Source organism: Epinephelus lanceolatus, chromosome 22 (genome assembly GCF_041903045.1).
Source record: "Epinephelus lanceolatus isolate andai-2023 chromosome 22, ASM4190304v1, whole genome shotgun sequence".
NCBI lineage: Eukaryota > Metazoa > Chordata > Actinopteri > Perciformes > Serranidae > Epinephelus > Epinephelus lanceolatus.
In genome coordinates this window covers 20,470,759-21,032,158 of record NC_135755.1, presented here as the reverse complement: position 1 = coordinate 21,032,158, position 561,400 = coordinate 20,470,759, and the positions used below count along the sequence as shown (strand labels likewise).

Here is a 561,400-nt window from a genome sequence, read left to right as displayed (position 1 = left end):
ACACCGTTAAAGAATATACAGCAAACGGCACACATGACACAAGAAAAAATGCACAAACATGATGCTTGTGTTATTTAAAAAAAAAAAAAAAAAAGAAAATCTAGTCTTTACAGGCAGCCCTTTTGATTGCACGTCTTGCTCTCGTCTAGTCTATCAGGCTTCTGTTAACAGAACGAAACTGGAGTGCATAAAGAATTGAAACTTTTAGACCCTCATACCTTAGTATCAACACTCAACAACCAAATAACACACACACACTATGTACACATGAAGTACTAAAATAAATTTTGTTTCTTTAAAAGTAGCATTTCGGCAGGTTGTGCAATATGTTTCTCTTGATCAGAAACACATGTTGTGATGGCATTTTGCCTCGGCTTAAGCTGGGAACACACTACATGATTGAAAGCCCAGTTTGGCAGCGAAGACCTTGAGGCTCTCTTCACCAAAAGATTGAAGAGTAACTGGGTAAATCAGTGGGACAGTGGGAACAGTTGGCACATTGTTGTTGGGGCTGGGTGTTTGAAATGTTTCTACACTGATCCAATACCTGAGTGCTGGTACTGATGCCAAAACAGTGTTTCTTTTAATTCTTAAATTTGTAAGAAAACATGTCTCTCAAATTTAAAAAAGTTTAACATACTAAGTATTAATAAAGTTGACTAATCTAGAATTGGCAAAATTGTTGTTTTAACCTAAATTTGTCTGATCAAAGAATAGGAAAAAAAGATTTACCGTACGACTCTTGACCAGCTTTCATCACTTGACAAGTTTCAATACATACCATTATGGAATCAGTGGTGTCCCCAAAGGGAGCCAAGGGGGACTGCTCCCTTTTGATATGAGTGCTGCCTCCCGCACTGGCCCTCATTACGTTGCTGTTTTAAATAGGCTTTGCAGTGGTAATTTTTTCGGTTAGTACAAAAGTAGTGACATGGCAATCTATCCAACCTAAGGCATCTATTGGTTCCAACCACGTGGGCATTGCTTGTCAAGAAGGGGTCTAATTTATGCTTCAAAGTTAGGCTAAATTTTGGCAAGGCAACAGCTGGCATGGCTATTGACAACGAGGTCCCTTGAATGCTCACCTCAAGATGTCTGAATGAAAATCTTCTGTATGGATACCCAAAAGTCTACCCTATACTTGAGAGGCCTTGTTCCCAGTGAATGTTTTGTTCCTTACAATCAATGTATTCCTTCAAATTAAAGCTGTACATTGTCTTAAGGAAAAGGACAAACAGCCTATTTGAAGAACATGACATTTCTAACGTGCAGATACGTAACACATTTAAACAGGATTGTTGTGGAGCTTTCTGGGGGCGCCACTGTATGGAAACATTTCAATCAGTACCAAAGAAGCGTTTGTTTCATACCCAGCCCATGTTATTGTACATTATAAAGGAGTTTAGGATTTGAATCTTGCTTCAAACCAGTTAGACTCAATACAATTATGTTTTTTTTACAGCTTTCGGACCATGATCCTGTAGTTGGAGCTAAATTGTGAAAATCTGAATGCTGTCGGTTACTTAGTTGGATTTACCCATCTCGAGTGTTCCCAGCTTTCGTACAAAATATGCAAGCATACTTGACTCCACAGCTGTATATCCTGTGTTTTTTACCTCCAAACTCAAAAAACTTTGGATGTCTTTGTAGATAAAGTGCAGGAATTCCAAAGTCTCTCCACCTCTGTTTGTCAGTATTACCACAGTGCATCACCATGGAATAAAATCCTACCACATGGGCAGTCAATGCCTCAACAGTCCAGACATTGTTCTGATGTGCATCTTATTCCTTTAAACTACAGTAGTACCAATAGATTTTAGCCTTTGTGGAGGCTTAATTTGTAACCTCAAATTGCAGTGGTACCAGCAAGGGACAATTCCTTAACACCCAAATTGTCACACACCTTTAACACTGCTTTGGCACCACAATCTATTTGAACACAATTGACCTCAATATACATGTCAGAAAATCTAAGTTTGGAGTCAGGCCCATATACACAGTTCATCCCAAGCTGTACTCAGTCCCATCTCTCTTCTGGCAGGGTATCTTCAGTTGACGCTTTCATCCCCCAAGTAGTCCAGCTCAGTGCTGGGCTTGTCCAAATCCAAGTCCATGTCCATGCCCATCATTCCTCCTGCAGAGTGCTGATGGAAATTTGCTGAGATCTGATCGAAGGTTTTGCCCCGGGTCTCTGGCACCCGGAAGAATGTGAAGACGAGGAAGAATAGGAGGAGTGCTGCGAAGATCAGGAAGACGTATGGCCCACTCAGGTCCTGGAATGATGCGAATAGATCCAGGTTAAAAGATACAAGAAGAAGTAGACCATGGACTTTTGCGTAGGACATCCACAATATCTATTAAAGGTAAGAAGTACTCACAGCAACATATTGGAAGCACATGCCGATGATGAAGTTAGCGGTCCAGTTGGAGAAGCCAGCCACAGCCATGGCAGCTGGCCTTGGACCCTGAGAGAACAGCTCGGCTACAAAGAACCAGGGGATGGGACCTGGACCAATCTCAAAGAAGGCCACGAAGCCAAAGATGGACAGCATGCTGATGTAGCTCATCCATGGAACACTGTCCTGTCAGGTGTGAGGAAAAAGGGTTCAGAGGTTTGTAGAGGCAATACACATAACAGCACAAAATGCTTGCATCTTGAAGAGACTGACCAACAAAGCAAGAGCCATGGTCATGATGACTGCACAGATGCACATCCCACCAAGTCCCAGCATGTGGAGTGTCCGTCGACCCATCCTCTCTATCAGGAAGAGCTGTTAAGAAGAAAACAGGGTATCAGAGAAGTTGCTGTCCTCAGTAGGAGTTCAGAGGTAAAATTTACACATTCTACTTTGGTTGCTAAAGTTAGCCATTCACCTAGTTTGTACTGTCAAAAATATGAGTCATTGTCAAAACAAGAGTAAGTTTCCACAGTCCTGGTAGCAGCTGTGTCAGCTTTGACAGTGGTGCTTTGAGCTAAATGCTGATACTAGCATGGGGTCATCCGTATGTTCCCAGTTTTCAATGTCTCCTGATATAAACTAACATTGTAAGAGATTGGTGAGGGCTAGCTTCACAGTTCAAACTGCAAATAGATCGAAGGGAGATGGACGTTTCAAATGCAGTTTGACTTGTGAAAACTTGCTCGGCCATTGTGGAGATAACAGCGTCTTAAATCAAGAGAACTGTTTTGCCTGCAAATTTGAGGGCGTATGTCTCAAAGAGTATAACATCAGTAGGCTATAAGCTGTAGGTGAGTCATGTCAACATATTGACCCAGGGAAACATAGATTTAACATTTGACCTGGGGAAAAACACTGCTGAGAACTTAAAAACCTTGAAAGGTGTCGTTAATGTGTCACATTAAGAGGATATTGAGCTGGGGAACATTGGACCCAGGCAACATACTGTAGATAGCCTACTCTCTCAGATAAGCTAGCTAGTTTTCACTCGTCGGTCATCCCTACCCTGTTCTTGATTAGAATACTACAGGAATAAGTCCTTAACCTGGAAATGAGTTAGCATTTTAGCACTCCCGGTTCCCTCGTCTCAAAGTCAGTGGTTTTTTTGAGTGGGCCATTGGTTAGATACCTGAAATAAAGGTCTCTTCGGTTACACAAGCTGACGAGACTTTTATGTTTTGTTCTACGACATAAACTATACATAAACTATGTCGATAGATACCCCACTTGTAAATTTTGAAGCTTTTGTGTGTCTAAAAAAAGACAGTTGCTAACAAGTGACTAAATGAGACTACATAACATCACACTGAACACGGCTTTACATGCTCCTGGGGGAGACATGCTACCAAGGTGTAGTTTGTGTATAGCATAACATTACGTCTGGCAATTGCATTTATGCCTCAAAGATTATGAAAGTTGTGTTTGTTTGTGAAGATGATCTTGCTGAACAAAATGTCTAAGTATCATAAACATCTGTTTGCCACAGAGCTTATTTTCTGCAAAAATCCAAAATCCAATGGAAAAATCGCCTTTTGGGCCTTTTGTCGAGGTAACCAGGGCGATGCTAATACCCACATTGGCCTGCAAATGAACGTCATCCCTGCAGCACTCTATCTGATACTGAGCTGGTGAACAAGGGATCCTGTGAACATAGATATACTCCCTGACAATGCTAACATGCTCACATTTTGCAATTTAGCATGTTTAATGTTTACTATATTAGCATGCTAACATTTGCTAATGAGCAACACCAAACAGCTCTTAAATTTAAATTAAAAGCTTGAAAGCATGGAAGCATGAAATGTCAGGTGGGTCACCAAAGTTGCCACAGTTCAACTTTAGGAGGACATGAATGCAATACATCCAAAACTTGTGAAGATGTTTTAACATAGAATGGACCAAAATGGTGGACCGACCAACATGAAAAACTACACTTCCTGACCCATTTAATGACATTGAAACATCTTGACCTGCTAAACCAAATGTGACCTATTTTGATGCAGGAATGTTTGAGTGGCACGTACAAGAAAAAACATGCCCTGTTATCTTATTTGCTCTTTGATAACAGTGTTAAACAGTAATAGAAACACACTTTGTTCCATAGCAGCACTACAATCTGTATCATATTACATACACAAAAGATTGAACATTTAAAATTAAATTCTGTAAGGAAGGTGGAGAGACATCACACAGCAAGATGAAGGTATGTTACTGACTGAGACCACAGTGAAGGCACAGTTCACCACGCCTGCTCCTATGGTTGCGTAGACTGGACTCTGGACTCCTGCCTTCATGAAGATACTGGTGGAGTAGTAGAAAATCTGACCAGAGGGGTAAACAGATTAAGGTTGTGTCAATATTATACTGAACTGATCCTTTCTGGGACTTTATGCAATGATACAAAAATGTAAATGTGATTTTTCCCCCTGACTTACAGCGTTGATCCCAGACAGCTGCTGGGAGAGCTGCAGCAGGATGGAAATGATGATGGGCTGGCGGTAGAGCGAAGAGCGAAAGAGCTCCGGGATGGACACCTTCCTCTCCATGTCCATCTTTCTCTTCTCCTCCTTCATCTCCGCCAGCAAGTTGCCCACTTCTTGCCTTCCCGTCAACCTCCTCAGGCCTGCACAAAGGAGGAATGCAAGGAGTGAGAACCAAGGTGTGCATGGTACATCAGAATATTCTTATGAAAACCTGTTTGATTTCAAGGCCTAGAGACCCTTGTTCCAGTGCAGTCAGCCCCGTAAATGTTACATAAGGTGACCCAAGAGTACTGTAGTGCAAATAACACAGTACTTTACTCTACTGTAAGTGATTAGATAGCAGAGTGAACCTGTAAACAATCATTTTGCAGGTCATTCATGACCCCAATGTTAAGACTAAGGGAGTAGTTCACCCCAAAATAATTTTTTTGTCATCTTCAGGTCAGTTAAATGTCCTCTCAGTTTTTAGAACCCAACAACCAGAATCAGCCCTGAAGTCGCTATTGCCAAACCCACCAGACTCCATTTAAAAAAACAGTCATTTTAGCATGCACAGAGCCAGTATATTTTTAAACCCAACTGAGTGAATTAAGGGTTTATTTCAACCAAACCAGGGTTGGCAATTGTTGGAACAGTGGGAGAACGAAGCAAGGTGGCTTTTGTGAGTTTTTATTTGTTTGTCTAGACTTTGAATGAAGTGTGTTTTACGATGATAAAATTGCTGTTTATTTAAATGGAGTCTGGTGGATTTGGCAACAGCAATTTTGGGGCTGAATCTGGTTTAACAAAAAGGATCTCACTCTTAAATACAAATGTCCATCTCTGTGGGGATGTTTTCCATAACTTGTCAGACACTTTGAATAATAATCTGAGCCTGTCAGTGGCAAAAACAAGCACTTTTAGGGGGCGTAAATTGACAGAGCACAATTGCCCCTTCACATTACATTGCAGCCTGTCAGCCGGTATTGAGCGAGAATGCTACTGGACCAATTTCAAAAATTGTTGTTCCTGTTAGTCACTTAGACATCATAACATGGGAAAATAGGGTCCAGTTTAAAAAATACCAGGGTTACCCTTTAATACACCTGAGCACCTCAGCCTTCTCTCAGAAATTTCAACTTTCAAAACAAGTTCAAGACGTCCTAAAGTCAGTCTGGAACACTGCGGCCCCGCTCACCTCTCTTGGCTTGGTGCTCCTGGCAGCGGACGATGTAGAGGAAGCGGGGACTCTCGGGGCAGAAAGGCAGAAGTGCCATCTGAAATACAGCCGGCACAATGGCTAAACCCAGCAGGACCGGCCACAACTCCTGAACACCCAGCAACGACTCCAGACCGAGGATCTACACGGGGAGAGGACTCAAGTGTGAGGGCATAAGATAATACAAAAACATTTACTGAAAATATTAATATAAAACACTAAACTAAGAGAAACACTTGTTGATATAATGGGACACTGCAGCTGCAGTCCATAGAGGTTTACACCTAACACCATCACAGTGTGCTGTCTTACCTGTGCTATGAGAATACCAGTGACTATAGCCAGTTGGTGCAGCGTGCCCAGTGCTCCTCTCAGACTTGTAGGAGCTATTTCACCTATATACATCGGTGTCAAGCCTGACGCCAACCCTGCAGAGAGGAAAAGTTGGATGAGAGACAGAAACTTTGTGTCAAGTGTGAAGATAGCTGCAAGACTCCAGAAAGTCAGATTTAAGACAACATGGACGCCTTTCTTTATGGTCCTAGATAAATAACACCGCTCTTGAAGTTCGGCTAAATTTTAGTAGACGAAATGTTGAAACATTTTTTTTATAGGTTACACATTTTGACAGTTGGATAATGTAATAATCACTTAAGGCCTACAACAATAATAAATTAAAATTAAAATTAAAATCTTCAGTAGTTGCCATGTAGTCTAATTTTTGGTCAAAGCCACAGGGAGCCATTGGAGAGGAGCTAAAGAGCTGCATGCCTACCTCTGCTCTAAAATAAATACATCAGTAAAAAAAAGAACGGTTCAGTGGACCGCTCACCGCAGTAGGCACCAATGACAAAGCGCCCGAGGATCAGCATTTCGAAGGAGCGGCAGAGCTTAGACAACCCCATCAGGCTTCCACCGATGAAGGCCAACATGTTGTTTATGAGCATGGCTTTCCTCCTGGAGAAAAAACACACAGACAAATTCTCAAATGTCACATGTTGTCACTTCGAAACTCATTTAATACAGTCTAAATTTGAGCTCGGGAGAGGTGCCACATTTGTAACAAAAGTCTTAATTTGAAAACGCAATCATAAAATCACCTACAGCACAGTGGGTCAATATGTCTGTCCAAAAATTGACATATAGAACACTGAAAACACACGGTTTAATATTTGACTAGTGAACATTATACAGTAGATTTGGTTATAGTCTGTGTTGCAGTTTGATTTACAGATAGTATATTGCTATAGCTGAAGTAGGAGACGCCTTTGAGCCTCCAGAGGGCAGTGTCATACAAAAACAACGAAGGCTTCAGTTAGTCACTTAACACTGAAATTGGGAGTTGTTCTTAAATAACCTTAAATAAACTTAAATATGACACAGTTACCAACCACAACCATTGTGTTTTGGCATTATTACATTTTATTTAAAGTTATTTTCCAAGCATGATCATTAAAAGTCATGCCAAAAGGTTGTGTTTCCCACTTATCAAGCTATTTTAAAGGCATGTTAAGATGCTCAGCTTTGAATAACAATTTGGATTTATGTCTTTTTTCCAAAAAAAAAAAAAAAAAAGTTAAATTCCCCTTGCTCAAAATTTTATTTCCTCCTTATTGATCTCCTACTTCACTGTAAGGTCTAATCTCAGTGTGTGTGCATTCGAGCAGCCTTCTGCAGATACGTTATTCTGCTTCCCACCCATCAAACAATGACATCCTCTGTCAGAAACTAATTCTTACATCCAAATAACTTTGACCTCAGAGGTCACCAGCAGCTCCCACTGTCTTCACCCAGCCACTTCAGTGTCCGCTGCTATTTTTAGGAGGACCTTGTCCTGAGTGCACCCAAGCTGAACACTACCACCCCTCCTGTCCCCCCATTCCTCCACTTATCCCTCCTGACCCAGTGCTGCTAGCTCCGTTAAGATCCCCTTTCAGTCAGTGGAAGCTGCAGGCTGCAGTCCAGTTTGCATCCCAGTTCAGGTTACAGAGGGAAACTGGGTCGATGAGGAACATCCTGGGCAGAGTTTGCCCTCCGTGACGAGAGAGTGGCTGCGGGATCCATGTTGGATCCATGCAGAGGTGGAAAGGAGACACGGATGTGTCATGACTCACAGAGTTGGCCACTGACTTTACAATTTACCTGATTGTCCAAGCGGACAGCAGCATGGATTAAGTACGAGTTTTATAATTCAGTTAAAACTTAACAGTAAGTAAATCAGTTGTAGCCTGAAGCATATAAGATGTTTACACATGTTTTAAGACACAGGCAACATATGAACTCCCACTTCAGTTCATAAATAAGGCATGGCCTCCTGTGTGTTTCCCTACCTGCCCAGCCACTCGGAGACGAAGCCCACGCAGAAGGACGACAGCATGCCACCAATGGAGAAGATGGCCACTGACAGCGACCAGAGGGTGGTGAGGGTCCCTGAGGGGATGGGCTCGCCATGCCGGTGCACCCATGTAGCATTATAGTCCTCTTCAATGATCTGCACAGAGGGAGTGAAACAGGAACAGAGGAAGATACATGAGAAATAAGGTTGGGTGTTAAGTTTGTGTTTGTCACAGTTAAGAATGGTAGCCTCTTTAGAGAATTAGAGTCTTGCATTTAACACATTTGATTTACACCAACCTGGATATCAAGTCTAAATACCTTTTGTCACCAACCAAAATGTGTCAGTAGCACAGTCTTTAAATATGTCAAATTTTTAGCTTGGATTTCATAAAAACATGCTCATAATTCTCAAATAAGTATACTGAAAAAATATTATTTGTATCAGGTATTGTATGGACCACTGCTATTATTGATTTTAAAATGATACCCAGCCCCATCCACACTTAGTAATTGACCGGTGGCAGGATTTTACTATTGGCTCCTGAGCTGGACTAAATTATGTCTATGTCTATGTGACTAATGGGAACAAAAATGTTTAAACTGGTCCAGTGTTGAGTGAGAGACAGCAATGTAACCACCCTGGGCATATTTGCACTGTGACTTTACGTCCACTAAAAGGGTTAGACATTTGCCACTGACAGGCTCAGATTATTAATATTAGAAGTGTCTGACAGCATCATCAAGGTTTTCTTTAGAGACAGACCTTTTTGTTAGAGAGTAAAATCATTTTTGTTTCCACCAGAAACAGCCACAAAATTGCGCTCCGCTAACGGCCAGACTCCATTTAAAAAAACAGTAATTTTATCATTGTTAAACACACCTCATTTAAAGTCGGCAGGAACAAAAAAATCTCACAAAAGCAGGCTTGGTTTATATGTCCACTGTTCCAACAATCACCAACTCTGGTTTGGTTAAAACAAACACATAATTCACTCAGTTAGATGTGGAAAATATTCTGGCTGTATGCACACAAAATAACTGTTTATTTAAATTAAGTCTGGTGGAGTTTGCGATGGCGACTTTGGGGCTGGTTCTGGTTAAACAAAAAGGATCTTACTCCTGAGATCCTTTCCATAACGTTGTCAGACAGTGAGAATAATAATCTGAGCCTGTCAGTTGCAAAACAAGCAGATTTAGTGGATGCAATTGACAGTGCAAACATGCTCCAACTGGTTACATTGCTGCCTGTTTTCCTGCTACTGGCTGCAGCTCTCTCTCTCAATACTGGACCAATATAAAAAAAGTTTTGTCCCCATGAGTCACTTTGACACAAAAGCATGGACATATAGGGTCCAGGTTGAAAAATACAGATTAATATAAATGTAAAGGGGTCATCAACACAGCAAAGTTAAAACAAAATGGAGGATGCACGGTGCAGAAATTAAACAATAGAGGATAAGCTTTAGCAGTGTCGCCTCACAGCAAGCAGGTTCCTGGTTCAAACCCTGGGGTGGGGGAGCCCTTCTGTGTTTGAGTTTGCATATTCTCCCCATGGTACTCCGGCTTCCTCCCACAGTCCAAAGACATGCAGGTTAACTGGTGACTCTAAATTGTCCATAGATGTGAATGTGAGCGTGATTGTCTGTCTCTATGTGTCAGCCCTGTGACAGTCTGGTGACCTGTCCAGGGTAAACCCTGCCTCTCGCCCAGTGTCAGCTGGGATAGGCTCCAGCGTCCTCCCCGCGACCCCCAACAGGATAAGTGGTTACCGAACAGGAGAAATTTATTCTGTATACTGAAAACCAACACTCAGAAGCCTCTTTCCAAAATGGCTCTATTGTAACCGCCAACAACCTGTCACACAATGTGCACACATAAAGACACAGCAGCTCAGCTTCTATTCTGGTTTTAGTGCCTCTGTGAAACTACGTCAGCTGCGTGGTGTTTGCAGTTGAGGGTCAAGATGACCTGCATTCATCATCAGGTGCCTGAGTACCAGCAGCCAAGTACAAGTCTCCTGATTTGGCTTCAGTTCCACTGTGTCCATTCATCTCTGTGACTGTCTGTGAGTGTATTACTGATGTCAAACAACAGTATATTGTTCAGTGTTATGTGACATGTTATTTTATGGATTAAATGGAGGTGTTTATTGACTTGTATAACCAGGCCTGACAGTACACACACTATGGACAGTCGTAAATAATGCATTTCTCACATTCAGTACCCAAGCGTGCCTTCATACTGGAACACCAGATGTGGCTGCAATATGAGCAGTGACATATGGACAGAGCAAGTCCGGTTTTCAAAAGTCATGTGCCTCCATCTATATATACATACAGAGTTTTTATTTGAAGGCGTCATGAGTACTGTATCACCATTTGGCGTCTGAATGTGACAGTAAATGAATCACACAACGGTGCCCTTTCCTCAGAAAGCAGACAGAAATACCCTCTCTTCCCCGTCACACCGGAGACACGCGTTGGCATTGCTGTGTTTCCATAAACACCACGGAGATGCCCAACAAACTGTCTCTTCGCTCTCCTGCCTCCTCTCTTTTTATATAAAGAAGTACTCACCTGACTCTCTTGCATCTATCTGCTTTGCATCATGTGCCTCCTGCAAGTATGTTTTCTAAACACCATCAGCACCGTGTGAGGAAGATGTTGTGGCGTCAAACACAGCACGGTGTAAAAGCAGGATAATACAAGCAGCAGCTTAGCCGTGGCTTGGGTTAATGTCACTGTGTTTACCTCCCACATCTTGCATCAGCATTTCTTTTACCACACCTCTTTTCATGGAGTTTTATTGGCTAGTTTTGCTCATCATCCTTCATTTTTACCTTCTGAGGTGCATTGATGACGCCGATGTTGTATCCAAACTCCAGAGATCCGAGGACAGCAGTGAAGACTGAGAGAACAAAGGTTCCAGTCACCGTCTGGAACACAAACACAGAGAAACACATGTAAAAACACACATTTTCAGAGCAGTGAGTGTAAAGATAAGATAATAATGGCGAATAATAGGAGAGCTTAAATGGATAAGAGGGATTAGTTTCAGCAATGCAGCCCAACTCCCTCCAACATTAACTGCTATATACATCAACTACTATATATAACTGTGATCCCGATGAGAGACAATTTCTTCAGCGCTGTCCATGACTTCACAGGCTACTTTACTGTTGACACCTGAACTTTAACTTCCCTCCAGTTCCCCATCAGGCTTCAGGCAGCTGCCTCCACGGTGACAGACAAGACGACCTTGGGGTGATGAGGGCTTCCCCTCCTGCAATGTGTGTCTCTCTTAGAGCCACTTTGTTAACTGGCAGATCAGTTACCAAGCAGCTCAAGCTGAAGACGTAACTATATAATACAAAAACATGGTTTTCAGAGGGCTTATGAGGCCTTTAAAGACCTGCTGATTAAACAGAACAAAACACACCCACCCTGGTTTCCTGTAAAGATGACATTTTGGTGATGTGATGACAACAACATGATGTGACATCAAACTATAATTTGGGCAACACTGATCTTTATTTTGCATTGTATTATATTCAGCTCTATATTATTCTATGGATTATTCAGCAAAGTTTGTGGTGCGTCTGTAACACTTGACCTTGCTGTGTTGAGTCTTTAGATAAGTGCTGTTTAGCATTCATGAACCAAAACAGAAAGGTGTGTGTGCATGTGTGTGTGTGCATGTGCCCTTGCCACAGAAAAAGGTAAAACATCAGAAGCAGCCAGTTATGCTCTGTTACACTTCATGTTAACTGAATTTCATTAAAAATCACACGCAGTTATTCATTTACTTTTCACATATCATGAATAAATCAGATTCCATAGAGCTCATAAAGTGTGTTTGCATTTCGCTTTGTTTCAGTTTCCACACTTACTTGATTTATTTTACACTGAAGTCAAAACACCTGAGCTAACAGAGGTTCCCACATCCCTGCAACATCAACCTGTCCTGTCACAGGTGGTGCTCACACAGACTTCTTGTCTACACATAACAGTCCACTCTCTCTTGTTCCAAGCTTACAGGGAGATTAGACTGTCCAGAATCACAGGAGTGACACTTAAAACTGATTCATACACCCACCTGACTTAAAAATCCTTTCTCGGAAAGAGCTGCAGGGAGCTTACAACCCAGGCATTGTTTATGCCAGCGGTGAGAAGAAACCAGTCAAACTAGGTGGCCAATAACAAACCCACAGCACTGAGCTCCGACCTGTAAACTCAGATATTTTGCTGGTGAAGGTCACTGCTCATGACTAAATAAGGGCCAGAGCTCGTTCAGATCAGGGCTGAAACTGACGCGTTTACTGCAGTTAGTTGGTTGCTGCAAAGAACATTATTATTCTCAATTGTTCATTACTTTAGATTCTGTGAAAATGACAATATGTGCCATTGCTTTGCATATTTTCAACGAATATGCTACATGGCATATTTTAGAGCTGGGAGAAATTAGAAGAATCTTATCTAATGTAATCTAATTTTCGGTTTTTAATTTTTTGCACGACCAATCAGCGAGTTTGATGTTGTTTTAGGGATTATACTAAGCAAACTGCACTTCGGCAAAAGAGGTGTAGTGGAATTTCTCTCACAGCGTTTGTGCATGACGGAGATAAACCGTGCGTAAAATCTCTCCAATTAAAATTACGCATCGGATAGTGAAGAGCGCACAGAACACAAGACGGCTTTTCCTCAGTTTTTGTGACTAAAAAAAGCCCAGCCACACTTATGAGTTGTGAAAATCTCTAAAGGAGAAAAATTACCTCCCCTCCGAGTTGCTGAAACCCGGCCGGCATGACTTTGGCAGCTCCAGGCGCCCAGTAGCAGTCGGTGACAGATGTGTCTGGTGCCAACTGGAGACACGTGAAACTCCCCCAAAAGGACAACAAGTCCCGACTTAGACCTCTCGCACAAAACACGGACAGAAAAGTACAATCCAAAAGGAGAAGCCCGAAGTAGTCAGTCTGGTGCGTCCTGTCCTGCAGGGTGTCTTCTCTTCTTTGAACCCTGTGTTGTGTCCGTCCAGCTGGGATAGAGTGACACCCGCACACCCACGTGCACGCCTATCGAGAGGGTGGAGGCGGGGGGCTGCAGTGAGTTGATCTTGAGGTCCTGCAGCAGAGGTCAAGACGCAAGCAGGAAGCTCTTTTGACCTTAACAACGATTGGCTGACAGGGGACCGTGATGTGCAACAGACAACTGGGGTGTTCTCACAGACAAGGGGGTATGGTTTTTATTATGGCGCGCAGGACATGAAGGGAAGTGAGAGAGAGAGAGAGAGAGCGCTGTGATTACATTTTAAGATTCCTGTTTAAATCAACATCAATTTGTCTCTGGAGCACATGAGCCAGAGTTTTGCTGAGAGCCAAATTTGGTCTTAAAGGGTGACATTTATGAGCCCTGTTGCATAATGTCCATTAGCAGTGCCGGACCTGGCACAGCCAATGCCCTGGGCAAGCTTCCCCAGGTGGTCCCACCCGTAAAACTACAACAAAACGTAAATGACATCAAGACGCACGCTGAGCAGAAGAACTAACCAATCAGTGAACAATAATCCAGTAACAACCACGAAATAAAAACCAAGACTTTCTGACAGTGAAGATCCCTCACTGATGAACTAGATGGAAAAGAGGTGGTACTCCTACTATAGACCGACCGTTACATCTTTGGACCATTTTCCCCTTATGTCTTTTTTTGGTAGGGGGTAGGGGCGTCTCATAGGACGATCTGCCACTGTCTAATGGTCTTTAAAAGAATTATAAAGTCTCCAGTGCATAAAAGAGAACCGCTCATTCAATAATGTGCATCCAACTCTTTCATTTTATCATGAGGTGCAACGTTTGCGATACAATATTGAATAATCTGATTTTTCAATCTATAAATCTGTGACGCATCATCTACAGCATAGACATAAAATAACAACTCTGCGCAGGTGTTGGACCTCAGACGAACTCAAGTCCAACACCAGCTATGACTCAACATTTCTCGTGAACAGCAGAGAGGGGCTCGTCTTTGACACCCTGGCTGCCATTGTCTGTCCTCCCGGCAGCTATAAATCCCCTTCTATTTCAGATCACATGCCAAAGGGGTCACACACCACAGTTCAGTCCGTTCCACAAGCCCTCCCCTCTCTGTTGCACACAACAAAGCTTAATCCTCCTCCAGCGGGCAACAGGTGGACCCTAAATTTGGGCTGTGCCACCTGAGTTAGCGGCGTAGGTGTGGTTAGGGAAAGTTTGGCAATGGAGTGATGGTGTGTCTGAGGCGGGGATTAGGGGGTGTGTTGTGGGAGGGCTGCACAGGGCGGGAAAAGCACATATCTGCCAAAGAGCTCAGTGGAAAAATATGTGCTCCAGATCTCTCAATCAAATGATTCAAGACACACCTCCATATCATGCCACTCTCTCCTTGGAGCTTGCCACCTGTGCCTTTTCCTGCCCTCATACGAACATTGAGAAAGAGAAGAACCTGACACCCCCCATCCAAAGCCAGGGGCCCCAAGCATGTGTGTGTGACTCTGACTAAATGTAGAGAAACTCAACACCATCAGAACAGTGCTGGAGAGCCCCACCAATATAGTTTAAGGGCTCATGTGCACAACCTGGGGCAGACAGTGATGACAGTTTCCAAAAAGTATCACATGAATTCATACAGAGAGAGCCAAGAAAGTGACAGAACTACGAGTACTGACTGAGAAACAACCGTGCTCCATGTGGTCAATATTTTTAACCCAGAATCACCTGTCACTACTGTTTCACACAAAATGTCACCTGTGTTGTCCCCAAACTGGAGACGCCAGCCAGCGTGTGCTTTACTGTTATCTGAAACAAAAAGTCACACCACCTCACAGATGCACACACACCATGTGACCGCCCTCTGTTACTCACCCAGCTGATGTAGAGAAACAGCGCCTGTAAATACTGCTCCTCCGTGTGTGTGTTTGTGGTCGGTGGGGTCAGCTGGTTCAAAGTCATGTTACAGTAAAGCCCCCTGATGGATGGCAGGTGGTGCGCTGTGTGTTAGTGTGTGACACTGACAGCCAATAACATTTGCACCAAATTGCATGTGTGTCCAGTCATTTGCTCTGAGAAAAACTGTGAATTAAAGGGGAAGTATGCCAATTTTTAAAAGTCATACATGTTATTTCTATGGTCTAAGACAGTTAAAAAAATAATTGTGAACATGAGCAACTCTCGCTCAAATCCAGAAACTAGAGCGCTTAAACTCAAATTTGTGGTGTCATCAAGTATAATGTCTGTAAAAACCCAGACACACTAAGCAGAGAACCAGAGACGACAAAGGCCCCCTGCTGTGTCGCCTCACGTCACCATGTCTCGGCCAAAAAAGGTGCACATGGGGACAACACAGAGACTACAGCTGACAGTCAACCAGCACGTATGTTCTGCACCTGCATGAGAGGAGATAACTCTCCACACCAGCAGATGGTGGTCGTCTATAATCCTCATTGAAAAAGGAAAATTAAAAGACCTGCTGCGCAGACTCTGATTGAACATATTGAAACGGCCAAAAAAAAAAAAACGCTGACAGAGCGACAGGGGGTAACAGTGCTGACACACCATACCAACAAGGGTGGCAGACACTCACCAGCGGCCCAACTTTGACTGACTAGCCAATTGCCGGCTTTGTGTGTCAGGGCCAAAGCCTTTTTCCCAACTGAAAATGCCAGGCGCTTCCCAGTAAATGCGAAGCTGGTAGCACTTGAGAGTGCTTTGGAGGTGCAGGGGGTTTTCAGCTTTGGTTGTATCTGGTTGCTGTAATTTGGAATATCCATGGAAGTCAAAATGTCGGCACAAGGTAGAGTACTTGCGGAAGGGAAGGCTGAAGCATGTAAGGAGAGAGGATGGATCGACAGTCTTTGCGGGTTTATGCCATTGGTCAACACTTGTACACATAAGATGTGATGGTTGGTCTTTGTGGTATTTATCCTGCCCTTCATTGTGATTGGACAGCTGGGTTAAAAGGGACAAAATTTTACCCAAAGTGGAACGTTTTTCTACTGGCATTCAGGGAAAAAAAAGCCAAATATACAGCACTGAGTGCAGAGTAGACGCTCAGCACCTTGTTCTGCTGCTGACATTTAGTAGCACAGAGAAAAAATGTGGCGCTCCAATTGCAAAGAATTTAAAAAGATACGCTGGCCTCAGGAAAAAATGCTTTAGTGGACACCGCCCCTAACTGCTGCATACACAGTGAGTATGGAGAGACGTAACAGATGACACTGAGAGCACCCAGGGGAATGTTCTGAGTATATGGAAACATTTTCTGTTTCAAAACTGAGAACACTACAACAAAATGAAGCTCAGAAAACAAACAATCTATGGGTCCACAAAACCAGGCTCCCACTCAGGAGCAGCTTCAGACTTTATACTTGATGACATCACAGATTGGACACTTACATCACTGGTTTCTGGTTTGAGAGAATGTAAATTTCCTTGGCCATGGAAATAACAGTAACACTTTACTTGAAGGTATCTACATAAGGGTGACATGACACTGTCATAACTATGACATGACTCTGTCATGAACTTGTCATAAACATTATGTACATGTCATAAACATTTATGACTGCTGTCATTAAGTGTCATTCTGGGTTTTATTGTAATGACAAGTTGACATTGTTTGGGTTTTCTTGATTATGACAACTTGACATTAATTAAAGTGACATTAGACACCAGAAGTTGTCTTTGTCATGACAAGTTGACATTACATTTGTTTGGGATGTCCTTATAATGACAACTTGACATTAACCAGGATGACATTACTGGAAGATGTCTTTGTCATAGCAATAATAATCATTATGTCAACTTGTCATAAACACAAAAAAGATGCATTTCTTGTTAATGCCAACTTATCATGACAAAGACAACTTCTGGTAATGTCACTTTGATTAATGTCAAGTTGTCATAATCAAGACAACCCAAACAATGTCAACTTGTCATTACAAAAACCAAATGACACTTAATGACAGCAGTTATAAATGTTTATGACATGTAAATAATGTTCATGACAGGTCCATGACCGTGTCATGTCATAGTTATGACAGTGTCATGTCACTCTTATGTAGATACCTTCAAGTAAAGTGTTACTGAAATAACTTATTGGAGTGTGTAATTTAGGCTTGTTTAGGTTAATTTACCATGTTCAAATATCTCAGACACAAATGTTAGTGATGGGTTATTGGATAGATTCCATGTACTGTGGACACTATTGGAAAACTGTGCAATTAACATCTCACTATTTGCCAGAGTAGGAGAGTAGTATTGTATATCGGGCCAGACATATGATGATATATAAACATTCACATATGGAAACACACACCCACTCTAACAATTTACAGCAATGCCTCATATTAAACTGAGGCCATAGACTGGAGTCCTCACGGGCTCTGGACGGTGGCCCAGTAGGCCTTTATAGGCTGTTATGGAGGTTTACCTACCCTAACCTGAGGAGGGAACAATACCAAAAAATACCAAAAACACATCACCAGAATATCTTAAGGAGAATTATCTCCGCTAGGAAATGTGTCCACACTATCACCTAAGATGGTGTGTTTGAGCTTTGCAGCCTATCTTTACTTTTGGGGCCACATTGGCGTCTTGTAAAGTGTGGCCCCTCATACTTTTATACCTTTTTATTCGAAGTTTTTATTTCTAGGATTTTATAAAGTTGGCAAGCTTGAGCACTGATATATCAGTGTGCTTGGTTAAGAATTGAAAGGGTGGTTATAATGCACTCATAGTCAATCTGTGTTATACTGCACTGCATATCAGAGGAAGTCAGGTTGAAACCACAGAGGAACGACGTCAGGAGTACACATAAACAAATTCTTCTGCTTTGTGAGACCCAGTCTCTGACAGATAAAGCTTCCTTTGTGAAACTCATAGCCAGTGAAAGTTAACTGCACTCCCGAGGGCCCTGACTCTCTTGCAAGGCCGTGAACAGGAAACCAAAGCGGTTAATGTCAGCCGGTTTCTGAACTGATCACTTTTGAAAAATAAAGAGGCTCAAATTTAGGTGATACATTATGACAAATCCAAATTCAAAATCAGATTTGCCCAATTTAAGGGCTTCTAAGACCTATCCAGGCCAGCTCAACTATTTGTACCCTTTCCTTTAATCCTTATAATTTTTGGATTTTAATGTTTTTCTTTGATTTAAATCAATTTTTACCCTTTTCTATGTTATTTGTATCTGAAAGAAAGGCCTTTATTGACAGAACTGACAGGGTTTTTTCTTCAGAAGTTCGTCTTAGAGCCCAGGAGAGGTAAGCTCCATCTCACACTACGGCAACACAACTGATACAGGCTCACACACTCTACACCTCAGGGTAGGATAACCTGTGTAGGGACCCTTACCCGGGCCCTTCAGGAGAGGAGCTTGGTGGAACCTTATAGCTGCCAGGTTCCTTACATTGAGGGTTAATATAATAAAAAAATAAATTATTGCTTTGAGGGTTCATGCAGTTACTTAATTAACATTATTTGAGCTGAAAACAAACTGTGAGAGCCGATACATGCGCTGCCAGCTTTATATGCTCAGGCTCTCGCTGATTTGTAAGAGGTTTTGATACTGCCACAGTGTGTGACGACTGCTTCTGCCTGCTGTCCAAACATGAGTTCACTATCCGTGAGTGTGTGTATGTAACTCTGTCACAAGTTCCTGCATTTAAAATGTTACTTACATAAAAGTATGGAAGTATAACCAGGAAAATGTACTTAAGTATTACACATACTGTAAAAATGTCTTCTGTGACTGTTGTAGTGCACGACTACATATAACCTCATGAGATTATCGTGACTTGCATTAATGTAAAAGCAGGATTTGACTGAGTTGAGGTGGAGCTCATTATGAACTATTAATTAAAGAATATTTGCATTATGGGTTAATCTGCTGATTATTTTCTCCGTTAATCGATTGATTGTTTGGTTTGTAAAAATTCTGGAAATAGTGAGAGATAGCGTCACACTTACCCAGACCCTAAAGTGACACCTTCATAATGTTTGTTTGTACAACCAACAATTCACACTTCAACATAAAAAACTTAGTTGAGACTTGAAGGTTATGACTTAAGACTTGCTTGCGACTTGCACGTGTGTGACTTACTGCCACTTCTGTTGCATTGGGTCCTTCACACGATCAGGCCAGTGGCAGTGTCAAATACAAGGGCCCTCTTCTTCCCCTCTCCCCTTCCTGTAGCTGATACTCGATAATCTCAGGGCTCGTATGTTACCTTTAGGTCAGGGACGAGGAAACTCTGTGTCGGAAATTTACTGTACTTTAAAATAAAGTGCATTTTTTTTACAAACTTACCACATTTCAGAGTCACCTGTGGTCCGTTCAGAATGGACTTGCGACCCACTTTTGGACCACGAGCCACCAGTTAGGAACAGCTGTTCTAAGTTATGCTTCTGAGAGCGACCTGTTTTAAAGTCCTACCTCTCAGAAATAAAAGAAGCCACCACACTTCACAGTATGAACATTATCTGATTTTCGCAAAGTTCAAAAAGAGCAGTAAATGTGCATTCAGTACCATTTTATTAGAGACCAAACTGTAAAAGCATTAAAAATGAAAGTGAAGAAATTAATCCAAACAAGTATCTTTATTACAATGAATATTTAAAAAGATAGTAATATTCTTCAGTGGACTGTAGGAGAAGAGAAATTCAAAATGAATTTAAAAAGGAAGGGTGCTTGCTGCGAGGACACACTGTGCTGAACCCTGCTGAGGACAAGCCACACATGCACAAGACACAGTACCACTATAAGGAGTAGATTGACTGACAGATCAGGACTGTGTCCCTGTGGCCATGTTAACCACTGGACAGGATTCAAAACACTTACACTCATGCAGAATCTTTCCCTGCCTCATATCAGATTAGTTCAACATTCTGCTGCAACATCGTGCAGCTTCTCCTCTCCTTCTCTGTCCTGGTCCTGTTCTGTTACACCTCACCATTGTATCTATTAACAGTGTGCCACTGGGATCAAGTTCATAGTGGACTTCCTGGCACCATCAGTACTTTCACTCAAAGGTCGAACAGCCACCTAACCCCAAAGTGGCACCAATTACTCCTACACATCCAAAGAAACAGATGAGAACCAACATTCAGTGCGTACTCTTTGGATATGACTCTTGCCAGGTCAGGACAACACGCCAGCAGCAAAGCACAAGTGACCCAACACGGCTGCGGGCACCTCAGAGAGGTCCTGCTCAGAGTTTCTCTGCAGCTCTGTCCCCAGTGGTGTAGAAGTTTATCTAATCAGCACAAGGACATTTGAAGGGTGACGGGAGGCGACATCATCCAACCTGTAGGAGCAGATTACGAAATCATTAAACAGCGTGAAATGAACAGATTTAAACTCTAGTTTAAACCCAATCTGCAGTATAAAGGAAGGACCGTTCAAAACCATGCAGGGGGAAGTCATCCTGGACAGTCCTCAAGTAAGGGGACGCTGCTTTAAAGTTGACCTGTGACCTCCCTGGAGAGAGAAAGAAGCACAGTCACCCGTCAAATATAGCTTTATGGGAACTCCCAGGTGTTACATATGATTATGGTGCATTTTTCAGTTATGTAATGCCTTGGAATATATCATAGACCAAGGTGTGCTAATGAGTATCAATGTGCATGGGATGCTTTTTCAATTTTAATTAAAAAAAAAAAAAGAAAGAAAAAAAGATTAAACTTCTTCACTGGACTACAGTAAAATGTACTGGCAGTAGCCCAGTGGACATTAATAGTTTGGCCTGTAGAGTTTATGCAATATATGCTTTTGCAACTTAAAAGTACAAAAATGTTGTTGCTGGGACAGTCCTTAATATATCAAAGTTCTTTTTCAACACTTCTTTGATCCCCTAGGAAACACCATAGCTCAATAAGCAATGTTGTAAACGAGGCAGTCGTTTTGGTTATTAAAAAACTGCCTAAATGTTGCGCAAACTGGGTATATTTACCGTAAACTGGGGGTTATATAAGGCAACTTTTTCATCCGTTTTTAATTTCCATACGTCATTATGTTATCATGTTGCCTTCGGATGCTCATCTGAAGCTTGTATTTTTCAACATTAATAATATACTATTGTTATTCGACAAAAGCAATACACTTAAGTAAATATAAGTCTTATTAACATATAGTTTAATCTCAATTCAACCGTGTACACGTAAACAATTCTTATAACTCTACAAATGTGCAGCCATGACCTGTTTAACAACTCCTTTGTTTTGCACGGTGGCTCCTGAGTTGTAATATTGTCGAGATACATGAATGCAACAGTGGCATTACGCAGTGTTGCGTTTACGCACGTCAGGAGAACAAAACGCTCTGTGATTGGACTGCTGTGCGGACTTAAAAACCCGCCCCTCCCCTTTCCTTTTTTGTGGGATTCCCCGACGACAACGTGCTCGTTTTTACCTCAAAATATTTTGACTTTTCACTCGATTCTTCTCGCCTCCTCAGCTACATCGAAGTGACTCATCTCCCCTGGACAGCAGTTGCGGGACACAAAGGTAGCTGTGTAGTCATACATGTGTCATTATTTACAACAGGCTCCCGAAGGCCACTTACTGGACCGTTAAAGAAAGTTTTACGGCAGTTTAAGCTAACGTTACTCGGATTCCAAAACGTTATGCTAACGTACCTAGCTAGTTAAGCTAATGCTAAGCTTGCTAGATAACAAAACAATTGGGGTGTGCTTTAATTGCGAGACAAATCCTGTTTTACCGTCGATAGTTTTTTCTCTACGTCAGCACATTTTGACTTTTAGTTAAGTTGTATTCGTCGAGTTATTTTGAAAGTGCCGACGCGACGACCGAAGATGCTAACTTCATTCAGTTCCTGCAGGCCTCCGGCTCGACAGAAAATGGACGGTAGCTAACGTTAGCATGTTGAATGGTTTCTCCGGCGGTTTGTTTTGATAAGAGAGCTAGTTGCGAAGTCAGGTAAATGGTTTTCGATTTCAAACGTATAGATAGCTGTAATGTGGATATTTCCAGGAATATATGTGTTTAATTGAATCGTAAGTATTCAGGTTAACGCCAACGTTAGTCAGCATTTCTCAGAGCAGATGGCCTACTTAAATTGAACTTAGGGAACTCGCATTTCCTGTATGGAAGCAACCAGGATTTATCACTTAAGCATTCATTCGTGTGTAAAAGTTTCACCCATGCATTTTACACTTTAGCAACGCTAAACGTAACCGTGTCCTATTCATTTGATTTTTATAAAATAATGACTATTTAAAAAGGATTCAAGCGTCTGATCGACCGACAGAATAATTGTAGGAAAACTATTTTGATAATCGACGTATTTTTTTAGGCATTTATTAAACTAAAGGCAACATTTCCTGGTTTTATCTTCTTAAATGGGGGAATTGCTGCCTCTCTCTTTCTTTATGCTATTTAAATTTATTTGGATGTTGGTCACACACACACATCAAACATCAATTTGGTCTCTTGAATAATGTGGTGGATTTGTTTTTTGTTTTTTGTTTTTTTACTATTTTCAGACATGCTTTTGACTAAAAAATAAATCAGTTGATCAAAAAAGTAGGCAGACTGTTAATAAAGATAAATGTTAGCACACACCACTTGATTAACATGGGACCAGTCTAATGGAGAATTTAATTAGAGACTGAGTTGTTTAACATTCACTTCCTGTTTATCCCCACAGCACTGTCTTTGCATCTGCAAAGGAGAGTGAAAAAAAAGATGGAAGAGCAAGAGTTCGACAGTCTGCCTCTGAGCCAGAGCCTGCCCCTGAGCCAGGTCTCCTTCAGAGAGCTTTGGGAGACTGTGTAAGTTAAGTTTTAATAGTAGATAACATTTTGAAACTGTCAGTTTACTCCAGAAAAAAAACAAGTTAACCAATTTGTGCATGTTTGTTTTTTGCAGAGTGACTCCCTCTATCTCCACCATTCCAACGGCAAATGGCGCATGGAGGACAGATGGACCTATGGATATGCTGGTAAGCATACCTGCCCATGCCCCATTTTAAACACATTGAATTGAATCACTGTAGGAGAAAGCTTTCTGACGGTAACTTCAGTCGGAGCTTATTTATTTATGGAGGCAGACTGACGCTCTCATTTCCCTCCTTCACAGCTCATGAATGACCAAGTGCTTGCTGAAGGGTTTGATGAAAATCTGTTTGAGCTGCCCCCAGAGATGTCTGCTAAAGATGGTGTTACTCCCCCGTCCTCCACCGTCCCGGTTACAACAGACTATCCAGGGGAATATGGCTTCCAACTTCGATTTCAGAAGTCCGGCACGGCCAAGTCTGTCACTTCCACTGTAAGTAATCCAAGGCCTAACATCTAAAAATTTAGAAATTCCACATATTTGTTGATTTCTCGTGATGTTAAACTGACTGCTAAATGTGTTACAGCTCATTTCAACGGATATTTAAGCTACATATGAGACAACTAATTTGTTTTATCTGTTCTGAACAATGTGAGACAAAATATACAAACTTCAGCAAAAAACATTTGTACTTAATGAACATAGTGAATCATTTTAACAGAATTAAACAGAATTTAAATGTTAGACAGTAGATGTTAAAGTTCGTAAGGACTTGCAGCACACTATCCTGCAACCAAACATGGTAGGGAGCAGAAGTTTGAGTCCGCCAGAGACAAAGGGGATCTCTGCTTCTGCTCAGTTTCGCCATTTACTCCTCAACTGAGTTTCTTGTCTTTAGTTTATTTCCTATGAAGAATCTCTGCCCCGTTTCACTAAAATAAATCCAAATTAACTGTACAGCGTAATAAAATTGAGGTTTGGGAATTAAAAAGTTTTACAACAGTAAACTCACTCACTGGCCTTAAGTGTTTATCACCCACAAAATTATTTAAAGTGTGAAAAACATTGAAAAAGTTTTAAAATCTTACCTTGGCACCGCGCTAAAAATCCATTCTTTCGTATCTCTCGTGGTGGTATTCATGTGGAATCTTATTCATTGTGACAATTCGCTAAATTGTAAAGTCTGGAGCCAGGCACTGCGTTTGAAAAGCCAATGGCATTAATGTTTCCACGGTGACTCACCCAGCAGTGCGCTGCAGTTGGCCAGTTTTATTGAGATTAGGCTGGTCTTCCTGAAACTCCCGCCCCCCTGCAACTTGTGCTCTCTCTGAGAGAGGTGCTGTCTGGTTGTAGAGAACTGCTCTGACATGACGGGACATGTCCCTGCGCCGTCTTCCTGTAGCACAGAATGGGTTAAAAAAAAGGACGAAAGAAAGGTAAAAAAAAAATGGTCTTTTAGTTTGACTTACCTGAGTATTTGTTGGTCTTTCAGAGAAGAAAAATTAGTTATATGAAACTTTTAGTGTTTATAAAAGTGCACTTAGTTTTTCTGAGACAGGTCTTAGACTGGTGGTTGGCGCTTGAGTCCAGGGATGGATTGGGAATGAAAAACGGCCCCGGACTGTTTGACTTAGACCAGCACACCACCACCACCCACATAAACCACAGCACACTTTATGTAAACAAGATTGCTGAACTATATTTATAACAATAATTAAAGTAAAATAGATGTAGAATGAGGGACATGTGTTGCTCTTTGGAGGAGGCAGACACAAGGAGAAGAAGGTTTTGTTCTTTCATTAAATCCTTGTACAAGAGAAATGATCTGTACTGTTGGATTGTCTCTATTTTGTTAATGCAAAGTACTAACTTATCAATAATCAAAACCATTCATGCGTAACAAGGAGTTGAACATTTCCAAACTTTGCAGCAGCATGTCAGTCTTTATTGTAATGTCCCACCCCATCCCGGCTGTGATTGGTCCACGGGTGCACAGATAATAACGTGTTGGGCTTTCTCCCTGTTCTTTCTCTCAGTACTCCGAGCAGCTCAACAAGCTGTATTGCCAGCTAGCCAAGACCAGCCCCATTGAAGTCCTGGTGAGGAAGGACGTTCCTGTGGGTGCTATTGTGAGGGCCACAGCAGTTTACAAGAAGTCTGAACATGTTGCAGACGTGGTCCGAAGATGTCCACATCACCAGAATGAGGACGGTAAGGGAAACGTTTTAGTGAAAATTTCTTTTTTTGCTTTTGCTCAAAGAATCTGATGGGCTTAATATATCTGAGCTGATTTTAATGTTTTCTAATCTGTTTCCTGTTCAGCTGCCGAGCACCGCAGCCATCTGATCAGAGTGGAGGGCAGCCAGAGGGCTCAGTATTTTGAGGATCCGCACACAAAGAGGCAGAGTGTGACTGTCCCCTACGAGCCCCCGCAGGTACGACTGCCCCACTCGATCTGTCCCGAGGGGGAACACGTCTGCTGTGTCTACTCTACAGCAGTTATTTTTATCCCATCATATTTCCTAATGTGTGACCTTCAAGCATTTTCTACGTGAGTATATGAGCAAACAACACTGATTTTAGCTTGAAAATTCAATGTCTATGAAGTACAGAAATTCTGCAACTATTCAGGAATGTTTCCCAAATCAAAAAATTGGCTGTTTTGGACACCCTGAAGTGTCGATAAGGAGTTCAGAAGAAAAGGTTGCCTTTTCCCCTGATTATAAACACTTAAAGTAGCAGTGAATAAAAAATGTTCTATTTTTCCTGTTTCAGCTGGGCTCAGAGATAACCACCATCCTGCTGAGCTTCATGTGCAACAGTTCCTGCATGGGGGGGATGAATAGAAGGCCGATCCTCACAATCCTGACCCTGGAGACCCCAGAGTAAGTCTTGTTTCTCTTTTAACAGATGTGAGGGTGGTGGTGGTAGTTTGGCGTATAGAGAAGTGGGATTGCCACAGTGTAACTGGACATGTTGGTTGGCATTTTTACCTGTGTTATGCGTGTGTTGTGGATGTCCCAGATTCATTTGTTGTACATTTTGACCCATACTACTGCTCATCTTCTTCCTAGTGGACTTGTCTTGGGCCGAAGGTGCTTTGAGGTGCGTGTCTGTGCGTGTCCAGGCAGGGATCGCAAAACTGAAGAGGAAAACAGCACCAAGACGCAGAACGGCACCAAACACACCAAAAAACGAAGTACGTTTTTGCTGCATTATTTTATATTTCAGTTTCCGCCCCTTCTTGCTGTCCCCTTGCTAACCTCACCTTTGTTTCTGTAGAGAGTGCCCCGGCTGCGGCTCCAGCTCCTGACACCACTTCTGTGAAGAAGTCCAAGCCGACCTCCAGTGCAGAGGAGGACGATAAGGACGTGTTTGTTCTGCATGTATGTAAAGATTCATGCTGTCATGAAGCTGCACATCTTTACACATTTTTTTCATGCTATTTGGTTAATACCCCTTTGATCTGCCCTGCAGGTTCGTGGTCGCGAACGTTTCGAAATGTTGAAGAAAATCAATGATGGTCTGGAGTTGCTTGACAAAGAAAGGTAAGAAGTGCAAACTGAAAAATAAAACCACCTGAACTACTTTCAGAGGACAAATTTTGTAACTTGTGTTTCCTGGAGACCGGTGGTTCTCAGCCTTTTTTGTGTGAAGGACCACTAAACAAAATCAGGTCACAGATCCCCATGTGATGAGATTTGGCTTCAGGGACTGCCATCTAAAAATATTTTTGTTGTGAGATATGAAGAAGACCAGAGTTCTCTAGTTGTTGAACTGCTTTTGAGGACATAACCACGGAGGAAGTGAAATCTATGAGCAGAGTAGTCTCTCTTGTGACTCACAGTCGCTTTACTTTTATAGTGAATTAAGAAGTGAAAATTAACTACTTTATACTTGATGTTTGCAATATAGCCAATTTATACATTCCATGTGGAACAAGCCACAATACATCAAGTATATTCAATATATCGCCCACCCCTAGCGGCAGCTGGTTTGACTATGAGATGTGAGTGACAGCTTGACTGCTGTCTTTTACTTGGTCAGCTCCAGTGCTTCTCAGATGGTCCATAGGCAGCATCCTTAGCTTTATTTTACCTTGAGCTCTACTGCTGTGTAATAATAGAGACCACCTGCCACTAGAAGTCACTGTGTGTGATTTTTAAGTTAAACCCACCTGCCACAGGTCAACCAAGGTTATTACATCATTAAAAATATTTCAAATAAAACCAAATCTGTCACATCTGCTGTAATCTCTGACACTGACTAGATTCATCCTGCTCTCTCTCCACAGCAAAACAAAGACCAAGGTGTCTGTGAAACATGAGCTTGCTGTGCCTTCCAGCGGAAAGCGACTCCCGCACAGAGGGGAGAGGAGCGACAGCGACTAAGAAGAGAACAAACGTCCCGTCTTTCTCCCTCCAAGCCATCGGGTTAATGTCAGGCTTTCACTCGTCATTGGAACCCCCAAATCATCTCCTGCCTCAGTACGCCACGACACTTGATTCAGTAACTGTACTGCCTGACCATTTACTGTACTCTACGTACTGTACGGTGTCTTGTTGTTTTTCCCCGTACTCAAATGAATAAAGGTCGGATAGAGAGCAGTTCACACTGTAAACAGGTCTGCCTCTTCCTCAGTGACCTCGTTGCATTTAAAGGTCCTGCAAAATGGCTTTGAGATCTCTAACACCCGCACGCATGAAACAGGATATCGGGGTGGGACTTACAATTTGGAGGAACTGTATTTAATCAGTGTTAATCTTGGCAGGGATTTTCATTTGAGTTTTAATGATTCCTTTTTAAAAATGTCTGTCATTTATGATGCATTATTGTTAGTCTGAATTAGCTGATGAAAACTGAAGAGTGTTCGTCATCAACATTTGTTTTTGTATGTTTTGTCAGAACAGTAATTATGATTTTATTGGAGCTAAAAAGAACTCAAGTAGTAGCTTGGTCAGATTTTACACAGTTAAGACACATATGTCATTGCAAAGGATTATAATAATAAAACGAGACACTGCCATGAGTTTGAAGTCACACTTCTAAGACTTGAATGGATGTTTACCTCCATTAATGTGGCTGTATTACTGTACCACATCCCATGCAATTTCAGTCACTTACACCCTGTCTGGCTCTCCTCCTGGGTGTTGTGTCAGGTGGTCCGATCGGCACAAATGTTTCAGTCCGGCTCTGATTAGATGTCCTTGGGCATAAAAATGCAAGTTAGACACACAGGAACAAACGAAAGGCCAGATTAAAGAGCGCACAGGCTTTTTTTTTTACTCCGTTTACTTTATTTTCCATCACAAAGAGCTGTAAATACAATTTAGCCCTTTTTATTTTTAAGGATCTGTCTGTCGTCGCCGCCGCCTCTTTAGTGGTGGTGATTCTGCTTGCAGGGAACACATGCTGTCATGATTTTTGTGAAGATTAACAGTAGATTTGGGATGATGATGAGGGGCTGGCTGGATCACCCCACAAGCTAATCACCTTTTAGTATTAGTAACTTTTATATTCAGCAGAGGGAAAATGAGAGGAGGGAAAAGAGTTATTTTCACATACAAATACAGGGAAATTGGACAAAAATTTAGACTTTTAAAACAGTACAAACATGGGCACAATAAAACCAGAATAACACCTTTAACATAGTGATGAGGTGCAAACCACTCAGTTCAGATTTTAAAAAACTACTGCCTGTCTAATTTGATGAATGTGATATGAGTTCATGACGTCATATTTGGCCTCTCACCCACAGATCATGCTGTTTTATCACTGAGTCAGCACTTCAGTTTGATGTGACCAATCACTGTCAGCCACGTTAACCACTTTCTGTTTTTACACTGCCAAGAAAGTATACTTAAAGGCATTCTTTATTTTTATTTCTGTATCTGTGTAGATTATTTTGGGATCTTAGTTTTGTATAAGAGCTTTATCTTTCAATATTTTTCATTGTCGTTATTTTTTCATGGCTTTTTTTGTACTAATTTGCATTTTGTAACTTGATGCTTAATGCCAAAATAAACATGTAACGTCAAACTGTTGTTGGTGTGTTTTGTTATACAGCATAACATCTTATTGCACTCATAAGCATGACATCATCTGCGTTTTTCCCCCGTTAGTACTTTGCATGAGTGAAAAACGTGGATGCAAATCAGGAGCATCCGAAGGTGTTGAATAGTCTTTTGTTGCTAGTTAAATGACCTATTGATCTTCCATGTTGCTGAACAGGTGTGTTTTGTGTTGTGTGAGTGTCTCTCATACTGGGAGGTCATTTCCTTCTGTTCAGTGAAGCAGGATGCATCTGTAGCCTGGGTGAGTAGGGAGACAGCATCAGTCTGACTTTATTTAATCTCAATGTATTTTATCTGGTGTCTGCTTTAATTTCATTTCACAGTAGCTGAAATTTCCTGAAGCTGACCTGAATCTAGGATCCACAGGAATCCAAGATGGGGGAGTTGTCTCTCAAGTGTAAAGTCTCCATCCTAATTTCTTGGGGTGAGTATTATTTTCTGTGTTCAGTAATTTTAGAGTCAGAAAAAAAAAAAATTGAGCTACAGCTAATTGATATTATCAGCTAATCTAAATCTTGATAGAATGTTAAAGGAAAGCAAACTCTGACATAGTTGACATCTTATAGAATTGACAAAAGTAACATTTATTAATTTCATAGCAGTCCTAGTTGCTAAGTTAATTTAATTCCAATCAAAATACTAATTTTTACAACCATTAATATTTTTTTTTGTTTTAATTTAGAAGGGCTACAGAGTTGACCTGTTGGGTTGGGACACAACTGATAGCAATATTATTAAATTAATTTGTCAAAAAATAGAAAGTTTGTCCACCACTTCAGCAGCATTCCCACCATTTAGGAAGCCAGGGAGTGAGACAGGAGTCCTGAGGATGAAGATAACTCTTTGTGATTAAACGATGTGTGATGGAGTTGACAGAAGTCTGTGACACATCTTTAAAGGGCCAACATTTTCACAAAAATATATATTTTAAAACAGGATAATTGTAGCAGAACTTTTTTTTTTTTTGAAATTTTCTTTTTATTCGGAAAAGCAAAATATTTACAGTTTAATTTACAACATTGCAATCATGATAATCAAGATCCCTAAAATGTCTTTTCCCTTGGTTTATCCGCCCCATTCGCCTTGGTAATTGGGTGGGGTGATTACAGAAAGTCCAAGTGTCTTTTCCATGCTGCTCTTCCAAGTTATTTTAAAGTCATTCAAGTATTGTATCCAGTGAACAGAACCAGGGGAGCTCACTTCCTGAGGCATCTCAGTTTCACACAGTGAAAACAAATTAAAAAAAAAATCTTAAATAGAATACTTATTCAAGTGGTACACACAAAAGTATTTTAAATGAAGAGTGGATAGTCACAAATTACAAATAGCCTCAAGTGAAATCATATCTTACAGGTTTTGTGTACTCAGTCCATTTGGACCAAATCCGATAAAACTTTTCTGTTTGTACTCTTAGGGAAAATGATAGTTTTTCCATAATGTAAATTTCTTGTACTATATCTATCCATTCCTCGATGGTGGGTGGTTCTACTTTAAGCCATTTTCTTGTGATAGTTTTTTTACTAGCTGCCAGTAGTACATAAAGCAATTTTTTATCATTCTTGTTCCAATTGTGAAAGCCGATATCTCCCAAATACATTGATTCATAGTTGAAGATAATATTCATCCCCATTACATTTGTTATATGTTTATGGATTTCTTCCCAAAATTCTCTGATAACCTGGCAGTCCCAGAAAATATGAAAGTGATTGGCTCCACTAGTGCCACATGGTCTCCAACAAAAATCACCATTACCCTGATGTAGTTTCTGAATGGGTGTGATAAAAAATCTCACTATGTTCTTCCAACAAAACTCACGCCATATGTTTGACCCTGTTGACCTCCATTGTAGCCGACACACTCTTTCCCAACTCTCCACCGAGATCACTGCCTTTCCTTATTTTTCCCACTTCTCCTTTATATATATTTATATATATATTGTACTGTCTTGTTTTGATTTTTGGATGCCATTATACATTCTGGATATAACTGTGTTGTAGCAGAACATTTTTACACCGATGTTATCAGTACGTACAGTTCGTTTTAGATTTTGAAGGCTTTTAACACATTTTTTAATAGTTTAAATTTGTGATTTATTTGTCTGGGACGTGTGTTTTCTGGCACGGGGCAAGTTTAGAAGTTAATAGATGAAAGCAGATCAACCTATTTTATGAATCATACTTATTTCCTAAATATAAACACTTAAAAATTAATGTTTAACCCCGGAAACAAACTTAGTGTGTTCATAAGTTATAATTTTAAGTGTTTTTTGGCAGGACATAAGTTGTCCCAATTCTCAAAAAAGGGTGAAATATGACCACCAGTTCTGAGAAAGATAACACTTACAAAATGTAACTCAAGTACATATTTTAAAGGTGCTGTATGTAAGAATGTGGCCAAATGTACTAGGGACACTGCTAATGCTGCTTGCCGTGCTGCTGTAGCTGTAACTGATGCTGAGACTCTACTGACTGCGTGACTGGTAGACGGCGGTGGGTGATGCAACAGGCCAAAACACAAATTCAAAACATAAACATGATTTGCAGACTGCAAAAAAAATTTTTTAGATGCAAATATTCTGGCTGTACTATAGTTTTGTCGGTGAGATCAGTATGTTATATGAACATTATTCCTTAGTCTCTGTGACATATTAGGAGGATTTTACAACTATTTGCTTTAGATTTCTTACATATAGCTCCTTTAAGTATTTGTGCTTTTATTAGAATTTTCAGGGTGATTACGGGCCTTTAAAATGTCATTTATGCATGTTTATTAATAAAAGGCCTTAAAAAGTATCAAAATGTCTTAAATTCAGAGTAAATTGGTTGTAAATATTTTTTAGTCACATCACAGTGAGGATTTCTGGTGTTGATGCTTCAGGAAACATCTTTTTAACAGGAGGGAAACATGATTCAATGGGGGAACAGACTTTGACACAACACCTGTATGCGCTCAGTGCACCCATTTTCGCCCCCTCTACATACTTGGATCACACAATGAGTCTTCCTCATGAAACTAAGGCTGCGCTCGCCAGCCTGCTCATAAGCTTATTTTTTCTGTGCCTATAGCCGTAAGCACAGAAAGTATCCTCTGTGTCATTTTACCTTACTGGTCATTTGTTCACTTGGAAAGAGTATAATTAACTTTGGGTGTGTATTTCCATCACAAGTTTCGTGTTTAATTTAAAGTGGTATTAAAAAGTCTTTAAAGTCTTAATTTGTTCATACCTGCAGACACCCTGTATTTTCTTCACTGCCACTTCATACGTAGTATTGTACTTTTTACTGCAATACAATTATCTGACAGCTTTAGTCACCAGTTACAGCTGAAATGATTAGTCGATTAATCAACTGACAGAAAATTAAGAATATAATACTGTAATTTTACTTCATACTTGCACTTACCTGTTGGCAAAATGCAGATTGACTTCACTCGCTCTAATAACCATATTCCTACATAACCCTTTTCTCTGCACGAGACCACACGTATACGATTTACCTGCAGTTCTTACCTGCGATGCTTAAATAGGTAAAACATAATTTGTCCAAAAATCTGTCCTGAAATTGGTTACACGGTGTCTTAAACAGGTCTTGAAAAGCATTAAATTCAAAATAAAGCATTATATTTAACCTGTAGACACTGTTGAGTCAGTAGGTTGGACAAAATAATCAATTTAAAGAGAAAATCATTATGCTTTGCTTTTGTCCCGTCTGTCAGATCATATCAGTTCCTCCCGACTTTAAAAAACCTGTGTCAACACAAACAGCTCATCTCCTTTCTGTGTGCTCCTTCAGCTTTGGTGTTGACGTGCAGCGCTGCAAAACAAGACTACTTCTTTCACTCGGGAAATCTCACCTGGGAGCAGGCCAGGAACCACTGCCAGGTACACCAACCTCGTCCGTATGTGCAGAAATAGGCTAAAAGATGTGAGGCACAACTGTGAAAGTTGTTGTTTTTAATTAGCAGGGCACGTGTGTATGAGGCTGCATTAAATTATACAGTTATTATTATTTGTCCATAAAAATTATTTTAACGGTTAATCATTTATCAAAATAGTTGTTGATGATTTTTCTGTCGATACACGGATTGATAAGTGGACAAATTGTTGCAGCTCTTGTTCGGCTATTTCCAATTTTGTTAAAGAACGGACTGTGTTTACATGCACAAAATATTCAGTTTATATTCAGAAAAAATAGACAATATTTCTTCTAAGCTGTTAACATGGCTAATGAAAATGAATATTCTGCTCATATTGCTGTTCAAATGCAGCTGTGAATACTCAGATTAACGTGCACTAACATGTTTATCACATTAAAATATGGGTAGGTGGAATGACTGTCCCTTGTGCAAGGATTTTTGGCTAAGTTTTCCCACCAGTGGCGAACACAGTCTCCCGCTTTCTTTCTTTCAACCACCGTCTTGAAAAGATCAGCGCTGCCGTATGTGCGCAAATCCAAAACCCTTTTCATATCCAAGTCAAGTTAGGTGTGTTTCTCCTTCTGACCAGAAATGTGGGCTTTTCTTTTTGGGCATGCATCTCTACCGCACAGCCTTGGAAACTTGGCGAGTTGATTTGTGTCCAATGTATCCATGACAACGCACAGAGCTGACCGAAAACAGGCACGAGGCCGCATGTCGCAAACATGCAATAGAAACCCCCAAATGCACTGTATACATGTCCAAAGACTACTATTGAAACCCAAATAATAGCAGTCTGTCCCACATGTCTTATTCTGCAAATGCTGCATTTGGAAAATTCCTAATCGGGACTGTTCAACAGAATATGTTGTTTACATGACCCGCATCAAATTCAGATCACATCTTCTTAGTATGAAAAGCTCGGCCTGTACAACATCTACTGTAAAAGATTGACTGTGGCCTTTCACGTCCTGTCAGGTCTGTTACCAAGATCTGGCGACACTGACTCCTGAAAACATCCAAACCATTGCCAAGGAACAAAACATCACCTCTGACTGCTGGATCGGCCTCCGCAAGAACTTAGACTACAACTCCACCAGCAACTCCAGTATGCCCTGGTCCCGCTGGGCCAACGGGGATCCCCTCCTCTTCCAGAACTGGTACCCCGGTTGGCCCGTGTTCAGATCCTCCTTACCAAAAAGATACTGCTGCACCTGCCAAGGAACATCCCAGGATGCGACAAGCTCGACTGGACTCGCAGAAGAAACAACTGGAAACACAACAAACATGAGCAACTTCACAGATCAAACTGTGACAGACTCTACTGGATTTGGGGAATCCACCCAAACAGTGACAGACTCTACTGGATTTGGGGAATCCACCCAAACTGTGACAGACTCTACTGGATTTGGGCAATCCACCCAAACTGTGACAGACTCTACTGGATTTGGGGAATCCACCACCCAAAACATCACGCCCATCACAGCTGCGCCCACGATGACCACACAGCCGCCAGCAGAGGCAGGATGTGTGCCGATTCTGGATGTCTCTGAGAGCGATACAAACTTCATCGAAGACTCTTGTGTGGCCATGCTCAGCTTCGGGGCTTGGGTTGAAAAGAACTGCTGGGAGCTTCTGCCTTATCTATGTTATGAAGGTAGGACTCATTTGGAGACCCTTTGTTGTCGCACCTTTATTTTAGTACTCACGCTGTCGAAAATAAATACTACAGATGATTTGTGTTGTGTGACTGTAAGGTGGCACCTGCATTGAAACAGAAACTTTCTAATCAAATATTATTTTAATTTGGGAAAATTAATAGAAATAAAGTTTTGTGTTTGATGCCGTAACCCGTACTTTTGCGCCGTGACAACAACTCACTTAACGTTAACAAATAATATAACATCTCGAAAAAGATAAATCGCTGCTGAATTCGTTTTCTAGATCAAAGTACTGCCAAACTGCGCTGGTTTTGCAAGAGGACCTCTCTTATTTCCCACTGTGCTGTTTTAAAGCTCCAGTCTACTCGAGCATTACTGCGGGGAGGGGGACTGCTGTCTGACCACTAGTAGGTGTCTGTAGCACCTGCTAGTGGTGGGCAGTTGCATGACAGATAAGCAGCCTTTTACATGAATAAACAGTAATTGGTTTAACCGACTAATATTTCTGGTGCTGACTAGTGATGGGGCGGACGTTTAATCATTCAAACGTCCAATTGCGCGCATCTCTAATGACAAGGTCATGCAGAATTCAAAGTGACTGGCTTACTTCATGTAATTGTTGCAATCTCAACATTGCAACATCCTGGAGGGACTTGTGTAAAGTCTAATATGCAGCCATACAGCCCATTTTTGCACCATCACCCCTTTTCTGTGTGTGTTACCTTTCTGGACATCTGAGCCTCTTTGCACACTGACAGTCTTCATCTTATTTCCAACCGCAGATCGTTTCTTTGGTGAAGTCACCATGACCGACAGGACTTCCGACAGCGCCGTTCTCACATGGGAACCCGGGCCTGGTGACATCAGCCATTACCGCGTAGAGGTCAGAGTGAACAAAACCCTCAAAACAGAAATCCAGACTAAAAATTTGACCTATAAACCCGTCAACTTGACAGGAGGCACTGGCTACTCAGTCCAGGTGTTCCCTGTGAAGTGTGGGAGAGACCTCAACCCGCAGGAGCTCCTCTTCTACACCAGTGAGTTTGTCTCCGTCTGTGAAATGTGACTGCATTTAAATAATACTTTATGTAGATTCATTTACAATTATAATTATTATATTATTATAATAATATTTGTTTTTTCAGAAGAGTTTTCATAATCCAACTTCCATTAAGACTATTATCATCCTCACCTTACATTTTCAAATATGACTCAATAAATTAATACACAGATTAAAAAAATAATGAGCCCTAGTTAGAACGCAAACACTTGTTACCCTGTTTATATCTTTTTGTTTTTCAGCACCAGACAAAGTCTCAAACCTCACGGCCACCGATGTGACAGAAACCTTTGTCCACCTGAGCTGGAACAGACCAGCTGGAAACGTGGATTTCTATCTTATTAAAGTCCAGGGTACTGACTGGGAAAAAAGTAAAACAGAGAGCCAAAGAGTCGACAAGTTGACACCTGGAACTCGTTACATATTCACCGTCATCTCAGGAGTCCTGGACGGATCCACATGGAGCGAAGAAACCAGCATCAATATATACACCAGTAAGTTTATATCACAAAGTGAGCTGTGTGTTACAACTTCTGAACTTTCCTCTACAGACTCTTTCATTTGTATTTGTTTGAATAACAGGAAGCACACTGTATGAATGAGACCAGTGAAAGCAAAAAGCTTGTTTGGGGTTAGGAAAAAAGTTTACAGCTGGTTATTTGGCTCACACAGTATAAAATTCAAATCAGCAAAGGCAAATTAGAGCTGCATCTCACCTGAACAGTGACGCCAGTGAGAACGTTATCAGGCTGGCTGTCAGTACACAAAGTGATGTTGTGTGTGTGCTTGTGTGTTGTCTCTTTCAGAGCCTGGGAAAGTGTCCAATCTGACAGTGTCAAATAATACCATGAACTCACTGCAACTAAAATGGGACCCACCTGAGGGAGAAGTCACGGGTTACAGAGTGGTGGCTTTGAATGACAGTAATCAGTATGTATTTGTAGACAAATAGTCCAGAATTTATTTGCTTTATTCACTTTTATATTCAGCTATATTCAGCCACTGGCTTCAGAGATGGCAGCACTTCTACCTTGCATTAAAATCGTTTCTACATATGATTTGACCTGATTACATGCAGTTACCAAATGGCACGGCCACAGACAATGCTGAATGTCGCTGCATTCAGAACCGTTGGAAATTCGATCACCTAAAAAACAAATTTAATGCAAGGTGTAAAGCGGGTCTGTCATCCCTGGTGCCCAGAGGATAAATCCTAATGACTAAATTTGTTCTCTTAATTTTGATAATCTAGTAACTTTAACTTCAGAATGAAATGTGCTATATGAGGAAAGCTGCCTTTCTTTGCTTTGGCCTGAAATAATCTAAATTACTTTATCTTATGGTTCAACTGAAGGTGAGCATTGTCAGCAGTCCCTCACTGCATTTATACGTACAGTTGGTAAAGTTAAACCAGGAAATTATATAAATAGTGTTGTATTACATAAATGTTTCTTAGACTGTCAGACTTCTGAATTGTCTGAATTATAGCGATGTTGCTGCAAAGGAATAGAAGTGATTTCCCAAACTACAAAAACCCCAAGCTGTAATAAACTGGTGGTATCTTGTCACTCTGGAGATGCACAGTCTTCTCTGCCAGCGCCAGAATGATCCAAATAACTGTCTCCTCCAAACAGCGTATTCTATAATGAAACTGAGGAAACACCGGAAAAGAAGGTAATAGGGCTGCCGATGGGCACCAAGATAACCCTCAGGGTATCAGCACTGACCGATGGCATGAATCTGGAGGGAGACACCACGACTGTCGTCAACTACACTGGTAACTCCAGTTGACTGCTATGTGTCGGTTGTTAGAGAAAACCATCATTTACAAAAACAGAACAAAACTCTGTCCCGCTGTGTTCAATGTCACTAATCTGACTTTGTGACTCCTCCTTAGCTCCTGGACCAATTTCAAACCTGGTTTTGACCTCAACATATAACTCCCTCACTGCCAAGTGGGATCCATCTGAAGGTAACCCTTCATCTTACACTGTCAAGCTCCAGCTGGATGGCACACTTGTAACTACAGCGAACAGTGTAACAGAATTGATGAAGCACTTTGACGGACTGATGAATGCAGCCAATTACACCGTGATCGTCTACGCCATTAGTGGACATATCAAAAGCTCACCAGTGGCAGACTCCAAATTCACCAGTGAGTCACTTTTGCTGCATTACCACTGCATGATGTACCTGTATTTAACTTAACTCGCTTGGTTCTGTTCTTTTTTGGGTTTCCTTTGAGAAAAGTTGGACAGTGCCAGGTATTTTATCCTTTTGTATGTTGATTTGGCGCCACCGGTGGTGACTGCTGGTAACAGCAAGTGTGATTTAATTAAGGGAACAGTGAGGCAGATAACACTGAGGTAACACTGAGAACAGTAACTCTGGATTGCGTACTGCCTCGTTTACTGTGATGCTTCTTGCATGTGAAAGCAATTGGACTCTGCGGTCGGTGGCTGACTCTGCCACAGACAATGAATACAGCTATACAGAGAGTTAATTACAGAATGCCATCAAATGGCTGTTGCTGAAAAAATGTCAGCCACAAATAGGGTTTGATTTCATGAAAATCTCAGGGATTATAATTTTAAAATCTGCCGATATGTTCTTACTTTATTAGTTGATCAAATATATTAAACACTTGTAATGAAAATACTTCAACTGCAAAATAATATGATAAATCACTGTCTCTTTGTTTTTTCAGAGCCTTCACCACCTACTGATCTTATAGTCACTGACACCTCGAAAAACCAGATCACCTTCCAGTGGAAGGCCCCTGTCAACATATCAAAAGCCACGTACTCTGTCAAAATAAACTCCAGCTTCTGGAACTACAGCAAGGTCGAGACTTTGTACAACAAGACTTCCCACACTTCTGAAGGCTTAATATCAGGGACCAAGTACGACTTTGAAGTAAGAACAATTACAACACCTGAAGAGAGTAGTGAGCCAGTGACTGTGTCAAACTGTACAGGTGAGAGACCTAAAAGACCATACTGGTTGTTTGCATGTTTCTAGAGTTTTTCTGTTTTTTTCTTTTCACATGCGCCGTCAGTTTTTGTGTGCAGAAAATAAAGTGGCAAAGACTTGAAACGGTCTCGAGGAAAATCAATTTTTGGTGTATTTAAGGAAACTCAAGTATCTCAAGACAGGTCAGGGTCAGGTACAGAATTTGTGACACTAATCTTGGGTGTACTCTAACACATGCAAATTTTACAGCATCAGTGAGACTTTGTTTCTTTGTCCCACCTCCTCTTTACACATCTCACAGTTTCTGTTTGTTCCCCAGAGCCGGACAAAAGGGAAATCGGTCTGTCTATGTTGTGCTCTTCGGCTGAGATTCTCCTCTGTGACAACAACACCACAAGGACAAGCGTGTTTGAGCAGGTATGTCAATCACCACATGCAGGAAAACAAAAACAGGGTTTGGTAGGTAAACTCAATAAGCAGCTCTCTCCTCTAACTAAAACAAACTACAAGCAAGGTAATTATTTGGAGTTTGTCTGATAAGCAGCTTGTGTTTGCGTGTTTTGTTGCAGTTGAAAGCACATTTCAACAACCTGCTGGGGGACAACATTTTCTGGGAACTCGAGGAGAACTGAAAACTGAAGTTAATCTGTTGTGGTGAAGGTATATTAGACAGAGATATTTTCTGTACTCAGTTTATTGTTTTTGCTCAGCTCTGCTCCTGAGGAAATCACATATTAATCCACAGTGTGTCACATTTAGTCAAAAGAAACAAGACATTATAAGTTTGTCTTGTGTGATAGGTACGATTGTAAAAATGTGTGTTTGCTCTATTTAGAATTTGTTAGAAATACGATACAATAACACAAATCTATTTTATGCTTTTGTTGCTTTCCTCTTATTTGTATTTTGTTATATTTCTTTTTCTGGATGTTGTTTTGTGTGTGTGGCCCTTTTTCACCATGAAATAAAAAAGATAAACATTAAATCAACATCTGTGGTAAAAAAAAAAAAATTCTCACGAGGTCAAAATTATAAATTAGTGACTCAAAGTAAGAACAAATTATGAGCAACAGACAAAATCATGAAAATGTTCACTTACTAGGTTAAATCATGAGAATTTTAATTTTCACGTTTAACTCCTTATCCATTGTTTTTCATGGCAGAAACGGACTTCTTAATATGTGTCTGATGTTGTTACCCCCTAAATAAATAAAAACTTTTTTGTTGTCTAGCGTTTTTGGGAGATGATTTCTTACGTGAATATTGATCTTATTTATCATGGTCCAGTGCACAATAAAGTTTTCAAGCTGACCACATCACAGCGACCTTTGTTAAAGTCTGATTTGAAGAGATGGTACGATACTATGCAACGCAGTCTACAGAAATACTTGGATGCAACCTCTTAAGAACACATTACGTGGTGGTGGGAACAAAATGTTTTAACATTACGTGCTGGCAACATGAAAACAGAGCCTACGCAAAGTCTATTACGAACGGTCTTAGTTTGGTTAACTTAAGGGAAAGAGAAACACTTAGTTAGATTTAGAGAACAAAAATACTCAGTTAAGTTTCGGACACAATTGTAGTTTCAGATAAAACATCTATGCAGGGGATGTACAGCAAGAGACAAACGTGTGCTTTGCACAGTTATGTAAAGTCCTGCAACCAAGTTGACTTTTGGTTTCATACGGGATACAAACAGCAGTCTTCCAGTTGACAGTCCAGGTTTGTTTGACCCTTGGTCTGCCTCTCTAGCTCTTTATACTTAATTTGTGTGTCCACCCTGACAAAAGATCCACACTACCTTTGCATTGGAATTGTCTTTATGTTGCCAGAATGTAAGTTTAACACATTTCGTGCCCACCACCACGTCATGTGTTCACACATGTCTCTGATGTACATTACACTGATAATATTTGAGTACTGTTTACTCCAGTTTTACTGCTTTTTTAAAACAAGACAACATTTACAATGACCATAAAGCCAATAAATTAACTAAGATAAATAATAGTGGTGTGCACGCCTCCTTTTTCTTCTGTTTGACTTTTATTTAAAGGAACAGTGTGTGGGATTTAGTGGCATCTAGCAGTGAAGATTGCAGATTGCAACCAGCTGAAACTTGTCCTGTAAGCGTTAGAATTCCCTCAGTGTTCACTCCTCAGGAGGTTTTTACCAGGAGCCGAATTATCCGCAGAGGTCTCCTCCTCTATTAAACAAAAGGATTAAGTGATTAAAACCAGTAAAAACACTGAACAAAGCAGTGTCACGTTACAAATCAGTGTTTCTCTGACACTGTTCAGCTCGATGGATACGGGCCGCAAGCCCAGCACCTCCTAATGTGTGCTCACCTTTTTCCTCTGATAACTTAAGATGCACATGTTCAGCAGGTTTTCACCAGAAACCGAGTTATCCACAGAGGTCTCTTCCTCTCCAAAACAAACAGACAAACTGATATGAAAGCACGAATGCTCCTATGTAAAGCCAGTGTTTTGTTTGTCCAGTCTGGGCTACTGTAGAAACATGGCAATGCAACATGGTGATCTCTGTAGACGAGGACCAGCTCCCTATGTAGATAGAAACAGCTCATTCTAAGGTAACAAAAACGCTACGAATCTTATTTTCAGGTGATCATACATTAAAGAAAATATGTTTAGTATCATCCATAGCTGCCAATACATCCCCCTAAATCCTGAACACACTGAAGCTTTAATTTCCAGATGAAAGTCTACATGTTGCATTTCCTCGGGGTGTACAGCTGTTACATGTGAAGTTAGAAAAGGTAAGATTCTCAGTGAAAGGCAGATCTGCCAATTTTTTTTTTTTCATACAGTGTTTTTTCATACACTAATTTTTTTTCATACACTAATTTTATTCATACACTAATTTTATTTTCATACACTAATTTTTTTCATACACTATTTTAACATCTGACAATTCCCCCGTCCCATTTTTTTTTAAAAAAAAATTATATAAAGTATTCAATTCTTATTTTTATTTATTTAATTTTTCCCTTTATCTATTTATTCAGAATTATTTGTATTATTACTTTTATTTTTTTAAATATTCATACACACAGTATTTTATTTCCCGTAGAATGTTTTTTCGTAGTTTGGGTGGGGGGTATTCATTTAACACAAATAAGAAAGATTTATTTTTCTACCTCTGTCCATTTTTTCCCCCTATTCCCCCCCAAAAAAGATGAATAAAAAGATTACAAGTAGCATGATGAACTCTTACCCTCGGTTAGCCTCAATCTTATATTTTAAGACTGGATAAAGGAGAACAGTGGGAGGAAAGGGGGTTTGAACAGTGATGAAAAAGAAAAAGTCACACCCCTCTGTTGTTAAGTTACAAACGTGATTAAAGGCCAAAGTGAGACACACCTTCACCTGATGGCTCTGTTTGATAGTACGAAGATAATCAGTAGATAAGCAGCAGATAGATGAGCTTAGGTCAGCAGATGAACACAGTGGGTTTTTTTAAGTGTTACAGAGATAAAGCGGTTATGTCAGGTCCAGGCTTCATATCTGCACATTTAACGCCTCCAGGCTCTGAGACGGTGCTGTGAGAAACACTTACTACATATATAAGCTGTCGGTACACCCTGCCAACTTCCTCTGTTACACGCCAAAATGTAATTTAGGGCTCTCCTTTCGAGCTACTGAGTTGAAGAGGACGGCTGTGGTATGAGGAAGGGGCGGCACCTTTCATTCAGCTTATTGTGCGAAGGTTAAGTCAACAAGCATGTGAAGCAGTTGACGTGAGAGGAGAAGGAGCATCGAACAGCTGCATGGATCTGAGGCACCAGGAGGAGGATGCAAAGAGGGAAACAGCTGCAGGTAAGTTAAAGACACTTACCTTTATACCTGTCAGATACCACACCTGAGGTCAGAGTTCCAGGCTGAACAATAACAAGCAAAGCTGCAGTTTTTTTTTCTGGTTTCAAAATTCGGGTTAAGTTTTACTTTTCTGTGAAAGTGTCACAGTTTTATCTTAATGGGTGTCAGAGGTCAAAAGGGGAAACTGTGCATGCACATACCATTCATAAGCAAGTTAAACATCAGCAACACCCTTTACATTTAGAAGATTGAAAAATTCGATGTTTGATAATAAACGTTCTCAATAAAAGGTCATGGTTATCCTGAAAAGGATCATTTTAGAAAAGTGTCTCAGTGCATCGATGCAATTCTGATTGTTTACTTCTGTTTTGATGACCACAGATGCAGGATGCTGTCAAACTTGTCGACTGACAGCTCGTGTGGCTGTTGCTATGGCAACAATAATCCTGGTCATGGGACTTCTTTTGTGTTTGGTGCTATTTGGTGAGTATGAATAAAAAATGATACGTTTTATTTATGTTTTTATCTGACACATACATCATCACAACATACTGATGCCAAGGGTTAGCAGTATTTCCTCTGCTGACACTTACACTCCTAAACATAACTTCTTCTTCTAAGTGTCTTGATGTTACTCACTGTCTTTTCTTAGAATAAAACAAAGGGGGGTTTCAGATTTCTCACCACAGCATTGTGCATATTAGACAACAGTACATACAACAACATATCATGGGCGAATTATGAGACGATGGGCCCCTGGGCACAGACATGTAAAAGATCCCCACACTTCTACATAGGAGCAAGACACACTGACTCTGTGGTGGTTTTGCATCTTTTTTGTTGTTGTTTTTTTTTGTCTGTTTGCAGTTCCTTTGCATCTCTTTGTAGCCATTTCCTGTGTCTTTGAGTTATTTTGTATCTTTTTTGGTTGTTTTGTGTCTCTTTGCAGTTGCTTTGCATCTCTTTGTAGTCATTTCGTGTGTCTTTGAAGTTATTTGTATCTTTTTTTGGTTATTTTGTGTGTCTTTGAAGTTATTTTGTATAATAATAATAATAATACATTTTATTTATACAGCGCTTTTACAGCTCTCAAAGACGCTTTACATTTAAAACCAAAGAAAAGAAGTACATACATGTAAGTGCAAAGACATAAACAGAAGACAAGGACAATATAAAACAACAAGGTGCAAAAGCATAGTGCAAAACAAAGAAAAGGAGGGCACATGAGGAACCGAGAACAAAAAGCTAATGTTAAAGGTTAAAGGCGGATTTGAAAAGGTGGGTTTTGAGGAGTGATTTGAAGGTGGATGGATTTGGACAGTCACGGATGTGTATAGGGAGGGTGTTCCAGAGGGAGGGGGCGGCTATGGAGAAGGCTCTGTCACCCCAGGTTCAGTGCTTGGTCCTGTGTGGGGGTGAGAGGAGGTTTTTGTCGGATGATCGAAGGTTGTGGGAGGGAGCGTGGTGGTGGAGCATGTCCGTGAGGTAGGAGGGGGCCTGGCTGTGGAGGGTTTTGTGGGTGAGGAGGAGGATCTTGAAATTGATTCTGTACGGGACAGGGAGCCAGTGAAGGTTTTGCAGGACAGGGATTATATGTTCACGGGAGCTGGTGTGGATGAGGAGGCGGGCGGCAGAGTTTTGGATGTACTGAAGTTTGTTGAGGACTTTGGATGATGAGCCGTAGAGGATGCTGTTGCAGTAGTCCAGTCTTGAGGTGATGAAAGCATGGATGAGAGTTTCAGCGGCAGAGAAGGAGAGCAATGGACGGAGACGGGCAATATTTCTAAGGTGAAAGAAGGCAGTTTGGGTGAGGCGGCTAATGTGATGTTCAAATGAGAGGTTATTGTCGAAGATGATACCAAGGTTATGGATGAATGGGGAGGGAGAGAGGGTGGTGTTGTCAATGCTGAGGGTGAAGTTTTGTGTTGCTGTAGAGAAGGATTTTGGGCCGATGAGTATTATTTCAGATTTGTCACAGTTGAGTTTGAGGAAGCTGGCTTGCAGCCATGATTGGAGTTCAGTCAGACAGTTGGTGAGGGTAGAGTGGGTGGCCGGGGTGATGGATTTTGTGGAGATGTAGATTTGGATGTCGTCAGCGTAGCAGTGGAAATGGAGACCATGACGACGGATGATGGAACCAAGGGGGAGTAGGTAGATGATGAAGAGGAGAGGACCAAGCACTGAGCCCTGAGGGACACCTTGAAGCAGGGGGGCGGTGGCATAGGTGCAGTTGTTGACGTGGATGAACTGATGTCTGTCGGTGAGGTATGATTTGAGCCAGGAGAGAGCAGAGCCAGTGATGTTGAGGGAAGTTTGTAGGCGGGACAGCAGAGTAGTGTGGTTGATGGTGTCAAAGGCAGCAGTGAGGTAGAGGAGGATGAGTATGTTGAGGTGGCCAGAGTCGGCAGAGAGGAGGAGGTCGTTAGTGATTTTGAGGAGGGCGGTTTCAGTACTGTGTTGAGGGCGGAATCCGGATTGAAATGGTTCATATAGTTCATGAGAGCGGAGGTGGGTTTTGATTTGGGAGGCGACAACACGTTCCAGAATTTTTGACAGAAATGGAGGGTTCGAGATGGGACGGAAATTTGAGATGACGTCAGGGTCCGGGCCGGGTTTTTTGAGGATGGGGGTGACAGCGGCCAGTTTCAGGGATTTCGGGATAGAGCCAGAGGTGAGGGAGGAATTAATGATGGTAGTGGTGAGTGGGGAGATAGTTGGGAGGCAGACTTTGATGATGGATCCTTTTTTTGGGTTATTTTGTGTCTCTTTGCAGTTGCTTTGCATCTCTTTGTAGTCATTTCGTGTGTCTTTGAAGTTATTTTGTATCTTTTTTTGGTTATTTTGTGTCTCTTTGAAGTTATTTGTATCTTTTTTTGGTTATTTTGTGTGTCTTTGAAGTTATTTTGCATCCTTTTTTGGATTATTTTGTGTCTCTTTGTAGTCACTTTGTGTGTCTTTTAAGTTTTTTTTAAATTGTTTTGTGTCTCTTTGACATCACTTTGTGTCTCTTTGAAGTTATTTTGTGTGTCTTTTAAGTTATTTGTATCTTTTTTTGGTTGTTTTGTGTCTTTGTTTTCATTTTGTGTCTGAAGTTATTTTGTATCTGTTTTTGGTTATTTTGTGTCTTTTTTGGTTATTTTGTGTGTCTTCTAAGTTATTTGTATCTTTTTTTGGTTGTTTTGTGTCTCTTTGTTGTCATTTTGTGTCTCTGAAGTTATTTTGTATCTGTTTTTGGTTATTTTCTGTCTCTTGTAGTCATTTTGTGTTTCTTAGAAATTATTTTGTATCTTTTTTGTTGTTGTTTTTTTGTGTCTCCTTGTAGTCATTTTGTGTCTCTGAAGTTATTTTGTATATGTTTTTTCGTTATTTTGTGTCTCTGTAGTCATTTTGTGTCTCTTTGAAGTTATTTTGTGTGTCTTTTAAGTTATTTGTATCTGTTTTTGGTTAATTTGTGTCTCTTTTTAGTCACTTTGTGCAGCTTTGAAGTAATTTGGATCTTTTTTGGTTGTTTTGTGTCTCTTTGTAGACATTTCTGTCTCTTTTAGGTTATTTTGTGTCTTTTTTGGTTGACCTGTTTTTAGTCATTTTGTGTGTCTTTCTGCTCAGTGTGTGTTCATTTGAGTGACATTTTGTAGGTTAGGGGTGGGGGGGAGGCCGACACATAAGTCCACTCAGTTATTCATCCATACAGCGTGCAGTAACAGGGTACAATGACAGACAGACAAACATAGTACGGTCTGTGCTGTAGCAGCAGAGCATGCACTATTTTCTTTATCATCAAACGTACGCTGATAAAGACAAACCCACATCAAGTTACTAAGTTTCTCACGTTCATTTGCCAAACTTTGTTTTGTCAGCCGCATTGAGGGGAGCACCAGAAGTGGATCAGACCTCTACATCTTCTGCAGAGGAGCTAATGATGGAGCAACTGCAGCAGTGCCAAAAAGAGCGCCATGATGTGGACCTGATGCTCCACACCGTCACTCGAGGTGATTCACACTTTCCTCTCTGATACAAACATCTGACATGCTGCACATTACATCTCAAACTGTCTGTTTACAGTCTCACACACACACTTTGGGTTCTCTAAAAGATGGAAATGAAGTTGATGTGTCGTTTCTGGTTATTATGTTTTTGTGTGTGTGTGTGTGTGTGTGTGTGTGTGTGTGTTCCTGCTGTGCGTAGACTCCAGGTGCAGGTTGTGTCCAGACGGCTGGCTGTGGTGGAGGAGTCACTGCTACTTCTTTTCAGTGGGGCTTCAGGACGATCGTAAGTGGAACGAGAGCGCAGAGTTCTGCCTGCAGCACAACAGCAGCCTGGCTGTGATCAAAGACTCTGCAGAGATGGTAACTTTGCACAGTGTCAGAGCATGTAACCAGACAGAAAACATCAGGTGGCATCAGTGTCCTCTAAATATGTCACTTCCTCCTCAGGAGTTTATCCAAGGTGTGATGGAAAAGTTCCCTCGGTTCCCCTTCCTGTGGGTGGGACTGACAGACACCAAGCAGGAGGGTCGGTGGCTGTGGACGGACGGGACGGACATCCAGCACTACATGCCGTGAGTCCAGATCTACACACAGTTAACAGGATGAAGGTTTTTGAATTATAGAAATGTTGAACATCTGAGAACAAAGGTGACAGGGAAGATAGAAAGGAGAATATTCTGTATCAGCATCTGTGGAAACTGCAGAACTTCAAACTTTATTTATTTATATAGCACCTTCTATACAAACAGGCAGCCTAAATGGCTACACATGGCTAGATTAAAACTACTCAGACAAAAAATAAATAAATAAATACATTTTTAAAACACTAAAAATCACAACAACAAAACAATAAAATGTTAAAAATCAATAACTAAATGTCAACAGAAAAATATGAAATAATGTAAACCAATTATTAAAACTTGAAAACTAACATTACTCCAAATTAAAAGCCAGATTAATAAAATAGGTCTTTAATTTCCTTTTGAAAATACAGAGAGCTTGAAAGAATGGAGAATACTGATGCCACTGATTTATTTGTAGAGCTTTGAGAAAATTCCTCACAGTGAGATACTGTAAGTGAAGTATTAAATTACTTTTTTCCCTACTGAATCCACTAAAACCAGATTTAAATTACAAACACAGCGCAAACTGAGGAGTGAGGAAACAAAATGTGCCTGTTTAATTCAGCAAGGGATCAATAAATATAGAAAATTATTTGTGAACCTGTTATCTATAATATTGTAAAATATGCATGTATCTCATGTTAGATATATATATATATATATATATATATATATATATATATATATATATATATGTGTGTGTGTGTGTGTGTGTGTATATATATATATTTTTTTTTTGGTAAATACAACCAACAATATTTGTTAAGAAGCATTAGCTGTATTTTTTTTTTGATAAACTCATAAGGAGCGAGAAAATTTTATTTATTATTATTTTTATTTTTTTATTTTTTCTTTTATCCAAAGGGGGGATTTCAGCATTTTAGCAGCATTCAAATCAGAAAAATAATATTTAAAAAAAAAAGGTAATACTTTATTTTATCGGTTTGTAATTGATTAAATTTCTTGAAGAAGTGCTATGGAAAGACCTATGTCATTATAAGAAAAACAAGAGAAGCTTATTTGTCAGGAATTTGTTGAATTTATAAGCACTGATTTCCAGAGGAATTTTCTTAAAAGAAAATATAAGATAAGATAAATATTTACTGCTCCAACACCGGGGAAATATACGTGCTACATCAGCTCAAGAGTTCAGAGCAAAAGAAAATGTGATTGAGTGATAACTAAAATTAAAGCAGCTGTGCGTAACTTTCAGTTTTCGTTGATTATAGCGCCCCTTTTGGTCGAAGTGGTATGACACCCACAGCCTGGTGTCGTAAAATTCCGGCTGCAGCTTTCGGCTTCATTTGTAAAATCTCAACTGCAACCGGCAATAACCGCATGCATTTGTTTTGGAGAGCGAGAGGAGAATCATAAATGTTCTGGTGTAGCTCTGAATTTCTTATAAACTGAGGGAAAACTGCCTGCTGTATATTTGTAAAGTAAATATTCCATTTAATTATTATTATTAGATACGTTGTTCTTCATACTGTGTCTGTTGAATTTTATTACTGTAACTGTCGTTACTTGTTTTGCCCCCTCACCTACCTCTGCATATTTTCCAATTTAATGCACATTGTGTGTACGTGTATGCATGTTGGTTTGTGTGTGTGTGTCAGCATGTGTGTGCCTGTTTTATGTATTACATCATTTGTGGAGATGTGTCTTACATGGTGTATTGCATATGTGTGTATATCATGGTACTTGTTTGGGGAAGTTAGTTAACATGCTAATGTTGAGTCTGATTTTGGGGCCAGAGTGAGGCTTAGCCAAGACTATGACCCCCAGATATGTATATGTGTGTTACACATGTTGTGTATATTTGTTGCAATAAAAACAGACTTCAGCTCTTTAGATACTGATAGAAAACACATCTTTGACGTGTATCTGTGTTTTTTTCTTCAATAATAACACACATACCTCATGACATTTTAGTTCAGTTTGCTTTTATTACAATAATATATACAAGTATATACATATATACATAGATATACACATACATGCAACTGATTGTATCCGTCTAACATCATCACCACGTACTCTAAATATGTAAATACAGATCATATTTATTTGCACGCTAACATGTTGCCCTCTTATCAGTTGTGTTTGTGTGTGTGTGTGTGTGTACTAAAGGGTGACGGTGCAGTGGGACACTGATCACAGGGACTGTGCAGACCTGAGGGGAGGTGGGAGTCTTTTTGCCGCCAGCTGTGAGTCATACGGACCCTGGGCTTGTAAGAGAGACTCCTGACACACTTCAACACACATTTAAGCTTTCTTTATGTACAACATGCTGGTGTTTTATACCAAGGATTTGATATGTTACAGTATTTGGAAATCCTACTTAAGCTACACTTTGTCATGCAACGTTATGTGTTCTCTTGAAAGACAAAGTCAGCATTGCAGGAGGCAAAAGTGATCGTCGTGTTTGTCTAAAGACTTTTTCAAAGAGCTTTACATTTGTAGTTGATATGTCGGTGGGATAATATCTGCTTCTCTTAAATGCTGAAGTATTTTGGGAAGTGTAATGTGATGTTAGGAAAAAGTCAGATAAGAATCAAAGACAACATGATATGTACAGGAAATATTTATTAGATGCTTATCACAAAGTGCGTTTTAAAGTGCATGCATGTATGTAAATGCAGAATGTGTTCACACTTTCATGTCCACAGATATATATTAATGTAGAAAATTAAAACCCTGCTTTTCAAAACTTTATTTTTTTTTAAATAAATACTTTTATATTAACTCAGAGTTGGGTTTCACTTTAGGTTCTCTTTCTTACTGTCTGTCTGATAAGAATCTCCACTTCTATCATTAGTATGATCAGATACATCTATTTATAATATCATCAGCACTGTGATACAGTTATGTCTACCACTGTTCAAATTCAGGTTTGAGCTGACGCTTAAGAGATTTTAAATTCAGCTTAAAGATGAGAAACTGACATATTTTTACAGCAACATATAGGTATGGAAGATTCATGTGAGACCCCAAATATTCTTGTAGTTTTGTTAAGTCATTTCTTCCAGGCATCCGATAAGAGTCGTTAAAGCTCATCTATTTCAATATTTGTATGCTTGATTGTCAAGCGTGTGCGACCATCCAGCGGGGCGAACAGAGGATACAGCTTGCCTTTGAAGTTTCCAGTGAAGGTGTAGATGTGGGACTTTGTTTCTGCGTTGTAGAAGGAGATCTGGCCCTCTTCGTAGTCCAGGTAGACTCCCATACGTTGAGGCACAAGGCTGATGGGCAGTGTAGTCTCCTCCTTGGTGCATGCATAGAACTGGTTTGCGCTGCGCCACAGGGTCCAGTAGCCCTGGTTTGGGGTCATGGGGCACCGGCCGTGACGCTTGGAGTTGGCGGTGGTCAGTCCTATGCGCCAGCAGCCCTTGTTGGCTATGTCTACCTCCCAGTAGTGGCGGCGGCTGCTGTAGCCCTCCCAGCCCAGCACGCAGGGCCAGCTGTCAAAGCGCTGGGAGCTGTAAGGCAGGTCGGCCTCTGAGCGGCCTTCTTGGACCATACGCTGGTTCTCTGACAGCTGCAGCCAGGGGTGGTTGGTCTTGGGGTCCAGAATCACATCAGCTGTTGAGAAAAGAGAGCACAAATGAGCGTGTCATCCTCTGTAATATGCAAAGACTGTATAAAAGCAGTGGACGTAGCCTCCGAGTCTGAAATGAGAGGCCAGTGCAGAGGAGCCTTAAACCTGCATTCTCTCTAATGGCCAGCAGGGGGTGACTCCAAATGACGCCACTTCTCACTTGATTTATTACCTCAGTAATCATTTTCCCGATCAGTTTATGGTCTCAATCACTGGTTTCAAGTCTTCTTTAATACAGCCTGATGTTCGTTTAGTAAATTATGGCTACATTTAGAGTAAAATAGATGAGAAAGCAGGGTATGCTTTAGAGCGTGGCTACGTCATTAAAAAGTTAAAAAGTTAAAAAGTTGCTACCACAGCAACCTGCCAATCAGGATAGATGCGTCACTAAACTTGTGTCCTCCACAGCTCCACACTCATCTAAATGTGGCCGCTTCTGGCTCTGAAAAAACAAGATGGCAACGGCCAAAATGCCAAACAGTAGTCCACAAATCGATGGGCAACGTCTGGGTAGCTACATCCACGTCTCTTATACAGTCTATTGATCTATGTGAGATAAGATGAAGATAAAGTGTAAGTTGTTCTTACCTTCTGCGCTGCAAATCCAGCTCCAAACTGAAATCAGAGACAAAGAGATTATATTAAAGTTGCAGTGAATAAACAAAGAAAATGTTCATTGTAGCAATAAACCAGTGATTTCCAGGGGTTGGGACGGGGTCGCAAGTGTGAGATGATTACCAAGATAGGAAAAATGAATTCTATTTCTGAGCATTATCTTTAAAAATTGTACCATGTGTCTTTTTGAAAGCTAAGATTTAGACAGTTTTAAAATGATTTGAAAAATACGCACCTGAGTTGGGGATGTATCTTGGAATTCCTGCTTTCCAGGTTCTTTGCTTTGCCAGTAACCACATCTGTGGAATCATTTTCTAAAAAGGAAAAAAGAAGGGTGAAATTAAAAAACGTTTAATAGGAACAGCATTTTTTATGTAGCAGTTCCCTAATTCTGCCTTTCGATGTTACTGCATGGTTTTATTATCATAAGCAATAAATCCTAAACTGCTGTGTGAACCTTCCAGGGAAAATGTTTTTCCTGACTGGCGGTGACAGTACCACTGGTTTTATGTGAGCCATAATGCAAAACAGAGGGGTTGTTGCACTGTTTTTGTTCTGTCAACACTAAATGAAAGCCCTAAAGGCCATAACCATGAAGGTAAAGAGCAAAGGGTAGTAGCAGAGAGCTACATAAAGTATTCATGCCTTGACTGTAAGTAAAACAAGGCAGCAACTGCAAAATATTCCTTCAAACCTCAATCGAGAACTTTGCTTCGCACATCGCACCATCATCTGCGTATGTGATAATAATGAAGCCACTGCAGATAAACTATCAGGTTATCCAGGACGTTGATTGTCGTCGTTTATCAGGGCAGAGGCAGATCAAGGTCATATAAACTAAAGGCCCGAACATACTCGGGTGTACTATAAGCGGAGCAGACTCCACGAGGAATGTCCGCAGTCATTCGGGCTTCCATAGTTGAGCGCACTTCCGCATTGTAGTTTACTGTAAAAATGTCCGTGAAACACACTACATTACCCACAATTCTTGCTCATCGATGTGAAAAATACATGCCAAGCAGTCACTGGTACGTGGAGCGGTGTCCGCGCGGTCGTAAAATCTGAGCTTTGCGCGCACGGGGCTTGCGGACGTCCGCTTTTGGTCCGGGTGGCCCGGTCCGCCCAAGTGTGTTCGGGCCTTTAGTCATGAAGCTCATTTATTGATGTTTCACACGCACTCACAGGATAGGGTTTTTTCAAACTACACGTTAGATGAATGGGTTCATAACCTAGTCATATCTGCAGGTCGGCATCCAACCGCTTGGTTTTGGTTTATGATTTTAAGTCAGTTCTGTGTTTAACGGCTTTGATGATGATTTATTTCTGCGCTATTAGATTAATATGTTTATCTTTGCATTTAATTGGCTTTCCATGGTTTCTTTTGCGTTTTGGCCTTCTGAGGAACCCAGTTTTTTTACACAGTTTTGTAGTAAAACAACATCTCTCACAAATTATTTTCTTTTTAGATGTTCATGTGTGTCACTCAGTGGCTTCTCACCGTACTGTCTTCTTTGAGCAGAGACCAGGTGATAAACTCCAGCAGGGGCAGCAGGTTGACCAGACGTTTCTTCTTCAGGCCCAGGGAGCGCAACACTTTACCCAGCTCGTCGCTCTGCACACCACAATTCTGCAAACACAGGCACTCATTTTTAAAGCTGCAAGAATTAACACCTTAACAAAATAAGTGACTAAGTCTTTGTTGCATGAGAGTAAGTAAGTCAAACAGACAAAGGTTCATCTCTGTTGACGGTTAAGAGTACTTAAATCTTTCCACAAGTTTTTTGAGCTTTCAGTTTTAAGTATAGGACTTCTCACCTCAGTCGCCATTTGCAGCTCCTTGGCCCACTCCATAATCCTCATATGGGCCTCCTCATTGGCGTTTTTATTTTCATTTTCGTCACTCTTGGATTCTGAGGGCATCTCCTTCAGGAGCTAAGGACACAAAATCAGTAAGGTAAGATTGATATTTTGCTATCATAATAATTTTTCTGTCACAACCTTAGCTGCCACAAAACTGCACCATCTCCTTGTCCTGCAATATTTTTAATTAAATTTTCCGTGCCTTAAAAATACAGCCTTTCACATTCACATAATATGCAACATACATACATAAAATTGCTGCACTGACGGAGAACAAAAAACATCGAAACAAGAATATTCCTCGGAAACTGCATTTTCCACAAAAATTGGCCTTTAATATGTAAGTTATCCTTTCTAAGGGAACACTTGATAACATTTGACTCATTCATTAAATGAAGTTTGATCCGTAAATGTTTTTCCATAAAAGTGTCACATTTTTGGTGTAAAGCAAGCTGTCTTTAAATGCTCATTAATTTTTACTATAATTATGTTTACAAAGTTTGCACCTTTAATCTGTAGTTGATTAGTTACAGTACAGTCTTTTAGCACCACAACACTCGATCACACCGGTGTGCACTGACCTTGTCGACATGGTGGAGTTCGTCAGCCCACTCCAGGATCAGTTTCCTGCTCTCCTCAAGACTGCGCTCAGCACGCCGGTCTGAACACTGGGCTTCTGTCTTACTGGTGCCCTCTCCTGGATTCTCAGTGCCCTGCTGAGACACAACACCACACTGTCAGACAATGTCACACACTGTTAAAAACAAAATGGTGTGCTGCTATGACCATTAGATGACATGAAGAAAAATGACAGCCAGCTCATGTTGACACAGTTTCAAGGCCGAGGCTCGGGAAAATTGGGCTACAACAAGCTACGCTTAATTATCAGCGTTCAATATGTCACCTGTGACATGCTTTCCAAGAGCCAGGTTAAAGTCATATGAGCCCCATACATAGATAACGTCTTACGTGACGTGTTGATGCCCACCCTACGTGTCCCAGCCCAGTGTCTCAGGGCAGAGGGTCATGTAACCTTGGTGTAAAAACGTTGTTAATCACGTATCCTATCAGCATCCAGATAACCTAGTCACTCCTCTGCATGACAAGGCAAAGTAATCATTTCCTATAGCAACGCTTATACAATACACTAGTCATAAATACTGGTTCACATAAACTCATGATTCTCTAAAAATGGTGTCACAAATGCAACTGTGGGTATTAAATACTTTTGTAGGCGTTATCTCCAGCTATGAACAATTTTTAGTGGACTTTTTCCCCTGAGTTGGCAAACAACAAGCTCCTGTATGAAAAGAAAATTGAAGCACAAGCAAACATCAGTACTTCCTTGAGTCTACAGTGGACGTGTACACTTTTCTCTGCTGTCTATTTGTTCTCCGCCCTCTAAATTTACACTCTGACACTGCTGTTGAGCCACTGACTCACATTTTCCATCCTTCCCTCGTGTCCTACCTTGCAGACTTGGTCCACTTGCTCCTTCCAGTGATGGATGAACTGCACACACTCCTGCAGGCTGCGGAGATCCTTCAGGCTCTTCTGATGAGGGTGATGCTGCAACACAAGAGGTCAAAACTGAATGTTCATTCCTACTGTAGGTTTTTTAATGTCAGTCAAAAGCCCAAATGGGAAATTCAGACAGGTTTGGAAGAAGGAAAAAGACATGAACAGACATCGCAGGAGGAACACACATGAAGTAATCTGAATAAATTCAAGTATGTTTGAGTGTACCTGTGAGTGTTTGGTGAAGTTGACGGTGGGTCTGTTGGGGACCGAGCTGTGAATCTGGACGTCCTTCTCGGGCAGGTTCCAGCGCACGGCCCCGATGGAGCTGCTCTGGGTGGTGCTGCTGTCACCCCCCTTCAATATGCTCACTCCTACAGGGTGACAAATTCAGGAGAAGGCGTCCTCTCAGTTAATTACAGTTTTACTTTTCCAACAAAGTAGGTAAAAACCAATGTAATCAAGTATTGATACTTCTCGCCTTTCCAACTTTGATGATTAAGCTTTACAGCCACAAAGACTATAAACCATGAATGATATTGTAAGCATTTATGAGCATCTGATTAAATACAAGCTCCATGATATCACAATATCTTTCTACTCTGGGCAAAGGTTGTAAGTTATGAAACATGCACGCGGCAGAAGAGTGGCACTGGCAATGATTGAATAAAGATATACATACTTCTACCAGGTTTCAGGATACTCTTCATCTCGATGGTAGCGCCCTCCATCCTGTGGAGCAAAGAAAACGTGAACAAATTTAATAAAATAAATGCTTTGTGATCAGTAGAAGAAGAAATAAAAGTAGTATACAGCAACATACAAGTTTTGCATTTGCACAGTAAGTAACATTCGCAACTTTAAGTATCAAAGGTAAAATAACCCCTGTAGGTTTTACACTATTGATTTTTATAGACTGATGGGTAGTTTCACCTGTCACAACAGGCCTATAACATATGTTTTAAAATATTTCCATATTTACTTTCTTTTTCTTAAGAAAGTTCAACAAGCAACACCTGCCGAAACAATTTTCTTATAATAATGATAATTTTAGAATAACAATTTAAGACCAAGGCACGACAGAAGATAAAAATTAGGATGTAATTAAATAGATTTAAAATTATAATAACAGTAATAGAAGTGAAACAGAGTGAAATGAAGACTTAAGTACAAGAAAAAAAGAGTAAAATGACAAAACATCAATAAAAATAATGGCAATAAAATACAAAATAATAATAATAATAATGATAACAATAATAATAATAATTAAAAAAAAATAGTATTAATTTGAATGGAAAAAATAGACAAAAAAACAAAAACAAAAAATATATTAAAACAAATAAAACTGACTGAAAAAATGAAATCAAAAAACAATAATATTAACAATAATAAAATAACAGATAAAATCAAATTTAATAAAATTTTACAACATAAATAGCACAAAGTGAAATAAATTATGTAAATAATGTTTAAAAATAATTCCTAATCAAAGGTCTGGCTTAAGTTCACATCTGCATTTCAGGAATGCCTGATAATCAATTTAAATGCCTTTTTTTTAAGGTTTGTAATCACATCCAAAATAAAATAATTGAATCTACAGTGCTTAATATTCACCACATACATACATCTGTACCTACAATGCAAAATAATTATCCTAATATTATGTAAAACGCCATGAATTCAGAATAAAATGTCAAAATATGTCATAACTTAAGCCATATCACACAGATCTGCACCATAGACACACACAGTATATTGTATTAAAGCTATGCTGATATTAATGATGCCATACCTGTTCTCTGAGGGAGTGTTGGTGCAGCTCTGCTGGTGGAGAAGACTGGATGGGCACCGCTCTCCGCTCAACGTATTTGTTCCTCTCTGCGCCTCCCTGATCTTTGGACTCTTTTATGGCCTCTGAGGCGTTGAGGGAAACTTTCTGCAGAGCTGTCTGACAAGAAATCTCAACTGCTTCCCGGCAGCTGCTGGCACGCTTTCAGTGAGGGCAAGAGAGCATTTTTATAACCGTTATAAGCCTCTTCATATCTCTGAGTGACGCACATGCTCTGATTCTGCAGTGAGGTTACTGTAACTCTTCTTTTACATTTACTGGTATTATGTTAATGGTGCATATTTTTATATAAAAGGAAGCTGAGATATAATTGCAAAAACAGATTAACTTCTAATAGACATCAATTACTGTGTAAAAATGATTATTAAAACACCTTTAACTGTGTTATTTAATATTAAACATATAAATAATAAATAATATATAGGCCTATATATGTGTATTAAGATAAAAAATATTAGAAGAAAAAATAATTTTACAGCAACAGCACAAGGACTAAACCATATTATTAATATTTTACAGCATGCACCGGTGCATTTATGTAACGTTTGATGCTAATAACAACTGCAGGCCTTGACATAGATAATGTTGATCCTTAAAGATAATTGTTGTTTTTTACTGCAGTCAGTCATATCTCCACTTTAGCATAAACCGCCATAAAAGGGTAAAAGGCTAAAAGCATAATAAAGGTATGATCATAATCTTATGTCATGTGTAAATGAAAATAAAAGTCATTTCTTAGGTAGTTATAAACTTTAGTCTTTTGTATTTTTTCCCCCTTTATTTCTCTCTCTTGTGATTCACAGTAATTACGCTGATATTGTGGCTAATACTTTCTATAAAAAAAAAGATATTTCAAGAAACAATCCTGGTTCAATAAAGACACCCTCTTTGACCCCCCCACACACACACACACACGCACAGAGCAGTGCATTCGAGGTATGCTTCAGACAGCATGCTCGCAGTGCAGGGAAATCACAGAAATGACTCAGTTACCCTTTTGCTTCCTGATTAGCTACTGAAAGAAATGTCTAAGCAAAGCACACACTGCATCATACTCTCAACTGACACAGTCACCCTGCTCTCTTGACCTGCAGGCCATAAATACATCACACAGGACCACATTAGTTATTATTACGTCCAGTAGCTGTTACAGCAGACATAACGTGAATGGTAAGGCTGCTGGAGTATATGAGGACGCACGTGCAGCTGCAAGGCAAGTTTGAACAAAGAGATAGTTCAGCTTTATGTAAGTCATAAAAAGGCATTAAGGCAGGATAGGAAAGAGACAAGGTGTTACAAAGAGACACGTATAATAGAATTAAAAACGATTTTTAAGATGTCAGGAGGCACAGTATTGAAAGCTATGGCCTGGCTATTATTTGCTCAAAACACTGAAATCAACAGGCCTATATTTGGGACACTGTAACTAACTGCACTCCCTGAAGAAATACTATCATATTTTTGGGAAAATGAAACAGTGATTCCAGAGAGAAGCAGACAGAGGGGTCTACAGTCTGTGTTTGAAGGATATATCCAGGATGTCAAACTGACTCAGCAGCAACAACAGGTTAAAAAGACAAAGATAGTTAGAAGCTAAAGCCGAACTATAGGCTACAGATCACAGTGTAAAAGTCAACCACCACATCACTGCTGATCGCCACACAAGACAATGAATATAAAGGGAAACTTTGCTGATATTGAACCAGCTGTGTGGCATCACAGTGTGTGTAGAGTGTTTGGCTTTGCTGATGACACAGAGCTGGTTGAATATGAGCAAAGTCTCCCTGCTTCCCTTCACTGGTTCCTGTACAGCAGGGTCGGTCTTTGATTCACTGTTATAACCATTAAAAAGCAAAAGCAGCATGTGTATACATTCAGTAGGCTATATCTTCAGTAGCTAGCTAGCTAACCCTACACTTTTCAGGGTTTGATTTTGGTTTTGGAACAGGGAAGAAACGTATATCTTTTTCCAACCTCTCCAGGTAACGAGTATCTTTAGCAATAATGAGTTTAAAAAATGATTAAAAAACCCCACTGATGTAGAAATATTCATTCACACCGAAATTACTGTCAGTTGTGTAAATATTTAGATCCTTATCCTGAATCCTTACCCTCAATATTAGGACAGAAACATGAGTCCTTCATTTATGTTATTTGTTCGGATACAATTTAAGTAATCTTTCCTTTTTTACGTGCATATTTTTTATATTTTGCTAGAAATTTTCCATTTTAGTATCACTTTCAAAATGGCTTCTCATTGTAATCCATTGCTGTCACCCACCTTTGCTCACTTATCACACACTTATTACTCACACTATCAAAAGTAAAAGTAGTGATAATGTGGTAAAATGTGTGAAAATATTGTACACAGTGTTGGGGAGTAACATGTAATGGTGTTATGCAGCTTTTACTGAGGAAAAAATATGTGATTAAATTCCAGCTACTAACCAAAATGTTGGTGAGTACGAAGTGGAAAAAAGACACCAGACTTTACACTTTCATTCTACCCTTTCTGATAGATGGCACAGTTTTAAAATAGTCTGACCCTTCAACTCTTTGTTAGAAGTTAGAGAACTGGACTAAAGATACCAGGCTGAATTCAGGTACTATTGGCTTTAGAATTTTGAACAGAAGAGGAATGTGGATGACAACCTCACTATATATGATCTTATTCTGAGGTATATCCTGCTGTAATATGTTCTAGATGATAATGAGAAAGTAATTTCTTGTTACTTTTTAATCCAGCAAATGAAATACCTGACAAATCAAAGGTTTAACACACACAGAGACATCAAAGGGATCGAAACAACAGTATAAACAGTGTGGTAAAGTTCTTTACGGTTGATGCTGCAACAATTGGAAGATTATTCATTTGGTTGATTGATAGAAGGTTAATTGGCGACTACTTTGATATTTCTAAGCAAAAAAGCCAAATATTTTTGGGTGTTATGCTTCTTGAATGTGAGACTTTGATTATTTACTTTCTCTAGCTGTAGATTTTCGGACTGATGGTCAGATAATAATCGACAAAATCAAGAAAATAATGTTCATTTGCAGCGCTGGCAAACACTGTCTCACAGTACACACCCATGAGCCAGAACATTAAAACCTCTGTTTTGGTAAAATCTTGTGCATATATATATATATATATATATATATATATATATATATATATATAGACTATAAGACTCTGCTGCTTTGCATCTTTTCGCTATGCAGGAATGCCTTATTTTGGTATATTTCTGGACAACACAGGTCAACATCAAATGTATTAAGTTACATTACTCTTATCAAGTAATTGAAATAGTTACATTACATAACATTTTACCAGGGTAACTTGTAATCTGTAACCTATTACATGTCACAACACTGACTATAGGATTATTATTACTGCTGCATTCATGCGTAAGCAGCATTAAACTGTTGTAGCTGGTGAAGGTTGAGCGAGTTTAACCACTTGATATGCTGTTGGGTAATCTAATCTACTGCCATGCATTATATTCTGTAGTCAGATATAAGATAGCACGACATATCTGGGGTACAAGTGCGTCAAGCTGTTACATAAGATCAGCATTTGATCAAATGTATGTGGTTAAATTCCAACCGCGATTACAGTGGACTGTTAAGTAATCATACTCAGTTATTATGTCCAGGTAATATTCACACTGCCATGACAACAGAGAGGGCATAGTTTAAACATGAAGGAAAATGCCGTCCTGGAAGCGTGGCCGAACGTCTCAGCAAATTTCAAAAGAAACTTTTGGAGAGGAAAAAAGAAACTCAAACCACTTCTTGTATAAGTAGCAGGCAGTTTTTTCAGATTTATTCTTCAAATGCAGGCAAATCTGTGACGCTAGAACAAATGTAAAAAAAAAAAAAACAATCCAAACTCTTTAACTTTATAGTCTTTATAATCTCAACAGAAGAAACTTGTGTGCATTTATAAAAGTGGCATCACATCTCTTAGTCTATCAAGTCCAAACAGTGTGCTGTGTCAGCGCGGTACCTTACAAATATGTACATACAAGTTGATGCATATAAAAAATGTATTTTGTAACAGACACTGTCTCAGATTTACAGCTTCTTGTCGTGTGCAGGGTTTGTCAGATGTTCCCTTGAAATGTTTCAGTTCCAGTTCTTGAAGAACTGCTTGAAGATGATGGTCTCCTTCCCCTGTGGCAGTATCTCCACCTGCAGAGCAATGCACAGACACCGTCACTGCCTACTGTGTACATAAAGACGTTACAGTGGATGTGCTGTAAATGATCCTTTAGAATCATAACAAGCTGCTGTAAAGGGTGCAGGAGCCAGAGCAGATATGATAACGTTTACGAGCTGTGAGCAGTACCTGTGTTTTCATCCTGGGGTAATTCATTTGTTCGATGAAGCCATCCGCCATCTGTAGGGCCACCTGCTTCTCATCGGGATTTGCTCTGTTACCTGACAATCAACAGCTGATGTTAGCACTGGCAGTTTAAGAGATGCAGCATATTGCTAGTGTCCACCTTTGTGATCACAGTAGTGATCAAGTAGATCCTCGATAGCTTCTCTTCCTGGTGTCCACAGGAGAAAATGACCGCAGCAATTTCAAGTACATATGTCAGTATTAAAGGTCCAGTGTGTAGGATTTTATCTACTAGCAGAAATTAAAATATTCATAACTGAGAATGAGCCGTTTATATCAATTTAAAAATAACGATACCAGTATAACAGTGCCTTTAAAGTGATGCTGATAGCAGGAGTACTTCGTTAGATCCCCAAATTTAAATGGAGTGGTGTGTAAACTGTACAACTTCAGTGATTGGTCTGGGTTTTTATTTGCTTTAATTAGAAAGTGCTTTAAAGGGACAGAGAGAGAGAGAGCCTTAAGACACTTGTTTTACAGCACTGGAGGATTACAGCGCCCAGTATACCAACACAACACCTCTCTTTATCCTCTTAACACAAATGACGCTGGCCACCGACGTTATTAGACATTTGTTAAATTTAGGTTGTGGCGTCTGGCGACCAAAGAAATTGAGCTCCACAGTTGGGAAAGTTGCGAGAGTCCACCCGGCCCCACGCACACAGTAAGAGGGCTAACTGTTAGCATCATGGGGCTTTTCATCAACGTGTTTAACGACGGAGTCAAGCTGTTTTGGTGTCATGTGGGTTGGTTGGGACCGTTTAATGGCATGGTGTGGGATGTTAGCTGCTGCTGCAGCTGTGTAGCTTGTGCTTACCAGTCGGGGATCAGACCACCGGCACAGAAAGGATCGATTGCAGGTATCGCTTGACTGGAGATGTTTTGATACTACTTGGGACCAGATTGTTTCAGTCAGTACCTAGCCCTGTGTTTCTACAGTAGCCGAGAACGGACAAACCAGACACTGGCTCTAGATAAGGCCATTTGTGTTTTCACATTGGCTACCATTGCTCTGCTGCAGGAGAAATTTCACTTCTGCAACCTGACCACTAGATGTCACTAAATCCTACACACTAGACCTTTAATAGGAGAAAAAATGATATTATATAAGTACACGCACACATGCAGCAACTGTGTGATGCTATCATGTCAATATGGACCAAAATCTCTGAGAAATCTTTCCAGCACCTTGTTGAATCTACGCCACCAAGAATTAAGGCAGTTCTGCAAACCCAGTACTAGCAAGGTGTACCCAATAGTAGTGGCCGGTGAGTGTATATATATTTATAGAGGGGGATTTTTGTTTCATTAATAAATGGACATTTATTCCCCTCTGCACCCTCCTGAACACAAACACATCTCAAATGATTTTGATTTTCATATTTTCTTCATTCAGTCAACTGTTCAGTTATAACTGTAAATTTTATTTCCCCACACTGAGGTGTAAAGGTTGTCTTAAACCTTTCTGCACACTGCCAGGTTTAAAAATGGACACTTAAAAAGAGAAATGCTTACCGAGACTCTCCTCCCTGTGAGAACTGTCGACCATTATTTTTCACAATGCTCATTAAAATTTGATCCAATTAGATACCGAATATCACCGGCATGTAACAACTATCACTTTCCCCAGTATGTGTTTCAGGCGGCACGGGTTTGCCAGTTTGGGGTCAAGTAGTATTTCCTCACCTTTCCAGACGAAGATCTTTCCGTTGGCGCCGTTGTCCAGAATGAAGCAGTCGTCACGAACCAGCAGATCCTTGGCAAATGGACTCTTCTCGGACACTTTGGTTATCGTCATGGAACCTGTCGCATCAGACACCTGTGGAGTAAAGGGACACAGTTTTATGCTTTATTTAAAGGGACAGTTGGGATTTTTTGAAGTGGGGTTGTATGAGGTACTTAATATATATACAGTGTTATTACCTACAGTAGATGGCGGTTGGTGAATTTCTAGTTTGGAGAAGCATGAAGCTAAGAATGTACTAGTGTGGACGGGGGCAGCAGCAAAATTTATTTATAACATATAACATATATCACTATCCTCAATCATATTTTAAGAAGCTACAAATTATTTTCAGCCACAAAATAGAGTATAGAATAGAAATGGAGTCTGGTTTTAAAGAGGGCATAGATAACTGCTTCTGTTCCCCGTCGTTAAGCGCTGTCTGACATTAAGGTAAAGCTGTTAAAATATTCTAAATATAGCACACACTTTAACTGATGGCGTGCCTTCCAACAACCCCAGCTGAAAAATTCCAAATCATCTGTAAATGGTAGTTTGACAGGTCAGTGCAGTTTTGAAAGCTTTGCACATGAAGTTACCTTGTAGAGGGAGGCAGAGTTGGAAGCGTCTGCTTTGGTGTCCTCTTCTGTGCTCTCTGCCAGCTCAGGCATCGTTCCCAAGACCTGCAGCAACAAGACAGGAAGCTCAGCACATCTAAAGCTCACTAACAAATTACAGACAACAGACATGAAGGTGGTTGTAATTCTTTCTAATCTAAGTCAGAGCAAGAAAGCCAATTAGTGCGTATCCTAAAATGTCAAACTGTTCCTTTAAAAAAGATTTATGTCCTCTATTAGTAAAATTCTTTTTACTTGTATAATCCAAGTGTGCATTTACCTTGAGCATCTCCTCTGGTTCTTCCCCCTCGGTGCAGTCCACAATTCGGGCTTTGCCGTGTCTGTCCGTGTCACGGATCAGAGAGGCGATCTCACGCACCTTCTGCTTCTCAAAGATGTTTGCCTTTGACCCAATCCACGACACAATGATCTGCAGGGGCAGTGAAACACCCATGAAACTGTCGCTATAATCATATTCACCTCCAGCAATTTGCAGTTTTAGATTCACAACAAACTTCATTTTGGATTGCAGCTGCATTGTGACATTGCCGGGAAGATCACTGTATCAATTTCATAACACAACAAATTTCCATGGCCTTTCCAGGTTTTCCATGAGCGTGGGAACCCTACAGTTTACAGTGTGTGCCCTCACCTCTCCAAGGTCAAGGATGAAGCAGTCTCCTTTGTTGAAGCTGCTCCAGGACAGCTCCACCTCCTTGGCACGGATGTTGCGTTTCCCTTTGATTTGGTACAACCTCTGCACCGGCCCGGGGCCCTGAGGCCTCCTGAAGCCTGACTCCACTCCGCCAACCTGTGAGAGAGTCATTTTTTTTGTTATTCTGTCAAGGTACTGTGTTTTTAGGTTTTTATTTTCTACATTATTGTCCTGCTGGGAAATCTCAGCTTCAACATCCTGGTTTGTTTTACTGAGTTTGACTTGGCGCCATGTAAACTGAGTGGCAGGAGAGGACTCTGGCAGAGAGGTCATAATTATCCATAAATGCCAAGAGATTATTCCAGTAATAAAAAGATGCTTGATAAAAGGACAGTTTGTCTAAAGGCAATTTTTACCCTCTGTTTGTCATTAATGATTAAAAACTGGAGAAAAATATTTTCAACAACTGTGCAAGTTTAAATTAAGTATGAATTTCAAATTTTAAGGCATTACTGCATGTGTAATATGATTGCTGTTCACTTAGTATGCAGGAATGAAATGTCTAATTGAGCATTTTTATTCTATCATTATGTTTTACTCTTTTAAAAATGCTATTTATGTGTCTTTTTCAATATGCATCATGTTTTTTTCTGTCTTTTCTTACTAAAGCCCTGTTGTGTCTTACAAAAACTTATATTAATAATAAAAATAAATAATAGATGAGTATTTACCTGGGTTTAAAGAAGCTTTTCATTTCATGAAATTCCTATTTTACCTATAATTAGTGCCACATGACATCATTCTCTTCAGGAAACGTTCTTGGAAAATATTAAGAAATTACAAACCCATAAAATAAAGCATTTCTGAAATTTAACTCTGCAGCTGCAGCTAAAAAAAACAGGTTTGTGGACTGTGAATTTCTCTCATATTTCAATGTCAGTCCAGTTTTTAAATCATCTGAACATCCAGAATCAGCTCTATCTCGTCCTCACCTTGTAGCTGACCCCTCTAGGGAAGAGATTCATGAATTCCGAGGACTCGTAGCCCTGGACCTGCCTGTGCTGAATGGGTTCACCGCCCAGGAAGTTATCCAGCGTGGTGGCCAGCATGGCGCACGCCACCTGCTCGTCCCCAGACGACTTCTCACCTGCAACAGAGAAGAGATTTGTAAGAGAGGAAAGAATTAAATATCGAGTTCAACAACACACACTCCTCTCAAGACAAACTTTAATATTTGAAACTTGATGTTAGAGAACAAGTCAGACTGATGAAACTGATTCATGCGTCATGCATTTGACCATTTGACCTGGCTTTTCTTTATTGAGCCCTGATTTTTGGTGAGGCATTTTGACTTATCAAGTCATGCTGCATTCTTTACATCTTAACGTTAGCGATACATCTGTGTTCTGCACAACTGATCTCTGCTGGGGTTTTTTAAATTGGTGCTGTTGAAACTTGACAAGATGAAATGTGTTTTCATGATACCAGTAAGTGTCTTTATCATGTAAATACATATAACTTGCATTGTCAGTGATGTAAGTCAGTAAGTAAATTGTTGTACTTGATCCCATTTAAGGCTCAACCATAGACCATTGTATGCGGGCCTGACTTTTATGTACGATTATTCCTAAAAGTGCTCTGGATGAAATCATAACTGAGCTACATGTCAATAAAATCATGTCTCAAAGGCCAGTTGGTGGACCTTGAATTGGGATAATTTTATCAAACAAAGTGTCAGTTAAAGATTAAAAAGTGAAGGCAAGTAGAGCTGAGGGATGGAGTGAGGTAGCGGAGAAAAAGAAAAGAAAGAAGTCATTAGGAAATGAGTCACAATATGAGGAACAAAGAGCTGCTGACAGAGGGGATGGGTCATGGAGACAAAGAAATGAGAAACAAACAGTGTGTCGGACGGCTGACACACAAAGACAACACAGGGGTCATCAATTGTAAACAAGTGGAGGGAGGGAGGGAGGGAGGGAGGGAAGGCTTCAGAGAGACGCATGCTTGAGCACAGAGAGCCCTCTCCAAGCTGTGACAATCAGCTTAGTGTTACCTAAGCACCGGATACATGCTGGAAACAACAGTCACATTTGAGTACTGTAACAGTCCTCCTGCATTTTTAACGAGCCCTCGCTCACTCAAAAACCATCCCAGTTTCCCCCGGGACTTCTTTCTCTCCCTCTCATCGTGCCTTCATCCCTCTCCATCCAGCCCACAATGATGCAGCAGGTCAGCGCCGTGTCTCATGTGTCATCACCATTAACGGGAGGGTTATTAGCTTGTCAACCGCAGCACGGGGTCAGGGTGAGGTGTGTAGTAAGCACGGGACAGTGGTTAGCGGTTGTGCTGGAGTAAAAGTAATAGTTAAAGTGTCCTTAAAGTCAGGACGACACGTTAGTGTAGACGCCTTGACTTGTGTGTCTCCTGTTTTAATGTATTGTATTAATGTATTCACACTAAATTGGAAATTTTCAGGAAATAGGTTACAGTATGTGTAGTATCATGTTGCATTGTATGTTGTAGTGCGCACACATCTTTTAACCTCTGTGATGTCCTTGGATTTAGTTTCTATCTTTCACTTTGGTTTAAAAAAAAGGGACTGAAAAAAGAAGTGAAACACAACAATTCAATCAGTCTGACAAGTTCATGTTTTGAGGAATATTTTGTCTGTTTGTTTGTTTTGTTTTTCCCTAACCAATCAACAGAGAGTGACATAACTGGCTTGACGATTTACTTTCCAGTAAACATGAAGATGCAGTAACGGTTGCAGAGACCATTTAAGATGATCCACTATTTATTTAGAGTAAGTAAGTCCACATACAACAACCTGTCGTCAGTCTTACTGGCAGCTGTTGCCATTTTCATTTCTGTTATTCTATTGCCATTTTTTGGCTGTGGTCCAGGATAATAAGGTCCCCCTTCTTGATCCAGCCTGCTCAGTGCTGATGGGCTGGCTTGCTTTTCCAACTGAGGAAACAGCTTGAGCAAAGTGACGAACGATTTCACAAAAGGATTGCACATTTTTGTGGCCACTAAACCTAAGACAAAACTATGTAATGCTCAAAGCACCAGCAAAGGGTGAAATGCACTCTTAACTGCACCGCCGACCAAAGAGCATCTCGGTGCTTCTGTGCTACTTGCGCAAATCTAAATTAGATAACATGCATGTATTTGGTGCAAAATTGTCTCTGTAAATGAGCCAAAAGATCAGGACTAACTTCAGTTCCTTGCCTGGAGTTCTGAGGAATGCCTCTGCACCTGGTTAGTCAGGCCCTGTAGCTCGCCGTCTAGTTTTCTTTTCCTCTCTGTCATTGTTCTGCCTACTGCGTTCTTGAGGCAGACCGCATACCTACATGCTACATAACCCTGTTGTCTTGTTACGTCTTTCCCCCTCATACAGATACACAATTTGTACACCTGTCGTTTTTCTCTCACCTATCCACATGTGGAGATCAGTTCCCTGTTCACCACGGTTCTCCAGCACCAGATAGGAGTCCCCGTTATAAAAGGCTCCCACCTCGGAGGGGTCCAGCGGCACCGCCTTCATCTTCTCCACCCTCCACACTCGGAGGCCCGGCTCCCGTACCTCGGGCCCAAACTGACCTGGCGCTGCCTGGAGGGGGAGCATACTGCAAGGAGAGGAGAGGAAGACAAGAATGGTAAGACAAGTGGAAGAGAGACTTCAAGAGTCACCGCTGGCTGAAAAATATGTTTTTTTGCAATTGATGGCAGTTATACTTTGAACAACTCCCCTTCCACACAAGGGGATGAGGTTGGCTGAAATGGGAAGTGTAAACACACAGAGTTGTGTCATTGTTTCCACGTGGGAATGAATGATCGGCTTAGGTCGGAGTAAGGAGAAGTAAAAGCAGAAGTCAAATCTACACGAAGGACAAATGAAGGAAGTACTAATCTTGTCACGGCAGAGGACGAGGCTCCATTTCTAGTCATGCTTACTTCTGTTTGGGTATTTTTTTTTTTTTTTTACACAGAACTTCACTGTTGATGGAAATGTTGAGTAAAATGTGTTGCAAAGACCAGAGCTCAATGCAAACTGCTCCAAACCACACAGAGGACAGAGTGGAGGGCGCGGTTAATGTGATGAGCACCATTACAACAAGACTTGACACAAAATGAGGGGTTGTGCTGCTGCTGCTTGACGACCACAGGCTACATTGCAACACAACACCAAGGCAGGCCACACCAACACAACACTTATGTCATTGCACAAAACCAGGTGTGGCTATATGCAAGCTTGATCATGTCACAGGTGAGAATGAGCCAGGTATGGATTTGGTTGAGTCACTGTAATGTCTCTATCTCTCTGTCGTATTAATAGATCATAGATTTCCTCCCCCTGTCACACAGGAAGAAGAAAAAGAACAGCGGTTTTGGATGTGCATGTACTAAATGACTCACCTAACTTAACTCTTCCTGTCTGATCTTGCATGTCTGAAAGTAGGTGAGGTTTGTAGAGATACACATCTCTGCTGTCTTTCTTTTCCTCTTTTCTCTCACTATGTCACAATATTGTGAGGTGGCAAAATGTGCCAAAACTGAGGTATGGTCTCTCTCTGGCACCTAAAGCACAAAAAAATAATGTCTAAAATAAAGACACGCTAAAGCTTCATTAATACACCTTTCTGCGAAACCACAGAAATGGAGGGAATGGAGAGATGGTATGTCTGTCAGAAAAAGAGAAAGCAATGCCCATTTAGTTTGCGCACAAGAGCAGCTGCCACCAGGAACAAACATCATAACCATGCTATCCCTGAGTGATAACACCTCCGAGTGTAACTGCGACCTTCCTGAAGGGAGGATTTATTGCATTAGAGTGCACGAGTTTCAGCTAGGTGTCCCTAATAACTAACTAACTAACTAATGAGTATTTAAATTATTGAGTCATCCCAAGATTGTATTTTTGATTCAAATGATTAATTGTGTAGTTCATAAAATGTAAGAAAATCTTTAAAAAAAAATGTTACATCACAAATTCCCAGAAGGTGACAATTTAAAATTCCTTGTTTTTTTTCTCTGATCAGCAACAAAAAGAATATTTAATTTACAATGACAAAACAGATATAGTTAGCAAATGCACATATTTACAAAGATGGAACGAGTGATTGACATTTTTGCTTGGTTAAATGATGAAAGAATAATCCAACTCAAGGACCACTTACTAGCTTTTTTCCCTGCGGCTTTCATCTTTCATCTCATGGTCTTCCTCAGCAGATAGAGATAGCTTAGGTTATCATGTGACCCAAGATACACAATGATCTGTAGTACGCCTAGTTGTTAGATAACAGGTTGCATGATGAACTGAGCTACAGTATATCCACTGAGGAAGACCTTGAGATGCAGCTGAAAGCTCCATAAAAAGAGGGTAAGCCGACCTTTAACAGAGTACTGTTGCTAAAATCAAGAATTTATTTCCACATTTAAAAAAAAAAAAACAAAAAAAAAAAAACCTTGATTCAAGATTTACTTACTCGCTTTTTTATTAGGGCTTTCAACTTTCAAACATGGTCTTCCTCAGCAGATAGAGATAGCTAAGTTCATCATGTTACCTAAGTAACATGACAACTGGAGTTTGCTGAGTTGTTCAGTAATTTACACTACGTGATTAACTAGGCTATCCTTATTCGCTGAGGAAAACCATGAAATGTAGCTGAAATCACCAGCAAATCTGAGTAAGTAGCCCTTGAGGTAAGATCTTTTTTTTATCGTTTTAATGTTATGAATTAACTATTTCTTCATTTTCAGCGTGACTGACAAATCAAATGACATAGCTACTCTCAACCAGTGGGCCTCAGAACGCCACCTAGTGGGCTGTGGAGGAACTGCCAAATGGTTAGATTAAATTAAAAGTTTTGGGAATTTGCAAAACTAGTTATTTCTATAAAATGTGCACAGGAATTTACATAAAAATATCAAATTAGAATGTGTAATTTAAATTAACAGTCATGTTTGAGTATCACCACACCAGTCAAGACACATCATCAGATAGAGGCTAATATGTTTGCCACTGTTAGCTAGCTAACGTTCCTTCGGATGCTGTAACACTAGATATTGTTTTTGAAAATGACACTTCATCGGTTATATAAAATTCAGTATTTAATTCTAAGATATCTGTACAATATAGTGTTGTTTATTTACAGTTTTATGCTTCCACAATCAAAAGACTTCTCTTGGATGATAAGACACAAACATGTGAACCCTTATCAAACCCAAACTGCAGTAACGTTAAATATCTTCTAGGTTTAGTCTTGATAAGAGAAGCCTCTGGCATTAAACTTCCAAATAAATATGACAGTATCAAGATAAACATCTGCATATACGGGTGGGGCATTTACTGCCCTTTATTGTCATTATGTCAGCACAACAAAATTACAAAACTATTAAGAACAGCAGTTTAAGTTTCAGTTTGGCTGCTAGACGGGCAGCAACTATAACTGATAAAGGAGGACTGGTAAACAAATAATTATAATGATTATAGTGATTAGAGTCAGCTGAATACATTGATCATACACTTAAGACACTGCTGCCGACTCTTCTGTGCGATCTGTTAAACAGTATAGCAGAAATAGTTTAAACTATTAGTGCTAATTTTCAGCTTTGTGGTCAACCAAACAGGATGTCAGCAGCAGCTACACCCCTTTCTGTTTTGGGGGGGTTTTCAGTACGGAAGACGGTGTTGTGTCTCTTATCTTCTGTTATCTGAAATCAGATAATATTTCTACAACTCGTGTTTATCGACCAAAACAAGGCAAGGGAGGGTGACAATGCAGCGGAGTGGATATTTGAACACATAAAACGGTAGAAGAGTAGAGGAGGTAAGGGAGTGAGGAAAGAGAGAAAGGGCCTGAGGCAGCACATGCAGGGCCACTGAGTTAAGGTTACAATGCTTGGACGGCCGCTCCAAGAGTAAGTAAGGAGGCAGAGAAAAAGGCCCGATCCACTTAACTGTATGATCTCCTCTGGTGCCTCCGGCATGCTGTCTGACTCCGGCTCCATTCTGTGTGTCCACTGGAGTGTGTGTGACCCGGTGTATGTGTGTGTGGTTGTAAGGGACCGAGAGGTCTGGCGAGGAGGAGTGTTTGCGCTCACCTGGCCTGGTTAGCTTATATGCGGGAGGTAACTGGAGCCGGTGTGATGAAAGCCTACCTGTGGCCTGTGGATAGGACGCAGCGTGGGGGGGGGGGGGGGGGGGGGGGAGTAGAGTCGGGTTCCTGGTTCCTGGCTAAAGCTAAACACCAAGTGGATAATTACTGGGAGAGCAAACTGCTGGCTCCTCCATCTTTCCACTCTTCCCTTCTCCTCTGACTCCAGCTCTTCCTCCCTCCTCCTTTACCCTGTCACTGTATACCCCCCTTCTCGTTCAACTAAAACAGCAACACATATGAGTGGGTGTAAAGCTCACTGTTTCTTTCCCAAACAGGAGTGTTGCTAGGAATTAAAACCACCCCAAACACGCGCAGCAGGTGACTCTGACCACCTCTTCCCCTTTTCTTTTATCCCCACACCACCATCACTCTCAGTAGAGCTGAGAAGACGGAAGAACGATTTCAGGCACCCTGATTCAAGAGGTTAAAGTCCTGTTCCTTTTCTGACTCATAGAGCAATTCTACAGCGTGGTTATTCAACAAAAAGTCAAAAAGGTACAGGCCAGTGTAAGTCAGGTGAAAGGTTGAAGGGGAACCACGCCCGTTTTCAAAATTCATACATGTTTTTCCTATGGTCTGAGACAGTCCAAAAACATTAGTACACCTGAACAACTCTCACCCAAATCAAAAAACTAAATCCTAAAACTCAAATGTGTGATGTCATAGGGTATAAAGTCTAGAGCTGCTCCATTGACAATGAACTGGCAAATATGTTATAGACGACAGGGAGAACACCCAGGGGAATGTTCTGAGTATATGGGAACATTTTCTGTTTTTAGAAGTGACAACACTACAATTGAGTCAAGCTCATTTGGGTTTAAGAAAAGAAACAAACATGGCGTGTGTCCACAAAATCAGCCTCCCATTCATTTGTCACTGGAGCAGCTCCAGACCTAGTGCTTGATGCCATCACAAGTTTGAGACTCTGGTTTCTGGCTTTGAGAGAGAGTAACGCATGTTCACAAATGTTTATTGAACTTAGTGTTCACAAATGTTTATTGAACTTAGTGTTCCCCTTTAACTACAAGTTGGCTAGCATTGGTGTTTGACGGGGTTTTCTCATTGACAACATTTCAAAAACTTTTCCATGACTTTTCAAGGTCCAATAAAAAAAATTCCCTTACTGCATTTGCCAAGGATTTTTTCAAACATATCAGTTTCAAACCCTCTTCAGACATAATGTCAGCTAGCTGGCATACATGAAGAGAGAAAGGAAACACTGGGAGAAAATTAGTAAAACATACCGGGTGCTCAACAAAACACTGTCCCATGTCGACGCATTTTAGAGCTACGTTAGCTGACAGATACAGAAAAAATGATTTGCCATGTATGTATACGAGTAAGGTTATCCACGAAAGATTACTGCAAACTTTCAATCCACACAACAAAATTCGGTGACTTTTTCAAAACTTTCAATGATTGTCACTAATTCCATCATTTTTCCAGGCCTGGAAAATTTGATTGTGAAATTCCATGACTTTTGCAGGTTTTCTATAACCGTAGGAAACATCGTAAAGATTCAGCTATACATGTTTGAGCTTCAGTTAGACCCGGAGTCTGTTGCGCACCAAAATCGGCGACTATCTGACATATCAAAATGCTAAGTGTAGTTAGCATCTTTTATCTTTTTGTTGTTTGTTAGCTTGTAGGCTAACTGACAGTGACTGACACAGCGTTCCTGGTTATGGAACATATACTAAATTTTGCTACTACGCTACAGTGGGTTCACACCGCTCTGGTTTACAGCCAAAAACTGCACCCTCTATCATGTTCGCTACGCTAATGCTAACTCTCACACTGCTCTGGAGGTTTCAGGTTTCTTTGCTGGCATTTGCATAGTATACAGCTTTTCATATTAGTGATGTGCCTAATATAGCTGGCAATCGATTAGTCAATGTAAAACCACTCACATCTCAAAGATTTTAGAGTAAACACATGAAAAATCTACACAACTGACCCTTTAATTTTTTTAAGCTATAGGCCCACCCTCGCATCAGTGCTCCTAGTAGTTATCAGTAGTGTTAAAATGATTTGCACATCGTCAATATATCCATTAAAATGTGAGGTCTGCTTTTTTCACAGTTGTTATTCATTAGCCGGAGGCATTAAGCATTTGATCTTTAAAAAGCACTGATTTAAAATAACAATCTCATTAATCTCTGTAATCCAATCTAATCATTCACATCCAGGGAAACAATGGAAGAAAATTAAATGAGGAGTAGTAAAAAAAAAAAAAAGGCAGCCTGTGATGTTAAAGATAAAAGTTTGGTCTTTTGGACTCGGCTACTGATGTGCCCTGAGGCATCTGGTTATGTGGAGGAGACATGGAGATCAGAGAGGTTTAGATGGAGACAGAAGGTCACAGATAGGCTACAGGGGTCACTGACTCAATTAGTCATTCATGCGTTGATAACCAAACAGAAATATGAGAGCAGACAATATACGGGCAGACAGGGAAGCAGGTGTGGAGAGATCTGAGAGCAATCTGACAATTGACACTGAGTGTATACAGTGTGTGTGTACATTTGTGTGTGTGTTTGAGTGGCTGGGTGCACTGTATGTTTATGAGATTAGATGGCTGAAATCAAGACAGGCTGATGCAGACAGGGAGAAACTGAGAGGACAGGAGAACAAAGAGGAATGAGACAGTTTACTATGAATGTCAAAACACACTTTTACAGCTGTAGGAAAATGTGTTTTCAACCTATTTTGAATACCAAGCTTCAGTTTCTCAGCTAAGCCACAAGATCTGATCTGCTTTGATACCCCACCCTAACTTTGAGGAAGTTGCTGCAAATAAGACCAGGAAGATGTGAAGGAAGTGAGACAGGGACAGACTGAGAGAGGGAAATTAAAGGAGTGGTTTTATCCGCTAGTTACAGAAAGGTGAAGCAGAGAGAATAAGTGTTTGAATGGAAAGATGCATGTCAGAGAAACTTGGGTCTCGGTGAAGTTAAACCAAAGGTACATTGTCCTGTTGCGAGATTCCTCTGCTGATTTCAGGAGAAGGAATGTGATGAGCAAACAGGGAAAAGACGTGCATGGAAGGAAAAACAGAAAAAAAGCTTCAGTGTAAAAGACTGAGAGAGGAAAATACGTAAAGACAAAGAACTGAAGTGTAGAGGTTTATACAGCAAAAATAAAGTTCATGCGAAACTTACCTTGAAGAGTGGGTTAGCAGTGGCACACAACACGTCTGGGTAGAGAGTGGAGAGGAAGGTAGTCATGCAAGGACAAGCACGTCCCTTAACACACAAATTCTTTCTGTGTCTCTCACACACACAGGCACACACATTTCCTGCCTGGGTCTCTGGCAGTCTAAGCCCAGCCCTCTGACTCTTAAAGTGCGGAAACTTGATTGAATCAGGTCTTAAAGTGAAGGGGGAGAATTCACTTTCTTTCTTTCTTAAAAAAGGTTGCAGTTACAGTTTATACTCATGTCTAGACACAGTAGACAATTCTTCAAACGTGGATGTTGGATGAAGCTACAAATTCTAAAACGTGAATGCTTCACACACATCTTCACCTTGGCAGCAAAGATGATCTACACAATCAACACAGTTTCAAGGTGGACACCCAAAATTAGTGTCACCAATTCAATATGCGACCAATTGTCTCTCCTTCTGTTCCTGAGATATGATGCTGAGTAGTGGCCACAAAAGTGTGTTTGCAGAACATGATGATGTCACAGTGAAGTTGACCTTTGAGCTTCTGGATGTAAAATGTCATCACATCATTATTTTAACCTATTAGACATCTGTGTGAAATTCTGTCAAAATTAGTGTATGAATTCTTGAGCTATATTATGTAGTCATTCAAGTTGCTGGTTATTTACAGTAGTGAGAGAGAAGCAACACCTGTTAACTGAATTAAAGCTATATATGCCTAAATGGATTTAATTTTCCCAAAGAAGCAAATTTATTTGTTTTTCTGTCAGTGTAAAAAACCCCCCCGCTCACATCACTATGAAGACTGCCAGACTTGATTTTCTTTATGTGTTTGCTGTAATTATGTAAAAAAAAATTTACAATCAAGTCTTCATTTCTTTAAAATATTATAAACAAAATCACACCATGGCAATGACTTTAAATGCAGGAAAAATATACTTGAAACTTAACTGTTTAAGGTACGTTGATTTTAAATATAGAAATACTAAAATTACCATAAAAAAATGATATGAAAATGAAGTATTCTCTTTCTGTAAATTGTAACAATCCAAACTGGAGGTAATGAATTGAACAAATTGCTGTCTGGTTACAACTGGTAACATGTTTTTTTCTGTTGAAAAGTAGGAGTAAATAAAGGTGTCCGATGTGTCTCCTGTTTTAAATGAACTTTTGAAAGGTAGTTACTTACTGGAGCTCAGTTTCCTCAACTGGCAGATGAGGGGGGAGGATGAAATCTAAGTTATAAATGCATTGTGTTGCGTATGTAATCGGCACAAGTGCTTTCAGTTTTTATTATTATATAGTTTAAAACTGTATAGTTTCCTAAAATGATTTTCGCCTACCACCAAAATCTAACAAGGTCATCAATGGGTCCAAGTAAACATTTGTGCCAAGTTTGAGAAAATTCCCTGAAGGCCATCTTGAGATCACGCTCATGAGAATGAGATGTAACCAAGGTTACAGCAACATTGACCTTTAACACCAAATTCTAATTAGTTCATCCTGGAGTCCAAGTAGCTGTTTGTGCCAAATTTGAAGAAATATACTCAAGACCCTTTTGAGATGTAGTGTTCACAAGAATAAGATGAACCAGGTCAGTGGCCTTGACCTTTTCCCTTTGACCACCAAAATCTATTCAGGGCATCACTGAGTCCAAGTGGATGTTTGTGCCAAATTAGAAGAAATTCTCGTTAGGCGTTTTTGAGATATGTCCCTCACGAGAATGGGATGGATGGACAGACAACCCAAAAACACAAAGCCTCCAGCCACGACTATTGCTTTCACAGAGGCATAAAAATGTCCATTCATGAAATCCCTCCCTCAGCTTTCTAACACCACTAACTTGCACACTACTGCCCTGAATTTGTCTTTAATCTTCTTGTTTATAATGTTAAAAATATCCCTTTTAAAAATACAAACTCTTCTTCTAATGCTGAATCAAAAAGGCTGGACTTCACTGCACATGCAGACTCGCAGACTTTGTGAGTGCTGTCCAAACCCACAATTCAACCAATCCACAAGGGGCCTCAAGTGGACTTCCTGCAGACTTCCAGAGTCCACTTAGGGTGGAGACTTCACTGATTTAATTACCAACAATTCACTGCAGTTCAGACGTAATGTTGAGGTTTTTTCCAGTTGTTGGCTAAAAAAACAAATCGAACATATTATGACTGTGAAAAATAATCACTGTATTAAAACGTTACTTGGATCATATAGGCCAGAAATAATATTCAACCACATTATGGTACAGAAATATGTATAAGTATGGGTTATAGAGGTAATTAAAATGCATTTTATTATTGCAGCCTACCCCATAAAAGCTGTACAGTGTGATACCAAATATACAGACTAAGGTAACTGGCCCAAAAAAAATAAATAAATAAAAGGTCTTAAGTATTAAGGTGTTAAGTAATACCAATTTATTTAGTCACACTTGGATCCTTATTTACAAACATTTAGGTATTTGTATAGAAATGTCTAAATATAATTTGGTTCATTCACACATGGGATTTTTATCTTGTTATCTGCCGGGACAGATGAGCTAACACTATTCATCAATTTGGGTGTGGAATATGGGAGCAGTGATCATCATGTATGATTGAGGCCTATATATCAGGGGCTTGGAGTCTTGCACTCCCACAGACTTTACGTGATGACAGTCACAATACAAAGGACTGAAGTCTGTGAGGGCTCAGTCCGCAAGTCCATAGGGTGGACGTTTGTATCAGCATGACAACTGCCCTCTTATTAATGACTCAGCATCATGGCCTCCACAGTAGGTAAATATCTCCACAGCAACCAATCCAAACACAGGTAGTAGTCATTCACGGGTTCCCCCAGTCAGACACACCCAGATGTGTAGGAAGCACAGGGCAGCTTCAGATCATTACGTGACAAGTCAGACTGAAACCTGTGATTCATCAGTTCCACAGGTGAAGATTACGACTCTGAAGGATCCACTCACAGAGGAGGAAAGATCACTGTTTGACTGAAGTCCAATGTACCACTGAATCAACTGGAGTAAACTGTATAATCTATGTAAATTAAACTAAAATTTAATTAGGTGGAGTTAAAATTTAAACAAGAAAATCCAGAAAGTTTTACAGCAAACAGAAAAATAAATTATTGTTTGCACAACACAATGACTCAGGGCATAATAATAAGGTAAATAATTGTAGGTAAACAGTCTTCTTAAAAGTTTTAAGGAGCAGACAGACCATGTTATGTAATATCAAAACGGTAATTACAGTGGAAGCTTTATTTGACTCTTGACCCTTAGGTCAAAACTTATTAGACGTCCAAACATTTCTAATCATAGTGCATATGGCAGGTAGGATTTTGTGAATGTACACAAAAAATTAAGCACATCTATAATGTAATTGATGGTACAGCTATGGGTGACGGGGTTAAAATTAAATATCATATAGCTTGAATGAGGAGCTGGAACAAGCATTAAACAGTGTGTGAAATAAAATTTGTTTCCCAACAGAATGTATTGATTAGATTTGTCAGTTGAGCAGCCTTACCTGTTTTGTTAGGATCTGAGAGGCCTTTTCTGAGAGAGCAAACACATGCCCGCTGAGGTCCAAACTTTTCTGTCTGTGGCAGACTCCCATCAGAGAGCCCTTACTCCATCTGGTGGCCAGAGAGGGTTTGGTACCTGCAGGTAAGGACAGACGGCACAAACAACGGAGATGGAGCTCAAACAATTTAACTAGCGAAACATCCCTGCAGCCTGCGCACAGTTTGCTCATAAGCTAAATCTAACTGTGATATTTAAGGCCTTTTATATTTAAGTATACTAAAGTTCCAGCTGAGCACAGTGGGTATGATTTTGTTTTTAAATCCTTGTAGCCTCACAAAACACAGCTGACTGTAATGTAACTTCATTTATATATTTATTCTGACAAAAGCAGGATGAAAAAGGTAAACAATCGAATGATGCAAATACACATTAAATGCATAAATGATTACACAAAATAATAATAATGATATAAAAACAGGAGTACATATACACAAATATAAACATATTCCATCAGAGGTTAATAGAAAAAAAGTCTCATAAATGTTCAAAAAGCTTATTTTTTGATTGTTGTTTAAAAACTGAGTGATTTAGATTGGGGATTCAGTTCTAGCAGACAAGGAAAAAAACTGTGAGTAAAACATTTTGCTTACGGCTTATGACTTTAATCTGCTATTGAAGAGCGCCATCTTCTGGATTATCAAAGTAACAATAAATATCTTTATATTCAACAGACTCGACAGATAAAGCAGCTTTCAAACAGTAAAACTTCAGATGTGTCCAATTTTTTGGGGATAAATCAGAATCAGAAAATAGGTGATACATTTTTTCTACATTATGTTTACAAAACAAGAAATATTAAGCTAATACCTGTAAACTTAGCAATTAGACAATTAGTAGGGTATATATTATGCAAAATTTAAAATGTACATCCATAGCCTTTTTGAAATTCAACATTTATAAGTTAAAAGCCAGCGAGTTGCACAAAACACCTTAAGTTAAGACTGTCCTTAAAGTCCTAGTTAAGGTTTACTCAAAATAAAAATCACCCTTAAGTCCTCTCCTCCTGAGTATTCATTGTTTTCTCCCTGTCTTTGTCGTATACTTAAGGAATCCCTAGACTGTTGCACAAAAGACCTTAGCAACCAAAGCAAGGTAAAAAAAACCCCTTAAAGTACCTCTGACTCTATGTTAACTGCAACATGACAGAGTTAATGATAATAAATGACAAAAACTAACATACCCCGAGAAGAGTGTTCTGCGACCAGGAGGACCCGATGGATACACTTTTGATTTTAAAATATAGAATTTGACTTAATTCATTTTTGTTGCAATTTCTTCCTAAAATTGTTTGCCATCTGGTGTTTGGGGATCAAATTTACTTTGTAGTTTGTGCTTTCCATGATTGTATTCCTCCAGAAGTTTGATCCTTTCCTCCTCTGACCAATACGGCTTTCTTGTCTTTTCTTCTTCTGCCATTTTTTCACTAACTATAAACCAACTCTGTGAGACGATAACAGGCATCACAAGCGTGTGTCCAAGCAAACAATCTCCATGGAAACTTGTACCACTGTAAAATCTCTTTCAACGCAGTAAATGAGGTAAAGTTTTCCCTAACTAAGGAAACCTTTTAAGGGATTCTGTTCAACTGTGTAAATCCCTCAGCTAAGGAGAAATTAAGCCTTATTTGACATACTTAAGGAGAAAACTTTTGTGTCTCAGGTCCTTCTATAGTTTATGTTTTAAATTTATGTAAATGTATTTCTTGTCATGTTCCCTACCTGCTAATCTTTTACTTTCACCATGGCCTTTTACGGTTCATTGTAGCCCCTTAAACTGTTGCAAATAAATACTTGTTTAGTAGTGTGAAAAGTACAGTTAATATAAATTTGACCATGTACATCTGTAAGCACAGCTTTGACCATTTTAAAGTATTTTAAATAGCCTATTATATGTACTCAATGAGATTACAGCCGTGGTCAGAGTAACAAGAGAAACCCTTGGGCTAACGGCTGTTTAGTTTGAGCTAGCTTTGGTTTAGCTGCCAATTAGCAAATTACAGCTGGAAATGTTCCCAAAATACATCTTAAACTTTCAAAACTTTACCTGTGTATTCAACTCCCAGAATGAGAGGACCTCCAAATGAAGTTATCTCTCAGAAATGAGCAACTCAACAGACAAACCAGCCTCCTGTGACCCAAATACAACAGTTTATCAAGTTCTTGTTTGTTAACTGGCCTGATTGATAAATTGACTTCCTGTAAGCGGTCCGGTGACGTCACAGCGCCCCCAAGAGGAAAGAGCGCGTTAGGTTTCTGCAGAAACTGCAGGTCACGTGATTTACAGGCAGAGCTCAGGTGTTTTCTATCAGGGCTTATCAGGTGATTCTCAATAACTAAATACTGCATGTTAGTCCCTGTAGTTAATCATTAAAGTAACTCTTTGATACCACACTGTAAAAATACTCTGCTACAAGTCAAAGTAAAGTAGCCTCAATTTATACTTAAATGAGGAACTATGGCCAAATAGTTTCAAAATGTATTTAGTGATCATATTTTGTATTATTAATCTGAATCTGGAAAGTAACTTAAGCAGTCAAATAAATGTAGGGGAGTAAAAATACAAGATTTGCTTCTGAATTGTCCTAGATAAGAAGTACAAAGCTGCATTAAATAGAAATCCTCATGTAAAGTAAATGTACCTCAAATGTGCACTTAAGACAATACTTGATTAACTGTACTAAGTTACTTTCCACCATTGAATGTAAACCTATTTCTTCATTCCTTCCTTCTTTCTGTCCTTCCTTCCTCCTCCTTTCCTTCCATCCTTCCTTCCTTCCTTCCTACCTTCCTTCCTTCCTTCCTTCCTTCAGTCCCTCCGCCCTCCATCCTTCTTTCTTTCCTTCCATCCTTCTCCCCTCCTTCCCTCCTTGCTTCTTTCCTCCCTCCTTACTTCCTCCTTCTTTTCTTCCTTCTTTCCCTCCCTCCTTTCTTCCTTCTTTCCTTCCATCCTTCCTTCCCTTCTTTCCTCCCTCCCTCCTTCCTTCCTTCCTTCCTCCCTCACTCCCTCATTCTTTCCTTCTTTCCCTCATTCCTGTCTCCCGCCCTCTTTCCTTCCTTCCGTCTCTCCTTCCATCCTCCCTCCCTCCCCCCTTCCTTCCTTCCCTCTGTCCCTCCTCCTACCCTCCTTCCTTCCCTCTGTCCCTCCTCCCACCCTCCTTCTTTCCTTCATTCCTTCCATCCCTCCTTCTTCCTTCTTTCCCTTGTTACTTCTTTCCTCCTCCCTCCCTTCCTCCCCTCCTTGCTTCTTTCCTTCTTTCTTTCCCTCATTCCTTCCTCCCTCCCTCCTTCTTTCCATCCTTCCATCCTTCCTTCCTTCCTTCCTTCCTTCCTCCCTTCCTTCCTTCCTTCCTTGTCCACTTAGGAACAACTGGCCTTCACAGAGTGAGAGCTAATGTCCTCGAGAGTGGCCAAAAATTAATTGCTGGGTCTCAGGAGGTTAAATAATAATGCATCTTGTTTTTGAGACATGTTTTTATGTTAAATCTTACATCTGTGTTCTAGTTTTTCAAGTGTAAGTGGAGTCTGCAAACATTTCTCTTCAACTCCTAAAAGTGTTTTTGTTTTTCTCTTCAGATGGCGCCATGTCGCCTTCAAAATGAGTTAAGTTACAGTGGCATAAAATCTTATTACTCAGTATAAGTGTCTTAAACTTATCCTGAAGTACAGTAACTTCTTTGCCCCAGTTAAAAAAACCTGGAGCATACTGGTGTTTGTCTACATATATCTACTATAAGCACCATTTCCTTTACCCAAAACGCTTTAAAATGAGCATTTGTTGTTGCACAAAATCATCATAAACACAGGCTATTCAGTGTGCTCACATTACAGCTGTAGTTGTGACACATGAAAAAGACAGACATATAGTAAAACTTTTATTCATTTTTTCAAGTCAAAAAACAAAAAGAACAAAGATACAGAGAATGAGATAATGAATTGTTTTCTATACAGTGGCAATTTCAAGTTAAATCTTCCTTTGCCCAGACACGTGAAGTCTTTCCTCAGTTTGAAACCCTGTCTTGCCCTCGGACGCACGTCAACCGCACACTCATACACACATTCATACAACCTGGGAGTCCTGATGTCCTGAATTGACCAGACAGCACACAGTTAAGACGACAGGGTTAGATGCAAGCAGAGTGGACAAAATATCACAATGTCCGGGGCTTCGGTCCACCACGATTATTTACTAAGTGCAATTACCAAACCTGCTTTATCTCAAAAGGCCAGAAGGTGCAGTCCTTTCAATTCAAGACCGTGTTGGAAGCAATGTTTCACGAAATCAGGACTAATTATTTAAACATTTTCAGACTACTGGCTTTTTGGCGTTTTATCTGCTCAGGACTCCCAGTCAGATCCAACACACCTCCCCCCTCCCCATGATTCCCCCTCGTCACAGGTACATACATTGGTAGAAAAAAGGAAACACTGACTTCAGAAATGAGGATCACTTGTGGATGAAGAGGGGGGAGGGAGGAGACCCAGCTAGTCCAATAAATCCAGAAACCGCGTTGAATAATCAAATGGAACGAGGAGGGAAAGGAAAAACTGTTTCCATCATCATCATCATCATCATTATTATCGGGCGTACAGACGGTTCCCTAACAGTCAAACTAGATCGACTCATGTAAGTAAGCACCCATATTCAAAAAGAAAGTTCACACTAATGTAGTGGGTAAGTTTTTCTTAACAGAGAGGCCAAAAGTGCTGCTTTCTCTTGACAGTCTCTGCTTAACATAAAATGTTCCACGCCGTTTTAAAGACTAGGCGTCCCGAGAAGTGAAGCACTGATCTTTGTGCCCCTCTACCTTTAACTGAAGCATTATCATGAACTGGTGGAGTGCAGCATGTTAGTGGAAAGACTAAGTCGCTGTCGTGGCAAAAAACTCGGGGGCGGAACAAGGGGCGAAACTAAAAAAACCACTCCCCTCCGTCCCCTGCCCCTTCATCCACAGTACATGAACATGAGCCTCCTGCAAACAGGTTTACAAAGTCACCAGAAGCAAACGAGAGAAAAGCCAAAAAAAGAATTTTTTTTTTTAAAAATCTTAATTTTCCTCTATTCATATTCACACAGAATAGTAGTTAACTTTCTTTCTTAAATAAATTGAATAGTCTAAATAAACCTGTGTACACGTCAGCTATCAGAAATGGGACAAAGATTAGCGAGAGGGAATTGAACAAATTTTAAACCTAAAGCTCGATTAAAATGTATTAACATGTGCTACTCATGCAAACAATGACAAAAGCAGCAACGCCAAACTAGTGTCCCTCGTCCAAGTGTGCCCCATTTCCTTCTAGAATCAAAAATTAAAGACAGAATAATAATTCTATTATTTTTTTCCCCCATATAAATCTTTAAATTCCCAGTGTCAAGGGAAGAATCTGGAAAATGTTCTTGTGTTGTTGTTTTTTTGCTTTTGATGCACAAGTCTCCAAAATGGTAGAGGACAAGAGGATGCTGGTGGGTGTTTTCATGACATCTTTCAGGTTTTGTCTTTGGGGTGTGAAGGAGGAAGAGGGGAGGGCGATGGGTACATACACCTGTGGTTAATGATGTTCAAGAGTGAAATTTTTTTTTTTCCCTGCAAGCCAGTTTCTCTCTCCCATCATGTCTGTATTCCCACGGACCATCCGACTGTCATCTTTGGACGATGTGACCCAACCATTTTTTATATATATATATATATATATATATATATATATATATATATATATATATATATATATATATATATATATATATATATATATATATATATATATATATATGTATATATATGTATATCGAACACCTTTGATCCACCAAAACTGGCAGCGACTGGACTTTTACAAAAGCAGCAAAATGTCTAACAAGATACACCTTGGTGAAATATGCAGTAAACAAACTTTACCTCCTCAATTTTCTTTAGAGCTTATGCGTTTAGTGATGAATACAATCCACTTCTCAAAAGGCTTTTGGCAATATGTACGCATCCCACGACTATAACATTTAGGGAATGAGAGAGAGACTGGATGCAGTACACTGTAAAGTTAAAAAGGGACGTTTTCTCCCTCGTCATGTGTTCACCACATCTTCCTCTCCTTTTCATTCCCTCATGGGATTTGCGGTTTTGCTCCAACACCCCGTTTTGAAAATTAAAAAAACTATTTCAAAAGGCAGCCTTTTTGTTCTCCTTCAGGCAGAGCAGTCAAGTCTTTCACATAGTAGTTTTAATGATTTCTTGTGGTAGAGAGGGCGGGGAGCTCAGGTGGTCAAGGCTGGAGCGAGACAGAGGTCCCAAAGGAGAAAGAATCGCGGTTGGGACCCCTGTGGCTAGAAGCGCAGCCACCTCCAGCTGGTTAAAAAGGTGCTGTCCTTCAGTTGTTCACCCGTGAGGTGACGGGGTTTCTTCAAGTGTCCACCCGTGAGGTGACGGGGCTTCTTCAGCTGCCTCCCCTTCTCCTCCACGGCTCATCAGTTGTTCTCCTCGTCGCTGTCGTCGGGGCTGATGGCCGGGCTGTAGGTGGGTGAGGTGGGGCTGTATCCGGGGGAGGTGGGGCTGTACGTGGAGCCTTTGGGGCTAGTTGGCGAGTACGTAGGAGATGTGGGGGAGTACTTGGGTGAAGTTGGGGAGTAAGTAGGAGAGGTAGGGGAGTATTTGGGGCTGGTGGGGGTGTAAGTGGGGGAGGTGGGGGAATAGGTGGGAGAGGTGGGGCTGTATTTTGGAGTCGTTGGGGAGTAAGTGGGAGAGGTCGGGGAGTACTTCGGCGACGTCGGGGAGTACTTTGGCGAGGTGGGGGAATACTTGGGAGAGGTGGGGGTGTACTCCGGGGAGCTGGGGCTGTATGAGGGTGAAGTTGGGGTGTATTTGGGGGAGGTGGGGGAGTAGGAGGGAGAGCTGGGACTGTATGAGGGGGAGCTAGGTGTGTAGGTGGGCGACTGCGGGGTGTAGCGCGGACTGGAGGGCGAGTAGGATGGAGAGGTGGGAGAGTACGAGGGAGAGGTGGGGGAGTAGTTGGGGCTGGTCGGGGTGTAGTTGGGGGAGGTCGGGGAGTAAGAGGGCGATGTAGGGGAGTAGGAGGGAGAGGTGGGGGAGTAGCTGGGGGAGGTGGGCGTGTAGTTCGGTGATGTGGGGCTGTAGCTCGGGCTGGTGGGCGAGTAGGAAGGAGAGGTGGGTGAGTAGGATGGGGAGGTGGGGGAGTAAGATGGAGAGGTTGGAGAATAAGACGGGGAGGTGGGGGAGTATGAAGGAGAGGTGGGCGAGTAGCTGGGTGACGTCGGGCTGTAGCTCGGCGACGTCGGGCTGTAGCTTGGCGAGGTGGGAGAGTAGGAGGGGGATGTGGGGGAGTAGGACGGGGATGTGGGGGAGTAGGAGGGAGACGTTGGGGAGTAAGATGGAGACGTGGGAGAGTAGGACGGAGAGGTTGGGGAGTAACTGGGCGAGGTGGGTGAGTAGGAAGGAGATGTTGGGCTGTAGTTGGGGCTGGTTGGGGAGTAGGAGGGAGAAGTCGGGGAGTAGGAGGGTGATGTTGGGGAGTAGCCGGGGCTCTGTGGGGTGTAGCCTCCAGGGGAGCGAGGCTCGTAGGCCGGGGAGGTGGGTGAGTAGTTGGGTGACATGGCTCCACCTATGGAGAAAAACAGAAAAACTTTAAGGGGTGTTCTTTACGGGGAAAAGGACGCAGAGGGAGATTCCCTGTCTTTCTTACATACGCATCTACACACTGTATGTTGTGAAAATTGTTTCATTAATAAGCCACGTGTGCTTTCCCCCCCTCAGTGTCTAACCTGGAGATGGAATGTACGGGCTGGCAGGTCCTGGAGATCCTGGAGACCCAGGAGTGGGCGACCAGGCCGGGGAGTAGCCCGGAGAGAAGCCACTCGCATCTGACGCCGCACTGGGAGAGAAACCTGCTGCTCCGGGGGTCATGCCGCTTCCTGGAGGAAAAATAATCAAGGGCAAAGCTCAGTAACGGAAACACAAAGGAAACAGGAAAAGAGCCAACTCAACTTGAGGAAACACTTACCGACACTAGGGGACCAGGCACCGTAGGCCGGTGTTGCTCCCGTGTTCCAGGGGGTCATGGCAGGTGACATACCACTCATGGGACTCGGCACCGTACCAAAGAACATTCCAGTGGCTGCAAATAGGACACATACGGAACATAAACATCGTAGCTCTTATACAATATCAGCAATAGAAACATTTCTCCATTAAATCTAACGTCTTTTGACTTACGTCCAGCCACGCTGATGCCAGGTATGTTTGTCGGGATCTCCATGCCGTATTTACACTTCTCGGCATCCAACAGCAGGTCGAAGCATCCTGTACCAGCCGGAGCGAGCTGGCCAAGCATGATGTTCTCAGATACTCCCTTCATGGGGTCACTCTCACCGTGGGACGACGCCTCCATCAACACATCCACCTGGAGGAGGAGATGCAAGAAAGAGAGGTTATTAAGACGATCCTTTTTCTAATCAGCAGCAGTTTAGTAGAGTCTTTGATGGTCCTCTTACCGTCTCCTCAAAGGAACACTTCATGAGTGGTCCCGTGTCTTGACGGTTGATGCCGTGACGTGTGATGGCCATCAAGTGACCGCGGCAGGTCATGGTGTCACAGAGCAGAGCCAAGTGACGGTAGTTGACGTAGGAACCGTCAAAGGAGATGACGTGGTACAACTCCCTCTCCAGAGCCTTTCTCACTGCCTCAATTCCCAAGACCTACACAAGAGAGAGCAGATAAATATCTGTAAAATTCTGCTGTTATTACACTTTGAAAACAAAGGTATTTTTACGCCTTCTTACCGTGAAGATCTCCACAATGTCGTTGGACGTGGTCCTGACGGGATCTACGTCCTTCTCGCTGAGGACCCTCATGAGGCTGACGCCGTCTGTCTCAAGGATCCACTCCTGCAGGGCCTTGAACTCGCCATCCTCCGTGATGATGATCTTCTTCTTATTGTCAGTCTGAGGCAAGTGCATGTACACCTGGAGGAGCAGAGTGTGACCTTTAACTTGCAGCCACAGGCAGGTATTTCCTATTGTTACTAATGACAAGTGTGTGTGGGATCTGCAATCATCCTGTAATGGAAACCCTCTGTAGGTGAATACTATTATTAGTGTGTGTGTGTGTGTGTGAACTCTGTTACCTTGCTGATCTGCTCAATGCCTTGTAGGGTCATGTCTGTCAGCATGTTGGACTCGATGCACCTCAAGAACACATCGTCGTCCATTTTGTCCACAACCTCCTCATCCTAGACACAGAAAACACAGGTATTATGACTGATACTGAAGCTGACTACAGTGCACTTATCTTTAGTGAATATCAATGCTTACCTCTTGGAACTTGTTCTCATCGCTGTTCATGATTCTGATTCGCAGAACGAGCTTCTCAGCGTTGTCGTCATTGAAGATACAGTTCAGATCATCTCCGAAACCTTGCAGAAAAACATGAGTGTCATTACGAAGAACCACCTTGTTTGTGTTAAAACACTGAATAACAGTATGTGTTCATGTCCTACCTGCGTTGATCTTCTCTGCAATCTGCTCCATAGTCAGCTTGCGATCAGTCATGTGCTTGCGGTCGAGCTCGATACGCAGCAGCCACGGCGAAATGCGAGTCACGTCGAAGTCGGGCATCTCATAATAGACGTTCACCCACTCCTGGTCCTCGGCCACCACTGTGTTCTGGGGGTTGGGGTCGTAGTAGATGGCGGTATTGGCTGTCACCTAAGTAAAAAGGCAAATGTTTACTCACTGTGTCAAAGTAAGATGAAATTCTTTTGTTGATATGACATTATCAGATATGGAATTGCAAAGTTTGAAGGGTTGGTGAATCAAAAACCATTCACTGTCTTTCTCTAACCTTTCGCAGTGTGGTGTGCTCCAGTCGACACAGAATGTCCTTGGCCCTCTCAGCGTCACGGGCTGCCTGACCCAGCAGGAAAACCGTCAGCGAGGGTGTTTTGGGCCTCTTGGAGATGTTGATCAACTCCTTTAGACGAGGCACACCAAGTGTTACGTTCTTGGCCGACACACCGGCGTAGTGGAAAGTGTTCAGTGTCATCTGGGTGGCCGGCTCTCCCAGCGACTGAGCGGCCAGAGCGCCAACCATTTCACCTGGGTGGGCCTGGAAATGGAGAAAAACATGAGATTAAATGAAAAAGGCAAAAAAACAGTGTAGTTGTCTGACATATCAGGATACAACAATGTGCTAAACGTACAATGGACTGGTTGAATTTGGTCTCGATCTCTCCCAGCAGCCAGTCGAAGGCCTCTGTGGAAAGGCGGAACTCCTCGGTCATGCGTTTGGAGCAGAGGGTGGAGCGCAGGTGGATGTTGAACAGCAGAGTGGCGTTCTGTTGGGCCTGTCTGCTGAGCGGGTCGTCACCGTTTACAATCACCAGCTTCTTACTCAACTCGTGAACACCTGGGGATGCAAACACAAGGATTAATGCTACAATGCCTCTTAAAGTATTGACTTTTATTAGACCTTTTGCTGCAGTTTTATAATGAGCTATATTTCATAGAACATTTGAATCCTAGATACTCAATGCTGTAAGATATAGTTTTCTCTATCGAGCAGAGAGACGAGGACTTCAACTGTTGATTCACCAAGTAGCTTTACATGGCTTTAAGGGGCACCCAAGGTCAGGCCATGATCTCCTATATCTAACTGTACAGCCAGTGCCTCTTTCACATGGTTCACAAAGTCCTGTGGCTAAATATATCATGAAGACACTGTCTGAGTAGCAGCTAATTAACAGAGGACGAGTAAACAGTGAGTGTTGATTTGTTAATCTTCAGTTATTGTGCTATTTTTCAGCTCACCCTCGACCACCCTGAGAGGATTGAGGTCTGTCGGGGTTCGAGTGTTGATGCGGAAGATCTTCTGAGCGTTCCAGATCATTCTGGCCAGGTTGCACGGCAGCACCACCTGCAGGCGAGGAGAAACATTAGATTATATGTGTAGTTTTGATTGCACGTGGCAGACCAAGAGACTGTTGAAAGAGCTGAGGTACGTCTAAGAATGTGAGCACACACACCTTACTGTCCCCGGTGGGGAAAATGGCTCGTAAGACCTCCCTGTCCTCCTTCATCTTGTCAAACTCCCTCTCCAAGGAACTCTGAACGTGAGCATTGGTCAGCACGTCTTTGACTACGTCTTCCTGCAGCATCCTCCTCAGAGCTCGCTCATTGGTGCAATCAAACTTGAACCTAGACAGAAAATGACAAAGAGTTAAGCCGCAGACAATACCACGCACATAAGTGGGTAAAGTTATAGCAAGTTTGGGACTGAAACTCCCTTCCACTAATCACAAATCCATGTGAGGTACTGAAAAAGCGACTGACATAAGATTTATGAAAATATGGCTTATACTACTCTAATTCTATATTGGTGTGTGTGACTTACTTCTTTTCAAAGGCCTTGTGTGAGGGTTTGAGTGTTGCCACATTCTGGAACTCGACGTTCTCTCCTGCCAGGCCGTCCTCACCGTAACGCAGCTGAACCACCTGGTTGATGGAGTTTCGTACCGTGCCGTCGTACTTCACCATCACCGACTCCATAGACTTGATCAGACGACGCTGGATGTAACCTGGTGAGGTAGACTTACCACGTTAGAAACTATAAAGGCTTCTTTGTTGATGGACTGTCCATTTAGATGCCTGGGGTTAGTACTAATAATTACTAAAAAATAGTTACTCTTGTTTATTTTTGAAACCCATCCTGACTCATTTCTTCCCGCACATTCCTCCCATCCAGCTGCTCGGACTTACCAGTCTCAGCAGTCTTGACAGCTGTGTCGATCAGACCCTCTCTGCCTCCCATGGCGTGGAAGAAGAACTCAGTTGGAGTCAAGCCAGCCAGGTAGGAGTTCTCCACAAAGCCTCTACTCTCGGGACCGTAGTCATCCTTAATGAAGTGAGGCAGCGTGCGGTGTTTGAAGCCGAAGGGGATTCGTTTACCCTCCACGTTCTGCTGCCCCACCACGGCAATAACCTGAACAAGGAGGTAAGAGGTAGAGAGATGTGAATCAAAGCTTTCATTTGTCTAATTTGAGATAAAGATGATCTTAGAAGGTTTCTTTTACCTGTGAGATGTTAATCTTTGAGCCCTTAGAGCCAGCCACCACCATGGACTTGAAGTTGTTGTACTCAGACAGAGACTTCTGGGCTGAGGATCCTGTTTTGTCACGAGCGTCGTTGAGGATACGATTCACCTGGTTCTCAAAGGTCTGCCTCAGTGTGTTACCAGGTGTTGGCTCCAGCTCATTGTTGTGAGCTTTCTCGATGACCTGGCAGACAAAAGGAAATGGTAATATAGCACTTTTCTATGTGTAATTCCTGCTGAAAAGCAGGTAGAACTTTGTTGAAACAACCACATTTGAGATGTTGGAGACTCTACAAACACTTTGTGCTTACTTCTATCACATCCTGTTTGGCTTTCTTGATGGTGTTCTGGATGTCAAGGTAGGTCTTGGCATCAGCAATGGAGTCACCAATACCAATGGAATGACCTGAAGAAGAAAAATATTGAGACAAATCAGTGACAAAGACCATAAAGTGTTGGTTGCCAAAACACTATCAATTTAAAAAAATACCAAACTGTACACTTACCCTCGATGAGCAGCCAGTTGTTGACCACTGTCTGAATGTTGGAGTAGAAGAGTCTAGTGATGTCGTGGCCCATCTCCAGGTATGAGATGTGGACGAGGGAGCCGGCTGAGGTTCCCAGTGATTTCTTACACAGGATGCCCATGATCAGCTCACCGTTCTCCACAATGACCTGTGTGAGTGAGTTCAACGTGAATTCACTTGCACTTTAATTGATTTCCATTCATAAATCTATACATGATTAATCAGGGATCTTGTACCTTGGTGTCCCCAGGGGAGATGTGCTTGTACGGGCCGCTGTCTTCATCGTCGGGATGGGTGCTGTGTGTGCGGATCACGTTAATGTGTCCAGGAATGATTAGGCTGAAGATCTGCTTGCCGGTCCACAGAGGACGGGGCTTGAGGATGGCCGGCTGAGGCACTTTACCATCCCAGGTGGAGAGGAACATGAGAAGGTTCATCACTTCACCCTGTGGTGGAGAAAGACAGTGTTAACAACCCTTTCAGCCCAGAAAAATCAGCAGCTGGTGACCCCGTGCCAATCTTCTCACCCTCTCTAAGAAGACGTCTCTTTTGGTGAATTTGCGGACAGCTGTGAGGGTGTCCTGCACGATACCCATTACGGGCCTGTTGGACTGGGGTGTGACGATCATACGCGGCACCATGGCCAGCTCCTGAATCTCTGCCCTCGTCTCGAGGGACTGAGGCAAGTGAAGGTTCATCTCATCCCCGTCAAAGTCAGCGTTGTATGGGGTGGTGACACTAGAGGGAGACGAGAGCATGGCATTTTAGAGCATACCAAAGTTAGTGTAGATACAGTCCAAAAACATAATTATGTACAATTAATGTAAGCCAGCGACTTGTGGTCTTCATTTGGTACCTGAGATTGAGTCGAAATGTAGACCAGGGCAGAATCCTGACCCTGTGCCCCATCATGGACATTTTATGTAGTGTGGGCTGTCGGTTGAAGATGACGATGTCGCCGTCACACATGTGTCTTTCCACCTAAACAGTGAGAAATGTTAGTTTAGTCAGTATAAAAATATATTTTAGATCATCTGACAAACCATAGTTGTAGGTGTAGCTTTGAAGCTTCTTATAGGTATTTAAATCTTGCCTTGTAGCCAATCTGCAGGTGAAGGTCACTTGGTTTTGGGTGGAATCGCAGGTCAATTCTGTCTCCATTGTCACGGATGATGTATTTGGCTCCTGGGTACTGGCTGTTGCCTCTTCGCACCAGCTCTTGTAATCTGAGACAGTCATCGGAATGAATTAGCGGACACATTTCATAGACATTGTTTTGAAACACAGGTTTTTATGCATTGGATAATGTTTAATCAGCTAACTGCTTGGCAGTACCTGTCAATATTAAATGGTGTGACAATTTCTGGGAAGGTCATATTGGCTGCGATGGATCGTGGCACGCCAACTTGGTCGATCTGCAGGTTGGGGTCTGGGGTGATGACAGTTCGGGCAGAGAAGTCCACACGCTTGCCCATGAGGTTACCTCTCACTCGCCCCTCCTTTCCCTTTAGACGCTGTTTTATGGATTTGAGAGGGCGGCCAGACTTTTGCATCGCCTGTGGAAGGGAAAATTCATTGTAACTTTAACACCCAAAAATACTGACTGTGAAAGCAACAGAGGCTGGGCTCACATTAGTGTTATTTCGACTATGCTCCATTGATTGTTGTACTTGGCACAAATCTAACCCTATTCAAGGCATCAGGGAGGAGCATTCTTACCCTTGGCAGGCCCGGCAATTCATTGTCCACCATGGTGGCGACATGAAACTGGAGCAGTTTGACATCCTCAGCTATGACGTGAGCTGCCGCACCACTCTGCTCGTTTCTTCTCAGCTGGTTGTTGATTTTAACAATGTCAGCCAGCTTGTGGGTCAAGTCATCCTTTAACACAGAAGTTAATTGTTAATTTGTTGTTATTGGAATTTCATTTTTACACAGCTTAAAAACATGCAGTTTTACACCATAACAAAAAAAATTTAGTCTGGGGTCATATTGCTTTACCTGGTTACGGGCAGAGCCCTGCATGACCACAGCAGGCCTGACAGCCAGCGGAGGCACAGGCAACACAGTTACAATCATCCACTCTGGTCGTGCAAACTTGGGGTCCATGCCCAAGATGATGTCCTCTTCGTCCGAGATGCGCTTGAAGATCTCGTGCACACGCTCGGGACTCAGCAGGATTTTCTTCTCCTGCGAATCCTCATTGACGTGCTTCCACTCGGCGTACAGCTCCAAGCCGGAGCGTCTGATGCGTGGCTGGTAGCGCCCGCAGCCACCGTGGCCCTGTGTTAAATCACATTATGGGGAGTGAAGGAAAGTGCGTGAGAGAGAAAATAAGTTGAGCAGTGCTGTGAATTTTAAGAGTCAAAATGCCTATTAACTATGACAGAAACTCCTCCCAAATACCTTCTCCTTGGTAATGTCCTCCTCAGTCTCCTGCTGTTCCATTCCGAATTTGTTGTCCATCTCCTCTCCTCCTTCACAGATATTTTTTCCTTTGCACAGCTCGTACACATGTGTCAAACGTTTCCTCGGCTGCCCTTTAGATTTTATCAGGATGTCTTTGATCTTTGGATTGTTCTGGAGATAACAGCGATGGGAGCATATTAAACATCAAATAACAGAATATAATAATTTCATAATAAAATATCAATGGATTATTATCATTACGTATGGTAATATGCTGAATGGACATACCGAATCCACTAACAGCTTGGAGCAAAAGAAGCAGACACATCGAAGAACCTTCATTATCTTTGTTACGAAGCCGACATGGAAAACTGGCTTTGCCAGTTCTATGTGCCCAAAGTGGCCGGGGCATTCTGTCATGTTGCCTGAGGAAACAAAAACCAGGTTTATATTATTAATAAGTAATGACATCAGATACAGACAACGCTCAACTGATCAATAATATATTTCAGCATCAAATGCTAACATGACATACCTGCACATGTCTGACATCTTCCCGTCCGCTCTATGACCCCTTGTCTCGGGTCCATAAGGCCACCAAGTTTAGGACGTCCTCCTTCTGTTGTTTCGGGGTATTTGATACCCCCTTCCGTAACAGACATCCGTTTCTGGGGAGAAAGACAGCATGTACTTAATTTGATGTTGAAATAGTAAGTCGATCATCTACTATCGGTGCTAGAATATAAACACCTAATGTCATATTTATTTTTGACAAGCATTCATCTGAAAAAGTGACAGATCAAAATTTCTACAAACCATCATCTACTTGTCAGTGTTAAAAGTTTAGATCAAACAGATTTGAAAATTATACAAATTTAAATTTGTCTAGAGAGAGCTGAAATGGGCTAAAAAATCTGTAAACATCAACTTTACCTCTAATATGAAACTAAAATTCATGAATCCATACAACCACTTAACCCCCAACCCTGAGTTAAAGAAAACATGCATATCGGACTTTGTGTAAGTACCCTTTTATTAATTTATTGTGTGAGAAAAAACAGACCAATGCGTACAATGCGACCAGTAGTAAAAACAAACGAGCTGTGTGTACAACGAATAGCTACCAAGTAACCAACATTTCTACTCACTGATGGGTCTATAAGATACATTACATGAATAAAAAGGGGGTTTAATTCATGTGATAGCAAGGATCATTTCTCTAAAATGTTGTGCTTAAAGTTTTTCAAACTTCCTGCAACATGCTAGTTAGCACAAGCTCCACCAGCCTGACACAGCTAGTTAGCTAGGCTAGGCTAACAGCCAGCATTTTCCGTTGTAAACAGAACCATGTCTTTGCCACATTTGTTAAACTACAAGATTAGTCAAGAAACTACAAGAGTGATGTGTGATCAGTCCGAGAATTAATAAAATACCCCCACTCCCCCAAAAAGAAAACCTACAAGCTCATCTGGACTGATGATGCCGAATTGAACTCTCTTGATCGTGCGCAATGGGCATGCGCTGTCGCCGGAGGGCGGTCCGTGCATCCTGTCTATTCAAAGAGACGCGTCCTTCCTCGGCACGCCGCTTTGTGAGCAGGAACAGCCTTTAAATTGTCACCACGACTCTGGTCAGGCCGCCAACGGTGACCGGAAAGTCTCCGAAGGCGATATCCCAGGGACCTCTGCTGTCGGTTGCCTTTATAGTCGAGTTATTTGTGTTTTGGTCCTAAGTAAGATGGCTACCGACTGCTCCCTTCCCTTTTTTGATCTACACTGTGGAGCGCTCTAAGCGCTTCTGAGCATGAAGCTGTTCAACGCTTGTTTATATAGACTGAGTGCATATTACGGGGTTGCACACCCAAAAAGGCAGGGACTGGCTCTTCGGAAGGTGGGACATGGATCTCTGTAGTAAAACGCTCATTGGCCATTCAAGACAGTTATATGAATAATTAATTTGGTTTCACGTACAGCCAATCAGAGAGCACGTTTGTTTTTTCTAGCGAATCGGAACTAAAAGCGGGCGTTGATTTAATCTTAACTCATTCCGATTGGCTTTATTAAAACAGAGTAGGCGGTGCGTTGTATATTTTGCATGTAAAATATGAATATTCAATTAAAATCCTCTCGATTCGTCCGTTTTCTCATGAATATTGAGGAGTAGAAAAGAGCTAACCAATGGCTGTGAAGAAATGAACCTTCTTAGAATAATTTCAACAAATCCCGCCCTTCTTCCGATGTTTGCCGAACGCGGCCGATGTGAATTTCTTCCCTCAGAGCAAAAATAAAAAAAATCTCTGTTCTCCCGTTCGTCTCGCTCTAGATCAGCCTGGGCTCTAAGAAAAGAGGCTCAGGGCTGAGGCCTGTTAAGACCTTTCATTAAACAAGGGAAAATGGTCGAAATACAGTATATTTTCACCTCGTAACACTGTATCATGGATTATTTTCGAGCTGCTTTAGAATCACGTCGACGGTTCGGTTTTTCGCCCTCTTCTTTTTTGGATTTCTGGGACTTTGTTGCAAGCCTCGGACTCGCCTGCGAGTGATGTCCGGCCAGTGGACTGGATTTTCCGCACGCCCTATAGGAAACTCTCGGGGAAGCCTTAAGTGTTGATTTAACGTTTGTTTTTCAACAGCTGTTGACCGTTTTTGCATGAACATGTTCTCTGTGTGATTTACATCTAATATTATTGTTCAGTTGTTCTTATGTTTTTGAATTTTTTTGTTAAAATGTGAAAATTGTCGTAGGCCACGTTTCGAAGGCAGCCTGAAATGCCGTCGTTTTGGCGGTTAAGAAACACTACTTAGCTATTTATTTAATTGGCAACTAACTTGAATTATTCAAGAGTATGATTATTACAAGGCATTTATTAACCAGATAAATGCGATATGAAATCCAAATTTAGGTTTCTAAGCATTATCGTTACAACTGATGATCTGGTTAGCTTAATGTAAGATTGTTCCGCCGACAACGACGGTATGTTCCCTGCCGTTTGTCTATTATTTTACACATTCTTCATATTTATTGTATGTAGCTAATGTAATAAGATGTGAAAGCAATATAAAACATTTTTAAGTACTGCTATACCAAGGTGTATTAACTAAGCTTGATGGTTTAGCCTTGTACTTAACGATACGGAACAAAACGTCCAGCTAACGTTAGCTTCTTACACGTTAATTATTAGCCACGTTAGCTAAGTAAATCCGCGGTTTTGCTAGTCAGCCTTTGTCTTAATGTTAATGTTGCAGTAAACAGGTGTTGTTTAAACTGATGGAGACGGTATGTACTGTGTTATAACGTTGCTTTGAGGACTAACGTAAAGCTATAATAGCTAGCATAGTTGGACTCCATTAGCGCCCAACATGGCGGTGTTTGACGATATGCTTCTTGTTGTGAACGAGAAAGATGGAGTCTGGGATATTCTTGTTGGCTAACTTGACCGGCCAAGTAGCTGCGCAATTGCGACATGTCGAGCTCCGTGAACAAAACAAGGAGCGTTTAAGTTCACTATTTATCTTTCTAATGTTTACGTTATAGATTTTAAAGTGACGAAACTGCCTCTCAAGTTTCCTAGCTGACATTTCAATAGTCTTGACTCTCCGTCGGTGTCGAAGTTGAAGCCATTTTGCTAGCTTACTACGTGCATATTTGTCTGCTATTGGAAGGATAATTCTGCAGTGTAGTTTACAGGCTGTTTTAAGAGCTGGTTTTACAGTGATTGCGACAATTGAGACATTCCCCCCATTTACTCACTCGTATGATTACTTAAAGTTAGGTGTTTAAAGGTTAGTTGAAGTATTAATCTCGTCTCCAGGGACTTGGGAGATGCTATTAGCTTGTTACACAATAGATTTATCCGGTTAGCTCTCGTTAGTTGTGCCCAAGGGAAGAGAACATGGTTGCCCGGTGTTAATGGCTAAATAAATGTCTAAAAGCAGAACGGCACAGTGTGTTACTGTATGGTCCTTTGAGAGCCATAAATCTCCGTTGTCCCATTCAAGAAGTGTGGAGGTATTTGCATAAGGTGCTGGAATAATGTCTCTCTTGACTGTTGTGCATTTTGTCTGTAAGAAGAGGAAGTAAAAGCTACACTGGTTTAATTACATCTGAATGTCTCGGTGCTATGATTGCTTTAATTCAGTCTGGTGTTGCTTGTAGGCATATTTATCAAATGTAATGACTATGTAACAGTGCTTAAAACATCCTGACACGTTGTGTTATAATTTTTGACTGCCCTTTGTTTAAATAAAGACACTGAACCAACATGATGGACTGTGGGGTTGTTTTATTCCTGAGTAATTACACAAAATTAATTTCACAAAAGCCATGTTGACTGTTACATTCATGTCATGTGGCACAGCTGACTGTTGATGTGCTGCTACCAGCATGAACATGCCTCTTTGCCATCATCTCTTATTTTGGCAGGTCCAGCAGAGAGAGAGGCATCAGTCAAGCCCAGATGCAAGGATACATCACATCTGCCACATCTGCAGTATCCTTATGGAGTCTAAACCATGTTCTGCTCTGAGTTATTTTATTAAACTGAAACAAAAAAAGGTTTGACATGCGTAGAAGAATGTGACAGTAAATCACTTTGTTCACCATGTGCCATGCAATACCATGACTATACAAAGGATTCATTATTGACCAGCTGGCTCCCTCCTCTGGCTCATACTGAGAATGATCAGCGTTGCAAAGCATTGCACAACCACATTTTCAATGCGGAAGCAAGTCCCACCAGGCTGTCAGGCATGCTCCCTCTACTGCTGCAAGGAGGTTAGTGCACCGAGTAGCCTGGAGGTCTCAGGCCTGTACTTGGGTAGAAAATCTGCAAGCACAGTTGTTGAATGATTTCTGCAAAATGTTAGAGATATCAGAAACAGTTGCCTCCCCTTTATTAACCATTTGAGGACAAGTAAAATGTATTCATAACAATATGGGTGGGGCTTTAAACATCACGTATACCATGCTTTTTTATATTAAATATGACAGACTGAATGGCCAACATAAGATTTATAACTGACAAGGCAAATGTATATATTATGTAAATATAGAAGTGTATTCTATGTACATTTACTCAAGTACTGTGCAGTAGTGTGAGGTATTTGCAATTTGTGTGTATTTATACCACAACTCTAATCTTCTGCAATTATCTAACAGCAATTTTGTTGCCGATATGGACTCAACATGCAAAACAATAGTAGGCATGATAAATAATTAATATTTGCCCAACGTCGACTTGATACAGCTGTATAATGTGGCTTACATAATCCTCTAATAATGTAACAGTGGCCATTAGTATAATTACTTTTACCTGTAATGCTTAAAGTATATTTTGCTGGTAATACTTGCATAATTTTACTTGGGTAAAAATTCAAATGCAGGACTTAAACTTTGTACACTATTGTGTGATTACTTGTACAACATCTGATCTCTTCTTTCACCCCTGCACTGTAATTTAAACGTGAGGTTACCTTAAAATGGATGTTTGTAAGAGCTGGAAATGTGTGAAATTATTTAAAAATGCGAAGCACTGAAAGCTTATGAACACAGTTTGATTATTTAATGTCTCAGAAATACTAGAGTGTTGTGCGGTGAGAACACATCTGATGACTTACCCTCAGATGTGTTTAGATATGCCTAAATTTTGTTGTTGAAGTGATGACATTGGTCTTTTTTTAAAAAATTCTAATCAGTTTTAAGTGGTATTTGCCTGTGATGCTTGCAAGTACACTGATAACGTTGGGCCTTGCTGATGAACACTTGACGGTTTTGGCAGTTTGACTTTGTCTGCATGATCTGTAGCATATGGGTGGCTGTAGGTTATTCACAGTAGTTGCTTTTTAAGAGAAGACATCACTGTGAGGTAATGTTTGTGAAAAATAGTTCAGACTTTAAGGTATAATTAAGTATAATTTTTTGTTCCTGCCTTGGCAGTTCATATACTGTATATATAAATATAGTATATACGTGTTGCAGCATGTGATATCTCTCCCGAGGCATTAATTCCTGTAAGGGGTGAGGATTCATGTATCTAGGGGGAGCTCTTGTCTGTTGATGTCAGAGCCTGACAGCGAGTGTGTGTTTTCAGGGGTTGGTGGGGGGGGGGGCTTTGTAGCACAATAAAGTCGGCGAACAAGGAGGGAGGGAGAGACAGACAGACAGGCAGATGCAAAGCATGGTGGGAGGAGCAGACTATTTATTTTTTCAATCTGATTAACAATCAAAGAGCCTAAACTATAACTGCACTCTGATCAGAAGGGAAGAAGAAAGTACCCTCATTAGATGTTTTCAGCGAGTGAGCCGTTGAAGCACAGTCCACCAAAAATACACTACATGCCTGCTTTTTCTAAAACAATTCAGTTTCTCCGAAATCTGAGAAATCTGAGAAGGCTGTGATGCTGTTTTTTTTGGGGGGGGGGAATAAAACCCTGCTGACCATGAAATTTTGTTAGCAGTGGTAAAGTTTGTGAATTAGACTCTGGGAACTTATTGCTTTAAAAATAGCCAATCGTAGCCTCGAGTATCAGCTGATACACCATCAAAAAATAGAGAAACAACTGCGAGGATATTTGTCTAGTCAGGCTGTTTTGTGTGTATTTTTGCGCACAAAATAAGAGTGAATCACCTGTCGTTATGTGAATGAGAAGAAATCTGTCTCAGGCTGTATTCTCCGTTAAATTATGCACCAGGATGTTGTTTTGTAATAAGGATGGGTGACGCAGGGTCGGAGGCATGCTCTCTCTGAGAGCCCATTGGAACAGGCCGGCCCATTTCTGTCCGCAAGAGAATGTCCTGTTCTTTGGGTGTTTGTTTTGGCTGATGTCAGCCCCTGCCAAGCGTCTTCATCTTTCTTTTATCCTTCCTTTTATCATCCACACACCCTTTCAGACCTTCCAAATTCTCCGCTCCTCTCTTTTACACAGGGTTCTTTATAGGCAGCTCATTTGTAGAGAGCAGACTCAAGTAGGAATGTTAAGTCAGCTAGCATTTGAGTTTTGCCGGAGATCTACGTTTTGTTAAAAGTCTTTCAGCCTCTTCCTGGAACTATCTGGGTGCTAAATTAATTGCTCTTGATCCTACCTCGCGTTGCAATCGGCTTAGTGCTAATCTGGGGTTCTCACAGTGCAGCCAAGTCTCGTCCAGGCAATGCTGCTGCACTGAGCTGTCCACTGCTCTCTTCTCCCGAGGTCTTGACCTCTGGCACTGTCAGTCAGGCTCCCCTTTGCCTGTACACTGTATATTTTTTTTTTCACATTCATTTTCTTCTCACTCATTGTTAAGCTTTTGGGAACCTTGTGGGTTTTTTTTCCACCTTTTTTCTGCACCGTCCGCCCTTGTAGTCACATGATTGCTTTTCCTCCCTCTTAGAAGCGTCTCCCCTATTGTCTGAACCTCCCACTTGTACTCAAACCTTCTTCATATTTTTTCTGACTCCCTCTTCCACTCTCTCATCTTCCCTCCCTCGTTGCATTTCCTTCACTCCTCTCTCTTGCACACTAAGCCTCAGAGATGGCCACATGCTGCCTGCAGTGGCTCTCTCCTGGCAGTACCACTCGCCCTGCCTCTTTTCCTCTTTTCTCACTTTTTGTGTGTTTAGTTTTTCTGCTGTGCTGCTGTTGTGTTTCCCCTGGCGTGTCGCCATTGCCTCTAACCATCTGCCTCACTTTCTTCTTTCCCCTTTTCTGCTTTCCTTTTCTTCTGATGTCAGTGGTATATTATTTTATTTTTGATCACAGGATAAGTGTACCTCATGCTGCCATCGCTCAAAAACCCTTGGTATCTTTCTTTTTCCTTTCTTATTGCAAGACGTTCTCGGCTCCCCGTCTTTCCGGGAGGCTCTGATTGAAGTGTCTCTGTGCTATTTAAAGAGGCGTGCAGAAAAGCAGGGTTGTTTACAGTGCCCTCAAAGTACAGGCTGTCTAGAAACAGGAAGTACCATCGCCCCGAAGCGCAGCAGCACACGGCGTCAGCCAACATGCAGCCACTTCCTCCTCCTCCTCATGGCTGAACAGAGGCTCCAGCAAAACAACCCTCACGCTTATCAGAGAATTATGCACCCCTCCCCTCCGCTGCCCGTCCTCCTGAATGGCGCACATACACAGCAGGCTTTTCACCCCTCCACCATGTCCTATCTCGCTTTCTCCCATTCTCTTATGCCAACAGCCCCCCCCCCTCCTCTCCCTCCGACTGTCTCTCTTCGCCAGTACAGCATGCCTGAGTAGCTGCCTGGAGATGAAGGAGCTAATTAATTTGATTTAGCTGTCCTCTCTCTCTCTGGCAGTGGAAAAACCAGCCGTCCGTCCCCCCCTCCCTCCTCCACACCGTATCAGGCACCCCTCCCAGATGATTTTCCACCTATCCTTTCCAGTCTCCTTTGACAACGTCCACACTCCGAACCCTCTCTTCTTCTCCGCTTTTGCTTTTTTCTTTCCTGTTACACAACCGTATTTTGCCAGCGGTTTATTACATATCAAACTGATTGTAAATTGCATGCCAACTGTAACTCTCTTACGTGGCCTACACCCCTCTAATTCCTTTTTTTAGCATTTACCGCTCCTGTGTGCCCAGAGACAGTTTGTGTGACTCAGCAGTGTTTTGCTGCTCGCGCAAACATGCTTTCTATAGCTCAGTGTGTCTGAGGCAGGCCTGTCAGGCTACGTGTGATCAAGCCCCACTTCTGTCACTTGATACTCTGACGATTCGCACGTTGAGTTATATTAGAAAAGTACTAAACTATACAACTGTCTAACACTTGTCAACACAACTCTGTGAATCCTTTGAATGCTTTTATCCTGCACAGTATAAAGACATACTCCCAACTTTGCAGCACGCAGGTTGTGGACATCTGCTCAGGGTAGCCTCCATGTGATTGTGTGTTTCAGTCCTTCAGTGTCGTCTTGCAGGCGAGGGGTGGTGCATTGTTTAACTTCCTAACTTCTCTACTGAAGCTTGTAAAGCATTCTCAGTTTTTTAAGTGTCTCCTCTATTGCAACTTAAAAGGTAAGAATGCTTTGAGCATTTTTTAAGCTCTAACACTTAGCAGCCAAATGAAATGCTGTTTTAATTAAGCTGCAGCATTTTGTACAAAAGTCACAGAGGACATGATCAAAGATTTTCCTCTATTTTCATGTGATCAAAGGAACATTTTTTCTTGAGCTCAACATGATGGGCTCATTTTCTTGAGGTTGCACAATATTTCTGTAATACCAGAAGTTTTTGTTATTTCGGTTTCTAAATTTTTGGCTTGTGACCCTTTTAAAGGAGTAGTTGGAAACTTTTTTTTTCTTGCATGCCATCGGTGAAGGAAGAATCCAAAAACAGAAAGGCGATTGCGTTTAACAGCAAAGCTTTATCAAAACATCTGTTTACAAACTCTCACACAAGTCATGCAGTACAATCCAAGTCTCAGCTGTGGAGTGATATCCGAAGCGCTTTCCAAACACAAGCATTTTCCCCAAAATCTTACCATTTAAAACACCTCTGCATTTGAGTTGGTGCATGTGTTTGAACTGCTTGTGCGTTCCACTGAGCAGAGTTTCAAACTCAAGCGTTTGACTAGGTGTGCGACTCATCCGCGCATGAGACTGCGCAAGTGTTTTAAATAGTATGGTTTTAGCAAAAATGCCTGTGTTTGTGAGGTACTGAGCGTACGACTGGATCAATGAGTTGTGTGAGAGTAAAAATTTTCTCTATTTTTGGATTCCTCTTTCATAGTCCCAAATTCAACGCAACATGGGGTGAGTCACTGATTTTCGAATGATCATTTTGTGGGTGAGGTATTTCTTTAAATTGACGCAGTGTCTATTTGTGGCTCCTTGTCAGCGGTTGCATAAGTCTGCTGCTTGTGACCAGTTCAACTAAAGAGTGAATTCTTTCCTTGTTTTATATGAATAATTTTTAGAGCTTGCAGCGGTAAAATGATCTAGTAATTCACAAGAGCAAAGCTTGAGGTCATTGTATGATTAAATCTAATTTCAATATAGCAGAATTTTTTTTAGACTGCATTTCTATCCTGTTCATCATCTCACATCTCAGATTTACCTTGCAAATATATAAATATTTCATGACAGAAAAGCACTGTTGCACCCACCTCTGGACTCAGCTGCAGTTCTGACCGTGTGACTTGACGTGTGTCCACATGAGAAAGAATATTGGAGCAGAACTCTAATATTTCAATTTTTATTACATTCTTACTGGACCGGTTGAAATCCTCTTCACCCCGGCCAAGTTGAAGACCAGTTGCCTCAAAATCTCTTATAACATTTTATTAGATTGGATGTCGACACTCCTTGATGCGTCAGGAAAAGATTTTGACACTTTCCTGGAGAAGTAGAAGTTGGGATCTTCAAGGAAAAATATATGAATATGCATGTTTGACATATAGCTGGCACGTAACTATTCCCAGCGGAGTAACACACCAATACACCCAGGTCCTCAAGATAACAACGTAGAAAAGCATGTCATCCGACCGTTAAAGGCTGCATACTTACTTAATAGATTTACTTTATGACTCATCTGGAAGAGATAAAAATGTGTAGTTTCTGTTAACAGATTAAATGTTGATAGACAAGTTGTTGCATAATATGAATTTTACGTTGCTCAACATATAGATGAGGGGATATCAATTTTATTTTTGTTGGTCTTGTGAAAACAACATCTCAAGGTATGTGACAGAAATCCCTGCAGAGGAAGTACATGAACTCTGTGCTGCACAATGTGAACTGCAGAGTACTTTAGCCCCGTAAGGCTTTCATTAGGCCATTTAACCTTATTTGTGAGTGTGCATTTACTTGTGTGTAGCGAGCGATATGCCTGAAACGTCACATCTGCAGTTAAAGTCATTCATGTGGGAGCTGTTTTTTGTACTTTTGTTCCATGTTGTTAAACTGCCGCCCTGACGTGTTTTTGTAAATAGCAGAGGCGTGTTAGTTGAGTACATGCTCCAACATGCTTATCTTTCCCTATTTCAAGTGAGGTCTCATAATGTTATGCACTGTACCGCCCCTGCGTCCTTAAGACAATGCTGAGGGCTTAAACGCCCTTTCATCTGTGTACACCTACAAATGTAAACATTTCTCATGCTTATCTGAACATGTACTTCCAGCTGAAGCTCTCCAGGAGCTCCTCAACCTGAGTCAACAGACGGAGAAAGTCCCAGTGCTGCGGAAAAAACAATTTCAGTCGTACCTGTGCCCAAAACAGGGCGTAATGAAAGCCCTAAAGAAAGACATGAAGACAAAATGAAAACCCTGGAGGGACTGCTTCTCCGTCGCATAATACCACAGATTCTACAGGAACAAGACCCCCTTCAGTTTGCCTACCAGGACCACATAGGAGCACAAGACGCGGCCCTCTATATGCTGCACCAGGCCTGGATGTGTCAACCTCAGAAGTATGGGGGCGGCACCTTTCTTGACCTCCTGGATCACGGACTACTTAACAGCGAGAGTGCAGTTTGTGGGGCTTGGGAATTATCATTCTTTGGCTTTGGCTCCGTTCCTGTTCACGTTGTACACGTACGACCTAAAACACAGTCCTGCCACATTCGCAAGTATTTGGACGATACAGCTGATGTGGCGTGTGTGCAAAGTGGACAAGAGGGGGAGTATAGGGACCTGGTAGGGGCCTTCAGTGAGTCCTGCTGAACGCCACGAAGACCAAGGTGGACTTCAGGAGATCAGACCACCCTGCCAGCTGCTCTGCATAAGGGGGGAGGCCATTGAGATGGTGCGTACCTATTAATACTTGAGCGTGCTCCTGGACAGCAAGCTGGACTGGTCTGTGAACACGGATGCGCCGTACAAGAAGGAGCAGAGATGCCTCTTCGTGCTCAGGAAGCTCAGATCATTTGATGTCTGCAAGGATTTGCTGTTGGTGTTTTATCAGACTGTGGTGGCGAGCATGTTGGACAAAAGCAGCCAACATCTGGACTGGCTGGCTAAAAAAGCCAGCTCAGTGCTGGGCAGGAGACCGGACTCACTGGGAGCTGTGGTGGCCAGGCGCACACGGAATAAGCTGCAAGCCATAATGAACAATGTCGACCGCCCTCTCCACATCATCCTGGCTGGACAGAGGAGCAGCTGCAGTGAGTGACTCATCTTACAACCATCCTACAGCCATTAGGCTCTTACACACCTCTTAACAGCCTTATCCTCTCTATTGCTCTTATCCTTTGTTTTTAACTCTCTTATTTATGCATATTTATTTATTTCTCTGAGGGGGTGACTAAAGGATCTTCTATCTATCTATCTTGCAGAATAATCATGCACTCTGGTTTCACTTTGCCTCTCTGTCCTCACATTTCTGCACACAGGCTCCAGACACAGGACTCGCCGTGTCTTCCTCATGAAGCCACCGCTTCCTCTTTAAGAAACCACCGACATTTGAACTCCTCGAGCGTCTTGTCATCCCACTTTGATCTCAGTCCAAGTCAGCTGGAGAGCAGGTTAGTCATCCCTTCTTTGAGATCACTGAGGATGTTTACTAACCCTTGAGCACGCCTCTGGGTATATTCACACACATGTATTTAGTAGGAATCCAGCCTAAATTTAAAAAGAAGCAATTTTTATTTACAACAGACTCATGACTGTTTCTGATCATGTCTGTCTGCCTGTCTTCATACTGCATTTCTCTCATCTACTAGATAAAAACCAAACTAAAGATCTGATACATGATATGCACGTCAAACAAAGCTCGTATTGAATTGAACACATTTAGTGCTCGGTTGCACTAAATACAAAACAGCCTGCCTGCAGGCATGACTCTGCATTTTGGGAACTGACAGGGATGGTGAACTTTCCCTTCTTTATCAGACATAAGATGACTGACTCACTCAGCTCTTTTACTGGAACCACTAAGCACATTTAGTAGGTCAGTGTGGGGCCGCTGAAAATATGAATTGTCAAATTATTAAAGTTACCCTGTGGGGTTTTCATTGTAAGTGAAATAGGGATGAAACGATTACTGGTTTCTTGATAAACTGCAGTAAAATTCCCGACAGTCGGTATTACTGTTTCAAATTTTAATCATTAAAACCACGTTTGATTACTGTACTTTGAAAAACTCACATTAAATACTGTCTAGCATTAATCAAAGTTAGCAACAGTTTCCAGACTCAGGCACAGTGCGTAACGTGAGGTTTGTTTTGTTTTTCCCCTTGTTTACAAAATGGGCGTGTAGCAGTCAAACCCAGTGATGCAAATGGTCCCTTGTCCCCACCTACAGTGACACACACTCGAGTAAGCATTTCAAAGACAGGCTATCTTTAATGTTGATGCATGTTTAATATGATTTTCACATGTTTACTGAAGGTATTGGCTGTGTTACTATTTTAATGTTTTCACAAACAAAAAAGCGCAAAGTGTTGCTGATTTTATTTGTGGTTTTCAATATAAAATTGGTGACATTTTAATTCCACAGTAATACTGATAATATGCTTGATAATTGAGTGGACATTTTGGTAAATGGGCTTGCATTTATGACGCACCTTTCTAGTCTTCATTCAAAGCACTTTACATTTGACATTCACCCATTCACACACACATCCATACACTGATGGCAGAGGCTGCCATTTGAGGTGCCACCAGCTCATCAGGATCTAATGTAATCATTCACACGCACGTTCGCACACTGATGCCCAAAGATACTTCAACATGTGAACTGGGGGACCTGGGGACTAAACCGCCAATCTTCTGATGAATGGACGACCCGCTCCTGAGCCACAGCTGCCCCACTTATTACCACTATAGTCACTTTAACCGTGATATGAATTTTTCCTACTGTTTCATGATCTAAAACAATGAAAAATTTACTCACATTAATATTTTTGGGCTAAAATGCATATTGTTTTCCCTCAAAGCTTCTATTATGAATATATTTATGATATCAATAGTTAAAATGACTATGTGTAATGAAAAAGGGGTTTGTTACAGTGATGAAACCACAGATAACTATAACCAGACTCTCTATAAACCTCTTCATGTTTAACGCTCTTATTGGGAAGCTGCAGCTAACGAGTCAGAGATTTCCCTCAGGAGTTGGTAGGGACCAAAACAGAACTCAAAGAGAGTGAATATTGGACAGGTTGGACAGGAACGTAACACTGGATGTGTAAATAAGTAACTGTTTGCAAACAGGTTTTCCATATCAACCCAGATGGTGACAATACGTCAGTACCAGGGTGATGGCATCTTTCTGTTGCCCCCATATGACCCCCAGAAACCCCCAATTATTTAGAAGTTCCTCTCCATAACATTAACTTTTTTCCATGAAAATTGCTTAATTGTAAGTCTACACCTTTGCTTCATTTAGTAGACAAAGATCTGTCAATATGCAAATTAGTCTGAGCCTCTGACTCCCCCAGTTACTTGCCTGCAGCTCAAGCGTACCTGCTCACCTTCCACTCTGCTCACTGCTCTCCACAACGTTAGAAATGTAACAGTAATAGAAAACATGAGCTTTCAGCTTGACTACATTATATATCAGATAATAATGTGTTGCGAAGGTTAGATAAACCTTGTTCCTTACACCAGGCCTCTCCTCTGATACACTTCGTTTCACCGTGGGGTTATGCTAATGATATGGACAGCCCCACCTCACCAGAGGACACAATTGGTTCCTTAGGTATGTGATGTAACAAACCTTGGCCGTCTGAATCCGTGTTGTTGACTGTCATTGGTACGCTGCAGGTGGATTTATTTCACTCGTGATATGTCTTATAGCGTATAAAAAACACCATATTGACATGCTAATAAAGTTTAAAGTATGATTTTCATTGGAGGGGGTTCCTAGCTTCTGAGGTCTCTTCCTCTTTTATCGCTACATAACAATAACGTCGTCAACTGTTACTGCCCTTCACAGTCAGCAGAAATGTGTGTTACCTTACCCCCATGGCGTGTGCATATGTGTCCTCATGCACACGCTGGTAGACCATAATAAACAAACAATACAAGGACCCACTTATCAAAACATCGCTCCTACAGCGCTGCCAGTGAGCAAACACTCTGCAGGGTGCCTTTAACTGCACCATTTACTTAAGTGTGTGTGTGATTTATATGATAATTGTGCTTGTTGTCTTTCCTCTTTTTTTATTTTTTTGTTCTGTAAATACTCAATTGTGCTGTTGAGAAAATAACATTTTTGGATCACATCTTATAGAAATAAATGCATATTTAGCTGAAGACATTTATGCATGCCGGCTTGTTGGTAAACACCGCATGAAGGCCTCAAACGGATTTAATATTGATCTCGAGACCCGGTTAAGCAGTTTTTTCTTTCTTTGGATAACGGTTAAATATTGAGTCTTGGTGAGCTAATGGTTTAAATTTTCCACCAAGATGGCTTCCTTAGTTCCTCCATCTTTGTGTATTCAGATGTGTGTGTCGCTTGGTAGCACAGCATGAAAAGCTATGATCACGTTTGGCCAAACATTCATGAATAGGGACGGCTGGACAACGGGGGTGCCTCTGAATACAGAGTTTGTGGCTGGCTGCAGCCACGGGACAATGCCAGCACACATGTGTGGACCGAGCGGTCGCACTCCTGGAACACACACACACTATTGTCTTTGCCAACGGGCAATCTGCTCCACACACACACAGCCCCTCTGTCTTTTGCTCCATGTCTTCACACAGACATAATGTTACTCTTAGTTTCACTGTCCTATCCTGAAGCTATTCACAACTGCTGTCATGTGTCCCGTCCACACACACCCAGCATGCTTTGAAAGCGTGCAGGAGTGCATGAGAGAGGACGGGGGGGAGGGGGGAAAAAGTTCGTCCAACTCCAGCAGCCAGAGAGGTCACAGGAACAACACCCAATCCCAGAGCGGTTCCCATGGAGACAAGTGTGGCAGCGTACAATGAGGGTAGGAGAGAGTGATGAAAGAGAGGGAGAGAGGGAAAGGGCAGGGGAAGAGTAGGAGGAGGGCGGGATGCTGGCGTCAAGGTTCAGTTGGTGGGTACTGGGGGGTGGAGGGGGTGGGGGGTGTTGGGACTGCACTCAAAAGGACAGTGGGAAGTATAATGGTGTTGAAGCATAACAGTACGTGAACATTCTTCCACCCCTCCTCTCATTTTTTGCCCTCCTGTTCCCGCTGATAGAACACCTCCTGATCTGAGGCCGTCGAGCGGCACACAGCCGACGACGGAGGGAGAACTGAGATATGTGGAATTTCCACTGACCATGACGTGCGTGTCCTAGAGCAACCAGAACGAAGAGCTGTTGTTGTGAGGCATTTTGCATGGATACGGATGAATCAGAGTTGATATCCAGCTGCAGGACTCGCTGGTTGTGCAGTGGCACCTTTGTTTTGGTGAGGGGAAGGCGGCGTTTCACTTATGCTGTAAAACAAAACAGGAGCTAGTCACCAGTAGTTAGTTTAGTTAGTTAGTTTAGCCACATGTGCCAGACTCAGATACGCATGCTGACCTGAAAGCAGTCAATTGACATGACCTGCATCGTCAGTGATAGCACTTAAACCCATTTAGCTGAGGGCATGGACAATCGAAGAGTGTCCCTGTCCCAGTGTCTGTCCGGCTTTACCCCCTTTTCTCTTTTAAAGAGGTGCTCAACTCATTTTACATATAAAGAGTAGTTTATTTGTCATAATGGGAACTGCTCAGCGTGTGAAAACAGTGAGAAAATAAAAGTGTGTTCTGACCACCTTGTTGGCACAGTGGCACAGGGCTCGTTCCTCAAATTTGAAACCTGCAAGCTGCGATTTTCCGCATAATTTAAAAACATTTCAAACGTGTATTAGCATGCAGGAGCCATGAAGGGCTTGCAAATTTATCTACAACTTGCAGTGACAATCATTTGTGTAATGCGATGCTGCTGATATTTGTGATATTTGTGCAAGCAGTGTTTGTTCGTGCGAAATGGGCCCCTAGCTCAACTTTTCCTGCGACCAAAGGCGACGTCATCTAACAAGATGGAGGATAGAATTATTGTGGCAATGCAGCCTGTTGTGCTATTTTCGATCTGAGCGCCCTTCAATGCTAGTAACTGAGGAAGTGGAGTTTTAGAAGTCGAGGGCATTTGCCAGGCAGGGAGAGTCTAGTGAAAGATGCTATGGAGTTGCATCATGGGAAATGTAGGATCCAGCGTTATTGGAGCTTGACCCACGCTGGAGACTTTAAGCGAAGATATCTCGGCCTCTGCTGCGTCGATTTTGACCGTTCTTTTTTTAATCTGTCTCTCACAAGTCTTTAGACCTTATCAAAGTGCGGCACTAAATCACTGGAGTTCCCCTTTAATGCCTCCATTTTTCCCTCAACTTCACTTGTTTCACAGAGTGCTCCCATCCGCCATTTGACTACCGCCAGCTTGTCCTCCCTCTGTCTCACTCCCTCGCTGCCTCTCCCGCTCACTCTCCTCTCACTCCCCGTCTGTGTGTCTATCCGTCCGTCCTTGTGCCCAGGTTTTCTGAGTTGGCGTGGTTCCTGTTTGTTTTCAGCCATTTTGGGGACTTGCAGTGCTCGTAACAAACTGCTTAAATGGCGTCCTCTTGCTTGCTTGCTCTCCCACTCTGTCTCCCTCTGCCTCTCCCTCCCTCTCCCTATCGCTGGGCTTTGTGTATATAAAGTAGTGTGTGTGTGTGTGTGTGTGTGTGTGTGCGTGTGTGTATGTGTGTGCAGAGAGAGGGAGAGAGGGAACAACACTTCCAAATAAAAAGAAGATTGGATTCAGTGGGGGGGGGGGGGTTGGCTGAGGGGGGTGCAGGGGGGGGGGGATTCACTTGCTGGAAAAAAAAAAGAGCAAAAACACTAAGATTCGTGTGTCAGAGGCAAAAAACTGGAGTGAGACAGGCGAGGGAGAGCAAGAAAGGGGGAGTGAGTGAGGGAGAGTGAGCAAGTTCGAGTGTGAGAATCGCTCCTGCCCTCTGTCTTCACACACTGCTGCCTGTATGTGTGTGTATGCATGTGTGTGTGTGCGCACCGCCTCTCCCTGCGCTCACTCTCTCTCCCTCTCTCTCTCCCTCTCTCTCACACACACTCAGACGTGCGCATACACAGACCAAGGGGGAGAGAGAGAGAGAGGGAGAGAGGGAGTGTGAGGGGAGAGAACACATCGCAGCAGAGATGCAGCAGGAGGTTTTCCGAGGTACGTTCTCTTGTATGCTTGCCTTCCTGAGAGACAGCCAGAGAGAATAAGAGGAAGAGAGGCTGAATTCTGTTGTTTTCCTGCTTGTTTTTCTGCTTCACTCTGCTGCTGTGGCGGTGGTTGCTCCGCGCGTGAAGAGGAGGAAAAGGTTTTTATTTTACCGTGCGTGTGTTGGGGCGTGAGTGTCGGTGGGTGTGCGTATTTATGCAGTGTGTGTGTGTGTGTGTGTTTGTGGACGCGCATTTATGTGTGTGTGCCTCTGCTGGGTCTGTCTGTGTATGTGTGTGTGTATGTGTGCCAGTAACAGGCCTTGTCTCCCTCATCCTCTGTTGCTGGCGCACCACGCAGTTCTTTTTCAAGAGCGATGACTCGCTTTGAGATTGTGATGAAACTTTTAATTTATCGAAGCCTCTTGCGTCTCTGTGATTCACCGCAGACAGGGGGGGCGGTCAGCACACGTCAGAACAGATTTGAGCTTTGTTGTTGGGGTCTTAACACGGTGTCCCAATCCTGCTCATCAACTTACGGCCAACATCAGAGGAAGTGTTTCGAGGGGAGAACTTAACATGTAGGCGACTGTAAACATCTCTTGTTCCACCGACTTGTTCTGTCTCTTATTTCGGTCACGGGCCGCCCAGTTTGTCCTCCATTTTACCAGCCTGTTGTTTTGCTGGAGGTTGTCTCTCATAGAGCAGCAGAGGGCATATTGATGTCACCAACCCCGTCATTGTTGCCCGAAGCCTTACTTTTTTTTTTTTCCAAAACAGCACAGCATCTGCTGCCAACTACTCCACATTCCTGGTTTCCATGGATGCCAAGCCAAGCCCCCGTGCTCAATGTATGGAATATATATTATCCACACTGCCGCGGGGGTAGGGGTCATAGGTCAGACAATAGGAAGTGTAGTTTCTCGCTGCTCTGTGGTGTCACACTGATGATGTCGTCATGGGCATGACAGACTTTTTTGTGTTTGTTTTACACACTAGTTAAATCCTGTCTGCTGTGTCTGTCTTCGGGCCTTTTTTTGCCCTGCTAACACACATGTGTTGCGGTTTGTAAGACCAAGTTGGTTGGCTTTGTTTGATTGTGCAGTTATTTTTTTAATGCCACAACCATAAAGGATGTGGACGTCCTCAGGAAACTGGTGCAGCACCTCATCTTCTCTAACCTGCCATAGTTATACTTGCAGTTTATGGTGACTGTGTTAACGCGCCGCGCTGGCTCAGCTTTGCTAATACTTTAATGTTTCTTGGTTGTTTGAGAACTCCAAAGGAGCTTTCACACCCCCTTCAACAGGGACTGCCCATGAAATTGAAAATTTTTTGGGGGGAAATTACCACAAAAAGGTCACCGGTGTCATGTTACTGCTCTCCAGGGGTACCTTTTTGTGGCCGTACTGTTTCCGAATGCCTCCCGTGATTCTGTTGCAGCGAGCAGAATTATGGGAATTATGTGCTGGGCTGAGAGCTAACAGAGCGTGGAGAGTATGGCGTTTTAGACATGGGCAGGTTCGCTGGTGCGTGGAGCGGCATGTGAAAACACCACCATACGACAGTTTACACGTGGGGAGGGGGAGACGAGGGGGCATGCAGTCAGTCATGCTGAGGGTGATCTGAAAGACAAGGAAACCATGAAATGTGAACATAGGCAAGATGTGTTTGAAGTTACCCCTACCTCCCCTGCTCCCACCGCCACAACCACCACCACCACCACCACCTCCACCTCCGCTCAACCACTCCCCAGCCCATACCAACTTCCCTTCCCCATACCTCCCTCCCTCCCTCTATCCCATCTGGCTGGCTCCACCATGCTCTCTTGGCCAGGGGGGTTGTGGAGAGTTCAGTAGCTGTTCTTGCTAACGATGCCCCCCTACCCACCCACACACACCCTCATGTGCACACATACACCCTCCTCTTCACAGACCAACTGCTGCTGCGATAGTTGGGCCCCTCTGGCTGCCCCTCACTGGGGAGAAAGCCCAACCGACACCTTCCTCTTCCCACATGCTCCTCGCCGCTGGCTCACCGGCTGGAACATCGGCTGGAACACCGAGGCCCCCCACGTTCTGCCTTGCAGGCACTCCCCTTAACCCCTCCTGATACACACACACACACACACACTCACACATACACAATGACAGCACATCATCGCTAAGGATATGGTTAAAGGATATTTCTGATTTATTAACTGTGCGCTCTTAGATCTGTGATTGCGGTGACAAAAAGAAGTGCAGAAGAAGAAAAATGCAAATTACAGACAGACTTCTTGGTCCAGCTTTGACCTGCAGCACCTCAGGCACCAGAGTACTCCGTCAGGTTGCTGTAGCTCTGCGAGCACACGCTGTCCAAAGAGGAATTATCACCAATATTTCTGGTGCACTCGCTGTCAGTTTCATTTCAAAATGATCTAGATCATCTCTAAACTGTTGACTCATTTAGAGCCTGTCTTCTGACCGCCTGCTTTCCTCGTCTCATCTGGTTGTGCCCTCGCTCCGTCGTTGTGTTTCCAGATCGCATTAAATACTGTGGTGAGCACAGTAATTGCTAAAACTATTAAAATAAGACGCAAGTTGGTATCAATCAGAACTGTCCTTTAATGATGAGAGTACAGGGAAAGCAGAGATGACTTGATCATTTGAGCTATTAAAGACATTTTAATGAGGCTTCGATACAAAAACAGCGAGTTTACATTCATATTAAAATATAAAAGTAAATTAAGTGGCACTGAAACAGTATTGAATATGTATTTTCGCTGTGACCTTTAAGCCTCAAACAGCCTTTTTAGAGCCAGCTTAAGTTTTAGTTGGAACTGCATGATATCACGCTACTTCTTAGATTTTTGAGGAGTTTCTTTCGAGATGGAAGATGGCAACAAAAAAAAAAAAAACAGCATGGTAATTGAATCCTAACAGTTATTTGTCTGTCAGCACAAGTACCAGTTTCAGTGTGGAATAAACAGATTGCTCAACGGCTGGTTCAAGGCCTTGAGCTGGCGTACGAGCCAAACTCCTCTGCCGTCCTGCCTTATGTTATGCAAGGCCACTTCGGCAGCAATGTTCCTAGGGACTGATTGACCATTCAAACTCAGTGAATTACTAACTAATGATTTTCAAGGTCATGAAGTCATCCGTGCTTTTCAGATGCGAACGGCAAAGTATGTCAGAGTCGAATAGTACAACTTGTGCTGTTGTTTTGGTCTCAGAATTCAATTCAGTGTTTTTAATTTTAAAGTTAAACTGCGCTCGGAGAGGGGACTAATGTGCAAGTTTGTGCTGTTTCTGATGATCTAAAATTAAAAGAATAAAATTTCCATAATTAAAAAGCAATAAAGTTTACTACACATTTGTTATTTGATATGAAATACAGAGTGAATCAGTGCGTAGCTAAAAGTAGGCCTCTGTTCCTTCTGCCTGTCAGTGAAGGGCCTTTGTCGTTACATGAAAGCCTCTGTGTTTGGTAAAGTGTTTTTTATGTGTACCTAAGTCTAGTAAGTCTTTTATCCTGCACCAGCTGAGAACCTGTTCATGCTATGCGGTTTTGTAGTGCCACAAGTATAAATAGATGAACACTTCATAGCCTGACCAACATGTTTGTTTGCGCAGAACATCCTGTTGCAGAGAGGTGTGGGAACAGGGTTGCTGTTTATTTTGATTTTGTTTTAGGGCCTGTGCCACATTCATGGTCACATTTGTCTGCGAGTCGCACAGAAGGATGTGTGTGTGTCGATGTGTTTAACCACTTCTCTGCACGGTGTTTCGCTGCATGTCCTGTGCATTTGTGTACACGTTCCTGTGCGTACGAGTAAATCCGGTACATTTAAAGCGCGTTTGAAGCTGCCTGTCACAGTCAGATGGCGTGTCGTGCAGGCTCGGCTGTGTGCGTCACAGGGAGATAAAGAAAAAGGAGCGAGGGGGCGTCATACGCATTTTCCTGTCCGCCGCGCAAGCATCAGATGAGATGGTGAAATTTTTAGCCTTAGCACTGTCTCTCAGTGTGTCCGCCCACTTGTAGCAGACTGGCGCTTGCCATAAGGGATTTCCTGCACAACAACTATCGCTCAGCAAATGTGAGTGACAATAAAGGCCTGCTTCAGTACAGAGCAACAAAATATGCCAAGCCTGGCGAGGCACGGTTCTGCATCCTTAGACGTTCAACTTGAATAGGCATGAGCTGTTTCTTTTGCTCCCGTGCAACAAAAAGCATGTGCTGCTGCTTGCTCTAAGTACGTCATTAATAGACACATGTGTTTTCCTTTTGTTGACTACTTCATTCCACCTGTACCCTCAGTCTCAGCGCTGTGCTGCACTCAGATTCACCTTTTGGTTTTGAATGTCATTTACAAGTGGGCCCCTCCATGTTGAACTACTTTGTTTATGCCTGTCTGTCCTGCCTGTGGGCATGTACGAGTGTATGTACAGTGCTGTGTACACATGCATGTTTGTTTGTGTGAGTGCATGTGCATGGTTATATGTTTGTCAGTGTGCTGGTTGTTTCTGTGTGAGTGTTTGCCTGGGCTCCTGTCTGTCTGACAGTGCAGTGTGTCTGACTGTTCCTGTTTCAACCCCCCCCCCCCCCTCCTCTTCCTCTCTTCTCTCTGTCTCTTGCTCTCTCACTAACCCTCAGTCTCTTTCTCTCTCTCCCTTTTTCTATCACCCTTTCACTCTCCCTCATCCTCACCCTCTCTCTCTCTCTCCCTCCTCTTCCCTCTGCAATAACAGTGCTGACCTAGTTTCTGCCTGTTCAGGGCTGCCTGTGGAATTTTACAGCGGCCTGCCTTCCTGGCTGCTTTGCTGCTTAGAAAAAGGCAGGCAGAAAAGCATGACTGAGGATTTTTCTTCTCGTCGCATCATTATGGCCTTATACTGTCTCCGTTCTTCTCCCCAATCTGCAGCCCTAAATAAATGGACCCATCTTGAATAAGTAATAACAGCAAATTGCCCATCACGCGAGAATCTGCAGCGATCTTACGTATGAAGAAACTGTAGCAGGACTGCATTCGCCACCATGGCAGTTGAATTAGAATGGAAATGAGAATAGCCTGTCGCTCATCTTTTACAGCTTAGCTGAGATTGTACCGGATGCAGAGGGCGGAAAAACACCCCTTCTCTGTGCACATGCATGCAATCTCCCTCCCTTCTCTTCTTCCCCTCTTTCCTTCCCTCCCTCCTTTGCCTTCACAAATAAATGGTTAGAGTCATGCCCGGCAAACACTAGCCACTGCCAGGAATGGCTAACAAGGCTCTTGCTCAAATAGCAAGAGAGTGGGACTATTTTTACGTGCGTTCGGACCATGGATCTTAGTCAACACTCTATTCTGAGGGAATCTTGATTAAATCTGAACGCCTTCCAATTAGGCATAGGGAATGTTGTGTCACAGCCGAGAGAGATGGATCTCTGGAATGCCTTTCTAAAGGCTTGGTTGTGGCACGCTGAAATCTAAACCAGCACTGCCGCAGATTCATTCCTTCCCCCTACCCTCTCCCTCCTTTCGCTCACCATTCCTGGCTGAGCTGTTGGAGTTCAGCATTGCTAGGGCATTTAGTTTTCTTTTCCGTTTCTCTAAAGTGTTCCACGAGCGTCACAGCTGCTAACTGCAAAAGCTTTGGGTGTAATGTTGATTCTTTGCTTTTGTCGATATGAATTTACTAACATTTATCTTATGTTGCTTGTAAAAATAATGCATACTGTCTGATTTCTTTTTCAGATTTCGGGGGCTGGTCATGGTGTCCGGTGAGAAGGTGTGGGACCCCCTCCACGCGGGCCTTATTCAGTCACATCTGAGTGAACAACACTTGGCTGCTGGGCTTACTCCCCTCTGCAACATCACGCATACTGCAACTAAGGACACCACGTGGCGCCAGAGTCAGCGGTTGCCACCTTTGTCTTCCCCGCCACTGTCATTAGTGGCTGTAGACACCCCTCACCCAGTACGGGCCTCCTCACCATTACACCGGCCTGTCAATTTCTACGGCTTGAACAAGATCGAAGGGCTACACAAACCAGTCCACTGTCTTGGAGTGGCCTCCCAGCCGGAAGAAGAAGAAGAGGAGGAGGAAGGGGAAGCTGAGCCGTTGGAGATGAAGGGTAAAAGGCATGGGGGCCGGGGAGAGGCCATGATGGAGGACAGGCTGGAGGACATGGCTGATGGACCTAAAAATGCAAAAATCACCCTAAGCTTCCCACTTAGCGCCGCTCCCCTCCCAGCCTCCCTGACCTCTCCAAACCACTGTCGTAGCTCTTCCTCGTCCTCGCCTTCCCCTCACCGACGGCGGCCATCCTCCAAGAGCTCAGATGAGGGGTCACTGTGGAAACTTGACGCTACCATGGACGTGAAGCACAGACCTTTTAAGCCCCCGAGGCACGACAGCTCTCCGTCCTCTTCACCATCCTCCTCCTCATCTCCTATGACTGTTCATGCACTTATAAGGAAGGATATAAAATCCCCGCCTCCTCTTAAGTGCTCCAAACTCAATCCAGAGACTCAGTTTCACAGGTCACCCCCAAGATCCTCCAGTGGGTCTTTAGGTGGCTGTTACGGGGGCGATGGATGGGATGAGAGACACAGGGTGGCCAACGGCACAGCCTCACCCTCTCAAACCGCCCAGATCCTCTTCAGCCTGGGCACATCGGCCTATCAGAGAGGAGGGGATGCAGAGAGGAGGGAGAAAATAACAGGAAGACCAGCTGGGAAAGTGGGGAGCCCTCATGGACCAAGCCTTCACCCACCCACCCTCCACCTCCCTCCCCCCTTACCACCACCTCCTCCTCCCCCATCTGAGGGCCTTACCGCACCCCCTCACTCGTCTTCCTATTCCCCTACCGACAGTCTGAAGCCCGAACTGATTTGCGGGGTGTGCCATCGGCTTTTCAGCTCAGCCTCGTCCCTGACAGTCCACATGCGGCTGCATCGTGGCAGCCGCGCCCTCAGTTGCCGCTATTGTGGCAAAGTCTTCATCCACAGCAAGAGACTGCAATCCCATGAGGCTTCCTGCAGGGTGCCAGGCCTACCCTCCAACAGCCTGGGCCCTCCTTCTCTCACTGTGCAGCCAAAGGAGGAGCCGCTGGAGGAGGGTGAGGTGAGAGTGGAGGGGGGAGTGATTGTGGGACAAACAGACATCAGCAAGGCGCGGCCGGGGAAGAAAGCGCGGAGCCTCCTGGCACGTATCCAAGGTGATGATGCAGCAGCAGCAGAGCTACTAGCGGGTGATGAGCACCATTTTGTGAAGGTGGTAGATGGCAATGTCATTTACTTCTGCTCTGTGTGTGAACGCTCCTACATGACTCTATCCAGCCTGAAGCGTCACTCTAATGTGCACTCATGGCGCCGCAAATATCCGTGCCACTTCTGTGACAAGGTCTTTGCCCTGGCCGAGTACCGCACAAAGCATGAGGTGTGGCACACAGGAGAGCGGCGCTACCAGTGCATCTTCTGCTGGGATGCCTTTGCCACCTACTACAATCTCAAAACACACCAGAAGACCATTCATGGGATTAATCCCAGCCTCATTTCCAGTGAAAAGACAGCTAATGGCGGTTATAAGCAGAAAGCTAATGCCCTCAAGCTCTACCGCCTTCTCCCCATGCGCTCCCAGAAGAGACCCTACAAGACTTACAGTGACAGTTTGCATAATGGACTGCTACTGCCACCAACTGAAACACCTTCGCTCTCCCTGCCTGGCCTGGGCTGTACTCTGGGCCCTGGGGACCTACAAAGCCTCATCAGTGGGGCCCACCCTCAGAGTGTAAAGCCTGACCCAGAGGACTTCCCCGATGGCTTCCCTGTTTCTGTGTCTACTGAGCATGGGGACCTCTCCTCACTAACACCCCTCCCCCAAGCGGACATGCCCCAAGTCAGAAAACACGAGAGTGAGGCCCTAGAGTTAGAGCAGGGGAGAGGCGGCAGCAGCTTCAAAATGTCGAGTAGCAGCAAAACCAAAACACCCAAGACTGCTAGAGGCACAGAGACAAGCATGCCTTCTGTGATAACATATGGCCATACAAAACCCTCTGTCATAGTTCATGGAACAGCGGTGTCATCCTCTGTCATTGTGCATAGCAACCAGGTCACCTCTGGGAGTGAAAAAAGCCCAATGAGCAGCCCATCCCCTGAAACCAGCAGCAGTCAGACTTCATACAAGGGCAGTCCCAGGCCAATCAAAAAGCAAAGGGATAGTGCAGATAACCACAGAAAGAGGCCAAGAGACAGTTCAGATACCACAGAGGAGGGCTCGAGAGGTAGACAGGGTGAAGAGACAGGCGGATTATTTCACAAATCACGCAAATCCCACAGCAAGAGTGACATCTCTAACTCAAAGCAGGTGTCAGCATCTGTAGGGCCACAGGTCAAAGAGGCAGGGCCACTGTGCCAGATTACTGTACGTATCGGTGAGGAAGCCATAGTGAAGCGCAGCATCTCTGAGACAGACCTTAGGCGAGACAAGAGCCTTTCTCCTCCCAAAACCAAACGCAGTGAAACATCTTTGCGGGAAGCCAAGGAAACACGCCATGCTCACTCCCACCACCATCACCACAAACACCGCCTCCACCGCAGAGTCAGCCTGGAAGAAGACGGTGATAAGGAAGCGGGAGACTGTGAGGAGGAGGAGGAGGAGGAGGAGGTGAGGAAAAAGAGCTCCAAGTCCCCTGATGAAGTGAGGGAGTACTACTTCCGTCGGGAGGTGCGTGATCAGGAGAGTGACCATGACACAGAGGATAATTTATGGCGGCCTTACTACTCCTACAAGCCTAAAAGAAAGGCCCAAGCACATCTACAGAGGGTCAAGAGCTGGCAGAGGAAACTGAAGTTCAAGCGCTCGATCCGGTTGAAGAGGAGGACAGAGAGGCTCAAGAACCATGTGAATAAAGACACAGAGAAATCACAAGATGAGGAGGAGGATGGAAAGATTGAGGAGGCCAAAAAAGTTCCAAAAGCTAACAGAGACAAGGGAGAGGGGGAAAAGAAAGATTATCTCTCTGCCCCTTTAAAGGAGAAAAACAAAGATGCGGACGAACAAGTTAAGGAGGCCCATCAAGAGGCTTCCACTCCTCCTCTGCACTCTCCAAAGCCTCCTCTGTCTACCTCAGTGGCTCCAACGGGAATTAAGAGGCGGCCTTGGACTAATGGGAACGCAGCAGAGTGTGGTACATGTGGCCGCTGGTTCTCAAGCCCCAGGAAGCGAGACAAACACGAGCTGAGCCATCTGCTGGAGTTTGTATGCCTCTTCTGCCGAGCCACGTTCCCCTCGAGGGATAAGTTGGAAGACCACCAGAGAGCCCAGCATCCCAAGCCTTCTGAGGCACCACCTGTACCCCCGAAAGTGGCACTTGGCGAGCAACTTGAAGGGGTCGGGGTTAAATCTGTGCCAGAGATCGCAAAGTATGATGAAGAAAAAGGGGGGCAGATAGTGGGGGTTAATTCTAGTCCAAGTCGCCTAAGCAGAAGAGCATTATCACGACACACCTGTCCACAGTGTCACAAGGTGTGCAAGACATCTTCAGCACTAACTCGCCATATCCGACGCCATGAGTTAAGCAGTTCCCCAGAGAGAGAAAAGGAAGATAAAGACTCAGAGCCAAAAACAACAGAGACAGTTGTTACCACTGTTAGCAGAGACCTAGAGACTGAAAAAGGACAGGTTCCCAGTGCTCTCTCTGTTTCAGTTATCAGCTATTCAACACCAGACCCGCCCAGCAGTGGCGACTGTTTGGCGTCACAGCAGCATGAAGACCATCTCACTGAACTGACAGATGAACATCAGATGTCAGAATCAAGAGACAAACCTGAACTGACAGAGCTCACACATCCAGCTCTAGAGAGAGAGCCCAGCCCACAAATCACAGACCCTCCATTAGAAATCCCAGTTAACCTTACACCCACTAAACACGAATTCACGCCTGCCACACCCTCCACTCCACACAGCGTGCTCGTCATGAACGGATCTGAATGTCTGGACTACCGCACCCCCAGCAAAAAGAGCCTAGACAGCCAGATCCACAGAATACCCAGCCCTGTGCACATCGTGGCATCCACCAACACCTCTCCAAATGTGCCCATGACGTCACAGACCAGAATAACCACTGCTGCTCCTCCTGTTTCCATGACAACAGCTCTCAGCTCTGAGGGGGGATTCATGAAACGGGATGGGGTCATTATGGACAGAGAGAGGCAAGGGGGGAGTAGTGTATTCCTACGTGCAGGTTATGAGGAGACACCTCTGGTCCAGGACCTCAGAGTTCAATCCCTGTCCAGGAGCCCCTCTCCCAATGAAGCACAAGACCTGACCATGTCCTCTATTCTCGCTAGAGAGCGGGAGATAGAGAGGCAAAGAGAGAAAGAGAGGGAGCTGGAGAGACTGAGAGAAAGGGAGAGGGACAAAGAAATAGTGAAAGAGCGAGAAAAAGAGATAGAGAGGGCCCATCAGATGAGTAGAGCTGCACATGCCCCACAGGACCAGGTTTCTCTGTTGGTCCCTAAAGAGGAGCCCTTGAGCCCTGTGCCGTCCCCCCAGCATATGCCCACTCAAACCACTATGAATGGATCCTCCTCACACAGGCACACTCCCAAGTCCCCCTGCCGGTCCCCCTCAACTATTGGCCTCCTAGCTCAAGCCAACCGCCAGGTTCACTCCAGTTCACAAGGACTCGACAGGCTCACACTGCCCACTGGAGCAGCTGGTGCTGGTGACCGCCCCTCTGCCCATGCTCTGCTTCTCCCCCGAGCCCCCCAGCCACCTGAGCCTGAGCACCACGATACTGTTTCTTCCAGAGATTCCCAGCAGGGAGACGCCACCCCAGTGGGCTACCCTGCCCAGAATTATCCCCTACCCCTTATTGTGCCGGACAGCTACCGCTCTGGTAAGAAGCAGGAGGAAAACCTGCTCATGTCCTCCTACCCTGCTGGAGCACTTCCCTTTGGCCCACTGGGGAAAATGATGGTCCCTAATGGCGGGGACCTGGCTAAGCTGCCATTTTATCCGGACCCTTACCAGCTGCTCTATGGGCCTCAGCTGCTGGCCTATCCCTATAACCTGGCGGCTCTTCCTGTGGCTCTGAACATGATGGCACCTGGGGGGGACAAGGTGGAGCCTCTGCCTTTCCTCCCTGCCATCTTTAACTACGCAGCCACTGCTGGGCCCTACATGGGCGCAGCCCCTCACCCCCTTGTGGCAAACCCCAGCCTCTACAGCAGCAGCAGCGGCAGCAGCAAGAAGCAACGAGACAGCAGCAGCAGCAAACCGTAGGACACAGAAGCACTATAAGGAATATAATTCAATGGGGACGGCCTGGCCTGTTTAGGATGGGAGCGGGAGGGGTGCGTGCTCACTGAGTCACTGAGTACACTCGCACAGTACCCCTGCCTCTCTTTTATTCAGTAGAGATCAGAGCTAGGCATTAAATCAGGAGTGGGTTGAAGGGAGGAGAAGGAGCAAAGAAACGGGAGAGGGGCCGATATTATAGTGACGTATCATTACTCCCCTCTCTTTACTCTTGCTCACCTTTCTCCGTGTCTCTCCTGTCTTGCTGTAGTGTGTCGTAGTTCTAGAGCTTGTTTAATCTTCCTCTCTGACTCATTATATTATCTATAAGAATAAGAACTGCTAACAGGGTGTGTGTTGTGTGAAAAATTAGTTCAGTCTGCTTCCCTTTATAGTCACTGCATAACGAGGATAACCGCTCTTCAGGGAAGGCTAGTGAAGGCAAGGATAAGGGATGAAACAGAGGAGTCCTTTGCTCAACACAGTTGAACGTGAAGCATTAAGCAACTCAAACCTTGCGTGTGTTTGTATGAGCGAACAAGAGTGCAGGTGTATCCTGTCGTTAAACTGTCCATGAAAGTTATATATGAGCATGTACATGCACATGTACGTAGGGATTTGTGCATGCAAAGGTGGGCTTAAGCAAGTATTACTGCATACGTGTGAAAGTGTGTGTGTGTGTGTGTGTGTGAGTGAGAGTGAGTGTGTGTTTTTCGAATGATGTGCGTGAATGGCTAGATCATTCCATGTGAGACTCACACAGCATTCCTACTCTAGTTGGAATAGCTACTGTAGGTCAATATGTAGAAGTGCATTTAGAAGTGATTCCTCATATCCAAATCATAAAGAAGTCAATTCTATGGCTGGATGCAAGTCTATGACAATGACAGATCGTCTGAGCTTCTAATGTCTCAACTAACCTGGCGACTTTGTGGCCAGATGGCACTGTAGGATCTGTATAGCATTCACCATAGTTTATACCTTATGTGCACAAAAATAGAGAAGTAGTGGTCATTTAAAGGGGACACTTGTAGCTGCTTTGGATATGTAGCTGGCCACTGGGTAAGACGTAAAGGCTGGTAGACCATTGCACTTCCATTTTTCATCTCATTTCCTTCACGTATAAAAAAAAAGGAAAAGAATAAAAACCAGTCAGCCTTCATCTTGCGTAGCTTTTTCCTCTTTGATTGGAAGAGGAAAAGGCTCCATTTCCTAAGCCAGGAAGAAGAAAGTGACAGCAAGGAAGGAAAAAGAAAAATGGATTCAGGGTATTGAGTTATTTCTGGATAGGAAAAGAAATATATGGGCACAAAACTGTTGGACTCTGAGTCAGAAGGCCCCACAAAAATGACTTTGGGGACAAATAAAACGTCCTGCTCCCCAACTGAGGGAGGGATTGGAAATAGCCCGAACTATTTCCCCTCCTGCCCTGTGTCATTTACTAAGAAGTAGGAAAAGGCTGAGCTTAGCAGCCAAAGTGGTGGCCGAAACTCCCCCAGGTGCCCTCCTGGGGCCTTTTTGTTACGTGTAATGTTATCTCTATATGTTTGTTTTGTTAAGCTATGTTGTTTATGTTGTTTAGCCCTCTTACCAGATGGAAATGGCTTCAGTGAAAAGGGGGAGTAAACTTAAAAATATGAATGTAAATTTAGTCATGAGGTTAATGAAGTACAGCTGCATTAATGGTAGAGTCTGTTTCAGTTCCTTTTTGTTTCTGTTTTGACACAAATAACCTGTTAAAGAACCGTATAACGTCTGGTATGCATATATACAGTAGTCCTAGGAACATGTCAGTAAACTTGGGTTCTGTATCCACAAAGCATGAGCAACACTTGCTTCCTAACCGTTTATATCCTCAGCAAATCTGGCATTGTGCGCACAGCTTTTTGTTTCCGTTTCCTTCGATATTTTCTGGCCTCTTCATCTTCCATTAATCTGTTAATATTTTTTTTTTTTTTATTCATTATAGACCGCAGTTTGGGAAAAACTCCACAAAACTAGCTGACACATCTACGTCTCACAGTCACTGTTTAGGAGCTGTTTAATTCTCCCTCTTCCCTCAAGCATACACTCGCACACTGCACCACCTCCGAATGAAGTACACGTTTCGGCGTGTGTGCATGTGCGATGGTACTGGGGCACCTTTTGGTTCAGGCAGGAGTGTTTTAAACACATCGTGACCAACTGCAGGGGCGCGCTAGCATCCCCCTTGGGTGTGGTTACAAGCCTTTTTTTTTGTGTGTAGGCGTACGTGTTTTGTGTACGAGAGTGAGTGACTACGCGAATATGAAAACCAAAATAAATCTGCCTGAGCAGCGTATCCCTTGGCAGTATATGGGCCACCTGTTTTTTTTTTTTTGTTTTGTTTTGTTTTGTCCTTTGACACTTTCTGTGGGTAAGTTTCAGTGTAAAAAAGCCTTGCTGTCTCCAATACAATATCTCAAGCCATTCCTGTAGATGGACATGTTTGTGTTTTTGGACCATTTCTTATGCCATAGTTTGCCATCATGGTTATCATACAGACCAAAAGCATGCAAATCGACGTATTGTAGTGACTGGACTGGAATCTGGTGGTAATATACAACTATTTACTGTATGTTTTAGTTTAAATGAATGTGCCTCTGCTTTGATATTTAAATAATTATCTATAGTAAGATGTGGATCTGCCAGATTTCAACTGTTAAGGTGCCTTGTTATGGCATAAGAAATTTAAATAGCAAATGAACGTTTTTCTTGAGAAATGACAGTTTGATTTGGAGATAGATTTCATGGCTTTGTTTGCTATGAAGCTGTTCATAGATGTAGGGGTGTGGCTAAACTGTTTTGGTATCGTGTACATGTCTAGGGTAATACTGTGCCATATAGAGCCCACAAAATATGTTAATGTTATTTTTAAAAGATGTTTTAATGTTGCCTGATGACTTTGTCTTTAGATTTGATACAAAGGCTTGTAGCCACAGCTCTCCCAAAGTCTGTAGTCTCCTTTTACCCCACATTCTTCCTGTTCTACCCCCCCCCCCCCCTCCCTTGTTTCCGTCTCCCTTTCTTTCTCTTTGCTGCAATCAAACAAAATAAAGTATTAACCTGATGACCCAATGAAATCAACTCTAGTCTGGACTCATGTTTTTTTTAAGCAGTGTTTCTATTAATCATTACAAGTTGATCAAGAGTTCTTAATATGAACCATGTGTTTAAAGTTGGCGGATACCTTGATCCTCCATGTGAATCCTCTAGTGAAAGGCTCGTTTGCACATTTCACAACTGATTTAGAGAGCTGGTGAAAGCAGAACATACTGTGGTCGCACTTCTTTGAAGCATCGCTCCATTGGTTGATACATCTGTCACTGTGCATGTAGTGTTAATTTAAAGGTACACTAAGCAGTCGCTATTTGTGAACATGCTCGTCAGCGAAAGAAAAAGTAAAAGCCAACCCCATATTCACTCTTGTTTGGCATTTGGCCTCACTATGTTTGCGTTTTTTCAGCGCTGGGTTTATTGAATGCCTGTTGCTTACAGTCTGGCATCTGGTCGCTATGTTTTAATAAAGCTCTGACGTCACCTGAATGCTGTGAGGGTACCTGCCCATAAATGTCCCAAACACAGAAAATACAGGCAGAAGGAGAGTCTCTGCAGAAAAATACACCACCACACACTTCTAGTGGGTCATAAGAAATAATGCAGATGATTCTGTATGAGTCTATACATTGTATTTTTAGGAATATCCTTCATTGTATACCTTTATATCTTCCCTGTTTCCACTGATGAGTAGTTTTTGGTATCTTTGGTAATTGTTGTTTTCATATATGTACCATTAATCCCAGCACGCACTCATGATTTTTTTTATTTCAAAAACAGAAACATACACTGTCCTGATAGTTTGTTGCTGACATGTAAACCAGAGGCTGATAACAGCGTCCTCTTGGCAGTCAGGGAGCTGATTTCTTAACGTTCTTGCGTGAGCTCTTTCCCACTAGTGACACTCAGTGGTTTGAACAGAAACAGCCAGCTTTGTCACTCCCTCGACTTTGCACTCTCGAAATATGAGAAATATGAGTCAGAGATCATTTGAAAACGGAATATGAATAAAATAATTTCACAGATTGAATGAATTCATCAAAACGTATACCATGTATGTCAAGAGAGGGGAAAAACTGGTACAATTATGGCCTCTGGGATGGTTGGGATTTAAAGGTACAGTGCACTCTTGCCAGTAATAGTTTTACCTCAATGGATTTTTTTCACAGCAGACATTTTGACTAATGGGAAAAGCACAGGTTTTACTAAAAGCATTAAAGGGACAGTTCACCCCAAAATTAAAAGTATGTATTTCACCTTTCCCTGTAGTGCTATTTATCAGTCTAGATTGTTTTGGTGTGAGTTGCGGAGTGTTGAAGATATCGGCCGTAGAGATGTCTGCCTTCTCTCCAATATAATAGAACTAGATGGCACTCAGCTTGTGGTGCTCAAAGTGCCAAAAAAGTACCCGCCAACCATATCACTTTGCATGTGTGCATCTACTGCTAGCTCACCTAGCACCACTGAGGTGGACACCATTAATGTTTACACATTCCGCTGTCGTTCATGAATAGATGCTTGCTTCCTTCTGTGTGGCGATGCAGTTGGTGAGTGTAGTTTGGTAGAAAGAAAATAGTTCCTACATGAAACTGCTCACAACAAGGTCTGCGGATTATCTTGAGTAACTGGGTCATAATTTCTGGAAAGAAACTTTATATGTCTTTTAAGTTCAGGATGAACTGTCCCCTCAAACAATGGCTCTGTTCCATTGAGATGCTCCAGTAAGTGAAGACAATGGGCCAGCATGCACAATACAAGGACACCGAAACTTAACCAGCTAAATGAAATGCAGCCATTGTTAATGTTAGACACGGCTCAAAAAAATTCCTACTGAGCACATGTGACAGGCGTCAAAGAGTCAGGAGACGCCATGGTGAATGTTATGCTTCCTGCAACATCATCCAGCGTGACCGGTTTGGTGGTGGGTGATCTGGTGGTCTGGAGAGGCATATCTTTGGGGGGGTCGCACAGACCTCCATGTCACAGCCAACGGTACCCTGACTGCTGATAGGTGCCATTGACTGGCCCTCTCGTTCCCCTGACCTAAATCCAATTATATGGGACATCTATGGGACGTTATGTATCGGTGCATCTGATGCCTCAAAGTACTGCCACATACTGTCCTAGAGATTGCCCTGGTCCAGGTCTGGGGAGGAGATCCCTCAGGATACCATCTGCCGACTCATCAGGAGCATGCACAGACGTTGTCAGGAGTGCATACAGGCACATGGGGGCCACACATGAGTTGCCAATGATAAGATTCACACAAGTTGGATTGATTTTCGGTGTGATTTTGAATCCAGCCCTCAGTGGGTTGATGATTTTGGTTTGCGCTGACCGTTGTTACATCATTTTGTTCTCAACAAATTATACAGTAAAGATTTTCAACTTGAATAATTCGCTTATCAAGATCTGATTTGTGATTTAAGCGTTCCCTTATTTTTTTCAGCAGCTGTCAAAAAAAGGCCTATTTGCATATACCCAGTATAGTTAATAGACGTGTTTGATTGATTAACTTCAATACTTAAAACTCAACAAATGAATAAGGGATTGTTCACTGATTGTTCCTGTGTGTGTGTGTGTGTGTGTGTGTGTGTGTGTGTGTGTGTTAAGCTCTTTTCCCAGTATTCCCCAGTTATCACAGCCTTCTTGGAAGGAGACCATATAACGGGAATCCAGCCAACCGCAGAGAAAAAAAAGAGTTTCATGACTTGAAGCACAGTCCCCTTCTCATCTCTCTCTTCACTCTACAACACACACTGAGTCATAATCCAGCAGTGGGGACTCAAGGTTCCTGTGTAATGGGTAAACACACATCAGTGGTCTGGCTAAGGTCACTCACCTAGCCTGCAGTGTCCACTCCACATGAATCCCCCCAAAGGCGAGAGATTCACAGTCTCATGGAGATACACTTATTAAAACACAATATAACAGCTTCTAACTTACTTTTTTTTCTGCCTTTCACTTTACACTTTTCTATCTCTATCCTCTGTTTACCTGCTGCCCACTCTGTGTGCTTCGTCCACTTCCATGTTTGCAGAGATCTGGTCACAACCATGCAGCCACTCCCTCCTGGGGATCGATAACCTACACTGACCATGCCATATTTGCCCTCTGGACCCCAGGACCGAGTGCCAGCAGACACCCACGCTTCACACACCGTCGCAGAGTCTCTCTGCTCCCTGTCCCACCACCGACACCTCAGGGTAGCTTGAAGTCAGCAGACCACCCAAGGGCTGAGGAGAGTGCGCACTGGGAGGCCTTGGTGGGTGAATGCACTGAAGGATGGCTGTGTTTTGGAAAGCAATGGCAGGTGGACTGCTGCTCACTTTGGGCCTCACTCTGCCAGGATGGGGAGTTGAGGGGCAGGGGAACGGACGGGGTAAGGTATGTTCACACAGGCAGTGCCATGATTATAATGCTTTGAATGAGAAGTTCACTGGTTTATATGTTTGTTTTTTTAAAAATACTCTCATCGATCTCAATCTGATAAAGAGCTTTGACCGTATAAACAGATGAAGAAACACTTTTTTTTTTTTTTTAAAGTAGAAATTCTTATGTAGTTACGGTCTATAAATTGTCTATGTGCATTTTGTAGCGTTAAAATCCCTAAATCTCTGAGCGTAAATAGTTCCTGTGATATTGTTTTTGCCTTGTGGAAACTGGGGTTGGTTGGGACACAGCTATTTTCTGGTCTTTTGAAGGTCACTGAAACATAAATGTAACATCAAAATGTTTCTTCACCTGCACTCACCTACTATGTTAAAACATCTGAAAGTCACTATTTTTTTTTTTTTGTTGTTGAGGGCAACATTTCAGTTCATAGTATCAAAAGTAAAAAAAGTGGTCCTTGGGCTAAATGTATTGTAAAACTGTGTTAGATAGAGAGAGAGAGTTCTAGTTAATAGACAAAGGAATCAGCTACATTTTGATATAAAATTTGAAAGTCTGTGATGAGTGATGATAGCTGGCTAATTTTTTATTTTGTATTATTATTTTGAATGGTCAGTGGCAAAAATATTAGACATTCCTACTGGTACAGTGCATAAAAATGTTGCTTGGTTTGTAAAATGGGCAGTTATTTAATTAAATGATCATGTTTTCTGGTTGTTGTTTAAATAAAATGATCAAGTTGTTTCTATTGGTAGCTCCACTTTTTTGTAACTACAGCATTTTAACCTCCTGAGACCCAAACTTTTGTTTGGTATGCAATTTTAATTTCTCCTAGATATCTGGGCTTAGCAGGACCTGATAAGTGTAAAGAACCAATCATTGTCAATGATAGTAAGTCACAATGTCCTCAAACAAGACGACAATAAAGTCCCAATGATTTTTGTTTTTGATTCACCATTGCCTCTGTAATTACTGTTATTGAAACCCTGTGGTGTAGCGGAAGGTTGACACGGGTATACAGGGTATACCCACCTCTTTATCTCCCACCTCTCAGCCAAAAAGCTATTGTAATTTATAGGAGAGTGCACCCACTTCCTCCTCAGTAGTCTACCCATCAGAAGTATTGATTATTAGTAGCGGGGAAGTCTTTGGATGATGTTTTAGAAGTTACCTGGCGAACTGAGTAATGCTGCTTCGTGCAGTTCCCCCACCTGGACTCTAGTTTCTGAAGGCAGGTGTCTGACTGATGGACATTGTTCACAACACCACAGCGTGAAGACATTTCATGCACTTCCCCATGAATAGTGGGGTATTTTATTTTAGGACCTATGTATGACTTGAGAAAAAATGGGTACTTTTCACTGGCATGTGTCTTTTGTATCATATTTTATTATAATTTAATTTTTTACAAAGTAGTTTGAACTACTTTCTCTGAATACTAAAGCAACCTGAATCCCCCCCCACACATCTTTGCTATGTAGTTTAGCTTCTTCCAAAAGTAATTGGAAGCTTGAAAAGCTATGCTTTCAAAGTATCTGCCCCAACACTGATTAACCAGTAAAAAGTAAAAAGAAAAAAAAGAATCAACTCATACTGTATGCACTTCAGATGCCAGTTGTAGCGGGATATCCCTGCATGCCCTAATAATAGTTTATTTAGACTTAGGACTTTGCTCAGTTTGTGGGAGGACAAATAAGCAGCATTACTGCAACACCAGCGGCTGTTTTTACCCCATTGAAGGATTCTTTCCCCCATTAGTTTCTTGATAGCCGCTGTATATTGATATACTGTAGTTGGATGCCATATGGCTCTCTTGTCAATGACTTGACATTGATTTTGCACTTCATTACCACTTGTACTCCCCTTGTTAAAAGATCATTAAGTGGAATCAATAACTGAATGAAAATCATCACTCCTGGCTTCAACCGCTGACCAATCAAGATATCTGACAAGAAAATACTAAGGCAGGGTTTAATGAATATGAGCTGTGCTAGAAGAAGGGCTGAAGTAATGATTTAATGTTATAAGCGTGCCTTACGAACATTGTGTCTTCCAGAAAGAAGTACCAGGCGGGGCGACTGTCTACCTTGGCCAGGACAGAGACATCTGGAGGCCACTGATCCACACAACAATAAACCTCACTGTGATCAGCAGGTATGGCAGCAGGAGCAGAAGACTGCACCATGAATGCTTCACAGCAACCGCTTGCTGAAATACTGTGGTCAAAGAGGCAAAAAGGATCCTGCATATTTGAAATCGGAAACTGGTTTAATTTGACAGAAAACTCTCAGAGCAAGCACTTTGTAGAAGTATATGGGTAAGCAAGTACAGGATATAGTTAGGAATTCTGGACCCGCTGGAAGATTGTTGACCCTGGCTCCCTTATTTTTGATTACATAAATATTATATAACCCTTTATTATATTGCCTTTTTCCAACTGAAGGCCCCTAGAAGTATCACTGCCTTTACTCCTATGTCAGTGGCACTGGTCTGGGTAAAAAATAAAATATTGTTTGTCAGTTTTAATATTTATAAAGCAACATTCCCTTTCTTTTAACACTACTCTGCTCTGGGTTCTCTTCTGTTTCTGCAGTATCAAGTCATCCTTTCAGTTACGGACATTTGATCCAGAAGGTGTCGTTTTCTATGGAGACACCAAAAACGGGGAGGACTGGTTTATTTTGTCCCTGAAGGATGGCCTACCTCTAATGCAGATCAGCAGAGGGGACATCCTTGTCAGTGTGGAAGGTGGCCCCAAGATCAATGATGGAAAATGGCACATAGTGAGTCTCCAGCGTCGTTTGATTTTCTCTGCGAATCAATGTCTTGAAATGACACTAGAAAAAATGTTATTTTCCACTGGAGACAAGTGAAATTTCCTCCTAACTTTAATCTGCATTCTTCTTGTGCTCCTGGTGCCACCAAGCTGGAGGTGAGCAACCACGACATGTTTGTGGTTCTGGAGGTGGACGGTGCCAATAGGCTGGTGGTGGGCATGCAGTCCAAACAGACAGAGGAAGTCCTCTCAGGTGAACTCCGGCTGGCTGTTGGCGGGATCCTGATCAACAAGGAAAAGATGATTGTTCAGGTATAGTGTGCTAATCCACCCTGTGATACTTGACATTACTTTACATTTGTCTTTTATCTGTTTTGTTCAATACACTACACAAGTTATTGGTAATTTTTTTTAGTCTGCTTTTTATCAACCTGCTTCTCCTACAGCACATACTTCTGCTTCATATAATGAATTCCTACATTTCCCATAACAACTTTCAGCAACAGCCAGAAAGTGAACATGCGCTTGTCATGAAGTTGAGGAAGTTTTCACAGTTACTGAGCTAGATCCATCCCATGACATCTGGGCAAAAAAATCCATCCACTGAAAAAGACTGTGTGATACAATTTAAAGGTCCATTGTGTAAGATTTAGGGGGATTTATTGACATCTAGTGGTGAGGATTGCATATTGCAACCAGCTGAAACTGGTTAGGATTCCTTCAGTGTTCATTGTTCAGGTTTTTTTTTTTCAGAGCTACATTTTCGGCAGAGGTCTCTTCCTCTTTAAAACAAAAGGACCAGGTGATTTAAATCGGTAAAAACACTGAATAAAGCTGTTTTCATGTTACAAAAATCAGTGTTTCTCCTTGCCTGTTACGGGCCTCTAGCCCAGCACCTGCAAATGTGTGCTCACCTTATTTCTGATCCAGATGTTCAGGAGGTTTTTACTGTGACCCACATTATCCACAGAGGTCTCCACCTCTCCAAAACAAACTGATCTGGTAATTTAAACAGGCAAAAACACTGAAGATGCTCCCGTCGCGGAGAGGTTGCTGACTGCAAATGCTCCTATCTGGAGCCAGTGGTTTGTCCATTCTGGGCTACTGTAGAAACTTGGCTGTGCAACATGGTGATCTCCATACACAAGGACCTGCTCCCTATGTAGAAATAAATGCCTCATTGTAAGGTAACGAAAACACAAAGATTCTTATTCTCAGGTGATTAAACACTAAAGAAAGCTTACATAATTATTATATTCCATTTCTGTAAATACAGTGCCCTCCAAAAGTATTGGAACAGTGAGGCCAATTCCTTTATTTTTGTTGTAGACTGAAAATATTTGGGTTTGACATCAAAAGATGAACATGGGACAAGAGATCAACATTTCAGCTTTTATTTCCAGGTATTTACATCTGGATCTGATACACAACTTAGAAGATAGCACCTTTTTTTTTAACCCAACCATTTTTCATGAGAGCAAAAGTATTGGAACATGTGACTGACAGGTGTGTTTTGTTGCCCAGGTGTCTCCCAATTACATTGATTATTCAAACAATAAATAGCACTGAATGTCTGAGCTCAGTTTCAGATTGGGTACGATAGGTTTTGCCTGTGCAGACTGCATTTAGAGGTGGAACCAACATGAAAACCAGAGAGCTGTCTATGGGTGAAAAAGAAGCAATTGTGAATCTGAGAGAAGATGGACAATCAATCAGAACCATTGTACAAACATTGGCCATAGCCAGTACAACCATTTGGAATGTCCTGAAGAAGAAACAAACCACTGGTGTACTAAGCAACAGACGTCGCACAGGTAGACCAAGGAAAACATCAGCAGTTGATGACAGAAACATTGTGAGAGCTGTAAAGAAAGACCCTAAAACAACTGTTAGTGACATCAGCAACAACCTCCAGAGGGCAGGAATGAAGGTATCACAATCTACTGTTCGCAGAAGACTTCATGAACAAAAGTACAGAGGCTACACCAGATGATGCAAACCACTCATTAGCAAGAAGAATAGGAAGGCCAGGCTGGAATTTGCCAAAAGGTACAGAGATGAGCCTCAAAAATTCTGGGAAAAAGTTTTATGGACTGAGGAGACAAAGATTAACTTTTTCCAAAGTGATGGAAAGGCGAAAGTTTGGAGAAAGAAAGGATCTGCTCATGATCCCAAACATACCAGCTCATCTGTGAAACACGGTGGAGGTAATGTCATGGCTTGGGCTTGCATGGCTTTTTCTGGGACGGGCTCTTTCATCTTCATTGATGATGTAACACATGATGGCAGCAGCAAAATGAACTCAGAAGTCTACAGAAACATTTTGTCTGCTAATTTAAAGAAAGATGCAACCAAACTGATTGGGAGATCCTTCATCATGCAGCAAGATAACGACCCAAAACACACTGCCAAAACAACAAAGGAGTTCATCAGGGGCAAGAATTGGAAGGTTTTAGACTGGCCAAGTCAGTCTCCAGACTTAAACCCAATAGAGCATTCATTTTACCTGCTGAAGAGGAGACTGAAGGGAGTAACCCCCCAAAACAAACAACAACTGAAAGAGGCTGCAGTGAAAGCCTGGAACAGCATCACAAAAGAAGAATGCAAAAGTTTGGTGATGTCAGTGGGTCACAGGCTTGATGCAGTTATTGAAAGCAAAGGATTTGCAACTAAATATTAAGTCTCATTCACTTTAATCTATTGTAAGTTTATATGTTCCAATACTTTTGCTCACCTAAAAATTTTGTGTTCCATTACAAATAATGCTATCTTCTAAGTTGTGTATCAGATGCAGATGTAAATACCTGGAAATAAAAGCTGAAATGTTGATCTCTTGTCTCATATTCATCTTTTGATGTCAAACCCAAATGTTTTCAGTCTACAACAAAAGTAAACGAATTGGACTCACTGTTCCAATACTTTTGGAGGGCACTGTATATCCCCCAAAATCCTACACACTGGACTTTAAAGCTCAAGAGGAAAATAAAGCTTGCCGGGAGTATTTTTTACAGTCACACATGCCTGGAGTATAAAGAAAGTAATTCAAAATCATTCGTCAACAAAAGAGCTTTTGCTGCTTATTCTGGGGGACTAACACCGGAGAAATTACTTTTCTGTTGGTGTTTAAAAATTGTACACACACTGTTTGGGGCCTGCGACATGACTTATTATTTGGCCAGCCGTCTTTGGTAATAAAAGAGAGATACTACCGTGAAATGGGTCTCTAAATCAAACTGTTTTGTTTTCCACCAGTAAGGTGTAGACAGGGGGAGTTTATGTTGAATTTTTGTTGTTTATGCACTTTGTAACAGGACTGTGACATATGTATGACATGCGCATAGGCATACATTTTTTTTTTTTGAAGGGAGGCAGGGGACACATCCTCCTCAATATCAAGAACATGTGCATTCGTTAAGTGTCAAAATATTCACCAGAATGCAGGAAATGATGTGTTTGATGCTCAACATTTCCAGGGGTAGGACCCCTAATCCCCCCATTACATATATCCTTGACAAAGTACACTGAAAAATAACCATAAACAATAATGAATGTTTAAAATGCTTTATACTCCCGCCCCTCCGCTCGCTGTTTGTCACGCAGTTCATTCCACTAAATGCACTGTTGCGTTCTTTGCTGTAGTTCGAGCCACACATGGATGGATGTGTGCGGGAAGGCAGCTGGCTAAACCTCAGCATCTCCTGGGAGGCAGAGGCGGAGGAGCTCTGGCCTTGCTATCAAAATGTCCAACCTGGCAGCTTCTTCCCTGGCACTGGATTCGCCATTTTTAACACCTCAGGTGGAAAAATTGGGTTCTATTATACAAGACACGGACAAGCGCTAACACTCCTTCATGTAATAACAAGCTTTCCATCAGGCCTAGATGATGCATTCTTGCATGACATAGCATCTCCTGTAGAAATATACTTGTATTTATAATATACTGTATTCATATTCTATTAATTTGTCTGAGTTATTCTTTTGTCCTCTGCAGTTTTCCCCTTTGAGGCAGATCATGGGGTCAAGACTGAATTGTGGGGAGATTTCAGTAAGATGGATGGAACCATTTTGAGCATCAAGGCTCCTGGGCAGGAGCTGATGTTCTCTTTAGTGGCCAATAATAACACAAAGGTATGCACATAAATCAGACATCAGCCAAAGTGAATTTGCTAATAATTCCTAGCATCTGTTAAAACCGCTCATGGCAGTGTACTGGTGGCTTACATGAACATTTGCGTCATGCAATCCCCATCACACACACACACACACACACACACACACACACACACAGATTGATGGCCGCTGTGAATTCATCCACAGAGTTATGTCAAGTTGTTTCTGCTGCCTCTCTCTTGAATTTGCAGGAGGTCATGGTCACTTTTGGTGAAGAAAAAATAAGTATGAAAGATACTTTCAAGAGGCTGGTGATAACCTTTGAGACAGATTTGCTGCAAGTGCTTCAAGATGAAGATGAATCAAAGACTACTACGTTACCTATCAGCCCAGTGAGCCACCCCGGTTACTTGACCACATGGAGAGAGGGTCATCTCGCTGTTGGAGGTCTCCTAGGTGAGATTAAACAGCGATGATGTGCAGTGTGTCACAAAACTGTCCACTGTTTAGACTGGACAAGGAGCACAGTGGAGTGCAATTAAGGTCACCCCTGTTTTCTTATTCCTCTTCTTTCACTTTTCAGGTGAGGATGAGGAAGACGGCTCACAGTTCTTGACAGGGTGTCTGGAGAAGATCCAGGTCCAGGGGAAGGATTTGGACCTGGATTTAGCCATCAAACACATGTCCATCTCCTCTCACAGCTGTCCTGCATAGACCATGAAAGTACGGATGTTCAACATGTGGACTCATGTGGATTGCTTCTGGTGGATGTGTTTGGGTCCAAATTACGTGAAAAGAAAACGCAATGTGGGTGAAGGGCAAAATTGTCTGCAAAATGAAAGAGACACAGTGGCCTCTACGAAGCATAATGATATACTAAACTCTTTTATTAGGCCACTAGTAGTCGAATGTGGTAGCTATTTGTACCAATTAACCTCTAATATGTGGAGAATTTCCAATAAATTTTTAATATATTGTTCTATAGATATCTCTCCATTGGCCTCCTTTCAACAGAACATGCTGATTAATTTGAGCAATGTGACCTTCATAAGTGCGACAGTCTGGTTCTAAATAAAATATGATTCTCTTTAATATAGTGATATATGAATACAAAATTTTGCTTCTACACTGAAGGCAAAATAAAGAGCTTTCGGGAGATTTGAACACTGATGAAGCACTAATGTTGAATAGATACAGAGTGGGATGAGTGAGACAGAGAATTAAGACATGGATTTTGCTCCCTCTAGTGGATTGTAAAAGGTAATGTTAGAGTCATAACACCCACTCTGATGCTACCCATATAATAAAACAACACTAGACTAGTGTAAAATAAATAAAATATTACTTGTCATCCAGGAGGAAATAGTCTATAATGTTAAGGAATAAGCACAAATGTCACACTGCCAAAGTCCGAGGTTCTTTTTTCTCTTTATTAAATGTTTACAAAGTGGAAATATATTACATATGCCTGCACAAGTCATGTTTTGAGTTGAATAGACATAGAGGGAAAAAAGGAATGAGACCAAATATTCATTATGCCTGTGGCTCATAATCAGATCACTTTTGATAAATGAATTTGATAAATGTTTAAGATATATTCTTGTGAATTAATCGGGATATTATGTGTGTGTGTAATGTATTTAAATTTATGATAGACTGAAGAGAAATAAGCTTAAATTTTTTATCTTTTTTTGTCCAAAATTCAAGCAGAAACGTTTAAGACATTATTGTTATTATTATTATTGTTAGTAGTAGTAGTAGTAGAAGTAGCATATTTTACTTCATGTTCATATTAAAACAAATCATGAAAATAAATGACACGCCACGCAAAATGATCGCGATACTATGATGTATCTATTTTTCTTCCCGTGGCAATATCGTACTGATACACAGATGCCAAGCAGCCTATCCATTTTTTGTCTGTGAAATATTAATATTGCAAATAAAATTTAACTTTTGGTAGCCCACTAGAATAATGAAATGAATATTCTTTACTTTTCACTAGATATCTTACTTATTGTTGCAATAAAAATAACTGAAGTGAGATAAACAGACTGAAAACTTTATCTTATTGGATAAAAGGGACATAATTTACAGTTTAAAAAAGGTATTAAATTGCTAAATATGTTATCGCAATACTTATCGTATTGCAAAATGTTTAAAGTTGCAATAATATTGTATAATGACTAGGCCTAAATATACTGATAATATGATATGGTGGAGCCTTTGGTGATTCCCAACCCTAATCTATAGCCTAAATAAAATGTTCACTCACTGAAATCAAAAGTTTTTATCTTCAGTGGACTTCACATTTAATCAGATTTTGACTAAAGCCAAAATTTAGAATAAGAAAACCGATTTAAGACAGACATAGGCCTAAAATCAAATATGAAGGCTTCACTTTATAAATATTAACGTTTGATTAAGTGTTCAAATTATATTCGAAACAATTCCATAATTTACAAACAAGTGTAAATCTTAAAAATTATGTTATAGTGATTAATTTTATGTATTACAGAAATGGGTGTGGTGCAGTTCAACTTTATCACTTGCGGTAATCTACCGGCTGCCGTAACGTTAGCTACTGTCGCAAACCCCGACTGTCGTGAATACTGGCCGCCCACTGAAGATGGCGGCGGAGCTGCATCCGCGGAGCGGAAAGCTGATCGGCCTGTCCAACTCGAACCGGACCGCCCGGCGCAACCAGCCAGTCCAGGAGTTCAACCATGGCCTGGTGCTTAGCAAGGAGCCACTGAGGGACCGGGATGTCTTCACCGTCCGCATTGACAAGAAGGTAAACAACAACAGGCCCGCCGCTGATGCGTCTCCTGAGCGGGGATGAGAGCAGCGGGAATGCGGGAGCGGAGCTTTGCAGGACGGGCCGGGGGTCTGTGTCTGTCCGCAGTGAGGGGCTTCCCCTGCACTGGGCGGCTCACACTGCCTGACAGCGACCACGGTGGTAGCGATTCTTGTTAGGTGCATTACAGAAACTGTCAGTGATTTAGCAGAGACAGGTGGACTAAATAAAAACATTATTTTGTGTTGGTATGTTAAACGGATCATTTGGCTAGCGATAGCCTGCTGGTGTTGCTCTGGTACCGTCAGTTAGCCATGCTAATGAGCCGTTAGCAGTAGCAAGCAGCGTGAGCTCAGGCTAGCCGGGGCTAGCTCTTCTGGAAGGTGCTGTCGGGGCTCTGCTGCATGTTGACAAGGACTTACTGTTGCTTGTTTTACTACAGGAGCTCAATTGAGTTTGTTAACAAGGCTCTGTTTAGTTTTGTTTTGAGGGAGTCGGTGACAGCCGTGGGTGCCTGTCACCTTCTCTGCCTGTCTGTCCTGTCGGCTAATAATACTGCAGTGCTCATACCAGACCGTTGGGCTATTACAGGGACTCAAAGGCTGTGTGTGAATCTAAATAGGCACAAAGGCGTAGAATTAGTCACTGCTATCTGCTACTAGTGTCATTTATATTATTCAGAGTGACATGCTACTATCCACACACACATCATGATCTAAACACAAAGCATATGCAGACCTACCAGCACTGATCAAGCAGTAGTGGTGTAATGCATGACATGGAGCTGACCACTAAAAGCTATAACTCATTAATCACTGGTGCTGGGATCTTTAAACATACACTCTTCTAGTCAATGCAGGGGCATGCACTCTCATTTAACTCATGTGTCACTTATTATTCATTGCACTTTTAAGATATTTGACAAAGAATATGAACCAATTGGAGTACACATTTATCATCCTGCTGTCTTTTGTCCATATGGTCCTTTGATTTATCCAAATCCAGATATGATAGGGTACATATTGATCCAGAGAACATGATTCATTTCTCACACCTAATGAGAAAGGTCCCCCTCTTATTCTTCAGGGAAAATGACACATTTTCCACCATAAATATGTCCTTTACCATCTCCATCCATTATTTTATAAGCTCTGTTTTATACTAGTTTTTACTGATTGCATTTTTGCAGGCAACCAGTAAAAAAGACACAAGCAGCTCACTATCTTGCGGTCCATAAAGATAACATAACCAAGAATCTATCTTTAAGTCAAACATATATTCCCCTAGAATATGTTCATCTTTTTACATGGTCAGCTCCACTGATCAGTATTTATTTTTAGTGAGACATGGTGAAAGAGCTAAATAAATTCCTCCATTCACCATTTCCTTGAATTTACAGCTTCCATGTCCACTTCAGCATAAGTGCTTATCTGTGTCTTGTGCTGCGTTGTCTTGAGACTCTGGCCTCACCATATCATATCGAAGCCTGTGCACAGTGTTTACATTTCGGCTGTTATCAGCACAGGAGAGCTTGTCTGTTGTAATGGCTACTGCCTCTGCAGTCTGCAAGCCTACTGGGTTTATCAACAACATGGCAGCTCTGGAGCTCACGCCAGTGCCAACTAGGCCACACACACACCCTCTGAATGACGGTGTGTACGGCCAAGATGAGACAAGTTAGATCTACAACGATGAGACAGAGCTTCATGTGAGCCAGTGAGGCTAACATGTGGTTTAATAGCACTTACTGCACATGAATGATTACCCATCCCTGATGGTCCTCTCAGGCCCGTCATAAAGAGCCCCATGCTCTGACATGACATGCAGCGCCTGTCTGAGGATCAATACTTTCCCATCACAGGGCACCCAGATTGGCATGCCTGCCCATCCCGTCTACTGACATCCACTGAGCTACAGTGGATGATGGAAAATGAGTGCAAGAGGATGAACACATGAAGTGATTTATTGGACAGACAGTTTGCCCAGAGTAGGACGCTGTCAGTGGTTTAGGGTTTGTATTTAAAGCTGTGGCTGTGATCTAGAGGAATATCACATATTGTACGTTTTAGGGAAGTAATGGTTTTAAACTGAAGATGATCTATGACCTGTAGTCTATCAGCAGGCTATTAGTCACAAACAGTCTCTAGTTCAAGCCTTTTAGGTGTAAGGATTTGCTGATTATTAATCTTGTATCATATGAAACTGGAGATTTTTTGTAGTTTTGTACTGGTGATCGGACAAAACAAGCTATTTGCTACATGTCACCTTGTGTTTGCATGGATTTGTGACTATTTTAGAGTCTAAACTGCTTTTTGCAGATGATTGGTAGTGAAAATAACTGTTGATTGCATCACTGTAGCCAATATTAGATTTATCATGCAACCTTAATATCATCTTGTTCTGTTATTAGTTTCATTGTTGCTTAATCTGTCAAATATTCTGTCGATTAATCAGTAAGTTGCTTGGTTTTTAAAATGTCGGAAAGTGGTGAAATATGTTGATAAGTGTTTCCCAAAGCCCAAGATGACATTCTTAAACATTTTGCTTTGTCCACAACCCAAAGATATTAAGTTTACTGTCACAAAAGACTAAAGAAATCGAAAATATTCAAATTGAAGAAGCTGGAATCAGAAAATTTTGACTTTTTTCCCTCAGAAAATAACTCAAACCGATTAATCGATTATCAAATTAGTTGGAAATTAATTTAATAGTTGACAACTGATCAATTATTTGATAAATTTTTGCAGCTTTACTGTTGAAATAGCATTATTAGGATCTTTAACACAGTATATTCTAGGAATATAAGGCTTAGACTAATAAAATTATGAGGTTATCAAAAGAATTAAAGAAGGGCTGGCAGCATATTGATAAAAAATCGATATTATGAGTTGAAACTAGATAGCGTCTTAGCTTTTGGACAGTGTTATATCACAAGTGTTGTCTTTTCCTGGTCTTAAAGGTTGTGTTACAGTAAAGTGATGTCATTTTCTGAACGTACCACACTCTTCCATTCTAGTTTTATTATTTCCGTTTAGCTACTTAGTCATTGTGTCCGCATTACTGAGGATTATTTATCAGAAATCTTGTGTAAATATGTTGTAAAAGCACCAATTTTCAACCCTAAAATATCATCACATTAGGTATTTGGTCAAAAATGTTGTGATGATTGATTTTCTCCATGTCACCCAGCCATAAATGAAAGTATCAGCACATTAAGTGTTTTGTAATAAAAAAAAATCTGTATTAAAAATATATACTTTCTCTGTCAAAACCATGTTAATATTTTATACGGCAGTAAAACCTGGCTGTTAAAATTTTAATAATTCCCTCTACAGAGTTCAGCTGTTACATTTTGTCTCTCTGTGTTTATATGGTCTGTTGGATGAGAAGCCTTCTCTGCTCTGAAGTCCTTTCAGTGCTTCCCAGGCTCTGCTTTTGATGCAATTAATTTTTCATTCTCTTCAAAAAGCTGTCCAGTGGTCATACTCCGCATGTATCCTGTAGTTATTGGTCTTTTGAACAGAGAGAGAGAGAGAGAGCAAGAGAGAGAGAGAGACTGAGAGGCAGACACCCACAGGCTGCCGTTACATAAGTGAATGAGCAAGAGAAGGAGATGTCTGTCTCCTCCACACAGCGACCCGGTCAGGCTGAGTTACTACTAAATCTGTTAACCCAGATACCCGGGCTTTCGTAGCACACTGCCTTACATAGCACCTGCCACAGAGCTGAGGAGGACACAACGAGAGCAGACGAAGGAGAGGAGGCAATGTAAAAGGCAGTGTTGTAAAAACAATGATGTTTTTCACGGAGGAAATCTTTTTTTGTTTTCTTGGCACGGATGTGAGCTGCAGAAAAACACCTCAGGGGCTGGTCAGGCTTCAATGTTATACTCAAGGTCACGTCATCAGGGTGGATTTCTGCCAACTTTAACTGGAGTCCCGTGGAGTATCGGGGGGGAAAAGAAAAGGAGAGTAGCTGGAGATTAATCTTTCCGATGACTTATGACTGAATTCTTTATCTTGAGGAGCAAACTGCATGGCTTTTTGCTGGGCGTGTTTATCCGGAGGGGCGGCGAGAGGAGTGCAGCGAGCCAGGCAATCACTCCTCAGCAGGATGATGTGGGTTCGTGCCCCTTTGTCGGCGAGCATCTGCTGGGCTGAAGTGTCTCTGAGCAGGACTCTGAATCCCCACCAGCTGCACTGACTCTGCTCTGCAGTATCGCTGACTCTGCATCCTGTCGTCCACATAATGGAGGCAAAACACATGAAACTCAGAAATGACCCCAGGAGATCAATAAAGTATCACGTTATTGCGAGCTGATGTTGAGCTTCGTATTTCTGGGAAGACATGGATATCTTCAGCTGCGTGTCATGTGATAGGATTCCAGTGTAATGCGAAGGCGAGAGGAGTTTTGCAGTGAAACATTTGTTTGGTGTTTTCATGTCTTGAATCCTCCATGGAAGGCGAGATCATGGAGGTGAAGCTTGCTTGCTTAGACAGTGTTTGCTTTTTATCTGTGTTTTTATGAAAGCACTGGTAGTCAAACCTCTTGTCATTGTTTTAGTGGACAGAAGATAACATGATAAAGGAGATGGGAGCTGGGACTGTCATATGGCAACTCTTTATTTATTCTTTTTATTGGAACAAAAAAGAAAATGGCTTGACCTTTCGGGTCTTTGTCAGGCAAATGTCCAACATGACAAAGGATCATGTGTACACGCAAACACTGATTACAGTCGTCTGATTTCATGGTCAACTGAATAAACAAAGAAGTGCAACACTTACAGTATGAGGTGCCAGCACTGCATGCTCTATTTATAGCTCTTTAATCTGGTCTCCTGCACCTGATCTATATATAGTACAGCATGTGCACTCTACTACAACTTTAAGTATGAAAATGTATGAACATCTAATTTTGGAAGTTGGATGCAGGTGCACTGAGAGATGAGTTAATGAATTAGTTTGACCCTGGATTCACGTTTTAAGCGCCTGGTACTAGACATGCAACCATTGCCACTGCATGCTGCCATCACGTAGCTCAGTTTTCATCAAGCGTTTGTTTCTGTTGTGTCACCGTGTGTTCGCACTGTTCTGCTTTATTTTCAAAGCAGCGCTCCCTGAGCGATGCTCTTCACTGACAGAAGGACTAAAAATAACAAGATGGATCATACAACAAGGCGCTCTTTGTTTTCCATAGATATCTACCTGCAGTTTTTAGCACAGCGCTTCAGTCTTTCAACATCACAGCTCAGATGCTGCCACTCTGGGTGTTTTTGTGATCAGAGTCAACAGCTGCTGACAAGGGTTTTGTTACAACTTATTGTAGCTGCTACTATCTCCAAAATTCATATCTCTATAGGACTCATTCTAGGATATATCAGTAAAAAATGTCATGTTTTGGTAACTTGTGAAGGTCATGACATGGCATTATTTGAATCATATTACATTCCTTTCCTCTGTATCCCCCCAGGTGAACTCTTGGAGCGGTTCCATTGAGATTGGCGTGACGGCACTGGACCCCGCCGCGCTGGACTTCCCCAGCAGCGCCACAGGCCTTAAGGGCGGCTCCTGGATCGTTTCGGGCTGTTCGGTGCTACGTGACGGCCGCTCCGTCCTGGAAGAGTACGGCCGCGACCTCGACCAGCTAGCCGAGGGGGACCGGGTGGGCATTCAGCGCAGCTCACGCGGTGAGCTCCACCTCTGGGTAAACGGGCAGGACTGTGGTGCGGCAGCGAGCGGCTTGCCGCCCAAGCTCTGGGCAGTGGTGGACCTGTACGGCAAGTGCACTCAAGTGACGGTGGTGAGCTGTGAGCCGCCGCCACCCTCTGCGGAGAAAGAGACAATAGAGCGGGACGAGGAAGTGGATGATGATGAGGAAGAGGAGGAGGAGGAGGAAGAGGTGGTGGTGCGTGGGGGTCGGGAGGATGCGGGGATCACGGCACTGATGAATGTGGCAGCAATGAATGGAATGATGAATGGAGATGAAGGTAGGGTGCCTTTTTATCACTGTAGTTCATTTTTCATATTCTGGGTTTCATTGTGTTCACCTATTGTATGTTCCTCTCTCCTCCCTGTCAGTGCCTGAGCTTAGCTGCAGTCACAGCAGACCAGACAAGTTCCCAAACAACCTGGAGCCGGACACGGGTAAGAATATCCTCCTCAGATCAGTTGATAGACGTCGTGCAACATGACCTGTATTGACAACCTCCTCTTCCTCTCTGTCTCCTCAGTTCTAACGGAGCACCAGCTCTTTGACGTGTTCAACAACGCAATAGTATCTTTTTATCGCTCTGAGGATGAGGGCGGAGGGGAGGATGGCGGAGGTGGAGGGGGAGCAGGAGGCGGCGGCAGTAGTGGAGGAGGAGGAGGAAATTCAGGATCTGACTCCTCTTCCAGAAATGACAGGGGGAGCAGCAGTGGGGGAGGTACAGTCAACAGTGACAGTGGAACAGGGACATCAGGAGGAAGTAGTGGAGGAAGTGGAGGAAGTGGTGGCTCTGCAGGAGAAGGTGGGAATGCTAACAACAGCCCTGCTGGTAACGGAGGGGTCGGGCTGGCGGCTGTGACGGGTGCGATGACCACCAACGACGCGCTGCTGTTCCATGAAAAATGTGGCACACTGATCAAACTGAGCAACAACAACAAGACGGCGGAGCGGAGGAGACCACTGGACGAGTTCAATAACGGCGTGGTGATGACCAACCGGCCGCTCCGACACAACGAGATGTTTGAGGTGTTTACAATCACACGACTCAGTGCTTTGTGCTTACATGAATGAGACCAGATATCGTTTTAGATTTTAGATATTATAAACGTTGTTCCCTGGTTTTAAAGGCTGCATTACAGTAAAGTGATGTAATGTCCTAAACTTACCAGACTGTTGTAGCTGTTCTATTATTTGCCTTTAGCCACTCAGGACCTGTATCCACCAAAGCATTTTTCCCAGCTGAAAACACCAGACGCTCCTCTTCAGATGCCCAGCTGGGAGCGTGTGAGAGCACTATGGAGGCACTATGTGTTCTGTTTTTCAGCTGAAATGCTTTGATTGCATCTGGTTGCTATGATATGGGAAATCTGTGGAAGTAAAAATGTCGAGGCAAGGTAGAGTACTTGCTTTGGATGAGGGGAAGGCAGAAGCATGCAGGGAGAAAGGATGGACTTGCCGGTCTGTGTGGGTTCATTACAGAAAACATATATTACACCGATCAGCCACAACATTAAAACCACTGGCGGGTGAAGTGAATAACATTGATCATCTTGCGACAGTGCAATGTTCTGTTGGGAAACCTTGGGTCATGGCATTCATGTGGATGCTACGTGACACGCTCCACCCACCCAAACACCATTGCAGACCAAGTGAACCCCCTTACGGCAACGGCACTTGTCAATGGCAGTGCCCCCTCCCCAGCAGGACAATGCACCATGCCACACCATGTTAACTGCTCAGGAATGACCCCAGGAAGGGGACAAAGAGCTCAAGGCATTGACTTGGCCTCCAAATACCCCAGATCCCAATGTGATCGAACATCTGAGGAATGTGCTGTTACCCCAGAGGTACCCCTGATCCATGGTGGGTCCTCCTTGGACCAGACTTGGCTCTGAGCTGTCAAGACATGAACACAGGACCTCTGGAGGATGTCCTCTGGTGCCTGGCATCGGGGCGTTACTTTCAGATCTTTTGAGTCCCGTGAGTTGTGAGGTGGGGTACCAGCACATCTTACAGATGTTTCATCAGATCTGGATCCAAGGAATTCGGAGGCCAGATCGACTCCTTGAGCTCTTTGTCTTGTTCCTCGGACCATGGAGATTTCTCCTCCATTAATGTTGTTGTTCAGCATATGTACTTGTAAGATGTGACGGTGACTGTCTTTGTGTACTTGTCCCACCCCTCTTAATGTCATAGGATGGCCGGGTATTGAGGTACTTGGTCAAAAACATTGTAAAATTAGATTTTCTCCATATCACGTAGCCATACTTAAATGTCAAAATTGTATTAATTTTCATCCATTGACAAACTGAAACACCACTAGAAGACAATTACAAGAGTATGAGTATGAAAATGAGTCTTTGAGAGTGTCTAGTAATGTCAAAACGATGACCAAGCAAAGTGAAATAATCAAAATGTTCATAGAAATTGTACTATAATTCAAGACAGTGTTTCAGTGCTTTTGCCTCAGGACAGTCAGAAATATCAGGATATTATTTTATTGATAAAGGTGTTTCTAGTCTGTGCTGAAAGATACAGAGTCACTTACAGTGAACAGGGTATTTTGTCATTGCAGTCGCATAAACTTCAGATGTTCACCTCATGCTTGGAGGTCTGGTGCCATTCATCACTCTGAGCTCAAGGCAGAACAGAGATCTCTTCATTTTAGCTCATGAATAATGTGAAGAAAATTGTCAGCACCAGAAAAGTTTAAATGTATTCCTGTTACATTTTCAGATCCGCATTGATAAGCTGGTGGACAAGTGGTCGGGCTCAATAGAGATCGGTGTGACCACACACAATCCCAACAACCTGGACTATCCTGCAACTATGACCAATCTGCGCTCAGGTGACACACACACACACCAAGACGCACAGACACTATGTCAAAGACAGCAGCTGTTGCTCACTGTGAAGTTACTGACATTGTTCTGTCTGTAGGTACAATCATGATGAGTGGCTGCGGGATACTGACCAACGGGAAAGGAACCCGTCGGGAATACTGTGAATTTAGCCTCGATGAACTTCAGGTTGGTGATGGCACATGCACACGCACATTTCATTCTGCCACCTATCATGCAAGTGTGTCTGTTAACTCCTCTGATCCATGTTTAGGAGGGAGATCACATAGGGCTGATGCGCAAAGCCAGTGGAGCGCTCCACTTCTACATCAATGGCATCGACCAAGGTGAGGCGCATCGAGACGCTTCGTGAGGGGAAAGAAAACCCACTGCTGGAGAGTGGGTGGTCGCGATGATATGATGGTGATGGTTATAAATGAGTGATAGAGAAACACCCAACCAGTCAGCTCTGAACAGAAAGATGGGGCTAAAATATAGATTTGTTTTTTAGATTTTTGTTTTCCTGTGATTCTATGATGCTTTACATAATAAGTTGGACAATATATACTGTAACTGAGACTGTTGTCTGTGGAGCAAGTGTGATTACCACTCTGTTGTCTTTCCCAGGTGTTGCAGCAGCTCAGACCCCCGGCGTGGTCTACGGTGTGGTCGACCTCTACGGCATGGCCGTCAAAGTCACCATAGTCCACAACCACAACCACAGTGACCGCCTCAGACGCAACAATGCCATCATGAGGGCTTTATCGCCCGACGTGGGCCGGCCCAGGCCAGCTCTGTCTCTCACTCCAGACGCAGAGGGGCCCGACCGACTGCTCTTTCACCCCAACTGTGGCCAGAAGGCCGCCATCATTAGTGATGGCAGGACGGCGCTGCGGCCACAGTGAGTGCCAAAAGACTAAAATAACAATAGGTGCAAAAAGCTGGTGTTAGTTAGAGCAAAATTAAGGTAAACAAAGCAGCTTCCCCATGTTTTTTGAACTCTGGGAACAGTTAGCCGACCTGTTCCTGATGACAGACGAAGCCTGTAGGCTTCATAAGGAAGAAGTAGGTTAGAAATGTATTTAGGTCCAAAGCCATTAAATGATTGATACACAACCAGCAACGTAAAGCGTATTATGTAACACACTGCTGCAGTTTATTTTTGCTTGTGGCATGTTAGGTTGTAGCATCCAATATGTTTTGTGTAGGCTGGTGTCATTGATTTATTTTCTGCTATAAAAACACATCAACAGCAAAGGCCAGTTTCGGAATTTGTGGTCCAGCTGAACACAGATGGAATCCCCTGAACCTTGTAACAATAAGGCAAGGCAAGTTTATTTAAATGTACATTTCAGCAGCAGGGCAAATCACAGTGTGTTACATACAAAGTGCAAAAGAAGCACTGTTGTGGCTTCCAAATAAGTTCAAAAACAGCCACCCACAGATGCCATAATGGGAGATATGATGAACCTACTGGATGTATTGAGAGTTGCAGGATGAGGCTATGAAATCTTTGTCTTGACTGTCGCATTTAAAACAAATGAAAACAAAAATCCCCAAACAGACATTCCCCCAAATAAATAGGCCTGTACACAAACAAAGTTCAAATCAGTGGGGTATTAAACAACTCCATCAAACAATAAAACACTAAGATTAACCAAATAGGCAGCGGTCAAAGACTTTAACCTCATTTTAGCACACCTGCCTTTAATTAAAGGTTCCTGCGATGCCTGGTCAGTGACTCAAAATAATAGGAAACTAGGACTTGGACAACAAGGCAAGTTGATATTAAAGGACATTTAAATACAGTCACTGAAGATATACTATGCAAGATTTTTCTAAAAAAATAAGGTATAGACTCATATGGGAGTAATCCCTCTTAATCATTAATTACAACCCATTAGAAGTGTGTGGTGGTGTATATTTCTGCAGAGACTCTGCCCTCTGCCTGTATTTTCTTAGTTTCCTTTTATTTTCTGTGTTCGGGGACCCCTATGGGCGTGCACCCCCACAAGGTCAGGGCTTTATAAAAAGGCAGTGACCAGGTGCCAGACTATGAGACACAGTGCCTAAAAAAAATACCATAGCAAAGTGAAATGCTAAATGAGGGTAAATTTGGGCTTGGCTTTCACTTTTGCTGGTGAGCATGTTTATGAACAGTAAACTACATACTATACCTCTGACAGTAGGGTTTTTTCTGGATATATGGCATCTTCTGTGTCAAATATTTGTTAAATCAGGTACATCATGACTCAGCAAGAGTTTTACTAAGCTGAGTGTAAAAGTCTACTTTAGTTGTCTGACTAAAATTTCTATTAGTGGAAAGTCTTAAATAAATGTGATTGTACTCAAAAAGTTCAAAGGGTTTTGGAAATATTTTAAAAAATCTCCAGGTTTAGAGTTGATACTGCTTTTAATATTTTTCCTATATGAAAAATACCAAAGTATGCAATGGGCGATATGCAGAAATCCTCTACAAGCAGTCTTCTTCTTCTTTCACAGTGCGACTGACGACTTCAACCACGGCGTGGTCCTGAGCAGCCGGCCGCTGCGCTCCAATGAGGTGTTCCAGGTTCGCATCGACAAGATGGTGGACAAGTGGGCGGGTTCCATCGAAATCGGTGTCACAACGCACAACCCTGCTTACCTGCAGCTGCCCTCCACCATGACCAACCTGCGCTCAGGTAAATGACATGTGCGGTACATGTGGAATTGCTGCTACATTTCTCTGCAAGTGTGAATCTCATTACAACATTAACCAAATGTTTTGCTGTGTGTGTTTTCCAGGGACGTGGATGATGACGGGGAATGGCGTAATGCACAACGGAACAACAATACTGGATGAGTACGGACACAACCTGGACCGGCTCAAGGTGAGTGATGTTTGTTCTTTATTCCTCAGCTGACTGTCACTTTCTGCCTTTTCATCCATCCCCCTCTCTTCTCCTCTCACATCCTTCCTGACATTTCCCTTTGTATGTTTTTATTAACCCTTTCTTCCCTCCTGCAGGCAGGTGACACAGTTGGTGTCGTGAGGAAAGAAGACGGCAGCCTCCACTTCTTTGTGAACGGTGTGGCTCAGGGCCCGGCAGCCTGGAACGTCCCTCCCAGTGTCTATGCCGTGGTCGACCTGTACGGCCAGGCTGCTCAGGCCACCATCATGGACGACATGGGTGAGTGACTGAGGAGCAGCTGAGATGCTAAAATTACTGAGACCCCTCTTTAGAAGATGTGAGCTTATATCTTTTCCCAATTATATTTTGCTAGTGGACCTCCCGCCTCTCCCAGAGGACAGCTCAGACGGCCCCACAGCCATGTCCCCTGGGAGCCCCTGCTCGGTAGGAGGAGCCAGCACGATCAACGACCTGCGTTTTCACCACCTGCATGGCACTAACGCTGTCATCACCAATGGGGGGCGCACCGCCCTGCGTCAGAACTGCCGCAGCGAGTTCAACGACGCTATTGTCATTTCCAACAGGTAATGAAACACATGACAGATAACTTTTAGCACATCATATCTTTCCCATTTTCCCAGTGCTTTCTCCCATGCGTTAACTCAAAAATATCGATTCATCATAATTGATATTGATTCTGAATATTTGAAATTGTTTCAACAGTACCTGTCACTCTGCTATTCTCTTCTACTAACCCAGAAAAATAGTCGCTATCATTCTCTTGCCTTCTTCTATTTATCTTTTAATATATATTCTAATTTTTTTGCTCTCAATGTCAGTTTCTCCCTGTGGTATCAAATATTGATATTGATATTTTTCCTCCTTGTAGGTGCCTTCGAGATGGAGAGCTGTTTGAAATCATTATTCAGAAGATGGTGGACCGCTGGTCGGGTTCAATAGAAGCAGGTGAGGTGTTTCTAATGTGTCCACTCTGCCTTTCTGTCCTTCTTTTTAGTCAGCCAACAAAAATGACAATAAAAGCTACTGTGTGTTGCTTCACATTTATCTCTATGACAGCATTGGAATAATTCCCTATAAATGTGTTTAATATGTAATCACTACAGATTTCTTCTTACCTTCTCTGTGTCCAGGAGTGACAGCCATCAGGCCGGATGAGCTCGAGTTTCCTAACACTATGACTGATATCGACTATGACACTTGGATGCTCAGGTAGAACACTATGAGAACATGAAGACTCAAAATCTGTTTTTTCCAGCAATATCTTTATTCATCCTTTCAAATAACTTCCAATAACAAAGAAGCAAATGTGTTCTTGTTCTTGTTACAAAGAATACCAAGAGCACATAGTTGTTATGAGGGCTTTCCTTACATGTCAGACATCTGAAAGATAACAAAATGCACTGATAAAAGAATTAATTTAAAATAAAAAAGTCTGTTTTTCAAAAGAGTTCCCATATTGTTATATTCATGTCGTACATTGTGTTGAACTCTGAGACGTAGTTCACATGGAACACACCAGTAAACTGTTAAAAGGAGTTCAGATAGTTGAGGCAGCTGCAGTGGATCACTTATATTTATACCTTGCCTGCTACATTCATCACATTACTTAGATCAACATCTCCATATATTGTATGAAAGGACCCCAAATGTTTTCAAAGAGCGATTGTTTACTCAATAATATAAATGATCTTTTCCAGAGGTCATAGTCTTTGGTCTGCCTGTCCTAAAGAGATTTAGAGAACTCATTTTGCAGTTAGTAATAAAAGATCTAAGGCAGCAGTGTCGTCCTTGGGTGCATGATGTTTATCATGGTGTAAATCTAGGATGAAAAAATTAGATCATATATTAGTGAATGCCTAATTTATTCCCCAGAGCTTGTTTCATCTCCGTCCAGAACTCTTTCACTTCATTGCATTCGTAAATCACAATGGAAAAAGGTCCTTTTCTCCTGTCCACACCTAATACACAGGTGCAGGATACTTGTTTAGCTTGTCTGGTGTCACGTATGACCTCATCAGCCAATTTTATTGCAAAAATTTGAACCCAGTTTTGACAGTTTGTGTGTCTGCTTTGGCACATGCTGCTCCCCAGTCCTCCGAAGGGACTGTATTACCATAAATTTGTTTATTTTGCTGTTTATTAGGCTCTTAAACACACACTTAGCTGTTATTTCTGAGTTCTTCGTTATTATCAAATACACAACTGTCATGGAGAAACAGTTACTGGTAACAAAAATCTGGGATCTCAGGCTCCCTCTGACAATGCTAATTAAATATGTATTTAAAAAAGGAAAGGAAGGAACACAGAAAATCACACAAGGAAAAAAGAGAGAGGATCTAAGACATAGAATAGTGCAAGTTAAATATAGGGATAAAATATGACACAAATAAATTTGCAAATGATTAAATTGAATGTAAACTGGAATATGTACTTCATCCATGTGCTAAATGTTAGTGCCTGTATTTGGTTTAATCATGTTCCCAAAGTTTTTTTTTCCTTGAACCCCTTAGATGAAGAAATTCAAACTCAAAAATGTGGAGCTACATGAAACCTAGAAACATAATACGTTTATAAAAGTTCAGATCATATCTATAAAATTGTCTTCCTTCTTTTCCCACAGTGGAACAGCCATCATGCAGGATGGCAACACGATGCGCAACAACTACGGCTGCGACCTGGACTCCCTGACCACGGGCTCACGGATCGGCATGATGCGCTCAGCCAGCGGCGACCTCCATTATTACATCAACGGCGTGGATCAAGGAGTCGCCTGCACTGGTCTGCCCCCAGGTAAAGATTAATCAGAGGAAGCCAGAAATGTGAAACCAGCACTCTGCAGCCAGATAGGAATGAAATACTGCTGTGTTGAGTTGGGAGTGTAGATGATCACCCACGTCTCTCTGTGTCTCTCAGAGGTGTATGCTGTCATCGACCTGTATGGTCAGTGTGTTCAGGTGTCCATCACCAGCTCCTCAGGCCCACTGGACAACAGCCTCTGTACCAGCAACATCACTGAGAAGAGCTTCCCCATCCACTCACCAGGTAGACATCAGGCTCCCTGCTCAGGTCTGCAAAGCCTTAAAACCCCAAAATATTCAGTATAATATGATATAAAACAGAGAAACGCAGGAAATCTCCATATTTGCAAGGCTGAAAACAGCATTTGTCAGCTATCAGTATAGTAGGCGATTATTTTTCTGTTGATTAGTCGACTAATCTTTTCAGCTCTAGTATGAAACTCTATTTTAGTAGAAGATATATCAGTTGTCCTCAAAGCCTCATCTCCATATTTCTTCCTCTCTGTGTGTGTGCAGTAGCAGGCGTAGCCCATCGGCTCCACAGTAAACACGGTAAGAATGTAGTGCTGCTCGGCGACGGCTGCCAGGGCGTCAGAGTCGGAGGTTACGCTCACGGCATCGTGTTCAGTGCGAAGGAGCTCAAAACAGACGAGCTGTTTGAGGTAAACGAAGGCTTGAGCCTAGAACGTTCTACCTTGTCATGCTTTTAAGTAATTTGCATGCTTATCTGCGTATGCTATAAATGTTTGTCATCCTTTTCTAGCTGCTGCTGTTTTATTCTCTTTCCTGATCTCTCTCTCTCTCTCTCTCTCTCTCTCTCTCTCTCTCTCTCTCTCTCTCTCCACTGCAGGTGAGGATTGATGAGGTGGATGAGCAGTGGTGCGGTTCGCTGCATATCGGTCTGACCACTCTGGCACCGCCGGAGCTGCCGTCCTGCCCGCTGTCAGGTCTCTCCCCCTCCCTCCCTCAGCTTCGCACCAAGGTCACCTGGCTGCTCTGCGGCTCTGAGGTCCGTCGCAACGGCGTGCTGCAGCGCCAGAACTACGGCTGCTCACTGGACCGGCTGACGGTAAGCTGCAGCTCCCTGCACTGTGAGCACAGTTAGATTAGAGGTCACATCAAAGACCTTTAAACCCTCAGGGATCTCTTCGTCTGTCTCAAATCCATTGACTGAGATAAAGATGTTATCAGAGCTTTGAGATTTTCACAGTGTGACATCAGTATTACATCTTATAACTGAAATTGAATCTTATGTTACTCATCGACCACAATAACCATTTCTTCTCTCTTTTTTATTCTGTTAGCATTTAAGATTATTGCCAAAGCACTTACTAAAATGTGCTTTTTAAAAACTGCTATGCAGATAAGGAGAAGCACTAACAGCCACAGCAGCATCACTCACAGTTCAGGCTGAGCAATGCTTTAGTATTTAACATGTCACAGGGAGAAATGTGGCCATTCAGCAACACAAAAAGCATCATTTAATGTTGACTCAAGGTAACACAGGCTATAAATTATGTTGCGATTTATTTTAAAATCAATCTTCAAGTTCAGTCATTTGAATCTTGATTATTTTCTGTTAGAGCTACAACGATTAATTAGTTACAGTAGTTGTCAATGATTAAATTAGTCAACAACTAATTTGATAATCAATTGGTTTAAGTCATTTAAAAAGTCAAAGTTCTCTAATTCTGATTTCTAAAGCCCAATATCACAAATCACAGCTGACCTCAGAGGGCTTTACAACATACGACACCCTCTGTCCTTGGATCCTCAGAGTGAATAAGGAACCCACGCTACACTCAGTGCTTGTTATACTCACCTTGTCAGAAGATATTGTGCTCTTCTTTAAATTAAAAAAATCTCTAAACTGTTTTTAATTCTTCACTGAACATGATTGTTCCTCAGGTTGGGAACCGTGTTGGTGTGAAGAGGTGCAGCGATGACACCATGCACATCTTCATCGATGGTGAAGACATGGGACCTGCAGCCACTGCAGTAGCCAAGGTACACACACACACACACACACACACACTCACACACATTTTCAGTACACAGCTACTCGGCCCCACGCTGTCATTCAGCCCCTCTCTCTGTCTCCTCACAGAATGTGTATGCAGTTTTGGACCTGTATGGGCGGATAACGGCGGTGTCCATTGTGAGCTCTTCGTTGATGGAAGACATGGAAAGCGTCAAGGCGCCCTCGCTCTCCTCTGACAGCTGCAGCGAAGGAGAAGAAGACAGCACCCCTGTCAGAGAGGTAGGAGCACCAGTCTGTCTGTTAACAAAACATGTTGCTCACTGCATCGTTGAATTTCCTGAGAGAAACTCTTCATGTCGCCTCCAGGTTGAGACTGAGCCATGTGTACTAGTGCCCACTGTTATGGCATTCCTGGAAAACCACGGCAAAAACATCCAGCTGTCCAACCAGAACCTGACAGCAGCCAGAGTATCCAGCTACAACCAGGGCCTGCTGGTCACCGCCCAGCCGCTAGCTCGCCAGCAGCTGTTCCAGGTAACGTACCTGTGTGGCTATGTTTCAGCTTCTTTGTCTTACTTTTAATAACTGAGTTTGTAATTTCAGTATTTACATAGTGTAGAGTAGTGTTGCACGGTATACTGGTACCAACGGTAGACCATGGTACTAAAACTCCACGGTACATATGATACCATAATGTTGGAGTACCGTAGTACTACGGTACCTCACGGTACCACTACTGTGGGATAAGTTCAAAGTCCAATGGCAAGAGGGTGAGTGTCCATGAGCCGTCCAATAACGGCGCGCGCTGGCCAATAACGGCACGCTGGCCACCTGACACTCAATATGCTGCTGCACTGGTTTGTTTTCCAGTGACATTTCAGGTATTAGCTGAGCTATTGAGTATCTTTGAGCAGTGAAAGTCATTATTTATTTCTTACTTGTAGGCAGTAATTTGCTTTCCACAGCGCTCTACGGTGCGAGCATTTTACTCGCATTTGCGACTAAAAATATTTTTGCGCGAGCAAAAGAAATCATTCAGGAGCACGCTGTGCGAGTACAGATTTCAACCAGCAGCAGAAACGAAAGACGAATCCTGTCGGTTGTGGGTTGAACAGGGGTCACAGACAGGAATACGGCAGAGCACTATGGCCACCTCAAGATAACGGCTTACCGGCAACCGAGAAGCCCGGCTCCAGGTCCAATAATTTCCTCTTTGTTGGTGTCATGACTGCCCAGTAGTACCTGGACAACCGAACCGTGGCAGCACACAGGTATGTAGCGTGTCAGAGGAGAAACGAGCCGTTCACATTTCTCTCTTTGTGGCAGGTAACGGTCCACAAACCTCATCGCACTTTAGGGTCTGTTCTTAACTTATCAGAGGAGGAGGGTGGCTGGTTGATTTTTATTTCATTTATTTATTTTATTTTGATCCCCCCTATGTTAATCACTCATTGATGCTGTTTTTGAAGTATGAATAAGTCAAGTAATTTATTCCAAAACTCAGGAAACTTCAAGGCACTCTCTTTGGAAAAATTAAAAAGCCTTTATTGTTATGGCTTGGTCATCTTAAACCTTTAAAAACTCTGACGCGTTTCGGCATACAAGCCTTCGTCAGGGAGTCAAACAGTAGTAATTTATTCCATTTAAATATCATTGATGTATAATAGAAAAGTGATTTATCTTTTTATATTTGACAAAAGGCACATCTCCCTAATTTTTGCTTTGGTATCGTGATACTACTCAGAACCATGATACTTTCACTGGTATCGTACCATGGGTCCCAATTTTGGTACCGTGACAACACTAGTGTAGAGTACTTACAAGTAGAATATATATAGAATGCGATGGCAAGGTGTTTAGGCGGCGATTGTTCCAGTGTGTCAACAGCTTCTCTTTCCTCACCAGTTTCAAATCGACCGTCTGAACCCGTCATGGACATCATCGCTGTCATTAGGGGTGATAGGTCACTCCCCCGACCGGCTCAACTTCCCCTCCACAGCGTGTTGTCTGAAACGCTCCGCCTGGCTGCTGCAGAGAGACTCCGTCTTCCACAACTCCCTAAAGGTACACCCACACTCTTAAACACACAGAATCTGTCTGTCATGTTGGACTGCTCTATTGATTTTTGTCCCACATGACAAATGGAGTGTGTTCTCTGACATCAGCCTCATCGATTGTTTGATTGATTCTCTTGTCATTTTTCTCTCACTCGCTAATGTCTCTCCTTTTCTTCCATTTTTCCTTCTCTCAACAGATATGTGAGAATTATGGTCCTAATTTGGACACCTGTCCAGAGGGGACGGTGTTGGGTCTGCTGGTGGACGCCAACAGCTGTCTCCACCTCTATGTCAATGGCATGGACCAGGGTGTGGCTGCGCAGGACATTCCTTCGCCCTGCTACCCCTTCATCGACCTCTACGGCCAGTGTGAACAGGTCGGCACTACAGACACATAAACACACTGAAACAGCCGTGTCAGTTTGGTGTTTGACGCTTTTTCTTGACAATTTACATAAATGATTGATCAATTATGGAAGCCTGTTTGTGCCTTTCTTAAAATTATTTGCAGATACTAACTCCATATTGGCGGAAATGAGCTTCCATAAACAGTTATCTAAAGACAAATAGTTGTTGGCAATTGATGTTCTGACGACTGACTAATCAGTAGTATTTCAGGAGTACATTACTACGATCTAAATCCCAAGGTGATATCCTAATGAATGTTGTGTCGTCATGGCAGGTTACTATAGTAACAAATAACGTGCCAGCTGTGGGCGGAGAGAGTGGTGAGACCCGTTGTCAGGGTGACATGGAGAAGGCAGACATGGTTGACGGTAAGAAGTTTGTGTTTTACTGTCAGATTATCTTTTCATTTATTCAGGGGTCCTGCACAGTTTGGAAAAATATGGATTTTTAATTTTATTTTAATTTTTGTAATTTCCAGGTTTGGATAAGTGTAGAAAAAATACTTGTATTTCTGGAGTATTGCCCATTATCTCTTTTTATAATATAAAATCCACAGTTTCTAAAAATACTATAGAATAGAGTCAGAATATAACATACATGGTAACAGCTGGATTTTCAAACCATTTATTAACATAATAAACATCAAGCTATTTGTCAAATACAGTCTAAAAAGTCTACAGGAAAGTCAGGAAAAGTGTGGAATTTTCAAAAGGAAAATGTTTCTGTTCAGTCTTGTATTTTATCTGTTTTGTTTTTATATACAGGAATCAAAGAGAGTGTGTGCTGGACGCCCCCTCCAGAGGTCAACCCCAACAAGACCTGCGAGTACCAGGCACTCTGCTCACGCTTTAAGGACCTGCTCACATTACCAGGTGAGTCTTATCCCAAGCCTTTCTGCCATGATCTCTGCCTCAGATCTAAAGTCATGTAACAACCCAATCTTTTTCCTCTCTACCACCACCCGTAAGATGGCTATTTTAATGAAGACGCAAAATACAACCTGTGCTACTGTGAGTCCTGCCACAAGCTTCGGGGTGACGAGGCTTATTACAAGAGAGGAGAGCCGCCTCGGGACTACGCCTTGCCCTTTGGATGGTGCCGCTTCGCCCTCAGGTGGGAGGACAATCTCATGGGTCACATACATGATAGAGCACTGAGATAACAGGGTGAAAGTTTGTAAATGGCTGTGTTCCTGTTTAATTTTCCTTGCCAGTATGTAACGCTATTCTACTTAGTAGTTCTACTACTACTACTACTACAAATAACATGAAATTAAATGGACATAAAGTAAAAATCACATGATGTCTGTCGGTCTGTTATTGACATCAGCAGAGCCCTGTCAATGCTGAATGTGTGTCTATATAAGTGCATGTATCTTCTTTGTTTAGGATCAAGCCCCACTGTGAGGTTTCTAATGCACTGAAGAAGTGGCACATCGCATACCACGGCACCAGTGTAGGAGCCCTGCGACGTACGCTGGACCACAGCCAGCTGCTGCCTGGTATGAAAATTGTTGGTTCCTTTTTATAAAGACGCAAACTCTGTGACTTTGAGAAGAGGTTTCAACAACTGACTGAAAGAAATGTCCCTGAAACTAAAACCTTGACTAAATGTTGTGACTTTTCAACGATATTTTTATGACTTAATATATTATTACCTTTTCATGACATTTTATTGCCATGCTACATATGACATTTTTATGACCTACTATACCAGCACATTTTTATCACATTCTTATACCTTACTAAACTATGACTTTTTTCCTTCACATTATAGCATGTAATTTTAAAGGTGATTTAAAAAGTCATAGTAGAGTATGCAAAAAATTAATGAAAAAAAGGTTATCATATAGTACGTCATCAAAGTCATAGAATAATATGTCAAATATGTACTCAAAATGTCACACTGTAAGGATGTGATTTAAAAAGTCATTGTATAGTATGTCAAAAAAGTCACAGTATAGAGTATAGTATAGTATAGTATAGAGTGCCATAAAAATGTGAAAAATGTATGTCATGAAAAAAAAGTCATAGTATAGCATGTCGTCAAAAAACAATATTATAGTATAGAATCTTGTCCAAAATCATGAAAAAAACATCATAGTATAATATGTCGTCAAAAATCATGAAAAAAAGTCATAGTATAGTATGTCGTCCAAAATCATGAAAAAAAAACATCATAGTATAGTATGTCGTCCAAAATCGTGAAAAAAAAGTCATAGTATAGCATGTCGTCAAAAATCATGAAAAAAGTCATAGTATAGTATGTTGTGAAAAACGATGAAAAAAAAGTCATAGTTTAGTATGTTGTCCAAAATTATGAAAAAAAGTCATAGTTTAGTATGTCGTCAAAAATCATGAAAAAAAAAGTCATAGTATAGCATGTCATCCAAAATCATGAAAAAAAGTCATAGTTTAGTATGTCGTCAAAAATCATGAAAAAAAAAGTCATAGTATAGTGTGTTGTCAAAAATCTTGAAAAAAAGTCATAGTATAGTATGTCGTCCAAAATCATGAAAAAAGTCATGGTATAGTATGTCGTTCAAAATCATGAAAAAATAGTCATAGTAAAATATGTCGTCCAAAAATCTTGAAAAAAAAAAGTCATAGAATAGTATGTCGTCAAAAATCATGAAAAAAAGTCATAGTATGTCGTCCAAAATCATGAAAAAATTCATAGTTTAGTATGTCGTCAAAAATCTTGAAAAAAAAAGTCATAGTATAGTATGTCGTCAAAAATCATGAAAAAAGTCATAGTATAGTATGTCGCCAAAAATCTTGAAAAAAAGTCATAGTATAGTATGTCATCAAAAATCATGAAAAAAAAAATCATAGTATGTCGTCCAAAATCATGAAAAAAGTCAAAGTATGTCATCCAAAATCATGAAAAAAGTCATAGTATGTCGCCAAAAATCTTGAAAAAAAGCCATAGTATAGTATGTCGTCCAAAATAATGAAAAAAAAGTCATAGTATAGTATGTCGTCAAAAATCTTGAAAAAAAAAAGTCATAGTATAGTATGTTGTCCAAAATAATGAAAAAAAAAGTCATAGTACAGTATGTCGTCCAAAATAATGAAAAAAAAGTCATAGTATAGTATGTCGTCCAAAATCATGAAAAAAGTCATAGTATGTCGCCAAAAATCTTGAAAAAAAGTCATAGTATAGTATGTCGTCCAAAATAATGAAAAAAAAGTCATAGTATAGTATGTCGTCCAAAATCATGAAAAAAGTCATAGTATGTCGCCAAAAATCTTGAAAAAAAGTCATAGTATAGTATGTCGTCCAAAATCATGAAAAATAGTCATAGTTTAGTATGTCGTCCAAAATCATGAAAAATAGTCATAGTTTAGTATGTCGTCAAAAATCTTGAAAAAAAGTCATAGTTTAGTATGTCGTCAAAAATCTTGAAAAAAGTCATACTATAGTATGTCAAAAACGATGAAAAAAAAAAAAGTCATGATATAGTATGTCGTCAAAAACGATGAAAAAATGTCATAGTAAAATATGTCGTCTGTCCGTCCTGGAAGAGGGATCCCTCCTCAGTTGCTCCTCCTGAGGTTTCTACCGTTTTTTTTCCCCGTTAAAGGGGTTTTTTTGGGGAGTTTTCCTTATCCGCTGCGAGGACAGAGGGATGTCGTATGCTGTAAAGCCCTGTGAGGCAAATTGTGATTTGTGATATTGGGCTTTATAAATAAAATTGATTGATTGATTGATTGAAATACAAAGCATGCATTCAATGTGAAGTTCAGGGACTGTATAAAATTTTTCTGAGGGCCGTCATTGGCCAGCGGGCCAAACTTGACCTTCATGATAAATGTAATTTTGTTGTTGCAGGAACATCATCCATCTTCTCGGTGTCTCCGGTGAAGGCGGAGGGGCCTAATGGCTACACTGAGCCAGAGGAGAACAGTGCCCCAGGCAGGGAGGTTCCCAGAGTGCGCCTCTCCCCCACTATGCGCTACTCCGGCATGGAGATCTTTGCCCCTAAAGTGCAGTAAGTCCTCCTGCTTCAGAACATCACTGATACATGTGATTTGTTTGCACCTACCCGTTTACAGTGGAGAGCGAACAGGAAACAACGGGACAAAGAGCACTTACTGATAGTTTCCTCTCTCCTCATGCAGATTTCGGGACCCGCGTTCTCACCGCAGTCACCATGCTCAGGTGGGATTCCAGGTGTGTGTGCGTCCAGGCTCCTACAAGGTGGGACCCCAGACACTTGGCCACAGCGAGTCCCTGGACCCTCGCTTCAGCAACTCAGAGATTGAGTGGATTACAAAAGAGCAGGGCGGCACACTCCTCTACGGACTGCTCATCCGGGTCGAGTGAATGTTGCGACAAGGGAGGCATTCGGGTGGAAGTGGGGAGGGTCCGTGCGGCGCTTCTCGTACTTTTAATAAACTGACAACCAAATCCAACCCCTGCCTTGAGCGAGAGACTCCTCTGGAATCCAGCTGTTCCTACTGTGGATTGTTGACAATTCAGCATTATTGATTTGTTTTGTTTATTTTGTCAGTTTTTGGTTGTTTGCTCTTGGACTCTTTTAATGGCCGGGGGCTACGGCGGTTTCAAAGAAGAACAGACACTGCCTGCACTTTATGTTTTGGACACTCGTGGGCGATTTTTAAACTAACTTCTCATCGACACGACACGTTTGTTCATTCGCTACAGTTAGTTCTCTTTGCCACGTTTTTTGTTCTCATCCTTCCCAGTATATTTTCTTCCACACTCACAAACAGCTGTTTTTTTTCCTTTAAATTTTGGCACTTATTTTAACACTCATCACCTCTGCTCTGATCAGTGTTTTTGATTTGGGAGGAGCTGTCCCCTGCCAACCTGCACGTTAAAGGACTGTCACCTAAAAAGACTGAAACGTGGGTCAAAAAGAAAAAAAAAAGAGTGACAATGTTTTCATAAAAAAACAGAAAGACACTTGAATCTGAGAATGAACCTGAGAGTGTCTTGTGATTGTGACTTCTTTAGGGGGGGGGGGGATTTTAAAACTGGAGGAAGAAAAAAAAATGTTTACACATGTACAACTGTATGTCGCTGTCCTCGTCATGTCTCCACGTTAGCAGTTCGGCTACTTTATCAGTCCTGTTTGCGTTTCTGTTGTGGCCCGGCATCATGTCTGACTTGTCTTGTCAAATGGAAAACATTCACAGGATTTAAACTGTGGAGAAAACTGGAAGGTTTGACATAAAAACAGACTTTTGGAGATTATGAATTGCAAATGATGTTCCAGCCTGACAGCTTATATGTTCATATTGAGAGGATTGTGGTGAAATTAAAAAATATACATTTACTTCTAGACTTGGCAGGCTTGATACAGAAAAAGGGGAAAAAGTCAAAGTTCGATACTTTGTTGTAGAGCAACATAAGAAGACTGATGCCACTCTCATGTTCTAATGGGAACTATGAAGCTCCAGCTAGCAGTCTGCTAACTTAGTTTAGCATATAGACTTGAAACAAGGAGACACAGCTAGCATAGCTCTGTCCTAAAGGTAGCAAAGTCCACCTGTTAGCACCTCCAAAGCTCACACGTCTTTTGTTTGTTTTATCGATACAAAAACCAAAGTGTAAGAACACCACTTTGCCATTTTATAAAGTGTTACGTGCCACAGTCTTTCTTGGCAAAGAACAGTTGCCAGGCAACCAGCGGAGACTCAGTTGGTTGTCTTGCAACCAAGAAATTGTTTGGCACAAAACCCCTCGTAAAAGATGAATTGTCCTTGTATCACTTTGGTTTTTTACAGATAAAACAAATTACAGGAAACAACAACATGCTAGTGAGCTGCTACCTTTGACCCCAAACCTCACTGTCTCCTGGCTGTAGCTTCACCTCAATACACAAACAAGTGAGTGCTATCAGTTCTCTCAAAAAGCAAGCTCTTGGCAAGAAAGTGAATTACCCACAATGTCGTACTTTAAAAAATAAACTAAAAGGCAGGTAAATGGGCTGAAGCCAAAAGGTTTAAGTGGTTTTCCACATCACTCCGACTGTGTCACTTCCCCCTCATCGTTTACTCTAGATCCACTCACACCTCCACTCTGATCTCTGCGTCAGTCGTGACTGACTGTGTTTACCTGGCAGAACGTCCAGAGCCAAAAAGGTGTAGTTTCTAGATCAGCACGCCGTCAAGTCGTCTGCATCCAACGACCTTTGCTGGTGTTTACATGTGAATGTTATTCATTAGGGCTCTGCAGTTCTTTTACGTCAGCTAACATCATGGATTTACATTTGTCAAATGTTTTTACAAGGATTTTCATTTAATCCCAAACATCCACCTAATGATTGATTGTATGTGAACAGCTTTCCAAAGTATTGTTTTTTTTCACTGTTGTCAGTCCTGTTGCCAATTTGATAAACCTGCTACAGAACATGAAACCCTGACACTTTTCAAGGCACAGTTTTGTTGAGTCAAACTCAAAAATCATAATTGAAGAAGCTCAGTCACCTTCTAAGAGCAGCTGTGATCTGACTGATAGAAGGTCTATGGGGTTTGGCAGAAGGAGAAACTTCCAATCAAAAAATGTGAAAACTATTACTATATGGGTTATTTACAGCCCAGTGCTGCTTTGTACAATTTAGTTTGTATTGTTTTCTTCATTTGTTTTCTGTATGTTGCGTTGTACAGGCTGTTACATAACAAATCATATCTTCCTGATTTATAAAAAAGAAAAATAAACTGACAGACAGTATGCACAGAAGGATGGTTAAAGTTGTGTTTTTTTTTCTTTTGTAAATTTTATTTAGAGTAGAAAAAAAAGTCTGATCACTGACATGTTATTGCAGTGTTGCATACGTTCTCAATCACACCTTTTCCAAAATGCTGTACTAATTACTCATTAAGGCCAATAGTGGGTTTTTTCATAGCTTTTTACAGAAATAATGGCTGCTTCAGGGGGCAGCTCTGTCCTGCCATTTAAGAACAGACACACACGAAGTGATTTAAAAATGATGTGTCGTCAAAAACGATGAAAAACAAAGTCATACTATAGTATGTCATCCAAAATCATGAAAAGTCATAGTATAGTATGTCGTCCAAAATCATGAAAAAAGGTCATAGTATAGTATGTCGTTCAAAATCATGAAAAAAAGTCATACTTTAGTATGTCGTCCAAAGATAGTCACATTATATAGTATGTCATCCAAAAACGATGAAAAAACATCATAGTATAGTGTGTCGTCCAAAATCATGAAAAAGAGTCATAGTATATAGTATGTCGTCCAAAGATAGTCACATTATATAGTATGTCATCCAAAAACGATGAAAAAAAGTCATGGTATAGTATGTTGTCCAAAATCATGAAAAAAGCCATAGTATAGTATGTCGTCAAAAACGCTGAAAAATAACATCATGATGTAGCATGTTGTCCAAAATCATGAAAAAATGTCATAGTATAGTATGTCGTCCAAAATCATGAAAAAATGTCATAGTACAATATGTCGTCCAAAATCATGAAAAAAGTCATAGTATAGTATGTCGTCCAAAATCATGAAAAAAAAGTCATAGCATAGTATGTTGTCCAAAATCATGAAAAATATACATGGTATAGTACGTCCTCAAAAACGTCGAAAAAACATCATATGTCGTCCAAAATCATGAAAAAATGTCATAGTACAATATGTCGTCCAAAATCATGAAAAAAGTCATAGTATAGTATGTTGTCCAAAATCATGAAAAATATACATGGTATAGTACGTCCTCAAAAACGTCGAAAAAACATCATATGTCATCAGAAATCATGAAACTAAGTCATAGTGTAGTTCATTCATTCATCTTCTAACCGCTTCATCCTCCTGAGGGTCGCGGAGCCTATCCCAGCTGACATCAGGCGAGAGGCAGGGTACACCCTGGACAGGTCACCAGACTATGGTGACCAGACTATCACAGGGCTGACACTTACGCTCACATTCACACCTACGGACAATTTAGAGTTATCAATTAACCTAATCCCCAATCTGCATGTCTTCGGACTGTGGGAGGAAGCCGGAGTGCCCAGAGAGAGCACATGCTGACACGAGGGGAGCATGCAGGCTCCGCACAGAGGATCGAACCGGGAACTCTCTGGCTGTGAGGCGACAGTGCTAACCACCACACCACCGGGCCACCGCTCATAGTATAGTATGTCGTCAAAAAAACTTTGAAAAAAAAGGTCATAATATAGTATGTCGTCCAAAATCATGAAAAAAAGTCATAGTGTAGTATGTCTTCTAAAAATAGTCACAGTATATAGTATGTCGTCCAAAATCATGTATGTTGTGAAAAACGATGAAAAAAAGTCATAGTATAGTATGTTGTCAAGAAGCAAGCTCTTGGCAAGAAAGTGAAATGTTGTAAAAACCCACAATGTCATACTTTAAAAAATAAACTAAAAGGCAGGTAAATGGGCTGAAGCCAAAAGGTTTAAGTGGTTTTCCACATCACTCCGACTGTGTCACTTCCCCCTCATCGTTTACTCTAGATCCACTCACACCTCCACTGTGATCTCTGCGTCAGTCGTGACTGACTGTGTTTACCTGGCAGAACGTCCAGAGCCAAAAAGGTGTAGTTTCTAGATCAGCAGGCCGTCAAGTCGTCTGCATCCAACGACCTTTGCTGGTGTTTACATGTGAATGTTATTCATTAGGGCTCTGCAGTTCTTTTACGTCAGCTAACATCATGGATTTACATTTGTCAAATGTTTTTACAAGGATTTTCATCTAATCCCAAACATCCACCTAATGATTGATTGTATGTGAACAGCTTTCCAAAGTATTGTTTTTTTCCCACTGTTGTCAGTCCTGTTGCCAATTTGATGAACCTGCTACAGAACATGAAACCCCGACACTTACAATACAATACACTTACGTACAATTTAGTTTGCATTGTTTTCTGTATGTTGCGTTGTACAGGCTGTTACATAACAAATCATATCTTCCTGATTTATTAAAGGAAAAATAAACTGACAGACAGTATGCACAGAAGGATGGTTAAAGTTGTAGTGTTTTTTTTTGGGTAGAGACTGTAAAACAAAAAGATGCCATGAAGAAAGACAACCTACTGGTGCTTTTGGTTCTTTTTTTTATTTAATTTTATTTAGAGTAGGAAAAAAAGTCTGATCACTGACATGTTATTGCAGTGTTGCATACGTTCTCAATCACACCTTTTCCAAAATGCTGTACTAATTACTCATTAAGGCCAATAGTGGGTTTTTTCATAGCTTTTTACAGAAATAGTGGCTGCTTCAGGGGGCAGCTCTGTCCTGCCATTTAAGAACAGACACACACGAAGTGATTTAAAAATGCAGAGACTCAGCCATGAGTTCAACAACTAAAAATAAACAAATTACTAGTTCGCTGTCCCAAAAAACATACAACTATAATGACGCCGTAATTGTAGCAAAGTACAGTAAAGTACCACTGACGGACAGTGATCTGCCGTATGATCCTGTTGGGTTGCATAGTCGGTTTGGTTTACTAATCTGTCGCCAGCTTTAAAGAGTCATTTCTGCGCCAGCTTTGCTTTTTTAGCTTGGACCCTGAGTTTTCTGTTTTTGTTCTAAAGTCTAACGTAGAGCTGCCAATCTGGTCCTGAGCTCTTCCTGGCCCTGTCAGATAGTTTTACATTTTCAGAAGTTTGCTTTCTTTCCGAAAGATGGTAGATTATTAGATTGAGATTAATCTCATATCTGTGCTATTAGTACGGAGCTGGAATCAGGATGTGGTTAGCTTAGCTTAGCCTAGCCTAGCTTAGCATAGTTTAGCATCTCTACAGGAATCAACTGAAAACAGGTAGCATCTGTAACCTCAGCACTACATAACAGTAAAATATTAACTTGACCTGGTATCCTGATACAGATGCTTGTTATCTGCCCACAATGATAACATGTTTGCTGGAGACATAAACAACATTTAAATCCAATATTTCTACTTTAAAGTACAATCCGTTGCTGGAAAACAAGTAAACAAGTTCTTTATGCTACGCTAAGCTAATCACCTCTTGATCCCAGCTTCGTACCAATTGTACAGACTTGAGAGTGATAACAATCTTCTTTTAATATAGGAAATTCGGAGCATATGAGTTGCCTGGACTCAGTTCCTAACATGGAGGGGGCTGATCCAGCAGCTAACAGTGCTGACTGAGCTAACAGTGCTAACCAGGGTAGAACCGGAGGATGGGCACTATGCCTCTGCGATGACGCCTTCCCGATTTAAGCTGCTCCCGCTGTATGAGCACAGAGCAAAGTGGCGGCGGTCAGCTAGCCAGTGGGATATACACATGCACTAACATGCTTGCATGGCCGGACCGGCTTCTGATAACAAAGTACAGAGAAGCTCAGATTACAACACACTTAAAAGTAGTGTGATGTCATTCTCTGTTCACCATTACTCCACTATGTCTTTACATAGCAAACAGTGGCTTGCTGCTATATTAATGCTCTGAATGTTGCATACAGAGCCTTTCATTTTCAGAAAGAAAGCAAGTGTATTTGCAAAACTGTAAAACTATCCCTTTAAGACTTCCAGGCACAAGGAAGCGTTGATTTAACTGACTGAAATCTGGACCAACTGAATGGTTTAGCAACAGGACACATCGCTCTCAGATCTTGATAAAGGAATAAGGGGCAACAAGGTTTCTGCTACAAAATATCACTAAATACATGTGAAGCACTTGCATGAGGGAAAACCAAAGTGCAGCTGTTGATACTGAGTTTGTTTTGTGGGAGGGGAGGTCAGATTTTAAGCAGCTTTATATGCATGTTGACAGAAAAAAAAATCAAGTGTTTATGACAAGTTGAGAGAGTAAAAACCTCTAAATGCAAAGATAGACAAACGGACAAAGACGATGTAAAAGTTTGGTTCAGCTTCATTCAAATATACATCTTAACTTCCACGCGCGCTCACATACATACATACATACAGTCTTCCAAATATGCCAGAAACCAACAACAACAAAAAAGTCCCACACAGTTTTAAAAAAATAGCGAAAAGTTCTTTGTACACTTACACATAACAACTGTTAACATGTTCCCAAACCCTCACATTCACTCCCAAACATAAGGTTGTAAGCATCAAGCTACAGTGAGTGCTTTTATAAAAACGCATGATCACAGTAGTTCAAATAAAATGGCTCCTTTTGAATAAATAAACAGTGACAAAATGACCTTCAGTACAAACACCCGGCGCAGGACTTCCTCATCTTTTGATTCATCGTCGTTTAAAAAGAAAAAGCTCCAGAAAGTCGACTACAGCAGCTGTTTTTGCTCCCCGCCCAAACATAAATAAAAAGGGGGATCTACAAACACTTGTGGGTGAAAAACCTCTCCTGAACCCACCGACACACGCACACACACACACACACACACGCACACACACACGGCTCATTGCCTCACCTGCTGCACCACATTAGTGACTGGTAAAATGAGCCAACAAGAAACCTCCTTGTGAAAACCACAGGAAAAGAAGATGTCATTGCTTACAAACTCTTTTTGCACAGTAAAACACAGACTCCCCTCTTTTCTTTTTTAGCTTAAAAATCCAAGATTTAGCAATTGTTACTTGGATGCACGACCACCACCTCCCCAGTGCTCTCTGACCCCACTCCTCTGATTCAGCAGACTGTGAAGAGTTTAAACATTTCTAATGTGCTGGACTCAGGTGATAGATTTTGTGGAGGAGTTTGGCAGTCAGGGGTGAAAAAGAGGGGACAGTCTTTGACATATTTCAGCGAGACCGGCAGGGGTGGTGCAACCGAGAGACAGAGCTGGACAGCAAAACTATGAAGAGAGCACTCAATGTTCTTTTTTTTCTCTCAAGGGGAAGGAGGAGGTGGAGGTACTAAGAGGAAAGACAGATGAGGAAAAAAAGAAGGGATAGTTCTCCCAGAATTCATTGTGGCTGGTTGTGGGAGGACAGTACAAGGGGTTTACAGAGAAAGAGAGACAAAGGGAGGTCACTAAAGAGAAGAGGAGGAGGAGGAGGGAAGGCGAGCAGCAATTTGATCAGAGACTTTGTCTCTCATCATCTACTTTACAGAAGTTTTTTTTTGTTTTCCTCCACATGAGCAACTTCAGAACTTCTTGGGACCCCAGGCGGATGCTTGCTTCGGAGCCACACCTGTCCCAAACGTAGGGAAATCCTCCGCACTGCTCATGTCAGGAGCCTGGAACAGATACAAAGTCTTTGATATGCTGCACTAAAAAACTGGATGTAATACAAGACTCTCAGGGGCTAATTCACAAAAGGATTTGGCAGCTTTTACAGCCCCTAAACCTGCACAAATAAGCCAAACAAAAAGAAACTGTGTAATTCTCACCGGGGTGGTTAGTGGCTGCAAATGATGTGCAAATCATGGTACTATCAGCGGCCCTAAATACTTCAAAATAATTCATCTGATTAAGATTCAGTTAGAGAGATAAACAAAGGATCATTTCACTTCCCTAGGATCATTATCCCTAATACTACATAATACCCTAATACTACAGTCATAAATGAGCGTAAGCTAAAAACTAACCTTGTTCCCTGCTGCGTTCCAGGGAGCGTCCCGCACCACAAAGCCCTTCGCTGGACCCCCGCTGCTATCATCACCTCCTCCTGCTCCACCTCCTCCTCCATAGCGAGACGGAGGCTTCATGTAAGCTGCCAAGGTCTCCGTCTCCGTCACGCTGAGCATCTGAGAGAGGTGGAGAAAGGACGAACAATAAACTTCTTTTGCACTTTTTATCTTTAGTGCCAGGAGTGAAAAACACTGAATTCTATATTGTGTGCAACTACTACAGTCTCACATATTCCTCCTCCAGGTTGAGCAGGTGGTCGATGGCGTTGTCGACAGTCTCAGGAAGGCCTGTCACTGTCACTTTGTCGGGCTCGTCGGAGCCTGGCTGAGGGAACCGGATATCCACCTTAACACAAGAGCGGGAGGAACAATGGGACAACAGATGAAAATCAAACAAGATACAATAACACAGAAACAGAATCAGAACTTTTACTTTTCTCCCACGCGTGTAACACTCCCGAACAAACATCTAACCTTGAACTCCTCCATCAGCTTGCGGATGGCTTTGCCACGAGCTCCGATGATGCGAGCGTGGGTCCTCGGGTCCAGGTGAACATCCTGGCTCACCATTTCCTGCAGCTCGGCCACCAGCTGCTGGATGGCTTGACGTGCTTCCTCCACGTTACGCTCGTACCCCGAGATCACGATCAGATCCTGGGAGGGGAAGCCCAGGACAGAAGAAAACACAACCGGGGAAAACATGCGTCATTAATTAAGATGAAACGGATAGGTACATGTAACAGAGGGTGAGACAGAAGGAAACAATGTGAACTGGACAAAGAGGGAATAAGAAGCGTGTATTTAAGCTCAAAATAAAGCCAGTTTTGAAAAGGAAAATGCAATCTGGAAAGAAGGACAAATACACCAAAGGGTGCAGGTAAAAAAATGTGGGTGTATATGATTTTAAAAACTACATACCAGCGGATGTTTGGGTGGAGAACATGAACACATAATGCCTCCGGCCACGGCTGTTGCTGGCACAGAGGTATGAAAACTACATCATTATCAGCATGACACAAACACACACCTGCTGCTCGTCTCCTTTGTCGGGGAACTGGATGCTAACGTCGTGGTCTTTCCTGATCTGGGAGATGACCGCTCCTTTGCGGCCGATGATCTTGGGGTGAAACTTTGGATCTACGGACATGGTTACCTTGAAACTGCGCAGGGCCTGAGAAAGAGACGGGGCAGCAAAGACCTCAGACATTCAAGAATCGTTACAATGTGATGATAACAGAACTATGTTGAAGACTTGTGTGTGTGTACCCTGTCCTCCTGCTCAGCCTGCAATTCTTTGACCCTCTCGAGCAGACCCTGTTTGGCCCGCTCCACGTTGGATACCAGGCCTGTGACCTTGATCACGTCCAGCTGCTTTTCTGGCTGCGGCACCCAGATGTTCACCTGCACATGCAAAACCACACAGACAACATGCAAACAATCAATTAGAGATGACTTGTGTTGTTTGGAAGTCTCCTTTAATTACACTCCAACTTTTTTCCAAATCAATACGGTCGATGAAACGATCGCAATAACTAAGCATTTTTAAAACAGCTTCTCTCATTACATCACTGACGCAGACCTTCTGACCAGCAGTGTGAAAGGTCTCATGGCCAGAAGGTGGCACCAGAGCGTGTAAACTCACCTCGTATTCCTCCATCATCTTCCTGATCCCACTGCCCTTCTGGCCGATGATGTAGCGATGCAGCTCGTAAGACACTTCCACGTCCTCCGTTATGGGCACCAGCGCCTGAAGGAAGAGGCATTGACAGGATTATTACTGAGGAAATGGATGATGAAGAACAGACAGCATCATTCCTGGAATTAGATTACAATGGTGCTTACAAGGAGGGCGGCTTTAGCCAGTTCACACTTCTCTGCACGCCCAGCAATCGTGATGATGTCACACTTGCGGGGCACGAACTCCACTTCTGGGCTGACCTCACCGTTTTCTTGTGGTGGAGCATCCGGACCTGGAAGTTTACCACAGATGATGGATTAAAAGCCAGTTTATGCCTGTTTCCTGTGTAAACATAATACGACTTTGCAATTTCCTTTACTGCAAATACAGTAGTTTTCTCCACTGGCTGCCATATTGTGGATTAAAATATCACATGTTAACCTTTCTCAAAGGTGGTAATTTCTAATCTCGACTAATTTACAATGATCTGCCTTTTTTTTTTAGTTATATGTTCATAATGTGTCACTAGATATAATTTCTGTGCTCTTTTCTGCTCTCTTTGAGGTGGCAGCATATTAACAACAGCATTAGCATGATATCTGCAGGTACACTTGTCTTGTGTGTTGTGTTTCTAACCTGAAGCGCTGTCGTCTCTCTCTGGGAACTTGATTTGGACCTCTTGCTCCCGGGTGATGTGCTGGATACGGCAGCCTTTAGGCCCCATGATGGCTCGGTGGTAGCGCTGAGGGATGGCCACCTCCACACTCACCTGGGACTCCTGCTCGAGAGAGAGGGGAAGGAGAGAGCAGACAGCTGGGTAACAACAACAAACACATATCATGGGTTTAGGAGGATTACTTCCATCACTTCTGGATGTGAGATCATTGAGCACAACAGGACATGTTCGCTGCGCTCAGATTTTACCTCTTGAACCTTTCTAATATTTAAAATGCAGCTACTACTGGCAAAATTTCAATACTTGGATGCAACTACTTTGATTTAGCTTTGACCTAAACAGCAATATTCACCTGTGCAGGAAAGTACAGGAAAAAATTGTTTAGTGATGACCTGAATTTCACCCTGTATCGTTTCTTAATTTCCCCAAACACTCTTACCAGGTCCTCAATGATCTCCTGGATGCGTTTCTTGGCGGCCTCCACGCAGTCCTTGGCTCCCTTCAGAGTGACCCTCTGACTGTTGGCTCCCGTGCGAGGGAAGCTCACGGCTACTCCACCGTACTCCTCCGCCAGCTCCCGCAGCACCTGGCCTCTCCGACACACAAAGTGCCGGTGGTGGCGAACATCTACTACCATGCTGTCCTCCACCACGTCGTCCTGGAAAGGAAGACAATAAATAGGGCAGATGGTTAAAAAATAAAATGCATGAAAAATCTAGGCAGATAAAAAGAGACTTTTAAAATGAACATAAGATGAATGAATAATTTCAACATCAAATGCAGTGTAGTAATTACCAGGTTTTTAACCAGACTTTCCAGCTCCTTTTGGGCCTGACGGACGGCTTCTTCCTTCCCTACGATGGTGATCAGTTCCTGCTCTGTGTCATCCGGCGAAGGGAAGATGATGCGAGCCCCCGTCTTGTCCCGTACACGGCGAATATTGGCCCCACCACGGCCAATCAGGAATTTATGGTACTCTGGTTTGGCCTGAAGCTCAGCTGTGAAGTTGTTGACTTGCTAAAAACGGCAAGAAGTACAGAAAGGAGGACAGAGTACAGAAAAAGGGATGTAAGTATTTGGCGTCTCTTCGCCTCATCTCCATAGTAACTCACTTCTCAGTCATTCTGAGTCACCTCATCTGTTCATTCACTCTTTGTTTCCATCTCTTGTAACGTTTCTGTCCCCACTCACCTTCTCTTCAGCCAGCTGCAGCAGCTGTTTCTTGGCCTTCTCCACTTCACCGGCGGGCCCTCTGATGGTGACCTTGTCTGAGCCGGAGCCCTCGGAGGGAAAATGGATGTGGACACCGCCGCAGTCTTCCATGATGGAGCGGACGAGGCAGCCCTTGGAACCAATCAGAGAGTTGTGCAGCTTGGCAGGGATGGCGACCTCTGTCTCCTTGATGTTGGCCTGAAGGGGTGACAAGAGAAATGAGAGTCAGGGAGATGTTGGGATACAGCTGCAACTGCAGTATTTGTCTTTCACCTCATCCTGCCTTCATATATATATATAAAGGAATATTACAACTAATATTCAGACAATATTCAGATAAACTTAAATTCTTCTTTAATTAATCTAAATTTGTTGGGTTGCAATTTTGGTTATATTTGATTTAAACTTATTTAATTGAGCATGGGGGTGTCTTAACACTGTTTATCTGCACACACTCCCCAAACGGTGGTGACACAGAACTGGTTGAAAGTTTTTATTATCAAAACGTAATCTAAATCATGCATCCATCTCATGTCAAATGTCAAGTAACTTTTTGTGGGGACCATGAAAGAAGGAAACTGCAAAAGAAGAAAGATCTATTAGCTACAACAAATGACAGAAAGAGTCTGACGTCTCTCACCAGTTCTCTCTGGATGGAAAGGATTCGATCTCTGGCTGCCTCGCAGTTGCTCTTCTTGCCCGTGATGACGATCATCTCAGAGTTACTGTTCTCTGTCGGCAGGTCGATCTTAGTGTTGGTCTCTTCACGGATCTGGTGACATTTTAAATAAAGGTTTCAGCCATTATGCATATTTTCAATATTGGTTCATTTCATTATACGGCTTAAAAACTAGAAATCTTAAACTAAAATGAATGCTTAAATTTAAGTGATCATTTTCACATTTTCAAAATGCACTTCTCACCTTTTTGATGTTGGCACCGCCCTTACCAATTATGTTTTTGTGAAACTGCTTAAAGATGGGAACAGAGAGCGAGAAGCTGTTCTCAATCTGAAAGAGAAAGAAAACTGCTGTGAGGTCAAGTGTAGGCAGACAGAGGCAGATAAAGAGACGGGAGTGGAGAATGGTGGGTCGTACCAGGTCGGCGATGATTTTCTGTAGGAACTTTGCACATTTCTCCACCTCATTCTTCGGCCCTCTCAGCTGGACAATGTCACTCTTCTGTGATGGGTCTGGGAAATTGATAATGACCTGGAAGCAGATGAGATACTGGTTGTCGAATTAAATTAGAACTGGAGAAAAACAAATTATCGCACAATGATGAATGGACGAGATAAAGTGCAGGCAGGGTCGGAGACGATCACCTCAGGGAACTTGTCTCGGACTTCTTTGATCTTTTCTCCCTTCTGGCCGATGATTGTCCGATGGAACTTCTGCTCCACGATCAGGTCTTTGGTGCGCTCGTTTTCCTGGAAATCAGGAAAGACAAGTGTGAGCAGGCGACTTTGGATTCTGTGTACGGAGCTTTTTATTGGCCAGCAGAATGAATGAATGAACCAACCTAAACTTTGACCCCATTCTCACCATTCTCTGGACCATCTCAATGAGCTCTCTGCGTGCCAGCTGGACTCCTTTAGGGTCTCCCTCGATCCGCACCAGGCCACTTCGTTCAGAGTCCTGGGGGATACGTACCGACACTTTGTACTGCTCCTTGATCCGGTTGACTGTCATAAGGGGGATGGAAGGTGTGAAAGAAGAGTTAAAATTAGGGGGCTGCATTTTCAAAGATGTGCCAGAAGATTTTAAGCCAAATCTTTTGAGGATAAAACATTAATCCTCTGCAGGAAAGGTTTCTGTGAAGAGGATGTAGCTCTGTCTGTCATGGAGCACATTAGCTGTGCTCAGCTTGAATGTTTATGGTGCGTCAAACTGTTCACACAAACTTGCCACAGCCCTCCGTCATCATAATCCACTTCTTCTTTCTACCGTTTTTTTTCCCCGTTAAAGGTTTTTTTTTTGGGGAGTTTTTCCTTATCCGCTGCGAGGGTCATAAGGACAGAGGGATGTTGTATGCTGTAAAGCCCTGTGAGGCAAATTGTGATTTGTGATATTGGGCTTTATAAATAAAATTGATTGACTGATTGATTGATTCTCTGCTTTCCACTCTAAAAACTAGTCTCTAACAAAGTCCACTGTAAGTCACATTAATTCAGGCCGGCCACAGCCACTGTGCTCCAGGACGGCTGAAACTGAAACTGAGACTGTACCATATACCATTATACCGCACTGCATCAGCGTTTCTGTGAAAGCCACAAATCAGTGGAACACCTTGCCTGACGATGTGAGGAGCTGCAGCTCTATCAGCACTCTCAAAATCAACTTAAAAAATCTGTTAAAAGCTGCTCTGCTCTGCTCTGTGCTCACTGACCTTGATTTTCATTTTATGGTCTTCATGATTTGCTTTTATTTAACAGGCATACATTTGTGATGTGCTACTGTGTGTAGCTTTGTAATGTGTGTCTTGAGACAGCGAAAATCCACAGGACGAAGCAAAACTCAGAACGGATTTTTAACTGAGAGATGAACAGGAAGATCTGGGAGCTGGTAAGGCGGAGTGAAGTTTCCCACAGTTCATTAACACATACCACTCACACTGCTATGACACAAAGCTGGCTAAAAATCTGCAAAGTATCCCTTAAGGTTTTGGGGCGTGCCAGATTGCCTGTCAAGACGCACATAATAACAGCCAACTCTATTTTCAGACTGTGTCATGGTATGATCATTACAACAGACACACAATGTGAGGATGCCACAAAAGATATCATCGTGTATGGTGGAACCAAGAATTTGACGCAGGGTCTCTTCACTGGGTGTCTTTACTCAGCGGCATAAAAACTTACTGAGTCAGTGGCTTTAAGAAAAAAAAAAAAAAAACAGAAAAAGAAACGCCTGCTCCCACTGACATCTGAACTCTAAACCTCAGCAGTGTCGATGTCCCAGATTTTTTTCTGTTGAGATCAGCAGAACCGAAGTGTACTTACTGTTGGCTCCGTTCTTCCCGATAAGGTGTCTGTGGAAACGCTGGTCTATGATGACTTCGGTGTAGTCCATCCTCACCAGCTGAACACAGAGAGCAGCAAGATTTGTCAATGACACTGTTCCTTGAGCTGCAGTACTGAACCTCATCAAATCTGTATCTATTTTGTCTCTTTCTCTCTATCTCTCAGCTTTCCAAACATTTCATCATCTCTGCTACATTTTTCTTTTAAGATAACACAAAGTTTAACAATAACAAATATAAAACTAGAATTACAGACTCGCGGATGAATGCCACTGTGAACCAGGCAGGTTACAGTTTACATCCATGTCTGTCCAGACTCATACTGTACTGTATGTAGCCATGACAGTTGACGATGGTTTAAATATGGATGTTGCAAGTGAGCAAAACGTGGATGCTTCACACACGTCTCCAATTCGGCAACACAGAAGAGTTATAAAATCAGCTCAGTTTCAAGATGGCCACCCAAAATTAGAGTCCCCATTGCAGTATCAGACCAAATGTCTCCCCTTCTGTTCCTGAGTTGTGGCGCTAAATAATCATCAGAAAAGTGGTTCTGCAGAATACTATTATGTCACAGTGCAGCTGACTTTTCGATCTTTTGGATATAAAATATCATCTTTTTATTCAATTAAATATTTGGGTGAAATTTTTGCCATACTCTGCAAATGAATTCTTGAGTTACGGCCCAAAACGTGTTTAGTTAGAACACAATGACCTTGAACTTTGACCACCAAATTCTAATCAGTGCATCGTTGATTCCAAGTGGACGTTTGTGCCAAATTTGAAGAAATTCCCTCAAGGTGTTCTTGAGATATCACATTCACGAGAATAAGATGTCTGCAAGGTCACAGTGACCTTGACCTTTGACCACCAAAATCAAATCAATTCCTTATCAAGTCCAAGTGGATGTTTGTGCCAAATTTGAGGAAATTCGCTTCTTCCAACAAGTGACTAGGAGTTAACTCTCGACAACAATGCCCCATCTTATTTTGGGATGTTACAACTACCTTGAAATGAATTCTGTGGGAAATAATATCAGGAGCATTTGACTGTGTTATGAGCTTTTTTACTAAAGCAGTTAGTCATCAAAATTGATCCTCTTATCATAAGAAATATCCCATCTAAGGCTGCAACTAACAGTTGTTTTCGTAATCACCTCATCTGCTAATGATTTTCCTGCTTATCTGACTCAAGGTTTAATCTATAAAATGTCAAAACATGGTGAAAAATGCCAATCACAATCTCGTGAAGCCCAATATGACACTTTCAAAGTGCTGGTTGTATCTGACCAAAAGTTCAAAACAATATTAAGTCAAAAATATGAAGTTTACCATGATATGAAACAAAGAAAAGCAGCAAATCCTCACATTTGGACAGCTGGGGCCATTTCTACTTGAAAAATGACTCTGGACAATTAACTAATCAACTGACCAATCCAATAGTTGACTAATCGTTTTAGCTCTAATCCCATAAATTAAATTTGGGTTAATTACAGATGCAGGGCCCTACAAAATCAATTTATGTTTTTCCAAGTTCCATTTTATTTTTTCCTAAATTCTGTGCTTTTAAAAAAAAATTCTGAACCCTGTGTTTTACGATAGATTGCATAAAATTTCAACAATTAGAAAATATTTCTATGACAGATGACTCTGTAGTGTGTGCTTGTGTGTGTGAGTACTCACCAAGTCCTTAATGATCTCTTGTATCTGGGTCTGAGCCTGTTCCACCTCCTCCGTTGGCCCCTCCAGACTGATTCGCTCCTCACCGTCCGTAAACTCTATGTGAACCTACACAAACACGCACGAATAAAGATAAACCAGTGCATTGTCTTGTGCCCCGCATTGTGTTGATTCCTCCTTGCTTCAGAGTCAACAAAACAAATCTCAGTTCACGCTACAACTGTCACTTCTAAATTATCCGTGACCTCCGATATAACATGCACTGTTCAAAGTACACCCCCTCCTCTCTTCATCCCCCCTTACCCGTGGTAGCTGCTGTGTGATCCGCCCGATGTTCTGTCCTTTCTTGCCGATGATGAAGCGATGCAGCCAGGCCGGAGCAGTCACCTCCACCACCATCACACTCTTCGCCTGCACAGGGACAAAAGACTTACGAGTAAGAATCCTATTTGTATTCACACCACCTCACTGAAATGTCGGAAGAAGTAATCACTTATATAGTTACAGACTGATTCACCTAATTTCCACCACTGTCTGGAAACTGAAATTGCATTAACGTATTTCCGTATAAAAGAAGACCTATGATACGTCTTCTTACTTTTGTCAAACCAAATGTTACAATGTCAAATGGTCGTATTAACGTGGCTTAAGTTCCAAATAATGAGGTAAACGTATGTAAAAGTGATCCCTGTGAGCAAAAACCTCAGGCTTAAAGAGACAGGTGCTACAATGGAGCGTTTCAGACAGAGGGTAAATACTGGTGTTCCAGCACCGACAGTCTGAGGAAAATAAACTGTTAATTGACCCTTGAATGTAAACATGTTGTAGAATCAACCCAAAATAAAAACATGAACCTGAAAATGTGCATAACAGGTCCCCCGTAACATTGGATCAAATGACTAGATGTAATGCGAGAGGGGTCGCTCACAGTGGCGAACCCACAGGTAATTATCATGTACTCTCAGCCTCCCCTCTCCTCCTCACCTTCGCATACACCTGTGTGAGCGCCGGTCCCAGCTTATCGGGCTCCCCCCTGAGGATGATGGTCTCTGAGCCAGAGTCCAGAGGGGGCATCTCCACAGACACCCCCGTGGTCTCCAGGATCTCCTGCAGGGTGTTGCCCTTTGGACCGATGATGTACTTGTGCTGAGACTTCTTCACCTCCACGGAGATGGTGGTGGTCTTCCTCTTCTGCAGGGCGGATGGGGAGAAGATTAGAAATGATGAGCGAGCAGCATTGAAAAGATGACAGCGGTGAAAGGAAGGACGGCAGGAGGAAGTGAGCAAATTGAGGAGAGCAGTGAGGGATGAATGGGAACACAACAGGCGACAGAAAGAAGAATGACAGACAGGAAACAGGAGGGATAGAATGGATGAAAGTTGGCATGAGTAGGCGGAAAAAGGAGGACTGATTGACGGAAGGAGAAGAGGAAATAAGAAGGCAAGAGGTGAGCAGAGCGATAAAGAAGAGTGATTGAAAGCAAAAGGGCAATGGAGAAAATATTTGTTTTTGCCTCTCATGCATATGCACTAAATGACATTAGCATTCCCATTCTGTTGTTCTCTGGTGAAATCCAATTTTCTCTCCACACTATCTCCGGCCTGCCTATCACCAGCACTCATCTGGTATACACAAACAAACACACGCTTCCTCTCCACGTTTTATCCATCTATCTTTCAGAGTTTCTTTTGTGTGATAGATAAAAACCTCCTTATTCTGAAAACACACAGTTTATCTAGCTGCACTAAACATTATTATTACAAATGAGGTTTAAGATCCAGGCGGCAGAGTGAACAACTAAAGTGAGACTGTGGTGAAGACAGAGCAATAAAATCCGCATCTGCCATCACGTGTCGAGCCATGAAGCCAAAACTAAACCCCAATCTGCTCCCTCACAGCAAGTCGTTCCACGTAAGTCGAGCACAGATCAAAGGCTGGCATTAATTACTGAACTAAATGTCTGAATGATCCAAGAACAACAGCAGGTAGGGATGTAAACAAACAATTGAGACTTGTCTCAAGTGCTTGACCCACTTTCACTGTCACTAATCCAATTTCATGCTTTGTTTGGTTCCTTGTTTGCTTCTCCGTCTAAACTACAATGCTTACATTGATATGGTTGAGGATACTAGAAGTGATAGAATGAAAATATCTGCAGCACCTAATCAAACAAATATGTAGATGAACTAGAAGTACCGCCTTGTGGTTGCATGCCTTCACAAACTAGTCAAGTTGCAAGTAACAGCGTGTATCCATGTCTACCCAGATGTGGTTTGACAGTAGACAACGCTTCAAATATTAATGTTGCTGCAAAGATGTAAAAGAAAATTCACACCCATCTTCAACACGGCATTACAGAAGATCTAGACAATCAGCACAGTTACAGTTACCCCGTTACAGTACAGGGTTCATGGTCTGGTGTATGCAGCCGCACCAACAATACACAGTATGTCAATTAATGCGCATAACATGGAACCAAAGTTCAAAGGGGAGTTAAGCCCAGGAATTTTTAGCTGTATCCTGTAAGGAACATACGCTGAAGTTAACATTCAGCGACACGCCGGAGGTGGAAGACCAACCTATGGATTCCCAGTCAGCTACAACAGCAGCAGAGAGAGCTGTGTATAAGATGAGGACGGTGTTGGTCTATCACTGCAGAGTATGTGAATGGAAACACGTCCAACATGCTAACACACATTCAACAACGTTCGACACTCACCCAGATGTGCCGATTACAGGGATGATGAATGTCTGGGCGCTTTAAACGTTTAAATGTATGAGATGCTTGTGACCTGTTGCCTTTTTGGAAAGTGTTTGTACAGTGTCCGTGCAGTTTAACCCACAAGTGTTTGAAATATCTATTTATAATGAAAATAATTGACAAGTTGTAAGCGGGCAAAATGCTACATCAGTCCCCAGCAGGAGGAGTTTGTCTGTCTGATGCTTGAACTACTGTCCATTCAAAATACTTTAAAACAAGTGTATCCTTATGCTGTTTTTTTCAGCTGTACTGAACTCCCACTGAACTGTGATTTATAATCTGGGGTATGAACTAGACCATGACTTTTGTTCACTGTTACACCCCTAGTAAAAACAGAGACAGCAAACAAGGGAGTAGACAGAGGTGTAGGCCGTGAAATAAAGGTCCCCAGCTGGAGCGTGAATGCTACAGTCACATGGTACACGTCTTTATCATTACTCCACCAGGACACTAAGATAGATCGCAGTTAGATTAAAGACTGCTTTGCACAAATGGAGATAAAAGCTCTGTTGTTTAAGCTGTTGCTGAGCCACTAATGACTTTGAAAAGAATCAATTAAACATTACAAATCAATTCTAAACTCAATCAGGAGCCAGCGTGAGTTAGAGTGGAGTGATACTATGAGGCTACTAAGGGCTCAGGAAACCGCTTCTTCTGAGCGAACACACCTTGTCGTCGTAGATGGCTCGGATGCGGTTCAGCGCCAAGGCGACGGCCTCCTTCTCCCCGGTGATGACAATCTCGTCCTTGGGCAGGCTGGGTGGGGGGATGCTGATGCGAGCGCCCGTCTCCTGGCTCAGCTCCTGCACCAGGCGGTTGTGGGCGCCAGCGATGAAGGGGTGGAAGGCCTTCTCCAGGGACAGACGCTCCACTGCACGCTTGTCCTGGTGAGCGGGTGAGTGTGACGAGGAGTTGGCAAACAGAAGAGTCAATCAGGCAACAGAATATGTAAACAGTAACTGCAATGTTTGGAGAGGCAATAAAGTAGAATCTAAAAAGAGAATTCAGCAGTAATGGCCGAGTCACACCCAAAATTAATACTTGATGAATGTATCAAGCCTCAACTCAGTCTGGTTTCAGGCCTACTTTAAAAAAAATCACATCACAGACTGAACCCTGCAGCTCACCTGTTCAGCAGAGATCAGAAGTATTTCATGTCGAGCCTTCTCGATGCCCTCCTTGGTGCCAGTGATGCGGATGTTGGCGCTGGGGTCGTCAGGACGTGGAATAGCGATCTTGGTGGCGGTCTTAAGCTCCAGCTCTTGCAGCTTCTCACCGTTCTTACCGATGACGAAACGATGGTGCTCCTTGGGGATGGTGACCGTAGCTGAGGCCTGGGGGGTAGCGGGACAAAGGGAGTTAGATTTGCATTGTTACACATTGTGAAACTGCGGTAGATCAGTGAATCTGGGCTCATTATCTTGCCTGAACTGATTTCATTTGCATTATATGAATCTCTCTTTGGAGTTAACGTTCAGACATATCCATAAAAATCTACATTTGTAGATGTAGCAGCTTCAGTGTCAACATTTATGATATTAGAGGCGAGAGTATTAGTTTTCTAGTTCATCACATTCCTAGTTCACCAAGGACAGCAGTTGGATGAAACTTAACTGTATAAATGGAATATGTGAGTTTTCAGTAGGTAAACAAAAACAAAAGCATTCGACCTTGCGAAGAGGACAGAGTGTTTTTCTGCACTATTGTATCAATAACTGCAGCTCAGCTAAACAGGTGAACCTCAGTGCACCAATTGAAGTGGAAATCAGCATGTTTACTGCTGAAGCCCAGAAAGGCCGCCCACGGGAGCTGACGGTCATTTTTCAGCTCAACTTTTTGTCCTAAAGCGGCCTGCCTGCACAGATAGGATTCTTCAAGCTGCAGCTAGAACGAAATATACTATACGATTCAGTGAGGGCGTAAAAGGAGCAAATACCACTAAAAGTAACAGATTGTCACATTAAAACCTCTCTGATCACTTCACTTTAGGTGGTGATGTGACTCTTTGTTATTCCTCAAAGAAACATCTGTTACCCGCTGGTATTTTTCCCAATGGTATTCACCATCAAGACAAAACCCCCTTTTTCATATTTCGCTCACTGCTGTGTGAGGTTCCAACATACAGCAATGCATAATCCCTAAAAAACAAATTGTTCAACAGCAGCACCCAACGTGCTTAGACCAATACACTGTCACACAATGTACCAAGATAAATAGGTAACAAGAGGCATTTTTAAATTGGCAGAGTGACATTAATTTTACTGAAGGTGATAATCTCACGACTGTCTACCACTGTGTGACAAAGCTCACAATGGCATGCAGAAGCAACAACTTCTATCCATTTTGATTTGGAAAATCAATTTGCTGTTATTTAGCAAAGGAAAGATGGCATTTTTAAACAGATCTAGTCAACAAAACAATCCTACCACACACTCAGTCTCCCACAATCCAACAGTGATGACAAACTATAAGCACAAACAACTGCGGTGAATTTACCTGCGTCTGCAGGCGAGCTACGATTTCCTTGCGAGCCTTCATGACAGAGTCCAGTTTGCCGGTGACCATGATGGACAGACCCTGGTCTTTGGCCAGGGACAGCTCAATGTGGGCCCCCGTCCGCTGCATGATGTCCAAGCACACTTTGGCCTCCTCACCCTCCCCGAACTGGCTGTTGTCCTTGTAGCGACGCTCCTCCAGGGGCACGTGGAACACCTACACACAGAGGGGGTGAGCAGAGAGGAGGCTCAAATTTCAGGCAGCATGTCTCACTTGCGTTATCTCCCATAAGTGGTGCATGTTATTGACCACTAATGTGGCTTGTGGCAGAATTTAGTTACTGTCAAAGAAAAATGTAAAGAGCAGAGGATGTTTTACTTTAATATCTTTGTAGTATTGATGCATGTAATTCTTGGTATGAATGATAGTCATTATTACATTCAAAGCAGTTTGCAAATTAGAAAGTGGGTGTCTACAGTAACTCATCACATGTATACTTGTGTACAGAGTCAGCAGCTGCCTGACCTGGGTGATGACAGAGGCTTTGATGGGCCTGATCTTGCTCCCCCACGCTGAAGCCGGCTCCCCGGCCTTTTCCCCTGGTGCCCCCTTCTCCGGCAGCGGAGGGAAGGCCTCCAGGTAGGTGGGGATGTAGGCCTCATCCTCCGGGACACAGCCTGGCCCGGAGAGACAAAGATAAATAAGGCAAAGATGGAGGCAGAAAACAGACCGCATGTGTGTATGGAGAGAGGAGGATCATTAAAGTTAAGAAGAGTTGAGACGCAAAACACCATAACTCAAAAATTATACCAGCCTCAGAAAAAAAAAAAAAACATTCATAAAGTATAATCATGTATGGTACAAGAAAACTGAGAATACAAAGCAAAGACACGTAGAAGACCTGATTTCTTGGGCCAATAACTGTGACTAGCTTGGGCGACTGAGGTGAAAGCCTTCAGTCAAAAGTAAAAACAGGTTAAGTGAATGGCAGGCAAGACGTTACCTGTAATCTCCTGGTCCTTGAGGCCACTGCGGTGCTCCGCAAAGCTCTCCGGGGTCAACACTGCCACTGAGCTCATGGTTCAAGACTTATTCCGCTATTCCACTACAGCAGAGAGGTGTTGAGAGATGGAGTGCAAGATAATAAGAACAAATGGTGCCATCTCTGAGGAAGACATTAGCTGCTGTACGTGCAGGAAATGTTATATTCCTCAAGCACTAACTGGACAATTCAACAGCAAGACGCCATCAGAAATACAGAAGCTCGTTTCAAACTGTGTCTCTGTCATTGTTCTTCTTCCCTCCCTCTAGGATTCTTTTCACAAGCCCCAGAAGATTGAGACTGCCTCTGTGGCATTGCTACACTGCACCGGTGCTGCACGTTACACCTGAGATGCTCCAATTAACACTTTACAAGCCTCAGACAAACACACATTGCCAAAAAAGCCTCGGGGACAGGGTTATCACAAGTCATACGCCAAGAGCTGTCTTAGTCTAAAAACAACTACTGCGGACATTCCTTGTGATTCAGAATCACAGGATCTTGTCAACAGTGGGTCCTCTCTGAGCATTTTGAAAATCAAAAGACTGCAAATCATTAAGCTGCTGATTCCCTGGCTGTGAATGTTAGACCATCTTTATGAACACAGAAACAGTCTCATGATTTAGGGAGGATTTTGCATTTTTATGGCGACTAACTGCTGGTGCAGCAATAAAATAAAAAAATCATTAAAATGTAAAAAAAAACGCACTTTTACGAGACCCTCATAAAAATTGTTCTCTAATTAACAGATGATGAAGGAAATGAGGACTCCTCTCTTACATCCCTTACTTGTACTCCTGGGTTGTGCCTTTAAGATGAAGTCTTTAATATCTTTGACAACCAAGATATTTTTCTCACTACATAAACAGCCATGCAAATCCATTCCCTTACTGTGCGATGCTTCTGGCTGAGCACAACAGCGACTTTGTGTTATTATCTAATATCTGTGACATGCTCCAGTAGGGCTGTTTCTCCTGAAATGTTACTGTGTACTCCCTATGTGTATTCAAGTCATTGCTGCCATGTGAGATCTGCGCCTGCTGGCAAACACTCTGCCTAAGCCCCTCTATAATAAGACAAAAATGTAACTACACTAACAAAAGTAGAAGATGCATCTCAGTGAGGAAACAAGCAAGTCTGGGGAAATATAGCAGGATACAGTAACACTGAGTCAAAGCTGTGGCAGATAAAACAGAAGTAGCTTTACTGTACTGTACAAAGTGAGCCCAGGCTTACCTGCAAAAGGTCAATTGCCAGAGAGTCCGTCCAGTTAGCGGCTACCGTAGGCGCTTCAGTGTGAGTGTGTGTTTCAGCTCCTGGGTGCACAGGATGGGAAAAAAAGGCTGAAAGTGAAGACTGTAAATCAAAAAGCTATAGAGCACGGAGGCTGGGTTAATACTGTGAACACCCACACTGCACTGCACCTTACACTGTCTGGATCTGATTCACTCTCCTCCCTTCTCCTCCCCTCCCCTCTCCACATCTCTCTGCCCATCGTCCCTCCTTTGTAGTTTTACAAATTCAACAGCCGAGGAAATCTGAGAGCAAATATAACCTGTGTTGCAGGAGAAACAAAGGACTGGAGCACACTGATCAATTTACAGCCAATTTACAAAAACATGATGCCTCTCACTAGTTTTTAGGTTCAGCCTTTGGTGTGTTATGTTGAGATTACGGGGGGTAAACGCACAGCAGCCAGTTGATCAGAATAACAAACTCATGCTGTGCAGCCAAGGATTGCTCAACTTTGTTAAGATTCTAGTGGAGATCTGAAAGTTTCCAAAGATACCAAAAATGCCAGGCTAAAGTTTTGGATATGGTGCAGCCAAAAAAATACACAGTGTTGGGTTTAAATATTTCACTAAGTAAAAACACCATAAAGCTTCAGTAAAGAAGCATAACGAGCTGATACATATTATATATGATGCCAACAAGAGTGAAGAAGATAAAATATTTGTCAAGGACTTAGAAATGGATCCAGTGTCTTTTATTCAGGGCCTCCCAAGTAGAAATATAACTGCTGCAACTAGCAAAAGGTTATGCAATATTCTTACTTGTGCTGCAAGGAAAAAATATGCTGTTACAGTGGACTAGTGATAAGGGCCCTTTTGTCAAGGGCTGGTGTAAAGTTATTTTTGAGCAGAATATCTTACAAATGTTTAACAAAGTCTGGCTGCCGTATCTGAATTATCTTGGACCTGATTCTTCTGTCATTAGTTTCCTGAACTTGAACTCCTGTAACCTGTGATTTACCTGCAACATAGACTAATTCCTGTAACTTCCTACCTATGTTTGTATTATATAGTTCATGGAAATAAGGAAGTTCAGTTGGGCATTGTTAAAATAAACAGTAAGAAAGATGCTACTTATGTCGAAACAAGGAGGATAACTGTATGTTAAGGGAAATGATGGCATGCAACTTAGTACATTCACACAAGTACTGAACATGCATTTAAATTGTAAGCCACTTCTACTGCACTACATTACAGATGCAACTATCTTACTCCATCTACATCCCCATCTCCAGTTATTCAACAGCAATAGCTTCTTTGCAGAAATAAAACTGTGCATACAAACACATTTATATTATTATTAAACAACTCAATAACAAATAGAGTAGCTTGAATTGGCTCCACCTAAACCAAATTCAACAGTAAATGGCTGCTTACACATGAATGCAGCAATACTAATTAGTGTAATTATAATGTAATGAAGTGACTGAGACATGAGTGCTTTTACTTGTTAAACTTAATGTATATTGTGCTGTTAATATGTGGGTATATTTACAACTACTTCATACACAATTACACAACAAATAATAGCTCTGAATGGAGGACTTTAATTGTAGTATTTCTGCTTTTACTTAAGTGATTGATCACGATACTTCTTCCACCATTTGTAAAGGGGGTTAAATGAGTAACTACTGCTGCATGTCTCCTATCGTGGCTCAGCAGCACCTGCTAACACTTTGATAGCTAACCGTTATATTGAAAAGCGATGAGCGAGGAAACTAAAACAATATTAAATAAACAAAGGGCACTTGGCTTACTGCAACACAGTTTAACACTACGTTTAGCAGCGGCTGGGACTATTAATACCATTGCTGCTAGCTCTCAATTGATAAATAAGACATAAAGACGGTGAAATTAATCCAGCCATGCACCGTGCTAGCTAACAGCCCCGCTAAACGCATCTCTCTCGAGCCGACGACTTTATTGCTAGCTTGAGGATGCACTGCATGGCTGGTCCCGTTAGCTTAACGACTGTGGTAACCTCTGCAAACGTAGGCGAACAATTGGGTTTCAAACAGTAGCTAGCCGGCTTCGCTAAGCTAGCACACACACCGCTGTGCTCCGACCTCAGCCGGGGGGGATGATTAGGCGCAAGGGCTTTCTGATAATCGGCTAAAAAACAAGCCAGGCGGACAGATAACCAGTTCCAGCTCTCTAGCCCCGGGGGCGCTAACCTTGCTAACCCCGGCTGCTTCTTGTCACAGTCGCACCGGCTGTCTCGCTACTATATGTAGACTTGTACACACTTCATATTTAGGTAAAAAGAGAAGATGAAATAAAGAGAGAATTCCTACCTTTCAGAGAGAAAATATAGCAGAGGGTGTGTGTCTGACAGGTGATGGTGTAAACACAGATGTGATTGGTCTAGGAGCATTTCCTCTGCCGGCGGAGCGATACCGGCATGCACTGCGACTCACTGAGTATAAAGGAAATGCCGCAGTATCTTTGCGCAACAGGAGCATCCAAGTTAAGTAGATCCAGGTGATTTTAGTCTCTCTATAACCACTCTGCTGTTATATTCAGATGTTAAAGAGCTAGACGTGGTGTCCTGAATGGTCATCAATAAATGAAATGATATTAAAAGTTTTCAGCCCTCTGCAACGTCTCACGTCCACCAAACTGACCGGGTCTACTTACCATTCATAATGGCCTGTGTGCTCTACAGGAGTCAGAGCATCGTACTTTCTCCCAGGTTATGCAGCTCAGAGAGTTAAAAATAAAAAAATACTTATGGTAAATATAAATTATGAGAGTTAGTCCCATGTAATTAAATTGCAAAATAACCTCATATGTAATCAGTTACAGTTACTGAGAAAAAATATGTAATTTATTAAAAGCTACTAATCAAAATTTTAGTTTTTCAAAATTTTAGGGTCTAAATCTGAATATATTCTTTACATTTAAAACTTTATATATATAATATAACTTTCATTCTTTGCTATGCATCTTTTCACCATACTGGAATATCTTCTTTCTTTCGGACACTTTTCAGCTTTATTGCCCAGTTTAAAACATTTGTTAGAAAAGTAATAATTAAATCAAAAATAATTAAATGTGATAAGTTACATTACTTTGGTAAAGTAATTAAAATATTTACATTTACATTTATTACATTTTAACAGGGTAACTAGTAGGCCTTAATATTGTAACCTATTACATTTCAAAAGTAACCAACACTGGAGATAGTAATTCAACAAACAAGTCATAATTGTGGAAAAAAAAAAAAAAATAGAAAATAAATTAATGAAATGAAATAAAATTAAAAAAATATCTTCAGTTGTGAAATACAAATTGTAAAAAAAATCATGATAGGCCAAAATAATGAGATATAAAGTTATGTCTTGGGTTACTAAATTTAAATCATTGATAATAACATTTAACTATCCAAGTCAAGTGTCTGATTACTAAGTAGAGTTAAAAGACAGTAAGTCAAGATTTTGACTTATGAAGCCCAAAATATGAGATAATACTTTAAAAAAAAAGAAGATTAGTCAAAAATGATGAGATAATAAGTTAAAAGTTTGGATTACTAAGTTTAAAATGTATTGTGACCAAAATTGTGGAAATAGTAAACCTAAAGTTAAAGTGATAAGTCAAAAAAATTGTCTCACCGTGAGTATTTTTATGTTTATCACATCTCTCTTCTTTTTATTTTTCTATTCCCAGGCTTCCATAACATATTGATTTGCATTAAAACCTTACCATTTACAGCCCAAAAATACTTTTGGACTTCACATACAGCAGTGGAAACAATAAACATCTCAAATAAAATATAATCTGTGAAGAATTCAGTTTCTCTAATCTACAGGACACTTCATGTCTGTTCCAAAGTCAGGCACTAGGTGGCGGTAGGACACAAAAGTAACGTACAGAGAGGTGAGTGAAGGGAGGGACGTCTCAGCAGCCAAACACCTCCTCCTGTGCACCTGTTAAGCTATGGTTATTGTATCATGTGATATATATTTACAGGCTGCAGTTACCATAGCACAATATCAGACCTGTGTCATTATGTGCTTGTAAAAAGTAGGTCTAACAGAATAATTATTGTGACAGCAGTGTGTTCAGTGTTTATTACTGAAACAAGCAGAGACTTTACTGTAAAGAACAGGTTAAAGTATAATAGGCCTGCTTTTGCAATACCAGCCATAAAAGAAAAATATTCAGAGGTTTATTATAGTTTCTGGGGTGTTAGACAGAAAGAAAGAAAGATGTGTGAAGTTCACAACAAACATATAGAAAGTGCCGGAAGTGTGACATTTTGGCTTTCAAAATAAGAGTGCTAAAATGAAACAAAGCCTAATCATCAAAGCAAGATTTGTGGTTAAGAATATAGGATACAAAAAATTTACCATACAAGAGTAAAAGGGTAAAGCATGCAAGAGAAAAAAAATGAGAGATAGATTAATAGGTTGGAGTTGAGGATATTTTTGCGTTTATTTTATGCAGCACAACTTTTATACAGCGATATTAAATTAACAGTAGGTAGTGAATCTCATGCAAAAAATACAAAGATAGAATTCATAATTCTATTCTTGTGTGAAATAATGTGTGAATAAATCTCTTCATTTGTATTTACCTCTGTAGTTACCAACACTGTAGCACTGGAAATCCAAGTCCCGTCTGACATGTAGATTTTTTTTTAGTCACTTATTTAATTTATATTTAATTTTTTTGCTTTTAAAATAGTCTGTTGACATGTCTGTTTTGAAAATGCTTTTGAAAAGATAGGCTCAAGTGCATGCTGTTATGAAGGGCCCGATAGTGTACACTTTCATGAAGATATCGTCTCATCACATGAACACAGACTTGACATTGGATAACATTAACATACATATAACCCAGCAATCATCATTGCATATATATCACAAAAATGACCAAAGAGAGTGATGAATTATTAACTTAACTGAACTATTTTAATGGTTTACTACAGTTTATTTGGAATAATAATAATATATTTTTGTTATAGATACTACTGACTATTTCACAAAAAGAGTTAGGTTTACCTTTTTCAAGGGCAAATATAGCAAATGACACTGTTTTAAAACACTGGTTAAAATACACAACAGTTAAACAGTTTTAACAGCATTTAACTGTTTGACTCTATGAAATAATTGCTCTGAGGTAATTTCCTGCATGAGTTTTAAGTAACAATAAATACATTGAATTGAATTTCTAAAATAGATACATAGCTACATGCATGTATTCTTAACAACTATAGCCTCCATAGACAGAGGATAATTATACAGCTGTTAAGCATTTATTCCCAGTTTACATTGTTTTATTTTGAAAGCCTAACCGGAAGCTATAGAGACTACCGTGTGTGCCTTGTCGGTTGGAGCCCTCAGGGGGTTGTTGCACTCCTACCGCCCGTCCTCTCCTCTCATACATGCTGCTGGTAACAAAGGAGACAACAACAGGGGGATGATGGGTTCTCACACAACAAGCCTGTCACAGAAACAATAAGAAACTGAGCCGGTTCGCTTCTTCTACGCTGCGGATAATTTCAATAACACTATATTTAACTACCGAGTTAAGTTTAAAGTAACGTTACAGTAGCGCGACCTGCGCCTGGATCCATTTTAACCTACAACGTCTTTTCTTGCCAAAGCTAACCATGTTGGACTGCCAACAGTAGAGCTGAATTACTGAGGAGAAGGAGTCAGACATGTCTCATTAACATCGGTGAGTTTTCTTTCATATAAATCATATTTTAAATGAGATTAGTTTATAAATTGTGATTTAGCAGGTGCGGTTTGGTTGATGGTTGAGACTGGAGGCACCTGTTCCCTTGAGAAACCATTGTAATACATGCCAAAAGGTTTATAGCTTTGTACTGACATTATCCTACTGAAAAGTATTTATTTAAACCCCTGTGGTATTATTATTGAATATATGGAGTTGAATATATTGACATATTTTAATATTTTGTTAATGTAGGTAGGTAACAGCACAGGACTACCTTATATATAAGGCGATTTTAGGAATTCAAATAAGACAGTAGCAGGGAAACTTTTATTTTGACCATATTATAGACAGTCTGACCTTGACAATTAATTCGTCTTTATGAATTCAATGCTGGGAAACGATTTTTATTATAATTAATATACAATAGTTGGCAGCTTCACAGCCTTATGTCCACATTTGCATATGTATAGGTAGGGTTTTCTTGTCCCACCTTATGTCACTAAACCAGATCTATTCTTATTCCTTTTTCCTGTATTCCCAACTCTTGTATGTGTGTGTATGAGTGAGTATGTGTGTGTGTTTTCCTTTCTGACACACCTTTTCCGTCCCCTCTTCCTGTCCAACGTGGAGCTTCCATACACACCACATGTACTGTAATGGTAGCTCTCTCTTAAAGTCCCCCTACCCATTTTGTACACAGATTGACCCATTAGTGTCCAGAGCAGATGGTATACTGTACACACACACACACACACACACACACACACACACACACACACACACACGGAGAGAGTGAGCATTGTGTTAATGGACGCCCCCTTTAAGCACTTAAGGATTGTTCTCAAGCTGCTCTGATTTAAGGGATCACACCATATCTGATATTTATTGGATTTCCCCGGACAAACACACTTACTGAAATGAATGACTGGCCCACTGACCCAGACTGAGTGTGTGTAGGGTCCAGCAGACTGGAGGACGTAGCCATTGAACTAACCAGGTCAATAGAGCAAAGGGAGACAAAAGAGAAGTCTGGTGGGGGCCGACTGAAAGAAAGTGAATGGGGAATTGTAACCTCGAGTCTATTCTTTAACTTCTGCAAGTCCATTAACACACCATCAAAATGAGTTATCCCCACTGTGTGTATGAGTGCTTTGTGGGTGCACACACACCCTCCCGTTCGAGGTTTATATGTCACCCTGTGGACAATGATAATAACCAGAGGGCCCAAACAGAAACCTGGAAAGACTTACATTACACACACACACACACACACGCACATCGCTGTGGTGATGTCATGTTTCCCAGTGCCTGAGATTATAAAACAAGTTGAGCACTCACAATCAAGAAACTGTGTTAGAAAATGAAGATTGGTGCAGCACGGTTATAAAGGAGCAACGTTTTTTAATTAGTTCCTGAAGTTTTCATGCCATGCGTTCCTGCTCTGTCATTTTGTAATTACCTAATACGCACTATTTGTCAGCGCAGAAATATCTTCTCGTCAGACTGAAACATGAAGCCCTGTCTGTCTTTTTATTATAAGCTCACTGACTGCGCAGCGTGCACATCCCTTCCAAACTGGTCCGACGAGCTGGTGCACTTTCTCAATGACAAACAAGTACTGGCCGTGTGTTATTGACTCAAGTTACTTCTGTGGAAAAAACTCTGTAGACATCCCCAAAAAAGGTAGCTGCTGTCTGTGGTGCTTTTGTTCACCTGCTGGTATTAGGCACTACTTTTGATTAATTTATTTAAAATGTTGTGTGGTACGGTCACGACTTCTTATGAAAAATGAGCAGCTTTTAATCTTTCACAAAGCATTGAACACTCTGTGAATGCTCCATTAAAGGGGCACTTTACTGTATTGCTCTTGCATAAAGTTGGATGACTTACGGAAGAGAGATTTAAAAAATAAAGGTCAGAATTGATGCAGCAGAGGCTGGGATGTCAGCCAGAAACATATACTCCTACGTTTCCCATAAAGCAACTCAGTAATAAGAGCATTAATTGATTATAGAGTGCTCATGGAGAACATGTTTTTTTGGTTAGATGCCTGAAAAAAGGTCTGTGGTTAATACAAGCTGAAGAGACTTTAATGTTTTGTCATATGACATAAAATACGTCGTAAATAAAAACTAAATAAAACTTTTATCATTTACCCGGGATTTTGAAAAACCTCGGTGTGTTTCCACCAAAATTAGCTGGGGAAAAAATGTCCCCTCAATCCAAAACTTTCCCTGAAAAAAGTACCTAATGGCGGGGTAGGACTTTTCAGATTCCCCAGAATTCTTGATGAAGAACGCAAATTGGTGGAATTCACACTTGCAGCGTTCCGCACTTCCGTGCCGGTGTGGCGGCAACCTTTATTTTATTTCTACAAGCTTCAGTTCATTTGTGTTTTGATCATTTGGAAAATGGAGCAAAAGAAGAGAAGCTACGAGAAGTGGACGGACGACGAGGTCCAGGCTCAGCAGGACTTCGGATCGGCGCCTCAAAACAACCAAGTCTATGGAAGAATGGCCGACAAACTGGTGGAGCTAAATATAGGGTACACGCCGAAAAACAAATTTGTGAAAAGTTGAAGAAACTTAAGCCTATGATTTGATTAAATTTTCTGTAACTTTCAGATACAGTTGAAACGCAAACCACACAGATTACCAGGAATTCTTTTACCTGGAAATGAAAGTTCCAGGAAATGTTGGTGGAAAAGGGGCTATATGTCTTTAAAAAGGTGGTTGCTAACAAGAAGCTAAATGAGACTACAGTGAGTCCTCCCGCCAAACATGGCTTGACAGCTTTGTCATGGTGGTGACGTTACAGTCATGAAACCGAAGTGCAGTTTGCTTCTAGCCTAGCGTTAGCTTTTTACTAATGGCGACTGCATTTAGGCTTCAAAAATCATAAAAGTGGAGTTCCTCTTATTTTGCCGAACAAAACTTTGTTTGCCACAGAGCTTATTTTCGGCAGTAACCCAAAATCCAATGGAAAAATCCCAGGGTGACACTAACTTTCGCTTTGGCCGACAGAAAAACGTCACCTCTGAAGCACTCTGTAGGCTGCAAATTCTTATTTATATTCTTTATCAGCAGCGCTAAATGGAATTGCTACTTGTAATTATTTTAACTATCAATTAATCTCTTGGTTAAAAATGCTCATCACATTTTCTCTGAGCCAAGGATGATGTGTTAAGAAGGATTGTTTTTTTTCCAAAGTCCACATTGTTAGCGATGCGTAGCCAAGAAAAGCTGGCAATTCTCACATTTGAGAAGCTGCGACCAGTGAGTGTCAATCATCAGAATAATTTTTGGTTTAATATCTGTCATCAACTGACTGATGATCTGAGTGATTGGTTCAGCATTTGTAAATAACTGTTGAGATATTAAGAGGTGAACATTAAGGTTTACATCCATAGAGAAATGCTGCTAGTGTGGCTGAAATATAAATACATGAGGTTCATATGACTAACAGCTGCTTACTGGTCTCTGTGACAGGCATCTGTCTTTATTTTACACACTTACCAGTGAAACCAAACTATAATCACTACTTTAATCATCAGTTAATTGTTTGTCAGTCTTCCAATGATGTGTGAGTAATCCTAAATGAAAGCAGCTGCGTGCAAAGAGTTTAAATCAAAGATTCACACAGAGCAGTACCGTCACGTTTCCCTCTGGATCTCTGCTCGGTCTGTGCATGACTCAGACGATGAGTAACTCCGGTTTGGTTTGGTATTGCATCAGCTGTTGCACACGTATCAAAAAAAAATATGGTCAGAAGAATGTGCAGCATGACCACTTGGTCGCCCAGAATGGAAATTTCACCTTATTGTCATCACGTTTCTTTTTATAGACGCTTTCTGGCTGAAAGCAGCATCTCATTTGACTGCTTCATTTGAATGACTAGAGTGCTCTGAATAAGGAAATCGTCAATGTTGGAGGAATGGATCAGTTCTGATTGTGTGTAAGGCATAGCAGCACACACTAAGGGGTCATATTTTTAAAACATGGGCGTCTACAGAATGCAAAGACCTCAGACAATGTTGCTGCACAAGAAATATTGAAGGGGCGTACAAACATTTTCAGAGCGCTTGTAAGGTGAAAGGTTACGAGGAGCTTGAAGCTATTCAACCTGTTCGTGCACCAGTGGACAGGGTGGAGTGATTATTGATGTAGATAGTTATTGAAACAGTGGTTAACTATTAATTGAATTACAACAGTATGTCATGAATCATATGATACTGTTAAAACATCAGCTTCTGTTCACGTATGACGCATGGATTAACAGCAGACCGAAGAAGAACTGACATTTATGTTTGCTGATTTCCTTTTACAGAGACGTTCCAGCTGTATTAATATTACATTTGAAAATAGCTTCCATAGGCTGACTCTCACTGACAGCTACCTTCTCTGAAATCGAAACCTTGTGTTTGATCGGCATCCCAGGCAGTAAATGAATAAATAACATCATGCCTTTCAACTGTGAGTCATTAATAGACAACAACTGAAGGAGTTGTACAGACATGAGGGAAAAATCAATTCTCTCTAGTCATGGCTGGATACCTCTCCACTGCGTCTTTTTGTGGTGCAGTAAACAGACCTGTCAGCTTCAGCTACTCTGATTCTGCATTATCTCTTGTTTTCTTTGCGGGGACGTGTGCTCACTCAATGAGTGGGCTCCTTACAGTGCAAAGTTCAGTCTCCTATAAGGCCTTACAGTGGGGGATTGTAATGCAGAGTTCAAAGTCTGGTTGTGGGATTATACTGTAATGGAAATACTGAATTATGTTGTGTTTATTGCACGTGTAAATGTTTAGTTCGGCTACAGAAAATGACTGTGATTAAAGTGAGTTGTGCCTTTTAAGGGAGTCACAAGACGAGAAGGTTTAGAACCACTGACCTTGAGGTTTAAGGCGTTCACTGCGTTATCTATTCTTTCCTAGACCTTTCTCTCTTTCTACCTTCATTCCCTTTTAGCTCTCTACTGTCTAATAAAGGCATCAAATGCAACTGGTTTTAATCTTTCTTTTCCTCTTTCTTCACCCATCAGGTGATGATGACACAATAACATTGACCTACGCCCTCAAAGCCTGACCACACATTGGTCAGAACTGGGAGTTAAACACACCGATACAAGAGAACACTCCAGCTGCCATGTCCGTCCAGGAAGCATCCCAGCGGCCCCCGTCGCCCGTACCCCTCAAAACTGACGCCAAACCGAGACCGGAGATCCCCCCAAAACCATCATCACAAACTAGCTCCCCTCCTCTGGGAGACAGGAGCAGCAGCGCGAGCCTTCCTGGAGGGAAGGTCAAAAGGATTGTGAACAAGTTTAGCCAGAAGGAGTCGAATGAACAAGGAGAGAAATCCACCAATGGTACTGCAGAGGTAAAAGCAATTAAACGGTCCAAAAGGCCGCCGACGGTGAAGCCCAAACCGGGCCGTGCCAGTCTGCAGCTTCAGCTTGGGAATGAGGGAGAGAAGGCGCCTCCGCTGCCTTTGAAGAGGAGTCGTATCCTGCAGAAGCAGAAAGAGATGGAGGGAGGAGAGCAGGAGGATGGCATCAGTGCGGCAGGAGGTCGATCAGGTACGGTGGGTTTTACTTGGGTCTTGATGTTTCTGTCTGCTGCTTTTTTCATTTTTTATTTAGTATTTTTTTTTGTATATATGTTTTTCACTATATATAACTGTCACCAGTACTTTCCTGTGCTCTGTACGTTTAATGCTTGATGTCCAAATTTTCACCGCAAATCTTTAAAATATGCACACATTAAGGCGAGGGTAGCACTAAAACAATTGCAGGTAGCAGTTCTCCTCCAGCTCGTTCAGCTTGATATGGTAAACATCTAGTCATGTGACTTCTTGAAAACGAAATTAAAATGTGTCACACAATTGCAGACACTTATCGCAGCTCTTAGTCTGCAGTCTGCGGGACAAAGATCAGATAAAGCTATAAACCGCATTTTACTCCTTGTATCCTCTGAGTCTCACAACCTGCAGTGTAGCTAAAGTCAGGGCCGGTTTCACAGACACTGCACTGATTGTAGTTTTAGAGAATTTTGCATGACTACATTTAATAAACGATTCAGAAAGTGTGTAAGTACAGGGTTTTGCATATGAGTGTGCGTGCGTACATTCATTGATTTTAATCTACAGTGCAGTCAGGTTATTGTTCTGGCCGTGAGCTCTAAAACAGACAGGTGTGGTGCCGCTGGCTAAGCTGCACCAACAGCAGTAAACAGGTTCCGTCAGTCAGCTGATCACGTCTCTGTGTGTTGGCAAGAGGGAGTATATGTGTGTGTGCATGCTCCTGAGTAATGTGAAAGCAGGAAGTGATGCCCACTGTGCTTACTTACAGTAAAAGAGAATAACACAGAAGTATTTATATCTGTTATCTCCTTGTCCTCGTGATGGTGTTTGTGATTACATGGTCGTATAATAGAGCACATTGAAACTTCCCTTGCATTTTAAACTGTAGCTCACTGACACGGGGACGTCCTTTGCTGACTCACCAAAAGAGGAAGCCAAAGACATTTTATTGGCCGCCTGATTAAATAGAGATTTGTGTGTCCCCTCCCAAGGTATATATATATATATATATATATACACTGTGCTTTCACTTCTTTGTTTTGGTTCTCTGTGAACAACAAGAAGCCTTTAAAGGGATAGTTCACATTTTTTGAAGTGGGGATGTCTAAGGTACTTATCAAACAGTAGATGTCAGTCAGCACATCCCCAGTTTGGAGATGCAGGCTGGAGTCCGACACGGAAGCAAAGCAATGTACTGCTGTTGAGTAAATTCCCACTTAACAAAAAAAATCAATATTAGTTGAAGTGAATGCTATTTTAAGAGTATTTTCACTGCTTTACCTTTATGTCAGAGAGTGATTTCCAATGGGAAAATAAAGCCATTGTATCGTTCTCTTCAAAGCCAGACTCAGACCAGTGATTTAACATTGCTAAACACGGCACCTGCTGGTCTCCTGCTGCCTCTTCGTTTGTGAGGACAAGCAGGGCACGCAATTCCTTGTCTCCCCAGTTGCTCATTTTTACAGTGTCTTTCAGGTTTGCGTTTCCCCTCTTGCTACTAGCTACTCGCTAATTCCTGCTATCAGCTGTTTCCTGTTTATCCACCGCCAGTGGGTCGCCGAAAAATTGCTTCAACGATTAATCCAGTAAAAACCAGTCAAAACACTTTAATTTATTTTCTGTATATCAACTGATCAGTTAATCGACTAATGGTTTTATCCCTACTGGTGATATTGAAGCTATATCAGAGATGGAATTAAGCTTTAATGCAACTCCTACATTAGTAACAAAAGAAAGTATCACAGGTTCTTATTGAATTAATGCAGTTGCATTAAAAAATAAAAGTGTAAAAAGTTCAATCTTCTATCCATCTTTATTTAAATATATATATTCTAAAAAGACATCTGTGTTGGTTTATAGTAAGATTCAGTTTGACCTCAAAACACCCCGTCATTATCTCTCACTGACTTTCTTCTTTAATGTCTTCGCGCACTGACCCCTTCAACCTTCATCCTCTCTCTCCTTTCTCTTTCTTCCACCTCTTCCATTTCCTTTTGTCAATATTGGATTTTTTCCCCCCCATGAAATGCTCCAAACTTTCCATGAATATTTGAAGACACCACTTGCAGACGGGCTGTATTTGCATAGTGATGAACTGCTGACTAGACAGTCCAGTGTGTGCCATGTGTAGCTGGAAAAAAAAAGCTCTTAATGAAAGTGAGCTGCCCTATCTGGGGATACACATGTAGGAAAGAAGTGTGCAGGAAACGGGTCATTCACACCCGTTAGCTTAGCCTGAAGGAAAATAGGCATCTCAGTGTTTCCTTCAACAGTAACATTAGGTAGGACTAAAATATCATTAACATTTCAAATCTGTTAATCTTTGTTGATTCTTTTCGATGCAGAGCCTGATGGGAAAGAGGTGGAGATTCAGCTAACTGGGGGAGGTGAAGTGGAGGCGGAGCACAGTCCAAACACGCCTCTCAGTCCATGCTGCGACCCAAGCTGCAGCTGTGTGTGCCACCTCCAGTGGCCTGGCATGAAACTAATATGGGTGCCTGTGGACACGGATGAAGGCAGGGAGAAGGAGGATGGAGGCGGACAGGAGGTTGAGACTGATGAGGAAGAGGAGAGGGATGAGGATGTGGAGGATTGGGAGGAGGTTGATGTGGAAGTGAGGGGAGGGGAAGGGGACAGCGAGGCAGGGGATGAGGTGGACAGGACGTCAGTGGTTGATGAGGGTGAAGTGTTGAAACAAGAAAAGGCAAAGTTCCACCAGTGTTTGGATATTTTGATCGCCGACGGTCACAGGAGACGTTCGGACCCGGGCCCTCACTCTATTCTCACTTCTCTCGCTGTCACTCGCTCTCAGTCCCCCCCTGTTCCCCCAAAACGAGCTCAGTCACCACATATCCACAACATACCCACCCAAAACGAAGAAGAAAACATTTATGAGGCCACACTTCCGGTGCCAGTGGTTGACCCCACTTCTAAAAAGACCACAGTGGATATTACACACCTGGAAATTCCTCAAATCAAAGTGCGCAAACCAGCCCGTCGGTCTAAACTCTCCTACAGCACCTCAGACCCAACATCTGAGTTTCAGATGAACATAGAACCCATCTCCAGCCCAGAGGACGTGCCGCCTGCCATCCCGCCAAGGATGCCTGTGGCTCAGGACAGCCGCAGCCTCACACCGGTGCACCGTGGCGGCATTCCTCTCCCCCAGCCCACACTGGAGGAGTGGCGCACCCTGCGGCCCTCGTCCCCCAGCGGCTCTACTACCAGCGGGCAGAGCCCCCAGCGGGCCATCACTCCACCCCCACTCAGCCCTCACAGACCCCCACCTCCACCGCCAAAGACAGACCCCAGGAGGCTCAGCAGTGCCTCACTGCAATCCCTTACACCGAAAAAAGGTTTGTAGTGAACAAACGTTATTACTTTTGCCTGATGAGACATGAATGATTTACAAAGTGCTAATTTTCTGTGTAATCAAAAGCAATGATGACATGGATTCGTCTTTTTAGAAGGAGAGGAGAATGGAGGGAATGAAGGAGAGAGAGAGGACACAGCTGAAGAACCGTGAGTTCAATTGTTTAAAAGGATAAGGCTGAGGATGTTTTATGTTTTTCTATTTGTAAAAAAAAATCCCATGAAAAGACCAAAACCATCAATGAACTGATCCTTTTAACAGGTATTGTCTGCCTGATGTAGCTTAATCCTCCGAGTCATAGAAATCCATTATTGTCCAAACACACACCAATGAGCCGCACTGTTGCACTAGATGACATGCTTCTTTAATGCCATGAACATGGGCACCGTAGCTTATTTTAATCAAGCTAAGTGGCTAATGGGCATGTAGCTACTTCCATGTTTCAGATGATACGTCATGTTTGTAGTCGACCAATGAAGATGAGTTTACATATCACCTTGGGTTCGTCCTTCACCTTCTCAAAATGATCCCACACTTTGGATTTCCTGCCCGACATGTTGTTAACTAGCCTGTGGAATAACTGCAGGTACCAGCCCTGGAAATTAGGGGCCGTACACATGCCGTGTCTTTAACCGCCTGGAAGATGTGAAGTCAGGCGCTGGATGCTACTCTCGTGGCTTTTTTGTGCTAGCTTTCAAGAGCACGGACTAACGTTTGGTCGACTAATAGGGGGCAGCCCTACTTTTTTTGTAATCTGGATCATATTTTCCCATGTTTTAGTGTCTAAGTGACTACTAGAAACAACAATTTTTTAAACTGGTCCAGTATTAAGATAGACTGCTGCAGCCGTAGTAGAGAAACAGGCGGCAATGTAATCCCTGCGGGCAAGTGTGCACTGTATATTTACGTCCACTGAAGGAGCTTGTTTTTGCCACTGGCAGACTGAGATTGTTATTCTAAGTGCCGGACAACATAATGGAAAAGACCCTTTTCCTCATCCTGTCTGTTTGTTGATGTGTGCAACCAAGTCTCACTCAAGGAGAAATCTTGTTCTGAAATCTTGCTGACATTTCCACATTGTAAATATCAGCCAACTTTTCAGCCATGACTTTGAAATTCTTACGATAACACTTAGCTTCACTTTCTGTTCTCCAACACAACAAACCCTTCCCAGTAGTCCTGTCTCCAACCCTCACTAATGTTTCCATTGTTGTTTTTCCCGCAACAAGTCACCTCTCATGAGACTTCTCCTTGAGCGAGTCTTGGTCACAATGACAAACAGACCAATGAAAGGTACAGAAAAACTGTAATTTCTCTGTAGGGTCCTTTCCATTATGTTGTCAGACACAATCTGAGCCTGTCAGTGGCAAAACAAGAACTTTTAGTGGACTTAAATTGAGTATGCACACTTGCCCATTGGAAGAACAGTGCAGCCTGTTTCACTGCTACAGCTGCAGCGCTCTCTCTCGATATTGGGGTAATTTCAAAAACTGTTTCCATTCGTCACTTAGACACAAAAAGTTGCTATGTTTCCCTTCAAGTCTCAATTTGGAAGAAATGGGCTGAGAGCCACAGTCAGAGTACAGACGTTGGGAAGTATTAAGAGATGCAGTTGACACCTTGTTGGTTTTGGCTTTTTATGGGATATGTTGACAAGAAGAAAAATATAGAATCGGTCATATCCTGTAAGTGAAGACTGGTGTTGTTGTGTGTACGGAGAAGTCATTAACTTTGTCATTCACTATTTTGTTTCAGGCGTCCAGTCAAGAGCCGCTCCCTCAGGAGGGAGTCCTCATTCAACTGGGAGTCCCGGCTGCAGGATGGTAAGGCTGACACCTGTAACAAACAAAACATAAAAAGACAAAGATGAATCAGGCCACTGAAACACATTGTCAGTATGTTGTCATGTTAGCCATCACCATTATATTGTGGGGTCTACAATTGTGAATATCTGTGACCTGTGTCCCCTTAGAGCCTCTGTACCAGACGTACCGCGCCACCGTCATCACCAAGGAGATCCGACGGCAGACAGTTTGTCGCAACATCAGTAAAACCAGTGCGGACTACGCCATGGACTGGACAGCCCGTCAGTCAGGGACTGGAACTGCAACTGGTAATGGAGCACCCAAGAGTAGCCCTGTTCCAACGCCGGGCCAGAGCACCCTGTGGCAGGACCTCCCAGGTGTTCGGGAGGCAGGGGTGCTGGAGCAACTCACCCCTGAGCAGTGCAAGTACCAGGAGGTGAGGGACTGATGTGAGGAGAGGAGGGGGAGGCTAATGTACTGAGGAGAGATCAATGATGAGAGATGGGGAGAGTTGCAGTATCAGGTTTTAAATCACATCTTAAAGTAATAATGTGATATTTTTATTTAAATCAAGGTCCACTTGGCCTCACGGTATCACTCACTCCTGTAATATAATATCGATTCACTCTCCTATCCCGAGTTCATGAAAGCTTTTACAGTCACTGCTCCGACTTTCCAACATCAGGCAGGACTTTTCAAGTGGAAAAATCCCTCTAAGAACAGGAAGTGACAGATTAGTGATGCATTTACAAGGAATATTTTAAATGCTGGTGTTAGAAAGAACCCTGAATTTTTGCTCATCCAAGTAGGAAACTGTTGCAAATGTTTTATACAGGAAACCACAGATACAAAGAAGCCCTGCTCTGTCTGTGCAGAATAGGCTGCACCACAGTATAATTTTAAGCCTAAAGTTAATATTTTTTCCCTGGCAGAGTATGTTCGAGGTTTTGACATCTGAGGCCTCTTACCTTCGATCCCTGCGAGTCCTGACCGAACACTTCCTGGACAGCCGGGAGCTGGAGGAGACGATGATCATCAGAGACAAGAAAACCCTCTTCTCCAACATCCTGAGGGTCCGAGAGGTCAGCGAGAGGTGAGAAATGGCAGGATGGAGGGAGATAAAGGAAAAGGGAAATAGGAAGGTGATTTATGACTTGATCTAGCATGAGGTCACTCATGACCAAGAGATAGGACGGAAAAGGAAAAATGCAATGAGTCATTTCCTGAACTGAGGCCGGGCCACGGTCAGTTAAGGCATTGTAAGTCTTTGTCTTCATGGTTCAACAAGGTTTTATGTGTCTGATGAACCCTTTGCTGTCTGACTACAGGTTCTTGAAGGACCTGGAGGACCGCATATTCAAGGACCTGGTCTTCCCTGACATCTGTGACATTATCCACTACCACGCCCAGCACAACTTCCCTGCCTACATCGACTACGTCCGCAACCAGATCTACCAGGAGAAGATCTACACTTCACTCATGTAAGGAATTTTCTAAAGTTGTTGTAATTATACTAGTTTAAGATTTCAGGGAATTTGGGGAAAATCCTTCTCTCCGTTGTATCTATCGACAGCATTTTGTATATGCCAAGAAAACTATATGCTAAAGCAGGAGTTCATTGTCAGATGTTGTATCGTCTGAAACCACCGTGCTCTCTCCTTTATCTGTTTTAGAAACATATGAATCTTACAGCTGCATTACATACCATATATGTGTGTCTACAGGAAGAACAACTCTCAGTTTGCTTCGGTCATCACTCGTCTCCAAGAGTCGCCTCAATGCCAGCGGCTGCCTTTCATGTCCTTCTTGCTGCTGCCCTTCCAGCGAATAACACGCATCAAAATGCTCATTGAGGTGAGAAACATCACAGGAACACTGATTAAATCTTGCTGTAGAAATGTTTTTATAGTGGAACAATGGTAATGTTTTTTTGCTTTATCATCATTAAGTAAATGTTGTTCACACAATGTAATGGCTGTAGAATAATGACTGCAACCAGGTACGGTCACCTAGGAAAATGAAGTCCTGACTTACATGACAAAGAGAATGCATCAACCATTACAAAATCAAAACAGCAAGAGGACAGCTCTCGTAGCTATCCACAGTTACCAAAGTGTGAGTTCTTTGCAGTTACTATCACTAGTGGCGGAAAAGGCAGACAGTGGAACAACTGCGGAAAACAAAAGCAATGTGTCCTCTGTCGTTGGTAGCTGCTAGGCTGTGAGGACAACGGAAAGCGAACTGGTTGTCTTTGCGACAGTGGTGCCAACAATAATACCACTGGGAAACTGTGGTGGGGGACTAAAAAGATGTCTGTTTCCCGTTTACAGGATTCCCATGGAACCAAATTAGAAAAACTGCTTTTTGGCCTGGAAATGGCTTCGAGTAAGCAAAATGTTTCGGAAACGTTTTGAATAGACATTGTCCAAAACAGCTTTTGGATCAGTAAATCGAAAGCGAAGCATCTACATCCTAATCCTCACCTATAATCATGAGCTCTGGGTAGTGACCGAAAGAATGAGGTTGGGGATACAAGCAACTGAAATGAGCTTCCTCTGTGGGGTAGCTGGACTCAGCCTTAGAGATAGGGTAAGGAGCTCGGACATGTGGAAGGAGCTGCTCCTTCATGTCGAAAGGGGTCAGTTGAGGTGATACGGGGATCTGATCAGGATGCCTCCTGGGCACCTCCCGTTAGAGGTGGTTCGGGCACGTCCCACTGGTAGGATCCCCCGGGGCAGACCCAGAGCACGCTGGAGGGATACATATCTCATCTGGCCTGGGAACACCTCGGGGTCCCCCAGGAGGAGCTGGAAAGCATTGCTGGGGAGAGGGATGTCTGTGATGCTTTGCTTGGCCTGCTGCTCCCGCAACCCGGCCCCGGATAAGTGGATGAAAATGGATGGATGGATTGTCCAAAACACGTGTTAAGGTTTTGCAAAATACGTTCCTTGTATTACTAATTTAAAATCTAGTGTTGTGTTGTGTGACCGTTAAAACGTCCCCAGTATTACATGATACACATTGCCCAGCCCGGCATCGCATCATCGCCAAGGCTGTATCCTCTTTGTCAAATCAGTAAATAAACATGAAAATTCCGAAAAGCTGTTGTGTTTTTGCAGGTTAACCAAGGCTTTTTACACTGAAATTTGAAGCACATAAGATACGTTAATATTCACTGTCAGTTTGGTGAATCTTGAAATGGTGCTGGTTACTACTGATGCATAGCTAACGTTAGCTTGAGTGGGGGGCTGCTGCAGTACAGTCATACAGTTGAGCTGTCGTCTCCAACGAAATCTCAGCCTGTAGATCAAACAGCTGGCTATTTACAGGTGGGTTATTTATAGACATAGACAACACTTAGCCTAACATCACCTGGTGATTTCATCAAATATACATACTTGAATGAATCAATAGGTGTCATGGTCTGAACATCTATACATTTAACGGTAAAGTGCATGTTTAATAATGTATAGCTGTATTGCTATATAGGCCAACCCATGTTAAAGTACTTCGATAAAGTCATGGAAATGGGGTAAAATCTAAGGAAAAGTTTTGGAAAATTCATTAGTAGAACTGTGTGAGAAGCCTGACTTTAATAGCTAAGACATAGTTCAATGAATCTAGCAATTTGCCAAGTATCGTAGCCTGGCTCTGTGTTTGACTGCTGTTAGCCAAAATATAGCTACAGGTCATAAGCACCCAGCTAAACCACAATTGAGCATTTTTATATTTCAATTTCTACAGATTAAACAACAGAGACACAACATTTTAATCACTGAGCTAGAGGCTTATATCGATTTTTTTTTAAACTTTGGATAGAGCCAGAGTAGCTAGCTTTGGTACCCTGTTTCCAGTCTTTATGCTAAGTTAAGCTAAGCTAATTGCCTCCTAGGTTAAGCTCAATACCTAACATAGAGGCATATGAGTTGTAGCCAGTCCTCTCATCTGACTCCCAAACGAGGATATTTCCCAAAATGTTGGTTAATCTTTTGAAGTAGAAAAGTAACAACATAATTATACACATCATGTGTGCATGCAAGGCTTGGCTAGAAAACAGCATCTGTAGAAAAGTCATTCCTGCACGCTATCTTTGATCTTTGTAGGGTAGTAATGACTGATCAGATTGTGGTTTTGAGTCAGTGTGCAGGTGTTCTTCCTCTCCTTTAAGGAAGAAGCTCAAGAGGTCTGTGTCACAGTTATGTCACTGGTATGTGACCACAATGCAGTTAGTCTTTGCAACCTTTTAATTATTTCCTCGTGTCTGAACGGATTGCCACAGTACATTCTGTACAACTGAACCTTCTCTTTTCGTGCTACACGCCATTGAAAGCCAATAGCCTGACTTCATCACGGTGTGTTGCTTCGTGGAATGTCAACATTTCAGCGTAATTTTCCCCTGATCCCCGTCACTGCCTCTTGACCTACGAGCAAACATATGGGCACACCTTGGCTCAACCTCATGACCTTATTTGCATGTAGATGGAAAAAATGTATCCTGTCGATGCTGTTTGTCCGTTGCAGAAATAGAAAAGAAGTTGTTTGTTGTTTCAGAACATCCTGAAGAGAACAAAGGAGAGGACGAATGAGGAGCAGACAGCCTCCAAGGCTTTGACTTGGGTGTCGAAGGTAAACGCCCCTCACTCTTCACCCTCTTGTCTGCCTACAAATCCATATCGTTTGACTCCCGAGTGCTTCGCATGCCTCTGGATATTTGACGTCAGCCATTGTCTGAGTGAAGGATTTCCTATTGAATGAGCTCCGCAGTGACAGTGAGTCATACGTGTCACTAAGGACAAAGAGAGTGTGAGTTTTCTCAAACAGGGAGACATTTGTGAAAGGAACGAACCTGATGCTCCCAATGAGGAGCAGCCAGTTTTATGTAACGACAGCTGAAGGCAATGTGAGGTTTGTAAGTGTGGAGAGAAAAATAATCTGTAGATTCAAGGGTAACTCCTGTGTTTTTCAACCTGGACCCTCTTTTACCATGTTTGTGTGTTTCAATGACTAATGTTGAAAACAATTTTTGAAACTGGTCCAGTATTGAGCGAGAGTGCTGCAATGTACAAGCAGTGTACATCCACTGACAGGCTCAGATTGTTTTTGTGTGTCTGACGACATCATGCAAAAGAACCCCATTGAGACAGACCTTTCTCAGGGAGTAAGATCTTTTTTGTTTCACCAGAAACTGCCCCGAAATCGCCATCGTCAAAGCCACCAGATTCCATTTAAATAAACGGTAATTTTATCATGGTAAAACAAACTTCATTCAAAGTCAACAGAAGCAAAATGAAACAAACAACTTGTCTTTACACTGACTGAACAATCACCAGCTCTGGTGTGACTGAAATAAAACCTTAATTCTCCCAGTTAGATGTGAAAATATTCTGACTCTATACATGATGAAATCACTGTTTATTTCAATGGAGTCTGGTGGCTTTGCCGATAGCAATTGTGGGGCCCTTTCTGGTTAAACTAAAGGATCTTACTCTTTAACAAAAAGGTTTATCTCTAGGGATCTTTCAGTAATGTTGTCATACACTTGCCCTCTCTCTCAATACTGGATATTGTTGTTCCCATTTGTCACTTAGACACAAAAACATGGGGAAACAGGAGCCAGGTTGAAAAATGGCTCGAAGTTACAATGGAAGTACAGTTGTTGCTATGGAGACAATACACTGTCTCCTCTAGTCGCATTAGTGTAAACTGGCAGGTTTTCAGATAATTGCAGACCGCTGCATTGCAGGTAGTTGCAAGTTTCAACTCTTCTCTTTCTCTTTTTTCCTCTCCAATAATCTCACGCAGATCATCGATGAGTGTAACACGCAGGTGGGAAAGATGAGACAGATGGAAGAGCTGATTCAGGTCTCTCACACACTGGAATTTGACAAGCTCAGGGTGAAGTTACACACATTATTTGCATTATTTGTTAGAATTTTAGTTGGACTTGAGCTACTTGCACATTTATTTTGTAAAGGAGCTAAACGGTCCTTCCTTTGCTTGTGTCTTCCTCTCCAGGCTATCCCGATCATCTCCCAGACACGATACTTGGAGAAGAAGGGAGAGCTGCAGGAAATGTCCAAAGGAGGAACTCTCTTCAACATGAGGGCAAAGTTCATCCCGGTCTACCTCTTCCTCTTCAATGATCTGCTCATCATCGCTGCCAAGAAAGGGTGAGGCAGAACTGACTGATGTTCAACACCAGTTAGAGACACGCTAGTGGCGTGGCTCTAGGGAGGGCAATGTGTTTGTCTGGGGTAGGCTGCTAGGTCCACCACTTGGTGACTTTGTGATCCTCCGACGTTTCCCCTAGAGGCATCAGGCTACATTTTCAAGTCGTCCAACCTTTGGCTTAAGACCAAATACCTGCAAACCAAATGACATTTCCATCAGACTCAGCTGTACTTTCTGTTTAGAGCTAGTATAACTAGTTTAACATAGCATGGCTGTAGACTCTTATGCCTACCATACACTAGACGACTTTGAAAAGAAACCCTCTCACATCTTAAGACAATGTGAGCTTTTAGTCACACACTCACACATAACTCTAGAAACACAAGATTAAAGGCATCATATGCTGACAGTATTTTTTGTGAATTCGACATCAAGTAATGAAGATAAACTGTGTTTGCCTACAAACTTTACATGTTGGATTTTGTCGCCTAAACTTGCTACTAGCTTCCGTTGGTTTGCTGTGTTATAATAGTAGAAGGAGACCGTGGGAATCAGGGGTAAACCAATTCAAAATTAAGATTTCTCACTAAAATAAGTGCTGGCTGGTGGATTTGATAGACGCCGAATAATACACCGACTCTTGTTCTATCCATAACTCCACCAGTTTCTCCTACTTTTTCACAGTACAAGAGACACATTGTTGTGCCTCACCTCTGCCTCTACATGTTTACTGTCCACTGGGTTTGCTGCTTCTTGTTTAGTGCTGAAGAGAGCACAGTTGTGTGTTGACAATGTTCACATCATTGAAATTCTTTTTTTGCTTGAGCCATGGTTAAAACTTAATAGTAACAATAGTATTAAATATGTTTGATTTTGTTGTAATGTGAGGATGAGAGAAAGACTGATTTAAGACAGCTCGGATTGAGTTTTATGACCACGTTACAACAAACCATCCAAATCACAGAGGTGCACCAATCGAGATAAAGCTCTCATGATTTTAATCTAACAATAGAATCTTGTCTGTACTTGTGAAGCTGCTCCAAATGTTTGCTGTCAGGCTGAATTCTTCATAAGGTGTCTTCATCTGGGGAAATTTATTTCAGCCACGTTCCTCTTAAACTTCTGCAGAAGTCAAGTTGTGCCGAACACTTCCTCACGTTACAATGACCTACATAAAACAATGTGTGTCAAACATCAGCCCCAGCACGCTGTGCCCTGCAATATTAAGCATCTTTGCCTATAATTCATGAGGCAGAGCTGAATCAGCACCCAATGGTCAACTACTGCCAGTAAAAAGCTAGTAAGCCTTGCTCAAGCTGCTTCTGGAAAATAATAGATATAAAGTAATGCCACTTATCTCACTGTTCAGTACGGTGCTTCACATTTGGGCTGTATAAGAATGCAGCCAGTCCTCTTGGAAGCTATGCAGAGGAAAGTTCTCCACCTGCTTTCATAATGCCACCTTAACCATGGACAATGTGACCACTGACCGCAAAAGCAATCATGACTCTTAAACAGAGTGTTATCACTAGCAAAATGACTCCAAACTTCCTCAAATGTATTGGGAAGTAGTGCTTAAAGAGAAGTGAGAGGAAGAGAAGAGTAGATTTCAAACACTGCTGTTGATGCAACGTAGATAGCAGATAGGAAAAGAAACAATGACACAGAACATATAAAATAAACCTCAATACATAAACCTTCAGTATTTATCACTGTTTATCACTATCACAAATATGTTCCTGCTTTATCCACAAAAACAAAAACAAAAAAACCAACTCACCCTTCTTTGTCTTGAAACAGTGCGGAGCGTTTTGTGATACTGGATCACGCCCATCGCTCTCTGGTGCAGGTGCAGTCTATAGATGAAAGTGGGGGCAGCTGCGGCCCATACGAGAACTGCTTCAACCTCACGCTGCTGGAAAACCACCAGGGACGCATGATGGAGAGGCTGCTCAAAGCTCCCACCCAGTGAGTAGCTCTAAGAACCTAAGAATAGTAAATCTATTCTTACGCTCTACATACACTATAAAATACAAATTCCTACAGCAGTCACATGAAAAATGTCCACAAAGGAGCTTTAAATACAGTATGAGACATTGTTGATACACGATTTTCCATTTGCATTTCACCAAAATACAACCTTCATGTTGCAACAAAAGTGATGCAAATCTGTTTGATTGTTATTTCATAAGCTGGTTCTGTCAACAGGTCAGACATGCACAGGTGGATGGCAGCTTTCCCCAACCCCACCAACCCAGACACAGACGACAATGAAGTGATTTACGAGGACTGGGGTGAGGACACGCACACGCAATGCACACAAAGTGAAACTACAGTTTGTGGTTGGTTGTGTGTCGTATCCGAAGTTTCTTACAGTTATGTGTGTGTGTGTGTGTGTGTGTGTGTGTCAGATTGTCCTCAGGTGCAGTGCGTGGAGCAGTACATTGCCCAGCAGTCAGACGAGCTCACATTGGAGCCCACTGAGATCATCAACGTCATCCGCAAAGCCAATGAGGGTAAGAACATGAAGGGAAACCTGGACCAAAGAGCTGTCTTTTAATTTGTTTTTCAGACTGTCATGGAAACAAGCTGGCCGTTACATGTAAAAAAAGATCATAAAAGGATTATAAACATTTCCTCTTTTACAGAACAAAACTGCAGCTGAAACTGAAGTGATATGAATCTGTTCTTGCGTCAAATTAATTTTTCCACTTCTCTACATTTGGCATTATCAGTGTCTGTGGATCTAAACAGATTACGAAGGTTTAAAATGTGGAACAGACAGTGGAAGTCGAACGTACTGACATGACTTTGTATCATTATGCCCCTTCCTTTGACTCTGCTTGTTTATACAACCCGATCCTCGTAACTGCCTCAATCCTCCAACCCTCTCACCTTAGCAGTTTATTGATTTGTTTTCACTTTCTCTGCATGAACGATACAGAAACCTCCAATCTTCCCTTGTTTGTTCTCCTCCCACCCCCCCCCTCCTCTCCTCCTACTTCCTCCTAGGCTTTTATGAAGGCATCCGCCTGTCCGACGGTCAGAAGGGCTGGTTCCCTGTAGGAAACGTCATAGAGATCACCAACGAGCACGTGAGGCGGCGAAACCTCCGAGAGCGCTACAGAGTCATGCAGGCTGCGAGCTTGGTCGCCAACAGCAAGGCCAACACCACTCATTGATCGATGGATGGAGGATGTTTACATTGAGTTGTTGTCATGGATACAAACTCTTCAGGAGTTAACTCTGTACAAAGACTATTCAGGGACTTTATAGTTAAAGTGTCGGTTTCTAATAACCGGGAAATGAAAGACAAAAGGAGAAGGGTGACGATCATGAGACGTCATAACAGACCTGCAGTCATCAAGTACGTGAGTGTGCACTTAAGCAGCTGGGAGCTCGAGGTAGATCATTTACTACTACTGGCACTGACAGAAACTATGTGAACATGCATGCATTATATAACAGATATCAGCATCTTGAGCGTACCTCCTCTTGTGAGCATGTAGCCCTGCGTTAACCTCTGCTCTGCACAAACTGAAACTGCACATTTGAAATGCCAATCATTCTGGCCACTGCCAGACCTGATTGTGCACATGTCAGACCTGCTGCGAAGAAAAGAGTTGGGTGTTCCTGTGAACGCCTCTTGTGTCCTACTTGTCACATGCACAAACAAGTTAGATCCTCTCATTCCTGACATGCACAACAACCTGGTGTCACCATGGTGGCCAAGAATACAAGATATGACATGTTTTTATGATAAAAGAATGCTGTAAATGAATCATCTTCACTGAAACTCAACAGGAATTTATCTCACCACGCAACAAACCGTTACTGTTAAAAGAAATCTAATCAGGAAGTGCCTTTGAATAAACTCAGAACGCAGGACTACACACCGGGACTTCTATCAGGATCAAGCACAACAGCTTTGAAAATGCATGTCAATGTGGGCTGAGCTGTACTGCCATTATGACGTTAGCTTGTTAGCTTGTGTCAGTAGCCGTTGTATAATACTGTAGCTCTCCCTGCAGCTTGTTGTCGTCTGTGGATAGACTGTAAATGTACGATATGTTGTAAATAATAAGTGGGGGGTTCTCTCCTTCAAAAACAGTAGAAGTGCTTTTAATAAAAATGTGTGTCTTTTTAGCTTGAGGCTCAACTGTTTATTTTTATCTAACACTGATACAGTAAATAACCAATACTCAAATGTAGACTGGGAAACAATATTTAAGGGTATACTGGGTCAAAGACATTAAAGATTAAACCACTGCAAAAAACCCTCAAGTGGTCGTTTCCATTATGAGAATGAGGTAGTGAAAAAGTCCCTTAAAAACTCACCCTGGGACGAGAAGACCCTCAAGTTTAAGACAATGCTCCTGTCTCTCCGAGGCTCAAGAGTACATGCACAGCATCGTCCTCAGACTCTAAGAGCGTCCAATCCTTTACTTTGAAATAACCTCCAGCGGCACTCAAACTGCTCTTTACCTTAGAGTCTGAGGACGGTGACGACTCGCCAACTGGCAGATGGACATCAGCATCCCTTCCCTCCACAAACCCCAAATCCCCCCAGCCTTTTTCTCCATCTTCCCTGGCACAACTGAAGCTGACGTAGCCAACGCTGTTTTGGGTACAATCATTAGTTATTAATGGAGGTAAAGTCTCAGATCCTTGTTGGGTTCCAGTGCTCACTGATGCATCCTCATGACGCTGGTATGACACAGGATCAGGAAGTGTTACCGCCAATGTATTGCAGTTCTGCGCCCAGATTTTGTCCTTCTCCATCACGCTGAAGCAACTCAAGAGGGTGTTGGCTGCCTCAAGCTCTGTGTCCGACCAACATCTTCCCTGCTGTAACTCACTTTGCAAACTGGCCTCCTTCAGATACTGCACATGACTACAGTTATAGTCTCCTTCAGCTGACGTTGAGTCCATAAGTTCAGGGTGAAGGAACGAGATGGAAAAGTCCATTTGCGGACCAGTAAGGGTGTCCTCACTCTGTATCGGCTGTTGGTGGTGCAGTGTCAGTAGGTTAGTGACGGCCTGGTCCTCCTCCTGGGTGAGCTGGACGATCACTTGGTTTGGCTGCACTTGAGGGTGGAGGGTGTTTATTTTCAAGGTGAGGCTGCCCAGATCCCTAGTGGGGTGTGGTGCAGATCTGAATGGGTCAGGACGGGTTGGTGGAGCCAGGCAGGCGGACATAACCGGTGGAGGAGTGTTGAGCTGGAAACAGTCGAAAGCCTAGTGGAGAAAAATGAGGGTGGAGAAGTTTTACTGGAGAAATACAACAAAAGCGATATATCTCCATCATCTCTTGTGACCACTAGAAGTGTGTGGTGGTGTATAGCAATGTTCTTAGGAAAATACATATTTACTAAATGATTAAAGTTTTTAACCGACTAATGTTTCTGATGCTGATTAGCAAGGGTAGCAGTGTTTAATCAACAAGTCAACTGATCATGTACATCCATAGAAAACACTGGCAGTCTATGGGATCTGATCTATAGGGGCTCGGTTGTGACCCCAGTATGTGATTTAGGCTAATAGTATGGACTTGTGCAGCGTTACACATCTGTTAATTTCTAAACAACTAACATGACATACATTCAAACAACTCTAGTTTGCAATATTTACTTTTACAGAAATACATTTTTTGTTTTCTTGCCATCCTCGCCATCTGTTTTATGCTCTTTCCTTTTCTGTGCTGCTCTCCAATTATTTTGTGAATCCCTTTACAATATACAAACATCTCAGGTCTTTGATAGTTTGCCCTGAAATTTAAAGGCTATAAAGCTGATTCTATGTCTCACTGTCAGAACACATTGCCCCTTTTTTTGCCTTTGGTCTCAATTTCCTTCCAGCCCCCTGGTCTCAATTTCCTTCCAGCCCCCTGGTCAGGGTCTTAGCTCTGTCTGACAGCACTGAGCCGATCTTATTAAATGTCCTCTTCTGTCTGAGCCCCTCTATAAGCTCTACCCTCTACACACACCACCACCACCACCACCCAAAGGTCACAGAGGACAACATCAGGACCCCCCTCGTCACCTCAACCTGAGCACAATACATTCTCACAGTCTAAATAAATGTTTGATTAAAAAAAATTACAGTATCCCTTACCATAAAATGATGTTCACTCTCACTGCACAGAGAGCACCACATGCTATTGTATTTTATATCACATCTGATTACAGTGTGCTGTAGCCACTGTTGCAGTTAGTAGGAGTGCAGTGCATCAGTCCAGTCATGGTTTCATCATTAAATACCATGACCTACCTCAGCCAGTGACATGAGCCACCTAGTGGCTTGGGGGGATATTACATTTAACACAAATCAAACATATGGCTCCAACAGTACTGAAAGTCTTAAGGTAACAATGCAATGTTCTGCTGAGAAACCTTTGGTCCTGGCATTCATGTGGATGCCACTTGACACGCTCCACTCAGACCAAGGACACCCCCGAGCAACGGCACTCCACAATGGCAGTGGCCCCCTCCACAGCAGGACAATGCCCAATGCCTCACTACGAAAGCTGTTCAGGAATGACCCAAGGAACGTGACAAAGAGCTCAAGACATCGACCTGGCCTCAGGCCTGAACTCCTTGGTTCAGACTTGGCTCTGACTTGTCGAGACATGGACACAGGACCTCTGGGGGGTGTCCTGTGGTGTCTGGCATCAGGGCGTTGGCAGAGAATCCTTTGAGTCTGGGCAATTTGGAGGCCAGTTCAACACCTTGAGCTCTTTGTCACATTCCTTGGGTCATTCCTGAACAGTTTTTGGGGTGTGGCACGGTGCATTGTCCTGCTGGGGGGCCATCGCCATCAGAGAGTGTCATTGCCATGAGGAGGGATACTTGGTCTGCAACAGTGTTCGGGTGGGTGGAGCGCATCAAGCGGCATCTACATGAATGCCAGGGCCAAAGGTTTCCCAGCAGAACAGTGCAATGGAACAAAAATAATCGATGTATTCACTTCATCTGTAAGTGGTTTTAATGTTTTGGCGAAGAGGCCCCACCATATGATATTAACATGATACTTATGGCATGATACAATATTATTGGGATTTTAAATGTGTTGGAATATGCTGAGTATTGGGATAAAATATATTGCAATGTATTGTGATTTATTACTTTTTCCTCATTTGCTAATTTATATCCTTCATATTCAATTTGTGTATGGAAATTAATAATTTATGTCATAAAAAAATCGATACTTGGCATCTGTGCCTCATATTGCCACACAAAAACACTGTATTGATTTTCCCCCCACACCTAGTATATGTATATTTAACAATTTTAAAAGCTTAATTGCATTTTGTCCTTGAAATCCACCCTGAATCCACCCTTTTCTGCTGGGATCAGAGTAATCCCCATTTTTGGATCAAAGGTATGCAAGATGCAAGAAGTAATTTTTACTTCTTTTTTCCTCTATCTCTGTGTATAATATTGGTGATTGTAACACAAATTGATGTTTGATATTTACGCCTTTCCACTGCACGAGGGTATGGCTTCTCTTTGTTACAAAACTGTGCCTGATGAAGGTGTAGTCACGGAAACACTGCAGCATTAAAATCATTATTTTTGCAAGTTGGACAGTGTGCAGAGGGTTTTCTCTACAAGTCAGATCAAAGGTGTTCCAATCCTACGGAAAACTTTTAACAACACATGCTGAATATTTGATCCAGATCAAAACCAAAACTGGATTACATGATGTAATCCGATTTCAGAATCCTTTTTTACTGTAAAGATCTGATCCAATCTGATCACATTACTTCAGAACAACTGGGTTCTGGACCTTTTCACCTGTATTCCTAATTTTTGCATTAGTTAGTCATTAGTACTGTAGTTCATCCAGTCTTGATTCCCTTTGGATGCATGGTGCTGAAAATGTCATTTAACTATTGTATTTTCAAAACTGTATCACATTATCTATCTCTACAACACTCAGCTTTATGAATGTGTGTGTTTATGCTGTCTTTAAGAACTAACTCCCAAGGTTATTGAAGGTATGAATGAGGGTATCCATGGCAACAGTTCACTTACCCTCAGCTCACTGACTATGTTGGGGATCCTGATCCCAGAGACCATGGTGGGATCAGTGTAGAAGAACTCTGCTGGGATGTTGGGATGGACTGGGGAAGAGAGGAGAGGATGGGCGCTCAGCTGAAACTTTAAAAACAGACATGTGGGTAAAAACTGACTCACCTGTTTGGTTCGTAAAATCCGTGTGATGGTGTGCAAAGGCTGCAGCCATGTACTGAGGCATGAAGGAGGGGTGGTGCAGGGTCCTGTTGGAGTAAGGAGGCAGGGTGGGCTGCCTGGACCTCTGCTGGAGGAGAAACACGGGGCCATGTTTGTGTCGTCACAGTAAATTTTGGGCTGAATTAGACAGAAAATTTGAGACGAATTACACAGAAAACTCACGGCGCATTGTCCTTCACTGTAGCTCATGGTTGACGTGTTTAATTAAGCAGCTTGAGGAGAGTCAACTAACTGGCAAAGTAGCGACCTCAGATGTTGTCAGGAGAAAGTCCAGAATAAACTGTCACGTCCATTAGCAGCTAACTGGTAGCAGCTAGCGCCCCCTGCTGGTTGGATTAAGAGACCCCGTTTATCTACCTGTTCACCATTATCAAACTAATAAAGATATTTGAATTTTTCCCTTACACAAAAGTTTGTTTGTTTGTTTCTCACAGGTTTAAGTTAGAGAGCTAAGATTTTTAACTCACTCAGCAGATACAATCTACAAAAAGGATTAGGGCCATGTCAAAGAACAAAAAATCTTAGACACAACAACCTCCAGGGGATAATTTTTCTGGTGACCCACTGGCAGAAATTAATGAATACAATAAACAGTTTCCGGGTGGTAACACCTTATGTGACATTGTAACTGTAATTGTATGACTTGAAATCCTGTTGGCAGTTTTCAGTATTATTTTGGTCCTGCTAAAACTATATTACTGTCACCCGCAACACTGTTCACCCTTCGTCAATTTTTAGACAATGTTACCCGACTTTCCAGTGATAATCTGTGGCCTTTTTCCTCCAAAGATTACAAATTTAATCTTATATTTCAACTTTATTCTCATAGATTTACGACTTTATTCCTGTAGATTTACAACTTTAATCCCATAGATTTACAACTTTGATTCCGTAGATTCACGACTTTAATCCCGTAGATTAACTACTTTAATCTTGTAGATCTATTACTTAATTCTTGTAGATTTCCGACTTTAATCCCGTAGATTAACTACTTTAATCCCGTAGATTAACTACTTTAATCTTGTAGATCTATTACTTAATTCTTGTAGATTTACGACTTTAATCCTGTAGATTAACTACTTTAATCTTGTAGATCTATTACTTAATTCTTGTAGATTTACGACTTTAATCCTGTAGATTAACTACTTTAATCTTGTAGATTAACTAGCCTATTTTAATCTTGTAGATTAACTACTTTAATCTTGTAGATCTATTACTTAAATTCTTGTAGACTTACGACTTTAATCTTGTAGATTTAAGACTTTATTCTCAGTTTTACAACTTTATTCCCATAGATTTGAATTTATTCTCAAAATCTAAATTTTTGTCTCTTTAAAAATTTGGTCGCAAGTTTGTTAAAATCCTTGTTAGCACTTGTTTTCCAAGACAACCCATCCACCTGGCAGGTGTAGCATATCAAGATGCTGATTGAACAGCATCATTACTACACAGGTGTGCCTTGGGCTGGTCACAATTAAAGTAGTTTGATCAATCATAATGCCACAGATGTCCCAAGTTTCGAAAGAGCGTGCCATTGGCATTGCTGACTGCAGGAATGTCTACCAAAGCTCTTGCCCATGAACTACCATAAGTCGTCTCTAATGTTGTTTCCATTAATTTGGTAGTACATCCAACCAGCCTCACAGCAGCAGACCCAGTGTAACCACATCAGCCCAGGACCTCCACATCCAGCATCTTTGCCTGCAAGATTGTCTGACACCGGTCATCTAAACAGCTGATGCAACAATTATTTGTGCAACTTAGATTTTCTGAACAAATAGTCAGAAACAGTCCATCTGCACACTCGTTGCCCTCACCAAGGTTGTGCCCTAACAGCAGTTAGTCATTGTAAACGACTTGTGAGGTTGTATGACCAATGGGGGTTTTTCCATGGAATACATTTTGACTTGTCACAGTAGAAAAATCACAGGTGTAAATATTACTTACACTAATTAATGATGGTTGAATTTCATTTAACCGCTTTGATGTCTGGTTCCTGGTGTTGTGCCTGTTGGCTCACTATCACTCACTGAAACACTTGAGATGAGCCACTGTTTGTGTCATCAGCAATACCTGTGCTTATCCTGTGAAGTCAAAATTCTTGCTATGAAAAAAAGGCCTTTTCCTCAAATGCTGCAATTGGTAGGTGGAGCCAGTTTTAAATTGTTTTTGCCTGATGTTGCTTTTGTTTGCATATCGACCCTTTGTCGCGTTTAATTCTCTTGATTATAGGACTACTGCATTTGCTTATTAAAGTGACATTCCTTATACCCAAGAGGTTTCTCATCTTACCTGCACAACTTGTATAGTTCTGTTGCTTTTGTGCAAATAAACCTTAGAACTACTTAACACTGTTGTGTCGTTTAAAATCTTGCCTGTGAGGTAATTGGGTACTATAGCTGCGTGATACTAAGGTACTTTTTCCTCTGAAATATAGCAGAGTATGGGTACTAGAGTTACATAAAAGTACAGGTTTACTGGTGAAAACTGCAGTTTTGGTGCGGTAACAGGTCTATCCTCATTACCACCTTTAATATGTACAAATCTTAAGTTGCTTTCACCCACATCCAACCCTAGCAGACAGTTTGTCTCAAAGTGTTAAAACTTCCTGTGTCTGCATCATTTGTCTGTAGTAGGTGTTCGACAAGTTTGTATAAAAACACAAATACAGCACTCTAAGAACAACAACTTTATTAAATTCCAAATTTTCCATTTAAAATATTAGACTTCCTTCAAATTTGGCTAGAATTTGCTTTAGTCTGTGAGGATCCTTTGGCTCCTGTGAAGAGAGTTCAGAACATTTAGTGTCACTTTAGCTCTTAATTTGATTTTCAAATGTCAGTCTCACCTTTTCTCATGCTACTGAAGAGATTTCTGAACCTAGAAACTTTGATGTAGCGGGCAGGGGGGTGGATGGCAGGTAGTCTAGCTGGCCTGCTGGTAGTAGAAGGTGTAGTTTTCAGTGGTGCAGAGGGCCTGATGGCGGGAATCAGCAGCCCTGCAGTGCAGAAAGAGGAGAAATGCTCAAATTGTGATACGAGTGAGCAATAACCGGTCATCTCCAGCAGGCGATGAAACTACTCTACCTGCTGTGGGCTTTGTAGTGTGGATGATGCTGCCAACACCATCTGTGTCAGACTCAAACCTGTACACTGAGAAGAGGCGATGGAGGCCAGCCAGAGGATATGTGCACTGTATTATCACCCTGTAAAACAAGAGGACAGGTTATTTGCCGCTACCTCAGCTATCTCATGCTAAACAGCATCTCTTTGACAATTTAGCATTTAACATACCTCTCAGTGGCATTATCAGAAGCTCCCTTGTTCATATTGAGGGATTTCCTGCTGTAGACAATCTCGTTATGATAGGTCACATTTTCCTTGTTGAGCTGTACGTGAAACATGCAAATAGTGAATATTCGTGACATTCAGATTGGATAGTTTTTAGATTTGTAGCAGCAGTACCATGACGATGGATCCACAGCCGTTGAGTGGAAAAGAGAAGAGAGCCCTGGTGCCGTCCGTCTCTTTGGGTCCACAGTATTTGTCTCGGAGGTTGGCTCTCGCAGGAACTCCTCCACTTGGGATGGCCAGAGACAAGTCAGCCGCCACAGTCATCTTCCCGTCAGTCGAACACACTAAAGAAAGATGCGTTTAATTGCGTCAGCTTTATACAGAAATCACAACTTCTTAGAGTTAGGATAGGATGTTCTTACTAATGAATTCAGTATTGGAGAACGGGCAAGTCTTGACAGTTGAACCCTGAACCTCTGATGTTTCATGATCCCGCATGAGGATCTCGAAGGTGCCGGAGAAACCCTTCAAACTCATGTCCTATAAAAACACATGCAGCTCAGCCATTGATCATCATGTTCAAAACTCAACACAAGAGTCGATGCTTCCACCAAGTCATTCCTCATCTCACCTTGTACTCGTAGCCATGAGTGAAGAGCGGCACGTCGAGCAGCAGACTCTGGCTGTCGTTGCTCATGATGTAGCCATGCTGGGCTGCCAGCTCTGATGTCAGCGGGTCTGAGTCGATACTGATCACCCACAGGTAGTCGAAAGGCCGGTGGTCCAGTCTGAAGCTGATGCCAGACTCAGAACAGACAGCGTCAAAAGCTGGAGGAGCTGTTAAAGACAAGACAAAGGGTTACAATACAACAGCAATGACAACTATCTAACTTTATCAAATTTAGTAGACTTACAGATGTTGGCGAACAATGCCACGATAGATGTCGGGTGGTAGTAAGACTCGTTGTCAGGCAGAACTGTCAGCGTGTAGTTGATGTCCAGCTTATACTGAAGAACTGCATCTTCTCTAGAGAACTAGGAGACAAAAACATGACTGAGATCAGACAGTTGCAAGGCTCAGAAGTCAACCTACTTTGAAAAGACCATTTACCTTCTCTTCAACGACAGGGTCATCAAAAGGCACCTTCAGAGTGTAGCCATGAGTGCTGTTGGGATGAACAACCTTTGTGATGGTGTGGCTGCTTGTGTTTGTAAGTGGAACTGTGAATTCTTGTCCATTCAAATTAACAGAAGCCAACTCAACATCTTCAGGGACATCTCCAAGGTAGACCACGAAGGTGTGCTCCTCAAGAACTGTTCCTGGAACAAGAGGATATTCAGATGATTGCTGCATCAAACTGATGATTGAGTTTGTCATTAGACTTACTGTTTTCAGTGAAAACAGGGCGTGGTAGCAGAGGAGTAGCCAGCGTCCTGTGAAATCGGAGCCTGGTCTCTACTTGATCCTCATCCACTGAGATTTGCTCCAAGTTGAGATGATAGATGTAGAATTCGTAGAGGTCGCCAGACACCAAGCTCTGCAACAGATGCATGCAAGTATTCCTTCAAACTACAAGTAAAACACTAATTCAGATATTAAGAGTTAGTTTCTTCTATTGCATGCTCTGATGAGCAATTTTGTGATTTAGGCTACCAAGCCCCGTGTGAATCTACTTTAAGTTTGTGCTTGCTCACCTTCCTGTATCCTCCATCAGCATTATAGGGGATGCTGATCTGGACTGTGGCATTGTGCTTCTCCACAATGTAGCCTCTCTCCTCTGCAACTGGCTGCCCCACAAGTTCACCATTGAGGCCAAGGTTGAGCTGTGTGGCGCCTGGAGTCGCGGACGGCACATCTGGAGTTTCCCACATCATGTAGCCTCTGTCATCATATGACCCTTCATCTGTGGACATTACAACAGTCTTATAGCTTTAACTAGGGTCTTTCAAAAAAAAAAAAAAAAAAGGGAAAAAGATAAGCCACAGAGTAAGGAAAAATACTGACGCATGGAGCAAGCAGCCTCCAGGTCGACCATGAGGACGATCCAGCTTTGTCTGGAGAACAGCGTTGCATGGACCACCTCTACTGGAACACCATTCACCTGGAGAGAGACTCAGTTAAAATCTGCCTTGGACTAGGTGCTTTGCAAAACATATGTTTAGCATCGGTGGTTTACCTCAGTGCTGAATGAGTCAGGTTGTCCATATGGTGCACGAAATACCAGCCTTCCATCAGTCAAGTCAAATGCATAACCCTGCTTTCTAGCGTCAGAGATGTTCATGGGCGGCAGCTGCTCCTCATTTCTCTGAAACATCACCTGCCAGTCTGAAGTGGTGGAGCTATGTGCCTTGAAAGAGATTTAAGGTGTTGAAGTGGCACTTGACTGAGAAATTCTAAAAAAAAAAAAAAAAAAAATTTAAACATACAGGTTTGAGGGCATTCCAGTCATCTTTCTTTGTTCCAGAGGAACAGGTGAGTTCACTCCTCACAGACACCTGGGAGAAAAACAAAACAGTCAACATCTGAAACTACTCCAGAAATCCCAAGAAAAATCTGAGATGTAAACCAGCTTACGTCCATGTAATTGGTCTCACAGTTAACCTCTCTGGGAGACCAGGGGAGAGAGGGAGAACAGGTCTTGTTCATGGAATAGGGGACCTCCTTTCCTTCATGAGTCGCAATCAGGTTGAAGTTAAAAGTGAACTCTTCGTCATTCTGAAAGACCAAGTAGAAAATTATAGGATGCCACACCTAACCTGTACAGTAAGAGTCAAACACTGTTTTATATGCAACTTATACACACTGTGTTGTCAGTGTGACAGCTGAAGTAAGAGGCTCGGAGCTCCACATGGCCGGCTAGAGGGAGAACACTGACAGTGTAGCCACACTGAGCTGCATACTGCTCAGTGATGGCGTGCACGCCTGTCCCATCTGGAAGAGAAATGTTAGATCAGTAATGCAGCTCACCATTCACTCCAATCCTGTTATTGAAAAGTAGATAAGAGATCTCATTGATTTGTGCAGTGGTTCCCAGTCTTTTCCTTAAGGGATCCCTTGTCTATCATTGCGTAATACCCCTGACTACATGACATATCTTTTAAGGATATTTCATATTCTATTCAATGCATAACAGCAGAGAACTACTGATAAACTGTACACTTAACTAAATAGTGAACACAATAACTGCAGGAAAATTGTGTAAAATGAGCGATTTGAATTAATTTTGAGCTGATTATTTCTTGTAAATATTACACAAGAGATGAGTTCCTGATATTTTATTTGAATTCTGTCTATACTGTTTTGTTTCTTTTTGAGAGTTTTTCATAGTTTCTTTTCCCTGGTGTTTGGCCATTTTTAAAAGGGCTCTTCGGTTGTTTTAACAGACAGAAATGGCCTAAATCTCAAGCATTTTGTACAACTGAATATATTTTTAAAGAAACATTTTCTTATATCCCTTTAAATCAAGATGGCAAACATGTTTGCCTAGCCCTGTTTTAGGTAGTGATGGCTGAGCATGACAAAGCTGCCTGGCACTTACCAACAGCCTCAAAGCGAGGTTCCTCTCCAGTGAAGGAGAGATCAACAGCTGCCATGAAGTGGCGATCATGACACTCTATATGAATGACTCCTGTGTGCACAAACAAGTTAGAGTTCAAATATGGACATCCTATTAATTATTGTAGGTCAGTGAGCCAATATTTTAGTTACCATCAGGAATGCCAGCACATGTTGCAGCTGACCACACAGACAGGAGTAAAGCAACACTGTAGGACAAAAGCATATGTCTCTTACATGCAAAAATGTCAACACATATAAAACTCAATAACCTGTAGGTCTCTAAAACAACTCACCCAAGGCAAATCTCAAAAGCCATAGCCACTGATGTGCTGGCAGTGTCTAAAGCTAGCCTAGCTGCTAGCAAACTACACTTGCTAACCAACACAAGCTAAAGTGAACACTTGCTTGGTGTGTATCCTGGCAAAACTAGCACCATGTCCTGCTACACCACATTTTATGGTCCATTTTTTCACCCATGAGGTTGAAAGGCAACTCTAAGCTCATCAGCTGCAGCTGATTGAAAGACAGCTTGATTGCTGATGAGCTACACATGTGGCTTTAACACTGAGGGCCTCTGATTGGTCAGTGAATAAAATGACTTATAAAAGCTGGTGTAGCAGAGAGCAGGACATGGTGCCAGTTTGATCAGGATACACACCAAGCAAGTGTTCACTTCAGCTTGTGTTGGTTAGCAGGTGTAGTTTGCTAGCAGCTAGGCTAGCTTTAGACACTGCCAGCACATCAGTGGCTATGGCTTTTGGGTTTTGCCTGGGGTGAGGTGCTTTAATTTCATGCAATTTATAAACTGTGACATAACATTAGTGTGCCAGTATGCTTGCAGATTATATCTGCTTCTGTCTTGCAGTGTGACCTTGCTCCTGTCTGTATGGGCAACTGCAAAATGTGATCCTATTCCCAATGGTAAGCTTTGAAATGTCTGAAAACAGAGGCTTGTAGTCGTCAGGTCATGTATTCAGATATGAACTTGTCTGTTCATGCAGAAGTTCTTCTTATGGAGTGTCGTGATCGCTTCTTCATGATAGCTGTTGATCTCTCATTCACTGGGAATGAACCTCACTTTGAGGCTGTTGGTAAGTCCCAGGCAGCTTCGCCACAAATTAGCCCCCCTGAAAACGAGTATCTTTTCCATCACTCCAGTGTGGCCTGAAAATGAAGCTGGTTAGTTGATGTACGGGGGCGTGTTGGGTCTAACAATGTTTGTCTTCCAGATGGGACAGGCGTGCACGCCATCACTGAGCAGTATGCAGCTCAGTGTGGCTACACTGTCAGTGTTCTCCCTCTAGCCGGCCATGTGGAGCTCCGAGCCTCTTACTTCAGCTGTCACACTAACAACACAGTGCGTATAAATAGTCTGTAATACAGGTGTTGACTCTTACTGTACAGAACAGGTGTGACATTGTCATTTTCTACTTTCAGGATGACGACGTGTTCACATTCAACTTCAACCTGATTGCGACTCATGAAGGAAAGGAGGTCACCTATCCCATGAACAAGACCTGTTCTCCCTCTCTCCCCTGGTCTCCCAGAGAGGTTACCTGTGAAACCAACTACATGGAAGTAAGGTTAATTTAATCATAACATTTTGCTAGTGTAATTCAGAAGCTTGCTAACCTTGAGTTCTCTGTAGGTGTCTGTGAGGAGTGATGTAGCCTGTCCATCTGGGACAAAGGAGGATGACTGGAATGCTGTTGTCCAAACGGTATGTTCAGCATAGCAGTCTGGGAAATGGGTGCAATTTCTCACCTACAGCTGGAATACAATAACATTATTTAACAGCTGTTAAATCTGCATTTGCTTTTAAGGCTTACACCTCAGCTGCCTCAGACTGGCAGGTGATGTTCCAGAGGATGGACCAGGAGCTGACGCCCATGAGCCTGGCTAAAGCTCATGAGCTGGGTTATGCATTTGACTTGACTGATGGAAGGCTGGTATTTCGTGCTCCGTATGGACAACCTGATTCATTCACCACTGAGGTAAACAACTGATGCTTAATGTCAGTCTTGTAAAGCATGTAGTCCAAAGCAGGTTTTGATTTGGAGTCTCTCCAGGTGAATGGTGTTCCAGTAGAGGTGGTCCATGCAACTCTGTTCTCCAGACAAAGCTGGGTGGTCCTCATGGTTGACCTGGAGGCTGCTTGCTCCACGGGTCAGTATTATATTTTTATGCTGTGGCTTCTCCTTCTTCTTGACGGGACAGCAATAAAACTGTAATATTGGTGTACTCTAGAAGAAGGTTTGTACGACAGTGGCTATATGATGTGGGCAACTCCTGAGGTGCTGCACCCGCTGTTGTCTGGTCTACATGGGACTCAGGTCAACATTGGAGTCAATGGTGAACTTGTGGAGCAGCCAGTTGCAGAGGAGAGAGGCTACATCGTGGAGAAGCACAACACTACAGTCCAGATCAGCATCCCCTATAATGCTGATGGAGGATACAGGAAGGTCAGGAAACTCTGATAAGTTGCAATCACTCTGCAGTATAGACACATTCAGGCTCCTCGTATGTAAATTAGGAATTATATATTTTTGTATGGGGGACTTTTTGATCTCTTACCACTACTTGACATTCTTCCCTGAAATTGTATTTTTGCAGAGCTTGGTGTCTGGCGACCTCTACGAGTTCTACATCTTTCACCTCTACTTGGAGCAAATCTCAGTGGAAGAGGACCAAGTTGACACCAGAATTCGTTTCCACAGGACGCTGGCGACGCCTATGCTGCCACGCCCTGTTTTTACTGAAAACAGTAGGTCTGATTACAAACCCATTCATCAAGTTGATGCAGCAATAATCTGATTGCCTTTTTCATTTCAGGAACAGTTCTTGAGGAGCGCATATTCACTGTCTACCTTGGAGTCGTCCCTGAGGACGTTGAGTTGGCTTCTGTTAATTTGAATGGACAAGAATTTACGGTTCCACTTACAAACACAAGCAGCCACACCATCACAAAGGTTGTTCATCCCAACAACACTTATGGCTACACTCTGAGGGTGCCTTTTGATGACCCTGTTGTCATGCAGCAGGTAAAAGGTCTGTAATTTTGACCAGATGTGTGTTCAGATTAATGCTGGTTTTATACATGGAAACAGCCTGCTTGACTCAGCCAGAATTCTGTCTCCTAGTTCTCTAAAGAAGATGCAGCCATGCAGCACACACTGGACATCAACTACACACTGACCGTCTTGCCTGAGAACGAGCCTTTTCACCAGCTGGTGTCAGTCATGGCCTTATCTGATGCCTGTAAGTCCTTTTACTTTTTAGCTTTGGTCAATCCTACTCGTACATTAAGTGGTTAACCCTTTGTCTTGTCTTTAACAGCTCCTCCAGCTTTTGACGCTGTCTGTTCTGAGTCCGGCATCAGCTTCAGACTGGACCACCGGCCTTTTGACTACCTGTGGGTGATCAGTATCGACTCAGACCCGCTGACATCAGAGCTGGCAGCCCAGCATGGCTACATCATGAGCAACGACAGCCAGAGTCTGCTGCTCGACGTGCCGCTCTTCACTCATGGCTACGAGTACAAGGTGAGATGAGGAATGACTTGACAGCAATTCTCTAGTTCTCAACATCAATCTAAGATGCACATGTTTTACAGGACATTACTTTGAATGGCTTCACTGGCACCTTCGAGATCCTCATGCGGGATCCTGAAACATCAGAGGTTCAGAGTTCAACTGTCAAGACTTGCCCGTTCTCCAATAATGAATTCATTAGTAAGAACATCAGTCTTTTTTCTTGTTCACTGTAAGGGCAGTTGGGCCTCCATATGGTTGGCATATGTGCTTAAACATGTCTGTCTTTAGTGTGTTCAACTGACGGGAAGATGACTGTGGCAGCTGACTTGTCTCTGGCCATCCCAAGTGGAGGAGTTCCTGCTAGAACCAACCTCCGAGACAAATACTGTGGACCCAAAGAGACGGACAGCACCAGGGCTCTCTTCTCTTTTCCACTCAACAGCTGTGGATCCATCGTCAAGGTACAAATTTCTGATGCAAACCGTTGCCTTAATTCCTTTAAAACATGCATCTGGCAGTGAGTGTGCCTATGTGTTTCTCCAGCTTGGCAAGGAGTATGTGACCTATGAAAACGAGATTTTCTTCAGCAAGAAGCTGCATGCTCTGAAAAATCCAGCAGACTCCAGCTATGATATTGACAGGTATATCTTCAATCCAACCTATCTGGCTATTTATGCCTCTTGTACCCATAAGGCAAACTATGTATCCCCCTTGTCTGGCAGAGTGACGATGCAGTGCACATATCCTCTGGCTGGACTGTTCCGCCTCTTCTCAATGTACAGGTTTGAGTCTGACACCGTTGGGGTGGGCCGCATCGTGCATTCTGCGCACTCCACTGAAAGTAAGTGGTTCACCTGAATAAACCCCATCCCCAATTTATTGCATGCTGAATCTGTTTTGTCTTTTGCTCTAGGTCTACAGAGTCCCACCATGAAGCCTACTATAGTGCTTCAAACTCCAGTGTCAACTACCAGACGCAACAGAAGACCTGTCTCAATACGACCTGGCTACCAACCTGCTCAGTATGTCAAAGTATCAAGCTTTCTGAGGAATCTGCCAAAGAAAGGTCAGTACTTGATTTTAAAACCTGTCTAAATTTCATGATCTGCAGATAACTTACTAAATACTATATTCTCTTCACAGGAGCCAGAGGATCTTCTCAATCTAAAGTACATGCCAACATAGTTTGAGGATGGTTTTGATGTATTTTTAACTGTAAATCTCAATAAAATTTCTTTAAAAAAAAAAAGTATAGTGGTGTTGGTTGAAGTCTCCAATGACAGTCTGCTTTTTTTTAAATGCATTTATGTTCAGCAGGTTGCCAAGTAACTGACTCAGGGTTAGCTGAACTAGCTTTGTGAAACAAAATTCAGTTTCCCTCATCTTTAGACTAAACCTTCTCAGAATTTTCCCTAATCCCACTTTCTGAAATGGGGCCCAGCTCTGAGATATTAAGCCTGGTTTATGTATACAAATTGGTAGTTTCTCATGTACAAAAATGTAGCCTGATTGAGCGTCACCACTTGACCCAACAAACACTAATCTGTCTTGCCATGTGACTAAAACATGCAACATCTAGCTGTTAGTCCAGTGCTCAGTGGAGATGGCAAAAAATTAGTCACATCTAGACTTAAGTTGGGAAACAGAACAGCTGTGCTTAGAAATGTATTTCTCTTTCAATGCTATTATCTTGATCATGAGTTGATAACATTAACTTGAAAATGAGCTTTATGTCAAAGAGAATCAACCAGCTATCATGAAACGAGTCGCTATTGCAAGTTTCAGACGAAGTGCCATGCCAGCATGCACGGCTGGTGTCTTGACAACTGTGGCAACAGACTTAAGCTGAATGTCGGATCAAGTATTGACCATTTTAACAGATCGTACTACAAGTATAAGACTGGCAGAACTTGTGCTGTGCCATTCTGTAAGACGTGCATTTAGATCAGTCCTTGTCATTGAAGATAAAGATTGGCTCGGCTGCAACTTGACAGGCTTTGAGCAGCTGCTGACTGAAGCAGACAGATGGGAGCTGGTCAACCTCATCAGGTACTATAAATGTCTGCTTTAATGACATACCTGCACTAAACAAACTACACATTTATGCTTTGATAATGTTCAGTTATGACTCTTTCCTGACAGTGATCTTGGAGGCTGAAATTGGGTGTGATTAAATTAACCAGACTCATTAAGTTGTCTGTAATTATTCTGTGATCTCAGGAGAAATTCTTGAGAAATCGGCTGTTTGTTTTCTAAAACTGACAACCTGTTAGGAGAAAACGAGCTGTCATGTCTAATGAAATAATCAACTTGTGATCTTAATAGCTTGCACTGTCACTGCAAACTCTGAATCCATCGCAATGGTTCAGCATATTTACTTATATATAAACGGAAGACAGAAACGGAAATTCGCCTACTCAAACCGGAATTCCCAAAAATCGGGGATCTGCCCCCAAAGGCTGTATCGCTGTCTGCCGGAAGTCAGACATCGAATTCAGCCGTTGGCTTCCGAGAATGCCATAACACTGCAGTTCAGTCGTTGCTGGATGGTAAATAAAAGTGGAGACTTTGATAGTTTGGCATGGCATTTGCGAGTAGATTCCCAGACAATGGTGTCACTATCTGATGTGTTCCCTGAGAGGACGTCAAAAGTTAAAAACCCTTTATTGAAGAAGTCCAATCGTGGACTTTAAAATTGGCTTCCTATGTCTGTTTCCATAGGTTGGTGAACTCAAAGCCTCATCAATGAGCCACACAAATATCTGGCACAATACATCGATGGATCAGGAGGTGGAATGATTAGTTTGGCAGTATTCAATCCTCCAGATCTGAGACTGGAGACAGAGGAATTGTCAGAGCCACTGTGCTCGGTGACAGTCCTCAAGACATGAGGGCAAGATTTAATTTCCATGTCCTTATTGTGGGGGTCTCAAAAAAAAATGTGTCCACACCAAGACTGAATGGAAATGTGAAGGGGCCTCCTGTGCTCAGGAATCTTTAAATGCCAATAACGTCTTCCTCATTGGTCACCTGGAAAGGAAGGCCCCTCAGTTGACACATCTCACACAGTACCTGGGCCTCACATCACCTTTTCAAGGGCTAATGTCACATGATATCAAATATGTCTGTTTTCCACAAACACTTGTTGGTTTTATGAATGTGCATGACCTTGGAATCCGACCACTCCACCGACTTGACTGATTTGTTTGGTACTGTAACATGAAACAACAGTTTCCCTGCTGAAATAAGAAACAACCAATGAGCGCAGGAAGGGACTAACAATTCGCCTATCAGCGCCATGGGTGGGACTAATACTGTTGTGAAGCTGTTGTCAAGAGGTACAACAAAAACAATGATGAGCACTACAGACTGTTTCAAACATACATAAATATTCTAAGTGGTTTCCTCTGTATTTCCTGTTAGGTTTGTTGATGCAGAATCTGACAGGAAGTAAACAGGGATCAAAGGCGTTTTAGCACCAGAATAGCAATGAAACGATCTATGGACAAGATGGACGCTATTGAGGCTGTAAATCAACATGTCTTCTCAATACTGCCTCACATCACTTTGTTTTACTTCGCTGCACTCTTAAAACCCCGGCAAAACAAGTACGTCAGCATGGCTACTCATCGACATAGACATCAAATGTTAGATTCAGGCGTGGGTTTCTAGTGATGGTTTGGGAAAACTGAATCCCCGGCTCCCACAGCAATCAGAGTGGATGCAATGTCAGACTGGAAACTGAACATTAGGAGCTGACAAGTCTGTTGGGTATCAGAAATGTTAGGCCACAGGAAGACCTTCACATGGGCTCCTCATTTTACTTGTGCATGCATGGATATCTAGGAGTCATGCAGTGACTACACTTAATTTTACTTTAAGAACATTACATTTCTTACTCATTTTAGTCACTGATTCAGGCAATAAGGAGACTTGTGCTTGAATAATGTTCAGAGCGCAATGCTAAATCAATGGACAGCTAGACTATCAAACTGATGGAGCAAAACACACTTTTAAGTCAGTCTTCTGTGTCAAAATCTGGTGCTTGCATAACCCACAAGTACTACAGACCGCTCATAAGATTTGGGTGTGCTATGCCAGTCCCAGCTAAAGCCTGGTATATACTGTGCAATTTTGGGATGTCCCAGACAGAAGATGATCAGTGTGAAAGAAACGTGGTGGCGTCTTTGGTTGTAGCTCAAGCAGAAATGATAATGTGCCACAAATCTAATAAGCTCACTTCTTCCCAGCCAAAAGGTTCTTATTTTTAAACCTGTACTGTACTTTTAGTCTTGAGCTCCAACTGATAATGACAGGAATTTAAGGCACTCAGATTTTGAAAGGTTTTACACACTTAACAGAAGCAGTTATACTCCAAAACCCATAAACAGACTTTGAAAGTCACACTACACTTAAAACTCATGGTTCAACCAAGCAGCTCAAGCATCATGCTCTGTATCTAGGAAACAGACTCATGTACAGATATGAACCTGCACTAAGCTTTTGGTTTGTTACTGCTGCTACTCAGCCAAGTTACCAAGGTTTGTCCTTACATGTTCAGGAAGTTAAAGTCTCAATGACAATACAAGAGCATTTAAGACAAACATTTATTGAACTTTATATTTAAAATCCATGCAATTACAATCCAGAATATAGAGTCACTTTAGCTTGAGATGGTCCTCTAGATCCTGTGAAGAGAATTCAAGATGAACAAATGCTTACATTTAACCAAATTTCAAATAACCAAGCAACCAACCTACCTTTCCTTCTGTTTAGAAAGCTTGATACTTTGATGTACTGAGCAGGAGGCTGGTAACCAGGTCTAAATGAGACAGGTCTTCTGGTGCGCCTGGTAGTAGGTACTGTAGTGGGCTTGATGGTGGGACTCTCTAGACCTAGAGTGCAAGGTCAGATTGTCAGCAGGCGATCATGTAAAGTGTTGTAGTTTATTCATATGAACTGCTTACCTTCGGTGGAGTACGCAGAATGCACGATGCGGCCCACACCAACTGTGTCAGACTCAAACCTGTACACTGAGAAGAGGCGGAACAGTCCAGCCAGAGGATATGTGCACTGCATCGTCACTCTGCCAGACAAGGGGGATAAATAGTTTGTTTATTTACACCTCTTGTAGCCATAAGGCAGAGAGGTTGGGTTGAAGATATACCTGTCAATATCGTAGCTGGAGTCTGCTGGATTTTTCAGAGCACGCAGCTTCTTGCTGAAGAAAATCTCGTTTTCATAGGTCACATACTCCTTGCCGAGCTGGAGAAAGAAAAGCATAACATGTTGGTGCAAGCGCCAGATGCAAGTGTCGTTTTGTTGAATTAAATGCAACCCTTTACATCAGAAATTTGTACCTTGACGATGGATCCACAGCTGTTGAGTGGAAAAGAGAAGAGAGCCCTGGTGCTGTCCGTCTCTTTGGGTCCACAGTATTTGTCTCGGAGGTTGGTTCTAGCAGGAACTCCTCCACTTGGGATGGCCAGAGACAAGTCAGCTGCCACAGTCATCTTCCCGTCAGTTGAACACACTAAAGACAGACATGTTTAAGCACATATGCCAACCATATGGAGGCCCAACTGCCCTTACAGTGAACAAGAAAAAAGACTGATGTTCTTACTAATGAATTCAGTATTGGAGAACGGGCAAGTCTTGACAGTTGAACTCTGAACCTCTGATGTTTCAGGATCCCGCATGAGGATCTCGAAGGTGCCAGTGAAGCCATTCAAAGTAATGTCCTATAAAACATGTGCATCTTAGTCACTGACCTCCATATTCAGAACTAAATGATTGCCGTCAAGTCATTCCTCATCTCACCTTGTACTCGTAGCCATGAGTGAAGAGCGGCACGTCGAGCAGCAGACTCTGGCTGTCGTTGCTCATGATGTAGCCATGCTGGGCTGCCAGCTCTGATGTCAGCGGGTCTGAGTCGATACTGATCACCCACAGGTAGTCAAAAGGCCGGTGGTCCAGTCTGAAGCTGATGCCGGACTCAGAACAGACAGCGTCAAAAGCTGGAGGAGCTGTTAAAGACAAGACAAAGGGTTAACCACTTAATGTACGAGTAGGATTGACCAAAGCTAAAAAGTAAAAGGACTTACAGGCATCAGATAAGGCCATGACTGACACCAGCTGGTGAAAAGGCTCGTTCTCAGGCAAGACGGTCAGTGTGTAGTTGATGTCCAGTGTGTGCTGCATGGCTGCATCTTCTTTAGAGAACTAGGAGACAGAATTCTGGCTGAGTCAAGCAGGCTGTTTCCATGTATAAAACCAGCATTAATCTGAACACACATCTGGTCAAAATTAAAGACCTTTTACCTGCTGCATGACAACAGGGTCATCAAAAGGCACCCTCAGAGTGTAGCCATAAGTGTTGTTGGGATGAACAACCTTTGTGATGGTGTGGCTGCTTGTGTTTGTAAGTGGAACCGTAAATTCTTGTCCATTCAAATTAACAGAAGCCAACTCAACGTCCTCAGGGACGTCTCCAAGGTAGACAGTGAATATGCGCTCCTCAAGAACTGTTCCTGAAATGAAAAAGGCAATCAGATTATTGCTGCATCAACTTGATGAATGGGTTTGTAATCAGACCTACTGTTTTCAGTAAAAACAGGGCGTGGCAGCATAGGCGTCGCCAGCGTCCTGTGGAAACGAATTCTGGTGTCAACTTGGTCCTCTTCCACTGAGATTTGCTCCAAGTAGAGGTGAAAGATGTAGAACTCGTAGAGGTCGCCAGACACCAAGCTCTGCAAAAACCAAGTATCTCATCACATCTTTCCTGTGAAGAAGTTTTTCAATATGCAATAAACCTGATCCTTCTAGCTGACATAAACTACATTAGGGTCACGACCGTGCTTCCTGACCTTCCTGTATCCTCCATCAGCATTATAGGGGATGCTGATCTGGACTATAGTATTGTGCTTCTCCACAATGTAGCCCCTCTTCTCTGCAACTGGCTGCTCCACAAGTTCACCATTGACTCCAATGTTGAGCTGTGTCTTGTGTAGACCGGACACCAGCGAGTGCAGCACCTCAGGAGTTGCCCACATCATGTAGCCACTGTCATCATATGATCCTTCATCTGAAGATTACACAACATTACAGCTTTGCTTGTTAACCGTCATGGAAAAAGAGAAACTATGGAAAATGTGAGATTGTAGCAATGACCTGTGGAGCAAGCAGCCTCCAGGTCGACCATGAGGACCACCCAGCTTTGTCTGGAAACAAGAGTTGCATGGACCACCTCTACTGGAACACCATTCACCTGGAAAGAGACTCCAAATCAAAACCTGCTTTGGACTACATGCTTTACAAGACTGACATTAAGCATCAGTTGTTTACCTCAGTGCTGAATGAGTCAGGTTGTCCATACGGAGCACGAAATACCAGCCTTCCATCAGTCAAGTCAAATGCATAACCCAGCTCATGAGCCTCAGAGAGCTTCATAGGCATCATCTGCTCCCCATCTCTGTGAAACATCACCTGCCAGTCTGAAGTAGCTGATGAGTAGGCCTACAGGGGAGACAGACACCTCCGCTTACTATATTATTAATCCAGATACATAGGCGACAAGAATCAAATATTCAAGAAAACAAGTTGAGACATACAGGTTGTAGAGCAGCATTCCAGTCATATTTCTTTCTGTCAGATGGACAGGTCACTACACTCCTCACAGACACCTACAGAGAAGCCAGGATTAGTAAACATTAACAACTTCCACAATAATATTACATCTATCTAGCTTACTTCCATGTAGTTGGTCTCACAGGTAACCTCTCTGGGAGACCAGGGAAGAGTTGGAGAACAGGTCTTGTTCATGGGATAGGTGACCTCCTTTCCTTCATGAGTCGCAATCAGGTTGAAGTTAAAAGTGAACTCTTCGTCATTCTGAAAGACCAAGTAGAAAATTATAGGATGCCACACCTAACCTGTACAGTAAGAGTCAAACACTGTTTTATATGCAACTTATACACACTGTGTTGTCAGTGTGACAGCTGAAGTAAGAGGCTCGGAGCTCCACATGGCCGGCTAGAGGGAGAACACTGACAGTGTAGCCACACTGAGCTGCATACTGCTCAGTGATGGCGTGCACGCCTGTCCCATCTGGAAGACAAACATTATTAGACCCAACACGCCCCTGCACATCCAATCAGCTTCATTTTAATTTGTGGCCAAGCTGCCCGGGACTTACCAAAGGCCTCAAAGTGAGGTTCATTCCCAGTGAATGAGAGATCAACAGCTATCATGAAGAAGCGATAATGACACTCCATGTGAAGAACTTCTGCATGAACAAAACAAGGTGTGTTAAAGGACAACTTTGGTTTTTTTTCAACCTGGGCTCTATTTCCCAATGTGTATGTGTGCGTATGATTCATGGGTACCACTCGTTCAGTATTGAAGCGCAAAACGAGCTAAAACGGTAATGGGGGCAAATGCGTCCCATATAAAAGTGCTTTTTTTCGCCACTGACTGGTTCAGATCGCCAGTGTTATCTCTGTAGATAGCATATTGTAGCGGTCCTGGGGCAGTGGTGAGTGTGAATGAGTGGAGTCAGCTGTCAGTCAATGTTGGAGCAGAGAGGGGGAGGGCGGCCCCGCTGGGTACTGTAAATGAGTATGTGTGTTACGCTAGAAGAGTCAGAGGACTGAGTCTTTTACGTGCTACCCTCTGGAGTGTTACCGGAGTTTTTGGAGTACTCAAATAAACGGGCCTTTTTCCCCGAACGCAAGAACAGGATGTCGCGCAACACCCCGTACAGCTTTCACAGCCTGCCTTTGTCGGACGGCGAGATGCTGAAGTTGTGGCTAGTTGTGCTACAAATGGATGCTAACACTCCTCTCCAGACACTGCGCCTTGCAGACCATCGGGTCTGCAGTGCTCACTTCTCCCAAGATGACTATTGCCAGCCGAAGAAGAGAAGACTTCCAATCCCGGAACACCTCTTCCTCAAGAAAACGGCTGTCCGAGTACAGAAACCTATAGACACAGTGGAGCAAAGCTCGTGACATCACACAGCCCAGAGGTAAGGGAAAGGCTAAGTTAGTATGCTATTTACAGAGATAGCACTGGCGATCTGAACAGGTCAGTGGCGAAAAAACACTTCACACACACACATACTCACTTACATTACCAAGCGGGGACGCCCTCCCCTTCTCTGCTCCAACACTGACTGACAGCTGACTCCACTCATTCACACTCACCACTGCCCCAGGGCCGCTACAATATGCTATCTACAGAGATAGCACTGGCGATATGAACCGGTCAGTGGCCAAAAAAGCACTTTTACACGGGACGCATTTGCCCCCATTACCGTTTTAGCTCGTTTCGCGGCTCAATACTGAACCAATTTTAGAACAAGTGGTACCCATGAATCATATGCACACATACACATGGGGAAATAGGGCCCAGGTTGAAAAATACTGAAGTTGTCCTTTAAGTTATAATTAAATGCCTGTAGGCAAACAGCTGAAATCTTACCATCAGGAATAGGATCACATTTTGCAGTTGCCCACACAGACAGGAGCAAAACCCCACTGTAAGACAAAAGCAGATATAAGTTGCAAACATACAGGTGGACTGATGTCAACTAACAGCTCACAAACTGCAATGAAAGCACCTTACCCAAGGTAAAACCCAAAAGCCATAGCCACTGATGTGCTGGCAGTGTCTAAAGCTAGCCTAACTGCTAGCAAACTACACCTGCTAACCAACACAAGCTGAAGTGAACACTTGCTTGGTGTATATCCTGATCAAACTGGCACCATGTGTTGCTGTCTGCTACACCAGCTTTTATAAGTCAGTTTATTCACTGACCAATCAGAGGCCCTCAGTGTTAAAGCCACATGTGTAACTCATCAGCAATCAAGCTGTCTTTCAATCACTGGACCGTGTCTCACAGCAGGAAAAGCACAGGTGTGACAAATGACATTAATGATGGCTCATTTCCATGCAAGTGTTTCTCTCTGGTTAGAGGTTTTTTTTTTTATTTTATTTTTTTTTTTATTTGAAGATACTTGATGTAGATCAGTGGTTCCCAAGTGACGGGTCGTGGTCCAAAAGTGGTTCGTGGGTCCATTCTGGATGGACCATAAGTGACTTGCGAACATGTCAACTTTGTAAAAAATGCACTTTATTCTTACAGTTAACTTCCAGCACAGGGCTTTTATTTTGAACTGCCGTTTACTGCTGTAGAGCCAGTGAATACCAATATATTAAAGTGTGTGGACCTTGAACTAATGACTAAGGAGCAATCTGGACCCCCTGGCTGCACCAGTTTGGAACCACTGATGTAGACAATGCCAGCAGTAATGAGTAATAAATAAATAAAAAATGAATAATTTAAGAAACTCACAGACTGAATTACAAGTTCACAAAAAAACCCAACCTTTTTTTTATTTCTCATATCTTGTCAGGATAGACACTAAAGAGAATTCACTTCAATAACTTACAACAAAGACCTAATAAAAAGGTAAAATAAAACAGCATTCATTTATTTAATTTACAGGTTACGTATGCACACACCCATGTGCAGAGCATCAGCAACAGCAGAATGAAGACAAGCGTCCATTTGATCCCGACTGAAACTCCAGAAATGAGGAAACAAAAGGTTAAACATCATGTTCCTTCCCTACATCAATTTATATTGATGTATGTTAATTTTATAACACATAATTCATTTTCGTAATATGATCCCCCCAAGTTCAGTTTCAATACAAAGCAGATTTACAAAACATTTAGCACAATGATTCGAATACAGTTTAAATAAAGTTTCACTACCTTGATGAAGGTTTTGCTTTCCTTCCAAATTCACTCTTGATTTTCTTTGGCCTGATTGTGCTGAAAAACATTCACACATTTACATTACAAATACTAAATATGAGTTGCAGATGGACTGGTCTGATGTTCTGACATTTGAGTTTTACAAACACACACCTGTGCTTGCAGCTTCCCTCTGTGTGCCTTTGACTGGCGTGGGTGAAAGGTCCAGAGAGGAGTGCAAAGGGTGTTGCATAGCCACAGTACGGCTATCGTTTGCTGGGTAGCGACACTGAATTGTCAGCCTAGAACAGACAAGACTTACATCAACACCATCATGTGGTTAAAAGACAGACTGAGTTCAGTGTGTATGCTTCCAACCTGTATGGAGAATCTCTGTGTATGAGAGGATCACCCAAAGGCAGAAAATCTTGAGGGTAACTGATCTGGTTTTCATAAACAAGGAGACTTCCCTCAGTCTGAGGAAACATGAGAGGATCAGAACAGAGGCCAGAGCGAGTACTTTCTTTGTTAATCCAAGTTAATTAAATTATCTCACAGTTACAGTTGTCCCACAGGAATCCAGGCTGAAGCTGAACAGAGCTCTAGCACTGTCCGTCTCCATGGGAACACAACTGGGGTCCAATAGCGTGGTTCGGTTGGGATGAGTGGGTGGGATGGTGTGGGTGGTGTCGACCACTGCCACCATCCTCCCTTCTGGCAAACATACTGTCAGAGAAACACTGCGAGTGTGAAGATCATTATAAACTAACACACAAATATGCTTCAGTTTGAGCTTGTGGTGTGTACCTAGCAGCTCTCTCGCTGGAAAAGTGCATTTATGGACGAGACTGTCCTCCACTTTCAGAGACGCTGCATCCACAACAGACACTTCCACTCCTGCGACAAGACCCTGCAATGTCAGTTCCTGTGTGGGAGAAGAAAAGGAGCAAACGTGCTTTATTACAGCAGAGCACCAAACTCACCAGACTCCATTTAAATAAATAGTCATTTTAGAGTGTATGGAGTCAACATATTATCACATCTAACTAGGTGAATTAGGAGGTTATTTTATGAGTTTTAATTTGCTTCTACTGACTTTGAATTAAGTGCACTTTACAATGATAAAATTAGTGTTTTTTTGAATGGAATCTGGTGGTTTTGGCGATAGCAATTTTCAGGGTCTTTCTGTTTCAAGGAAAAAGCATCTTATACTTTTAAAAACCGGCTTATATCTGTAAGGATCCCTTCCAAAATGTTGTCAGACACTTAGAATAAAAACCTGAGCCCATCAGTGCCAAAACAAGCACTTTTAGGGGACGTAAATTGGCAGTGTTTCAATGCCCTGAGAGGTTAGACTGCAGCCTGTTTCGCTGTTGCTGGCTACAGTGGTCTCACTCAATACTGGACCTCTTGACTATGATTGGTTACCTCATAGTTCATCCCAGGGCTGTCAAAGGGGATCTCCACAGACAAGTAGTCCTCCTCCGCCTCCACCACAAACCCACCCATCTCCACCAGGTCCCAGTCCAGCTTGTGAGCTCTGAGGAACAGCTCCCACTGCAGCTCGGTCTTGGTCCCGTGGCGCAGCAGCACCAGCAGGCTGCTCTCTGTGCACTTCCCCTCCAGCTTGGGGGAACGTGGAGCTGCACCAGGTTAGAAGGGGAATCATAAGTATACTGATTTAAACCACACAAACTGCTCTAAATCTATGATGATGACTGAATTTCTCACCTGTGTATTCGACACTCTGCTCTATAGTAGCTCGATGGTAAAACACCTTTCCGCTGGGTAAGATGTTAAAAGTAAAGGAGAAGGAGAGCCTGTACGTCTCATAGCCACCACCTATATACTGGGATCAAACAGGAGGTTGTTTCAGATATTTTTGGTCTTCTAAACAAAATAAAAGTGGCTCAGTGTCAGTCTGACCTCTGGGATTATTTTTGGGTGTGACAACGGGAAACGAAGCTGGTAGGAGTGGCTCCCGTTGGCGTGGGAGATCCTGGACACACTGAGGTCGTCTGTGTCACTCTGGGTCCAGGTTAAAAAGTCACCACCACCACCATCTACTGTCACTCTCTGGAGGGAAACATCAGGTGCAAAGACGCCTAATATGGCGGAGAACGATCCGTCAGATAGGCCTGTATCTGTGGAGAGAGAGAGAGAGAGAGAGAGATCAGTGATGGCAGTGTGTTTACCACATTGGAAGTACACATAATCTGTATTTCTACCTCTTTTGTTCTTTTTTATTAGCCAAATATTACTAAATATTAGTTAATATTAGTATTATTGTGGCTTAGGAAAGCCTTACTGTTGGTGAGGACTGGGATTTGTGGGATGAGAGGAGTCTTGAGGAGCCTGAAGGAGCGATGCTGCGTGAAAGGCCAGCGCTCATCCTCCCACTGACTCATGAAGAACAGATCTGTGGGCATGGACTGGCTGTACTGTCCCCTCACAACACCACTCTGGAAGAATTACAGCAGACAAAACTCACGACAGAACATTCTGTACAACTGATTTCTTTAGAGCCATTCACAAAAAAAAAAAAAAAAATTCACAATTTTCTTCAACACAAATATAATTTTTCTTCCTCATCCTATAAATCATCTTATTATCTGTCACAAAATAACAAAGTGGGAGACAGTGACACTGTCCTATAGTACATCTTGTATACCTTAATGTGTCCACCATGGGCTCCAACAGGAATCCTGACCTCCACTCTCCCCTCCTGCAGGCCCATCTTGTATCCCCTCTTTTTACTTTCAGACTCACTCAGAGCCCGGCCGTTTACTCTGACCCTAACGCCTCTGTCTCTGAACCGACCGTGGACTAACGGAGAGAGAATATAAGGGACAGTCCACAGCAGGTCAGACCCATCAGCTGTAGCCTCACCTGGGGGTGAGAAAGGGGAGAGCGAGGGGACATGTCACTCTGATATTTTGCAACTGTACAATAGTGCAATACTGATAAACTGTACTAACTCAGTGTGCAGGCAGCAGTGATTTCAACAGCCAGGAGTTGGTACAGGATGATTGCTCTGACAATCTCTAAATCCACTCCACTCTCCTGGGAAAAACACCCACACACCGCATCCAGAAAAATAACAAAACATTGCACTGAGACCCCTGCAAAGAATATCGTCTCTGAATACCTTGACAAAGTATGAGAAACGGGAGGAGTAGGGGCAGCGGAGGGTGAGGTGAGAGCCATGCAGTGAGATGTGGTAGCCAAGAGCAGCAGCCTCTATCGGGGAGAACACCCTCACTTCCTCTGGTGACTGGTCATCTGTGTGGAACATCACAGCCATTGCTGCCTCGTCAGCTCCCTGCTCAGTGACAAAGATGTGTCTAATCAACTTGTTTATGAAGCCATAGAGCAAAACCTCATTTAAAACCGCACATTCATCCTGCACACAGGATGCAATTTATTTTAAATCCTCTTGTCTTGCCATTTACTAACCTTCAACTTCTTTTTGGATGTAATGGGCAGGATAGGTTGCTGCACAGACACCTAGAGAGGAAAAAAATAAGGCTCTGTATCCTTTCATAAATGGCCTGAATCTTCTCTTGGCCCTTGCATATGTTTTGGAAAAAAAAAACCTTTAAAATTAAACACAAATCTCTTTCTCTTAAACACAGTATATCGTCAAATCTCTTCCACCACCATAAAAAGTGTGGATGTGATGACATAACTACACAGGTTAGTAATTCACCTCCATATAGTTTTCCTCACACACGATCTCTCTGGTGCTCCAGCGCCCCTGGAGAGAGCAGCTGAGCTGAAAGGGATACGCTGCTGCTTTCCCATCCGCCTGCAGGTTCACAAACCAAAGACGCAGGTGATAGTCTGTGCCTCTCTGCAGAGGAGAGATACACGAGTGGTAGGTTGTTAAGAATGGAATCCTGCCACATATCAAAGTATAAAAATGTAGAAAAATCTACCTCACTGTGGACGTGACAGGCCAGGAAGGAGGCACGAAACACCAGGTCTCCAACGTCATTGATTAGGACAGTGTAACCACAGAGCGTGGCCTCGTGATCAGACAGGAAGTGGAGTCCATATTGGTCTGGTGGTTTACATCAAAAGGTCATTTACATGTATGGATACCTAAGCAGAATCCAAACAATTCCATCAACAAAGACCCTCTCTGGTTCCTATTTTTCTCAAGCACCCCTTGCCCACCAAATTAGCTCTGGTTCTTGAAGCAGTTCCATTCAGGATTTGTGGAACCTTGGTGCTATCGAGCGAACAAGCTTGTGTTTTTCAGTATTTTTACGCAGAACCATTGTAATCAAGGATGTGTCATTAATGAAGGACGTTGCTCAACAGAAGTTAACTGTAAACATGCTCGCTGATGTTGTCAAGGTTTGCACATCAGGTCAAGATAAACTTACTATTTTTTGGTTCCAACTGAGAGCCAACTGTACTGTAGTTAATTTTTGGTCAAAATGCTCCGAGCGGTACAAAATTACGTGCGGATTTGGAACTGAACCAATACCATGTTGGAGGAAAACAGGCTTCAGGAGGATAAAGAGACATACCTTCAAAGTCAAAACGAATCACCCGGCCAATGAAGCTGGACTTGACAGAAAGCCAGAAGTGACGATCAAGACATTTGGTCTGAAATGTTTCTGAAAATATTCAGAATGGCACCAAAATGCATTAAACTTAGATTAGTTAATTCAGATGTTTCAGCGTACCCTGGGCCTTCTTCATTGCACTGAAAAATACGTACAGGAGGGCGAGGCAAACATTTTATATTATTGTATAGCGACTTTAGGTGGAACTGTGTCATGATTAATTAATCTAATTTTCTTTGTTTTAAATTTACTGGCTTGGTGGTGATATGACGCATAGCAGTGAGGCACACTGCTTTGAACATACTGTACATTTGATTACTTTATGTATAATTTAGCACAATTTCCCACATTATAAAGCCACTGATATCATAAAAATAATATTACTGTAGCAATTCCTCCTTTCCCTATACAGTATGTGTATGTGGTAAAGGAAAACGTATGTTATTAGACAATGTAATGTTGAGGGAGGCAATAAAATTACAGTATGTAGCCATTCCACACTGCACTATGCAACACTGTATTGTAAATCTTATCCTGTATATAATTTCAGACAGGAGCTCTGTAACAGTGATAAAAGTATTTCCCCTGACATATAAAACTGCATATAGGAAGGTAGTATATTAAATTTAAAGAAAAGCATTTTATTAGCAAGGCTGAAGTAATAACCAGCCCCCAGGAGTCCCCTGAAGGACCCCCCAGAGCTCGCTGGTCCTGACATATTTCTTGTTGATATCATGACGCAGGTATTTTAGCACAGTTTTATTAAACTGGTCTTACCTGTTGGCACTGGACTGCTGACACAGTGAGGTGAGGCGAGGAGAAACACCGCACTGAAACAAATACACTACATCACTGTTTGAATGAGGCTATAATTAAAAATTAAGCTTTTGCATTTCACTTGGAACATACCCACACACAATATGGACAAATATTTTCATTTCTGGAGTGCAAATGTAGACTTAGCTAGTTGATGTAACTGTAGGTCTCGATTTTAAAGCTGTTAGTGGTGATTACCTTCGGGAGGGCCGCCATTTTGACTGACTCACCTGTTAAGCTAATTGAGAAGCTAATTAGCATTCACTTCCGTTTACTCGGCCTTCGTCTTTACACAGCTTATAATTACTCTCAAAGTTAATTAGCAAAAACCTTACATAGATATGTCATAAAGTGTTTATGTAAAGTGTTGAACAAAGTCAGCCTCTGGGTTAAAATCATAGGTTAAAATGCGGTATTACAGCGACACCGAGTGGACATCCGTGTCACTAATGTAAATACACTCCCGGATGTTGACAGTATGTCCCGCCCTTCTCTGCCTTACTCTGCCTCTGATTGGCTTACTGCACCTTACTCTGCCTCTGATTGGCTTACCCTCACATTATTCAATTCAAGCTTTATTGTCACGACATTTCATGTGTTACCAAAAACACAATTACAATTGAAGACAGTGAATTCAGTTAACTGCAATGGAATATATTAAAGGCACACTTAACAAGGATGTATTAATACATAATCATAAACTTAAAAACATAACCTCATTAGGGGGGGGGTAAATAAAAGGCAGAGCGTGATCTATGAGGAAATTAATGTTGACTCTTAGCCTGAGACTTGCACTGACATATTGTGCTGCATCTATGGCTACACTATTTTCTCCAAATAGATGATGCATTTTAGTCAGTGAGTGTACGAAATCTTGGACTTAACGTTTAATTTGTCCTGATGTTGTCTGTTTCTGTGGACAGTGCTGACACAGCCTGTCTCCTCTAAGCAGCCAGGTCTGCTGTGTCTGCTAGTATCCATGCCCAGGCTGTGATCACTGAGTCTGTGCATACTATAAAACTAAATTTAAAAGCCTAGTCCCAATTAAATGCCCAGACCCTTTTACTAGCCCAGAGAAGCCACACAATTTGACAAATAAAAACTCAATAAGATGCCTGGTCTGGTTGCCAAGCAGTTCACTTTTATAGAAAATTAGGGTTGCAGGTTCAAGTCCCTATCCAGACTCAATATGGACTGTGGACTACTTGGGGCGCTCTGTTTAATGCATGTATAGGTCCTGTTTGTGCATGTGTGTGTATTTTGAGCCTGTGTGTATATGACAACAGAGTGAAAACACTGAATTTCCCCTCAGGGATTAATAAAGTATATCTCCTTCTTCTACAAACATACCATTTTCTGGTGCATACAACACTAAGGTATTAAAATAATAGTGTGAGTTAGCTCACTTTCATGGTTGCAGGAGGATTCATGAGCAACACGTAGCCTGTCATTAATGTTGTGTACTGTAAATGAAATGGGCTGTTTTTTTATGAAAAGGAGATAAATATAAAAGTGCATTTTCAGACATGTTTCAAATATTCTGGGGGGAAAAAAACTATAAAACTATAAACTATAAAATAATTTGGCGCTCCTGCAGTAACTCAGAGTACCACCTAGGGGTCATGGACCCCCTGTTGAGGCCGGTGGTTTACACTTTTTTGAGATGCCCTTTTGAAATACTGAGAAACTGAGACAGAAGCATTTTCTAAGTATGTTTTCAACATTCATTTGATATCCTTCATTATTAATTTTTACATGCTTTTGGCCTCTTTGGTCCATGCTTGTAAATAGAAACACAGAGGTGTCATATTTTATAGATAGATGAGGACTGATTGCTGACTGAAGAGTTGTGCAAGAGTTTCACACAGCTGGACTAGAGTCATAATTATGCAAATAATGTCCAACAGCTGTCAAGAGGTGTTTTCCTTTTGTTATACAGTTATTCCAATAGAGTTTTGGGGTCTTTCTATGAGATCTATGTTTAAAAAAGGGTGTGAAACCAATGTAAAAGTGTTAACACATTTGCACAAGAAGACTTCTGCTGCACTAAGGTGATGATGAAGATCAAGTGAATCCAACCTTCATTTAACATGTCCAGATATCAAGAAAAACTGTAATACTATGCAAGGCCACTGTTCCTTTACATACGTCATATTTTTCCAGGAACTGTATGGTTGTTTTTAGTTGCTTTTAAATGGTCGATCGGATGTGTTATCATTGGTTCTGAGCCTGATTTATTAACCTTTACTGCATATGGTTGCCTTAAAAAAATGTTTTTGACCCATATACCCTGCCATTCTTACATATTTTTTTTACTTTTATAAGTTGTAATACCTGAAGACCTGTTTCTGATTACAGGGTGTCTACAGGTATCTTAAATGTAATGCTTTTTTAAACCCTTTCAAGATCATTTTTAAGATAATTAAGACATATTTTTAGACAAATCCTCTTTTTTTTTTGTTCAAGCATTGCAGGTCAGTATAAAAGCAAGTAACTAGGTTTATGTAGGAATGTGGTTATTAGAGTGAGTTAGGTTAAACTACATTTTTGCCAACAGGCAGCACAAACATGACGTAAAAAGTATTATGTTCAGTGGTAGGTTTAAAGACTTGTAACATCAGAAGCGTGGACTTTCACACACAACAGCTTAACTCATTTTAAATGACCTGCAGACACTCTGGATTAATCAAATAAAAGATTAAAGGGTTATAATGTTGCATTTTGGAGTGAAAACACCATTTTCAGAAAGCAGAATGTAACGTATCAAGGAAGGGTCAAATAAAAATGGCTGTTTTACCACCTCACATCAAGATAACATGCTGGAAAAAATACAACCATGTACAAGAATCCCTACAGAAGCATTCTTGGTGGATTAAAGACACATTATGTTTTATACATATTTCTAAACTGTGATTTTCAGTTCCCCGTGTTCACTTCAACCTCTGTAACCACAATACCTTGTGAATGAATGCACCGCTCAGCAGAGAATTCAGAAATCAAACAACACGGGCAGTCGCCTTGTTGATTAGAATCATACATACACATGATTTTATTCTCTTTCCACATTAAATTAGGATTTACTTGTACATAGAAAATCAACAGGTGGAAAACCTACAACAAATAAAATCAACTTGGTTTACAAGGACATTAAGATAAAATGAATATACAACAAAAAAACAAACAAAAGTAATGACCGTTAATCTGCCGCCATAATCCTACAGTTTGAGCATTGTGCCTATATATGGTGTTTACAACAACAGGGTAGATTTAATGCAATAAAGCCACATGCTTTTGGCAGGAATGTCTCAATGAGCGGTCGTGAAACGTGAAGCTTTCTCTCACAAAGGCACACAGTCAAGGTGCTTCTCTAATCTGTACGTGAGCAGACGACACGACATGAGGGATCAACTTTCAGTCATCACAGCTTAACTGCGTCCAGTCGGAGTAGATACTGATTCAATGACGGGTCAAAAAACGGAAGGGTACAGACAGCAAGGGTGCAGTGTATTAACAAAACGTACAGTATGCAGGAAAATTAATGCAGATTCAGATATTTGATAAATAACACAACTGAAAGATCAAACAAATAAGAAAATAAAAGGTACAAAACATTGGCAATATACAGCTTGTAACAGAACATACAGTATGAATGAAATGAAGAGGCGTTATACGAGGAAATGTCTTTGTATAACTGCGTTAAAACAAAACAAGAGCATCATGTTGTCTCACTCACACACTTTTTCAAAAGCAGCTTTAACTGTGAACTCGTTTTAAAGGGGATATGTTACACAATAATTAAACAGGACCGACACGTGACACACTTCCTGGGCCCTTCTGTTAATCACCACACACAAGCTTGCAAGTTTGTTCAAGTTTTCAATCGAGTGAGTTTTGTTCTTTGAATCACTGCTTTTTAGAAATACTTTTTTATACTAACAATACATTATGATGTTTCTCTGTTTATATAACGGAGAAAAACACAAGATCTGGGCTGAGGATAAACAAAAATCTGGATTTCTGTTCTGGTATGAACACAGCCGAAAGCAGAACTTCACTTGTTTAGTTTGCTACCTCTCTACCTCATGCTTCTTCTTTACCTCACCTCATCCCACACCTCCCTCAGTGCACTAGCTCCAGCTGGCTGGTGGAGAACGGCAGCACCCCGCTGACGTAGTAGGCGATGCCCAGGGAGAGTAGGGCGATGACCACCAGCAGCAGCAGCACCCTCCAGAAGCCCAGATCCTCCACAAACTCCTGCCAGGTGGTCCTGAAGCTGGACAGGACGCCCTCGCTGCTCTGCAGGTTGGGGTTGAGTAAGGAGTGGCTCTCCATCGCACTGGGACAGACAAAGGAAATCACAGTTACACATATGTAGGCTGAATGTGTCCCAAGAGTTCAGCTCAGTGCTGTGACTTAGTCTCAATCACTGAATCATCCCCACATTCCCCACGTGTTTACCTCTCACTATCGGCCATCTGCATGGTCTCCAGCTTGGAGTGGGGTCCTCTGTTGAAGCCCTTCACCTCCTGCTCTTCCAGTCCCTCCAGCAGACGAATGGCGTCCTTGTTGACGCCGCGTCTCTTCGCCAGCACCAGAGGGGTGGAGCCGTTGTGGTTACTATCAAGCAGGACAACCGACAGAGGAAATACAAGGGAAACCAGATCAAAACTGTAATTTCACCTACCTTTTTATTAATGTGTATTTTAATTTATTTTTAATTAACATAAAAGTGTGTTGCACTTCAATAAAACTATGCGTAAAAATATGATAAGTAAAATATTTAAAATAAAAATATTATAAAATTGTATTCTTACCAGATATCTATCTTCAGCCCGTTGGAAACCAGGAACTGTATTGTATCCACATGACCGCACAGATGCAGCGCCGTGTTTCCTTGATAATCAGTCGCCAACAGATCAGCCCCAAACTTATGTAGGAGGCGGCATATGTCCACATTCCCCCGGGCGGCAGCTAGGTGCAGGCCAGTGCGGCCCCGGTTGTCACGGATGTTGGGGTCGCATCCGGTCTCCAGGAGCCTCTTGGCGAACGGCAGGTCTCCATCGATGCAGGCCTGCAGCAGAGGCACATTGGTCTGCGACGAGTCGTTGATGAAGACATAGGACATGTCCGAGTGGGTATCAGAAAATTCCAGCGTACCTGCAATGAGGATCAGAGAGGAAAAACACGACATATGTTTTATTAGTGATAATAATCTGAGGGGTTTGTCAGTAAAGTTTAACCATAGAAAGTGCATTCACAGGCTTTTAGGGATACTGGGCAATACATCTAAGTAGTTCTAGTAATAGGTGTTGTTAATCGCAGAATGTTGGATACACAGTACATAGCCAAATGTATGTGGACACCCACATGTGATAGTTACTGGAATTTCATTACAATAAAAGCAGCGAGAGTGAACCAAAACAGCAGGACAGCTGAACAACACCATAAAGCTCAATAAAGCAGGAGAGCTGCAGTGTCAGGTGATCATTCTCCGTAGATCATCACTATGAGCAACAACTTTGACACAATGTCACACTATGTTCACATCATCTGCTCCAGTATTATGAAAATATAAATTACAGCCACTTCAATATTCCCTTGTTCCTGTGTCATAAATGTGAGCATACATTATATTCAGTGTAGCCTGTTACACTTTCCAACAGTTGCCCACAATGCATTTGTTCTTCTTCATAAACTGTGCTGTAAACTACACCTTGAGAGCAGCTTCCTGGTCATAAACATATAATAAACAAACAGTCATAAAACTGATTTCACAAGAGAGCAAGAGCCTTTTGAGCACAACATTAGTTTCAGTCTCTGTGAGGCTCAACAGTCTCATTTAGGAAAGAGATGCAGGTTCAGTCTGGCCCAGGCGTGTGGGCTCCATCTATTCGAGGATTAAGATCTCATTTCGGTCTGCTGTTGTTTGGATGAATCCTGACCTTTGACCTTTGCTTAATGGCAAAGTCTGAGTAATTTCCTCTAGGAGGATTTTATATAATGTTAGTTTGGTGATTAAAGTGTTATGACAAACCAATGTGTACCCCTCAAATTAAGTGTGAAAAAGTATTCTTAAAATTGTGGTTTAAGAATACTTTTAAGATGACAAATCAAGACTCTGGTTATAACACATGTTGGCATTTTTTTTTTTTTTTTTTTTTACATAGAAATGTGTACCACACATAAGTCACCCTTTCTGCACTGGGAAGCTATTATTCAACATTTAAAATGTAACATGTATATGTGCATTTTACTGCCATTAATTAGCTTGTAAATGGAAATAAAATGCTGTAGACCTTCACTTGTAGTACTTCTGTACATCAGGGCTGCAACTAATGATTATTTTCATTGTCGACTAATCTAATTTTATCGAAAAATGTGTTGAATTGTTGAAAAATGTCGGTCTGTCTCTCCCAAACTCCAAAATTATGTCATCTAATGTCTTGTTTCGTACTCACATCAAAGAGTTTTACTTCACCGTCATAGGAGAGTGTGTAAAGCTGCCAATATTTGAACGTAAGAAGCTGCAGTAAGAGTATTTTGGGGTACTTTTATAGTACTTTTCTATGAAAAATGACTCAAACCAATTAGTCAACTACTAAAATAGTTACAGATTATTTTAATAGTCCATTAGTCATCGATTAGGCGACTAATCCTGGCAGCCCTACTGTACATTGGTTACCAGTACACCTTTTCACCTGAACACACATTAATTTAGTTTAATCATTTTCCACTCATGTCTATGCACAAAAAAGAAAACAGTCTCACTTTACCTGCCCCTCTCTCAAAACACAAGTTATTAGAAGACATAGATGGTCTGTCAGTTACAGTTACCAACCAATACTTACAATATCTAATTCAGAGCCATACACAATGTTACCTTCAACAAGGGGACAGCTTCTACATGTCAACTTCATATCGTCTAATTATTCTTTCTTATTTCTTTCTTCTTAAACTGCAAATGATCTCTACAACCCTTTAAATCATTGTGTAGACATAAGCATCAGCACACATTACCTGCAAACGTATAAACCCTGCATACCACACACCAAAATGCCCTTTATGTTCAGGAGAAGACACAAGAAATCACTTTGAGCCAATGTTAGTGTAATGTTGTATGTTTGTGTTGTAAAATAACAGGTTGCAGTATAATATCTAGCCAACTGTGGCATTACCCAGCCCATGTTGCAGCGATAAAGATGGCAGCAACATCAAATTGTAGCTACGCATTTATCTTTATGACACACCAGACTGTTTGCATGCAGCGACTTCGCAGTTTGAACCAGAATTAAACGTTAGATTATGACAGCACAAGAAGCTAGCGGGGCTAATGTTAGCCTGCAAGCTAACCTTTACACACCGCTGACACACACTAATATGTGATTTAACGACTGTAGCGACATTCACATGAACTTAACATGTAATTTAGATGCTCTTTAGGCTGTAAACTGTGTTACTCACCTGTTAATATGTTCCAAATTAGCAGAAAAAAATACAGTTCGCTTTCCTACGAGCTAGCGTTGGTAGCTGTGTTGTTGTGATGCTAGGCTTCTTCTGTTGTAGTGCTGACAGTGAGGCTTCTGTCGCCCCCTACCGTCAGGGAGGTGTCATAGCGGCCACGAACTCTACCTATTCCCATTGGTCTGTAATAATTTAATGTATTAATTTAATTTTAATGATTTAAAAAACTATTGAATAAATCTACTTGACTATTTTTATCACATTTGATTCATATCTCGTTGTGTTTTGCAGTGGTGGAAGAAGTTTTCACATCTTTTACATAAGTGAAAGTGGCAATGAAAATAATCTGTTAGGGACTGTACTTAATTTATCAGAGCAGGGGAATGCCTGATATCATGTTCCTTTCCGGAGCTACAAATATGTTTCCTTGAGCCTCCCTGAGTGACTAGGGGAAAATGCATGACCCTCCTGTCACCACGGATAACCATATTTGACAGTTTCTTGCTATGATAAATGGTGTCATATGAAGACTTTTAACCCTCTGGTGTGTCCAAATCACGTGACCGATTTAAGATGACGTAGCAGCAAGACGCAGCCTCGCTGAGTCACTGTTTCAACTTGTGTCGGAAGTGCGAATTTGAAACTATATACCAGTTTCAAATTGTGTTGATAGGCCAAGTAAAACCAGACTTATGATATATAATTTACACCATGCTTTTTCCTGAATATTGTCGTCTTGTTTTAGTACGTGTTTGGTGCAGGAACAAACGGTAAAAACGGGCTATTCTAATGAAAGTGCTCACAAGCCAAAAAAAAAACAAAAACATGACGCCCCCTTTCCTGCTGGTGGTGTTTTTAGTGTGACTTTAGGTCCAATGTGTTAATACAGTGTCAAAATGAAAAAATAACTGTAAAGTCACACAGCTGAGGTTGTGCTGAAAGGTGAAATTTAAAGGTACAATTAAACAGTAGTCAAAAACGGTCAATTATACCCTTGACCATGAAGGGCTGAAGCAAGCATGCCTTTAAACCGCACTTACAGTAGCAATCAAAATTATTCAACCCCCATTGCATATTAGGCTTATTGGCAAAATGTACAATTTTTCAGCTGTTTGCAATAAACAAAGTAGACAAGAACAGTTGAAATAGTTTAATAAAACTAATATTACCATGGTTTTTATCCAAATTCAACACAAAATGTTACTTTTAACCACTACTGCAGTCTCAAAATTATTCAACCCCCTGTTTCAAGCACACCTGGTGCAACTAATCAAGGGCTTCATTAGTTCAGGTGTGCTTGAGACAGAACACATAAATACCTGGACTGGCTAGGGGTTTGTTGAGAGTGACGTTTGATTGCATGTTAGAAATATGGCAAAAGAAGTCAAAAGTCAAAAGAATTGTCCAAAAAGTTCAGAGAAGAAATCATTGCCTTGCACAAACAAGGAAAAGGACACAAAAAGATAGAAAAAGCTCTGAATGTTCCTAGAGATACAGTTGGAAGCATAGTTCGCAAGTTCAAAGTCAAAGGAACAGTGGCTACACTACCTGGACGTGGCAGAAAGAGGAAACTGTCAGCAGCTGCCACCAGATTCCTGAGAAGTCAAGTGGTCAAAAACCCTCAAGTGACTGCAAAACACCTGCAGCAAGACTTGGTGGCAGCAGGCACTGAGGTTTCAGTTTGTACAATAAGGCGCATACTAAACACCGAAGGGCTCCATGCCCGGACTCCAAGACGTACACCACTACTGACCCAAAAGCACAAGAAAAGTCGGCTCCATTATGCTCAAAACCATATAAATAAGCCACAGAAGTTTTGGAATTCTGTTCTGTGGAGTGATGAAACAAAACTGGAACTCTTCGGGCCTATGGAACAGCGGTATGTCTGGAGGAAGAAGAATGAAGCATATGCTGAAAAGAACACCCTGCCTACAGTGAAGCATGGCGGTGGCTCAGTGATGCTCTGGGGCTGCTTTGCTGCCTCTGGCACTGGAAACCTGCAGCGTGTGGAGGGCATGATGGATTCAGTCAAGTATCAGGAAATCTTAGGTGAAAATGTCATGCTGTCTGTGAGGAAGCTGAAGCTTGGGCGTCATTGGACCTTCCAACAGGATAATGATCCCAAGCATACCTCAAAGTCCACCAAGGCTTGGTTTCAGAAGAAGAAATGGAAGATTCTAGAGTGGCCGTCACAGTCGCCTGACTTGAACCCCATAGAAAATCTCTGGTGGGATTTGAAGAAGGCGGCTGCAAAACGCACACCCAAGAATATTACTGAACTGGAGGCCATTGCCCATGAGGAATGGGCTGAGATTCCTCAGGAACGCTGTCTGAAGCTGGTGTCTGGCTATGCATCACGTTTGCAGCAGGTCATAACAGCAAAAGGGTGCTCTACCAAGTACTGAAGATGGTTGTCATGAAGGGGTTGAATAATTTTGAGACTGCAGTAGTCATTAAAAGTAGCATTTTGTGTTGAATTTGGATCAAAACCCTGTAATATTAGTTTCATTGAACTACTTAAACAGTTCTTGTCTACTTTGTTTATTGCAAACAGCTGAGAAATTTTATTTTTTGCCAATAAGCCTAATATGCAATGGGGGTTGAATAAATTTGATTGCAACTGTATGGGTTTTGGGGTTCTGAGAGTATTTAAAATACAAAAATACAAAATACAACCATTTAAAGTAAAATGTAACTTCCCTAAGCAAATCAAATAACAAAACTCCCTCCCCAGTGCTTAAAAATATATTTAAAGTGACACCCCTGTTTTGCACCACCCTGTCCCATCTCATAGTGAACAGTCCCTCACAGGCAAAAGTCCTGCATTCAAACTCTAGCTAAATAAAAGTACAAAAACATCAGCATCAAAATATCCTTAAAGTACCAAAAGTAAAAATATAATTTAGATAATTTAGATTACTTTATATACCCCTGGTTGGCTTAACCTTTAATAATATATCATAATTTATTATTTGATTAATAATTAATAGAGTAAAAGCAGAGGGTAACATAAAATAGAAATACTCAAGAGGGGTACAAGTACCTCAAAATTGTACTTAAGTACTTACTGACTTTCCAACACTATTATTTAAATTTTCTTTCTACATTAACTTTTATCCTGCGTCAATGTTTATTTATTTTATCAAATTTTAAATTCTATTTTATCAAACATGAAAGAAAAAACACCTGCTTTCATAAAATTACTGAAACACAAAATTGCTTTACGAATAATAATTCAGCATCAGAGATTCTTAGTTTAGAGACTTTATTTCAAAGTGTGTGAGCACAGAAATAAACATTACAGTAACAGACATGTTATTACCATTTTTTTTTGTTATAGATCCTCTTTGAGGAAAACTGCATTTCTTTTCTGTCACTCCAGGCATAAAACAGTTCAACTCCTTGCTTTGAAAACGGGATAACAACCGAACAGACAATAAAGACAGTTGCTGCGTCTGTTATATCATCAGAGGTGAATATATTCTCCATATAAAACATAATCCGAAAGGCATTTTTTTTCTCCATAAAATTTAATGTACACATCATTATCATCCCATTCCCTCCCATCTCAGTAAATAAAACCAGGGGATAGTATCATGATTTATGTAAAATAATTACAATCTAGATTACAAAACCACAAAGGCTGACAAAACAAAAAAGAGAAAAATAAAATAAAATAAAACAAAAAAGGAAGTAAAATGCGACATAGTAATAAAATCAGGGCTACCAGCAGAGAGACAGAGCTATGTGCTAGAAACAGTGGTCATAGTGGTTACAAGTCACCAAGCAGCTTCCACTGTCCGAGGATAAGGTCACAAGAGTCTGATATTAACCAGTTTTATTAATTAAGACCTTTAATTTACATTGCAAACCAAAGTTAATGTAAAAAAATGAGACGTTCTGTCATAAATCTGGCTCCAAAATCTACATTTATAGACACAAAATGAGTAAATTCTTCCTCTTTCTTATCCAGGGACAGAGAAAACACACAAGGACTGGAAAAAAATAAAAATAAAATAAAGAGCTAATAGCTTTATAGACTTTTGCTCCGACATACTTTGGTGGGAAATACAGGAAGCACTATGTACAGCAATAATTAACAATCAGAGAGTGTGTGTGTGTGTTTGGTTTTCCGTTGCTAATTTAGTGAGTAAAGGGTGATTTAAAAAACACTAGTTTGGTCACAATGTAAAGATGAAAGCCTGTGAAGGTGGAGAGGAAATATGTTCTGACTTGTTTCTTGTTCTAACCCATGTGAGCTCACATCAGTGCAATACATATGAATGGGTGGCCTCATTCAAGTTGTTCGTTACAGTCAGCTGGTGAAGAGGTTTTGTTTCAGAAACTCTTTCTTCCTTTTTTATTGCATGCAGGTTAATATTTTAAGTGTTGCCGAGTTCAAGTCAACTGTCAGGGTATTTTGTAGCACCATAGAGTCGTACTGTGACACGTACAGAGATCACAGGCGTATGAAATGTGACAAATGTTGAAAGTTAAAGGACTGCACTGGTCGTTTTGCACGATAACTACAAACTGGAGCTTTCGCTTTCATCATACTTAACACGTTTAGGAAGATTTGATGATGTCAAGGCTATCGTGGGTTTGAAATGATTTCTGTAATCTGATAGTTTACACCTGAAAATGTTGCTTGCTTTGTTAGAAAATCCACTCACATGAGCAAAAATGTAAATTAAAAAAGGACTGAGAAATCTGTTGTTTTTTTTTGCCTTAAAAAGTTGCTGTTGGTCCAGAATCTGATTTAAAATGTTGTGTACCGGCAGCAATTTGCTTTTGTATTTATCAATTTTTGCCCTTTTCTCTCACTTTTCCTCAGTTTTTTTTTTTTTAACATTTTGCTACTTTTCTCCTGTTTTTGAAATACATTTTATTCTTTTATATTTTTTCCCAAGTGTGTTTTGTGCATCTGATATTGCACACACAACAATGATGAAAATACTGTACAGTATCTTCAGAAAAGTTGGTGACTTTAGTGGCTCAGATGCTTTTAAATACATTTCCTTAACTGCACAAAGATGTCATTTTCCAAGAAACATACAACTACAATACTGCAACTTCCTAAAAACAACAGTGTTCCCCCTTTAAATGTAAAGGCCTGGCAGTGGGAACCCTGACAGCCCAAAAGAAATGTGCACTACCTGAACTGCAGCGGTGCATCACTATGAGTCCATGAACGACTCAAGTGTCTGTAATGAGTTCACATGTCTGTAATAACAGAAGGAAGGTTGAGTGTCCGTTATGTAAACCGCCAAAGTCAGCTGAACAGGTGAGGTTAAGATAACAGGGTCAGAATCGCTAACATGGATCAAATTCAAGCTGATGTGGAGAGTGGTTCATATGGATTTGGCGAAAACTAATTGATAAATATTCTGAAGAGTGGGCTACATGTTTAAAATCTAAAGAAACTTCTAAGTGGTAAATTTGAGAGCAGAATTTGGTGTTGCAGTAGGTGGTGGAATGAGTGCTTAGTTTTGTTAGCATAAGGGCTAAAGCAGCTAACGTGGGGGAAACACTGAACAACACGGCGCACTAACAAGTCTCAAATCTCAACAATTTGATTTCCATACTGTTCTGAAATGAGTGATGACCAATGGAGTCATTCGTGCAAAACCACCAGTAAGTTTTGAGCTGGTGCAGCTTTAACGTAACACAATCTGTAACATCACTGTAGTTGAAGTGGTTGTAGCCGGCAGATAATACAAAAGAGGCGAAAATCGATGGCGGCCATTTCCCTAAAAATGTGTGTCTGAACCGTGATCAGGTGACTCTGCTTCAGTTACATCAGCTCACTAAAGTTAAGATACAACAGACTGCCAAACAGTCTGAACCGATGCACCTGGAGCAGACGTCCCGCCCTGATGTGTAAGCGGTGCAGTGCTATCCAAAGGGGTGGCACTCTCCGAGGTAGCCGAGAACGATTCTCGCCAAAACCGTAACGAGAAAACAGACACAAAAAAATAAAACACAAAGAACATAAACAATAGCACCATTGTCAGTGATAATCTAGACAAGAGCCATCACACTGAAGCCCTTCTCTTTCTGTTTCCTCCCTCCAACTCTTCTTTTTTATATAATAAGCCATTCATTCCTAAAAGGGATCAAAAACTCTAAAAACGGAGTCGATGTTGTTCGACTGGATTCAGGAGAGGGGCTCATGTACAGTCAGTCACGTGTTCTTTTATAGATTTCTGTATAAATCATCTCATCCTCCATCATCAACACCTCTCTCTTTTTTTTCCTTTGAGGTGTTGATATATCACCTCCATCCCTCCGCTCCTCCTCCTACTACAAGAGCTTGCTGCAGACTTGGCAGCGGCTGACTTTGGAGCGCTCCTGGCCTCCCTTCAGGGTCTCCTGTGATGGCAAATAGACAAACTCCTGGCTGGGCTCCACCGTGGTGAGCCAGAAGCTGTACTTGTTGGCAAAGTAGTGGCAGGTGCCCTTGGCCCCGTTGCACTCGATGAACGGCGTTGCGCGGAAATCCTCCAGACAGGAGCCGGGAGACACCAGGGACTGACCGCCGCCCTCGGCGCCGGCTGCTGTGTGCTGCACAGGAGAGAAGTTGATTCAGTATCTATCTGACACAAACTGCTGTTGCTGCTGCAGGAGAGGATGATGATTGATTTTATTTGTATGCCTTTATTATAAAGAAATGGTTATAAATAGTTTACCATGAGGAAGGAGTATCCTATCCAGAGACTCCTCCAGCCAGGAGGACAGGTGGGGATGGTCATGTCCTGACTGTGGACAGCCACAGCCTGAGACGGAGCCTCACACACAGAACACCTGGAGTGTTTGTACAAGAGGAGATAAATAAATAAAAAGGGTTAGGGTGCACATGTATGGTACGTTTGTAACGTAAAGGGTGCAGTTTGATTTAACAGTCACAGTAACACAGAGTCAAAGCAGTGTGCAGCACCTGCTGATGTAAGGTTGAATCTGCTCCTCGGCCACAGGCATCATGGGTATGGGTGCGGTCGTGGAGAGCCAGTAGGATTTGTCGTTGCGGCTGGCGTAGTAGCAGACCTCATTGGGGGAGCAGTACAGGAAGGGGATGGTGCTGAACCTGGGGAGGCACGACCCTGGCTGACCTGCAGACACAAAGAAAGAGAGAAAGAGGGGTAAAGCAGTTAGAGCTTGTTTGCATGGAGGGCAGGAAGTGAAAAATTACTCTATTGCGTGAACTGGAAATAGAGAAATGTGAATGCATAAGTGTTGGATGAACCTGTAGACAGCAGGTATCGTCAGAAAACTGAAACTCATGTTGGATGTGATCCATACAAAACAAAGGAAAGTGATTTTTCCAAAATTTGACCGATTTCCCTGGTGACATGATGTTTGTTATAACGTATGCTCCAGACCTCATTAAATGCCGAGCTGATGAAAGCGCACAAGAGTCTAGTGGACTGTAACTATTTTATGTGCAGTTGGGTCCACGACTGAAACAACTGCCATCGTGTTTTTGGCTGGGTGAGTAAAAGTGTTTCCATACCGAGGTCCTGGTTGTGTGCCTTCTCCTGTCCCTCCACGTACAGCAGACTGTATCCGTCCCACAGCTTGGCCATGCCCTGAGGACACATGGGGACCTGGGAGTTCTGGCTGTGCTTCACCAGCGTGTATCCGATGCTGTAACTGCGGCCGACACCACCAGGGGGGCCGGGACGTCCAGCTGCACCAGGGGGACCTGAAGAAGAGGAAATGAGAGGATATTTAGACAGATGTTGGAACTGCTGTCAGTGGGGATGGTAGTATTTTGTTTCTCATGTTGATACAGTGATAGTCCAGGGATTGGTGTGGAGGCATGTATGGGTTAAAGGAGCTTTTTAGCCGGCACTATCATTTATGTATTTTTATGGTGATAAACAGCATTTCAACGTCTCAGCTTGAATGGTCACAGACTGCAAGAACTGCAGACAAAATAAGTTGTGGCATCAAATACAATACAATCTGTTATTTTAATGTTTTCTACCAACTTTGGAGTAAAGCTGTGTTATATTTGTTATCAGTTGCTTCAGGATCTGAGACACAAAGAGAGACAGACTACTGACCTTGTTCTCCAGTAGGTCCAGGGAAACCAGGGGGTCCGCCATCACCGATGGATCCTGGCAGACCAGGAGATCCAGTCCTGCCAAGTTTGCCCACAGAACCAGGACGACCTTTAGGACCTGCGGAAGGAGAGTGAACAAGGGGTCAGACAGCCATTTGTTTTTATTTTTATATTCCACTTTATTACGTTTCTGTTTCCCTGCACTGTAAAGCACACTGGATTAACTTCACTAAATATTCTCCTTTAAATAGTGACAACAGCTGTCTAAAACACGCTGTTTCCTAGAGGTAAAGCTAATGTGATTAACAGAGAACAGCCACACAAGAAAGAGATCATTCTCAACAACTTCAACACTGCAAACATCATCTGTAAAAAGCTGCACTGATTCACCACTCACCTGGACGTCCAGGTATTCCAGGCTGACCAGATTCTCCAGGGGCACCATTGCCCCCGCCTGCACCGGGATAACCCATTTCTCCGTAGGGTCGCTCGTAATCTCGTGGCACCATGGGCAGCGTGACACCGGGGAGACCCTTACGACCAGTACGCCCTGGAGAGGAGGTGATGGACAGACAGAGGGAGGGAGGACAGGTGATGGGTGGAGGTAAAATACAGGGTGAATGTGTGAGAGGGAAAAAGAGGGAATATTGGTGGAAGAACGGGTGAAGGAGGTGAGGTGCGAGAGAGAGAAAAGTTTTCATTCTTTTCTGGTACCATCACAACCCACTTATGGAATTCTACCTGTGGGAAGATAAAAGTCCTCCTACCTCGAAATCCCTTTGGTCCTTTGCTTCCATAGAAACCAGGATCACCGGGGAAACCCTTGAGACCAGGACCTCCACTGAAGCCAGTCTCACCTCGTCCTCCTAAAAAGCAAAAATACAAGGTTTTACATTTTTAGAAACTCAATTATTATTACAATTATTATGAGTTTAATATCTTCGTATTATTGTATTTTTGTTTATGGACTGCTTGGAGCTTCACTTCACCTTTGAAACCAGAGCTGCCTGGAAGTCCGGGGCCTCCAGGGATGCCTGAGTCTCCTTTCCTGCCAGGGGAGCCAGGGAAGCCTGGGAGCCCAGAGTCACCTCTGTCTCCCTGGGCTGTGCCTGGACCAGGAGGCCCGGGAGGACCTGGAGGACCTTGGAATCCTGGAGGAGAGAGGAGAGGAGAGGGTTAGAAGGAGAGAGGGGGAGAAGAGATGAGAGGAAAGGAAACCAAAGGAGAGGAAAGGAGAGAAAGGGAAGAAAAAGAAAGGACAGGAAAGGAGAAGAGATGAGAGTAGAGGAAAGGAGAGAAAGGAAATCAAAGGAGAGGGAAGGAAAGGGGAGGAGAGAAGGGAAGGAGAGAAGGGAAGGGAAAGAACAAAATGGAGAAAAAGGGAAGGGAAGGAAAGAGAAGGCAAAGAGAGACAAGAAAGGAAATTAAAGAAGAGGAAATGAGAAGAGATGAGAGGAGAGTAGGAAAGGAAAGGAAAGGAAAGGAAAGTAGAGAACATAACAGGAAAGAATAGGGGAGAGGAAAGGAAAAGAAAGGACAGGGAAGTAAAGGAAAGGAAAGGAGAGAAGGGAAATAAAAAAAAGGAGACAAAGGGAAGGGAAGAAAAGGAAAGGGGAGAAGAGGGAACAAAGGGAAGGAAAGGACATGGAAGGAAAGGATAGAAAGCAAAGTAGAGAAGAGGAGAGAAGAGGGGAGATGAGAGAAAGGAAAAATAAGCAAATTGAGTGAAAGGAGAAAAAGGGAAGGAAAGGAAATGAAAGGTAATAGGAAATGGGAGATAATTTAATTGAGAAAACATATTTACCATACTCTCCATCCAGTCCAGGAAGGCCAGGGTCTCCCAAAGGTCCGGGGATATCCGACCCCACAGTAGGACCAGGAGGTCCGGGCCGACCAGGGAACCCTGGGCGTCCAGGACCACCTGGCATCCACAAAAACAAACAATTAGTTTGATATAATAATATTTCATTCATAATTTAATTGGCATTTTAAAATTTCTTTGACGTCTAACTTACCTGACTCTCCTCTCTCTCCCTTTAGTCCAGGGTAGCCTGGACCTCCTGGGTAGGAGACGCCTCTCTCTCCCTTTAACCCTGGAATACCAGGAGCTCCTGGGCGACCTCCTACACTCCCACCTGGATTCAAATACAACAAAACAGCTGTTAATCTATATCTTATGTTGTAAAGCCCTCTGAGGCAAACTATGATCTGTGATCTGAATTGCATTGAATTGGTTTAAGTCTCTTCAGACTCCTTTAAAAGTCATTTGATGCTCCACATAAGCGCAGTTTCCATCAAACACATCCGGTATGGTCCCTTTGGAACCAAAAGTAACCCTTCAGACACGGTAGCTAGACCCTAGATCCATTTAGCGTTTCCAGTCTGCCCCTCTTTCATCATCCATTTTATTTTATAGTGTACTAATATATGTAAAACTCTCCATGGTATGAACAGTGGTTACATGAGCCTCAAAACCAGCCACAGCTCAGCCCTGAGCAGAGTGACTGTCCTCTACTGACCAATCAACAGACTGTAGTGTTCACAGCACCACCTTTTAGTACCAGATCTGTGTGCTAGGTACCCCAACAGAGGGGGGACCAAAAATGGGGACGGTACAGAATGGTTCCATTGGTACCATCCACAACTTTTCACAGTGGAAACGGTACTGAACTGAGCTGAACTGTACCGTACTGCTTGGTGGAAATGGGGCCCATGGAATTCCTAGCATAATTCTGGTGTGTTTATAGAAGTACTTGCCTGGGGTTCCAGGGAGGCCTTTAGGTCCACCTAGGCCATTAAGTCCATCCAAACCAGGGGGTCCAGGCACACCTGTAGAAACACAACAGAGTGTTTGTCCACAGCCTCAGCTTACATCTTTACCTGCTGTGCTCTCTCATCTCATTTGGAAACACAATATAAACGTGCTTTAGCAATATTTCTCTCACCTTTGGCTCCAGGACCTCCAGGACCTGCAGGCAGACCAGGAGGCCCATCTGCTCCTCTTCTTCCTGGGTAGCCAGCCTGGCCCTTTGGCCCGGGGAAACCAGGGGAGCCTGTACAGGAGCCGAGGCAAATGTGTTACTGTCTGAACGTGGTTTCCTCTGACTGTCTGGTGTCTCAAAAGAAATATAGCAGCTGGTTATGTGTTTGTCATGGTAGCGGTCTCTCTCACCCATTATTCCAGGCCGTCCTGCTTCACCAGGAGCTCCCTTCGCTCCAGGGAAACCTGGACTTCCTGGAAAACCGTTTTCACCAGGTGCGCCATCATTGCTACGTCCACCTGAAGAGAGACAATCAATTTAATAGGTTAAAGTTTTAACTTTTCATTGTAGGCTGAACAGAGGCAAAAAGTTGCAATAAAAGCCAAACCCATTTTAACAGTGTGGGAGCTGCCCAAGTGAGAATAAAACAATGTGAATATGTAAGTGGTGAACTGTGGAGTCTTTTCTCAAGTTAAAAGCAGCTTAAAGAAGCTTCTTTTGGAATATCCAGAGAACGCTTGATTATATTAAGACAAGGGGCAACTGGTTTTATTAAAACCAACCATGATGGGTCTTACCTGGGATGCCTGGGTTTCCTGGCTGGCCTTTAGGTCCTGGCGCTCCAGGATAACCATAACTCTCTCCGGGTGCACCTGAGGAACAAAACATGTGAGACAAAGACCTGATATATGTATTTAAGTATTCAAATACAGATGTGAGGTTGAATGCCTAGATTTGATAGAAGATGAGCTGAAGGATAATTGATATTCACACTCACCTTTGCCACCAGGCCGACCGAACTCTCCAGGATTGCCAGGTAAACCAGGAGCACCATCATCACCCTAAAGAAAGCCGTCAGAACGTGAGTCTCACTGGCTGAACTTGCTCTGCATGTTTGCGTATGTAGGGGTGTGTGTGTGTGTGTTTCTTTACCCTTGGTCCAGACATGCCAGGGAATCCCATGATGCCAGCTTCTCCCTTTGGTCCGGGGAAGCCTGGAGTTCCTGGTTGCCCGGGGAACCCAGGCTGTCCCGGCTGTCCTTTACTCTGCTCAGCGAAACCAGGAAGTCCAGGCAGACCTTGACGACCAGGTGTACCTGGCAGACCCTTGTCACCTGAAAGCAGGCACAGAGTTGAGGGGTTACAGGTGCAACACGGAGAAAACATCCTCATCAGCTCGGCAGAAAATGACAGATTTGATCACACAAGTGATACTCTGATGGAATAATTGATCATGAGTAATTTTAGTTTATTGTCGGGCTTCCTTGAACACAATATCATGTTTTACATTTACAGTCCGTGTCAAGAAGAAGTCGTGTTACCTCTGGGTCCAGGGAAGCCAGGAAGGCCGCTACTGCCAGGGGTTCCAGGTTCTCCTCTCTCCACAAACTCTGATCGGAAAGGGACACCGGGCAAGCCGCGGGGGCCAGGATATCCTCTCTCACCTACAGGAGTAGACACACATGGATGTTAGCACTTATGGCTGTAGATCACCCTACTCCACTTCAATTGGCCTGTTGTGACACTGCCATCCTGTAATCGCAGCCCTGTTGTCATCGTCCTAATTCCTGTTCTGGGCGCTCTACCTTTCTGTCCGGGGTATCCGGGACCGCCAGGTAGTCCATCTCTTCCTGGCCCTCCAGGCAATCCTTTCCCTCCAGAAAACCCTGGGCTTCCAGGACGACCTGGTAGTCCAGGGAAACCCATCACTCCTGGGAAACCTCTCTCGCCTGTGGGAAGACACAGAGAATCAAAATGTTGTCACTGTAAGGAGATGTTACAAGTAAGAAAATCAACTGTGAGCTCCAGCCTACCCTTCCTTCCTGGTATTCCTGGAATTCCCTCTACAGTTCCTGGTCCTGGGGGTCCAGGGGGTCCCCTGGGCCCTGGTGATCCAGGGGTGCCTGGCAGTCCTGGAGTTCCCTTCATTCCAGCAGGTCCTGGGAAACCTGGGTCTCCTCTGTCTCCTTTTCGACCGGGGAAACCTGGTGGTGGAACGATGATGGATGGCAAAACAGGGCGAAAGAAAGACGGTGAGATATTTAGCCAGACACAAGTCATAATCTACATTTTAAGTGGAGATATCTTTATATCCAGATCTAAAACACAGAACTGATATAAAAATATCATAATGTGAGTATAGATTTTACTTATTCAGACACACAACTTATTAGGTGAAAGAAAAAACACTATAAGGCAATATAAACTTACCTTTCATTTCAGAATAAATAAACTTACCTCTGACACAAATACTATGAATAGTTTATTAATAAGTATAGCAATTAATTTATTAATTCATTTATATTCTGAATACACACACACAATTTGGCAAAAAAGTAGGCAACAATGTAAACACACGTTCCATTACATTGTTTCATTGCCTTGGTTAGGCTGCAATTGCACTTAGACTGTTATTACAGATACAAGCATGTATTGGCTCATTTCAGAGACATACAGTCAGGTCCATAATTATTTGGACAATGATACAGTTGTCATCATTTTGGCTCTGTACACCACCACAATGGGTTTTAAATGAAACAATGAATACCTGCTTAAAGTGCAGACTCTCAGCTTTCATTTAAAGCTTTTTTCAAAAATGTAGTATGAACCGTGTAGGAATTACAACCATTTCTTCACACAGTCCCCCAACTTTAAGGGCCCATAAGTATTTGGACAAACTAACATAATCATCAATTAAACAGTCAGTTTTAATACTTGGTTGCAAATCCTTTACAGTCAATGACTGCCTGAAGTGTTGGACACATAGACATCACCAGATGCTGGGTTTCTTCCCTGGTGATGCTCTGCCAGCCCTTTACTGTAGCCGTCTGCACTTCCTGCTTGTGTTTTGGGTGTTTTGCCCTCAGTTTTGGCTTCAGCAAGAGAAACGCATGCTCAGTTGGATTCAGGTCAGATGATATGACTTGACCATTGCAGAACATTCCACTTCTTTGCCTTAAAAATGTCTTTGGTTGCTTTTGCAATATGCTTCAGGTCATTGTCCAACTGCACTGTGAAGCATCGTCCAATGAGTTTTGAAACATTTAGTTGAATCTGAGCAGATAATGTAGCCCCAAACACTTCAGCTTTCATCCTGCTGCTCTTGTCAGCAGTCACATCATCAATAAATACAAGAGAACCAGTTCCACTGGCAGCCATACATGGCCATGACATAACAGTACCTCCACCATGCTTCACTGATGAGGTGGTGTGCTTTGGATCATGAGCAGTTCCTTCCCTTCTTCCTTCTCTTGTCTTCCCATCATTCTGGTAGTTGATCTTTGTTTTATCTGTCCATAGTATGCTGTTCCACAACTGTACAGGCTTTTTACATGGTTTTTGACAAACTCTAATCTGGCCTTCCATTTTTAAGGCTAACCAATGGTTTGCATCTTGTGATAAACCCTCTGTATTTATTCTAGTGAAGTCTTGTCTTGCTTACAAGAGCAGCAGGATGAAAGCTGAAGTGTTTGGGGCTACATTATCTGCTCAGATTCAACTAAATGTTTCAAAACTCATTGGACGATGCTTCACAGTGCAGTTGGACAATGACCTGAAGCATATTGCAAAAGCAACCAAAGACATTTTTAAGGCAAAGAAGTGGAATGTTCTGCAATGGTCAAGTCATATCATCTGACCTGAATCCAACTGAGCATGCGTTTCTCTTGCTGAAGCCAAAACTGAGGGCAAAACACCCAAAACACAAGCAGGAAGTGCAGACGGCTACAGTAAAGGGCTGGCAGAGCATCACCAGGGAAGAAACCCAGCATCTGATGATGCCTATGTGTCCAACACTTCAGGCAGTCATTGACTGTAAAGGATTTGCAACCAAGTATTAAAGCTGACTGTTTAATTGATGATTATGTTAGTTTGTCCAAATACTTATGAGCCCTTAAAGTTGGGGGACTGTGTGAAGAAATGGTTGTAATTCCTACACGGTTCATACTACATTTTTGAAAAAAGCCTTAAATGAAAGCTGAGAGTCTGCACTTTAAGCACGTATTCATTGTTTCATTTAAAACCCATTGTGGTGGTGTACAGAGCCAAAATGATGACAACTGTATCATTGTCCAAATAATTATGGACCTGACTGTATACACGGATTTAAAATAGATCAAAGCTGTAATTATACTGAGCTATTTCATTCAAATAGGTACAAAACCTCAAGTGCAATTCCAAACTGAATTAGCAAGGTTCAACCGTCTAAAGTTTGGGTAACACTTTACTTTAAAGTATCTACATAAGAGTGACATGACACTACCATAACTGATAACCTGTCATGGACATTATGTACATGTCATAAACATTTATGACTGCTGTCATTAAGTGTCATTCAGTTTTTGTAATGACAAGTTGACATTGTTTGGGTTGTCTTGATTGTGACAAGTTGACATTAATCAAAGTGACATTACCAGAAGTTGTCTTTGTCATGACAAGTTGACATTGAATTTGTTTGGGATGTCCTTATAATGACAACTTGACATTAACCCTATGGGCCCGAACAACACATAGTGCATCCAAATTCACACCTGTTCTTCTCTATTGATTTTCTCCGTGACCGTGTGTCATAGCGAGAAGCCACACATATCACGTGAAACAGCAGAGTTGTAGCTTTCCGACAAGACCACTGTCGGTAGTCCAATGTTTTCACAGTGAAAAAGAATGATAAAGTTACACAAAAATTATGTATAACAAAGCTTTCACACAGCTTTGCACACACATTACTCTTGGATGGATTACTCGCGAATGCAGGGTCGCACAGAAATGCCACGCATATCACATGAAAGCGCAGGAGCAGAGCTTTCCAGTGATACCACACATATCATTGTGCTGTCATCCCATCATGCTATAAATCCAGATTAATTGTCTACAAAATAAAAACTTGACAAATTTCTTTACAACCCATTATACAGATCTTGTTATCAGTCACTTCATATAGTGAGGAATATCGTATCTTACCACGTCTTAGGCTTGCGTGTGTTTCTCCCTGTCTATCCACATTTGTAGTCCGGCTTTCAAGATGCAAACATCTCCATATTGTCCAGTTGACACTCCATCAAACTTTGTATGACAAGACCAGCCACTTCACCTTTGCGCACCCAGACAACTGTAGCCTAATTATGCATGCATGCAAGTCACCATTTACATTGAGGGGGACATGTGTCCCCCCCCAATGCCCAAAATGCCCCCCCCCAATATATAACTGAAACTGAAAAACAACAACAAACTTTGTTTACTGCAAAGAAAGTGGCAAATATTATCTTGGAGGACATCATTGCACTTGGTTGACTATTTTTCTATTATCTTAGATGTAAATATTACATGTTTCTTTCAGATAAAACACATTTTTGACTTGTGAATGAGTCAATGGAATTTCTTGCAATAATGAAAAAATACTGGCAATCATGTCCGCCTGGAACAAACCACATGTTTTGGACAACTGTGAAGTGACAGAATGTCCCAGCATCATGGTTCTTATTCCAGAGAGTCTCCCCTCTTCAGATATGGCAGAATATGTAATTTTCCAACTTGCTATGGTGAGGTACATGTAAAAATGTAAGAATTTAGTAACACGGATTTGTTTTTTTTTTCATTGATATGAAAATTAATATAAAATACAGGCACATAGAAGGACATGAAATGTAAAAAATACCCCAAAAACGCCTAGGGCCCATAGGGTTAACCAGGATGACATTACCAGAAGATGTCTTTGTGTTAATGTCAAGTTGTCATGTTAAGGACATCCCAGGACATCCCAAACAAATTTAATGTCAACTTGTCATGACAAAGACAACTTCTGGTAATGTCACTTTAATTAATGTCAAGTTGTCATAATCAAGACTACCCAAACAATGTCAACTTGTCATTACAAAAACCAAATGACAGCAGTCATAAACATTTATGACATGTACATAATGTTTATGACAAGTTCATGACAGTGTCATGTCATGGTTATGACAGTGTCAAGCCACCCTTATGTAGATACCTTCAAGTAAAGTGTTACCAAAGTTTGTTTGTCCTACAGGATAGCAAACTACTACTACTGTTCACTTTCTTAAAATGAGAACCCATCTTCAACACATCCATGCTACTAAATATGAAATGTTAGTCAGACTTGCTACAAATTGGGGGCATAGCAGAGATGAGTTGAAAATTAAAAGTCCTTTTTTTAAGAGTGGAGGAAATGCCTCTACGGTCGTTGATGCAGCAACATTGTTAAACAGCATTTGCGCCAAAAACGTTCAAACCTATTGCAATTAATGCAATAAACACATCTAGTATGAACTACACTTGAAGATGTAATTGAAATATGAGGGTTAGTACTGGCTGGCAAAAATAAAACCCAAACAAAAGGGGTCACATTTCTTGAGAACATCCTGTTTCTGAATCTCCTGCAGCTAAAATGTCCATCTTAACTCACTGTTCTGACCATTAATGGAGTTGCAAAATTTTATTTTTGTTTAATCAGCTGTGCGATACAAGACTAACTGACTGCAAAATCAATCACACTTTGGAGATGGACATTTTTTGCTGTGGATGAGAAATGTAAGGCAGGCAGACACTTTGAGGAACACTGCAGTTAAAGCGTTTGGTCTAATGCATGAATAGCAGGAAGATAGAGGGATGGAAGCAAAGGATGGTGGATGGATGGATGGATGAATGGTGAAGAGAGTGTCTCACCTTGGCAGCCTATAGCGAATGACCCAACACCAAGAAAAGGATGGAGGGATGAGAGAATGGATGGAGATAATGGTGGTGGTGTGTAGGAAGGAGAGAAGAAAGAAGGAAAAAATACAAAACAGGAGAAGAAGACATTCTTTTGGGTGATGCAAAGTTTGAATAAACAACAGGAACAAAACTGTGGTGTCTGATTTGTAAAATGGAAGATTGTGAAAGAAATACAAGGAAAAAAGAGAAATGAACCAACAGGGATGAAGAGTGAAGGACAAGAAACTAAATAAAATTTTCTTCTTTTACTATAAATCTAAAACTATTTAGACATACACATTCAAGTCTAAAATGTCTACAATTAAACAGAAGTCTGGTGAAACATGGACAGGGCTGCTGAATCTTTCTCTCACCTGGTGATCCGCTCAGTCCCTTGGCGCCAGGAGATCCAGGCAGACCGGGAATGCCAAAGGTTGGCTCACCTGGAAGACCAGGAAGGCCGGGACTACCAGGATAACCATCAACTCCACGCTCTCCCTTCAGTCCAGGAACACCACTACGTCCATCACCACCTGAAGAAGGAAGAAACAACAGTAACAGATATTACTGCTGCTGCTGAGCTACTGCTGCTACCACTACAAAACATAAAAAATGTAACAGTGTGAGTCTCTCTGTCTCAGACCCACCAGGTAATCCAGGTCCTCCTGGCGTCCCGGGCTGGCCCTTGTCTCCAGGGAGTCCTGGTAAACCATTCTGTCCTGGGGAACCAGGTGTAGCTCCCAGTACCTCTCCAGGCTGGCCCTTGGCTCCAGGACGCCCTGGGGCACCATCCTTCCCCCTGCCTCCGTCAAAACTCTGTCCTGGAATACCTGGAACTCCAGGATCTCCTCTGGGTCCAGGGAAACCTGCATGGGAGGAAACAGTAGAGGTGATTAATGGTGATTAACCAAACTCACTTTATTGACAAGTACAGTGAAAATGTACATTTCTAAGTTGGAAGTAATTCAGCAAAAACACAATTTACTGCTTTCACTTGTTATCATGGCTTCCACCTGTCATGTTAGCTGCGTACAAGTATCTGACATGAGTCTTCTGCAGACACAAAATGGTAACTTATTACTTATTATCATTGCTTCAAATCTTCAGTATTGGCTCTGATTCTGCTCTGGATAACAAATACTAACTGTGTCTTCAAATACCCACACTACCATACTATTTAGTACGTCAGAGAAAAAAATCAGTATTTACAATACATAGTATGTGAGACCACGCAGGTTTACCTTGTGGTCCAGGTTGGCCTCCAAAACCGGGGTCTCCTCTCTCTCCTTTGGCACCATCAAACCCTGGACGTCCACGGCCTCCTGGCTGTCCTGGCTCACCTTTAGAACCTGGGAGGTGCACACAGGTGTGACTCCAATTATTAGCATCATTCACTGTGTTAAAATGGCATTTTTATGGCACTTCAATTTTATCTGAATACATTTTTGTTGCTCAAAATATCCTCTTGAATTGGTGAGTTTCCTGTTTGAAAAGTGACATCTATAGAAAATACATTTTTATCATTAGAAAGCAAATCATAAATCAAATCCTTTCATTATTGTCCATATACAATGTTTCAAGTAGCATACAGTGAAATTAATCCATTCTCCAGCATTGTGTTGTCAATTACATTTTGAACAAAATCACATTCATCCATTGGCCAATGCGACTGCCCTTCAATCCCTTCTCATTCCCAAAAAGATCTTGCATTTTGACAAACAAATAAAGAAAACGGGGAAAAAAGATGCTACATAATGTGCTCCACCGCAGAAAAAAAAAGTTTTACTTTAGCAAAAAATATTTCAACATGAGATGAGACAACAGCCAGAGTCAGAGTCAAAAAATAAAAATCCCTGTTTGTTAAATCCTACCTGGTTGTCCTGGTACACCGGGGAAGCCGGGGTCTCCTTGCTCGCCAGGTATGGAGCATGGCAGCACTTGGCCTGGTAGCAGTCACATATAGTTAGCAAACACACTTTAAATACTTTAACAGACATATAGAGTAAACCACAATAGCTACTTATTCCATCCATAAAGGAGTAACTACACGCTTCTCTGACTAAATCCTACAGATGTGGCTCAAATAACATTTCTAAACATTTGTATGACAATAACAATTGACAATTAACAATACTATACTACACCATTGCTTTGACTTGTATCATAACTTTATAAACAGCCTGTGAATGTCATTCGCAGTGTTGATTGTCTGTCGCCTCCATTCATGCCAAAAATAAGATTTCCATTACAGTTAATCTGAGTTTAATCATGAGAATTATTTTTGTGGGTTGAATGTTAGTAGCAAAATTCATCACAATGAAGGGCAGGTCAAAAAACTCATAGGATGAAGACTAAAATATTAGAAAAAATTAAAGTTATAAACTGAATTTTGTACTTGGGATCATTTCTATAATTTCCATACATATATATATAAATCCCTCCCCTCCCTCCTAAACCCTCACTGGTTAAAAGCACTTAGCAGAGGCAGGGCTTGGAAACATGCGCCAGGTTTCAGCAGCTTTGATTGGAGGAAGAGGAGAGTGTCTGCGGCATATGTCGCATGTTTCAAAATAGTGGTGTATCTCTGAAGGGATATATATTCAAATAAAACCTGAAACTCGACTGTCAATTATCGACTGACTCTGCCAGAGTGGAATCCCTGAGACGCAGGGAGCAAGAGGCTTCCATCGGTGCCGTCATGAACAAATGATTGACAGTGAGAATCCCAAAGACTACGTTTCTCTACTGCTCTAGATTCACTACTTGATTTTGTTTTAACTATTTGTCTACAAAAACAGAACACTAATCTTTATTTTTCCATCAGTCAGAGATACTAACGACGTGTTCACACTGCAAACAATGGATCAATTTGTCAATGGAAGTGCATTTACCTGGCAGGTGCTTCAAGGCTTAACAAACATGTTGCAGGGCTAAAAACATGGCCCCAGAAGATGTCGGCTACTTAATTTTTGAGTCTTTAAGTTATTTATTTTTCTTTTCTTTAAGCATTTAATTAGTGACAGATAATGTCAAATAAATACTTAAGATTTGAAACAAAGTCTTGAAGTGCTTTGCTTTTCAGTTTAACATAATCAAAAGCAATATAGATCTTTTTCACGGCAGCCATTTTGACGTCACAGTAGGAAAAGCACAGGTGTATAGACTGAGTGGTTTACATTACCCTACACATCACTTTCATAAAATGAAACAGCGCTGAGCCGGCACTGCCTCAAATTGTTTAGTTTTTTGGTACCCAAAAAAAAAGTATTAGTTTAAGTATACGATATATTTAGAATATTTTCAAAGCTTTGCCTTGCCATCAGGCTACACTGGTTAGCTTCCTCATGGTGATTCTGTCTATTGAATGATATCTAAATAGGGATGCCTTAATATTGTGCATGCTGGCTCACTGGAATGTGCTTTTTCTAATATGACAAGTCAAAATGTCTGCTGTGAAAAAGGTCTGTTGTCAGAGAAAATGAGAGTTTGTCTTCACACCTGCACGTTTATCACACAGATTCAATCATTTAGTCAGAATACAGTGACCTGTCAACCAAGCTGCTTGCAATGTGAACACAGTAAAGGCAGTATGTGGCAATACCTCACTTAAGTTGGCTTAAACTCCTGAGTAGCACTGTTTATTCTCCTGATCTAATGATGTCTTTAACGCCATTTCCTGTTGGGCAGATTAGCTCTGGCCAGCATGTGAACACAAGGGATATCTGATGAATCCACCAGTGGCTGGGCTGCCTGACACTAAAACAGCTACAGACTTTGTCCCAGGCTCGTTACTCTGGCTGGTGGATGAAAAAGTTAGTTACCCACCCGTTCCCTCTCCGGCGTCATTAACCCCTTCGCAGCTGTTTTCACCTGGACAGATACACATGCACAAGGAAGGTCAGAGAGATGGAGGGATGGATGGATAGAGAGAGTAGAGAGAGAGGTAGAAGATGGCAGCATACAAAGCCAGTCAGGGTCATTTGCATGCGCCAAATAAAGCAATTAAATTGTCTTTTTTACAAGACAGATATCAGCAAATCAGTTTCATTCAATTAATCAAAGGCTCATTCAGTTAAGGCAAAAGCATAATATCATGTTTGCTTCAATGTAAAAGTGCTTCAAAATAGGTTATTCCACTCAATGAGAAGAGAGACAGTGACAGGTGTAACAAAACACTGTCATATTGTGACTTAAAGTTAAACTTGTTGTTCCTCTTAATGTCCTCTCAGGTCATATGAGTGACAATAACCTTCATATTAAGAGCAAAATGAATCAGTTGTTTAGCATTAGCATCATGAGATGTATGAGAGCACACATTCATACTGAAGATGAGTGGCCCAGCTGCTGCTGGGGACTTTGTGTCATTTAGTCTCAGAGAAGAAGACAGAATAATGGACGTCTAAAGGAGGCCACTGGTGTCATATACTTATGTACTTCATTCTAGGTGTAGTTTACATTTCTCCCAGTCATGTTAGATGCAGGATATTACTAGTATTTTCCTTAAACAGAACAATAAAATACTTCTTAGTGAATAATTAACTGATTCATATCCATAATTTTGACTGACCAAATGAAATCTTCTCACTTCCTCTGAGACTAAAGAAGCACAGTAGCTGTTGCGCAATCAGCATTAAAATCACATCATTGTGCGCCAATGAGTCAACTAATGAAGCAGCTTATGGATTTTTCGATTATTGGCTGCAGAAGAAGTGTTTAAGCACATTAATGGAGACCATTAATCATGTAGTTAACTGCAGCAGTTGAGGCATGAGGGGCAGGAAGCTGCTTTGGTAGAGAAAATATCTAACAGGAGCCACGTTGTCCCTCCAGGTCCCGGAGAGTTTGGCTGCTTCAGTCAGGCAGACGACCTGGGAACTGTTTTTCCCCTAGAAAATGTCCTCTAATGGTTTAGGGTGTTAGCATGAAGTTGCTATGGTGACTACAGTTTGTAGAGGATGGACAGAGATTGGATGGGATGAACGGATGGTCTGGGTTTCACCCTGTGGGGAGTGCACACACGCGCACACACACACACACACACACACACACACAGACACACACACACACACACACACACACACACACACACACCACCTCCTTTCCATGTTTCGCCTCCTCTGTTCCTCCGCGGCATCACTTACCTTTAGGTCCAGGTAAACCTGGTGCCCCTGGCAGCCCAGATATACCGGGGTCTCCAGGCTCTCCCCGAAAGCCGGGTGTTCCGCTATAACCGATACCAGGCTCGCCAGGGCCGCCAGCACGACCCTTAGGCCCCGGGAACCCTGGGAAACCTTTCTCTCCAACTGTGCCATAACCAGCGTCGCCCTGGAGGGGAGAGGTAAGGTTTGTTTTAAAATTCTTTTCTGTAATTCTTCTTTTAAGGGAACCTATTATGCTAATTTTCAGGTTGCTCCTTTTAGCGACTGTCTCTTTAAGCCCTACCTCCCAAAAAAGCCCAGTCTGCTCTGATTGGTTAGCGTTACCAGGTCTCGGCATATCTACACCATCATTACAGCCAAGAGAATAACGGCACTTTGTACGGTGAAAAATCACCAATAAATACTTCAATTCACAATATCGACACCCGGGACTACATTTCCCTGACATCTGCAGCTCCGTAATGGAAACACTTGCAGTAGTCAGCCTGGAGCAGATGACCATATAAAGAATCCATCACAGGCTGATGTCAGCTTGTCTCGAGTAGCAAAAAAAGTTGGGTATTTACATTCGTTTACCTCATTGGCCATGTTTAACATGAACATCCGACACTGTAACATTATACGCACACCGACACACACACATATATGTATATATTTTGTTTGTCTAAGCACTCACTGGGGGTCCAGGGGCTCCAGGGAAGCCAGGGAGTCCATCCCTGCCAGGTTTTCCAGTTTCACCTGTTGGTCCTCTGGGTCCAGTTGCTCCGAGCTCTCCTTTCACCCCGATACCCAGGTTGGGGTAATAAGATGCGCCCTTCTCTCCCTTACGACCAAAGAAACCAGGGCTACCAGCACGACCCTGTAGGGGGACAGACATGATGGATTTCTGTGAAACTTGCACACACACACACACACACAGTTTCAATTCATAACATACATATTTCTCTGCTACAGCACTTAAGAGTGTTACGAAACTGTCAACAACAACAAAAATACTCAAAATTCTACTCACAGGAGGTCCCTGAACACCATTAAAGCCAGGTGAACCGCGATCACCTGGCTCACCCTTTTGTCCAGGGAAGCCGGGGCTGCCGTTAGCTCCAGGACTTCCGGGTAACCCAGGCAACCCAGAGGTGCCTCCACCTAGACAGGCACAGTCGCCGGGATCGCCTGTAGGACAGAGGAAATGGGACAAACAGAGAAAAAGGATGACAGAAAGATGATGAATAAAAGAGTGGAACAAGGATCAAGGGAGGGATGAGGGAAAACAGAGATAGATGGTGATTATAAAGGGAAGATACTGATGAAGAAATTTATGGAGCCTGTTCTCAAAAATCAATCTTGTGGGCAGATGCTATTAGCACCCAGGTGTTCATGGCCAATATCGCTCTTTGCACCCACGTGTAAATAGCTAATGTGGCTATGTAGGTGTGGGTGAATATTCCTGGGCGTCCTAGCAACATCGAAATATGACGCTAACACAAACGGGTTTATTCAGCTATTCTGCTAAAGCTAATGTACACAATTTGCATTCAGCAGCTTTACACATCCTAAAAAAATAAAATTAATAAGCCAATGTTGACTTACACAGGACTCAAACCTCAGTCCTGTGTGAAAGTCCTGTGCTTGAGCCATTTATCGATGACATCATTGGCCCACTGCTGCTCTGTAGAATATGTCATCTGACTTATTGGCAGTTAATTTGTGATTTTTATGGTAAATTTACCACTTTAATATCAGAGAATATCCAAAAATGGCCAGTACTAGCCCTGACATGATCTCTTTTCCCTCATCCTAACCGCCTCCGACCTTGATGTATTGAATACCAGCTGATAACGGCACGCAATGGGATCCATAATAACACCTTGTAGGGATGGGTGTAAATAGTGGAATAGCTGCAGTGTAAATACTCTCACCCGAGTGCAAACAGACACTCTGAATCTGTCTTTCTTTTATTTGTGATGAAAGGATCACCCAAAATTCATACATGTTAAAAAACGTGCAGGACATGTTGACTCCAGCACACAAATTTAAACATGTACAGGTAACTAACACTTACCTTCTGTTGACTGAACAATACATTTTTGTTTAAGTAATGTCTTGCAGACACGCACAGGTTTTGTCTGTTATTAATTCAATTCCAGTTCGCATATGTTCGTGTACCTCTGAAGCCATTGAATCCTCTTTCACCCGGCGGTCCTCTGGGGCCAGGTGGCCCAGGCTCTCCCGGGGTGCTGGTAGAGGGAATACCTGAAGGCACACACCAGAAAAGGTTCGATCAGTTAAAGACTGAATTATAGTGACAAAGTAGATTTCACTCTGTTTGAACTGAAGCTGCACTGCACTGACTGATGTAAGATGTCAAAAAAAGGGATATCTGTAAAGTTCCTATTGTGGAGGAACTTCTTTTTTACATGCTCTCAAGCACGCCTTAATATTTCAGAAGGTAAATAAGAATAATTTAAACCAGCACAGTGCAAGTGCAGCTTGGTGTCACAGTGTGAAATCAGGATTAGTCTCTTTGGTCTGCAGGTAATATGAAAAGAGTTCAGCTGCTTTTGCAAGATGACAGAAGCTTATCAAAAATAAATAAATGAAAGCATGACTTGTTTATATCATATTAAAATATAAAACAGCGTTGTGCTTGAACTAATTCAGTGACTTTACATTGACTATAATGGCTGAGAGCTACTTGCCACAAGCAGCATGCATAGCGCATTGCGGTTTGGCACCTACACAAACAAAAGAAAACAAATGGCTAACGATACAAATTTATACTATAATTTTGTAAAGGGTAAAAATGTGTCATCTATGAAGAGATGTTCATTCTAGACTTTTATGGCGAAGAGAATCTGAAGGCTGAAACACACTGAAAGAGATAACTGACCTGCCTCATTACAGACATGTGAATGGATGCTCCTATGGCTCATATAGTATCAAAGCTGTTGGCAGTGGTAGTTGTTTTTGTGTAGCATTACAGAATTACAATTGTAGAACTGTTCATACAGTTTAAAGCTAAGCTAACAGAGCTAATGTCAGCTGTTGCCCGAAACTGTTGTGCACTCTCGCTGCAGGCCTGCCTCTCTGTCTTGCCATGTCTCCTTTCTGCCTCAGACTTTGGTCACTGGGTTCTCATTTGATGCTCCAAAACCAAAACAAGGTCAGATTTGGCACGTCAAAGCAGTTTGATGGGCATCAAAGCGTATGTGTCAGATGATTTCAGTGCATTTGGGCCTTCAGTCTTAATTCTGTGAACCTGTCTTGGTTCAAGGATGACAAATCATTTATAAGTAGAGCTCTGCGCTAACATTCTCATCACCAAACACATGTATCCGATGAAGGAAGGAGTTTCAGTGAAGCTCTGAAAGGAATTTGTGAGGCTGCAAGAATGCTTATACTGCAAAACACTGTTTAATTATTTCAAATGTGTTTCTGACAAACTGAAAGAAAAAAAAGTGCATTGTTATTATAATTGTTATTACTGTGATTTTCTTTCAGCTTGTGTCTCTATTCTTATGTCTTCCTTCGTTCAATGTGTTTGTGCCGAGAAAACAAACAAACAAACAAAAAAAAATGTCCCTGTTTGCAAACAACACTGCTGCCATGCATTTAAGTCCATGTAAAATCAGTGAATTATGTTCACCACAGGCGACACCTCCTGGCAAAGATGAGAAAAGAAGCTTGGAGTAGAGAAACCCTCCCATCCAAGTCTGAAGAATAGCCTCCTGCGCTTGTCTTATCTATACTTACCACCGCACCCTCCACAGAGAATAGCGTTAAAAAAAGCATTTTGGCAGTTAGATAATGTCTGCTGAAAGTTTGTTGTTTTGAATTATACTTTGGCGAGCTGAATATTGCCATGGCGTTTATGGCAATATGGCCTTGTTTAGGATACCTGCCTTCGGGCCTGGGCTCAGGATAGATGACGCAGGGTTCAATGGAAAAGCCTTGGAGGACAGTTAAATCAGTCAGCCATGACGTTTAAAGTCTGATTCTGTCTTGTCTTATACTTTAAGAGAGAAATTAGCTTTTATGGCTGGTAAAAATACAAAATCCATTTTATTATGCCAACTTTAGCTCTATGTCAGAACAATAAAGATACTGTATCCTCCCCTAGAAGTTTTTATTCATAAAAAAAAAAACATTTTTTACTATTTTAGCTCCTTTTATACAGGGAATCCAGCTTTGTCACAGAAAAATAAATAGCAGTGAACATAAACAAGCGATTTAAAATGTCTAAAAGACAAGAGAGGAAGTACAAACTACTAATGTTCAGTTTGTTTTCTTATTTACAATTAAGAGCCTTTTATCGACTGCAATGGATTTCTAACTTCTCATCTCTCAAATAAGCCACATCAATCTTTATGACAACCACCTGTGAAGAAAGAGCTTCTGTCAGTCAATTCTGTGTGAACGTACTAGCTGGGCCCTGAAGTCCAGGAGGGCCAGGAGGGCCGGGGAGTCCAGGGGAGCCAGGGCTTCCTTCGAAGCCATAAGCTGGTATGCCTGGGTTACCTTTCTCTCCCTTTGGGCCTGGGGTCCCAGGAAAACCTGGGGATCCACGACCACCTGCATATGAAGGAAATTGACATTTTAATGTAAAAACAGTTATGTGATATATTCTGTATAATATTGCATTTGTGCGTCTGTGTATATTACCTGGACCAACTCCACCGATTCCTGGTGGGCCTGGTGGTCCTGGGAATCCTGGAGGTCCCTGGTCACCAGGGGCACCAGGCAGGCCACTGAAACCTGGGTCACCTGTTGGTCCTTCAGCCAATCAGAGAAAAGGTGGTCAACATAAGAAACTTGCACATATTAAACAAAAACTCAGCCACCTGGGATTGATCTATTAATGTCTTATTGTTGAGGTGGATTTTTGTGTTACCTTGAACAGAAGTGCCTTGTCCAGAAACGTATGCAGGTGGTCCTGGTGGTCCGGGGTCTCCCTGATCTCCCTATTAAAAACACACCACCAGTTCAGAACAAAATACAAAACAGGTCTACCTAAGAGTCCCATCTGGCCCACTGGATGACTTTGCATACCCAATATCGATGCACTTGTGAAGGCTAAAAGGTGCAAGGTTTAACAGTGAGTAGCCTACTAGATGTAAAGTGCTGATTCGGAGGCTTTCCACCCTGACCACACTATAGTTCTTCAAACTTGAGATGGTTTGTAAGGCAGGGGGATAACTTCACCTGCTTTCTCAATAGCTTTCACTTAAATTTGCTGTGGTGATGCCAGCAATACTACACAGGAGTGGGAATATTTGGGGAAAAATGCACATCATCATCCCTCTTGTAAATGGATAAACATTTTCAGAATGTAAAGGAAAACATTTGGAGGAGTTGTTTTGTTCTTTTACTGGTCTGGCCAACTTGAGATCAAATTGGGCTGTATGTGACTCATAAACTAAAATGACTTTGACACCCCTGACATTATTTTAGCTTGACTTGGGACAAACTTTTGCCAAGCTAAAGGACTCCTAATTGGTTTAAAATAAATGTTGTTTAGAATAAACTGCTAATGTCTACACTAATCAACCTTAGAGGAATACTCTAATGTATTTGTTTGCGATGCAAGAATATTGACACCATCTACTGTATATATGCTGCAGAGGCTAGCGTCAGGAGCTAGCTAACGTTAGCTTAACGTTAGCCTTACATTAGTTTAGCAGAGGGACTGGAAACAGGGAGAAACAGCTAGCCTAACGTTGTCTAGAGCTTCCAAATCAAAACGCCATATCTCCCCAAAAATAAAGAAAAAAGCGACATATAGTTGTTTTATTGGGATGTTACTGTTAACCTAAGTTAAGCTAACTGGCTGCTTCTATTTAGCCAACTGTTATATCCGGTTTTTTATGATTTAACGTTAGGTTAATTCTTGTCTAGAAAGCGAATAAGCTCTTGTTAACCACAATTTTAAACGATTCCTGTAAAATATTTACAAATAAATTCCTTTAAAAATATTTACAAATAAATAATAAATTAACTATTTACCAGTTGACTGGGTAAATGACAGGAATATCTTGCACAATGCTTGAAAGAAAAGTTTCTTCATCTGCATATTAAACCAGCCTTGGTAAATTCATTGAAGAAACACTGGCGCCATCTGCTGGTGAAATGAGGGTATTGCAAAGAAAACGCATAACCCTACATAGAGTGTTAATTCTGAGTTTTAAGTAAATAACTGAGTGTGTTTCCACTGTAAAAGTGACAAAAATAATAATAATTTAAATAGAGAAGCTTCTCAGTGCTGGAAAAAATGTAAGTAATGATAACTGTTGGTGAAACGGCAAGACAGTTTGCTTTGTGCTTGTTAGGTTGAATTGGAAGTGACATTTTAAAGTTGCATTTGGATTAACATCTGCAAGTATTAAATAAATAATTTCCTGTTAGTATAAAACAGTGATTTCTTGTACACTAACTGCAGAAACAGTCGACTATTAAGCAAAGAATTTTAAATACTGTATGCAGTTCGTATGTAGAATTAAAATGGGACACAACAAAATATGTCAACAGCCAGTGTACACAAACACACACTCATTTTACCTTGGGCCCTATGTATCCTTCTTGCCCGGGGTAACCTGGAACACCTCTGAGTCCCTGTGTCAGGAAAAAATTAAGTAATTTGAATTTACTGTACAGATAAAGGAGGCACTGAAGTACAATCTAAAAGTACTTGTACTTTATTGCACATAATTATTACCATTTTTCTGCAACTTTATGCTTGTACTTGCAAATATCATGATTTTACATCATTATATTTAACAGACAGCTTCATAGTTACTAGTCAGTTTTGCGATTATATGCAAAATATGTATAAAAAAGTCATATAAAACTACTACTAACACAATGTTTAAAAAAAATTGTAGTCTGGGTTAACCCTGAATGAAATGAGTTTCATCTGCGAATTAAGTGGTCCTGTGGCAAATACAATAAGCACTGTTGCCATGGTAACCGGCAGTTTAATATACCTAGCACAATGATAAAACTGTTAATGAGAAATATGTTCGATGTGTCCTGTTAAATGACACCTGTAGGCCAATCAGAAATAAGTATGTCTGTGTATTTTCTATGTCCATGCCACAGTATAATGTCTCATAATATCAACTTATGAGTTATTGAATGTTCTAGAGGAACAGTTTTGACAGATGCCCACCTGTTGTCCTGGAGATCCAGGAGGCCCGTTAAACCCGGGAGGACCCTGTTTGGTGGAATCAAAAGCGACATCAACCACAGAGGAAGAGGGAAAGGAAAGGTGACACCACAGAAAAAGACAAATAGCATATTTCACCATGGAAGAAGAACATAAGGAATCTCCAGTATGCTGAGGTTAGGGAAGGATTTATACCACAAAAGGGCATTTGTCTACTTCTTTGTACCTCTTCTTTACTGTACGCAATAACACAGTGCTACAGCTCTTACTCTTGCACCGGGGTATCCAGGAATGCCCTTCTCTCCGTATTCACCACGATAGCCGAAAGGTCCCTGGAATTAAGTGAAAGATCGTTAAGTGTTTCTTAAAGTAAAACGTCTCTCATTGATCTCTCAGCTGTGTCAACAAAGCTTTTTAAGCTTCGGTGTCTTCCTACTTAACACATTTGTTCTGCAGAAATGTCTTTGAAAATGTTTATTTCAGGAAAAAAAACACTTACAGGTCGGCCAGGATTGCCAGGGTATCCTCTGATTCCCTTTCGACCAGGTTCACCCTTTGAGAAAGACAGACAGAACAAACTTAACAACATGAGAACGGCATCATTTTGCATTAAATGAACTATGAGCAACATTTAGAGTCTTGCACATACTTTGTGTTTAAACTTACCTTTGACAGCCAGTACAAACAGTGAAATCTCACACGAGAGACAGACGAGAACAATTTAAACCTGTCCTAATATTTGAATCAATACTTTCATAGTGGCCTTGAGGATGATGGGAATAATATTTGGATCAAGTAGACAGACTGTGGTTCCCAGCCCAGCTGCAGTGCTCTTCAAACCCCTGAGAGGATGCACTGTGTTGGGCTTGGAACACTAAAGAATCCAGGGTGGATGATTCAGATTATTTCCGTCTCTATGGTTAGCAACAAGGGGATAAAGTGCTACCTCTAATGTTCACAGTGGGCTTTTCCACTCTGATAACTGTAGTGGCTTCAGTTACCTTTGGTCTCGATGTGGTCTTTATGTGAGCTCGACTTTTCCTGGCAGCCACTGGATTTTTTTTTTTTCAGTTTATACAGTCAACTTTTATCATCACAGTGACCTTTTGATGTCCGTAGCGTTTTGTCAAAGGTTCATCATCATTGTGTGGTACTGAAAATGTAACTGTGAGTGTTTTAAAACTCTCCTCTGTTGGTGCATTCAAGTACGCTTTGATGTTTATAAATGCTGGAAAAAAAGCATTAGATTATACTTTTTTTAAGAAAATGTAAACATCATGTTATCAAAAGGATAAAAAGGTTGTGGATGTTGAAGAGTCCTTCAATGCAACAGCTTTTCAAAACTGACCTACTGTAACCAACCTTACCACGTGATGATAGAAAGTAATTATTACCTAAAATAAAATGAAAACACTAAAGGTTGTGAAATCAATACTGTAATGGAGTTTCTTTTGCTGGTTAGTTTCAAGTCTCTGCAAGTTAAAGGAATACTTCACCCCCAAATGATCATTTCTATATCAGTTACTCACCCCATGTTACATTGGACTTGAAGAAAAGTTTGGTTTTCTTGCATGCCCCCATGGTGGACGAAGAATCCAAAAACTGAGAAAAATCTTGGTGAATTAGAGTAAAGAGGGACTAAGTGTAAGTCTACCACTGCCTCCATCAGTTCACTTTGATGAATAACCTTCTAAAACACCAAAGTTGCACAATGCTACAAAGAAGCTACCGATTGAGGCAGTGGTAGATCGGCAGCTCCTGTGTTCAGTGAGGTAAAATGACAGTTTTTGTCAACAGTCTGGCTTTGAAGAGAATTTGACTGGATAAATGAGAGTTGGAATATGCTATATGAGTTGTCTTAGAGTTTGTAAAGAGATATTTTGTTGTAGTTTTGCCGTCGTTAAAAGCGGATCCCTGACTTCGATTCATCAAGAATTTTCTACATTTTGGATTCTTTGTTCACCATGAAGGCATGAGAGAAACATGAAGTTTTCTTCACAAATTCAAGGTAACGTGGGTTGTGTAACTGATACAGAAATGATCATTTCTGGGTTGAAGTATTCCTTTAATTTCTGTACTACATAAAACAAGATTACACCAATGGCTATTAGGAAGGTAAGGCAGCTTTGTACAACTGTCGATGAGTAATGCCATGTATGAAAGATGACAGTTTTGGGGTTAAAAACTTGCAAAACCATACATATTGTTCGACAAACTTATGACTTAATCACCAAGAGAAAATTGTATTGATTAGGTGGGAGGTTGAGGGACACATGGCTATATTTGTCCGTCTTTGACACAGCTCATCCTGCTCGCCATTCCAAATGTCGACTATGAGAAGACTTGCGTTTTTCCAACAAACCTGCATTCCTTTGTCTCCTTTGGGAAAACCCACAAACTCCACAACGCCATTGATCATTGGCTGGCCGGGGTCACCGGGCAAGCCCACGTCGCCCTGGATATCGTAACCAAGGAAGAGGAGAACTGTTTATACTGATCACCGTTGCGACGGTGAGATGGCAGGGCAAGGAGGGGAAAGGGGGCGGATGAGTTTTGGGAAGACGGGGGAGAGATGAGGGACCGTTGACTGGATGACGGGCTGTGTTTGACTGTGGATGAAGCCACTGAAGGGGCTGCTGTGACAGAGCGAGTGCAGGAGTGAGGAAACATTAGGGTAATGAAGAGAGGGTGGTCTTAGTATGAAGGTCATTGCTTTAGTCAACAAACTTTTATCAGGGTCAAAGAATCTCTGGAGGCAGAAAGGATCGGATTGGTTGAGCTACACCTTAATGGAAGGAGCCAGGGTCTATAGTTTTGGTTTTAGCTACAAAATTTAATAGCAATTTGCATTATTTTTATGCATTCCTGATAATGAAAGCCTTTATTTTGGTAGGTCAGAGGACAATCTGACTATCTGCACAAAGAAAGTTGATTTTCTGATGAACAATTCTCAAAATAGATCCAATTACTAGGTGTTTCCAAAACTTTCAGCCACATCTTTTAGCCTAAATTCTGTACGTAGGTCATTCGCTGACAGCTGAGTTACTCCATCTGGCAAGGAAGGTCATGAGATATGGACGAAAGCTACAGAAACACCAAGTCAGTTGACCTTGCTTTGACAAATTGCTTTTTTTAGGTCAAGATTGGACCTTTGAGCTCAATAATTTGAACTTAAAACACCAGCTATGTTAACTTCCTACAGATAGATTCCTCTGTTCCTACTTCAACTGGTTTCAGTCTAATGTCAAGTAATGGGAAAGCTAAACTGAATTGCATCCAAATATTGCCTCCAGAGCAGCTGTGCTTGTAGAAAGTGTTATGCGACAAAGTATCACAACAAAGATGCTGGGGTGATGATCCACTGGACCAACCTTTCCTCCTCCTCCCCCCCAAGTCTCCTCCTCCTTTGGCTCCTCATTTGTCTTCCCCTCCATGGCTTTAAAGTTTGCTGCAATCACTGCTCCTCTTCCTCTTTTCACCTTTAGTTTCTAACAACAAACAGCCTGCTGCCTGCTGTGTTATTGACCTTCTTGTTGCCACTTTTATAATGAAACCCCACCACATCCGAGTGTGTATGTGTGTATGTGTGTGTGTGTGTGTGTGTGTGTGTGCGAACATTGTGGAAGCGCTACGACCTCTGCTCCTAGCCTTCCCTTGCTGTGTTACCTTAGATCCTTTGTAGATAGTGAGAGTTTGTTCGCTTGTTAGCGACCCGTCGCCGGGAGTACCACTGGGTCCGGGAAGACCCACGTCGCCCTGGAGTCCGAAATACACACAACACACCGTTAGCCAATCAGGAGGGGCAGAGTAGTGGAGCAGAAACAGGAAGAGGAAAGAGGTCAAGATGGGAGGTGAGAGGAAAAGATGTAGATATAAAAAGAGAGAAGGGGCAGAAAAGATGAAGAAAAGAAAAAACAAGCAGAGATGATAGAAAGATAGATAATAAAACTATATGGCCAAAAGTATGTGGACACCTGATCATTACACATGGAGCTAAAGTAGATGTATAAAGCTTTTTGTGGCTCGAGTCTAGAGGGAGCTGTGTGAAATTTAAAAAAAAAAAATTGCCTCAAATTATGTCACTTGAGTCAGCATCACTTGGGGCTGAAGACTACAAGTTTGATGTTTGCTAGCATGACACGCCTGAAATGCCAAGTTGCATTGTGGGCAATGTAGGCGGTATGTTTAGACAAGGAAGAGGAAGGCGAGGAATAAAAAAGACAACATCTCTGGTTCATGTTGATCCTTTGTTTGTTTTAAATTGTATTTATTTTAACTCTTCTGTCTGTTGCCTTGTTTTTATTTATGAAGCACTTTGTTATGTCTTCTTATGAAAAGTGCTACATAAACAAAGTTACTTGCTTACATAAAGGTACACTTTGCAGAGTTTGTCCTTAAAAACAACGTATCTACTCAAACAAAAGTAATCCCTCTCAGTCATCACTTATGACCCACTAAAAGTGTTTGGCAGCATATTTATCTGCAGAGACTCTGCCCCTTTGCCTGTATGTTCTTATTTCTTGTTAATCTGCTGTGTTTGGGACGTTCCTGGGCACAACACTCAGTGAGGGCAGAACTTGAAAGAGGGTAGTGAACAGGCACCAGACTGTGAACAACGTACCTCCAAGAAGAAACTGAGGAAATCATGGATACAGCCGCAAAATGCAAATATGAATCTGGGATTGGCTTTCACCTCTGCTGGTGATACTGTTTACAAGCAACAGTGTACCATTAATAATGTCGAAAACGACCTTGTGTGCTGCAGGATTAAAATTTTCTAGACCACAACTGCACATAAAACACATCTGTCCACGTACTTTTGGCCATATAGTGTGCAGAGATAGATAATGTATAATAGTGACAGGAACAAACACGGCCCTGGTCAGCTTTGCTCTCTTACAAAGTTAGATGTAGATAGATAGGTAGGTGAGTGGGTAGGTAGGTTTGTAGGTAGGTGGGTGAGTAGGTAGGTAGGTGAGTAGGTAGGTAGGTGAGTGGGTAGGTGGGTAAGTGGGTAGTTAGGTAGGTAGGTGGGTAGGTAGGAATGAAGGTGTGTAGGGAGGGAGGTAGGTGGGTATTTAGGGAAGGTAGGTGGGCAGGTAGGAATGAAGGTGTGTAGGGAGGGAGGTAGGTGGGTGGGTAGGTAGGGAGGTAGGTGGGTATTTAGGGAAGGTAGGTGGGTAGTAGGGATGAAGGTGGGTAGGGAGGGAGGTAAGTGGGTGGGTGGGTAGGTAGATAGCTAGGAAGGTAGGTGGGTGAGTAGATAGATAGGTGGGTAGGCAGGGAGGGAGGGAGGTAGATAGGTGGGCAGGTAGGGAAGGAGGTAGGTAGGTAGATGAGTAGATAGGCAGGTGGGTGGTTAGGTAGGTCGCTACGTGGGTAGGTTGGTAGGTAGGTATGTGGGAAGTTAGGTAGCTACGTGGGTGGGTGGGTAGGTAGATAGCTAGGGAGGTAGGTGGGTGGGTAGGTAGGTAGGTAGGTAGGTAGGTCGGTCGGTCGGTCGCTACGTGGGTAGGTAGGTGGGTAGGTAAGTGGGAAGTTAGGTAGCTATGTGGGTAGGTAGGTAAGAAGCTAGGTTGGTGGGAAGGTAGATAGCTAGGGAGGTAGGTGGGTGGATAGGTAGGTGGGTAGGTAGGTGGGTGGATAGGTAGGTGGGTAGGTAGGTGGGTAGGTAGGTAGGTAGGTGGGTAGGTAGGTGGGTGGATAGGTAGGTGGGTAGGTAGGTAGGTGGGTAGATAGGTAGGTGGGTAGGTGGGTGGATAGGTAGGTGGGTAGGTAGGTTGGTAGATAGGTAGGTGGGTAGATAGGTAGGTAGGTGGGTAGGTAGGTGGGTGGATAGGTAGGTGGGTAGGTAGGTAGGTAGGTAGGTGGGTAGATAGGTAGGTGGGTAGGTAGGTGGGTAGATAGGTAGGTGGGTAGGTGGGTGGATAGGTAGGCGGGTAGGTAACTACGAGGGTAAGTAGGTAGATGGTTAGGTAGTTGGGTAGCTTGCTAGGTAGATGAAAAACAAAAAAGAACAGAACAATATATGAATGCAAAGAGGAGAGACTTGAAGACACAAAGAAAAACAATAAAAGGAGTGATAAAGAGAGAAAGAAAGACAAAGAGAGAGAAGGAGAAGAGAGCTCAGGGATACTTTATCTTGAGTTACTTGTTGATCAATTTTAAGATATCTCAAGTTCCCATTTTCCCCCATGGCTAAAAGAGAAAAACACCATCCTAAAGAAACCTATCTAAACAGGCTCAACAGTAAATCCAGCTGTTTCCACATTCAGTTCAACCCTGAATCTGTCTGAGTTCAGTGTTTTGGTGGAGCATAACATGCATGCAATGTGTGAGGAAGATGACTTGTTAGTACTCTTTGTGTGATTGTTTCAAAATGAGATGGGTGGGTGGTTGGATGGAGGTTGAGGAGTCAAAGAGCAGGCAGATGGACTACAAATCCCAGGGTTCACCACCACCAGATGCCCAAACATGATTAAAGGGAGGATAAAGTGTGACGTGGGAAGTAGGAGCAAGTGATTCCAGCACCCAGTTACAGTCCACAGATCGGCCTCCACAGTGACAGCTCAGACATTTGAATAATGAAGTTTTATTTTTTTAGTATTTGTGTACTTTTCCTGATTGAAGCAGAATTGATATTTAATGCTGGACAGTCAGGTCAAGATTGGATAAATTTTACTTCAGCATTTGCTTCATTTTTCTAATTTTGGAGAAAAACTTCATCATGTAAAATCTCTGAGCCATCACTCAACGGTGAGGGAAACAAGTGTGTAATGCCACTGGTCAACACACAAACTACACTTCAAGTAGATTTTGGGATTTGACTGAAAATTCAAAATGAAACAGTGAATCCAGATCTGACTTAAAACACATCTGAGGGAGTCTGCGACTTGTCTCAGTGGCACCACAGATCATTCGAAAGAACAAACCAGACTGAATCAAGTAGAGGTTCATGTGATCTTTTTATCAAACAGGAAACGGATGCAACAAACAGTTCAGTGGTCAATCTGAGGATGGAGAAAGGAGGAGGAGGAGGAGGATGGAGGGGTGCAGGGATGGGTGGGGTTAGAGGGGGGAAGGATAGATGGTGGGTGAATTAATGCGTGTTGGACGGAAGAAGTGCAGGTTGCCAAGCCACCACCAGTCAGATTTTAACATGCACAGTATTATGTCCAACCAATTCATTACACACACACACACACACACACACACACACACACACACACACATAAATGCATACACACTCACACAGCTAGGACCCAGCTAGAGCACTCTAAGCCTGCTGTTTTGGTGTCTGTAGCTGACATTAACGGGAGCGAAAGTGTAGAAACCACAACGTACTGTAAAACCATGATTAATTTAATGCTAAGTCTCTTCACCATTTGGTCACAGTAAAGAAATGTTCTTTAGGAAATTCTCAGGCCTTTATTTAGTAAGGCATAAGGGTTTAAAACAATGATTTAAACCAAGCAAACTTCATCACGCAGTCTAGTGACATGGCTGGGGCATGTTAGCCAACTTTAGCTTTGCATGAAGGCTGCTAGGTGGCAAAAAATACTTCCTTGCTAACTAGCTAAACAACAAGCTATAAAAACATCCCTAAAGTTATCAGGAACTGGCTATACATTCCAAATTGTGTCCAAAAAACCCCCAATTTTTTTTAAATCAGCAAGGCTACCTGGTCTTCCTGCTGCCTGATTTTGCGCTAAGCTAGGCTAATGCACACCTGGGTCGACAAAAATGAAATCATCAGACTTATTTTAGCCTAGATGACAATCAATTTTACGCCACAAATGTTGGACCTTTAAAGTTTATTTCTAATAAGTTAAATGTTGTGGATTTTATACTTTGGCTCCGGCATCCATCTCAAACTATCGCCTGAGATGCTATCATGGAGATAAAGTATCCTCAATGTCACTCACAGGCAACATGCAAACAGCTTGTGTCTTGGTATATAACATCTGTATGTCACTGTGTACATTCTGAGGTGGGAATTAACACCAACTAAAAAATCAAATCCTTTGATAAATGGCATGTAAACCATTTACACACTGTCCAAATGGCTTTCACTGGTATTATAGTGTCTTTAAGTCTGAGGAGCTGAACTACGACTGTTCATTGTGTAAGTGATGGAAAAACTGAAACTGAACGAGACAAGAACAAAGAGTGCGTTCAAGAGTTTAAAAAAGACGTGCAGATGTTACTGTTCAGCTAGCTGCACTCACTCAACAGGCCATTACGTGTGTATCTGCATCAATCTCTACAGACAAATGAGTCTACATGCGCTCTTCAGTTAACAAAGCATACCTTGTCTCCTTTCTCTCCTTCATATCCGTCACTACGGCTCCCCTAAAAACAACAAGGGTTAACAGAACGCACTTGGAGGAACAAGAACAATAACTTTCCACATTCTTTGACAGCTGTGGACTGCCTTATCACAGAATATGATACATGATTGTACTCTGTTGTTTGACTTACCATTGGCCCTGGGAGACCGGGAGGACCAGGTGGGCCCTGGATACAGACGGTAGATAAAGTCAGCAACAAAATCAGAAATAATATTCACAAATACTTTGATCGAAAGAAAATTTAAAATAAGTATTCTTAGACAGGTGGAAAGATTTGTGTCAAATTTATGACTGGCTAAACTCCTGAATTTTAATACATATTACAACATCATCTTATGGATTAATTAACAATAGATTATGTAATAATAAATTATTTCCTGTATATTAAACTGGTTTTATAGCATTTTTCCTTACACCATCAGCTGCCACATACCACCATCAGATATATAACACACAGCACCTCAGAGAATTTGATGTATGAAACACAAATATGTAACTGAACATAATGTCAATATGCAGGGAGCAGTCTGAGGTGAATCAGTTTACATACAGGATATCCCTCAGGCCCTCTTGGACCAGAATAACCAGGCGGACCATCAGGACCTATGATACCCTGCAGAGAATAAAACACAACCACGTCACAACGATGCGTTCAAAGAAGTACAACAGGTGTGTTATTTTGTATTAAAGAAAATTTATCACAACGTAGAGGAGAAAAGTAAGAATCCTACCGGCTGACCGTCAATTCCTGGTAAACCTGGTATACTCTAAATATGGGGGAAAAGAAAAACATGAATTAATAAACATGTGGCACATTTCTTTTATAATAAAACAGAACATGAATACATGTTTTATCTTCATTACAGAATACAGACAGTTATGCTGACTGGTTGATGGAGAAAATCTCTCTTGTTTGGGGGTATCTGTACACAAATGAGATTTATGGAAAGTTTCATGACCACTATGTTATTTTAATTCAATTTTACTGTGGCACCACCTAGTGGCCACATCAAACTTTGCAGGCTGGCTCAGGCCTGATAGATTTATGTTACGAATTAATTTGGTTGAAGTTGTGCAGTGACTTTCTATAAAATACAACAAATCACAAATATAATATGTATGTTCAAAACCTATTCTAAATATTTTTCTGGGTTTATCCTAGCGGTGTAGTGGGGGGTTTACACAAGCATACAGGATATACCCACCTCCTTTTCTGGCTGTTAACAGTATACCCATCTATTAGCCAAAGGGCCAATGGAATATATAGGAGTGTATACCTGACTCCTCCATGCTAACCTAGGTATCTACCTCGTAGTACACCCACCTCATTAACTACCACTACACCAGTGGAGTTCATCAAAATATTTTACGAAAGAAATGTGGTGCAGATTATTCAAAATCTCTTGGGTTCTTGAAATCCTTGAATCCCAGACCAAATGCACACCAAAAACTAGTGACTTTTCACCAGATTCAATATCCTAAAATAAACTCTCCAGGATTGTGACAATAGCAAGTACAGTAGTTGGCGAGAAACTAAAGCCCTTGACTCAACTCTTTACAGAGAGGATGAAGAAGAAAGCGAGGTGTATCTTAGCAGATAACTCCCATCCTCTCTTCAGCCAGTTTGAGCTCTTGAGCTACGGAAGGCGCTATAGTGGACACAACAAAGATGATCTAAAGTTCTTTAGTGAGCAGGAAGAAAGACAGAAGCGGAGGAAAGTATGAGACCTTACCGAGACACCGTCATCTGAGATGTATCTAGGCTCTCCTTTCTGACCCTTTAGCCCATTAGGCCCCTGTTGGAGGAGAGGACACCATCAGTATTAATCTACCTATCACAGGCAGTGACAATAAACGCTACAGTCTCTTAATCATGGCATTAATAGTATAAAGACTACGAAGAGGAACTGAAGTTTGTCCTCACAGCAGGTCCAGGATATCCAGGTCCTCCTGTCCCATAGCCCGGTGCTCCAGGCTCTCCTCTGGTCCCGTTACAACCGTCCACTCCTGGTGGGCCTCTGCCACCCTCCTGACCCGGGTGACCCTGCAGAGAGACAGAGGGGAAGGGTGTATTCTTCAAGAACAAGCACTAACGACGGCACTGCGGGATTATCCTTTTCTCATAGTGTGAATAATGTATCTTTGTTTTCATCACAGAAATAATATCTGCCCATTGTAACTTTAGCCTGCTTCAGATAGGAATGTTAGCTTTACAACATTAGAAAACCTATGACTATAACAACAGGATGATGAAAGATATTTCTAAATTTTATTCAAGTGCATGACCACATGTGTGAGTATTTGTTTCTGGTTTACTCACAGGTACTCCATCACTTCCTTGGAATCCTGGCACTCCCATAGGTCCCTGTTAAAGCAAGTAATCCATTGTGTTAATATTTAATCATCTTCAATAGTGACACCTGGTGGCGAAAACATGTCACTGCTTGTTTGTTGCAGAGTTGTGTTTAATACTGCTTTAATGATGTTTGGTACATTTAGTTTTAGTCATGAAACACAATTAAATCAATATTTTAGCTTAGATAATTAATATATTTGGTATAAAGCCATATAAGAGACAGGTTATTCTTTCACAGAACAATATTTTGTCGTAAAAATAATATATGAATCCTGTTATGATCTATAACACCCACCTTGTCTCCTTTGGGGCCAGATGGTCCCTTTAGTCCAATGTGGCCCTTCTCTCCTTTAGGCCCTGTAGGCCCCGGGCCCCCACGTGGCCCCTCTGGTCCGCTCTGACCAACCTCACCGAGAGGCCCTGGACGACCCTGAGCGAAGACAGAAGACACGGTTACTTTTCAAGTCAAACAGGAAGAACAGTGAACCTAAAAACAGAAGCGAAGGCTCCATTTTTATTCCTATTATTAGTATTAAGTCAAGTTAAGCGTGTCTAAAGAAAACTGTAATAAGTCACTTTAAATTAAACAGTCAAAAATATTACATTTGTGACTGTACATCATTAAACAACCTCTGTTCTTATAGCCTTGATTCTGATAAGGAAAACTTACTTATTTGAAACCCCTTTTATTCAACATTTATACCCAATAAATGGTGATAACACACCATAATGTAGTTGTTACCAAATATTAAACTGCTTTAATCTCTTGTGAAGGGTCCATAAGTTGATGCTGGTATATGAAAATAGAATTGATGGTTTTATAGTATGACACAGTTGTAATTTTGTGTAAAATATGTGTTCATAGGAGATGTTTTTTGTGTAATTGTTAATTAATATGCACTGACAAATGTCCTTATATCTCCTTATATGGCATTAAAATCTGTTATAAATTATTTATTATATGTTTAATTACTGCTCATAGATAATCAATATGGCAGGCTGAGTAAAATACTGCCTTTGGAAAGATATCCATAATATCAATATTAGCTTGTGTGCAACATTCTTCCTGAATGGTATTAGTACTACAAATAATAATACGTAATATTGCAATCCCAAACAGAAAAATTATATTAATTAATGTGTGACTGCATGATGCCTTGATAACGGATCATCTAATCCCCTAGAAGGTCAATTTGAAGTTCTAAGTTTTATGTCTTTGATTAGCTCATAAGTGCTTTTTAAAGACTGGTACGTGATTCAAAGCAAGTACGTAAGTGATCTGCATATGACACATATATGAACCTCTTGTTTGTCCCATCATCATCTTCATCTGACATCACGGTAAACACAGTGTCTTCATCTATTTCCAGCCTTATCGCCAACATCCTCAATCACACACCATCATCCACCTGACGATTGAGTTTTTCAAGAAACACTTGCAAAACAAATTGCCAGGGAAGCCATTTTGTCTCTGTGTTGTGGATTTGGGTGTGTTTACATGAGATGGAACAAGTCAGGGCGGAAAACACAGCTGTGGGTTTTTTTTTTTTTTTTTTTTTTAAACTCAGGGAGGGATGTTAAGACGTGAGAGTGGCTCATAATCCTGAATCTGAGAGGGATGGTGAAGTGCTTTATGTGGGCATGCAGCGGCACGCGGTCTTGGATGGTGGTCTGAAGGAAAAACTGCTACAGTGGATTCATATTTGGTTTAAAAGTCACATTGAAAAGGCAGTTATTGAATAGAACCTATGATAACATTTTAGGGATAAACTTTGTATGTATTTAGGAAAGAAGTCAGCTGTGACGCCTTAATCTTGTTTTGAATGTGCTGCAGGTGACAGGCTGCACTACCACTTTCTACCACATGATGGCAGTAGAAAAACAACGAAACAACATTAACAGGTGGACGAACAAACAGACCAAAGGAATCCCTCTCTTGAATGGCAGAGTTTAAGACACATGTTCACACTACAGCTTCGACTACTCAACCTGCCATTAGCTCATATTTTAGGCAGTATGACAGAGTGGAGAGAAAGGCGACAGATCGAGGGTGGAGAGGGCGGAGAGACGGACAGATGTCTGGGTCAAAGGAAAGTCAGAGGATTTGATTTTGAAGTGACTCATGCTGAAACCTGGTTTATTATTGTTTTCACAGAGAGCTAAATTACAGGTCTTGATATTCAAAGCTACAACATGCCAACGGGGAACTTGTTTTACTTTTGCGTCAATGTACATCATATAGAAAATTTGAATATAAGCAATTTTGTTTCGTTACCACATCACAATACTATGTGCTCATAAATTTATTCATAAAGATGTCAGGCAATTAAGGTTACTGGGGGAAGTAAACCAGTGCTGCAGATGTACATTTAACATTTATGAGACATTTATAGACACATTTATGGAGCTAAGATGCATGTAAATGCTGGCATGCATGCACGTGTGTGACTGCATGTTCCTCAACTTTGCCTAATTTAGCTACGCACTTAAATCACAATTACAATATAAAGAAGTTAGGTTAAAAAATGTATGCATGCATATTACATTCACACACAGTAGTCTATAGCACACATATACTGTTAATGTAAATGCACAGAGGTTGCACACCCTTCATTACACACAAGGTAAAGGTTCACACACCCCTCTATTACTTCCACACACACACACGATACAAAAGGGAAGGTAATTCTCCACTCCACACCTGGTCCTATTCATATATAACTGCCCTGCCTGCAGACACAGACTCTGAAATAACAAATCTAACATTGGGGACATCATGACACAAAGGTCAAATACCAGTTATAAACATCTTTAGTATTTGTTTTAACCTGCAGGGAGAACCAGACGGGTGGAGTTTATAGCATCCGGACCACTTAGATAAAGACTGACAATCACACAGAAGCATAGAAACCTTCTTCTGACTGTCTAAACTTTATGTTTTATTCTGTATGGCAAAGCACGGGTCACTTATGAAGCATGAGATCATTCAACCAGGTCATTTGTTTTAATTAAATGACCCTGGTAAAAACTAGTTACTGTATGTAGCACTATAAGGCATTACATATGACACTGGTGGAATCTTGGCGCTGAAGACAAGTCAAGGAAGAAATCAAGAAATGAGAAGTGTAACGTTTTGGGAACACTTCTTTTTTGATGTCTTGGTGACAATATCACTCTAATGTCTGTAAATTTAAAGGTACAGTCAGCTGCAGGTTAGCTTAGCTTAGCGCCTCACAGTGACAATGGTTGAGTAATACTCCTCCAGTAAACCACAAGTCAGCTTTACCCTTCTCTTTTTGTTAGGGTTAGAGAAGCCAGTTGTTCATCAGTGTGCTTTAGATGTGCTCTAAAGCTAAGCTAGCTGTTTCCCCCGATGTCCAGTCTTTATGCTAAGCTAAGCTAACCGTCCGCTGGCAGTTGCTTCATATTTAAAGGACAAACACTAAGGTAGTATCGATCTTCTCAGCTCACTCTCGGCAAAAAAGCAATTTAGTATATTTCCCAAAATGTTTAAGTATCAAAAGAAACTTGAAATATATTGTATTTTTGACGTTTACAATCAACCATTTAAAAAATAAAGGCAGGCAAAGAGAGAGGGAACCTTTTACAGAACCTTCACTGTATGGGGCTTCTATTTTGAAAATGGAGTCTCAGTTTGAGAAAGAATAAATAACCTCTAAGATAGATTGTAACACAGACTGTAAAGCCTATCTGAGATAAACCAATATATACCTAATTTTTTGAACACATAAACTTGACATATCAAAAAAAGCCTATGTAACAGGTTTGACGGCAAGAACAGCACTGTAGTGATGTCACCGAGACATATTTCCTGTCACTGCACTTTGGTTTTTAAAGGAGCTTGACACAATATTCAGATCGTATCTAAGAATCAGAGGTTGTCTGCACACGGCTCTCAACATGGAAGTGGCTCAGCTGGATGCTAGCAGCTAAAGTTGCTAACAGCATGAACAGTGCGAACAACAGCAACAGTGCTGACAGAGGTATTGGTGTTAACTGGGGGGAATCGTAAGGTGGCTTAAGCTTCTGCGACGACTGCCTCCTGACATTAGCTGGAACTACTGTATGAGCGCAGTGCAGAGCGGCGGTGATTAGCTAGCCAGTGGGATACACACAGGGGACCTATATGCAGTGTATATGCACATGCATGTGTGGCTGGACTGTCTACCACAACAAAAAACAGAGAAGATCAGATTATAACACACAGATGGAGCATGACTTCATTCCTTGCTCACGATGCCATGTCTCCACTATATCTTCACATCACAAATAGTTGTTTACTGCTATGTTAATGTTCTGAATATTGTATAGAGCTTCTTTACAGTGTCAATGACCCTTGACCATAGTCTGTATTTGGGGCTGCAGCTCTGCTTCCAGCCCACGTGGCCTCAGGGGCAGGCAGGTAACAGTAATGACAGGGCTGTGCCAGGTAAAGGCAGCCTGCCAGAGCTGTCTGACTCTCAGCTCGCACTCACACCTGGTTTCACCCGCAGAAAATATGCAGGGGTCCCACAGGGAGCCACTTTCTCTCACGCCTCGCCTTCCTTCCATCCCATCCTCCATCACTCTTTCTTGTCAACCTCATCATCTCTAGTTTGGTACTTTCATCTTGTTTCTTTGCCGGACTTGTCATCTGTCGTCCTGTCATTCTGCCCACTTCCTTCTGTCGGCCTCTAACCTGTCTTCACCCCAGCTGCAAGCACACTTAAAGTGCCAACCAGCTTCTACGGTAACCTCTTTGTGTCTATCTGAAATAGACATGTTTTACAACAGAGGGTTTTGGGGTCAACTTGTAAAAGGGCGCTGGCGTCTTTCTAGTATCTATTTTCAGGTCACAGGGGCATATTTAAAGACTTGGCTGGCTGTCTGGTGTTATTTAAAGGTGAAAGGTGAGGTGTGAGTTAAGGTGAATAGACCGTTTGGTCTCAGTATCCAGCGTGTGCTAAATACTGCTTTTGTGGCTCTTATAAGATCTTAGTCATACTTAACCATGCATGGATATAAAGGTACTTTTCTGACTTGTGAAAAGCTAACAGATGTAAGAAAAAGCTACTAAAATCTAATCTTCAGAGAATCTCTTTCAAGGTCAGCTGGAAGCGAGTGTCTTTGAGTGTTTGAAGGAGAAGGTGAGGCGAGTTTCTAAAGGTTTAAACCACCTCTGTTTATTCCCTAACATGGCATGGAATTAAAAAATGCAGTCTGCAGAGGAAGGAGATCACAAAGTGGAGAGTGGAGATAAAAGGGAGGGGATGAAAGGGAACAAAAAAGGAAACCAATAAAGACAAAAAAGAGCACTGTTAAATCTCCTCAGATGATTCAGATCAGCATGAGGCTGCTCTGAAAATGCCCACTAGGTGGCGATCTACCATCCCACACAGATCACCACCCCTCAGTAACCTCTGTATATGAAACTAAGTCAGAGCCACCAGAGCAGCAGTTCAAAAACTGAGGAGGAAATACTTTCTGCTGCAACCCTTACCTTGTGACATTTTTAGATTAGATTTCCACACACAAAAGCATCCCTTTTTTTGTATCAATGCAATGACTCTTCTTTTGGTCTAATGACTTAAAGCTGCTTCTATATTATTTTGGCCACTAGGAGGCAGAAAAACACCAAAACAATCTGACAGAGATGCATCTCTGACTTATTCTCACCCTATAAAGTTGTTTAAAGAAATTAAAGATGAGAAAGAAAGGAAAACAAAGGAAAAGAAAAAGACACCAACAAAACAAGACAAACCCACTAACATGACGGTTAATTGAACCCTGCTATACACAATACTTTAGTGAATAAATATGAGGCCAAACGTAGCAACAATCCACCTTATACATTCACTTTTGTTACTATACATGAAGACATAATTCACGAGAAGTACCCTTTGACTAACCTGAAGCGACACTTTTTTAACACTTTATAGCTAGCTTAATGCTAACTTAGCATTTTATTCAAGGTTCTTGCTTCCAAACTAAGGACCAAAAGAGGCATTTTCATTTCGCAGTCTGAAGACACCTTAAAGAAGCTAGAAGGTTAACTTTCTCTACTAGCTAGTCACTAAATTAACTGTTACTGGGCAGATGGACTACAGTGTGTTTGTCAGAGCTTTAATCTGCTGCTGCTCTTTGAAGACAAGACCTCTAAGAAGGTAAACCACAGCTTGAATGTGCAGCAGAACCAAAACAATGTGCTAAAAGAGGCTTAAAAGCTCCGCAGAGCTGCAGAATTAGGTGATAATTCTCTGTGGGATTGTCACTAAGAGCAACCCTTTTCTTATAACACCTCCTCATTTGACAAAAGTGGAACTTAAAGACCCTAAATATTTATTATCACTCCTTCTTTGTTAAGGTTACAACGGATTTATTATTTTGGTTACGGTCCTACTTCGTCTCTGTAGTCCACAAGGTTCACAACTGGTTTGCACACATTATACAAATAATGTACTTTGCTTTTTATACACATGGAGACAAATTTTATCTGAGATCAGTCTACCCCTGTGCCAGCATCTACTGACACATCTCACCACACACACACACCCTTGCCAGTTGGCATCCCCGTCTGTTTTCATGCCAGCCTGTCGGGTCTCCGCCCGGCTCTTCCAGACTTTCCATCCTCATCACCTTCCAGCAGACTGGTCAGTTTGTAGGCCCAAATCCCCTCCAGCACAAAGGGCACAATGGAACCTATTCTGGGCCACTAAGCTCTCTGGACTTACTGCTCCCATCGGGCCTACCTCACTTCCTGATAGAGGAGAGTGCTTGGACAGACAGATTCTAGCCGCCATGCGTGTGAAAACCAGTGTGTGTGTGCATTGGCCACCAACGCACGCGCGCCGAAACACGAACACACACCCTCGGGCCCTCTGAGGATTTATCAGGACGCATTGTTTCGAGCACCGAGTGTGCTAGGGGGGAAGATTTTAGCTGTCACACCGCATGCTCACTGGGGGACGGTGATGGGAGCAACGTGGAGGGGGGGCTGGCAAACGTTGGGTCTCTGGGTGCAAGTTTAATCAGCGGGGGCAGTCTGATAACCTAATTACAGTTTGAGCCACATGAATCGGCAGAACCTCAAACGGCCTTTTAACAAAAACGGCGAAGCGATGGCTACAAAACTATGCTCAAAGGACGGGACTTTTGATGCTGTTAAAGATGAAACAGCTGAACACACTAACTAAAAAGTCAGCAGCTCCCACACTCATCTGCACACGCACATAGAGACAAAAGATAGAGGGAAATCCTCTCTAGATGGGAATGTTTAGGTTGTGTTGTCTTTTTTTCTCCTATCCCCTCCAGCGATCAGACGGCGAACCCAAACACCTTCATCTATCTCAGACATGTTTGTCCTGCTCAGGATAAGTGATGATACAGCAACCAAAGACAGGGCCGACACAGACAGAGAGATGGCCTCATTATCTCTGCATAGAGGCATTTATGATAGATTTTCTCAGATATGTGGAAGGGTTAGAAACAACAACAAAGTGGGAGCAGCTGGGTGCTAAGGATGCCATCACACCTGCATTATAATTTGTGTAACTGTTGCATTTTGGTTGTTTAAAAGCCACGAAAAGCTTGTTTACTGGACAGTTTTGGTGGTCCGTGATTCTGCAAGACTTTTGGCATCTGCATTTTTAAGGTGGTTATTGCTTTACTTTCTTCTGCTAGATTTACTTTCTGTCCTTTAGATTCAGACTGGTCTCCTTATACCCATCAAACCTTGTGTTTTTCTATCTTTTCCTGGACTCCAGACAGCTGAAATGTCCAGTATGTCATTCATCAATTTAACTTGTACAAATACCAAAAACAGTTAACACTCCAGATGTTCCACTCCAAAAAATCGGAACTATTTCAGGGTTGCTCTCCACTTCCTGGGTGGCTCAGTGTTTAGAGCATTTACTCCCATCACGGTCAACCATGTAGACTTTTGTATATGTGTTTTTTACTGTGTTAATGGAAACAGATGGAACGAAGGAAATGTGATATAAGCTTTTTATGACTATGGATTTTGGTTCTATTTAAGTTTTACGAGGTATTCCTTTAAATGATTTCCTTTACATCAACATAAACACTAACATATGCTAGTGATGATATTGTTCTACACATCCTTGTGGCTGAGGTCATCATCCAAACTCCAGTAAATGAGCAATAAAACCCTTTATATATTGTTTGTTCGAAAAGGATAAGGAGACTCTAATTAAAAACTTGGGAACCAACACTACTACTTGGCGTTGGTTGCTTTAGCCAATGTCCTGTTAAACTACCATTAAATGTAAATCAATTAGAAGAGAAAGAGTCACTTTGTTCACATGTTGGGCATCCCAGCAGTTTTGGCTTCTTTGTTTCTCTCTCAGACTGATTCCCACCCCTCCTCTGCACTTCTGACTCAGATGTTTGTAGTGATGGCCGCTGTTAAACAAACAACCTGTTCTCTCTTTTCATCCAGGTGCTTTCCCCTCCAATAAAAACCCCATTAACGGTCAGCAGGCCGAGCTGTCCCACGCTGATGATGTCATAAAGTTGTGGTGTTTTCTCAGCTGTCGGGACAGGAAGTGAGCTCCAGTACAAGGAGGAAGGGTAAAAAACAGCTATGATACTTTTTGGTTTGTTGTTCTTTTTGTCATTTGAAGGCAAAACATTATGAGCCTTAACAAGTGAGACAAAATGTTTCTTTCTCCATCAAATAACCACAATTTCCCACGAGGCCACACTCAGGACGAGCTGTTAAAAAAGCCATAAATATAATACAGAGGGGTTTTACTTCACAGTCTTAAAAACTGGAACTAATTGGTGTGCTTGGGACTGGAACGAAAAATTAGCCTGAGGTGACTGAGGCGCAAACAGCAGATGTAATTGGCATGTTTGGCTCGTTTAGACCTTAAAAACCGATGTACAGATGTGACTGTTGAGGTAATGCAGATATAGATGTCTGGCAACGGCTCGAAAAATAATTTCTACGCAATAATATGATTTGTTTGGCTCTCAAGGGGGATTACACTGAGGTAAACTGAAGATGAATACAGGGAAAATTAACGTTTCAATGTTCAATTTGAATTTTAAAAAAGTAATGTTTCTTGGTGATGCTGCAACATCTCTACTGGACAGCAGCTCAGAGTAATAAACTAAAGTTAAATTAGGATAAAAACGGTCCTCCCAAAGCAGACTCTTCATCAGTTAATCCCTTCATCCCTCTAAAAAGAGGGAGCGCAGTAGGGGGAGTTCAGAGATATGGAGCGGTGAAAGAGGCATCCCATATGGAGCACAATGAGCAAAGAGGTGACGGGAGGAAAACTGCAAGTGATGATATTATTAAGAAGAAAAAATCAGCATGTGATGTTGAGTCACTGGGAAATATAAGAAGATATCTGTGTATTTTTAGGTATAAACTAATTTACAACTGATACTATTAGCCACTCTGCCTGATGATCTGCCCGTACAGACCTTGTCATTAAATGTAATTAACTGGCTGCTCTTCGAATAGTTACAAACCTGAAAGTCACCTGCAAAATTTTGCCCTTCTAGTTCAGGTAAATTTTCATTCCTCTTCTTTATATTCTGCTTTTTGTTATTACTGCTAGATTACGGCCTGTTTTATGATGTGTTTAGGTGCAGGTAACCTTACATTCCAGCATGCAAAGCCAACTTTTGCTACATATTATTGACATGAAATTAACTGCTTGAGTGTTTGTGCAGTCTGTAGCCAAGTTTCCATCCAAATTTCTAAAAAACTGTCAAAAGAAAATCAATATTAATGTGTTTCCATCCACTACCGGTATGTGAATATGCATTTTGTTCTCATACACTGTGTGAATTTATACCTATGAAAAGTAATGCGCCAGAATTCGTATATATCCCACCTAATCATGAACCAGTAATTTGTATATAATGCATGTTATCGTGAGGGAATGATCATGTGACTAATGCACTGATGGGGGTAAAAAGAAAGTAGTATGAAGAGTCCATGTAAGGAGAGCGGTTGGGTTGGTGGATAGGTCAAACGAACACACAACTTTCCCCTAGCAGACAGGTGTTCGTGTGTCGTGGAAAACCAAGTTAGCTTGAGTTATTTTAAGGTACGCTGTCATGGCCTTCACCATGTTTTTTTTCTCTAAACCCAGCCTACATAACTTTACGTTAAGTATGTAGCGTAAAGATGCCCAAGCATGCTTATTTTCCTACACCTAACCTAACTGATGAGGGTGCAAATTTGTTGGATAGATATCAGGAGTTTGGCGCAATTAAGACTAATTTAAAGAGCGTCAGTCAAACTGTGATTAAACAATGAATGACTTTAGCTCAAGTCAAATTACCTAGATCGAACACACTGAGTTTCGTCTTTTCTTAATGCTCTAAAACAAGTTTCAGAACCTTTCTTAGTAAAGTCTCGGCATAGAAATGCAACATTTTCAAAGCTGTGATGATCAGGACAAAATCCAGGCTGCTGATTAACGTCAACCTGCAAACATCAGCTGTCAAAATCCTCATCTACAAACAACTCTGAAATCTGCTGACAGCGGAGACAGCTAAGAATGTGGAAGATGACAAATATAAATGACAAAATCATACTACAGATCTGATTCATCAAGGATGTAAAAATATGTGGTGAGTGAACCTCCTGCTTTTCTGTCAGCTTCACCTCTCTTTGTTTATAACAGAGGGAAAGAGACACGGTCACGTTCTCTGCACGACAAAAGAGCCGAAGTGTGTGAAGACGAGCTCGATCCAGCTGTGTTTAGTTAGGTAGAGATTTGAGATTCCTGCAAAGTTTGTTAATACTGATGTGCATATTTTCTGTATCAGTGTGTGTGTGTGTGTGTGTGTGTGTGTGTGGGACTCTTCGCCTCTACTTTATCTTCTCTCTCTGCTGCTTCAAAACAAGACAGAAAATACAGCAGACAGAGACAGCTGTACTCCCTCCTGATACAATCTGACGCTCACCCAACCTGCAGGTGAGGCCCCTCCGATGACACACTGAGGGTCAAGATCAAAAGCGTCCTATTATACTCACTTTTAATTGTGTTTATGTTTAAGTAAACCTGCATATATGAGGTTTAATCCAAACCGCATGCAGAAACATAATTGCACATCCTAAAGTATTTTTGTCCTGTTTGAAGGTGATGAGCTCCCACATGTTTAACAGCGTTTTACTTTAACCTTCAGTAACGAGCAGGGTGGGGTGACTGCTGAAAAGCAAAAATGTCATAAATGATAGTTTGGATGTGTGTGTATGTGTGTGAGTGGAAATGTCATAAATAACTCTGCCATCATCATCGCATCAAATCACAAGAGCCTATAAAATCAGTAATAACCAGTTTTGTACATTCCTGCCCTTTGTATAAGTGTGTGTGTGTGCATGTGTGCAGACATTAGATCACCCAGAAGGTGTCTAATTCCTGCTCTGTGCATAAAAGACAGCAGAGGAGGGGAACCCAGTGACACCTCTCCCTCTGGCATTTTTCATTTACGTTTAATCTACACTCTCATGCTTTCATTTTGTTCTACCTGTGTGGAAAAAACTGCAATTAAATGAGTAAAAACATCACCTTAATGCCCAAAACAGAGCAAAAATGTACCTTCAAGATTTATTACAACATTTAAATCTGTATCTTTAGTTCCAAAACATGTTCAAAGTATTATAATCATAGTTTTGTATTAAGAAGCCACTCCATGTTGATCCTCTTGACATCAAACATGTATGTGTGCATTTAAACTGCACTATATAGCACTGTGTTATTACTCCTCATATCTATACTAACAACATCTCAGTGTTGTAAACTAGTTTTTAAAAGCAGTTTTTAAAATAGACTGTAGTTATCTGTGTTAATCTTTTAATGGTATATAGATTATTACACAAGTAAAAAGAATTAAAGATAAACTTGTGTCTGTCTGTAGATACATTTTCCCATGAGAAAAGCATCTCTAAAAAAATGTGATAATATTTGGTCACCGCTTAAGTAGCAGCAGGGTTTGAGCCGTAAAAGCTGTGAACTGTCATTAACCAGCTTAAAGTCATTGCCTAAATAATTAACTTAAGGTCCACGCACCAGCTTTTTCTGTGCCATTCTGCCATTGCTTTCTCAGGAGATGGAGTTTCCTCAGTTGTAATGGAAAGCTAGTAAGTGGACCTTGAGTTAAATCAATCTGCTGTTTCCAAATAATTTCACACCTTACCTCATTGAAAGTTACATTAAATGACCAAATTTAACCAAACGATGTTTTCCACATTAAACAGTATCACATATTTCTATGCTATAGTCTTAAACTTTGTGAGAAAACACCTGTCTAAGATGCACCTTGTGCTTTGGAGCAGGTTCGTAGCAGTTCCTAAAGCAGCCATGTGAGGGCAGTAGTGCACACTGTAAGCTGAGATGATGCAGCAACAGGTCTCAGATACTGAAGGTCTAACTTTGATATGAGTTTCTTTTTCTGCTGTTGTCTGTTTTGTTCTGGTTTTCTTTAACTTTCACACTAAACAGGAAACAACCCGAGCAATACACTTAAGTGTTTGTGCCTTTTCTTCTTCTGTACTTTTTTATCTTAGGTTATTTTAACTTCACATGGGATTCAAAGCCATCAAAAAGAAGTTAGGAGTGATAAGAAAGGAGAGACGGGGAGAAAAGGATAAAGACAGCATCTTAAAGCACCTTGGAGACTATTCAACACACACTGACACACACACACATACACACACACTCACACACACACACTTCAGGCTGTCTATCTCTGCCTCTGTGATCTTGGTGCCCCTGACCTTCTGCTCTACCCTGTCTTTTGTGTTGGCTGTGACCTTTGACATTTCCTAGATTAAACTAGCGAGGGGACGAGCCCCCCTATGAATGTCAGGTGTGTGTCTGTGTGTGTGTATGTGTGTGTGTGTGTGTGTGTTTGAGAAAAAAGTTCAAAGGTAAATTGGATCCTTTCCATCATTTTACGTTGAAAGACAAGGAGATGGTATTGTTTGTCGAGACATTTTGGGTCATGGGGGAGGCAAAGATGGCCGCTCTACCGCCATTTTATACTCTTCTGTGTGTGTGTGTGTGTGTGTGTGTGTCTTTTACGATGAAGCCTAAACAAAGACCACCACCATTTTTAGCCTCCTGCCTTAAAAGGAGGGAGAGACTGATAAAATGCCATCCAGGGGCCCAGGAGTGTGTGTGTGTGTGTGTGTGTGTGTGTGTGTGTGCGCGTGTGTGTGTGTGTGAGAGATATGACTGTCCTGTACTTTAGTCTGCTCTGTAGGTACATCGCACATTACAAGCGCTTGCTCAGCAAAACCTGCGCGAGCTTCATATAATTACAAACACAACACATTAGAGAACGCATGGAGAGAGAGATGGAAAGAGACAGAGAGAGGAGGAGAGGGAGGGAGGGAGAGAGAGGTTGGAGATACATTAAAAGATAAGGAAAAGAGACATCAAAGTCATCATTCATGCTTGTCTCAGGGTCATGCTACTGCCAGCGCTGATTATCTGTGTGCAATCTGAGCCTTTGTCCGTGTGTGTGACAAAATATAGATAATCTTTTATCTCATTGCTTTCCCTTCTACTTCCCTCTGTCTTTTATGGTGAATAAAAAAAAAGAAAAGTAGCAGATATGTTGAAACTTTTTTTACATTTTAGTTTTCAATTTTATGTTGTGATAGCGCTGTGTATGACATGTGGTTATGATACAGCACACAAACCACTTGGTTAGGGTTAGGGTATCATGTTTTGGCTCAAATTACCCCGTTGGTCACTACAAACATGGCTGGAAATGTCCAGAACTCTCTTTAAAAATCACCCACTTTTGTTGGTCTAAAACAGTGGTCTGCTGTTGTCTGCTGCTTGGCTGAAAACGTCCTAAAATCATATTTAAAAATACCTGATTTGGTCACTACAAACACGGTTGGAAATGTCCCGACGTCTTGGTAAAAAACACATGCTTCTGTCATAACAAATAAGGCTGAAAATCTCCCAAACTTTTGTTAAAAAAAATACCCACTCTTGTCGCTACAAACATGGCTGGAAATGTCCTGACATCTTGCAAAAACATGCAGTCTTTTGTCACCACAAACATGGCTGAAAATGTCCCCAACTCCTTTTAACAAATACCCACTTTTCTCACTACACACAAGGCTGGAAACGTCCCAAACTCTTTTTAAAAATCATCCGCTTTTGTTGCTACAAACATGGCTGGAAATGTCCCAACATCTTGCAAAAATATACAAGCTTTTGTCCCAACTTCTTGTTAAAAAACACACACGTCTCTCATTACAAATAAGGCTGAAAATGTCCCAAACTGTCGTTGAAAATTACCCGCTATTGTTGCTACAAAACATGGCTGGAGATGTCCTGAACTCCTGTAAAAAAAAGTTTGGTCACTACAGACACGGCTGTAAATGCCCGATCTGTCATTAAAATATACTCAGCGTTGTTAGTCTCAAACAGTGGTCTGCTTCTGTCTGCTGCTTAGCAGCCACTTTGTCTACTATGTCACTTAGAAATGTTGATATGATACGTATGAAATATACAAATGTAACGTATCCGTGATTTGCAGAAACATACAATGCCAACATTTAATTCTCGCCACTGCCCTTGGCTGTATTGTTTGTTGAAAATTGTGGTCACTCTAACCATCTTTCTCTTCTTCTCTTCTGGTTTGACATAAAAGGAATTCTGCCAACCTGTCTCTCTGTCTTTCTTCCTCTCTACCTGCTTCAGGATTGAAGTAAAGGAATTCAGGGACGGAGAGATGCGGTCTTTCAGCGAGAGGCCCCAGCAGAGGGGTTTCATCCCTTGTTTTCTTATCTTCCCATCCCAGCGGGACACATATCCACTATCACTTTACCCTCATAGTATTTTAAAAGGGGCGGCTGCTGCACTCTCTCTTTTACCCTCTATTCATCCTTTATTCCTATCTCCCTTTGTTGTTTGGGTGTGTGAGAGATACTCTGTCTCTGTCACACACGTACATACTGTACTTCCTTTGCTAATGGCTTCATGTCAACACTTTATCATTTGCGGAAGCCAACACCTCTTCCAGCTAATCACAGCGTTTGTTCCGTTATCATACATGATTAATTGATTTATCGTTGTTTAGTCATTCATCAGTCCGCAAAGCCAATCATTTTCTATTTTCAGCTTCTCACGTGAGGATTTGCTGCTTTTCTTTGCTTTATATTCTTGTAAAGTGAATGTTTTGGGATTTGGACTGCTGGTTGTGGTCATTTAATTAAACATTATTTAGTCACTGACTGAATACGTTCTTGCTGCAGAAACACTCAGATGGGATGAAGAATTTAAATCCAGCGTGACACACAGAATGTTGAGCTGACCCCGCTGGCAGCTTGACAAAATTAGGAAGTCTCCCTGGTTCTGATTGACACAGATGGAGGTCTGGCAAAATTAAATAAAGCACATACTTCCTGACTGCTTTGCAACTTCAATTGTGTGTTGACCAAACACACACGCACACACACACACACACACACACACACACCATCCTGTCATCCCCAACACTGCCCTTTGACCCGAGGGGGTTTACCCAATGGGAGCGGATGTTATTGGACCTAATGGATCCAGTATGACACAGATATTAAAGCCAGGAAAGTCCAACTTCACACACACAAGCTATTAAACACTTGTGCTCTGTATTTACTCAGTCTCAGGACTTTAAGTCGAAGCAAAACTAAAGCCCTCTGGCTATTAATAATGAAAACCAACTCACACACACACACCGCCTGGACTGTGTCTCTTCTGTGTATGAGTTGGGATCCGATGTTATATCACCCAAGGGGAGCAGGGTCTTACTCAGGCGGTAGCAATGATTTAAGAGCTACAGCTCAGCAAAGTAAGCAACTATCTATCTGATACAGTCATTAAACATTTTATATTCTTTTAAAGAGCACACACAGTTGACAAGAGGTGTGTTTGTTCCTGCCATTACTACCGGATGTGTGTTTTAATGCCACATTTATTAGCCAGAGAAAACATCTCCAGTTAGTATCTTTATGTCTTAGCATGTCAGTCCTGCCCTCCTCCTCCACCTTCATAAGTAATAATAATGTTCCAATGTGTGCAATGCCCTCCAGAGCAGTTGGCACAGTTGTTGGTACATATGAGCTGCAACAATGGAAACATGAAAACTTTTTTCGTCTGCAAAGCTTCAGTGACAATTTGCACATTAAATGAATGTGAGTGTCTATAATTAGGGTGATGAGAATGCACTATAATAAATACATACAATGTTATAGGTTTGTTACATGAGGTAAGTACACTGGTAATTGTGTCTCACAGTTCGTCACAGAGTGCCAGCAAAAAAAGTTTTCAATGTGTTTTTATTCCCTAACTTTTCCCTCAAAGGAGCTCTATGGGAAATTTAGAGTTTATGGACATGGTTCTCAGCATAGAGGTGGCTGAACTGGTGGCTAGCGGCTAACGGTGCTAACTTCATACACACTGCAAACAGAGCTATCAGTATTAACAAAGGGGGAAGTGGAGGGTGGGTGCTATGCTAGCGCTAACTGCTGCATGAGTCCGGTGCAAAGCATTGCTGCTAAGCTAGTCAACAACACACACAGAGGTAGTGTGACTTCACTCTGAGCTCAGGACGCCATTATTGCGCTATATCTTCACATGGCAAACAGTGGTTAGCTGCTGTGCTAATGCTCTGAATGTCAAATGCAAAACCTTTAATTACAGTAAAACAATCTCCATGTTTGTGGCCCTTTGAAGTAATAGTTCAACATTTTGGGGAAATGCTCTCATTAGCTTTCTTGCTCAGACTTAGATAAGGGGATTGACACCAATCTCATGTGTTTACTGTAAACATGAAACCTACAGCCAGCAGCTGGTTATCTTAGCTTAGCATAAAGACAGGAAACTGCAAAAACAGCAGGAAGTGACTGCTGCGGGGTAAACCTGCTAATTGTTGTTTGACACTTCAGTTTTTATAACAATAGCAAAATGTAAAGTATTAATTAGTGAGCTTTGGAGGTGCTGGCAGGCAGATTTTGTTACATACAAGTTTTCTGTTTCCAGTCCTCATGCTCAGCTGAGCGTCATGGCTGCTGCCCACAGCTACATATTAAAGGGACTAATATGAGAGTGGCATCAATCTTAACATTATAAGTGTGCAATATCTGTACATAACCAGTAATTATACCTGCATAGCACATGCCGTACTCTCCCTGTGGCTGTGATTGATTCCTTTTTGAGATGAACTTCTGATAAACCCTATCATTTGTTCTGGTTCACGACTGACGAAAATTCACCCTCGGGGATCAACAGAGCATCCTCAGAATCATACGTGACAACATTTGTACTGTCAGTCAGTCAGTCCTCAGCTGGCTCTGATTGATCTCATTACTGGTGTTGTTATTTTTATGGTATAAGGTGCCAAAGTTTCTCGCTGGCACAGCTCCCACATTATATAACAAACAAAATTTATGCCGATGTGAACTTTGATAATGAACATCTTCTGGAGTCATATACGAGAAGCTAGGACAACGTATTGTTTCTGGTCCAAAGCAAACTAAATATATGATGAGATGATGACAGGATAATATTTGGCTCACTGAAGGAAGTGCCTCCTCTGATATTTTGTATTTTGTATCTTGTATCTCAGAAGAGGCGTGGCTGTGGATAATTTAAGGGGACACAGATGCAGATGCAAATTAGCTGAACTTTCACTCACTTTGAAATGTCAAATGTCTTTTGGACGACTGCTAGTTTTGACATTATTGCAAATTTTACTACATTTCAGCAGTTATAAAGGTTAAAACTAAGCCGTACTCGCAATGCATCTTGTGCTCCCCACCACTTGAATGTTCCTTTTTAAACATCTAAGATTGTTTCTATTAAACTCGTTCTAGAAGTATTTCACAAAAAAAGCAAATATTAGAGTACAAAGATTTCTGTGGGGTTAAATGTAACACTTTTAATACCACATAGAACATAATATAATATCTGTTGTTTAATGATCATACCTGCAAACATATGAAAGTGTGACAGAAAACCAGTAGAGATGATACATTTATTATTACATCATATTTTCAGTACTTCTCAGCAATAATTCCTAGACATATACTAAATTAAATTAACACTAGATCCAGATAAGTTGCATAAAATAGATTAACTAATTAGTTAATTTACATTTTTACATTTGCCAATTTCAAACTTTTCAAATACATTTTAAGGCCTTTTCTGAGGAAACTGTATTCAGTGCTTTTCATGATTTGCAGATACCCTGAGTAAATTTTCCATCTTGTTTTCCATCATATTAATCATCTTGTGACACATTGGAGGGGTCCTTGTCCCCAGTTTGGGAACTACTTGATGAGTGGATTGACAAAAATGTTGATCTGTTTTAGGCATTTTCTTGTTCTAACTTTTAAAATATGAGTATTTACTGCTTTTTTCCATTTTATTTCACTACTAATTGAAAATTTTAGGGTTTTATCACATTCTTTGGACATCTTCTTGGGCTCAAAGAACTTGTGGTGTACCATTTTTTCCTATTTTTCAACATTTTCAGACTTGATGATGAGTCAAAGTTAGTTTATCAAAGCAATAATTGGCATTACAGACTGATAACAAAATATATGTTTTGAATAATGAATGTTTCTGCCCAACAGAGTGCTTCCCATCACTCTCCACACACGACCACAAACGTACCACTGACTCCCACTTTCTTGGAAAATTACCAGCCATTTTTTAATGTAGAGTAATTTAATGTTTATACTACTCTGAAACTAAGAACCACAACTAATGAAAAAGAAGATATTTTAATCCTCAAACCCTGCATCTGCACAAACTACTTTCCACCTGTAAACTTCAGGGCTGTTAACACCTATGATCGTGAACACTTGACCTCAATGACCTGTAAGTACAAAAGTAAAACTGAAAAGAGACAAATAAGCACCTTACGGCTTAAACGTCTCAGTTGAAGAAGGTAATACGGCGGCGGCCATGTCATTTAGGCCTAGCAGGAGGCCTGTACGGGGGGTAGGTGGTATTACCTGAGCTATATCATTTAGCTACAGGTACCTGGGTGTAATGCGGAGGCCGTCACTATGTTATTTACCTAAACTGGCGTACTGTAGGCAGGCAGTAAGTGCAGGCTTCTGTGTCAGACAGTAATTGTTGTTTGGATACGGGCTGAAAGAGACCGAGCTACAGCGTGAAGCTTACAGTTAGTCTGGTTTTAGTCAGATGTGAACACACACAGAGGTCTCAGATGAGGTTTGTTTTTTTGGAGGGTTTTTTTTTTATAGAAATAATTTACATATACGTAGGCTTTCTGTCATGTTATCAGTACTAATGTATGGTTACGTTTTGTTTTACATCAGAATAAAGCCAAAGAAGGAAGTGGAAGACCACAGGTGGTACGTTAACATGTGAATACAGCATTATCTCATCGCGTCTCTCTATCAGTGAAACACAATGTGATTTTTAGTTTAAGTACACACATGTTAAGACCACATTTTGAATTTTTTTGTCACTCATTTCTTGTGTTATTTGCTCAATTAAAATGTATGTAAATAAATGATATTACACCGTATTGATACCTAAATGAATGACCAAAATCAACAGCTTTTATATACTCTTTTTTATATATTTTTCAAAAAATTTATGTATGTTTCAAAAAATCCCAAAACCTCCCACATCTATATTTACAGTGTCAACCCCTCTAACCTGGTGATTCTGAAGCACTTTTAGGGGCTTGTTAATGTGTAGGAATTCATATGAAGCCAGCAGGTTTATACTGACGTGTAAAACGGCTGCAAAACTTTCCTCTTCACTGTCACTCAAAGTCATAAATCCTGAGGTAGAGCTCCTTGTTTGTCGTTACCAAAGTGTAAACAGCTGACAGGTGGAAAGTGAGTCTCTAAATACTGAAAAAAGCCTGTATTTAAACTTAAAAATATGTGCAGTCCTTTATCTATGAGCCAATCACCTCGCACTGTCAACACCTCGCTGGGATGTCATAAGTAACAAACAGCTGATGTTATTTCCCCCCCCCCCCGTCTTTCTTATTCCTTGCCTGGAGAAATCACAATAGTCTATATAGATAAGGACTGTTGAAACATGTATAACATTGACTGACACAACGCTCGCTTTGATATATGTCCTGTAGTGATGTGTCTGTGGGTGTTGATGTGTGTAGCTGCGAGATGGAAAGAGATAAAAATTGATAACCTCCGCTGATAACCTCCCCTCCTCAACTGAAATAAATGCTCCTCTCACAAACTAATAACTGTTTGTGGTGTGTGTAGCTGCCAAATACAGAACCACTAACCTCTGCAATATGTATAGGGCAATAAATATGAACCAAACATTTGGGACAAACAAGAAATCTGCTATCATGAATAATAAACCAAAGTTTATTGTCAACTGAAAAATGTGTTCTGTGAAATCCGTTTTGCATCTTTAATCATAAGCAATGGAGAAAGTTGTTTTTTTGTATAACGAGGAGTTACTGATCACAGAACAATTTAATATCACTGTAGTTTTATGAGAAAGTTGGGTTGAAGGAAAAACTCCCCCCTCCACTGTCACTTCTATAAGTACAGGGGATCAACTCTACATATAAAGATATTTAAAAGAATACCATTTGTATATTGATTGCTGACAGCATGTTACCTTAAATTTGTTATAAAAACTTTGTTTTTCTCATATGCCTCCCCAGTGAGTGGAGAATCCAAAAAAAGGCAAACATTCTCCATGAATTGAAGTAAATGGAAACTACATTTAACAACAGCAAAGCTATATCCAAACATCTCTTTACAAACACTCACACACCTCGTGCAGTATAATCCAAGTCTTATTTATCCAGTGGTGTGCTCAGTACTTCTCAGACATATGCATTTTCACTAAAACCTTACTATTCAAAACACTGGTAACACTTTACTTGAAGGTATCTACATAAGGGTGACATGACACTGTCATAACCATGACATGACACTGTCATGAACCTGTCATAAACATCATGTGCATGTCATAACCATTTATGACTGCTGTCATTAAGTGCCATTCAGTTATTGTAATGACAAGTTGGCTTTGTTTGGGTTGCCTTGATTATGACAACTTGACATTAATCAAAGTGACATTACCAGAAGTTGTCTTTGTCATGACAAGTTGACATTAAATTGATTTGGGATGTCCTTATTATGACAACTTGACATTAACCAGGATGACATTACCAGAAGATGTATAATCATTATGTCAACTTGTCATAAACACAAAAAGAGGTGTATTTCTTGTTAATGTCAAGTTGTTATGACAAAGACATCTTCTGGTAATGTCACTTTAATTAATGTCAAGTTGTCATAATCAAGACAACCTGAACAATACCAACTTGTCATTACAAAAACCAAATGACACTTAATGACAGCAGTCATAAACGTCTATGACATGTACATAATGTTCATGACAGGTTCATGACTGTGCCATGTCAAAAGTTATGACAGTGTCATGCCACTCTTATGTAGATACCTTCATGCAAAGTGTTACTGAAACACTTCCATTTCCAGGTAAAGTGCCCTGAGAGTGCCTGAGTGTGCTTATGAGCTCTGTTTGAGCTGAGTTCAAATTCACATGCATACTCAAGTACTCTATTTGCATGAGACTGTTTGTACAGAAGTGTTTTAAATCAGAATGTTTTGGCCTAACTTATGTGTCTGAGAAGTACTGGGCATAGACTGGACAAATGAGACGTGGATTATACTGCAGGAGTTGTTTTGATATAGTTTTGCTGCTGTTAAATGTCCTTCCCTTGTAAGAATATTTGCCTTTTTTGGATTCTCCGTTCACCGTGGGGGCAGATTTTCTACATGATTAAACATGCTGTGAATACTTGATATACAAACAGTCATTTTGTGGGTGTCATCATTATTGAAAGGAATTGAACACCTCTGTATGTCTTCGTGGATCAGGAGCTAAAACAGTGTTCTTTGTGAAGACGCCATAAAATGGTAACTGACAGTGGAAACTTTTTGTGTATTGATGATAATGTGCTGGAGGCTGTTATTGGGCTGTTGGAAACATAAAGATGGATTTTACTGCACAGGAACCAAGACAGCTCGATACAGATGAGACATGACTCACCCTGCTGCCTTTCTCTGGGTTGCACCTGCATCCTCTGCTACAGTCCTGGCCACCACACGGCTCGTCAGACTTCCCCACACCCTGCAGAAAGAAAAGAGACTCACATTACAAACAAGACCAGGTATTTTGGTGTACGGACGTCACGCTTTCTTTTCATTTGAGCCGTTTCACCACCTAATTGCAACAAATTGCCAAATAGCAAGAGTCTTTTCTTTTTCAAATCCCTTCATAACTAAAAACAAATCATACAAACAAGTAGAAAACAGAGGCAGAAGAGCACGTACAGACTCAGGTAACAACTCCATGAGTCATGTGGGTATAAGGACTAGTTGCATCAGTGAGAAGATGGCAGATTTACGGGGACTTAAACAGGATTTAGTATCCAGATCCAGTCGGTGCTGATTGAAAAAGTGTTCCTTTAAAGGTCAGATCTAATTTTGTATTAAACACAACATGTACTATCAGGTTTCCCTTTGTGTTTACAGCCTTCATTTGTCTCTCCTCGTGCCTTTCTTTTTTGGGTTTTCCGACTCGGTGTGTAACCGAGATCTGATCCCTTCAGCTCCTCCATTTGATTAGTAACAGAGACACAAACCAGTCCTTAAACACAACCAGAGTCAAGCCTCTAACCAAAGAATGGAGCCAGTGATAGCAGCAGCAGCAGCAGCCCCAGGGAAGCCCTCTAGGACTCTACATGACTCCTTTCATAATGTTACTGTGGTGACCCGGGGGACGTTTGTTTTCTCAGCCAGGCTGACCAGGACTGAAAGGCTTCGGTACATGAGGCTCAAATTGAGTGGATCAAATAAATGGCACATAGGACATGATGGTGAAAGTGATTTAATTTGACAAAAAAAAAAAAAAAAAGGGAGATAGCAGCGATGAGCGGTGATGGCCACCTCAGAAGGTTCAGAAAATTTTAAAAAATACAATGTCTGTTAATGAAAAAGGTTATCCAAAGGTAAGAGACGAAAAGGTCCGCCTCAAACTGTATGACTGACGAGTGACTTCTGTGATTTGAAGTGCAGAAACAAGCGATTTTATTTAATTACAACCACTAGAATGCCAGATAATTAACTGAAAATTGTTGTTTCCAAGGTCAAGAATGAACTTTAAAACTCAACTTTGAAGCCAAACTAACAAGAAATCCTTTAATTGCTCAAAAAAAAAGGAAATTAAAAGCACAATTAAATAACACTTGCAAACATTACACTAGTACAGGCGCTTTTCATGATTTATATTATAAACTCTTACTTAGACACTGCATGTGATTGTGTTAATTTAAATTTTTGGGCCTTTAGTTCAACAAATTTGACATAAGGCATTCAGTATTTTAAATTCAAATTTACTGCAGATTGTCAGCCTTTGAAACGGCAGTTTGATCATACAAAAAAATCTCATCTAAACTTAAACTTATTGGCTTTTTCTGGAGCTTTCAACCATATCTTAAAGTCTTCCTCAGCTGACTGAGTTTGCTCAGTTGTCATGGAGATATGTAGCTTAGTAAGTGGACCTTAACTTAAGAATTTTTTCCTCAAAACATTTGTACTTTTTCCTCTATCCAAGCCTGCACCAGCATTATAATTGAAAGATGTACTTAAGATCCCTTTAACAATTGTAATAAGGTAAGGAAATTACAATATTGCCACAAATTGATCTTCCCAAGTGGACGGAGTTTGCTCAATTATTATTAACAAAAAAAAAAACAACTTTACATTCTGCAGAAAAATGTCCAGTCTCCTTCCATTTTTGCTAATTTTATATCCTTCTATATCCCCTCTTACTCACAGCAAACAAACATCATTTTTAGCTCATAAACTCTGAGTGAACTGCAGATTAACCTTTCTGTGTTCAGGGTGGCATTCCTGAGATATCTACCAAACATCACGCAGTGCTTTTAGAGGTTATAAGCTGACGTATGAGTGGCATAAGCTCATATATATGAGGCTCTTAAAACTTTAAAATGTCCTCTATTCACTTATGGACCACATGGTGAGCAGAGAAATATGTTGTCTTATTTCTCTTCTACATATCTCTGTGTTTGTTTGTGCTAAATACTGTGTGTGAAACTTAACCTGCGCTATGGCGCATATATGTAAATAAATAATGAATGAACTCCTTATGATTATGGGAGCAAATGTGTCATATGAGTCCATAGTTCGGGGGTCTCTTCGGGGTCAAACTCTGGGGTCATGGCTGGCATTTCAATGTGATTAGTGGATGAAAGGATGCTGGCGGGGTGGAGAGACACAGAGGAGAAGGGGACAGGAGGGAGGAGGGGACAAAAGGGTGTTAACTGGGTGTGATGGAGGTTCAGAGGACAGGGGTGGATGAGGAGAAAGTGCAGGGTGTATTAGTTCATATGACCACAGTCTGCGAGTGCTCATACCCACAATAATCAAGGTCAAGGACCCTCCAGGACCCCTGTAAATACTCATCAGCTGGTCTAGTCTGGGTCGCAGTCTAATATAATACCAGCCTGGGAAACACTGGTGTGAAAGTGCCAGAGAAATATTCAGCTAAAGAGGGTCAATAAGATGATGATTGATAGAACAACCTTGCACAATATTGAGTGAGACTGCATTACTATTCTATATACTCATATATATTATATATATATACTTATTTATATGTGGTAAATTTGTGATCTGTTTAACTAATAGCTCCAATAGCTGGCAAGAAAGCTAGTGAACACAGAAAATGATGCATCGCTGTAGATCAAACTACCCTGTAAAGGATTTAAAATGAACAACCCTAAACATCTACAACAGTATAATGCAATATGTGGATAATCCCAGCCCAAAAAATCATATATAACACTGACAGGAAACATTTTACTGCACAACAACTTTTACTTTTCATACCTGAAGTACATTTTGCTGATAATACCTTTATACTTGAACTTAAGTATTGAATGTGGGACCTTTATTTCCACCACTGCTGCCAACTAGGCCACTACTTCTACTACTACAACTACTACTGGACGTAAAACATGGCGTGAACATGGTGCGGAAGGAAGAGAAAAAGAGGAAAACAATCAACAAGGAGAAAGTGAGCTTGGCCCAAAGCAGAGCGAGGAGAGAGGGAGGGAGAAAGAGAGAAGGAGGGGAAAGGTCAGTGGTGCTGGTCCTGCTTTCTTCCCTCTGATCTCCTCAGCTCCTCTAATCACAATGACAGAAGGAGGGCAAGAGAGGGAGAAAGTGAGCAGGGAAACAGTGAAATTTGGGCTAATGGAGGGAGCAAGAAAGGGGAAAAGAGAGCGGTTAAAGGAAATGGAGGGAGGCCAAACAAGAGAGGGCGGCTCAAATGAAGCTTTTGGCAAAGTGGCTAAAGAAGAAGAAGCTAAAAATAGATGCAGAGCAAATGATTTGTGGTGCTAATTGTATTCCGAATTAAGACCAAAAAAGAACAGCATAGTAAAACAAGCAAACAGAGTGAAAACTTTTAAATTTAAGGGAACTTCAAGCAAATACATGGTTTAAAAGTTAGGTAAAAGACACAGAGACTGACAAAAGATGATGCTGTAAGTGCTCTTAGCTCCCATCTCTATATCATGTTACTCTTATTATTTAGCTCTATTATCCTCCTTTTGTTAAGGCATGAATACCTCCTCAGGTGTTATCCAATCACAGCGAGCTGCCTCAGATTGTTATGTGCCCTGTAGATGCATTGTTCTGGGAAATAATCCAGCGTCTACCTGAGTAAGGCGGAGATGCACTCAGCCACTGATGCTCTTTGGGTTCGCTCTGTCCACACCCAGAGTTAAAAGTGAAGGATGATATGGGCAAACAGATGCTAAGCCAGCGCCCGAGGGGGAGCACTCAACCCTCAAATACAGAGGAGGAAAACATGCACACATGCACGCAGTAAAGAATTATTAGAGGTAAATAAACGCTCACAGAGCAGGACACCTGAGTGCATTTGGACATGTAGATGCCGGTCATGCTGCATGAGTAGACACAATCTATAGTTGTGGGGACAAAAGCCACTCCCTTAAGTTAATGCTAAGATTAGACCTTAAAACCTGAAGTCTAAACCCTAAAATGGAACTTTAAAAAGTCACACTCACTTCACTAAAACTAGTCCTTACAAAGATACAAGTACAAGCGCACAGGCAAGCACACACAGGCACACATAGGCATTTAGGGTCGCATTCTACCATCAAAGACATATGAGGACAATGAGCTGATAACCTGGTTTAACAAATGAAAGCTGCTTGATCATCTCATTATCTTTCACCCACTGAAACACAACCTGTGTGTGTTTGTGAGTGTGTGTCTGAGAGTGTGTGTGCTCTTGGACTGGCCTTGATTAAAAAAAAAAAAAAAAAAGCCTTACCCTGGGTGTTGTTTGCCGTGGAGTGTGCAGGGAGGAGCATGGACCGATCATGGCTCGTTCAACTGCTCTCGACTCACCATCGCACACCCCAATCAATCTCTGACACATTAGAAATTCTGGTCGGCCATCAACAGACAGAGTTAAAGCGGAGCTATGAGTCTGTTTCCCAAATTGAGTGCCTTTTTTCCCTCACTCAACCATCTTACAGTGTATACTCAGCTAGTATGTCGGTGCTGCTAACATGCTAACTTGTGTGTATGTGTGTGTGTGACAGAGAAAGAAAGAAAGGAAGACCAAGAAGCGGGAGCAGGAATCAAAACTTGGACCGACCTATGTTTGCAGAAAATGACTTTAAAGTTCTTTTTGGGACATGTGTCTCTTCATTATGTTGAACCATACCTTCGCTAGCAAACATTTACCTGCCTGCAGCCCTGGAGCTTTCATACGTATATTCATCGAACACTGTCAGTGGTCAAAACGTTCTGCAAGGGCCGTTTTATCGTCTATTGTACAAGTACAGTGTGAGCACTCAGGTCGTGGATTGATGATTGGAGCTTTGGCTTTACATCGCAGACAATTCACTTTGAGTTGTACTGAAAAAAACATTTCTAAAATTGTACAACGTATGCCCAGCTTCATGTCCTCTATTCAAAAAAGCAGTCACATGGCTCTAACTGATGTGTTACTGCCCGACACGGTACATGAGAAGACGTATTTTACATTCTGTTGCGCTGATCCTTTACTGCTAAGGTAAGGGCCATGGAGGTAAAGTTAAAGGAATGTAAATCTGCAGAGTTCAACATGTACAGATAAGGTTACAGCACTCCAGACAAAAGCACAATTTGCATACATTCACTGACATAACGTGATGGAACAGGCACGTTCCCGATTGTCTGCATGAACACAACAGTGCGCTCATTCTTCCCTCCACTCTGTCATCCCGGCATTACGCAGCTATGCATCTTTAGGCTCTAGCTAATGTTCCTCAATCAATCTCTGCTTGTTTGCTCATACTTTACTGTCCAAACACTTTCATGTACTAACTGAGACTTTTCTAAAAGCCCTCTGCTTAAACCTCCTGCTGTTCATACACTGGAGAGTGGCAGCTCATGGGTAGCGGCTGACGTCTGGACTTGCCCTGTTCATTCCTATAGGGTCTGCTGATGTTATCCGCACGAAGGTTGAGTCTAGGGTTACCCAGAAATATGGTGTAAACTGGCGTCTCCTGAGGTACACGACTGAGACAACAGAGCATGATGTGACAGGACAATCAGTTTGTTTTAAAAAAAAAAAGTGAGCTGAAGCCCTGCATGCTTCGTATGTCACAGAATTCTTTACTATAATCATGATGGTGGTGGTTTAAAGGTCAGATATTGAAGGAATGTGTGATCCCCAGAATTCCTTTCATTATGTATGAGCAGATGGCAGTGCAGCTATTATGTAGTTAAACAAAAAATGTGGCACTTTGATGTAAAATAATGTACATTAGGGCTGTACGCAACACAGAATGATGTCAGTCAAATCAGAATTGGCAATATTCGACTGTTCGCTCCGTGTTTTCGATAAAGAGCATGAACGGGGTTCAGGGGGGCATTCAGAGTGACATTGCCATTCACGTAATAATGTTAACAAGCTAACTCTGTTAACAACAGATCGGAAATGTGCAACAACAGTCTTTGCCGACACTAGATACCAAACAAAAGCCAGAGACTGTATCGTATTAAAATGCTGTGAGCTGTAAATTCACCATTTCCAAGCAGAAGGCAGAAAATAACTCCATTTCGGAGCTTTACAGGGAAAAGACTCTCCTCCTCCAGCTGCCTCCGTGTACGCAGCTGCCTGTAAAGAGCAGCGTGAAAGTGAAGGGTCCGAATTAGTTCTAACTCAACTTACTTTAGACTGACTAATTAAATGACTACTTGTTTCAGTTCTAATTTGCTCTTTGTGCAATTTATGTACAGAGCTGCAAAGTGGGAAATTCTCTTGCCACAGAGGAAGTCGTTGAGTGTCCGATTTAATTGGATAAAAAGAGCAAAAGAAGGAAACAGATGTTGGAGCAATGACAGCCATCTTAGAAGGTTACAAAAATCAGAAAGAAACGATCTCCATCAGCAACAAAGGTTGTCAAAAGGAAAAAGACGCCAAAGGAAGTAAAGAAAAAAGCAATTTTAAAAAGTACCAACCATCTTGATTTCTTAAAACTGACCCTTCACACTTGCACAGGAATGAGTTTAATCCACAGACTGCCAATCAGCATGTCATCACATAGTAACAACCAATGGGAGTGCAGGGTTTACTTTAACACTTGCCAGTCAAAATGACATTGCTCCATACAAACCAATGAACACACTGATTACGCAAAGGAGGAACCGCTGTCAATTTTCAAGGAAAATGGATATGAAAATACCATTTGCCCCTCTTCAAATTTCACCTTCACCTGAACCTGACGATGAGGAATGACTTAGAGGGAAAACACAAGAGGAATGGGAGGCTGTGACTGCTTGTGCAAATAAAGAAAGGCAAAGGGCATGAAAGAAAATGTGGAGATAAGAGAAGGAAAAGAGTCTCTTTCCTCCCTGTTATGTCCTTCTCTTTATATTTATCATCGCATTCTCTGTTTTGTCTTCCCTTCGTCCCCATGTTTCCTTTCTTCTCCCTGCCTGTCCTCCCATCCTCCCTCTCTCCTCTTCCTCCCCTTACCTCTCCCTCTCTTCTTCCTCTCCAGTCTCCATCTGTGACCCTGACATCCACCACAGGAGACTAACCAGCTGTGTTTGGGCCTCCAGCTTTCCTCGTTTACTTCTGTTTATTCCATGCTGTGTTTGTGTCTACGTGTGTGTGAGCGGTATGGACTGTACGTGTACCCACGTGCGCGCTTTGTGTACTTGTACACAAGCTCACGTGCGTCTTCTGTGATGTGTTATCCCTCAACCGTGCAGGCCACCCAGCTGGAGTCAGGTCATCTATAACTTGGCCAGACAGCGGAAATTTGTGGCGCTAACACCGGCCCAAACAGGATGTTGCACATTGCAGGCTGACACGACCAGCGGCTGTAAATGTCAATCAAGTAAACCACTGTTGAATGCAGACAAAACGCATATGCATCAGGAGGGGGACCTCACTTTTACATTCACTTTTTGAAACTACAAAAATAGTACAAAATTTAAAAGTCAATAAAAAAATACGTTTATTCATTTAAGAACCTGGAAAGTCCCTATAAGGTGGGTGGGAGGGGTGGTGGGTGGGTTCAACAGCACTGGACTTGCACCCAGGAGACTGGTGTTTGCTTCCCATGTGAATGTAAAAGATGAAGGGTTTTTTAGACCTAACCACCTGTGTTTGTTGCACAATGAAATCAATGTAAATATGAGGTGTTTCATCATTGCTGTAAGTTTATTTTGCAAAAGACACAATGCGTGTAACAGGTGTAAACGGACACCACATCCCAGAAAGTCAACAACAGACGCACCCAGGATACTCAGCACATAATATGTAGAAGTGAAAGTCCACTGACCAAGCAGCGATATGTGACAAGTTCGGATTTATAATGTGTTGCTTAAGATAAAAGATTTAAATCTTTTTTCTAAAAGTAATGTAAAAGTTTTAAAACTTTTGCAAACCATTTGATGTATTTTTCTCATCATCCATACCGCCATTGACTTCCATTCACATCTATGTGCTATGAAATTCAATAAGCAGATTTGTGAGGCTTAATCCATCACATTTTACATTAAATCAGCATTTATTTTTGTCAGAGTCACCTTATTATTTTGGGGGATTTGTGGAGCAAAGAAATCACTGAGCATAAAAATGTATTCATGCAGGAATAATGTCTCAATCTGCATCTCAATTAGTGGAAGCCAATGGATGTCTAAAAAGTAGGAAAATAAATTTGAAAATACAACTCTAGGTGATTTGTTACAATCTTGTCATTAAATGATCAGTCAATATTATGAACTTTAAATCCAGATGCACTGTGGGACTTAACGTAAGCAGCCCCTCTGCATTTCCCAATCTCTAATCCAGTTAAGACTGTTTAATGTTGTGAAACGCTTTAATGTTACAAAGTCCAAATGAGCTGCATAATGTGGCTTTCCTGGCAGAGTCAAGTAAACTGAGATTAGTTCAGCTAAGCTAAACTAAGCTTCTTCCAAACGCCATATCTCCCCTGACAAAGAGGGCAGAGGGAATAACAAAAACAGCGAGAAAATCCCATCAGACCAGGTGATAACTTTTATCCGACTAAATTGACTGGAAAACATAAAATGGTTGTGCAAGTGATGAAAGAATCTCATGTGTGAATTAATAAGCTATAAAAAATGTGATGCCTGTGGGGTTTCATAACACACAACACCCTCTGGAGTTTAACTGACTGATGTATACTTATACGAAAGGGATAAATTTGACACAATCATACACAAACACTTGACTCCTTTAAACCTTCCAATATATTATAATATCTATCATCAATCACTTTAAATCTAACAGCTAATGTGTCAGCACATAAAATGAAGTGCACACACACACACACACACACACACACACACACACGTGCAGATGTACATTTTGTGACCTTTGTCCTCATGTTTCTGTCTACGTGTTTGAAAACTTTCCAACAAAAAAAAAAGAAGAAATATCTAGTTATCTTTTATCACAGTCCAGACTTGCTCAATTATAATTTGCAAATTCTCCCCAGTCAATGAGATCACTGCATTCTCCAGAAAAATGGCAGATATCGCTCCATAACACTTCTGATACCACATGAAGCAAGAATGTAAACTATAATAGCTGGCTTACTGACAGCTGAGATTGTGATATAAAAGTAATTTAAGATGTAGAGTTTGTGTGTACAGTGTGTGTAGGTGTGTGTGTGTGTCAAAAGAAGCTGTCTAACGCTAACATAATATTTTAACTGATACTTTGACATGTTGCTGCAGCGATACAAAATCCAGGAAAAAGATGTTTTATATCAGCGTAAAGAGTAATTTGAAGACGTCTACTTGTGGTTCATTGTGATGAGTTTTTTCACTATTTTCAGATGAATAACACATAGACATAGCAACAGTGGTGGATAGAAGTGCATTTACCCAAGTACTGTCCTTCTACAATCTTGATGTTCTTGCACTTCAATTTTATGTTACAATCTATTTTAACGCCACAACGTTTAAGAGGGAAATTTACCTTTTACTCCTCTAATTCAATTTGTTTTGCAGATTCTGATAAATAACACAAAATACAATCAACAAATGATGAATACAAAGTAATCTCAATAAGCCCCATCTTTACCAGCTGCAGCATTAAAGTGATGTACAAATTAACGCATCAATAATTATTAGGGATGCACGATATTGGAGCTTTTGCCGATATCCGACATGCCCATATGTAACAACTCATTTGACCGATAACCGATACCGATAATAGTGAACATCAAGTCTCTTCTGTAGTGGAATTTCCATCATATTATGCATGCATACCCTTATCGTGATGGCCCACCAGCAGATGGACACATGAAATACAATACTTTATATTATTTTATAAAGAAAAAAAGCATGTTGGCCTGTTCTAATATTTCATTTTAAAGCCAGTATCAGCCTAAAATGATGACGTCAAGGTATTACTGTGCATCCCTAATAATTAGAATCCAATTATGTGACATAGAATCGAGTAGTCTGCATTCTATTTTTATTTTTCCATGTTAAGCTAGATGGAAGCTAAACTTCCAGCAGGTGGAGCTAATTTTACGTTTACTATTTTTACTATACTGTTGAATAGTGTACTTTTGAAGATCATCAGTTGTACTTGCTTGCACACATGCAAGAACTTCTATTTGCTGCTGCACACACACACACACACACACACACACACACACATCTAGGCCCACTAAAGCTGGGCGACATGGAAGAAATTAATTATTACAATATTTTTTATCAATATCGACATTGCGACAATATCATGGGGTTTCACCAATGATTTACACAAACAGATTTTTGATAAATAAGCATCAGCAATGTGGCTATAATGACTAAGTAGGTAAAGGCAAACAATAGAACAGCTGCTAAGTTCAGAAAATTACATCATTTTACTGCAGCTTTTACAGTAATCAAAGAAAATTACATCATGATATCGATATATCAATATATCGTCAAGCCCTAAGGGGGGCACACACACACACACACACACACACTCTCTTTCCCCTGGCTCAGGATTGTGCAGTCATGATAGAACAGAAACACTGCTATTAGACAGGATTAGGACTCTACCTGCCTCGCCTTGTTGTCTCTCTCTCTAGCTCTCTTTTTTCCTTCATGAACATAATTAGAGACTTAAGAGGGGCAACTTAATTTTATCAAGTTTTTTTTAAGAGAACAAAATGAACCAGGGCGAGAACGGGCACGCACACCGAACAGGAGCTAAGTAACATGTTTCTACTAATACCACTGGTAAGGGTTTATGTAGTATATCCTCAGGTCGTGCGCCTGGTATTTCAGCCCTGCCCAGGTCCTTCAGTGTGTGTATAACAGTTGATGTTATCAGCAAAAGATGGATTGATCAGTTACACTTGAATGATCTGAAACACTTTAGATGCTTTCATGATAACGATTCTTAACCATGCCCCACCTTGCCTCTAGGGGCTAAATCTGGGGTTCACAGTGTTTTTGTGTTCCACGTCTTCTCTCTCCACTTAGAAACAAAGAGCTGGATCCCCAAATAACAGCACAATCTAATCAAATGACTTCACCTCCTATGTGGACAGGAACTCTGTTGTCCTGACAACCAACACCAATGTGAGGGAAGTCACATGATCTCCATCTACTTTTATTAAAGTTCAGACCCCCATCACAACCCCCACTACGGGTATTCAGTCCTGCAGCCAGGATGCCGTCCGGCAGTCCACATCGTCGGAATATGAGCTTCCGGTAGGGGTTTGGTTTCTCTCAAGCTATAAATCCACTCTGAGTGAAGAACGCTGACATGAAAATAAACCCAAACCACCAAGTATAGAACAGTGTGTCACTTTTAAAGTGCGTGCAAGGTCAACAATCACTGGTGGTCTGTTTAATATTAGAAGAAAGACTTTTTTTGGAGCTTATATTAAATAGAAAGAGCAGATAAAGTATCGCTTTTAAACCTCAACGATCTGATAAACCTCAAAAGAAAGAAACAAAAATCCAAAACATACCTCAGGTATGGAAACATGGAGACAATCTCGTAATTCTTTCAGTGCAACAATAAAATTGGGATTCCCCTAGGTTGCAAAGTTGTTTCCATTGTTTCAATCACTTCTTCCATCGACAGTGGAAATGATTAATCATCATTTTTTACAACCTGTTGAAAGTCAAAGTCTAAATTTATCTGTATATCCTCCACCTTTCAGCACAGACACAGTCACACTTGGAATGAACCTCCTTAACTCTTTGGCGTGCCAATAAAGGCGGCCGGCTGCCCACTAGCAAAACTGGCACAAACAACCAGGAACAGGCTGCTTCACGCCAGCTCAATTATGTCATCTGACAACAATAAAAAAAAAAAAAGTGCTCCGAGACGTTTTATGCAGCAAAAAATCTGCAGTCGACACAGACGGAGACAAAGGAAGAGACTCAGGTTGGAGCCAAAACAAACTGCAAGCCGCTGTCCGGACAAGAGCGCAGACAAAGAGGGGGAAGAACGCAGTGTGATCAATGGAGCACATGAAATGTATGTTTAGGTGTAAATCAGTCATAAATTACACACTGGCAAGCCAACAACAGAACAGATGGGAAAGAAAGGATTGGCACACAGGAATGATGAGGAAAGAGCAGTTGTCACCACAATTTTTTGCCGACTGTTATGTTCTGACTTGTGAAATTAGACGTGGTGGAAAGAATTTTTTGTAATTAAACTGAAAACAAAGCTGCTCTAACTTTGTTCCTGAAAGGTTTAAAGTGTGATGAAGAACAACCACAGGCTACTTGTTCAGTCGTCAGTGATTTATATGTGTTTGTTAGCATTTAAGATGAGAATTTATGCTGACAGTACACTTTCATACCACATGTTCTGATAGATAACAGTTTGGAAATAGTCTGGGACTCTTCAAAAGAAGGATCATGGATACAGTTACTAGAAAGGTGATCCTGGTCTCTTGAAAGTCCAAAACACTACATGTCATCCACCTACAGCCACATCAAAGCTATGCTACATCCCTCATTAGCAGTGAACATTAACATTCAGTGTAAATTTTGAGGTGCTGAATTGTCCAATATGGGAGTATTTCCTAGAGATACCAGGCTGAATTTTTGGTACTACTGGCTTTGAAAGTCCTGAGAGATACAACTGCCCCAGAGTACATGGATGACGTCCTCACCTACTATATGTGATTTATTCTTAAGTATATCCTGCCATAATGTATGTTTGGGATGACACTTAGAAAGTAATTTCTTGTATACCTGACAAATCAAAAGTTCTTGACGGTTGACTATTATGCTGCAACAATTGGAAGATTATTCATTTGGTTGATTGACGGCAAGTTAATTGGCGACTACTTTGATATTTCTAAGCAAAACAGACAAACTTTTTTTGGGTTTTATGATTCTTAAATGTGAGACTTTAATAATGTATTTTGTCTGGCTTTAGATTTTTGGACTGTTGGTCGGGTAATAATCGACTGATCTAGAAGCTTATGGGCAGATTAACTGATAATGAAAATACTGGTGAGTTGTAGCTCTGGTTTACAACTTAATATTGTCTCACAGAATACACACTTCAGTCAGAACATTAAAACCACTGGCTGGTAAAGTGAAATGATCACTGCTATCATTGATCATTTCATCACAATGCAATGTTCTGCTGGTAAACCCTTGGTCCTAGCATTCATGTGGATGCTACCTGACACCCTCCACCCATCCAAACAGCACTAAAGACCAAGCACACCCCCCATGACAACAGCAAATCCCTGATGGAAGTGGCCCCCCAACAGGACAATGCACCATACCACACCATAAAAACCGCTCAAGAGGAATGTGGCAAAGAGCTCAAGGCGATGACCTGGCCTCCAACTTCCCCAGATTCCAATCTGATCAAGCTTCTGTGGGATGTGCTGGTACCCCACCTCACACCCCATGGGACTCAAAGGACCTGCCGCCAATGCACTGGAGTTAAACACCATAGGACACCCCCAGAGGTCCTGTGTTGACGTCTTGACAGGTCACAGCCAAGTTTGATCTAAGGAGGCCCCACTGTGGATGGGGGTACCTCCAGGGTACCGGCATGTCCCACAAATGCTTGACGAGATTGGGATCTGGTGAGTTTGGAGGACAGGTTGATGCCTTGAGCTATTTTTCACGTTCCTTGGACCAGTCCTGAGTAGTTTTTATGGGGTGGCAGGTGCATTTTCCTGCTGAGAGGGAGGGGCAATGCCATCAGGGAGTGCCGTTGCCAAGGCAGGGGCTACTTTGTTTGCAACGTATTTGTGTGGGTAGAGTGCGTCAAGTGGCATCCACAGGAATGTCAGGACCCGAGGTTTTTCAACAGAACATTGCATTGGACAAGACAATGAATGGTATTCACTTCAGTAGCCAGTGGTTTTAATGGTTTGGCTGATCGGTATTTATTATGTAGTAAAAGTTAAAAGAGAAAAATAAGGAAAAAGGATTTCTCTGCAATGCTCTTTTGAATAGAGGATGTAAAAAAAGATGTTTGTAAGGGATCTCTACAACAGAGGCAGCAACTGTTAATCTTTTTGTAATCTTTTTTATCATCTCATTTTGTCTTGGCAGTCAACACATAGACAATGAACTACTGGACCACTTCACTGTGAGCAGGTGGATCTGAGGTTCTGCAAGTAAACATCCCATTTCTGTTCGAGCATCTGGGTTTGATTTCGTCCTGAAACTCCTCTCATTGTGCAACATGAGGGGATTATTACCCTGACAAATGGCTTCCACTTTCAAGTGTTGACAGAATAAAAACTTTATATCTGACCACAGGAAAACTGTTTAGACAGAGTTTGACAGATTACCCAGCTCGAGACAGAGAGGAGTATTTATGGTAGACTGAAATAATAATAGACCATCCACAAAGAAGTATTTATGATTTGATTTCAATTAGCAAAGAAGAGCCAACAAGACATCTGATGCTAAAGATAATATTTACATTACACATTCAGATTGTATTACTAGAGGATCCATTAGTGTAGCATGATGTTAACACATGCTGGTTGAGTATGAGCAGAGCTGAGGGCTACAGGAGACAAACTGCAGTGTAGTAAACATGGAATTAACCTGTCAAATACTCCAAACAGGCTGGACAGAGCAGTTTTCAAGTCAAAGGGCGATAAAGATGCTTTGTTTCCTCTGTCATTCTTGCAAACATTGTCAAAGTTGATGCTTCTCATGACTTTCCTCTACTTTCTACCTACAACTAATTGAAACAGTATCTATAAGGCTTCTGCTGGTATATGCATACAGCCAGCACTTTTTATAAATGGTCCATTAACTCTCATACAAGCTGCTGTAATCTCATTTAAACCAAACATGTCTGTAGTCGAGGACATAAGTTTACATAGGAACATCCAGTGGGTACTATAAATCAGCAATGTCAAGAGAGGACAAATTAGGACAAAGTCACTCAGTGTAACCTCATCTTACTTCCGAACACTAAGTATAATCTGCTCCTTTAAAAATCTAAAAATCTCCTTTCCCACTGGACAAAAAAACTCGCCAACACCCACTAACATCTGGCTTCTATCTTTAATGGCAAAGGTTGCAATTGGACTTGATTCCCGGGACAAATGACTCATCAGTAGTCACAGGTATTTATCAGCCCCAGCAGTGATGGAGACATGACACCTGAATGGACACGCTAATTTTCGCCCGTTTTCCGGTGCAACAGCAGGTAACTCCCGTCTGTCTTTGCCATCTTAACCACAAATTCTGTTGACATCCATCCCAGCAGCATACGAACATCATGCCAAATTAGTCAGCGCTGATTTTGAAAGAGACTAAATAAGCCACAGATGGAAAAAGCCGTAACCATTGAATCGTTTTCACTGGCTTCCTTGCTGCTTTCTATTGTTTACTAACCTGGTTATATATCCCTTAACTGTAGAATGTTTTGGCACATATATGTGCTAATTTAGGTGGAAAAAGGGCTTACGTCTGCACATAACTGGTGTACTGTTGTGCCCTTTTTGTATTTGACTCTTTTTATAACTTAACAGCTCTCTAGTTTCTTGTATCATGACAGTTGAGGGGGCCTAAATGCCAAGTCGCAGGGCAGTAAATGTTAAGAAAACCTGATCTGATTTTCCAGCACTCAAATTATTTTTACATGAGCAACACTTTCTCTGGTAAATCATGAAGTAAACACACTCTGTTTGATATTAACTTTCCCAAAAAAACAACTCTAAATCTGTGAAGTCAAAAAAAATATAAATAATTTCAAGACACAAGCACACGCTGAGACACATCTACACAAAAGACACACACACACACACACACACACACAAAGTGACAGTGCCCACCCTGTTGATAAGTGCTATGATAATCACCCCCTTTGAAGCACACTAAACACCCCTCGCCTGGAGGGGGACGAGGGGCTTTTGAAGAGGAAAGGGGAGGCAAATGGAGGGCTGGAGAGGTAGATAATAGAGGAGTACACGGATAAACAACAGAGGGAAGTAGTGAAAAACGTAATGGCTTCCAACAGGTAGACATGAAGGCAAAGCTGGGACAAAAAGAGGGTGTAATGGTGGACACATGGGGCTGATGGTGTGGAAATAATCCTGCAGAGAGGTGAAGGGAAAGATGGAGAAGGAGGAGTGAAACAAGATCTGGTTTCACCTGTGCGATTTCTGTTTTGTACCTTGGAGCGGCATGTGTGTGCTGGGATGAATGAGGAGGGGAAGAGTGAACATATGTGGAGAAGATGTGTGTGTGTTTTGTCTATAATCACAATGGAACGGCAATTACAGCTCGTATATTAGAGGGAAATCTGAGAGCTAATGTGCCTCAGAAGAGCAAAGAAACTTGTCACATAGCTATGTCCTTACCTAGAGGCCCACAGACACACACAGAAATGCCTTCACCAGTGTAGTTTAAGGTTTCGTCTGAACAACAAGTGTAAACCGATCGGTGGGTCTCCATGGATCTACGTGAAAGGATAAATGCTCCCTAACGTTGCCATGTGTGTGTATATGTGTGTCTACTGATGTATGTATATTTGTGTCTTCCAATGTGTCGCCACAGGCAGTGTCAGGATGATGATCCTCAAGTCCACCACAGTCTCCACTTTGATAATGTTAGTTTGGGCCCATAGGGCAGATTATCTACTCTTTGAACTCTTAAATATGCGACCGTATCAGTAATTTAACACCTCAGATGGAAACATCATGAAGTGAAGAGTAAGAAAAAGGTCTGAAGTTATCGGAAACACTTACTTTAAGCGCGGAAACGTAGAAGCAAGAGGTAGATCGAACAATATCCAACACATATTATTGGGTTTATATGATATTAGCCTTTATGCTAAGCTAAGCTAAGCATCCCCTAGCTTCGTGTTTTATTCAACAGATATGAGTGGTATTGATCTTCTCATCTAAGTCTCAGCAAGAAAGCTATAAAAGCATTTCCCAAAAATGTCAAGCTATTATCCCTTTAAATCTTCTCCACTATCGCATCGCATCATCTTGGATTGGCAGATTAAGAGGGCAAAGGTAGCAGCAACAAATTTCAGATTTCTATTTCTCTAGTCTTTTATTCTTACACTTTAGAACTGCTGCAATAGCTGTTTTAAATTTGCTAAAAGTTTGGATTTTTCCTTTAAATTCCCACATCGTCATGGTTACAACGAACCACTGATCCAAAAGAAACCACCTGACCTTATAACAGACAAAACTCCTGATTTTTTTTTAAATATCAGTGACTCTGCAAACAAATGTAACCTCTTTCAAAAGCCACAGACTCCCTGAGCCAGCGTGCACCTCAAGTTACCTCACCGTATCCTGCCGCCCTGCCAAACAACGCCTCGCATTGCCAACCACCGCTGCCAACCGGGACCTATTTTTAGCAACGGAAGTGTCACTAACAGAGCAGCAACTTCTCCCCTTCGCTTTTTTTTCTCCCCTTGTCGAGGTGGTGTGAATAGAGTGTTGGTGGTAATCTTGACAAAGATTTCACTTGAGTGTGTGTGAGTGTGTGTGAATGTGTGTGTGTGTGTGCACTCAAATAGCAGGTATGTGTCTGTGGATAGACTGCTGTAGTTTATGGTGTATATTCGTGTATTGAGTGTGTGTACTGCTGAATTACACACCTGCAGGCTGAACAAGAAACACAGCTGGAGCCACAGACACATGTTCTGCCTCTATTTTTTCTTTTTATCATCAATCACTGTGTCTCTCTTTTGCCCCTCCTTCTGTAGTCTAATCACTATTTTAAGTCCAGTTTTTAAAACCCCAGAGAAGTCCTGACTCTTTTGACATTTTTAGGTCAGAAGGAAACGTTTTACTCGACTATGATTGTAGAGTTTGGAGGAATAGTTCAACAAACATCTTGCAGTTCCATGACAAGAAAATCTGTTGAATGTGAAGCCAGGTGACAGTTAGCTTAGCTTAGCACAAAGAATGGAAACAAAGGGAAACAGCTAGCCTGGCTTTGTCCAAAGGTAACAAAATCCACCTATACCAGCACCTCTAAAACTAGTAACACATCCTGATTGTTTAATCCATACAAAAAGCTAAGCGTATAAGTTTTCTGATAAAAAAACAAATCTATCTCTCCCTCTGTATCTTTACATCTCATCCTTCCATTTATCCCTGCTTTCCTCTGACCTCAGCGTCTCTGATTCTTCAGTGAGTCATCTCCCAATAAAACAGTACAAACCACAAGCCTAAGTAACCTTCAGTTGTGGCTAAAGCTCACCCATCCTTCCAGACACGTTCCTAACCATCATCAAAAATTCCTTTCCTGCCTTTAAACCTATTTGATCAGTGAATTTTTGGGGATTTATGAGACAGAGAAAAATTTCCAGTCGACTGAGTCACTCTCCATCAGCTGCATCTACTGTATGTCTTGTGTTGTCTGGCTTTTGCTGATTGAAGTTGAATTGCCTGTGCAAACATTTCAGCCCGAAAACATAATAGCACGTGAATTTCACTGTCACCACAGTCTGCTGGTGTGGCTACTGTGCAGCCAGCCAGACATATCAAAACCACAAAGGTTAAAAAGGAGCTCTGATTCATCACTGGGTGTGTGTTTTCCTTTCCGAAATAAAGAGGTGTGTTGAATCCCTGCCAACTCCAGCATCTGACCCCAACCTTTCAGTTCCCCCTTTTGGCCACAGGGGGCGATGTGGGGAAGGAGACAGGCCGACAAGTGCATCGCTTGCCTCAGTCGTCTGATCACAAACAGAGGGGAAATTCCACTCACTGACCCCCAAACACACACGGCAACACACACCTGGGAGAGCCTGCAGCGGTGTAATGAGACCACAGGAATTGTTCACTCCATTAAATTTCACTTTTACCCTCCTGACTAACTGACGGCAGCAGCTTCAGTCTATTAAATCTCACTTGTTGTGATGACTAACTTGGCTGCAGTGTAGGAGAGTTTGTTGAAGTCTGGGTCACATTTAAATAATCGTTGGTGTTTGTTTTAACCTGCTTGGAGGATCAGACAGTCTGGAGCACATCATAGAGGATGTCAGTCAAAAAATCTGATTGATCAACAGTTTTTGTGTGTGTGTGTGTGTGTGTGTGTGTGTGTGTGTGTCTTTCACCCTCTGCAGGGAGGTCAGAGGTCAGGGTCAGATTCAGAGCAGCACCCTGGAGCTGGCAGAGATTTAATTTCTTGCTCAAAGACACTTCAGCAGCATGGCACGGCATACCAACAACTGGTTTGAATCTGAAGGTAAAACTCTTTGAACACCCAGTTCACCGTGCACAGTTACTAAAAGGTGGAATTTCATTGCTCAAAAGTCTGAAACGTCATGCTCTATGTGTTCATCTGCAGGAACACACTAAAATGAGGAACAAGCAGCCACTTTCTAATTGATTCTGAGCATTTCATCCATCTTTTTCTTTAAATTTGGACCCATAAACTCTCCTGTGCAGGGTCCAGTGAATCCTCAGATATGATGCGAGCTGTAATGTTAGCAGACTTGGAGCACGGTGTGATGTCCTTAAATGGAAAAGACATTTGAAGTGAGTGCGACACCTTGTATACACTTTTTAAAGTACTTTTTACATCCTACAAAATGCCTTAAACAAATTAAATATGTTAAAATTGTAGCAGTGTGTCACTCCTCTCAGTCACGCGTTTCAAGAGTGTCTTAGCGCGCACTGACATGTCCATAAAAGGTAAGGGTTCCCAAAACTTGGGGTGAAGTCTTGAAATAAGCTGCTTAGCTGCAGCTTCAGTTTGGCCAGCGCTCCAACAGGAACGTTGAGAAAGACCTTGAGGTTGGTCATAAACTATACGGCAGGTTTATGCTCTTTTTATTGAATGTGTTTGTCTCTTCTTTACTGGTGGCAGCGTTTCTTATTTTAAGTAATTATGCTTGAGTCTCAGAAACACGACAGTTAGGCCAAAGAGTCCTGATTGTCCCATTTAATTTTAAATGTAAAATTATAAACAACAAAATAGAACCAAACAACGGGACACTCAGAAAGTGTTTCTGTGCCTCAGAGGTTTAAAATGTTTTTCATCCACTAAAGAACAAGGTGTGTCTGGAAATCTGTAGAGAAACAAACACACAGTGTAACGAAGTTTCAAGCACATCCACATATTAGTAGCCTGCAGGCAGGAAAAAACTCCCAGCTATGCTATGCTATAGACACCCCCCTCTCCTCCGCCCCTCTCTAGTCAATCAGCTTTTCAGCAGCTCTTAAAGCAGCATGGTGAGGTTAAAATATCACCCTGACGCTCCTTCTTTTGTGATCCGATCCACCTCTTTCTCTTCCTCCTAAACACACAAGTCAGGCATGTATTTTTGCATGTGGGAGAGAGGACAGAGAGACAGAGGAGAGGCCAGGGCTGGTAAGAGAACAACAGAGTTACCTACAGACCATTAGACTTTGATGGGAACCAGTAAAATACAGCCTGAAGCTGTGAATGGGACGGACAGAAAGGAGTGTGAGGAGGGAGGGGACAAAAATCTCATTCTTAGCTCAAGGACAAGCCAGAAAGAGAGGGAACTCAATTATTCGTCGATGATCGCACATGATGGAGTGGAAGAGAGGAGACATAAACTCCTTTATTTTCTTCTGATCACTGTTTGTCACGTGGAAACGATTTAGTTCGTACAGTGCGGATACACTGTAAAGTTTGCCCTTAGGTTGTATCTCAAAAGAAAAGAAAATGAGAACTGGAGATCTCAGACAATAAACTGAGAAAGAAAGCAGTAACAGATCTTATTACATGATGGACAGTCAGAGGAGGAGCAGAGGAGTGAAGAAGGAGCTAGAAATAAAAGCCTCTATAAATCATAAAGGTGCTCCCACCTGAGAAACTGTCTGAAGTAAAGACGCACACACACGCACACACACACATGTAGACATAATATAATGAAAGAGAGGCATCCCAAAATGCCTTTCTTTAGTCTCGGGGGTCCTCGGGCGATGTGTGTATTTGTGTGTATATGTTCGAGTGAGACAACATGTGTGAAGAAACAGCTCTCGGGATAAATGTCAACGGAAACTGCGGTTGTGGTTAACACTGATGAAAGTAAAGCACTGTAGGTGACATCGTTTAAGGTGATTTAAACGCTTGGTGCAGCTCCTTCCTGTGGCTTCACTTTAAGGTGGTGGGACTGCTGATGGGAGAGGAAGTCACAGATTAAAGAACTAACGCAAAGAAAGGCCACCTTAAACAAACACTGCAATCTTTATGCCTGAAGATCTGTCATCTTGGGTTTACTGCTCAATGAATAAAGCTAGTGGAGGGTTAATAGATTGGGGCCAGATATACTGCTAATCTATTCACTCATGATGCTATAAGCTTCTTTACCTAACCTCTACTTCCTGTGTCATATCTTGGATTAAAATGTATTTTGGTACAAAACTCTTCTTGTGTCTTATTTACTCTTCTTTAGCGCATCTTATTTTGAAACTGTCTTGTCCATACTGTGTTGGAAGGAACCTTTTTTCGTAAGTTAGATTCTGAAGTGAAACTTCGGCGCATGTCTTTTTTTGTGACCTTTTTTTTAGAGCAAAACTCTAAACTCTGGACAAATTGTTTTCATAATGAAACTTTTCTTTGCAAGTCTTATTTTGAAATGGAGCTTTGTATGTATCATAATCATACAGCTATATTATACAGTACACTATACAATAGGATACAATAAATGAAAGCTACTTTACATTGGCTACCAGACAAATGTAACTGACTAAAGACATTAAGGTTAGTTGAGCATGCCCGCGAGCACCATTGTTGGTCACTGTGAGAAAGTATGGCTAATTAACTTCTGGTAACTTAGCTATGATGGCTAACATTAGCGATGGCAGATCAGGGGTGGAAATTACCAGCCATAATGCTGGTGAAACATGCAAGTGGCTGCTGGATGTCCTTCACTCACCAGCCAAAAAAACAATGCATACATGTATCTGTCTATTCCATCGGACACTGTAGCAGATGGACGAAAAAGTTAATTTCCAACCCTGTGGTAGATTGATAAGCACTTGCAAACTGACCTGTCTTCAACAACCATGCCACTTCATGCAATTACAGACACTTTTTATTTCCACAAGTGCAGTTCCAGCACAAAATGCTGTATTGACGTTAACGTTATCCTTTCACGCATGTCTTGACTGAGGTAAGGTGTTGTTACTGTTATAGTGTTTAGGGCTGCAACGAAGAGTCGACTAATCAATGACTAATCGACTATTAAAATAGTGACTATTTTAGTCGACTAATCGGTTTGAGTCATTTTCCATAGAAATGTACTATAAAAGTGCCCCAAAATACTCTTATTGCAGCTTCTTATGTTCAGATATTGGCAGCTTTACACACTCTCCTGTAATGGTGAACTAAAATCCTTTTGCGTGAGTATGAAACAAGACATTAGATGACAAAATTTTGGGGTTTGGGAGAGACAGGCCGACATTTTTCAACATTTTAACACATTTTTTGATGAAATGATTAGTCGACTAATCGAAGAAATAATCGACAGATTAGTTGACAATGAAATTAATCGTTAGTTGCAGCCCTAATAGTTTTAAAATTATATGTTTCCCATCAACAGCTGATATAATCAGTAATGGATCCTAACTTTATGCAAAGCTAATGAGTGGAATATGCCTCGAATGTATTGGCTGTACACTAGCTAATGTAAAAAATGTATGCTAGGTACAGTAGCTGCCATTCTGATAGGGATTTAGCATAATATTGCGTAAATGTATTAATTGATAACAATTAATAAAATGATAATTTTCCTAGCACTTCACTTAAACTATCACAATACAGAGATACAGCTGTATCTGGGTACAAAACAGCTTTGTGCATATTACGGTGCATGGAAATTCTTTGTACTTGAAACTTTTTTTTGCATAATTTGTTTTGGAATGAAACTCTTTAGGCGTTTTGTTTAGGGAAAAATCTTCTTTCCCATCCAAGCTCAATAACTTTTATATTGTCTTTAAACAGCACAGACATGGCAGACTGGAGTTACTTATAACAAAAGGAATGAATCATTTGATGTATCTCCACGTTATGAATACAGCCTTTTGATGTTGGAGCTGCTGGTTGGGGTTCATATGACTTACAGGAAGAAATGTCACTCAAAAGGCTCATTCTTCTAGTTTGAATAAACTCAACAATTACTTTGCAACACATACTTTTAATCCCAGTGATGCAAAAAGGAAAGAAATAAATGCACACCACAGTTTGCATGCATATTTTAGCATGCTACAACAGAGCAGGAGCAACCTCAGCAGCCTCCGACACAGACAGGAGGGAAATGTCTCTGGTACCTGGAGGCTAGACTGTGTTGACATACTTTTATTATTAAAAAAACATCAATCTGGATACCACGACAACGCCTCGCCTGCAGTGATGTTCACAATAATGGGAGCAGAGTTTTGAACTTGGGGGCTGGTATTTTTTTGATCTGGAAAAGGTTAGGAGGTTTGGCATGTTGAAGCAAAAAGGAGGGTTTGACAATATCTACTCGTACAGGCAGACAGAAACGATGTATGCTTGCACGCAATGTGAACACAAAACATTTGAGGTTAATAGAGGTTATTTTTGTGACTCAGTACGTCAATTCACTTCCATCAAGTTATGAGACTCCAATACAATGTGTGCATTCTAGCATTTACGTCTACAAATCAATGTCTCTCTGCACAAGAACGAATTCCTACACTTTTCCTCTGGGTGAAAATATGTGCCCACTAATGCCAACGTATGGGTAAAGAAAAGGTTCCCACTGTACATTGACTTGATAAATAAATGTGCTTCAACAAAGTGATTTTTCAGCTGTCAAGCTTTCCTTTATATGACCAGGATTTACCATCGTCCCCTTTTGGTATCTAGGTGCACTGCATTGCTTCTAGCATCCAAGTATTTCTTTCACATGTACCATGTGTAATTGAACAGCCTCTGTAATGAGTGCATGGAGCCCGGGGAAGCCATATATCGCACCGAGCATCCTGCCACATACCGCGTCTCTGTCTGCAGTATCCATGTGAGAAGCACAGGCATCTGCTAAGGGATATTTAGGATACTCGGCAGAAGTCGGGAAACATTGCATTGCACTTGGATACCAAATGAGCTCCATACACGTGACGTTTGAATCAACTTAAGGCTGTGAATCCCCGGGTATATTATCTTCAGATTATCTTCTTAAGTCACATTAAAAATCATGTATGTCTAGAAAAAAGAGCTCGATATTAAAATGTGACCCACCTTAACATTGTACAAAATGGTACACAAGTTAAATGTTTCCTAGAGCTGTAATTTGATGTTGTTAACAGATGTATTGATGTAATTATTATAATTAGAGAGATTGGGTTTTGGTTGGGATTTATGTGGCTTTACTGATGAAAGATAAGATCAAGCAAAAGCAGACAACAAGATCAGCTGCCGTTGTCAGTTAATTACTATCTTTATTACAATTTTTGTATTTTTTTAAAATTATAAATATAAACATATCCATAGTACATTTATTCCTCTATTGTATTTGAGTACAGTTACTTTTTAGATTAAAATTCAGACACATAGGATCAATTTCTAAAGTATAATTTGCTCTCATGGATTAAACTACCCAAAAATAAAGTTATAATTGACAAAGTACAACATTGTTAACCATCATGCACCATTAATAATGATCTAATAATACAGTTAACAGTTAAAGTTTTTTTTTTTAGTTATAGTTTAATATTTTTATGTTGATTTTGTTGAAAAAAACTTTTTTTAGTTATGTTACTTTTTTTTTAATTAAAATTTTTGCTTAAGTTACATTTTACATGCTAAACTGTTAGAACCAATGCTAGCATGCTAACACCAGCTCCCTGCTGCAGCGTGATATAATTTTTTAAATTGTAAGCGCAGTCTCTGTGGCGCAATCGGTCAGCGCGTTCGGCTGTTAACCGAAAGGATGGTGGTTCGAGCCCACCCAGGGACGTAGCAGTAGATATTTCAACAACCAGGTAACAACATGTAAGTGAAAAATAAATTTGTTTAATGGTTTGGGCTAAAGCTAGCATGCTAACTCAAGTTTCAAATTGCAGAGTGATCTCTCTGGGGTTTTTTTTTACTACTAAAACAAGTCTCTGTGGTGCAATCGGTTAATGCTTTCAGCTGTTAACCGAAAGGATGGTGGTTCGAGCCCACCCAGGGATGTAGCATTACATATTTCAACAACCAGGTAACAACATGTAATTGAAAAATAACTTTGTTTGATGGTTTGGGCTAATGCTAGCATGCTAACTCAAGTTTCGAATTGCAGAGTGATCTCTCTTTTTTTTAACTGCAAAAGCAGTCTCTGTGGCGCAATCGGTCAGCGCGTTTGGCTGTTAACTGAAAGGATGGTGGTTCAAGCCCACCCAGGGACGTAGCATTTCATATTTCAACAACCAGGTCACATTATGTAAATAAGTAACCTGGCATCTTTAATCAGGGCTAAAGGTCAGGTTCAAATTTGCGACTGTGGCTTCCGTCAGTCTACCTAAGTCGCATTCAACTTTCTCTAAATAACAACGAAATAAACTGCTAAACAAATGAGCTCAATAGCATCAGAAAAGTCATGCCAGTGTTAATGGTAACTCTAGCTTCTAGGTGCAGAGTGATCTCTCTTTTTTTTTTTTTTAGTAGTAAATGCAGTCTCTGTGGCGCAATCGGTCAGCGCGTTCGGCTGTTAACCGAAAGGATGGTGGTTCGAGCCCACCCAGGGATGTAACATTTCATATTTGAACAAACAGGTAACAACATATAAATGAAAAATAACTTTGTTTCAGAGGTAAAAGTGAGATGAACCAGAATCAAATTTGTGACTGTGGCTTCTGCAAATCTGCTCAAGCCACATTCCACTTTCTCCAAATAACAACAAAACAAACTGATAACCAAATGAGCTCAATAGCTACATTCATGAAAAATACCATCAGCAAAGTCAGGCCAGTGTTAAAGGTTTGGGCTAATGCTAGCATGCTAACTCAAGTTTCGAATTGCAGAGTGATCTCTCTGTTTTTTAACTGCAAGAGCAGTCTCTGTGGCGCAATCGGTCAGCGCGTTCGGCTGTTAACTGAAAGGATGGTGGTTCAAGCCCACCCAGGGACGTAGCATTTCATATTTCAACAACCAGGTCACATTATGTAAATAAGTAACCTGGCATCTTTAATCAGGGCTAAAGGTCAGGTTCAAATTTGCGACTGTGGCTTCCGTCAGTCTACCTAAGTCGGATTCAACTTTCTCTAAATAACAACGAAATAAACTGCTAAACAAATGAGCTCAATAGCATCAGAAAAGTCATGCCAGTGTTAATGGTAACTCTAGCTTCTAGGTGCAGAGTGATCTCTCTTTTTTTTTTTTTTTAGTAGTAAATGCAGTCTCTGTGGCGCAATCGGTCAGCGCGTTCGGCTGTTAACCGAAAGGATGGTGGTTCGAGCCCACCCAGGGACGCAGAGTTTCATATTTCAACAACCAGGTAACATGTTAATGAAAAGTAACTTTTTCTGTGATCAGGAGCAAATGTGGGACAAACCATAATCAAATTTGCAAAGTCAGATTAAACTGTCTCAAAATAACAAGAAAATAAACTGTTGAACAAATAAAAGTGGGAAGCAGTGTTAGCAGCATCAAAGTCCTCAGAGACACTGGCCTGTATACTGAAGTACGAAACTACCATCTGTAGTATGTGTATATTTACGGCCATCATTACTGCATGTCCGTGTGTGTTTGTGCTACTAGTCATTAGTAACTTGTTATGAAATCATCTTCCACAAATACCCATCTGTCGCATTAACTTGGTCCAGACTGATCTGGAATGTAAGACGAGCAGGAGGAGGATGTTACCAGACAAACCTGGCAACAAGACAAGTTACCCCGACAACCAGACAAACAACACATATCTGACATGACAACGGGGGCGCACATGACTGGGCAATCTGTTTTTACCATGCTGATACATGCTCTTTTGGGACAATCCAATCTGATTTTGGCTGTCACATATTTTATTTAAGCTGCTTAATAAAGGTTAGGAGCCAGTTTTGGATGTGAGAATGTGGATCAGATCTCGAGGAAATTTAAAAAAGGGCTGAGATGCAGTTAAAGGCCGGACTCAATAGTACCATAGATGTATTTATTAAAACCTGAGGGGGAGCTTACAGGGTTTTTTGGGTTATGTCACTTGTTTCATTTCATATTTCCTTTGGGATTGATAAAATTCCACCCATATTCACCAAAGAAGTGGCTGAATATCTGTACTAAATCATGCTCATTCCCCTAATCTAAATGCAGAAGATTTTGTAAAAGATCAAATTTCAATCAAAAACAAGCCTGAGGCATTACAGTCTGAAACTGTACCATCATATATTTAGTCTAAATATGGAGTTTAAGCAGAGAAACATGCTGATTTATGAAGTAAATTGGGTCTAAACATCACTTTAGAATCACACAGTGTCAGTGTCACACAGTGCCAAATCTCCAGCTAGAAGTGTCCCTCAGCTGTTTTTTTATGTGTCTTAGATCAAGTTACTCCACCCTTACTCGCACAAAAAATCTCTTTAACTGATGTGTGATATGATATCTGTTATATTATCACTATCATCCACATGCCTTCCAAAAAAATGTTTTGTTTATCTTCTAAAGAAATATTTATACAGATCAATATTAACCTGTATAAATGCTGGGTTAGGACAGATTTGGGGAAAACAACAACATTATAATCCATGTGAATGAACTACTGCACAAAGTATCTCCTAACTGTGACTGATGATATCTTACATTTGTTGAGTCTGGATGAAGATCAGCCAAGATGAAGTCACACAAAGCACCTGTTCAGCAGTGTGGGAAAGTCCTTAAGTAATGTTGAGGGAACACGGAATATGTGCAGATGTAGCCTTCACAGAGGTCGAGTTTTAATACACTCTACATGACTGATTGTTTTAGACAAGTAGTTATCACACGTAGGACGTTTTCCCTGCATTTACCTCGATACTAACAGCATATTTTGATCGAAAAAGGGCTTCATAGTTTTGTCACAAATGGCACCAATGTGGAAATGGAGTGGCAAAATGGCAACATACTATAGTCTGGGCTTCAAATTCACCAAAAGAGACAAACTAAAAGCTCAAAAGTGGTCTTATTTCGATCTTTTTGGCTTGCACGCTAGAACAACTGTTAAATCAGACTCTGTAATCTCCATTGTCTTAGAGCTACAATGAGCAAAAATAAGAGCTTTGCTAAACAAACTCAAGCTCTTTTTTAGACCTTTAAATTGCTGCCAACATCTCTAATTTGTGGATGGCTGGGTTAATTCTGGTATGGTAACATTTTAATGCAGTCTCTATGGTGTGATTGGTTAGTGCACTGGACTGCTAGCTGAAAGGATGGTGGTTCAAGTCCACCCAGGGACAATGTGTTTAAATAACCAGGTAAACGTATAACACCTTTAGCTGGGTGAGTCTACTTGAAGGAGGAGTCAGGTATTCCAGAGAAACACTCGATATTAAAATTCAACTTCCAAACAATTACACTCCTTTCAAGAGCTTAATTTTACTGTCTCTCTTTCTCCCACTGCATTTGTCTTTATACACATATGACCTTTCCCCTTTCCTTTTCATGCGCACGGCACAATAGTGTTGTGTGGTTTGGTCCAATGCCACTTTGTGTTTTTCCATTTAAAAAGCAAGGGCTGTGTATCAACACTGGATTTTCTTTTAGCACACAAACAGAAAGGACAGTTGGCGGACCATGACGAGATATACGCTGAATTTGACGTCAATTGTGTTGAACTGGAATAGCTACACTGCGCCTTCAAGTCATTCAGTTGCCACTTCTTCCAAATAACAAGAAACTGATGAAAGGGAGCAGTACTAGCAGCAGAATTGCTCTAAATTCACAACAGGAAACATGCAAAAGTCTTAATAAATCAGTTTTAAGCCAATTAGTTTTGTCTGTCTCTGCTGTCTTGAAATATGTTTAGATGCTGCATCGTCAGAACAAATCAGATCAACAACCAGACAGTGACGACAAGCTAACAAGGTGCTGTCATAGTCGGGTAACTAACCAGCCAATATCAATCACACGGAAGCGAAACGATGCGTCTCCAGATGTTCCCTCCTCTGATGAGGCCAAAGGTGAGGGGAGTGAAGGTGCCCATATAGACGGAGACAAATGTATGACGGGACCCAGAAGTGGAGGACAGCTCCAAACCAGGTGTGTAAGCCTGTACCCCTCAGGTACTCCGCTTGTCCTACACTGTGTTTAAAATGACTTATGGTTGAACTGTGAGTGCCCAGACACATTTGTCTTTCTGCTGTTCTGTCAGCCATTGTGTCTCTTAGCCCAACATTAAAATATCTGAACAGTGAGAGACGTTTTTAGTAATTTACAGCAAACTAGAACTACTGCCTCGCTGTTGTGTGCCTCCATGAACCAGCCAAGTTGCAGTTACAGTTTACATCCATGTCTGTCCAGACTCATATGTAGCTATGACAGTTGTCAATGGTTTAAATATGGATATTTCTGCAAAGACGCCATGTTAAAAGTTGCATATGAATTCTTGAGTTGTGGCCAACAACAGTCCAGGTACAAGTGGATGTTTGTGCCAAATTTGAAGTAATTCCCTCAAGGTGTTTTTGAGATATTCCATTTACAAGAATGGGGCGGAAAAACCGAAAACATAATGTGTCCGGCCACAGGCATATTATACCGGTGCAAAGGCATAATAAAAATGCTTATACAACAGCAGGAGGGAGTTGAGAAAGAAAGGTGTGTCCCTATAAAATACAACTTTGGGAAACCCCAGGAAAATGTATAGCTGTCAGCTCCAAATGTGATTAATATCCTGTTAAATGGCTCTGCTACACTGCCTAATATATAAACTGGTGTCATATAGCAAACCAGCCATTCATGCCCTCAAACCCAAAGCGATATAGTCACTCATCACCTCATCTGCTGTCAAGTGTGTGTGTGTTCGTGTGTGTGACACACATTCCTCTATCTTGCATGTCTTTTCTGTCTCTTCAAGAGTTACATGACAAGACAAGAGACATACATAGCTGTCCCTCACCACTATGCAAGTGTATGGACTGAGTGTGTGCTGTCCTGAATGTGTCAGCAAGGAAGCATCTCGTCCTAAACACACAGCTGCTTTTCCAGACCCACAAACTAGATGGTCACTCTCTTTTCCATCTTTCACTCCATCTATCCATTGTTTTGCTTTGTTCATCATTCCAGGGTTTAAACTACCCTTGAAAGTCCTTAACAGTTTGCCAGAAAAGGTTTTCCGAAATAAAACCAAGACAAACACCAGAAAACTTTCAAAACTGATCAACAGTCCATCAGACCTTGAACTAAATCCCAGTCCCCTTAATGTTTTTTAAAAACAGCTAAAAAATTCTGGCGTCGTCCTAACACAACCCTCCTCTGTCTTTATCCTCCTCCTCTTCTCTCCCTCCCTCTCCCTCACCTTTCATCCCTTCTGCTGCCTCTCTGACCCTGAAACAGAGGAAGGACCTCCAGAGAGAGGGAAGCAGGACAAGAGACACAGGAGTAATGAAAGCAGGGAGAAGTGGGTTTCTAGTGGAGTGGATCAGAGTGAGCTGTGGAGGTCAGGAATGTCATGTTGTCGGCTGCAGGGGGTCAGGATCACCGGGTTTAATGGTCTGCAGAGACCTCATATGAGAACTTAGCTCCAAATCTGGGAATTTTAGGAATTCAAAGGGACAGTGAAGGAGGGTCTGTTGTCTGAGATGGATAATTTTACTTATCTGGAGAAAGGCTTGGGAGATCCAAGAATTCTTGGGATGCTGCTGTTTGACAGATGTCATATGTTGAAGTGAGGACTACTGGCTCAAAGTCAATGTAATGATTAATCAAATGTAGAGATATCAACATGAATCAAGAGTTCTCCTTCAAAAACGGTCTTGTTTTTACATCACCATCATTGTTCTGACTCACTTGTTGCACTGCTCAGCTAAAAATCAACTGTCAATCAAACATTAAGGCCTATATCACCCAAAGATTTTTTTAACTTGTGTGCAGAAGATCATAAAAAGTTATCTTGTTTGCACTAGATCGAAAAAGGTCTTCGTTCTTGATGTTTGGAGGGATTATGACCGAGTTTCTTTCTATTACTTTCTAAACTGCTAAAGTTATTTTGCTTTTTGTTGATAAAGACTAAGGACGCATTCACACTGCCGTTATTTGGTCTGCTTTAAACGAACCCTGGTCCACTTCCACGGATAGTTCGGTTCATTTGGAGTGGTGTGAACACTCATTCCAACTCTGGTGCGGACCAAACAAGTGAACCCTGGTCCGCTTGAAAACTGGGGGTCTCGGTTCACTGGAAAGTGCACCCTAGTGTGGTTCACTCACAGTGGGAAATGCAAACGGACTAATCACAGAGAGGATATCAGTATCGCATCAAGGTAAAACAAAAAAACTCAACAGCAGTATATTAAGGTCTGGACTGAAAGGGATGGATTTCCGATTTTGGTCCGGGCCAATTGGTGATCCGGGTATTCTTCTTCCTGGTCAGCAGTTGTTTTGGGCAATACCGCCCCCAAACAAGCAGCTGTTGTAACTGTGTGATGTTGTCCAGGTGGTTTGGTCCACTTTAAAAAGTGCAGTGTGAAAGTGAACCGACCCAAATAGAGGTGTAAAATTTTTCTGCATTTCCCGCTCAATCAAACTGGACTATCCTGGAGTGATTGCGTCCTTACTGTACAACAGCTTGTTTTATAAGAAAGGCACTGCATTCACGAAATCTACTAGATCTCAAGGATACACCAAAAACCTACAGAAAAACTACTTAAAAATGGTTTTGCCAAATTAATATTTTTTGCTGAGATAACTTTTCTTCAAAGAAAATGGACACAGGCATCATGAACATCTGTCCCAAATTTAATGGCAATCACTCAAATACTTAACAAGATATTTCAATCTGGATTAAAGTGGTGGATTGACCACTTGTTGTATATTTTCAGAAAGTCACTTATTGAGTTTATTGTCCCTGACGTGACCATGAACATAAAGCACCATGTGACCTTTTCCCCAACCAATAGACAATAGATTTCTGTGAAAGTTACCATGATCCAACAACAACATAGTGCACTGTATAGCACAGAGTTGGGGAGTGGACAGACGGAGGGTCATATCCTGTCTGGATGTTCACCTGGACGTTTCTTAACGCAGGTGTATCTGTGTGTTTGTTTTAGCCTTGTACCTATAAAAAATGGGAATTCAGGATGCACACAGTAAATTTCCTGTCTGTGCCTGTGTGTTTCATTCCTCTATCAAAGCAGGAATGTAATGCACTTGTCTTTAAAATTTCCTGTCTGTTGAAACCTCTCACGTGGATGTTTACTTGTAGCTTTTGTGTATATGAGCATCGGTCCATGATGGCTTACATGCACACATGCCAGCCCTGGGTCAGACGGCCTCCACAAATACTTTTTATGGTTTGTTTTACTTTACGCTGGCGCCACAGAAACAATCACACAATCACAGAAATTTCACTCCGGTGTGCTTTTTCATGATTGATAACTCAGTCTTTAGTGGCACACTTAAGTGTGACCATCTGGAACCTCAGGCAGGTTTAAACAAGTTACATATTTGCAGATAGTGTTCGGCACCGGGATTTCAATGTACTTCATAAGCATCTCTAAGCATCACTGAAAGAGTGTGGCATGGACAAGCCTGCATTCAGCCAAGCAGCTGGCTGTGTGCACCTCTAACTCCTTCACATCTTCCCATTTGTAGTACAATACTGTGACTCGCACGCATTTAGACTTGGACCAGAATGTGTGTGTATTTCGGAAAGTGTATCAACATGTTCTTGTTGATGTTTTGTTATCTTTGCATACTTTTAACCTTCCGTGTTGCTCTGTTTACAGTTCAGTATATTTTCTGCAATATGCTGATCTGAGAAACAGACACAAGTCCCAGACACATGCACATAGTTACGACAATATGTCGAGGACATGTGCAAACCTTTGCAACAAAATGTAATGTAGCATGTAGCAATCATCACAGGTTGTTTTTATCTGAATGTTTCTCTGCACACGTTGCTGGAGTGAAAATGCATGTTGAAGAGGTCAACCACAACCGTCAAATGTGTCATCACAACACATGAAGGACTACGACAACAAAAGCAGATTAATAATCACCATTTTACTGCCAGATCTGCAATGACGAGAGACATATTAATGAATTAAAACAAGATGTCATTAAAAAGGAACCGGAATTGGGTATAAAAATTGAAGAAGTAGACCTGCAGACATTACAAAATTTGAGAAAAATGTTGGATGCAACATGCAAAAAAATCACAACAAACTCATTGAAGCAACAGAAAACACAAGGACATTGTGTAGCGTTAGCCGCTAACATTATATAGCTTCTTGTCAGGGAAATTCATTCATGATCTAAACCTTTACATCCATACATCTACATCTGTATGAGATAAAAAGATTAAAAACTACAGAGCTAAAGAAAAAAAAAAATCACTTATTTTTCATAGAATTGCCACGAAATTTTAAAAAATGGTGCAATGTTGTTTGTCTATTTTAAAAGTTTACGTCATTTAAATACTTTTTTTTAAAAACTAGAGTACATTTTAATGAATAATTGGACATTATGTAGATCGTTAAGCTCAGCTGCAAACATGTGCATCAACAAATATCCATCACTGTAATGAGAGCGTGTAATTACTGAGGTATTTAGAGAGTGTGTAAGTGTGTGTATACCTGAAATTGTGTGTGTGTGTGTTTGGTGTTGGCCTCTTATGTAAGCAGGACAGTGCTTTGTAGTAACTCCCACAGGAATTAACATGAACAACAGTTCTGACTGTCAACTCAGCCACTATCAATCAGTCAAGCCTTGTGAGTTTCTCTAAATAGCCTCTCTAAATATCTGTATAATTACGCTCTCTCACTCCAATGGGGGACATCTGTTGAAATTATTTTAATTACCTGGAGCAGGTGAGAGGTGATCTGTCGGTCTGTGAACACACACACGCACACACAAACACGTACACACTGAGAGCATCGTGACCAGATCAGATCAGTTTAGTGTTTTTAGATGAAGGGTGTTAAATCGGTACATCTGCACAGCCTGCATGTGTCGGATTCAGGGAGGCAGAAAGTTGAGGGGAGAAGGAGAGAGATAGAGGGGTGGAGGTCGAAAGTACACAGAGAGGAGATATGAGGTGAAGTGAGGTGAGGTAAGGTAAGGGGAGAAAAAAAAGTAGTAAGAAGATGAAAGACTGCTAGTTATCTGTATAGGGTAATGGAAAAGGCTAGTGTGAGTTGGAAGGGTGAAACTGATTTGAAGAAGTTAGTTAACATTATTATTCTGCAGCATCTGCATCATGGTCCGTTTCTATAAAGCTGGACTGAGGAGGCTACTGTACTGTTCAGGTACAGGCGTCTTCAGTTGTAATTTAAGCCAATAAACCGACAGCATTGATGGCTGCTATAACTAGAGCTACACTTTTCTTGGAGCAGTTGTGGAAAGTAACTAAATACATTTACTCAAGTGCTCTACTTCAGCACCATTTTGAGTTTCTTGTACCTATTTTTAAAGGTTAAAGTAAAACTTAATGCATCACATGAAATTGACAAGCCACCTATCCAATATAGTAAAAATTGGCTCCATCTTTACCAACACATGAATGCATCAATGATTACAATCTAATCTGGATTTTGGACAATAATTATAATCTAATCTATATTATTCTGAAAAGGGCCATTCCACATTATGAGTACTTTTACTTTTCGTGCTATCTTCATGCTGAAACTTTTACTACACAGTTGTATTGCTACTTTAATTCAAGTAAAACATCTGAGTACTCCTTCCACCACTGTCTAAGAGAGAGGAATCAAACTATATGATATGCTATATTGTTGAATTCAACATCATTGTCAGCATAACTGATTCCAAAATTGGATATTACCTTGTTTTTGTAGCACCAGTTTATGGAAACTGCAGGTGCAAAATGAGTCTGTATGGTTTAAAAGTTGCCAATCAATCTACTGTTGATCGACAACAGCTGTCCAAAACATCAGCACAGAAATAATTTTGGAAGAACACCTGTAAATTTACATTTAGTCAAATATACTACCTCTCAGTCCTGTCACGTTCTGTGATGTGAAATTCCTTCACTGCCTCGTCCTCTGCCTCCTCCCCTCAACTTGTTCCTCTTTTTAATTTTGACCCTTTCATCCTCCTGTCATGAGCCCTCTGCCCCAGTGCCCTCTGAATGAGCCTCGACACAGACAGATGAGGAAAGAAAGAGAGACAGAAAAGAAAGACAGACAGACAGTGGGAGAAGGGAAGGGGAGGAGGGGGAGTAAGAAAGAGAAGAAAGAGGGAGGGCAGCTGATTGGGATCGCCCCGGTAATTTACGGCTTTTCATAGTGATGCAAAAAAGTCTATAAATTGAGTTGATGTGAGGCTATTGACTCACTCCCCCATTAACACAGGCGCGCACATGCACACACACATACACACACACACACTTACACAAACACACACACACACACACACACACACACACACACAAACAAAATAAAAATTTGTAGAGGCGAGTTCAGCAGCCTTTTTGAAGACTAATGAAATAGTTACTCAGCACACTGAGGTCAGCTCCCTGTGTGTACGTGAGTGTGAATCAGCCCGTGACCTTTGCAAATAAAGACACTGAACAGCCCCTTGACACAACGCTGACAGATATACGACTGTCTCTTTATATCTTTGTTCTGTCTGTCCCCACAAGAACTCCTGTCCATCTCTCGGTCACTCTTCTTACTCCTGACTCTCCAGTCGTTTCAGTCTACGTCCTTTTTGCCTTTTTGTTTCTCCATTTCTGTTATCATTTATTTCTCCTCGCTTAATTTCTTATCGCTACTTTTCATGCTCTAATTAAGTTGACAGGACAGCGATGACCCTTTGATTTAAGTGACAGAGTTTTCTTCTGTGTATGTGTGAAACAGAGAGAAAGGGAGACACACAATACCAGGTCACTGCATGAAGGCCTTTGCAGGGGTTCAAGGTGACCTTTGACCCCCAGTGGACAGCTGTGCTCTGGACAATTCTCCATCCACGAGTGAAAGAGATGCACAAGTTCACAGATACACAGTGTCTCTTTCTACAAATATTGTGGACATCTCAAATTAATAATTTATTGTCTTTTAACTCATAACTCGATTCGTTGCTCTTTTAAGTGTTGAGGAATTTAAATTTTTTGGTCTCCAAATTCTTTTATGATTAACTTAAAATGCATTATATTCAAAAAGCAGGCTGACATCTTGGAGCTAACTTTCCATCTGACACCAATACGCAAAGGGAATTAAACCTCAAGCCATTTTTACTACCAGTTGAAATGTGACCATGGCACTGAATATCAAAAAACTAGGGCAAGTGTTTTCTATTCAATTAGCTTCTGATTTAAATAATAATTTTGCCAATTTTAGACTTTATTCACTTCATTTAGACAATGTTCTTGCATGGCTCCATGTTTTCAGACAGGTTTAACATTCGGCTTCTTTTGTTACATAAAAAAAAATGAACAATTACAGAAAAATTTGTTAAAACTTTTATAAAGAATTGCAGAAAAATCTGTTAAAGCTTCTTAAAACATCATTCTGGTTTTGGCACATGGTATCATACTGACATTACAGCGATGATATGATGTTTTTTGTGTATGCAGAGGCCCATTGGGTGATGCTGCACTTAAAATAAAGTTAAAGTTGACTCAATAACAAGTAAAATTTTAAGTTTTATACACTACTGCCATTTAGCAGAGAAAGATATTCAAAAGATATATTAAGCAACACACACCGTGGTGTGTTAAAGCAGCTGAGAATCAGCTCATAGCAGAGGAGCAGGAGACCCTGTTAAACCCCCTCCCACCGCGACAGCAGCCCTTTTGAATGGTAATGCTATTCTCTCCTTAGCTACGGTAAAAACACCACATCACAATGCGCTGCTCATCTTCTTCACCGCAGTCCACTCTACAGGAGGTCACTCACACACCCACCCACCCACACACACACACACACACACACAAAAGCACGGATGGGCTTCTAGCTTTAAGAGGAGCTGCATGTCGACACGAACCAAGTGAGATGGATTGTAACCTGTTGCAGATTATTACTGGACCAGAGGCCACACACACACCAAACACATTGTCTTTCACACACACACACACACACACACACACACACACACGCACACACACACACACGGTAGTAGCCTTTGAGGTTTTACACAGAGCAGTCCCCAGACACCACTTTGCTCCATGTGAGGGGCTTAAGGGGCCCCTGGGGAACTGTTAAAATCTGGTGACTTTGTAGGTCAGAGACCTGCTGGTGGCTGGAGAGCGAGGGCACTACTCCACTTATAAAACCAATGCTTCCTTTAAGACACTAAAAACCAAAAACACAGGGATATCCTGCAATGCTATCAAAAGTAAAAAAAAAATACTTTTTGTATCCACCCTGTGAATCCACTGGCCTGTAGTTTGTCCCGAATCCTGCTGACAAACAGACAAAGAAACACACAAAGAACACCGAAAATATAACCTCCTTGGCAGAGGTAAATCGACACATACATCAGGGGACTAACATCAAGGTAGAGCAGAAATGTTCAGGTGATGGTATGATAGTGACATGAAAAACACGACAGGCATCTTCTCTTCTTAACTTCATAAACTGCAAGATTGAGAAAAAAAGATAGCAGAATGAGAGAATGAAGAGGAGAAGGAGTAGATGAACCTTTTTGGCCTGTTGGTTATTTTCAGATGTTGCAAGAAGATACCAGATTTCCAGTAACTAAGGGGGAAGAGACAAGAGTCAATCAGATATGTTGCATAAGTCTGGCAAGCTAACAAACCTATGCAGAACTTGAAGACGAAGATGAAGAAGAAGAAGAAGAAGATTAGGAACCTTCTTGCTTTGAGGCGACAATGCTAACCACTGCACCACCGTGACGCCAAGTTCGAAAATAAAAAATCGGGAGGTGTCGAGATAGAAAGACCTCTCAGAAGCTCAAAGCTACATTAGCCGGTACAACACCTGAATCTCCAACTGGACTGTCAAAAGTTGAGTTGCATTGTGGGTAATATAGTTAGGTAGAAGGTAGAAGGAAGAAGAATGCATGGAATAAAAAGCTGATATCTCTGGTACTGCTGCACAGAGTTGTAATAGTGTCCATCGTGAGAACAGCATGTTTTAGTAGTGTAATGCTAAATCGGTGGTACAGTCTGATGTAAATGGGGTTCACAGTATATTAGAAACACTTCTTAATATGATACAATACAAATCAACAGCACTACAAACTACAGTCTCCAAAACTGGTTCTAGTTTCAATTAAAAAACTGAACATGAAAACCTCCATGACAGAAGGATTTATTGCAGGACTAGGTGTAACTAGTAAAACAAGAAACCAAGCACAATTCGTGTCATTGCCCAATCCTACAGGAAAGGGGAGTTTGCTCTTCCTACCATAGCCAAGTTAGGACAAACTAAGATTCTCTAAACTGAGCTTCCAACTCATGTTTCTGTTCTTTTCTATCCCAAATCTTCAGTCAAACGCCGACTGAGATCAGATTGCAGGTGAATATTGTCTTTGCTTCTGACAGCCTAGCTTAACAGATCAGTAGCTACGCTGCTTTAGCATTAGCCGCACAGGTTGGGTTACAGGTATAAGTTAGCTTTACTCGAGGGCTGCGTGAATGGTGGTATTGTAGATATAAAAGAGGCTTGGGGCATTGTGAGGGCCCTAGTGAATGAGGCAGAAAAGAGTTAATTGGTTCCTTTTATCACAGTGTGCTACCTGTGACCCAGGCGTCAGGTTGCTTTAAATCTTTACATTTTTTAAATCTGAACTCCACTTAAAGAGCTTTGTGAGAGGAACATGCAGTAGTAAATTGGTCACTGGGTTGCATTCCCATCCCAGTCCAAAGGTAAGACCACATTTTAAAATTAATTGTAAGGTGTTAAGTTATTTAGCACCCTTACTAAAACACCAAATCGCTCAACAACTTAAAAGCCTTTGACCACACTGCAAAGATAAGTGTAATGTTTTCGTTAGCGGGATCTGCTTATGCTCATTTGGTTGCGGTTCAGAGTATCTGAGGAACATAACCCACATCAGGGATAAAATAAACTGGTAGTTTGAGTGATTTACAAGCTAAGGTGTGCATCTGAGGTTGTGCATGTGTGTGGACGTTTGATGCACTAACAACTAACCTCCCTGCTGTCGGTGTATACACCGAGGCCACCCATGAAGACAGTGGACGGCTGCCAGATACTGAGTGTGAGAGGACTGAATGCATGTCGGATGGGAAATTATCTATATATCACTTCTCAAAGTGGTGTGAAACCCTATCATTGACAATCGTACAACATGTTTCCTACTATCTCATCAAAAAGTCCCCAGAACATTTGTCTTGCCTAAACATGTGCAACCCCACCTGACCTCTACACAAACATACACACACGAACACACCTTGAATGCATCAAATATTTCCTTTTACAACACATAAAAATTTGAATAAATGTCTGCCAAACAGCACTCAGCTTTGCCTGAAATGTAAACGCAAACCACAAACATCTGTCAGCTGCAGACTTCCAGAGAGGATCCACAAGATCTACGTTTCTACAGCCGTAATCGTGCAGTTGTCCCTGGGCTATGAGCCACTGCCTGCTCCCTCATCATCTCGCTACCCTGATTCGTTCAGGTTTGGGTGAGACAGGACATCTAATTGGACCATAGTGGCCATTTGACTGTTAATCAGACAAACCATACAATTAACTTTTACCCATTCATTCCAAAACATCTACATTTCAAGGAAACTTCTTTTGGATATCAAACAATAATTGCTACACCAATAAATCCCTTGATACACTACACGTTCAGCTGGGTTTTTGAACAAGAACGCAATGGCACAAGTCAATATGTTGTGGAAAAACTGCGAGGCCTTGAAACAAACTTAACATAGAGATAAACAGCAATGAAGCTAATATGGTGCAAGAGGGATCTGAGAACTTTCTATGTTCTGACTTTTTCTTTGACCTGTTCTTCAATACAGGAATTTATTCTAAACAAGTCGCCATCGTCTGCGAAGGAGCAAGCTTTGAACTATTCAGAGCCACCTTTAAAGCCAACAATAAAGTATGTAGTCCTTTAAAGAAATGGTGTAAAGGTCAAGCATGACGCCACATTACAAAACAAGTCATAGAAGTCTCATTCTCAGTTATTTGCCCGTGCTGTACGCCAGTGGTTTACAACCTATCATCCACAACCTGAATCTAAGGGGTCACCGGATTCTTAAAGGTATAAAATACACATGTATATGTTACTTTTATCCTTATTTTTCCTTTGAAATTGTACTAACTCATTGGGGCGTCGGTGGCTTAGTAGTAGAGCAGGCGCCCCACGTACAAGGCTGTTGGCGCAGCAGCCCGGGTTCGACTCCAGCCTGTGGCCCTTTGCTGCATGTCACTCCCTCTCTCTCTCCCCCCTTCACACTCATCTGCCCTATCAATTAAAGGCTTAAAATGCCCAAAAAATATCTTTAAAAAAAAGAAAAAAAAGAAATTGTACTAACTCATTGGGCCTCTAAAGCATCCTTCAAATGAACCGATCCGAGATGGAAAAACTCACAACTCGTGTTTTGAGTTGGCCATTATAAGGGGTCAGAAGTGTGGGGATAGTGGGCTAATGCTGTGTTCCAATGGGGGGTTGTTGCATGTGAGAAAGAAGTCTTTCTGTGTGTGTTTGCATGTTTATGCGAACATGCTTGGGACCCCCTCTGTCTGCGTGAATGGGGGTAGAGAGGTCACAAGCGGACATCCCAGATCTGGGACACAGTGACAGAGAGAAAGGGGTGGTGATGGCGGAGAAAGGATGTACAATAGTTTCATCACGTGCTGTTGGAATTAGCCATGCACCTGATCCTCTCTCTTTTTTTCTTTTTTTTTTTCTTCTCATTTTGTCCAGTTGTCCAGTACTTTGGTTTATCTGTCAAACAATTTGGTTTTCTCATGCTGGCGTGGCTTGAACAGAAAGAGACAGCAGCACTTCAGGAAAAGGCATGCAAACAGGTTGCTGTATTGGAGTCAAATATGAGCCCCATCCCACTATTTGGATGCCTTTTGGAAAGCATACCAATCTTCTATTGCCTCTAATTAAATCCAGATGAAAATGATTTGTGTGCTCTGCAGCAATTTTTTCTGCTGCACGAAGACAAGCCATCACCAGTCGCATACTGATGGGTCGCTCTAGCATGATAATTCACGGCTGCATTGTGTACCAATACAGATGTTTAAAATGATTCTGCTACTTTCCCAACTAGGAAAAAGGTTGTGTTTTAACATCTGCCTGACTGTTAGTGGCTGTATTTCAAATTCCAAAGATGAAGTAGGTCTATCCTATCATTAAGTGTGGCTAATATTGAGAAATGTTGTTTAAATCGTTACCAAGGCCTGTGCCACGTAAACACCTCTAGTTAAATAAGCAATAAATCAGCTGGGTGTTTTTTAGCTCTGCCAGGCAAATATTCCTCCCTGCTGGCTTAATTACAAAAAGTCAGGTTTCTGCTTGACAGGTAAAATTTGCAGTATGTATTTTTGCCCGTTCTGAGATAATTATATATTTCACAAAGCAGGGTGTGAGAAGTTTCAGTTAAGTAAAAACTAAGGCTAATGTGTAACTAAAGGTTATTCTCTCACAAAACACTGATAAGGTCTTTTTTAACACACACACACACACACACACACAGACAGTGTTTTCTCACAGCTTTCCTCGACAGTGTGCGAGAAGTGCCAACCACACTAGATGGGTCATCCAAAACAGATTGTGGGCTACTTTCATAAATCAGACACCTCAACACTGCAGCGAAAAAAAATCATGCATCTTCTGAAATATAAGCCTACCGGAGCACCTGTCACAGGCTGAATGATAACTGAATTTGCCCAACCATGCACGGCATCTACAGTGTGTTGCAATGGAAGACTTGGCAAAAAATGTCAGATGCTGGTGAAATACGTCTTCTCATAAAGAAACACTGCTCCTCCTGCTGTCTTAGAGAGACAAACACATACAGTATTTCACAACCAAACAAATCTCACTGAAAAATGATGGATCGTTAGCTGGTTGCAGCTTCTTAAAGACTTGACAGTGTCCACTGGGAAATTCTGATCGGCATTTTCACTGTTTTCAACATTTCATCAACTAAATTTGGTGTTTAAATGAAGCCACAAGAAAATCACTATTTTGTTTTTGTATTAAATTTTCAGTGCCTCATAACTGCAAAACTACTGCATCAATGCAAAATCCAAAAACAAGGATGCAGAGGTTTAACAAAGTCTGCTGTGACGAGTTGCAACAAGAGCTGTTGCTTGCCAGTGATGGATGGAAAACAGAAATTCCCCAAAACCAAACCAGGACATGTTTTCCAACACAGTGTGAAGTGCAAACAGTGTAGAGAGTGTGAAATATGTTTGAGCGTCAGTGCAAAAAAAGTGCTTGATTTCCGTCTTTATATTAAACATAACAGTGCATTTATGGGGGAACTCACACTCAACCATGTATGTTTCAATGCACACACACATACATGCATACAGAGACCTGCCGCAGCACGTTACCTGCTCGATTTTTTCTAACATGTTCCTAAATCATACATTGTACCTAATGAGGCTCTGCTGCATGCTCGATCTGTTGTAAATCAAAGCCGCTGACGTCAAAACTAGCAATAAAACACGGCAGGAAACATTATGGGCTTGGAACAATCACAGTAACGTGCGACAAAACAGCAGCGAAAGTGAGGAAACATGTGGGGAAGACAAAGGAATGTAAAGAGGCAAAGACAGAGACGTGGATCTTAATCTCTCTTTACCTATCTCTGCGGTTGTCATAGGGCTTGTATAAACCCGTGGTTAACAGCACATGGGGCCCTGTTGGATAAGACATATTGACAAGTAAAACCCCTATGTATGTGTGCATGTGTGTGTGTGTTGGCTACACATGTCAAAGTGTGGTGAGCAGCTACAGTATATACAGAAATTCCTGCCGAGGCTGGTCATTATGTATCTGGAGGCTAATCCTCTTCAAAATAGAGCCGAAGGAGCTTATCATCACAAATCAGGGGTTTCTAGGAATGAAGAGGATAAGGAGGGAAAAAAGGGGAGAAAAAATGAGAGGTGGAAATGGAGAGAGGATGAATTTCAACATGTAGCTTCCCTTGTGGGTTTCAGGTAGTGTTTTTCTTTCACATCTTTGGTCTGACACCTTTGTAGTTTTGGCTTCTTTGCTAAAAGGAGGTCTGACAGGGGAAGAAACCCAGGCAGTCAGATGCTCTTTCAGGGTTTTAAACCTCCAGGTTATAGCCTAACTTTTTTTGGAAGACAAAATGAAGGTGGTGGTAAATTATTTCCCAATCTGTCCGATGTAAACATCCATCACAGTTTATGGACTGACTTCTTGATTCAGCTTAAACCCACCGCAACTACAGTACTTTTGTGCGCATAATGTTATCTTGTGTTATCTGAGGTGTGCTTACATTTGGGGCCTGTCCGAATTCTACCCCTTAAATCTTCCACTTGGTATTGAGTGCCCCTGTTTGCGAGATAACCCTTGATGAGGGATGTGAGAAAAGAGGCACGACTTAATACAAATCAGCATGGCCAACGTGCAGGCATATGTCACGCGTAGTAGTGATGCAAGATACCGGTAGTCATTCAGATTTGAAAATGCCGGCTCCAGCACTTGTGTTGTGGCATGTGCTATGTTTATTCTTCTCCGTCCGGTGAATGAATGGAGAAGACATGCTGAAAACAGGAGGCGCCTACGACTTCTTCTCGTTCTGATCAATTTTGTTCAGGTAAGTCCTATTTTGATGCTGTGTTCAACCGAGTTGCTGAGGAGTTTACGCTAGTCTAACCATCTGTTGTTTGTATAGCCTACATTACGATCGTACAGTAACAAATTGTTTTCCAAAACTTGCCGAAGTTGCTGACTTTGCAAGGTGTTCTGGGAAATTTCATCTTCCACTTCGCTGAAAGTGTGGGTCGGGGCTCCCTTGGAATCTAGGGCGGATTTTAAGTGTTGGAAACCACTTCCGCTACCTCAATTCTGTTTTGGGACACCACTAGCCTAAACGTGAACGCACACAACCAAGTGCAAGTGGGTATTTCTAGGGGAAGTGTGTATTTTTAGAAAGGTTTCGACAAAACTTCTATGTTCCTAGCCTAAGAAACTACTTTGGTGAAGACATTGTTATCATAACCAATAGAAATTATGGCTAAAACTATGAAAATAAGATCCAAATTGTAATAAACCATAAATATTCTTTTATCTTCCTTGTTTGACTTTGGATAGCAGGGCTGCAATGATTGTTGTCATTAACCATTCATATGCCCATTATATTTTAAATGTTTTTCATCTACAAACATGAGAAAAATTGTGAGAAATTTCCTAGAACTTCAGGTGACATCTTCGAATGTGAGGCTTTTTTTGTGGGGCTGGGTCAAGGACAAGACTTAGTGGGAGAAAGAAAGAGACAGAGGGGGGTAGTGTTGTTAAAAGAGGAGAGTGACAGAATAATGGAGGCAGATGGAAGATGGATGGATAGTGTGACAGACATATGTTGACCAGCCTCCATCGTCACAGCAGCTGCTTGTTTTGACAGTACAGTACCCCCTCCTCCATACTGTGTCACTCCATTCATGGAACCATCCCGCCTCAGCGTGTTGGTTGTCCGGAGCTTCACAAACAATCACAGGTAATAAGTTCAACCTGTCAATCACGATCTATCAAACCGGCTTGGAGGGGGTTGATAGCAGCCCTGGAGGGGGATTGTAGGTATTTAAACAATCACTGATTGACGAGTGGCAGCTCTGAATGGAGATCAGTGCATTATCATCTGACACAAGCATTCCTCAAAGCAGTAGCTAGATTGAGGACAGTAGGAGTGATACATGATAACTGATCTGAGACAAGTAACTGTTTTGTTGCATGCCATCTGTATTTGATAGTCATAGCTCAGGAGCTTTTGACCAATTACTGGTCCTACAAACCTAAAAAAAATAGCAGCAGATCCTCAAACAAATCAAGTTGATTAAAGAATCTTTTTAGTACTAAAAATACCCTTTGAAGGTTGAATCTGAGATGTTAAAGTGGCTGAATTAAGCTGAGAATAATAGATAATAGAAAACATATGTGTTATATTTAGGACAAAACCCTTAATTTTCTGCCTTTTAGATCCCATACTAACAGAAGGATGTGTATTCTGTGTCCCCTCTATTTCACCACAAACAGAAGACAATACAGCAAATACAAGTGACACTTTTTTCCCAAAGGGACGAAGATGGAGAGGTTGTTTCTCTTCTTCTTTTTTTTTCTTTCATCAGGCATGTGAACTACAGAAACCCTCCAGTGCTTTTCCAAACACACAGTAATGTAATCTCTACAGCTGGCCAAGGGAGACAAGCTGAGACACAAACACGCTGAGTAAAACACACACGGAGACACAGGCAAACACGGTCATACACATGCACATGCAAGCATACTGTCCGTGGACTTTCAACCGCACACTAAGTTCCTGTGGTTGTATGTCAAGTGTAACAGGAGGACAGAGAAACCAAATACTGTATTTCAAACCTAAACTTCCTTCACTACATGTGGGTGACAGGAGGGTGTAGAATGTAACAACAGCTTTGAAGACAGTGAACATGAGGGGTCATGTGATTAACCATGACTTTAAAAAGAATGCAGCCCCTGCAAAAGTTTGGATGTATTTTTTCCAGGGCTGTGAGCAGCCAAATGGTCAGATGGACACTGTAAGGGTAAAACCTGTTTATAACTCTAAATTGGTCGCCCGTAACTAAGCTAATATTAGTCCAAATTGATATCCACAAACCTTGGCACATCTGTTAATTCACAGAGTAAAAACTCAACTCCAAATCACTGACTAACTTTGAATGCACCTCCTGTGCACCTCCATCATACATGGGGAAGTAAATATGTTGAGGTGGAAGTTATTTCTTGATATGGAAATCCCAATATGATGGAGAACAACGTGCATCTTCAGTCACTGAGTTTCTACACTGACTACTTTTGCAACAACTTGACAGATCTCAAATAAATGCATAGCTTCAATTACTGCCACACTCAGCATCCATGAATATGCCTTTTTGAAATGCTTAGTTACGTAAATACTTTGAATTTACTGCATACAAAATATTGATTTCATACAAGAGGTTTTTTATACTAAGGTATGAAAAAAAAATGCAGATTTCCAGTGAAGCTTAAAGGCACAACTTTGGTGAAATTACCAGGAGTGTGTGTGTGTGTGTGTGTGCGTGTGAGAGAGAGAGAGATACCAACAGAGAGCTATGCTCGACACTGCACAGGCATGCTGCGCAGGCAATTATCAAATTAACTCCTTAGTCTATACACTCACATAAAGGCCTGATGTATACGGACGCTCAGTGTGTGTGTGTGTGTGTGTGTGTGTGTGTGTGTGTCCCTTTCAATATCATAACTGGCCCCTTTAGCCACTCAATCTTCTTATTTCTATGGATCTGCTAAGGAGTTGATGTGATGAATGCTATTCATCTTTATCTCTCCTGCTACACACTGGTTTAAAATACTCAGAGGCTCCTAAAACTTTACTTCTGATAAAGAAAAGTCTGGTTATTAGCACAGACCCTACGCCATAGCCTACACATGTGGCTTAAACCATTGTGAGCATTTACTTGTGTGGTGGTGTGTCTGTGTCACTCTGTAGTTACCCCTCCAAAGCACTAGTAGGCAGTGGGGTTTCTGTGAAGTGCTGTAAAGTTTGATTGATTCAAAACATATCTAAACCACACATAAAACATGGCTTAATAGCAACAACATAAAACAGAAGTACACAAATCAGCTTCATTATAACTCATAAGGTTCACAAACAAAGCACTTGTCTTTTGCTGGACGCATTTTCGGCACAAATACGTGCTAATGTTATTAGCACAAGCCTGTGGCATTTTACATTGTATAAATTAGCCTAGCAGTTAGCAAAGTTTTCCTCTACTCATATGAAGCCAGGGACAACAGCAACATTTAATAAAGGCATTGCTACTAAATGTAGCTCCATTACAACTCACAAGGTTCACCAGCAAAATGACTTAATGTCTTAATCCTAAATCAGATTTCTCGAGAGTTTGAAAGGTTTTAACTGCATTTGTTTGAGGTGGTTTCTCAGCTTTGAAATAGCTGCTATGCAGCTGCAATAAAAAAAGTGCTTTCAAAAGCCATATTTCTAATCATAAGTGGTTGATCAATCAATCCCATAACTGCATTCAAAGGACCAAGTTAGCTGGATCAGAGGACAGGGTCATTTTAACGTCATAACATCAGGTAAGTCTGGATTTGTTAAACCAGAATTTAAGAACAGGTCCTGATCCTTAGAGTCAAATGCCAGCCTGCAGGGTGGAGTGGGGGGACATGAAGTGACAGGCGCTGATAGGCGCAGGAGTGCAGATTACATAAATGCGATAAACATACATACACACACTCGAGGAAGCACTATTTTAACGACAGTGACGACCCCGGCTCGCTGTAATTGCTGCTCTTAGTTTAAAATAACTAAGATGGAGTGATGGGAGGCTCCAGAGAGAGAGGAGGGTCGGATTCTCTGCCTATCTGTCTGAGTCATCCAGAGGCCGAGGCACGGTTGAGGAGGGGTGAGGGGACTAAAATATAGCTTTGAGGAATATATTTATCTCAACAGAAGGTGGCACGGCTGCAGCATCGACTGCAGATTACCTGTTTTCTAATTTTAGGACGAATCTGTCTCATGTTGACTTGCAGCAGGAAGAAATATACTTCCATATCAACCATTTTTGAGTGTTCACAGGTCTGTTTCTTAAACTACAGCTTGGCACGAGGAGCAGAGTCATGAGGCTACTGCTGCCCGAGATCCTAGATGACAAGATTATCAAAATATCTTTTAATGAGTCTGGGTTGCAGCCAAGAAGACAGGCTAGCTTCTCTCGTTTTGGGTTTGCTCATTTGCTATGAGAAAACAGTGAAACAGTAGCCTCATATGTCTGTTAAAAAAACAGGATTTTGTGTTTAAGCCAGAGACACTCTGTGTGAGTCTGTGTGGTGCAAGTCCCCCTCCATGGGTGTGTTTGTGTCCATAAAGAAGTGTCCCAGTTCCAAAATCAGACAGGAGTCAAAGGTCAAAGTGGCAGTGTCCCTACTCTGCTCCTTTACTGTTAGCTGAGTATGTGTGCCGTTTTAAATAACGTAGAGGTAACGCAGCAGTGTCTTGGTGAAAAAAACACCCGCTTTTCGTGGCACTATCCCTGTGGAAAACAGCAATGACTCGCTAAAACACAACCGCTTTTGTTGTTTGTTGGTCTGGAACAGTTGTCTGCAGTGGTCCGCAGCTTGGCAGGCGTCTCAACTAAGAGTCACGCCATCCCACCTGCTCCTCATCTGCCGCATGACAAAGTCCGCTTACACATTACATCATTTTAGAAACGATCTGATTCATATGATAGTAACATATTTGTGGTTTCCATCCCTATCCTTCTCCTCCTTTTCTCCCTGCTTCCTTTCCTCCACGTTCCACTCCAAACTCCCCCTCATTTTCACCTCCTCATTGTCATCCTTTCACTCCTACGTCTCTTCATTCACTCCTTCTTCCTTGCCCATCTTTTCCAACCTCCCTCCTCCTCCTCCTCCTTCACACCATGCTTCTCCTGAGGAATTCCTCTCCCGGGTCATTTGCAGCCTTTTGACTGCAGTTACAAGGAACTGTAAAAGCAGCGTTTTTACCTCCGAAAAGAAGGGGTGAAATTCATTAAACATCTTTTGTTGACAGTAAAAAGGCACGGCTACGCTTGAGGGAGCGTACGCTGACAATTGCCAGGTTAGGGCACAGAGGAGCAGACATGTGTGTGTGCGTGTGTGCGAATGCTGAGGAATGCAACCAGTGTGTTTGTAGTCTATAGGGCATGTCAGTCCACCCAACATGTGGACTTGACTGGATAAAAATGACAAGCTGGGAAGGACGGAGGGAGGAGTCGAAGGATGGAAAGGACAGAAATCAGGAGAGAAAAGACGAGAGATGATGATGGAAAGTGTGGGATGCACCAACATTTAGAGACAGAGATGGAGGAATAACAACGAAGGAACATAAGAAGATGCATTTACTCCCTTTCTCTACCTGAACCCCTTCCCTCCCTTCTTCCTCCCCCTTCTCTTCCTAAGGCCCTCCTTCTTTTGTCCTCCTCACATTCCTCCCATCATGAACCGGGTACAGCTGTTAGTTCGCTCCCCCGAGGCGAGGACAGGGATGAAAACACCAAATCTCCCTCCACCTCGATCCATACATTTATACTCTACAGATGAAGTAAGCGTCGACCTCAGTGTGAGAGAGAAACACAATCCAGGGCACTATTTAAAACTGCTGCTACAAACCCAATAACCCCGCCTGATGAACCAGACGGTACAACCTTTACAACATATCTTCTGTTCATTGATATGCAAAGTTATAAATGAAATGCCACATGACTGAACGTGTCTGCGCGAGCATCAGATTTTTCCTGCAAGGCACAAGTATGGCAGCGCTGATTTTAGTGGTTGGCGTATTTATAGCGGCCATAAATAACAGAGATAAAGTAGTGATATTTGGAGCTGGATGAGAAATTTGGTGGCCTACACCTTTTTGGTGATGTCACAGAAAACGCCATCTGTACTAAAGATGATCTAGAGGATATGAAATGGTTTTGCGTTCTCTCTGATGGAATGTTTTGGTGAATTTGCTTTGAAATCCACTTTTAAGAAAATTAATTCACTTGTTTACTTAGTAAACATATTCATTTAACACTTTTTTTATTCAGGAAAATTTAGCAAAAACACACAACTGAATGCTGGAAAATGGGGAAAATATATGACACACACAGGACAATAAAGAGTAAGGAAAATACAACCTATTCCTATTCAAGGAATTTCTAAAATATGTTCTATGAGATCTTCATATAATGGCAAAATGTCCATATGAAGGCTTTTGTTATTTCATGCCTGATATGAATGATATGAAATAGCAGTTTTGCCCCCCAAAAAATGTAGAAATCTACCAATTTCCATTTAAAAACTGACCCCCTGCAAGGCATAAATTAGGCTGGCCTGATTGTCCAGGCCAACTAAAATGTCACATGGGGCTAGTTGATCTGGCAACTCACCTACCTGATCAGGCAGGTGGTAAAAAACAATTTAAGTTTAAGACCCAAGAGACTAAAGAGTGTTTAGGACAATCCGAGATCTTCCCTGGGGATGCCTTCCGGACAAAAAGCAACGTTAAGCGTAATATGTTTTACGTTTTTACCTGAATGCTGCCATGTGAGCAACACATTAGTGTTGAAATTGGCATGAGAAGAGTGAGCTAGCATTAGCTGTCATCTGTTAGCAGCTGGTGGGCAGCACAGTCCTGATTGGCTAAGTAACGGTGCTAACAGCTAACGGAGGTTGCATTGAGTGTTACATTATGATGCGTTCAAGTTCTCTTTATTCAAAATGAGTACGGGCTAAGGTAAATTATAATGATATGTGTTCAAGTTCAAATTTAGTATTTGTCAGGAAACAAGAAATAGTTGTTTGTTGGAGAAATTTGTTGATGTTCGACTACTTAATTTCCTAACAGTCGGTGTAATACATAATTAAAACTACTACTGCCAAGATTTTTATTCTATCCAAGCAAATATTAAAAATAAAAATGCAGTAATTTATGTCCTAAACATTTTAATTGTGTGTTTTTATGCAAATAACCCTATAAATGACAATCTCAAGATAAAAGGATAATAGTTTATAAAGCATGTGAAGCGTCTGCTATAGCCTGGACTTTCACTGAACCCCTCACATTTCATTTCTGACACATTTACTTAACTATTAAACATGACAATTACCTTCAGTCTTCTTTGCTATGTGATAACAGCAAATAAATAAAACTATTTGTATAGGGGCAAGCGAGAACTGAATTTGGGCAATTGACTCAACAGGTAGGTAAAAAAAAAAAGAAAAACCTTAACATTGAACCCTGCCCTTTAAAGGATTTCTACCTTTTAAATCTTCACAAATGAAATCAATGCTGCAGCAAAACACTTGGCTGTAGCAAAGTGACTCCGTGCCCCTCCCTCGGCCCACCAACTGGCTCCAATCCAACCTTATTTGTAGCCTATACCTCTGTTTACACAGCCATCTGTCACCATATACTTAACAGCATTCCACAGACCTAAAGCTTCACAACACAGCAAACCTCAGGTAAACTTACAGTATATACAAACTCCTTCACACCCCCTGCCTCTCTCTATCCATCCTCCCCTCTCTCTCCGTCTCTCTGGTTTGTGTAATCTTTAACTGGCTGTCCTGGAAAACTCCAACAGAACAGCGACATAAAGGGAATACGTACAAACTGAAGGCTGGACCACCAACATCAGCCGCTACCAGTAAATCAGCTGACAAGACTAATGTATGTCTGTGTTTATACTTGAACATAGTTATGCACTATTTTTGTTTTACTGCAGTACAGAGGGTGAAGAGTTTTTTAATTACTGAAAAGTGATGTCTTGAAGTGTCTTTTTTTGTTTCATCAACAGCCCAGTAACCAAAAATACAGTTTAACATCATGAAATTAATAAAAACGACACATCACAGTTGAGTAGCTGGAACTAGGAGATGCTGTAGTTTGACTGATCAAGAATATGGTTTTTAACCACGTCTTTTTGGACTTAAATGAAGGAAAACAGAAGAGGGACGCCAACACATCACTGGGGAAAAAAAAAGATCTTGACAGTTGGCTATGTTGGGCGTGTTGATAAGGTGAAGACATGATGAGGTAGCTGGAGCTGCTTCTGCTCCTGCTTCCAACTGTGAACAAGAAACCGTTGCCTCCAGTCAAACATAAAGACTGAGAAATTAATTAATAGGAGCAGCAAGCTGGGACACAAATGCCATACTGGATAGAAAGGAATGCATATTTTGTCAGTTTGTCTTGAGTAAATTTGTTTAACAGTTGTTTCATCTTCAAATGTGCCCTTTTTAGTAGATGCATACTGTATTGTGTCACACAAATCTCTCTGTTCCTTACAGCCCTGTCTGTTTCTATACTGTCAAAATAGCATTTTTTCAAGGAAGTGTAACTGTTTTGCGTCATTGCTAAAAGTGAAAACTTTGCACCTTGGGCAGGATTAAAATAGCAGCCAGTTACTCCCCATGAATCTTTGAGCAGTTTACTATGTGACACACACACACACATACATACAGAGTGGCTGAACTATGTGCTGTGGAAGTTGGCTGGTCGGTGCGAAGGTTGGACATGAAAAGCCACAGCAATGTCACAGCAGCCTGTCAAGGAAGAGGACCACCGAGTGACAGAGAGACACTCGGTAGAGTAGGTGTTCTTCAGGGAATGCATGCATGTGTGTGTGTGTGTGTGTAAGTGTGTGTGTGCGCTGGACAGCTGGTGGGAATCTCTCAAACGTCAGCTCTGCTTGTTCACCTCGTGATGGGCAGCGGTTGGCATAGCAACCATGTACACAGAGCAGAGGCGATGCTTGGCTAACAGGAAGGCCTCGGAGAGAAGTCAAATTTAGAAAAAAGTGAAACCCAGGAGCTGAGTTTGTCCCGGTGACTCAGCAGACGAATGATGAATGAAGTTAAAATAAAGGGACAGTTCACTGTTTATTACAGATCGTACATTAGAGGCAAGATTTCCACTTTATGTCCTGACACACGTCTAAAAAAAGCTGATGATCTGAAGGCCAGAATTATTAAAATGTATTATTATTTTGTCTCTTAATCAAACTAGCTAGCCAAAATTGATGAATTAATGATTCTTTTAACTCTGTTTTCAAGCAAAAATGACTAACATAACCTGGTTGCAGGTTCTCAGATCTGAAGCTTTGTGTCATTTTATACTTATTATGTGATATTAAACTGAATATAGTTGGGTTTTGGACTGTTTATTGAACAAACAAAAAACATTTAAAGACGTCACTTTCGGCTTTAGGTAACTGTGATTTACATTTTTCAGTATTTATGGTCATTTTGAAGACCGAGCGGTTATTTGTTCACTTGAAAAAATAAACAGAAGACTTATAACTCTCAATCACTGTCGATACAGCAATAACACAAAAGAGTGTGATATATGTCGTTGCAGGAGCTCTAATTTCAACAGCTGTTGCAAAATACATGATTTTTCCCCTCATAATAATGTACTCAACAAACAAATCCCTTTTTGTTCAAACCTGTCCTCTAAAACAAGATACACACAGTCCATTTTTAGTCCTCTGGGGTGCTCACACTCACACACACACATTGTGCCAAGAAGCCATCATGCAGGTATGCGGAACAGGCCTTAGTCCAGGAGCAACAGGTAATAAACAGGACAAGGTAGAGAGACAGACAGAGAATCAGACGGTCAGACAGACGATACGGGAGCAGATACTCTTTTGTCACACACACACACAAATAGTAAGCGCCCTGTGCTATGATCCCTTTAATCCACAGAGATATTTCTCATTTGTCTCAGCGAGTTAGACACAGACCACTGTGTAATTTATGACATGTCGCAGCTGCCAGTAGAGACATCATGCTTACGTGAAACAAGAGGCAGGGGAAGGAATTATACAGGACATGATTAAATACAAGACAGGCTAAATATGAAGCTATAAAGTAATGCAACTGACAGATTGTTGCTTCCATTACTCAAAGAAATCTAGCAAATCTGAGCAGTGAATATTAGATTCTTTCTTATCAAAAGCTCCGGGACAAGTAAGTCGACCTCGAGCTGCTTTGTCAACAGCTGTTTTGAAGCTCAAGAACTATCAAGCTCAATTTTTTGGCCAAAAAAGGCTCAAGAGTGGCAAGTGTACAATGGTACAACATCTACATCAGCTGCTGAAGACCATGTGATACCGTCAAAAGCCCCTAAACAAGCGAGAAAGAGGACCTTGAGTTGAGATTGTTTGATTGGTTGATTAAAAGTTAAGTCAATTATTAATTAAGACAATAACGAAAAGCTTAATCATTAATGGAACTACTCATTATATGCATCCCTGTAGTGCAGAGAGAGACGGTGTAAATAACACTTTAACAAGTACAATCTACTTCCTTTAAGCGCCAGCATTACAATCCACTGCCACGAATATTTAGACACGTACAACTGCACACACGTGTTGAAAATTAACGATAAGAACTGATCTGCACGCCCACCAATGATGATGATGGAGGAGCTGTAATATGTGGCAGGTGAGATGAGATTATGGGACTATTTGGTACCGTCATATTTAATGTCAGGTGAGGTGTTGAAAAGAGGTGATGAGTGATTCACCTTTCAATACTGATATGGAGGTAATCCAGGAGGTTAAGTCAACACCGACTGTGCATCGTACATCAATCTCAATTCAACTGTTTCACTCAAATATGAGATATGAGGCACTGGAAAACTGAACAGGATGATGATCACATTGTGTATGACGTTATTCTGGGGGATATTTGGAAGTAATTTTCGTCCACTGACTCTGACACCTCTACAGAAAGAATTTTGACAACCAGAAGATTTAAAGAGCACTTTAAAAGCCTTTCTCCTTTCACTCCCTAAAGGGCTTAATTAGTCTTCTTCCCACCCACTGGAGAGAGGTCAGGGTCAGCCGCACACCAGCAACCTCAGGGCTGGAAGATACTTCACCTCGCTCCAGAATCAAACCTGGGATCTTTTTGCTACCTGGACAACATGTCTGTGTCCCCTATGGGGACCTCTGAAAGTATGCCTGACCTGCATCTGCACTGCATTATGGGCAGTGGTGTTTAATAAACATGTGCATGTACACAGCAGCAGCAGAGTTATGAAACTATGGCGTTTAAAAGGAATCACAGATGTAGGATGTGACAGTGTGTATATTCTAAAGACATATAGTCACAGCTTAATGGTATGTAAACCCACTGTTTGAAGGGATGGGAGGACGGACTGTAAATATCAGAGACAGAAGCTGATGTAAGAGCGTGGTGGACATACAGTACAGGCCAAAAGTTTGGACACACCTTCTCATTCAATGCGTTTTCTTTATTTTCATGACTATTTACATTGTAGATTCTCACTGAAGGCATCAAAACTATGAATGAACACGTGGAGTTATGTACTTAACAAAAAAAGGTGAAATAACTCAAAACATGTTTTATATTCTAGTTTCTTCAAAATAGCCACCCTTTGCTCTGATTACTGCTTTGCACACTCTTGGCATTCTCTCGATGAGCTTCAAGAGGTAGTCACCTGAAATGGTTTTCCAACAGTCTTGAAGGAGTTCCCAGAGGTGTTTAGCACTTGTTGGCCCCTTTGCCTTCACTCTGCGGTCCAGCTCACCCCAAACCATCTCGATTGGGTTCAGGTCCGGTGACTGTGGATGGCATGTTGCTGCAGGATGCTGTGGTAGCCATGCTGGTTCAGTGTGCCTTCAATTTTGAATAAATCCCCAACAGTGTCACCAGCAAAACACCCCCACACCATCACACCTCCTCCTCCATGCTTCACAGTGGGAACCAGGCATGTGGAATCCATCTGTTCACCTTTTCTGCGTCTCACAAAGACACGGCGGTTGGAACCAAAGATCTCAAATTTGGACTCATCAGACCAAAGCACAGATTTCCACTGGTCTAATGTCCATTCCTTGTGTTTCTTGGCCCAAACAAATCTCTTCTGCTTGTTGCCTCTCCTTAGCAGTGGTTTCCTAGCAGCTATTTGACCATGAAGGCCTGATTCGCGTAGTCTCCTCTTAACAGTTGTTCTAGAGATGGGTCTGCTGCTAGAACTCTGTGTGGCATTCATCTGGTCTCTGATCTGAGCTGCTGTTAACTTGCGATTTCTGAGGCTGGTGACTCGGATGAACTTATCCTCAGAAGCAGAGGTGACTCTTGGTCTTCCTTTCCTGGGTCGGTCCTCATGTGTGCCAGTTTCGTTGTAGCTCTTGATGGTTTTTGCGACTCCACTTGGGGACACATTTAAAGTTTTTGCAATTTTCCGGACTGACTGACCTTCATTTCTTAAAGTAATGATGGCCACTCGTTTTTCTTTAGTTAGCTGATTGGTTCTTGCCATAATATGAATTTTAACAGTTGTCCAATAGGGCTGTCGGCTGTGTATTAACCTGACTTCTGCACAACACAACTGATGGTCCCAACCCCATTGATAAAGCAAGAAATTCCACTAATTAACCCTGATAAGGCACACCTGTGAAGTGGAAACCATTTCAGGTGACTACCTCTTGAAGCTCATCGAGAGAATGCCAAGAGTGTGCAAAGCAGTAATCAGAGCAAAGGGTGGCTATTTTGAAGAAACTAGAATATAAAACATGTTTTGAGTTATTTCACCTTTTTTTGTTAAGTACATAACTCCACGTGTTCATTCATAGTTTTGATGCCTTCAGTGAGAATCTACAATGTAAATAGTCATGAAAATAAAGAAAACGCACTGAATGAGAAGGTGTGTCCAAACTTTTGGCCTGTACTGTATTTCAGTTTGGTAATGGGAGGTAGTGTTGGGAAGAAGCCTGATGCATGAAAAGTAATTCAAAAACAACTTTTATAAACAAAAATATCAGACCACTGGTGCATTTTACATTCACGTGACACACATTTCACCATCTTAATAGACGATGTGTGGTCTGGGTGACACACTCCACTAGCTGCTAGCCACTTTAGCATGACTGTAACTACAGTGATAAAAGCCTGGCATAGCAAGCCCACCTACTTTGTGTTGCCATGTCTGTGATTCGGCACCATACATGTATCATAACAGGTAGTGGATAAGGAATAACCCAAACTGTGCTGGCAGTCAACCTAGATATAAAGAGAGTCAATTAAAATGTGACTGTAAACACATACTGTGCAGCTGTTTGGGGAGCCTACACCCCACTGTCTCTTCATGTTCCTACATACTATATACCATACTGAGTTCAATGCAATGCAAACAAACTCAAAGACGTGCACTAGAAGATCGCATCACTCCCTACAGATGTGTGAAGGAATCTGCTTTTCAAACAAGACATTGTCACTCGTTTTGACAACATTCTCGAAACAAGTGAAACCGTAGTGAAAACAGAAGGAGATGTGCAGATGACGGACATCTTTTGCATTGTGCAATGACATGTTTTTTGTTTTCCAAAGAAATGCATGGACTTAGCCGAGCTTTACACAGCTGGCAGGCGTCACGGTTTCACACACCGCGGGAGTCCTGCCTGGACAAGCCGCCTGCTGTCAGCCCCTCGACTCCCTCTCCACCACAGGAAACCACCACTCTGCTGCGGAGCACGAGGAGGCGGGGGGCACTCAGAAGTGGCAAATCCCATAGGGGGAGCCATTTTGGATCAAACCTCACTGAAATAATACAGACAGACCGGGGTTAAGTGTCCCGCTGCGGAGCCATTACAGCTCACCCATCATCACAGCGAGGTACAGATGGACTCAAAGATGACGAATAGACGTATAGACACTGGAACAATATTGTGTATAACTGAGATAATATTTTCAGGCCAAGCCCCATTGAGAAGCCATTATAGTGATGCAGCAGATAAGTTCACTGATCAGAGGAGAAAGGAGGCGCGTTTGACATCCAGATGGAAGCCATTTTGAGTTCAACCATATTGAAATAACATAGGATGACTGTTTAAACTCTGCATGGAGGGTTAAGTGCTACACATACATCAGAGGCGAGGGTCAAGGTGGAGATATAGAAAGCAGTTTGATCCTGATCTGCACACAGTCAGTGGGAGTCAATGTGAGGATCAAACATTTTGATACTTAGCTTCTTTCTACTTGGGTGATGTGAGTTCAGGGTTTGCAACTTATGGTCAACACATGTCTAAAATCACTGGCAAATAGGCCTTTTCCACTGCAGGAACTTTTATAAAGAATCCAGGAACCTGTTCCTGTATTTAGACCTTAAGAAAATTCAGCTCCTGGCCCCAAAGATGTCCCTGCGCCAAAGGAACTGCTTTCTAATGGTCCAGGATGGAGTTTGCTATCCTGACAGTCATCGATTGGTCAGCCACAACCCTCAAGACACACACTAAACATGTACTGGGTGCCAGTGGTACCAATATTCGGACATAGGGTGAATTTCAGTATTTCTAGGTCTGGGTGCCTCCTTTACAACATCAAGTCAAAAGTAACAGGAATGCAAAGAGAACTTTTAGTTCTTGATTTAAGTTCCTGGGGCTCATAAGCGTCTAGGTTGAAAAGGGCTACGAGCCAGATAATGATGCACGCCTTGCCCATTAATTACTCTAAAATGATTAACAGAAAATTTAAGATGTGAGCGCAAATGAAACTACATCTGTACAGGAAATACTGCAGATGACAAAAAGTTTTTTCTTCAGATTTTATACTAAAAAAGGGGGATCAGGAACTAAAGCTGAGGCTAAAAGGCTCATTAAACTTGGTTATCCAATAACACTGTGCTTCCAATGAACTCTTGATGCCAATCAGTGACGCATCCACCTGCTCGGGTTAATTACCCATGAAGCATCGCATGTCAGTGCACCCACATGCCCGGGCAGTTCAGAAAAAGACAAACATCCGTCTCCCTTCTTCTCCCTCTCTCCCTCTAACTTTCTCCCTCCTCCGCTATGTGAAAAATGACTTTGAAGACAAAACTAACAGGAGGACGTACAGAGGAACCTGCTAACTAACACAACACTGAGGGAAAATAAAGGACACTCCCTGCCAACAACCGCCACCCTCCTCCCTTATTCACCTCTCTTCTTCTGGGTGACCTTTGACTTTATCTGTGGAGAGGTTGAGACAAGTGGAGGGAAAGGAATGCTCAGTGGCTGGCCGACATTAGGTCAGTACATGGAGACAGAGAGGGAAGTAAATGTACAACTGTGGCTCCACATTAACCTGGTTTTACGTCTTTTTATGTCCGTCTAAAACAAAAATCCAGTCCCAAATCCATACATCATACTTATTTCATTTAGTAATAAACTAGCAGGGAGTGATACCTCTGTGTGTGACTTCAGATGTTAAATTAACCTCACATAGACGCATCGAAATGTTTTTCCTGGGATTGAATACTTACATTTGCTGCTTCTGTTTGTCGTCAAGATTTTTTGGAACTGTTTCACCACCGCCCACAGTTTATTTATAATATTTCCTCCTATTTCCTTGGTGCACACTTCAACATCAGCTGTATTTAGCTTGAGCATACTTCATTTGGTCACTTGTCTATATCGTAAAAACTTATTTGGGACTTGCTGAGCTGCAGCAGAAGGATAAGGATCAATGAAGTTAGAAGATACCTACTTAATTTGATTAATCTATCTGCTGAAACCTCATATAAGCGTCAGATAAATTTTATTTACAGCATTTTGGCACTTAAGAGGATTTTGTTCCCCATCCCTTCCACTGAAAGCACAAATTAGGAAAGGTGCTTGACTTTTGTTTAAAGACAGACTTAATAAACATATCGTTTAAATTCAGGATTAAAACAAAAAACTAACCTGAACAACCACTGTACTGTGACGTGGGGACTTACATTCTTTCTTGCTTTCCTCTTGGTTTTCTCTAACATAAAACCAACTCTTTCTGCTGATCATTAACTCTTTGAGGCCACCTACACTGCATCCTCTGTCCTTTAATCTCCTAAATGACCGTTAGCTGACGGGCAGAAATTGCATCAACTTTCTCAAACTGAGTTTACACTCAATAACAAACACAGCAGTTTAAGTTCCAAACATTCAGTATTAAAAGCTGTGGGGTAAAACCGAGCCATTTGCACGGAAACTGACAGGCTAAATCGAGGGTAAAACGTTCAACCCTGGAGCAATGATTTACTTCAAGAACAGGAAGCAGGAATGTTGTCCATCTTGGATGCTTGCAGCGAGTGTTGAAGCTTAAACAATGACCTTATGGTGTGAAAGAGCGTCATGGGAAAGTCTGTTAAAGAGAGGGAAGGCAGAGCATCAGTTTAATTTGGTCGTAAACAGGGGCTGAGTTATGGGGAAGAGGCCCAGGACTCCATTTTGCTTTCTTTTTGTGTTCACTCTATAGACAAAGTTATGGTGTTAAACAGCATCTAGGGCATGTCTTCACTATTTTATTGCAATATTTGGTTATTTTCCTCTCAAAGTCTTTCTCCCTGACTTCCCTTTAACCTGTAACTCCTTCCAAAGTCCCTGTTTTGCTCAGTCCATCTTTGCCTGAAGGAACATCTTGTATGTTTCTCAGTTTTGGAGGACTGAGATGGATAGACACTGAAATAACCCTGTTTACCTTAAAGCAGCATTTTATGAAACACTGGCTCACAAAAATTTAGGCCATGGGCCTGTGTCTTGTAATTGGCCTTTTTCAATGAGTGCGAGGTATTTCACAAGAGGCTTGGCTCCAGGCGAAATACACTGACGACCCACCAACAGCTTCTTCCAAATGACATCACACATCCAAAGCCATTTGCTCAGTTTATGCAAAGCAGCTGCTCCGTTTCACTGTGATGATTCATTTTTCTGCACCTTGAGGGTCCGCCTCTGAGTTATAATACCTTAAATCATTTTCAAAGACTCATTATTGCCACTGTCAGCTGATGCTATCTCTCCAGCAAAAGGTCAGTCAGTGACCATTCCTAAAAGTTGGAGGAGACATCTTCCTCCAGGTGTTTGACATTAAACAGCTCCTGAAAGCAGCGATGTGCCTTGGCCTCAGTTTTACCTCTATACCTAGAGGTCATCCATGGCCACTTAAACCATTAGAAGCAATTATTACTTTTGCTTTTCCATTTTTGTTTACTGCTTTAACCTTTCTTAGTCCATGGCTGAAAATCAAGCCTGGACACGAACCCCTTCTTTTAAGAGTTCAACCAAAGTGAACCTTAAAAAGTTTGACTGACAGCAGACAATCACAGTGCTAAAGCTTTTGTTGACAAAATGATAACCCCTGAAACAGCCAGGGACTGTCACTTTCAACAACGGTCAATGTGCACATTTTGGGATTCATTTCAAAAGAAAACTGCAAAAAAATTGTTTTAATCTAACCACTGCGAGATTTACTGCCTCGCTTATCGGTCCAGTAAACAGGCGGCTCCCCGGTCACTTCCTATTGCGCTCCAATAAACTCTGCAGCAACTGCATGTCCATCAATCATCTCTCCTCTTATCAGCCATAATCCCAAAAGAAAACATTTCCAAACTCAATAAAGATAAAACTCTGACCTCTGCTGAGGTCAGTGAAGGTCATAACCGGCTATTTACCTTTATGGCATGCTGTGCGCACAATTCAAATCCTTAAAATACATGTGTGCTCTTGTCTCTCTTCTCAAATTCCCGAAGGTAACATGTAACATTAAGTAATTAACAGTGACCCCTGTGCACCGTTAGTTACAAACCTCACAGCCTACCTGCTGGCATTCAGTCACCTCTGACCCCCAGCTCTCACTCTGACCTCTCACAGCTATTCTCACTGACCCAGAGATTAGGTTCCCACACAAATGGATTTATGGGTATTGTAGTCGTTTAAAAATATGGATGGGTGTTTTTTTTTCTAATGCTACAAGGGAGAACTCATCTGTGAAACCATCTGCTTTGGGATACAGGTGGAGAGGCAATATGAGGAGAAAGGGAAAGACATGCAGAGTGAAAGAGACACTGAGGAATGTCTGCGAGGGGTCTCAGTTATCCAGGTTATTGGATATCGAGCGGTAAGTCTAAAACAGCTGCAGTGTGGAGTCCCAAAGATGTTCTGTGACTCATGTCGGCATACATGTGTGTTTTCAGTTTAGTCTTTGAGACAAAACATCTTCAAGACTAAACAGCGAGTCCAGTGACCTCTGACTCAGTTCTAGACTGAGAGCGAAGCTTCAAAGGACAATTTTATGCTCAACCTAAATCACCAATGGACAGATGCAAGAACCCAATCCTTGCTAAATTAGCATGTTTGCTGCCTGAATCTAATTCTGGCTTACAATTCAATCCTCAAGAAAATGTTGAATCCAGACAGCAACAACTAAAACTCACCAATTCTAGAAATGGTGCCTCTTCTGTCCCTTTGGTAACCTTTGGTATTAAGCCATTACAGACATGACAAGGTTTACATATCTGAGGGGATCTACAGTCGACATTGGTCTTTCTAAGACTTACATAACAAACAATAATGTGAATGAGGGTATGCTAAGTAAAAACTAACTAGAAACTTCTCTATGTATGAAGCAATACAGTTCAGGAGCAAACAAACTACATCCTCCGAAATGATCATGAAGTTCAATCAACACCTCAATAAAACAGCTTCAGCAAAAACTGAGAATTATATCCCTCATGAAGGTAGGATATATGTATATAAAGGGTAAAACTAACATTTATTTTATTATCAATTGATCTGCAGATTATTTCTTAAATTACGCAATTAATCGTTTGGTCTGTGAATTGTTTGAAAATGGTGACAAGCCCAAGATCATGGAACGTTTCCTTTGCTTTACAGATGATATTGTGCATTCTTGGTGTTTAAACACTTAATAACGAGAAAAGAATCAATGGAGTCACTGAGTTCAAATGACAATAAGAGGGCGAGGGGGAAGGGTAAAAAGAGGGAAAGAGAAGGAGGGAAGGAGGGGGAAGGTAAAGGCGAGGAAAGGAAAGAAGAGGTGCAGACAGGTGTGCGACCTCTTCAAGGAGCTTGAGGGCAGCAGGGGTAGGAGGTGGCGGGTCGAGGGTGGGGGGGGGGTGTTGTAGTAGCTATGGCGATGACATGGAATGCTCACGTCGCCCCTGGCAACGGTTCATTAGTTATTAGCCCTCACAGGCTGATGGATGCTAAGCCCAGACCTGTCCCCCCACTGTCTGTCACGGATTCTGGAATGCCAGTGGTGGGATCGGGAATGACTGAACATTCTTGAAGGAAAAGGTGCGACACTCGCCTGCAGGTTGACACCGCAACACGCCAGGGGTTTGAATGTGACGCTCTAGGAAAAAAGGTCCTCGAGGTGCTGAAATGTCAAGCAGCATGACAACAGCTTCTCAGTTACACTTCATAAAACCTTCTTTTCAGGTCAAAAAACTGACCTGAGGAATGTTGTAATTTCAGAAATATGTCATGCCTGGAGGAGCTGAACAAGTCTGAATGGGATTTTTCACAGATTCTAATCAAATTTTAAAAACTCCAGTGCTGCTACTAATGATTATTCTCATTACTGTTCAATTTGTACATCATTTTCTCAGTTATCCATTAATCACTTGGTCCATGCAACACTCCAAAACCAATCATATTTAATTTACCATCATGTAACACAAGAAAAAGCTGCCAATTCTCCCATTTGAGAAACCTTTATGCTTGAAAAAATGACATGAAACGTTAATTAATTATCAAAATAGTTGCCGATTTAAAAGACTCATATGTGGTACACCTCATTTCTAATTAAGTTAAAGAAATCTGTGACCTTGAAGAGATTTTCTTACAGTGTAGGAGCAGATAATATTTTCGAAATATGCCCTTAATACGCTTATACTGTTTCCAAAATACATGCTCATTCCATTACATGAGGCAGTGAGGGTATATGTACTGTATGTAGAAGTTATCTCTCCTTACTGACGTCACTGCTTAAAGAGTTTCAGTCATAACAAAGACAAATATGAAGGCAAAGAGTTGAGCTAAAATGGATTTGTAAACCTCGAATTTACCAAATAAGGTTAACTAAAAGAGTGAATGTTAACGTAAGGTGCTTTTCTAAATTTTTGCAATATGTGCTACATAAAACTACTTTCTTAGCTGACCTTTGAGAAGAAGCAATGAAAGATGTTAGCAAATTAGTCCACCATTTTCTGTCTAAACTCTGTATATCATGCTCTTGCAGGCCCCAAAATTACTCTAACACTCTGCCAGTCAAAGCTTTGTATCAGTTCATCTTCTACCCTGCAGTAAGAACAGTAACTCAGGGTTATGGAGTGTGTGTGTGTGTGTGTGTGTGTGTGTGTGTGTGTGTGTGTGTACCTCGGTGCTTAAGAGACATTTAAGACCTTTGTCTTGCAAAAAACAGTCCCCTAAGCGATGAATCTTTAAGCGATGTCAAACAGCTAATAAGGTTAAAAAGATTTGTGACAGGCTCTTTCTAGTGAAGCACTCAATCATATGAGGTAATGGAAGATGTGACAGACTTCATATAGGGCAGTAGAGGAGGTATGCAAAGTGCTCTTCATGTTTTGTTTTGTTGTGTTTTGCAGCTGACAAGACAAACATTCTTGAAAAGGGCAAAAAAATATCTGTTACCTAACTAAAATTAGCGATAGAGACCAAAACTGATTCTTGTACCAGGTTGTAAACATGTTTATTTCTGCTGTAAAGTTTAGTATTTTAACCTGAAGGTCTATGGGGATTGTCTCTAGTTTGGAGCCAGCCTCAAGTGGCCATTTGAGGAACTGCAGTTTTTGAAGCCTATGCATCTGAGGTTGCCACTTGGTTTGTTCTCACTGTTCTCTCATTGATTCAGTTCATCCTCTCTGACTCATAAACAAATTATGGTTAAGATAATAATTAGTATATTCATTTTGCTTCCTGGTTTACTTTTAGGACAGTTTGTTGAAACAATTAGCTGAAAATTAAAACTGTTTTTGTTGATGATCTTGAGTCACTTTTTGTGGAAAAACTGCCAACAATCTGCTGGTACCAGCTGCTGGTAATGTGAATATTTTCTAGTTTAATGCTGTTGTAAATTCAATTTCTTGTGGTTTCAGATTGTTGGACAACTTTCTGACATTTTATAGACGAAACAATCTTAAGATAATCATTAGTTGCAGCCCTGAACCAAAGAGCCTTGAATGTTGCATGTTGCAGCCTGGTTGTTGTCAGTATACCAGTAAATCAGTATCTTTTATTTAAGTATATATTAAAGCATAAATTATTCTACTTAATTGAAAGTAAATCCTGTCTAATGCACACTGTGTGGACAGGTGTGTAAAAGAATTAACTAATGCTAGAGATAAATTATGTGCTGTCGATTTGTGGGAGTTCCCTTTTTAAAGAGCATGTTTGTGTCATCTTCTGTCACACTCACTAGCACACTGACCATTCACAGAAATACCGAAACCTCGCCTCACCCCTTTGCACTTGCTCCACACACACACAAACATAGCTGAAGCTGCTCTCTGGCCAGCCAGTGCGTGAGCAAGTGGGCTATTTTAGGAACAAGAGGAGCCAGCTAAATAAATATGAGGGGCAACTGCACTCTGTTGACAAACACACTGACCCCAGTTACAGCACGCTGTCGGCTTACAGCGCAAAAAAAAAAAAAAAAAATCACCAACACACGGCACGGAGTCTTAGCTTCTATTAATGTGAGATATTTGAAGTTGTTTCTAATGCAAATGAAGATGATAAAGAGCAAATGTGAGACTTAATCACCCCCCCAGGAAGCGGTTGTGCTTTGTAGCATGGGTTGGCACAATGATCATCTGTCCCCCCTCATTAGTGGCCATTTGGGGCCACAGTGGGCAATGGGGAACAGAGCCAGAGGACTAGCGGAGGCCCTTCGCTCTGTAATGAATGGAGTTAAAGCTAAGAGCACGAGGCACAGGGTGAAGTTGAAGGGAACGGTGCCAGGTAGTGCTAAGCTGCAAGGCACTTCAGTCAGGGTGCTACAATGAACACTATGCTGGTCAACCTTCATTAACTGGTTAAACAGATGATTTTGAGGTTATAAAACAATGAAGGGAACATGTGCAGCTATTAACAGTAAAAAATTAAATTGGGGAGTATTTTTTAATGAAATTAAGGACTTTTTTTTTAAGGACAAAGTTCTATTTTTGCCCTTTTCTTGTTGACATCAAGACATTTTTTCTATGAATAATTCAAATTTTGGTACAGTTGGTTTTTAGGGCATGACACATGTGAGTTCTCATACCACAGGAGTGATATCATGAAAGTCACATACACTTTAAATTGCCTCTGTGTTTGAAAACTGCAATATAAAAATGTTCCTTGACTAAAAATATTAAAGGCGTGGACACTGGATGTGGACAAGGCTATTTGTCAAGTCAGGTTAAATTCTTTTACAAAGCTCTTTGAACAGTTTGATCTGACAGTGATTTAAAGGAGACCAGGCACAGAAACCTAACAACAAGAAGTCTTTGCTACATGTGACATTAAGCGCTGCACCTGCCAAAAGTAGTCTTACACTTGCTCGCAGTCACACAGCCAGGTATGAGGTCCGAGACAGCGCAGGAGAAAACTGGGCCAGGGTTTGCGAGTGAGGATGGAGGCCTGCCAGCAGTGGGTCAAGGCAGCGAGCTAAGGCTGCTTTATGGGCGTATGCCAGAGGACGGAGTGACCCAGTCCCTGAAAATATCCCCACCAAGGCCTTTAAATGCAGTCACAACTCCCTCATAAACAAGATTCTGTATCACTGGGAGTTCCTCTCGTGGAGCCTGTGAGAAATACCTGAGCAGTCTCGAGGGGGATACGAATGTTCTTGAGGTTTTCACAAATTGCAAATACAAGTCATACGCTGTGAGGCTAATTTGAGGCTCCTAACTGAAAGAGCAGAAGCTCAGAGGACAAAAGTTAGTAGAACACCAAGTGATAAGGAGACAGTCAATCAATCACAGCCTTATGTAAAAGTCAGAATTATAAAGACTGACTGCTGCTCATCAGTCCTGCCACGGATGATGAATAGTGCTGTTGGGGGTTCAACTGTGGGGTGGGGGGTGGTAGCTTCACACTGAGCGACAAAGCACGGTAAATTACACCTGACTGACGTGGTATTTTCCCCTCTGGATAGACCTAGAAGACAAATTGGGAAGTCTTTATGATTTATGACTGTGTATGACTTTTAGAAAGGCAGCGCTGATTGACAAACGCTACTCGAAATGAAGAAAGACACCTGTGTCCAGACCGCAATGCTCTTTAACTCGCAGAGAACAAATATTTATGCAACATCTGATATGAAAATCCCGTATTACATCCCGTAAAGTGCAATAACTTGAAAAAGGGTACTATAAAAACAGCATAATTCAGACACCAAGAAAGGACAATTGGTGTATAACAATGAGGTAAGTCGTCTAATAATCATACTAAACAGGAACAAAGATATCAAGAGAATACTCAAACATCTATCTGTTGGTCAGACAAGACATCAGCTCTATAAAAATGTGTTTCAAGGCATTAAATCTACAAGTTATTGCCTCGATTTGTCTGCTCATACAACAATAAGTTGTGGCACTTCCATGGCCAGAGGCTGTGTTTTCCCCAAAGCAGTGGCATCATTAACTTTGGCAGACACTTCAGTTAAGTTATGACAAAAGAAAAAGCGAAACAAACACAGACAACCTGGCATCAAGGGGCATATAAAAGAAAAAATCCAATAAAGCAGGTACCCAACGTACCAAAGTTATGTCATTTATTAGAAGCTCAGAGAGGAAAAAGGAGGGAGGCGGTAGATGGAGGTATGGATGAGGTGTGCTGCCTGGATTACCTGGCTGGCACAGAGGAGGGAGCAAAGGATGAGTGTGAGACAAAGAGGGGGGAAAAAACATAGCGGAGGTATCTGTAATTACAGGGACAGGCAGAGACACAGTGAGGCAGTAATAGCACACAATAACTGACACATCTGATGTGCCAATGATAGTGTTCCTATCACAGTGGGACATTAGTGGGCTGTGGCCGGGGTTTACCTCACCACAGATACGGTAACCTTGGATACAAGGACTGGGGGTAGGGGGGACTTGCCCTGATGTCAACTATGGAAAATTAAAGTGAGGTGAAACGTTATTTAAATTGAAATACGAAAATATAGCTTTTGAAGACAGACAAGATCAAACATGGCTGCCGCAATTTGTCTTCCTGAGGTAAAAAATCTGTGCTCACGTCAGAAGCTAAAATTGTTTTGCTTTAAACTTGATCTGACGTACAGCTGTTATCATTCACATGTGTTTTTTTTCTGATATGACAACTGCAAAACTACAAAAAAGGGATTTGATTATGTCTCACAATGCTTACTAGCTATCAAGACACAATGGTAATTCTTGTACTAATTAACTTGAAGCTTTTTTTCCAGTTTCTCTGCAGGACTAGAAGCTCTTCTCCCTCACAATACACAGAGTTAAAGCTAACACTGCCGTGCTAAAGGTAAACTCAAACAGGATATCAGTGCTGTGCACACATTTGTTTAGGTTTGGTTTACATTAGCTGCCGGCCACACATGTCAGTCTATTACAAAACGGGTAAATATCCGCACCTGCACATTCACTACACACAACAATGACATTAATGTGGACTCAAGTGTGCAATTAACGATTAAAGAACATTAATGGTAATCAGAAAGCCACTCCAAAAGCCACACAGTCACCCGCCGACACTTTGTCCCTACAGGGGCGGCTGTTCAGACCACCACCACGGTAAACTGACAAACAGAAGAAGTGTTCCCTCTGCACAGGCACGCATATGATAATTGCAGTGAAAAATGTTTGACTTAAAGGGCTGAGGGTTGGTGTCTAATGCCAAAGTAATGATGCTGTGGAGGGAAAAAGTGGAGCATCAAAGCAAAGTGGGAACTGAACCTGTCAGGCTCCCTGACTTCAAAACAAACTGATAGACCTCAGGGGTTAAGTTGCCATGGTTTCTGTTTTAAAATAGACATTAGCGATAAAAGGTCTCTGTTTTGTTCTGATCTTTTTTGTAGGTAGAAAGCTAATAAGGTTAGTATAGCATTTTTTGGTTTTTATAACACCAAGTTACAACTTGTGCAGTTCTGCAAAAATCAACTCCCATATTTGCTTTTTTAGCTCTGTTTTGGTCTCCACCAGCTACTGAGGGAAACATCTGGCTCTTAAGCTGCTAAATTCTCCACTACATTTACCAGCTAGTTGCTTACTTTGTCTGTCTGTCGTCTGCAGTGCACAGTGGGTTTACATACAGTGGGTTTATCAGACTTTTTATATTGAAAACAGCTCCCTGTTGCTGCTACAAACAGGGTTAATAAGGATGAAAATGAGCTCAAAGTTGCTTAAATGCTTTGTAGAGCTGACAGGAAGTGCAGAGATAGGTGATACTTATCTGCCCATAGTCATTCAAACCATTGCTGATACAAACATTTTGATTATTACAGTTTCAAGTTGCCAAATTTGTCAAAATCTAATAAAGAGATGAGGGACTTCTGGGAGTAAAAAGGGGCGGTATTGTGGTGGTGTTGTATGGAAAGGAAAGAAAGGGACAAGATAAACAAAATGAAGCAAGAACAGGAAGGATGAAAGTCAGACAGACAGAAGAGAAAACCCAACAAGTGAGGAGAAGCAGATTGGAGGTCTAATCCTTCTGAAGTGCAAACAGCCCCAAGGGGAGTGATGGCATTATGGAGAAGGGACCGGGCACGTCGAACAAGCTAAGACAGCACTCCCACCGAGCATCCAGCCAGCCAAACACTGCCCCACCTCAGCTCCTCTCTGACAAGCCTAAAGACCTTCACAAACACACCCCCGGGACCTGAACATAGATAGAGTAACCCCCCATCTTCCCTCCCCTCTGACTTCCCCCTGCTCTCCCTCTCCATTTGAGGTGTTTTTGCTCGTCTTCCTTTCACGAGAGGCAGAAAAGCAAAAGACAAAGTGCAATAAACAAATCTGGAGAGCAGAGTGCTGGAATGTTAAGCCGATGGCGCGGCCGAGAGCCCCTGCTGCCTTTGTGCTCCAACGACCTCTGACCCCTGGAGTTCACCGTGACCAATCGCGGGACAAACTGACAGTGTGCGAGACGGAGGGGGTCCGAAATGTGAAAGTGGCGCTGCCAAGGACTCTGCAGATGGCAGAGGATGATGGTGATGACATGTCTCCTTGTCCTGTCCTGCCATTTGTTGCCACAACCTTTAAATTGGTTCAACAGAAAACCAATAAATTTAATGACTTTGGCATCAAAATTCAAGTATGTACCACAGCTGCCAAAACTAACAACACCCTCGATGCCATATCAGCTGCTAAAACACACAAATAAAGTCGGAATGCAAAAGACGGAAATAAAAAATCTAATATAATCTTAAGAGCTATTGAAGGGCAGCAACAGCCTCGTCACTTTATCAGATTGATTACAATGATTCCATCATCCTTACTAATAATTTATAAACACCTGTCCACATCTGCACCAAAGATAACAAACTACTCATGCCTTTAACCCATACCTGTAAACATGACACAGACAGCCTTCGTTTTGGGGAATGCATGGAAAGATTGATGGATACAAACACATGACAGGTGGGATTTTGGAGGATTGCGCAACGCAAACACTGTTACCAAGTAAAAGACGAACACACCAATGAAGAGGAGGGAATATGAGGGCAGAAGGCGGCATCTGTCAACAGTTAAGCCAACGCACCTCTCTCGCGCTGTTGTTTTTGGATGTTTTAACAGATTCTTATTAGGCGTTAAGCATCTCAGAGATTGCTCAACATTGTTCAGTATCATAGACCAGGCTCATGCAAGGTTCAGTGCATCCCAAATGAATATGACAAAGGTCACTGTCATCAGGTGGAAAGCTAATAATGCTAATCAAACATTTGCTCCTTCAAAACTGAACACAAATGTACAAATCTAGATTTCTTCACTTGATTAATAGAAAAGGATATCAATATTAGTCAACACTGACAGTAATTTTTAAATTGCAGCAATTTTAGGAGGCAAAAAAGCAGCATAAGTGCTATTTCTGCCATTTGCTGTGTACTACACTATATAAAAATCTTCCAGAGAACATGCAACTGTGTACAACCACAGTGCATTCAGTGACAGTTAAGCCTAAACTTCTCTTTCTGCATACTTGATATTTATTCCACACATTAATCTCCTCTTGACTCAAATTATCTTTACATGTGCACCACTGCTGTGTGACATTATCTACCTGAAAAGCCAATGTGTAGTTTTGAAGAGGGTATTTCCCAGTGGAAAAAAAGGGCCTTCATCCCACCTGCACTAACAACACACACACAGACACAGAGGCATATACAATTTATGGGGCTAGGAAACATGCACAAATGCATGTAAGTACCACACAGGCAGCAGAGTCTTAACTGTGGGCGTGGGAGAGGAATAGCAGGGGCTTTTCAATGGTACGTTAAACCTGCTATGTGTGGTTTATAGGTTTCCTTGTGCACTTAGTGACAAAGTGTTTTCCTCTGACGAAACTACAGAGAGAATAGTAGGGTGAGACTGAAGGGAGGAAATAGAAGGGTTATTCCAGCTTTAAACCATGCAAAGAAATTAGGATTATGTGGGAAGGAAAAGAGACAGAAAAACAAAAAGTAAGAATGAAATGATGCAGAGAAAACAGACCTCCTGACTCTTCACGACCGACGACATGCACCACAAACCGAGACAGAGCAGCATGACCCAGTCACATCAAACACACACTCTCCGGATTTACCACCCAGCTCTTTGCCTATCACATTTCAAAACAACGTCAGAACTTTTTCATAAACTTCACTAATCTCATCCTGACCCTAATTATCAGCGTTCATTCTTGTTTCAGTAAAAAGCCCTTGGGGAATGTAAACTACAGCACAGCAACTCCTAAACATCCAGGGACATACTGATAATTTAAACCAACACATACTTAAACCCTGAAATATTTTAACCCAAGAGTGAAGTAATAAATTATGTTTAATTAAGTTTGACAGGTCTGTCTGCACTACAATTATGTGGTCTGTGTTTTTGTCACCTTGTTTTTCTCATACACAGCAAAAATGAAACATTAAATTGATGCTGTGAGCGCACATAATGAATCAGAAGCACTTAAAGAGCGATATTAACTCAGCTCAACTCAACTTAAGTTATATCACACCTTTCATACAAACATGCAGCCCAAAGTGCTTCACATGGCAAACATGCAGATAATAGGGCTGCAACTAAACATTATTTCCACTCTTAATTAATCTGAATAGTTTCTTGATTAAATAATTAATAGTAATAGAATATTGTGACAGACATTTTAATGTCCCAGAGCCCACAGTGGCATCTGCAAATTACTTGTTGTATTTTAACAACTGTCCAAAACCTAAAAAAATATTCTGTTTGCCATCAAATATGACAAAGAACACTTGATTTGAGCAACTGGAACCAGCAAACATTCAACCATGTTGCTTGAAAATTACTGAATTGAATATCAAAATAGTTGCAAATAGTTTCAGGTCTATAAGCAATGCATTTTGAGCTCCTGTATTTAAAGCAGTAATAAAAGGTTTTTAATTTCTGCAAAAGAGGAACTTAAAAATACTTAAAAGACAGGAAGGTGAAGAGGTTATGGGGGACCACCACTCGCAAATCAAACCACAAATCAACCGGTAATGGTTTGCCTGACTTGTGGAAGCAGTGAGGGCAAAAAGTGATAGGAAAAGGGGGTGTGAGGGGGTAATGATCGGGTTAGGGAGGGAGGGGAGGAGTCCAGAAGGGAAAGGAAGGAGGAGGTGGGGGACTTAGTTGAACTGGGGAGGGTCTAGCAACCACAAATCAAGCAGTGATCAGTCGCCTCACTTAGTGTTTCTGGAATGTTCCAGCCTATAGCACCTGCAGGGAGTGAGAGACAGCCTGACAAGTCCTGCCAAGCTCTGGAGGAATTCAAGGAAGGGGAGGGAGGGAGGCAGAGGGGGAGTAGCTGGATGTCCCTGCACCAGTTGTCAGTGTGCAAGTTTTCAGCATCATTTTTGCACCAAAACCACTGCTGGCATCTCTATTGGTGTCTCTTGAATTCTCAAGATCCTACGTTTCCTGCGAAAACCTTTGCGTTAAATGCCACCTCTATAGATTATCTACAGTATTAACAGCTTTATCACATTAATTTATCTCCAAGAATTACAGACTGTGCAACAACGAAAACTTATTAAGAAACTTAATATTCAAAAACTGAGAGAAGCATATAGTTTTGCTCAGACGTCACTCCCACACCTAATTTTGACAAAGCAAACTTGATCACTTCTCATGCAAGTCTAAAGAGTCTGCTACCTGATTATCATATCACACAAACATAAATGGAAACCAATGGGTGTGCGGAACAGTAAGAAAACGACATCCAAAAAGCTAAAACTGCATAGCGAGCATCAAAAATGTCAGCAAAAACACAACATAGCCTATATGTGATTTGTATTTTCTGGAGATTAAACTTGCAAAAACACTACCTGCCATAAGATATTTCAAACAGGATAAAAATCTAAATTTCTGCCTTGAAATACACTCATACAACATAATCCACAAGTGTCAAACTTGTTCTTAAAACCCTAATTTGTCACCACACTGAGATTAAACAATATGTACAAATGTGTACAACCCATCCATCTTGCATTCCAAAAAATGTAAAGAGTGCATTTCCTAGCCATCCAGGTAGTACAGAATTGTCTGCTTCGACCCTTAACTCCCTCCTGTCCTTCCCATCATGCCTCCTCCCCTCTACTCACCATTCCTCCTCACCCGAGTGTGATGTTTTCCCTGTGCCAACAGCTGTGTCAGCCCTTACAGACACGTCTTGCTCTCTCTGTATGTTCACTGAAACATCATTTTCCAAAAAAGTCTGAGTGGAGAATAAACTGAGTTGTCCTTATGTTTCCAGAGTCCTTCATCCCTATCGTTTTAGGCCTCTTGATAACTAACCTTGTATGAGATTTATAAGGGCCAGCTTCACAGTTCAAAATGCAAAAGAACAAAGGGAGATGAACACTTCAAATGCAGTTTGAGTTGTAAAATCTGTTCAGCTACTGCAGAGATATCAGTGTTTAAAGTCAAGAAAACTGTCTTGGCCACAAATATGAAGGTGTAAGGAGTATAACACCAGTCGGCTGTAAGCTGCAACGTACTGACCCAGGGAAACATACACTTAACATATGACCTAAGGAAAAACATTGCTTCAAACCTAAAACCGTTTGAACATGATATTGAGTTCGGAAAATAGGACCCCTGGAGGAACATAAATCTGCCCCTGAATCAGCTAGCAATGAAATAATCCAGAAATATAACAACCGGGCTAAAAGTAGTGAACTCCTAAAAAAACTGTTGTGGTGTGGAGTTAATTACTAATAATAAAAATAATGCAAAATAGTTCAAAACATACACATATTTACTGTAAGTTAATGTGACTGAATTAACGCTTGAGAAGACTCAGTTTAGTTAGCCTGAACAAACTATTGGTTTTAGCATCATAATTAGCTGGTTAACTCACTAACCAGCAAGCCAAACAATGCTAACACACTATTACTCCACAATATACACATATTTCTGAATTTACTGAATTGATATAGCTCAATTAATGTTTGCGTGTTAAGATCTTAGCACTATGGCCTGTAGCTTGAGAAGACTCAGCTCAGATAGCCTGAACAAACTGTTGGTTTTAGCATCTTTACTAGCCAGCTAACTCACTAACCACCAAGCTAAACAATGCTAACACACTAGTACTCCAAAACATATACATATTTCTAAATGCACTGTGACTTACTGTGGCTTAATTAATGTTTGTGTGTTTAGCTCTTACCTCCCAGTTGGCACTGCAGTCTGTAGCTTGAGAGGAGTTAGCTCAGTTAGCCTAAACAAAATGTTGGTTCGAGCATCATTACTAGCCAGCTAACTCGCTAACCAGCAAGCTAAACAATGCTAACGTGCTAATACACCAAATAAACACATATTTCTGAATTTAATGTGACTTAGTGTTGCTTAATAAATGTGTGTGTGTTTAGCTCTTACCTCCTGGTAACACTGTTGTTTGTAGCTTGACAGGTGTCAGTTCAGTTGAACATATTGTTGGTTTTAGCTAACTCGCTAACCAGCAAGCTAAACAATGCTAACACGCTACACCCTTCCACTACCAAAGCTAGCTCCTTCAAAACTTCTTCTAAGAAATATAGGCTCCTTCCTAACTAGCAAACCAGATAAACACAAAATTCAACTGTTTTTGTCCAGAACAGAAGAAATAAATGGTGAGTTTCCATTTCTGATGCCAAACTCTGCTACAGTACATCAACTAAAATCCACTGGTGGCAACTATTAGCATTTTATGGTGTACAGCAGTACATATAGTAGGTTATATTACAGTATTATTCCAATGGAGGCCGCAGCTAAAAGCTAATGGAGTTGTTGCAAGGTAAAATTTATGTGTGCAAGCCCTGGACCAAATCTCATGAAAAACAAGAGGCAGTATGAACTTTATCTGGAACAGTAATTGAAATACAAAATACACCTAGTTTACACTTTAACCAAATTCAAGAGCCACCCATTAACCAACATAAAAACATTAGTTTATGTTTATACAGTTTGAGTTCAAAAGTTTCTAAAACGTTGCAATCTTGATATGTGCTATCTTTAGTGTTACCACAACCATAGCCACAATCGATGCATGCATTTAATCTTATCTGATGACACTGATAACACTTGAGAAAAACCTGTCTTATACTATCAGCAGCACTGAAACTTTCACAATTCAGCCAAAAGCACACATTACTCTGGGCCGGACCGCCGCCTCACCACGGCGATACCCAAAGACACAGTTACCAAGGTTACGTCAGCCCAGACCACCCAATGAACTCATCTGTCAGTCACTCAACACACATACAGACATATTCATCCACTCAGCCACCCACATACACACACAGATGTAGGCTACAACACAATACAACAAGGAGGTGGGAAGTGGGTGGAGGAGTCAATTCAAAGTCAATGCAGCTTCATCAAATGAGCCCTATTGAGACACAGGAAGCTTTTTGCTGCTGATTCGCTTTAATGTTTCCCTGTCAGCTTCTCTGTCACAGCTGATGGCAATCTTAGTAGCATTTCCTGTCACTCAGCTGGTAGAGCAAGACACTGACACTGCTACGGTTGAGGGTTTGGTTCCCTCTATAGCTGTATAGTGTAGAATTATGATATTATAAGCAGCTGTGGGGTTTAACTGGGTACATTTACCCATGAAATGTACTTAAGTGCTATTTTAGGTACTTGTACTTAAGTATTATGCAACTAAATATAACTTTTTTTCTCCACTTCATTGACTTCATTGCTTAAATAAGTAGTTCCTCTGTATGCTTTTACATATAAAGATCAACTTAAACATAAAAGTATGATTCGTTGCTCTAGATTTAACTACAAACTGATATAAGATACCATAAGACGCTTTGGATTAAATGGTATTTTGTCACCACTGGATGAAATCTTATGTAGTTTTCAGAGGTCACCAAGCTTAAAGCTGTCACTTTAAGGAGTGCTCAAAGAAAATAAACTTTTGGAAGTTTTCTTGTTCACATCAGCTAAATATTGTACAGATATTACACATATAGCTCATACTTTTGATCGTCTTCAACCACAAATCCTGCCCAATGAACAAGAACGAAGCCATGTTGCCCCCTATCAGCCTAAATGACATCAAAACACTTTACTTTAACTCCCTTTAATTTTTAGCATTTATAAGCAAAATAAAAGCCTTTCGTAAATCATCATAACACTCCATAATGTAGTTTTAAGCAGATAAAAGTGTCATTAATGTATTTGTCAACTACTAACTCTTCATGTGGACACCCATAGGTTTGTGTATAAACAGATGCTGTCATATCATACTGTTCTTTCATCTGCTTACAACTACAGTAAAGTGCATTTAAACCATTTATCAAACATTTATATGGTGCTTATGAATGCTGAATAGGAAGGGTTCAAGTAAAGTGTTGCTAGAACTTGAAATGTAGATATACATGGTTTGACAAAAAGACTTCAGGTGTGATAAAATGGAATAAAAGAGAAAAGTGGGTAAAATTAAAATGACAAACTAAGGAAAACAGATTCACAGTATAGTAAACAGCACTTATTTACCAATAAAAATGAATTATTAAATGTTTAGATGTGTTTTTGGGTGGTGAAAGGAAAGTCGTATTCCCTATTTGCTTGCACTCTTGCAGCAGCAGATGTGTCCCACAGCAGTACTTAGTCTTGCATAGGTGTGGCTTGAAAAAGGCCCGTCGCCCCAATAATCTCCTTATGTTAAATATTCAACAGTAGGGCGGGGTTTGAATTGCAAATTACTCTGAGCGGGCCCACTCAAATATGAACTGCTTTTTCAGTCCCTAGGGCTACTTATATATGCAAACTTCACACCAAAGCTTAAAAAAACATCCATAGCTCAGACAGAGCACAAATGATGCAACGTTGGGTGTAACTGGAAAATTAAATTTCAATAATATGACACTTAAAAAAGTCATGCAAATCACTTTAAAATTTTGTGTCGTGACGAAGAAAATATTCAGAGATGTGTCTCCTCATGCGACAGACTGAAGACACCCACAACGTGACGCATGGAGGCATAAAGGCATCTTGGAGACCTGTGCAGAGTGCGCGTCTCTACACATGTCTGAAAATCACTTTATACACATTTAAACGTTGAATTAATGCAACAAACTGTGTTAAAATGTCATTTTAAACACATTTAAAAGTGGGTTTAAGTAGTGTAGAGTGGTCACATTGGATAAACTGAGACATTTATGTGTAAAACATTCATGAAAAGTATCTCCTCCGGCAACTTTACAGGCAGAATGCATGAAAGACGTTCATCTTCATCGTTTATATGTTGCATCTGCGCTCTAAATAAACCGAGTGGAGAAGCCACTTCACCTGAAGGGGTGTAATAATAAGCAAATGGGACTTACTCCGTGCGCAGATCTCACCGCCAAGGCGACTGCTACCACACAAATCCTGCCAGAGAAATAAACATTTCAATGTTAGTTTCCCCCGGTGATTATCTGGCAGGTAGACTGCGCCGGAGCTCGGCTAATGTAGCCTGCAGCCGCGACCAGAGCTGCGGCTGTTTGCAAAGCCGAAAACTTTTGAAGAAATCACTGTGGAGAGTGATTTGTAAGAGAAAGGCGACTTACAGGAATTTCATTTTGATCCGACTGGCAGAGGGGGAACCGCAGGTCGAGACTCGATCCCCTTGTCTTCACCAGCAAGGCACTTCAAACGCGCTCATCGACGGCTCCAAAAAACCCCTGTCATCTACCCGGAGACAGACACACACAGAAAGAGAGAGATAAAGTAGTCCCACCGCCAAACACACCCCGCATTCACACACACACACACACACACAGCCTCACGCGTAAAAACACAACCAGCACGAAAGCTGCCTCTTTCTGTGGGTGATTTCTTTCATAAAATCAGAGCTTATCCAACTCACCAAAGTTGCAGCGGCGAAGTCGCTGCTGCGCTCTCCGGGTTGTTGCGCTTCAACTCTGCAGCGTACCACAGCAGCAGGGAGAGGAGGGGCCAACACATGTCATTCATGCCTCCATACGTTTGGCTACAACAGGAGATTTTACCCACGCACACAGATCATAACCTCGTCAGTTTGTGTGGAGCAGCAAAGAGGACTCATCTGTCCAGGAGAAATTTGTATCTGGTTTTAAAACACGAGAAAAGCAGCGAATTACAGAAAACATTTCATTATTAAAGATAATAAAAAGACTTCCACATATAATACTTAATTATGGCTTTATAAAAACATTAATGAACATTTTTGCATTTTTTCTTTTCTGTACCCCCCATAATATACCTAAAAAGTTAGTCTCTCTATAAACATTGCAAAAATTAGCACCACAATCTATAGTCCTGCCAGTCTCTATAAGGACATTAAGTTTGGTACTAAACAGTAACTTTCATTTAATCTCATGTGGTTGCATTATATTTCTGCTGTCCATCATAAATTTGCATGTCATAGTTTTCCTTTAAACTTTTCAAAAACAAGGGTGCTGACATATAGGATACTGCAGTGTTTTCATGGCTCTGTGTTGTGATATATATCTTAAGTATGAGATAAAATTAAAAATTTTGTTTGAACACCTCTGTCCTGATCTTGAAAGCTCTAAACATGGTGCAGACACTGAGTTACTCAAGCTGCAAACAGTTGCAAATGTTCTATTTTTGGACAACCTTCCCTGAGTGTGTCCTCAACAGTTTATCACAACATGTCAGTTTATCTAGCAAAAGGTTTTGTTGAAATTACACTCATGTTCTTGTTTAAATTTAATTATGTCTTTTAGATAAATGCAACTTTGTTCTCCTTGACAGCTTGTTTTTAGCTGTGGTGTACCACAGGGATCCTGCCTGGGACCTCTTTAGTTTCGCACTGATGTAGGAATTTGAAGGCATATTATTCATTGTCATTGCTCCTAGAATCAGACTATTACTTACCTGAACTGTACACGCAACCCTAACCTAAAGTTCATTGGCTATAGTAGAAAAAGTTTAAAACTTAGATGCTTGAAACTTTCTTAAAAGTTAGCTAAAATTGGCCCATTGGATTTTGAATTCATGATCATCTTTGCAGCAATGCCAGATGCTGTCTATACCAGTTATACGGTGACAAATGGAAATGTGGTTCCTCATTGTGGGTGGAAAAACTAATAGAAACACCTGTCAGTATAACACAATTCAACAGCATCACAAACTTCAGACTCCAAAATTATCCGTTAAATTGTTAAACAGTTACAAAACATGAATCAAACATTATAACCTTTGGGAAGGTAGGGTTACTGTGGGACTGTTGTTGCTGGCAACTAGCTGTAGTAGCCTATTTATTTGACATTATGAGAATAAGGACATCAAATTACACACAACTGCAAAAATGACAATAACACAAAACTTATTTTTCTTGCAGTCCCTGATGTCCAATAAACTCCATGTGGTTGCATTATATTTCTATTGTCCATCATAAATTTGCATATCATAGTTTTCCTTTTAACTTTTCAAAAACAAAGATGCTGCACATATACTGCAGGGTTATCATAGCTCTGTGTTGTCATATCTATCTGAAGTATGAGATAAAGTTGAAAACTTTGTTTTAACACCTCTGTCCTGTTCTTGAAAGCTCTAAATATGGTGCAGACACTGATTTACTCAAGTTGCAAACAGTTGCAAATGTTCTATTTTAGTTTAACTTGAGTGAGTCTTCAACAGTTTATCACAACATGTTAATTTATCTACTAAAAGGTTTTGTTGAAATTACATACATGTTCTTGCTTAAATTACATCATTGCTCTTATATACAGTAAATGCAACTTTGTTCTCCTTGACAGCTTGTTTTCTTGCTGTGGTGTACCACAGGGATCCTGCCTGGGACCTCATTAGTTTCGCACTGATGTAGGAATTTGAAGGTATATTATCTTTTTTCATTGCTCCTAGAATCAGAATATTACTTACCCGAACTGTACACGCAACCTTAACCTGAAGTCCATTGCCTATAGTAGAAAAAGTCTGAAACTTAGATGCTCGAAACTTTCGTCAAAGTTAGCCAAAATTGGCCCATTGGATTTTGAATTCATGATCATCTTTGCAGCAATGCCAGATCCCGTCTATACCAGTTATATGGTGACAAATGTAAATGTGGTTCCTCATTGTGGGTGGAAAAACTAATAGAAACACCTGTCAGTATAACACAATTCAACAGCATCACAAACTTCAAAATTATCCGTTAAATTGTTAAACAGTTACAAAACATGAATCAAACATTATAAGCTTTGGGAAGGTAGGGTTATTGTGGGACTGTTGTTGCTGGCAACTAGCTGTAGTAGCCTATTTATTTGACATTATGAGAATAAGGACATCAAATTACACACAACTGCAAAAATGACAATAACACAAAACTTATTTTTCTTGCAGTCTCTGATGTCCAATAAACTCCAAGTCAAACATCCCCTATTATATTTTAACTAGTGATCTTACACCACAAATTTCCCTTAGACCATACACTGACCTTTTTACATTTGTGGTTACTTAGAATTTAAATATGCAAAATTATCTTATTCCAACTCTTCAGAGCATAAAAGAACAGATAGCTACGATGGTATCGAACTTCGGAAGCACAAGTCAACAGCCCTAGCTCTATTTGGTGGGCATAAGGTCCCCAAACCCTGTGAAAGTGGTGTTTGAGATGCTCAGTGCCTTTTAAAATTCTGGCCTGCACCTGGCTCTTAATATAGTGAGAAAAGTGTGTAGCCTAAGCCTTCTAGGAACAAGAGCTAAAACAAATAAGCTGAGAGAGAAGCTTGTCAAACAGATCAATGATCCTTAACTCCTGGTTACTCTATAACTTGAAGACCCTGAAGGATGTCATCTGCATTTGAAATGGTTTTATACTTTCAGGACAAATATTTCATAAGAAAATAGGAACTTCATGTGTGTTTAAGGACATTTTGATGATTTTATCCATATAGTTTTATATATTATATTCAGTACCAGCAGTTGAATATGACTTCTCCCTCCTGCCCCACAAATTTCTTAAAAGAATGCAGTATGAGAAGGAAAGGGTGATGAACTACTTTTCTAAAGAAGAGTTTTTACTTTCTTCCATTCTGCCAACAGCATCCTCCTGTCAGGAGTCAAAAGTGAGAATTTGGCCTTTAATAATCTGACTGGAATGCAACATGTCCAGGCGTATAGAAAATGTCAAATAAAGGTTTAATGTCAAAGTTTTTTTTGTGCAGCCTCAGGCGCTGGGTAGGATTGGGGAGGCACGCAGAAGGAAAGCACCATATCCATCCGCGCATACGAGGTTCTAACATTAGGGGGATCTTTATTGTGGGAGAATGATGTGGAACAACATAAAATAATCTGTATTTGGATAGAATGGCACATGTTTATGGACTAATCTTATGGTGCAAGTCACCCTGAAACTTTATTTTAGATGAACTGTGAGTGATAGTGTAGGTGCAAGTGTGTAATATCAGTGCGCCCTGCGTGTGGGAAGTAGATCCGGCTAGGCAAGTCGAGGAGAGAAAAAGTTAGAGAGGGGGACTGCAGAGGCGCACGGTGCCAGAGCCAGGACCACTGGGAGCCTCTGCAAGCGCAACAACAGCCTACACGCCGAGAAGAAGTGCCTTTTCTTATTATTTCTATTTCACTGAGAAGCAAGTGTGCAGGGGGGGAAGCAGGGCTATGACACGCGAGTAGAGAGCCGTAGAGGTTGAGAGTGTTAACGCAGGCGGATCCTTGTTTTATTCCCCCAAGATGAATAAAGACTTGAAGAGCCTGCGACAGCTCGCCGTGCCGCTGCTCTTCCTCGCCCTGTGCGTCGCGGTGCAGCGATCCGACTCTGCGGTAAGTGCCTTTCCGTTTTGGTTCTGTTGCAGAGATTTAAAACCATCTGGTGGCTTTTGCCCCGCAAGATAACCCTCATGAAGAACCCGAGAGACCTGCTGCTCTCAGTCAGCCGGCGCTGGGACACCACCGGCTCCCACAGCAAGCCCAACTATGGTTTATAAATAGAGTGGCTGCTTTATAACAAGTGTTTATCCTCCTGCTCTAATAATAATCCCGTGGCCGTTTCCGTTTTGTTGCAATGAAAATAATTAACCCAGTTACACCCCTGTGGTGCTGGGCTTTACCGACACTTTTGAGCGGCCCGTGAGCACCTTCACGAGCTCTGCTTTGTAGTTTCATGGGAGAATCGGACGGAGTTTCTGTCCTGCTCCCCTGCGCATCACGTTTCTTCCTCCCCTGCTCCCTGCAGCAGGAGGCAACCTGTAGCAACACGCCGACCACGGCGCACTTTTCTCAGCCTGCATCTGTCTTTTATGCTTGTGATCACTTCAAACAACCAAACGACACATAAAGTGTGTGGAGAAGCGCGGTGGTGCAGCGCGCAAAATCTTCCTCCTTCACACATTTGTCTGCTAATTAAAATATTAAAGTTAACTTCAACACCTGGCTGAAATAGGCTGTGCGTAATTTAGTTCGGTGACATCCATTTTCATCCCAGAAGAGAGGGCTTGTGATTTTTAGCAGCGTTTATGAAGTTGTATCTCCCCTGCAGGTGTGTTTTATGTTGACAGCATCTTGTCACTGGCGGATATTGAATTATAGACCATAAACTCAATCTGTATTGCTTGATTTTGTTCCTAGCATCATGCAAACGTAAATTATGTGCAGCCAGGAACAGCAGAAGCACCATTTCTGGTGACTTTAACACCAGTTTATATGCATCAAGCTGAGTTTTCCCCTTCCACTTGAGATGTTTTAGGAGTACAAATCCAGGAGGGGTGTGCGTGTGTTTGTGTTTGCGCATTCTTTACCCCTCTTCACTCTTGCATTTGTTTAAATTAGCGTGTCCTGAGCCCGGCTGCAGCCCTCCAACTTTGACGTCCCTGCATGACGCAACCCCACCATCAAAGTCATCAATCAGTGGAAGCGCCTATAAGTCTCACTTCTCATGTAATATTCCAACAGGCTGTAATCTATATAGGCTAATGAATATTCACTAGTCATTAATAATTCATGGAGCTAGTTGCATGCTGATGCACATGGCCCCGCCCACACACGAGGCGTGTCCAATCAGGCCTGCACACTTGCTGTTCATCATGAGCCTGTAAGGACTTTTTATGTTCCTATGTAAGGATAGGCTGCTGTTACATACCTCTGTCTCGCATCATGTGTTTCTTTGGCTGTATTACACCAAACAGAACTTCTAATAAGTTTAGAGTGAGGTCCAGAACAGTCCTCAAGAGGACAGTCTGCTTAATAAATAACAACCCAGGTGGCTTCCTCCTCTCAGTTTATGCATCTTGTCTACTAAATATACATCTGAACTTGGTGAGCTTCCCCCTGCTTTCCAGATGGAGCGGCTGCCACATGAAACACATCAAATCCTCAATATGCTGATTTTATAAAAGCGAGAAAAGTTAATACAGGGCAGTGACATTATTTGACATGCTGCAGAATGTTTTCTAAATTTGTTAGGGGCAAATATGTCCCAATGACAAAATGCAAACAATTATATAAGGATTGAAGATGTTCTAATAATAGAATATTGTGTGAACAATCATGTGAAAGAAAAGTGGTATGTAAACTAAAAAATAAAGTGGTCAGGGTGTCTAGTACAGGCGTGTTTGTAGGCATGACTTGCAGAGTGGCTGTTATAGTTGCCATGGAGATGGAGGGGGGGGTCCACTTTGCACCTAGGAATGTGGCTGACCCCACCCTCTTGTTGAGGATGAGGAGGAAGAGGAAGTCCAGAGGGGAGAGGGTATAGATGGATAGAGTTTTTTTTAAAAGACAAAACATGGTGACTTCAGGAACAAAATTGGTTCACTGGCTTTCAGACTCATCTCACAGGCTTCATCTGTAATTGGGGTTTACATAGGCTCTGCAAAAAGCTAGTAAGGGGACCTTGAGTGAAGATAATTAGGATAAGAAAGATGTGAGTGATAGCGATTCAGTTTGAGGGATGCTGCATGTGGTGTTGCAAAGTCATTTTCACACTTCCCTTCTTCCCTATATTCCTGAGCTGCATCAGTGCTCTCACTGAGGCCCCCTAGTGGACGCTGTGTGTATGAGACGCACACCACCAAGTGAATCCTGTGGAATTCAGCTTGCTTTCATCATCACTGTTCACTCAAAACCACATATCTCCAAACTTGGTAAAGTTTTAAGCATACATGAAGTATTAAATTCTCATTATTCCACTTGTGTGTAGACCTGTTGTAATGCTTAGATAAGTAAAACCCTTTAAAACCCACTTCAAAAAAGTGAATTTTTACATCTGTAAAGGGTTGGCGTTTGTCTTATAGTTCATTTAAAGCTGACATTTGGAGATACATGGTTTTTAACAGGAAGGGGAGAAAAAGCTTAACAGGGCTGAATCAGCACAAACATTCAAAATAAACACATATGCAAAGAGCTTTTCATTCTCATTCAGCATGCGTCTCATGCATCACTGTTTCATAGCTGTTTGGTCATGTGTGTGTGTGTGTGTGTGCGCGCTTTTAATCCTCGCCCAGATATGAATCTCTATTCAGCCAGGTGAGGGAGTTCAGCGGTAATGTATACCTGGAGGTTTTCTTTGAACCTGTTATGCCGCACAACTACAAACACACACTTAATTTGATGCATGCTCTGCTGTGCATGTGCACACACACAGGTTGCCTCACCTTTTCCGTGACCCACATCCCAGGTGGAGCTGTGTGTGTCTGTGTATGTGTGTGTGGTAGCCATAACATCCTCAGATTGCAGAGATGAATCCGCGATGTTTACTAACACCACAGAGATGAATCTGAGCTGTTCTCTCTCATGTTTGTCTCTTAGTTTGTTGGATTTTCCTCATTTTTCTGCCGTTGACTCGTCTTTTCTTTCTCCTACATCCATCTATTCTTCTCACTGCTTCTTCCTGAGCGTAAAAAAAACAAAAAAAACAGAGAGTTAATAATTTGTTCTTCCTTGAATTTGCAAGGTGTAACATATTCACCTATTCCCTGCAATGTTTTTTCCCACAACAAAGTGTTTGAATTGTAAAAATGCCTGCCAGTTTGGGAGCCACTGAGATTATACCAAAAAATAATCAAATGTGTGTTTATTTGCAGCCTTTTTTTGTTTTATGTGAGAGTTTAAATGGTTGGTCGGACAAAACAAGCTATTAAACATGTCAAATGGGCCTTTAGGAAATTGTTTTTCGCTATTTTCCAGCATTTTCTAGACCAAATCAATAATAAAAATTGTTATTAGTTGCAGCCCTACTCATGCAGCATTATATTTCATGGTATATAGTGCAGCAATTGCCTTATAAACTAAATTCATGGGGGAAAAAGCCACTGAAAGAGCATTTATCTTTCTGACTTGCAGCTATTAACAGCTGCCAAATTTATTTATATAGCAAATTTGTATTTAAATTAAAGAAAAACTTTATTTTTTGCACTTTTTTTGTGGAAAAAGACTGCAGCAGATTTTGTCATTTTGACCTCATAAACGTGAGATATCCTGACGGAACTGAATCATCAAAGCTCCTTTGCTCTCTTTCTCAAACTTATCTCAGCTAACCTCTATCCTCCTCTGTTTCTGACTGTGTCTCCCTCCCCTCTTTCTCTCCCCCATCTCTCTCACCCTGGTTTCCCTTTGTGTCTGTTCTTGATGGCAAATTCCATCTTTATCTCACCTGCTCTGAGAGAAGGGCTCCTTAAACAAGCACAGTGCGGGCAGCAATCGCATCTACCTCCTTCATATAGTTACACATTATATAGGAGGGTATATGTACTTGCTTTGTGTGTGCATGTGTGTGTGTGTGTGTGTGTGTGTTCCTGGCAGAATTCACACTGTGGTGTCAATGAGCTGAAGATGCCATTAGGATTAACAGGTGGACAGAAGTCAATGAGAGCTAACACCAAATGTTTAGACAGCTAATTACCTTTATCCACTATTTCACTCCCTCTTCCTCTTCATTCACAGTCTCTCTTTTTACAGCTGGAAGAAGCAGTATTTCGAAGTACAAGTTGAAGTAGCCAGAGTACAAGATGTAATAATACCAGAATGAGTGACAGAAGCAGTAATAGTAATGGTAATAAAAGAAGGGGAAGTAATGGGAGGGGTGGGAGTGAGTGTAGAGGCACTACTAGTAGTAACAGTGGTAGCAGCTGTAGAAGTAGAGGTAGTAGTAGTGATAAGAATTGTAGCAGTTGCAGAAGTACTATTGATTTTTGACACTAATGTAGTAGCAATAGTAACTGCAATCAAAGCCTATATGCAAAATTGAGGTTGTAGTAGAAGTTTAGAAGTTGTAGTAGAATAACTAACAGAAATAGCAAGAGTTTCAGTAGTAGTGGTAGGTGGAGGATAGTTTCAAAGGCAGTAGTAGTACCTGTAGACATAGTAGTGGTACTAGTAGCAGCAGTAATACTTGTAGTAGTCGTAGTAGTAAAGGTCACAAAAGTAGGTGCTGCAGTAGCAGAATGAGTTACAACAGTTGCATAAGTTGCAGTAGTAGTGGTAGTACTGTAGAGGGAGGACTAGCATTGGCAACAGTGGTAGTCGTAGGAATAGTGTAGTTTCAGTAGCAGTAGTAGTAGTTACAGAGTTAGCAGTAACATGAGCAATAGTAGTAGTAGCATTAGCAGTGCCGGAAGTAGTAGTAGGCTACCAGTAATAGCAATAGCATAGCATGTGTACTAATACCAGAATGAGTAACAGAAGCAGTAATAATAGTGATAATAAAAGAAGATGTAGTAATGGGAGGGGTGGGAGGGAGTGTAGAAGTACTACTAGTAACAGCAGTAGCACCTGTAGAAGTAGTAGTAGTGGTGATAGGAATTGTTGTAGTTGCAGGAGTACCATTGTTTTTTAACACTGCTATAGCAGCAAGTAGTAACTGCAGTCAAAGCCGTATGCCGAATTGAAGTTGTAGCAGCAGAAAAAGTAACAGAAGTAGCAAGAGTTTCAGTAGTAGTGGTAGAAGGAGAATAAGTCGTTTCAGAGGCAGTAGTAGTACCTGTAGACATTGTAGTAGCAGCGGCATTCATAGTTGTAATAGTATTAGTAGTTAAAGTCACAAAAGTAGGTGCTGCAGTAGTAGAATGAGTTACAACAGTAGCATACATTGTAGCAATAGTGGTAGTACTGTAGGAGGAGGACTAGCAGTGGCTACAATAGTAGTAGTAACAATAGCAGTAGAAGTAGCAGCAACAGCGGCAATAGCAGTGGTAGTAGTTGTAGAGTTAGTAGTAATACGAGCAACAGTAGTAGCAGTAGCAGTACCAGCAGTAGTAGTAGTAGCAGTAGTAGTAGTAGTATTAGTTTCAGTCGAAAAGACGTTGTTTCATAACATGTTGCAGTAGCATTAGCAGTAACAGCAGTAGTCTGAATTGTACTTCAGTAGCAGCAGAAGTAGGTTACCTGCAGCAACAGTATTATATCAGTAGCAGTAGTGGTAGTAGAGGAAGTACTAGTACCAGCTGTAGTAGTAATAGCATTAGCATACCAGCAGTAGTAGTAGTCGTCTGGCAGTTGCAGCAGTAGCAATATCAGCAGTAGTATTTAAGTTGGGAAGTAGTAGTTGTTTCATTACATGGTGTAGCAGCAATAGTGCTAATGGCAGTAGTCTTGCTTGTTGCGTAGTAGCATTGGTAGTATTGGTGGCAACAGCAGGCTAGTTATAACAGTAGTTGTAGCAGTAGTAGTAGTAGTACCAGTTGTCGAAGCATTCGTAGGTATATTTGGAGTTTAAATAAGTAGGAGTGTAGTGGCAGCAGAGACAGCAGTAATAGCAGTAGAAGTAGTACCTACAGTGCCAGCGGTAGTAGTGGTATTAGTAAATCAAATATTTAGTTTCCCTTTCTGTTTTATGTTTTAATCCCCATTCTGCCTCATTTTCCCTCCCACTGGGGTCATAATCTCATTTAATCTCTTTGCACAAGATATCTCTTTCCGTCACTTAGTCTCAAACCTCATCATCACCTCCTCTGCCTCCCTCCTCCACCTCCTCCTGCCAGTGTTAAGAGGAGGGTAAACATGGTGTGTTTGTTAGCGACCTCTTTATTTACTCCATCCCTCACTGTTTGGTTTGAGGCTTTAAAGGTCAGCTGTGTCTTTTTTCATCCCCCCTCATCTCTCCATCCATCTATCCATCTTTCAATGTCTCTGTCTTATATTTTTGCTCCCGTCACTAACCAGACCACCATGCAGTCTGAACCTATTTTTACGTTGTTACGACCCTCTGAAGACAACAGCTCATAGCAGTGTTATTCATGGCTTCCCACGTGACACGAGCTGTAACCGGTCTTTGAGGGACTTAAAAGTTCTGAAACCTCTTTGGGGTCAGAAAAGTCGGGAATCTGTGATCTTCTGATCTGGACGGTTAAACGGCGGCCGCTTAAGGGTTTTGAGGGAACCTTGTCTTTGAAGAGAAGTGAGGATATCCAGATTAAAGCGGAGCTCTTTGTGGATTTAGGCTGAATTAGATCACAGATTAAGGCTAAAAAAGTGAATGTATGGTAACAAACCGACCTTTACAACCCATTTTTCTTACTTACTGCCCATGATACGATACTTGGGGTGTAAATGTCTTTAATTTTGTCAAAGTAAAAGTCCTCTGCTACTTTCATGTTTTCACTGGAGGGACAAATGCACATGTTCGAAATATTGAGGGGGGCATGTCCCTTGTGACCTTCCCGAAATCTACTCATGTGTTGAAAAACAGTTAACCAGTGTGGTTGATCAGTGTGTTGGACTTCATATTTTGGCATGTTGTTGGCGTTAAATAGAAATGCCTGTCTGTTTTCTACCCATAATGCATCATATCAGTGTGTAGTCCTTTTCTATAATCTGCCAGATGCTAAGAAATCTTCGAGTATATCTTTGGTTTGTCACTGACTTGGCCCTGACATCTTCACGCCCTCACACCCTTGAAGTTTTCTCTCTTGTAAAACTAAAACATAACGTTAGAAAACACTCCCAACGAAGCATAAATCTCACCTTTGTGTGGCTCCATCAACTTTGTAACTGCACCGTCAGTAGCTAGTTACTGTGGGTGTTTTATGCTTTTCAGCCACAGGGGGGCACTAATGAGCATGGTACAGCTCGGCTAAGAAAACGCCACACTCAGAAGCAAAGAAAGATTTTAGCGAATTATGCTTCATCGAAAGAGGTTTGTAATAGTATTTTTCAGTTTCACAAGAGAAAAGACTTCAAAGACGACAACCAGTTGGTTTATTTGTTACATGTACGTTTGAAGTCTAAGGGCGCATTCACACCAGGATAGTCTTGAGTCTAGACTTGGTTCGATTAGGCGGGGAATCCCGAAAAATTTCACACCTTCATTTGGTTCGGTTCACTTTCACAATGCACTTTTTAAAGTTGACCTAGGCAACGTCACGCAGATACAACAGCTGCTCATCTGGGGCGGTATTGCCCAAAACGACCAATGACCAGGAAGAAAAAAAGTAGTTTGAATGAGTGTTCACACCACTCCAAACCAACCGAACTATCTGTGGAAGCGGACCAGGGTTCGTTTAAAGTGGACCAAATAGCACCAGTGTGACTAATTTTTCAGCTTACAGTAGCTCATTTCAGGCTGTGGTTGGATAACCTTAAATGCTTTTATCAGTCAGATCTTTGGCGTTTGTAGAAAGTCCTGCTGATGTTGATTTTCTCAGTTGGTATCTAGTAAAGTACTTTGAGTGAATAATAAATAAACTCTTTGTGAGATATCCTAGATTGATGTAAGCTTGCACCCATAAGGGCATTTATATCTGAGTCTGTATCTGATTCATCTTATCTGACCTCCTTTAATCTTTTCACATTCAGAGAGTGTCTGTCTTAAGACAAACAGAAACACCGGAGATATTTATGTGTGATTGAAGCTCAATATGGGAACAGAACGTTGGGTCTTAAGACATTTGTTTGTCTGTTAGCTAGATTTGGTTCTGGGATCAGTGTTTGGTGACGATCCAGACCTGGAATTTGTGTTTTAGTGTTTTGTTTTTTCTTCTTGCATTTTTAGCCAACTTTTATGTTGTGTTCATGTGCTGATGGGAAAGTCAGACATCTGGGAATTCAATATTAAACTTTAGACAGCGTTGATCCATGTACTGTTTGTCAGATGATCCAAACCGGAAGGCATTGCGGAGGCGGTGCTGTGATCATAGAAGAATTATTTATCATAAATGGAGTGTTTTCTACTTTTTTTTGGAAGTTCTGCATCCTTTTTTTTATTGTAAAGTTGTCAAACAACGGCTTTTGACTTACAAGAGGATAGATTTTTTTCCTATGAGCAACTTTATGTGAATTTTGCAGTGTGTGTTTGTGTGTGGCTGCGAACCAGTGGGCTACCTGACAAGTCCACCTACACAGAACAGTCACAAGACATGCTGTCCTTTTCTGCTCATGCTTCCCTGACCTTCTTTTCTTCATGCCTCCCCCTTTTTTTATGAGGAAAAAATTAAATTTTGCAGCCCAGAGGAAGCGCAGAGAGCTGCTTAGGGACAAAGCGAAATGAGACGGAGGAAGAAAGAGACTCATTGCTTCAGGTGGGAAGCAAAGAAAACAAACAATAAAGTTCAACTGAAGGAGAGTTATTGGATGCAAAAGGAAAACAATGGATCAAAAGAGCAAATAAATACAGAGGATGATGCAGGTATATAAGGTTGAAACAAATCACATATTTCTCCTCCAAGCAGCAGCATTTATTGTTTTGCATTCTTCCTCTTGGAAAAGGGGGGGCGAGTTTTAATCTGTCTGAGATCAGCGGGTGACCTTGATTTACAGATGTCTACTTCTTCCTCTCCTTTCCCTCTCACCTGCTGAAACTGCAGGCTGTGGCTTATGCAGCTTCCCCTGAAGTACTTGTTAAGAATATTTGTGAATGCAGTTCAACCCAAGCTGACTCGCCTCGTCTTCACATCGATCAACACCTTTTTATTACTATCTGCAGTGCATCCACTCCCCAGTCTCCTGTTACTCCACCAGCCTTGTATCTTTATCTTCTTTTAAAATTGGAACCTGGATGTAAAACACAAACTCGCCTTGTTTTCAAGCTGTCGTGTGCTTTAACTCTTTCTTTTCTCGTTTCCACTTTCATTAATGTCGTTCCCAACAAAGAAGAATACAGCCACAATGCAACTTTAGCATCTCTAAAAAGCAGCAAGAGATAATTGTTTGAAATGACATAACATGACATAAAGTTGTGTAAGCTAGGTTTAGTCAGGTAAAGTTAAGTAGGTTAGATTTAGGAAAAGAAACATGATTGGGTGGGGCGGCACGGTGGTGTGGTGGTTAGCACTGTCGCCTCACAGCAAGAGGGTTGCCGGTTCGATCCCGGGTGTGGGAGCCCTTCTGTGCGGAGTTTGCATGTTCTCCCCGTGTCAGTGTCTCCGGGCACTCCGGCTTCCTCCCACAGTCCAAAGACATGCAGGGGACTAGGTTAATTGATAACTCTAAATTGTCCGTAGGTGTGGCTGTGAGCTAAATGGTTGTTTGTCTCTATGTGTCAGCCCTGCCCTCGCCCGATGTCAGCTGGGATAGGCTCCAGCCTCCTGCGACCCTCAAGAGGATGAAGCCGTTAGATGAATGAATGAACATGATTGGGCATCATCGTGTTACTTAGTTAATGTAAAGTTACGTACGTAACATTAAGCTATATCGGTCAGAATTACGAATGATAGGTAACGTAGAAGATTTAGGAAAAGAAACATGGTTTGGGATCTACATTTTGTATGCTTAACATAAAGTTATGTACTTTAAGGTCCAGTGCGTAGGATTTAGGGGGATATAAAATAGAAAACAGAACACAGAAAATAGTAAGTATATTTCCTTTAGTGTATAATCACCTGAAAATAAGAGTTGCTGTGTTTTCGTCACCTCATAATGAGCAATTAATATCAACACAGGGAGCAGGTCCTTGTTTATGGAGATCACTGTGTTGCTCCACCATGTTTCTACAGTAGCCCATAGTGGACAAACCAAACACTATTCCAGAGGGGGCCATTCGTGGTTTGTGTTTTTGCATTTTTGCATCGGCCAGCATCATAAGTAGCCCATCTGCAATGAGCAGCATTGGAGCAGCACTAGTTTTTAATGTGAAACTGCTTTATTTAATGTTTTTACTGGTTTAAATCACCGGGTCTGTTAATTTTGAAGATGAAGAGACCTCTGCAGATAATTCGGCTTCTGGTGAAAACCTGAAGGTCTGGATTGTAAGTTCTCAGAGGAAAAAAGGTGACCACACATTTTTAGCTAGTTGCATCCTACAATTTTAAACACTAGGTGCCACCAAATTCCCCTAAATCTTACACACTTCACCTTCAAGGTAATGTGACAATGAGACAACGGGATAGCATATTTTAAAATAACTCAAAGTTCACGTGGTTTCAGGCAGGACATGATCACCAGTCTCCTTGGGGAAAGTCCTGTGTTTGTTTGACCCATCCATCACCCCAGCCAGTGTCCTCTCATGGACTCTTTATACCACTTTATACTTTACTCCTGTTAGGGCAAGCTACAAAATTTATGTGAATTCTGAGGCAGTCAAATTTAATAGCTGACTCCAAAACAGTCATGCAACCGACCATCAACTGTGTGCAGTTTTTGGTGCAACTGTCATAAACTATGACAAGGTCGCAACATTATCCAACTTCTACTCAAGTCAAGCCATGTCACAAATATCTCTAAATGTATAGGAGTAATGTGACAATACCTAGAATGTGATTTATTTACAAAATCATTTAAATAAATACATTAAAAAACAATCACTTCAGTACTTCAGGAGCACATGTGCTGCTTTAATTATCGTAAAATATGCAAGGATAGGGTTACAATCAAGCATGATAACTTATTTTACCTATGAGGAACAGGAGTTTATTGACAGCACAGTCCACCTATTTGCCCATAAGCCTCATTTAAAGGAATAGTTCACCAAAAAACAATATTAATTGCATATAGTACTCACCTCCCTTGGCTCTTTATGGTCCCAGAAAAGTTTTTCATGGAATCATTGCCTGAAAATGAAAGCACAGCAGTGCAAACAGACTTTGACGGAGCCGGAACAAAAGACAGCAAAAGAGGTCATAAACCTTCTGGAAAACTTTCTGAAAATTCCTGTGCTGCATTATCCAAGTGTCCTGTATCCATTAATGGTTTCATGGAAATCCAAACAGCTATTTTCACTGCACTTTTGATGTTCAGAGCAGTCTCGAATAATGAGATTACTTGGATTATAAAATGCATTGTTTAACAATTGTTAAAGAATTTTCAGAAAGTTTTTCAGTCGTTTTAAACTTTTTTTTTTGCTGTCTTGTGTTCGTCCTCTGTGGAAGTCTGTCTGCGCTGGTATGCTTTCATTTTCACCATTTGAAAGAGAACTTGGGGCCATAGAGAGGAGAGGAGGTGAATACTACAATTTATATTGTTTTTGGGTGAACTGTTCCTTTAACATCTGTCAAAGAATAACCTGACATGAATTCCATCGTCCTTTTTCTTTATCTCCCGGCTCCATATTTCCACTAGCCCTTTATCTGTTCATCTTAGGTGCGAGACTGATGGCGAGGAGCGATAACATGCCACACGCACTCGCAGTGCTTTAACAGAGACCCACAGCTCAGTGTGTTTAACATGCAGTCTGTGGATGAATGAATGAAGTCATCAGAGTCCCTTCAGAGAGGCAGAAAGCTGTTTTGACTGCTGTTGAATCAGCCTAAGTGTGGGAGGGCATCTGGTTCTCTCTTCTTCTCTGTTTTTCTCTCCTCGCTCCCTTTCTTGTTCCCTCGCTAATTTTACTGCTCTCTCCTCCATTTTGTCCACCTGTTTCTCTAATCACACGACTGAAGAGGAAACAGGGCTTCCCCGAAAACCACATGGGAAAAATGGTATGAGTGAATGTGTGTCAGTGTGGCTACTGTTTCTTTACATATATCCACATATGACGGAGTCATTTCAAAGCAAAGGACAAGCTATAGTAACATATTTGATATCCTTGGCTGTTCTTTCACCTAAAACAATAGAATTGTGTTTACATTTGCCCGACAAGGACGTCTCATGGCTGCAAGAATTATGACCCCAGTCTCTCAGGAGTAAAAGTGGAGGTAGTGTGATGTTGTTGCAGCGCTGTCATGTAACCACGTAGTTTAAGTGCTTGAATTTAACCTGCAGTAACTTTTTTCTGCCACATGGGGGCAAGAGAACACGATGTAAACACAACATCTGATATATTATCTCATAAAGCTTTCATCCAGGAGCTATGAGGTGACATCAGCTTTCATTTGGAGGTGTGTTCGTGTCAACCTGACGAATGTTCACTCTATTTTAGCTCTGTTTTTGGTCCCCTCCACCTCCTGATGCAATTATCTGGCTCTTTAAATGCAAAATGCTTCGCTATGTTGCTAACTTTTGCTAGTTGCTAACAATTGGTGCTAGTGTATGGCTGGTTTTTAAAAAAAAATTCATGGAGGAACTGAACCAAAACAGTAAATCTGTGGGCCTTAAAACCAAAACAATGAGCTGAAAGATACTAAAACACTCCATCAAGCTGCAGTCTGGTGACAATTCTCAAAGGGTTCATCTGTGTCCCCTGTCTTTGGCTTATCGTTTATATAAAAATATCAATTTATGCTGCTATAAATCAAATCTTATCCACAAAGGGGGCAGATTAACAACATATTTTGTGGTGTAGTTTGGAGAATTATTTCCGCCTCTTCCTTCAAGTTAAGACAGTTTATGTATTCTTAGACCCTAACGGCTTCTTGTCAAACATTCATCATGCTCTTCTCTGTGTTTCTATGGACTTTCATCTTTCCTGTCAACTCTCTGAAAGACTTTTTTTCTGTCTCCACATCGTCTCCATCTCTCTTTTCTCTCTTTTCTTCCTCTTCATCAGATCAGAATCCTGTTAAATCCTAATAACTTGTACTGTACATACAGTAGTCACAAATACTGTTTGTACTTTACACTACAGTAAGCTGCACACTGCTGCGTGTGTGTGTGTGGGTGTGTGTGTCCCTCAGGTGGAGCCTGGTCTTAGTTAATCCCAGGTCAGTGTGCCGACTGGTATGCAGCTAAGCCTTTAGCATGCAGTCAGAGGATAATGTTCAGCAGCAGAGAAGGTGCATGTTGAGGTCTCTGTTGGGGCATTTTTCACATTGTTTAGTGACACAGAGGGAGACACGAGGCAACTGAGCCACCACTCTTATGTGCGTTAGTTATTTAGAATTATTATTATTATTATTATTGTATTCTTCTCTCTTGTGTTTTATTCTCTCTGTGTCCTTTGGCCTGTAATCACTGTTTAGTGACAGTATTGTGTTCCGTTCATGTTTGTACACTATTTGAAGTAGCTGTTGGTGTGTTTATCAATTTTTGATGAATTTGTGGCCTGTTTTCTTTCTGTTTATTGATTTAGATGTACACATTAGAGGAAAAACAACACAAAGTGTTTTTATTAGGCTTAAAAAAATAGCTTGAGTGCACCTTGTCATAGATTCTTAAGACTCTGAAGTTCACTGGAGTGATTGTTTAAAGAGATGCTCCCTCATTTGGTGTTTGGATGATAGTTTGATATGTTTCTCTGCTAATTTATTCACGATATTTCATTAATATGCCCCCTGTTTCTATGTGGTTGAGTGGTGGTAGAAGGTGCCTTTAAAATTCCCGACTCTTTCTCTCTCTTTTGCATTGTCAATATAGTCCAGTACAGACCGAAATTTAAAATATAGATATAAGACATTCAATTCAACAGAACTTAATTCATCCCGAAGGAAATTCTTGTGCCAGAGAATGCTTTAAATTAACACTAAGTACAGTTACCACAATTTTAATGATTCACAACCAGTACCAACCTGGCAACCAGTGGGTTTTCTGGGTCAGGGTCACTCACTGGGCTGAGTTTTATAAACAATAGAGTATTAAATATCTGGCAAAATATACGAATATACAAGATAAGAAGTGTTTTCAAGGTGCAGAAGCAAAACCAGTGCCTAATAGAGTAACAATAGGGGTTCGATAAGTACAAGAGTTACTCAAAATGAACTAAAATGGTGGAAAAAACAGACTGCACCTGATAATTAGTGTTATATTGAATATGATATCACAATGACAAGTAGTATTGCACACGGCTGAGACAATTATATTGCACTACATTGACAAGTGAACATGATATTGAAGAATAATGCACAGGATGTTGTGACATACCTTTTTTTGGCTTTTGATTGTATATAAGTAGGTGCGTGTGTATGTGGTTGTGTATGTGTGTACTCGTGCACATTTGTTTGTGCATGTCAACACTGAATATGCAGCATTCCTCATCTCCTCTAGACAAACAAACCCCCGCTGATCAGAACGACGGGAAATATCAGACATCTGTCACACTACAGAAAGAGAGGACAAGAGGAAGAAGAAGGGTGGGGTGGAGGGATGGATGGAGAGGTGGACCCCTCCTGTCACTTGATTTTTTTGGGGGGGGGGGTTGCAGGAAGTGATTAACTAGTCCTATTTTATTGTCAAAAACTGACTTTGCTAAATGTGTTAAGGTGACTTTTAACTCATTTTTAAAATGTATTCTGCAGAAAAGAGGATTAACTGCTCCTTTATTGGTTGAGAAAAGTCTTGAAAAGCTAAATTATCTTAGAGGTGCATTGCCACAAAGCTTTAAAAAAGGCTGATCTTCATCTTGTGTGGAGAGTTTTCAAGTACACTTTTTCCCCATTGCATGGTAAAAGACAGGCTACTAAATGACTGAATAACCACCATTCTAAACCTTGCTAAACGCTAACAGCCACTGGAGAGGCCACTCTGTCACAGCAGATGTTTTCAGGTTCAGGTCATAAATGTGTCCCCTCCAAATGTTTTACTTTTTCTCATTTTTTAGTGCAAAACCAATAGACAGCTGAACAGTTGAACTTCCCTGTAACATTTCAGCTGCAGCACTGCAGATGTGCCTGTTCACATCAGATGCTGGCAAAAATGAGGATGTTTAAGAGAAATGTAGGCAGGGCAGGAACCTGCTGTGACCTGTCTCTTCAGGAGATCAGATCAGACACTGAGGACATAGAGCAGCAAGAGAGAGCATGTTGCAGCTGTGTCGATGTGAACCAAACTACCGCTAGAAGACACAGTCAGCAACTCTAACTGTATCTGGGATACATTATGTTATTTAAGTAATTGTTTTAATGAACCTTTATGTCATTATTGTCTAAATAATGTTTTATTTTGGCTGAGATGCTCCTCATCTTTTTACCTGCGTGCCTCCCAGTTTTGTTGCCGCCCTCATGTGGCGAGGATCTGGAACTGCAGGTGGACAGGTAGAAGCATGGCTAAAGTACAGGGAGGTATGTGGACACCCCTGCTTACTTGGGGGTGTTTGTCGTGTTGTGGACTGGGGCCCAAATTTCTAATACAGGGGACTGTCAGTACTACAGTATATGATGATATTTCAGATAGCTGATTTAAGTTAACTGCAATTACGACAAGCATCTGGACTCTGTCTTTCTAAGCTCATAGTGAAAGAAAACACCACTAATGTAAAAGAGGAACTCTATACAAGAAAAGATTTCACAGTGCATAAGCAAAAAGCATAAGCTGAAAACAAAAAGTACTCTTAAGTGCCAAAAATGTATCATAAAGAGTCAAATCCAGGAAAGGTACGTCTTTGATGCAGCTCAGATTTAACAATAGAAGACAGCTGCAGGGAGAGAATCATCTCTGGTGTAGTGTTAGTTTGGGGAAGCCCTTTTCCTGTTTCAACATGACAGTACCCCTATGCACAATGCCAGATTAAAAAAAATGGTTCTCCCAGTTTGGTGTACAGGAACGTGACCGGCCTGCACAGAGACCTGATTTCAACCACATCCAATGTTGCAACCCAATCGCCAGAAAAGATGTTGGCGATGTTTCCGCAAACCTCAGAAACATTATATTTGCATGTTATTATGTAGTGGATACTTTTCAAATTTCCATTTCAACAACCCTGTGGTTGAGGTGTTGTTATATTTAGCCCCAAAAACCACTTGGTTAGGCTTAGAAAAAGATCATGGTTTGGCTTGAAATACCCAGTTTTGGGGGCACAATCCCCACTGAAAAACACCAATGGCTCTAAGCAAGAGGCATTTTTTGCGGCGCCATCCCTGCTGGAAAAACAGTGACAGGTCAAGCCAAGTCTGGTGCCTAAAAAGCCGCTGGAATCATGGCAATTGCTTACATCTTGAACTGTGGTTTGCAGCCTGGCAGGTGTCTTGCCACCTTTGGTTTGCAGAAATGTACAATACAAACATTTTTCTGGGTCTCAAAGATGACTTCTGGGGACTGGACTGACCTTTGGGATGAACTTGAACACTGCCTGTGCAGCCAGGCTCCAAAAGTTGGTGGAAAAGCCCAAAATAGTTTGGTAATGTGATGTTCAACAATCAAACATGGGTCCAAAGTTCAAGTGTTAACACATTTATTTCACCTTTCTCCACAAATATTAGTCCCTTCAGCTTTAGTCAGAAGCTTGCAGCACGTGAGCCAGCATTAAAAAACTCAAGTCCTCCTCTCTGTCCCGCTATCTCGCAGATAAAGTATCAGGATGTACCATCTTGTTTTGGCTACAGCAGAGGCTCCTGGGTAAATATTAAGATTAGGCTGCAGCTTATCCAAACAGGGATGCACCTCCAGTATGCAGGTTTCCCTGCTTGGTTTATGGAAGCGTGGAGCAGCTTACTCAAAGGTTTACACAGATGTTGACGACCTTCATGTCAAAGTCTGATATGTTTAAAAGTAAACAGGGTCGTGATTTGTTTGGACTGATGTTTCTAGCTGAGTTTTTCTTTTTTTGGCTCAGGGTGCAAAAATCCCTCGAGCAGACAGCAGCAGGATGTTGTAGACACATGTATGGATGCAGTTACAGCTGGACATATTTACAGGTTCTGATGAGACACAGACCGAGACAAAACTTCCCAGTTGAAGCGAACTTGAAAGAAACATAAAGGGATTTGTTTAAACATAGATTCTTTTGTTCCACTGGAGCGGCTCATGTCGTGACCGCTGGACTGAAACCCCTAAAAAGGTTTATGGTTGTATGAAACAGACCGGTCACACCCCTGTGCTTTGGACTGTTTGAGTCCAAAGGAAGGACAACAATTCGGACCACACAAATTTGTCTGTTCTTTCTCAGTAACAGTTTCTGACTGTGAACCCAAATGTGACGTGATCTTATCAGTGCGATTTTAATGCTTTAATTTAGAAAGAAAAGGAGGTGAGCTTTTCCTTTTTCCTCGCTCCCTTTCTCTTCTCATCTGTCTTTCTTTCTTTGTCACCTCCTTCCCTCCTCCCTCCTCCTACCTGCCCTCTCTCAGTCTATCCCCAGGCTACACATATCCAGGTATTCACCTGGCAAGCCGCTGCTCCCCTCTCTAATTTCTTGTTGCCCGTAGCTACGTTGAACCGTGCCAAGTGGTGATGTATGTGGAGCATTGCAGAGAGATGGTAGAGAGGCATGTTTAAACCTGTGTCAGGCAGGGCCGGGCAGGGATGGGATGGGTAGGGCTGGGCTAGGGCGGGTTGTCATGTCTCCCGTGGGGAAGGAATTCAACCTCCCCCTGTTTACAAGATCCACGTGAGGACATTTTCTGGAACAAAGATGGGTAGATTAGCAATGTATAGTCTGCAGCCTTCTTTCTTTAGATTTGCAAACCAAAGAATTGCACTAATTAGGCACTTAAGAATCTTAGAGCACAGTGAAGACAGAAAAGGCACCAACACTCTGGATTATATGGTGACTAAAAATGCTAATATTAAGTTATATTTTTGAGAACGAAGCTGTAATTTCTCACAGCTTTAACCTCTTGCCGACCCTGTGTCCGTTTTGTTTAACTTAGACCTGTTGTACTCATTCGTGGACACTTTTTTGTGCCATCTAGTGGTAGAAAAAGCAAATTACACTTGATTTGTAGCAATAGTGGGACTTTCATAGGGTTTCATTTGAGGAAATTGGACTTTATTGTTGCATACTGCAGTATTTCACACGGGGAAATTAAGTGTGACAGACAAAAAAACAACGTTCGTAGCTTGGAAAATTCATAGAGTTACAAAATGAACAAGTCACAAGGCTTTTAAATGTGTTGCATTATTTGCAATCTGCCTTTCCACAGCCATGTTCAGGCCTTGAAATTAACCGTTCTGAACAGTTTTAGACTTGAACAGTGACCCCTTACCCATAGATTTACAACACACTGAACATCAGACACATCTTCGTGTGACGACTGGGCTGGCCTACATTACCCACAATGCAGCCCGACCACAGACAGTTAATTCAGAGCTCTTTAGTGTAGTTTATAGTCATTGTTTCATGTTTCTGTTCCTTAAGGATGGACTAACGCACCCCTGTGGTGTGAAAACCACTGCGGAGGATAAGATGCATGGGACCTGATGCTGTTTACACCTCTGATTCTGTTCCCATACATTTGCAGAACATTAGTGATGCAAACACATCTTGTGTGTGTATGTGTTTACCTCTCCCTCTCAGGGCCTGTTTAGATAAAGTTCCATCTGGATGGTCAAGTTACAGGAATTCCAAACACTTCCTATAAAGTGTGTTCATGGGTAATGCAGTATTTGCATGATCCAGGGAGCAAAGATGAACACGAAATTGCCACTAACACTAAATTGCTTACCAAAGGAACCAGGTCTGGTGCCTCAAAACCCGTAAGCGCTTTCCCTGCGTGTATCTCTCAGTGGGAGGTCACTCGGGGTCAACGTTCATTAGACCAAATGAAAAGAGAAGAGAGGAGAGAAAATTGCGTTTAGAAGAAAGAGAATTCCCAGGAATATCAATGGAATTCCTGGACCGGCACTGTGGCGTGTGTGTGTGAGTGTGTGTTTGTGGGACTGTCGGGGGTCTTCCTCTTCCAAAGGGCTGGTTAGTCAAAACACACATGGTCGGCTTTTTTTTGGCCAAGTGAAAATATTTGGTTTGTTCGTCGCTCTCGGGGTGTCAGCACCTTGAAGTAGTCGAAGTCCAGCCGCGATGAAAGGATCAACAGTTTTAGGGCAGCAGCTCGGAGCCTGGTGTGCCACACTTCAGAACAAGGATAAACACACACACACTTTCAACACACAGATATTCAGCATGTGTTGCAGAACACACACACACAGATGCTGAGCCATGGAATTATACCATTATAGTAACGTGATCGTCTAGTTTTTCTATATCAATACATCAAATTGTCAGCAGTAACTAACTCCAAACTACAATTACTTTTTTCATATTTTAAGTATAAAGCCAAACTTAAAGCAAAAGTGAAAAGCTATAAGATACAAGATAAGACAGAACTTTTCATCCTGAAGTTAAAAGTCATGCAGTAGTTTGAAGTAGGAAAGAATGCAAATATAAAACGTAAAATATCTGTAAGGACCCAAGGACTGCCACTCTTTTATTGTTTGACAAGTTGTTTTATATTGATCTTACAAATAAACAGAGTAAGAAAACCTAATTAGGTTGTTCTGATGCTGTTGTTGGGTGGCCGTATTAGTAAAATCAGGAGTGAACAAGCCCATGTTTTAATGCAAGTTGAAATATTTCATCACATTAATATGCTCAGTTAGCCCCTACATGTTTTAGGGGAAGATCAGGGAGGTATTTAACAGTAAAACGTATGAATGAAAGGAGCATTGAAGATTTCAATGCTCAAAATGTCATGCCATACACATAATCTTTGTTGCTCCTCAGGCACAAAACATGGCATTTTTTGGCAATATGATGTGTGTTATGGCTGACTCAGATTCATATCCTGTTAATGGCGATGCATGTATGAGAACCAGAGTTATTGCCAAGTAGTAAGTATAAAGTATATGTGTTTCTAAAAGGAAAAGAGCTGAACCGTATTTGAAAGTATTTGAGGTAACTCAGGTGCAATATCAGCATATAGTTGCACTAAACTTTGCAACATCTATACTTTGTACATGCAATAATGAAGGCAGTCATGCAGCCTGTCTGTTTATTATATTTTGCTTCTTTTCTACTGATTACTTATTTTATTGCTTTGTGTTTTTTAACTGATGTTTGATGTTTTGCACTCCCCTGTGCTACTGTAATGATGCAAATATCCCCGCTATGTTGTTAATAAAGGGATTATTTTACCTTAAAGTGTAAATAAAAAGGTTTAAATTGGACTCTATTCTGATATTAGACACACTAAATGACATGGGTAAGTAGGGCCTCAGTTATACATGCAAATATACCTGTAATGTGTGCAGTCAAAAATAGTACAGAGTCATCCTGGAACAAGTTATGTTGTTTCGAGTCAAGGTAACTGGAAATATGTTGTATCCATGTGTGTGTGTGTGTGTGTGTGTGTGTGTGTGTGTGTGTGTGTGTGAACATGTTGGCTCCAGTTCCAGATTGCGGTTTCTGACAGCTGATCTGCAATCAGTGTTGAAAAGCAGAAGTTATTAGTTGTGGTTAGACGGTGGGGGTTTCACACACTCAGTGTTTGTGTGCATTAATGATGGTAGTACACTCTGTCCTCGCAGCTGTGTGTATAATTTATCAAAGTATTTGGCTATCTACAGTGTGTGTTTCTATGCTGCATGAATGCATACATATGAGCGTGTGTTTGTGTGTGTGTGTGCTATCCAGGGCAGGGCAGTGTGTATACGTAGGTGTCTAATCATCAGTCTTTGATGAGCGGGGGAATTCCAGTCTCGCCAGTCTAATCCCAGGGTACATGCCTTCCGCTCCCTCCCCCCTCCTCACCTCACCTCAGCTCACCTGGCTCACCTCTCCATCGCTCTGTTCACACCTAGCTCCTTCTCACTTTTTAATGCAGTTTGTTTTTGTACATCAATCAAAATAAAAGTTCATTCAATAACTGAAAGCACCAGACACACAAAATTTGACAAACTAGAGCAAAAACATTGAGATCCAAAACAAGAATTGAGAGAAGTCTAGGTTCATTGTTTGTGGAGTCACACGTATATATTTGAATGTACACGTATGTAAATGTGTGATATGTATGTGCATATGTATGGATGGATGCGTACTATTATGTCCATGGAGGGTGTCACATGGGTAGCTGTGTTTCTTCTTATGCTGTAAGATGATGAATCCATATCCACGTGTGCATTAATGTCAGGTAAAACCCACTCTCAAGACAATTTTGTTCTGCAGTGTTAATTGTCTGTCCATTGCTGTTAGGAGCAATAAAGTTATAAATAATAATAATAATGATAATAATAATTGAGTAAAGTCGATACTTTCTTAAGTCCAAAACTGAATCTTCTCCCCTTTGCGAAGTGTTTAGGAGAACTACGGTGGCCGACGCAAAGACGAGAAACCGCAAATTGCCCTCTCTAGAGCTAGCGTTTGGTTTGTCCCTTCTGGGTTACTGTAGAAGAGCATGGCGGACTTAATGAGCCGCTGCGGTTTAAACCCCGATATTAACGGCTCTTTCTAGGGTAACGAGAACACGGCGACTCGTCTTTTCAGGTGATTATAAACTAATTAAAACACAGCTATGAATATTATTTACCATTTTTGCCAACACACGCAGGACATTTAGACTTCTAAATATAAATTTAAGCTACTTTTGCTAATTAACTGCGTCATGTTGACCTCAGATAGTGCTGAACATTCACCCTCAGTGTGAGAGCTGTACCTGCGCCATCTTGCCTCTGACTATTACCTGTCCTGTACGGACCTCCAGTGGTGCTGAGCGGGCCGGCCGGGGCTTGTCAGAGTTACCTCCCCTCAGGCCTGATAGCTGGGGTTGGCGTGATGGAAAAAAAAAAGTGGGACGGAGGTGAGGAGAGAGTGAGGGAAATGATAGAGAGAGCTAAAAGACAGATACAGACGGAGGGAGTGGAGCAAATATCTGCAGCTCACTGACCTCTCTAAGTGGATTACATGCCCCATCAGTGCTGTGGGGGTAAATGAGAGGGTGGAGAGAGGGCCTGAGCAGCACAGAGAGAGAGAAGTGCTTTTAACACTGTGTTCAGGCTCAGTTCAGTTTAGTCTATTATTTTACCCCAAAAGGCAACAGCTCTGTGCATGACCCCAGCCTGCAGCTAATATGATACTAAATAAAATGTGTTATAAGATCAAAGATTAATGATGTAATAATATAGGTTATACCATAATTTAGCATGTTACATCACCTATTATGTGTTAAATGCAGTCGTGCAAGAACTACTCAGATCTTTTACTGAAGTCAAAGTAGGGATGCATGATATGGATGTTTTGCTGATATCCGATAAGCCAACGTGTAACATCTCTAGTGCTGCCCCTGCCTAAGAATTTTCCTAGTCGACCAATAGTCGTCATTTAGGGCCATTAGTCAACTAGTCGCCTGCATGCTACCAATATTAATTTAATTATTAAATGATATATTTTGGGCGGGGCAACACAATGGTTTGAGTTGAAGGTGTGAGAAAGAATAATGTCAGTAATATTGTTAACACTGTGCTACATTACAGAGAAATACAAACCGTACTAATGAACCTTCATTAATATAGGCCTATATTTTATCTACAAGTGCACGTCACACACTGAGCGAGCCGCTTGTTAATGACGCTGTCGGTAAAGCAGTAATGATTGTGCTAAGTGGCTAATGGGCATGTAGCTACTTCCATGTTTCAGATGATACGTCATGTTTGTAGTCGACCAATGAAGATGAGTTTACATATCACCTTGGGTTCATCCTTCACCTTCTCAAAATGATCCCACACTTTGGATTTCCTGCCCGACATGTTATTAACTAGCCTGTGGAATAAGTTGGGTTTTTTTTGGCAACTAAGCAACCAATGAAATCTTGCCGACTAACGACCTTTCTGTGCGACTAAGGTTTGGTCAGCTATTAGGAGGCAGCCCTAAACAACTCATTTGACCGATAACCAATACCGCTATCATTATATCCACTTTTTTCCTTGCCTAATTGAAGTGATCATCAAGTCTCTTCTATAGTGGAATTAACATCTTATTATGCATGCATACTCTTATTGTGAAGGCCCACCAGCAGATGGAGACATGGAATACAATTCTTTTCAACGTATGTAATATTCATTCATTGTGCAAATTAAGAAAAAGCATGTTGGCAGTTTCTGATTGTTCATTTTAAAGGCAATATCGGCCGATACTGATGACATGATTATCGTGCATCCCTAGTCGTGATACTACAGTGTAACAATACTCTTTTACAAGCAAAAGTCTTGAATTCAGACACTGGCTCTAGATAGGGTAATTTGTGTTTTTGTGTCGACTACATGCTTGGCACATAGGTGAAGTATCAGTTCTGCACCCTCAATGCTAGATGCCACCAATCCTACACACTGAGGTGTTGCCAACCTTCTATCAAGGTTTAGTGACTTTTCAGACTCTTTTTGTGACTTCCTGCTCAGTGTAAATTATGTCAAAGCAGCAGCACCATAGCGTTTCTCCCTTTCCTCTCTAGCCGGATGCACACAGACCAGGTTAGCTTGCAGCTTTCTCAAGAACTGCTCATCCAAACGACCTCACACTCAACACTGCGCTTTGTTGGGTCCAAGAACAAAAGCATTAATTCAGGAATTTACAATTGCTGATGCTTGTGTGCAAGTGTTTGAGGTTTCCACAATGTAATCTCTGGTCTTTCTGGTCTTTTTCTTTCTGTTGCTGAATGTAGCCTACTGTAACGAGCGATGGAGAGATGAAGACGTGTGAATCTGTAGGGCGCTATTCGGCTGTTTATTGAATGTGTCCCATGTCTAAATTGCACCAAATACAACACTGCACATCCCTGGGTTCCCAGCAATCCACATGCCAAGTGTGAAATAGATCAGATGAATAGTTTTCGAGACATGTCAAGGACAGACAGAGACTCCCTGCTTTATAGTTAGATACTTTTGTTAAAAATGATCACTTTAGTGCCACTTTTGGGTAAAACTTGGATCTGTGGTCAATTTTAGAGAAATATCTACCAATTATTCATTATTACTATTTTGTTGTTTATCTGCTGCCTCATCCAAATGATCCATAAACTGCTTGCGCGGCAGCCAAACGAGAGGTTTGCTTAGGAATGACATGTTATTTTTTTAAAGCCTTCATGCTTTTAACTCACCAAAATATTCTGAAATCAGCCATATTTGATACGTTTAAGATATTTCTCTTTTCTTTTTCCCTTTCACTTGTTTTTGCATTGATGGATGCAGCTTGTTATGACACACCTGAGCAGTTCAAGCGGTAAAGTGGTTGGTACTGTTTCCCTCGAAGTATTTCTTCTTGTCCTGTTGGACGGCAAGGCCTCTTAGCCAGTGTGCAGTTCAGTTTATGGCAAATTTGAGGGCACGAACGTAGCTCAAAGAGGTAAAAGTGTGTGAGTGAGTGTCCATAAAGTTGCCTGTTTGAATCCCTGAATGAGAAACCACCTGCCTCCTTAAATGACAAGTGGTTAACGGAGCAGAGCTGCAGCTGGTTTAAGTGGAAATCTCAAGGGTTTTGAGTGAGCATCTTTGAATGCTAGCCTTATTAGAGCAAGAGAGCTCTGGATAAACTCATGTCAAGGGCGGGGGAGAGGACTGAATGTAGAGATGGCAGGAAAACAGATGGATGAAGAGAAAAAGAGAGAGAGATAGATGGAGGTGAAAAGAGAGTGAGCTGCAGGCCTGGGCGTGGGAGAGCAGACTGCATTGAGCTGAAGCAGACCAGAGACTAATCTGGAGATTCAGGGCTTGTAAAAACACCTCCACACACACACACACACACACACTTGGCTACCCCTGTACAGATGTATTGAGGCATGTATGTATGTGTTGATAACCGCTCTACCTTCCAGTCCAGATAACAGTTTGCACACGTTTTGTGTTTACTGCCAACATGTGACATTCTGTGTATCTTTTAATCCAAAAAAATCTCCTGATGTGTGATAAGGTCATGCTTCCTGGCATGGAAGACATCAGTGGGAATCAAACCTTCAACCCTGGCTGTGAAGAGTGCTTTGCTTTATCCTCTGAGCCGTACAGGAAGCCGCCACTATATCAAGCTATCAGTCCGTCAGAGCACAGATCTGCACTGTGGAAATAATGAAAACAGGACGAATATAACGTCTTAAAATCTCAGAATTGCTTGTTTTGTTCGACAAACAGCCCAAAACCTAAATGTATGTTCCATTTAAAATGATGTAAAACAGAAAAGCATAGAATCCTCACATTTGAGTACCTGAAACCGGCCAGAATTTGGCATTTCTACTTAGTAACTGTCTTAAATTATCATTAAATGGCGATACATTTTCTGTCGATTGACTTTTTGATTGTGGTACCCTTGAATATTAAAATGTGTTTGATATTCTTTAAATGTTTATTAAAGTTTGTGGCAAAAACTAGTAAAAAAAAACTTTCATACTTAAGTCAGTTTACTCAGTGAGAGTTGCACGGAGGCTTGATTGTGTATCTACAAGGTGTTGAAACACACATACAGTCATGTGAGGTAACCTAACAGAGAAACACATACACATGTGTGTCCTGGCTCTGAGGTTTCTTTGTCAAATCTTTTTAGACTGATGCAAAACAGAAAGATGTACTACTATCTTAAAACATTTCCACTGTAGAAAATGGTTTGGTACAAATTTGAACAGCTGTTTTTACCTCCCACTGTCCTCTGTCACTGCTACAAAGCTGACTCCCATATCGTTAACTGCAATTAAAGGGACACTTTGCCAATTTTCAACCAGGTCTGTGTCACCGCAGTGTGGGGAGTAAGTGCACTCCAGTGTTTGGCAGAAATCAAATTTTGGCTCAAGGAGCTGGTGGCACTGATGGAAGCCTAACACCGTTCACCTGCACACACTCCCCACACCGCAGTGACACAGAACTGGTTGAAAATTCAGTAAAGTGTTCCTTTAAATAAGCTGCATGTTGGCTTTAGTGGCATCTAGTGGTGAGGTTGCAGATTGCAGCCAACTGGATTGTTCAACCAACAGTCCAAAACTCAAATGTATCTTCACATGGCATTTGAGAAGCCAACCATGGATTGTTTGTAATTTATTTTATTGATGTAATGAAATTGTTTCGCTTGATTGATTGTTTCCTTCTGTGGCTATTCAGTCATTATCTATAAATCTGTCAATCCATCCATCCATGTAAAAGCACCGATCTGATAGTACCGATGGAAGAACAGAAACAATTTGTCAGCACCAACTCGAGCAGCTATTTGCCAGCTGTGCCTGATTCACATGTGCAGTTTCTTTTCAGTGCCATTACTTTATAATATGTAATTCAGTCACAACAAGCTGTTGACTCAATTTATAATGCCACAGCAATCACTGATGCATAATTATGGCTTATGTATTATTATACGGCAGGTATGAATCAGTACTAGGCGTTCAGGATCATCTGTTTAGACTCATCCCTCATCTTCAGAATATCTTTGGGTTTTTAACTGTTGGTCGCACAGATTATTTGAAGACGTCCCCTTGGGGAAATTATAACCTTCATTTCTTACAATTTTCTGCTATTTTTTAGACTGAGATCTAGCCACACCCCTACTGTCTGCACCGCCCATTAAAACAGAGCCATCAACACCAACATGGACGCACAAAAGGTTTTTGCAGACACAGAAGAATGCTGACTTGTCTGCGCGTTTGTCCTCTCTCGTGCGCTCACTGCCTCCCCATCTTTCCCACAACCTGACTGCCTGGCATGCGTGCAATCGATGCCCGTCTGGCATTCGCTGTGTCAACAAGCATGGGAAAAGTTAATCAACTGCTTGGCACTCCCACTCCCTCCCGCTCTCCTTTAACCCGCTTCTCCACAACTTTCTCACTCTTTGCGCTTTCAGAACAGCACTTCCTGCTGAGAGTTCTGGGGAGATAAATTTGTTTTATTTCAGATAAAAACTTTTATTTGAGGTTAGCTTGTTGTTGTGGTCCTTGCTGACCTTGCATCTTATTATCAAAGAACCCCTGCAGAAAAATCCATGGGTCTTGGGAAGAGATGCTGCCTGTAGCATGCAGTAGAGTGACAGTGAAGCGCCCTCTAGTGGTGCTGGTGGATTTCAGCATGAAAGTATCCACTTCCATTGATAGAAATGCCTAATATAAAAGACAATTCATCAACAAAACAAGTGCAGACTAAATGCATGCAAAGAGAGCATAATGTACAGGATGCAGCAGTAGTTTCTTGGGTAAAAAAATTCTGACTTTTCAACATTTTTACTTCTGTTTTCCAAGGAAAATGCCCACATGTTGATTTTCGGCAGCAACATCTTTGTATACTTCACTTCTGATCTATACTTAAGGTTATCTGTCTATGATTTTGTCTGTATGTTTTTGTTTTTGTTGCCATATTTGGCCACAAGAATCTTAAGTAAGATTGTTTTTAATGATACTGAAAATATAAGTCATATAAATAAATGACATTTCCCCAACATGCATCCTCATCTTTCTTTTTCTTGTCATCCAACAGGCTTGCCATGGATGTGTGGGATCCAAATGTGACTGCAGTGGAGTGAAAGGAAGCAAGGTAGGCAAAAAGTGACACAACGCACAGAATACACGTTCAATAAATGCTTTATAATGTAGTTATAAGCAGATTGAAGTGTCTTTTTAATGTTCGGTAGTTGCCAACAATTATATTTTCTCCTATACAGACATACTTTATATTACCTTGGCCAAGGAGGTTATGTTTTTGGTTCAGTTTTTTGTTTGTTTGTCAGCAGTATTATGGAAAAAACTACTGGCCCAATTTTCAAGAACTTTGGTGGAAGGGTGTACCATGGGCCAAAGAGGAACCCATGAATTTTTGTAGTGGATGTAAATCACAGGGCAGATACATGAATTATTTTTCACTTTTGTTAACATTGCAAGATAGGGCCATATGTATTAAAATCCAGTAAGTGATAATTAAGTTCAGTGGTGACAAAACAGCTAACTGAGGAAATACTCCATATCACAGTACATTTTCAAGGGTACCAGTGAGGCCTTGTTCAGACTGCCTGCCCAGATCCTTACTTTGGCATATTCAGATTGTATTCAGATTGATTTTAGAATGTCTGAACAACAGAAAGCAAAATGAAATGCAATTCAGTGTGATCCAAACCAAATTTGGAGGTGGTTTGAAATGCGTTTCCAATCAGATGTGTCTCAGATTGGATGCTCAAATCTTATTGTAAAGTGTCCTTACATCACTTGCAACATGACACGTAACTAAGACGTCAAATCCAGGTTGACGAAAGTGCTGAGCAGAATCCATGCTGCTGCTAGCAGAGTGCCGTGGTGGAGAACAACAGTCAATGCCGAAATAAACTAGACAGTGTGATTGTGTGGATGGCAAAATGACAGACCTCTATTTCTCATGCTTCCACACTGGAAAGTCCCATCACCGGCATAGCTGTGTATTTACTGACACCTGCGTTGTTACCACAGCAACACATGCTGATAGGGTAGTAATGTTTGGACACACAAATCTGATTTGATCATTTGCAAATAACAGTGTGAACAGTCTGTCTTAAAGGCCTGATCTGAGAAACGTATCTGATTTGCCTGCAGTTTGAATGACGCCTAATCGTCTGGCGTCATCTACTGTACACATGTAGTTGCTTAAACTTCATGCAGAAAGCAGCTGATTCATGGTAGAACACAACTGCAATTGTTATAACACTGTTTTCTCAAATTAAAGTGTGGCTTTGGAAACATAAATACACACATATCATGCAACTAATTATAGTCCTACTCACATCCAAATGCGAATTGTCTGCAATAAACTCCAGCAGAGACGTGAAAGGAAAATGTTTGACCTTTACACTTCACGAGAACAAGCCATAAAATTGACTGCAAGTAGAAGTAGTACATAATAACTGCACAGCTGAAATGATGAGGCTTCAGCTAGGCACAGCCACATTGTGAAATCATTATAGTTTTGGAAATATCCCCAGACGCTTGCAGATTTGAATGTGATAGGAAGACTTGGCTATTGGCCAGGTCTTTGCAGTCTGAGTTTGAGGTTCGAGGTATTATGTGTTTATACACCAGCATCCACTTAGAGTATGTTAATGGGAGAACTTGGTAGATTTATTTGTTTACTGTATCTGTGTGACTGTTTGCAGGGTGAGCGGGGTTTCCCAGGTCTCACCGGACAGCCAGGAGTTCCAGGATTCCCAGGACCTGAGGGACCCATTGGACCCAGAGGAGAGAAGGTGGGTCAGGGGTCAATTTGAAGAGTCGGAATGTTTAGAGGAGAAACTTCACTTTGGTTCAGGCATTTCTAGCAAGAATATGTGCAGTTTTTAAGGCTACTCTGTGTACAAGTATTCGCCTTTGAATAGTAAACAAAACGGAGAATGTGATGAGTGTTTTGGTGCAAACTCTCAGTGCAGAATAGTTTTTATTCTCAGTGCAACTGACAGTTCGTTTAAAGATTATTAATCTAATCCAGTTTAATGTCTGTTCTTCTTCACAGGGTAGCGATGGACCTCAAGGACTTATTGGTGCAAAAGGAATAAGAGTGAGTACATTACTTCTTTTTTTTATTTATGCTGTCCCTTCTCTCGTCAAAAGCAGTGTCACACTTCATTTTAGAGACATATTGAAAAAAAAAACACCACTCTCACCAGGTTTACCTTAATGTATGGGTCAGTCTCATCACTTCAGACTAATCCCAGGCTTTAGTTAAAACAGTTTAATCTCAGTTTGGTTTAGTTTTCCTTGCTGATTCACCAACACAGTACAAACACATCAGGATCCCAGGTTGTAAGAGTCTCCTCTAACCAGCAGATGTCCCCATTTCACTGCATCTCACCCAGACTGAGTGAGATTATGTAGAAACTACAAGCAGGTTCATCTGTGTTTAACATATTCTGCAGCTTTTATACTTTGAATTACTGATATTTTTGGTGTTATAATTGTTCCTCCTAACAGGGGCCACCTGGATTGCCAGGATTTCCAGGAACGCCAGGACTTCCAGTGAGTTTCCCTATCATCTATTCTTACATATATGTCTTATTAGTTATTGTTTTACTTCCCACTCTATTTGTACTCATTTCTGTCCTTATGCTGCTGCAACACCTGAATTTCCCCTCTGGGTATCAATAAAGGTTTATCTCATGTCACCTCATCTCATCTTATTTTATCTTATCTAAAATCAGGGATGGAAAGAATACTATAATATTTTACTCAGGTAAAAATATTGCGGCTTAAAATAAAAATAACTTCAGCTACAAATAAATAAATGTAAATTAAATAACTTGGTGCTTCCTGTAGAGTTTACAGCAGAGTAAATCATCACCTGAGCAGATAACACGGAGTATAATCAATATAAACTCCACAGCAGCTGCAGCCACACACATTAACACATTACCATGGCTGTGTCCCTAAAAAGCAAAGCAAAATGTTTATTTAAACAGACACAGTGGTTCCTTGGACACTCTGTGTTACGCAGGTGCACTGCCTACGGTGGGGTTTAATTCAGTTCAGTTAAAAGGGTCTTTATTGGTATGAAAACTTACGTTGATGTTGCCAAAGCAAGCGTGAAATAAAAACAAAAATTGTATGTACAGTAGGTAAAGATCTACCACAATCTGTTACAGCAATTACAATAAGTTTGTTAATTGAAGTCCCCTGTCTTGTGCACTGTGAAGTCCTCAATCTGCTCCAGGCTCAACTTTTTAAATCAGTGATTAATTTAGGCAGATGCAACATTCATTTTGATTTATTTTGAATTACAATAATACTAATGCTATTTTTTTTAAAATATCAGTCTATACTATTTTGTTCCATTCTCACACAGTATCAGAACTTTTTTATGTGACTTTGGTTTTTTACTCCATAACGGAATTACAATACTTGGGATAAAAACTACTCAACTAAAATTGCTGATTTCACTGAAACAAAAAGAAAGAAGAACTTCGGTAAGCTACAAGTACACAAAAAAAATCATCTTTGTTCTAATTCATTACTTTCACCCCTGTCTGAAATAATTACCACACTATCCTAACACTACTCTTACTAAAAAGTCAAGTAGCATATGTGATCTAACTTCTTATTTACTCCGTGTTTCCTCAGGGTCTGCCTGGGCAGGATGGACCTCCAGGGCCGAGAGGAGTGCCCGGATGCAACGGAACAAAGGTATCTGATGAAAAGTGTTTTGGAAAACAAATAAAAAACAAACTAGACAGAAGTTCTGCAAAACAAGAAAAAAAACCCTAAAAATTAAGATGCTTCTTATATATATCTGATAATAGTGATATTGAATATTTTCACATTTGGTCGTCTTTTGTCCAGAAATTTGACCTTTAAGTGATTTTTGCCAGATTCTCATTATTCTCATGTTGAAAAACCCACCCCCTCTATTATGCCATTAAATAAACATTTTATGGGTCTTGACAAAAAAGTCTTAACTCAAGGTCCACTTACCAGCTTTATCTGAGCATGTTTTTAATATACAGGCTTTTATATATTATCAGTGGGCTGTGTGTGAAGTGTATTTCTACTCTCCAGGGTGAACGGGGATTCCCAGGAACTTCAGGAATTCCTGGACAGCCAGGACGACAGGTGAGTTTGCAGCATTGAAGAGAACGTTTTTTTGTTGGCAGACTATTATTTAAAAATGGTCTTCTTTAACATTTTCTTCTTCTCTTTATTTATTCTCTAGGGTCCACCTGGTCTGCCAGGACAAAAGGTAAGTGTATCGTTAAGATGGGACTAATTTTACCTGTGTATCACTCTTATTGATAGACACACACAGAGTTTAATGTTTTGCCCAATCAGAGCTCCTGGGTAAAAATTAAATTAAGAAAAAAGTGCATCACATTACGAAAAAAATACTAAATAAATAGAAATAGACTTTTGTTTTTGTGTTTATTTTATTCTTGTTTTATATTATTCTTCATATATTAAATTTTTATTTTGCTTTTTTCTTCTGCAGTGTAAATTTAAAAAAAGCTAAATTTCTTAATAATTCTTCTCACTCAGTTTGATCAGCTGTTCTTTAGTTAATTAGGTTTTTAAATGATTTTATCAGGAGTTTATTTGACTTCAAGGCTCTTCTGTGATATAAAACTGTCCAGTTGGATTTTTGTGCTTTTGCCACAAGATGGCGCTGTTTAATTTGTTCAGAAATCTGATCAACAGCGTCTTGATATTTTGAAATAACAAACCTGGAAGAAACAGCGGATGTTTGTTTGCCTCTTGTTGACAAACCTCTGACATATTGTTCACTCTGCTCCTTTACAGGGTGACCCAGGCGATGTGATCTCCACCAATCGTTTTGGAGTTAAAGGAGCAGTGGGATTACCCGGACCGCCAGGAGTTCCTGTGAGTTTCTGTGTATTTTAACCTCTTAAAAAATAATTTTCAAGTTTTAAGTTTCCAAAGATACCGAATATGTCAGGCTGACCCTGGTAGAGTCTTGAGTTTGAATATTTGACTCTGTAAACATCATATGATGTCAGTGAAAAACAAACTGATACAGAATTGTATATGACGCTGTCAGACAGTGTAAAGAAAAGAAGATTATAACCTTAAAGCTTCATTAGGGGGAATACTGTATGTTAAGAGGTTATTAATGTGGACAGTCTGATGGCTTGTCTTTGCATCTGATCATTTATATGCCGAAATATTAGAAAGAGTTTTATTCTTTCCTCTAAAATGACCAAAATATGTATTGTTATATCTTCAGACTTCAGATAATGCCTTATATTTTCACAATTAAAAACCTAGAGTTATTTTTATCTGATTTATCTTTATATTAAAAGATGTGCTCAATAATCCTGCATTGATTTAAAACAATTCAGGATTCAAGCAAATAAAATGAGGCAATTTTTTTTAGAAAATACAAGGAACAATAAAAATAAGATAAAGACCTGACTCACAGGGGAGAAGCATCTATATATTCATTATTTTTAGAGATATTCCCTTACCAGTATGGAAACCAATACAGAAACCAGTATTGGTAATGTCTCTGGCTAAAATGCTGGATCTGGTATCAGCAAGTACGCAAGGCTGTGCATCGATACGACACCACGTTATTTATTAATAAACCTTTAAGTACTTTCACACCTGAATTAAGAGCAATTTTCTCTGCTGCTCTTCAAGAAGAATTGATTTCCAGTAAATAATTTAACGTTCACTGTCAACAGTGAACAAATTTTTTTTACACATGAAACTCCTACGAGTAAAGTATGCAAGGCTTGAGTATTGAGGGCTGACACTATTGTTGCCAATTTCAACGCCAGCAGTCTCATAAAGCATTTAAAGACACGTCACGCAGAGAGCACGACAAGTTTACCAAAGCAAAGAAGAAAAAAACAGGACTAAGTGCAGAAGCAAATGTCTGAAACTCCGTTCCACAAAAGTGACAAAGATGACTAACAAAAGTGTTGGATTCATTGTTCTGGTTGACCCACCCGCCGGGCGTCAAAAATGTGGGATTTCGCTCCTTAATGGATCAGATCGGTATTCCATATCAGTCGGTACGCAAGTTCAGATTGTAGTGTCAGTATAGGAAAAGAAACAAAAAGGGTAGCTATTGGAACATCTCTTGTTACTATTGCAAAATGTTTAGAACAAACCACCTCCATCTTTTGGAGCAATTTTTGTATCCATAAAAAACTAAAACACTCATAATAATAGTCTTAAGTGCTCTTAAAATATTTATTTTCACAATAAAGTAACTCTTTAAGTATATTTTAAAGGCTTTGTATAACATTTTCTGTGTGTATGTTCACAGGGATCTCCTGGACCACAAGGTTTGCAGGGTTCACTCGGCCCTCCAGGACCCAGAGGTCTTGAGGTGAAGACTGCTTCTTCAAAACATCATGTGTATTTTCCATTTCAGTTGACTGAACTATTGTTAAAGTGAATCATAGTCCAACAGAATTGTTTTCTGGGGTTGTTTTCCAGGGTCGTCCAGGTCCTCCAGGTCTTCCTGGACCAAAGGTGAGTTCGACGTGTTAATAGAACAACTGATTTTACAATGACGACATTCTCATGTGTTTGCTCTACATGAATCCTCTTTGTCATTGTCTCAAACTGAGAGCTTGTTGTTTTCCTGCTCTGTCCAACAGGGAAACATGGGACTGAACTTCCAAGGACCCAAAGGAGAGAAGGTATTTATCGCGTTAACAGTGTCAGAGTTTGATCATCACCTTCTACCTTTAATACAAAGCTTTAAAGTTAACCCTTAATCTCCTCTGGTGTGTGAACACAGGGTGAACCAGGTCTGCCAGGACCTCCTGGTCCTCCCGGGCAAGTGGGAGAACAGAAGAGGCCACCTGAGACGGAGATTCAGAGAGGAGACAAGGTAAGACACTGAGAGTGATGCCAGTTTTATATTGAACACACAAAGTGTCTGTAACTGTGATTCAGTTGATTATACCAAATAGGGTTGGCTGATAGAATGATAGGGTTTAACTCAAGTGTTGTGTCACGTGAAGCTGTTGATTTTTTGTTTGTATGGAGGTTCCTAAAAGAAGAAAATAATCAAAGTGCTGCAGTACCGTCATTTTTACTTAATTGAGTTTACACAACAATTACTGTATGGTGATAAATACAGTTACCGTGATATAAGATTACATAACGTGATAGAAGATTTTGGCCATAGAGATGTAAATATAGACAGTGCAGGAAGTGCAGTTGCACAAGGGCCCGTGGGGTGGAGGGGCCCAAAGAGAGAGCGGGCCCTTGCAAGTGATTCAGATTGCCACCTTGAATATATTCCTGTGTTTAAAGAGGAATGGTTAAAAAAAAAAAAGAATATTCCTAATTTAAAAATGGTGCCATTTGCTATATATTTCCTCAAAAAGGCAAACCCATCTACGTCATGAGTAACTTTTCTTTTTTTAAATAATCTTTTTGATAATAATCTTTATTCATAAAGTGCTTTACGTGTCAATAATTAAAACAGACAAGACATGAAAACAACAACTTTTGAAAGAACTGATAAAACACTTTTGTATATTAAAACTGAGGAAATGAAAGACAGTTTAAATGAACCTAAAACTCAAGTAAATGTACATTTTAAGAAGGGACAAACGCCCTGTCAGTAGCAATCGAAAACAAAATGATATGCTTTATCTGCATAAGCTATGAAATCTTTAAATAAATCATTAAAACTGTTTAATCAGAGGATTAATTTTCTTTGATATATTTGTCAGATATGCAATGATGATTGATTCCTGGGTAATAAATATGTTGATGTTATCCAATGTCAAGTCTCTATTTGTGTCAAGACACTACATTCACAATGGCGTGCACTGGGGCCCACCATAACTTTCTTACGCCACTGCCCCTCTAAGCTGCAGGTGACAAAAAAAAATGTAAATAGGACAAAAAGTTAAAATCGTTAAATAGTCGTAAAAGGCAACAAAACTGATATCAAACAGGTTTCAACTGAAGCCCAAACTAGCCTGATTTATTTGAAAAAATTGAGTAAATGTGACTTGCAAGAAATGTTTCCTTTAGAGTTCAGGAAAAAATAAATAAAAATAAATAGATAAGCCTAACATGTGATTGTAACAATATTTGCATCTATTTTTTACGTACCCTGTATAAACTGCTGCATGATGCAACTCCCACTTTAGCCACATGATGGCAGCAGATAATTTCTGCACCTGTTGATCCGTATACTACCTCACAGAGCTGTTACACTGTCAACTAGTCAAATCATAAGGGTGCAGGAATAAGTTACAGCATGGATTGTACAGTATTGTTTTTTTTGGAAGGGTTTATTTTGTGGATCTGGAGCATTCCTGTGTTCATGTTTATTCATGTTGTGGTAAAGAGTTTGTAGCCAATACAATTACTCTAATAACTCAATTTATAAATCTGCAAAGCTGGGCTGGGCGCTAAATTGATATTATATAGATATCGTAAGTGTTATCTTTTCCTGGTTTACGTAAAGTGATGTCGTTTTCTACAACCCTACAATATCATTGCAGTATACATATTGAGGTATTTGAAAAAAAGAAACTGTGATATTTGATTTTCTACATGACGCTCAGCTCTACTGTAATGTCATGAGCAGTTGTCTAATTAGACCCTGCTTTGTAGATCCCTGATTAATTATTACATTGGAGAGCACTTTCAATCACCAATATTGTTTGAACTCTTTCTCTGTAGGGTGATCCAGGAGTTCCAGGCCCCCCAGGTGATCCAGGCTACCCAGGACCTCCTGTAAGTATCTATTCCCACCTGTGAACATCATAATGTCAAAAGCACAAACAAGCCCTGTTCCTAACAGCCATGTTGTGTGTTTTGCTGTCATTGTAGGGTCCATCTGGAGGACAGAAAGGAGAAAAGGGAGAACCAGGGGAAGCAGGCAAAAGAGTAAGTAAACTTCTCACAAAAAACAGATTTACAGCTGTACTTCTGTGCTGTGAAGACCTTCATCCACATCATATTGCCCTAACCCTTTCCTACAGCTAAAATTCTAAAGGACTCCAGAGTAATTACTGAATCATCTAAAGCACCTGGAGTCCTTTTTTAGAATCAGAATTCGGGGTGAGGGTTTGGTCCAACTGTTTTTTGTAACTTTCCGAAGAAATCTGAATATCATGCCCACCTAATAGAAGACTAAAAGACTCTGAATTCTTGGGAAAAACGAGTGGGATGCAGCCAGGAAGAAGCTTTGATGGTTGGCTTTTTTGGGCGTGACCATTCAGAACTTTTAGACATATTCATACAAATGGTTCTCCTCGTTCATTTGAAGCAAACTGAGGCCTTAACAGTAACTCGTAATCCTTAAAATTTGTCCTCACTTTCCAAAGACATCGTCACTTGTATGGTCTTAGAAATACAGAGGTACATTTAAGTAAGTTAATATTTAGGAAACTGAACATAAATGTCACAAATGTCTTGACTTTGAACCCTGATCACCGTTGTCTCCTATTTACAGGGCAAATCAGGCAAAGATGGCGACCCTGGAACTCCAGGCTTCCCTGTGAGTTCTGATCTCTTCTTCACATGTTTTTAGCTTTATTTATAGTGAACAAAGTATAATGTTCTTTTCCTCATTCACTATCAGGGAATCAAAGGAGACCCAGGCCTGCCAGGTCCTCCAGGCAGGGATGGAGAGAGAGTAAGTTTTTTGACCAACTTTTTTCTTTAAATCAATTCTCAAACTATAAACAACAATTCATACATCAATGTAATTGATTGTTTCAATAACTTCACCCATCTCTCTTTTATTAAGGGCTTAAAAGGTGATCGTGGATACCCAGGCCCACCGGGAGTGGTGTGTATATTCTATAGTTCTCTTATTTAACAAAATTATCTCAACTCTAACCACTTACAGGCTCAGTAGTTTTTTCTGGAGCTGTCAGCAGGTCTTCATCACCAGATAGTTTAAGTCACTGATTCCCAACTGGTCCAGCCACAGGATCCAGATTTCTCCTTGCTCATTAGTTCAAGGTCCACACAGTTAAACATATTCAGCGTCATACCTTCCTCTGGCCGTGTTGTCGAGCTAGTCTGCTGTCTCTGTCAAGTAGCTGTCTGTTAGTCACTCAATCTACAGCAGGAAACAGCACGTCACAATAAAAGCTCTGCCAGAAATTCACTGTACTTCAAAATAAAGTGTGTTTTGTACAAACTTTACATGTTTGCAAGTCACTTGCGGTCCATTCAGCATGGACCTGCGACCCACTTTTGGCCTGCGACCCACCAGTTGGGAACCACTACAACAGAAGACTGTGGCTGTGGTGGAAGCTCCACTAATGTTAGAAAAAAAAAAAAGTAATCTAATCTGGAGCTGACGCGCCCTAATTCTCCAAGTTGACTCCTGGTGCACTACATCTTTCTGACCACTAGATGGGGACATTTCTGTCTATCCATATATTATGTTGTTTATTAATAAGAAGAAAATATATTATTTAAAGCCTTTAGCATCTCCTCTGGTGGATATAGGCTATTAATTCAATCAAACTCTACTTTGCTATTGGAAATCAAGCTAAAAACAATGTTGAATACAATTTAAAAAAAAAAAAAGAAGTGCTCAGTTCACTAATTTGACCACTAGGTGGTGTCATGATCTTCCTCTGTCTTACTGTGATTGTATTAGATTGTTTTCTATATATTAAAATTAATATTGTAAAATGATCACCTCCATTTTTTACTTTATTCCATTTGTTGTTAAAAATAATGATTTTAATAACACCTAGTGTAGTAATAATTAATAATTATTCATTTAATTTTGCCACCAGGTGCTTGGCGGACAGGCAGGAGGTCAGGTTGGCCCTAAAGGTGAGCCCGGATACCCCGGAGCACCTGGAGTCAAAGGAGATAGAGGGCCACAAGGTAAACCCACTCATACAAACACAAAACATTCAAATATTTTATCTGTAGTCAGGTTGTTTTAATAACGCTAAAGATGCTGGCTAAAGAACCATGGATGAGGCTGCCGTTGCTAATAGTCTAAAAAATAATTGGCAGATTAATCAAAAATGAATTGTTAGTTGCAGCTTTAAATAACTGAGTTGCATTGAGGTGTTTTAATTGTTTCAGTTTCTTTTTTTATATGAACTTTGCCCTTGTGTCTTCCTCAGGTTTAACAGGACCTCCAGGAGCACCAGGACTTCCAGCTATCGGTGGTGGTGGTCAGCCTGGACCTCCAGGCTTCCCAGGAGAGAGGGGTCAGAAGGGAGACATCGGCGCTCCAGGGCTGTCTTTGCCAGGTCCCCCTGGACGTTCAGGGTCTCCTGGTGCCCAGGGTCCACCAGGGCTTCCCGGACCTCCGGGCTTTTCCACGGCAGGACAAAACTGCGTCGCTGGAGAGCCTGGGCGTCCCGGTGTGCAGGGAGAGAGAGGTTACCCTGGAGAGGCAGGACAGAAAGGTGAGAGATTCTGTTGTTTGTGTATGTGATTGTGTGAAGTCATAATTGAATTTCAAGAATTCTATAATGCTGTTGAGAGTTAAGGAATAACATACTGTTATACTTTGGTTTCTTATTTTACAGTCAGTGTTACTAATTATCTGATGTGCACAGACTTATAGTGTCATAGTTAATATTATGATTTCCAAAACAATCTTGTTTTAATGTTAGGTATCTATATTTATATGTTAGACGATTCATTGTTCCTCAGATAGGCTGGTTGTCCTTTTCCTTAAAAAGACAAATACACCACTTTAATTTGAAGGAGTGTTGATTGTAAGGAGCAAAACATTTACGGGGAACAAGGCTTCTCAAGTTTAGAGGAGACTCATGAGAACCCATAGAGCTTATTTTCATTCCCATATATTGAGGTGAGAGCTCAAGAGACCCCTTTGAACATGGCCATGCCAGTTGTTCCCTCGCCAAAATTTACTTTGGAGCACTATTTGCCTGCTTGGCTGGTACCAATGGATTACATTTACAGAGTTTACACAAAAACACTGACCTCAGGGATCTGCTACTGTTTCAGGTGAGAAGGGAGACACCTGTGTGAACTGCTTTGGTGGTACCACTGGCATCCCAGGACCCCCAGGACCAGCAGGACAGCCCGGATTCCCCGGTAACACAACCTAACTTTCTACTAAACAGATTCCCACATGAGACATTAGACTTAGTTTCTAATGCACTGTCTAATTATCATTCACAATAAACAGTGGGAATCTATTACATCATTGTTACTATATTCCTTTTCTCTCCTCCATCAGGTTCTCCTGGTAGCCCAGGTATCAAAGGAGACAGAGGATACCCAGGAACACCTGGTAGCATTGGACCTGCTGTAAGTACTCCTTAAACGTAAACAGCACATATCATCTTAAGACAAATATTCATGCAACGGAAGTTGTAATATGGGGATATGGGAAATGAATACTATAAAGCTAGAATTACCTAGTAAATAAACCAGGCTAAACAACACTTTCCTCTTTGCTCTCTTTCCTTTCCAGGGTTCCCCTGGTCCTCAAGGTGCTCCAGGATTCCCAGGAGAGAAGGGAGACCCAGGCGATGCCATCACAGTCAGTGGTGTGAGGGGAGATAAGGGTGACACTGGCTTCCCTGGACCACCCGGTCTGCCCGGTCTGGACGGTCGCCCCGGTCGTGACGGACAGCCTGGAACCCCTGGACCCAAAGGAGCTCCTGTAAGTGGCTTTCACTCGGTCTGTCCATCATTGTGATATATCCATCCATGATCCATGTCATAACTAAAATGCGTCATACAGGGCTCTCTGCTGGTGAAAGGAGAACGTGGTATCCCTGGTGAGCCAGGTCCCCAAGGTATCCCAGGAGACAGAGGTCCTCCAGGAAGCCCTGGCTTTGGACCTCAGGGACCTCCAGGAGAGAAAGGTGTCCAGGGCGTCTCAGGAAGACCTGGCGGACCTGGTGCACCTGGTAAGAACTGAGTTTTAGGTTACTTTCTAAAAGTAGTATTTCTGAAGTATATTTATTCACTGCATTCGATTTAGGAGGAACACTGTAAGTTCTGATGCTGCAAGTTCAGAAAACTGCCGTTTCAAAACCCATTGGCTATCGTCTGATTAAGATAAAGCCTCTGGGCGCAACAGCCAATATTTCGGGAGATCCGGTGTATCAAGCAGATATCTAAGCCAACACTCCCTTAGCTGTGCGCCGGTTATTTAAACTAATCTCATTTATCTTCAGATTTTTAAAAAGTGCTAATATGAAGCTAAATTGTAATCAGACCACAGTCGATGGGCTCTGAGATGGCATTTCAGCCAATGTGTTCTGCCTCTAAACACTTACCTGCCATTCAAATGTGATGTGTCAATCTTTCTTGGACTATAAACGGAAACCAGAACGTATACATACGCAGATATCTGCTTATAGTGATTAAGAAAACTGTATTAATAAGACCAGGAAGAGACAATTCAGGCTGCAAGACACATTAAGAGGACATAACAGAAATGGTGACAGTCTAACTGTAGCCAGTGGACTCTAGTGTTGTGTTGATATGGAAAGGCCCAGTCCGTGGATATCTTAGACCTGACAACTCTGACAGCAAGAGGTAAAAACAAAATCCTTCATAGATTACGGCCATGTAACTCGAGCCTCTCTCCCATGGAGTACAACAGCAAAAGGGCAGCCATGTTACCTTCAATTCAGTACAATAAAACACAGAAAACATACCTGACAGCAAGAGGTAAAAACGAAATCCTCCGACAGTTACGACCATATAACTATAACCCCTACACAAATAAAGTGAATCAGGAATATGTTAGCATATTATAGTTTATAGGTTATAAATTTAAGATGAAAAATGAACTTTTAAATATAGCGTAACAGGGCTAAAACATGGAAATTACCTCAGGAGCAATATCACTTACCTCGTAGGGTTACAGAAACTGAGTATAGGTAATAACAACTGAAACAAATTTTGTGTAATTATAATACTTATTTGACTTTGTTACACATATTACTGCTGTATAATTGACCCTGTTACATACCTAAATGGTCTAAAGCCACAATTCAGTACTGTATAGTTTCCGGTCTTTTCACATGTTTTTAACAAGTGTTTTCTAACAGGTAGACCGTGTTTAGATGTAAATCTCAGATTTTGCCTTACCCAGACTTGAATGCATTACTAGTCTTTTTCTGTTTTTGTGAGCAACTGCTTATATTTTGAACTTAGAGAACATATTAAGCAAATAAAATATTTCAAATGAATCAATACCAATGGATTGTTGCATTTCTACCAGTGACTAAAATACATTTTCTATCAATTACTACCAAATCATTTCAACTCTAAAGGCAACATTCAAGCTACAGTGTGTCGTTATATTCCAATATCTAAAATCAAAGACAACAGTCTCATGCCAACTGCCATTATATTTGACAAATAAAGGCCTGTCTCAATTAGAGGCCTGGTCTGGTTGCCAGGCTGTTCATTTTTATACAAGCTCTTTGAATGTATAAGACAGGTTGTTGGCTACCTACTTGAGCTAACATTAGTCAGCTGTTTAGATCGTGCATACAAATATAAATGTTTAAACTTTTGTCAATATGTAGATGCTACACATAGTTAGCCCAATTAGATTCTCCACAACTCAGTCATTCAGTTCATTGTACTGAAACCACAAGCACCAGAGAAGACTGAGGAGTTCCTAGTGTGACTCCCCTCCTCTGAAGCTGTCATAAAGTCAGAATATGTATCCATTCCTTGATTGCCAGATACGTTATTCATATTCCTTTAGTCTGTAAGGGTCCACTGATGAAAAGAATGAAAAGGGTTTTTTATAACGACTAAAAAAGACTCTGCTAATTTTATATTAAGTACCAGCACACTTTTATCTGCTCACTGAAGTCATCCATTTGACAGACAATGTTTTACTATTATGCAGCAGTTCTTATCTTGCCCTTCGCTCTCTCTTTAAAACAAGAGATCCTGTAAAGTCACCTCACTTTCGCCTGTGCTTTCTCACACCATAAAGGTGCTAAAGGTGAACCAGGCCTCACAGTGTCCGAGAAAGGCTTACCAGGACCCAGAGGACTGGATGGAGAGCCAGGACTGCCTGGATCGCCAGGTGAGCAATTGTTACTTTACAGTAAAGATCATATTTTTCTTGCAGTGCTCACTCCAGGTAAACTGTAACCAAGGTGTCTCTGTTGTCTGATTGGCTGGCAGGTAACCCAGGTCAGCCCGGACAGAATGGTTTCCCTGGTTTACCAGGAGCGAAGGGTGACCCTGGACTCCCAGGCATCGGACTTCCAGGACCCCCAGGCGTTAAAGGTAAAGACAACAAGGATCATGACTGGGATTTCTCTTCCTACCACCTGTTCTTCCTCCTCCCCCTCACTCCTCTCTTTTTTCCTCCTCCAGGTTTCCCAGGTATCCCCGGCCAGCCAGGATCTCCTGGAGGACCAGGAAGACCAGGAGTGGATGGACTCCCCGGCCAGCCTGGGTTCCCTGGACCAAAGGTAGGTAGCTGTGACATATCAACGGCATCATTACTACACAGATGTGCCTTGGGCTGGTCACAATAAAAGGCCAGTCTAAAATTTGCAGTTTCAGGGTGCATTCACACATGAGCGAAATCCTTTCTACAAATTAAAAACAAGACACACTTAGACCATATAGTGGCTGCGCTGGAAATTGTATGATTGATTTCAGATTTTCACCCAGATGAACAATTTTTTATGAAATGTGCACTTGTTTTGAGGTAAACGCAGCCCTGTTTTCTGGCCATGGGTTAATGTATATCACAGGGTGCCTCATTTACTGTACATTGAATTAACCATTCCCCACCCTCTGTGTGACAGGGTGAGCCTGGCTTCGGCCTTCCTGGCCCCCCAGGTTTGCCAGGAGTACCTGGATCTAAAGGTTTCCCCGGACCAAAAGGAGATCCTGGTTTCCCTGGCAGCCCCGGTTCACCCGGACGATCTGGATTTGATGGCGGACCGGGAGCTAAAGGTAATCAGCAGATCTGTCACTGACTTGATTTGTTTTAAGGCAGTGGTTCCCAGCTTGTGGGTTGTGGTCCACAAGTGGGTTGCGGGCCCATTCTGAATGCCCCGCGAACGTGTCAAGATTGTAAAAAACACACTTTATTTTGAGGTACAGTGAAATCCTGGCACAGAGCTTTTATTTTGAAGTGCTGTTTCCTGCTGTAGAGCAAGTCACTGATGGATAGCTACTAGTTTTAGCTTTAGCTAGTTTTGTAAAACTTCTCCTCCATTTGCACTTCCATGTATATTCTGCTTACAAACTCTACCATCTACCCACAATCTAATAAAGCCAACAGCACACTGAGCTGACTTTTCTCCTGTTTTCATGCAGGTGAGCCCGGTAGCCCTGGTATACCTGGAGCTCGTGGCCCACCTGGATCTGCCACCACTGGCTCCCTGGGGCAGCCAGGCCCCCCTGGACCCCCTGGACCAATGGGACCACCAGGTGAGATACATAAGGTTGTCTCTTCCTGCATAAGCTTGTCTCAAAATTTTCATTGTGTTGACTGGAACAAACACGTGTGTAGTCTATTTCTTGCTACATCTGATGTGTTCTTTGTCATTTTGTACTGTATGTGTGCATGTTTTTACATATTTACAATATTGAAATATTTGTTAATTTGTTTGGAAAGTCACCCAGGACTTTGCATGACCACCCACTTGTCCATGTTTTGAGCTTGTACATGTGTCTGGATGTAATTTTGGTACAGGGGTTCAAACTATATATTGCACACTTTCCATGTGAGCACCAGACTGAGTGTTGATTGTTTGTGTGGTTGATTTGAAAGAACACGGTCACCATTTGGGTGTGTTGGTGATCAAGGTGAATAAATATGCATCTGCATGGTTACCACCACTACACTGGATGGCAACCGTACCTTGATCTGGGGAACTTTTCCTCACATCTTCATCTTGTCTTTGCTTTCGTTTGAGCACCGCCCCTCTGATTTTAAGATGCCACCAAAAGAGTTACAGCTCTTTCACCCTTTCTTGACTGCATCACCACTCTGCACTTTGTCTTTGTACAGCTTCTGTATCTCAGAGCAACACACGTCAGGCCTCACCGCACTTAACAACACTCAACGCTGTTTCTTCGCGAGCACACAGATCGGAAACTAACCTCATGGAATTTCACATCACTCTCCCTTCGAATGCACACAGAACCCACAAACTAACACATGTCCAGCAACATTTTCAATACTCTGAGCATGCACTGGTTGCTGCATATTCAGAGTGTTTGAAAGCCGGCTTCATATAGATGTTTTAATGCATTTAATGCATTATATACTTTGTTCTCCTCATCTCATCTTCGGCTTATTCCAACGCTCCACCCTCTGCGCTTTGAAACGCACCCCTTCCTTACCTGCGACCCTCTGATGCCAAGGCGAGAAAGGTATTGTAACCCAATACTGGTGCTGGTTGTTGGCCAGTCAATGGTGACACATAACACACATGGAAATGTATGATATACTTTAAACACATAGTATTGCTTTGTGAGGATATATTGTGTTTTAATTTGCTGCTTTGCCTCTGCGTTGTGTGTATTAAGACCAGAAAATAGTTCGATGTAACGTCTTATTTTGGACTCCCCACCCCAGGGGAAGACAGCACTCTGTAAAAAGATTAATTTGTCTTCAGATCATTTCTATACTGGAAACCTGGAGTTGAAATATATTTCTTTTGACCAGACAGTAAAGTCTCAATACCATCATTACAGGATTCCCTGGATCAAACGGAGAGAAGGGAGACCCCGGTCCTCCAGGTCTAGACATCCCAGGTCTGCCAGGAGACAGAGGTAGCCCCGGTTTCCCAGGTTCCCCAGGACCAGCTGGAACCCCAGGACCTCCTGGAGGACCTGGACGGGACGGCCTGCCTGGAGTGCCAGGTAACATATAACTGTCTTTGAATAATGCGTTAGCGCTACCAATAAAATATGTTAAAATATGACCTTCTTGCTATAGCTCTACGAATGATGGACTGTGTAACTGATTATTTCATGTATTTTTTTGTTCAATAACTCATCCTCTCTAACTGGCTGAAGGTTCGAAAGGAGACATGGGTCCTATGGGACCTCCAGGACCTTCCGGAGGGCCAGGAGGACCAGGAGGGCCTGGTGCTCCCGGACTTAAAGGTAATGACTCTTGCATACAGCCCTAAAAGACATATATCACACAGGATATGTTCAAAGTTATGTCACCACTTTGTATTATTTTTAATACAAGAAAACAGTGTGTTAAAGGAATACAAGCTGACACGAGTTCAGAGTTTGTAATCCATAGAATATTTCATGATATCCTCATTTATTAAATGTCTGTTTTGTTACTTCCACTTTCTGTGAAAGCTTTTAAAGAGAATAAAGAACCAAAGGACCTTGCTGATGACCACTGAACTTCTCTTATCTCCTGTTCTCCTCTCCAGGTGAGCCTGGATTCCCGGGTAGAGACGGAGGACCCGGCGGTCCTGGTGTTAAAGGAGAGAGAGGTGACCCTGGTGTCCAGGGACCCCCAGGAGCCAGCCCGCCACCAGCGGCCACAAAGGGAGCCAAAGGAGATCCTGGACTACCAGGTACAGCGGCCTTCACTGCACACAAAATATACCTCATTTTAAGAATAGGTCAACAAATGAAATGACTATTTACTGTGTTATTAAATACACGTTATGTGTGTGTGTTCTTCAGGTGCCCCAGGTCTTCCAGGTCAGAAAGGTATCCCTGGTCTCAACGGTGACCCCGGACTGCCAGGATCAGATGGACGCCCTGGACTCCCCGGACCTTCAGGTATGGGTTTACCTCCCAACACAGACACACACACACACATGCATACATAAATGCACACATGCAAATATATTTCTAACATGCTATTTACATTGTGCTGCAGGTCCTAAGGGAGATCCTGGCATCCCAGGAGGCCCAGGTGCTCCCGGAGGTCCAGGACCAAAGGGTGGAATGGGAGAAATGGGATTTCCAGGTGGGTTTGAAAGTGTCACAGTTGGTTCTTGGTGACTCACTGAAAGATGTTTCCAAATTTCTCCAACACTTGATTTCTTTGTCATAAATGCTGACATCACATTTTGATGATGTGACAGGACCGTCAGGGCAGAAGGGTCTGCCAGGTACGCCAGGTAGGCCAGGATCCCCCGGACAGCCAGGAGGACCTGGTTTCCCTGGAGCTAAAGGTGAACCAGGCTCTGCTGGAGTTGGACCACCAGGGCAGTCCGGACCCAAGGTACAGGATTCAACCTTTGAAATGTCCTACTACAGAAAACCTCTTAAATGTAGGGTCACACCTCATTTTCTTTCTCATAGGGTGAACCAGGCCAGCCAGGGTTCCCAGGAAGTCCAGGACTTAAAGGAAGTCCAGGAGCACCCGGTCTTCCAGGTTTACCAGGAGGACCAGGTTCCAAAGGCGACCCTGGACTCCCAGGATTCCAAGGTATGTTTGACCACAGCAGGTTCAGGAAAGACCCCTGAGAGGGCACAAGCAGGTGGCGTCAGTGAAGCACATATATGATGCTGAGTCTGGTTATTCTGATAAGGGGCTGTAGGGGCTAAAATAATGAATGAAGCATTGTCTCTTGTCAGGTTCTCCCGGCGTCCCTGGTCCCAAGGGTCTCGATGGTGGGCCTGGTGCCCCAGGTCTCACTGGCGCGCCTGGTAGACCAGGAGAGTCTGGCCGACCAGGAGGACCAGGGTTGCCAGGAGAGAAGGGTCAGGCAGGTCGGGACGGGATCCCGGGACCGGCTGGAGTCAAAGGAGAGCCAGGTAAGTCGCTCGTCAACATGACTGGAAGAAAATTACTTTAAATTGATATGTAGTGTATTTAGTTTTGATTTGATTCACGTCTGATTTATTTCTACTTCAGGACTTCCTGGTTATGGTGGTCCTGGTCCTTCTGGGCTTCCAGGGTTGCCAGGTGATTAACCCCCCCACTATATATAACCCTTTTATTTGTTGTGATTATTGCATTTCTGTAACAACCTCTACTTTATCTCTCACTATGTTTTAAGGTGCAAAGGGAGACCCAGGTCTTCCCGGCCCATCTGGCAGTCCTGGTTTCCCTGGCACTAAAGGAGAGGCTGGTTTCCCCGGTACGCCCGGCCCAGCAGGCAACGCTGGCCCTCCTGGGCCTCCAGGACTGGCTCTTCAAGGCCCCAAAGGACTCCAAGGACCCCCTGGACCACCCGGAAGAGCAGGTAAAGCACTTGAATATAAAAATTGTCACCACATGTGCTGCCAGAAATTGCTGCCTGGTTTTCTGTCAGATCTGTCAGACCTCGATCAAGTGGTAGTTTGTTTTACTCACCTACAGTAACAAGTGGGTGGGGTGTAATGTGTAGGACATTCCAATCATTATTAGGGTCCAAATGGTGCTAATGCAACAAACCCTGTTTATCTGGTAGTCTGTGTGTTTTAACTCATTAACTACAAATCATGGATACTTCACATTACTACAGCAACCTTATTTCAGACAGGTCTTGGCATCTCTTATTGCAAAAGTGTGAAAGTCAGAGACTTACAACTTGCTTGTGATCATAGTGAACAAGACGCTAACTGAGCTTTTTTTTGTCAGTCATGCTATAATTACCTGCAGCTTGCAATCAGAAACTGTTTAAATCTTCTTTGTTGGTGCTTAAATGTGCCAGTGAGATGCAGATTTTTGAGATCCAGCCACCAAATGGCAGCACAGTCCTGATCTTGGACTGTTTAATATGAAACATGGGCAGAAAACAATTGGTCAGGATAGGAAAGGATAATTTGGTCTTTTCAAAGAACTCTTGAATCTCAGTCGTTTAATATAAAATCTTATAGATTTCCAAACAGAAATTTACCAAGTTCTACACTGAGTCGCACACTGAGTGAGCCGCCTGTTAATGACGCTGTCGGCAAAGCAGTAATGATTGTGCTAAGTGGCTAATGGGCATGTAGCTACTTCCATGTTTCAAATGATACGTCATGTTTGTAGTCGACCAATGAAGATGAGTTTACATATCACCTTGGGTTCGTCCTTCACCTTCTCAAAATGATCCCACACTTTGGATTTCCTGCCCAACATGTTATTAACTAACCTGTGGAACAACCACAGAAAAAGGAAGCTTGTAGTTAATGGTCTAAAACACACAAACCACCAGCGTAATCTAGTGGGTAAAGTTCTGAATTTACATTACAAAACATTATTGAGTCAAACTTAAGAAAAGGTAGTGAGGAACTGATGTCATTCACTTCACCTAACCAGCGAAATCCAGACAGCAAATGGCAGACACCTGCACTTTAAATGTGAATGCTTTCATCTCCATGTCAGCTGATTTGCATGGGAAGTTGTTGCACCAATCGCCACCACCACCAGTGTAGGAACCATGTCACTGTCTGAGCACAACCTGTCCAGTCATTATCAACACTGAGCACGGCTGATAAAATATCTTTTCACCAGGAAATGTCGGGGTGCTCCGCACGCACCGATCACTGTTTGTCCCCAGGGTTCAACCCCAAAGAGAGCATGTGTTAATGGCACTTTTTTTGTTTCATCATCATCAAGTTTTTTCTTTTATCCACCAATCCATCCATCCTTGTGTCTTCCTCACCCCCTTGCCCTCTTCTCCTAATCCCACAGTGGGGGAAGCTGTAATCTATCCATCTCTCCACAGCGCTGATGTCCTGTATATGTATGTGTTTGCTCATAACCAGTGTGTGTCCAGTGTTTGTGGTCGTGTTGAATCATTTTTGAAGAAGTGTTGGTGTGAAACAGTGGAGCCAAAACAAGCTCAACAGAACTCTCAACTTGCATCTGAAAAAATACTACTGATACTGGCGCTGATACGGCTAGTGGATTATTACCAAAAACAATAAGCCTTGAGTCTAGTTGAGAGTGTTTGGGTTTGCATCTGGCTCTGCTGTCCTGTGTTCTGTCCCACCAATCAGTCATCTGCATGGACACTGTTTGTCCCAACACAAACACACACAGTGGGAACAAGCCTAACACAATGCTGGAAAGAGTGGACAGACCTGACGCACACCTCGGGGAGATAATGCACAGCTTACGGCACCCAGTGCAATGGTTTTGAGTGAATAGAAAATTTGAATTTACTGTAAATATCATTTTGCCTTTTACAAAAATATGGATTAAGAAAAATAAGCCTGTGAGAAACAACTTTCCACCTAATCCAATGGGTTTTTAAACAGTTTATTAAGAGACATTTCTCAATCCATAACTAAAAAACTTCATCCTTCAGTCTGTCTGATAAATTCCAAATCATCAATTTTTGGAATCAGATTAATTGCAATAAATTATGGCACTTTTTTTAACCCTTTGAAACCTGAGCACATTGGCTTTGGTTCTTTCAAAAACATGGGGAGAAGGCAATGAGCAACGACCTACGAAATGACCCCAAAGAAATTAGCAAGAATTTAGTAAATAAAAAAAAATTTAAAAGCAAAAATAAAACAATAAAAAATGTATAAATCAAATAAAATAAAATAATAAAAGAAAAAAAAATAAAATCAAGAAAATTAGAAAGAAAAGTAAAAAAAGAAAGAAAGAAATGACCTGGAAAAAGAGCTTAAAAAATCTAATAAATATGTAACATAATTTTAAATCGAGTAAATAAAAAATTTTAAAAAGCAAAAATAAAACAATAAAAAATAAATGCATAAAATAAAATAATAACAGAAAAGAAAAAAATTAAAATCAAGAAAATCAGAAAGAAAAGTTAAAAAAAAAGAAAAGGAAATGACCTGGAAAAAGAGCTTTTAAATTCTAATAAATATGTAACATAATTTTGAATTCAGTAAAAAAAAAATGTTGTTTTGTTTTTTTTTTAAAAAAAAAAAGCAAAAATAAAACGAAAAAATGAATAAATCGAATGAAATAAAATTAAAAAAAAATAAAATCAAGGAAATCAGAAATAAAAGTTAAAAAAAAAAAAAAAGTGCTTAAAAATTCTAATAAATATGTACCATAATTTTAAATATAAAACAATGGTAATTATATAAATATAGTTTTCCCCTTCATTTTAATTTTTTTTTTTTTTTTTTGTGAAAGATATCACATCAAGTAGCTCAGGGTTCAAAGATTTGAATACTTGTGGAAGGTGTATGAAAGCAGCACAAGAAAAGTGATGTAGCTCCAGGTTTCAAAGAGTTAACATGTTAAATGTGTCTATGAATTTACTCCGCGTTCACATCACTACAACTTGGCAGCGTTCACATGTTAAGCCATAAAAATAAATTTAAACACACGTGGGAGCAGGCAGAATTGTAGCATGTATAGCACGCTTTATGTAGAGTTTAAATTTTATTTTGATAGCAGTAACTTTTTTTTTTGGTAATTATTATACTTAAATCTTTAGATTTCTGTTATGAGTTGTTGAAGCCTGTGAAATATTTATTTAAAATAGAATAATATAACTCTGATATGCATATTTTCTCCCAGATTGGAATTCATATTTACAGTAAAACAACCACAACCTGAACACATTTGCTGTTCTATTCATTCATAAAATTGTTTCTTTTCTAAAGTAAATGTCAACACTGACCACACTCCAGCACTGTGTTAGGCTAGTCAAAAACACACAAGTGTTTCTCTGGGTGTGAGGGTGACAAAATGAAGCCATGTCATTTTACCCCCTGTGTTTCCCGTGGCTTGGCCCCACCCACTGCGGTGTGGCCCCGCCTCCTCATGTGATGACACGTGCATCCGGCTGCCGCAGGTCCAGCAGGTCAGATCAACGGCGTCCAGACGTCTATTGCACGTTCCTCTCCGCACCACTGAGTTTAACCCCACTCTCTGATCTAAAGGGAACAAATGCCTTCTGGGAAATCACTTCATCTTCTCCTGTCTGACTTCTTCTTCTTCACTTCTTCTAATAACTGTCTCCTTTAACTTTCTATGCACACTGATGGTAATGTGATGCACCTTTAACAAGTAAGCACCCTTTTTTAAAACAAATTGTCTAAGAGTTATAAAAAATATAACACACAGTAGTTGTTTTCCGGCAGTTAGCATGTTACCTGGATCACATGTAGGTGTGTTATGCAAATAGCATCATACAGTTTGTACACGAAAACACACCATGATATCACTAACTCACCTGAAATGTTAAATCATTGTGTTAAGTGTGTGTTACGTAGTGTAATTTTAGCTCTGTCGGATTTTCCTGAAAGTTAATTGTTTGTATATAAGCACTAATTTAAACATAGTAGCTTAAATGTTTTTGTTATAGTAACCAGCAGTATCTCCCAAATCCCAAAATGGCCTCCTAGCTTGCCTTTAAAGGTCTCTACATGCTAACAGTAACACCAGGCAGCCTTTTTGGTTAATACCTCCTGGCTACTAAAAGACAAATATTTATTAGTCTGACTGTTTCTGTGCTGATGCTTGCTTCTGTCTTAACCTCCTCTTCTTTTTTTGTCCTGCGCCGTCAACCCGGCTCCGCTTTGAATGGGAATTCTGGGAACCCTAGGTCCTCCAGGTTAGACTCCAGTGGTTTGATGGTTTTGATACATGCTCTTAAATGGGATCTGTATCATAACATGTTCTGTTTTGATTAGGAGCGACATTTGGAGAGAGTGTGTGAGACTGAGTGAACATCAGTGTTGGTGTTGGCAGTTGTGTTTTACCCTTTCTTCACCCCGCAGGACAGACTGGGCACTCAGGACGGCTCATAATCACCCAAACACATTTAATCCTATTGTGTTTTCTCGACATTCTGCATGAACAATATGCTTTGGTTTTTACGTTTCTTCCTTGTCGTCCTCGTCTTTTTCAACTCTGACAGACAAGTTTCTCTGAGGTAAAGCTGGTGGATTTAAAGCTAGTTTGTAAACTGGCAAATTTGAATAGCAAAGATCGGACCTCAGCTCTGCCTCTGAGAAATATTGACTGAAATTATATGTAAAATAACGTCTCTAAATGGTTAGCAACATCACCAATATGAAGGTTTTCTTAGCCGGTTATGTAAAATGTAAGAAATACGCTTTTGTTGTGTGTTGCAAAGGTTTTTGTGGATGAAATGGAAGTTGACGTCTAGCAAGCAATTTGTTAATTTTACTGGCTGCATTGTAAAAAAACAAAGGTCTGGGTCAGTTCAGTTTCCATTTATGCAGATTAAAATATGAAGTAAGTTTATGTTTACTTCATCTTTTCAGTTGTTAATCTAAATTTAGACAACACAACTTCTCAATAGGATTTTTTAACAGTAGAAAATCCTGCTTTTGAGTTGCTAAATGGAAACCAAACTGATCTCTGGTGAGACTATAATGAGAAGAAACTTGTATGTTATTGTGTCATTTCCCTATCATTCTGTTCCTGACTTTTGGCGTCTGCGTATGAAGGTGGACCCGGACCAGAGGGTCCCCGTGGGCCTCCAGGAAGTGGCGGCATTAAGGGAGAGAAAGGTATTCCCGGAGCTCCTGGCCAGCCGGGCTTCCCCGGACAGAAGGGAGAGAGTGGCACTCCTGGATTCCCGGTAAGATTATTTGGTTGAGGACACAGTGTGTAGGATTTAGGGGCATCTAGTGGTGAGGATTGCAGATTGCAACCAGATGAAACTTCTCCTGTGTTCCAAGTGTGAACTCCCGGTTAGGATTCCTTACTGCAGAGGTCTCTTCCTCTCCAAAACAAACAGATCAGGGGATTTAAACCGGTAAAAACGCTGAATAAAGCAGTGTAACGTTACAAATCAGTGTTTATCCAGTGTTGCTTGGCTTGTCGCAAATGCCGCTAGCCAAGCACCTGCTAATGTGTGCCAATAAATCCCCCTAAATCCATCACACTGGACCTTTAAATTTGCTAGATTTGGATCTAAGAAAAGCAAAGTTAAACTTTTTTGTGGAGTTGTAACTGTGGACCTCTTTCTTACCAGGGTCCCTCTGGTCTTCCCGGTAGTCCTGGTCTGAAGGGAGATATCGGCCTGCCTGGCGTTCCTGGATTCCCTGGTTAGTCCACCATACTCCCACAGCTTTTTCCTGTATCTTCCTATTATCCAAAACTGTACTTTTATCTTGTGGTTTCATCGCAAGCAAAACCCAAACATTTGTATCATTGTGTTTTTGCCAGGACCAAAGGGAGACTCAGGAATTCCTGGCAGCAGCGGCCTTCCCGGAGACCCTGGAGATATCGGACCCGTTGGTAGGTGAACACATTTGGATTTTCGGTTACAGTGAATAGTGTCAGGAATAGAAAAGAACTTCTGTTTATTTCAACACAAAATATGACTGATTATTCTCCTTTGTGACCTCCAGGCCCCCCTGGTGACCCCGGTGTACCTGCAGCTCCCATTGTGGTGAAGGGAGAGCGAGGACCCCCTGGTCCTCAAGGCCTGCCCGGTGGTCGGGGACTCCCTGGTCCTTCTGGGCGTGATGGAGTTCCAGGTGAGTGACTGTGGACTGTTTGATGCGATCTGATGAAGGTCACGAGAAGAGAAAAATAATATTGTTTAGGACAGTCAAACTATCGGAAACATGTCTGATCATTACAATGACATTTTCATTAGGTCAACATAGGGCTGGGCGATAGAACGGCTATGTACGATATATCGATATGTTTTCAAACAAGATACAGATTTAGACAACACCATTTATATCGATATAGGGTCATGTTGCATAAGTTGCTAGTTCTAGCACCAGAGACGGTTCACTAATCTAACAATGAGTACTCTTCTCTGTCTCCGTGCTCTCAGGTCTGCCTGGTGATCCTGGGGATCCTGGTCCAGAGGGTCCTCCTGGCTTCAGCGGCCCACCTGGCAGGAAGGGAGACAACGGACCCGCTGGTCAGCCTGGTGAGTGACACTGGAACCAGACATACCAACCATCACAGCTCAGTTGTAGTTGTTAAAAATACCATCTTGACTGAAGCTGGGCGAATAATTTATAAAACCAGAAACACAGTGGGACTTAGTGGTTGAGCGATTTAGTTTAATTTCTGATACACGCCTTTCCTCTGATCTTAGGTCAGCGTGGCTACCCTGGTCCCCCTGGTTCAGACGGTCCACAGGGTCTTCCCGGTCCTCCGGGCTCAGTCTCTGCAGCCCACGGCTTCCTCATCACTCGCCACAGCCAAGGTCAGGATGTGCCCTACTGTCCCGAAGGAACTAACCTCATCTACGACGGTTACTCCCTGCTGTACGTGCAGGGCAACGAGAGGGCACACGGCCAGGACCTTGGTACGAAGGAGTTAAACTTTACTCAGCCCTCCTGATCTTATTTTACCATCATATATTTGACCTTCCTCTTCCTCTGCTCCAGGCACGGCCGGCAGCTGTCTGCGCAGGTTCAGCACCATGCCCTTCATGTTCTGCAACATCAACAACGTCTGCAACTTTGCCTCCCGCAACGACTACTCCTACTGGCTGTCCACGCCGGAGCCCATGCCCATGTCCATGGCCCCCATCACTGGAGAGGGCATCAAGCCGTACATCAGCAGGTAGGGTGGAGACAGAGGGAAGAAGAAGAAGGAAGAGAGGACGACTGAAGGGATGATGCAAGATGTTTAATTGTATATTTCTGTGTGTAGGTGTGCAGTGTGTGAAGCTCCAGCCATGGTGATCGCAGTCCACAGTCAGACCATCCAGATTCCCACTTGCCCTTTGAATTGGGAAGCTCTGTGGATAGGATACTCCTTCATGATGGTAGGACATGTTTGCACTCAGCACTCTTGTTCACATTGTTGTTCACATGCAGTCCACTACATAACCAGTCTTCCCTCTCCTCCTCAGCACACCAGTGCAGGTGCAGAGGGCTCCGGTCAGGCCCTGGCCTCCCCCGGCTCCTGCCTGGAGGAGTTCCGCAGCGCGCCCTTCATAGAGTGCCACGGCAGAGGGACGTGCAACTACTACGGCAACTCGTACAGCTTCTGGCTGGCCACTGTGGAACCCTCTGAGATGTTCAGGTGCGGATTCATGAGTGGAGAAGCTGTTGCATGAGTGAAAGTTGAAGCACGAAAGATGCATTAAAAAAGGGTGATATAGACAAAAGAGATTTAGAGATGTAAGACAGAGAGGGGTCGCAGATGAGAAGAAAGAGAATCTGTTTTTTAAATGGTCAAACGCTCATTTTAAAACAGAAAAACAAATAATTTCACTGTTAACGTGCCTGAAAATTGAATTGATATCTGAAAATGATATAAAGCACATATGTCCATCTCCCTGTCGTAACCACCTTCCCCCTTTGGCCCTTACAGGAAGCCCCAGTCGGAGACTCTCAAGGCGGGTAACCTACGGACGCGCGTCAGCCGTTGCGTGGTCTGCATGAAGAGGACGTAACGGCACACGGCAACGAGCAAACCCACCGTTGCCGGGGACGCATAAATCAGTACCGAGATGATTGGATGATGGGAGACAAGTAAGGGGTGGGGGCGGTGGTCACAGTGACGGATAGGCCGTCGCCTGACGACAAGGTGGAATTCCAATGGTGCATTGTCTTCCGGAAAACAAACTTACAACTTAAACAATGGTGCTACTGTGCAACACAGCTTAAAAAAAAAAGAAAAAGAAAAGAAAAAAACTGACGTAAATAAATCTTACATTTATTCTTTGTTTCTCTTAAGAAGTACCTCAAAACGAAAGCAGAAAAATATCCACTAAATGGTGCCATGATGGATGTGTGACAACAAAAGTGCATTTTTCATTCTTCTCCCTTCTTTCCCAAAAAAAGGATCACATCTTCCTTTCTCTTGTTTTTTTTTTTTTTTTAAAAAGAAAAGTCACTTTTGACGTTGGTGCAACAAAAATGTGATACTGTACATCCCTGTCTAGACAGAAGTGCGCTTTTTTTTTTGTTTTGTTTTTTTTTGTTTGTTTTTTTTGTTTTGTTTTTGGCCTTATTGATGAGGAGTGGATGGTCTCCACGGTTACCAAATCGGCACTTTGACTTCGGAACATCCAAGATGAGAGATGCACTGACGATGAGCTTTCCTTAGCGAGACTGCCTTTTTTTTTTTTTTTTTTATTACTAGCTCTTCATTCACACACTCTTTCTCTCTCTATCTCCGTCATGTTTCTGTGGTTTTAACGTTACATTTGGTGGTACTAACCCTGCTGTAGCCCACCTTCTAACCATCAGCCTACACCTTCTTCCTCTTACCTTTTTTTTTTGTAAGTAATAAAATGTGTATATTGTGTAAAACACCTTTTGTTTTTAGTGTATTAGGTCCTGAATCGGTACCAGCTGTTTGTTATACGACAATTTTTTCCAGGTTCCTTTTTAGCTCACACACTCACGCGCTCACACACAATTACACACACATACACCCACACACATTCATGCATTCACTTCAATGCTTACTGACGCACATCGACTCAGATATTGTACAAAGTAAGGCTTTTATGAATGAAACAGTATTTTATATATAATAAATATATATTTGAAAAAAGAGGATAAAAAGGTATATAAACTTTATTCGGCTGTGGGGAGATTGTTCGCTGTTTTCAAACGCTAACAAAGTTCAGGCATTTCACTGAAAAATAAAGCCAACTACTGAGCACAGACAGAGCCATTTTCCCTTCAACGTAACAGTCTTGTATGATATTAACAATGCCAATCACTTAAACCTTTTGTATTCAAGTTGTAGAATTGATAAATGTTGAACTGAGATAAAGGGGATTTGCTTTTACGTAGTCTAATGATTGGGGAATGTGACAGATATTTGTGCAAAAAGGATTTGAATTAAATCTTGGCTCCTTGATTAGAAAACCTCGATATTTGTTTTGTGTTCTTTAACATTTCCAGGTGCTGGGCTTTGCTCGTAAAAAGATGGCCTGAGGTTTTGGGAGCTTTGCACCCCAAAACCTTCAAATCCACTTTGACTGGCTTGAATTTGTATCTAAAATTGGTAAAAAGTGTTCACACTTGACCCTGTTGAAACACAGGTTGAAGTGTCTGTACATTTGTTGTTAACAGTCCCTGATGTGACGCTTCTCTCACGTCGGGTGTACAGACTCCTGATGTACTGAAAGTCTACAAGAGCTGTTTTAGGGGGGGGGGAGATTTTTTTTTCCTGTGATTTTATTGTTATTTTTATTTTTTCAAAACTGCTTTTATGAATTCTAATTATGTCAACCTGGGGTGCGATTAAAAAATGTGTATTTGTTTTTTTTTTTTTTTTTTTTTTTTTTATTTTTCATGTCATGTTATCCAGAAGTTGTTATAAACTTTTAAGACTGAAATAAATACTATGTCCAAAGTGCTGTCTTCAGAAAATGTATGATTATCACCACAAGAGAATAGTTGAATATCCTACTGTGGAAAAGCATCCTAATAAATACTTAAGGTTGTTACTCCAACCATAGGCTAGATTTCTGGAGAAACACAGGGCACATGCATTTATTACCCTCAATAAAAATATGAAAGTGGCAGAGGACTTTTATTTTGATGAAATTAAAGACAATTTCACCCTAAATTGATGCAGAAAAGGCAGCATTGAAATTCAACAGAACGTAGGAAATTTTGATTAAAGAAGAGGAGGACATGATCAGAATAACAGTAAAAGCTCATGTATGGTTAGCCATGTGAAAAATGCGAGTGATATGGCAGTTCTGTTTGTTGCATAATTGTGTGAGGAAGGTCATCTCCTCAACGTTCCACTCAGATGTGATATTGCATGTGTGTGTGTGCCTGTGTGTATGTGATGCATTGGCATTGCATATAGATAGATTCTAGGATCTCTATGACGCTTTAAATCAGATAGTTCATAGAATTTCTATGATGCATAAAAATCCCATTTTTTTAAACAATATATTTATTGACATTTTTCTTATATACACACATACACTTGTAAATATTCACAGAATTATAGCAAATGTGTAGACCTGTGCGTGCCTCATTAATAAAGGCACCTGCTGTGGTACAAGTGTTGTAAACAAAAACAAAACAAAAACAAAAATGACAAACAAACAATACACATACACATCACAAACTTCTCAGCCATGAACATTTGTGCACAATTTAATGACCTATAACAATTATAGGTATTTGAACTCATTAACCCTGTTATAAGGTTTACATAACTGAATGCTTATTCCTCCTCGTTGTCATTTGCTATCAATACTCTTAACAAACACATTACACGGTTCCCATATCTTTTCAAACATATCCTGCCTTCCTCTTCGTATGTACGTCACTAAAAATCCCATTTAGATAGATTCTAGAATCTCTGACACAATCACTGGTCACAATTACATATTGATTGTAGAATCTCCATGACACTTTAGAATCACACATAGAAAGGTTCTTAAATCTCTATAACCCATTAACTTGCATATAGATTCTGAAAACCTTACAACCTGTTAGAATGACACATACACTAGGCACAAAAAGTAACTTGTGTTTGGTAGATTATTTCTCTGTTGTGACAATCCTTGGCGGTAGATCTTATACCATTGGAAAGTCTGTTTATTTCTCTTTTAAATGGTGCCACATTTGTAAGGAACATGTATTTGTGGGATGAGCAGCAGAGCTGAGTATGTGGGTTGTGCCCATAAAAAACTGCCAAATCTTCTCTGCCAATGCCAAGCAGCTTTTTATTGCTGTTGACTCTTATTTGGTGTTGTTTGGTGGATTGGATGATTGAAGTCTGAAAGAACATAAAGATAAAATTTAGAATGTCTATGACACATTAGAAGCACATAAAGATAGATTCTAGAATGTCTGTGATATGTTAGCATCACATAAAGACAGATTCTAGAATGTCTATGACACATTAGAATCAAATAAAAATAGATTCTAGAATGTCTATGACACATTAGAATCACATAAAGATAGATTCAAGAATGTCTATGACATTAGAATCACATAAAGATAGATTCTGGAATGTCTATGACACAGAATCATATAAAGATAGAATCAAGAATGTCTATGACACATAGAATCACATAAAGATAGATTCGAGAATGTCTATGACTCATTAGAATCACATAAAGATAGATTCTAGAATCTCTGACTCATTAGAATCACAAAGCTAGATTCTGAAATGTCTGACTCAGAATCACAAAGATAGAATCTAGAATGTCTATGACACATACGAATCATACAGATGATTCTATAAAGTCTATGACATATAAGAATCACATAAAGATAGGTTCTATAATGTCTATGATACATAAGAATCACAAAAACACATATTCTAGAATCTCTGTGACACAATAGAATCACAAAAAGATTGATTCTGGAATATCTATAACACACAAGAATCATAAAGATCAATTCTAGAATGTGTATGACACATAAGAATCACATAAGACAGATTCTAGAATCTCTGACTCATTAAAATCACAAAGATAGATTCTGAAATGTCTATGACACATAAGAATCACAAAATAGATTGTAGAATGTCTATGACACATAAGAATCACATACATATAAAATCTAGAATGTCTATGACATTAGAATCACATAAAGATACATTCTGGAATGTCTATGACACATAAGAATCACATAAAGATAGATTCTAGAATGTCTATGACACATTAGAATCACATAAAGATAGATTCTAGATTGTCTATGACACATTAGAATCACATAAAGATTGATTCTAGAATGTCTATGACACATTAGAATCACATAAAGATTAATTCTAGAATGTCTATGACACATAAGAATCACATAAAGATAGATTCTATAATGTCTATGACACGTTAGAATCACATAAATATAAAATCTAGAATGTCTATGACATTAGAATCACATAAAGATAGATTCTGGAATGTCTATGACACATAAGAATCACATAAATATAGATTCTAGAATGTCTATGACACATAAGAATCACATAAAGATAGATTCTAGAATGTCTATGACACATTAGAATCACATAAAGATTGATTCTAGATTGTCTGTGACACATTAGAATCACATAAAGATAGATTCTAGAATGTCTATGACACATTAGAATCACATAAAGATTAATTCTAGAATGTCTATGACACATAAGAATCACATAAAGATAGATTCTAGAATGTCTATGACACATTAGAATCACATAAAGTTAGATTCTGGAATCTCTGATTCATTAGAATCACAAAGATAGATTCTGAAATGTCTGACTCATTAGAATCACAAAGACAGAATCTAGAATGTCTATGACACATATGAATCACATAGAGATGATTCTATAATGTCTGGCACATATGAATCACATAAAGATAGATTCTAGAATGTCTATGACACAAAAATCACAAAGATAGTTTCTAGAATCTCTATGACATATTAGAATCACATAAAGATTGATTCTAGAATGTCTATGACACATTAGAATCACATAAAGTTAGATTCTGGAATCTCTGACTCATTAGAATCACAACGATAGATTCTGAAATGTCTGACTCATTAGAATCACAAAGACAGAATCTAGAATGTCTATGACACATATGAATCACATACAGATGACTGTATAATGTCTAGGACACATAAGAATCACATAAAGATAGATTCTAGAATCTATGTGACGCATTAGAATCACATAAAGATTGATTCTAGAATGTCTATGACACAAGAATCACATAAAGATTGATTCTAGAATGTCGATGACACATAAGAATCACATAAAGACAGATTCTACAATCTCTGTGACACATTAGAATTATATAAAGATAGAGTCTAGAATGTCTATGACACATTAGAATCACAGAAAGATAGATTCTAGAATGTCTGTGACTCATTAGAATCACATAAAGATAGATTCTGGAATGTCTATGACAGAATCATATAAAGATAGATTCTAGAATCTCTGACTCATTAGAATCACAAAGAATCTAGAATGTCTATGACATAAGAATCACATAAAGATAGATTCTAGAATGTCTATGACATTAGAATCACATAAAGACAGATACTAGAATCTCTGTGTCACATTAGAATCACGTAATGATTGATTCTAGAATGTCTATGACACATAAGAATCACATAAAGATAGATTCTAGAATGTCTATGACACATTAGAATCACATAAAGATTGATTCTAGAATCTCTGACTCATTAGAATCACAAAGATAGAATCTAGAATGTCTATGACACATAAGAATCACATAAAGATTGATTCTAGAATCTCTGACTCATTAGAATCACAAAGATAGAATCTAGAATGTCTATGACACATAAGAATCACATAAAGATAGAATCGATAATGTCTATGACACATAAGAATCACATAAAGATAGATTCTAGAATGTCTATGACACGTTAGAATCACATAAAGACAGATACTAGAATCTCTGTGTCACATTAGAATCACGTAACGATTGATTCTAGAATGTCTATGACACATAAGAATCACATAAACATAGATTCTAGAATGTCTATGACACATTAGAATCACATAAAGATTGATTCTAGAATCTCTGACTCATTAGAATCACAAAGATAGAATCTAGAATGTCTATGACACATAAGAATCACATAAAGATTGATTCTAGAATCTGACTCATTAGAATCACAAAGATAGAATCTAGAATGTCTATGACACATAAGAATCACATAAAGATAGAATCGATAATGTCTATGACACATAAGAATCACATAAAGATAGATTCTAGAATGTCTATGACACGTTAGAATCACATAAAGACAGATACTAGAATCTCTGTGTCACATTAGAATCACGTAACGATTGATTCTAGAATGTCTATGACACATAAGAATCACATAACGATAGATTCTAGAATGTCTATGACATGTTAGAATCACATAAAGATAAATTCTAGAATCTCTGACTCATTAGAATCACAATGATAGATTCTGAAATGTCTGACTCATTAGAATCACAAAGAATCTAGAATGTCTATGACATAAGAATCACATAAAGATAGATTCTAGAATGTCTATGACATTAGAATCACATAAAGACAGATACTAGAATCTCTGTGTCACATTAGAATCATGTAACGATTGATTCTAGAATGTCTATGTCACATAAGAATCACATAAAGATAGATTCTAGAATGTCTATGACACATTAGAATCACATAAAGATAGATTCTAGAATGTCTATGACATAACAATCACATAAAGACAGATTCTAGAATGTCTGTGACACTTTAGAATCACATAACAATTGATTCTAGAATGTCTGACACTTAAGAATCACACAAAGATAGATTCTAGAATATCTACGACAGAATCACATAAAGATAGATTCTAGAATGTCTGACTCATTAGAATCACATAAAGATAGATTCTACAATCTGTATTTTTCATTTTTTTATGTCTGAAGCACTTCTCTTAAATTACAGTTTATTTGACAAAAACTATATCTGACTTATATAAAATTCATATTCTGACAAATAAAGGTTTGTGTATTAATGGATTAGCTCAGGAAAAGCAACAGAAATAGTTTTTCATTGTAACAGTTTTACATCTTTACAACGTGTGGCACAGAAGAGAGTGTGCAAAGTCTTCTAGCCTATGCATTGCATGTGCATGTGTTTAACTGTATTTCATGTAAAATAGAGCAAATAATATACTATAATACAGCAGTCACACTTCTGTGAGTTTGGCAGAATGAGCTGCACAGTAATTGTCCTGATTAGTTAATGACTAATATCACATCAAATCTAGATTTAGACCGCCTAAAATTTACAGGTATGCGTTTTGTCAAGTTATTAAGATGTCAAACTTTTGATACTTTTTTTTGTGCTGTATGCAATTGTGTAGCTTTTGAGGCATGGCTGGATTATTTTAACAATGAAAAGAGTCAAAGTTACCTTGGCTATAGGAGGACGATTTTGGCATCCATCCATCCATCCATCCATCCATCTCATCTGCTTATCGGGGTCCTGGTCTCGGCAGCAACGCTTCCCAGCTCCTCCTGGAGGACCCCAAGGCATTCTCAGGCCAGACGAGATATGTAATCCCTCCAGCGTGTTCTGAGTCTGCCCCAGGGCCTTCTACCAGTTGGACGTGTCTGGAAAACCTCTAACGGGAGGCTCCCAGGAGGCATCCTGCCATCAATGGAGCATTCTGATCAGATGCCCGAACCACTTCAACTGACCCCTTTCGACACAAAGGAGTAGTGGCTCTACTCCGAGCTCCCTCCAGATGTCCAAGCTCTTTACCCTATCTCTAAGGCTGAGCCCAGCCACCCCATGAAGGAAACTCATTTCAGCCACTTGTATCCACAACCTCATTCTTTCGGTCACTACCCAGAGCTCATGACCATAGGTGAGGGTTGGGATGTAGATGGACGTAGAGCTGACCTTCTGGCTCAGCTCTCTCTTCATCTTGACAGTCTGGTGCAGCACCCACATTTTGGCACTGAGAGTAAGATAATCTAAGGCTGTTACTCACACTTCTCAAAAATATTTATACTTGAATTAAAGGAGCTATATGTAAGAAATCTAAATCTAAATATTTTACGGTCCGCAAATCATGTTTATGTTTTGAATTTGTGTTTTGGCCTGTTGCACCACCCACTGCTGTCTACCAGTCACGCAGTCAGTAGAGTCTCAGCATCAGTTACAGTTACGACTGAGCTACAGCAGCACGGCAAGCAGCATTAGCAGTGTCCCAGTACATAGCATTAGCAGTCTCCTCAGCTGTATCCCGGCAGCAGCGTTAGCAGCAGAGAAGCCAGACTTGCTCGAACGGTCCGCTGGAAAACTGAAGATCACGGACGCGGCGCCACGGCAGCCGCCAGTGGGCAAACAAATCAGTCTCCAGTGTACCGCTGTCCAGCAACCTCAAATCTGTAGGGGAGGGGGGGCGGACATGACTCGCGGCAGTATTTTGAATTTGAGTGCAGTAACCGTTTTGGCCACATTGTTACATACAGCGCCTTTAATGTTGGAATAAAAACCTTAAAATGAGCCTGCTAGAAAATCCAGTGTAGACCCACATGTAAATCCTAATGGTCTATGTTGATGCATAGGATATAACTCTCTTGGTGGTAATCGTACATTTTCAGTAGACAGGACTTTCTTTGGACGTAGTATTCATTTCAGTCTTTAAAGTTTGTGTGATTGGATGTCATTCGTATTAGACTCTATTGTACTCCTAAAAAACAGCATGTAGGAGATAGGAGAAACAGCATTTCTCCAAGCAATTTCCTCCTCCTTAATAAAACGGCATATGGAACAGATTCTGTGGTTACTTTTTCCTTTTCTGTTTTGTTAGAGAAAGGTGTTATAGGTAGACCTTATTCAGTCATTCTTGTAAACAGCAGCTATTAACACACGCCGTCCTCTTCCAGGAAGAAGGAAACCCAGATAACCCCTCCCTCTGCTCTACAACACAGCCAATTCCATTCAGCCTAAGAGTCCTGCCTCCATAGATCTACAAGTTTTCAGATGAGTCTAACCAGCATGCTGTTAAGTGTGAGAGCTGACAATCCACATTCAACGCAGATCAGCAAGTGCATATGAGGGAAATTAACTTCGAATCAGAGGCAAGCATTTATCAGGAAGTGAAACTGTTTGTTACTGTCATGGCGCAGCAAGGACTTCACTCTGACCAGGAAAAACACTGTTCAGTGTGTTTTGATCTACTCAGAGATCCGGTGGCAATTCCCTGTGGGCACAGCTACTGCATGAGCTGTATTAAAAGCCACTGCGATGAAGAGAATCAGGAGGAAACCCACAGCTGTCCTCAGTGCGGACAGGTCTTCATGCCGAGGCGTGTCCTGGAGGAAACCAACATGTTAGATTCAGTGGAGCAGCCGAAGAAGACAGGACTCCAAGCTGCTCCAGGACCTGCAGATGAGATGGTAACTGTGTCAGATACACCACAGGGAAGGATCAATGAGGATCAAACCATGCTGTCACCAACAGATGCTGAGGTGGACGAGCCCAAAACCAGGGCTGAATTCCTCAAATACTCATGTGAAATAACCCTGGATCCAAACACACTGAATGGATACCTGCTGTTATCGGATGGGAATCGAAAAGTAACAAAAATGGCAGAGGATCAGGGATATCCCAGTCATCCAGATAGATTCATGGACGGGTCTCTGGTCCTGAGTAATGAGAGTCTGACTGGATGTCACTACTTCGAGGTGGAGAGGAGCTGGGGAGCTATTTCCGTTGGCGTCTCATACAAGGACGTCAGCAGAAAAGGAACTGAGAGCGTCATTGGGTTCAATGACAAGTCTTGGGCTGTCGATTGTTTCGACAGTCGTTATCAGGTCAGACGTGTACATCTATGCTGCCAAGCCATACACTCTGTCATCCAGAGTGGGAGTGTACCTGGATCACAGGGCAGGTATTCTGTCCTTCTATGATGTCTCTGACACCATGACGCTCCTCCACAGATACCAGACTACGTTCACTGAGCCGCTCTATGCGGGACTGTGGGTTCATGGCTCGGAGTCTGTTGCTGTGATGTGCTATGACGCCTCATGTTGACTGTGGGAGCTGAAGATGTAGCATTCTTCATTCGTCACTACACAACTTCAGCATGGTGTAGTGAGGAGGACTTTAGGACTGAGGACTTTGGGTGGATTAGGGGAGGATAGATGAGGAAGTAGGGCTTGTCAGTGGGAGGAGCTTAGGTTAGAAAAGGCCAAGCTATCCATTTGTAGGCCTCTATGTTTTTTGCCTCTTGTCTGAGGTACACACTGAGATCCAGGGTCAGTTACCATGACCACTAGAATTGTTTGTGGATAATAATCTGCCCAGATTAAGTGAAATTAAAGTGGTGGTGTAACACCATGGTTCGTAGTGAAGTGGTGTGTAGTGCTAGCTGGATGTAGCCACTTTGAGAGTGGGTGAGTGTATCATGGTTGTAGTGATTATCCTGTAACTGTCTTTGGTGCCACCTTGTGCTGCCCCCTCTAACTGTCTTCTCTACCCTCAGCCTGTTTTTGTAGGAACAGGAGATGTTAATTCTTTTTATTTTAAGGTGGAGAAAAATAATAAACTGCTCGTATCAGTGCTTGAACTGGTTATGTTGACTGCTGTGTTAATCAGAACTGAATGTACCCAGACAACATCTGCATGTGGGGCTCATGTGGTTAGTAAATGGGCTGAAAATGGGCTCTCTATGGGATTGTTTACAGGTTCAATAATGGTCCCATGCCAATTGCCCACATGGATGGGTTCACCCAAATGAGCCATGCATGGGTTATGTTAGGGCAACCAAGTGGGTATGGGCCCAGCATGAGGATCTTATTTGGAGCCCACTTGGGTAAGATCAACCTTGTGGGAAATCGGTATGATCCCATTGAAGAACCAGTGGACAATTCCAAACAGGGCCCATTTTTCAACCCATTTACAGCCCTCTTAGGCTCCGCATAGAAATGTTGGCCTGATGGCTCTGTTTATTGTCACCAGTCATCAGGCTTCAACTGTAATAACTATTTTTTTTTTTCACATTAGTCACATCCAGTTCATCATCAGGTCTTTTGCTGCCTAAAAGTTCTCCAGTTGTTTGGATTGTAAATGCAAGTAGAGAGACGCTGAGACTGGAATGGTAACCAACTGCAGTGTTTCTACTGGAAAGCCAAAGCGTAGCTCACAGATGCTAACAAGTATAGCTTCAGTAGTTAGCTCTTGTTACCTAAGGAGCAACAACAATGGAGTAAATCTGAATCAACCACTGTTGCTGCTGTTTCTGTCCTCATGAAGTACTTCCTAATATTTTCTATAAAATGTGTCGAATATTTAGCATAACTGTGTAAATACTGAAGGTCTTTATCACATAAACACAGAATAGTGCACATTAAAGAGATAAAGAGGCAAAGTAACCTCATCAACTCTACAACCACTATAAGCATGAACTTAAAAATACTCAAATTTATTTTTAAATTATTTCAAAGGCCATGTTACACATTAATGGCGTCCTCCTTAGCTGGCCGGTATTGTTGGCATAAATTGTTAGCTAGCTCAGTGGTGTTAAGTAAGCTAGCAGTAGATGCACACGTCTTTCTGCGCAGTGATACGGTTGGTTGGTGTAGTTCGGTAGAGGGAAAATAGTTCCTACATGAAACTGCTCACAACAAGGTCTGTGGATTATTTTTGAGTGACTAGGTCATGATTTCTGTAAAGAGACATTACTGTTGACTTTTTTAATGTAATTTTTGGCGCTTTAAGCACCGCAAGCTGAGTACCATCTTGTTCCAGAGAAGGCAGACATCTTGACAGCCGATATCTCCAGTACTTTATAAATGGAGCTACAGGTAAGAGGAAAAATATGTGTTTTTGATTTTGGGCTTAACTGTCAATTATAGACAGTGAAGGTACCCTACATTTTTAGCCTACTTTTTTTAATTTGAAAATCAATATAACCAGGAAAAGCCTCTGAGATTAAAAATCCCCAACATGTGATATTACTGTAACTTGGTATCTAATACTGCTCGAGTGCAGTGACTGGTGTTATCCTCTAGAGGGAGACAGAGACAGCTGTCTGTGTGATGACATACAGGACACTGATCTACAAGGTGAGCTGAGAAGTTTGTTCGTCACTTATTTATTATCACCAAACTACGTGATCTGCACACAGACATACACAAAGATTTCACAAAAACACAAATGAAGAGGAAATATAACTTTTATTGTTCCTTTATTTATATGAGAACATTGGTACATACATAGTGACAGATGTTGTTGTTAGAAATGGCTGTTAGAAATAACACATAAAGGTACTACTTATTGTAAACAGTGCATTCAAATCAGCCTACTCCAACTAGCAGAGAAATAGAAGAACAGTAGAAATAGAAGAGGAGGGAAGTGGAGGATGAATAAAAAATGACTTAAATTTTAAAATTTAAATAGATGCAAAATGTTATATAATATTAAAATAGTTTTAATCTGACAAATTCAGACCGTGGTTTTTCTTCATAGGTCTCCTTATGCAAAAGTCTAAATCCAGATGTGATGCTGCTGTTACTGCAGCATACACTGATGGATATAATGTTAGCCCACCCACCCAATGTCACCACCAGCCATCACTAGACACACTGTAATGTTGAAATAGCTCAATTAAATATAGCAAATAAATTATAATAATGTAATTGATGGTAGGGCCTGTGGACCAACACCAGGTAAAGTCTATATCTGATGAAGAAGTAAAATTTCCACCAGGAGCCCTAAAAGTCAAATATTTAATGGTGATTTAATTGATTGTTAATTTGTTTGAGAAACAGGTGTATCTAAGGGTGTTGTGTGTGCCACTGACTTTTAATGTATGGACTATTTAAGGGCTCCAGAGGTCTCACAATACACTTATTGACCAGCAGATGGCAGCAATACAGCACAGAGTCTGTCACAGTACCCAGAACATGAACAGTACCACACAACATGAAAAAGTTGAAATTATCCAGTCATATTTATTATATGATGGATCCAGCAGGAGTAGAACAAAATGCTCACATATTGGTGTAATTGTACACATTACATTATAAAACTTCATGTGTACTGTATACTGGCTGGGATATGACAGGGCCACAATGATGAACAAAGTAAACATAAAAACTGCAAATTAAACTTATTCTAAATATATAAACAGGAAAACCTTTCAGGGTTAACATACAAACAGTTTATCCTGCCTTTAGAGATGGTTATTCAACTTTCAAATGGTTTATTTAGATTGTTTTTAAAATTATTACAGAAACTATTTGTTTCTGTGTGATGTTGAACAATATATGGCAAATATTTAGATTAATCAATACTGAAGACAGATGTAAAAATAATGTTTATGAGGCCAAGAAATGATCAAAAATATTATTTTTTTTTAAATAAAAATATTTAAGAAGCAGAACAAATAGAAATTCAATCAAGAAAAAAAGATGCATAAAGAACCTCTTTAGGTGACATCATAGACATCACTGCATTTTCCTATCTAATGCACACCTGGTGATCACATTTTGCACAGGTAAACAGATACTCCTGTTTTATATAAATAATGCGCAATCAAAATAAAGAGCATAAAATCACTATAGAAATGAAATCCATACACAGTCTAAGCATCGGAGGACTTCTTCCCTCACCTTCCTGTTTCTCTGTGTGGTAGCTGCAGCTATTGTTTCGGTCTTCTAAGCTGTTTGAGGCTACAGGCTCTCTTGACTAATCTACTTCCTGATTAGTATTGGCTGAGCTATAGAGACAAGAGAGGATCGGAGGTGAGGTGGTCTGTGTGTGTTGTCTCAGCTCTCTAAGCTGTTTAGAGCTGCTGCTGCCTGCTGGTTCCTGAAAAGACATACTGATCTTTTGTCAGAGCGTGTTTCCCCGGCTGCCATTCACTGCTCAAAGGTAAGTTCAGGGAAGCACAACAAAAAACAAAACACGATATCACACAATTGATTAATACTGCCCCTTACCTTTATATACTTCACTTACCATTCTCCAAACTGTTTATACCTTCCTGTTTATATTATGTTCCTTTATTTGCATTACTGTCTTCAAAAATGTAATTACTGTATTTCTATTTCATTTATATTTGTATATCAGGCCTATAATTTAATTTGCACTGTTCTATGTCTTAGATTCAGATTTAGTTTTTATTATATTGTAAAGATATTTAAAGAGCATGTTGAGGGGAGCGTGAGGCCTAAGATTTACATTGCCAATGACTGCATCTCTGTAATTGTTGCACGTATAATAATAATGAATTTGAACTAAACTGGTGCTAGTGGAAGCAGTGAGGTTCCTTGGTGTTAAGAATGCCCATCCAATTACCAAAAACGGATTACGTGTTCCCTGCGCTCATGGATGCAAGGTGTCCTGCCAAATTGTCCTTAAGTAAGACAGAATCCCTGCTCAATGAGAATAAAGCGCCTTTCCCACTACACAAAAAAACCCCACTAACACCCGCTAACATCGGGCTTTTGTATGTAATAGGAAAGGTTACAATCGGCATTCACAATTTTAGTCCCTTTGCCGGCAAGGTGCAATGGCGTGCCACCCCAGATACCGTCTTTCTCTGCCCAAACAGCACTCAAACATCGACTGAGTTTGAAAGAGACTGAAAAAAGAGATGTATAGGAGTAACCATCACCACATTTTCAGCGGCCTCCATGCTGCTTTCTACTGTTTACTAACCTGTTGTCTGGCCAGTCCGTGAAGTTGAACATGACACAGATGCAGAGCTGTGTACATGGCTCCAGTCTGCTTGCAATGGGAAAGGAATCTATAGCCTATTTTTAGTGAGTTGCAACATGTATGAAAAAAACCTTTGCACATGCTAATTGTGGTGGAAAAGGGGTTTTAGTCTCACTAATAATCACCCAAGATTCAAATGTTGTATCACAGAGGTTTAATATGTCTTTAAGATGTTTAAAGTTCCTGAGAGTAGCACGCTTCCCACAGGCAACCTAAGCAAGGCGGCACCCAGTGGGGGGGATGCTACATTGTTTTTTGCAACAACCAAAAAATTAAAAACGGTCACGATTGACCAGTTCCGAGTCAAATCCCAAGCCCTAAACTTGAGTTTCGAGTCCCAAACAAGTCATGATGTACTCTTTACTAAACATAATGCCATTTTAAGAACAGGATGGTGCATTGAATTTACAAAAATAATATATACTTTTTAAAATTAGTATTTGGGGGTGGCAGTGGCTCAGTCCATAGGGACTTGGGTTGGAAACCGGAGGGTCGCCTGATCGAGTCCCCATCCGGACCAAAAGATGGAGCGTGGACTGGTGGCTGGAGAGGTGCCAGTTCACCTCCTGGGCACTGCCGAGGTGCCCTTGAGCAAGGCACCGAACCTCCCAACCGCTCGGGGCACCTCACCAAGGGCAGCCCCCTCACTCTGACATCTCTCCACTTTGTGCATGTATAGGTCCTGTTTGTGCATGTGTGTGTCTTTCGGACCTGTGTGTAATTGACAAGCAAGAGTGAAAACACTGAATTTCCCCTCAGGGGGATTAATAAAGTAAATAAACTAAACTTATTTGTTAAACAATGGGTTGAACGTTATTGCGTCTCCGTTTGTACTTCCTAACTCACATGTTTTTTATACTGCAATTAACTCTTTGTTGACAACTGCATAGTTATTCTATGTGAACAAAATTATCTGTGGTATCTACAACTGGCGTTCAGTAACAAAACATACGTTTTTCATGGTTCTGTCCTGCAACTTGACTAAATGTTGTTGGATTGATTATAAAGTGGATCTGGGGAATTAAGTGTTGACTTGCTGGGAAGTGTTGGAGAGTTGGCGAGTGGTCAAAACAGACATGATGAGATTGGAACCCTTTCACAATGGATGCCTTAGACAAACATGCCAGATCTTCTTAGACTTACTTTATTCGTCCCAGAGGGAAATCCGTTTCCACTAACTGTACATTTACAGAGATCGATCACAAATATCACAGGCACAGACATATCACAGACATCACAAAACATCACAAAAACATCACATGTTCTGGCCAAACAAAATCTCCAACCTTCAACTGTACAAGAAAACAGGTAGAGAAATCACACACAGACCTTTGAGATGGCTAGGCCATGTGCTAAGAATATAACAGGGCCGGATCACGAAAGTCGCCTTAAGATGGACACCACCAGGCAAAGGAAAACCTGGAAGGCCCAAAACCACCTGGTGCAAAACTTTGACACTAGAGTTGGACAAGATGAACCTGTCATGGAGAGAGGTGTTAGATGCTGCCAAGGACTGAATGCAATGGAAAGAGCTCATTGAAGCCTTATGTCCCAAAGGGGATAAAGAGGAGTAAGTGACTAAGTTCCTGGGAATGAAAAGTGTTAATGAAGGGAAATTAATTGCTTTGTGGCACACTTTCTAAATAACAAACTTTTTAATTTTGGGCTTAGGGGAAGGTATCGACTATTTTTATGTCAAAAGACTCAAGTCCAAGTAAAGTCATGAGTCATTGGTGTTAAAGTAGGGGCAGCAGGAGTAGTGTCTGTGGGGATTTGGCTTGGGAACTAGAGGTCACCGGTCAAGTCCCCATACAGACCCAAGTATGGGCTGGTAGCTGGAGAGGTTCCAGTTTGCCCCCTGGGCACTGCCAAAGTGCCCTTGAGCAAGGCACCGAATCCCTAAACTGCTCCAGGGGTGCTGTATCATGGCTGGCCCTGCTATACCTCTCGGCAGTAATTGCATGAGCGAGTGTGTGTAATAAGACGGATATGCGAAAGTCACATTTCAACTGCAAACTGCCCTGTATGGATTGACAAAGACATGAATTAATAGAAAAGTCCAAGTCGAGTTGCAAGTCTTTTTTGATTTTGTCAAGATGAATCTGAAGTCATCAAATCTGTGACTTGAGTCTGACTTGATTTTACACCTCTGCTTGCTGAAGGGCTGAAATATGATAGATGGGTTTTCTGCTCATATTATAAGTTAAATATTTCAGCGTAAAATTTCAACACTTCCTCCTTTAACCCAGATGAAACAGTGATTATCTTGTTAGCATTCACCGGCTCTCATGCGGGTCTGATGGCAAGCCCATGGCTAATAATGGCTAACAAAGTAATAATGTTTTATTTTGGGTAAAATGACAATTGGCCCTTATTTTAGTGTCCCTTCAATGTAAATGTAAATGGACTGCACTGCACTTCCAACCACTCTAAACGCTTTTTACACTACGAGCCACATTCACCCATTCACACACTGGTGGCTGAGGCTACCATACATGGTGCCACCTGCTACTCAGTAATCATTCACACACACACTCTCATACACTGATGGAACAACCATCCTGAGCAATTTGGGGTTCAGTATCTTGCCTAAGGTTGCTTTGGCGGCAGGGATAGGACCGCTGATCTTCTAATTGGTGGATGACCCACTCAACCTCTTGAGCCACAGCCACCCCTGCAGCAGCAGTGGATACTGATAACTGAATGTTGGCGAAACAAAATCCAACTTGAATGTTGGACATGACCTCTCTACATCGCAAGTGTTAGTTTAATATTAGCCATTATTTTGTAGGGCAGGCTCTTTTGCTTCCAATACATATCCAATTATAAGATGTCCACACCATCTGCTCTGGGGATACCTGGAAAGCCCTCTCACTTGCTACCTAAATAGGAAACTTTCTAGGATGTGAGAGGGAGGCGTCCCCCCGTCAATGGAGTCTTTCCCGAAGACAGATGCTGTTGTTGAACGTCAATGAGGTCAGGCCTCCCGCTGGGTGACATGGAAATGAAATGCGGTCAGGTGAAACTCTGACGCATCCTGAAGCCATCTGCAAGTGTGTTTGTGTGTGTGAGAAGGGTTAGTGGGGGGATTCTTATGCACTCACTGACGAAGATGCTAATAGCAGCACTAATAGTTGAAAAGCTGCGTACAGCATTGGACTTCGAGCCTTGACCTACATCGTGCACATAAACTCATACACACTCACACACACAGCAACACACACTGGGTGTTGTTTTGAAACTCTAGCACCAGTCTACATCCCCAGTGGGCCCACTGGTTCGTCCATCAGTAATGAAACTCTAGCAGGTCACATGCTGGTGTTGAAATGCCCCCTGCTTGGTCCACTGGCCCGGCCCTCATCCTCCATACACACTCACACTAACACTTAATCATCATCATATCTCTGCTGGCCTCACTGTGGAGGTCGGTCAGTCAGCAGGGAAGCAGTAGCTGCTCCCCCCCCCAGGCTGCAGAGGAGTCACTGGGTAAAAACATCAAGGACTTCATCTCTAGGATTAGATGCTGTGTTAGAGAGCATCCCAAGGTCACAATTCCAGCCCCATGCCACAGCCAAACCTGCTCCAATAACTCTTGAACCTTTTCCTGCGTACTCTCTGAATGAAATGAATCAGCCTTGTATAATTAGGTGATGTAACTCATCCTCTAGTGGCCATATTAGGGGACCTAAGCTGTGCAAGTATGCAGAGCCATAGCTACTAATAAAGTCATGTGTTTAGTATAGATCCTAACCTTATCAAAAGATCCCTTTCTAGTAGAAAACCCTCAAGGAAAATTTCCCACCACTTAGGGTATGCCAATCAGATGCAGAGTAGGGCATTATGCTTTCCTGTTGACATTATCTGACAGCGATACTAACAGAGCTAACAGTGCTAACAACGGCAAGAGTGCCAACAGAGCTAACAATGCTAATGGGGTAAGCTTATACCTACCAGGATGACCTAAGGGGCTGGGGGAAGGGAGGGAAAGAAGGTGGGCGTTATTGTTTCTGTTGATCAGATCGGCATTGTCGATAATAACCCCAGGAGGTAACACAACCAAAAACACAGCAACAACCCCCCAGTTAGCCAGTAGCTCCTATATAGTAACTGGCAGACTTTAAAAGTGGAAAATAAAAGTGAAAAACTCCCACACACTGTTTCGCTTACTGCTGGTTGATCCTACACTTATTTCACACAACGTTAAAAGCCAAACGGACTTTCACCATCCATTGGCACCTGTCGCAAAGACATTTTTCACCATTTGGAAAGGCAAACTTGGTGTATAGCACTAGTAAGAACAATATATATGTTGGCAAATGTTGTATTTACCTGACAGGTTATACTAGTCAATTGTAAAAGGTGAAAGAAATATGTGATTTAGAGGGTTATTTATGAGTACAACACAAATATGGTGTGACCGGGCTTTTAAGAGAGACTCATTTCAAATTGAGCCCACACAGAGGAGAAGCTAATCAAGCAAATTAAGTGACAACACCTGCAGATATGACCAGGGTGTTCTTTCAGCAGACAAGGATCAACATTAGCATCATGTCTCTGTCCATCTGATGAACGTAAGTCCAATATTCACTCTCATTTCAACTCCAGTACCTGACAAGCACATTTGATTCTTAAGCTAGCAGCTGATTTTGTCTTCTCTTTGGTGCAGGTAACGTTAGCATGCAGTGGGTTTAATATCCCAGACACATGACAAACAGCTACTAGAGCATGTTTAATAACACAAATATTCTAGGTTCACTTCAACATCTGTTGTATCTCTTATCTGAATGCTGTGGCTTTTAGGTTTACTCTGGGTTTGGGTCCCATAAATACCTAAAATGAAAATGGTATCTTGAAACCACCAACGCTGACGTGTTCAGAGGTCCAGATGTCGTCAGAGAAAGTTTCCATATTTCTATCTCAGTGCAATCAGAGGGCAGTTGATCAAAGAGAGTAATATATCAAGGTTTTTGAAACAAGAAGATAACATGTTTTACTAAAATGACAGATATCTGATAATATTTGCAGACGTCAGATGTGGCATTTCAAACAAAAAGCTTTAAAGACCCAAGCCACCATTTGACTTCTGTGTCTGCTCAGTAGGGAGCCCAAAAAGGTCAAAATGTTAGTTAAATATAATTATATTTGATGATCTGATTGCTGATAACTTTTGTGGTCAGCATCATAAACCCTGAGGCTAATGAAGGGGGAATTCCCGACATTTAAGTTGTTATTTTTACTCAAAGTGTAATTCACTGTGGTTTGGCAACACGTCCTTAAAATAACCAAAAACAGACCCAGAAGTCGCTCCTAAACTGTTTCCCTGAATCTGGAAGTGTTTTTATGGTGTGGTGTCAGCGTGAATCTTCACAGTCCAAATCTGTTTTATGGAACAGTGAAATTTATTTTAAGACATCTGTCAGGAACATTTCAAATACATTTAGAGATGATTGACAGTAAGTGTCTCTATTAAAAAACTGATTGACTTTGATTGAAATCTGTGATGTAGAGGAGTGGCTTGTGAGTTAATGTACTGTGGTTTGGAGTTGAGGTTTTGGCTTTCCAAGGTTCCAGACACTGTTAACCATGTTCCCCTTTCCTTGTCCAATTCCTCTGCACCTGACAAAGAGCCAGTCTGGGCTTGAAGTGTTGTACTTTTCCTCATGCAACAAAGTAGAAGGTCCTTGGGAGACAGAAATCACAAGCAGTATGTTTTGCAACCAAAAATGCAGCAAAGCACCTTAAGCGATCAGTCATTGTTCTCTCTTCATACGTAGTCCATAAAATAATTTAAAGCTTTATTAAAATGGCAGATGACCAATATAACTTGAGAGGACAGTGCATGTTTAAAGTCCCTTTCCGAACATGTTTTATAGGCTTGCTAATATCATTTTGTTAAACATGGATTTCCCACATAATAGATAAAAAAACTTTGAAAAGGGGATGGAAGTAGATCTACTCTAAGATTATCTTGCTAAATAGAAACATGTCAGTATCATAAACATTTATTTGCCGCAGAGCTTACTTTCTGCAATAATCCAAAATTCAATGGAAAAAAATGCCATTGGCCTTTTGTCGAGGGAACCAGGGCGAAGCTTACTTCCGTGTCGGTCTACAAAAAAATGTCATCCCTGATCCAATCTATACCCTGTAGCACATGGGAGTAGTGTTCCTTGGAGGCCCTCTCCAAGAAACCCCTTTCTGACAGAAAGCTATTCATTTTAACCCAAACTCTTAACAAAGAGATCCCTTTCTGGTAGAAAGCCCTCAAGGAAAATTTCCCACCACTGAGGGTAAGCCAATCAGAAGCAGAGTAGGACATTTTGCTTCCCTGATGACATTATCAGTCAGCGATACTAACAGGGCTAACAGTGCTAACAAAGGCAAGAGTGCCAACAGAGCTAACCATTATTTATACAACCTGACGTAAACCTCCCCAGAAATGTAACTAAACAAATTTGTAAGCTGACATTTCCCTCAGTGGAAACAGCTTTTATTTACTTTAATTTCACAGATAAGAAACAATAAACTGTGAAGACAATAAAGCCTCCACAAACATAGCGTTTAAGTCTTGTGTGTGATTTACCCTGGCTTCATATGAGCAGAGGAAATTTAGGCTAGTTACTTGGCTAATTTATACAATGTCAAATGCCATAGGCTTGTGCTAAAAACGTTAGCATGTTGTATTTGTTTGGAAAATGTGTTTAGTATAAGACAGTTGCTTTGTTAGTGAACCTTGTGAGTTGTAATGGAGCTTAACTTTGTCACGTTACCTTTGTTAAATGGTGCTGTTGTCCCTGGCTTCATATGAGTAACGTTAGAGGAAAGGTCTGGAGGAAAATTGACTAGCTAACGTATCAGAATGGTAAGTGCAGTTAGCATCTTTTATTTTTGTTGTTTGTTAGCCTGTTAGCTTGTAGGCTTACCGGCAGCGGCTGAACCCTTAATAATGTTTGTGAAACATACAATATTATCTGCTACAATAAGGTTTTCTGACAGATAGTGGAAGGAAGCTGCAGGTGTCTGGTTAACATCCAAAAGCGGCACATTCTTCCTTATTTGCTGTCAAAACTTTAACTATGCTAATGCTAACTCTCGCTGTACGCTGGAAGTTTCGGGTTTCTTTGCCGCTGTTTTGTTAAAGTCTGTTCCATAGATTTTCATGATAACCAGATAGAGAATGGCAATATGGTTCATTTTCATTAACATGGAGTTGCTTGCCATTTTTTTATTAGGTTTTACTGTTACAGTGGCCCACTAAAGTTTCTCCCACTGGCTCAGCTCATGCGTTCCCACTCAGCTTTAGACTTAACATTGTGATGACAAAACAGATTTTTCAATCATTTTCTGGAATTCAGGAAAATTTTACAAAAATTGTTGGTGGGTCGCAGTCCAAAAGTGGCTTACTGATCCCTTCTGAAAGGACTGCAAGTGACTCGCAAATGTGTCAAATTGATAAGAAACGCACTTTATTTTGAAGTGTTGTTTTCTGCTGTAGAGTGATGGACAGAGACAGTGAACTGGCTCAATGACAATGAAAGTGGTTGTGTATTGTTAAATGGAAGCTGTTTGATTATTGACTTACAAGAAGAAACCAGAAAAAAACACAACTGTGGATCAAAACTCTCCTCTCAGCTGGCCTCTCATGACCAAAGTGAACTTTGATGTTGTTTTGACAGTTGGACTTTGAGATGCTGGGCCGGTCACCTGAGCTGGATAAACACTGTGTCATTGGCCGAAAACCACTAACCTGCCAAAAGAGCTTCAGGAATGAGGAAGTAAGTGCTTGTTTTGTTGTTGACACCCATGTTTTTAACAGGCTCCAGAGGCCAAAGGGTCACAAAACCCAGTAAAACACATGAATGATTATCAGGTCAGTTGAGGACAACAGATCTGCAGTCATGTGGCTCCATGTGTTTTCCCATTCATTCATGATGCATCAGGATCTTATTTGACGAGTCCTTTTGTTTGTATGTCTGGCTTTAATCAGAGTTTATAACTGGGCACTTAAACAATCATTATTGTTGAGCCAGTTCCCCCCATGTCAGCGTTGAATGAAATCAAACAAAGGCTGCACACAATATAGATAAGAATGATGTAATGTCTAAAATAAGCCTTTATTTTTTTACACTAATTTAGGCCTTATGTGAATGTTGACTCTTGGACTCTTAACAACTGTCACATAAGCTGGAAATTAAATTCCCTCTGGTGCTAGTGCGCATGATATGATGGCCAGTAATAAGCCTCGCCCAGCAATTAGACAACTAGCATTGCTTAGCACACAGACTGGAAGCAAGGGGAAACCAAAAATCTACCCACTGCTAGTGGACAGATAAACTGAAAGAATCAAGGCGCTTTACTCCAATCAGAGAATGTGTACCTTCTTCCCGACCTCCAGAGGGAGAATAAGCATTTATCTGGGTGTTTGGGATTAACTCTTCTAGCCTTATTCTTGTGGCACCTGTTGTCAATATCCTGGAGGTAGGGTAGTATGTTCAGCCGAACCAACCACCTTGTGCTGAGCCTTGTGGTCCTGTGTGATGCTGTTTCCGAATCAGGCAGTGATGTTCCCTATTGGGATGTTCTCAATGGTGCAGGCTAGGTGCACTGCCAGGAGAGGCAAAACTGGCAAATGTTTGTGCATTGACATCTAGGGTTTAGGGTGTCTCGATTCTTGTTGGGATAGAGGGGTAGGGTGACGTGACTCTCCAGATGGAGGTTTTTCAGAGGCACACTTCAAACAAGTGTTATGAGAAATCATTGGCAAGATGGCAGCAAAAGCAACAAAAGAAACCTACAAATGCGTTGTGTTAATTAATAAAGACGTAATAATTATGGTAACCATCGGGCTATCTTATTGTAAAACTTCAATTAGTAGCCTGGGCTATTATTTGCTTAAATCACTGAAATCATCAGGCCTGTATTTGGGACAGGCTTTTAATTCCTTTCACACAAAACTGTTGCTCAGCAAAGATCAGGAAATACAATCAACTTGTTTATTTAAACCACTATGAATATTACTTGTTTGGAAATTAGGCTTCAGATAATATATCAAATATGAATCATTTAGTTGCTCTAGCTCTGACAGACAGCATCAGAGAGAGAGAGTGAGTTATGGGACTCAAGGATAGCAGTGCCTGGCACACCGACACACCACTTTATCCTGTTAAAACAATACTCACAATTTGGATTCATTTTTATGAAAAACCCTTTTGATTCTCTTGATCTGAGGACCCTTACAGACTAAAGGAATATGAATAACTTACATAGTAATTGAGGAATGGACACATATTTTGAGGGCCCCAACAACCTGGTTTTATACACCTGAAGAACTTCTATTAAAAAAATCAACTGCCTGGCAACCAGAGCAGGCCTCTAATTGAGACAGGCCTTTATTTGTGAAAATGTGTAGCCACATTGGGCTAGTAAAAGGGACTGGGCTTTTAATTGAAGTTTTACGGTAGTTTAATGTAATTTCAATGTATTATGGTCCTTGTCTTTATTACAAGCAAAATACAAGAAATCGCTAATATGTCGATGTCATGTGAGGGGGAAAATTCAACATAAGTCCAGCATCAAAGTCGCTGCTCCTCTAATATCATGCACAGACTGGCATGACAGGAGTAGGGGTTGCTACTCAGGTCTCAAAAAAAGTTTGCAATTGTAGATCTAAATCTGAGTTTTCCTTAAACGACCACCGTACGAAGACTAAAACCTTTTATTTAGATGAACAACATGGCATTTTATCTGGTACCACAAACTTCACATAATAGAAAAGTTGTCCCTCCATGTTTGGCCAAGTAGTGGACACCCACATCCACACCCACTCAAAAAGTAAACCTTGTCTTGAGGGTGGCAGCGCCTAGGTGCATTACACTGTGATTCACAGCAATTTACAGTTTAACTAAGAGCTAGCTGACATAAGGAAATCTAGAGGACACAAGAGGAAACATCCTAAAATTTGGCCTCACTGTGGTGCTGTGGAGGAGAGGTCAGGAGGTTATGCTCTACTATACTATGACATTTCACCATCTTACATCCAACATGATAATAAAATTGAATCATATTTACTATATTGTTAAGGTGTCATGCTGTGTCTTTATACATTATATATGTAATGTATGAGTAATTAGTTATAGGCCTATACACACAGTTGACACACTAGAGTTGCTGATTGTGCTGCTTCTAATCACATCACACCACCGTCACTATTGTCTTGTAATCTTGTCTCTATTTGTTCTTGTACAGTTTCTATTTTTAGTTCTATTCTTATTATAGTTTTATGTACCTCTTACTATTTATGTATCTGTTCTTATCACCGTCCTAGTGCTGCTGCAACAACCAAATTTCCCCTCTGGGATCAATAAAGGCTTATCTTATCTTGAAGACATTAGAATTTATCACATGGGTAACACAAACATCCAAAGCAAATTTCATGGCGACTGACCAAAGTGTTAGATGAGACCTACTGGCTGACGTCACATTCCTGACTGCAGCGGGTTTTGAGAGGGTTTTATCAGGGATATTTCTCAACCCGTAGACGAATCATGTGGTCCTCCTCTGTGAGTGAACACGTTAAAGAAAACATGTTTTCAGACGATAGAAGCAATGTTTTCCTTCTCGGCTCCTCCAGGTGCTGATGTAACCTGTTTTTGCTTCAGTCAAAGCGTGTCTTTGTTGGACATTTCAAACAGACACTGTGTCAAAAAATACATTCGGTGTTGAGCAAACACACACAAAGATTAACATTTCTGGTACATTAACACCAGATTTTTTGTTTTCAGTGACGTCAAAGCTCTCGATTGGAAGTCTTGTTCATGTTTGAAAAAAAGCTGGAGTATTTTGTAATAGTGTTTTGACGAATAGAGAGTTGTGTGCTGTGGGAGAAGAAGTACTTAGATCCTTAAGTAAAATACTTCTCTGTTTAAGGCTTGGAGTTGGATGGTTTAATCTACACCAAGGCATCACAATCTGTAAGATCATCATATGTTTGCAGTTTCACTGTCCCGTGAGAACCCAGTATCTCCAAAAAAATCAACTTTCCATGGTGTCAGAAAAGCAGCCCTGTTTTCAGCTTTGTGACAATGCATTTTCCAGCTGATCCAAGAGGGTTTTTAAAACGTTATTTAGTCAAAGAAGTAGGGGAATTTCCTCAACACATAAAGGAGCACTTCATCCTTCAGTTTATCACAAACATTCAGAATCAACATTTAGAGATCCTTGGTTTTCACTGGATCAGAAGGCGATGAGAAACTGTAATCTGAAAAGTAAAAAATACAATATTTACCTCTGAGATGTGGAGCAGTAAAGTATAAAGAAGCATAAAATAGACATACTCAAATTTGTAGGGGAGAGCAGGGTCAGTTGGGACATTTTTGTATCGACCTGAAATAAGCTTCCATTACTCACAAGCCCTTTTAAAACAGGAATTGTTCAAATTTCAGGAAAGCCCAATCAGTCTTCTTTCAGCATTGGCAGTATAAAAACAAAACTGGGGAGTGCAGCAAAATGTCATCTACCTACTTTTGTTTATACAGAATGCGTCTTTTTCGGGGCAATGGGGGGCGTGAGCAAGTAACAAAACGCGTAGCTCAGCATGTGACATAAACAGTGACGTGGGAGGGAAGCCGCGGCTGGTCAGTCCTTCGGCAATTCTCTCGTAAATTGTCCCATTCTTCACCCGTCCCGTCATCTGACGGTTAATGGCCTCTTCATTTGCGAGGACAAGGAGGGCGCGCAATTCTTTGTCTCCCCAGTTGCTCATCTTTACAGCGTCTGTCAGGTTTGCATTTCCCTCTTGCTACTAGCTGCTTGCTAATTCCTGCTATCAGCTGTTTCCTGTTTATCCACCGCCAGTGGGTCGCACGTACGGCATCATCAACAGCTCCTCCCACAAGTCTTAAACAGCCCCTTCCGTGGCGGAAGGCTGCCTCAGTCTTTTTAAACCAAAAAGGTTCCGCCAGTATGACTATCCTACAAGGCGCAAAATTGGGCACCCTGGATCAACTCATCAATCCGTTTCTGTGTGTCTAAGCACTCGCAACTTGCCGGCAAAACGGCCCAACATTCACAGAAAATCTGGCAGTGTAAAAGGGGCTACAGACTACTAGAATTGTAATGAAATTAAGTTGACCCCTGAAGAGATACAGGTGTCTGCTAACAATATACTGTAAAACTTAAATTAAAAGCCTAATCCCAATTAAAAGCCCAGTCCCTTTTGCTAGCCCAGTGTGGCTACACATTTTGACAAATAAAGGTCTGTCTCAATTAGACACCTGGTCTGGTTGCCAAGCAGTTCATTTTTGTAATACCAGTTCTTTGGATGTATAAAACGGGGTTGTTGGCTACCTCAAATTATGTGTCCATTCCTCGATTACCCTGTAAGTTATTCATATTCATTTCAGTGACAAAAAGGAAAACAATTGTAGAATTATTATATTTTCCTATATTACTAAGATATGGTAGTTGGCTTTGTCCTCGGACTGGCACCTTTCGCCTCAATGTGGACACCACAGGCTACATATCAGTTATAGGTTCATATGGGCTATTCAGTTTGTTTCATTTTGAGAGAAAAAATCAGTACCATCAGCTTCCAAGTTAAAAAAAAAAGTCCAATAGTTGAACTCTGCACATTTAAATTATGCCCAAGGCTTAAAATGAGAAGTTCATGCTGTAAACATTCACTCAGTGACTTAACAGTGGGTCTTTGTCTTGTTTTTGTCTACTTTTGTACATATGTAACAAAGTAGGAAATATGAACAACACTGCCCCAACCACACCTGGGTAACTGTCCCGACTGCCCCAAGGAGGGACGACACACTTTGGTTTCCTGTGCTGGCTACAAACTAAAATAATCAGACAGCTAATATTGACTGATGGGACAGAAAATCAGCTTTTCAAAATATATTTTTTGTATATGGCATAAATAAAAACAGTATATGAATGAATATATGAAAGATATATGAAAGAGCCAAAAAATGTATTTGCACATTTTAGATCTTAAAACATTAAATAAATGTGAGGAATAGTCAGTCACTCTGCTAAATTGCTTTTGAAGTTGCTACGCTCTGTACTTAGTTACTTTCCACCTGTGGTTGTGTACTCGCCAGGATGATGCATCACACATGCAACAGAAAGACAGCTGAGACCACAGCAGTTACATGAACACATTTTTATTGCAATAGCTCTATCGAAAGCAAAAAAGTTTTGATAAATATAAACACTATGCCGATGCTCAAATCGCCTCTGAGTACCCCTCCTACCCCCCTTTCCCTCCACGAGGAAAAACAAGAGAGAAAGAAAGAGAGAAGGAAGTAAAACAAAAACAAAAAAAGGGGGGGCACCTGCCGAGGCGCCGATTATAACATGAAAAAAGCGACAACTTGAGTTTTTCCTTATTTACAGAAGGAGGATTTCCATTTCCACCAGGTTTCTCTTTTTTTAATTCTTTTTTTCTTCTTTTTCGTATATAGGACGTACGTCGCTGAAAAATAATGCACATACGAAGGATACACACCTCCACAGTATTTTTTTTTTAACTCTTTCTCTTTCCTGTAAAGCTAATAAACAACAGCATTCAACTCGGAAACTAAGAACACAGGTAGCAGGGTAGAGTGGGATTTGCTCCCCCCCTCCTCCTCCGAAATCCTCCGAAGTTTCGAAGGGAACCCGCGCCTGATAGCAGGGCAATGAACATCGTCTTCATTGTCATGGTTGCCATCGACAGCATTTCCAACTGTTAACTGTACTACACAGCAGCAAATAAACTGTAATATAGTTACAAAAAAATAAACATTAGGCAGAGGTTGTAACCCATTTCTTTATACAAATAACTGCAAAATGCCTATGTACTCTTAAAAAAAAATACTACCCTTGTGTCACTTTGTTTTCAGAGAAACAAGGTCGCCCCGATACAACAAAACAACCAAAAATAAGATGATTATTTTCCCTCTGTAAACTAGAATACAAAATGAACCAAGATTAGAGGAAAAAGGAAACAAAAGTTTGCATAATGATGCAGTACCCTAAGTCTTCTCTGCAAGGATTATATATAATTTTATATATATATATTTATATATATTACGTAGGTCTTCTCATTTCTCACACCCCTAACAAGAAAAAAATCATAACAGCTGATTTTCAACATCAGAATCGGTAACGTTGAGGACAGTTTTGAGGTTGAATTGTTGCCAAGATAAACACAGATTCTGTGTAAATTCATTCAGTCATTACAGGGTTAAACGGGGGTAAAATTCAACATAAAGGCAAATCAGACATGAAAGACATTTATCTGTTTTTGAATAACGCTTCAAATAAATTAAGAGGGATTCTTCCAAAAATCCCCCCCGAATCTAGCTCTAACATTTTTTTTTTTTTGCCATAGCGGTAAAAAACTCAAAAGCAACACGTCGCTGTAGCATCGTAAGAACACAAAACATTTTCCAAAACAGAAACAAAAAATGTTCTCGTTTGTCTCGGGCCACCGCAGCCTAAATATTCTTATAATAGTCTTCGTTTGTTCAAGGGAGATGAAGGGTCAATATCTCAAATTGTTCAAAATGTACATATAAGACATGTCACAGGCTTGAAAATCTTTAAACAGCATTTTGTGGGTTTTCACTTTGAAACCAGACCATTAAAAACATGGATCTGTAGAAGGGGAAGGTTAGCTTAATTATCCCGACCCTCCAGAGGGCGACGAAGGGTAAAAGTGCTCAAAAGCTCTGCGGTTTCTGTACCGACGTGGATTGTTTTGACCACATTTTGAGCCTCACAGTTTGTTTGTTTTTTAACATTTTTGGCTCTGTTGTTGCTGCCATTTGAAAAAAGGGACATGGGACGAAGGGAAGGGGTGAAGATATTCAGAAATTCAGTTTAAGTGGTGTACCTCACAGGTGGGATTTTGTTCTTGGACTATGACATGGAAAATTTTGGTGAATACTAGAAAGTCAGTCTTGAATTTGCTGAAATGCCTGACACACTCTGGATTGCCATAATGCAGTAAACTCCACCTATCTGGTGATTCAAACGAAGCAAAACAATTAACGTTTTATATCATTAACTGAATATCTTTGGGTTTGGGACAAGATATCAGAAATCACATTAGGTTCTTGGACACTGATGCACTGTTTTAAAATTATCTTTTAGAAAGCTTCGTTTGTGCACATGCTACGACTTTTGCATTCAATAAGAGTTACTTAAGTGATTGCATTTCACGAGGCTGGTCTCACGCCAAAGTCATTGAAATCCGGCACTTAGACAGTGACTTATGGTGTCAGAAACCAATGAAAAAAGGCGTCTTTTAACGTCAGCACATGGCCCGTTGCCTTTATAGTTTAACGGCGCCATCAGAGGGAAACGCAGCTGAACAAGGACAAAGGTTAGGTCCCGACTGGGACAGGCCGGTCCAACAAACACCGACTTTCACCCGAGAGAGTGGTGTTTGTGTCCCGTAAGATTCTAAAGCCAAACCCTGTTCTTTTTTCCTAAACCTAACCACGTGCTTTTGTTGTTGATGGAAAAGAAACGTCAATTTGCGATGTTGTACCGATGTAGTGCATTTATTTTGAAAGAGACTGTAAGTGTTACATTTCCTGTGAAAACGGCAACAGGCAGAACTTTACACGGTGTCCCAGAACGTCATTAACCAATGCACCCAGGGTACCTTTCACATCGTATGTGGACGTGGAAAGCCCATGACCAAACGTCGACATGTGACGAGGTTGGAGTAAGAATGTGTTGGCCTTTACAGATCTGTAAAGTCGGCAACAAAGACTGAAGTTCTGGCAGTAGAAAATCACAAGAATATTTCTTTAATCTTGTGCCCATAACATTAAAGATTCTCATATGCACAAAATGATATTGTGCAGAGGGCACAATTCATTAAAACAAAATATGTTTCAGAGCTTCAGGGCCTCCACTGATTGGAGCAGAAACAGTTTTTGTTGCAACAAAACTGAGTCTGTTTTTACAAGTTATGAACCTTAAGGTCATTTAAAAAACACTTAGGGTCTTTGAAGTTGTTTTCTCGTTGTCAAAATTTATTTATACAGAATGCTGCACTGTATATGACCCTAGCATGTGCACCACGCAGCTATCTATCTGAGACACTTTTTACTTTATTTTCCAATGAGTCAAACGTCCAAAAAGTTTACACTTGTTTTGTTTCAATGAACACCTGGCATCGTATGTGCAGAGTTCGCTGCATCTATGCAGTTCAGAGGGCATCGAGTAAGCTGTCAATCACGGCTGGCTGACCTTCACTTTGAAATCATTCCCTGCAGTCAGTCAAACTTCTGCTCGAAAATCTCCCTAAAACCAGACATTAACAATTATTTAAAGATACCTCAGCTCAGTCCCTCAGCATCCCCGCTGTGTGGGGCCCTAAAAGGACGACAGTGATGCGTCCCACACAACGAGCGCAGCGAGAGTGACAGGCCTTCATCCGTCCAAACAAATTAAAAGCAACAAAAAAAGAGTGGGCTGAAGGGAAAAAAAAAAATCAGAAACGGGGAGAAGATAGCATTAGAAGAGTGAATACTGAGCAGAAAAAAAGCAATTCAGTGGGCTCTGCTAGCTGTCAGTCTTTGTTTTTTATTTAAGCACATTTTCTTTCTATGAAAACAGCCGTGTGGGTAAAAGTCATGGGAGAGGAGCATGAGTAGAAATGCTAAATATGGGCGTCTCAGTCTGTTGGAAGTGTGAGAGAGAAGAGGCAGCAAGCTCCGGCTAAGACTGATTGATGTGGGTGTTCACTGCCTGTCCCAATATGTGTGTGCATAAATGTGTGTGTGTGTGTGTGTGTGTGTGTGTGTGTGTGTGTGTGTGTGTGTGAGGTTGTAGCAGGGCAAGTATGACCAGCACGCTGCACCTGGGGCTGGAGCTCCGGTTACTCGAAACCTCTTTACGTCACTCAGAGCCAGTGACGAACCCCCCAGCTTCCAGCATGCATATATATATATATATATATATATGTATGTGTGTGTGTTAATGTGCGTCACCAAGAGCCGCTGACAAAGAGCCGAAATGGGAGCACACAGGAGTTACCCTCGCCTTTCTAGGGCTGCATGACTACTGTATGTGTTATGAGAGCAGGCAGTGGAGATGCCACATGACCATGACATGCGTCTTCATGACGTACAGACATGTCTGTGTGTGTGTGTGTGTGTGTGTGTGTGTGTGTGTGTGTGTGCATACATGCCACTGCCGTACAGTATAGAGTTCACTTGCAGAGATTTCGTTTGTGTGTGCATTAGGCTAGTGTTTGCATCCCAGTGTCAACGTCTGTACTTTGTGCTTTTACCTTTCACAGCGTTGCGAGTGTGAGTGTGTGTGTGTGTGTGTGTGTGTGTGTGTGTGTGTGTGTGTGTGTTGGTGCCACTCTCCCTCACTAACCTGAACTGTGCTACGGACTGTATGAGGTAAAACTGAAAAAAATAAAAAAAATAAATAAATACTAACAGTTGCTTCAATTTCGGATAACACAAGCCGACCGAGCAGCAGGGCGGGAAAACGTCTTTTTCCATCCGTCGGGCACAGCGGCCGAGTTTCCAAAACCTCTACAAGCTACTTTGATTTCTTACTAATGTTTTCTTTTTCAACATTTTGGGAATGATGCTTATTTGCTTGGCGTCACATGAGAAGATTGATATCACTCTAACATTAGACCGTTCAATATGTAGTGACAGTTGGCTTAGCTTAGCATAAAGACTTAAAGCCTTACTCTGTGCAAAGGTAACAAAATCCACCTCCCAGCACCTCTGAAGTTCACTTATTAACATGTTAGACCGTGTTTGTTTAACCTGCACACAAACCCAAATGTAAAAGCGGTAATTTGCCGTTTTACAGAGGGAAGACTTCAGGAAATAGTCCTGCCCATAATACAGTAAATAATCATTTTTACATTGGGTTAAACAGGTTAAACAAACAGGATATATCATACTATTCCATTAGCTTCAGAGGTACTGGTCGGTACATTTGAGTTTTGGACATTAACATGCTAACCCTGGCTTATGGTCTTTATGCAAAGATAAAACAGTATGCTTCATATTTAACAGACAGTGGTGCGTTCACATGAAATCAGGCAGACAGTAGACGGCACACATAAGATATCATTTTACTGGAGGATAGCAGGATGATAAAGTTAGGTGAGACTGGTTGAAAATATTGGCAACAGTAGCAGTAGACGGCATTGCCGTTTTAAGTTTAAATATTTATATTTTTTGCCAAATCTTTTTGTATTTGTGTAGTGTTTCTATTGACTCAAATCTGTCTCCATAAGAAGGTACTGTCCTTGTGCCGTGTACCGTCCATGTGAAGGCAGCAAAACTGAAATATCGCATTTCCCAAAATGTTGAACTATCCCTTTAAACACATCAATTATCTGCAAAGTAGCTTGGAGAGGAGACAAAGACTAAACTTTCCAGCACTGGACTGGTGACTGGTGTTTATCCCCCGCCCTATTGAGTACCATTGCTGTCTTGAAAGCAAACAAAGAAATGTACTGGAATATGTGTACCTATCGCAACAAATAAATAGTAATATGTGAATAATGCTTTTAAGGTTTCCCATTGTATCAGTACACTCTGATAAACCCATACTCGCACTGTACCATAGCTCTGTTTCCCCAGTTTGAATTTTTAAATAGCGATCCAAAAAGGGTGCTGACACTGTGCCACACCCGACTGGTAAAAGCACGGGAACAAGCACGGTACGTGTGCAATGCCACTTGTCGCCTCTGAGGCTAAAATGGATCCAGCCATGAGCTCGTACCATTTAAGGGGTAATTCATTAGGAAAAAAAATACATTCTCTACTATGACTTTGTCCACAATGTAATAACTGTATGGTACCGTACTGAGGAAGGGTTATGCATGGGGTAAAAAAAATAATTAAAAATAAAAATTAACGTTTGAAATTCAACATAAAAGTTTCCAAGTTTGTACCATAATGCCTTTGCTTAGTATTTCCAGCCTCCCTTTTTAATACCGTACGGAGAAGCAGAACCATCTGATAATAAGACTACCTTGGGTTCTGCCGACACCCCCCTCAACCAAAGTTCACTGACCGATGTCTGTTGAAAAAAAGCAGCGCACACTGGCAGCATCGATTGTGAGAGAGGGGGGGGAAATGAAAACAAAAAAAACAGGACAAGATATGCATATAAAACACAAAAAAAATTAAAAGATGAAATACACTTATAAAAAACTGCAAGCGTTTTTGTCATCTGTTGTTATGTTGTTGTTGTTTTCTGCATCCAGAAGGGAGCGGCTTCTCAGTCTGGGTGAAGAGGTCAGAGGTCGCCGGCGGGATGGGAGGGGGAGGCCAAAGGTCACAGGCAGAGTCAAGTGCCCCGAGCAGAGACATGAGGAGGAGGAGGAAGGTGGGGAACCTCTGTCGTCCCGTTGCTCAGTCTGAGGGAGAGAATGAGACAGAAAGAGAAAACAGAAAGGTAAGAGATCCATCTTCAAACATCAAATTCAAGGACTTTCCAGGCCTAATTCCCAATTCAAAGACCCAACTCTCCATAGTTTAAAACAGTGGTTCCAAACTGATGGATCAGGGTCCAAAAGTGGATTTTGGGTCCATTCTGAATGAACCACAAGTGACTCACAAACATGTCAAGTTTGTAAAAATTTTTTACATTTGATTTAAAAAACTTTCAAAGTCTTGATTTTCTCCCTCATATTCACAGACTTTCAAGGATTTCAATGACCTGTGATAACCCTATTTCATACAGAAACTGTCACAAGAGTCAGCTCATGCACTGTTAACATGAATAGCCACAGTTTCTGTTCTTTTTGCAACACATTGTGTCTTCACTTATTTCCCCTTTCCATCTGTCTATGCAAAGGTCATGTTCCTGAAACACTGTACATATGATTCTTTTTATAATAATCTCTCACATTTGGTGATGTAAGCAGGACACTTAAGAGCTTAACGTCAAAGGATGCAGGTAAACGTGACTATAAAATGAAAGAACATTAGTCTCCATCTTTGCAAAACAAACAAAACCAAAAACACTCAATGATGCCAAATATACATCAAATGCAGCTTTTGCAGGAAGTTCCAGAACATATAAAAAAGATCATCACTTCGTTACAATAAATGCCAGTATTATATTAAACATAAGCCCTTTTTAAACAGGAATTGTGCAAATTTGCAGGAAAGCCCAATCAGTCTTTTTTCAGCATTGGCAGTATAAAAGTAAAATTGGGGAGTGCAGCAAAATGCCGCCTACCTACTTTTGTTTATACAGAATGTGCCTTTTTCAGGGCAATGGGGGTCGTGAGCAAGTAACAAAACGCGTAGCTCAGCGTGTGACGTAAACAGTGACGTGGGAGGGAAGCCGCGGCTGGTCAGTCCTTCGGCGATTCTCTCGTAAGTCGGCCCGTTCTTCACCGTTCCTGTCATCTGACGGTTAATGGCCTCTTCGTTTGCGAGGACAAGGAGGGCGCGCAATTCCTTGTCTCCCCAGTTGTTCACCTTTACAGTGTCTGTTAGGTTTGTGTTTCTCTCTTGCTACTAGCTGCTCGCTAATTCCTGCTATCAGCTGTTTCCTGTTTATCCACCGCCAGTGGGTCGCACATGTGGCGTCATCAGCAGCTCCTCCCACAAGTCTTCAACAGCCCCTCCCGTTGCAGAAGGCCACCTCGGTCTGTTTAAAGTAAAAGGGTTCCGCCATATGACTACCCTACGAGGTGGAAAATTGGGCGCCTCGGATCAACTCGCCAATCTGGCTCTGTGTGTCTAAGCGCTCTTCGGCTTTCAGAATTACCATTATTACGGCAAAAGACGAACAGCACAGTGCAAGACATGCGGCATAAACATCTCGGACAGCCAGGCAACAACTTCAAACTTTGCTCATCATTTGAAGAGCCATTCTGCCCAGTTAGTGCTTGTCAATTAGCTATTATTATCTGGTTAGTCGGTAGTTAGCTAACGTTAGCTTGATACGATACGGGGGTGGGGTGGGGGGGTGTGTCGGTTTGGTGGAACTTGTTTTTTAATTTATTTGCTAACATTAATCCCAGAAAACGTGAGCGAACATTCCGACCGGTTCATCATTGACTTCATCATTGCAGCGATGAAGTCAATGTTTACTGACAGTTACTTATATCTTGTCTTTTCACTTTATTAAGATCAGATTCTGCAGGTAAAATTACAATAATAAGGTGACTTGACTTGGACTTGACTTGACATAACCTGTGACTTGACTTGACGTGCCCAAGAAAAAATGACTTGGGACTTACTTGAGACTTGAAGGTTAAGACTTGAGACTTACTTGAGACACGTCACATGTGTGACTTGGTCCCATCTCTGCTTTTTACACATACTTCCATTAATAAAATGGTTTCAAGTTTAAGTTAAAGTAATAAAATGGTTGTTTAACCAACAGTAACCCTTGTGATTTAATTCATTTAAGGGTAATTTTGACTGCTAATATCATAAATTCTGAAACACCGTGACACTGTGAAACTGCAATATTTTCTGAGATTGAGGTTATTGTACCGTGAAAATCTTATACTGTTGCAACCCTAATCTGGGACAAGCTAATAAAAGGTGATAATTGCCTGCTGATATTATATATACAATTCAAAGTTTAAGAGGTGAATAATTCAATCTACATATGCTCATAAGATCTTAAAAATAGACAGAATAATCGATATTGAAAATAATAAGTTGCAACCATAAACATAAAAAGTATTCATAAAAGCATCCAGTGGAAAAAACTGTTGTTTTCTATTTGCCTGCTGTGACCCCCCCCCCACACACTCACACGGACACACACACAGACAGAGTAACTGGAATGTGGCCGGTTCACTGACAGTGGTTTTGGACTGGTAATATTAGTTGTTTTGGACATTTTGAAGCCAAGTGCTGCTGACTAATTTTGACTGGGATCTGTCTGGCTTTGGACTCGGCCTTCCGAACAGCACTGCAGGGAAGCAAAACCTCACCTCTCCCACTTTCGGGGGATTTTCTGAGGGGTTACGCGGCCATACGTGACCCCGGGGGGTTTTGTGAAATGTTTTTAAAGCCCACTGTTTAATTTGCAAAACCAGAAAAATGAAAGTTCTTCAGCCACACTGGTGAACGTGTTTGTTTACAGGTATGTACACAACCCCAAACTAATTTCTTGGAGGATTATGGAAACGAGCCTCATATATTATAATCATAGTAAAATCAAGAGTAGTTTGTTTTTACCAACGGACATTCACCGTCAAAGCTTTTAAAAGAAGCAGCACAGATGTAAGATGTCTCTGACCGAGGCGGCGACTTGGCTCAAACTATTTGCTGTAATAAAAAAGAAAAAACTGTTTTCCTGGTAAATAAGTGAGCGTGGCCAGTGAACTTTGGATTCAGCTCGCTGCCAGCACACACACAAAGTTCTTTCCCTGCCCTGCTATCATGGCTGGGCCTGGGCTGTCAGGTTGGCTGTTTTGGTTGCGGCCTGGTGGCTCCGAGTGACCCCGGCGATGGCCGCCATCCAGCTGGGTTATTCCACTGAGAGCGAGGCTTTGTCTGACACAACAATGTGAGCAGCACGCCACAATACAGATGCTTTGACAGGGGGCACTGCTGGAATGCCGCTCCTCTGTTTGTTAGCCACGGGGACGGATGGAGGGATGGATGAACGGACGGACTGATAGAAAGACGGGAGCACACAGTACACAGAGAGGAGGAGTGACGGTACACAGACTCAGCACAGCCTAAACACCGACCAAATTATAGCCAGAGACAAGTGACCACAACTGGGTGACACAAACCAACCTGGCAACCCAACAACAAGAGGTGGAGGAAGAGCAACACTTTCTGCCACACTGATACACTTGTAGACACAAGTTCAGACTCACTCTGAGACGAAAAAAGTTCAATATTTACTCGGGAAAAACAGCCATTGCAAAACATGTTGAGGCCTGAGAGACGACCAGCACAGCTACTTAGTTGTTTTTTTTAACAATCTGATTTGTTTGCTGCAAATCTCTTTTATAAAACTACAATCATCTAGTTGCATCTCTCGTTGTGTCCACACTCCGTCTTGCTCCCTCCTGCAAATTACCTTGCAGTTTTTGCACTCATAAAACTGAAGTTAGGCCAACTACTATGACTAACAGCAGAACGCACTGGGTAGTTTTTGCAACTTCAGTGTTGAGGATTGTGATGTTTACTAAAACTTAAGAATATCTTCCGGGCTACGGCAGCTCCAGCCTGTTGGCCAGTCTGTGGCACTGCAGCCTTCAGTGTTGATAGGCTATTTCTTGTGATGTGTAACCAATCAGATTGCGGCTGGGACATTAAGCAAGGCCACAGAGTGGTGACGGCAGACAGAGTAGTAATAACGACTAATAATAGAAAAGGGGTTTGACCAAATCATATGCTGATGTAACCAACTGGAAAGGTTTTCTTTCTTTAAAACGATACATGATACCAAGAATGATACGACGGCCATATTTTGGGGGTAATACACCCAAAGCGTTCCCACCCCACTCGTCAAATATCGCTGCTTTGTGTGTGGATGTTCACGTCTACATATGAGGTGCTAGGTATCCTCCTTTGCCTGTTGTTGGCGTTTCGGGACGCTGTGTCAATTGATACTTGCTACATGCATTGCTTCTTCAAAATACACCACCATTTTCACAGGAAATGTTCGAATTAACATTTATTTCCTTGTGCAACAAAAGATCGTGGTTAGGTTTGGTAAAAAAACCATCATGGTTTGACTTATCATTCACATGGGAAGTGAACAGTGGGCTCACAGGTGAAAGTCCGGGGTTTGGTGGACATATTTGATGGCACTGGTTTGCTCAATAATGCGCCAAATACTGCCACTGCACGGTGTGTATTATACCGCTGCAAAAGGCGCCTTTGTGCGTCGGTCTTTAACACCCAGATCAGTGACAAAGCAGCAGTATTTGATGAGTTCGGGATGAGAACAGGCTGATATACCACATGGCTGAAACTGAAAGCTTCAATCAGTTTCTTGTCCTCTTTTCCATTTTGATTGATTTTAAATATTAGGTATATATAGTTTCTTATTATGTACATACAACAGGCACCGTCCTGTCAATTGTGCTCATATTAAATCTTTCTGTTGTTGATTCATTTGTAGAATTTCACTGTAAAGCAGTGTCAGGACATGAACTGTATTTGTTATAACATTACAGCAGAGACGGAGAAAAAGAGAGAGACAGAGTGAGAGACAGACAAAGAGACAGAGACAGCAGGAGAAAGATGGACAGACAGAGAGAACCAGACGGACCGAAACAGACAGAGAGAGAGACAGAGCAGTCTGAGGTCTCTGGGTTTCTCTGCAGTCCAGTCGTGGACTTTGATCAAAACAACTCTCTTAGGACACGAGCCCGACTGACCTAAACTGACCTCCGCTGAATACACACACACAAACACACAGACACCCTCGCCACAAAATCGGGTTATAAAAACACTGTTCTCCAAACACCTGCATTAGCTAACAGCTTGTTGTGTCATTGCAACACAGGCAGGTGTTCAGAGCCGTGACCGTCTCTCTTGCTCTCTGTCTGTCTCTCTGTCCTTAAATCCCATTCAGCCAGCTGGGACAACAGATGAAAGGCATCATGGGAGTGAACAGCCAGCGTAACGTGTTGACCTGACACAGGCTGGCGTGACAGCTGAGGGCAACGGCCTTTTAAGTGCAGATCGAGAAATGAAAGTGGTCGTTTTTTCCTCCTCCCTGATCTTGATCGGCGTTTGTTAACAGTTTCTAACTTTATTATCTAACAGATTCTGGGTTCAAGTTTCCTCAAGCAATAGATCTGGTACTTTTATACCATTTTTACCCTTTCTACCTGTGTTATAAAACCCATAAATTGTCTAGGGATTCACTAACTGATAGTGATATCGTGCTGATACTGACTTAAATTGCTGGATCTGGTATATTCTGCGTTGACGTCTAATTACAAATGGGCGTACTACGGCATGCGTTAGCATCACGCTCGTAGACTACAGAGCTGAGGGAGCAAACAACAAACAAGCATTTTCTGACATTGCTCAAAGCTGAGAGAGACCAAGATGCAGTGAAGAAAATGTGGCGTGACCTGTGGGACACAAACATCCACAACAACAGGGAGGAATGGGACACAGTTTTGTTTTATACATCCGATAACCTGCTTTAAACCGAAGGGTCGCCAGTTCAAGTTCCCGTTCGGATCAAATATGGAGCGTGGACTGGCAGCTGGAGAGATGCCAGTTCACCTCCTGGGTCTTGATCAAGGCACTCCAACTGCCTGTCCATTGGCAGCTGCCTTGCTCCGACATCTCTCCATTTAATGCATATATAGGTCCTGTTTGTACGTGTGTGTGTATGACAAACTGAATTTCCCCTCGGGGATTAATAAAGTATATCTTCTTCCTCTTATTTCCTGCAGCATGCAAATATTTTAGATTTATTCTAGTTTGTTCTGTGCATGTCAAAAGGTCAACAGAAGCCGCAATCAAAAAGATGAACAAAGGTGTATGTTGCTGTTTTCAAAGATGCATGAGCACACACATTTAGAGTTTTCCTAATAAAGTTATCTAACGTCACATTCCTGCAAGGCAAGGGGTACTCTCGTAAAGCTCTGCTTTGTTGTTATCATGTCTGAGACAATAAGCATTAAAAAAAAGACGAGAGGCAAAGAAACCAAGAAAAACACGAAGGAAGAAAGGACATAAAGAAGAACTGGAACTTCCTGCATGTTTGAGAGAAACAGGAGGTTCAGTGATTGAGTAATGCTCAGGACCACCTATGAAATCTACACTTAGAGAGTAACTGAGAACTCGAGACCACATAGCTGACAGTGTTTAGGGCCATTTATTACTGATGAGACACAACATTTCCCTTTGAGTAAGCACTGCAGGATGTTAGACACTTAGCTCTTTGGTCTTGTAGAGCTCAATCACTGCCTGTGACTTTGTTTTGCACGACTTGAAATCTTCATTTCTCTACTTCAGTAAGTAAGCTCCATAGAGATGAATCAGGTTTCTGGCTCGCTAACCTTTTTGTGGCGGGGAAAAACAGTATGTAACAATCATCTAAATGCATGTAAAATGTGAGATATATTCCAATATGTTATTGCAAATAACAATTCTTTTCAATATCGGCATCAATTTGTCAAAGTGATAAACAAAACTCAAGATGGCGCCTTCAAATGACTCATTTAGTCCAACAAACAGTCTAAAACTAAAAGATATTATGTTAATTATCATGAGAAAAGCAGCAAAGTCTTCAAAATTTAGAAGCTTGAACAACAAAACTACAATAAAATTACACAAACTCATCGAAATAGCTGCAGATTAATTGTCTATCAACGACTAAGTTACCAAATGTCCCAAACTTCCTTCAAAGGCAGAAATTCAATCACACAGATCAGATCTAACCTGTAACCTAAACCTCTGGGAAACACCTCCTTCTGTAATACTCCAGGAACTCAGTGACCAATGGGAACCCTGCTGGCGCCAACACGTCCGAGGTTAGGGGATCAATTCCCTGTTTAGCTCAATGGACACCAACACTGCCAGGTTTATAGATTCCCATGCGTCTCAGAGCGGGCCACCCATGCTAAAAGCACATCTAGCATGTCAGTGCTTTGAATTAAGGTGCTCATCAAACAGTGCAAGTTATTTTAAGATTATTTATTTGCTAAATGGACGCTAAAATGGGCATCGCAGGGAAAAAACTTCAACCTCTGGGGGGCTTTCAGAGAGCCGTAAACACTCTTCTGTGACAGTCTGAATGGCTGCTTAAAATCTAAATCACTTTATGTGCACACGTGACAGTTAATAATTCTAACATCTGTGGGTATATATGTATATCTGGCTATTTAAGAGAGGGAGAGAGATCTCTGCCTGCAACACACACTGAGCAAAAAGGGGGGTCCTGTTACGAGCATGCCTCGGACCGGCCCATAAATTCATGTCGGTCTGGAAATAGACTTGTAAATATAGACGGGCATGGCTGTGGAGGTGGGAACGAGAGAGGAAAGGGCAGCCTCGTACCATCTTCTCTCACATCTTAACCCCCCCCCCCCCCCCCGGTCGCTCACTGAGAGATAACCCTGCCTCACACTCTGACTAACCCTTTACCACCTCATATCCACTTGGGGGAGAGGGAGAAAAGGGCAGGTTCCCACCGCTGTCACTTACAGCTGAAAAACTCCTCAACTTCCTGCCCTGACCTGACTTTAACCTTTTGCCATCTTATATCCACCTGCTCTTCTTTCCCATCATCCACCTCACCCTTTAATCCATCAGAGCTGTAGCACAATAACCAAAGCATTAAAGGAGTATTTCATGTATTCTCCTTGTAGGTCAATAGTTTGCACATTCCTGCACAACTTTTATAACATTTTCCTATTTCATATTTTTCTTGACTTTTGCAGTACTTGCCTTTTTATCTGCTTCTCTTACTATGTTAAGTCTTGTTCAACTAAACACCACAGAAAATTCCTTGTTCATGAAAATCTACTTACCAATAAACCATGATTATGGTTCTGATCAATGAGCCTGACAAAGATAATCTTACATTTACACCCTTTTGAGTGGTAACAGGGGTTTAACTAACAGGAAAGATATATTAACCATGATATGGAGCTGGCTATACGGTTTGTTTCATCATTAAAAGGTTGACAGAAATGTTCAAATTCACCATTGATTAATCTTGTGATTACTTTCTTTCTTTCTCGATTGGTTTATAAAATGTCAGAAGACAGAAAAATTGTTGAAAGTACCAAGTTATTTTCAATATCAGTTAATCTTCTTATTATTTAACATCTAATCAATTAAATGTTCATCACAATTTCCCAGAGCCCAAAGTGACGTATTCAAACTGCATCTTTTCTCAAACCAGTAGTCCAAAAATCCCTAAACTCCTCATGAACTATCATAAATGACAAAAAAAAAGCAGCAAATTCTTGTGTTTAAAGAGGCTGGATGCAGCAAATATTTGACATTTTGGCTTCAAAAATGACCAAAACAATCAATAGATTATGACAAAAGCTGGCGATTAGTTTTCACTCGATTGATCAATTAGTTGACTAATCGTTGCAACTCTAGCACAAACTCACGTCTTCAAACTGCTTATTTTGTCTGACCAAAAACTCTCCAAATATTCAATTCACACTGTTTTGATGTAGAAAAAAAGCATCATATCTTCTCATCTGAGAAGCCTGAATTGTTGCGAATAATTTTCTGTCAATTGACTAATCCCTTCGTCATTGCAACTTCCTGCATGTGTGCCTTTTGTTTTGACTGTAAAACAAAAAGGGAAAAAGTTATGATACAGTTAAAATACATTTGCAAGGCAAGAAAAAATGTGCAGAGCTACAGGTGCAACAAAAAAAACCCCAACAAACTTGACCACTGACTGCACAGGTCAACAGTTTTTACCAGAGGTGTGTTAATAAAGAATCTCTTATATGTGAGGACAGTTTAAGGTGCTCTGGTACCGACACGTAAACACAAGTTTAAGTGTTGTTGTGAAGACAAATACACAGAGCAGACATCACCCTATGAGTCACTGACTAGCCACTGTCTTCATGATAGGAAAAGCCGGCAGCAGAGAGACGTTACACACTCCATAAATGTGCATCTATGTAAAAATATCCAAACTGTTTCTCACCCAGAATCTTTACAAGTAAAAACCTCTGCAATACCTTTTATAAATTGCCTGATCAAAAGGAACAAGCACTTGTAGCTCACCTAACAGCTCTGTCTTTGTTGCAGCAAATACCTGATTTATTAAACTAAAAAACTGGACAATTGCAAGAAAAATACCTGAAATTATTGATTATCAAAATTGCTGACGATTAGTTGTTGTTGTTTTGTTTGAGTGTTTGAGTATATCAGACTGATATTTATAGAGGACGGGAAAGATATCTGTTGGCTGTGATTGGTTGTCCCTCGTCACATGACAACAGGTGCGTGCTGCTACGCTGCTACATTCCAAAAGTCAAACTCTATTCATCTCAGTGCTCAGTCATTGCTCTTTGAAAAACATGCACTGAGGAACGTGTTCGCGCTGCAATGGCAAATGTCAAAGGATTCTGGCTTTGAAGAGAGCGATATAACTACTACTTTTTCCCGTCAGATATCACTCTCTGACATTACGTTAAGGCGGTAAAAATACTCTCAACATGGTGGCTAAAATACGTTTTGGTGCGGACCCCTGCACAGTAGATTGCTAAGCTTGTACATTAGACTTCAGCCTGTATCTCCAATCTTGGAATGTGCTGACTAACATCAACTGTTAGGAATATACTGTCCATGGATAAGTGCCCCACACAAAACCACTTCAGAAAGTCTGAACTATCCCTTTAACATCAGCTGAATTCATGTTTTATCTAATATTTACAGCCACGTTTCAGAAGTTCACACCAAATTTCCTTGACAGCTGGTCAGAAAGCTCGTCTCTCCCTCCCCCTCCCTGCTCTGGGTCAAGGATCCAGGTGTGCCTGTATCAGTTCAACACCGCAGCTGAGAGGAAGTGCATTCCTGAGTGATGATGATGCGTTTCCTCCCGGCCCCGCTGTGTGCCTTGACACGCTGCCGCCGCAATTACGACGCCACATCAAAGGCTGCCTGCCATGACTCAGCGCGTATAAACACACACACACCTACCTAGATGCAGACTAACACACAAATATAACACAGACTGATTGTGTGTGTGTGTGTGGGCAAGGATTAACATTTCTGAACGTTGCCTTGAACTGCATGAACCAACACACACACACATACACACACTTAATGAACCCGCTGGCAGCGGCTGAAAACAAAAACACACAGACAGACAGACAAACATGCACAATGGGATGTGCTTGAGCGCTTTGAGTGTCAGTTGATCTCCACACATTCAGCACTGTAGATTTACCACACACACACACATATATACACACGCACACAGACACACGCTCTTTCATCTCCGCTCAGCGTCACGATAAACAAATGAGTCAGCCGGCGTTTGCAGAGAATCCTGACTCATGCACACACACACATGAAGCGAGACAGTGAAATTCGGGGAGGAAGCGAGGGGGAAGCGCGGGAGGAGAGAGTATGAGAGAGGACGAGTGGGTGAAAGAGAAAAGGAGATGATCAAAGAGGAAGCGAGAGACTGAAAACTGAGTCAAAACATCCTCTTTTGGTCCTCTTGATCTGTGCACGCCGTCTACCACACTGACTGTAGACCTAACCTCAGCACTAAGTGTCATTGACACACACGTCCATGTCTGGACTTTGCATGCTGTAACTGAGTGCCAGGCAACATGAACACCTACTACACAGCTAGTTCCAATATAATCTATATTCCACTGGAAATTATATTAGATAACAGTGACACTGAAAACAAAACAAAGGAAGATGTAGTGCTTAGTGCTAGTGGATATGTTATAATCCTGTCAGCATGGTACTAGTCCTTTATTAAGCTTGTTCAAAAATCAGTTCGAAGGGTTGACTCAGGAATAAGGATGTGCTAGTCTGGAAATATTTTAGATTTTGGAGAATGTATGGGTCAACGGACAAAGCATGTGCCATATGTAAACAATGCCGTTTTAGGATAAAATACACAGGCGAAAACACAATGTACCTGCCTACTCCTAACCTCACAGCAACACGTGCATGCAGACTGAAATTACTGACTTAAATCAACAATGAGTAAGAAAAATAACAAGGCTGCATGTAATTTGTAAGGCTATGAGTAGAGGAAAAAAGTCTACTGCGGCTGCTGGGCTAATTTATGCAATGAAAAAGCCCTAAGCTAATAATGGGTGACTGGCAAAAAACAACTGTTTTGCTTATGAACTGAAACAGTTTTTATTGAGCTGAATTTTATACTTTTGTTAAATTATCTTGCTGTTAATTCCATGTTTTATGGCTGTTGGGAGAAGTTTGCTTAAGCTAGATAGCCCCGGAGTTTTAGGAAAAAGATAATGGTTTGGGATAAAATGAAGAGTTTTCTTTCAGAAAGCATTTATGTGCCGTTTTTATCATTTATGGCCAAAAGAAAAAAAGAAAGAGATTGCCACTTATTCTGTAACTGATTGTGTTGAATGGGCATATGATATCATCTCATATCAATCAAAATCGTATCACTGTAGACTTTGTGATAGCAAATATGGTCTTGTTGTTCAAAGAATTGATATACTATGGTTTAGTGATGAAACTCGTGATTTATACCCCTCTCGATTAGTTGACTTGTCAATTAAATACTCTTGCTAGTCAGCTCGAGAAGTACTAGTAGGTTAAACTTATTTTTTAAATTTTGATTACATATGACTGCATTCACCCAATAAAAATCTTGTTGTAATAATAAGGCATCCTGAAGATTTATTTTGTTCAATGTCAAATGTGCAAAATCTGATTAAAATATAAAATGTTTTACCCTTATACATTAAATTGTGCTTAATTTGACTGTTCTGAGTTATTTCTTACTTTTAGACTAGTCGACAAGTCCAAGTTTAAACTCCAGTTTAAATGTAAGGGGAAATTAGATGTTAGGAACATCCCTACTCCAGAATACACTTAAGTTAGAGGAGTATCAGCCTCCTTAGTACAGCCTACAAATTGTGCTCGAACACACTGAACAAAAGGCTCACAGTCAGTAGGAAGAAGTTTATTGTTCATCCAACAAATCAAATATGAGGCTTTGTGGCTTTTCTTTGTCATAAATGACATTAAATTTAACATTTTGGGGCATTTGAACTGTTTGAAAAAGTCCCCTTGGCTTCTGTGGAAAAAGTGGTGCACATTATTCTCACTATTTTTGCCATGTTACGGACTAAACAATTACCTGTGAATATTTTCATCAGATTAATCAATGATAAAAAGAATAATTAGTCGCAACCCTACAAACTATGGCCTCAAAATTAACTACTGAATTTAATACAATACAATAAAACACCTCAGAAAGTGAACGTTGTGGAGCTTCACTAAATTAGAGCACCGTTAGGTGTTTTATGTGTTTTGCCATCATACTAACCGCTCCTGCTGGCACTGCACTCATCCCTGTTTCTGTATAAATAAATATATTTTTTCAAAAATGTAGAAAAGTGTCTCAAGTGACAGCTTCGCAGCAGACAAAAGGCTGTGAACACACAAACACCCACACGTTAAGAACACTCTGCACACATGCTGACACAAAGAAAACAGCGGCACGTGCACAGACAGGCAGAGAGACACTACCAGCTACAAAGACAGGAAGTCAGGGCCCTTTTTTTTTTGGGATGATTCAGTCTGCACTTGACCTCAGATAAACCTCAGTTCATTCAGCGAGCTAATTGTCTACCAGTCTGCTTGCACACAACGTACACACAGACCTCAAGATGAACCGCATATTGGTGCCACTTCCTGTAGCAGCACTGTTATAGCCTAGACTTTAGCTCCCTGGACAGATGCCTTCAAAGACATTGTCTGGTTGCTCAAAGCGCCTGAACGCAGCCTTGTCAAGATCACAGAGACTTGATCCAAAACAGATTCACCAGAGGAGCTGCAAATTGATATAATGCGACTAATAATAGCATGAAGCTCTTAGGGTTATTTTGGTTTTCAGTGAGGAAAAAATATCCATAACACTTGCTCTCTTTTACTCACACATAAAAGCTCATTCTCTCTCACACACACACACACACACACACACACGCTGCAAGGAACTATATTCTTCCAAACACTGGCTGGCTGTTGTGACTCCAGAAAACCAATGAAAGTTCTTCCTGCCAAATATGATTGTGAAAGTAGGAAGAGTCTTTAAACAATGGCTGTCAGAGGAGACAAACAAAATTTTAGCACCATTTGTCTGTGAGTGACAGTTCCCCCACCTGACAAAAAAAACACACTTGTGTTTACTCACCCTTGGTTGTCGTGGTGACTCCATCAGATTTGGTGAAGTCTATACTGGCGTAGGCTCCGTTCTCCGGCAGAGGCACCGTCCCTGCCACCGCCGCCACCGAGCTCCCGTTGCTGCTACCGGTTCCCGACGTCATGGCTCCCGTGTTACTCCCATCCTCCCTCAGCTCCAAGGCAATGTAGTTCAGGCCATTCTGGTAGCCCACAGACATGTTCCTGCACATTCTGCCGGCTCCAGCCCCCGAGGAGGAGGATGCTGAGGTCCCGGAGGCTGCGCCCATTTCCATGGCTCTTATTGGAGCATGGTGAGCCGGTGAGTCCCCTAGACCCTCCATGGACACCCACATGCTGTCAAAAGATGCGGAGCTGGCCCATCTGGAAGCCTGACCCTCCGTTAGGTAAGATCCGTTGGGGGCTGTGGAGCTGGCCAGTGTCGGGTGGGTGGCTGAGGATGATGGGGCTAGTCCTCCTCCAGAGGGAGTTGAATTAGAGGAGGACGTGGAGGAGAACGTCTCCGAGCTGTGTCTTCTTCTGCCTTGGGGATCGGCCCTAACCACTTTGGGTTCCACCTGCTGTGACGGCGCCCTTCCAGGGCTTGACGGGGGGAGAGGGGGAGAAATGGATGAGGAGGAGGAGGAGGGAGCGTGGCCGTAATGTCCCTCTATCACACAGAGATGCTGCAGCATGGCTGTGGGGCTCGTTTGCGTCCTCTCACCTCTGCTGAGGTTAAATGTCATGTCTGTGTAGTCATCCCCCATTGACCTCCAGTGACCACCGGCGGGGACTCCAGGGGAGGCCAGCGCCCCGGGATTGCTAGCCAGGGGTCGGATATAGCTGGGTGGGTTCCAGGGGGCAACAAGACTGGGTCTGGGTGACTGGTTTTTACCCAGACATTCAGCGCTGTCCTGCTGGTCAGCTGCTACCTCCACACTCATGTAGTCCTGGTGAGGGGAGTGACGGTGGTCACTGGATCCCAGGGAAGGCGCTTCGTCTTGGGCAGAGAGAGGATAAGCAGGGGACTGTTGTTGGTGGGGGTAGTGATCCCCAAACTCGATGTTAATATACTCCCCGGGACTGGAGGGCCTTTCAGATGAGCTGACAGTGGCGGAGACTGAGGTGGAGGTGCCTGCAGACGCTGTGGAGGGCTCACTAACCCGCAGTGGACCATGGAAACTTCTCCTGCCTAAAGGGAGGCGGTTTGGCCTCACGACGCGTCGGTCAGCCATTGCTGCAGTCGTATGGTGAGCTCCATAAGGCGGGGGTGGGTGAGAGGGGGTGGAGGTGCTACTACCTCCTCCACCCTTCTTCTCTGGTGTTGACATGGAAGCTGTGGCAACTGATGAATATACTGGCTTGGCAGGAGAACTCATAGGAACATACTCCCCATACTCCTTCTCATCCCTCTCTCTGGTGGGGGCCTTGTAGGAACGAGGGAGGGAGAAATAAGGGCTGTAAGACTTTGGGGTGCTCTCAGGTGTGCCAGGTGTGTAATACGCACCGCTCCCTTCATTTGAGAGCTTGCGCCCCCCACCGCTGCAGTACGACATGTCCATATATTCTCCATTTTCAGGTCTCTCCGCTATGCTGTCACTTCCACTGGCACCTGCCATGCTGGAGCTACTGTGAGGGCTGGGGGAGGCCTGACCTGGAGACGGGGAGCTGCCGCTGCCCCCTGGGAGCATCATCATGTAACCGTGGGAGTCTGTGGAGGATTGGGACTGGATCTGTGGAGGGTGGTGGGCTGAACGGGGACCTAAAGCTGGACTGTGAAACTGGGGGGAATGGGAAATGGGATGTGAGTAAGAGCTGGGTTGCATAGGCATGTAGTCGGGAGGAGTGTCCCGTGGCGACGCAGCCACGCCACACATCATAGGCATGTAGCCGCTGTCTTCCTTGGCAGAGGAGGAGGAGAGGGGCGGGCGCTCACCGCTGGCCTCCGTCCGGGAGAGCGTGGAGGGACGGCTCTGCTGGCTGTGCTCGGAGCAGGAGCTGTAGTCAGAACGCAGCGAGGAAGAGGAGGAGGATGGCCCACCGCGGAGCAGTCCGCTGCCAAATGGTAACACGACATCTGACCCCTCGTCCAATGAGAAGTTGGTCTGGGTCATTTTCTGGTAAACTGCCACTCCAGAACCGCCAGTTGCACCACCGGTTGGTCTGGTGAAAGAGTGTGTCCTTCTCCTCAGTGACGACGAAGAAAAGCGGTCCTCCTCTGTCGACGTGCTCTCATCCCGTGGCGTGTCACCTCCGCTGTTGTTTCCAGAGCCTCCACTGGTGCCGAAGACCTCCCGGTTCCAGCCCATGGCCATGTAATCATTTAGACAGTTCTCTTCTCTGATTGGTGGGGTGTTGCCAAGGGAGTCTGGCGTGTTACTCCGCACCCGGAAGTACCGGAAGTCACCAGGACTGGAACCATACTCATCTGAAGAGTTGAAGCCTCCGTCAGATGGGGAGCCACATATCGAGGCGCTCGACGGGCGGGTGAGCGTGTCGGAGACGGAGCCATGGCCACTGCTGGAGGAGACGCTTACTGGACTGGTGGTGGATGGGAAGTGGGAGACTGGCAGCGAGGCGGAACGGGCGTGGTAGGTGGATGTCGACCCTGGGATTGCTCTGACGTAGCGCCCGCTGCCTGTGCTCGTGCCAGCGTTTCCTGTGGCGACACCACTCCCGCTGCTGCTGCTGCCACCCCCTTCCTGGCGACCATGATGGGCGCGTGCCGAGTTCAGGTGAACCAGACTTCCTGTGGCTGAGCGGAACGGCCGGTTCATTGTCCCCTCGCCTTCACTGGATGTTCGGAAGCGATAACCACTCGCCCCAGAGCTCTTACTTGACGGCGGCGTGCCAACCACTGACTCTGTCCTCGACCGCCGCTGCAGTCCAGTCTGGCTCGGTGGCAGGTTGCCCAGGTGGCGCCGTGTTGTGATAAACGGCATAGGGTTGGAGCCCGACGACTGGCTCTTGCTCCTGGGCCGAAACTCTGCAAAAGCTTTCAGGGCTTTCATTGTCTCCAAGATGGTCTCGTGCATGTTTTGGGCCACGACAGAGTCATCCACCTGCATCCATATCTCCCCGGGCCCGATGGAGGAGGAGCGGCCCACCTCGATGAAAAAGAAGCTTTCTGAATGTCCGCAACGTCTGATATTCATCAACTGAAGGTTAACACAGGGGGTTTCAGAGTTCAACTTTACGAGGTGAATGGTTTTAGTTGAGAGGCATAGCCGGTAAACACCTGTGAGGTTTTTAGTTTGACCCAGTCCTTTAGGTTTCACATTCACCTGCCACACCTCTTTGAACACAGTACCAGGGGTGACCGTACCATACCCATCATCCAACTCATCTGAATCCACGTGCCCTTTTTTGCCCTCACTCATCAACTCACTGACAGCCACGTACCAGTCCTCTTGCTCCTGCTCGTTCTCCGCCACAATAGCAAAGTACTCGTCCTTAGTGTAAAGGGCAATGAGGTGCTTGTTTTTGGAATCCGCCCTTTTGTTTACCGTGAAGCACTGGTAGAGGTAAATAACCCTTTTCGGGGGAGAAGGGGCGACCGCTCCACCGCTGGCGGCGGCCGCGGCAGCAGAGCGCAGGCTGTTCCTGAATTTCTTCTCGCTGTCGTAGTACTCCAGGCGGCTCGGCCCGAGGTGGCTGGCAGCCCGGAGCACAAAAAACCTCTTGTGTCCGTGTTTTTGCTTTCTTAAATAGCCACATTTTCGGATATCATCCACAACGTCCGAGGTGTTGGCGACGTTCACAGCGGCGTATACATGGCCGCTGCTGCTGCTAGCGGCGGAGGAAGCGGCGGGGTCCTCGGCGGTGTGTACCTGGCTGAGGGACGAGGAGGAGGAGGCTTTCCTGCCCGGGGACTCTGCGGTGCTTTCCCCGGAAAGATGCTGCTGCTGCGGGGCCAGCTGGTAGTGATGGTGCTGCTGCTGTTGTTCCTTTGGCGGGTTATGGAGGCTGAGGTGGTGATGGTTGGAGGGCGGTAAATGTTGATGGAAGCGAGAGCCGCCTCCTCCGCCGCCGCCGATATTAATTAACGGGGAAGGGGGTTCCCCGACCGAGCCGTCTCCGTTCGCGGTGGCGGCCGCGGATTTCGTCCCCACGTCCCTCTGCTGCGTCTCCACCATCAACATCGCTGCCTTGCCTTCCTGGTAATTCGTGAAATTTGCCATCAGTGAATACAATCAAAGGTCACTTTACTAGCAAGCTAATCCGAGTGGACCTAGACCCCATTCTTGTTTTGGGAGACGAGCTCCCGAGTCCGGCTAGGCCAGCTAACGTTGACTCACAGCTCAGATTTGCAATCCTCACGCACCGGCTTTGTTATTCCGTCAAAAAACAAGTCCCCTCGCCTCTTTTCACGCGGCGAGGCGTGTATTCCACAGCGAGCTTTTTTTCACGAAATGAATCCTACCGTGTGCAACATGACCACGCTCTGCCGTGTTTCTATAATCGGGAGGATCCGGCTAGCTCGGTTAGCAATCCGTTCCCTTCTCCTCCTGTACACATCTCTACGGGCCAGAGCACAAACAACACATGACCCTCTGCGTCACACACCAAACGGGAGGAACAAAGAGTCAGACGCGCGCTCTGATTGGCTCATCATTTTGACTGACAAGCTTTGACAGGAGTCTGAGCCAATCGCTGCAAGATATTAGTGCTTTGCGTCAATAGCGGTGACCAATCACATCGCGTCGAGTTGTGCTGGAGTTAAAAATAAGGCGGTGACTTTGTAGGGCTGATCTGGAGTCTGCTGAGAGGATTTACAGCAAATGTGTAGACGTAGAAAACTGATCTCAGAGCTGCAGACGAGCCAAAGAGCCACCTAGAGTCTTCCCCCTGTCGCTGAGAGCAAACACAGGTCCTGGGTCAAGTTACAGATATTTTTTAAACGCTATTATCAGTTGTATAAGACAGTATTAAATCCTTTACTTAAGCAAAAGTAATAATACCGAACTGTAAAACACTTTGTTACAAGTAAAGTCCTACATTGAAAATGCTGAGTAAGTAAAGTATGTAAGTGTGTATTAAAAATGTAGTTTAAGTATTGAAAGAGAAAGTGCTCAAGGCAAATAAGATGAAATAAAATAGTAATAATAAATAAAATTAAAAAGCAATTTTATCTTTTATTTATTTACTATTATTTTATTTTATATTTCTCTTTTATCTTATTCTATTTAATGTCTTTTGTTCTGTCTTGTGCTGCTGTGATTTTTTAATTTCCCCTCTGGGGGATCAATAAAGTATATCTTATCTTATATATTCTAAAATTAGAATATTACCCATGCATTAATATAGAATATAGAGTTCATCTTGAACAATTTGAGTGCAACAAATTATTATTTTAATTGTAGATTAAAATCTCCATTAATCAATTGTTCATTCGGTTTGTAAAAATTAAAAAAGAAAATGGGGAAAAATATGTCATAATTACCCAGAGCCCAAAGTGACACAATGTTTGTTTTGTCCAACAAACAGTACAAACCTCAACATGATTAAATACAAAATAAAATAATTAAAAAGGAAAAACTAATAATAATTAAATACATTTGTTTAAGTACTTAACGTGTAATTTTGAGGTACTAATACTTGAATATTTTGATTTTATGCTCCTTTATACTTGTGCTACATATAGGTCAGTGACAAATATTGCCACTATATTTATCTAGCTGTCATAGATGCAAATCAACCTGCTGATTAATATTTTACACACAAAACATAGTAGGAGCTACTCATAAGATATGATGATTGTTATTGGTGTTGCAACGCATAAATTCTGCTCACACATGAATGCATCAGTAACACACTATCATTCTGATAATAAAAATGAGCACAATTTAAATGTAATCAATACAGCATATTTAAGAAAATAATCCAGTGTGAGTCACAGCAAATGAAAAAATACACATTAAAAATGGAAAAAACAACAGAATTAGACAACAAATAAACATAGGTATTTAAAATATAAAGAAATCAACAGTAAATAAATCAAACTAAAGGTGAGGTCAAATCCAGTAAATGTTCTTACTTTACTTAGTATCATATTAAATGTATGAGTTTTCTAATGAAGAGTTTCTACATTGCTTAGAAAAAGGTTCTGAAATAGTGCTGAAGAAATAGTAGAATGTGTGTTACCCTGCAGGAAGTATTGCAATGTAATGCACTCCACATAGACCACATGTAGTCAGTTGTGGCCGGATTCATCTCTCACAATGCATCATCTAAGATCATATCAATGTTGTGCATGCAAAACCTTGTTCTGCAAAATGGTAAAACACCACTTTAAATATAGAGTACAAAATAAGAATTGAAAAACTTCTTAAAAATTGTAAGCGGGTCAGTATGTGTGCTTTGTTGCTCTTTGCCTTTTCTTCATGCACGATATCTTTGTAGTATTAAACCTATTGAACATATTTATCACCCCCCTTTCACTCTTTTCCCACCGTAAATTAAAGCTTAGTTAGCTTCTTTAGAGATCTTTTACCCATACACTGAGGATCCTGACAGCTCCCCAAACGCTGGACCTCTTGCCTGCAGCGCCTGAGGTTTACTAAAACACATTGCTGCTCCGGTCATGTGAGAATCGACTGGTGAGTTTGGGCACCGGCCAGCCACAGTGTCAGCAAGGGTCAAGCCAGCCAGGGTGACCTCACACGGCCTGCATCCTCTACGCCTAAAGCTAAAACCAAACCCCGCTCTGGCACAGACAATGAATTCAGATCAAATCCAGGTTTGTTTACACCGTGCCATCTGCGGCATCCGCCTTCCACCACACTTGGAAAGAAGTTTTTCAACCGCAGGATGCTTATTAAGAGGGCATGCATGTGAGACAGCCGAGCCTCAAGGCCCAGCTGTGTTTTCCATGGGAACCTAGATAGAGCGGTCGAGGAGGACTCCCCCCTCTGCCCAGGGGAGGTATCTGTTCTTCCACGCCTTGGAGAATGCCACGCTCGGCTTTCCCAGCCTCTACTACACTTTGCATGCGACAATCTGCTGGACGCTTTTATCCCAAACACCTTTTGGTATCATGAGTGGGATCATGTGTAGTGCAGCTGGCCCCAGTGGGAATCATACCATTCACCCGGCCAGAGCTGGTGCCATGTTTTACCAATGGAGGTATGCAGCACCACCTGTTTGTGTCCAACTTCGAATCTCCTATAAAGGAGAAATTATTGCAGATTTATCTCTGCCCTCATCAGTCATACTTTGTATTCACCCCTTGCTGTATATAATTGGAACTTCTTTTTACAGTTGTACAAAGTTAAAGGAACACTCTATCCTTTTGGGAAATATGTTTTCTTGCAGGAGTTACACGACAAACTACATTTCAGTATCACTGACACAACAGTCTCACCAACAAAGTCCATTTAGTAGCTGCTCAGGAGCTTTCAATCATATGATCATGAGGTCGTTTACTGTTTCCGAGATCAATTTCTACCTCAGTTTCAATTGAATATTTGGGCTTTCACTTCAGAGATTGCCCAAGATATGTTAGCCTAGCTTGGCTTAGCAGTTAGCCAATCTGCCATAACTCTGAACAAGCTAGTTTAGCTTTAGCCTAACTCCAGACCTTTTGCATCCACTTCTCCAAATTGGTCGACTATTGAGATAAGGCTAGTGTTGCGCCGATTGATACCAATATTCTGCACAGTTTTCCAAAATATTTGCACATTTTAATTTTAAATATCTGCCAAATTTAGCTTGAAACAGCCTGACTGAATGAACACTGCCTATTGAGTGCAGGAAGGAGTCCTAAAATGCGAAAATGAGTTAGCATTTTAGCAACTGCGCTATCCCCATCTTGAAGTCAATGGGTTTTCGGTTAGATGTGTTAAGGTCTGTGGTCAGTAAATATCCCACTTGTGTATTCAGAAGTTTTTCTGTGTCTTAAAAAAGGTGGTTGCTAACAAGTGGCTAAATGATACTACTGAACGCCAGCACGCTGAGCGTGGCTTTTCACCCTTGCTGTGGTGGTGACATTGAAGTCATACGTGGTGTAGTTTGTTCAAAGCCGAACTTTTTACTTTTGTGGATTGTATTCACTCTTCAAAAATCCTAAAAGTGGTGTTCATCTATGAAGATTATTTCACTGAACCAAACAAATGTGTCAAACTTTTATCTTATTTTCTGCAATAATGCAAAATCCAATGGAAAAATCCCATTGGCTTTTTGTCAAGGGAACCAGGGCGACCTTAACCTCTATGTCGGCCCACAAAAACATCCTTGCCGCACTGTATTTGAGGGGCAACTTAGGTGAAGAATCATATAATTTACCCTCTTGTATAAGCCTGTTTTCCTCTCTCACTCTTTCGCCTCTTTAACCTCTTGTTACGGAAAAACTGGACCGCATTGTGACAGCCGGAATACCAGCCCTCCAATCTCTCCCATAATGACGGCGAGCTACCAGTCGAGCCGACGGGCAACCCAACTCTTCCCAGGGGAAATGTCAGCTGCTTTTCAAAGGAAGCCCGGTTCTGCTAACCTCCGTCTGGCGTGAGACCAGTCAAACCACACACGGAAGCCCCTGCGTCCTTTCATCTGCTAACTCTGCCGCTGTGAGAACAGCTGAACTCGTGTAGCCTTCAACCTTTTACCCTGTTTCTGCCTCACTTTTAATATTAAGGGAGGAACATTTCGAATTGTGCTCTGAAATTCTCCAGAATCCCAAATATTGTTTTCTCAACCATCAGAGAAACACACCCTCGCTTAAGGTTAAAATATAATAGGTTTTTTTTTATTGGTGCAGTGACCGCATCATGCAGTGCTGCTGAGTAATCTTCCAAATAGGTGTGGTGAAGTCAAGCATCAGACCTCTGAGTAAAACAAACTGCTTTATAATATATTCTTGAGAACTGAGACACTGATTGCAGCTGTAGCTACAAAGGAGTGTCGTTTGCACGTGAGCAGTAGTGGGAGAAACTCTCAGATATTTGGCTTGAGTAAAAGCAGCAACATCACAGTGTAGAAACAATGTGTTGCAAGTAAAAGTCCTGCATTCAAAACTTTAAATTAAAGTACAAAAGCATTTTAAAAAAGGCATAAAGATATACTTAAAGTACCAAAGTAAAAGCGCTGATTATGCAAAATGTCTCATTTCAGAATCATATATATCATACTGTTGGATTAAAAGTGGAGCATATTTGGATAACTTTTCAAACTGCTGGATAGTTACCTACAATAACATATGATTTATTAGTTGATTTATATGTTAAATTAATAATCTAAATCTGCAAAGTCACTTGAAGTATGGAAATGTTCAAGTAAAGTACCTCAATATTTAAGTAAATGTACTTTCTACTGCTGACTAGGGGGACCAAAGACATGCATGTATATGTGTGTGTGTGTTTGCATGTGTAAGTGTGTGTGTGAGTCCCAGTGTCAGGCAAAGTGGCAACCGGCTTGAGGGCTTAATGATGCAAATTTTGGCTGTTGCATCAAGTCATTTATTTTGTCGTTTTGGACAACGGTTGACGTCATTCGTCTGGGTCTGTAGACACACAGGAGGGAGTAATATGGATCCATTCATTCATGGACAAACAGCCTGTGTGTACACTTCAAATGAACTGTAGTTTAGTGTAATGAGATGGGAGAAGGCATGTTTTTCTTTATAGAACAAAGAGATGACAATGTGAGCCGCTTTCTCTGCTGTAAATTAAGCTTACAGTTGCAGCTCTGGTAGTTGCCAGCTACAATCATCCAGGTGGTTGCTTTTAAATATACCCTGGGTTTTAACAGAAAACTGCATTCTCCTACTCTGCACCTTGGAAACTGAACAATCTTCAGAAACATCTAAAATTAGAAACACTTAAATCCATTGATGAATTTAAGGGCATCATGTTGAATAGTTGTTGTTTTATTGTTGATTTTTGTACTACAGATTGTATTTGTTGCATTTTGATTGGCTGCTATTGGCCAGGTCTCTCTTGTAATAGAGATTTTCAGTCTCAATGGGAGCAATTCAGTATTTCTTAGTCTTATTTAAGACAAACCAAAATGTAAAAACTCAACCTGTTATTTAAATTTAATTCCAAGCACGACTACATTCTCTTTTCTCTAACTTGGAAGCTGGTGACATCACTTCTTAGTGTTTCATGGCTTTAAATCTCTTGGCTTAATGTGTGTCAACTAAAGCACAGTATCAGCTGACATGAAATTACAGCTGGCCAACATCGAGGTCCTGTCTCGACGAGTGTCCTTGTTTAAAAAAATCAAGTTTTCAAGAACTGTTTTTTTGTCAGTTTGGGTTGAAATGATGCAAAACACAAAAAAATCTGGGGCCTCAAAGTACCTGACGTAGAAAACTATAAATGCTTGTTTTTTTTGTTATTAGTAACTGATATTATACAGAGATTCAAGCAGGGTTGAACCTAGCATTGATCAGGTCATGTCCTTCGTAATATTACAAAAAAAGTATGGTTTATGATATAAAGAGATAAATGTGGAGTTTCTAAGGGTCATTCTACTATTTTTTATGAATATCTTTTACTTTACTAAAATAATTTTAGGCAGCTAATAAAGGCTCAGGAGCAACTTTTTTGCAGGCAGGTTCCTCTTTAAAACACTTAATAGAGGTAAGGCTTGCCGAATTAAAAAAACAGAACAAAAACTGACTGAAAGTGACATTAATTTACATAAACTTTTAAAATTTTTAACACCTATTTTGCTGCTTGTGTTGTTTATTCAGTTGATTCCACCCTTACATCTTTCTGATCAACTTATTACTGAACTTGATGATTCCTCACATCTTGCCCTGCTCCTCCTCCCATTCCTTGTCCTGACCTGCAGTTACATCACACAGCTCCCTCTGCTGGCCGGTGTTGCACACTACAGTCAACCCTCTGCTCCTATTGTACTTGCAACAAAGGAGCAGAGCCAACAAAGCTGAAACACACACACAGGAAACACAAAGGAAAGCATGCTTCCCTTTGTTACAGACTCAGTCTGTTATTTCAGAACAAGCACAGTTGCGACACCGCCGCTGCTGCCGCTGTTGACAATGCAATTTCAACAGACACAGTTTATTTATTCCACTGAGAACAAACTGTTCAAATCTGCATGTCCAAGATAATTCAACCCTGCATGTTTTGGGGATCTTGTTTTGGGGAGTCTTGTCTGCACTGTTTTTGGCTCTGGGAATCTTTATTATTGAATATTTTGCGGCTTTTCCAGCATCCTGTACTTGTTCTCTTGGGTTGTTTAAAAAATGTCTTGTGATTCTTTAGCTTTGGTTTTAGCCTGAGAGTTTTAATGTCTTTTTTTTACCCGTGATATTTGTCCTGACCAGTTGCTGTCTCCATGAAACCACACTGTGGTCTCCTACTGGTTTCTAATTTTGGTACTTTGGGGTATTTCTGTCCTTTGTCTCACACTCCCATGTTTGTGCTTCTGCAGGGTCATTAAATAGGAGGCCTGAAGTTTCTTGAGGTGAGACTGTGATGGCTCCATCCCTTGACCAGTAGGATAAATGTGTGTGGGAATAGTGTTTTCAAGGTATGAACGTATAAAACTGTGAAAGACTGTGCTTCCTCCTTGGTGGTGTTTATTCAGAGTTGAATCAGCGTCACACACCATGGTTGAATCACTGCTGAATTATGTTTTAATTTTGAAAAATGGATCAATGTTGATTTCCCAGTGTTGTGAAATTTCAATGTTGATTTATGAGAATTCTTCTTAACCTTTTTACAACCATCAGAATTGAAATGTCTCAGTGTTGTTTTAATGCTGAAACAACAACTGACATCATTTCAAATTCCAGTTCAATGTTGCAGGTCGGTTGTGTGCCAGCTGAGCTGTCTTTGTGTGAAGCTAATTGCACTTAAATGCACAAAATGTTGACCTTTTCTTTTAAATATGGCACGTTGCTTAATAACCTATTATAAAATATATAGTATAAACTATCCAATTAACTTTTTTCCCTCATATTTAGAGTTCATGCAGAGAAAATTTATTTGCGTCATTATGTTTCTGTTCTAACATGAGCTCTTGAACAAGAGCTTGACTTTTAGTGTATTTATAGTGAAACATGCTGCTATGCGTCTGACGGGACAGCATCAGGTCACACTTACACCAGTAATCCAAATCTAATCTGCCATTCCTCAATATTCTGTAATCTTTCCGATCCATATTCCTCCTTATTCTATATATCACTATATCATAATCTATACTAATCTCTTGCTGCCCCCAAACAAACTGCCATTAACGCCTGGATAACAGCATAAATCCTCTGATAATCTCAGCTCTATAACTCTGACTCACGACAGCTTGATGGGAGCTCGTTGCTGTCTGTCTACGGGGCAACATGTCAAACACACATGTATGTGAAGTTAGGAGAGAAATGTAGGCAGGCAGGCAGAGTTGGAAGCTTTGCAGCACAACCAGTAGTTTGCAGGTTTGATTTTCATCCAGAAGCTAATTTTCAAGCAGGACTGAAGCTAACATTTAGCAGGTCATGTCCTCGTTAATATTACTGGAAATATGGTGTGTTTAATGACATAAAAAGGAATTTGCATATTACAGTTACACACACTGCTAATGCGTGTTTCTAAGGCTCATTTTACTACATTTTTAGACTAAATATGTTTAAAATTTTATTGATTTTAGGCCGTTATTAGAGGCGCAGGAAACAATTTTTGAGCCCTCTGGCAGATTCATGTTGCCATGTTTGCTCCTCTGTAAAATACTAAGGCTCATTCCTCTATTTTACAGACTAAATATCTTTTAAAAATGACAGTTTTTAGGCAATTAACCACATAAATGAAGAGTGGAGAAAGCTTTTAAAGTTTTCTTTTTTTTACGCGGATGTAACAGGAAAAAAATGTACTTACATAAAATACAATAAAACAAAAATACACTAGATATACACACAGTATTTTTTGCTTTCTTGTGACTTGTCAAGCATTTCCTTCCTTCCTTAAGAAAAACTTTAAATTGACTATTTTAAACACTTGATGTCTCGTAATCCTCCTTGGGAAAAAGGTTTTTTTGAAATAAACCGAAAAAGAAGAAGTGTTATTGTGAGCAGTAAATGTAACCAAGACACAAAACAGCACCACCTGCAGACACTCAAATGCATCAAGAGAACCCCCCTCACAGCCCCGCCTACATTGTTTGACTGACAGGTGATTTTCTGGGACGTGCAGTGGAGAAATCACCATTACACAATTTTTATTTAAAAATTTAAAGGGCTTTAAAAAGCATCAATAGGCTTATGGCTGGGGTTGTAGCATTCTACTGTGTGTGTGTGTGTATGTGTGTGTGTTGCCTGTAATGCATCCAGGGGCGTCGGGGCTCCTAAAAGGGGTCATGAGCTGATGAATGGGATAAATCAAACAAAATAAAATATGGTCATTTTTTTCCTGACTTTTCTCTTTACTTGCATTTTCAAATTATTAAATCGACTGTGTGTCTCTGTGTGTGTTAAAGTCAGTATGAACATGTGTGTATATTGTCTTTATAACGTAACAAACTGAATAAATTACAGTAAAAAAAAAGGATTAAAGCTTTTAAAGCTTTTTTTTATACAAGTCACAGAAAATATAATGAAACAGTTAAATATATGAAGTAAATTAATCAGTGAGTGTGGTAAGCTGCCTGTCAGTTTATAGACACACACACACACACACACACACACACACACACACACGCACACTGAGGATCAGAAGAGATAATCCTGTAGAGCCTCCAGGATGCCATCTGTAGTTTAAGCAAAGTTTATTTCCTGCTGCATCACCAGGGGGCGCTGTGGGCTTGTTTAAAAATCAATGTCATTGACTAACAGGACAACTTTAATGTCAAACACACACACACACACACACACACACACACACACACACACACACACACACACACACATCTTTACACTGAATTCGAGCACCAGAGATTTAGTTTTTTATTTGTCAGGCAGGTTTGGTTACAAAAACAAAATGAACTCATCACTTCTATTACAAGAAAATCCTAAAATATAATCCAGTAATTTCATACCTATTCATGATGGGTTTCAACTATAAGCAAAAAATTAAACTGTAACTGTAACTGCCTGATATGAAGTTGTATTTACATCGACACAGGTGTTGTAAACAAAATAAAACATTTCAACAGAGCTACAAGATGGAAAACTGTGGCGAAAAAGTCACATTGCACATGAAGATGTCAAGCCTTCCTGCAAAAATTCAAATTCATACACTATTTAAAGTCCATTAAAATTCTGGTGCCGGATTTATTTACAGTAAGATTCACTTCACTTCACTTTCCACACACCTTTAGTCCTCTACTAAAGGAATTTCAATATAGTTGGCCTTTGGACTGTTGGTCAGACAAATCAAGCCATCTGAATGTGTCACCGTGGAGTCCAGGAAGTTTTTTTGGGCCTTTTTCACTGTTTTCTAACACTTTATAGAAAAACAATTAAGAAAATAATGGGCAGAGAATCACAATTATCATTACCCGCAGCTCTACAATAATCTTAATGTCATTTACTGTCGCCTCTCTACTGTTTCATTATTTCTATTTCTGGGAGTATAAATGTGTTTTGCCAACTTTGACAACTTGGTAGCCGACCACAAACCCAAGATGCCACATTCCTTCACAAGCTGGGAGTTAAAATCTACTCTCCTGCTGCCTCCTCACCTCTCTATTCCCCATCCTTCCCTTCTTCATTTGCTCTCCTCACTTCAGCTACCTCCTCTCCTCTCCTCAGACAGAGAAAGAGGGAAGCGAAGGAGGAGGAAATGAAGGAGAGATTAGCTGCTGCTGACAGACAGTTTGTGTAGATCCCTGCTCTGCTGAGTCACCACTCCTCTGTCTCTATACATAGTTCCACATGGGACGTCATTGCCTCGACTCAAGCCGTTAATACACACAGACACACAGTGGTAATCTGAACTAACACTTTCACCTAACCGAAACCTTTGGCTGTGGATGATCACTAGCAGGGAATTCCATAAGGAAATATCAGGATGGTTTTCACTTCTGTGTGATGTGATAGCTCAGTCCTAACAGAAACTCCAGTCCAGGCAAAGTTGTAAACTACAGGTCGGTCAGTGGTGCGACAACATGACGTTGTCGTCCTCATCGGGCCCAGGGAGCTGAGTCACGACGCGAACATGAGAGATCTTCTTCACCGCCTTGTGAAACGCACGCTTCAGGTCCTTCGACTCGTTCACTGAAAAGCTGATGCGCGTGCTGAGAGGAGGAGAGAGGATGGGGGAGGGAGAGGACAGAGAGAAAAAACAATTAACGCAAGATGGGAAAGGAAAATTGCTCCCCTAAAACATAAAAACAAGGCAATGATTGCCTTAGCTGAATTGCTTCCTTGCCCAGAGTTAGATAAGAAAATCGATACTATTCATATCTGGGACTAAAGTACAGAGCTAGGTAGGTTTATCTATCAATTGCGGACAGAGCCAAGGTAGCTTTATCCTTCTGTTTCTGGTCTTCATGCTAAGCTAAGCTAAAAGCTTCCTGGCTCTAGGCACTGAATGCACAGATACATGAATGGTATCGAACCTCCAATATTGTGCCAGTGCTTGAATTTACCACCCTGATTAAAGTCTAAACTAACACCTGACCATTATTACTATAAAGGGCCACAGTGCCCCTGATAGACTTGGAGCTCCACCCAGTGGCGGAAAATCATTTGAAGCTGACATTACTATATTCAAGAGCCATTGGCGTGCTCATTTTTAAAGCTAGAGCGAATGTAGCGGTATCTTGTGAAACTAGACAACCTAAAGCATCCATTGATACCAACCTATGCTATAACCAACCAGGCTCCAACCAGGCTAACTCTTCTGAAAGGGGGCTAAATAATTCTCCAAAGTTAGGCTAAATTTTGGCGAGGGAACAACTTGGCATGGCCATTTTCAAAGGGGTCCCTTGAATTCTCACCTTGAGATATCTTAATGAAAATTGGTTCTATGGGTACCCACAAGTTTCCCCTAAACTTGAGAAGGTTTGTTTCCAGTGAATGGTTTGTTCCTTACAATCAATGTACCCCTTCAAATTGAAGCTGTACATTTGTCTTTATTAGGAAAAACACAACCAGTGTCAAGTATTCAGTGTCAACATCTGAATAGTAGTGAAAATGAACTAGCCTGCTGTCCATAAAGCTACCTGACAAGAAAGACAGTTGGTGTCAAGTCACATTTGAGAACAGATACAACAAGTCTGACATTAACTAACGGTAACATGGTGAACATGTGACATTTTAAAACTTGTAAAGTAGAAGAACTGAGTTTTGTCAGTGACCAGCTCATCAAAATGGTGATTCTCCCCCACCTGACGAAAAGAGCAAAATTTTTCTATCTCATGGACAAAATCCCCACATCCTTGGCTTCTAGCTGACTCTAGATGTTACTGTCTTCTATTTGCATTTACTTGTGTCTTGAATAGCAACGTGACCCACTCCAAAGAAATCTTTAATGCAAAACCTGCAGCAAGAAATGTCTGGTTGGCAAAACATGAAAAATTGACACTATCATAGGTTTTGCTGAAATTCGATGATTTCATTTTGAAATTCAATCAACAGTTTCTAGTTTCTTCTCCAAATAGAACTTCTAGGCATCCGATTTTAAAAATAAAAGCAAAATCTTGCACCAGAACCCATCGTTTGACCAGCTGCATCTCGCATTGACTTCGAACAGGTCAAGCTCAAGATGCAACTAAAACGCAAGCAAACTGCAGTGAGACCTTGAGACAGTTCGTGCTAACAAATGTTTGCCAAAGGAGGAGTCATGTTGCCAGTAATGTTATACATTTTTAAAGCAATGCATAACATTACCTCAGTTTTTCTTCTTTGCAAGCTGTTCCTGTTGCTGTCTTTCTGCTTTCCGTTTCTTGTACTGGGCTATCTCAGCCATCTGCAGCCCGTGGGCCATTTGCCTGTTGGGACGAAGTGAACAGCGTGAACACAGCATACACACATAGCCACAGTTATGCATCTAACCTGAAGGCGGGCTTAAGGGCCAGCTGTCAACACATGATCACTGATAGAAACATTTACATACTGATTTAGTCAAATTATTTGACTTTAAAGAGGATAGTTTAAAATTTTAGGAAATCAACTTGTCAACTTGTCTCGGTCAGAAAGTTGTACCTGAACACACCACAAAGACTATAGCTGACAGCTAACTAGCATGTAGTTCTGTGCCTGTGTGAGAGGAAATAACTCTCCATAGCAGTAGCCCATATTTATCATTCAAAAAGGGAAACTGGAGGACCAACAGGACGGATTCAAGACGCTACTTAGCCAGTTAGCCAGTTAGCACACTAACAATGATGTTGATGTTGGAAGAACAAAACATATCTACTATGATGTTGAAAGAACTAAACATATTAACCATGCGTTGGCGAACAGAAATGAGGACATAAGTTGATCCATCTAAATTAACGTGATGATTTGCTACTTTGTTAGCACGCAGGTCACGCATTAGCCATAACAGAAAACTGACTTTTTTAAGACTGGTTAGCATATCTGTGAGCCTGTCTTGTGTGGTCAGACTTTCCCAGTTTCATTAATGCTGGACAGCTGGTGACCGACAGTAGATATGAGCAAGTGGGAGTCCCAAAGCTATCACTACATTTAAATGTCCTTGTCTGAGGACCGAGGAGATCTCCTGGCACTGTTTTATAAAAAAAGCTCTATTTCTAAGTTTTTTTATGCACTCTGGCGCCTAATTTATATTAAAAGTACATTATTGTGAATCAGTTGATTTTCATTGAGAATTAGAAAATGGTTGGGGCACCACCTGGCACCCTATCGGGGACCTTAAGATGAGTATCACAGGTCTTCAAAAGCATACAATGCTGTTTTTTCATTCACCCTGACAACCTCATTGTAACAACAAGAAAGTAACTACACCCATTTCTTTTTTCGGCCAGGAAATAGGTCCACCTTTTAACCCCACGTAAAACCCTGCCTCAAATCTTCATTTTCTTTTTTTACTGTTTTAAGTACTCAGTCTTTGTTTCTATTTCTGTTTCAACCACCAAAAGAAGCTCTACTCTGGAGTCAGAAAATAAACCACCAGACAATAGATAAGCGATGTACTATTTTCTACCAACTTTTAAATGCAATACTAATGACTAAAATGACTACTTGTGACCTGTGCATGCTGGGTGAGAGTTAAAGCTTAGGTGTTAGGGGAGCGCAAAGTAAAAACAGGAGAATAAAGGAGAAAGTAGAGCTGTTCATACCCAGACTTGACCTCTGGAGGAACAGGAAGGGGTTTGTTAAATCCCTCTCTCCCTACAAGCCAGTAGGTCTCCTCCACTGTTTTCCCCTGAGAAAGAGACAGACTGCAGTGACGGACTGTGCTTCATACACATGCAGAAATCTCCACTGTCTGAATAGCAGTGTAGTACCTTGGCTTCTGTCTTGCCTCTCAACTCCACCTTGTAGCCGAGATTTAGCTCCCACAGGACCTTCACTGTACTCTGGTGGACATGGATCCTGTAGGCTGCAACAAAGCAGAAAAGAGAATGGATGTTACAATTTGCAGGTGGTTGTTAATTATTATTAAAATGTACAAGAAAACATGCTTTCAGGTGGTTTCTGAGTAGGGTTGTGACAAAGACATAGAAGAAACTGGAAATTTTGAAATCTTTACTTGAAAAATAAGTGACCCAATGAATTGATTATATTATATGCCATTTGTTACGTTCTTTTTACAGTATTTAATACACAGATCAGCCAAAAACAGCCATTCATGTCTGATTATTTTATTCATATACACTTATTTTTTTTCATAGGTGTGTGACTTACGCAACCCGCTGGACTCCATTCGAGAGGCGGTGGTCACTGTGTCTCCGAACAGACAGTAGCGAGGCATAGTGAGACCTACAACACCTGCTACACATGGACCTATAACAGGCAAACACACATACACACACATAGAGCTATTACTTGTTCAGTTGGCTAAGTTATAGTTAGGGTCTGGATTTTTAAAAGGGGACCTGTTATACTCATTTTCAGGTTCATATTGGGATGTCAGTTTTGGTTATCTTTGCTTTCGAGAAACCAACATCCATTAACTGGTTACTAAGTGGTTAATTTTTAGGAAAAAAAAGAGGCCTTTCCTTTTAGTCTGGCCCATCTCTGACTCAGTGAGTTTTAGCACCGCATTTCAAAGTGCTATCCGTTTTGAGGTGGTGAAATTTTATTGTTTTGTGATGTAAAATTTTTGCCTTTTATTTTATTTTCTGTTTTGCTGACAGACAGACAGCTAGCTCTGTTAACCAGTGGAGACATGCCCACTAACTAGACTATGGTCTGTACTGGTTTCTTGGCCACTCTGCACTGTGCACCACCGAGGTTGGGAGGAAGCTAACATTAGCTAGCCAGCACCACTGCTCGTTTGTCCCAACCCAACAGCGTTGCTGCAGAAACATTGTGCCAACCTCTGGTCTCTCCCCAGCTCACCCAGGTGAGTAAGCATCTTTATTTTGAACGGCAAAACTCTTTTAGCACTCTTTACAATGTTAGCACCATTAGCTGTGTTGACACTGCCAATGCTGGTAACATTGTCAACAATGGGTATTACAGCTCAAAATTGAGCCACTTACTTAGTGGGGCAAGCTGGTGGGAGACTGGAGGTTGGGTGCAATGTTTCCATAGAAACGCTGTTGGGTTTGGATGGCATTACTAGTGGTAATAGCCAAATAACTGGCTAACTGGCTGGCTTCTACCAGAACCAGTGGTGCACAGTGCCGTAAACTGAAGAGTAGCAAAATTAACCTATCCAACATGTAACTGATCAAAAATATTCTCTGTGGTTAATCAAAAACAACTACATATTAGTGTGGCTGAATAACCTGATAGAAATAAGATGAATAACACTAAAACAACCCAGGTTTTGGCTATGATTAGAGACCCAGTGGTTTTTAAACCAATGAGTAGAGGGTAAAGTTTATTCTGCACTGGTTTTCTGCTATATTTACCCAGTACAGGGCACCACGATTGATAAAAAGTGACCAAGTATTTTTTTTTATTAACTATTTTTCCTCCTTCCTGCCTCACCTGTGTGTAGTCCTATACGTATCCTGACAGGAACGTCAGGCATGTGTCTCATTTTAAAGGTTCCCACGGCACTCAGGATATCGAGGGCCATGTTGGCTATCTCTGCAGCATGGCGGTTGCCATTAGGAACGGGAACACCTGACGCCACCATGTAAGCATCACCTATAGTCTCCACCTAAGTAAGAATATAATAGAGTGAGCAACAATGTGATCTAATCAGGTTTAATGCCTCAATATTAATGTAATAAAGATTAAAACACAGCACCTTGTAGACATCATGGTTTCCTATGATGGCGTCAAAGACCGTGTAGAGGTCATTGAGCAGGTCGACCACCTCGATAGGTTCACTGTTGGCTGAGATGGTGGTGAAGCCGACGATGTCACTGAAGTAAAGCGACACGTTGTCAAAGTACTCCGGTTCAAAGGTACCGCCCACCTTCAAGGCCTCGGCCACAGACCTGCAGGGGAGGAGAAAATACCAATTTGAAGTGAATAAGGTCGTGGAGAAATGATTCACACTGTTATTTAGCTTTTGTGAAAAACAAAACATGGTGAAGCAGCATTAAGTATACCATGCATTTTATTGAATTAATTTATTCACATTCCCTGTGCATACACTATAGTTATTCTGCTCTCTACATTTAGCGTCTTATCTTTCTAGCTCTTATTCTTTTGATAGTTTGCCTTTTTATGTCATACGTAAAGCATGTGTGCAAATTTCCCTCAGTGTAGTCGTGTGTTTATGTATGTACATACAACTGTCTTGTGTTTAGGTGTGTTTGTCCATGTTAACTCACGGAGGAAGCATTTGTGTCAGCAGCTTCTCCGTCTTCTGTTTCTCGATCTCCAGCTCCTCCGTTCGCTCCCTGATCAGCTCCTCCAGGTTAGACGAGTACTGCTCCAACATCCTCAGCATGGAGTCTATGATGTTGGTCTTCTTCCCCTTGTTGATGTTCTTAAACTGAGAAGCACCAGTATTTAAAGCTTCCCCCAAACTCACTTCTGTGTCTATTTAAAGACAGATACTTTTTTCAAATTAAAACCAAATGTAGTGACGACCTTACAAAACTTAATAGCTACCTGGTCGAAGATCTCATCAAAGCTGGGTCTTTTGTCTGGCTGTTCGTTCCAGCAGTGCTTCATCAGGTGGATGCACTCTAAAGGAGCGTAGTCTGGACTGACCACGGGACGACACAGAGGAGGAGGCTTACGCAACTTCTCTATTATTTCTAAAACACAGAGAAACATCTGTTGTTAGGTGTGTGGTCACTGTTTGTTAGCCATGCTAGTAGTTTTATGTAAGGATGGCAATATAGTAGGTCAGTCAGTGAAACACTCTCCAGATCAAAATATCCAGACAGCTATTACATGCGGTGATAGCTGTTCAATGCAGGTGTTCATGGTGCCGAGAGCGAGATGACTCTCGGCACCATTTGTGAATGTGGTGATCCGCTGACTGTTCATCTATCACCTCAAACCAGTTAAAATTTTAGTCGCTGAAGACACATTAACAAGACTGGAGAGAGTCTACATCCATGCTAGAAGCCATGTTAGACATTGAGCTAAATGCTAACATGAGCGTGCTAATATCCGCCCAATGACAATGCTAACATACTGATGTTTAGCAGCTAATATTCAGCATCTTAAGTCAGGGAGCTAGCATGTTTTCCTAATTGCATCTAACACAATACAGCTGAAGCTGCTGAGTAGTTTACTAGGATATGGATATGTTCAGTACTTGAGTAGATGTCCTCAGTTATCAAATGTAACAGCAGTTGTAAATTTAACAAAAGCAATATTCGGGGTTTTATACTGATCAGAAAAATGTGCTTTTTAGGTTTGTTTGTGTGTTTGTGAGGTTGTTATCTTGCCTATGGCGGACTGGTCCAGCATACAGAATGGAGGCCCTCTGACCACCACCTCCTGCATGATGATGGCGAAGCTGTACACGTCTCCGGCCAGACTCCCGTAAAGCTCCGGCCTCCCGCTCCTCAGGATCTCTGGAGCCGTCCACAGTAACTCTGGAGCACAGAGAGCTGGGTTAGCTTTCTACTGTGGTGACAACATACAAATGGTTCAAGAAATGTGATCTTGTCTCCTCTCACCATCTGCAGGTTGTTCCATGTAGGGTAACCTCTGAGCCTCCAGAACGTCGCTGTAGCCATAGTCTGTGATCTTCAAGACGAAACGCCCGTCCACCACACAGTTACGGGACTTGAGACGATTGTGGCTCACTCCGCGGTGATGGAGGTACTTCATACCCTGAGACAGAAAACAAGCCAGATTGTTTTATAGCAGTGGTGGAAGGTAAGCACAAATATAAGATACTTGTTCTTAAGTTAAGTCTTTTCTTTTTATCATCCTTTTTATCAGCGCGCTTCCACAACATAAGGAGGATTTAACACGTCACCTTTTTTGTTTGAATAAACGTTTTGCTATGCTTTGTCACAGTTGAACGCAGCCTTGATGTAAACTTTTGTCCGGACAGATGTAAGTCCAGATGCATGATGAATGCACCCTCTGTGTCCTCAGTCAACACCTTCTCACTTCGACTTCATCACATATCGACATTTGGACATGGACTTTCCACATCTAGATATGAAGTGCAAGGTACCCTGGGAGGCTTTGTGCATTCTAGGATGCCCAGTTGGTGTTTGTTGGACCCATCCATCACCCCTCCTCCTTGCACTTTCGCCACCTTATTTTCATTCTTGTTCTGCCTCGTTTCCCCCCTGATGCCGCCAGGCGCTGTTAAACTATAACAGCACCCAGCTTCATATCATGCTGACGTGAAAGGATGGCTTTTTTTGCAAGTCATTGCCCAAGTGCCGGATTTCGATGACTTTGGACTGAGTCCAGGTTCCCTCAATGTGTCTTGAGATCTGCTTGATATTTGAAGGTAATCTGGTCCGCATAGGGCCACATTCTTTCAACAATGTGTACACTAATGCGTCCTTGGCCACACTGAAGGACCGCCTGCTCAACTGACGTCCACTGCATGGGCAGGCAAACCAAATCATCTTGGGTGGTTGGGTGGTCACTCAAGATGCATGTGGAGACACGTTCTAATGCCAGGTGTGAACAGACAGACTAGAGCTGTCCACCAGTGACTGGATAACCGAAGACCTACGTTAATACCAGGTGTAAACAGGGCCTTAAACAAACCAATCTTGCCCTAAAAATACCACATGCCACGACCGCCCCCTCTTGTCTTATCTGCTCCTGCCCCGCCCTTCCTCCATACTGACCTTAATTAAATCCAGTAGCAGCGATGACTTGAACATCCAGTCAAGTTTGACCTCCTCGTTCAACAACAGGTCCTCCAAACTTCCTCTGGAGCAGAACTCAGTCACGATGGCGAACACGCCGCAGTCATGAAAGAAGCCCAGGAAAGGGTTCACATTCTCATGACGCATGTCCTTCATCTGCGGCCAAAAACCAAAGCACTTAATGATGCTGTTTTCTGTCATGAGCTGTGTTGTTCATGACTTGTTTCTTTACTTGTCACGTACCAGTTCAAACACTTGGCTGGTTTTGGGGTTGATGCTGCTGAACGACCCATCGGGAAGTCTCTTCAGCCATGCCCAGTCACCCTGGAGGAGAGAAACACCAGGTATCAGGTACTGTACATTACTGAACTGAACTGATGCCGCCACTTAAGTTTATCCTTAAATTGAAGGATTAAGCTTGACGAAATCTTCCCAAAGGTTTATAGTGGAGGTTTATGGTAGATACTAATTTTAGAAGATTGTTATGGTAGGCTAAAAACTTAGGTGGCACATTTTGCAACCCAAATTCTACATGTACTGTATGTCTATCATAAATCGACTGCAACTTTATCCATTAAAATCCTTTCTTTGTCAAATAGTCTTGGTTATTATGAAAGGGAGCTCATGCAATACATCCATATTTGAAGCTAATGAGAAACAAAGACGTGACTTTTTGGCTACTGGGTCGTCACAGTTTAGAAAGGACGTAAGGGGTGGTGTTGTTTAACTGTACATGTTAAATCATCTTAGACTGTCTCACCTCGAAAATGACGACGTTGGTGTTCTCGTGGGTGGCCGGGGATTGGGTGGAAACTGGCGACGTGATTTCTGACACGCTCCTCATGCCGCTTGTCCTGCTGTCATCCAGACTCAGCTTCTGTAGAGGAGTCAAAGTCAGGATGGAAGATCAGTTTTCTAGTTTTGAACTAGTGTTACAGGCAACCTCAGTATTTGTCATTTGCAGTAGCAGTATCACAGTGTGGAAATACTCGGCAATCAAAATTTTACTTAAGTATATGTACCAACAAAGTATAAATATAAAGTCCTGGTCATACAAAATGGCCGTTTTCACAGCATTATGTTCTGGCTGGTAAAGGTGGGGCTAAGTTTAACTACTTTATACACTGCTGTCTAGCTTGATGTATGATAATAAATCATATTTTCTTTGTTGATGATGTTTTTTATTCATAATCTGAATCTATAACTAAATTTATCAAATAAATGTAGTGGAACAACAAGTACGATATTTCCCTCTGAGATGTAGAAGTATAACAATTCACAGAAAATGGAAATACTCAAGAAAGTACCTCACAAGTAAGAATACTCAAGTAAATGTACTTAGTTTCTTTCCACCACTGTCACAGTAACACACGATCTTCACATTTAAGTGTGCAAGAAATGTTCATGTATTTAATTGAAATGAATAAATCAACATGTAAAACAACTTTCTCTTACATAGTTTTACTTTTATAATGAGTACAACCTTGTTGCTAAGCGACGGGTTGATAAATGTGACATCAGCCAGAGTCAGCAAGATCCTGTTCGGACCCTTAAGCAGTCGGATCTGATGGATGCGTCGCCTAGGCAACAAGAGACAGCAGGATAGACTGTTATGAATTCATCAGTAACTAACAGTTGTACGTAAAACAAAACCTGACTTTATTCTATACTGCAAACAACCACAAATGTTCTTAAAACGTTTTTCTACCTAGACATAATTAATTTTATTTTGTTGTAATTATTTTCTAGAGCTTTCAGACCAACATAACTTCCTGTTGACTTTGTACCTGATGCAGTAAATAAGTGCCACTGCAAAAACAGAGGCAAACATAGCGCCGAGGAACATGCTGATGGTGGAGAACAGATCCACACCTGAAACAAGAAAACATTTTCTGAGTTTTGATGGAAAACATTTAAAGGGAAGGCTTTTTTTGTTACTGTGGCTTTAAAGATATAGTTATTGCTCTTAGTTTTAAGGAAGGTGAACGTTATAAAATGAAATTCTTTACAAAACAACCCGAACAAGAACCACCCACATGATGGTCAAAATAAAGTAAATACAAAAAATGGAAGAAAAAAAAGATTAACACAAAATAATTAACTGATAAAAAAAGTCATAAATTAACAAACCTAAACATCCAGCATATGCACACATGGAAGTACACTGTATATATTTTTATGTGTATGGGTTCCTTACCCCCTGAGCAGATGACTCCAGGAGTAAACCAGCAGGAGGAGTCCTTCCTGGGTCTGTAGCCGCGAGGGAAGTGGATTTCTCGACCCAGGAAACGCACCATGCCAGTCTCTATATTGATGCTGTCATTAATCAATATGATAAAGTTATTAATGCAAAAATAGCATGTGAGATGGAACTCCATTCTCTGACTATAAGCAAACTTTAGAATATAATGCAACCCAAACCACAACCTGAAAAATGTTGGTATTTCTATCAAAAGTCTTTGCACTGAAACTGCAGAACTCTATTTATGCTTTTATACCTTTTCCCCACATTACTGTGTTTAAGTTAAGGTTATTGACATCATCATCAGCCTAGTCTGACTTTCCTTTACTTCACCTACCTCATTAAATATTTAATCTGTCTAACGTCAGTCCTCAAATACCTGTATGTTGGCTTCAGCTCCCAGGAGAGTCCGTCAGTGTCCAGTATGAGGTACTCCAGCAGAGCTGCTCCAGAGCCGTTGGTTTTGATGGGGTGGCTGAAGCCCTGCAACGTGAGTAAGATATGTAGCTGTAAAAGCTGTTTTTTATTATGTTCTATTGTCATTTCATCAGGCCAGGGAACTTAAAGTGTTGAGTCTGGATGGTAAAAATTGGAGTACAGTCAAAGGGCAAAGGGTGATTCTATATACTATATACGATACTATATAGTCTATATAGTCTAACAGTTAAAACCGAAATGTCTTTGTTCAGGCTATATACAGTTTCTTGTCAATCTTGCATTGAATTACTAATTGAATTGAATGAATAAATTGAATTATTTAATATATAATAAAATGCTAAAATACTTTTGGAATATTTCTTCAACACTGACACCTATGTTATGCAACATGTTATTTATGTATGTATTTTTATATACTACTATACTATTACTATACTGATATATTGATATTTGAAGAAAAGGTTTTCTCCTCCTCTACTTCAGTAAGGTTTGGAGCCCTTATCATGCAGTAATTAATGTTTTCCTCATAAATTGTATTTATACAAGTTACAAATACGTTCTATTTAAAATGTCCAGTCCTATATAACTTCCATTTGTTAATATACTGGTTTTAATATTCACAAAACTTCCTTGTACCTGTTTTAGACTCCAAAATGTGACAATAAACACTTTTCTACTGAATATAAATTCAATTTTACAGGTTCATTTACTGTATATTCCTGTATATCTTAGATACTGTGTCTTATTTATGATTGTCTTGGTACCTGGAGGTCCAGGTTTCGGGTATGTCTTGCCAGGTTTCCCCCAGACATCCACTCCCCAGCTTCCCGAACACGATAAACTGCGTGAGCCATGACGAGGACGGAGTTGTAGATGGTGCCAAAGAGTGGGGACACCTGCGGGACACACAGTCAGATTAAACTGCCTTGCTCAAGGGCATCTCAACAGTGCACATGAGCCCTCCTCTCCAATCTGTACAGCCCCCTGCATCACCTGGTGAGGCTTCAGCGTCTTGGCCACCTCCCCCCTCTCCATGGCTTTGCTGTAGGCTTCGTAGAAGGACATCTGGGGTGAGTTGATGGTGACGGTTAACACGGCGTCGTAGGCCCGCAGCAGTTTGCTGTTCCTCTTCAGAGCTGGGTAGGTGACATTGCGGTAGGGCAGGCTGTAGAGCAAGGTGTCATAGGGCACAAAGACCAGGGAGCCGTCGATCAGCTGCATGTCGTAGGCCGTCTCCAAGAGCTGCTTCTGGACTCCACCGCCGATCAGAGCCGAGTGCATACAGAGGATCACAACTAAGACGAGACGTGATACTAAGCTGCAGATTTAAAGCTTTTAACACTCAAGAACTAAGATGTCTGATCAAGAACTCACTTCTTATTTCCCTCATCTTGCGTAGCTTGTGCAGAGTTCGTCTGATGCCATGAGGCGTGTTCTCCATAAAACTGATCAGTCTGACGGGCAGACCGTGACTCCTCAAGGAGTCAGCCACCTGTACGGGTCAGAGGCAGATACTTTTCCCCTCCATTTCTTATTGGATTCATCAACATCTAGGCTGCTACAAAAAACCAATAGCTGTCATCAGAGAAAATATTCAAACCTTGGTGGCCGTCTCAACCCAGACGTCGTCTGAGGAAGAGATGATGCCAATGTGGGCCCACCTGAAGTAGTTTATGATGCTGAGCAGCACCCAGGTGGGCCTCGGCATGGAGCGTGCAAAGGTGGGGTGGCTCCGAACATCGTCTAGCTCATAGCCAACACAGCTCCAAGAAAACAATGCCTAGAGGAAAAGAGTAAAGGTAAAAATGGACATGTCGCATTTGATAAAGACAGAGCATTTCTAACGTGAGAAACACAACCTACTTTGTTCCAGCCTTTGCTCAGCATTGATGCAGCATCACAGTAGCCGGGGTTGGCTGGTCCAATGTATCCCGAGGCCTTTGTGTGGAAACCAATGAACGTCTCCAGGGCCCGTGATGTCTCACATGGCTCCTGAAAGAAGACAGTTCATCCATAAATCAATCAGTGTACCAATCAGTCACAATATTTTCAGACTGATGGAGCTGAGATCACCGTCACATCGCACCTGCAGCACAGAGTAGTCGAACGTTGTAGCGTAGGCCAGTGCCGGGTCCTTGTTGATGCGGTTGACGGCAAGTTGTGCTGCCACACTTGGGAGGGCCTTGGCAAAGAGAGGATCGCACCCCCACGGCCCCACCACCCCGACACGAAACCATGCTGCCTGTGCTGGGCAGGGCAGTAAACAGAAGGAGGCCAGGAGGACCAGGAGGAACCTCAGGAGGCCATGGAGGGATGGAGGAAGCAGAGGAGAGAGGTGGGATAAAACTGGGGAGGTGGGAACAGAAGACAGTTGGGATGCAGAGAAATCATTGACAGGAGAGATGTGAAGACAAGGAGGAGGAGGAATGGAGGATGAGTGGACGTCAGGAGCTCTGCTTGGTGTCTGCTTCCATGTTTGCGGTAAGAAGAAGATGAAGGCACGTCGCTGTGATAGCATCTCAAGGCTCAAGACCTCCAGGGCTCACAAGGACCTGGAGGATGACGGTCTGAAGGTGCTGCTTCCCTGGAACAACCATGGATTCGGAGAAAAGTAGAAGTGAGTTTATTTTGGATGTAGTTAGTGTAGTATAATTTGTTATAAATCTTGGACTGGTTGATGCTGAATCATATCAGGCTCTGGTTTGGAGGGAAATTTTGATGCCTGTGTGGGTTTGTCTTTCCTTGTTGCTGATAGAAAAGGAATGTGATGCTCAAGGACACTTTAGCAGAGTAGATTATGAGGGCATCCCTTGATACGCGATCTCTCTACTTATGACGCTTTCTGCACAAATTCAGCAATGTGCACATAATTTGTTGAGTCAGGAATAAAAATCAATTTGGAAAGAGTTTTGGTAGGCCATGAAGAAAAAGAGATAACTGCTTTTCTCAGACAGCATCCTGTCCTCTGTACTGTGATATATAGTTTCTCATGAAAGGACAAAGACAAACATGTTCCAGACATAAATTGGAGGATAAGATTGACAAATGTTTGATATGGCTTTAAAAGTCATTTCAATGGAAACCAAGGTCTTGCAAGAGCCGATTTAGTGTCTTTAGACTTGAGACATTGTACCTGGCTCAGTCAGGGTTATTATTACTCTCATACCTGTACTGTGTCGTAATCCTCATGTCTCTGAGAGAAGACAAATTCACGTTGGCTTTGTTGGTTTTTTGGTGAATCTGCATGTCATGTATATTGAAAATACTATCTAGATCTACAGCAACTTTTTAGGACGATTAAGGAGCTTGAATGAGTGTGGTTTTCTTAAATGAAAAATATGTGTAAATATACAGGGTGCACATGTTTAATTGTCTAAAGCAATATTTGTTTTCATGTTTGCTACTTCTGTCATGTCAGATACAGAAAACTACTAGTTAGATGCTACTAACTAGGGTATCATCTTTTAAATTACTTCGAAAAACTCACTCAACCTGATTGTTGACATTTTGATGTACTTGTTCTGTATTCTCTTGCTCATACATGTTATTTCATACTCCTCATACACAAATGTTTTTTTTAAAGGACTCCTACCATGCATCGATGAGACGGACAGGTGTTGCTTCTCCCCGAGGCAAATCTTCTCCACCAAAATGCCCCAGCCCCAGATCCTTTCATCACTTCCTCTTTTGTTTACATCCAAAAGGCAGAAAAGTTGTCCATGAGGAACCAAGTGAGTATCACTGCTTCATATATACAGGATACAGACATATAACTCAGTAGTTGGTTTGTCTCGGCTCGTACATGTGTGAGACGACCTAGAACAAGTGTGTGACCTGTCCTGTCAGATTATATCAAATCCTATCAGGACCTCTGTAGCTGTAAGCTGCACCGACTGAGGTGAAGTGAAAATTATGATCAGTATGTTTATAATTATTATAATATTAATGATTATTATTAGAAGTAATATGTTGGTCTAAAACTTCACTCAGGTGAGGTTGTGGCTTTATAAAAAGGTAGCGACCAGATCCCAGACCATAAGGAGCAGGCATCCAAGAGACACAGCCTAAAAAAACTCAAATATAATAAGTATAATATATATGTATTGGTGAAACAGGCTCTGTGAATTACTGTATGTGTTTTCTTTTCTGAGTGTTTCATTCCCCAGTTAATCAGATTTTTTAAAATTTTACCCAACATCCGTGTATAAATATATGGAACTGTTGTGATGCTTGTTCATGTCAGTTACATGAATATTATGTAGAACGTTTTTAATGTTACAAAACACTGGTAGTGGTACAGGAAGTGGGATAAGAATTTAAAAGCAATAAAAAAGTAGGACTTAATGGAAAAAAAATCTATTTTCTTGCTCATATTTTAATAACTTGTTTTAATGTCTAAATAAACCAACACAGTCCTTTTTCTTTCTCCTGTTCTTATTTTAACTTTTGTATCTTTAAGTTCCTCCTCTCTGATAAAGTTCACCTACATCCTGTGAAAATAAACATATATCTAGGTGTCAAATGCAACATTTTCCTGCTAATGAAACCCTCAGTTTGAACTCTGCATCTCATTATTCTTTCCTCATTCATACTGTCCATGTTTACTCCTTAAACACACAGCACAGTGTGTCTCTGAAAGCTAGAGGGCAGCATGATACAGAAACACAGTCTAGCCTCTCAGGTCAGTCTCCTGTGCAGAAAACTGTTGTGTGTGTGGAGTTTTCTTGAGGAAAATTTCTACTTATATCCAGTTATAAAGCAAATATTTCTCTCCTCAGTTCTCAATGAGTCCCACTCAGTAAAAAGTTACAAAGTGTTGTGCAATGTGACAGAACAAAGTGCACATTTCAGCAGGGTAAACGTGTTTTTATTTGAACAGACTCACCCTCTCCTTTGGGGTTTACTCTGTTGTCACAATTCAAGCATTTTAAAATTCAATGTCAAAAAGAAAAGTGAGGTTTACACAAGATCAGGAAAAGTAAAGGCATCATAGTGTGTATTTTCTCTTAGCATCTAAATGAGAATAATCTGCTTTTGTGTGTCTCATGTCACTAGAGGTGAGGCCAAAGGCAACTGGATGATTTTTGAAAAATAAAGTTGTAACTCGACTCCACCAACATTATGTCATGACCGAGACAAATCAGTCCAGATGTAAAGTCCTGACCTGCCAGATGAACCCTCTGACTCCATTAATGTTGCAGTACACATTTACTCTAAGTACATGCTGCGTTATCACAATTTACAACATTGATACTGTATTTTTCAAAGCTATTTTTTTGTGAGAGAAAATGTTTGATAGCACAAATGAAATTAGATATTTCAGAAAACTAATGAAGATGGTTCAGTTGTCTCAATGTGACATGAGTAAGAAATAAATTGCTGATGAAGGCCATGAGATGTGGCTCAAAGCTCAGGAGGGAATCTGATATAACACATCAAAGTCTGTATACAGGTACTACTCCATCAAAAGACTGTTTTAAAAAAATTAACATAGCCACTGAGATGTCACCCATTAGTTTGTGACTCCCATTTTGAAGCTTTGAGTTTAGCATTTTGGCTGTTGCCATCTTGGTTTTTTGGGGGCCAGAATCGACCATATCTAGATGAGAGAGTGGAGCTGTAGAGGAGTAAGCAGTGGAACTGACTCATAGATTTAGCGAAGCCTCACAGACAGCCTGACATTCTAAGCGGTTCTGCCCTTAAATATACGTATCTTTAAGCCCGAATAAAATGTAAAAGGATGAGATATTTAAAACTTTACCACCTGTACAGTTGTCATGAGACCAAAACCATTTTTGTACCAGGCTGTGAACATGTTTATTTCTGCTGTAAAGGTGGGCACTGTAACAAAGAGATCTATGGGGACTGACTTGCTTTTGGAGCTAGCCCCAAGTGGTTGTTTGAGGAACTGCAGTTTTTGGCACTCCTACGATTGCCTTATTTTTCAGCCCCAGCAGTTGCTGCTTGTCTTATGTGAATGAAGTTGTATTAAAGGGCCAGTGTGTAAAATGGGTTGAAAACAGTGACATCAGTGGTCAAATTCTAGATTGCAGGGCTCACTCGCTCACCCCTCCCATCGGGTAAATGACGGTGGCCTCGTAGGGACAAAAAGCCTTGCGCACGAGTTTTTCAGGTGTAGGTCTATCTAGCGATGAGGTGAATGTTTATTTAGAAATCTAAACCATGTTACGATATTGTAATGAATCACTCACGAGCAGGAGACCAGAGGAGCGTTCGGGGAAAAGGCCAGTTTATTTGAGCACTCCAAAAACTCCGGTAACACTCCAGGGGGTAAAAGACTCCGTCCCAAACTCTTACTCTTCTAGCGTAACAGACACACTTCATACACACATACTCGTTTACCATACTGAGTGGGGACCCCCCTCCCCTCTCTGCTCAATCTCCAGCCCGCACACTGACTGACAGCGTAGCCTGTAAACAGAGCTCAGCTGTTTATTTAGCCTAGCAATATCTCCGGACTATGGTAGCTGCAATGGACGACTTTGAACGCGATTTTGAAGAGTTTCTTGTAGCGGACACAGACCCAGAGCCATACCTGTTTGAGCCGGAGCATACAGATGAGGAACTCCATGTGTTTGATGCTGAGCGGGCGAGAAGAGAGGCTGAATGCACAGAATGGGATTCAGTGCTACTGCTACCATCGTTGGGGAGATATATCATCAGGAGGAAAAGCGCCGCAGAGAGTGCATCACAAGGGGTGAAGTTGTGTCTTCTTTTCCTCGCAGATGACGGTTCGGGTTCATTCTCTCCTGTTGCGTGGTAAGTGTGGTCCATTCGCAAACTTTATAACTAAAAAAACTTTTCACTACTCTCTATCGACGAGCTACTAACACTCTGCTGTTTCTTCCTTCTTCTTCCTTCCTTCCACTGTCTTTGTTGGTTCATTTATACACGCGAAACACGTTCTCTGGCTGGCTGGATTGTCCGCTCGGTCTGCCGTACATACATGGCGGCGCAAGATGGCGACCTCTCTAAAGCAAGGCCCTTGCTATATATATATATATATATATATATATATATATATATATAAAAGCATAATTATTAGGCTACGAAAACCAAATGAATTTTATTTTATAGCGATTATACACTTGTATAAACATATTAATGGGTAGAATATTCAGATTCAGATTCAGATTGACAATAAACCATGCCAAATATTACACACTGGCCCTTTAAGTCTTTTATTATGCCTCTGTGCCTGCGATAGCCTTTGGCAGAGGCAGTATGTTTGTCAAGTTGTCAGTTCTGTTCTGTTCTTGTAAAAGCAATATCTCAAGAACACCATAATTGATTTTTTTCAGATTTGGCACAAACATCCACTTGGACTCAACTCAAATTCATGCATGCTAATTATGACAAATTTCACAAACAGTGAACAGTCTGAAAGGATAAAACGATTTAGTGATGACATTTTATATCCAAAAGGGCAACTTCACTGTGTCATCATGATGTTCTGCATTTTTTTTCTTTTCTGGCCATTCTTCAGTGTCATAACTCAGGAACAGAAGGGGAGTTCTAGTTTTAAAAAACTCTGCTGGTGGGGAGTCATAAAGCACACCCCTGTAGCTCGCGCCTCATTTTTGCTGCAGACTAGCAACTCGAGACTACATTAGCCGCTACTCGCTTAACTCACCTGAACTGCCAACCAAGTTCCAAAAGTTCCAACCAATTCAAATGTTTCTGGCCAAGGTAGACAGAAACAACTCTGAGTTACAAACAGAAATGTAATTATAAAATCATTAGCATTTTATGCTAAAAACAACCAGACAATTAACACAACAGGAATGGCGTTACTCTAGTTTCAGGCCTCTCAAAATCCCTTAACTACTTCTTTTTGTTTGGTATAGGTATTTATTGTGAGTAGACATTCGCTGTGTTCCAAACTGCATAATTAAATGTCATTTTACTTAAATGTACTGCAGCTGCCCTTACAAAAGTATGTACTGTTGCATGAAGTATGCATACAATTTGGACATATTACTTCATTATAACAATGTGCCTTGAATTAAACCCTTTTGCTCATACATCTGTCGCATGGATATGTATTAATTCAGTGGTTCTTAAACTATTTTCTCAAATAAAGGTCAGCATGATAGCATCACCAAACTCTTATTTGTTTTCCCTTTATAAATCATATTCATTCAACTTTTGTTTCACTCCCCACAGTTTAAGAACAGCTGTATTAATTACACACACAAATCACACAGAGGACTGTTGATCAGAATAGCCAGAAAAGCATGCTGGCTTGCATACTGTAAAAGGACATATTGGTATTTTCGGCATACTGCATTTGACATACCTTGTATTTGGACATACTTTGTCTCGCATACTAAAAAGTATGATAGTACATGTATTCGGACATTGGTTTTAAAGGAGCCGAAAGGGCTGGAAACCATGATCATTGTAGGGACCTTAAATGTCTATGACCACTTTACTTAATGTTTGCATCATGAAACTAGAAGCTGTAACATCAACATGAAAATATATAGGTTAAAAAAAATGTATTTTTAAAGGTTTCCAACTATTTATAATTTTTGGTATTTCATTCTTTGCTACATCAAAGGAAGCTTTAGAGGTGTTTCTGTCTATCCCAGAGTTCATTTCTGCAGCAGGAGTTCAACCACAGGTTACTGTACACATCCAAGTGGTCTCCTTATATCCAGGCGTTGACAGTCTCTGCCATAAGCAACTCTTTGAATTGATCGTGAGCTCCTTCTTTCCTGAATGGCACTTATCTTTATGAAACGCCCACTTAGCGGTCACTGATGGAGGGGCCCCTCATTCTCAAGACTGACCGGCACCGTCATGTTCAGAGGTGGAGTGGCTGGAGGGGCCTCAAACAGGACAGAACTGGTTCTCACATTCCTTTAGTGGTGACAGCAGCTGAATACAAATAGGCTCCCTCTGCTGGCCATATTGTAAACCAACAGTTATAAGGGGACTAGCGGCTATCAAACTAGATGACAACATAGTGTCTTCATAAGTCGGTTTTGAAAATGACCCATGTTAGTGTTGGGAACAAAATCCAAAGCTCTCCTTCCATGCCAAAATAAATCCACTCTCAAGGCGGATTTACACTTGAGCGTCACCTCTATGCAGACCCAACGCCGTAGCCTATGCACGTGGCCTACACAGTTGTGAACATTTATACTTGTGCGGTGGTGTGTCTGTGTCACTCTGCAGTTACACCTCCACAACACTAGTTGGCAGTGGGGTTTCTGTGAAGTGCTGTAAAGTTGAGTTTATTCAAAATACACATTGAACACACATTAAACATGGCTTAATAGAGACATTACAGAAATGGGCTTCACTATAACTCACAGCATTCACAGAGAAAAGCACTTGTCTTTTGCTGGACACATTTTCCCCACAAATACAACATGCTAATGTTTTTAGCACAAGCCTACAGCATTTTACATTGTGTAAATTAGCCTAGCGACGAGTGGGATTTCCTCTACTCATATGAAGCCAGGATTAATCAGGCACAAGAAATAAAATGCTATTTTTGTGGGGGCTTTATTGTTTCCACAATTTATGCAGACATATAAATCCCACTTACAGTGTAGCTGAAGCTAATATGAACCAAAGCTACTGTCTAGCTAGCCTGGCTCTGTCCAAGGTTACCTACCAACCAAAGCTCACTAAATATTTTTTTTTGTTAATCTGTACATTAATGACTATTTGTGTTTTTGGAGGAAGCTACATGGTGCAACTAGGTGAGTTGGTGGAGACCAAAAACAGAGCTAAAAGAAGGGTGAACATTGAGCTTACATTCAGAACCACCACTACAAATTACTGTATCCTATCCTAAATGTGGCAGTGCTCCCAAGTGATGAAAAATATAGGCTACAGTGTAGTATGTAGGGTATTAATGCAGGTTTAAACAACACTTAAGTCAAATGTTCGGTTGTCCATGTTCTAGGCCTTCCTCTTGTTCACTCCATTCTCAACATTTCTTATTTTGGCAAGTTACTAGTTACTAAGTGGGAATAACAGGTAGGCCTAATCGTTTTGCAAGAACTAGTTTGTGTGGCACAACCAATTTTAATTTAGTGATGCAGTAATCTGTAGTGGACACTTGTAAAAATGCCAGTTTGGAATTTACAGTCTGTTAAAACAAGCTCTGGGACACAATTAATTTCTTAGTTTATGTCTTTTACAGGTATTACTGTATTTAATAGCAGTCAATTCCACATTGACTGGTGCTGAAATATTCATTCATTGCCTTTCTTTTCTTTTGCCGGCCCCAACCTCAGTCAGTCTGCAGATCTTCCTTATCTGATGTGGTCTGTAATTTGACCACACATGAAAGGAGGAACGATGAAAAGTCAGAAATGCAGAAAAGGAGAGTGACATGAATGAAAAATAAGAGTAAAAAGGAGAATGAAACTGACCCTGCCACCCAGAAACAGCCACGCACACACACACACACACAATACACAAAGTCAAGGAAAGTGACTACTGTTGTGTCACTTCTCTGAACCTTCGAGTCAGCCTCTCTCAGAATTTTCTCTTTCTGGTAGGATGTGTTTGTAATGTTGATAAATCAGTAAGCATGACTCATCCTCCAACTCCTTTCTGCCTCCCATCTGCCTGTTTATCGTGGAGAGACAGAAAGATATATAAAGGCATGTTGATGTGTTTTCATATCACCTCTAGAAAACCACAATTTATTAGTGGTAAACTCCCAGACTAGCTCAAGAGTTAACATAGCTTTTGTGACTCTTTCTCAGAAACAAGGATGTATACATGTTTCTGATTTTTTCCCCCTCCTATCTGGTGATGGTTGACTTTTCTTTTGGCTTATGAAGCTGAATCACTACATCACATACTGTCCAGGAGGCAGCTAGCATAAGTGGCTGACTAGCATACCCACAATGTTGCTGTGGTTGCTGTTTGTTTGTTATGGCAACTAGAAGATCCCTAAAAGTTTTCTCTAATCTCACTCCGTGGTTAGAGCTGCACGGAAACATTCAACATTTTCTTTTATGAACAACACAGAGGGAAAGCATTGACATATCATACACTTAACATTATAAATACATACACTGATTGGCTACAAATGATAACATTGACCATTTTGTTACAGTGCAGGGTTCTGCTGGGAAACCTTGGGTCCTGGCATTCATGTGGATGCTACTTAACATTCACCACCCACCAAAACACCATTGCACATCAAGTAGCCGACACAGGCTCATGCCCGTGTCACTTTCCGATTGCAGTGACTCCCCAGTAGGACAGTGCATCATGACACACCACAAAAACTGCTCCACAATGGCCTGAAGAACATGTTAAAGAGCTCAAGGTGTCGACGTGTCCTCAAAATTCCCCAGATCCCAATCTGGTGAAGGTTTTGGGATGTGCTGGTACCCCACCTCACAACCCATAGGACTCAAAGGATCTGGACACCCCCAAAGGTACTGTGTCCATGGCTCCACCGGTCAGAGGCCCCACCGTGGATTGGATTTGACTTTGATCTGTCGAGACATGGACACAATACCTTTGGAATTTGGAGGTCATGTCAACACCTCAAGCTCCTTATTTTTTTCCTCAGGACATTCCTGAGATCAAATTTGCGAATCTTGTATAGCAAAGGAACAACCCACCCTATTTTCTCCATGACTGGGGAGTAATCATTGCCTTCGTTGGTTGGATTCGGTAGGTTTAGGCTAGGGTTAGAATGAGAACGTCAGGGTAAGCCCATCGGAGGCACAGTAAGGCAGAGTAGGGCTGGCTGTACTTTTGTTATTCCAGGATTTGCAAATTCACTTCCTGAGAAGTTCTTGTGGTGTGGCATGGCGCACTGTCCTGAAGGGGGGGCATAGTGCCATGGGGGAGTGCCATAGCCATGATGGATGGTAATTGCTCTGCAGCGTTGTTTGGGTGGGTGGTGGATGTCAAGTTGAATCCACTTGAATGCCAGGACCCATGAGTGCGCAGCAGAACATTGTACTGTAGGGAGATGATCCATGGTATTCACTTCACCTGTGAGTGGTTTCAATGTTGTGGCTGATTGGTGTATATAAAAATACAGTGATTACATGAGTTATTGAAGCAAAACTTTAAAAAAAAATCTGGTGAAATATTAAAATATTTCTGAGATTTAAGTGGTTATGGTGGTTATATTTCATGTGGTTTGTCAGTAAATTGTCTTCCAAGTTGCATTCAAGAAAGAAAACCAGAGTTGCTTGTATTGAAAGTGTTCCAGCTAGTTGTAACAACACAGAATTTTGTGATGATGAATCAGAGCATTTTAATAACCCATTAGCTTATCTTGAAAACATGATGCAAGCCAAGATGAAGGATGAAGAGTGGAGAGAGCAAGACATGGTTCAAAATAAACTGTTGATAAAGATGTATATAATGAGAAATTGGATTGTGACCAGAATTTCCATGTCAAAACCCTTTAACAAGGTATGATAATAAGTGTGGAGAAGCTGGAGCTGTTGTTGGAGGTGCCCATGGACAGCCCTGTTGGTCTGGAAAACCCTCGGTTTGAATGCCTTGCTGAGTCCCAAGAAATGTTGTACGAGGAGGGGAAGAGTGAGGAAAAGCAGGCGAGCAGGGAGGGAGAGGGGAAATGGGAGGTTAAATGGGTTGCCCACTGGGAGCTGTGGAGACAAAAATAGAGACAACAGACCTCAGACATTGTTTATGAATTAACTCTATACTTCCATCCATTAAGCCAGAAATGAAAGGAGGAGGTCAGAAGGCAAAAATAAAGATGCTGGATTCTTAAGATATTCAGTGGTTCCAATGATTGGTTGCTGCTCCAGATCAGTTTCACCTAATTGGTTCATATACAGATACAAGATTAAATTCTTTTATGTTGGTTATGTTTGAAGTGTCTAGTGAGGTTTTCAAGAACACTGTCCTTATCAGAAAAACAACAGCATTGGTCATTTATGACCCTTATTTACATTTATCTAAAAAGGACCCTTGTGGCAAAGGCCAAAGTAGCGTTATGTTGGCTTTTGATTAAAACTGAAAAATGGATATTCCACTTACATCAACTGATAAAGATAATGCAATACAACCAAAGCCCTCAGAATACATAGACTAAAAAAATAACTTTTAACCTCAATTTCCTCTCCTTATTAGCCTGGGAACCAGACACATCTGCGAGCTCATGTTTTATGTGCTTTGACAGATGCCTCTGTTCTCCCTCCTGTTCAGACAGATTTCCAGACAACCTGGCCCAGGTCACGCCAATAACAACCCTTTATCTAATATGTGGTGTGTTTCAGATGATGACTGACAACCTAGGGAGCACTGTGACCAGTGTGTTGATTGTAGTAAAGAAGGAAGTAGCACAAAGAGTGAAAGTCCACATGAGGCAGGTTGGGCTGGAGGATGGGTCAAACAACACAGGATGTTCCCCCAGGACATCAATGTTTGTGTCCTGTGTGAAACCAAGTAAAGTTATTTGAAGGTACGTCTTCACCATGTTTCTTTTCCTAAACCTAACCTACGTAACTTTACGTTACGTATCTAACGTGACAATGCAAAACCATGTTTCTTTATCTAAACCTACCTACATAACTGTACTTGCTTAAACCTAAGTAACTTAACATTAGTATGTAATTTTATCTTAAGTATGTAACGTGATGATGCCATTCATGGGGTGCTAATTTGTTAGATATCATATAAACCGTTGTATGAGGGTAAGTTGTGATCTTACACCATCACGGCTTATCTCCGCATGCTGTAGTCTGTTTACATTTGTCTGTTGCTCAGTGCTACGTCACGTTTTTATTGCTCTGATTGCTTGTAGTTCTATTCAATTGCATCCAGAGGCACATTGGTCTATGGCTGTTGATAGCACCTTTTGGAAATTGAAAATGAACTGTGAGGTTCCAGACTATCTTGCAGTTGCGATTTAGTCTGGCCATATCAGGCTATGTCCTTAAAGTTCTAAAAAACATTCAATGACAACATTTGCTGAAGACGATTGTGATATAATTGAAAGCTCCAGAACATTGACTAAATGGACCCTTAGTTGAGAACATTTTGTCAATGATGAGTTTTTGTGCCTAAACTTAACCTAACCAAACTAAAATCACAGATATCAGATCAGAAACCAGTCACATGAATGACTTTTGTACCTGTCATATGCATATTGGAAGGCGTTGAGAATAACTTCCTGACAGTGGGGCCACCACATGAGATAATTAGTTTTTTTTTAAGTCTTTCGGGTCAAGTCACAAGTCTTGATATTCTAATTCAAGCCAGTTGGAAGTCTCTTGCCCAAAATCAAATATTCAAACTGTGAGTCTTTACAAGGCCTGCCTGTCATTGTAAAGCGTTAAGTAAGTCTAAGTGCTCTACAAGCACTAATGCCACCTAGTGGCTCCTTTAAGCACCACAGGAAAGTGGCTGCACATGCCATGGAAATCGGTGTAAATCAGCGGCATCTGTACACATCTTTGTCATTGTTGGTATGTAATGCTGATGAGCGTTTTTTTCACTATTTATGTCTCATTGTTTGGCTCAAGGTGTTGCTATTGTTAGTTTTGTAAGTGAGAAATGTTTATTGGTTGACGTTCAGTGATGTTTGTGTAATCCAAAAGGGTGTATTAATACCCAAATATGTAGCTTAAAGTCATTAGGGTTAAAACAATAAATGTCACACCTTTTATTTGGCTATTTGTAATAATTAAACCTACATATTTTTGATTATGTTGTTGTTTTCTTTTCAGCTTCACTATTTTTTTTTGTCAATAAACCTGTTGGCAACCACATAATGGTTTACACTGTCTAATAAGGCTTGGAAAATGCTCCCTGCCCCCCAAAAATTCAAATGTAAATATCAATGCATTTTTTGAGTCTGCAGCTCTGAGAATGTCACCAGCCTAAAAATATTATTTCAAAAACCCTAGTTTTCCTTTGCAGATAACAATAATTAAGCATTAATGTTCTTGATTTTTATCATCAAAAAGCAGTGTTGGCCATTCACAGCAGCATTTAGATGTCACTCATTTAGCATCTCGTGTTGAAAGCGTTGCTGAAAGCTGACATGTTCATTTGTTTAATGTCTGCACAAACAAGCTGATAATCTTATGTCTCATTTTTATCTGTCTGACTTTGTCTCCCTTCAACACCCGCTATCTTCTGTCTCTCCTCCCCCCCCTGCTTCTTTCAACCCTTTACTAGGGAGGGGGTTTACATAATGATCCACTCTCTCTTCTCTTTCACTTTTGATATTTTGTTTTACTTTCATAAGTCTTAGATCTTCTTAGGTCTGGGGTCTTGACTTCATCCCAAATGGGACGTTAACTTCCTGCCGCCTCCTAGAGATAACAGAATAAGGCATCACACACACACACACACACACACACACACACACACACACACACACACACACACACACACACAGCTGGCTTATGTCCTCCACACTGCTGTTGTTGATAAAGTGCTTTCCCATAGTGGTCACCAGAACACCCACATGTTTGTATTTGGTTGCTTGGGGTGTTTTGCCTTTGAAAAGCTGACTTCATCTATGCTAGTCCATTACCTTTTTAGCATGTTAGCATTTACCATGTTTAGATTGTGTCTACTTTTACACTGAAAGAAAACTGACTAAAGCACACTGACTGTTTTCCCATAGACCACCACTATAGAAGAGATGTCTGAATAACTGTTGAAAGGACTCCTCGGCCTGCAGGCAAGGTCAGTTATTACTCTTTTCATTATGAGATTTTAAACCATGACGGAATAATAAATATAAAACTTTACTTGAGAGCCTAGAAAAGCTGTTTTTATGCATGTACCATCGTCCAAGCTACCTAGATCATTGCTTGCAAGATATGTATTTCTGAAAAGTAGAAGATAACATTAAGCAAGCTTTTCTTAAGCTTACTTAACCTTGTCTTTACTGACAACAATCTCTACCAGCATCAGGAAATTGTAGAAAAACACAAGCAGCCCAAGCTGACCAATCAGAGATCTTGCTGTCTTCATGTAGTACAGTTGCTGTTTTGACATATGGGTTTGATATGTATAGAATTTTTGAGCGGGTGCATGTTGCCATAACCCCTTAAAGGGATAGTTTGCCTGTTTTCAACCAGCTCTGTATCACAACAATGTTGGTGTGTGCAAATGAACAGTAGTACACTTTGCTTCATCTAACCAGCACCCAGATCTCCCTGCTCATCTCTCAGCTCTTTTCGCTGGCTTTAGGGCTGTTGCTCAAACTACAGATTGTACTTCTTCATTTCTGTGTGCCTGACACCACGGACACAAAAGCCCTTTTTAGATAGGAATTGTGCAAATTTGCAGGAAAGCCAATCAGTCTTTTTTTCAGCATTGGCAGTATAACAACAAAATCAGGGAGTGCGGCAATGGGGGTCGTGAGCAAGTAACAAAACGTTTAGCTCAGCGCGTGACGTAAACAGTGATGTGGGAGTCAGTCCTTCGGCGATTCTCTCGTAAGTTGGCCTGTTCCTTACTGTTCCTGTCATCTCCCGGTTAATAGCCTCTTCGTTTGTGAGGGCAAGGAGGGCGCGCAATTTCTTGTCTCCCCAGTTACTCATCTTTACAGTGTCTGTCAGGTTTGTGTTTCCCTCTTGCTACTAGCTGCTCGCTAATTTCTGCTATCAACTGTTTCCTGTTTATCCACCACCAGTGGGTCGCACATGCAGCGTCATCAACAGCTCCTCCCACAAGTCTTCAACAGCCCCTCCTGTTGCAGAAGGCTGCCTTGCTCTTTTTAAACTAAAAGGGTTCCGCCAATATGACTACCCTACAAGGCAGAAAATTGGGCACCTCAGATCAATTCGCCAATCCGGCTCTGTGTGTTTAAACGCTCACAGCTTGCCGGCAAAACGGCCCAACATTTGCGGAAAATCTGGCAGTGTAAAAGGGGCTAAAGAGTATAGAAACAAAGTGTGGGAAAGAACCGCCCCTCTCTTGATCTCTGTCAATCTCGGATCAAATGGTAAAACTAAGTGGTGTTGATCAAATATGAACCAAGATTACGTTACTGTGTTGCCTATTTCTTTCCTAAAATGTTTCCAGAAACATATTTTAGCTGACTGTTTTAACTATAATATGAGATTGTTTGTTACCAGCCAGCTGCCATATTGTTTTCTGTGCCAAAATGGGCAAGCATACATTACGTCACCCATCACTGGGAACATTTATTGGTGTTGCACTCTGGTAGTTGTAGGTGTTCTACCTCTTGAGACAAAGCAAATGCCACAGCCCTTTTTCTTTGTTTTCTCTAATGATGTAGCACCAATTTCAGAAGCAGTGAAATACTTCTTTAAGGCACAAACAAGTATACTCAGCTATGCAGATGACGCAAGTTTATATTTGCACCACCAACAAATAATGGATTCCAGCTTTAAGTAGCTGTTATTAGATTGAAAATGAGGACATACTGGTGTTTTAATTATGCCCACAAAATTAAAGAAAGCAGTCTGTTCATGTCCAGAGTCAACAGACTCTGTCAGAGAAGTTGGCTTCTTTTTCTTGTTTGTACTCTTCAGTATTGGAATGATTTTCTTTTTGGGACACAAGAAATTAGGTGAGCACAGGGGCAGATACTGATGCACACCTTATGTTCTTCTCTGCAGTTCTACATTGATAAAGCAGTGTGTTCCAACAGCTTGCAGTAAAGGCTTTCAATTTAATACTAAATGCTATGAGGGCCATTTAAAGCAGCAATGTAAGAGGGCAAAGGCACTGGAATATGAACTTGGATGGAGGGTGGAAAAATCACATGTGGCGCATCTCTTGTGACACATGTGGAAAGTCCACTATGTGCTATGTCTTACCTGGAAAAATGAATGACTTCCATATGCTACTGGTTTGCTAACTGACGTGTGTGGGTGTGTGTGTTTCCGTGGACTCCAGTGATTTGAAAATATTTGTAACTCTGCCTGAAATACTGTCCTGGATGTACTGCTCACATTTCTGTACAAGCAGAACAATCTGCCAACTCAAGCTGGTATCAGAGAACATTAAGTACTTTAACTTCCAGTGCAAATATGTGATCAAATCCCAGCAGCACCTTTCACAGTTTTGCAGTCTGGTCCCAAATTATCACACTACTACAGACTGGATTTGGTAATTTAGGTTCGTTTTTGTGGTGTGTTTTATCTGTGAAGTGTCTTTTGTATGCGGCCTTTTGTAACTACAGTTGTGAACCACATTTCCCACGAGTACTTGAACGAATAAGCACGTGTGCTCTATCTGATGTCATTATGAGCTCTGTCCTTCTTGTCAAACATTTACCGTAGTAAAAACCAAAAGCCTTTAATTAAATCCCTGCATGGATGTGAGCTGTGTATTTCTTTCTCATGATTTGATGTTCTTGGCCTCAACAGCATGTCATGTCTAGATGACATGACATGCTGTTGAGTAGGATTATGCCTCAAAACCAGACATACTGACAATGTCAGTGTTATTTTGATTTTCTTATTCTCGAAACAGAACCCAGAAGTTCCCCTCAGCTCCTTTTCTCCTTACCGAAAAAGGGAACACTTAGTGGAGGCTCCATTTTCTAAATCTGGCCTCATAAATGTCACATTAACTCCTCATTTATCAAATTAAACTCACATTTAATGTCCGTGTTGTGCTTCTTCGAGGAAAAAAGGGGAGGAAATCCTCACTTATTCATTTGAGAATGCAGGAGCACTTGATCCAGTGGCACACAGGAAAGAGGTCTTTAAAGAGAAACATGGTGTGTGTGTGTGTGTGTGTGTGTGTGTGTGTGCGTGTGTGTGTGTGTGGGAAGTAAAGTTGATGTCTTAAAAGAAAACACGAGAAAAATTAGACTTAAAGTAACTGAAAATTATGGGAAAAAAATCTAAGTTTATCACACACGTCACTTCTATCTTTGCATTCATCAAATGGCATCTCAGGATTTTTGCCTTGATACGCAGTGAGCTAGACAAGTGGCCTTATCTCAGCTTTTTTCCAGACTCTTGATGGAGCCCTGCTGCTTTTAAAGGTCAGAGGGCAAAAAGGGTCACAAGTCAGGGTCAGAAGACAATCTCTAAAGTGTGTGTTTGTGTGTGTAAAAAGGGTTAGAGTGGCAGTTCAGTGACCGAGGAAGAAATTCCAGATGCTGCGGAATTTTCTCTTTACTGGGAATTTTGTGTGTGTCAGTAAGAGGAGAGGTCATGAGAACAGCGGAAAACACACACTCACAAACACACTTCCCAACTTCCTTTTACATACTTGAACCTATTCCCAAATCTTTACAGATAGCAGTGACTCTATTTTATCAATTCCATCTTCAATTTAGGATCTTGACCCTTGAACACAACAATTAAACTCTGGACTTCTTTCTTTACAGCAAACGCAACATCTCTTAGTACCAAGAAACTGTGACTCGCCCAGAAATTCCTTCTCTCAAGAAAGAAAAGGCCTCAGGAGCAACATGAACTCCACAGAACACTAACACCTTCCTCTAAAGAAACAACAGAAATGAAATACTTCTCAGACCGCGAGCCATTAATGGGGCTTTCACACCTTGAGTTTGGATTGTTCAGGCTGATCTATAGTGGAAAAGTTTATGTTGTCACAATTACAGGCAATCTAGGGCTCGTAAATGAGACACATGGATTCATAAGTACACCGTGTTTTGGAGATTCTGGTGATGAATTTGGAGGTTTAAAATTAACGCTAATGGCAGCCCCTGTAACTCTTGCAAAACATTAATGTCAAAACATCAGTTGAAACACAATGAACAGCTGAATAAAGAAGTCTATGGCTGCCAATATAATAATTGCTGAATAGTGTGTGTGCATGTTGTGTGACAAATGAAAATCCAAAATTAAAATAACATTTTTAATTTCATGCTGTAAAAAAAAATGTCTAAAAAATATTTAAGCGAATTTTGAATGAAAATAAAATGGAAATGGCCATTTTTATGGTGAGTTTAATAATGACAGAGGTTTTCAAAATTGGGCACTTAAAAAAATGTTGACATCTGTGTTTTTTTTAGCATATATTTGTTATATTCTGAAAAGATGGCACCTTTAAAAGTATGCTGAATTAGCTATTGGCATTTCCTGCTTGCAGTGCAAATTCAATGTACAGACAGCTATTGCTATCTCTGGATTACTTTGATACTGAAGAAAACTTTATCAAGTTCTGATGGTACAAGGTATCCTGACATAATAAAAACTTTAATTTTCACAATAAATGATTGAAAAGAACATTATTTAAATTTAAGTGCAGCAGTTAAGTGCCAATTTGAAGTTTAGGCTACATATTATACGCAACTTTAAAGTGCAAATGAAATATAAATTTTACATAAAATTTTGTTATCAATATGCAAGTTCCATTTACATTTTTATTTTGGCAGTAATTATGTATTTTCAAAATTGGATTTTAAATTCTAACTGTGAATTCTGTCATACATTATTCACAAATGCAAAATAAAATTTGATTAAATTATTACATTTTATTATTGGCAAACTGGCACTGACTTCCATAAATATCAGCGTTTGTCCTCACTTTGTTTTGCGAGGCTTCCCTTCCGGCTGTCAAATACCGACGTTTTGTCTCAGTGAAAACCTTGAACCTTGCGTTTCGGGGTCATTTCCTGTTTCTGTTCTGACTACTATCTTAATAAGTCTGCAACAGACAGGATGGAGACTTGCATTTCATTTATTTGGTTTCGGCAAAGTTGAAATCTGGCATTACTCTCATCTTGAACCAAATAAAAAAATGAGTCTTTTGAGTGTTTAGTTGCAAAAAAAATCCCAATTAAAATCAAAGTAAAGGAAACTGTAACAAGAGGGGGTAAAATGAGACTCAGTGTTATATGACAGGACATTAGAAACAACAGTTTTTTCTTTAAATTGTCTTCTCAGGTGTAAAACGTGTTAAATTCCCTTTGTCACAATGTATTAAGAGTGATTTTTCAGCCTCAAGAAAACTGAGACACGGCTTAGTTTACAGTGACCCAGTCAGTGGACCGACACGCTCACTGCCTTCGTGGTAAACAAGTTTGTGACAACACGAGCTGTTTGTTTTGCAGTCTGTGACATGTTAATTCTGAACAGCATCCTGGGTAGAGGTCATGTTAACCATGAGCTCCGTCCAAAACGCAGAGAAGAGCTTAGCCTGCAGAAACCTCCATTCAGTCTCACATCTTTATCCATCTGAAGACGACAAAGTTAAAATGCTTCAGTCACCACAGAACAGCTTCAGTTCCCAAACTTTAAAGTCCTCCATATCGAGACCTCTTCCATTTTTCTTCAGCCTTCCATCAGCAAAGGAGCAGAATCTTTTTATCTCCATGGAAGCTCTCTTATCTTGATGTTTTTAGTTTCATCCTACGATCAGAGAGTTGTTGAGGACTTGACTTTGGAGGAGAGGACCTGCCTGAACCTCCTCTTCAGCTCCTGCATGTTGGGAGATTTGGGTCTGGCCAGGTGGAGGCCTCCTCTTCGTTTCTCCCCGTTGCCTCCTCCCAATGCCCGGATCACCTGAAACACAGACGACACAGTGACTCGCTGAAATAAAGCCAGACCTGGGACCAAGTTTACTTTGCTCAAACAGCCAAACACACACTTGATAAGACCTGTCTTTGTATATTTTTTTTTCTACTTTACTCTTAATTTAATGTATTTCTAATTTATGTCTGTAGTTGTTTTTTGTGGCGGCACAGTGGTTAGCATTGATGCTCCACAGCAAGAGGGTTCCTGGTTCAAACCCAGGGTGGGAGATTCAAACCCTGGGGTAGGGTTATTTTTGGACAACACATCCATCACATCCAGTGACAACAATTTCAGTCATTTTAAGTCATGTTTTGGGGCACCTGATGAATATACCTCCAATTTTGAACCCTCCTTTTTGCTCTGTTTTTGGTCTCCTCCATCTCCTGAGGGAAATATGCGGCTCTTTAGCCACCAAATGCTTCGTTTGTTCACCAGCTTTGTGTATCTTCTGCTTGATGCTAAGGAGGTCGTGTAACAGTTGGCTTATCAGACCTTTTTTTGCTGCAAACAGCTGCCTGCAGCGGTTGGATACCAGAGTTGAGCTGAAAGATGCTAAACAGCTGAGGGGGACTGCACAGTCTTGTTCTATTGTTAATAAAAACATATTGACTGCAATTTCAAAGCGCCTAATCACTTAAATGATGTTCGACATTCAACAGAACTTAGGTTTAAAAATCTGCTCTCTTGAGCACCAGAAAAGGAAACAGTCTAAACACACTCTGATGTAATGAGCCTCTGGGCAAAAACTCTGTAATGCCCCACCAGAAAAACAAATATACAGAACAGACCAATGTGGGCTGGTATAGCTCCGTCTGACCAAAAGACAAACATGGTATTTCTGTATTCTTTTGGTGACTCTGGGCATCAGTGGGAAATATCCTGTAATCATGGTTCCCACAGGAAGTTATAATCCATTAAAGTTTCCTGGATTTAAAGTGAATAAGATCCTGATATGTGCCTATAAATGCCTTCATGAGAAAACGAATAAGCTACAACTGCCTATTCTCATCCTTAACTGGCAGATTAACAAACCAATAAATAGACAACAACATCAAAAGGTCCCACCTCCTGACAGAGATGTAGAAAGGCGGTGTGCACTCCCTCGTGGTTCTCTCTTGCCGAGGCCTCAAAGTAAACTCCTCCTGTGAGAAGAAGCAGTTCTCAGATCAGTTTTATCTTCCGGATAACACTCGGCATTCCTTGTTCATTAGGCAGCATGAAAGATATAGTTTACATGGAGACAGATGTGTGTGTTATAATTGGGCGGTGCATTCAGAGCTCTTTTACAAATTGCCTATTGTGGGAAATTCTGTCTTCTGTCCGAGCTCCATTTGCAGCGCTGTGATCAAGTTTCTGTATGAAAACAAAGCATCTGCAACCATTGGAATTTCATGGAGTTCAATGAAGGTAAGGTAAAGACAGACAACTAGTGCTCAAAACACCTAATTTTAGGGCCCTGAAACGCATCTCATGTTATAAAGAATTTAACTTGAAAAGTACAAATTATCGTGGTCTTTAATTTTTGTCAAAACAATAAGAGAAGAAGAACGAGGAGGAGGAGGAGGAGGAGGAGGAGGATGCCCCACCTAGTGAAGCTGCTAACGTCTCGCCTTCGTCCGCTGGCACCTGTCGGGCTCTGAGCAGGTCGCTCTTGTTGCCAACCTGCAGCAGATTACAGATTACAGGATAGATTAGATTGGGATGGGGATTAGGGTTAGTAGGTGTTATTGTCTGTTCTAGATTACATCACAGCATGTTGTACTTTTACAAACGGGATGTCTCATCCCACTGACCAGTATGACAGGAATGTTTCCAGAGGGGTGTATACGTCTGACGTGTTGGTACAGCGGCTGGATAGTCCGGTAGCTGTTGTGGTCCGTGATGGAGAAAACCAGCACGTAACCGTCTGCCCAGTAGATTGACCTGGAAGTGCAGCTGTGGTACAGTTATTACGGGATATTACTTTATTAGTTTAATTCATATTTAGGTAAATAAGTCTGACCTGTTGATCTGCTCCTGGCAGTACAGACCCTCAGCATCATCCTGAGAAAATAAAACAGAACAATGTAGAAGTGTATAAAATATCAAAGAGTTTAAAGAAGTATTTCGCTGGTGGAAAGATGGTCTTTTCATAAAACTGGACGGTTCTATGCAGTTGAAATTGGTGCTATACAACCTGAGAAAAGACTAAAAGTGCTGTGGTGTTTGCTTTTGCTCAACAGATAGAAAAGCTACAACTACTAGAATAACAGTAACAGAATTTTGGTTTATATTTGATCGGCACTGCTAAGTTTTACTGTTTAACCTAATTTTTTTCAGCCTCCATTTTTCACAATACAGTAAACAGTATGGCGCCCACTTCCTGTTCACAAACTCTTATATTACAGCTGAACAGGGCACTAAAATATGTTTCTGGAAATATTTTAGGCAAGAACACGGTAACAAAATCTTGGTTTAAATTTGATCAGCACTTCCGAGTTTACAGTTTGGTCTGAGTCTGAGAGAGACAAAGAGGGGTGGATCTCTCTCTCGATCCACCTCTATAGATCCTTTTGCTGTTAGGAAACAGTATGACTTTTTTGGTGGGTGAGGCTTAGCTGGAGGCAAAACGATTCTCCACAGACATTAGCCAGTCCTAGCTAGCAAGTTGTCTTGGTTTGTTTTACACAATGGAGGAAGATGACGCGAGTGGTACTTTCAGAAATATTCATTCTGAGTGCTGGCACAAACTGGACCGTTCATAAATTCAGAGCGCTGTCGGAATGTACTGTTCGGTTATCCAGAGCACCGCAATGTGTGATTAACTTAACCATTTGTTAGATAATGCTCTGTTTCTTTGATCAACAGGACACTCATTTTAGTGTAGAGCACCAGACTGAATTTACAAATGGATACATACATGGATAAATACAGGACCAGACTGGCCGACCCGTATGCTCTCACTCAGTGGATGGATGATGTGAGAGGAAGCTTTGTGGTTGACTTCAATCTTACAAAGGAAATCGATACTTGAATGGTTTCTTCCAGTTTGTTTTACTATTGAAGCTAATGTTAGCTAATGCGCTGAAAAGCTAGCATTACAGAGAAATCCAACATTCCTCTTAATACCTCCCCAGTTTCTGATGAGGTGGACATGATAACCCTTAATACACATAACGTTATTCATCCCTACAACAGGAAATACTTTTTCCCTAAGCTGATATGAAGCGTGCGCTGCACATGTGAGCATTTTTGATGATCGCCTCCGTCCAGTCCTTTCGTCTTATCACATTTAAAAATAGTTGTCTTTGTTTTTGTTGACGGGCGGTATGGTTAACAATAAAAGGTTTTGAGCCATGACTCCTTCTATTCTGGCTCCCAATAACACAACAAGACGACATTTTAAGACTCCTATGTAGCCTACAGCCCTGTGGTGGAGAGTCGTGTTTTGCCTCCAGCAAATAAATTACGTCATCATGATGTCAGCCCTAAAAGGATCTATACTCTTTGTGTCTGAGCATACAAAAATTAGGAAGTACAATCAGTAGTTCGAGCATCTGTAGTTTGAGCAACAGCTATGATTTTATGTAACAAATAAACTGATTGATTAATTGATTGGATGATGTGAATGAGCAGGGAGATCTAGGCCCTGGCAAGGTTGAGGGAATTCCAAAAACTAAAGATATTAAACCAACAGTGATATAAAACAGAGAAAAGCAGCAAATTCTCACATTTGAGAAGCTGCAGCAAACAAATGTTTGCCTTTTTTACTTTAATAAGTAACTTTAAATATCAATTAAGTTACCTGTCAGTCGTCTACAGTAATAGTTTCTTATCAGTTGAATGAAATGCTTTGAAGATACTGCATTGTTGAGAATGGAAACTGGCTGAAGTGGCTTCTTATTTTAAAACACTTCCTCATTCCTCTGAGTTACAGCAGCAGCAAGAGATAGTGGAAACTGCTCAGCAGAAAACCATCTGTCATTTTGTTTAACTGCTTTAAAATTACTTTCAGTGGCGAAGCAGGAAGTGGTGTGATGTTTGGTGCGTTCCCAGTGAGATCCCAGTGGATTAATGGATGTATAGAGTCTCCGAGTGCGACACCAGACATTAGACCAGACCAGATAATCTTTTCCTAACTGCAACCAACAGGTTTTTGATACCTTAACTTGAAAAACGACAGCTAAAGTGTCCCTAATTATCCAGAATCATTTAGATGCATCATCCTGAGCAGCTTAAAGTCAGTTAGCAGGTGGTGATTTTACTAAAAAGGCACATTGCCAAGACAAATGGCTGTTTATGGACACACACCAGCTGGTTCAGAGTTTGAACTTATGACTCCCAACCCACCAGACCACCCAGCTGGCAGTTCAGCAACAACTAGACTTCAGGTTGGGCGACTCCTTACACACACTGGGTCCAAAACACATTATCTGTAATTAAGAGTTGAAGATGAGTTCAGTTTTCTGTCTGAAAATCCCCTTAAAGAATCCTTCAGAAGCTCAGTAACTTCTCGACCTCTCTGCCTCCACACACCAATTATTTCTGTCTAATCTCTAGAAGCTGGTCACCATCAGCCTCCATCCTGCCAGTAGGGACTTCCTCACCCTCTGTTATCTTCCCCCGCTGGAGGAAATGAGCAGCTCTGAGGCCTGGTTTTGTAAACAGACTGGCGGTGTGGAGCAGGGTGAGCCATGTGGCACGTTGCACTCATTATATTCAAAGACATGGTCCCAAGATCTCTTCCTCTCACTTCAAATACATTCCTGAAATTGCTTTTGAGATAAAGTGGCAGTTTTTTTAACATCTTTAATGAGCTGAACTTTTAGGTAGAACGTTAAACAATGACATCGAACAAAGACTTTTTCACCATTTTAACACCATTTGTTAATAAAGATAAAATGTAAATGCAAAATTTATGCTTGACTTGTGATATGGAGTCAGCCAATTACTAAAAATAGAGTCTCGGAACCCCTCTGCCTTCGGCCTGACAATGATGAGCCTCTGGGGACGAGGGTCAATATTTTGGGCTGTAGCCAGTGGATAAATGAGCTGAGACTTCCTCCTCTGTATGCCAATCGTTGGGGCTAATCTCTGTCTATTAACAGATATATGCATATGACCATGGGTGCAGATCTGATGACAAGTTTGGGGGGGACACAATCATTTGTGATTTTTTTTTAATTGCACGCGTGCAAATCATGCCCACAGAGCGCTTGAGATTGCCAGCATATTTCACGATTTCATAGAGGCTCATCACCATCACCAAGTCATTCAAAAAGCACTACAAAGAGAATCATATGCTTACCTTTACTGTTTATTTCTCTTAAACAGCCAGTAGTACATGGAACCAGCCATCACCCTCCTTTTCACTGCTTCGCTGTTAGTTAATGCTACTTCTAGTTTCAGGGTCTCAGGCATGTTATGTCCACTCACGTTCTCATCTCTCACCTCTCACGGATTCCCATTTCTCCTCATCATCTTCCCTTTCTCCCAGTATATAGGACTACTGTATACATTTGTTCAGTTTCAATCATTTAAGCTATTTAGAATTTGGGGGGACAATTTGTGTTTTTCGGAATTTGGGGGGGACATGTCTCCCCCGTCCCCCCCGGGATCTGCACCCATGCATATGACTGCAGATACATTTTAAAAAACTAAAAAGCCAAGCTGTCACCAGATGACAGCCAGTTAATTCATAGATTGCATTTTGGCCCATGTGTTCCGCCTCTCCACAGCTCCAATACCAAAATCCTTTCCTGTTGTCAATAGATACCACATGCATATGCAGATATCTGTTTCTAGAGATTACTAAGAATAGAAATATACCACATTTTAATGGTGAACGCATCTTAAAGATAATGTTTTGTTTGGATGTTTGTGCCACAGTTGGTGTGTTTCCATCCACTTCTTTTCATTAGCATTTTCAGTATTGCGCATAAATAACTTGATGGGAAACGATGAATAAAGTCTTGAAATGAAGTTGGCGTTTCGATAAAGGGTAAATGCAGCTAAGTGCAAGGGAAACAGATTCAGCTTATAAATAACGTACCGTCATTGCATCGGCCACTGCAAGCAGCAGAAATCTTCCAAACACACATAGCTGTAATATTACTTGTAATATATCTATTATTATACATCCATCGTTTTCCTTTGTTTGACGTTTGACTGATGCTGTTTTATTATCTCGTTGTGCCCTCTTCATCTGCAGGCTACTGACCAGAGAATTAGCGCCACCTACTGCTTATCATAATGAACCAACTTCCAATATTTGGTTAAAATTTGTGCTACATTTGATTGGAAACCCAACTAGTGCCACCCACAATCAGTGTTGGGCTAGTTACTATCAAAATGTAATATATTCCATATTACTAGTTACCTTCATTTGAAAGTAATAAGTTACTTTACAAGGTAAAAAAAGAACTGGAGGCCAGCTCCCTATACCCGCTACTTTCAGGCAGTCTTAGGACGCAAAAGCAGAACAGGAAACATTGTACGTCGTTATATTAATGGAAACACAATGAACACGATAACACACAGTGCTGCACCGGCACCCTTCTATGATGAAGTCTGTAGTGACATGACAACACACATCAACCTTCGGGCGATGTTTTTTCTGGTAGTGTACTGGTGGAAGTGGAGCGGTGTGGATGAATGAAAAATGAAAAATCAACAGTTTATTTTGGGTAGTAACGCGTTACGTCACACTGTAACTGTAATTGTATTCCCCGAAATTATGTTGGTAATTCGGACAGGCAGAAGGTACTTGCTGTAGCTCTGGTTGAGGGTGAGAGGCTGTCAGTAAATAGTTTGTTGGGCACAGGGAAACAGAGATCTGTGTGGGTACATGAGACCCTAATAAAGAGGGTGTATCATGGGGAGTACCACCAGTTGGTCCAGGAGCTTCTCCGTGATGGCCGTTTCTAGGCATATTTTAGGATGACTCAGGGGCAGTTTGACAACCTGTTGTCTATCGCCAGGCCGTATAGCTCTGGGTATCCAGCAACCACTACCACCAGTTTCTCCTCCATTGTTTACCAGCTGTTAACTGGTTGTCATGACCATCACAGAAGGCCAGCTGCCTCTCAAATCATCTGATTGGACAATGGGAAAAAAAGATGATGAAAAATATATGACATGGGATGTTTTTCCGCTCTAAGTTGAAGTTTTTTCAACTCGAGGGGTTCAGAGCCGGCAAAAACGCCAGGCACCTCGAGTGCAGAAACCCAAGGCGTGTCACAACGCAAAAACCACGAGCAAAAAGTTTCATTCTTATTAAAAACAATTACAAAAAAGCACCTCCAGCTGCTGAAACGCTTTCTTTGTGATCAGGGCCTCAGGGTGTTGGAGTTGAATGAAGCGAACATAGGTGGTGCTAGAAGCTTGGTAGTAACATATATAGTGGTATAGTGGCAACACACAGAGCTAGCTAGAGATATTAGCTAACGAGCTAACTGCCATCACACTAGCCTAGGGTTCTATGTTTCCCGGGTTCTATGTTCCCCACTTAACCCTGCAAAAAAGCTTCTATGTTCCCTGCTTACACAAAAAGGGTTCTATGTTTCCCGCTTGGTTGAGCGGTTGAACCTGGGAAACATAGAACCTTTTTTGTGTAAGCAGGGAACATAGAACCTTTTTTGCAGGGTTAAGTGGGGAACATAGAACCTGGGAAACATAGATATGCTCCCAAATAAACATGGATGGCGTAAACTACTACCTGAAAGCTACATAGTGTTCCCTGGAAGGTCAGCTCTGTAAAAACCGTTTGGTTGAAGCAGAGAAGATTTGAAATTGACCAAACTGAAATCTATGCGAAAGCCGATGATGATGATTCCACTGAAATGAATTGATTTTACTCTGAAGTTTCAAAAGCTGATGCGATAAATGGGCTGCTGACTGTCTAAAATCATATTAGCTGAAATGATATCTGGTGTTACTGATCATCCACCAACAAATCAGGTAAATCACACACATAAATCTAACTTGTGCACACTGACAGACACAACTCGAGAGAAAAGAAAAGGTTTTATGCTAAAAAGCAAATTCTTTCAGAGCTAACCTTTTCAAACTCTTGCATAGTCCCATGGTGCACACAAACTCTAGGTCTAATTAAATCACCAAACAATTTCAAATGCCTGTTGTTGGCCTGCCATTCCTCAGTGTTGAGACCACAACCGTCTTAGTCATCCCGCAAGGAAGTTAACACTGTGACCCTAAACCTATTACGCTTTTCTTCCTCTCTGTCATTATTTCCTTGTGCAGTTGTTGACTAACAACACACTGAGGACAACATTTTGTTAGGGAAGGAACATTTTGGCACAGTTGTTAAATGATGTTTGAGCAGCTCAGTACAAAAACAACACAGTAATGAGCTCTCAGCATCAAACATGTTGCCAAGGATAAAGAATTAAGAATCTTGTGAGAATTTCAACTGAATTTTCTGCTTCAAGATAGATGCCAATTGAAGAAGAAGAAAAGGATGCAGTTGTCTTAAGTCTTCTACAAAGAGAAATCAATGGACTCCTGTCATAATTTATGCGACAAATGTGTTTCCATCACCAGTGTGGCACATCACGTCTCCATTAACTGAAGCAACAACCAGCTCAAGCTGAGGTTGTTTACACTCAGCTGTGTCCATCCAGACGTTCTGTTCCTAATGCACATTAAAACTCTGGGATGGAAACATGGCTGCCGTCTCTCTGCCTCCATCAGTTACCTGGAGAGCGACACAGGGAGTATCCTGGATCTGAAGCGACACTTCCTCCCCATCCAGTGTGACCTTTCTGGAGTAGAGTGCTCCTGTGGAGAATGAAAGCGACAGGATGAATGAATGGACGGATGAATGGATCAATAGTGGGGACTTCTGCAGAGGGAAATCAGTCACTAAGTGCATTTGTTGCTGCTGCTTATTTTGCCAAATGTTTCTCGTTTTATTGCAGACAAGATGGGCTGGAACTCACCAGTGTTTGCTTCATAGTCTCCGATGAACCTCTTGGTCAGAAACCTGACGATCAAAGCTGAAAAGGAATCAAAACTCTGCATGAAGTACAAAATCAGTATCTGCTGTTTCATCTTAAACTTCTTGTACTTGGAATAAAAAACATGTATAAGAACCCCCCCTAACCTGCTGCAACCTACTGACCTATATTACACTTAAACATTTGCAGGTGTTGCAATAACTTCTCTTTTCTGTGACACACGTTTTTTGACTTTTATAGGAGAGAGACGAGCCAAATAAACAGGCCCAAAGTCTGAAGTAAGAAAATGATTCACCAGTGCTCAGATCTGATGTTGCAATCCCTCATGCATCACCTTTGTACTGGTAAATGATTGTCTCATGTATCTCTTGTTTTTCTCTTGTTTTTCTCGTTTTTTAGGGATTCTGGGTGGACTCCTGCTGACTGTGGGAGGATAGTTTCATTTGAGTTGAAGCTTTTCTTCCCATTAAAGGATCACACCACAGATTGTTCACATTAAAGTGCAGTAATGTCAGAAAGCTCACAAGAGACAGTTCAAAAGAAGAATAGGCAAATTCAGAGCAGCACAGGCCGAGATATCCTCACTTTTAGTTCCTAGTGTGGATCAACCACCAAAAAACCCTGTATCCTACATTTCCCATAATGCAACTTGACAGCACTTTTAATTAAACTCCCTCCCTTCCCTCCCTGTCATGTCTTTCTAATGTTACACCTCCACTTTGAAACTTTCCACTTCAATTTGTTGTCTCCGAGGTCAAACTGACACAACCCTGATGATGTCGCTATGACATCATCAGGGTTGTTTTCTCCGACTGTTAAAAAAAAGCTCCCTCCAGAGACACTGTGTCCACAGGCTGAATAGTACTCCCTGCAATGAGTAAACTAAACCATAAAACTAAAGTACAGCTACAATTACTTAATTTTTTACCATTAAATGAAAAACTATTTGTGTCTAGTTGGACTAAAGTGTTTTATACATGAATGTGTGCGCTCCGTTGTTAAACATTAAGAATTCCCTGAGGTTTATTACCAATTGCAAATCGCTCACTTATCACCATTTGGACAAATTAGCCACTTTTAGTAGGCTAATTTAACTGTTTCTGCACTGTACTGCCTGGTGGCCACCGCCCTTTCTACAACAAGATCTTAATCTCAATGTGATCTTTCTGTTGGTTGCATTCAGTGGTGAAAAGTAACTAAAGATATTTACTTAAGTACTGAGCTTAAGTATAATTTTAAGGTACTTGTAGTTTACTCGAGTATCGTAAAACTACAATTAAAAGACTAGTCCCAATTAAACAGCCAGTCCCTTTTACTGGCCTGATGTGGCTACACATTTTGACAAATAATGCCTGTCTCAATTAGACTCCCGGGGTCTCATTGATAAACAATGCGTACGCACAAAATGAGTCCTGACAGAGGCATACGCCACTTCCTATGCAAAAGTTGTGATCTATAAGAACAAACTTGATGGGAGAAACTTTGACCCATGCTGATGAACATTTTGGAGACAGGAAGGTAGCGATGCAAATGGTGAGGTGGAAGCCTGGTTGTAGAATTTGTTGAATATTTTTTGCCGAACGCCATTTTTGGCTTTTGTCCATATGTATGTTTTTAGTATGGATCCTGTGCTTTGTTTCATAAAGGAGACGCCTGGTCTGGTTGCCAAGCAGTTCATTGTTTTTTGTTTTTTTTACAGAGGTTCTTCAGATGTATAAAAGCAGGTTGTTGGCTACCTCAAATTATGTGTCCATTCCTCGATTACCCTGTAAGTTATTCATTTTCCTTTAGTCCGTATGGGTCCTCAGATTGAAACAATCAAAGGGTTTTTCATGAAAATGAATCCAAGTTGTGAATATTGTTTTAACAGGATTAAATGGTGGTGTGTTGGTATGCTGAGTGGCGAAATCTTCGATAGCCTGGTGTGCTGTCTGTCACAGCTAGATCAAACAAATGATTCATAATTGATATATTATCTGATGCCTTATTTTGTTACTTTATTGTTACAAGTTATATTCATACTGGTTTAAATAAACAATTTGTATCTCCCATCTTTGCTGAGGAACAGGTTTGTATGAAAGGAATTAAAGGCCTGTCCAAAATATAGGCCAGTGATTTAAGCAAATAAAAGCCGGGGCTAATACTTGAAGTTTAATGGTATTTCCATTTACTGTCTCTTTATATCATCCTGAGACTCAAACTTTTTTTTGATATCTGTTTTTAATCTCTCCTAGCAATTTGGGATCAGTATGACCTGATAAGTATTAAAAACTAAACTCTATCAACCATAATTAAGTCCCAATGTCCTCAAACGAGACAATAATAAAGTCCTAATGTCTCCAAACCAGTGCTTCCTATTTAACAGCACCTTAGCTTGTTACTGTTGCTACAATTGGTTCAATTAGTTGCCATATCAAACTAAAAACATTATTAATCATAAATAAACAAGTTTCAACCATAAAACGTGATCAGGTTTTGGACCTTGCCGACTTTTGTGTCGGGATCAGCTGCAGACTGACTTGGCGGAGATGGCTGCCATCTTGTTTTTACACGTATGAGTGTAATGTGCTCTTACTACCACTAGATGGCACAAAAAGTGTCCACGAACGAGGACAGCAGGTCTAAGATAAGTAGAATGAAGTATACGGTCAAGTAAACCCAAAATGTGACGTCTCAAGAAGATATATTATCTGTCACCTAATTTTTAAACAAGTAATAATCATACTGGTTTAAATAAACAATATGTATTTCCCAATCTTTGCTGAGCAACAGGTTTGTGTGAATGGAATTAAATTCCTGTCCCAAATACAGGCCTGTTGATTTCAGTGATTTAAGCAAATAAAAGCCCGGGGCTAATAAGTTTTACAGTGTGTCCATTTCATGTCTCCTTATATAATTCTACTCTACGACATTTCAGAGGGAAATATTATACTGTTTACTCCATTACAATATGTTACTATTACAATTAAGATTTAACACGTGTGCTGCAAATTAAATTACAATACTCTAAAGTGTATAAAATACTTAAAATTAGCTCCACAGCAACATTTACAACTAACACATTAATAATAATAATAATCTATAAGTGTAATGCAGTATGATGATCATAACACTCTGCATTCTGCACACAAGTGCATTTTGCAGATAATATTTTTGCACTTTCATTCATCTAAATTCATGCATACAGGACTTTTAATTGTACTGAAGTATTTTTAAAAAATATATTGTTTTACTTAGGATCTGAATACTTCTTCCACCACTGATTATAATGAATAATTTTCTAACACATAAATGCAAAATGTCGCCCCCTGTCGTTCAGGTTTGGTTGTTCAAACATTTATACTACTTTCCTTCGGTATTCCTCCTCTTATTACACAAATATACTATCACAGTGACATCCATAGCAATAACAAGCTGCATCATGAGGGGGTTCATTTACTGTCACATATTACTGAGATGCATGAAATCCCAAACATCCTGTGCCAACAGTTTAATCCCTACAAACCATCTGTTGCATCACAGTTTCAGATTGTTCGGACACACTTTCCTAACTCAGCTGACTTTTATATTTGTCCCTTCCCCAGCTCTTCCCTCCATCCATACCGGTTTTCCCGACGTTGCTCGCCCCCAGCACCACAATCTTCACCGTCTTGTTGGGCACACAGTCCAGCAGGGGATACTCCGGTATGGGCACCAGCAGAAAGTTGCCAGACCCGGTGCTACTGCTGTTCATGGTTCCCGGTGCAGGGTCACTGGCAGTCAGCCGCATTTAGCTCCCCTCTGCCCTCAGATCAGATCTGCTTTATGTGGGAAAATCACAGTGTCCGGTGAACCCCCGTCCGCCCCGAGGAAAATCACTCCAGTATTCCCATTATGCTCCTGCACAGACAGCAAAGAGAGCTCCTCAGGTATCCTGTTGTTTGCACTTGGTGCTTTATAATTCCTGCATAAAAAAGTACGTTTTCCTTTGAGTTAAAGGTGCAGAATTCCCAAATATTTTCCAAGTATTCCAGCTGCACTTCACAGTTTTCCTCCACTCAGTGCTCAGAAAAACTTTTAACCCCTCCGTGGATCTTTCAGTAACGAACCTCCGTCATTTCACTCCCTTAAATACTAAAATCACAACTCAGCTTTGAGATAAGCTGCATAATAAATTGCAAAAGAAGCATTCCCGTTCACACCGACTCCAGATGCTGCTGACTGCGGACAGAGAGCAGAAGGAGGGAAGGAGGGAGCCTCTGAACCATCCCCTCTAATATTCCCATGAGACCAGTCCAAACTGGGCTCTCTGCAGCCTGACTCACATATCATTAGACATCCCGGGGCCAATAAACAAGGAAATGAAGGTTTGCAATAATAAAGCTGTAAAGCAAATTAGATGAAGATGAGACTGTAGGTGGCAGTAAATATTTTATTCTGCTTTAATGAAGCAGAGAGAGACGAGAGCATCAACGCATCAGTGCATTGTAAGGTATGGAAGCCCATTAGCGCCTGGATTAAATTAAATTTAGGAATAAAAATAAAAATGCAGGTGATAAAAACTAAGCTAATAAGTAAAAATTAATATTTCTGATTGATGATTGATATTTTTTCCATATCTTTAAGTTTGCAGAACTGACTTGATGTCAAAATGAGATTTTTGTGATGAGTGGAATTATTAAAAACTGTGGCTGTTTAAGCCATTATTTAATATAACTGATATATTGTAGTTTTTTTTTAGTTTTATTGCTCCCATAAAAATTCAATAAATTACCACAGACATAACAGTTCAAGTGTCTTGCTCTTCATCAGATGAAAAGTGTCTGATGTGTTCTGAAGTCTTCTTCTTCTTCTTCTTCTTGTCTCTTGAATGATCTCTTATCCAGCACTTAGTTTTTATCATTTGGATGTGCACACTTTTGTAACCTTTTCTTTTTTATTCAACATTTTGCACCACTAAATTATAAAATAACAAGTTATAACTCTTAAAATCAAAAGTATGAAATTGACAAAGTCAATATAGTGCATAAAATTCCTGACATTGGCTACCATTTTTTTTTTAATTCTTATTATCATGTTTTTATTATTATTCAACATTTGCTTCTTATTATTCGGCAGAAATGAGCTTCCATATATTCCACATATAGCACATGTTGGGAATAAATATCTTGGGTAAAGGAAAAAAAAGATATATATAGTATAGAAATATTCTTCAGAGTTTATTACTTATGGGTGAATGAAAGGCAAGAAACAAAGTAGGAAAGATGTAAAAATAGGAAGTAGGAATTTAAAATAGCAAGAAACAGAAACCATAACACAACAACTACAAACATATATATACATAGAAAGATTTCATAAAAATATTTTTTGGGAAATGGTACCAAATCATGAAAAAACAAAAAACAAACTCAATTACCTTCTTTAGGTCTTGATATCATACGATAACTGCATTAAAGTCATCCTTTACTTGTTGTATTTTCAATGGAATTAAATAAATGTAGAGGTTATAATAATATCCACTGTTATGAAAAACAGTGGTATATTAGTATACAGTAGGTGGAAGAAATACTCAGATCAGTTAGCCTACCACAGTGTGAAATACTATATTACAAGTAAAAGTCCTGTATTCACAATTTAAAGTAAAAATACAAAAGTCTTAACATCAAAAAATACTTATAGTAGTCTACTAAAGGTAGAAGTAGCCTACTTATCATGCAGAATGGCCCATTTCAGAGTAAGTCATATGGGCTTATTATCTGAATCTGCAAAGTAACCCGTAGCCTAAATAAGCTTTAACATGACTAGAGTGGAGTAAAATTGTACTTAAGTACAGCAGGCTACTTGAGTAAATGTACTTAGTTACTTTCTACCACTGTAGTGTTAGTAGGCTTCATGAACTATTCTCTTATGTCCCGAAGGAGACAAAGTTCGGGTAATAATGGAGTAGTAATACCTAAACACACGGACCAAAGCACCGCCCACCGATTCTACCCCTGTGTCAGGAACTGAACGAACCGAAGTGCATCTGAGTTTTGCGTCGGCGACACTCCCTCACAGCAGCTTCACCAGACAGG

At 41.4% G+C, this 561,400-nt stretch overlaps 23 protein-coding genes and 4 non-coding genes across 44 annotated transcripts; 13 read left to right on the top strand and 14 right to left on the bottom strand.

The window, feature by feature from the left end:
• Nucleotides 1-1,904: 1,904 nt before the first annotated feature.
• On the bottom strand, nt 1,905-13,430 carry LOC117246042 (solute carrier family 2, facilitated glucose transporter member 4-like). The gene is made up of 11 exons (XM_033609691.2): nt 13,249-13,430; nt 11,317-11,412; nt 8,471-8,631; nt 6,973-7,097; nt 6,453-6,568; nt 6,120-6,282; nt 4,895-5,082; nt 4,676-4,780; nt 2,670-2,771; nt 2,379-2,582; nt 1,905-2,273 (listed from the first exon to the last, which is right to left on the bottom strand). The coding sequence occupies exons 1-11, from the start codon at nt 13,279-13,281 to the stop codon at nt 2,049-2,051; spliced, it is 1,518 nt and encodes a 505-aa protein (XP_033465582.2). The 5' UTR covers nt 13,282-13,430; the 3' UTR covers nt 1,905-2,048.
• Nucleotides 13,431-21,877: 8,447 nt separating this feature from the next.
• On the top strand, nt 21,878-29,340 carry tp53 (tumor protein p53). The gene is made up of 11 exons (XM_033610087.2): nt 21,878-22,011; nt 23,174-23,297; nt 23,395-23,467; nt 23,605-23,793; nt 25,338-25,512; nt 25,624-25,736; nt 26,077-26,186; nt 26,376-26,500; nt 26,584-26,687; nt 26,779-26,849; nt 27,596-29,340. The coding sequence occupies exons 2-11, from the start codon at nt 23,212-23,214 to the stop codon at nt 27,690-27,692; spliced, it is 1,143 nt and encodes a 380-aa protein (XP_033465978.1). The 5' UTR covers nt 21,878-22,011; nt 23,174-23,211; the 3' UTR covers nt 27,693-29,340.
• A 173-nt stretch (nt 29,341-29,513) lies between these two features.
• LOC117246346 (receptor-type tyrosine-protein phosphatase eta) lies at nt 29,514-40,992 on the top strand. Of its 2 annotated transcripts, none has more exons than XM_033610200.2 (12): nt 29,514-29,616; nt 29,699-29,799; nt 33,167-33,255; nt 34,269-34,947; nt 35,734-35,988; nt 36,254-36,505; nt 36,818-36,941; nt 37,646-37,788; nt 37,909-38,166; nt 38,719-38,988; nt 39,304-39,401; nt 39,554-40,992. In XM_033610200.2, exons 2-12 carry the CDS (start codon nt 29,751-29,753, stop codon nt 39,614-39,616), a joined length of 2,280 nt encoding a protein of 759 aa, XP_033466091.2. In that variant the 5' UTR covers nt 29,514-29,616; nt 29,699-29,750; the 3' UTR covers nt 39,617-40,992. The 2 variants fall into 2 exon arrangements, with proteins under 2 accessions (XP_033466091.2, XP_078020764.1); XM_078164638.1 differs by having other exon boundaries at nt 29,545-29,616; nt 29,702-29,799.
• Nucleotides 40,993-42,616: 1,624 nt separating this feature from the next.
• Nucleotides 42,617-49,777, top strand: LOC117272774 (natural killer cells antigen CD94-like). Its single transcript, XM_033651822.2, has 6 exons — nt 42,617-42,823; nt 43,205-43,306; nt 46,681-46,812; nt 47,009-47,169; nt 47,257-47,381; nt 49,563-49,777. Exons 1-6 carry the CDS (start codon nt 42,775-42,777, stop codon nt 49,678-49,680), a joined length of 687 nt encoding a protein of 228 aa, XP_033507713.1. The 5' UTR covers nt 42,617-42,774; the 3' UTR covers nt 49,681-49,777.
• A 221-nt stretch (nt 49,778-49,998) lies between these two features.
• LOC117272773 (uncharacterized) lies at nt 49,999-56,917 on the bottom strand. Of its 2 annotated transcripts, none has more exons than XM_033651820.2 (10): nt 56,816-56,917; nt 55,706-55,755; nt 55,252-55,397; nt 54,976-55,074; nt 54,087-54,221; nt 53,461-53,577; nt 53,144-53,272; nt 51,881-51,959; nt 51,619-51,645; nt 49,999-51,014 (listed from the first exon to the last, which is right to left on the bottom strand). In XM_033651820.2, the coding sequence occupies exons 2-10, from the start codon at nt 55,752-55,754 to the stop codon at nt 50,479-50,481; spliced, it is 1,317 nt and encodes a 438-aa protein (XP_033507711.1). In that variant the 5' UTR covers nt 55,755; nt 56,816-56,917; the 3' UTR covers nt 49,999-50,478. The 2 variants fall into 2 exon arrangements, with proteins under 2 accessions (XP_033507711.1, XP_033507712.1); XM_033651821.2 differs by having other exon boundaries at nt 54,087-54,218.
• Nucleotides 56,918-60,673: 3,756 nt separating this feature from the next.
• capgb (capping protein (actin filament), gelsolin-like b) lies at nt 60,674-80,377 on the bottom strand. Of its 2 annotated transcripts, XM_033651871.2 has the most exons (11): nt 80,232-80,377; nt 78,130-78,263; nt 74,597-74,631; nt 67,708-67,901; nt 65,265-65,419; nt 64,270-64,428; nt 63,898-64,047; nt 63,600-63,683; nt 62,964-63,096; nt 61,221-61,312; nt 60,674-61,063 (listed from the first exon to the last, which is right to left on the bottom strand). In XM_033651871.2, exons 2-11 carry the CDS (start codon nt 78,217-78,219, stop codon nt 60,998-61,000), a joined length of 1,158 nt encoding a protein of 385 aa, XP_033507762.1. In that variant the 5' UTR covers nt 78,220-78,263; nt 80,232-80,377; the 3' UTR covers nt 60,674-60,997. The 2 variants fall into 2 exon arrangements, with proteins under 2 accessions (XP_033507762.1, XP_033507763.1); XM_033651872.2 differs by lacking the exons at nt 74,597-74,631; nt 80,232-80,377 and having other exon boundaries at nt 78,130-78,247.
• A 4,131-nt stretch (nt 80,378-84,508) lies between these two features.
• On the bottom strand, nt 84,509-94,904 carry polr2a (RNA polymerase II subunit A). The gene is made up of 29 exons (XM_033609821.2): nt 94,673-94,904; nt 93,748-93,880; nt 93,501-93,637; nt 93,210-93,383; nt 92,805-93,086; nt 92,523-92,684; nt 92,139-92,359; nt 91,897-92,029; nt 91,660-91,784; nt 91,331-91,541; nt 91,040-91,249; nt 90,783-90,951; nt 90,588-90,682; nt 90,257-90,460; nt 89,943-90,165; nt 89,578-89,761; nt 89,210-89,381; nt 88,995-89,100; nt 88,388-88,593; nt 88,030-88,293; nt 87,686-87,893; nt 87,501-87,601; nt 87,314-87,418; nt 86,970-87,152; nt 86,682-86,885; nt 86,404-86,590; nt 86,192-86,305; nt 85,953-86,102; nt 84,509-85,792 (listed from the first exon to the last, which is right to left on the bottom strand). Exons 1-29 carry the CDS (start codon nt 94,757-94,759, stop codon nt 84,642-84,644), a joined length of 5,901 nt encoding a protein of 1,966 aa, XP_033465712.2. The 5' UTR covers nt 94,760-94,904; the 3' UTR covers nt 84,509-84,641.
• A 10,199-nt stretch (nt 94,905-105,103) lies between these two features.
• On the top strand, nt 105,104-125,672 carry zbtb4 (zinc finger and BTB domain containing 4). 3 transcript variants are annotated; one of them, XM_033609341.2, is made up of 3 exons: nt 105,104-105,300; nt 105,529-105,660; nt 117,021-125,672. In XM_033609341.2, exon 3 carries the CDS (start codon nt 117,037-117,039, stop codon nt 122,554-122,556), a length of 5,520 nt encoding a protein of 1,839 aa, XP_033465232.2. In that variant the 5' UTR covers nt 105,104-105,300; nt 105,529-105,660; nt 117,021-117,036; the 3' UTR covers nt 122,557-125,672. The 3 variants fall into 3 exon arrangements, with proteins under 3 accessions (XP_033465232.2, XP_078020763.1, XP_078020762.1); XM_078164637.1 differs by lacking the exons at nt 105,104-105,300; nt 105,529-105,660 and adding an exon at nt 111,113-111,465; XM_078164636.1 differs by lacking the exons at nt 105,104-105,300; nt 105,529-105,660 and adding an exon at nt 111,114-111,317.
• A 3,083-nt stretch (nt 125,673-128,755) lies between these two features.
• Nucleotides 128,756-136,909, top strand: shbg (sex hormone-binding globulin). The gene is made up of 8 exons (XM_033652031.2): nt 128,756-129,033; nt 131,096-131,193; nt 131,633-131,822; nt 131,966-132,127; nt 135,455-135,611; nt 135,807-135,943; nt 136,177-136,381; nt 136,509-136,909. Exons 1-8 carry the CDS (start codon nt 128,932-128,934, stop codon nt 136,637-136,639), a joined length of 1,182 nt encoding a protein of 393 aa, XP_033507922.2. The 5' UTR covers nt 128,756-128,931; the 3' UTR covers nt 136,640-136,909.
• A 1,618-nt stretch (nt 136,910-138,527) lies between these two features.
• Nucleotides 138,528-164,139, top strand: neurl4 (neuralized E3 ubiquitin protein ligase 4). Of its 7 annotated transcripts, none has more exons than XM_078164718.1 (29): nt 138,528-138,719; nt 144,193-144,709; nt 144,801-144,866; nt 144,953-145,455; nt 147,166-147,277; nt 147,370-147,458; nt 147,544-147,616; nt 147,897-148,170; nt 149,772-149,953; nt 150,057-150,142; nt 150,280-150,442; nt 150,537-150,747; nt 151,053-151,129; nt 151,315-151,393; nt 152,805-152,974; nt 153,098-153,226; nt 153,502-153,644; nt 153,833-154,051; nt 154,891-154,989; nt 155,090-155,242; nt 155,330-155,497; nt 156,869-157,027; nt 157,218-157,397; nt 157,703-157,796; nt 158,193-158,300; nt 158,397-158,541; nt 158,817-158,929; nt 161,263-161,422; nt 161,553-164,139. In XM_078164718.1, exons 1-29 carry the CDS (start codon nt 138,555-138,557, stop codon nt 161,755-161,757), a joined length of 4,842 nt encoding a protein of 1,613 aa, XP_078020844.1. In that variant the 5' UTR covers nt 138,528-138,554; the 3' UTR covers nt 161,758-164,139. The 7 variants fall into 7 exon arrangements, with proteins under 7 accessions (XP_078020844.1, XP_033465987.1, XP_033465985.1 ...); XM_033610096.2 differs by having other exon boundaries at nt 153,499-153,644; XM_033610094.2 differs by having other exon boundaries at nt 153,098-153,250; nt 153,499-153,644.
• Nucleotides 164,140-168,385: 4,246 nt separating this feature from the next.
• hdlbpb (high density lipoprotein binding protein b) lies at nt 168,386-188,227 on the bottom strand. Its single transcript, XM_033610097.2, has 28 exons — nt 188,123-188,227; nt 185,773-185,852; nt 184,498-184,599; nt 184,020-184,171; nt 183,495-183,710; nt 182,126-182,332; nt 181,667-181,882; nt 179,221-179,427; nt 178,540-178,647; nt 178,240-178,344; nt 176,538-176,616; nt 175,081-175,220; nt 174,861-174,965; nt 174,634-174,747; nt 174,460-174,546; nt 174,177-174,308; nt 173,516-173,734; nt 173,120-173,341; nt 172,764-172,982; nt 172,285-172,426; nt 171,813-171,940; nt 171,613-171,717; nt 171,237-171,371; nt 170,998-171,141; nt 170,445-170,624; nt 170,200-170,316; nt 169,929-170,087; nt 168,386-169,577 (listed from the first exon to the last, which is right to left on the bottom strand). The coding sequence occupies exons 3-28, from the start codon at nt 184,571-184,573 to the stop codon at nt 169,485-169,487; spliced, it is 3,807 nt and encodes a 1,268-aa protein (XP_033465988.2). The 5' UTR covers nt 184,574-184,599; nt 185,773-185,852; nt 188,123-188,227; the 3' UTR covers nt 168,386-169,484.
• Nucleotides 188,228-191,213: 2,986 nt separating this feature from the next.
• arhgef15b (Rho guanine nucleotide exchange factor 15b) lies at nt 191,214-212,587 on the top strand. Its single transcript, XM_033610065.2, has 16 exons — nt 191,214-191,510; nt 196,554-197,090; nt 199,438-200,448; nt 200,560-200,614; nt 202,221-202,288; nt 202,438-202,706; nt 203,203-203,363; nt 203,599-203,751; nt 203,995-204,124; nt 206,822-206,896; nt 208,073-208,165; nt 208,286-208,440; nt 210,242-210,409; nt 210,650-210,735; nt 210,853-210,957; nt 211,454-212,587. The coding sequence occupies exons 2-16, from the start codon at nt 196,658-196,660 to the stop codon at nt 211,621-211,623; spliced, it is 3,132 nt and encodes a 1,043-aa protein (XP_033465956.1). The 5' UTR covers nt 191,214-191,510; nt 196,554-196,657; the 3' UTR covers nt 211,624-212,587.
• A 216-nt stretch (nt 212,588-212,803) lies between these two features.
• LOC117246240 (uncharacterized) lies at nt 212,804-217,008 on the bottom strand. Its single transcript, XM_033610067.2, has 4 exons — nt 216,859-217,008; nt 216,640-216,763; nt 216,478-216,566; nt 212,804-213,679 (listed from the first exon to the last, which is right to left on the bottom strand). The coding sequence occupies exons 1-4, from the start codon at nt 216,883-216,885 to the stop codon at nt 212,804-212,806; spliced, it is 1,116 nt and encodes a 371-aa protein (XP_033465958.2). The 5' UTR covers nt 216,886-217,008.
• A 2,362-nt stretch (nt 217,009-219,370) lies between these two features.
• Nucleotides 219,371-224,042, bottom strand: LOC117245646 (uncharacterized). The gene is made up of 19 exons (XM_033609127.2): nt 223,842-224,042; nt 223,699-223,754; nt 223,529-223,618; nt 222,794-222,921; nt 222,565-222,705; nt 222,417-222,485; nt 222,167-222,337; nt 221,995-222,091; nt 221,685-221,893; nt 221,377-221,527; nt 221,101-221,309; nt 220,904-221,024; nt 220,621-220,826; nt 220,412-220,529; nt 220,161-220,333; nt 219,990-220,084; nt 219,783-219,901; nt 219,545-219,694; nt 219,371-219,475 (listed from the first exon to the last, which is right to left on the bottom strand). Exons 1-19 carry the CDS (start codon nt 223,862-223,864, stop codon nt 219,429-219,431), a joined length of 2,373 nt encoding a protein of 790 aa, XP_033465018.2. The 5' UTR covers nt 223,865-224,042; the 3' UTR covers nt 219,371-219,428.
• Nucleotides 224,043-224,162: 120 nt separating this feature from the next.
• Nucleotides 224,163-228,330, top strand: LOC117246301 (uncharacterized). 3 transcript variants are annotated; one of them, XM_033610158.2, is made up of 19 exons: nt 224,163-224,321; nt 224,414-224,469; nt 224,553-224,639; nt 224,778-224,905; nt 224,986-225,126; nt 225,197-225,268; nt 225,372-225,542; nt 225,618-225,714; nt 225,796-226,010; nt 226,162-226,312; nt 226,381-226,589; nt 226,689-226,806; nt 226,885-227,090; nt 227,162-227,279; nt 227,370-227,542; nt 227,625-227,722; nt 227,804-227,922; nt 227,995-228,147; nt 228,225-228,330. In XM_033610158.2, exons 1-19 carry the CDS (start codon nt 224,299-224,301, stop codon nt 228,269-228,271), a joined length of 2,382 nt encoding a protein of 793 aa, XP_033466049.2. In that variant the 5' UTR covers nt 224,163-224,298; the 3' UTR covers nt 228,272-228,330. The 3 variants fall into 3 exon arrangements, with proteins under 3 accessions (XP_033466049.2, XP_033466050.2, XP_033466048.2); XM_033610159.2 differs by having other exon boundaries at nt 224,550-224,639; nt 225,799-226,010; XM_033610157.2 differs by having other exon boundaries at nt 224,550-224,639.
• Nucleotides 228,331-231,671: 3,341 nt separating this feature from the next.
• On the bottom strand, nt 231,672-236,865 carry LOC117246305 (uncharacterized). The gene is made up of 19 exons (XM_078164071.1): nt 236,706-236,865; nt 236,562-236,617; nt 235,276-235,365; nt 235,060-235,187; nt 234,831-234,971; nt 234,692-234,763; nt 234,426-234,596; nt 234,252-234,348; nt 233,948-234,165; nt 233,680-233,830; nt 233,403-233,611; nt 233,186-233,303; nt 232,902-233,107; nt 232,705-232,822; nt 232,442-232,614; nt 232,249-232,346; nt 232,049-232,167; nt 231,842-231,976; nt 231,672-231,769 (listed from the first exon to the last, which is right to left on the bottom strand). Exons 1-19 carry the CDS (start codon nt 236,726-236,728, stop codon nt 231,720-231,722), a joined length of 2,373 nt encoding a protein of 790 aa, XP_078020197.1. The 5' UTR covers nt 236,729-236,865; the 3' UTR covers nt 231,672-231,719.
• A 278-nt stretch (nt 236,866-237,143) lies between these two features.
• On the bottom strand, nt 237,144-243,951 carry LOC117246441 (uncharacterized). Of its 2 annotated transcripts, none has more exons than XM_078164069.1 (19): nt 243,329-243,951; nt 243,197-243,249; nt 242,381-242,470; nt 241,781-241,905; nt 241,552-241,695; nt 241,299-241,349; nt 240,991-241,164; nt 240,821-240,905; nt 240,514-240,731; nt 240,151-240,304; nt 239,769-239,986; nt 239,574-239,691; nt 239,271-239,485; nt 238,650-238,767; nt 238,399-238,568; nt 238,221-238,318; nt 238,017-238,144; nt 237,861-237,920; nt 237,144-237,667 (listed from the first exon to the last, which is right to left on the bottom strand). In XM_078164069.1, the coding sequence occupies exons 1-19, from the start codon at nt 243,355-243,357 to the stop codon at nt 237,570-237,572; spliced, it is 2,346 nt and encodes a 781-aa protein (XP_078020195.1). In that variant the 5' UTR covers nt 243,358-243,951; the 3' UTR covers nt 237,144-237,569. The 2 variants fall into 2 exon arrangements, with proteins under 2 accessions (XP_078020195.1, XP_078020196.1); XM_078164070.1 differs by having other exon boundaries at nt 237,144-237,661.
• A 2,302-nt stretch (nt 243,952-246,253) lies between these two features.
• On the bottom strand, nt 246,254-250,812 carry ankrd46b (ankyrin repeat domain 46b). The gene is made up of 4 exons (XM_033651813.2): nt 250,697-250,812; nt 248,050-248,392; nt 247,694-247,852; nt 246,254-247,571 (listed from the first exon to the last, which is right to left on the bottom strand). Exons 2-4 carry the CDS (start codon nt 248,358-248,360, stop codon nt 247,355-247,357), a joined length of 687 nt encoding a protein of 228 aa, XP_033507704.1. The 5' UTR covers nt 248,361-248,392; nt 250,697-250,812; the 3' UTR covers nt 246,254-247,354.
• A 3,132-nt stretch (nt 250,813-253,944) lies between these two features.
• On the bottom strand, nt 253,945-391,797 carry col4a6 (collagen, type IV, alpha 6). 4 transcript variants are annotated; one of them, XM_078164645.1, is made up of 49 exons: nt 391,712-391,797; nt 391,413-391,533; nt 391,188-391,233; nt 313,573-313,653; nt 291,771-291,905; nt 291,440-291,484; nt 291,044-291,163; nt 290,853-290,915; nt 289,851-289,886; nt 289,670-289,732; nt 289,250-289,285; nt 289,079-289,120; nt 284,435-284,524; nt 281,268-281,321; nt 281,038-281,100; nt 280,772-280,816; nt 280,162-280,215; nt 278,498-278,567; nt 278,269-278,379; nt 278,029-278,178; nt 277,509-277,556; nt 275,773-275,859; nt 274,622-274,779; nt 274,286-274,468; nt 273,592-273,775; nt 272,276-272,320; nt 270,322-270,393; nt 269,692-269,799; nt 269,098-269,316; nt 268,825-268,983; nt 263,557-263,727; nt 263,329-263,472; nt 263,065-263,187; nt 262,676-262,857; nt 262,521-262,584; nt 262,321-262,395; nt 261,934-262,041; nt 261,707-261,814; nt 261,519-261,590; nt 260,777-260,896; nt 260,566-260,682; nt 259,751-259,912; nt 259,529-259,627; nt 259,159-259,311; nt 258,763-258,879; nt 258,207-258,398; nt 257,634-257,805; nt 257,386-257,500; nt 253,945-257,260 (listed from the first exon to the last, which is right to left on the bottom strand). In XM_078164645.1, the coding sequence occupies exons 2-49, from the start codon at nt 391,421-391,423 to the stop codon at nt 257,000-257,002; spliced, it is 5,133 nt and encodes a 1,710-aa protein (XP_078020771.1). In that variant the 5' UTR covers nt 391,424-391,533; nt 391,712-391,797; the 3' UTR covers nt 253,945-256,999. The 4 variants fall into 4 exon arrangements, with proteins under 4 accessions (XP_078020771.1, XP_078020770.1, XP_078020772.1 ...); XM_078164644.1 differs by lacking the exon at nt 284,435-284,524 and adding an exon at nt 283,131-283,223; XM_078164646.1 differs by lacking the exons at nt 272,276-272,320; nt 284,435-284,524 and adding an exon at nt 283,131-283,223.
• trnan-guu (transfer RNA asparagine (anticodon GUU)) lies at nt 338,423-338,496 on the top strand. Its single transcript has one exon. It is a non-coding gene; the product is annotated as a tRNA-Asn (tRNA).
• Nucleotides 339,194-339,267, top strand: trnan-guu (transfer RNA asparagine (anticodon GUU)). Its single transcript has one exon. It is a non-coding gene; the product is annotated as a tRNA-Asn (tRNA).
• trnan-guu (transfer RNA asparagine (anticodon GUU)) lies at nt 339,574-339,647 on the top strand. Its single transcript has one exon. It is a non-coding gene; the product is annotated as a tRNA-Asn (tRNA).
• trnan-guu (transfer RNA asparagine (anticodon GUU)) lies at nt 339,916-339,989 on the top strand. Its single transcript has one exon. It is a non-coding gene; the product is annotated as a tRNA-Asn (tRNA).
• Nucleotides 391,798-395,312: 3,515 nt separating the features above from the next.
• col4a5 (collagen, type IV, alpha 5 (Alport syndrome)) lies at nt 395,313-453,264 on the top strand. The gene is made up of 49 exons (XM_033609322.2): nt 395,313-395,628; nt 423,181-423,237; nt 424,820-424,909; nt 425,173-425,217; nt 425,631-425,675; nt 426,774-426,836; nt 427,209-427,262; nt 427,363-427,389; nt 427,944-428,024; nt 429,439-429,501; nt 429,612-429,647; nt 429,776-429,817; nt 429,919-430,011; nt 431,829-431,882; nt 431,979-432,035; nt 432,604-432,648; nt 432,733-432,786; nt 432,901-432,942; nt 433,910-434,003; nt 434,252-434,539; nt 435,108-435,197; nt 435,343-435,413; nt 435,580-435,771; nt 435,853-436,021; nt 438,079-438,171; nt 438,273-438,377; nt 438,468-438,565; nt 438,908-439,058; nt 439,425-439,538; nt 440,811-440,978; nt 441,135-441,224; nt 441,512-441,658; nt 441,771-441,869; nt 441,970-442,059; nt 442,178-442,317; nt 442,398-442,524; nt 442,674-442,853; nt 442,954-443,004; nt 443,099-443,284; nt 448,419-448,552; nt 448,949-449,021; nt 449,143-449,214; nt 449,328-449,456; nt 449,765-449,863; nt 450,035-450,247; nt 450,330-450,507; nt 450,598-450,712; nt 450,800-450,972; nt 451,264-453,264. The coding sequence occupies exons 1-49, from the start codon at nt 395,539-395,541 to the stop codon at nt 451,343-451,345; spliced, it is 5,049 nt and encodes a 1,682-aa protein (XP_033465213.2). The 5' UTR covers nt 395,313-395,538; the 3' UTR covers nt 451,346-453,264.
• A 32,108-nt stretch (nt 453,265-485,372) lies between these two features.
• irs4b (insulin receptor substrate 4b) lies at nt 485,373-503,469 on the bottom strand. Its single transcript, XM_033609747.2, has 2 exons — nt 498,953-503,469; nt 485,373-485,510 (listed from the first exon to the last, which is right to left on the bottom strand). Exons 1-2 carry the CDS (start codon nt 503,118-503,120, stop codon nt 485,506-485,508), a joined length of 4,173 nt encoding a protein of 1,390 aa, XP_033465638.2. The 5' UTR covers nt 503,121-503,469; the 3' UTR covers nt 485,373-485,505.
• A 10,239-nt stretch (nt 503,470-513,708) lies between these two features.
• Nucleotides 513,709-527,498, bottom strand: gc2 (guanylyl cyclase 2). The gene is made up of 24 exons (XM_078164220.1): nt 526,998-527,498; nt 526,775-526,903; nt 526,512-526,691; nt 526,286-526,403; nt 525,905-526,206; nt 525,676-525,807; nt 524,853-524,956; nt 524,429-524,547; nt 524,019-524,103; nt 523,715-523,811; nt 522,992-523,105; nt 522,475-522,555; nt 522,211-522,387; nt 521,068-521,224; nt 520,834-520,983; nt 520,043-520,191; nt 519,760-519,923; nt 519,228-519,420; nt 518,963-519,137; nt 517,709-517,807; nt 517,309-517,403; nt 517,141-517,226; nt 515,788-515,826; nt 513,709-514,116 (listed from the first exon to the last, which is right to left on the bottom strand). Exons 1-24 carry the CDS (start codon nt 527,427-527,429, stop codon nt 513,984-513,986), a joined length of 3,510 nt encoding a protein of 1,169 aa, XP_078020346.1. The 5' UTR covers nt 527,430-527,498; the 3' UTR covers nt 513,709-513,983.
• An 18,040-nt stretch (nt 527,499-545,538) lies between these two features.
• rasl11a (RAS-like, family 11, member A) lies at nt 545,539-559,350 on the bottom strand. The gene is made up of 8 exons (XM_033610422.2): nt 558,951-559,350; nt 555,330-555,386; nt 555,086-555,168; nt 548,393-548,433; nt 548,184-548,313; nt 547,977-548,052; nt 547,456-547,532; nt 545,539-546,378 (listed from the first exon to the last, which is right to left on the bottom strand). The coding sequence occupies exons 1-8, from the start codon at nt 559,114-559,116 to the stop codon at nt 546,232-546,234; spliced, it is 777 nt and encodes a 258-aa protein (XP_033466313.1). The 5' UTR covers nt 559,117-559,350; the 3' UTR covers nt 545,539-546,231.
• Between the last annotated feature and the right edge of the window lie 2,050 nt (nt 559,351-561,400).

What these genes read in the sequence shown, in the direction of transcription:
- LOC117246042 (XM_033609691.2), bottom strand. Translation starts at nt 13,281, where the DNA reads ATGCCGGCCGGGTTTCAGCAACTCGGAGGGGAG. An exon ending in TTCAGCAACTCGGAGGGGAG is followed by an intron (nt 11,413 to 13,248) that starts GTAATTTTTCTC and finishes TTTGTGTTCCAG; the next exon opens with ACGGTGACTGGAACCTTTGT. An exon ending in GGAGCACCAAGCCAAGAGAG is followed by an intron (nt 5,083 to 6,119) that starts GTGAGCGGGGCC and finishes TCCTTTGTGCAG; the next exon opens with GCCTGAGGAGGTTGACGGGA.
- tp53 (XM_033610087.2), top strand. Translation starts at nt 23,212, where the DNA reads ATGGAAGAGCAAGAGTTCGACAGTCTGCCTCTGAGCCAGAGCCTGCCC. An exon ending in TCCCCTACGAGCCCCCGCAG is followed by an intron (nt 25,737 to 26,076) that starts GTACGACTGCCC and finishes TTCCTGTTTCAG; the next exon opens with CTGGGCTCAGAGATAACCAC. An exon ending in AGGACGTGTTTGTTCTGCAT is followed by an intron (nt 26,688 to 26,778) that starts GTATGTAAAGAT and finishes TCTGCCCTGCAG; the next exon opens with GTTCGTGGTCGCGAACGTTT.
- LOC117246346 (XM_033610200.2), top strand. Translation starts at nt 29,751, where the DNA reads ATGGGGGAGTTGTCTCTCAAGTGTAAAGTCTCCATCCTAATTTCTTGG. An exon ending in CTCCATCCTAATTTCTTGGG is followed by an intron (nt 29,800 to 33,166) that starts GTGAGTATTATT and finishes GTGCTCCTTCAG; the next exon opens with CTTTGGTGTTGACGTGCAGC. An exon ending in GCTTTGAATGACAGTAATCA is followed by an intron (nt 36,942 to 37,645) that starts GTATGTATTTGT and finishes TCCTCCAAACAG; the next exon opens with CGTATTCTATAATGAAACTG.
- LOC117272774 (XM_033651822.2), top strand. Translation starts at nt 42,775, where the DNA reads ATGGATCTGAGGCACCAGGAGGAGGATGCAAAGAGGGAAACAGCTGCA. An exon ending in TTTGTGTTTGGTGCTATTTG is followed by an intron (nt 43,307 to 46,680) that starts GTGAGTATGAAT and finishes TTGTTTTGTCAG; the next exon opens with CCGCATTGAGGGGAGCACCA. An exon ending in GCTCCACACCGTCACTCGAG is followed by an intron (nt 46,813 to 47,008) that starts GTGATTCACACT and finishes TGCTGTGCGTAG; the next exon opens with ACTCCAGGTGCAGGTTGTGT.
- LOC117272773 (XM_033651820.2), bottom strand. Translation starts at nt 55,754, where the DNA reads ATGGAGGGCGCTACCATCGAGATGAAGAGTATCCTGAAACCTGGTAGA. An exon ending in ACTTCACCAAACACTCACAG is followed by an intron (nt 55,075 to 55,251) that starts GTACACTCAAAC and finishes CTTGTGTTGCAG; the next exon opens with CATCACCCTCATCAGAAGAG. An exon ending in AAGTGGACCAAGTCTGCAAG is followed by an intron (nt 54,222 to 54,975) that starts GTAGGACACGAG and finishes GTTGTGTCTCAG; the next exon opens with CAGGGCACTGAGAATCCAGG.
- capgb (XM_033651871.2), bottom strand. Translation starts at nt 78,219, where the DNA reads ATGGGAGTCTGCCACAGACAGAAAAGTTTGGACCTCAGCGGGCATGTG. An exon ending in TCATCCTTGACCTTGGAGAG is followed by an intron (nt 64,048 to 64,269) that starts GTGAGGGCACAC and finishes CTGCCCCTGCAG; the next exon opens with ATCATTGTGTCGTGGATTGG. An exon ending in AAAGATCTTCGTCTGGAAAG is followed by an intron (nt 61,313 to 62,963) that starts GTGAGGAAATAC and finishes GTTGATTGTCAG; the next exon opens with GTAACAGAGCAAATCCCGAT.
- polr2a (XM_033609821.2), bottom strand. Translation starts at nt 94,759, where the DNA reads ATGCACGGACCGCCCTCCGGCGACAGCGCATGCCCATTGCGCACGATC. An exon ending in CCAAACAGGATGTGATAGAA is followed by an intron (nt 90,461 to 90,587) that starts GTAAGCACAAAG and finishes TTTGTCTGCCAG; the next exon opens with GTCATCGAGAAAGCTCACAA. An exon ending in CCAAATTCAACCAGTCCATT is followed by an intron (nt 88,294 to 88,387) that starts GTACGTTTAGCA and finishes CTCCATTTCCAG; the next exon opens with GCCCACCCAGGTGAAATGGT.
- zbtb4 (XM_033609341.2), top strand. Translation starts at nt 117,037, where the DNA reads ATGGTGTCCGGTGAGAAGGTGTGGGACCCCCTCCACGCGGGCCTTATT.
- shbg (XM_033652031.2), top strand. Translation starts at nt 128,932, where the DNA reads ATGGCTGTGTTTTGGAAAGCAATGGCAGGTGGACTGCTGCTCACTTTG. An exon ending in AGGAAAAGATGATTGTTCAG is followed by an intron (nt 132,128 to 135,454) that starts GTATAGTGTGCT and finishes TCTTTGCTGTAG; the next exon opens with TTCGAGCCACACATGGATGG. An exon ending in CGCTGTTGGAGGTCTCCTAG is followed by an intron (nt 136,382 to 136,508) that starts GTGAGATTAAAC and finishes TTCACTTTTCAG; the next exon opens with GTGAGGATGAGGAAGACGGC.
- neurl4 (XM_033610092.2), top strand. Translation starts at nt 138,555, where the DNA reads ATGGCGGCGGAGCTGCATCCGCGGAGCGGAAAGCTGATCGGCCTGTCC. An exon ending in TGGTGCCGCTTCGCCCTCAG is followed by an intron (nt 158,542 to 158,816) that starts GTGGGAGGACAA and finishes TTCTTTGTTTAG; the next exon opens with GATCAAGCCCCACTGTGAGG. An exon ending in CCACAGCCAGCTGCTGCCTG is followed by an intron (nt 158,930 to 161,262) that starts GTATGAAAATTG and finishes TTGTTGTTGCAG; the next exon opens with GAACATCATCCATCTTCTCG.
- hdlbpb (XM_033610097.2), bottom strand. Translation starts at nt 184,573, where the DNA reads ATGAGCTCAGTGGCAGTGTTGACCCCGGAGAGCTTTGCGGAGCACCGC. An exon ending in TTCTGATCTCTGCTGAACAG is followed by an intron (nt 181,883 to 182,125) that starts GTGAGCTGCAGG and finishes CCCGCTCACCAG; the next exon opens with GACAAGCGTGCAGTGGAGCG. An exon ending in AAGAGATCATTAAGGACTTG is followed by an intron (nt 176,617 to 178,239) that starts GTGAGTACTCAC and finishes CTCTGTGTTCAG; the next exon opens with CTGGTGAGGATGGACTACAC.
- arhgef15b (XM_033610065.2), top strand. Translation starts at nt 196,658, where the DNA reads ATGTCCGTCCAGGAAGCATCCCAGCGGCCCCCGTCGCCCGTACCCCTC. An exon ending in GCATCAAAATGCTCATTGAG is followed by an intron (nt 204,125 to 206,821) that starts GTGAGAAACATC and finishes TTGTTGTTTCAG; the next exon opens with AACATCCTGAAGAGAACAAA. An exon ending in TGGAATTTGACAAGCTCAGG is followed by an intron (nt 208,166 to 208,285) that starts GTGAAGTTACAC and finishes CTTCCTCTCCAG; the next exon opens with GCTATCCCGATCATCTCCCA.
- LOC117246240 (XM_033610067.2), bottom strand. Translation starts at nt 216,885, where the DNA reads ATGAGCTACAGTGAAGGACAATGCGCC. An exon ending in GGATTTTACGAACCAAACAG is followed by an intron (nt 216,567 to 216,639) that starts GTGAGTCAGTTT and finishes TCTCTTCCCCAG; the next exon opens with TCCATCCCAACATCCCAGCA. An exon ending in ACATAGTCAGTGAGCTGAGG is followed by an intron (nt 213,680 to 216,477) that starts GTAAGTGAACTG and finishes TTTCTCCACTAG; the next exon opens with GCTTTCGACTGTTTCCAGCT.
- LOC117245646 (XM_033609127.2), bottom strand. Translation starts at nt 223,864, where the DNA reads ATGGCTTTTGAGATTTGCCTTGG. An exon ending in ACCTCGCTTTGAGGCTGTTG is followed by an intron (nt 222,922 to 223,528) that starts GTAAGTGCCAGG and finishes TTTCTCTTCCAG; the next exon opens with ATGGGACAGGCGTGCACGCC. An exon ending in ACCCTGTCGTTGAAGAGAAG is followed by an intron (nt 221,025 to 221,100) that starts GTAAATGGTCTT and finishes TTTGTCTCCTAG; the next exon opens with TTCTCTAGAGAAGATGCAGT.
- LOC117246301 (XM_033610157.2), top strand. Translation starts at nt 224,299, where the DNA reads ATGGCTTTTGGGTTTTGCCTGGG. An exon ending in GGAGGCTGCTTGCTCCACGG is followed by an intron (nt 225,715 to 225,795) that starts GTCAGTATTATA and finishes GGTGTACTCTAG; the next exon opens with AAGAAGGTTTGTACGACAGT. An exon ending in ACCCTGTTGTCATGCAGCAG is followed by an intron (nt 226,590 to 226,688) that starts GTAAAAGGTCTG and finishes TCTGTCTCCTAG; the next exon opens with TTCTCTAAAGAAGATGCAGC.
- LOC117246305 (XM_078164071.1), bottom strand. Translation starts at nt 236,728, where the DNA reads ATGGCTTTTGGGTTTTACCTTGG. An exon ending in ACCTCACTTTGAGGCCTTTG is followed by an intron (nt 235,188 to 235,275) that starts GTAAGTCCCGGG and finishes TTTGTCTTCCAG; the next exon opens with ATGGGACAGGCGTGCACGCC. An exon ending in CCCTGTTTTTACTGAAAACA is followed by an intron (nt 233,612 to 233,679) that starts GTAGGTCTGATT and finishes TTTTCATTTCAG; the next exon opens with GAACAGTTCTTGAGGAGCGC.
- LOC117246441 (XM_078164069.1), bottom strand. Translation starts at nt 243,357, where the DNA reads ATGAAAATATTTGTCCATATTGTGTGTGG. An exon ending in GTGAGGAAAACTATATGGAG is followed by an intron (nt 241,350 to 241,551) that starts GTGAATTACTAA and finishes TTTCCTCTCTAG; the next exon opens with GTGTCTGTGCAGCAACCTAT. An exon ending in TCCAGCGAGAGAGCTGCTAG is followed by an intron (nt 238,569 to 238,649) that starts GTACACACCACA and finishes TTTCTCTGACAG; the next exon opens with TATGTTTGCCAGAAGGGAGG.
- ankrd46b (XM_033651813.2), bottom strand. Translation starts at nt 248,360, where the DNA reads ATGTCCTATGTCTTCATCAACGACTCGTCGCAGACCAATGTGCCTCTG. An exon ending in GGGCTGAAGATAGATATCTG is followed by an intron (nt 247,853 to 248,049) that starts GTAAGAATACAA and finishes CCTGCTTGATAG; the next exon opens with TAACCACAACGGCTCCACCC. An exon ending in CAGATGGCCGATAGTGAGAG is followed by an intron (nt 247,572 to 247,693) that starts GTAAACACGTGG and finishes TGTCTGTCCCAG; the next exon opens with TGCGATGGAGAGCCACTCCT.
- col4a6 (XM_078164644.1), bottom strand. An exon ending in AAGGAGACAAAGGAATGCAG is followed by an intron (nt 281,322 to 283,130) that starts GTTTGTTGGAAA and finishes TCTTTCTCAAAG; the next exon opens with GGTGAACCTGGTCGAAAGGG. An exon ending in AGGACCAAAGGGATTTCGAG is followed by an intron (nt 259,312 to 259,528) that starts GTAGGAGGACTT and finishes CCTCCTCTCCAG; the next exon opens with GGCGTACTGGTCGTAAGGGT.
- col4a5 (XM_033609322.2), top strand. Translation starts at nt 395,539, where the DNA reads ATGAATAAAGACTTGAAGAGCCTGCGACAGCTCGCCGTGCCGCTGCTC. An exon ending in TGGACTCCCAGGATTCCAAG is followed by an intron (nt 442,525 to 442,673) that starts GTATGTTTGACC and finishes GTCTCTTGTCAG; the next exon opens with GTTCTCCCGGCGTCCCTGGT. An exon ending in TAGGATACTCCTTCATGATG is followed by an intron (nt 450,713 to 450,799) that starts GTAGGACATGTT and finishes TCTCCTCCTCAG; the next exon opens with CACACCAGTGCAGGTGCAGA.
- irs4b (XM_033609747.2), bottom strand. Translation starts at nt 503,120, where the DNA reads ATGGCAAATTTCACGAATTACCAGGAAGGCAAGGCAGCGATGTTGATG.
- gc2 (XM_078164220.1), bottom strand. Translation starts at nt 527,429, where the DNA reads ATGCTATCACAGCGACGTGCCTTCATCTTCTTCTTACCGCAAACATGG. An exon ending in CAAGATGAGGGAAATAAGAA is followed by an intron (nt 526,207 to 526,285) that starts GTGAGTTCTTGA and finishes GTCTCGTCTTAG; the next exon opens with TTGTGATCCTCTGTATGCAC. An exon ending in CCAACGTCGTCATTTTCGAG is followed by an intron (nt 522,556 to 522,991) that starts GTGAGACAGTCT and finishes TCTCTCCTCCAG; the next exon opens with GGTGACTGGGCATGGCTGAA.
- rasl11a (XM_033610422.2), bottom strand. Translation starts at nt 559,116, where the DNA reads ATGCGGCTGACTGCCAGTGACCCTGCACCGGGAACCATGAACAGCAGT. An exon ending in CTCCCTGTGTCGCTCTCCAG is followed by an intron (nt 548,434 to 555,085) that starts GTAACTGATGGA and finishes TTATTTTCTCAG; the next exon opens with GATGATGCTGAGGGTCTGTA. An exon ending in GACGTTAGCAGCTTCACTAG is followed by an intron (nt 547,533 to 547,976) that starts GTGGGGCATCCT and finishes TTCTTCTCACAG; the next exon opens with GAGGAGTTTACTTTGAGGCC.